The 576,716-nt window shown below is 41.1% G+C and overlaps 3 protein-coding genes and 1 long non-coding RNA gene across 9 annotated transcripts in view; 1 reads left to right on the top strand and 3 right to left on the bottom strand.

Annotated features, from left to right (window-relative positions):
• The window catches only part of LOC140731161 (uncharacterized), a 17,373-nt gene extending 6,635 nt beyond the window's left edge, over window positions 1-10,738 (bottom strand). The window contains exon 1 of the long non-coding RNA XR_012099735.1: window positions 10,579-10,738. This is a non-coding gene — a long non-coding RNA (uncharacterized lncRNA). The remainder of the gene's footprint in view (window positions 1-10,578) is intronic.
• A 72-nt stretch (window positions 10,739-10,810) lies between these two features.
• Window positions 10,811-238,809, top strand: strbp (spermatid perinuclear RNA binding protein). 4 transcript variants are annotated; one of them, XM_073052558.1, is made up of 19 exons: window positions 10,811-10,952; window positions 127,297-127,488; window positions 142,156-142,345; window positions 143,211-143,446; window positions 147,431-147,596; window positions 164,210-164,357; window positions 167,807-167,898; window positions 168,275-168,370; window positions 169,661-169,772; window positions 170,091-170,188; window positions 172,016-172,130; window positions 176,565-176,657; window positions 196,048-196,256; window positions 203,139-203,306; window positions 208,638-208,772; window positions 215,093-215,233; window positions 216,464-216,590; window positions 234,439-234,483; window positions 238,343-238,809. In XM_073052558.1, the coding sequence occupies exons 3-19, from the start codon at window positions 142,307-142,309 to the stop codon at window positions 238,423-238,425; spliced, it is 2,103 nt and encodes a 700-aa protein (XP_072908659.1). In that variant the 5' UTR covers window positions 10,811-10,952; window positions 127,297-127,488; window positions 142,156-142,306; the 3' UTR covers window positions 238,426-238,809. The 4 variants fall into 4 exon arrangements, with proteins under 4 accessions (XP_072908659.1, XP_072908656.1, XP_072908660.1 ...); XM_073052555.1 differs by having other exon boundaries at window positions 10,812-10,952; window positions 167,804-167,898; XM_073052556.1 differs by lacking the exon at window positions 10,811-10,952 and adding an exon at window positions 11,117-11,158 and having other exon boundaries at window positions 167,804-167,898.
• A 64,180-nt stretch (window positions 238,810-302,989) lies between these two features.
• On the bottom strand, window positions 302,990-545,786 carry rabgap1 (RAB GTPase activating protein 1). 3 transcript variants are annotated; one of them, XM_073052553.1, is made up of 26 exons: window positions 545,598-545,718; window positions 515,308-515,509; window positions 500,048-500,285; window positions 488,260-488,467; window positions 482,523-482,697; window positions 480,360-480,517; window positions 474,336-474,446; window positions 470,418-470,484; window positions 451,383-451,485; window positions 441,051-441,220; window positions 438,791-438,965; window positions 434,243-434,336; window positions 428,714-428,864; window positions 373,352-373,465; window positions 361,615-361,689; window positions 357,153-357,278; window positions 351,313-351,456; window positions 337,970-338,011; window positions 337,117-337,245; window positions 331,436-331,528; window positions 327,734-327,844; window positions 322,701-322,805; window positions 318,882-318,965; window positions 318,212-318,283; window positions 312,628-312,825; window positions 302,990-308,171 (listed from the first exon to the last, which is right to left on the bottom strand). In XM_073052553.1, the coding sequence occupies exons 2-26, from the start codon at window positions 515,455-515,457 to the stop codon at window positions 308,049-308,051; spliced, it is 3,216 nt and encodes a 1,071-aa protein (XP_072908654.1). In that variant the 5' UTR covers window positions 515,458-515,509; window positions 545,598-545,718; the 3' UTR covers window positions 302,990-308,048. The 3 variants fall into 3 exon arrangements, with proteins under 3 accessions (XP_072908654.1, XP_072908655.1, XP_072908653.1); XM_073052554.1 differs by lacking the exon at window positions 545,598-545,718 and adding an exon at window positions 545,252-545,270; XM_073052552.1 differs by lacking the exon at window positions 515,308-515,509 and having other exon boundaries at window positions 545,598-545,786.
• LOC140731156 (probable G-protein coupled receptor 21) lies at window positions 410,577-414,529 on the bottom strand. Its single transcript, XM_073052551.1, has one exon. It carries the CDS (start codon window positions 413,817-413,819, stop codon window positions 412,737-412,739), a length of 1,083 nt encoding a protein of 360 aa, XP_072908652.1. The 5' UTR covers window positions 413,820-414,529; the 3' UTR covers window positions 410,577-412,736.
• Window positions 545,787-576,716: the final 30,930 nt, after the last annotated feature.

Here is a 576,716-nt window from a genome sequence, read left to right as displayed (position 1 = left end):
CAAGTCAGTGGATAACATGAATTTAAAAGGCATATTTTTTGCAACTATCTTTTTTGATGGTGGTTCTGAGACTCAGAACTTAGACTCAAAAGATTCTTCAGATCCTGTCCATTGTTATATGTGGTATTTTTTCCCCTGTGCAAAAGCTGAACCAATTGCAGTTTCCTTAACTACTGATTAGTTCCAATGGTTTAGATGGGGCAGAGTTTGTTAAGTGTGTCCAGGACGGATTCCTGTCACAGTATGTTGACAGGCCGACTAGGGGGAATGCCATACTAGATCTAGTATTAGGTAATGAACTGGGTCAGGTCACAGATCTCTCAGTGGGTGAGCATCTGGGGTACAGTGACCACCGCTCCCTGGCCTTTAGCATTATCATGGAAAAGGACAGAATCAGAGAGGACAGGAAAATTTTTAATTGCGGAAAGGCAAATTATGAGGCTATAAAGCTAGAACTTGCGGGTGTGAATTAGGATGATGTTTTTGCAGGGAAATATACTATAGACAAGTGGTCAATGTTTAGGGATCTCTTGCAGAATGTTAGGGATAAATTTGTCCCAGTAAGGAAGATAAAGAATGGTAGGGTGAAGGAACCATGGGTGACAAGTGAGGTGGAAAATCTAGTCAGGTGGAAGAAGGCAGCATGCATGAGGTTGAGGAAGCAAGGATCAGATGGGTCTACTGAGGAATATAGGGTAGCAAGAAAGGAGCTTAAGAAAGGGCTGAGGGGATCAAGAAGGGGGCATAAGAAGGCCTTGGCGAGTAGGGTAAAGGAAAACCCCAAGGCATTCTTCAATTATGTAAAGAACAAAAAGATGACAGGAGTGAAGATAGGACCAATTAGAGATAAAGGTGGGAAGATGTGCCTGGAGGCTGTGGAAGTGAGCAAGGTCCTCAATGAATACTTCTCTTCGGTATTCACCAATGAGAGGGAACTTGATGACGGTGAGGACAATATGGGTGAGATTGATGTTCTGGAGCATGTTGATATTAGGGGAGAGGAGGTGATGGAGTTGTTAAAATGTATTAGGATGGATAAGTCCACGGGGCCTGACGGAATATTCCCCAGGCTGCTCCACAAGGCGAGGGAAGAGATTGCTGAGCCTCTGCCTAGGATCTTTATGTCCTCGTTGTTCACAGGAATGGTACCATTGGATTAGAGGGAGGCGAATGTTGTCCCCTTGTTCAAAAGGTAGTAGGGATAGTCCGGGTAATTATAGACCAGTGAGCCTTACATCTGTGGTGGGAAAGCTGTTGGAAAAGATTCTTAGAGATAGGATCTATGGGCATTTAGAGAATCGTGGTCTGATCAGGGACAATCAGCATGGCTTTGTGAAGGGCAGATAGTGTCTAACCAGCCTGATAGAGTTCTTTGAGGCATATAGATGAGGGTAGTGCTGTGGATGTGATCTACATGGATTTTAGTAAGGCATTTGACAAGGTTCCACACGGTAGACTTATTCAGAAAATCAGAAGGCATGGGATCCAGGGAAGTTTGGCTAGGTGGATTCAGAATTGGCTTGCCTGCAGAAAGCAGAGGATTGTGGTGGAGGGAGTACATTCGGATTGGAGGGTTGTGACTAGTTGTGTCCCACAAGGATCGGTTCTGGGACCTCTACTTTTCATGATTTTTATTAACGATCTGGATGTGGGGGTAGAAGAGTGGGTTGGCAAGTTTGCAGACAACACAAAGGTTGGTGGTGTTGTGGATAGTGCAGAGGATTGTTGAAGATCGCAAAGACATTGATAGGATGCAGTAGTGGGCTGAGAAGTGGCAGATGAAGTTCAACCCAGAGAAGTCTGAGGTGGTACACTTTGGAAAGACAAACTCCAAGGCAGAGTACAAAGTAGATGGCAGGATACTTGGTAGTGTGGAGGAGCAGAGGGATCTGGGGGTACATGTCCACAGATCCCTGAAAGTTGCCTCACAGGTAGATAGGGTAGTTAAGAAAGCTTATGGGGTGTTAGCTTTCATAAGTCGAGGGATAGAGTTTAAGAGCTGCGAGGCAATGATGCAACTCTATAAAACTCTGGTTAGGCCACACTTGAAGTACTGTGTCCAGTTCTGGTCGCCTCACTATAGGAAGGATGTGGAAGCATTGAAAAGGGTACAGAGATTTACCAGGATGCTGCCTGGTTTAGAGAGTATGCATTATGATTAGAGAATAAGGGAGCTAGGGCTTTACTCTTTGGAGAGAAGGAGGATGAGAGGAGACATGATAGAGGTATACAAGATATTAAGAGGAATCGATAGAGTGAACAGTCAGCACCTCCTCCCCAGGGCACCACTGCTCAATACAAGAGGACATGGCTTTAAGGTAAGGGGTCTGACATCTTGCCCTATTGTCCTGTTTATTATTTATTGTAATGCCTGCACTGTTTTTATGCACTTTATGCAGTCCTGTGTAGGTCTATAGTCTAGTGTAGCTTTCTGTGTTGTGTTTTTTTTTACGTAGTTCAGTCTAGTTTTTGTACTGTGTCATGTAACACCATGGTCCTGAAAAACGTCTCATTTTTACTATGTACTGTACCAGCAGTTACAGTCGAAATGACAATAAAAGTGACTTGACTTGAGGGGTGGGAAGTTCAAGGGGGATATTAGAGGAAGGATTTTTACTCAGAAAGTAGTTGGTGCGTGGAATGCACTGCCTGAGTCAGTGGTGGAGGCAGATACACCAGTGAAATGTAAGAGACTACTAGACAGGTATATGGAGGAATTTAAGGTGGGGAGTTATATGGGAGGCAATGTTTAAGGGTCGGCACAACTTTGTTAGTCCTGACGAAGGGTCTCGGCCTGAAACGTCGACAGTGCTTCTTCCTATAGATGCTGCCTGGCCTGCTGCATTCCACCAGCATTTTGTGTATGTTGCTTGAATTTCCAGCATCTGCAGATTTCCTCGTGTTTGCTATATCTACTGCAATACTGTTTTTTAACCTCTATATTTATCATGTGCTGCTACCATACAGTTACTGAATTTCATGACATATGCCAGTGATATTAAACCTGACTCCGATTAAGTTATGACAGTAAGACACAGGAGCAGAATTAGGCCATTTGATAAAAATACAAAATATTGCAGCTCTGGTGTTATCTCTTACTATTCTGCAGTTGCTTAACTTGGGCTGTTAAGATTGTGTACACTTTATAGGTAATTTGTGAATGTCAGATAAAAATCATTGCCTACCTGATTTTATAGGTCAAAAAGTAGTTGCATATTAATCAGCACTGACTCTGAACTATTTGGATTTTCCTAGATTATAATGGCTTGATTGGTGTTTTTGACTGAAATACATTTCCTGCTCTTGCAGACATTTAGCAAACTATTTGTGCCTCAGGCACCACACTTGAAATCCTTCCAGTTCCCCAAATCGCCAAATAATCAAGCACACAAATGCAAACATGAATTACCAATTTTAAAAAATGCACAATTCTCCAAGTGAATGGATTTTGATAATTAGAAACCTGATGAGGAAAGCTATCAGCATTTTCCTTTCATGACCAAAATGTTGCTTCTTCCATCTGAAGTGTAAAATAATAGTATTGTTTCTGACAATTTCCTTTCACCAATCACATTTGAAAATTTCATTTGCAAACACCTGTTGTCAGTGTAAAGTAAGGTCATCTGCTTGAGACATTAACTCTCTCTCTCTCTCTACAAAGACAACATTTTCAAATTTTTTTATTTCCAGAGCAGTCAGACGGGGATTCTCTGCATGTGAATGCAGCACCCAGATGGTATGTTGCCTCCCAGGTGCCAGGGCCATGGATGTCTCAGATATTGTCCGCAGCATTTTGGAGGGAGAGGAGAGCAGCCAGGTGTCTTTGTACATATTAGTACCATTGACATAGGACGGAAAAGCAAAGAGGTCCTGAAGAGAGAATTTAGAGAGCTGGGCAGAAAGCTGAGAAGTACAACCTCCAGGGTAATAATTTCTACATTGCTACCTGTGCCCCACTCTAGTGAGGATAGAAACAGGATGATTTGGCAGATAAACGTGTTGCTGAGAATCTGGTGTAGGGGTCAGGGCTTCAGGTTCTTGGATCATTGGGATCTCTTCCTGGGGAGGTATGTCCTGTACAAAAGGGAAGGTTGCACTTGAACCTAGAGGGCCAATATTCTCATGGGCAGGTTTGTTAGAGCTGTTGGGGAGAATTTAAACTAATTTGGGAGGGGAAATGGGAACCGGAGTGAAGGGACTCAGGATAGGAGGGATGATTAAAAAAAGCAAAGATAGCGTACAGTCAGACTGTCAGGAAGGGCAGGCAGATGACAGGACAAAGGCGACCAGCAGGGTGAGTATCAGTGCATTAGGGATGCAGAATCAAAAAGGGTAGCAAATACAGTACTCAGTGTTATATCTCAATGCATGGAGTATGAGAAAAAAGGTGGATGATCTTATTGCATTTTTATAGGTCATCAGGTATGATGTTGTGGCCATCACTGAATCGTGGCTGAAGGATGGTTGTAGTTGGGAGCTGAATGTCCAAGGTTACACATTGTATTGGAGGGATAGGAAGGTAGGCTGAGGGTTGGTGTGGCTCTGCTAGTAAAGAATGACATCAAATCATTAGGAAGATGTAACGTACGATTGGAAGATGTTGAACCTTTGTGGGTTGAGTTAAGAAACTGCAAGGGTAAAAGGACCCTGATGGCAGTTATATACAAGCCTCCAAACAGTAGCTGGGATGTGGACTACAGAATACAACAGGAAATAGAAAAGGCATGTCAAAAGGGCAATGTTATGATAGTCACGGGAGATTTTCACATGTAGGTAGAATGGGAAAATCAGTTGATAATGGACCCTAAGTGAGTGAATTTGTTGAATGTCTATGAGATAGCTTTTTACAGCAGCTTGTCTTTGAACCTACTAGCAGACCAGCTATATTAGATTGGGTGTTATGTAATGAACTGCAGGCGTTCAGGGAGCTTCAGATAAAGGAACCCTTAGGAGGCAGTGATCACAATATGAATGAGAAAGTAGAGTCTAATGTAGCAGTATTTCAGTGGAGTAAAGCAACTTACAGTGGTATGAGACAGGAATTGGCCAAAGTAAATTGGAAGGAGATGCTGGCAGGAATGACAGCAGAGCAACAATGGTGCAAGTTTCTGGGGAAAATGAGGAAGGTGCAGGATAGAAGTATTCCAAAACCAAAGAAATACTCAAATGGCAAAATAACACAACGATGGCTGACAAGGGAAGTCAAAAGCTAAAGTCAAAGCAGAAGAGAGGGAATACAACAAAGCAAAAATTAGCAGGAAATAATAGGATTGGGAAGCTTTTAAAAGCCTACAGAAAACAACTAAAAGAACCACCAGGAAGGAAAAGATGAAATATGAAAGCAAGCTAGCAAACATATCAAGGTGGATAGAAGCAACTTTTACAAGTATATTAAAATGAGAGATGAGAGTTGATATAGGACCACTGGAAAATGAAGCCGGAGAAATAATAACGGGACAAAGATACGGCAGAAGAAACAAGTGAGTACTTCACATCAGTCTTCACTGTGGAAGAAACTGGCAGTGTGCCAGGTGTTGAAGAGTGTGAGGGAAGAGAAGTGTGTGCAGTTACTATTACAAGGGTAAAGGTACTCAAAAAGCTGAAAGACCTAAAAGGTACTTAAGTTAATCGGACCAGATGAACTGCACCGTGGGGTTCTGAAAGAGGTATCAGTAGAGATTGTGGAGGCATTAGTAATGATCTTTCCAAAATCATTGGACTCTGGCATGGTTCCGCAGGACTGGAGAATTGCAAGTGGCGCTCCATTCAAGAAAGGAAGAAGGCAGCAGAAAGGAAATTATATACCAGTTAGCCTGACCTCAGTGGTTGGGAAGACGTTAGAGTCAATTGTTAAGGACGAGGTGATGGAGTACTTGGTGACACAGGACAAGATAGGACAACATCAACATGGTTTCCTTAAGAGAAAATCTTGCCTGACAAACCTGTTGGAATTCTTTGAGGAGATTACAAGTAGGATAGATAAAGGGGATGTAGTGGGTGTTGTACATTTGGATTTTTATAAGGCCTTTGACAAGGTGCCACACATGAGGCTCTTTACCAAGCTAAGAGCCCATAGTATAACAGGAAAGTTACTGGCATGGTTAGAGCATTGGCCGATTGGTAGGAGGCGGCGAGTGGGAATAAAAGGATCCTTTTCTGGTTGGCTGCCAGTGACTAGTGGTATTCCGCAGAAGTCGTTGTTGGGACCACTTCTTTTTATGCTGTATATCAATGATTTAGATGATGGAATAGATGGCTTTGTTGCCAAGTCTGCAGATGATACAAAGATTGGTGGAGGGGCAGTTGGTGTTGAGGAAACAGGAAGGCTGAAGAAGGACTTGGATTAGGAAAATGGGCAAGAAAGTGGCAAATGTAATGCAATGTTGGAAAATGCATGGTTATGCACTTTGGTAGAAGAAATAAATGTGCAGACTATTTTCTAAATGGGGAGAAAACCAAAAACCTGAGATACAAAGGGATTTAGGAGTCTTTGTGCAGAACACCCTAAAGGTGAACTTGCAAGGCGAGTCAGTGAAGAGGAAGGTAAATGCAATGCTAGCACTCATTTCAAAAGGTCTAGAATACAAGAGCAGGGATATGATGCTGAGGCTTTATAAGGCACTGGTGAGGCCTTACCTTTGGGCTCTTCATCTAAGACACAATGTGCAGGCATTGGAGTGGGTTCAAAGGAGTTCACAAAGATGATTCTGGGAATGAAAGTCTTATCATTGAGGAACGTTTGATGGCTCTGGGCCTGTACTCAATGGAATTTAGAAGGATGGGATCTCATTGAAACCTTTTGAATGTTGAAAGGCCTAGACAGAGTAGATGTGGAAAGAATGTTTCTCATGGTGGGGAAGTCTAGGACACGAGGGCACAGCCTCAGGGTAGAGGGTGTTCATTTTAAACAGATGTGGAGAAATTTCTTTAGCCACAGAGTGGTGAATTTGTGGAATTTGTTACCACATGCAGCTGTGGAGGCCAGGTCGTTGGGTGTATTTATGGTAGAGCTTGATAGGTTCTTGATTGGACACGGCATCAAAGGTTGTGGGGAGAAGGCCTGGGAGTGGGAATGAGGAGCGGAGAAAAGGATCAGCCATGATTGAATGGCAAAGTAGACTCTATGGGCCAAATGGCTTAATTCTGCTGCTATGTCTTATGGTCAGATAAGAAAGTGGGAAAGGTCAGCAAGTTTTACTGATGTTAGTTAAGAGACAAGTTTTGAAAAGTCAAATACTGAATAGGCAAACGTAAAAATGCAGACGGAAACCACAAATTCATTGGTCCTTTGCTCATCAGACACATCTATAAGGTCATTCCTTTGGACAGACCTCTTAACAACCATCTCTATGTTGGGAGTATTATTGCACAACTTGGTCAACTATAGCTCTGCACGATTGCTGTCACAGAATCAGACTTCACAATGTGCTGGATTCCTCCTTCTAAATGCCTGCCTATGACGAGTACTACCAGAATTGCCAGAGGGGCAGCACAGTAAGACACACACAGCTGGGAAGTAAAGATAGTTTTGGGAACCCTCCATGTTGATTCCTACCTTTTTTTGGAGATACAGCGCAGAAAAGAGTCCCCTTCCAGCCCAATTTGCTGCACAACCTACCTATTTGACCTAAGCCTAATCACCAAACAATTTATAATGATCAATTAACCTATTAACCAATATGTCTTCAGACTGTAGGAGGAAACTGGAGCACCCCAAGGAAACCCATGCATTCACAGAAAAAAACGTGACAACATACTTAGAAGATACCAGAATTGAACTCAAGACACCCCAAGCTGTAATAGCGTTGCACTAACTGCTATGCTATCATGGCGCCCAGTCACTCAGTCACCCAGTCAAACAATTCTTTACCAATTGCATTTTGAACATATTGAACAAAAGGAAGAAAACTATGAAGATGTTGGTAAAAGTGAACTCATACATTCTTTATTTAGAGTTAGACAAAACTCCTTTTACCCAGAGCTCACCTTCCATTCTGCTCTATGACAATACAGTCATGATAAATTTGACAGAACCTGAACAGATCTGGTGACTCAAAAGTTGGAATCGATGAGGGGCCATGAACACAAGCACAATTTGCAACCTCATGAAACCACGTTTAGCTCATACTATCACACTTAGTTGTTCTTGTAGAAACGTGGTTCCAGGCCAACATCACACGTAAAATCAATCTACATGCCATGCCACTCAGGGATTTGGACAATATTATTTATTTTTGTGACTGTTTGCTTTTCTGCTATAGTAACTATATGCCCATATGTGCTTTATACACCTGTCAGTGCTGTGTTTTGCACCTTAGCCCCAGAGGAATGCTACTTTGTTTGGCTGTAATCATGTGTATGGTTGAATGACAATTAACAGCATTTTTTGCTTTTAATTACAAGGATGACAGGGCCCAGGATGCAGTGCTAAAGAAAAGGCTTAAGAATTTGTAAACACATTCAGTCGGAAATGCTGACTAGATTAACTATTTCACCAACACATAAGCTAATTTGATCGATTCTGTAGGATATCAAGGGAAAAAAAAGAGAAAACAGGATACAGCAGAGGTTATGAGACTTGACACCACCTGTGGTACTAAATACCCAAGCTGAAAAACTAGCCACATCAATGACCAGAGTATTCCAATAAACACTGGTATCTACTCAACAATGCAGAAAATTGCATTAAGGAGCCCAAAGAAACTGAAGACAGGAGGCATCAAGAGGAAAACCAACAAAAAAAAAACTGGATTCATATTTTGTTTGAGATCAATCGTTTCAGTCTCTGGACATCACTGAAAAAAAATTCATAATGGCCGTGTCTGGGCTTTCGCTACTTAGATGATCTTCTTTCCATCACAAGTGGGGGTGTTGCACAACACTGAATTTTATTTGCAACTTTTCAACAAGACCACGACAGCCACTTAGTAATCGATGGACAGTGGCAAGTATGCCAGGCACTGACCATCTTCAACAAAGTGTAACTGTTTATTCCTGCTAATACCATCACTATGTACCATCCACCATCAACACCTGGTCTGCACAGACCAGAAATTGGACTGCACCATATATAAGTAACATGGCCAGCACAGCAGTTTAGCGGTTAAGTATTTTGCAGTGAATCACTCACCTTGGATCCCAAAACCTTTTCACCATCTACAAATCAGGAGCACTCTTAAATAGGTGCTGTTCCAACAATACAAACACATAAAAACCAAAGCACTTCACTTGAATGGGGAAGTCTACAACTAGAGGGCACAGGTCAGAATACAAAGACAACCTTAGAACAGCGATGAGGAGGATTTTATTTAGCCAGAGGATACTGAATCTGTAGAATTCATTGCCATGGAGGCGAAGTCAATGGGTACAGTTAAAGCGGAGGTTGACAGGTTCTTAATTAGTAAGGGTGTCAAAGGTTATGGGGAGAAGGCAGAAGAATGCGGTTGAGAGTAATAATAAATCAGCCATGATGGAATGGCAGAAAAGACTCGATCATCTAAATGGCCTAATTCTGCTCCTATTTCTTAAGGTACATCATCCATTAGCCTAAAACTTAACTCCAACACAGAGGCTACCATCTACAAAATGTCCACATTACTCAGCTAGACTACTCTGAAAGCCTTCCCAAACCCATAATCTCAACCACCAAGTATCACAATACTTGCAGGTGCATGGGAATGTCATTAGGTTCACTAGGTTATTACCCTACCTACTTTGACAATACATTTGTTTTGAAATTGAACTTTGAACATGTACTTCAAGTCTTTATCCTTCTTGAAAAATGCCAGTGATAATAGTGGAAGCAGCTATGACAGTAGCCTTTAAGAGGCTGTTTAGGGCATACGGAGAATAGAGGGATGTGGATCTTCTACAGGTAGAGGAGAATTTGTTTAATTCAGTGTTTGTGCATATGGATTGTGGGCCTCTTCCTGTGCTGCACTGTTCTATATTAATATTCTTTCATTGTCACAGGGCTAAATCTCAGACCTCCCTCCTCAATTGCGGAATAGCCTTCACCAGAGGAACTGCAGCAGTTAAAAGTCTTGAGCAGCAATAATGAGGTGGATGGACAGTCTTTTTCCACAAGGTTTAAGCTGAATGGGAGAAATATAAGGGAGACCCGAAGGATAACTTTTTCCCCATACAGAGGGTGATGGGTACAGTATATGGAACGAACTGCCAGAGGAAGTGGGTATAAATCACAACATTTAAAAGACATTTGGATAAGATACATGAATGAGAATAGTTTGGAAGAATATGGCTCAAACGCTGGCAAATGGGACTAGCCTGGGTGGGAATCTTGTTCAGCACGGATGATTTGGGCCGAAAGGCCTGCCTCTTTGCTGTATGACTATGATGGTATACTGTACATAGTCCTTCTGAAGGACAGGTAGCGATGATATCTGTCGATGTGGCTAATAAATACGCAGACCGCGGAAAATTAATCTTCAGTGGACGTTACCCGAGCTGCTCAGGATCAGAAGCCCATGATCTTTTAAAATATTATTCTGTAGATCTACACTGATGCTAGACCACCCATGGGAGCGCCTCGCTCTCATAAACCGTGGGGTCTTCTACCTTCGGGAAGACGGGACCCAGGTGGTCGCCCACGGGCGTTGTCTGATTGGGAGGGTGATAGCCCGGTCCTTGGTCCTCTCGTCGCCCACACCACCCACCGCCAACAACAGCGGCGGCGACAGCCAGGCTACTCCGGCCTCCGCTGCGCAGCAGGCCTCGTCTCCTAGGAGCCCGGGTCGCGCACCAATGGGAGGCGATAGCCGAGCGCACGTGAGTGGTAGTTGTGCGCGCGCGGGCGAACGAGCGAACAAGCAATCAGAGCGAGCGCTGCCTCGCGAACTGTAGGACTGAGCGGCTTGCTTTGCTGCGCGCTCTAATCCTTTTACCGGCTGAATGAATCCATCTGTTCGAAATCTCGCGTCTCATTGATCCGGGTAAGGCTCTCCCTTAGACCGCGAAGGCATGTCTCTCCGTTTTCCCCGTTGATTCTCGTGGTAACGTGTCCGTCTTTAGCGTGGAACCATCCGGTGCGGTGCTAAATAGTGATCTGTGTGCCCGGTGCCGCCGGGGCATGCGCAGTGGTAACTGCCCGCGCTTCCTGCCAAAAACCGTCCGGTGTAGGACACTGATTCAGTTGTGTGTGAGTGGGAAATTTACACTTTTTATAAATAACCTTAGCTTTATCATGGAGATTGGCGAAGGGCGGACAACTTCAGTCAAGTTTGAGCTCGAGTTGATTGGGAGATGTCCTGTTGTTGCATGTGTGTTATGGTTAGGATATAATTCGTACTTAGGCTTGGTTGCTTTGTGCATTTACCCCCAACAACTGTTGACCTCTGACGAGTAAAGTGGCTCTTTAACAAGGTGCTCGCCGTTTCTGCGAGAAGCCTGCAAAGCCTTCGACGTCGTTTCCGTCTTAAGATAGAAGCATCTGGTTAGATTTTATTTTGAAGGAAACGTTACGGCTCAGTGTGCGGCTTTTGTTTTGGGCCGAAGTTGTTCGGTGCAGATGCAATGACATTGAAGCATACAATAAATCTGAGCTATTGAGCAAGATGAATAATGAGTGATAGATTGGAAATTGGGGCTACGGAACAATTAATAACGCCTGGGGGTGTTCAGCAAAGTAGACACTTAAATGTCTCTTCCCCCACCCTCATCGTTTATCAGTGCTCATTTATATCGCATTACCGTGAACAGGGGTTCAGTAACCGTGATCCTCGGCATTCCCGGTGTCCAGGTTGTGTTTTATTCCCACTACGTTACAAGAAAATGTACATGAAGGACGGCACTGGTCCGTTTAAAAGCTTTTGTCTCGTTACCTCATTCAATTGGGGAGAGGGGGAAAAGGAGAGAGAAGATGATCGTGAATTTCTTTTGTGTGGAAAATACTGATTGCATTTCGTGCCAGGTTTTGTAGGGGTCAATTTATAAGGTGTTTCTACTTATCATGTGTTTAGCCTGGAAGTCAACAAAAGTGAAATCCGCGTTGGATTGCTGATGTCCACTGTTTTTCAATACAGCAGCTAAAGTTACATTGTTCGACATGAGCACTGATTTTGATACAATGCAGTGACTTACAATGAAAATTTGGGATTTGTTTAAATTCATTCATCTAATGCTTTCGCATTTTTGATCTGTCTTTGGAAGACAAATCAAAAGCTCTCTCTCTTGAGCCTTTCGACAAAAATAATCATCGTAACTGTATAAAAGGAAGCATGCACAAAACGTAGTTGCATTTTTTTCCCACGATTAAAGGCTGTGATCAGGTAGAATTCTGTTGCTACATAGAACCTGTACTTTGCAGAACCGGTCTACTTTGTTGTGAATTATAGAATTGTCCAATTAAGCCAAATATTATTCTGTACAAATCAGTTGCTGAGCAATACTGTAGGTGTTTGTTATGTAAAATGGCATTAGATTTAGAATACAAAATACCGATGATGCGTTTAACTGGAATGCAGCTGAAGAATAAGTGAAAGGTTTTGGTTTTCGTGCCAGAGCAGGGTGCACGCCAGTCACACCTCCAGGATTTCTTGTGATGTGTAAAACTTGCGCGATCTGTCGGCATCTTGGTGAACCTCACTGGGAGATTCTAGCCTCGTGCCTTTGGAGTGTCTAAATATTTAACAGCAACTGCAGTGGGCTCAGATCACTTTCTACTTTTATTGTTGAGCTCATCGAAATCAAGGCCACACACAAGTATTGCATTCATCCTTTGTTTCAAGGTATAACTTTTCTATTCAAAAATCACGTCTGTTATGATTTCAAATGTGTATTATCGATGGAGAAAATTTTAAAATGTGCATTTTGGACAATTTATCCATATCAAGATCGTTTAATGCCATTTCCAGTACACAAATGTAAAGGAGGATAAAATAATTGTTACTCACGAACTGATACAGCACAAAAAACGCAATGAGAGAAAGAACACAATAAATGTAAATACATAAGATAGCATATACATTGATTGGATGTCCATAAAGTGACGCTAGGCACAGAAGTGTCCATACACAAGGTGACTCTGACTAGAAATGATAAAGTAGTGGTGGTTGGGGGTGTATTAGTAGGTAGAGGTGTTGATCAGCCTTACTGTTTAAGGAAAGTTAACTGTTTTTGAGTCTGGCCCTGGCATGGATGCTATGTAGCCTCCTCTCTGATGGGAGTGGAACAAATGGTCTGTGAGTAGGGTGGGTGGGATCCTTTGTAATGTAACTGGCCCGTTCCCGGCACCTTTCTGTATATATGTGCTTGAAGGCAGGTAGGTTGGTGCTGGTGATGCATTGGGCAGTTTTGACTACCCATTGTAGAGCCTTCCTGTCCATCAGTTTCAGGGTTTTGCTATGTAGTTTACATTTAACTTGTTTTTGACATGTTTGTTTGTTGAGACCATTGTAGTAAATATTAGTAGTGAACAACGAGTCACCACATAATGTTTTGGGAGAAATTAAATTGTTTTATTTTATTAGAATTGAGCATGATAACACATTTGAGCATATCCTCTTGCTTAGGATATGACTTTCCTAAGAGCACCTAAAGAATTGTTTAAAGCTGTTGACTTTCCATATTTAATTATGTGCATAGGTCATACACTGGACCATGCTGAAATCAAGTGTTCAGTTTTGAGAATGCACCTCTTGTTCAGCAAACTAGAGAATGAAATAATTTACATCTTGTGTACGTTGTCATTATTAAGCACTTTCCAAAGTCAGGTGTAAATGTACATTAGTTCACAATGGAGTTCTGTCTACCCAGTGACATCTGAAATCCAACCCCAGCAGAACATGCGCTTTCAACCCTGCAGTGTGACATTTTTTCCATTTCCTGCTTGGCATTCCCCTGACCTTCTGTGTGTAATTCAGAGTTTAGTGCCCTGGACTAATGTACGTGTGGAGTTGGACTAAGAGAGTTGAAGTTAACTTCAATTAGTATCAGCCTTTGTAGTGATTTTCCATGCCTTTCCCTCAAAACAAAACACTCATACAATACTCATCGGACTGAACAGTACTACGCTTAGAGATGACAATATTCTTCTCTACTGTGTGTACTTCCATTATTTTTACTGCAATATTCGGTAAAAATCATTTAATGTTATGATATAAGAAAGTCATTGGAAAAGGGCATCAATAAAAGTAGTATACGAGAAAATCTTCAGATAACGGAAATCCAAAGCAACATAACACAAAATGCTGGAGGAACTCGGCAGATCAGGCAGCATCTATGCAGAAGAATCAATGTTTTGGGCCAAGACCCTTCTGAGAAGAGGGTCTAAGCTAATTAAGAGTTTTCAGTCAGTACCTGAGATATATTACCATCGGTGGGCACTAGGCAGACTGGCAGTCTTGTCAGTATTGAATTAAGAAGGATTTTGTTGAACAGTCTAACTCAAGTCTTGGTAGTCATGAGTCAGAAGTGATAAAAACTGGCTGTCAACCATTATCATGTTGAAGTTTGGCAGATCCTTGAAATTCAAGCTGTATTTCTGAGCTGTATTCCAGTGCAAATAACTTTCATTTCCTAAATGGCTTTGATCATGAATCCAAAGAAAATATAATAAAAATCACCTGTATATAATGAAATAACATTTTAGCCTATGATAGAAGAGATGGGGTATATATTGGCAGGGTCAGAGGAAGGATGGGAGGAGGCTCAAAGGGAGCACAAGTTTTTGTATGTGTCAGACTGACATAATGGCCTGTGTTTCTGTATTGTTCTATAATTTCTTTCATGCAAATTAAATGTATTCGCTTTTGCTAAGGATTGGAACTTCTTTTTGCTTTCCGTAAGTACCAGGGTTTTATCTCTTTGCGTTTGATTTATTTTCTTCTTGGCAATGTTCTTGCAAGTAAGAAGAGAGAAAGGAGCAAGATTATTTGAAGCAACACACACAGAATGCTGGAGGAACTCAGCAAGCCAGGCCGCATCTATGGAAAAGAGTATAGTCGACGTATTAGGCTGAGACCCTTCATTAGGACTGGAGGAAAAAAAGATGAGTTAGAGTTGGAAGGTGGGGGAGGAGAGGAAGAAACACCAGGTGATGGGTGAAGTAAAGAGCTAGGAAGTTAATTGGTGAAAGAGATACAGGGCTGGTGAAGGAGGAATCTGATTGGAGAGGACAGGCCATGGAAGAAGAAAAGGGGGGGGGGGGGGAGGAGCACCAGAGGGAGGTGATGGGCAGGTAAGGAGATACGGTGAGAGAGGGAAAAGGGAATGATGAAGGAAGGGTGGGGGGGTATTACTGGACGTTCAAGAAATTGATGTTTATTCCATCAGGTTGGAGGCTACCCAGACAATACAAGGTGTTGCTCCTCTAACCTGAGAGTGGCCTCATCGTGACAGTAGAGTGGGCTGTGGACTGATATGTCAGAATGGGAAGTGGAATTAAAATGGGTGGCCACTGGTAGATCCTGCTTTTTCTGGCAGACACAGCATAGGTGCTTGGTGAAGCAGTCTTCCAATCAACTTCAGGTCTCACCAATATGCAGGAGGTCACACCAGGAGCATCGGATATAGTAGGTGACCCCAACAGACTCAAAAGTGAAGTGTCTCCTTACCTGGAAAGACTGTTTGGGACTCTGAATGGTAGTGAGGAAAGAGGTGTAGGGGTAGCTGTACTCCTCATCCTTTTTTCTCCAGTCCAGATGAAGGGTCTTGACCTGAATCATCGACTATACTCTTTTCCATAGATGCTGCCTGGCCTGCTGAGTTCCTCCAGCATTTTGTATGTGTTTCTTGGATTTATAGCATCTGCAGATTATTACTTGAGGTTAAGCAGAAGATAACCATGAGAATTTAAGTATTGGGAAAAGCTTTATGGTATGATTCTGGCCAGGAAGGTCATAAATTGTGTCTGAGGCTCAGAAATTTGATTTAAGAATGGCAGAGTTTTCTTCAGCATTCCTGGATTAAACTACAGGAAGGAGGGGGATTTCTGATAGGATCTCTGCACAAATTACTTAGTAGCTGCTTTATTAGGTACAGGATTAGAACCCGGTGTGGTGTTCTGCTGCTGTAGCTTATCCACTTCAAGGTTCAACATCTTGTGCATTCAGAGATTCTCTTTTGGACACCGCTGTTGTAACACATGGTTGAGTTCCTGTCAGCTTGAACCAGTCTGGCCATTCTCTGATCTCTGTCATTAACGAGGTGTTTTCACCCATAGAACTGCCACTCATTGATTTTTTTTGTTTTTCACACCACTGTAAGCTCTAGAGACTTGTGCATGAAAATCCCAGGAGATCAGTTTCTGAGATACTCTAACAATACATAATCAATCATTCCACCAACAATCATTCCATGGGCATCAGAGGGTATGGGGAGAAGGCAGGGGAGTGGGGATGACTGGAAGAATTGGATCAGCCCATGGTTGAAAGGTGGAGCAGACTCCAAATGGCCTATTTCTGCTCCTACATCTTATGGTCTTATAAATCACTTGGATCACAGTTCTTTCCCATTCTGATATGTGGCAATTTTAAGGCAAAACCAAACAATTCTGATTGAGATTAGAAACAGAATCGGATACCTATCAACTCTGGAAGGGTTTGCAGGCCATCTCTTACTACAAAGCAAAATCTAACTGGAATAGCTGTGATGCTTCACTCCCAGATAAACTCAACACCTTCTATGTATGCTTTGAAAGAGAGAGTAAAACTACACCAGTGTGAATTCCTGCAGCATCTGGTGACCCTGTGAACGCAGACTCGGAGGCTGACTTCAGAACATCTTTCATGATGGTGAAGTCTCGTAAAGTATCAGGCTCTGATTGTGTACCTGGTGGGGCTCTGAATACTTATGTAACCAACTGGGAGGAGTATTTAAGGACATTTTCAATCTCTCACTGCTGCAGTTGGAGTTTCCCAGCTGCTTTAAAAGGGTGACAATCATACCGGTGCCCAAGAACAGCAGTGTGAGCTGCCTCAAAGGCTATCGCCAAGTGGCACTTACGTCTACTGTGATGAAATGCTTTGAGAGGTTGGTCATGGCTAGAATCAACTCCTGCCTGAGCAAGGACCTGGTCCTGCTGCAGTTAGCTTATTGCCACAATAAGTCTACAGCGGATGAAATCTCACTAGCAATACCTATGCTAGACTACTGTTTCTTGACTACTATTTAGTATTCAACATAATCATACCTTCAATTCTAATAAACAAGCTCCAAAACCTGGGCATCTGTACCTCCCTCTGCAACTGGATCCTTGATTTCCTCTCTGTGCAGATTGGGAATACATCTGCAATCAACATTGGCGCATCTGAAGGATGCATGTTTAGTCCACTCTATCTTCACCCACGATTTTGTGGCTAGACACAGCTCAAATAGCATCTATAACTTTGCCAATGACACTACTTTTATTGGCAGAATTTCAATTGGTGATGAGGAGGAATAAAGAAGCAAGATAGATCAGCCGGTAGAGTGGCAGCAACAACCTTGTACTCACCTTAGTAAGACTAGGGAATTGATTGTGGACACCAGGAAGGGGAAGTTGAGGGAACACACTCTAGTCCTCATCGAGGAATCAGAAGTGGAAAGGATGAGCAGTTTCAAGTTACTGGGTGTCAACATCTCTGAGGTCTATCCTCGGCCCAACATATCGATGCAATTATGGAGAAAGCTTAGCAGCACCTATATTTCATTGGTGTTTGAGGAGACTTGTTATATCACCAAAGACAATCACATTTCTAGAGTTACACTGTGGAGAGAATTATAACTGGTTACATCACCATCTGGTATGGAAGGGCCACTGCATAGGATTGTAAAAAGCTGTAGAAAGTTGTAAACTTGGCCAGCTCCATGACGGGTACTAGCTTCCCCAGAAACCTTCAAAAGGTGATGCCTCAAAATGGTGGCATCATCATAAATGGCCTCCATCACCCAGGACGTACCCTTTTCTCATTGTTACCATCAATGAGGAGGGAATAGGAGCTTGCAGACCCACACACAATGTTTCAGGAACAACTTCTTGCCCTCCGCCATCAGATTTTTGAATGGACAATGAACACTACCTCAGTATTTTTTGCTCTACTTGTTTAATATAATTTCATTTTTATATGAACTTATTACAGATTTTATTATTCTGTATTGCAATATACTGCTGCCACAAAACAACAAATTACACAACATACACCAGTGATATTAAACCTGATTCTGATCTGAAGAACAACCTCTTGACCACATCTGCATGCTTTTATGCACTGAGTTCCTGCCACATGATGGTGTATCTAATTAAGTGGCCCCTGAGTGTATATTCCTGTAGAGAGATCAAGGGTGTAGCTATGGGCACTTGCATGGGCCCCAGCTATGCCTGCCTCTTTGTAGGTTATGTGGAACAGTCTATGCTCCAAATCTATACTGGTACTGCTCCCCAACTTTTCTTTTGCAACATCGATGACTACATTGGTGCTGCTTCCTGCACCCATGCTGAGCTTGTCAGTTTCATTGACTTTGCCTCTAGCTTTCAGCCAGCCCTCAAATTCACTTGGTCCATCTTGGACACTTCTCTCCCCTTTCTCGATCTCTCGGTCTCCATCTCTGGATACAGTCTGTCCATTGACATCTTCTATAAACCCACTGCCTCTCATAATTACCTTGACTATACCTCTTCCCACCCGCCAAATGTAAAAATGCTATTCCCTATTCCCGCCACATCTGCTCCCAGGATGATGCTTTCCATTCCAGGACATTTCAAATGTCCTCTTTGTTTAAGAATCGTGGTTTCCCTTCTGCTGTTATCAATGATGCCCTCACTGCATCTCCTGCAATTCGGCCCTCACCCCATCCTCCCGTCACCACAACAGGGACTATGTTCCCCTTGTCCTCACCTACCACCCCACTAGCCTCTAGATCCAGCATATTATCCTCCATAACTTCCGCCACCTTCAACAGGACCCCACCACTAAGCACATCTTTCCCTCTCTACCCCTGTCCGCTTTTCGCAGGGATCATTACCTCCGCGACTGCCTGGTCCACACAGATATCCCACCTGGTACTTATCCCTGCAAGTGCAAGTGCTACATCTGTCCCTACACCTCCTCTCTTGCCACCTTTCAGGGCCCCAAACAGACACAAACAAGCTGGATGAACTCAGCAGGTCGGGCAGCATCCGTTGAAATGAGCAGTCAACGGATGCTGCCCGACCTACTGAGTTCATCCAGCTTGTTTGTATGTGTTGATTTGACCACAGCATCTGCAGTATACTTTGTGTTTAGGGCCCCAAACAGTCCTTCCAAGTGAGGCAACACTTCACTTGTGAGTCTGTTGGGGTCATCTATTGCATCCGGTGCTCCTGGTGCAGCCTCCTCTACATCAGTGAAACCTGACGCAGATTGGGGGACCGCTTCGTCGAGCACCTCCGCTCTGTCCGCCACAACAGACAGGATCTCCCAGTTGCCACCCACTTCAACTCTGCTTCACATTCCCATTCAGAAATGTCCATAGTTGGCCTCCTCTACTGCCATGATGAAGCCAAACTCAGGTTGGAGACACTCATCGTGATAGTAGAGTAGGCTGTGGACTGGTATGTCAGAATGGGAAGTGGAATTAAAATGGGTGGCCACTGGGAGATCCTGCTTTTTCTGGCAGACAGAGCATAGGTGCTTGGTGAAGCAGTCTTCCAATACACCTCATATACCGTCTGGGTAGTCTCTAGCCCCTTGGTATGAACATCGAATTCTCCGACTTCCGGTAATTCCCTCCCTGTCCCTTCCCCCATCCCAGTTTCACTCTGCCTCCTCTTCCAGCTGCCTATCACCTCTCTCATGATTCTGTCTTCTACTACCCATAGTGCTTTCTCCTTACATTCCTTCTTCACTTTTCCTGCCTATCCCTCCCTGCTTCCCCTCCCCCACCCCTTGATCTTTCCTCTGATTAGGTTTTCACCTGGCACCTTCCAGCCTTCTTCCCACACTCCCTCCACCTTCATTATAGGGCCCCTGCCCCCACTTCTTCAGTCCTGACGAAGGGTCTCATCCTGAAACGATGACTGCTTGTTTCCACGGATGCTGCCCGACCTGCTGAGTTCCTCCAGCGTGTTTGTACGCGTTGATTTGACCACAGCATCTGCAGTGTACTTTGTGTTTTAGTGATGGTTTGGTCTCTGATTTGTTAGGTTTACTGTAGACAATTTTATAAATACTTTTATAATGTTTGTTCAGTGTTGATGATTAGAAAATTACTTCCTCCCACTCTATTAATGTTGGTTTGGAATACCTAGAGTAATTGTCTTTCTCAGAATCAGTAACTTGAAGATTATGAAATTCACTTTGTTGCCCATTACTTTAATTGACAAACCTGTAATCCACAATAACCTTGTAGGGCTTGTATAATTATTAGGGATAATTTTGTGCATTTTTTACTTAAAGTGGCCACTGATTGTATATTGAACAGGAACATTATCAACTTGCCTGCAACAATTTACATAGTTTAAAAAGCCGTTTAATATAATAGATGGTTATACAGGCACAGTAGTTGTCCAGACAAAAAACCTGAAGTTGCCCATGATGCTTGTTTAAGTGTTACATCATCTAACTTCGTACTTAAACAGGAGCAAACAGAACTTAAATGCAGATGGCTAAAGGATTTTGAATAAAATGAGACCTGATTGGTTTTGAATGGGCTTTGCATTTTTAGTTTGAAATTTCACAATATTTTGAGTACTTTGGTTTGAAGAAACTACTTAAATCCATATATCAGAATTCTAAATTGCATAATATAAAATACATGAGGAAAAATGCTAGTAAGGGAAATTAGAGGAGGATAGACTATTAACATTTTTGATAAAGGAAATGTGAAGTAGTTAATGAACTATTTGTGCATGTTCATTAAAAGCATTGCCATTTCAGTAATATTGCATTTTTAATGAGGTTGTATGGTACTTATTGGTTTATTTTATGCATACTATAGATTTCTGAGATTTAATGCTTTAATGCTGAATGATTTACCATACTGGAAGAAAACGGTTTATCAAGAAGATATTTTTGAAGGTCATAGTTTGTGTTTAAACCTGTCCTCTGAAGCATTGACACCTGGAAATGTCTTGGAGAACAGTATAATTTAAAACTTGGATTAATCAAGATAAACTTTTCTAAACTTGCATATTTTTGAGAATTTGGGATTCTTTTCTTAAAAAATGCCTTTCTACTTTTGACACAGCAGTAGCTTAGAAATAATTGATTTTAAAATGTTTCCTTTTTCAATGCAGGCAGTCCTTGTGTTACAAACGTCCGACTTGCGGACAACTCGTACTTATGAACGGACTGCCATAAAGCCTATTATATTGAAAATTTGTCGGCTCGAAGAAGGAGAATGCTGTCCGCCATTTTAAGTCGGATTACGTTGCCATTAACACTGTGTTGAGTGTGTAACTTTGTATTTGACTTAAATTTTTCTTAGCAAGATTCATCCTGACCCCCTTTTTTCCAGTCAGCACTGCCCCCACTTGTCCCATTTAACCTGTCTCAGTGTGGGTGGACTTTAGGACCCAGGGGAGCTCAGGACCTGCCGCCCACGGCTGCTGCTGAATCTGCAGTGTTTCTGTTCCATTGACTGATGTGGTAAACGAGTTAAAATTATGGATCGATAATTCCCATCTCGTGTTTATTTCACTCTCCACACAATTATATTTACAGGGACTTTACTATGTATGTGTGTGTAACCATGCCTCCAAAGCGTAAATCCGATGCAAGTGCTGGTGATGCATCTAAGAAAAGGAAAATGATCACGATTGAAAATAAAGTGGAAATAATACAGCAATTGGAAAGAGGTGAAACGCCATCGGTCATTGGAAAAGCATTAGGTCACAATTGGTCAACGATCGGAACAATTTTAAAGGATAAAGTGAGAATAATGGAGCATGTGAAAGGCCCTGCCCCGATGAAAGCTACAGTTATTACTAAGCAACGCAGTGGTTTAATTATTGAAATAGAAAGGAAATGGATAATTTGATCAAAATCAGCGTAATATGCCTATTAGCCTTACTTTAGTGTAAGAAAAAGCTCGAAGCCTTTTCAGTGATTTAAAAGCTGCATGTGCAGCAAGCGAAAGTGATTGTGATGAAGAATTTGTTGCGAGTAGGGGGTTGGTTCAATCGTTTCAAAGTGAGGGCAAACTTATATAATATTAAAGTGCAAGGTGAAGCAGCGAGTGCTGATGTAAGTGCTATGAGTGATTTTCCTGAAATGTTGAAAAAAATTATTGAGGAGGGAGGTTATTTGCCAGACCAAATATTTAATGTAGACGAGACTGGCTTATGCCTGAAAGGATCTGCATTTCGAATGAGGAAAAAAGTGCACCAGGGCATAAGGCATTGAAGGATAGGACAAACATTTGACTAACTGACGCTAAATAAGAACCATATGTACCTGTTCCAACTTACCTACAAATTCGACTTAAAGACAGACTTAAGAACAGATCTGGTTCGTAACCCGGGGGCTGCCTGTATAACATTTATATTTTAATTGAAGTTGTGCAAATCCATTCCGCTTGCAATATTGCTTTAATATTTTTAATGTGCTATCAAGTGTTTCCTCTGTATCTTAACTAAATCAAAGAAAAATTAAACTCCACTCCCAAGCTTAATTTTTGGAGTTATTGCCAGTTCCTACATGTCACAACTCTGCTTCCTTTAACGACCACACTGGGTGATGACGATGCCATCAAAATGTACAGTAGGGAATTCCAAATTTTTGAACAAACAGTAATAAAGTATAGAAATTTATTGTTAAATTGGGATGGTATGTGACTTAAAAGTAGTAGTGTTTACACATGTGCTGCCTTCTCCTGGGTAGAGGAATACATGAAATTGGAAGATGTTGTTAAGTTGTATGTATCCTGTTAATGGCATTCACTATGACTATGGTAAACTAATTCTGGTCTATGATAAAAAGTTAACAGGTGCTAAAAGATCTAACATTCTACAGACATCCTTTCAAGGACTCTTCAATTCATGTTCTCAGTGATTTTTTTTATTTTGCACAATTGTCTTCATTTGCTGTGTGGTTGTTTGTCAGTTCTCTATGTTTTTTCATAAATTCTACTGATACTTTATTTTCTTGTAAATGCAAGAAAATGCATCTTGATAGAATATGGTGACATGTATATCTTCTTGGGCGATAAATTTACTTTTACTTTGAACATTTTTATCTCCTGCTCCTCTCCTGCCACTAGGTTTTACCAGACTGTACAAGTGTAGTGTTCTTTTCAGCTGTGCATTTTCACCTTCATATTTGTGCCACCACAAGTATAGCTAATTTTTGCTGTTGTAGTATTGCCAGATTCTCTCCTTTAAGTGTATAATCTCCTCTTCTACATTTCTACATTTATGAGACAATTAAACAGACACTTAAATAGGTAAGGCATAGAATTATGTGGCCCTAATGTTGGCAACTAGAATTAGAATCAACAGGTATTGGTTTGGTCATGGTACACTAAAGGGTCTGTTTCTGTGCTCTATGATTCTGAATCCTTTATCATTGCAAGTTACATACAGTGCCTATAAAAAGTATTCACCCCACCCCTGAAAGTTTTCATGTTTTATTGTTTTACAATATTGAATCACAGTGGATTTAATTTGGCTTTTTTTTTGACACTGATCAACAGAAAAAAACTTCCATGTCAAGGTAAAAACAGATCTCTACAAAATGAACTAAATTAATTACAAATATAAAACACAAAATAATTGATTGCATGAATATTCACCCCCTTCAAGTAGATTTAGTAGATGCATCGTTGGCAGCAATTATGGCCTTGAGTCTGTGTGGATAGGTCTCTATCAGCTTTGCTCATCTGGACACTGCAATTTTTCCCCATTCTTCTTTACAAAACTGCTCAAGCTCTGTCAGATTGCATGGTGATTGTGAGTGAACAGCCCTTTTTAAATTCAAGTTCAAATTCTTAATTGGATTGAGGTTTGGACTCTGACTTGGCTGCTTCAGGACATTACCTTTGTTGTTTTAAGCTTTAGGTTTGAGGTCATTGTCTTACTGGAAAACAAACCTTCTCCCAAGTCACAGTTCTCTTGCAGACTGCATCAGGTTTTCCTCCCAGATTTCCCTGTATTCTGCTGCATATATTTTACCCTCTATCTACGCAAGCCTTCCAGGGTCTGCTGCAGTGAAGCATCCCCACAGCATGATGCAATCACCGACATGCTTCATGGTAGGGATGGTGTGTTTTTGATTATGCGTGGTGTTCAACCTATGTCAAACATAGTGTTTAGTCTGATCACCAGAAAACTCATTTTTGGTTACATCAGGCCATAGAACCTTTTTCCAGCTGACTTTGGAATCTTCCACGTGCCTTCTGGCAAACTTTAGCCGAGATTTCATGTGGTTTTTTTTCAACAGTGGCTTTCTCTTTACCACTCTCCGATAAAGCTACAACTGGTGAGGTACCCGGGCATCAGTTGTTGTATGCGCAGTCTGTGGCATGTCAACCACTGAAGCTTGTAACCTCCGGAGTTGTTTTGGTCTCTTGGTGACTCCCCTCACTAGTCCCCTTTTTGCGCGGTCACTCAGTTTTTGAGGATGGCTTGCTCTAGGCAGATTTACAGCTGTGTCATATTCTTTCCATTTCTTGATGACTGACTTAACTGTACTACAAGGGATATTCAGTGACTATAAAATTTTCTTGTATCCATTTCCTGACTTGTACTTTTCAATAACCTTTTTGCGGAGTTGCTTGGAGTGTTCTTTTGTCTTCATGGTGTACTTTTTGCCAGGATACTGACTCATCAGCAGTTGGACTTCCAGATGCAGGTGTATTTTTACTACAATCAATTAAAACAACTCGACTGCACATAGGACTCCAAAAACAGATCTCCATATGACTAATTATGTGACTTCTAAAACCAACTGGCTGCATCAATGATGATTTGGTGTGTCAGTTTTAAGAGGGCAAATATTTTTGCAATCAATTATTTTGTGCTTTATATGTGTAAATAATTTAGATCATTTTGTAGAGATCTGTTTTCTATTTGACACAAAATCAGTGTCAAAAAAAACAAATTAAATCCACTGTGATTCAATGTTGTAAAAGAATAAACCATGAAAGCTTCCGGGGGGAGGGTGAATACTTTTTATATGCACTGTAACTATGAACTTTCATTTCTAAATATTATGGTTACAGCAGGACATTGATAGAATGCAAAACTGGGCTGAGAAATGGCAGATGGAGTTCAATCCAGATAAGTGTGAGGTGGTTCATTTTGGTAGGTCAAATATGATGGCAGAATATAGTATTAATGGTAAGTCTCTTGGCAGTGTGGGGGATCAGAAGGATCTTGGAGTCTGTGTCCATAGGACACTCAAAGCTGCTGTGCAGGTTGACTGTGTGGTTAAGAAGGCATATGGTGCATTGAGCTTCATCAACTGTGGGATTGAGTTCAAGAGCTGAGAGGTAATGTTGCAGCTATATAGGACTCTGGTCAGACCCCACTTGGAGTACTGTGCTCAGTTCTGGTCACTTCACTAGAGGAAGGATGTGGAAACCATAGAAAGGGTGCAGAGGAGATTTACAAGGATGTTGCCTGGATTGGAAGTAGGTACAGAAGGGATGTCAGGAGTAAGTTTTTTCCGCAGTTGTGAGTGCGTGGAATGGGCTGCTGGCGACAGTGGTGGAGGTGGATACAATAGGGTCTTTTAAGAGGCTCCTGGATAGGTACATGGAGCTTAGAAAAATAGAGGGCTATGGGTAAACCTAGGTACAGTGGCATACAAAAGTTTGGGCACCCCAGTCAAAATTTCTGTTACTGTGAATAGTTGAGTGAGTAGAAGATGAACTGATCTCCAAAATTCATAAAGTTAAAGATGAAACATTCTTTTCAACATTTTAAACAAGATTAGTGTATTATTTTTGTTTTGTACAATTTTAGAGTAAAAAAAAAGGAAAGGAGTACCATGCAAAAGTTTGGGTACCCCAAGAGATTTGAGCTCTCAGATAACTTTTACCAAGGTCTCAGACCTTAATTAGCTTGTTAGGGCTATGGCTTGTTCACAGTCATCATTAGGAAATGCCAGGTTATACAAATTTCAAAGCTTTATAAAAGCCCTGACTCCTCAATTCTTGTCCCAACAATCAGCAGCCATGGGCTCCTCGAAGCAGCTGCCTAGCGCTCTGAAAATTAAAATAATTGATGCCCACAAAGCAGGAGAAGGCTATAAGAAGATAGCAAAGCATTTTCAGGTAGCCATTTCCTCAGTTCGTAATGTAATTAAGAAATGGCAGTTAACAGGAACGGTGGAGGTCAAGTTGAGGTCTGGAAGACCAAGAAAACTTTACAAGAGAACTGCTCGTAGGATTGCTAGAAAGGCAAATCAAAACCCCTGTTTGACTGCAAAAGACCTTCAGGAAGATTTAGCAGACTCTGGAGTGGTGGTGCACTGTCATACTGTGGTGACACCTGCACAAATATGACCTTCATGAAACCTTTCCTGCATCCTCACCACAAAATTCAGCATCAAAAGTTTGCAAAGAAACATCTAAACAAGCCTCACACACAAAATGCTGGTGGAACACAGCAGGCCAGGCAGCATCTATAGGGAGAAGCGCTGTCGATGTTTCGGGCTGAGACCCTTCGTCAGGACCATGCAGGGTGCCCAAACTTTTGCTTTGGGCCCTTTTCCTTTTTTATTTCCATCTTTTACAGTTTCAAAATAACAAAGTAATCTTGCTTAAAATATTAAAGAAATGTGTCATCTTTAACTTTATGCCTTTTGGAAATCAGGTAATCTTTTACTTGCTTAGCTATTCACAGTAACAGAATTTTTGACCCGGGGTGCCCAAATTTTTGTATGCCACCGTAATTTCTAAAATAAGTACATGTTCAGCACAGCATTGTGGGCCGAAGGGCCTGTATTGTGCTGTAGGTTTTCTATGTTTCTATGAACTCTTCAAGATACTGGGTATTATCCTTCGGTAGTTACATGCATCACACAAACTTACTTTCTTTCATTGTTTCCTATCTCAATTTTAAATGTATTCTCTTGTGTTTTAAGTCTTTACATATTCTCGTATATCTGTAACCTAACTTAAACTTTCTTCCACTGACATGTACATCTCTCTTTACCCCTGTATTGTCTTACTGGTGTAGTCCCAATATACCTATATATTCCTTGCCCCAATGTACCTCCACTTTTCACTTTGTTCAGTCAATTTCTTTTTTCCCATAGGAAGTATGACTGGAAACATCTTTCTCCCTTGTCTCTTTTTATATATTATATATACCTCCAAGTGTAAAATGAATAATAGGAGATGTAAAAATAAATCTCATTTGAAATACTCCATCTTGCATGCAGAGAAAGGTCTCAGTATGGCAAAACTACATATGGGGTGCATGGATTTCTGGAATATGATTTTAGAGCAATTAATTTAAGGTTCGTAATTGCCTTTTATAGGCAAAATTTATGTAACCTATGAGAAACAACTTGGACTGTTTATGACAATGGAAAAACTCAGAGTGAAATCTGTTTTGTATATGCAGCTTCTAATTAAGGTAGCTGATGAAATAAGGACAATCTTAAATGAGAAATATTCCATGTGTGCATTCTTTTTCTGGCAACAGTTTATTAAGATGAGGATCAAACAGTTATAGTAGAATTTTGATACAGTGAATAAAATAGCTTTTTTCTGTGTTGTGCAGACTGATTTCATTCACTAGTTCTTAGTCTGTAAGCCCAGAAGCTATGGCACATTCACGTATTCATTAATTAAAATGTACTTAGTTCTGAATCAGGATTACTCTCACTGATGTGTTCTGAAATTAATTGTTTTGTGGCAGCAGTATAGTGTAAGACATAAACAAAATTCTTTAATTTACAACAAAAAAATAAATTAGTTCAAAAGAGTAGAGAAGTAGTGTTCATGAGGTGATGGACTGTTCGGTAATCTGATGGTGGACAGGAAGAAGTTGTTCCTAAAACATTGTATGTCTTCAGGCTCCAGTACCACCTCCTTGATAGTAATAAAGGGAGAGGGTACTTCCTCAAATAGTTAACACCTTTTTGAGTCACCACCTTTTGAAGATATCCTCAATGTTGGGGAGGTTTGTGTCCATGAGGGAAGGGGCTAGGTTTACAACCCTCTGTAACTTCTTTCAATCTTGTGCATTGGAGCCAACATACTTTGCAACAGGTGGCGATGCAGCCAGTCGGAATGTTCTCCAAGGTACTTCTGTGGAAATTTGCTAGAGTCTTTGGCCACATACCAAATCTCTTCAAGCTATGAAGTATAGCCTCTGGTGTGCCTTCATTATTGCTTCAGTATGTTGGGCCCAGGATGTTGAATCTGCTCACCCTTTCCACTGCTGTCCTCTCAATGAGGACTGGCTGGTGCTTCTAACTTCCTCTTCCTGAAGTCCACACATAATTCGTTGGCCTTGCTAACATGGAGTGTAAAGTTGTTGTGACACTTCTCAACCAGCCCATCTGTCTCACTCCTGTATGCCTCCACATCACCATCTGTGATTTCTGCCAATAGCATGGTTCAACAACTTCACCAACTACTGCCTTCACCAGCTGTGAGTTGTGGGCCTCTCTGCTTCCCTCTAAACATCTAGTCAAATTTTATGGTTCTGATGCATTCTTCTTTGATTTCTTCAATGAAGATAGGCATCAATTTGCCATTTAAATCTGCTCACTTTCTGTATTCTAACATTTATTGTGCATTTTCTTACTTAGTTTACTCAGTCCAAATAAAGTTGCAAGAAAAAAGTTTGTGAACCCTTTGCAATTACCTGGTTTCTGCATTAATTACTCATAAAATGTGGTCTGATCTTCAATTAAGTCACAATAGTAGACAAACACAATCTGCCTAAACTAATAACACATAAATAATAGTACTTCACATGTCTTTATTGAACACATGTTTAATCATTCACAGTCCAGGCTGGGAAAACTATGAGAACCCTTGAATATAATAACTGGTAGAACTTCCTTTAACAGCAATAACCTCCGTTAAACGTTTCCTATAGCTGTTGATCAAAGGTAAGGAGGAATTTTAGACCATCCCTCCATTGGCTATAACCGGCGCACCAATCATGATTTGGAGAGCTACGAGAGAGGAGGCAGCCCACAGGTCCGGGAGCGAAGTTTAAAAGGGGAAAGCTTCATGGGAACTTGGCTATAACTGGCGCACCAATCGTGAATTGAAGAACAGGGAAGGTCAGGCATAAAAGGAAGACACTGCCTAGTGGAGCAGTCATCAAAGGAGCGGACTGAGTCAGAGTGGTAGGGCTTTGGCTCATTTGGGCTTCGGCGAGGTAAATAGGTAAGTGGACTTCATTCTTTTTTTCCTTGCATTTTTGAGGAATAGAGAGCATGCCTGTAGGGCTAGTACTTTGCTCTGGGTGTCAGATGTGGGAGCCCTGGTAATCTTCCAGTCTCCCAGATGGCCACCTCTGTGCCAGGTGCACTGAGATGCAGCTTCTGAGAGACCGTGTTAGGGATCTGGAGCTGTAGCTTGATGACCTCCAGCTTATTAGGGAAAGTGAGCAGGAGATTAGATAGAAGCTACAAGGAATTCTCCTGATGGAGAATCTCACCTGGTCCCTCAACACCAGCTCCATAGCAAAGAAAGCCCAGCAGCGTCTCTACTTTCTGCGAAGGCTGGGGAAAGTCCATCTCCCACCCCCTCCATCCTCATCACATTCTACAGAGGTTGTATTGAGAGTATCTGAGCAGCTGCATCACTGCCTGGTTTGGAAATTGCACCATCTTGGATTGCAAGACCCTGCAGCGGATAGTGAGGTCAGCTGAGAAGATCACCGGGGTCTCTCTCCCGTCATTACGGACATTTACACTACACGCTGTATCCGCAAAGCAAACAGCATTATGAAAGACCCCACGCACCCCTCATACAAACTCTTCTCCCTCCTGCCGTCTGGGAAAAGGCATCGAAGCATTCGGGCTCTCACGACCAGACTATGTAACAGTTTCTTCCCCCAAGCTATCAGACTCCTCAATACCCAGAGCCTGGACTGACACCTTACTGCCCTATTGTCCTGTTTATTATTTATTGTAATGCCTGCATTGTTTTGTGCACTTTGTGCAGTCCTGGTTAGGTCTGTAGTCTAGTGTAGTTTTTTTTTCTGTTTTTTTTTTACATAGTTCAGTCTAGTTTTTGTACTGTGTCATGTAACACCATGGTCCTGAAAAAAATGTTGTCTCATTTTTACTATGCACTGTACCAGCAGTTATGGTCAAAATGATAATAAAAAGTGACTTGATTTGACTTGAATTAGTCACCCTGAAGCTTCAGGAGTTAGATAAATGAGTGACTGCCAGGGGAGGGAAGGAAGAGCTCAGATAGTAGCGAACACCTCTGTGGCCACCCCCCTCAGTAATCGTTGTCTCGTTTTGGATGCTGTTGGGGGGGGGGGGTGACCTGACAGAGGACGAATGACCATGGTAATTGGGTCTCTGGCATTGAGCCTGGTTCCGTGGTGCAGAAGGGAGAGAAGAAGATGAGGAATGCGGTAGTCATAGTGAGGGGAACAGGCAGGAGGTTCTGTCAGCCTGTTAGAGATACCCACATTGTGTGTTGCCTCCCAGGTGCTGGGGTATGGGATGTCTCAGATCGGGTGCAGAGAATTCAGAAGGGAGAGGTGAACAGCCAGAAGTCTTGGTACACATTGGTACCAATGACATACATAGAAAAAGGGAGGAGATCCTGAAGAGAGAATTCAGGAAGTTGGGTAGGAGGCTGAAAAGCAGGACCTCCCGGGTAGTAATCTCAAGATTGCTGCCTGTGCCACATGCTAACAAATGCAAGAATAGCATGATCAGGCATATTAATGCGTAGCTGAGAAACTGGTGTAGGGGGCAGGGCTTCGGGTTCCTGGCTCATTGGGACCCCTTCTGGGGAAGGTGCGACCTGTACAAAAAGGACGGGATACACCTGAACCCAAAGGGGACCAATATCCTAGCAGGCAGGTTTAATAGAGCTGTTGGGAAGGGTTTGATTTGGCAGGGGGATGGGAACTGGAGTGATAGGACTGAGGAAGGGGAAAACAGAAATAAATCAAAGATAGTGTGCAACAGAGATAATAGAAAGGATAGGCAGAAGATGAGGCATAATCACGGCCAGTGGGATGATTTACAGGGCAATAGAGGTGTGATGCAGTTAAAACAGAAAGCAACAAATACTAGACTTAAAGTGTTATATATGAATGCACGCAGCATAAGAAATAAAATGGATGATCTTGAAATACAGAACGGCAAGTATGATATTGTGGCCATCTCTGAAACTTGGCTAAAGGATGGCTGCCATTGGGAGTTGAACATCGAAGGATATGCAGTGTATTGGAAAGATAGGTTAGTAGGCCAAGGGGGTGGTGTGCCCTGTGTATGAGAAATAATATTAAATCATTAGAAAGAGATGACATAGGATCGGAAGCTGTAGAGTCTCTATGGGTTGAATTAAGAAATGGCAAGGGTAAAAGGACCCTAATGGCAGTTGTATACAGGCCTCCAAACAGCAACCAGTATGTGGATTGCAAATTACAGCAGGAGATAGAAAAGGTGTGTCAGAAGGGCAATGTGATGATAATCATTTGGGATTTTAACACAAAAGTGGACTGGGAAAACCAGGCCAGTACTGGACCTCAAGAGAGAGAATTTGTAGCATGTCTAAGGGATGGCTTTTTAGAACTGCTTGTTGTTGAGCCCACTAGGACATCGGCTATGCTGGATTGGGTGTGCATTGATCCAGAGTTCATAAGAGAGCTTAAGATTAAGGAGCCCTTAGGGAACAGTGATCAGAATATGATTAAGTGGAGAAACTAGTGGAGAAACTGTTACTGCTTGGCCTTAACACTGCCATGTGTCGCTGGATTCTGGATTTCTTGACAGAGAGACCACAGTCAGTCCGTGTTGGCAGGAACATCTCTGGCTCCATCACACTGAGCACTGGATCCCCACAAGGCTGTGTGCTTAGCCCATTGCTGTTTACACTGCTAACACATGACTGTGTGGCCAGATTCAAGGAGAACCTGATCATTAAATTTGCTGATGATACCACAGTGGTGGGGCTCATCAGCAAAAATGATGAAACAATGTACAGGGAGGAGGTCAAACACATTAGAGAGCTGGTGCAGTGACAACAACTTGATGCTTAATGTCACCAAAACCAAGGAGATGAACATTGATTTCAGACGGTCCCAGCCTGAGCACACACCCCTCAGCATCAGTGGCTCCACAGTGGAGAGAGTAGAAAACATCAAGTTTCTTGGGGTGCAGATCTTGGACAATCTCACTTGGTCCAGGAACACTACTGGGATTGTGAAACGGGCCCAGCAGAGATTGCACTTTCTGAGGAAGCTTAAACAAGCATCACTCCCCACTAACATCTTAACTACATTCTACAGAGGCGTGGTTGAGAGTGTGCTGACCTTTTGCATCACAACCTGGTACTCCAGCTGCAGTGCTGCTGACAAAAAAACCTTGCAGAGGGTAGTTAGGGGAGCAGAGAAGGTTATTGGGGTCTCCCTACCTTCTGTCCAAGACCTCTTTCAGAGTCAATGCCTCCAGAAGACACGGTACATCATTAAAGACCCCTCACACCCTCTCCATGAACTGTTTGTTCTTCTGCCATCAGGCAAACGTTACAGGAGCATCAAAACTAAAACCGCAAGGCTACTAAACAGCTTCCTCCCTCAGGCAGTCAGACTGCTAAATAGCTGCTCTACCTGACTCTGCTTTGGACACTTTTAACTTGCACTGGACATTTATAACTTGATTTTAACTGACATGTGGCTGTTGTGTTTTACTATTATTATGTTTATTATTTAGTGTTGCGTTTGTTATGTTATGATTGCACTGCCCCTGGGAAACGCTGTCTCATTCTGCCCTGCAGAGCTGACGTACGGTTAGAATGACAAAGTTTTTGAATCTTGAATCTTGAAGTTCACTTTGAAATTTGAGAAGGAGAAGCTAAATTCCAATGTGTTGGCATTTCAGTGGAATAAAGGAAGTACCAATGGCATGAGAGGGGAACTGGTCAAAATTGACTGGAAAGGGATACTAGCAGGAAGGACAGCAGAGCAGCAATGGCTGGAGCTTCTGCAAAAAGATGAGGGAGATGCAAGCCAGATATATTCCAAATAGGAAGAAATTTTCGAATGGAAGGACACTACCGTGGCTAACAAGTGACGTCAGAGCCAAAGTAAAAGCAACAAAGAGGGCATACAAGGAAGCCAAAGCTAGTGGGAAAATAGAAGATTGGGAAGCTTTTAAAAGCTTGCAGAAGGATACTAAGAAGGTCATTAGGAAAGAAAAGATGAATTATGAAAGGAAGCTGGTGACTAATATCAAAGAAGATACTAAAAGCTTTTTTAAGTATGTAAAGGGTAAAAGAGAGTTGAGGGTAGATATAGGACCAATAGAAAATGACGCTGAAGGTATTATAATGACAGACGCAGAGATGGCAGAGGAACTGAATGCATATTTTGTATCAGTCTTCACATCTGCAGTTTACCGGACACTCAACAGTGTCAGAGAAGTGAAGTATGTGCAGTGAAAATTACAGCTGAGAAGGTGTTCAGGAAGCTTAATGGTCTGAGGGGGGATAAATCTGGACCTGATGGAATGCACCCTCGGGTGATGAAGGAAGTAGCTGGAGAGATTGCGGAGGCATTAACAATGATCTTTCAAGAATTGATAGATTCTGGCATTGTACTGGATGACTGGAAAATTGCAATTGTAACTCCGCTATTTAAGAAGGGTGGGAGGCAGCAGAAAGGAAACTTATAGACCTGTTAGCCTGACATCAGTGGTTGTGAAGTTGTTGGAATTGATTATTAGGAATAAGGTTATGGAGTACCTGGAGGCACAAGACAAGATAGGCCAAAGCCAAAATGGTTTCCTGAAAGGAAAATCCTGCCTGACCCACCTACTGTAGTTTTTTGAGGAAATTACAAGCAGGGTAGACAAAGTAGATGCAGTAGATATTGTGTACTTGGATTTTCAGCAGGCCTTTGACAAGGTGCCACACATGAGGCTGCTTAGCAAGATAAGAGCCCATGGAATTACAGGGGAGTTACTAGCATGGGTGGAGCATTGGCTGATCAGCAGAAAACAGAGTGGGAATAAAGAGATCCTATTCTGACTGGCTGCGAGTTACCAGTGGAGTTCCACAGGGGTCAGTGTTGGGTCCGCTGCTTTTTACGATCTGTGTCAATGATTTGGACTACAGTATTAATGGATTTGTGGCTAAATTTGCTGATGATATAACAGTAGGTGGAGGAGCAGGTAGTGTTGAGGAAACAGAGCCTGCAGAGAAACTTAGGGGAATGGGCAAGTAGATGGCAAATGAAATACAATGTTGGTAAGTGTATGTTCATGCACTTTGGTGGAAGAAATAAACGGGCAGACCGTTATTTAGATGGGGAGAGAATTCAAAGTGCAGAGATACAAAGGGACTTGGGAGTCCTTGTGCAGGATACTCTAAAAGGTAACTTCCAGGTTGAGTCAGTGGTGCAGAAGGCGAATGCAATGTGGCATTTATTTCTAGAGGTATAGAAAATAAGTGCAGGGATGTGATGTTGAGGCTTTATAAGGCACTCATGAGACCACACTTGGAGTATTGTGTGTAGTTTTGGGCTCCTTATTTTAGAAAGGCTATACTGACATTGGAGAGGGTTCAGAGTAGAGTCACGAGAATGATTCCAGGAATGAAAGGGTTACCGTATGAGGAACATCTGGCAGCTCTTGGGCTGTATTCCCTGGAGTTCAGGAGAACTCTTGGGGGTGGGAATCTCATAGAAACATTCCAAATGTTAAAAGGCCTGAGAAGATTAAATATGGCAAATTTATTTCCCATGGCAGGAGATTCTAGGACAAAAGGGCACGACTTCAGGATTGAAGGACGTTGTTTTCAGAACTGAGATGCAGAGAAATTACTTTAGTCAGAGGGTGGTAAATCTGTGGAATTTGTTACCACGAGCGGCTGTGGAGGCCAAGTCTTTGGGTGTATTTAGGGCAGAGATGTGTTCTTGATTAGCCAGGGCAGGGGAGTGGGATGACTAGGAGAATTGGATCAGTCCATGATTGAATGGCGGAGTAGATTTGATGGGCCTATTTCTGCTCCTATATCTTGTGTTTCAGTTCATCGATATTTCTGAGATACTTTGCATGAACAGCTTTCTTTTGAAACCATTCTGTTGTTGATTTACTCTTGTGTTTTGGGTCATAGTTTTGTTGCATCGTCCAAATTCTATTAAGTTTCAGGTGACAGACTCATACCCTGACATTCTCCTGTAAAATGTCAATAAAATTTTGAATTCATTGTTCTCTCAATGATTGCAAGCTGTCCAGGCCCTGAGGCAGCAAAGCTGCCCCAAACCATGATATGCAAACACGAGGAAATCTGCAGATGCTGGAAATTCAAGCAACACACACAAAAAGTTGGTGGAATGCAACAGACCAGGCAGTTACTATCTTTTTCAGTTAGTCCTGACAAAGGGTCTGGGCCCGAAACGTCAACTGTAGTTCTTCCTATAGATGCTACCTGGCTGCTGCGTTCCACCAGCTTTTTGTGTGTGTTGCCCAAACCATGATGCTCCTTCTACCATGCTTCATGGTTGGGTTGAGGTTTTGGTGTTGGTGTGCAGTGCCCTTTTTCCTTCAAACATCGTGGTGTGCATTTCTTCCAAAAAGCTCAACTTTTGTCTGATCTGCCCACAGAGTATCATCCCAGAAGCATTGCGGAACATCCAGGTGATCTTTTGCAAACTTGAGATGTGCAGCAATTTTTTTTTGGATAACAGTGGTTTCCTCTGTGGTGTCCTTCCATGAACACCATTCTTGTTCAGTGCTTTTATAGTGGACGCATGAACAGAGACTTTAGTAAGTTCTAGACATTTCTGCAAGTCTTTTGCTTTTACCCTTGGATTATTTTTTACCTCCTTCGGCATTGCTTGTTGTACTCTTGTTGTGATCTTTGCAGGACGTCCACTCCTAGGGAGAGTAGCAACAGTACTGAATTTCCTCTGTTTGTAGACAGGTTCCCTTATTGTGGACTGATAAACACTTGGGTCTTTAGAAATACTTCTGTGGCCTTTTCCAGTTTTGTATGTCTCCACAATTCTTCTAAGGTGCTCTGAAAGTTGTTTTGATTGAGGCATGGTGCACATAAGCAGATCTTTCTTGAGAAGAGCAGGCTCTGTCTGTAACCTGACTTTGTGTGTCTTTTTTATAGGGCAGGGCATCCCTACAATCCACATTTCCAATCTCATCTCATTAATCACGCCACTTTAAAAAAAAATGTAGGCAAAAGATGGGCACCTATAGGCCAGTTAGCTTAACATCTGTAGACGGGAAAATGCTTGAAGCTGTTATTAAGTAAGAAATAGCGAAACATTTGGAGAGGAGTGGTTCCATTAGACAGATGCAGCATGAATTCTGAAAGGGCAGGTCCTGTTTGACAAACTTACTGGAGTTCTTTGAGGACATACTCAGTGCAGTGGATAGAGGGGAACAGGTGGATGTTGTATACTTGGATTTCCAGAAGGCATTCGATAAGGTGCCACACAAGAGACTTATAAATAAGATACAGATGCATGGAGTCGGAGGAAGTATGTTGGCATGGATAGAGGATTGGTTAACCAATAGAAGGCAAAGAGTTGGTATAAATGGGTGTTTCTCTGGTCAGCATTGGGGTGCCACAGGGGTTGGTGCTGGGCCTACAGCTGTTTACCATTTACATTGATGATTTGGAAGAGGGGACTGAGTGTAGCATAGCAAACTTTGCTGATGACACTAAACTGAATGGAAAAGCAAATTGTACAGAGGATGTGGAGTGTCTGTAGAAGGATATAGATAGGTTAAGTGAGTGGGCCAAGGTCTGGCAGATGGAATACAACGTTGGTAAATGTGAGATCATCCACTTTGGAAGGAATAATAGAAGAGCAGATTATTATGTAAATGGTGAAAGATTGCAGCATACTGTTGTGCAGAGGGACTTGCGAGTGCTTGTTCATGAATCGCAAAAAGTTGGCTTGCAGGTACAACAGGTTATTAAGAAGGCAAACAGAATGTCGGCCTTCATTGCTAGAGGGATTGAATTCAAGAGCAGGGAGGTCATGCTGCAACTATACAGGGTACTAGTGAGGCCGAACCTGGAGTACTGTGTGCAGTTCTGGTCTCCATACTTGAGGAACGATATACTGGCTTTGGGGGCAGTGCAGAGGAGGTTCACCAGGTTGATTCCAGAGATGAAGGGGTTAACCTATGAAGAAAGATTGAGTCACCTGGGACTATACCTTTGGAATTCAGAAGAATGAGAAGGGATCTTACAGAAACATACAAAATTTTGAAAGGGATAGATAAGATAGAAGTAGGAAAGTTGTTTTGATTGGTGGGTGAGTCTAGAAGTAGGGGACATTGCCTCAAGATTCAGGGGAGAAGATTTAGGATGGAGATGGGGAGAAATTGTTTTTCCCAGAGAGTGGTGAATCTGTGGTTTTCTCTGCCCAGGGAAGCAGTTGAGGCTTCTTCACTAAATATATTTAAGATAGTTTTTTTTTTCTTTTTCCTTTTTACTTTTTTCCCACTACCAAGACCGAAGCTGATTAGTAAAGAAAAAAAGGAAATAAATATTATTAGTCATCATCTGTGCTTTAACAGCAAATCAAAGGTTTTGAAAATAATTCAGAAAAGGTCCCCACAATGTTTGGAAGTCTTGACTAGATTCAGAGATTGAACATCGAATCTTCTCTAAATTTAAACACGACATCACATCCCATAACCACTGGGCATGATTAGGAGGGGCCACATCTTTCCATTTAAGCAAGAGCGTCCTTCTGGCCATGAGAGAAATAAGAGCCAAAATGTGCAAGTCAGATGACTCCAAAATAATATCCTTTCCTCCAACAATACCAAATAAAGCGGTCAAAGGATTAGGCTTAATCGAGAAAGTTTGAAATTATTCTTTCCAATATTTTCCCAGACTCGGGCATGTCCAAAACACATGAATGAGTGAAGATTCTCCATTATTACGTTTATCACAGTACGGAGATATATCTAAATAATAACGAGGCAACTTATCCTTGGTCATATACGGACCACTTTAAGTTGTAGGAGAGAGTGGCGGGCACATAACGATGAAGTGTTAACCAATTAAAAAATTTGATTCCAAGTTTCCTCAGAAATTGAAGTCTGTAAATCTTGTTCCCAAAGATTTTTAATTTTATCTGAAGGAACACTTCACATTCCCAGCAGCATATTATACAAACCCCATTTCCAGAAAAGTTGGGATATTTTCCAAAATGCAATAAAAACAAAAATCTGTGATATGTTAATTCACGTGAACCTTTATTTAATTGACAAAAGTACAAAGAAAAGATTTTCAATAGTTTTACTGACCAGCTTAATTGTATTTTGTAAATATACACAAAATTAGAATTTGATGGCTACAACACACTCAACAAAAGTTGGGACAGAGGCATGTTTACCATTGTGTTACATCACCTTTCCTTTTAATAACACTTTTTAATCGTTTTGGAACTGAGGATACTAATTGTAGTAGATTTGCAATTGGAAATTTTGTCCATTCTTGCTTGATATAAGACTTAATCTGCTCAACAGTCTATGGTCTCCGTTGTCTGATTCTCCTTTTCATGATGCGCCATACATTTTCAATAGGCGATAGATCTGGACTGGCAGCAGGCCAGTCAAGCACACACACTCTGTGTCTACAAAGCCACGCTGTTGTAGCCCGTGCAGAATGTGGTCTGGCATTGTCCTGCTGAAATAAGCATGGACGTCCCGGGAAGAGAAGTCACCTTGATGGCAACATATGTCTCTCTAAAATCCTAATATATGCCTCAGAGTCAATGGTACCTTCACATACATGCAACTCACCCATGCCGTGGGCACTGATGCACCCCCATACCATCACAGATGCTGGCTTTTGCACCTTTCACTGATGACAATCAGGATGGTCGTTTTCATTTTTGGCACGGAGAATTCGATGCCTGTTTTTTCCGAAAACTAGCTGAAATGTGGACTCATCTGACCACAGCACACGGTTCCACAGTCTTTCGGTCCATCTGAGATGAGCTTGGGCCCAGAGAACTCGCCGGCGTTTCTGCATAGAGTTGATGTATGGCTTCCTCCTTGCGTAATACAGTTTCAAGTTGCATTTCTGGATGCAGCGACAGACTGTGTTAAGTGACAATGGTTTTCCGAAGTACTCCTGAGCCCAGGTGGCTATAATTGTCACAGTAGCATGACGGTTTCTTAGGCAGTGCTGCCTGAGGGCTCGAAGATCACGCGCATTCAACAGTGGTTTCCAACCTTGCCCTTTACGCACTGAGATGTCTCTGAATTCTCTGAATCTTTTCACAATATTATGTACTGTAGATATTGAAAGACCTAAATTCTCTGCAATCTTGAGTTGGGAAATGTTCCTTTTGAACTGACTAACAATTCTCTCACGAATTTTGGCACAAAGGGGTGAGCCACGACCCAACCTTGCTTGCAAAGACTGAGCCTTTGATGGACACTACTTTTATACCCAGTCATGATACCTCACCTGCTACCAATTAGCCTGCTTAATGTGGAGACTTCCAAACTGGTGTTACTTGAATATTCTGTGCACTTTTCAATCTTATTTTAACTCTGTCCCCACTTTTGTTGAGTGTGTTGCAGCCATCAAATTCTAAATTTGTGTATATTTACAAAATACAATTAAGTTGGTCAGTAAAACTATTGAAAATCTTTTCTTTGTACTTTTGTCAGTTAAAGGTTTGCGTGAATTAACATATCACAGATTTTTGTTTTTATTGCATTTTGGAAAATATCCCAACTTTTCTGCAAATGGGGTTTGTAAATATTAGATATAGATCCATTATAAAAAGGTTTCAAATTGAAAATTGCATCAAATAGATTCTTATCAGGACTTTTAAGATACAGTTGGATAGATTTTTACATAATAGGGGAATTAAGGGTTATGGGGAAAAGGCAGGTAGATGGAGCTGAGTTTATGGACAGATCAGCCATGATCTTATTGAATGCTGGGGTGGGCTTAATGGGCCGGATGGCCTACTCCCACTCCTATTTCTTATGTTCTTATTAGAAAATCTGACTCCAAGTAGCTTTTCTAGAAGGCATTACCTGAGAGGTTCACTTACTTTTTTTGAACCTGGACTGTGATTGTTTATGTGGTGTACTCAGTATTCACGAGAAGAAATAGAATTGTTTACCATTATGACTTAGATAAAGATGAGTAATTAATGCAGAAAACTAGGTAATTGCAAAGGGTTCACAAACTTTTTCTTGCAACTATGCATTAGTTCCATTTGTAGCACTGAATTATATGTTCTTGCAGCCTAGACATGTTTCTGCAGTGTGTAGCTTTGTTCCTCACAATTAATTATATAGCCAGATTGGAAATCATCTGAAAACTTAATTAATCACCCCTTACTGTGTCAGAGGTATTATTATATAGCACGAAAAGTAAGGATCTACTTGAACTCTACCAGATAAGATTTCTAGTGTCAAAACGTGTTAACCATTAAACTTTGCTCCCTCCAAATGAGACTCTTTTGCCTTGGATGGCTTTGATTTCTTCACTACTTTCCCATCTAGAACTTTATTAACATCTTTCTATTACCGTATATACTCCTGGTGAAAGATCTCAGCCTGAAATATCTATTGCTCCTACCTTGCTAAATTCCTGCAGCGTTTAGTGTGTGTTGCTTACTATTGTGAAGATTACATCAAATGTACTTCCTCAATCCGTTGTTCAATAAAACTTCCCTTGAATTCGTGCTGAGTATGCTTGTTTTATTTGTATGGAAATAATTTTCCTTCCATTTATTTCAATAATCCCATTGAGTTTCTGCTTTTAGGCTTGCTGTTATTCCCCTTCTCCATTTTTAACAAAACTTCATCAATAACCCTGCAGCCAAAAGGGCATTGCTAGGTTATGCTGATCAGTTTCTCCCATCTTTCCCTCACCTGCCCCCCCACTTTCTGCTTTCTGCAGGGATTGCTCCCTATGTGACTCCCTTGTCCATTCGTCTATCCTGACACTTATCTTTGCAAGCGGAACAAGTGCTGCACTTGCCCCAACACCATCTCCCTTACTACCATACAGGGCCCCAAACAGTCTTTCCTTGTGAGTCGACACTTTGCCTGTTAGTTTGTCATATAATATGTTTGGTGCTCCCGGTGTGGTCTTTTGTATAGCAGTTGAGACCTGACATAGATTGGGAGACCGCTTCACCGAGCACCTACACTCAGACTTCCAGAAAAAGCAGTATCTCCCAATGGCCTTCCATTGTAATTCCTCTTTTCATTTCCATTCCAATATGTCTATCCATGACCTCTTCCACTGTGATGATGAGGCCACACCTAGGTTGGAGGAACATCACCTTATTTTTCGTTTGGGTAGCCTCCAGCCTGATGGCACGAATATTGATTTCTCGAACTTCCAGTAACGTCCCCCCTTCCCCTTCACCATTCCTCATCCCCTCTTCCCTCTCTCACCTTATCTGCTTGCCCACCCATTGCCTCCTTCATGTTCTCTTACGCCCTTTTCTTTCTTTCATGGCCTTCTATCCTCTTCTATCAGACTCCCTCCTTCTCCAGCTATTTCACCAATCAATTTCCCAGCTCTTTACTTTATTCCTCCCCCTTCAGGTTTCACATAACACCTTATGTTTCTAGACCCTCCCCCCACCTTTTAAATCTACTCCTCAGTTCTTTTTATTCCAGTCCTGCTGAAGGGTCTCAGCCCGAAATGTTGACTGTACTCTTGTGGAAGTTGAATCCGGATAAAGTCACTCAGAGACTGTATAAGTACAAACAGTTTATTCAAAGCCTCCAGGGCACTTCAGTTAGTTGCTCAAACAGGAGCAGTCTGTGACTGCTCGGCTCACTAACTAACTAACAGTGCCCCTTACAGAAGAGATATAGTTGCTCAGGTACCCCCACACATACCAAGCTGGAGCCACACATATCTATGTGCTTGACAGTATCGAGAGACAAATTACTGAATAGGTATAATGGCCACATACACAGAATAGGCTGGAGCGGTCTTATCTATGTGTGTGACTGCACAAAGAAACAAGGATCTTGAAACACTGTCCAACTCCAAGAAGAAATATGGCTCAGCATGGCCTAGCACATCTGTTGATCATCAGTGTTTTCTTTCAGAAAAAACAGCCTGCTATATTTAACTGACCGTGTTAACCCTTTGCTGTTTCTGAACCTGGTGGTGAGTGAAGTTATCCATACTAGTTCAGGAACCTGATGATTGGAGGGTAACACACACAAAATGCTGGAGGAACACAACAGGCCAGGCAACATCTATGGGAAAAAAAGTACAGTCAATATTTCAGGCTGAAACCCTTCAGCAGGACCGGAGTAAAAAAGATGAAGAGTGGATTTAAAAGGCAGGGGGAGGCTCCCCTCTCTCCTCCTCAGCTTTATTTCTCCAGTCCTGCCAAAGGGTTTCGGTCCGAAATGTCGGCTGTACTTTTTTCCATAGATGCTGCCTGGTCTGCTGAGTTCCACCAGTATTGTGTGTTGCTCAGATTTCCAGCATCTGTAGATTTTCTCTTGTTTGTGGTTGGAGGGTAATAACTGTTGTACTATCACTGGCCAAGCAAACTGTTCTACTACCACTCACCCGAACGTAGTCAATACTTTGAACTTCCAATAACATTAAGCTACTGGTATCTTGCGTAAGAAACAAAAACCAGAAAATGCCGGAAACACTTGGCTTGTCTAGCAACATCAGTGAGCTGATGTTACAGATCAAGAACCTTTGATGTTCAAGTAGTTACAACATTTTTGTTTTAGATATCCAGCCTTAATAGGTAATTCACACACAGTTCCCTTTTTTTGTCTTTATCCTTATCTGCTTGCTTTTTCAATATGGTGGGTGGGGTATAGGAATCTAGATTTGAAAGGCACATCTTTTTTCTTAACATCAAAATATTTTTAAAGTTGCTTCAGATGTTGTTGACAGGATTTGTATAGTAATTTGAAAACTAAGTTCCTTTTTGTTTTTGACACAAAATGTGTATACTTAAAAGAAAATGTTTAAATGTAGTTTGTTAGGAAATTATGATTTAATTTTCTTTAATTCTGTGAATTAAAAATACAAGACATTCCTAGCATGACCCCATATTTTAGGCTTTTTAACAAAGTCAAGTTTTATTTTTACTTTCTTTGGAGTGACTTCTCAGAACGTTATTAGTCATTTTTGTTTAGCAATATTTATCTGAAGAGAATTTATGTACTGTCGTGAGCTTTCATTGCATTTGCTATGATTAGGAGGCTGGTACTAAAGACTAGTTAGGAATAATATCAATTAAGAATTTCATTGTAGGAAGCTTTGGGATTGGAGAACTAAACTCTATTTAAGTTCTGTGTTCTGTGTGCTAATTGGATCTTTGGCAAATTATTTTGAAGTGATGCATTTCCTATATCACTACATCCTCTGTTTTCCTTTACTATTTCCTTTTTGGGAATGCCAAACAACATTTTTATTTAAAGTTGCTTTGTATATTGTGAATACTATGCTTATGAGTAAAATGGGAAATGTGTTTCTATACATTTTAGGATAAAACTTGCAGGTAGGTTAACAGGTTGTTAAATATTCAAAAGATTGAAGGATTTACTAACAAAATGGCAGGATATGTTATACACATTTACCAAATTATTCACCGTTGGCTTGAATGTAGTCTTATGTCATGAAGAAGCAGGAATGTAGTAATTTATTACTCACTCTAAGCCATGCACATGGGAATGGCAGGTTAAATGTGGGGAAATGTTAGCATTAATTTTTGAATCTGTGGACAACCAATAAAAATTATCATATTAAAATGGCATATCTGTGTGTTGACACAGACACATCACTAAAAGCTGTCTTTTATTAGCCATTATGTATTTGAATGCTAGTAAAGGCTCAATGGACTGAATTACCATTTCTAGTTTTCATGTTTCTATATTGGTGTCTTAATTTTAAATTATGAATTGCTGCTGAGAGGGAAGGTTGCACTTCCTATCTAGTTCCTGGGTTGTGTAGACCAGTCAGTCACCAAAGTATTGCAGACAAGAGCAGTGTGGTTGATTCCAGTTGTCTGAGAAAGGAGCTTTGAGGTTTGGTTTTGTACTTACAACATCGACAGATGTCTGGATCTTACTAGGACAGATTAGGTGAACGAACACTGGTTTAGATCTGTGACTATACATTTGTGGTTACGTCAAGAAATATATATCTCTTTCTACTGAGGCTAACAACTGGAATTGATTTCCAGGAAGCATTACAGATACAGAAGCAAGCTGGATGCTTTTATAAGATTTGTTGTAGAATTAGCTCTCTGAAAGGAAGAGAAGCATCACCAGAAGATCCTCTTTTGTCTGAACTTATTTTCACATTTTTGATAATTAAAGCAACAAGTTACAAATGCCCTGTGTTGTTTCAATACTGTAATACAGAAATGCTAATCTGCTGTCCCAATTTGAACCTTTTATTGGTTGTTGCTGGAGCATCGCTCTCTGTCTTTCCTTCTCGTACGTTGGGCTGATGTTATTTATACTTCATAGTTATATTTTTCTGACAGGCAAAGGCAGTAGTGTTCCTTTCCACAGAGATATTTAAAGTCTCACACTTGCATAATCCCTGAAGACCATGATAAATGTGAGTAGGAGGAAACTACACAGTTCATGAGTAACCATGGATGCTGATTCAAGTGAAGGACTCCTCATCAGAACTGGGAAAATAAATTAGTGGAGAGGGGTGCGTGGTACCAAAGTTTGTTACAATATTATTTATAGTGATTTCCGGCTAATTAGGCCATTGGTTAATTGGGGCACTGCTTATTTGGGACAGCAAAATCTAATCGAGACAATAGCTGGGATCCTCTGTTTATTTTGGACACTGCTGCTTAATAGGGGCAGGTGTCTGTTGCTGAACAGTTTCTAACTAGCGTCAATTGCTTGCACTTATGTGGCCATTAAACACTACACCATGTTTAGAATGAATAATTTTTAAATAGTGTGTTTGTGTTCAGAAACTAGTGATTTTTTGTCACTGATGGTGGGCGAGAAATAAGCAGTAAGACAATTTAGAACAGTTTTGCTCGCTGTGGTTTTAAGTATTCAGGCTTGGAGATGCCAGTAATGGCCAGAAGTGAAAATGAAGTGATTTCACTACTTTAACAAGTTATGAACTACAAAGAATGTGAAGGTATTGACAATCATCTTGAATGTTACAATGAAAATAAAGATTTGAGGGATGAAAATGTCAAAAGCATTGTTTGAAGGCAGCTCATTATCTGCTTGAGGTGTCTGCACTGATTTTGTTCGTTTAGTTAATCAAAAAAACGTGGCAGTATACTCTGCATTGATAACTATTAGGAACTAATAGTATTGTAGTCCTGTAGTAGTGCTGGTAGTATTCCAATTTGTTCTGTATTTCATTTAAATACATAATTTGTTCCAATTGGACATTAGTTTGTCTTTCTTTATACCTTAGTAATTATTTCCATGAAACTTGTGCTAATTGGGCTAAAATGTACTTGTCCAATGTGTTCCAATTAACCAGAATCCACTGTACTTTAGACTGGCAGTTACAGACAGATGAGGAAAGTAAACAATTTGAAACAAAAAGGTACAGCCATATCTGTGATGGGATGGGGAAAGAAAGGACTATCACCCAAAATAGTTAATATTATTAAGTCCTGAGTGCTGGTGGAAGTTCCTTAAGCCTGCATAGCCCTTGCCAGAACAATGCAGGAAGCTAAATACAGAGGCCAGAGTATGGTGTTAATGGAGAATTGAAATGATAGAGACAGAAAGCTTGGGGTTGCCTTGCAGACTGAGCAGATGTGTTCTGCAAAGTGGTCACGTGAACTATTTTGGTTTCCCAAAGGTAGAGGAAACCATATTGTGAGTATTGAATGCAATGGTTGTAATTGGTCGACGAACATGTACTTTGCTGCCTCACTTAGAAATTCTGTCTGGGTCACTGAATGGCAAAAAAAAGGGGATAAAAGAGCAGATGTTGAATCTTCTGCTGTAGTACGTGTAAATGCTGTGAGATATTGAGTGTTTGGTAAAGATGGAAATGTGAACTGAGGTGTCTTAACAGAAATGCTGAAAGGAATAAGATGAGGAAGATGTAAGTTGTTGCAGAGGTCAAAAGCACGAGAGTTTTGTGGATGTCGTTGGGAAGGCACTGAACAAAGAGGGGAAAAATGGAGTTGAGTTATGTGCACGAGTTCAGTGGGGTAGCTGCAAGAAGGAATAATGGGTCTTTTCTGGATAGTCAGGTTTGTGGATTTTGGGTAGGAGGTAGAAACAAGCAATGCAGAGTAAGGGAACTGTGAGGTTAGTGGCAGTGGATGGGAGATCTCCACAGTTGATGAGGTTGGTAGTGGTATGGGAGACAAAGGCCTGATGGTCCTGTGGGGGTCCTTTTCAAGACATAAGTAAGAGGAGTTGTCTGAGAGTTGTTCCTGTCATTAGTAAGGTAGAGGTTGGTTGCCCAGACTACAACAGAACCCCCTTTGTCTACAGGTTGGGATTGGTGCAGAGAGAGTGGTGGATAGTGCATTCAGAGGGGGTAAGTTTCAAATCGGAGAGAGGAGTGCTGAAGTTGAGATGGTTGATGTCTTGTTGACAGTTAGAGATGAAAAGATCCAGAGCAGGCAGAAGACCAAGTGGCGTGTCTAAGAAGGGGAGGAGGGCTGTGGATGGGGAAAGGGGTCATCAGTGCAGGGTGAGGAATCCTTCCAAAGAAGTAGATTCAGAGATGGAAGCCACAGAAGAAGAGGCCAGTGTTGTGGCAGGCATGGAACTCACAAAGGTGCAGGTGAAGCAGGACAAAGGTTGAGGACAGAACATTCCATCACAGAGGGGGAAGGCTGGAGGGAATGGTGAAGTCACAGTAGGAATTAGAGCTGGGATCAGAGGAAGAGAGTTGGAGGTGGCAGAGGAGAGGGGAGGTTTGGGATGTTCAGGAAAGGTAGGGTGAGAGGAAGATGGAGGCTCTGAGGAATGAAGAGGTTATAGGGAGCTTGAGAGACCTGGGGTTGGTGGAGTGTTATGGTGGGGGAAGGCGAACCTAAAGCTCAGCGACAGTGAGAAAGGTCACCTGCACAGGAAGTTTCTTTTGCTGTATTCATCCTTACTCACTGTTTTCTGTTAGTTGGCTGATTCTCAGTTCATGGTAACATGTTAACCTTTAGTGTCGTGAGCAAAAAGTGCAAAAATTAATGTGGTACTTTATTGAATGCCTTTTGCAAACCTGCTCATTAGATCCTTAAAGAACAGAAAATATTTTCAAGCCAAGTATTCTTGACTTGCTATGTCTGTTGAATTAGGGTACTGTAAATGACCCACTGCTACTTTTTTTTAAAGGATTCCAGCATCTCCCCAAAGACCAATGTAACTTCCTGTTTTTTCTCTCCCTCCTTTCTTGAATAGGAGTGTAACATTTATAGCTTACAGTCCTATGGAATTATTCTTTACTAATACGTTGCCCATCTCAGTATATCCTTAAAACCCCAAAACGCCAAACCATGAACAGTAAGAGGTTTAAGCTGCTTTTGATCCTATTATATTGGTTAGTATTTTTTTCTCTAGTGATAATGATTTAAAGTTTTTGCTCTTTGATTTTTTTTTTCTCTGTTTTATTGGGAGACTTTTGGTGTCTCAGACAATAAAAACAGTAATGCAAAGCTAGGCATCACTGTCGCCAGCATTGCTATTCAGTGTAGAGATGAGTAGATGTCTTGGAGCAGTGAGCAAAACTGGCTCTTGCCTTGCATCCAGTCCCAACACTCTGACATTTTCAAGCTAGCCTGGCTTTAAATCATCCAAACATTGGGTCGGTCCTTGCTCTCAGACCCCTCTGAGGCCTAGACCCTGCTGCCACAATTCGGTCCATACCTGACCTTTCCAATGCAGCCCACTGCATAAATCAATCAGGCATTGGGATTTTCCTTGCCCTCAGGGAAGCCATAACTCTGCTTCGACCCAGACTCCGCATGTCATGACCAGGCCCACCTGCGCCTCTGCCACTGCTCGTCACTGCTTGCCATGACCATGCCGTACCTGCACCTGTACCTTCTTTTGCCCTGACCACCCTTTGCTCACCTCTCCATTGTTAGCACTGATCATTATTAATAAAGTGTTATTAATAAGGTATACAGTAGTTTCCTTTGTTTAGTTTTTTGCCGCCAGTAAGTAGTTGCTGGGCATTACCAGCACCATCTTAAACTGGAAGACAACAAACTGTGCAAATGCAAAAAGAAAGAAATAATGATAATAAATATCGAGAGCACAAGATAAAAAGTCCTTTGAAAGTGGTCCATAGGTTGTGGGAACATTTCAGTGATGGGCAAGTGAAATTGTATGAAGTTATCTGCTTGGTTCAAGAGCCTGATAGTTAAAGGGTAATAATTGTTCTGGAACCTGAATTCTGAGTTTCCTGTACCTTCTTCCTGGTGGGAGCAGTGTGAAGAGAGCATGACCTGGATGGTGGAGGTCTCTGATGATGGATACTGCTTTCCTGCGGCAACGTTCTGTGTATACATGCTCAAAGGTGGGGTGGTCTTTACCCATGATGGATTGGGCCATATCCACCACTTTTTGTAGGATTTTCCATTCAAGGGCATTGGTTGTGATGCAGCCAGTCAATATATTCCCCACCACACATCTATAGAAATTTGTCAAGATTTTAGATGTCATGCCAAATCTTTGCAAACTCCTAAGGAAATGGAGTAGCTGCTGTGCTTTCTTCATGATTGCACTTATGTGTTGGGCCTATTACAGGTACTGTGAAATGATAACACCAAGGAATTTAAAGTTTGCTGACCCTCTCCACCTCTACTTCCCCTACGAGGACTTGCTCATGAACTTCTGGTTTCCTTTTCGTGAAGTCAAAAGGCAACTCTGTGGTCTTGCTGACATTGAGTGAGAGGTTGTCATTGTGGCACTACTCAGCCAGATTTTCAATCTCCCTCCTAAATGCAGATTTTTCACTACCTTTCATTCGGCCTACAACAGTGGTGTCATCAGCAAACTTGAACATGCCATTGGAGTTATGGTTAGCCACACAGTCACAAGTGTAAAGCGAGTAGAGCAAGAGTCTAAGCACACAGCCTTGTAGTGCACCTGTGCTGATGGAGATTGTGGAGGAGATGATGTTACCAATCCACACTGACTGGGGTCTGCAAGTGAGGAAATCAAGGATCCAATTGCACAAGAAGATATCGCGGCTAAGATCTTGAAACTTATTGATTAGTTTTGGGGGATGATGTTATTAAATGCTGAGCTGTAGTCGATAAAGGGCATCCTGATGTCTGTATCTTTGCTCTTCAGGTGTTCCAGAGCCAATGAGATGGCATCTGCTGTGGACCTGTTGCTCCAGTAGGCAAATTGGAACAGATCCAAGTCACTACTTAGGCAGGTTGTGTTTCATCAGCAACCTCTCAAAACACTTCATCACTGTGGATGTAAGTGCTACTAGACAATAGTCATTGAGGAAGGTACCATGTTCTACTTGAAGCAGGTGGGTACCTCAGATTGCCAAAGGAGAAGTTAAAGATCTCAGTGAATCAGCACTGGTCTTTAGTACTTGGCCAGGTACCCTGTCTGGGCTGGATGCTTTTTGTGAGTTCACCCTCCTGAAGGCTGCTTGTGCATTGGCCTCAGAGACTGATATGACAGGATAATTGGGACTCTAGGAGTTTGTGTTGGTTCTTCCATGTTTTGATGGTCAAAGCAAGCATTGAGTCATTGAGCTCATCTGGAAGTGAAGCCATATTGCGCCTATGTTGCTTAATTTTACTTTATAGAGAGGTGATGGCGTTCAAGCCCAACCAAAATTGTCGAGCATTCTTCATTGATTCAAGTTTAGTCCAGAATTACTACTTCGCCTGTGAGATGGCTTTCTGGAGATTGTCCTGGACCTTTTGTAACTTTTTTAGTCACTTATCTTGAATGCCTGTGATCTGGCACTCAGCAGATTGTGGTTCTTGTGGCTCATTTAGAGCTTTTGGTTGGGGAAGACTGAATGATTTTGTGCAGACACACTTGTCTACAAAAGTATTTATAGTTCCTGACAACTATGGTGTATTCATTCAGATCCACAGATGAGTCCTTGAATACTGTCCAGTCCACTGACTCGAAGCATTCCCATAGCTGCTTCTCTTCCTCCTGTGACCACCTCTCTGTTGTCCTAAGTCTCTGGAGCCTTACTCTTTAATGTCTACCTGCATGCAGGTAGGTGAAGGACAGCCAAGTGATCAGATTTCCTGAAATGTGTGGGCATGGAATGGTAGGAATTCCTTATCTTAGCATAACAGTGGTGTAATGTGTTGGGACCTCTGGGGCTACAGGTTATATGCCGATGGTAAATGGGCAGGGATTTCTTCAAACAAGCCTGGTTGAAGTCTCTGACTATGATTTGAAATGCGTCGGGAAGAGCTATTTTTGTTTGGTGACAGCATCATTAGAAGGTGATACCAGAAAGTGGATTGGATATCAGGAGGCGATGCTGCTGTTTAGGCATTCTGACATCTGAGGAATGGGACTTCTTTCTTTCCGCTGCTCATATATCTATTAGTAATTATCATTTATGTAATCAAGACCCAGAAATGATCCCTGAGACTGTGGTTTGTCATGACTGTTGCCAGAAAATTTTTCTTTTTTTTAAATTTTCAGCTTTTCTGGTAGTTTGTACACAAATACAAACTTGCATGCATGGAATTTACTGATCCATGTTGGTAGGTTTGCCCAGCTGAGCTCCTCTCATCCTTCATATTCTTATTTATTCAGTGCCTTCTTGAGTACGTGTTAAAGTGGGTTCACATTGCAACCTAACCACGTCTTCTATTGACTATGTTGGATAAAACGTTTTTGACGTATGTGTTCTCCAGGTAATCACTAGGAAAACATAAACTCTTGTCTTTGGCTTTGTTGCCAGAAGTTCTATATATGTCACTTCCATACCCTTCCCCACCCAGAACCAGGCTATTCACATTTTTTGGTTATGTGTATAAGGTCATTTTGTTAAACATGCAGACACGTGAGTAAAATAAATATTTGAGATAAATACATTTAGACATGTTATTCTTCTGTTTGAAATGTGCTTGCGTGTGTACTTACAAATAAGTCCATGGAATTTGGGTGTGGTAGATTTTCTGCATGATATATGTAGTTGGTTTCTACCTAGAGTGCATGAGAGTAATAGTGAAGGGCATTGAAAGTGTAGTGGATCTGTTTTTTTTCAGTGTTTGTAGAGAAAATTAGGTTTTTTAGGACAATTTTTTGGACAGAATCTCATCAAAAAGGTAAAAGACCAAGAGAGAGTGTGGAGAGAGGTTATAATTAACATGCAGCCAATTTTCATGTGTCTACTGTACCTTCAGATGATGTGATCAAGGGACAGCCAGCAGATGAAGTAGAGGAGGGCCCAAGCGCACATTCATCTGAGACTTTTGTTACGTACCAGCAGCAATAGATCACACACTGAGTTGGATTTTAATGTTAAAACCATTATCTTTATTAGTATCTACTTATAATATAGTAGTTTAAACGAAACAAGCAGAAGTTAACAGTGTTATACATACAGTGTTGTGTGTGTGTATGGGGGGGGGGGGCTCCCATACAATCAAGCTTAGGAACAATTTTTAAAAGCTTAAGGTGGCAAAGTAGAAAAGTTCAGTGATCCAAGGAATAACTGATGAGATAGAGAAATTTGAAATCCAGGATGTGATATAGAGAGAAGGCGATTACAGGTTTCCCTCGCTATCCGAAGGTAGAGTGTTCCTATGAAACCGTTTGTAAGCCGAAATGTTGTAAAGCGAGGAAGCAATTTCCATTAATGTATATGGGAAAAATTTTTGAGCATTCCCAGACCCAAAAAATAACCTACCAAATCATACCAAATAGCACATAAAACCTAAAATAACTCGAACATATAGTAAAAGCAGGAATGATATGATAAAGACACAGCTATATAAAGTAGAAATATTGTATGTACGGTGTAGTTTCACTTAACAAAATCAGGAAGACAGACAAAATCGATTTGGAGAAAAAAGAATTGGCACTACGCGCATGCGCACGTACACGCCTACGCATGTACACGCATGCGCACACAACTGCCCGCACAAGGCTTCACGGCCATGGTAGTCTTTCTCGGGGTAAACACACATATAAACCGGGTGTCTTTTTTTTGTAAAAGCGAAAATCCTTTTTGGTTAGCGAAAACAGGTGTAATGCAGGTCTTTCATAACAGCGAGCTGTCTTAAAGCAAACATTCGTAAAACAGGGGCCACCTGTATGCCGAATTGCAGGTTCCACACTGGTAAAATGAAATAACAGTAGAGTTTTTATCCGTTGAGTTGTTCAGAAATCCACTTAGAAATGTCACCAGGTGACAGTCACGGGAGTATCGTCTTCAAGTGGTTACCACATAATACCCCAATTCCAGGTAAGGGCCAACAAAACTGATACCACAGGACACTCCAACAAATCCACATGTATGGATTATACGAAGTGACAGTCACACATCCGTTGTGCACTGCATGCCAATAAACAACCAAACCGTTTGGACAGGGGAGAGTATGGAACTCCCATGCACGATGACAGTAACAAAACTGAAGTTCCAACAGCTTTTCCTCTCCCCCCCTCTCCCCACCTCTCCTGTCTCTTCTCTTCCCCCTCCCCGTCTCTTCTCTTCCCCCTCCCCGTCTCTTCTCTTCCCCCTCCCCGTCTCTTCTCTTCCCCCTCCCCGTCTCTTCTCTTCCCCCTCCCCGTCTCTTCTCTTCCCCCTCCCCGTCTCTTCTCTTCCCCCTCCCCGTCTCTTCTCTTCCCCTTCCCCATCTCTTCTCTCCCCCCCTCTCCCCACCTCTCTCTTTTCTCTCTTCTTCCCCTCCACCCCCAAAGCAGGCTGCTGCAGCCCAAGGTTTGGCTGTCCATGGCAGTACTTTCAAATTCTGTGGCTAATCAATTGGAGGAATGCAGATATCTTGGTTGATTAGTTTTAAAAGATTGGTGAGCAATTAAATCAAGTACTGTGCTGGACAATGAAGGCCAAATATTCAAAGGATGTACCATTCTCAGTCATGATAAAGGCTTAGAACAGTTAAATAAAATTAAGGACATTATGGTTAAAAGTGTGTTTATTGTATCACAACAGAAAATATACACCTAGTGACCAGTTTTATTAGGTATCTCCTGTATCTTAATAAAATGGCCATTGAGTGTATGTTCATGGTCTACTGCTGCTGTAGCCCATCCAGTTCATATCATTCATTCAGAGATGTTCTTCTGCACACCACTGTTGTAACGCGTGGTTATCTGAGTTGCTGTCACATTCCTGTCAGCTTGAACCAGTCTGGCTGTTCTCCTCTGACCTTTCTCATTAACAAGGAGTTTTCGCCCGCAGAATTTGTTGCTCACTGATTTTTTTTTTCGTTTCTTGCACCATTCTCTATGAAGTCTAGAGACTGTTGTGCATGAAAATTGCAGGAGATCAGCAGTTTCTGATACACTCAAACCACCCTGTCTGGTACCAACAATTATTCCATGGTCAGAGTAACTTAGATCACATTTCTTTCCCATTCTGATGTTTGGTGTGAACAACTGAACCTCTTGACCATGTCTGCATGCTTTGATGCATTGAGTTGCTGCCACATGACTGGCTGATTAGATATTTGCATTAACAAGCAGGTGTACCTAATAAAATGGCCCAAGTGTACAAGCAGGTGTCCCCCGCTTTACGAGTGTTCACTTTACGCCACTTCGCTTTTATAAAAGATCTACATTAGTAACCTGTTTTCGCATTACAAAGAGGATTTTTGCTTTTACGAAAATTTTTCCCATGTAAATTAATGGTTCTTCGCTTGCCATTTTGGCTTAAGAAAGATTTCATAGGAACGCTCTACATTTGTAAAGGGGGGGACACTTGTACCTAAGAATGTGGTTTAATGTGATTTAGTCTCTGTTAGATTTAAGCACTCTGATACATACCTTCATAATGATTATTCAGCTGTTGAGGATTAGAAAATTACTCTTTCCCACTCTACGAACATTGGTTTGGAAAGCTAAGAGTGATTGTGTTTCTGAGAATCAGTAATGTGAAGTTTGTGAAATTCACTTTTATGCCTGTTATTTTAATTGACAGATCTGTAATCTGTGAAAATCTTTTGTAGGGTTTGCATAATTATTTGTGATAATTTTGTGCCTTTTTTTGAAGTTCAACATAAGGTAGAGCGAATTGATGCTTGCTTGGCAAATTCAAGTTGCAGTTACTGAATTGTAAGAATCCTGATTCAGATGTAGCTTTAAAAAGAAAAAGAATGCTGGACATATTTGGAAATTCAGGCAGCTTATGTCAGAATCAGAATCAGAGTTATTATCAACGGCATGTGACGTGAAATTTGTTAACTTAGCAGCAGCAGTTCAATACAATACATAATCTAGCAGAGAAAAGAAATAGTAAATAAAATAAAAATAATAAATAAACAAGTAAATCAGTTACATATGTTGAACAGATTTTAAAAATGTGCAAAAACAGAAATACTGTATATTTAAGAAAAAAGTGAGGTAGTGTCCAAAGATTCAATGTCCATTTAGGAATCGGATGGCAGAGGGGATGAAGCTGTTCCTGAAATAAGGGTAACTATTTAGGTCAGTGATCTTCTGATGCAGATGTAGGCTGTTTTACTAGATATGGCCAAGAGACTGAGGGATGTTATTATAATTGTATAACTACTGGCCTCTGATAATAGAACTCTTTTTATATAAGAAAGAATAGTGATTTAGCAGCTCATTATTCATTCAGGCAAATGTTTCACTACAAATTACGTTCTTTTTTAAATTCAGCTTATTGAGTCTACTCTGACATTTGAACATGGATAATTTATTTTCTCTGTCAACCCCATTTGCCTGCTTTCTCTTCATAACCTTTGGTGCCCTTACTAACCAAGAACCTATGAACCTCTGTTTTAAATATACACAGTGACTTGGCTTTCGCAGCCACCTGTGGCAATGAGTTCCACAGTTCACCAGCACCTGTGGCAATGAGTTCCACAGTTCACCAGCACCTGTGGCAATGAGTTCCACAGTTCACCAGCGTCTGCCTAAAGAAATTACTCTTCATCTCTATCATCTCTATTCTAAAGGCACATCCTTGAGGCTCTCCCTTCTGGTCTGAGGCTCTTCAAATATTGGAAGCATCCTCTCCACATTCACTCTGTTGAGGTCTTTCAATATTTGGTAGGTTTCAATGAGACCCCCCCCCCCCCCCCCCATTTCATTCTTCTAAATTCCAGAGAGTACAGGCCCAGAGCCATCAAACTCTCCTCATGCACTAACCCTTTCATTCCCACAGTCATTCTTGTGAACCTCCTCTGGACCCTTTCTAATACCAACCCATCCTTGACCCAGAACTGTTCACAGTGCTCCGTGCTACCTGACCAATGCTTGATAAAATCTCAGCATTACATCCTTGCTTTTATTTTCTAGTCCTCTCAAAATGAATGCAAACATTGTATTTCCCTTCCTTACAATCAACTCAACCTGTAAGTTAACTTTAGGGAATCCTGCACTAGGACTCCGAAGACCCTTTGTACCTCTGATTGCTGAATTCATTCCCTATATAGATAATAGTCTATTTTCTTTATACTTTACTTGCCTTACTAATGTGCATGATCATACACTTCACTGTACCGTATTCCATCTACCACTTTACCCATTCTTCTAATCTGTCCAAGTCTCTCTACAGACTACCAGCTTTCTCAACAGTAGCAGCCCCTACACCAATCTTTTTTACTGATAGGTACCATGAACATTCAAGGAAAACCACCTCAATGCTGAGTTGAATTTTCAGATTTGTCAGATCTGTGTTACTAATCCTACATTATTTGAAAATAGTAACCAATTTGTGTTGAAGTAACCTGTGGCATTTTCTAATTAACAGTAAAAGTGAGAATTTTACAGCTAAATTTTTTGTGGCTGGAAAAGCATTTGTATTTGTTTTAAATACAGCAAGATGTTTTGGTTGAAGAGTATAAATGGATCAACTAGAAATTTAGTTTATGACATTTTACCATTTTGATGTGGGAGTGGAAAATAGTTTTACCATGGAAATATTGAACTCTTGCATTACTGGTTTGACTGCTTTAAGGTACCAACTATAGAAAACTTTTTTTCTATAGATGCGTTAGCACTTAAGTTACTTGAGGAAGAAAAAATGATTGTTAGGAAGAATACTGTTTAAATTCTCTTTGCTTTTTGCACTGGTGAACGACATTAACTTCTGGGGAACTCCTTATCTGTGTTATTTCCTCATAGACTTGAATTTCCTGATCTTTCAAACATTTCCCTGCTTTCTCTTTAAATATCGCTAATGATCTAGCCTCTGCTAACCGCTGGAGATTCACAGTTCACAAAGTACATTTATTATCAAAGTGCGTATACAGTCGGCCCTCCTTATCTGCAGGGGATTGGTTGCAAGACCCCCCGCGGATACCAAAAAACACGGATGCTCAAGTCCCGTATTTAACCTGTCTCAGTGCTGCTGTCTTTAGGACCCAGCGGAACCCCGGACTTTATTTAATATGTCTCCGTGTAGTGGACATTAGGACCCGGCGTCGCAGCTCTGAATCCACAGTGTTTCTGTTCATGAAAATAATCACGATCATGATTGAAAATAAGGTGGAAGTAATAAAGCGATCAAAAAGAGGTGAAACGCCATCGGTCATTGGAAAAGCGTTAGGCTACAGTTGGTCAATGATCGGAACCATTTTAATGGAGCATGTGAAAGGCCCTGCCCCGATGAAAGCTACAATTATTACTAAGCAACGCAGTGGTTTAATTACAGGCAGTCCCCGGGTTACATACGAGTTCCGTTCCTGAGTCCGTCTTTAAGTCAGATTTGTACGTTAGTCAGAACAAGTACATCCAGTATTATTTAGCGTCAGTTAGTCAAACGTTTGTCTTAGTACATAGTATATATTTTACCTTTCTCTGCATATAAAACATTTAAGAAATGTATGTATTCCAATAATTAAACCACTGCGTTGCTTAGTAATAATTGTAGCTTTCATCAGGGTAGGGCCTTTCACATGCTCCATTATTCTCACTTTATCCGTTATCCTTTAAAATAGTTCTGATCATTGACCGACTGTAATCTAACACTTTTCCAATGACCGATGGCATTTCACCTCTTTCCAAACGCTTTATTTTTTCCACTTTATTTTCAATCGTGGTCGCTTCCCGTCAATGGAACAGAAACACTGCGGGCGGCGGATCCTGACCTGCACAGGCTCCTGAGGTCCGCTGGGTCCTAAGGACCACCGCACTGAATTCCCCGGGTCCTAAACTCCACTGCACTGAGACAGGTTAAATGGGACAACTGGGAGCTGTGCTGGGTTTGGGTATTTGATCCTCCACAATATTCTGCGTGAGAATTTAAACTGGAGGTGGCAGTGTTTTTTTTAACGAGGTCGAGTTGCGAGCTCGACATCAACCCGGCACGGATGGTACGGGAGTCACTGGATCGACATAAACCCGGCACGGGAGCAGTCTGTCACTAAATCGAACTTGGGAACCTCCGTTCTCGAACTCGGCGCTGATCTCACTGTGCCACCAGCCGCCCGGAACGGTTGGGTGGGGGGCGGGGGTGGGGTCAGGGTGAATCTTACTAAGAAAAATTTAAGCCAAATACAAAGTTTAAACACTCAACACAGTGGCAATGGCAATGACTTAAAATGGAGAACGGCGTCGCGATCCAACTTAAAATGGCGAACAGCGTCGCAATCTGACTTAAAAATGGCGGGCGGCGTTCTTCTTCTTCGGTTCATAAGTACGAGTTGTCCGTAAGTCGGATGTTCGTAACTTGGGGAGTACCTGTATTGAAATAAGTATGTTTCTTAAGTGCTTCATGTGCATAGAAAGGTAAAATATGTACTATATACTAAGAAAAACGTTTGACTAATTGACGCTAAATAATACCCGATGTACGTGTTCCGACTTCAAATCCGACTTAAAGACGGACTCAGGAAAGGAACTCATTCATAACCCGGGGACTGCCTGTACTTTTAAGTCATTTCTAGATTACTTATAATACCTAATACAATGTAAATGCTATCTATGTAAGTAGTTGTTATACTATATTGTTTAGGGAATAATGACAAGAAAACATAGTCTGTACAAGCTCAAACAACGAGTGCTGGAGAGAGAACTTCCGGGTTTTCCCGATCCGCGGTTGGTTGAATCTGTGCATGTGGAATCCGCGGATAAGGAGGTCCAACTGTATTAAGTACAAGCTTGAAATTACAAGCAGCCAGAAAAGAGTATATGGAAAAGAGTATAGTCAATGTTTCAGGCCGAGACCCTCCATCAGGATGGGAGAGAAAAAGATGAGTCAGAGTTAGAAGGTGAGGGCAGGGGAGGAAGAAACACAAGATGATAGGTGAAACTGGGGGGGGGGGGGGCGGTGGGATTGGGGGAAGGAGGATCATGCTGGGGTTACCTACCATATCTGGTGCTCTCGGTGTGGCCTCCTGGTGTATCGGTGAGACCTGACGTAGATTGGGAAACCACCGAGCACCCACACTCTGTCCGGCAAATAAGTGGGATCTCCCAGTGGCCACCCATTTTAATTCCACTTCTAATTCCCGTTCTGACATGTCAGTCAATGGCCGCCTCCACTGTTGCGATAAGGCCACACTCAGGTTGGAGGAGAAACACCTTATGTTCCATCTGGGTAGCCTCTAATCTGATGGCATGAACAGCGATATCTTGAACTTCTGATAATGCCCTCTCCCCTTCACCATTCCCCATTCCCTTTTCCCTCTCACAACTTATCTCCTTACCAGCCCATCACCTCCCTCTGGTGTTCCTCCACCTTTTCTTTCTTCCATGGCCTTCTGTCCACTCCTATCAGATTCCCCCTTATCTAGCCCTGTATCTCTTTCACCAAGCAACTTCCCGGCTCTTTTTCCATACCCTTCCCTCTCCTGGCTTCACCTATCATCTTGTGTTTCTTCCTCCCCTTCCCCCACCTTCTAACTTTGACTCTTCGTCTTCTTTTTCTACAGATCTGATGAAGGTTCTCAGGCTGAAACAACTATATTTTTTTCCATAGATGCTGCCTGGCCTGCTGAGATTCTCCAGCATTTTATGTGTTGCTTAAACTTCATTTGCCAAATTTTAGCCCACTCAATCTATTTGACGTCCTCATTACAACTTGCCCTTGCACTTGTTCTATAAAGTTGAATACCTTGTACTCTGTTCTCTTTTCCTAGATCATTAATACAAATAGTAAGGCTTATAACCTTCCTGTCTGAAAAGGACCCATTTATTCTGCTTTCAGCGTTCTATGTGATAATGAGTTCTTAATCCATGTTAAAACACTTAGCCATACCTTATCTTCAACAGCAACCATTTAGATGGCACATTGTCAAATGCCATTTGGAAATCCAAAAGCATTACATTTGCAGCTGCCCATCTATTGCCTCTGCTGGTTACATCCTTTGCATAAAACTTCAACCAATGGCTACACTATCTCTGCAGCAAGTTCTTTTAATACCCTTGGGTGCAGGTAGTTAAGCCTGGTGGCTTGTCGGTTTATAGACCCGTTAAGTTTTCCCAGTACCTTGCCCCCATGGTAGGGATTGTGACAATGCCATTTGAAACTAGTCCATCCTACGTCCTAGGGATATTTGCAGGTTTTTTTTTACTGTGAGTACTGATGCAAAATATTGTTTTAAATTATCTGTTTTTTCTATAATTTGCATATTTATCTATTATTTACCAGTTTCATGTTTCAGGGGTCCCACACTTACCCTCACTGTAATTTTACTTCACTTTTCTGTAGAAGACCTTGGCTTTTACTTTTGATTCAGTTTTCTCCCTCCTTATTAACTGTGGTTTCTGAAAAAGTTCCCAGTCTTCTGATCAGCCACTAGTTTTTGCTGTTTTATAAGATCTAATTTAGATTTTAAAATTTCTTTGACTTTTATTAACTATAGAATCTTTATCTTTCTAATGGAACCCCTCATTTTAATGGCAAAGGATGCTACTGCCCGAGGTCAGCAGGAGACGCTCATGGAGTGAGCACTGTTTCAGATTCGCTCCATAACCTTTACATTTTTTAACCTATGATCACCCTTATTTAACTTACTTTTACCTACACCAAAAGATTCTTGCTACTTTTTTGGACTTATCTTTAAGAGTTTATTGTGAATTTTGAAGAAATGAGTACAGAAATGGCTTTGAGATCTAAAGGACGAGACCCTGGGAAAGATTCTAACGGGAACGGAAAGAAGAAAAAGACTGATCCTGAGCGCACTGAATTGACTTATGAAATGTTATTGGAGGTTTTAAATGAAAAATTTGAAGAACAACGACAAATTTTCAAACAAGATATAAAGGCTTTTCAGGATTATATGGATAAGACTGATTCAGTAGTTAACCAGATCTAATCGCAACTTTGCAAGAGGACGCTCGGAAGCGAGACTTGATAATTGAAAAACTGGAGCAGAAATTATCTTTGACGATTAAACAGGTGGAAACACTTAAAGCCAAGAGTGTCGACTTTGAAAATCAGTCCAGAAGACAGAACTTACGCATACTTGGTCTCCCGGAAGGTATTGAACAAGGGGACCCCTCGAAGTATTTTGCTCAACTTTTAAAGGATGCGTTCCTTTCTGTATTCCCAGACAGTCCTCCATTACTTGATCGCGCTCACAGAATTATGCGTCGATCACCAAGCGCTTCAGCTAAACCATTGGTTGTAATTGTCCGATTTCACTATGTGCATGTTAAAGAGCAACTTATTCGTGTGGCTCAGCATGTAGGGATGGTCAAATTCCAAGAGTTCGATTTTCGATTAGTGGAGGATTTTAGTCCAGAAGTAATGAAGGCAAGGCTTCTTTTTAAACCTCTGATGTCCGAATGTTATGAGAAAAATCTAAAACCTGTGCTCTTATACCCTGCGAAGCTCAGAATCTCGCCTCCCAATGCATCACGGCGTGTTTTCCTTTCTACATCTGAAGCTAGAAGCTTTCTGAATGAGAACTTCCCTACTGTTACGGATTCTCATCTCTAATAAATGAGTGATCTTGATTGTTGCAAGATGGTTTTTGTTTCCAAAACCAGATTTTGTTTCTGGCTATTGGTGTAGGTTTACTCTATATTTTATACTCTAGTTAAAGTTTTTTTTCCAACGTACTAATCTTTTTATTTTACTTCAATCACTGTACTTTATCTTTGGTCATTATTATTAATCCTTCGAAGGTGAATTTTTTTTTACTAAGATGGCGGTTTCTTCTCTAAAATATTTTTGGCTTTTTTTTGATTTCGCCATTTTTTTTCTCTTGTCTTCTTCCTATAATGCATTTCTTATCACAGTTTAAATTTTTTTTTGGTTTGTTTGGGTTTTAACCCGATTTATAAGTTACTAGTGATTATATTCTTTTTGTGTTTTTTACTAGCAATTATATTAAGAAGTTTGGTTTTAGTATAGTGATCTTTATTTCTTTAGAGTTTGGGTGGATCTTTTTTTTTGTCCTTTATATACGGAGTTGCCTTCTGCTGATATGGGGGTAGATTTAGTTTCATTTCTCTTTCTTCCCAGCCTTCTCCTGACTGGGGAGGGACTTTCTCCTCTTGGGTGGGGGGGGGGGGGGTTGGTTTTTTTTTCTAAATCTTATGTTCTTCATATCAGTTTTTTTAGTTTTTTTTCATTTGGGCTGATTTTAAGCTACTAAAATGTCCACGATGTTGTCACTTCCGGGTCCGCCCCTTATTTTTGTTCCTCTTCCGGGAGCATGAGTTCATAATTTGGTTAACCCTTTATATACCAAAGGGTTGATTTCAGAAATATGGCTCAGACCATTAATTTTGTCTCTTGGAATACTAATGGCTTAAACCATCTGATTAAACGGAAAAAGATTTTCAAAGTATTCCAAAGACTGAATGCACATATTATTTTTGTAGAAGAAACTCATGTGAGGAAAGAGGACAATCATCATTTTTTTAGGTTTTGGAGGGGTCAACAGTACCATTCGAATTCGAATGCTAAAGTAAAGGGAGTTTCAATTTTTATTGACTCCTCTATTGCATTTGTCCAACACGATATTTTTTCGGATCCGAATGGTAGATTTTTGTTAATTACTGGGTTACTTTTTAACAAAAAGGTTGCTATGGTTAATGTTTATGCTCCAAATGTGAATTATCCCGATTTTTTTTAAAGTCCTTATTTACTTCTCTACCTAATCTAAATGAATATAGGTTAATAATGGGTGGTGACTTTAATTGTTGTTTAAATCCTTTGTTGGACAGATCTATATCTACTCAGATTTTGCCTAATAAGTCGGCCACTTATATTAACTCTTTTTTGACTGATAATGGAATTTTTGATATTTGGAGATTTCGGCATTCTAAGGTCAAAGAGTTTTCATTTTTCTCACGTGTTTATCATTCTTACTCGAGAATTGATTATTTTTTTATTGACTCATTTTATTCCATCAGTAATTGGTTGTAATTATGATATTATAGCCATCTCTGACCATGCTCCATTAAAACTTTCTATTAAATTTACGGATACAGCTTCTAGTGCTAGACAATGGCGATTTGATTCTACCTTACTGCAAGATCCGGATTTTATTAAATTTATGAAGGAACAGACCGATTTCTTCTTTTCAACTAATTCCACGGATGATATTTCTTGCAGAACACTTTGGGACACTTTTAAAGCATATATACATGGACAGATTATCTCCTACTCCGTTGGTTTGAGAAAACGCAGGAAACTCTTTTATTGGTTGATAAAATTAAAGAGATTCACAAGAAATATTCGACTGCTCCTAGTAAGGAGCTTTACAAACAAAGGGTTGAACTTCAAATGGAACATAGTTTATTACTTACATCTTCAATTGAAAATCAATTAATGAAAACCAGATTTGATTTTTATATACATAGTGATAAATCGGGTAAAGTGTTAGCTAGTCAATTGAAGAATGCTTTGGTTAAACGCCAAATTACTAAGATTCGTCAGCAGAATGGGGATTTGACAGTTAACCATGATGAGATAAACAAATCTTTTCAAGATTTTTATACCTCCCTGTATCATTCTGAATTCCCTCATGATTATAATACCATGTGTGATTTTCTTGGGAAATTGAATTTTCCAAAATTATCATCAGATGATCTTTCAATATTAGAAACTCCTATTACGGATGCAGAAATTAAAGGGGTTATTTCCTCTATGAATTCTGGGAAAGCACCAGGTCCAGATGGGTATACAGTAGAATTTTTAAAATGTTTGTCCTCTACTCTTTCTCCTTGGTTATGCAGGGTTTTTGAAGAAGCAATTAGATTGGGTAATCTGCCACAATCTTTTTATAGAGCTTCCATTTCTTTAATATTGAAGAAAGATAAAGACCCTACTGACTGCGCATCCTATAGACCAATATCTTTATTGAATGTAGATTCCAAGATCTTTTCCAAGTTACTGGCATCCAGGCTGGAGAAGGTATTACCTCAAGTTATCTCGGAAGATCAAACTGGTTTTATTAAAAATCGCTATTCTTTTTTCAATGTTAGGAGATTATTGAATATTGTTTATACTCTTTCACATAGCACTTCAGAATGTGTCATTTCATTAGATGCGGAGAAAGCATTTGATAGAGTTGAATGGCCATACTTATTTACTGTGCTTGAGAAGTTTAATTTTAGTCCAACATTCATTTCCTGGATTAAACTGATATATCATACTCCAGTAGCCTCGGTGTTTACTAACAATCAAAGATCTCCCTTTTTTCGTTTATTTCGGGGTACTAGACAAGGCTGTGCTCTTAGCCCATTATTATTTGATATTGCTTTAGAACCCTTGGCAATTGCTATCAGAGAATCACAGAACATTTTTGGCATTAGTCGTGGGACGGATATACATAAGCTATCATATGCGGATGATTTATTATTATTTATTTCTGATCCTGAGAAATCCATTCCTGCAGTTATATCATTGTTGGCTCAATTTAGTAATTTTTCCGGGTATAAATTAAATCTTAATAAGAGTGAATTGTTTCCTTTAAATAGACAGGTTCCAATTTATGGAAATTTACCTTTTAAATTAGTTAATGACTCTTTTATTTACTTAGGGATTAAAATCACAAAAAATTATAAGGACTTATTTAAGGTTAATTTTTTACCCCTAATCGATCAGATTAAATGTTTGTTTACTAAATGGTCACCAGTATCTTTATCTCTGATAGGTGTCGGATTAATGCTATTAAGATGGTTATTTTACCCAAGTTTTTATATATATTTCAAGCGGTACCAATTTTTATTCCAAAATCTTTTTTTGCTAATGTTGATTCAAAAATTTCCTCATATATATGGCAGAATAAAAATCCTAGATTAGGTAAAAAATATTTACAGAAGGCAAGGAAGGAAGGTGGATTGGCATTGCCTAATTTTAGATTTTATTATTAGGCAGTCAATATCCGATATTTGATATGTTGGTTAAAGGATTGGGATTTATCTTTTAGCCCTCATTGGGTGAACCTGGAAATTAAATCTGTACAAGGATTTTCATTGGGTTCTATTTTAGGGTCTTCTCTTCCCTTTGCTCTTTCTAAATTGCGGAAACGAATTGACAATCCGATATTTAAACATACTTTACGTATATGGTTTCAATTTCGGAAATTTTTTGGGTTGACTCAGTTTGTTTTAAATATTCCTATTGTATCCAATTGCTTTTTTTATCCTTCTATTATAGACCAAGCTTATTCAGCTTGGAAGACTAAAGGATTACTACGATTTTCCGATTTATTTTTGGATAATTGTTTTATGTCTTTTGAACAATTATCTAATAAATATATTTTGCCTAGATTTCATTTTTTTAGATATTTACAGATTATGAATTTCTTAAATACTGTACTTCCTACCTTTCCAAATCTTGAGTCTTCAGGTATTTTGGAAAATTTGTTTGAACTAAATCCTTCTTAGAAAGGGCTAATATCAAAACTCTACAATATAATTATGAAGATACGTTCAGAGCCCTTCTATAAGATTAAAAATGTTTGGGAAAGAGAACTTAACCTTACTATCCCTATTGAGAATTGGGAAAAGAGTCTTCAATTAGTTCATTCATCATCTATATGTGCTAAACATTCATTAATACAGTTTAAGGTTGTGCATAGGGCTCATATGTCCAAGGATAAATTGGCTCATTTTTATTCCTATATAAATCCTATTTGTGACAGATGTCATTCTGAGATAGCGTCTTTAACTCATATGTTTTGGTCTTGTCCGCTTTTGAAAAAATATTGGAAAGACATTTTTGATATTATTTCCACGGTATTGAACATTGATTTACAACCTCATCCTATTACTGCAATTTTTGGTTTACCAATGATGGACTCAGTCCATTTATCCTCTTCTGCTTGTCAAATGATTGCATTTCTTACATTAATGGCTAGAAGATCTATTTTGTTGAATTGGAAAGAAATTAATCCTCCTACCGTATTTCATTGGTTTTCTCAAACTATGTTATGTCTAAATTTAGAAAAAATTAGAAGTGTTGTATTTAATACTTCTTTAAATTTGAAAAGATATGGAGACCATTTATTCATTATTTTCATATGATGTAATGTGACCCTGTTCCAAGCCTATTTGTTTTTCCAGTTTTGATTTTACATATGTTGAGAGGATCAGAGTTGACGACACTGAAGATTTTGTATTTTTGTTAGATATTATAAACAACCCTTTTTTCATTATTTTTTTCCTTTTTTTCCTTTTTTCGTTTTTTTTCCTTATTAGTTATTAGATTGTTAGATTAGTTTTTCTTGCATAAATTTTTTTTCTTTTTCTCTTTTCTTTTAATATATATTAGGATATACCTAGGTTTGCTTTGTTTATATGTTACTTGTATCATCCATGATTTGGGAAGACTCATTTATATTGTAACTATTGCTTATGTATTCTTTCATGTTCAGTTGAAATGTGTATGTTTGTAATCCCATTATCTATGTATTAATCTTATTATGTTGATATTAATAATAATAATAATAATAATAATAATAATAAAAAGATTGAAAAAGAAAGGATGCTGCTGCCCATCCATAGACCTAATCTTCTATTTGCTCAATTTCACCTGAGTCTACTTTTCCTTCATCTCTTTGTTTGCCCTGATTTAAGTTAAGGACACAGGTTTTGGACCCTAGATGTTGGCTGTGAAACTGTACTCTGAATTCTACTCTAACACCAAAAGACATTGGAGCAGAATTAGGCCATTTGGCCCATCATGTCTCCTCCGCTATTCCAGCATAGCTGATTTAATATCTCTTTCAATTTCATTCTCTGTATCATTGTCACTTCTCCTTTCCCTTTTTGAAAACTCTTTTGGAACCTCCTGGCCCTTTGCCCTTGGAATATTGAGTTCCCAGACCTGGTCACTCTGCAACAATGTTTCAACAGTAGCTGTTAGATCCATATTCATTTGTGTCATTGGCTCATGTTTTAAGATGTGCAAACACTACACAGATTAGGAATACAGTAAACTGGTGCTGAGAGGCAGGAGCCCTACTGGCTGTGCTACAGCAGTTAATAAATCAGCAGTTGATAAATCAGCAGTTGATTTATCTTCTCTTTCCTTTCCATTCATATTCTACCATCGTGTGTGCTCACAGCTCTAGGTTCTGTTTCATTTTCTTTTTTAACTGCCCCCCTTAACCCATTGACCACACTAATCACTGTGGCAAACCTGGCCTCAATCTTATCACAGGTGTTCACTTTGTACTAGCCTCCCGTGTCCTACTTCTCTGCAACTTAAAACTAATTTGTTTTTGCTTTTCCAAACTGAAAAGTCTTTGACCTGAAATTTTAACTCCGTGTCTCTTTCCAAAGAGAAAAAGCCTGATCTACTGAGTGTTTCCAGCATTTTGTTTTTATTTCATATTTCCAGTATTAGCAATTTCTTTTGATTTTGAAGCTTAGTTTCAGCGTTAGATTGCTGGAATTGAGGTTAGATGATGGAGCTATAAAAGTATACAGTAATCCAGGCCAGTTTGTCTGCTGACCAAGATGACCATATGCTAGCTCTATTTGCCTGCATTTGGCACAATTTAAAAAAATATATTTATTTATTTACAGGATGTGGGCATCCAGCATTTATTGCCCATTCCTAGTTGCCCTTGAGAAGGTGGTGATGAGCTGCCTTCGTGAACTGCTGCAGTCCCTGAGGTGTATGAACACCCACAGTGCTGTTAGGGAGGGAATTCCATGATTTTGACCTAGCGACAATGTTTCCAAGTCAAGATGGTGGGTGACTTGGAGGGGTTTTCCAAGTGGTGGTGTTCTCAGGTATTTGCTATTCTCGTCCTTCTACATGGTAGTGGTCGTGGGTCTGGAAAGTGCTGCCTTAGGAACTTTGGTGTGTTGTTGCAGTGCATCTAGTAGATAGTACACTCCACTGCAACTGTTCGTCGATGGTGGAGAGATTGGTTGCTTGTGGAAGGGCTACCAATAAAGTGGGCTGCCTTGTACTGGATGATGTCAATGTTCTTCAGTGTTGATGGAGATGCACTCACCCAGGCAAGTGGCGAGTATTCCGTTGCACTCCTGACCTGATCCTTGTAGATGGTGGACAAGCTTTGGAGAGTTAGGAGGTGAGTTACATGCCGCAGGATTCCTAGCCTTTGACCTGCTCCGGTAGCCACAATATTTATATTTCCTCTAAACCTTTCTTATCCATGTACCTGTCCAGATGTATTTTTAAATGTTGCTATTGTACCTGCCTCAATTACTTCCTCTGGCAGCTTGTTCCATATACCAATCATCCTTTGTGTGAAGAAGTTGCCCTTCAAGTCCCTTTTAAATCCTTGCCCCCCTCCCCCCTTAAACCAGTGCTTTCTAGTTTTTGGATTCCCTTTCTGTGGGTTAAAGGTCAGGTGTATTCACACTATAACCATATAACAATTACAGCACGGAAACAGGCCATCTCAGCCCTTCTAGTCCGTGCTGACGCTTACTCTCACCTAGTCCCACTGGCCTGCACTCAGCCCATAACCCTCCATTCCTTTCCTGTCCATATACCTATCCAATTTTACTTTAAATGACAATACCTAACCTGCCTCTTCCACTTCTACTGGAAGCTCATTCCACACAGCTACCACTCTGTGAGTAAAGAAATTCCCCCTCGTGTTACCCTTAAACTTTTGCCCCCTAACTTTCAACTCATGTCCTCTTGTTTGAATCTTCCCTACTCTCAATGGAAAAAGCCTATCCACTTCAACTCTATCTATCCCCCTCATAATTTTAAAATACCTCTATCAAGTCCCCCCTCAATCTTCTACGCTCCAAAGAATAAAGACCTAACTTGTTCAACCTTTCCCTGTAACTTAGGTGCTGAAACCCAGGTAACATTTTAGTAAATCTTCTCTGTACTTTCTCTATTTTGTTGATATCTTTCCTATTATTCGGTGACCAGAACTGTACACAATACTCCAAATTCGGCCTCACCAATGCCTTGTACAATTTTAACATTACATCCCAACTCCTATACTCAATGCTCTGATTTATAAAGGCAAGCATACCAAAAGCTTTCTTCACCCTATCCACATGAGATTCCACCTTCAGGGAACTATGCACCATTATTCCTAGATCACTGTGTTCTACTGCATTCTTCAATGCCCTACCATTTACCATGTATGTCCTATTTGGATTATTCCTACCAAAATGTAGCATCTCACACTTATTAGCATTAAACTCCATCTGCCACCGTACAGCCCACTCTTCTAACTGGCCTAAATCTCTCTGCAAGCTTTGAAAACCTACTTCATTATCCACAAAGCCACCTACCTTAGTATCATCTGCATACTTACTAATCCAATTTACCACCCCATCATCCAGATCATTAATGTATATGACAAACAACATTGGACCCAATACAGATCCCTGAGGCACACCGCTAGTCACCGGCCTCCAACCTGACAAACAGTTATCCACTACTACTCTCTGGCATCTCCCATCTAGCCACTGTTGAATCCATTTTACTACTTCAAATTTATGACCCTCATAATTTTGTACATCTCTATAAGGTCGCCCCTCAGACCTCTACACTCCAAGGAATAGTCTTAGCCTACCCAACCTCTCCCTTGAGTCCTGGCAATATTCTTGTAAATTATTTTTACACTCTTTCCAGCTTAAGGAGTTTTTTTTCCTACAACTGGGTAACCAAAACTGCAGAGGATGGCCCAGGTTTGGGCTTACCATGCATCTTAATAATTCTCAAAAAGAGAAACATTTGGAAAAAGTGATATTTTGTTGATCCTTTGAAGAAGACAAATCAGATATGTCACTAAAGGGGAAAGTGGAGTATGTTTCAGATGAATACAAACTAAGTTCAAACAACTGTGATAATGATAGTGGATGTGAAAACCTTGAAATGTTTACGATGGTGGCGACTATAGGTTCTTGGAATTATCTTGGGCAAAAAGATTCCTGTGTTTGTTCACTTTTATTTGACTTATCTTGAAAGGATGTTGTAGAAAGGAATTCTTGACTTCTGTTAATATTTGAGCTAAAATTGCAAAGGAACAACTCCTTTGTAGCTTTTGTGAAATTTAATTTTGTAATATTATAATAATTCCTACTGTGAAGTCATTTATTCATTATAAAGTTACATCTTAAATGATTTTTGCAATAAAATATGGTTCAGAAACACTCCAATACAGGTAACACTTTCTAATGGGAATGAGGCATTTATTCTTGTGAAATTATAGAATATATTATCACAATTTCTCAAACAACACAGTAACAATGTTACTGAAAGCAAGATGAGCATAGAGTAGAGAGCTGCTTTATGTTTTCTAGGTTAAATAAAGTGTATACTTAATAAATTTGAACTGAATGTCTGTGACAATTCTCGTTTTCTCCTCATTGTTAAATTGGCTATATAGCATAGGTCTAAAATAACTTGGTAATGATGAGGTACCAGGTGTAACCCAAGATGCAATAGAAGTAGAAAATGCTGAGAAAAAAAAACTCAGCAGAATAGGCAGAATTGTGGAAAGGGAAACTGTCAACATCTTGTGTCTGCAACCTTTGGTCAAAATTCAGAAATTCTGATGTCAGGTCCTGATGAAGGGACTCGACCTGATATATTGACTCTTTATTCCTTTCCATTGCCTGGACTGCTGAGTTCTTCCAGCATTTTTTGCGTCTTTCTGTGGACTTCCAGCATCTGCTGCAACTCTTGTGTTAAAAATAATGTTTTTTTTCCAAAACAGTAGCAGAATGCTTTGGATGGCAAGCAGCAAAAATTCAAGACCTAAGATCAGCCAAGTTGATTTGGCAAAATAATGAGCTACTTAAAATAAATATTTAGTTGTCACGGATAAATATAGAAGTGAGGATGTCACAAGATTTGGTACAGAAAATATGCTTGTGCAATATGCACTTTCTATTTTAAACTAAAAACTGGTTCTAAGAAATTATCAGCAGGTTCAGGGCATCCTAGCACATTCTCTTTTCGGTAATGTCAAGCATCTGAGGCTGTAACTTTAAGGTGAGAGGGGAAAGGTTTAGAGATTTGCAGAGTAGCTTTATGGCATGCAGAGTGATAGATGCCTTTAACGCACTGCCAAGGGTAGAGGTTGAAGCTTGCATGATATGTGGTTTAAGAGGCATTTTGAGGCACAATAACATGCAGGGAATGGAGGAATATGAATCATGAGTACACAAGTAAGTTTCATTTGGCATCAAGGTCAGGACTGACATTGTGGGTCAAGGGACCTTTCTCTGTGCTATACTGTTCTGTGTTCTAAATACACCAGATACAAAATAACTGAGGAGGCTATTGGGGAAATTCCAGTCTGTGGTATGAACTAACTTCATTAGAAAGAAACCTATTTGATCACAGTTCATGGGGAATTATGCTGGGGGAAAAATACACTTTCAAAAAGAAGAATGGAAACATTGAATTAGATTGATAAATTTGATTTAGTACAGTGAAAATTTCTTGCATACCATCTATATAGATCAGTTTATTACAATAGTGTATTACAATAGTTCAAAGTAATACAGTAACAGTGCAGAGTTACAGCACAGGTAGACAGGTAAGGAGCAAGGTCATAACAAGATGTATCCTGAGGTGAAGAGTCCATCTTCTTATACTTGGGAAACATTCAGTAATCTTATAACAGCAGGATAGAAGCCATCTTTCACCCTGGTGGTACATATTTTCATGCTTTTGTATCTTCTGCCTGATGTGGAGGGTGGGGAGAGGAGAAGAGAGAATTTCTGGGATCTTTGATTATGTTGGCTGCTTTATTGAGGCAGCAAGAAGTGCGAACAATGTCTATGGAGAGGAGTCTGGTTTCCGTGATGCGCTGAGCTGTGTCCATAACTCTCTGCAGTTTCTTGTGGTCATGGGGAGACCATTTGCCATATCAAGCCATTATGCATCCAGGTAGGATGCTTCCTGTGATGCATCAATAAAAATTAGTATAAGTTGAGAGGATCATTCCAAATTTCATTAGCCTCCTGAGGAAGTAGAGCTGCTGGATAAGTATTCTTGGTCATGATGTTTGGACAAGAAAAGGCTGCTGCTTGAAACTCTTAATCCTCTTAACCTCAGCACTGTTGCTGTAAACAGGAGCATGTGCACTGCCCTGCTCTTTGTGAAGTCGATGACCAGCTCTTTTGTTCTGCTGACAGTCAGGGAAATATTGTTGTCATGGCACCATTTTACTAAGCTCTCTATATCTTTCCTGCATTCCCACTCATTACTTGAGGTATGGCCTATTGTGTTGGTATCATCTGCATGGAGTTAGAACAGAATCTTCCCACACATTCATGAGTGTAAAGGCAATAGAGTAGGGGACTGAGAACGCAACCTTGTTTCCAGTGCTGATAATAAATCATGGTGGAGATACTGCTGCCTGTCCTTACTGATTACATTAGGTCTGTTGGTCTGGAAGTCCTGATTTGAACTGTATTAACGGTATGCAAGACAAGCTTTTCACTTTATCTTGATACATATGACAATAATAACCTAATTCCAATTCCAAGTCAAAGGATCCAGTTGCAAAGGGAGGTGTTAAGTTCAAGGTTGCAGATGAACTTGCTTGGAATTATATTATTGAAGGTGGAGCTGTAGTTAATAAACGGTCAACTAAGATAGATGCTTTTATTATACAGATGCTCCAGAGATGATAGGGCCTGGGAGGGAGTCTGTCATGGAACTATTTTGGCAGAAGGCAAATTGCAGTTGGTTGAGGTTGTTTGGGAAACTGGGTTTGTGTACCAAGGTACACAGCAGTCTGAAGGAACCAAATTCCTCTTTCTGCATTGTCTTTGACTAGCTGAGATTGTCTTGCCAATATAATGGAGCTGATGAAAAGGATTTAGATTTAGTGATGTATTTTGTTGGATGTCAGTTAGTAGCACACATGAGACAAAAGCATCTCTTTTTGAAAGAACTTCAAACTTGGTAGATTCCAACATTGGTAGTAGAGTTGTTACAAACAACATAATGTTCGGAAGATATGGGGAGCAATAGTGATAATTACGTTTGACTAATTAATTATCAAAAATTTCAAATTTTTCTTTTGAATCTGGTTGATGTAGTTTCGTCATAATACCTCATCTTCCTTGTGTTCACCACAATTTGTTTACCAGTGCTGAACTCTTAAAAACACAGTTATTAACAGTTATTTCCCAGCACTTTTGAAAGAGAATTGGTAGAGGACATTGGCAGCCTGTCCTTGTATTTGCATAGCTCTGCAAACGTAAATGGCTTGTAAGGTTTGCCTTTATTAAAAAGAAAGGAGATTCAATGTGGTTAACCAGATCATAAATTATCTTGTTAGAAAGACATTTTGGAATTGTTAACTTTTCATCTGACCATGCGGCTGTGAACAGAATTTGCACTTTTGAAATTGGCGACAAAATAATCTCATTTTGTCTTCCAGTGTTTTCATTTTTCCAGCAAGTAGATTGCCCGAAACTATTGAAAAGCAAAAAAGAACTGCATTTTCTAAAATCTGAAATAAAAGCACAAAATGTATGGGATACTTACAAGTCAGGCAGCATCCGTGGAGAGAGAAATAGAGGTAATGTTTCGGGTTAACAACCTTTCAACGTAATTGAAAAAGTAGTGTTTTATGTGAGTGGAAAGAATGAAAGGAATATTGGTAATAAAGTGGAGAATGTGGTCAACCAGCTTTACAATTGCTTTTGGCACCCTTGATTGTGTCCCTAGACGATCTTGGTCTCCACCTATAACAGACTGTTGTCTTTAGAACTTTCACAGTAACTTAGAGCAGTCTTGATTTCCTCACTTTTCCAATTCTGATGAAGGGTCATTGGCCTGAAACACTTTCTCTGTTTCTCTCTTCACAGATGCTGCTTGGCCTGCTGAGTATACCGGAATTTTCTTTTCTCATTTCTCTGAGGTTGACTTTGCACTGATAGTTTACTGAAAGTACCCAGCCTTTGTCAAGCACTGGGTACACAGTTCAAATTTAGTGTTCATAAGTGTACATTTAACATGGCTTTTGAACTCTGACCTGAGTGGGACTTTTTATCCCTGTTGTATCTTTTGACCAGTTATTTCAGTGTTGTTGTGGAAGGTATTGCTTATATTGTAAAGCACCCAGAAATATATGTTGCAGTTGGTGTGTGATCAGACAGTTTTTTTAAAATTCACTCTTATTATTTTTAAATAAATCCTTTGCATATGAAAATATATTTAGTGTTGAAATGTCATTTGGGGCTTCCTCTGAAATAATTTCACAGCAGGAAAGTACAAGTTGCCATTGAGTTATTATATCAATTACATTGATGTCTAAATAGTGGCAGAAGTGATGGAATTGAACCTGTGACCACGATATGGCCATAATTTTTTTTCTAAGTTTCACTTATGGACCTGTCACAACACTGCTGGAATGTTGCCGGGTAGATGTTTAAAAATTGATTTGGGAACAATATTTTAAAATACTGAATGAAGCTGTTTATGTATTTATTTTAGACAAAATCGGAGAGCAGGCCCTTCCGACCCAAAGGGCCGCACCGCCAGCAACCCACCTATTTAACCCTAGGCTAATTTCAGGAATATTTATAATGATCAATTAACCTACTAACCACTGTGTCTTTGGGCTGTGGAAGGAAACATGCAGTCACAGAGAGAACATGACATGGGTTAAGGGTGAAGGGGGAAAAGTTTAAAAGGAACATTGGGGGGGCTTCTTCACACAGAGAGTGGTGGGAGTGTAGAATGAGCTGCCAGATGAAGTTGTAAGTGGGGGCTCACTTTTAACATTTAATAAAAACTTGGACAGGTACATGGATGAGAGGTGTATGGAGGGATATGGTCCAGGAGCAGGTCAGTGGGACTAGGCAGAAAAATGGTTCGGCACAGCCAAGAAGGGCCAAAAGGCCTGTTTCTGTACTGTAATGTTCTGTGGTTCTATACAAATTCCTTACAGACGGTGGCAGGAATTGAACTGGGTCGCTGGTGCTGTAAAGCGTCATGCTAACCGCTATGCTACTGTGCCGCTCCAATATGTTAGCTGCTCTTTAATTGTAAGCAAAGTTTAAATTTAACTAACACCACACACAAAATGTAGGTGGAACCCAGCAGAACACGCAGCATCTACAGGGAGAAGCACTGTTGACGTTTCAGGCCGAGACCTTTCGTCAGGACTAACCAAAAGGAAAGATAGTAAGAGATTTGAAAGTAATGGGGGGGAGGGGGAAATGCAAAATGATAGGAGAAGACCGGAGGGGATGGAATGAAGCTAAGAGCTGGAAAGGTGATTGGCGAAAGGGATACAGAACTGGAGAAGGGAAAGGATCATGGGACGGGAGGCCTCAGGAGAAAGAAAGGGGGGGGGGAGCACCAGAGGGAGATGGAGAACAGGCAAACAACTAAATATGTCAGGGATGGGGTAAGAAGGGGAAGAGGGGCATTAACGGAAGTTAGAGAAGTCAGTGTTCATGCCATCAGGTTGGAGGCTACCCAGCCGGTATATAAGGTGTTGTTCCTCCAACCTGAGTTTGGATTCATTTTGACAATAGAGGAGGCCATGGATAGACATATCAGAATGGGAATGGGATGTGGAATTAAAATGTAAAATTAAAAGGCCACTGGGAGATCCTGCTTTTTCTGGCAGACCGAGCGTAGGTGTTCAGCGAAACGGTCTCCCAGTCTGCGTCGGGTCTCACCAATATATGAAAGGCCACACCGGGAGCACTGGACGCAGTATACCACACCAGCCGACTTACAGGTGAAGTGTTGCCTCACCTGGAAGGACTGTCTGGGGCCCTGAATGGTGGTGAGGGAGGAAGTGTAAGGGCAGGTGTAGCACTTGTTCCATTTACAAGGATAAGTGCCAGGAGGGAGATCGGTGGGAAGGGATGGGGGGGACGAGTGGACAAGGGAGTCGCGTAGGGAGCGATCCCTGCGAAAAGCAGAAGGGGGGGGGAGGGAAAAATGTGTTTGGTAGTGGGATCCCGTTGGAGGTGGCGGAAGTTACGGAGAATTATACGTTGGAAATTCTTGCAAAAAGGCTATCCCCTTCTCACAATTCCTCCGTCTCCGCCGCATCTGCTCTCAGGATGAGGCTTTTCATTCCAGGACGAAGGAGATGTCTTCCTTTTTTAAACAAAGGGGCTTCCCTTCGTCCACCATCAACTCTGCTCTCAAACGCATCTCTCCCATTTCCCGCACATCTGCCCTCACCCCATCCACCTGCCACCCCACTCTGGATAGGGTTCCCCTTGTCCTCACCTACCACCCCACCAGCCTCCAGGTCCAACGTATAATTCTCCGTAACTTCCGCTACCTCCAACGGGTAGTTCTACATATCATATCATTTCTCTCTGCACCAGTTTCTTTCCATTCATTTAAATAGGTCCTGTGCTGAAAGTTGGTGACCAAATTCTTGAAGCTAGGTGGTGGATAATCTTTGCCGCCCTGTTGGATTCTGTGAGAGGTCGACCAGGTGTCTCAGAACTGGCATTTACTTGGATCAAAGATGTGCTCATTAAGTCCCAAACTTCTGAGTGACTCAGCTGGATTTTAAACTGAACATAAGCTCCATTGTGTGATTCATGCAGTTAACCATGGGCTTTGATTTAATAGAAAAGCAATGTTCCTAGCTATTATAGTGTTTCTTATTGATTTTTTTTTACTTTCTTCTTAGTAATTGGTTATACTGGACAACTTACAGTAAATTTGTTTTCAAACCACTCACTACGAAAATGGTCTTATTTGGTTCATGCTAAAGAAAATATCTACGTGATTAGGCCACACATCTTCCCTTGGTAATTTAAAAATTCAGTCACTTTGGGCTTTACAAGTGATGGAGAATTAATCATATTTTATGGTTCTGTAATATGGTATAGTATTTAAGGTGTACTAATGAAGTCTAAATTGTACTAACATGATTAATGAACTATTTTCTCAAACCCAAGTGTGATTACATTTGTACATTGCATCAGTAAGGAAAAAAACTTGTGTAGTTATTTTCAAATTTGGAAAAGATGAAACTTTGTCAGCTTCCCTGTATTAATATTTAATTGTTGGAGCAATTCAGATGCCAAAAATGCAATGGAAAGCAATTGGCTTTGGATCAATATTGACAATGTGCTGATCTCCAGAATGTCCAAGTTTATTGACATTTCAATGGTATACCACCACTTCAAACAAGTTCCTTCAGACCAAGGTGCACAATTCTGTATATATAACTCACACACAACACATAAAATAATATTACCACTTTATTAATTAACAAGTAATAAGGTTGATTTACAACACAGGTTAAAAAGTAAACAGTATAACAGCACTGTCTCTTCATACATAGAAACATAGAAAACCTACAGCACAATACAGGCCCTTCGGCCCACAAAGCTGTGCCAAACATCCTTAGAAATCACTTAAGGTTGATTTATACTTGTGCATATGGACTATGCCGTAGCCCTGATTTTCACTTCTGTGTCGCTCTACACCGTAGCGAGCATGTGTTGGTGTGCACCAAAACGCTAGTTGGTGGTGGGGTTTCTATGCCACTGTGTTGAGTTTCTTCGTGAGAGACATGGATGAGGAAATGCATTTCAAACATTTTCACATGTCGGCAGGTAGATTTGACGACTTGGTTCATCTATTTCGCATCGGCGTACAGACATGGTGGAGAAGAAGCAACCGGAAATGCGTAGGAGAAAATGCGATGCTACCAAGCAGACCAATCACAGTTGTTGCGGTCTGCGTCACAACGACGCATGAGTTACTTTTTTGAGAAGGTGCACGTCGCCCTATGGCGTAGGTACAGTGTAGGGTACGCGGTACCTATGGCGTAGATGCGATGCACAAGTATAAATCAGCCTTCAGGATTACCCATAGCCCTCTATTTTCCTCAGCTCCATGTACTTGTCCAGGAATCTCTTAAAAGACCCTACCATATCCATCTCCACCACTGTTGCTGGCAGCCCATTCCACGCATTCACCACTCTGCGTTTAAAAAAAACCCCAAAAAAAACCAAAAAAAAAACATCCCTGACATATCCAATGTACCTACCTCCAAGTACCTTAAAACCGTGCCCTCTTGTGTTAGCCATTTCAGCTGTGGGAAAAAGCCTCTGACTATCCACATGATCAATGCTTCTCATCATCTTATATACCTCTATCAGGTCACCTCTCATCCTCCGTCACTCCAGGGGAAAAAAGGCCGAGTTTACATAACCTATTCTCATAAGGCATGCTCCCCAATCCAGGCACCATTCTTATAAATCTCCTCTGCATCCTTTCTATGGTTTCCACATCCGTCCTATAGTGAGGCGATCAGAACTGAGCACAGTACTCCAAGTGGGGTCTAACCAAAGTCCTATATAGCTGCAGCATTACCTCTCGGCTCTTAAATTCAATTCCAAGATTGATGAAGGCCAATACACCATATGCCTTCTTAACCACAGAGTCAACCTGTGTAGCAGCTTTGAGTGTCCAATGGACTCGGACCCCAAGATCCCTCTGATCCTTCACATTGCCAAGAGTCTTTCCATTAATACTATATTCTGCCATCATATTTGACCTACCAAAATGAACCACCTCACACTTATCTGGGTTGAACTCCATCTGCCACTTCTCACCCCAGTTTTGCATCCTGTCAACTTCCTGCTGTAACCTCTGACAGACCTCCACACTATCCACAACACCTCCAACCTTTGAGTCATCAGCAAATTTACTAACCCATCCCTTCATTTCTTCATCCAGGTCATTTATAAAAATCACGAAGAGTAGGGGTCCCAGAACAGATCCCTGAGGCCACCCCACTGGTGATCAACCTTCATGCAGAATATGACCCACCTACAACCACTCTTTGCCTTCAGTGGGCAAGCCAGTTCTGGATCCACAAACCAATGTCCCCTTGGATCCCATGCCCCCTTACTTTCTCAATAAGCCTTGCATGGGGTACCTTGTCAAATGCCTTGCTGAAATCCATATACACTCCATCTACTGCTCTACCTTCATCAATGTGTTTAGTCACATTCTCAAAAAGTTCATTCAAGCTCGTAAGGCACAACTTGCCTTTCACAAAGCCATGCTGACTATTCCTAATCATATTACGCCTTATCAAATGTTCATAAATCCTGCCTCTCAGGATCTTCTCCATCAACTTTCCAACCACTGAAGTAAGACTCACTGTTCTATAACTTACTGGGCTATCTCTACTCTCTTTCTTGAATAATGGAACAACATCCGCAACCCTCCAATCCTCTGGAACCTCTCCTGTCCCCTTTGATGATGCAGAGATCATTGCTAGAGGCTCAGCAAACTCCTCCCTTGCCTCCCACATTAGCCTGGGGTACATCTCGTCCAGAACCAGTGACTTATCCAACTTGATGCTTTCCAAAAGCTCCAGCACATCCTCTTTCTTAATATCTACATTCTCAAGCTTTTCAGTCTGCTGTAAATCATCCCTACAATTGCCAAGATCCTTTTCTGTAGTGAATACTGAAGCAAAGTACTCATTAAGTACCTTTGCTGTCTCCTCCGGTTCCATATACACTTTTCCATTGTCACACTTGATTGGTCCTATTCTGTCACGTCTTCCCCTCTTACTCTTCAAATACTTGTAGAATGCCTTGGGGTTCTCCTTAATCCTGTCTGCCCAGGCCTTCTTATGGCCCCTTTTGGTTCTCCTAATTTCTTTCTTAAGCTCCTTCCTGCTAGCCTTATAATCTTCTAGATCTCTATCATTACCTTGTTTTTTGAACCTTTCATAAGCTCTTCTTCTTGCCTAGATTAACAACATTATGAGACCTGGGCGATGGCAGGGAGCTCAGCCGTCTCATGACCTGAGAGAAGAAGCTGTTTCCTATCCTAACAGTCCTTGTCCTAATGCTAGATACTTCCTGCCTGATAATAGAAGGTCAAAGAGATTTTGGTTTAATGGGAGGGATCATTGAGGATGCTAAGGCAGCACTTCTGGTAAATATCTTGGCTGGGTTGGAGAGAGACCCTAATGATCTTCTCAGCAGTCCTTACAACCCTTTGTAGGATCTTGTGGTCAGATGCCTTGCAGTCCTTATCCCAGACACTGATGTAGCAGGTCAGAACATTCTCAGTGGTTGATTGAATGTTTACATTTGTTCAAACTATTCCCATTTAACCCCACAAAATACCCCACAAAGGACTTTCAGTTAGTCCTGACGAAGGGTCTCGGCCCGAAACGTTGACAGTGCTTCTCCCTATAGGTGCTGCCTGGCCTGCTGCGTTCCACCAGCATTTTGTGTGTGTTGCTTGAATTTCCAGCATCTGCAGATTTCCTCGTGTTTACTTTTTTTACATATTTTTTGAGAATTTTTTTTAATATAAACACAGTTTTAATAGATCAGTAATTGGAGGAATTTGAAAACATTAAAAAAATTAAGCAGTGCTTCATCCAGGGAGATAAACTGCTCTCCAGATTGGGTTTATGTTAGTCTCTTAAGGTATTGCGAGGAAGGGACTCAGTACTTACTGCTGAGCTGATTTTGGATGATGACCAAGTTCGCCAAGATCTAGATCACTGTTTCATATGGGTTGGCTGGTTCTTGCATGTATATCCTTTATATTTAACAGGATTTGGATTTATAATTCATTCCCTCTGAATTTGTTTTATAATACAAATTCTCCTTGGTGTATTTAGCTATTAAAATAAGTAACTGAGACTGTATGATTGTTTTCATCTGGTTTTCTGCTTGCTTTGTTTTCTGTTTTTCCTTCTGGATGGACACCCAAGGTCAAGCATGATTTTGTGCACTCTGAGCAACCATTGATGCTGTTGTGGAAATGACAGATTGGATAGGTGGTGACTGATGGGGCATGTGACTAATAAAGCTAATTATTATGCTTTGTAACTCCAAAACATTAAACTAATTCAAACGAAGACATGAGAGTCCAAAATGTGGTCTAATTTTGTTTTTACTTTAAATGAGGTGTGCATATATCACGTGGTAGAGTGATGACATATGCAATTCATGTATTTATACATATAACCCGTAATGAATTATTTAAATGTCCAAGAATGCTTAATCAATATATATATATATATATATAAGATGATTCAAATATTATTGAGATATTAAATACACAACACTAATCTTTTTTAAAAAATCTTTAAAAAGACTTACCATACAAAATGCTGGAGGAATTCAACAGGTCAGGCAGCATCTATGGAAATTTTCAGCCAGGGACAGTGGAGGTGTTCTTCAAGGAGTCTTTAAGTCTGTCCTTCAGCTGTTACCTTCTCAGTAAACTCTTCTGATTTCACAGGCCACTGGAATGACAAATGAAACAATGTCAGTGTTCTCTTCCTTTTTATCACTGGTTTAGAGGTGTACCATATTTAAAAACTACAGGCCTTCTTTTATTTATTTATATTTATTTTTGTGTATGTTTTCAGTCAGCATTTAAAATAACTAGTTACCAGTGGAAGAGTAGGGAATTGGGGACACAGTTTTCTGTCTGGAACACTCATGTCATATCCTTGTTTAAAGATTTATTTTCATTTGTAAAAGCCATAGAACTGTGTGACCCAGTTTGTGTTGAAAAATGACTCTACTTGTGTACATTGGTATTAATTTTAAAACTTAACAGATAGAAATTTTGTATATAACTTATTTTCACACCCTGATGCACTTGGGACTACGTTATTAAAAATTTGTGTTAGTGTGGGAAAGAATTTTAATTTCTCCCTGTCCTTCTTATCCTACTCTATTTGTCTCTACTGCTGGATGAAAGTGTAATTAACCCTTTAATGAGAAGGGTTTGATTTTCACTAGTGCAAAAGAAGTCCTGTCAATGATAAAGTTAGGGCTTGCAGTGAAGGCTTTGGACAGGGATAAATCATAGTTCTAGCAGTATGATTGAAATTGTAATGCAGTCAGTTAACTCAAGTCTAAATTAGTACCCACAATTCTGTTGCTGATTTTCATTGTCTTCAGCGCCTCCACTACCCGTAAAAAAGCAGTTCAATAAATCATCAAGCAAATTCTGCTCCACCAAGGTTCATAATCCCACCTAATTGAAATTTGCAGATAGTTTAGTCCAAAACAAAATAATGGTGAAGCAGTGCATTGATGTCACATCTTTACAGTCACCCTTCACCTATGGGAAAAATTAAATGTGCCTGACCAGGAGTGGAGAAAATTTGCACCAGGTACCATGATGGTTAAAGAACCAACTTTTGCATTTTCAGTGGTTCAATTGTTCTATTTAATAGCAAATAGTGTATGCAGTATACAACCTGAAATTCTTACTCTTTGCAGACATCCATGAAACAAAAAACCCCAAAGAATTGAATGATAGAAAACCCCAAAGAACCTCAAAGCCCCCCTCCCGCTTCCCAAATACAAGCAGCAGCAAACATCAACGCTCCCTCTCCTCTATCAGCCTCTGCAAAAGCATCAGCACCCACTATGCAACCAATAACAAAGCCCCCCAAAGAGAACATCATCTAGAGTCCATCAAATAAGCCACCGCCCATCCCAACAATTTGATATCCCACAGGCTCTCTCTCACTAATGAGGGAGAGAGAGATGTCACTTCTGCCACAGTGAGAAGGGAGGCCAACTGCTCGCTGTTTCAGTGTTAACAATCTGCAGCATCACTTATTTCAACAGCAGCGTACACTGCTGTCTCAATGTTCGTATCTTCTGCGATGCTTTAGTCAGCGACACCGGCGAGGAATCGGGTTGTCTGCAGGGCCGCACCCCAAAGATGCACATCTTCCAGGTCACTCCTGGAGATGTCAAAAGTGCTAAGCCGCTTGGCAAACTCCAAGAGCAGGAACCCACTGCCATGAAGAACCACAGTTTGAGTGCAGCTGTGAATAATGGATTTTGACAGGACCCCAGCCGCCTTGAAAGGAAAGAAGAGACATTAAAGAGAAGAAATTAAATTGTTTGACAGATGAACTGGAAGAAGTTGCCCTTTGGCGATATCTTTAGCTCTTCCTCCTGGAAGAGGAGCTTTTTACAATTGGAGAGAGGAATGGAGGTAAATTGTATGGGGTAAATTGGAATAGACCTAGTGATGCAAAACTGTATCATTGTAGTCAAGTATAACAGTAGCATGATAATGCTTTCTCATCATTTACAACCTCAGCACTTAGGATAGTCCTCATTTTATCATTACCATCAGGCATGTGATCAACCTATGTTCATTAAATATGGAAGGATGAAAATAACAAAATTAGCATGCTGATGATGTAGTTATGCAGGAACTTAAATAAGTTCTATGAATCAGACCAAGTTTTTGCAATTGTACCAGAATCAGTTTCTCAGCCAGGAGAATGTTGTGCTAGTGCAGAAAATTGACTGAGGCATTTCCCACCATATTCAGCATCATGCTGTCTGGATGATTCAGCTCTGCAGCCTCCTGAGATCTTCTCAAAGCAAGTACAGTCGGCCCTCCTTATCCGCGGGGGATTGGTTCCAAGACCCCCTGCGGATACCAAAAAAATGCGGGTGCTCAAGTCCCTTATTTAACCTGTCTCAGTGCGGTGGTCTTTAGGACCCAGTGGAACCCCGGACGTTATTTAACATGTCTCAGTGCGGTGGACATTAGGACCTGGCGGCGCAGCTCTGAATCCGCAGTGTTACTGTTCATGAAAATAATCACAATCACGATTGAAAATAAGGTGGAAGTAATAAAGCAATCGGAAAGAGGTGAAATGCCATCGGTCATTGGAAAAGCGTTAGGCTACAGTCCGTCAATGATCGGAACAATTTTAATGGAGCATGTGAAAGGCCCTGCCCCAGGGAAAGCTACAATTATTACTAAGCAACGCAGTGGTTTAATTATTGAAATATGTATGTTTTTTAAGTGTTTTATATGCATAGAAAGGTAAAATATGTACTCTATACTAAGAAAAGCGTTTGACTAACTGACGCTAAATAATACCGGATGTACTTAAAGAGACTCAGGAATGGAACTCATTCATAACCTGGGGACTGCCTGTACTTTTAAGTAATTTCTAGATTATTTATAATTCCTAATACAATGTAAATACTATGTAGATAGTTGTTATTCTGTATTGTTCAGGGAATAATGACAAGAAAAAATAGTCCATACATGCTCAAACAATGAGTGCTGGAGAGAGAATTTCCGGGCTTTCCCGATCCACGGTTGGTTGAATCCGCGCATGCAGAATCCGTGGATAAGAAGGGCCAACTGTATTCAACCAATTTGGTTCATTCCTAGTGGTTCCAAGAAATTGTTGGGTGCACTGATTAATGGAATGGTAATGGACACCATTACATCCCATCTGTGCTCTGAGACCCTGTGCTCCAGGACTGGTCATACTTCTGGCCAGTTATGGATGTCATTGATGTTGACAGGAAGACTAATGCCAAGTAGGAAAGAAATCAGGTGAAATCTATTTAGCTTACTGTTTGTCTGGCACTCAATCAAATGCAAAACACTAGTAGTAGGCACAATACAGTTGGCCCTCCTTATCCGCGAGGGATTGGTTCCTGGACCCCTCGCGGATACCAAAAAACGTGGATGCTCAAGTCCCTTATTCAACCTGCCTCAACGCGGTGGACCTTAGGACCCTAGGACCCAGTGGAACCCCAGACCTTATTTAACCTGTCTCAGTGCGGTGGACTTTAGGACCTGGCAGCGGAGCTCTGAATCCACAGTGTTTTTGTTCATGAAAATAATCACGATCACGATTGAAAATAAAGTGGAAACAATAAAGCAATTGGAAAGAGATGAAATGCCCTCGGTCATTGGAAAAGTGTTAGGCTACGTCGGTCAACGGTTGGAACAATTTTAAAGGATAAAGTGAGAAAGGCCCTGCCCCAATGAAAGCTACAATTATTACTAAGCATCGTAGTGGTTTAATTATTGGGTTTTGAATTTTTGATCCTCCACATCAACCTGGCATGGATGGAGAGCGCACTCGGGAGCAGTCTGTCATTGGATCGAACTCAGGAACTTCCATTCCCGAGCCTGGCACTGAAACATACCTTCTTTAGCGTTTTATATTATTAGAAAGGTAAAATATATACTATATACTAAGACAAACGTTTGACTAACTGACTTTAATAATACCGGATGTACCTCTTCCGACTTAATTAGTAAGAGAACTTCCGATTTTTTTCAATCCCGATCCACGATAACCCACGCACATCCTCTTTAAATCATCTCTAGATTACTTATAATACCTAATACAATGTAAATGCTATTTGCATTGTTTAGGGAATAATGACAAGAAAAAAGGTCTGTACATGCTCGAACAACAAGTGCTGGAAGAACACTACAGGGTTTTCTTGATTTGCTGTTGGTTGAATTCGCGCATGTGGAACTCCTAGATAAGGAGGGCCGACTATTATTGGCATTTACTTAACAACAACAACAACAACCCAAAGACATTAAACAAGATGTCTTCTGTTAAAACCCTATCATTGTTGCAAAATATTTACATAATAATGGGATCATTACACAGTGTAATTGACATGTATTTAATGCCTCGTTGTTATCTAACTGCAGTCCACCTTTGGACTCTGAGTAAAGAACAAGAATCATTCAGCCACTTCCCTAGAGCCAAGTGAGGCACACAGACTCTGAGACTGCACTTTAGGCTATGTCCACACTACACCGGATAAATCCGTAACCAAAGCTTTTTCTCTTCATTTTTACCCTCCGTCCACACTAAAACAGCGTTTTTATCCCCCGAAACCGGAGCTTTTCTGAAACGCTCTCCAAAGTGTGTAATTTTGAAAACGCCGGATTGGCCAGAGCAGTGTGGATGGGGTAACCGGAGAAATCTGAAAATGCTATCAGACGGCAGCGTGCTATTTCATCGTTTTCTTGAACGCAACCTAACAATTTCAGAACAGATGGCAATGAGACTGACGTCAGAAGAGTTAGAAATGTACTCACCAAATACTTTGACCCATAACTTACTGAATAAATAATTATATTCACTTTGCCCTGTTTTCTGTCCTTGCTCATATGAAGGTGGTTTTACCTATTTATGCAAGTACTTCTCTGACAATAGATGAGTAACAGCCTAATGTAACATTGTATGGAAATACAAGATAACACTGATGCAGACATATTTCATACATTTAAAAAGGGGCTTTATTAATGCAACAGAGTTAGTCAGTTTTTCAATGTTCGTTGTCAGCTGGGTCAATCTGTCCGTGAACTCCCTGTCGGTTATCTCCGTATGCTCCAGTATTTGTTTTTTTTACTTTTAAGTTCTGCGCAAGAGCCAACAGCTGTCCGTCGTTTTAAGTTTTTCTAGTCTGTAACTACACAAACGCGCACTTTCACGACGAGATTCGACACCAAACATATCGCTTGTTTTCGGTAGATGTGTCCTGCGCATGCGCAGTAGGAGGAGATTCACCAAAATCTCCATTTCAATGTGGACAGAGATATTTTTAAAAATGCATATTGAGGACACCTATCGCTTTTACGTGAAACCGGCATTCAAAATTACCCGGTCTAGTGTGGACATAGCCTCAGTTTTGTTGAATAACAGAATACAGAATAACACATTGAAATGAAGCTTCAGCATGTCTGGAAGAAGTTGACTGGGCTTCCTATTGAAGGTATCATAGCTCTAAAATTATCGAGTTTAAGTTCATTTAATTGTCATTCAACCATACACATTTAGTCAGCTATATGAAACAGCATTCCTCCGGGGCCAAGGTGTAAAACGTAGGACATATAGAAATCATTAATCACAAAAATGATATTAGCACAAATCCCAAAGATTGATGATGTATTGGATGTTGTCCTGGAACCACATTTCTGTAAGAATGTACGCAGCAGTTCCTCATCTTGTGCTGGGTTGGCCGCACAACAGCTGAGGCCGCACATCTCCCCTGCTGTCGGATACAGGCGAACAAAATTATGAGGGGTATACATATTCCTATTTGGACAAGTAGGACAGCACGCTGTGGATCACATGTTTTGTTTTCTCAAGTGCCTTCAATACCAGACAGTCCTCATTGCTGTAGGGAAAAGGTCCGTTCGGTGCAGGTTGGCACTTCCATTGTATCCCAGATAACAGAGTATCTGACACACTGTTTGTGTGGCTTCAGAGTTGTATGTCGGACATGGCTATAAGCAGCTCTGGGACCCCATATGGGTCTGTACTGGCTCTCTTCCTGTTTACCTCGGACTTTAGATATAACACTGAGTCATGTCATATGCAGAAATTCTCTGGTGGAGGACTCTGGCAAATGGTGCAAGCTGAATAATCTGCAACTCAACATCAGTACGACAAAGGAGATGGTGATGGACTTTAGGAAGACTAAGCCTGCACTGCTCCCTGTTACTATTGATGGTGAGGATGTGGATGTGCACCTGCATGACAGACTTGAGTGGAGCACCAGCATAGAGACTGTATACAAGAACGGCCAGAGTAGCCTCTACTTCTTGAGGAGACTGAGGTCCTTGGAAAATACAGGCCTTGCCCTCACATGTTCTACCAGTCTGTTGTCACCAATACAATCTATGCAGTGGTGTGCTGGGAGAATGTCATCAACATAGGTGATGCCAATAGTCAATAAACTGATTGGAAAAGCTGGCTTTGTTATATGAATCAAACTGGACACACTGGAAGCTGTGGTAGAACAAAGGACCCTACAGAAAATCCTGGCAATTCTGGACAATGTTTCTCACCCTCTGCACGTCACTTTGGCTGAACAGAGGAGCACTTTTAGTGATAGACAACTGCACTGCTCCAAAGAGTGCTATATCGGGTAATAAAACTTTGGCCATTAGGGTCTATAATGAGTTAACCTATAGCCAGGGAAGTGATTTCCTCTTTGAGATGACATTTTTTATTCTTTCTACTTCTCTTCTAATATTTATATCTGCGCACTTGTAATTCTACTGTGACACTGTAATTTCCTTTGGGATCAATAAAGTATCTATGTCTCTGTCTGTATGGTAAATGCAAGTAGGCTTTTTCCATTGAGGTTGGATGGGATTACAACAAGAGGTCATGGGTTAACGGTGAAAGGTTTAAGGGGAACATGAAGGGAAACTTCTTTACTCAGAGGGTCATAAGAGTGTGGAATTAACTGCCAGCACAAGTGGTGCATGTGAGCTCGATTTCAATGTTTAAGAGAAGTTTGGATAGGTATGTAGTTAGTAGGGATATGGAGGGCTAATTTCCTGGTGCAGTTTAACTGTTTTCAGCATGGACTAAATGAGTGTATCTGTGCTGTACTCCTCTGAGACTATGATCTTCTCTTCCCAAGACCTTTCATGTTATAATTGCATCTCAGAAGATAGTGGCATACCATGTCAGTTATATAAAATATTTAGATTTGGAGAGGTACATTGTATATAGAACATGAAACCAAACATCAAAATTATCTTTGGTAGAAAAACAAACATAATACTGGAGGCATTTCATTTCCTAGTTTATCACAGTGGTTAGTGAATTAGTTTAAGATTGACAATGCCACAAACATTTTTCCTTTACATCCAAACACAATAGACTGGTGTTCTGCATAGTCAATGTAAAAAAAGTAAGTGCTATGTTATGAAGATGAATCTGCATTACCACCTGAACCATATGACAATTTGCATAGAATTAATGATGTTGGGAAAATTCACATGTGGCTGAAAGTTCAAAGTTGTAGAAATGGGCAGTGATGAATATGGGGTAAAGTGGGAGCTGTAGCACTGGGACAAGTGTTCCAGTTAATTAAGGAGGTACAGTGGATTTAAAATTAAAGAATCAGGAAAAAAGGTCAAGGTTGCGAAAGTGGTTGGACTAGGACAACCAATTGGTGTTATTTACACCCAGGAACCTGAAGTTTTCACCATCTCCAACTCAGCTCCACTGAGGCATGTGGTGAAATTTACTCTGCCCCTCTTCCTGAATACAGGAAGATTCGTGCAGAGTATTGCTTTAAATTATTTATTCTTTATTATTAATTCTCCAGTCTCATATTCCAGATATCCCACACTTAGCTTACTCTCTTTTATATAATCCCTACAAACTCTTATTTTTATTTTGATATTGCTTGCTGGTTCCTTAAAAAAATCCCAGCCTTCTGGTCAACCACTAACCTTTGCCACTATATTTGCTCTAATTTTGATTTAATATTTCATTAGTGGCTAAATAGACCAAAATAACTGCATCCTCACTCTCACTTCATGTTCTTCTCCAATCCAAAAGAGAACTCAGGCACCATGTTGGCAACATGGGCTTTGAGATTCTGCTTCTGCTGCAGAGAAGAGTGTTTGTTTTCTAACTCTTTTTACCCCTACTTGAATGCATCCTCTCCACATGCCATGATGCAATGGATGGTTTGCACTTCCCCACTGTAGTTCCTGCTTCAACCAAATGACCACGGCGTAAAAAAAGTCTTTTCTATCAGAGGTGTACCACATGGATTGGTGCTTAGGCCTTTACGTTCTATAATTTATAAATGACTTGGATGAAGGACTTTAAGTTACGATTCTTATGAGATATGTAAATTTTCTATTGCTGCAAAGCTAGGAATGAAAGTACATTGTGGAGAGGATATACAAAGGCTACAAAGAAAAGTAGATAGTTTAAGTCAGTGAGCAAGATCTGGTAACTTCCAAAATGTGAAAGAATCAGAGTGAGAATCAGGTTTATTATCACCAGCATGTGTCGTGAAATTTGTTAACTTAGCAGCAGCAGTTCAATACAGTACATAATATAGATGAAGAAAAAAAAGTAAATCAATTATAGCATATGTATATTGAATAGATTAAAAAATTGTGCAAAAACAGAAATAATATATATTTAAAAAGTGAGGTAGTGTTCATGGGTTCAAAGTCCATTTAGGAATCAGATGGCAGAGGGGAAGAAGCTGTTCCTGAATCACTGAGTGAGTGCCTTCAGGCTTCTGTACCTCCTACCTGATGGTAACAGTGAGAAAAGGGCGTGCCCTGGGTGCTGGAGGTCCTTAATAATGGACACTGCCTTTCTGAGACACCGCTCCTTGAAGATGTCCTGGGTACTTTGTACACTAGTCCCCAAGATGGAGCTGACTAAATTTGCAACCCTCTGCAGCATCTTGAGGTCCTGTACAGTAGCCCCCCCCCCCCCTCCCCCATACCAGACAGTTATGCAGCCTGTCAGAATGCTCTCCACGGTACATCTATAGAGGCTTTTGAGTGTATTAGTTGACATACCAAATCTCTTCAAACTCCAAATGAAGTATCGCCGCTGTCTTGCCTTCTTTATGACTGCATTTATGACTGAGGACCTTCTTTAGGTCCTCAGAAAGAAATTTAAAAAGCAGGTAATCTAAATAGTGAGAAATTGCAGAGGGAGCTGGGTTTTGTGTATGATTCGAAAAAGGCTAATAATATACAGGAACAGTACAGGATTAAGATAACTACAGAATGTTATTGTTTATTTCCAGGAGAATTGAATATAAAGATAGTGAATTTATTGTTGTGGGACCATATGTGGAGTATTGTGTACACCTTATTTATGAAAGTTTACAAGGAGAACTGGAAATGAGGCATAATGTCTTCTATTATTGTTACAATGGAACTCTTGCTGTAGAGTTTTTGAATATTTTTAAGGCTGAGGGAGATAGATTCTTGATAAGCAAGGGGTTGAAAGGTTACCATGGATAGATGCGAATTTGATTACAATCGGATCAACTATGATCTTAATAAATTCTGGGCAAGCTTGAGGGGCCGATCAGCCGATTTCTGCTCCTAATTCAGGTGTGTGTATGATTGTAGAGTTTTTGAGCTAATTCATTGTCATGCTATATATATCTAAGATGAGTGAACACTGCTGGTTGTCACAGTAAGTTGAGCATAAATGATGGCTGTGTGCCCACTTCAACATAAAGGATAGCATTTGTTATTTTGTAATTGTGCACTTTCAACTGCTTCAGCTCTCTTGGCTTTGGATTTTCTGTAATGCAGTACTTCTGAAGAACATTGGACTACTAATTTATCATCTTCACTGTAGTTTCCTTGTAAGTTATTGTTCTGTGCATCTGATGTTAAATAGATTCAGGCCTTGCACAGAAAGGCGATGTTTGGTAGCCGTTGAGCCTTAGAATTTACAGAAGAGTTTCCAAAGTTCTTCAAGGTAAATTGAGTCTGTAGAGCAGTGAATATCAGAATCCGGTTTATTATCACCGGCATGTGACGTGAAATTTGTTAACTTAGCAGCAGCAGTTCAATGTAATACATAATATAGCAGAGAGAGAGAAAAAAACATAAACAAGTAAATCAATTACATGTAATGAATAGATTATTTAAAAATGTGCAAAAACAGAAATACTGTATATTAAAATGTGAGGTAGTGTCCAAAGCTTCAAAGTCCATTTAGGAATCGGATGGCAGAGGGGAAGAAGCTGCTCCTGAATCGCTGAGTGTGTGCCTTCAGGCTTCAGTACCTCCTACCCGATGGTAACAGTGAGAAAAGGGCATGCCCTGGGTGCCGGAGGTCCTTAATAATGGATGCTGCCTTTTTGAGACACTGTTTCCTAAAGATGACCTGGGTACTTTGTAGGCTAGTACCCAAGATGGAGCTGACTAGATTTACAACTTTCTGCAGCAGTAGTCCCCTCCATACCAGACAGTGATGCAGCCTGTCAGAATGCTCTCCACGATACAACTACAGAAGTTTTTGAGCATATTTGTTGACGTGCCAAATCGCTTCAAACTCCTAATAAAGTATAGCCGCTGTCTTGCCTTCTTTATGTAGTACATCAGTATGTTGGGTCCAGGTTAGATCCTCAGAGATCTTGACACCCAGGAACTTGAAGCTGCTCATTCTCTCCACTTCTGATCCCTCTTTGAGGATTGGTATGTGTTCCTTTGTCTTACCCTTCCTGAATTCCACAATCAGCTCTTTCGTCTTACTGACATTGAGTGCCAGGTTGTTGCTGTGGCACCTTTCCACTAGTTAGCATATCTCACTCCTGTACGCCCTCTCGTCACCACCTGAGATTCTACCAAGAATGATTGTATTGTAAGCAAATTTGTAGATGGTATTTGAGCCATGCCTAGCTACACAGTCATGTGTATACAGAGAGTAGAGCAGTGGGCTAAGCACACACCCCTGAGGTGCGCCATTGTTGATCGTCAGCGAGGAGGATATGTTATCTCCAATTCGCACAAATTGTGGTCTTCTGGTTAGAAAGTTGAGGATCAAATTACAGACGGAGGTACAGAGGCCAAGGTTCTGCAACCTCTCAATCAGGATTGAGGAAATGATGGTATTAAATGCTGAGCTATAGTCGATGATAAGCATCCTGTCATAGGTTTTTGTGCTGTCTAGGTGGTCTAAAACCATGTGAAGAACCATGGAGACTGTGTCTACTGTTGGCCTATTGTGACGATAGGCAAATTGCAATGGGTCTAGGTCCTTGCTGAGGCAGGAGTTCAGTTTAGTCATAACCAACGTCTCAAAGCATTTCATCACAGTCGATGTGAGTGCTACCGGGCAATAGCTGTTAAGGCAGCCCACATTATTCTTCTTTGGCACTGGTATAATTGTTACCTTTTTAAAGCAAGTGGGAACTTCTGCCCGTAGCAGTGCGAGGTTGAAAATGTCCTTGAATACTCCCTCTAGTTGGTTGGCTCAGGTTTTCAGAGCCATACCAGGTACACCATCAGGACCTTCTGCCTTGCAAGGGTTCACTCTCTTTAAAAATAGTCTAACATCAGCCTCTGAGACAGAGATCACAGGGTCATCAGGTATAGCAGGGATCTTCATAGCTGTAGTTGTGTTCTCCCTTTCAAAGCGTGCATAGAAGGGGTTGAGTTCATCTGGTAATGAAGCATCGCTGCTATTCATACTTTTGGGTTTCGCTTTGTAGGAAGTAGTGTCTTGCAGTCCCTGCCAGAGTTGCAGTACACCTGATATTGCCTCCAACCTCGTTTGAAATTGTCCCTTTGCCCTTGAAATAGCCCTCCGCAAATCATACCTGATTTTCTGGTACAGGCCTGGGTTGCCAGATTTGAATGCCACAGATCTAGTCTTCAGCAGACAACATATCTCCTTTTACCTTTTTTATATCAGATTTGTGTCTACTAGTTTTCATACTTTTTATGGATAATGTATGTAAGCTGCAGATTTAATATGTACAGAGGATTCCAGTTAATTGGGACACATTGGCACCGATATATTTTGGCCCAATTAAGTGGTAAAAAAGACAAATTACAATTTAACTGAGTAACAAATTATGTATTTAACTAAAATACAGAACAAATTAGAACACTGCTAATACTTCTACAGTACTATAAAACTGTGTATTAGTTCCTAATAATTATCAACAGAGGAATTCATCCAGAGTATGCTGTTACGTTCTTTTGATTGACTGTAAATGAACAAAATCAGTGCAGACACCTAATGCAGATAATGGACTGTCTTCATACAATGGTTTTGACAATTGCATCCTTCAAATTTTTATTTTCATTGTAACATTCAAGATGATTGTCAATACCTTCAAATTCTTTGTAGGTCCTAACTTGTTGAAGTAGTGAAATCGTTTATTTTCACTGCCAGCTGTTTCTGGCATCTCCCAAGTCTGAATGTTTAAAATCACAGTGAGAAAAACAGTTCTGAATTGTCTTACTGCTTATTTCTCATCCGTAATCAGACAAAATTCATTGCTTTTTGAACTCAAACTCATTGAATTGAATTTATTTAAATCTTGCATCAATCCCACAGAATGAGGGAGTAAAAATCTTTGTATTATGACTCTGCTGCAATGTACAGACATGAATTTAAAAATCTAATGGCTTGTAGAAAGAAGCTGTCCTGTAGATTGTTGGTCCTGGCTTTAATGCTGCAGTACTATTTGCCAGACGGAAGCAGCTGAAACTGTTTATGGTTGGGGTGACTGAAGTCCCCAATGATCTTCCAAGCCTTCTTTACACACCTGCTGCTGTAAGTGTCCTCAATGGAGGGAAGTTCACATCCACAGATGCACTGGACTGTCTGTAGCACTCTCTGCAGTGCTCAGCGATCAAAGATGGTGCTAGTCCCGTACCAGGCAGTGATACAGCCAGTCAGGATGCTCTCCATGGTGTCCCTGTAGAAGATCTTGAGGATTTGGGGGCTCATGCTGAACTTCTTGAGTCACCTGTGGTGGAAGAGAAGCTGTTGTGCTTTGTTTTTTGCCACAAAGCCGGTGTGTACAGTCCAGGTGAGATCTTTGCTGATATGTATACCGAAGAATTTGAAACTACTCACCCTCACAACTACAGTCCCATGGATGTTGATTGAGGTGAGCCTGTCTCCATTCCTCCTGTAATCCACAATCAGCTCTTTTGAATTTTGGGCATTGAGGGAGAGGTTGTTATCTTGGCACCACTGTGTCAGGGTTTTAACCTCTCCTCTGTAGGCTGTCTCATTACCGCTATAAGTAAGGCCGAACAATGTCAAGTCATCTGCAAATTTGATCAGTAGGTTGGAGCTGTGTGTGGCACCACAAACATGGGTGTAAAGGGATTAGAGGAGGAGTAGAGTAGAAGAATAACTGGCGATATTTAAAAACTGTTCACTCTAAGCATGGTGTGGTGTCTAAACACCACAGGTACATGAAACTGACACTAGTTAGAAACTGTTTGGCAACAGACTCCAGTCCCAATTAAGCAAATAAACGAAGAGAATCTGCTATTTTCTCTTTTATTTTCATTTAAGAAATATCCCAAATAAGCAGCTACCTCGATTAACCGAAATCTACTGTAGTTCTTTTTGATTTTAAGGATTTTGATCTTTGCAGGAAATGCTTACTAAAATAGTTTATTTATTAATAAAGCAGGATAGTATAAACATAATACATTTTCAGATTAGTGTAAGGCAGAAATCATCTGTAACAGTTGTTGCTAGAGTTGACCTTCCAACTGTGTGTATCTTCTTCCACCACCTGGCCATTGAAGCTCTTTAAATATAATCATCTCCTTAATGCTCAGGATTTTGACCTGGGTGAAGATGCTGATATTGGTTCACTTATCCCTGCCAGAGGGTTTGAAAGATTTTGCGGAGGCTCTGTCATTTTTACTTCAGTGCTTTAACATGCTCACTATAAACTGCACAAGTTCATTTGCTGTGCAGAAGGTCATGATGGGTCACTGCTGCTTGAGAAGCCATGAGACTGGATATGAATTTCAGTCTTTGGTTGTTGAAGGCTTTGATGGTTCATTGGAGAGGATGGTGGATTTCATCCTCCATGTTTGCATTCATAAGTAGTGCTTTCAAGGTCTGGGTAGTGATCCACATTGACCAGAGTCTCATTGTGGATCTTGTAAGAACAACTAAGAAATATGAGCAAAAATAGGCTATTCAGCTGATCAAGCATATTCTGTCATTCATTAAGGATCAAGGATCAACTTGATTCACCATTTTTAGGTATTTGCTGTGGTGTGTTGATCAGGATATGACATACAACAAAAAACAATATTCAACAATGATAACAAATAAAGAATTATATAAAAAATAAAGTTAGAGGTTAAAGTACAGATATGAAACAAAAAATTGCATATATACAGAAATACCAGCATATATTTACAATGTAAACAGCATTATAAAAAGTGACATACACAAAATGCTGGAGGAACTCATCTATGGAAATGAATAATAGATGCTTCTGACATGCTGAATTCCTCCAGCATTTTCTGTGTGTTGCTTTCAATTTTCAGCATCTGCAGAATTTCTTGTTTATTATAAGGAGTGTTTTGAAGTGTTTACTGTGATGAGGGTAATAGATAAGGGGGGGGGCTATGAGGGAGCTAATTAGAATGGTTGATCAGATTAACTGCCTGGGGGAAGGAACTTTTAAGATGGTGTGAACCTTTTTGTTTGATAGTTCTATAGTGGTTTCCAGAAGGGAACTTTAGGAAAAGGCAGTTTTTCTGGGTGAGTAGTATCTTTCCTGCCTGATTCTTTGTCCTTGAAGCATACAAGTCCTGCAGGGATGTTAGACTGCAGCCAATGACCTTTTCTGCTGACCTGACAGTTTGCTGTAGTTTTTGTGTATTGTGAGAGGATGCTGTTCCAACCTTGATTAATAAAGGAGCACACACTGCTGCCCTTAGCCATATCGCATATCTTGGGATTCTGATTGACTCTGTGTACCTGAAAACCTAGGATAGCTCTACAGTATTGTCCGGGATGGAATCATTCAGTCATATCTCTGTAAAGCAATAGACTGCAGTGAGGGAGTAGCCTCTTTTGGTGCTGATAGGAGATATCAGATCTTTTACCTCAGCACCACTTCCTTGCACTATTTCATATTCCTTGCTTGCATTATTAAACAGAAATATTTTGATCTTTTTTCTTGCATGTGTTCACTTGAGGTGTTAAGAGTTGCACATCACTGGTGAGTGGTATATTTTGCTTTATTTAACTTCTTCATTGCAAAAAATAAACTACAAACACATACAGCCTGCACTGTACACTATCCATCAAGACAAGTGGTCATGGGTCTTGTTCAGCCTTGTGGCTTCTTTGTTCTCAAAGTCCATGTCTCTGCTTGTTAGTGTTGATCCCAAGGTTTCTCTGGAATTCCAGGTGTTCTTGATGTTCCAGTGTTCAGTAAGGACCTAAATTGTTTTCAAGACCCTCCTATTACTTATTTTCTTGTGCTACAGCAACACGTTGATAGTACAATTCAGATTAAGATCCATTTTATCAACCTTTGTCTCATTTCAGCTGGAATATAGGTTGTTAAAATATGTCTGTTTCCATTTTGCCTTTTCTGTAACAATCTAGTTATTGGTACTGCAACAGTCAAGCAGAGAGAAGTATGGAATTGATTGCTCCATTTGGGACCTGTCTCGTCACCTGGGTATTTCTCTGCTGCAGACTAAATTTCTGTTACATTATATTACCACAATGATCATCTGCTGCTGAGGTCCTAAGTGCCTTTGGAAATTTCTTAGAGTAGACCTATTATTTTTTTATCTCACCTCAACCAGTTGGCCATTGTATTGTTGTTTCCAATTTATTAGTCTTCTGAGACCTTGTCTCAGTATTGGGAGTTAACCACCCAAAAGAATTACGGTTGCTTAATGAAACTGAGAGAATGTTACATTTAGATATTGTTTCTCATCTCTTGCTGATCTGATTTCTTAATTAAGACAAAGTCTTAATTGATACTGATGGCTTCTTAAAGTGATTCCTGATTAAGAAACATCTGATTAATTAAGTTGCACTCATTCTTTGCTTTTATTTTGTTCTCAGGAATCTTCACAAACAAGTAACCATCCTTTTTATGGCTACCTCCATAAAATGAGGAATTTCTTTAGCCAAAGACTGCTGATTCTGTGGAATTCATTGCACAGATGGGTGTGGAGGCCAAGTCATTAGGTGTATTTAAAGCAGAGGTTGTTAGGTTCTTGATTTGTCCAGACGACAAAGGTTATGGGGAGAAGGCAGGAGCATGAGGGAAATTAAATCAGCCATGATAGAATGTTGAGAGTAGACTCGATGGGCTAAATGGCATAATTCTGCCCTTGCATCTTATGAACTTTATCTCCAAATCTTTTAAGACAATCCATAGTTCACTTCTCTATCGTGTTGAGAAAATTTTAACCCTCTACCATGTTAGTTTTCTACTTAGAAGGCCTCATGTTTTTTCATATTATATACATGGAAGTCATTTGGCTACTTGAGCCTGTTCTGATTGTAACCTACCTGCAGTAACATTTCACTCCTTTGCTTTTTTTAGAATCTTAGCACCCCTGCCTTAAAAATATTCAAAGACAATGCTTGCATTACACTTTGTGAAAGACAGTTTCAGTCTCATGCTTCTCTGAAAGAAAACATTTTACTTCAACCGTCTTAAATTTGTGATCCTTTTTTTTATTCTTAAGCAAAAACCGATAGTTCAAGATTTTCACAGATGAGGAAATATCCTTTGAAGCCCCTTCAGGATATCAGAATCAGAATCAGGTTTATTATCACTGGCATGTGACGGGAAATTTGTTAACTTAGCAGCAACAATTCAATGCAATACATAAAATAGAAGAAAATAATAACAATAATGAATAAACAAATCTTATTAGGTATACTTTATACAGCATATGTATATTGAATAGATTAAAAATCGTGCAAAAAACAGAAATACTATATATTTAAAAAAGGGTTCAATGCTCATTGAGGAATTGGATGGCAGAGGGGAAGAAGCTGTTCCTAAATCGCTGAGTGTGTGCCTTCAGGCTTCTGTACCTCCTGCTTGATGGTAACAGTGAGAAAAGGTCATGCCCTGGGTGATGGAGGTCCTTAATAATGGACACTGTCTTTCTGAGATGCTGCTCCTTGAAGATGTCTTATGTTTTAATCAAATCCCACGTCATCTCTTAAACTCCATCTGTTAGTTCTTGCCCTGTTTATATACCCTTGAAGCCTCTCTGCTTCCTCCTTGTTTCCCACACTATCATCCAGCTTTGCTTTATTAATAAACTTATAAATATTACACATAGACCCCACAACTAAATCATTGCTCTTGTTTTTGAATGTTGAAGCACATAAGAAACAGGAGCAGAAGTAGGCCAACTGACCCCTCAAAGCTGCTCTGCCATACAATATGATCATGACTGATCCAATCTTGCTGGCAACATTGCTTCCCCTTTTCTCTTTGTGGATTGAATATATTCAGGTTGGTGATTGACAAACATTTAATGAATCTATCTCCAAGCTCTCTGATGTAGTGAATTCCATAATTTCACTCTGGGAGCAGAAATTCTTCTCCATCTCTTACTCAAATCACAAACTCTTCATCCTATTCCCCTATTTCTGGACACCTCTGTGAGGGGAAAACAACCTCTCAACTTCCATGTACTCTGATCCTCTCCTCCAGAATTTTATTTATCCTGTCAGTCCTTGTGCTAAGCTTCTCTGTACAGCCATTAATGTAAATCAGTGGTCCCCAACCACTAGGCTGCAGACCAGTACCGGACCGCACAGCATGTGCTACCGGGCTGCGAGGAAACGATATGATTTGGCGATATGAAACATATGAATCAGCTGCACCTTTCCTCAATCCCTGTCACACCCACTGTTGAACTTGAATGCACGCAAGGTCATTATCCACGTGTCACCCATGTCAGCACGGGAAGAAGATCAACTCCTCGAGCTTGCAAATGACGGTGGGCTGAAAAGTATGTTTGACGTAACATCTCTGCCGGCATTCTGGATCAAAGTCAAGGCTGAATATCCTGAGATAGCCATGAAAGCACTGAAAACATTGCTTCCATTTCCAACATCATATCTCTGCGAAGTGGGCTTTTCTGCAACGAATGCAACGAAAACTAAATTGTGGAATAGACTGGACATAAGGAACCCCCTTCGAGTATCGCTGTCTCCCATCACCCCTCGATGGGACCGTCTTGTTGCAGGGAAACAACCCCAGGGCTCCCACTGATTCAGCGATATTGGTGTGTTGCAATGATTTTATATGTTCATACGGGGAAAATATGCGCTGTGTGTATAATATTAAATTCGTTAGATGAACCCTTTTAGAAACGAAATTGCGTGTTATTAGCCACTTATAAGTGACTTAGTTGACTTATCACCTATATTCCGGTCATGATTAACCCCTCCACTGGTCGTCCGGTCCGCAAGAATATTGTGAATATTAAACCGGTCTGCAGTGCAAAAAAGGTTGGGGACCCCTGATGTAAATAGAAGGACCAAGGTCATAGAGTCATACTGCACAGGCCCTATTGGCCTAACTTATCATTGCTAACCAAATGCCCATTTGTCTATACTTAGTGCAATTCCTTCTATGCGCATATTGTCAAAAGTTGTTATTGTACCTGCCTCAGTATTTCCTTTGGCAGCTGATGACACAAAGGTTGGGGGTGTTGTGGATATTGTGGAGGGCTGTCAAAGGTTACAATGGGACATTGATAGAATGCAAAACTGGGCTGAGAAGTGGCAGATGGAGTTCAACCCAGGTAAGTGTGAGATGGTTCATTTCGGTTGGTCAACTATGATGGCAGAATATAGTATTAATGGTAAGACTCTTGGCAGTGTGGAGGATCAGAGGGATCTTGGGGTCTGAGTCCATCGGACGCTCAAAGCTGCTGTGCAGGTTGACTTTGTGGTTAAGAAAGCATATGGTGCATTGGCCTTCATCAGTCGTGGGATTGAGTTTAAGAACCTAGAGGTAATGTTGCAGCTATATAGGACCCTGGTCAGATCCCACTTGGAGTACAATGCTCAATTTTGGTTGCCTCGTTACAGGAAGGATGTGGGAACCATAGAAAGGGTGCAGAGGTTACAAGGATGTTGCCTGGATTGGGGAGCATGCCTTATGAGAATAGGTTGAGTGAACTTGTATCACTCATGCAGGCAACTGGAGAACATTTCTTTACACTTCTGACTTTAAAAAGGTGGAACCATCTTAAAGATTCAGGAAATTAATCTCTTGATGATGATGAGAGGCATTGATTGTGTGGATAGTCAGAGGCTTTTTCCCAGGGCTGAAGTGGCTAGCACGAGAGGGCACAGTTTAAAGCTGCTTGGAGGTAGGTCCAGAGGAGATGCAGGAGTAAGTTTTTTACACAGAGAGTGGTGAGTGTGTGGAATGGGCTGTCAGCGACAGTGGTGTAGGCAGATGTGATAGGGTCTTTTAAGAGACTCTTGGATAGGTACATGGAGCTTAGAAAAATAGAGGGCTATGGGTAACCCTAGGTAATTTGTAAGGTAAGTACATGTTTGGCACAGCTTTGTGGGCTGAAGGGCCTGTATTGTGCTGTAGGTTTTCTATATTTCTTGTTTCTATGTTTCATTCCATATGCATACCACATATATTTGAAAAAAAAAGTTGCTCCTCATGTTCCTATTAAATCTTACCCCCTCAGCTTAAACCTGTGTCCTATAGTTCTAGATTCTCCCGTTCTGTGGAAAAGATTGTGACATTCACTCCATCCCTCCCTCATGATTTTCTACACCTCTATGAGATCATCTCTCACTCTGTTACAGTGCAAGGAATCAAGTCCAAGCCTGACGTCTTCCCTAAAATTCAATCTCATGAGTCCTAGCAATGTCCTTGTAAATATTTTCTACACTCTTTTCGGTTTAATAACATCTTTCCTATAGCAGCGTGATCTAGTGCGTCCTGTACAACCATCTTAACCTCCCCACTTCTATACTCAATGCCAAGATTGATGAAGGTCAGCATGCCAAAAACTTGAGTACCCTTTCTACCTATGATGCTACCCTCTGCTCTATAACATTTCCTGTGGCTTTACAGTTTATTCTGAAATTCCTGCATTAATTTGACTTTTCCAAAATGCCACATTTTACACTTGTCAGTATTAAACTCCATTTGCCTTTCCTTGGTCCACTTACCCAGATTTTACTCAAGATCCCACTGTAGTTCTTGATAACCTTCTTCACTGTCTATGGCATCACCTATTTTAATGTCGTATGCAAACTTACCAGCCATGCCTTGTACATTCTCACTGAAATAATTGAAAGAGAAAACAAACAGCTGACCCCTGATGTGCACCACTAGTCATTGGCCTCCAGTCTAAGAAACAACCTTACACTTGCTCCAGGTGATGTCTTACCAGCACCCTGTTATCTTGTTGCAAACCTGGCCTAATTTTGTACACCATGCTGTATTTCTCACAATGAAATGTTGGGAAGCATACCTTATGAGAATAGGTTGAGTGAACTCAGCCTCTTTTCCTTGGAGTGACGGAGGATGAGAGATGACCTGTTAGAGGTGTATAAGATGATGAGAGGCATTGATTATGTGGATAGTCAGAGGCTTTTTCCCAGGGCTGAAATGGCTAACATGAGAGGGCACAGTTTTAAGGTGCTTGGAAGCAGGTACAGAGGAGATAGCAGGGGTAAGTGTTTTTTTTTTACACAGAGTGTTGAGTGCATGGAATGGGCTGGCGACAGTGGTGGAGGTGGATACGATAGAGTCCTGGATAGGTACAGGAAGCTTAGAAAAATAGAGGGCTATGGGTAACCCTAGGTAATTTCTAAAGTAAGTACCTGTTCAGTACAGTATTGTGGACTGATGGACCTGTATTGTGCTGTAGATTTTCTATGAAAGCCAGTGTTCCGTTATTTTCTCTATTACTTGCTTTAATTGCATGCTGACTTTCTGTTTCACGTCAAGGAACCCCAGATAAGAACATATGACAGCGGAGCAGATTTAGGATATTTGACCCAATGAGTCTGCTTCACTATTCCATCATGGTTGATTTATTATTCCCCTCAGCCCCATTCTCTTGCCTTCTTCCCATAATCTTTGATGCTGTTACTAATCAAACTGTCAACCTATGGATTAAATATGCTCAATGACGTGGTCTCCACAGCCATCTATGGAGCAAGATGGCTCATGTAGTGCCATTGCTTTAAAGCAGGAGTTCCCAATGCCTTTTATGCCATGGACCAATACCATTAAGCAAGGTGTCTGTGGACCCCAGGTAGGGAATTCCTGTTGTAAAGGAGATTTGTGGTTAGTTTAACCCCTGTTTAAACTGAGTAATCACAGGCCATTTAACCTAATAGTGGTGATTTTTGAATGTCAATAAAGAGTAAATAGTTGGAAAAAGTTCTAAGCAACAGCCTAAATCAGTGTTGAAACATACATAAGCCCATGAGAGTGTGCATTGTTTTAAAGGAAGCCTATTGATTTGATACAGAATTAGGCCTAAGTATTATATCAGTCTGGAAAATAGAAGTCCAGAGGATCCATGGAAAAGTAGCAGGTTAGGTTGAAAATGCCTTAATGGCAGAAAACAAGTTGAGAGTTTTAGTTACTGAGATATGTGTGCTATGCAGTTCCACGCAGCTGAATACTGACTGGGGCCTTTAAGCTTTTTGTGCTGATATACTGACTTGCATGTAAGGACATAATTAAGAAGTTTGCAAGTGAAACTGAAGCTGGAAGTGTGATTGATAATGAAGAATGTGGTTGATGCTGTGGGAAGATTTCAATGGGCAGGTTTGGTGGGCATAAACATAGCAAAAAGTATTCACTCCCAGGAAGCATGAGATAAATGTAGTTTGTGGAGAGTGCACAAGGTAGGGAATGTACATTGATGATTAAAAGAAATAAATACGGTGGATGCTGGCTGGTCAGACTTCTTCAGTATCACAAAGACACAAGAGAGTGCAGATGCTGGAATGTGGAGCAATAAAACAATCTGCTGGAGTAAAACTGTAGTTAGACTGCATCTGGAGTATTGCATACATTTCTGGTCACCTCATTGTAGGAAGGATGTCGAATTTGTGGAGCGGGTGCAGCCTGGATTAGAGCATTAGAGCAAGAGGTTGGACAAACCTGGGTTATTTTTTCTGGAGCGGCGGAGGCTAAGGTGTGTTCTGATAGAGGTTTATAAGATATGAGAGGCATAGGTAGAGTAGATGGACAATATCTTTTTCCCAGGGTTGAAATGTCAAATAATGATGAGGCAGCCTACAGAGGAGAAGTCATCACCCTATGCAGTGGTGTCAAGAAAACAACCCCTCCCTCAATGTTGCAGAAACAAAAGAGCTGGTTGTGGACTACAGGAGGAATGGAGACAGGCTAGCCCCTATTGACATCAATGGATCTGGGGTTGAGAGGGTGAACAGCTTCTTTAAGTTCCTCAGCATACGCATCACTGAGGACCTCACTTGGTCTGTACCAAGGGTGCACACAGCGCCTCTTTCACCTCAGACAGTTGAAGAAGTTTGGTATGGGCCCCCAAATCCTAAGAACTTTCTACAGGGGCACAATTGTGAGCATCCTGACTGGCTGCAAAACTGCCTGGTATGGGAACTGTACTTCTCTCAATCGCAGGACTGTACAGAGAGTGGTGTGGGCAGCCCAGTGCACCTGTAGATGTGAACTTCCCACTATTCAGGACATTTACAAAGACAGGTGTGTAAAAAGGGCCCGAAGGATCATTGGGTACCTGTGTCACCCAACCACAAACTGTACTGGCTGCTACCATCTGGGAACTGGTACCACAGCATAAAAGCCAGGACCAACAGGCTGTGGGACAGCTTCTTCCAACAGGCCATCAGACTGTTTAATTCATGCTGACACAACAGTATTTCTATGTGTTTTTGACTGTCCTTTTTGTACATACTATTTATTATAATTTCTGTACATTGCACATTTAGACGGAGACGTAACGTAAAGATTTTTACTCCTCAAGTATATGAAGGATGTAAGTAATAAAGTCAATTCAAAATACCTAATACCACAGGAGGGGTAATTTCAAAGGAGATGTGTGGGTTAAGTTTTTTCACAGAGTGGTGGGTGCCTGGAATGCACTGCCTAGGGTGGTGGTAGAGGCAGATACATTGGGGAATTTTAAGAGATGTTTAGATAGGCATATGAATGTGAGGAAAATGGAAGGATATGGTCACAGTGTTAGGCAGAAGCAGCTAGTTTAGTTGACCATTTTGATTACTAATTTAATTGGTTCAGCACAACATTGTGGGCCAGAGGACCTGTTCCTGTGCTGTACTGGTCTGTGTTTTATTTTCTAACTCACTGGGTTGAGCAGCATCTGTGGAAGAAAAGAATTGCTGGTGTTTCAGGTTGAAACCATGCATGGAGAGTCATGGTTCTACCACAGGCACTGCTCTGCCCGCTGAGTTACTCCACAGAACATTTATTACTCACTATTATTCTGAGGCTGTGCCCTATAGGAAACATACTCTACATGTCCACTCTGTCCAGGCCTTTCAGCCTTCAATGTTTTAATGAGATCCTCCCTTTGAGATCCCTTTGTATGGGCACATTTTGTAATTTCATTATATTTAAATAATAAACATAATTCTTCTTTGCAGAGTGCATAATCTCGCTTTTCCCATTTAGCATTCCATGGACTAGCTTCTTGCCCAATCTGTAACATATTTATAACCTCGTGTGTGTTCTTTAAATCCTCTTGCCAACCCATTTACCTTTTGTATCATCAGCAAGTTTGTTCAGAGCAAACTCGATCCTTTCATCTAAATTATCAATATCTAATCAAGAGAAATAAATGATAAAAAGTACAATCTGAATATTTTCTGGTATTTTTCAAGACAAGTGTCCATCTTCCTTTGTGTCAGCTCCCTTCAGTACAAACAGCCAGTTCTGCAGATTCAGGCCATCTGAATCTGCAGAATATTCTGCAACTTTCAAGATATAAGTCACACCCCTTTTTATTGTTATTTATTATATTCTCTTTCAGTTATGCTAGTTCCATAACTTATCCATACTCTGCATTTTGAAAAAATGTTGCTTTTGCCAATAAGTGCTGTATTAAACTTATACAATTGTCAACAGTTTCACCTTTATTTTGAGATACAGTGCAGAATAGACCCAACGGGTCCAACAAGCCATGCTGCACAGCAACCCACTGTTTTAACCCCAGCCTAATCACAAGACAACTTACAATGAACAATTATCTTCCTAACTGGTACATGTTTGGATTGTGGGAGGAAACCCACATGGTTACAGGGAGAATGTTCAAAATCCTTACAGACAGTTCCCAAATAGAACTTTGAAGCCCTGAGTTGGTAATGTATCCTGGCAACCACTACACTACCTCTTTACCCCAAATCTTTTATTTATCTATATTAATACCAGTAGCAATGTAAACCTTCATGGATGTTAAACACCACTGTCAAATATTCCTTTTTTTTTCTCTGCCGTAGGAACTAACCGCAGCTTCTCCAGTTTATGTATATAACTATAAGCTTTCATCACTGGAAGCGTTCTTACAAATCTCTTCTAGTCTTTCTTTCTGTCCTTAAAGTGTGGTGCCCAAAAATGGTCACAGTATTGCAGCTGAGTCCAAAGAAGTACCATATGTAAGTTGAGCAGAACAATATTTTTATACTTTGGCCTTTTGTTAAATATCAGGAATCCAGACTACGAAGGTTTATAGTCCACCATCCACCTTTTAAAACTGTGTATTAAATTTGCATTCTCATTCCACCTACCAAATTGTATCCTCTCAAAACGGAGCAATGAATTTCACCTGTTAATGCTTTAGTCTGGTTTTCTTGCCGAAGAATTATTCTTATTGAGTAAGATGGCACCTGCAGCCACCGGTGACTTTTTATAGACGGTTCACAAAACTACTAGGTACTCTAGTAGATCACTGGATTCTGGAATGGTTCTGGAAGAATGGAAAATTACAAACATCACTCCACTCTTAAAGAAAGAAGTGAGGCAGAATAAATTATAGGTTGGTTAGTCTGACCTCAGTGGTTGGAGTTGATTGTTAAAGGATGTCGTTTTGGGGTACTTGGAGGCACATGATAAAATAGGCCATAGTCAGCATAGTTTCCTCAAGGGAAAATCTTGCCTGACAAATTTGTTGAAATTCTTTGAAGTAAAAATAAGCAAGATAGACAAGGAGAATCAGTTAATGTAGAGTACTTGGATTTTCAGGACAAGGTGCCACACATGCGGCTGCTTAACAAGCTATGAGCCCATGGTATTACAGGGAAGATTCTAGCATGGACAAAGCAGCAGCTGATTGGCTGCAGACAAAGAGTGGAAAGAAGTGTGTGAGGGGCCTTTTCTGGTTGTCTGCTGGTGACTGGCAGTGTTCCACAGAGGTCTGTGTTCGGATCGATTCTTTTTACATTATATATCAACAATTTGGATGATGGCTTTGTTGCAAATTTTGCAGATTATATGAAGATGGGTGGAGGGACAGGTACTTTTAAGGAAATAGGGAGGCTACAGAAGGACTTAGACAGATTTGTAGAATGGGCAAAGAAGTGGAAGATGTAATACAGTTTGGGGAATTGTATGGTCATGCACTTTGGTAGAAGAAACAAATGAGTTGACTATTTTCTAAATGGAAAGAAAACACAAAAATCTGAGGCACAGAGGGATTTGGGAGTCCTTGTGCAGGAATCTTTAAATGTTAATTTACAGGTTGAGTCTGGTGAGGAAGGCAAATGCGAAGTTAGCATTCATTTCAAGAGGACTAGAATATAAAAGCTAGGATGTAATGTTGAGACTTTGTAAAGCACTGATGAGGCCTCACTTTGGAGGACTGTTGAAGGGTCTCAGCCCGAAACGTCTACTGCACTCCTTTCCATAGATGCTGCCTGGCCTGCTGAATTCCTCCAGCATTTTGTGTGTGTTGCTTGGATTTCCAGCATCTGCAAATTTTTTAGTATTGTGCAGTTTTGAACTCCTTATCTTAGAAAGGATGTGCTGAAACTGGAGAGGGTTCAAAGGAGGTTCATGAAAATGATTCCAGGATTAAATGGCTTGTTTTATGAAGAGTGTTTGATGGCTTTTGGCCTGTATTCACTGGAATTCAGAAGAATGAGGAGTGCCCTCTTTGAAAGCTATCGAATGGTGAAAGGCCTTGACAGAGTGGATGTGAAGAGGATGTTTCCTATGGTGGGAATGTCTAAGACCAGAGGACACAGCCTCAAAATAGAGGGGCGTCCTTTTAGAGTGGAGATGAGGAATTTCTTTAGCCAGAGATTGGTGAATCTTTGGAATTTGTTGCCTCAGGCAGTTGTGGAGGCCAAGTCTTTATGCATATTTAAGGCAGAGGTTGATAGATTCTTGATTGGCCAGGGCATGAAGGGTTATTGGGAGGGGTGGAGGCAGGAGATTGGGGCTGAGGAAAAATTGATCTATGATGAAATGGCAGAGCAGACTCGATGGGCCACATGGCCCAAGTCTGCACCTATATAGATATAATTAACACTTTTTTCCCCCCTGAACTGCAATTGCTGCAGTCTGTAGCCTGTAATTTCTCTTTTAGGATATTCTTTTGAACTGACTAAACAATCTGGTGCTTTTGTGATCTCCTGGGGGTTTCGATGAACTAGATTCTTGAGAGTGCAGGTATGGTTGGGACGGCCAATGCTAAAGGTAGACACTGTGTCGAGGCTTGATAGCAGAAGACAAACCCATGGTCAGCACCATTCCTCCATGCCAATTAAAGTAAGATTAATGAGTCTTGGGTCCCATGCCAACAAGTTTGGGAGCAGTTGTTGCCCTGCTGCAGTCAAGCTCCTGGACGAGCTTCACTCATCTCAGTGCTGAATGGGGACAGCAGCTGTGGACTCACTTTCAGCGACTCTGCAGTTCATGTTCCATGTGTTTTTATTTTACAATTTTTTTTTACTATTTGTGCAATTTGATCAGAGTATCAAGGCTGAGTGTGAAGGACAAACTGGTATTCAGCTCACTACTGTGTGAGATTTACTCACTTCAGCGCTGAACCGACTGCAGCTGTGGCTTGCAACCATCAGCACTTGTCTCAGCTGGCTACATGACTGTGGACTCACTTTTGGTGACTGCAGTTTTTGCACACTGGGTGTCTAACTATATTTGTTCAAGGTTTTTTTGATGAGTTCTATTGCGTTACTTTGTTTTGTGGCTGCCTGCCAGAAGACGAATGTCAAGCTTGCATAGAGTATACATTGATGATAAATGTGCTTTGAACTATATCTGCTTATTAGAATTTTGTTTATTATTTATAACACTTCCAAATGTGAGTGATTTGTAAATGTTGAAAATGTGCTCTTGTGGCTATTATATCAAAATCAGCAGTTTCTAGTCCTAAACCTTTATCGAACCTTGCTATGTATCTCCCAGTTTGTGAAAGGTTATTCACCCCATCTAGCTTTTCTAACATTTGACTCAATTGGTATCCTTTTTGCTCCTTTCTCTTTTATGTCATGATCTCCACTTTTGTTAAAAATCATCTAGTCAGTATTGAAACTCTACTCGTAGCTGTCTGTTTCTTGGTGAAGAATGATTTACCATTGACATTTTTTTTTGTTGGCTGTCCTTTACTAATCCACATTTTTCAAAGTTGAAAGTAAATTGATTCTCAAAATATGTGTATTGTACCATATATAACATTGAGATTCATTTTCTTGCAGGCATGTACAGGAAAACAAGGATGTGCAATAGAATCCAATAGCTGTTAATTTTTTCTTAGTTATTGTTGATAAAAGTTTCCTACATCACTATAAATCATTTATATCCTGGAATTGACAGGGTTATTTTTGCTTTTCTTTCCCAAGGTAGAAGTATGCAATTTTCACCTTTACATTCTTCAGACATGTGGATAAATTCCATCAAAATGAGATAACTTGCATCCAGTCTTTCTGGCATCATCTCTCCATCTATTTTTATCTTCTTCAGATCTCTGGATGCTTATTTACTCTGACTGTTAATACATCCCTTGTAAATTTCTGCCTTCTGCCTCATATCAGTGGATTTGCTTTTTGATCCTTAAATGGCTGTACAGGTTACCTGACATTCTCTTTGCTGTTTAACAAGCTTACTTAAGTCCTATTAATACACTTTCTATAATTCAATATATAGTTTCAAAAGAGTAAAAACAGGAAATGTTAACTTTGCTTCTCTTCTCACAGATGTGGCCTGATAAGCTGAATATTTCCAGCATTATGTTGTAGATTTACAGCAGTTGCAAATTTTTTCTTTTTGATTTTCATGATCTTTTGAAATAATCGGAAGAATAAAAAAATATGAATAGAGTAATGTTCATCTGGATTCCACTTCTAAGGAGCTTATGTAGGCTTGAGAATCAGATTTATTATCACCAACCCACCTTTTTATTCTGGTATCTTCCCCCTTCCTACTCAATCCTGAAGAAGGATCTTGGACCAAATTGTTGATTATCAAAAGAGATGGTTGTTGACTTCAGGAGGGCACGGAGTGACCACTCCCCGCTGAACATCAACGGCTCCTTAGTAGAGATCAATAAGAGCACCAAATTTCTTGGTGTTCACCTGGTGGAGAATCTCACCTGGCCCCTCAACACCAGCTCCATAGCAAAGAAAGCTCAGCAGCGTCTCTACTTTCTGCGAAGGCTGAGGAAAGTCCATCTCCCACCCCCCATCCTCATCACATTCTACAGGGGTTGTATTGAGAGTATCCTGAGCAGCTGCATCACTGCCTGGTTTGGAAATTGCACCATTTTGGATCGCAAGACCCTGCAGCAGATGGTGAGGTCAGCTGAGAAGATCATTGGGGTCTCTCTTCCTGCCATTACATTACACGCTGCATCTACAAAGCAAACAGCATTATGAAGGACCCCACGAACCCCTCATACAAACTCTTCTCCCTCCTGCCACCTGGGAAAAGGCATTTGGACTCTTACGACCAGACTATGTAACAGTTTCTTCCCCCAAGCTATCAGACTCCTCAATACCCAGAGCCTGGACTGACACCTTACTGCCCTATTGTCTTGTTTATTATTTATTGTAATGCCTGAACTCTTTTGTGCACTTTATGCAGTCCTGGGTAGGTCTGTAGTCTAGTGTAGTTTTTTTTCTGTGTTGTTTTTTTTACGTAGTTCAGTCTAGTTTTTGTACTGTGTCATGTAACACCATGGCCTTGAAAAAACGTCTCATTTTTACTATGTACTGTACCAGCAGTTATGGTCGAAATGACAGTCAAGTGGCTTGACTGGACTTGACTTGATCTATTCATTTCCATAGTTGCTGCCTGACCTACTGAGTTCCTCCAGCACTTCTTGTGTGTGTGTGTGTGTGTGTGTGTGTGTGTGTGTGTGTGTGTGTGTGTGTGTGTGTGTGTGTGTGTGTGTGTGTGTGTGTGTGTGTGTGTGTGTGTGTGTGTGTGTGTGTGTGTGTGTGTGTGTGTGTGTGTGTGTGTGTGTGTGTGTGTGTGTGTGTAGCCATATGTTGTCTGTTGTTTTGTGGCAGCAAAGATATATTAATTACAAATAGTTAAATAGTGCAAAAATTGGAATAACAAAGTCATGTTCACAATTGTTCGAAAATCTGATGGTAGAGCAGACGAAGCTGTTTCTAAATCATTGACTATCAGTCTTCAGGCTCCTGTACCTCTTCCCTGATTGTAGTAATGTGAGGGGGTCATGTCCCAGATGATGTGGGACTTCAGTGATGGATGCTGCCTTCTTGAAGATGTCCTTGTTGGTTGGGGGGGGGGGGGTTGTGTCCATGATGGGGCTGAGTTTACAAACCTGTGCAGCCTCTTGCAATCGGGTACATTGGAACCTTTATACTAGGCTGTGACAGAATGCACTTGATGGTACATTTGTAGAAATTTGCAGGAGACTTTGTTGACATACCAAATCTCCTCAAACTCCTAACAAAGTACAGCCTCTGGCTTGCCTTGTTTATGATTACATTCTTGACTTAATGGGCTGAATGTCACTGCCTTTTCCTATAATTAACATTCCTTGTAATTTATAGTTAACTCATTGAGGGCTTCTTGACAATACTGTGTCAGCTAGTGAACTGGAAGCAGGACTAAGCATATGACTAAACCACAGCTGATTGTACAACAAATAAATTTACCTAGAGTGTACTTAATGAGCAGAGCAAATAGCTTATGATGAAACAGTATGATGCCTCCCGAGGAAAGCAGGACAATTTCTACAGAAAGTTGCATATTTGTACATATTAAATGTTTATAAAACCAGTCTTTTATATCAATGTTGTCATAGGCTTGGTTAATGGGAGAATATGTAATCATTGCCATTCTAGCAAGCGTTGTCATTATTTGCAGTCTTTTAGTTATATGTTGGTTAAATAAACAATTCTCTCGGATTGTTGACAGTTCCAATGCAAAATTAGTTCTAATGTGTGCGCAATTAATTGTTTCATTTAATAAGGAACTCCTTAGTTAAGGAAGGATGTTTAATACACTGAGTTCAGAGAATGTTTACAGATTGATCCCTGAAATGGGGCAGTTTAGACCAGACTTACGGAAATATCTTAAGAACCAACTGTCTAACAGGAATGGAAAAACAGAACAAAATAAATATTTGTCAAAAAGTAGAGTGCTTGAAAGTTGATAAATCTCAAGGACCCACTAAACTACACCCAAAGTTTTGAAAGAGGTATCTACTGAAATAGCGGATGTTCTAGTTATCAAAAATCTATAGCTTCTTGAATTATTCTCATCTTGAGAATAGCAAATGTGATTACGTTTCTAAGAAAGTTGGGGATGTGGGAGAGAGCAGGGAATGAACGACCTATTAACCTAATGCTAATAATAGGAAAAATGCTGGGATTTATATCAAATAATGTAAGAACATATTACCTAGGAAAGGATAACAGGGCTGAGCAGATTCTGCATAGATTTGTGAAAGGAAAATGGCATTTTTTTTTTGTTAACTATCTATAAGGGCGAATCAGTGCATGTGGTGTGTATAAAGTTTCAGGCAGCTCTTGATAAGTTCCTACATAGGAATTGGTCGACAAGATTTAAACGCACAAAGCAGATGATATTGCACTAATGTGGATTGTGAATTGCTTATCACTAGGAAGCGAAGAATGAATAGATGGATTTTTTCACATCGATAGGCTGTGAGTCATGGGGTATTGCTGGAACTGGTGTTTGGTGCAAAGTTTTTCATCTATATATCAACAATTTGGGAGCTTGCTGATGATACTCAAAAAGGTGTGATTGAAAGTACTGAGGAGGGTGCTAAAAGTTATCAAAGGAATTGAACACACTACATGAAGTGGTGCCACAAGAACATGGCATCCATTATCAAGGACCCCAGCCATCCAGGCCATGCTCTTTTCTTCCTGCTGCCATCAGGAAGGAGGCATAGAAGCCTTAGGTCCCACACCATCAGGTTCAGGAACAGTTATTACTCTGGTCTACCGTGCCGACCATTATCACAGACAGGCAATGGGTCAACCATCAGGCTCTCTAACCAGCATGAATAACTTCAGTCACCACTACTCTGAGCTGATCCCACAACCCTTGGACTTTCAAGGACTTAACAATCATGTTCTCAGTATTAATTAATTAATTTCTGTATTTTTAGTTTGTCTTTTGCATATTGATTGATTGTCAGTCTTTGTGTGTAATTCTTCAATTATTCTGTTGTATATCTTTGCTCTGCTGTGAATGCTCATAAGAAAATTAATATCTGGGTAGTAAGTGGTGACATATATGTACTTAGATAATAAATTTACTTTGAATTGAAACAAGCTAAGTGACTGGTTATGATCTTTCCAAATGGATTTAATGGGAAACTGAGAGATTTTTCACTTTGGTGTACAAAACACAGAATTCCTAGCCTGTGATTAGTTAAAGGGGAAAAGTAGAATCCATGAACCACTGAGTACCTCAGGTCTCTTTGGGAGAATGGAAGAAGGACTGCAGAACATCCAATCAACGTGCACCTTCACGCACCTTTTTGTTCCATGTGTGGCAAAGATCCCATTTAGTTCTTATCATGCATCACACAGTACACAGAATTGCAAAGGAAGCAAGCCATCCTCAACCCCAAAGGACTGTCTGAGAAGAAGAAAATGGTAGCATTTACCACAATTGACTATTAAGTATTTTATGATCTGAATTTGTGATGAGTCTTAAATAACACAAGTTGATTTTTCTTTGAACTGTATTATTAAAAACAAATGGTTTGATCTCAGCATCCATAAGACCCTAAGACTTAAGAAAAGAATTAAGCCATTTGGCCCATCAAGTTTGTTCTACCATTCAATCATGGCTGATTTATTATCCCTCGCAATCCCATTCTCCTGCCTTCTCCCTTTAACTTTTGATGCCCTGACTAATCAAGAACCTAGCAACCTTCCATGTTAAATATACACAATGACTTGGCCTCCACAGCCATCTGTTGAAATGAGTTCTATAGATTCACCACCATCTGACTAAAAAAAAAATCTTCCTCATCATTTGTTGTAAAGGGAAGTCCTTCTGTTCTGAGTTTGTATCTTCTGGTGGTACTAGACTCACCCACTATTGGAAACGTTCTCTCCATGTTCTCTCAATCTAGGCTTTTCAATATTTGGTAGGTTTCTGTGAGAGTAACCCCCTCAACTCCAGTGAGTACAGACATAGAGCCATCAAATGATCATTATATGTTAGCCTTTCCATTCCGGGATCATTCTCATAAACTTCTTCTAGACTCTCTCTAATGCCAGCAATCCATTCTTAAGAGGATACGCAAGCACCAATCAGGTATGCTAATGTCGGTCACCAGTGGAGTGCCTCAGGGATCTGTTCTGGGACCCTTACTCTTTGTGATTTTTATAAATGACCTGGATGAGGAAGTGGAGGGATGGGTTAGTAAGTTTGCTGATGACACAAAGGTTGGGGATGTTGCGGATAGTGTGGAGGGCTGTCAGAGGTTACAGCACGACATTGATAGGATGAAAGACTGGGCTGAGAAGTGGTAGATGGAGTTCAACCCAGATAAGTGTGAATTGGTTCATTTTGGTAGGTTAAATATGATGGCAGAAGATAGTATTAATGGTAAGACTCTTGGCAGTGTGGAGAATCAGAGGGATCTTGGGGTCCAAATCCATAGGACGCTCAAAGCAGCTGCGCAGGTTAACTGTTTGGTTAAGAAGGCGTATGGTGTATTGGCCTTCATCAATCGTGGAATTGAATTTAGGAGCCGAGAGGTAATGTTGCAGCTGTATAGGACCCTGGTGAGACCGCACTTGGAGTACTGTGCTCAGTTCTAGTCGCCTCACTACAGGAAGGATGTGGAGGCCATAGAAAGGGTGCAGAGGAGATTTACAAGGATGTTGCCTGGATTGGGGAGCATGCCTTATGAGAATAGGTTGAGTGAACTTGGCCTTTTCTCCTTGGAGCGATGGAGGATGAGAGGTGACCTGATAGAGGTGTACAAGATGATGAGAGGCATTGTTTGTGTGGATAGTCAGAGGCTTTTTCCCAGGGCTGAAATGGTTGCCACAATAGGGCACAGGTTTAAGGTGCTGGGGAGTAGGTACAGAGAAGTCAGGGGTAAGTTTTTTACTCAGAGAGTGGTGAGTGCATGGAATGGGCTGCCGGCAATGGTGGTGGAGGCGGATACGATAGTGTCTTTTAAGAGACTTTTGGATAGGTACATGGAGCTTAGAAAAATAGAGGGCTATAGGTAAGCCTAGTAATTTCTAAGGTAAGGACATGTTCGGCAAAACTTTGTGGGCTGAAGGGCTTGTATTGTGCTGTAGGTTTTCCATGTTTCTATGTTTTTATATGTTTTATTGTGGCTTTTGCTCTGAGTAGTTATTTAACAATATCATTATCATATGGTGGATAGCTCTTCATTTTGTTGTGAAGGATACTGTTCTATTTTCATTGTGCTAGTATGAAAGTTCACAAAATAAGCAACTAAACCTCATGTATTTTCCTCACTTTTTAGTTGCATTTATACTGGAACTTGGAATTGTTAGTTCTGTGCTGAACTGCTGGCATTTACCTCTAAGTGTCAGGCATTTCTGGTCTCTTGTGCTCATACAGAAATTGCCTGTGGAGCTCTGCTGGTTTTCCCAGAGTCCTTTTAATGTTGGACTGCAGCAGCAGAATGTGAACTTGTGGCAGCACTCCAGAAATATGTTGCAAAATCTGCCAGGTTCAAACCAGTGATTTTCAATTCTAATTTATTTCAATGAAAACATGTTCCGGTGTGGAATGGGGCTAATGTCTGATACCAGAGGGCATGCATTCAAGATGAGAGGGGGTAATTTCAAAGGAGGGGCAAGGTTTTTTTTTCACACAAAGTGGTGATGGCATGCAATGCACTGTCTGGAGTGGTGGTAGAGACAGAAATATTAGGGACTTTTAAGAGACTTTTAGATAGGCGTATGAATGTGAGGGAAATGGAAGGGGAGGACATTTGTGTAGGTATTAGAGATTGTTTAGAGCCATTTGATTACTAATTTAATTGGTTTGACATAATAGTGTGGGCTGAAGGGCCTGTTTCTGTGCTGTGCTGTTCTATGTACATTTGTTTTGTCTTAAAAGTTCTAAATAATTTTATATATTTTAAAGTTTTTTATCTTTTGAATGCACAAAATTTGGGAACATTCAGAAATATTCAGTTTTTGCCTGGTTTGCCAGTTGAATAACGTGGGGGAATCTCTTAGCTGTCATTATTTCTTCAGCAATTTTGTGGGCAAGACTTAACTTTAGTATACTCTCGAAAACAATAAGATACATTAAGTTGCACAGGACCTTGCTGATATATGGCTGCTCATTGTTTTTGGTTGTGATGACTGCTACAGACAGTCCACACTGATGGATCTGTAAAAGCCTATATAAGTCTGTACTTGCCTGCTATGACAAAGATAAGCACCATCAGTTTGCCACTGGATCCATGCCTTTTGTGTTTAGAGTAATTAGAGGTTCCTTAATGAAAAAAATACTTGTAACATTATATGAACAGTTGCTTTATTTAATATTATTTACTTCCCGGAGCAAAATAACTTATGACTGTTGTTTAAAGGAGATTTGGGGATAGGTAGAGAATAGTTCTGTTAAATGCACTGTTTAAAAATAACTTGTGCGTCAAGAAAAGAATAAACATTGCTATATTGTTTCGGCTACGTCTTAATAACAGGATTTCTTGTTCACCCAGTGGCATGCTATCTTAAACATTTCAAGCATAAGGCTAAGCGTTGGCAGACTTAATAGGAAAAGCAGACTTCTCCATAGAAAATGATGGTAAGCAATGCAGTTGGTTTTGGAAGTATTAGGGAAAAGAATAGTGATATTGCTAAAACATGCTAATATCTGAGATCTTCTGTGCAAAAGTTCAAATGTAGAATCAATTCCAAGTTGTTAGAAGCTTAGACTAGTGATTTGTGGATATTCTCTTGGTTTGTTTCACCAAGCTATCCATTATATTGGTAATTAAGAGATTCAGATCTGAGTGATCTGCCATCATTTTTCATCTTTAGCTGCTCTTTTCTAATCTGCTTTGGCAGTCCCTCAGGTTCGACTTTTAAGGTGGCTATTGAGGACAATATAGGACAGCTGACTCTTACAAATGGAGCTTGTAATGACCAATGGGATGGGTGAGTGGCTTGTCAGGTAGTCCACTCCTTCCACCAACTACAAAGGACCCATACACTTGGTCTTGTGAAAGCTTCTCTTTCCATTGCACTGCATTGAAAGGTACCATGTCCTAAGCAATTTGCTAGGTTTATCAAATAAAATTCTAGCAGTGATTCACATAAAGAGACATAAATTGAAAACAAAGCATTGCAGGTTTTCAAAAATCACAAATAAAAACAGGAAAAACAGTTCCTGGGTGTCAAGATCTCTGAGGATCTAACCTGGTCCCAACATATCAATGTAGTTATAAAGAAGGCAAGACAACAGCTATAATTTATTAGGAGTTTGAAGAGATTTGGCATGTCAACAAATACACTCAAAAACTTCTATAGTTGTACAGTGGAGAGCATTCTGACAGGCTGCATCACTGTCTGGTATGGAGGAGCTACTGCACAGGACCAAAAGAAGCTGCAGAAGGTTGTAAATCTAGGGCACTAGCCTACAAAGTACCCAGGACATCTTTAGGGAGTGGTGTCTCAGAAAGGTAGCGTCCATTATTAAGGACCTCCAGGACCCAGGGCATTTTCTCACTGTTACAATCAGGTAGGAAGTACTGGAACCCAAAGGCACACACACAGTGATTCAGGAACAGTTTCTTCCCCTCTGCCATCTGATTCCTAAATGGACATTGAAGCTTTGGACGCTACCTTACTTTTTTTAATATACAGTATTTCTGTTTTTTAAATCTATGCAATATACGTAATTGATTTACTTGTTAATTTATTATTATTATGTTTTCTTCTATTTATAGTTTTTTTCTCTCTGCTAGATTATGTATTGCATTGAACTGCTGCTGCTAAGTTAACAAATTTCACATCACATGCCGGTGATAATAAACCTGATTCTGATTCTGATTCTGAAATGCTGTGACCAGTAAAGTAAATGAGGGGAAAGCAATGGATGTGATGTATTGGATTCTTGGAAGGCATTAGATAAAGCACCACACAGGAGGTTGATCAATAAATGTCAGTGCGCATGGGATTGGCAATAATCTACTAATATGATGAGAATGTTACCAGACAGAATGTAAAGAATAGGAATAAAAGGATTGTTACTGGCAGACTATGACTAATTGAGTACTGCAGAGCCTCTTCCATCTCTCTTTATAACTGAACATTCCATTTCAAGCAACATTGTGGAGCATCTCCTTAACACCCTCAGTGGCATCATGTTGTTCCTATAAATGTGATCAAACTGCATGTAGTACATCATTGTTTTATTAAGCTGGAACCTAACTCAGTATTCAGTGGCCTGACTATTGAAAGCCAGTGTCCAATGTGCACTCATAGCAACATTATCTACATGTGCTGCCACCTTCAAAGATCTCTGGAGTTGGAGTCAAGCTCCCTCTGTACAATATTCCCTAAGACATTACCATTAATGCATGTGTATTCATTTGTACTCCAAAAATGTATCATCTCTCATTTACTAGGATTAAACCCATTTTGCCATTTTTCAGTCGATTTCACCAAAAGAATGATATCACCCTGTGGCCTAAGACTACCCTTCACACTGTCAAATTTAACATAATCTGCGCAAATTAGAAAGAACATCTCCGCCTCGCTGACAATCAACACTGGCGCATCACAGGGGTGTAGCACACTGCTCTGCTCTCTCTACATCCATGACTGTTTAGCTAGCTCACAGTTGTAACTGCACAGCTCAAATGCTATCTATAAATTTGCTGATGATACAATCATTGTTGGCAGAATTTCAGATGGTAACAAAAGGAGTACAGGAGGGAGATATACCAGTTAGTTGAGTGGTGTCAGAGTAACTATCTTGCACTCAACATTAGCAAAACCAAAGAGCTGATTTGTGGATTTGAGAAAGGGTAAGATGAGGGAACAAACCAATCCTTGTAGAGGGAACAGAAGTAAAGAGAGTAAGCAATTTCAAGTTCCTGGATGTCAATATCTCTGAGGACCTAACCTGGACACAATGTGTTGATGCAGCTATATTTCATTTGGAGGAGATTTGACTTGTCAACTAAAACACTCAAAACTTCAACAAATGTATTATAGAGAGCATTCTGACTGACTGCATCACCATCTGGTATGGGGGGACTACTGCACAATACTGAAGTAAGTTGCAGAAACTTGTAAAATTAGTCAGCTCATTCATGGGCACTAGACTCTGTAGTATCTAAGACATCTTCAAGTAGAGGTGCCTTTGGAAGCTGGTGTCCATCATTAAGGAGCCCCACCCCCAGCCAGGACATGCCCTCTTCTCATTGTTACTGTCAGAAAGGAGGTACAGAAGCCTGAAGGGACACACTCAGTGATTCAGGAACAGCTTCTTCCCCTCTACCGTCTGATTTCTAAATGGATATTGAACCCATGAACACTGTCTCAATAATTTTATAATTTCTGGGTTTTTTTGCACTGCTCATTTTTATCTTAACTATTTAATAAACATATATACTTGCTGTAATTCAGTTTTTCTTTATATTTATTTAACATATATTTCATTGCACTGCTGCTGTAAAGTTAATGAATTTCACGACATATGCCAGTGGTTTTAAACCTGATTCTGAACCCATTGTCAGCTTATATAGGGAACCAATCTTGTCTGCAAACAAAACTCCAAATTCACCTTTTGTTATTTTCTGTCCAAATGCCTCTGGTCAGTTCTAAATCAGACAGGTTGATTGCAGGAGATATCACTTCATGTAGACAAACTTGAAAATACTTCCTCTATCATCCTGGCTGTCAAATTATTATATGTTCAATTTGGATAAATAATCTTCTCCTCAATTGGAAGAAAGGTCTATATAGTGAGGATATCAGCACATTGTAAATACTATGGTAACCATGTAAAAATGGACTTCTCAGACCAATAACAACAGTATGTTAGTACTCTCATCCAAATATTTTATAAAGTGGGTATAAGAATGAGAAATAAATAAAAATCTCTACTCCTATCCATGAAAACAACATGTCAGCCATCTTTCAGGCCAATCTGATTAAAATTGTACCAAAACTGATGACAACCTCCAGCTTGGAAATGATCTTTTATTGAGTGGGGAGCAGAATTTTTATTCTTGCTATTATATCCATAACCATCTGACAGCATCAGCTGTGATATTCATTTCATGCCAGATGTTGTGCCAAGCATGACAGTCTATAATTAGCAAGCAAGGATGAAGCAGTACAGACATGCTTCTTAACATGGGCAGTACTTGGATTCCATAGCAACATACACAGAATGCTGGAGCAACTTAGCAGGTCAGGCAGCATCTATGGAAATGATAAACAGTCAACATTTCGGGCTGAGATCCTTCTTCAGGACTGGAAAGGAAGAGGAAGACCTCAGAATAAAAAGGTAGGGATAGGGTGGGGAAGGATGACTAGCTAGAAGGTGATAGGTGAATGCAGGTGGATGGGAAAGGAAAAGGGCAGGAGAAGAAGGAATCTGATAGGAGTGAAGAGTGGACCATGGGTGAAAGGGAGGAAAGAGGGCCACCAGGGCGAAATGATGGGCAGGTGAGGAAAAAAGGTTAGGGGCCAGAGGGAGGAATAGAAGCAGAGGGGAAAAAAAAGAACTGATATTCATGTTTCAGGTTTACATCTAGTTTAGTATATGCCAAATGAATGTGATGTTTGTCCAGATTTTCACTATTGTATTTTGACATTATGTTTAACAGCTGGTGTGTCAGCCTTCCTAAATCTTCAGCATCACAGAGCTGTAATAGCATCGTGCTAACCACTACGCTACCATGGCTCTGATTATTTGGTAACTTGCTCTTACTTGTCAAAGAGTTAGGAATTCAGTTCTAAAGTGAATTTAGTGGTCAGAAATGCAAGTAGTAGAAGAGTTGGGGGCATTCTAGGCTCCCTCAGACAGTTGCTTTTGCAGCAAGCAAAATCAGCTTATTCAGAAAATATTCAACACATACAAACAAGCTGGATAAACTCAGCAGGTCGGGCAGCATCCGTTGAAACAAGCAGTCAACGTTTCGGGCCGAGACCCTTCGTCAGGACTGAAGAAGGAGGGGGCAGGGGCCCCATAAAGAAGGTGGGGGGAGGGTGGAAAACCAATCAGAGGAAAGATCAAGGGGTGAGGGAGGGGAAGCAGGGAGGGGATAGGCAGGAGAGGTGAAGAAGGAATCTAAGGGGAAAGCACTATGGGTAGTAGAAGAAGGCAGAATCATGAGAGAGGTGATAGGTAGCTAGAAGAGGAGACAGAGTGAAAGTGGGATGGAGGAAGGGTGAGGGAGGGAATTACCAGAAGTTGGAGAATTCGATGTTCATACCAAGGGGCTGGAGACTACCCAGATGGTATATGAGGTGTTGCTCCTCCAACCTGAGTTTGGCCTCATCATGGCAGCAGAGGAGGCCATGTATGGACATATCCGAATGGGAATGTGAAGCAGAGTTGAAGTGGGTGGCAATCGGGAGATCCTGTCTGTTGTTGCGGACGGAGCGGAGGTGCTCGACGAAGCGATCCCCCAATCTGCGTCGGGTCTCGCCGATGTAGAGGAGGCCGCACCGGGAGCACCGAATGCAATAGATTACCCCAACAGACTCACATGTGAAGTGTTGCCTCACCTGGAAGGACTGTTTGGGGCCCTGAATGATGGTAAGAGAGGAGGTGTAGGGACAGGTGTAGAAAATATTCTGTTTAATGAGGTAAAGAAACTGAATTTATTATGGAAATTACAGCATTTTTTCTGACAAATGAATTGCCAAAGAAAATTGTAATAAGTGGAAGTTAGTTGTATATCTATTATGTGCAGTAAATCAGTAATGTGGCTAAACAGGTGTGGTTACAAGTTTGCAGTTATCCCCATCTGGGAATAATTTGGGGCTTTTTATTATGTGTTAATGAGAGCAAACAAAAAGTTATGAATTAAAGATCCCTCTTTCTGGCCTTGTGCCCTGTCTAGATCTATTCTGACTGCTTGCACAATATTGACCCTATCTAACCTACCATCTGAATTTGCATTCCCAACTTCATCAAACTTACTAGCAAGCATTGCTGTTGCACTTTAGCAAACAGAGGGTGAACATCAGCTCTCTGATACCTTGTACTGGATCATAAACACAAGAGATTCTGCAGATGCTGAAAATCCACAGCAACACCCACAAAATGATGGAAGAACTCAGCAGGTCAGGCAGCATCTATGAAGGGAATAAGCAGTCGGTGTTTTGGGTCAAAACCCTTCATCAGGATAATGGGGCCAGATTTAGAGGCATTCAAATCTGGTAACTAAGAAAGTTACGAGAGTTCAGGTATGATCTTCAGAAAGCTACTTCACGGGTGAAGTGACAATTAAAGACAAAACTTGAATCAACGAGACATCCTGATGAAGAGCCTCGACCCAAAACGTCAACTATTTATTGCCATCGTTAGATACTGTCTGAACAGCTGAGCTCCTCCAGCACGTTGTGTGTATTGTCTCATGAAGTATGCTCAACAGTTGTGGCAGGGGTTAAATGCTATCACCGCTTATAAAGTAAAGTCAAGCGACATAGGCGACAAGAGGGATTTACTTCCAGATGAGTTCAATGCTCGCTTTAACCATCAAAGCGTGGAGAAACCATCACAAACACCTACAGCCCCCAAAGATCCTGTAATTTCAGTCTCTGATGCTGATGTGCGAGCAGACTTCAATAAGTTGATCCCACAAAAAGCTTCCAGTCCGGATGGGGTAACTGGCCAAGGCTAAAGACCTATGCACTGGCTGGAATTTTCACTGAGATCTTTAACCTCTCACTTCAGTAGTTTGAAGTACCCACCAGCTTCAAGGAGACTTCACTTATACCAGTGCCTAACAAGAATGTGGTAACCTGCCTCAAGGACTATCATCCAGAAGCACACATATCCACAGTGATGAAGTGCACTGAGAGGTTGGTGATGAAACATTATCAACTCCTGCCTGAGAAGTCAGTTGGATCCGCTGCAATTTGCCTACCAGTGCAACAGGTCCACAGCAGATGCCATCTCATTTTGGCTCTTCACTCAACCCTGGAACATCTGGACAGCAAAGATGCATATATCAGGATTCCCCTTATCAACTACAACTCAACATTCAATACCATCATCCCTTCAAAACTAAACAATAAGCTTCAAGACCTTGGCCTCAATATCTCCTTGTGCAATTGGATCCTCAATTTCTTCACTTGCAGATCCAGTCAGTTCGGATTGGCAAGAATTTCTTCTCCACATTCTTCATCAGCACAGGTGCATCACATGGCTGTGTGCTTAGCTCCCTGCTCTATTCCCTTTACACTTATGACTGTGTGGCTAAGCACAGTGCCAATACCATATTCACGTTTGCTGATGATGCCATTGACATTGGCCAAATCAAAGATGGTGCCAAATCAGCATATAGGAGAGAGATGGAATATCTGGTTGACTGGTGCCACAACAACCTCTCACTCAATGTCAACAAGACCAGGGAGCTGATTATTGACTTCGGGAGGAGAAAACCAAAGGCCCATGAGTCAGTCCTCATTGGAGGATCAGAGGTGGAGAGGGTCAGCAACTTTAAATTCCTCGGTGTTATCATTTCAGAGCACTTGTCCTGGGCCCAATACATAAGAAAGCTTGTTCAAAAAAGCTGGATGAACTCAGCAGGTCAGTACGGATGCTGCCCGACCTGCTGAGTTCATCCAGCCTTTTTGTATGTCTTGATGTGACCACAGCATCTGCAGTGTACTTTGTGTTTACATAAGAAAGCTCAGCAGCACCTTTATTTAAGATTTGTGACAATTCTAAAATGTTGACAAATTTCTGTAGATGTGTGGTGGAGAATATATTGACTAGGCTGCATTACAGCCTGGTATGGAAAACCAATGCCCATGAATGGAAAATCCTACAAAAAGTAGTGGATACATCCCAGCACATCATGAGTAAAGCCCTTCCAACTATTGAGCACATCTACATGAATAATTGTCGCAGGAAAGGAGCATCCATCCATTAGGGACCCCCATCACTCAGGTCATCCTCTCTTCTTGTTGCTTCCATCAGGAAGAAGGTACAGGAGCTTCATGAGTCACACCTCCAGGTTCAGGAATGGTTTTATCCCTCAACCATCCGGCTCTTGAACCAAAGGGAATAACTTCACTTCCCCATCACTGAACTGTTCCCAAACTCTATGGACTCACTTTGAAAGATTCTTCATCTCATGCTCTCAATATTTATTGCTTATTTATTTATTATTATTATTTTTCTTTTTGTATTTGCACAGTTTATTGACTTTTGCACACTGGTTGAACATCCAAGTTGGTGCAGTCTTTCATTGATTCTAGTATGGTTATTATTCTATTATGGATTTACTGAGTATACCCAGAAGAAAATGAATCTCAGGGTTGTATATGTGTAATAACTCTACTTTGAACTTCTGAGCTTACAATGGTCATTATCATCTGTCTGCCACCCCTCTGGAAACTGTAATTGACTTTGTCAAAGGCAGCCAAGATTTCAAGAAAGGATAATGTGACTTCCTCTGGTTGAATATTGTTTACTTGTTAGATGAGGGTAATGTTTCCTTTAAGGTGTGTACATGTGTGCGTGCACACATCTTTTGCTACTGGACCACAAAGGAATTTAAAATGCGCAGTAAAGCTTGTCACCCTCTACCTCGTTGGCGTGTTAAGTATATTTACAATTGTACACAATCATATTTCCTTTTCTGTTTTCTGATGCAAAAAGTGTTGGACAGTGTGGAGTTTATGATAATTTGTCTGCAGATTTTAGAACTGGCTTATTAATACTGTATTTATTGAAGAAATTATTTAGTGTGCACTTGTTGTTATCACTGGCCAAAAAATTGCACAGCACAAGATTTTTTGCACACACTGATCATTACAAATTAGAGGGCACATTGCCATTGAAGAAACAAAGCCTTTTCTGGATGAGTTAAAACAAGGCTGAAAGAAGCAGGTGTCTGTATGCTTCCAATGCATAGCTCCATATTCTCTATAAGATCCTGAAAGCAACTTCTTCATTTTAAGTCATTGTGGACCAGTGATTTCCAAGCAATAGTGGCAGTGTTGCATTATTTCAAAGACTCTTACAGCAAATCCTGAATCTTTTCATCTGTCCACCTGGTAATCTTTTCCTGGTACAGAGCTTGGAATAGAGTGTCTGGTTTGGGAGTCTGGTGTCAGGTACATTAAAGATGTGGCCTGCCTGATGGAGCCAAATGGTGTGACTAGAGTCTTAGTGCTGGGAATATTGGCCTGGCAGAAGATGCTGCCTAAATTCCACTATGGATGGTTCCCAGCCCAGCTACAAGATGAGGAGTGTTGGGCATGGAGCTAGCAACCCCATCCCATTAAAAACCCAGAGCTACAAAAATGCCAACAGAAACTCTAAAGACCTCATCCCTGGGAGAGGAAGGACCTTTGAAGATGGGCTACAGCTGGGGACAACTTGAAAGACTGGCCCAGGATAGAGGACTCTGACATGCTCCTGTCAGTGGCCTTTGTGCCCCAGTAGGGGTGATGGGCTGAAGTATGTAAGAAGATGTTGGTTCACTTATCCTTCCAGTGTATTCAAGTGGTGATGCCATTTGTAGAATCCATCATTAAGGACCCCCATCACCCAGGATTCTTCTCTTTGCTACCATCAAGGAGGTGGTTCAGGAGCCCAAAGACACACACTGAACACTTTAGGAACAGCTTCTTCCCCTTCTTCATCAGATTTCTGAATGGACAATTAACCCATTTCCCAACCTGCCGAAAGGCTTCAGTCTGAAACGTTGACTGTACGTATTTTTCTAGATGCTATCTGGCCTGCTGAGTTCCTGTAGAATTTTGTGTGTGTTGCTCAGATTTCTAGCATCTGCAGATTCTCTTGTTTCTTATTATTTTCCCCCCTTTTTCACTACTAATTTAATTTATCTTTCTTGTAATTAAGTTTTTTTATTATATACAGTGGCCCTCCTTACTGCGAGGGTTTGGTTTCGGGACCCCTCGTGGGTACCAAAAAACACAGATGCTCAAGTCCCTTATTCAACCTGTCTCATTGTGGTGGACCTTAGGACCCAGTGGAACCCCAGACCTTATTTAACCTGTCTCAGTGTGGTGGACATTAGGACTTGGCGTAGGAGCTCTGAATCCGCAGTGTTTCTGTTCATGAAAATAATCACGATCACGATTAAAAATAAAGTGGAAATAATAAATCGATCAGAAAGAGGTGACATGCCATCGGTCATTGTAAAAGCGTTAGGCTATGTCAGTCAACGATTGGAACAATTTTAAAGGATAAAGGGAGAAAGGCCCTGCCCCAATGAAAGCTACAATTATTACTAAGCAGCACAGTGGTTTTATTATTGGGTTTTGGGGTTTTGAGTTTTTGATCCTCCACATCAACCTGGCACGCATGGAGAGCGCACTCGATAGTGGTCTGTCACTGGATCGAACTCGGGAAATTCCATTCCCGAGCCCGGCGCTGAAACATATGTTCTTAAATGTTTTATATGCATAGAAAGGTAAAATATATACTATATACTATGACAAACGTTTGACTAACTGACGCTTAATAATACCAGATGTACCTGTTCCGACTTACTTAGTAAGCGAACTTCAGATTTTTTTCGATCCTGATTCACAATAACCCACACACATCCTCCCGTATACTTTAAATCATCTCTAGATTACTTATAATGCCTAATACAATGTAAATGCTATGTAAAATAGTTGTTATACTGCATTGTTTAGGGAATAATGACAAGAAAAAAAGTCTGTACATGCTTGAACAGCAAGCGCTGGAAGAGCACTTCCAGGTTTTCTCGATTCGCGGTTGGTTGAATCTATGGATGTGGAACTCGCGGATAAGGAGGGCCGACTGTATTGCAATGTACTGCTGCTGCAAAATACCATATTTCACGACATATGCTAGTGATATTAAACCTGACTCTGATTCTGAACAGTCCACCCCCTTGGCAAATGTACAAAAACAAAAGGTTGCATTTTCCTTGGTAATAGTGAATTCATACTCTGATATCTAAGAATGTTTGCTTGAGATTGTGAAATCTGCAGTCCAATTAGCACTTTAGTGTCTCTATTGTTTTCCTTTGAAAGTTGCACCCTGCTGTAGTCTGTCTGCTTTATGTCTGAGATTTTTCTTTCACCAAATAACCTGTGCACCCAGGGGTTTTGTCTCTTCAATTAAAAATGTGTTAAAATGCAATATATAAACAACACATTTTATCCCACTCATAAAGGGTGGTAGTATTTTATCTAGATTCCACCATAACACTTTTGTATTATTGGGTGCTTAAGAAATGTGGCATTTTAGACTTTTGCAAATGATTGGAATATTCCAAAACTAGTAAACTGATCAGTACGTGAACGTTCATGAGTAAGGTCACTGTATGTGTAAAATATGCATTCAAATAAATTGGAAATAATTCATCTTCATGCAGTGTTTGAATGTAGATCATCAGTTTTAAAAATCTGAACTGTCATTTAAATACACAAACAAGGTTCTGTTGATGCTGGAAATTGAGCAGTACACACACACACAAAATACTGGTGGAATTCAGCAAATATTCATGGAAGGTTTTGGCCTGAAACGACAACTGTTCATTGCGTGACCATAGATGCTGCCTGACCTACTGAGTTCCTCCAGCATTTTGTGGGTGTTGCTCACAGTCATTTAAATATTGTGGTTGTATTTAACAGCAGGTTTGTGGTTTCTGACTATGTCAAATGAGAAAAAAGAAATTTTGACATATTCAATCTATCCAGAAACTTGGTGATATGGATCGAGCAAGCATTCAATTAGGTGTGTTGCAGACTGCTGGTTCCACATTCCCCAGAGCCTTAGCTGTTAGTTCAACCACTTTTTTAAAGTAGTTACCTCATCTTACGTAGGTTTTGTGATTTAGCTTTCATTCCATGTTACGTAATATTTTAAAACAGATTTGCAATTCTCCCCTTAATTTAATCATATCTTTTAAATTACAGTCCTTGAGCAAGTGTTTTTTTTTTGCTGCACAATTTTCACTTTGAATTGCTGTGTCCTTTTTCTCTAGGTACGTTACAAAGAACGCCTTACTGTACCATTTGCTATTTTAAGATCTGAGTTGTCGAGGGATTAGAAGAGCTTATGAGGAAGTTCTGTTGCAAAAAGGAAAACCAGTGGCTAAAGGAGACTGCAGAAAGTAAGGAGCATCGAACAGGACAAGACACAAAAAGGAAGCTGGAATAGCAAGTAGAGAATCATGGTACGTCCTTGGGCTTTGTCACTTACGACCTTGTGTTTTATGTGAAAAATTAAAAGTGATCTAATGGATGTTATCGGCATATCCCAATAAAAACATTCAACAAAAATCTATCCAATAGCTTAATAATAAGTACCTGGGTAGTGAAATTCCTTATGCAAGGTATAACATTCTTGATTTATTGCCAGGATTTTAAACCACATGAAATCTCAAGAGTCTGCAGCATATGAATTATTAATTGCATAGAGGATGTTCATAAATTACGTGCTGTAATGAAACTAGCGTTAACATGCTGCTGTAAAATGCCAAATGACCTTGGTCTCCACTGCATAGCTGAAATTTTGGGTGCTCGTCATTGTCCTGTCTAGCAGAATCATTGCAGAATGAATCGGGATGCTCTCAGAGATGTATCAGCTGGCTTGGCTGTTGTTAGGTAAACGGATGCTGCGTGTCAGCACTATTTAATCTTCTGCTCAAATTACGTTATTACACCACCTAATTATATGGTGAAGTCAAGAAGCACTAATGATTATAAGGGAAGTACTGCTCTAAATATATACTAATAATGTTAAAAATTACATTTTTGTAATTGTGACCATGGACTTTTTGCAGTCTTATTTTCACGTTTCTCTTGAAACCAGACCTAGCACTAACAGTGCAAGTGCAGTTTTGATTGAAGGCTGATGCTTGATAAAACTATACTCTGAATTTATTTGTGGGTTTTCTGGATACAAAATGTAATTGTTAATGTCACAAAATTCTCCTGATAGCTAATGAATGTGTGGCGTGTGCACCTATTGTTAATTGATAACAGAAATTAAGGGAGGTAGAAAAGGGAGGAGCGCCATGGTAGCACAGTGGCTAACAACGCTATTACAGTTCGGGGTATCAGATTTCTGTACTCGGGTCCGCTGTCCTCTGTAAGAAAGTTTGTATGTTTTTCCCGAGTGCGCATGTGTTTCCTCCGAGTGCTCTGTTTTCCTCCCACAATCAAAAGACATATCAGATAGTAGCTTAAATGGTCATTGTATATTGTCCTATGATTAAGCAAGGGTTAAATTGGTGGGTTGCCTGGTGGTGTAACTTGTTAGGCTGGAAAAGCCTATTCGTGCTGTATCTGAAAATAAAGAATGGAAGAAACAGTAATGAACTATGGGAAGCATTATGTTGTCATTTACCTTGGCTTGGTTAATACAATAAACATTTAAGTTATACCTTACATATTATGTGTGAGTTGCTCTTTTATAGTCTGCTTAGGAGCATCCAAATAGCAGATATATATTAGGCTGATCATTACTAATTATGTATTTTAAAAAATTCCAAGAACAGATAACAAAGGCACAATGATGCAGAACGTATAATCTATAACAAAAACTTTGATTCCAGAGGATTAACAGACACTTGCATTTAAGAAAGAAGAGTGTAAATGTCCAGCGAACTATAGAGCTGTGCTAATAACAGTCTTAAATGGAGAACATTTCAAAACCAAAAAGACAGTCAATAGAAATAGAATAGTGAAGAATCCACGTGGATTTTTGAAGTGTGGTTTGATCAATGTCTCTGAATTCTTTGAAGAGCTAACAGAGGATTTGGCTGAGAGGATAATGTACGAGATGCAGTATATGAATAATGCTAAAAGGCCATAGGTCAAAATGTGGCAGCTTATCAAAGAGTAAAATGTGAGTAACTGGTGTTAACAAATGAATGAAATACTCAGATAGTTAACTTTAATTTAGAAAGTGGAGACTGGAAATTGGGTTTCCAGGAGTCTATACTAAGGTTGCAATCTCCCACAATTTACTGTATATTATCTGTTTAGGCGTTGGAACCAATGGATAATGGATAGTGTGAGGATAGTGGGTGTTGAGGGATGCCTCAAATTTGAAGAGAACATTTATAATCTTTCAAAAGGGCAAATGATTTTCAGTGTTGGGAAGCACGGATATAATATTTTGTTAAGAAAATAATGTGTCCCATTTTACTTGATGATCTTAGAAATAAGTACAGAGGTCAGGAAAAGCTGAATCAATGACTAACAAAGCAACAGCAAAAGAACATACAACATCAGAATTATTTCCAAGAGGGATAGAATTGAAATTCTAGAGAAGTTATTGATAAGCTTTGTACTGATCCATGGTTTTAATGCTGTTTAATTCTGGTTATCTTATTTTATATTTTAAGAGTCTGATACCAGATATGCAAGCTTATGGTTAATGGGTAGGGATAGAAAAGAAAGGCTGAGGATGATCTTATTAAGATCATAAAAATATCTGTAGGATTTCTTCATGCAAGAAGCCTTCTAAATCTGTGAGAACCTGGATACTATTCCTGATAATGGTAGATGGTTTAAAATTACATTGCTAGTAAATACAGTCTGATGTATGATTATTTTTTCTCTCTATTTTGTCCTTCTGGGGTCACATTTGCTGAGGTATTTTATGTTAATAACTGCCCATAACTTGTTATGAAAATATGATCTTAGCTTATCAATTTATTTATCAAACAATTTAAGAGCTTGTTAAGGTCCACAGTTTTAACATAATCAACATTTGTAAGTTTATGTACAAACAAGAATTCAGTGGGGAGATGTCTGCGGTGTTTTTAAACCAGTTGTTTCTCCAGCTGTATTTTTGACTAGGCTTTTGATATAGAGTCATCCTTTATGTTGTTGATAAAGAGTCAAGTATTCTCTATATCACTGATAGAAAGTTGAGTGTCATATGTTTTACCTACCGACTAAGTTCTCTGCCATCATCCTGACGATGGTGTACATTCCATCCCTGGCAGATGTCAAGCTGGCACTGCAAGAGCTGTGCACCATGATCAACAGTCATGAGCTTTCTTAATTATCGATGGGGACTTTAACCAAACTAGCTCGAGCAAGCCTCAAACCAACTACTATCGACATGCCATCTGCAGAACCAAAGGAGACAACACACGTGATCACTATTACAGCACCATCAAGAACGCTTACCAACCCATCCTGCTCCTGGACTTTGGCAAGTCCAATCAACTCTCGGCATATAGGCAGAGTCTGGGACTGCAGCTCAGTCATGGAGACTGAGTACGGTCAAGGGAAACGGGGTAGTGCTTCCAAGACTGCTTTGAATCGGTGAGGTGAACGATATTCAGGCACCCATCTTCAGATCTGAATGACTATGCCTTGGCTCTCATTGACTTCATGAAGAACTGTATGCATGTGTGTGTGTGTGTGTGTGTGTGCGCGCCTTTGAGAATATACCAAGTCTTCCCAAACCATAAGCCTTAGATGAACCAGGAGATTTACAATCTGTTGATGTCTATCCAGAGCTCTGCAGTAAGTAGTGGTACAACCTATGGAAGGGCATTGTTAGTTTGTGGATAACTGATGAAAACAAGATTGAGCAATGCTGGGAAGCATCACAATGAATAGAAAGACTTGTATTATGCAGCATCTTTCCTGACCAGAATTCTCACTGCTGCAGTTTAGAAGGATCAACACCCACACACAGCTGTGAGGAAATAACACTTTGATAGTCTCTTAACTTCTAATAAACAATCCCTACTATTCATCCTGTATTTTCTTTATCCAACTGGCCCTATCAACTACCCCCTCTTTCCCCTCTCTACCCTCTTGATCTACCCGTCACGTACACATTGCTCCCTGTGGTTCCCTTCTCATTTCTTTCCCTTTATTCCATGGTCCACTGTCCTCTCCCATCAGATCCCATCCTCAGCCCTTTGTCACTTCCACCTGTCTCAGTTTCTTAGACCATTTTCACTCTTTCCCACCCTCATCTGCCTTTTACCCCCCTCTCACTTGCATCCACTTATCTCCCACCAACTCTTGCTCCATTCCCTGTCCCCCCACCAAATTTTTATACTGGCTAGCTCCCCTGTTTCTTTCTAGTTCTGATGATGAGTCTTGACCTGAAATGTTGGCTGCCAATTGATAAATGCCTGACCCCCTGAAAACTTGCAACATTTTGTGTATTGCTGTTATAGTGATGTTGACTGAGTATGGCGAATTTCTTGCTTCTTGTTAAAATAGTCCGACAGAATCTTTTACATCTACTTAAAAGAGCAGACAAGGCCTTGATTTCATAATTTCCATGACAGTCGCTATGTCTAATACTTGCAGCCTGTGTCAATTTAGACCTGTGCTACATTTCTGGAGTAGAGTTGCCTGTTGTCCAGGTGAAGAAGGAGCAGTTGGGCAAGATGCAGTAGATGTCCACTGCACGCATGCTCCATGCTCTCATTTTAGTTGCTTGTTGTTCAGCACTTGTTCTCAAGTAGGACCATAATATCTACTTCGAGTGATGTTCTGGAAGTAGTGGTAAGGGGAGGACTAATACAATATCCAGGCAAGATTGATGGGCAGACAGTCTGGGGAAAAAGGATTTTGAAGAGCATGGCTTCCCTCTGCACACCAGGGGTCTGGATACAGGACAAAGCGATCCAAAGCACATACACCAACTAAGGAACAGTTGCTTTACTAATTTCATGTATCATCGTTTGTCAGCTTATAGTTTATATTGACTTTTAACACCTGTATTGTGAATGTTAAGTAACAAATTCAAGCAAAGGTCAATATCCATAACTGCTAGCCAGTTCTGTATAACAATGGCATTTCTCTGTTTAGAACAAAGAACAGAGAACAATGTAGTGACGGGTGCCACGCTGTTATTTGAGACTTGAGTGTGCGTTGTTCTGGATCCAGTTATTTTATTTTATTATTGGTAATGACATTGTGATGTGTATGAAGATGGCTAAATAGATGAACATTACTTTCACATGGGTGACAGAAGATTAGGGATGATGTAGCATGAGTGGTTTTGATTTTCAAGATCCTCTTTTCTTCTTTGCTTCCTGTCTTTTAGCTTCATCTTATGAGCAAGGACTAATTTTTATGCAGGTACAAAAAACAGTAGGTTGTTGTTCCAATAGTATGTGTCAATGTTGAAATACTTTAGAAGTGTTCGAAGGAGAGTCTTTGAATTTTTTTTTGTCCAACATGTGACCACTTGTTCTCCATAAAGTAGCTGATTTGCTATGTCATCAGACATTCATCTGATGCTTAACCTACCAGATTTGTTATTTGTTCCGCATTGCGTAAATGATGAGGAGGTTTGTTTGAGGCAGGATCTGTGCACCTTGCCACTTGATCTGAAGTATTCTGTGCAGTAAGGTCATGTAGATATGGTAAAGTTGTCTGGCATGTATGCTGTACACTGTCCATGAATTACAGGCATAATTTGGGTATCCGCACATCTGCGGCTTGGTCTTTAGGCAAATTCTTCTTCATTCCCACACTACACTTCTCAAGCTTCCAAATGCAGAGCAGGCTTTTGCTGCCCTTTGTCGACCTCATTCTCAGCGCTGACTGACCTTGAGGGAGTGCTGCCAATGTACGTATGTAAACTTGCCCGCTTCTGAAAGCCTCTGTCCAATCAAAGGATGTTTAGTTCTGTGGGGGAGGGAGGTGCTGTTTGATGCCAGTTGCGCATTATTTCTGTTTCCTTTGTGCTAATTGTGAGGCCAAAATTGTCATAGACACAGTCATCACCAAAGAGGAGTTCCCTTACTGTGCTTTCTTGTATTTTGGTTTTGGCTCAGAGTCCCCTTAGGTTTCATGTCCTGGTTGATTCCGTCTTCTTTAACAGGGTCGGCATCAGACAGCATTGTTGAGAATATCATACTTAACAGTGTGGAAGCAGGTACATAGTTTTGTTTGAAAGTAAAGATTATAGTCATCTGCATATATGTATAGAGGCAGTAATAAACGTACCTGCACCAGCATCATACCTGCATAACGTCTGATAGGCAACGTTTACAAGAAAAACATAAATTAAACATATATACAACTTTTCACTCCACTGGTGATTGGGAATGGGTCTGACGACTCTCCGTTAGTCAGTACTCTGTGATCATCATCGTATCATTCTCACTGTGATGGTGTGGTTTTCCTCCAGGTGCTCCAAAGATGTACCAGTTAATAAGTTAATTGGTCATTGTAAATTGTCCTGTGATTAGGCCAGGGTTAAATAGGTGGGTTGCTGGCAACATAATTCTTTAGGCCAGAAGGGCCTGTTCCATGCGGTATCTCTAAATAAATAAAAATCATGGAATTGTCAGTTGTGACAAACTTCTTGGGGCAACCATATTTGGCCATGACCTTCCATAGACCTCCACAACAACAGTGTCAAAAGATTTAGTGAGACCAACAAAAATAATGAGCAAGCTACAGTTCTTCTCTTGGCACCTCTCTTGGAATTGTCATACTACCAAGTTGATGTCCACTAACAATGACCTTCATGGAAACTAACATGGCGAGTGGTCAGTTAGTTTAACATGGTAGGTGATCAGTCAATTTAATACAGTGAGTGGTCAATCATTTCAACAGGACTGTAGTGTGGATTTTAGCAGCAGTCTAGTAAACACATTACTCAGTGACTATCACAGACTTGATGGTTCCCATAAAGCTTGTAACATGTGCAATTAAGGCAACCTTGGTGCTTTTTCTTGTTCCATAGAACCTGAAGTGGCTCTCTCAGTTTCTCAATCAACAGTGAGCCCCCTTCCGTGGTAAAGCAGCCACTCCTGGAGCTGATACTGACTTTTGAACTTCTGCCAGGTCTAGGAGTTCAGCAAGAGTTAGGTTTGTTGGAAGTGTGACTAAGGGAAAGGAGGGGGCATGACAAACAACAGAGCAAGTCCATCGGAGAGTAGACCAGTTAACTCGTGGGTACAGAAGATGTGTATGATTCTAAATGAAAACTTTGCTGTTGGCGTCATGGGAGAGGGGGAGTTGATATAAGCATTGAAAATAAGGAGGTAAAATATGCAGGGTTGGAAATTGAAATCATTGGAAACAAAGACGCTTTAAGTGGTCACGCATTTTTACAATGCTCCAAGAGTTTTAAAAGCAATGAATGGCAAGTGTTAGATCAGAATACAATATTCTTGTCTTTTCTGGCTTCAGGGTCAGTGCTGGAGACCATAAGACAAAGGAGCAGAATTAATCCATTCAGCACATCAAGTCTGTTCCACCATTCCATCATGGGTGATTTGTTATCCATCTCAACCCTATTCTCCTGCCTTCTCCCTGTAACCTTTGACGCCCTTACTAATGAAGCTGTCTACCTATGCTTTAAATATACTCAATAATCTGGTCTTCACAGCCATCTGTGGAGCAAAATGCCTCATGTAGTGCCTGCCATTGGTTCCCAGCTTTTTTATGCTATGCACCAAAACCATTAAGCAACGGGTCTGTGGACCCCAGGTAGGGAATTGCTGTTTTTTCAGAAGATTTGAGGTTACATGGTTTAACCCCTGTTTAAGCTGAGTAATCACAGGCCATTTAACCTAATAGTGGGGATTTTTGAATATCAATAAAGAGTAAATAATTTGAAAAAGTTCTAAGCAACAACATAAAGCAGTGTTGAAACATATGTAAATCCATGAGAGTCTGCATTGATTTAAAGGAAGCCTTATTGATTTGATACAGAAAGAAACTTTGAGGATTGTGTATTTGATGTACTTTATGTGGATTCTGGCAAAACATTTAAAAAAGGCCCAATTATTATATCAGTCTGGAAAATAGAAGTCCATAGGATCCAAGGGAAAGTAGCGGGTTAGGTTGAAATTGCAATAATGGCAGAAAACAAGTTGAGAGTTTTAATTACTGAGATATGTGTGCTATGCAGTTCCACGCAGCTGAATACCGACTGGGGCATTTGTGCTTTTTGTGCTTATATACTGACCTGCATGTAAGGACATGATTAACAAGTGAAACTGAAGCTGAAAGTGTGATTGATAATAAAGAATGTGCTTGATGTGGAAAGATTTCAATGGGCAAGGTTGGTGGGGCATAAACATAGCAAAAGGTATTCAGTCCCAGGAAGCATGAGATAAATGTAGTTTGTGGAGAGTGCACAAGGTAGGGAATGTACATCGACGATTAAAAGAAATAAATACGATGGATACTGGCTGGTCAGATTTCTTCAGTATCATAAAGACACGAGAGTGCCGATGCTAGACTGTAGAGCAATAAAACAATCTGCTGGAGTAACTTTGCTTTATAAAACTGTAGTTAGACCGCATCTGGAGTATTGCATACATTTCTGGTCACCTCATTGTAGGAAAGATGTTGAGGTTGTGGAGAGGGTGCAGAAGTGGTTCATCAGGATGCTGCCTGGATTAGAGGGCATATGCTATAACAAGAGGTTGGACAAACCTAGATTGTTTTCTCTGGAGCGGTGGAGGCTAAGGGGAGTTCTGATGGAGGTTTCCAAGATTATGAGAGGCAGAGGTAGAGTAGACGGATAGTATCTTTTTTCACAGGGTGAAAATGTCTAATACTGGAGGAGGGATCATTTCAAAGGAGATGTGAGGGTCAAGTTTTTTCACAGAGTGGTGGGTGCCTGGAATGCACTGCCTAGGGTGGTGGTAGAGGCAGATACATTACGGACTTTTAAGAGATGTTTAGATATGCACATGAATGCCAGGAAAATGGAAGGATATGGACATAGTTTTAGGCAGAAGCAGTTAGATTAGTTGACCATTTTGATTACTACCGGTAATTTAATTGGCTCAGCACAACATTGTGGGCCAGAGGACCTGTTCCTGTGCTGTACTGGTCTGTGTTTTATGTTCTAACTCAGTGGGTCGAGCAGCATCTGTGGGAGAAAAGGAATTGTTGGTGTTTTGGGTTGAAACCATGCATGAAGAGTCGTCATGGTTCTACCACAGGCACTGCTAGACCTGCTGAGTTACTCCACAGAACATTTATTGCTATCATGCAGTACTCAAATTATGAATAAATGCATATAATAAATAATGACTATTCAGAATGTTTAACAGTGGTTTTTATGTACCCAATTTATGTTGTTAGTAAAATGTGTTCTGTAATTACAGCAATCTTATGAAACTAGATTATGCTTCCTTAGTGAGAAACTCAGTGGGACTGTATATTCAACCTACAATAAATGCTTCTAATAAATATATGCCCTTAAGTGGCTTTTGTAGTTCATAACCAAGGCCTTAAAATTAAGGGAATTCCACTATTAAGTTATAAAATAGGTTGCATGGTTTGTTTGTATAACTGGTTATAAAATTAAGACTGTGCTCATTTATGGTGAAAAACCACACTTTTTCTTTAAACCCCACTTTTTCATCTCTGGCTATAAGAAATCAAAGGATGTATTTGGTTAATTACTTAGAATCTGTCTCCTGATTCCTAAACTTTGGACATAGCTCAGTGAATTTCATTGGTGAATAGATATATTAATAATTTAGGCTAGTACCACTTTCATCTTCTCAGTTGTCACAACATGTAATAAAATCCTGGTCACCTAATCAGTGATAACCTTTTGATTAAAAGTAGAAGTTAGTTTGCTCAATGGCTATTACCTCATAAATGAAACTTACAATCTTCAACTTAAGATTGGGGCATGGTTATTTTCCCAGAGTGTAAGAAATAAAAATTAACAAGTTCAAACCACGGTATCTGGTAGGATGAATACAAGTTAGGGAAGAATGAAACTGATATTAAATTAGTAAGCAGAAGTAAAGTAAAAATAAATTAGTGCTAGGTGCCTGAAAAAGCATCTTCATCACAAATAGTTGGGGGATGGGCAGCTGTGGATGAGGATAATGAAACAAGCCCTACAGTTAGAAATTCTTCAATTGAAGGCAGGAAAAAAAACAGTGGCAACAACTGGAGAAAAAATGGCAGACTGACAAAGGCAAATCAATGATTTACGCTTAGAGGGAGAAAGCAGATCTAAGTATTGGAATGTAGAACCAGTAGTTTCCTCCCACAATCTAAAGACATACTAGTTAGTAGGATAATGGATCATTGCAAATTGCCCTGTGATTTGACTAGGGTTAAATTGGTGGGTTGCTGGGTGGTGCAGCTTGAAGGGCTGGAAGGACCTGTTCCACGCTGTATCTCTGAATAAAAATTAAAAAATAAAATATAAACAGTTTTTCTGTTTTGCTGGATGGGTTAATATTGGGCACAATAACAAAAGGTCTTCTCTGCTTATTTTTAATTAATGGAATGAGAACTTTCATATCTATTTGAAAGAATAGGTATGTATTCAACATCTAATCTTAAAGATGAAATCTTGGAATGCACAGCTTCTTGCTGTTTCTGCAGTACAATGTCATTTCAAACCCTCCTCCAGGGTGTGAACACACAGTTTTTTGCCTCACGGTAAACTCGCTGTCACTGAGTTAAGTTAATTGTGGAGGATAATGTTGGTGCTGACACCAGATTGTGATCTATCCATGGGAAAAAATGCAAGAAATATATGATGTCTAATTTAGGGAACACATTAGAATAATGGAGGAGGAATGGCTTAGTTCTTTGTGATTTCATAATTCAAATCAAGCATGGCTATAAACTGGCACAACGCAGAGTGATGTGAACCTTAAAGAACCACGTGACTCTTTGCATGGGATAGCAAGTGTAATCTCTCACTAAGGAAGTATAATCTAGTTTCATAAGATTTCTTTATTACAAAACATTTTTATGATGCCTAGCAGTGGGTCTGGACTGACTCACTCTAGAGTGTATTTGATTGTAAGCAAAATGGAAGAACCTGCCTATTATAAATGGAGAGTTTTAAGCAAGTTGGCTTATCTGGTGATTTTTTAAAAATAGTACTTGATAATGAAATCCATCTTATCAACATGGATAATGGGTTGTTGGAAATTCTTATCCCAGTTTGACTCCCAAAAGAGACTGTAGTTTCATGTCCTAACAACTGATTACCTGTGTAATAAGAACATGGGTGTAGGAGATGGCCACTTGGCTCCTCAGGCCTGCCCTCCCACTCAGAAAAATCATGGCTGTTCTGCTCCAGGCTTCATCTCTCCTTGGTCAGTTCCCTATACCACCAGCACCCTGATCTTAAAAGAAAAATCCACTTCCTCTTTATGTAGATATAGTCTCCACTATCCCGAGGTAGAGAAATCTAGAGATTTACCTGATATATATTTCTTATTGTAATTTATGGTATATTTGATGTATTACACTGTACAGCTGCTGTGAAATAACAAATTTCACGGCATATGTCCATCATAATAAACCTGATTTTGAGTTCCTACCTACTTCAGTTTTAAATGACTACTCCGTAATCTTCTATGTTTTCCATTTTGAGCTTCTTCCACCAGAGGAAACATCTCAACATCTACCTGATCACACCCTCTATGGATTTTATCTTTCAACAAGATTACCCCTCATTCTCCCAAACACCATATTGTTAAACCATTTATGATTAAATATCCTTTTAATCTCGGGAATTAGCTTGGTGAATCTCTTAGATTACCTACTGTACACAGGACAAAATAGTTTCAAGCCACATTCCATCATTGTCTGATGGAGCAATAGAGGTTTTAGGGCATACTGTGCACAGGCTGTATGCTTCGATATGTAGAACCCCAAGAAGCAATATGGAAAGTTGCCCTATATATCATGTGGTCATAGGAAAATGCCACAAGTAACCAAAGAACTAAATGTTTTGAAGTTCAGGTGACTTACTAAGCATGTACTGTATTTGAGTGATTTGTTGAAAGCACATGTAGCGTAGCGGTTAGCATGATGCTATTACAGCTTTTGAGACACTGGAGTTCAATTCTGGCATCCTGTGTAAGCAAGAATGTACATTCCTTCCCATGACTGCATGTGTTTCTTCCCACAGTCCAAAGACATACCAGTTACTAGGTTAATTGGACATTGAAAATTGTCCCGTGATGAGGCTAGAGGTTAAATAGGTGGGTTGCAGGACAGTGTGGTTCAAAGGGCTGGAAGGGCCTATTCCACACTGTATCTCTAAATAAATATGCAAATATTAAAATTATGCTTTAACTATGCATAAAGACTTCACTGACAAACAAGCTACAAGGCAAGACTATAACACACACAAGATGCTGGTGGAACACAGCAGGCCAGGCAGCATCTATAGGGAGAAGCGCTGTTGACGTTTCGGGCCGAGATCCTTCATCAGGACCAACCGAAAGGAAAGATAGTAAGAGATTTGAAAGTAGTGGGAGGAGGGGGAAATACGAAATGATAGGAGAAGACCGGAGGGGGTGGGATGAAGCTAAGAGCTGGAAAGGTGATTGGCGAAAGTGATACAGAGCTGGAGAAGGGAAAGGATCATGGGACGGGAGGCCTCAGGAGAAAGAAAGTGGGGGGAGCACCAGAGGGAGATGGAGAACAGGCAAACAACTAAATATGTCAGGGATGGGGTAAGAAGGGGAGGAGGGGCATTAACGGAAGTTAAAGAAGTCAGTGTTCATGCCATCAGGTTGGAGGGTACCCAGCCGGGATATAAGGTGTTGTTCCTCCAACCTGAGTTTGGATTCATTTTGACAATAGACATGGATAGACATATCAGAATGGGAATGGGACGTGGAATTAAAATGCGTGGCCACTGGGAGATCCTGCTTTTTCTGGTGGACCGAGCGTAGGTGTTCAGCGAAACGGTCTCCCAGTCTGCGTCGGGTCTCACCAATATATAAAAGGCCACATCGGGAGCACCGGACGCAGTATACCACACCAGCCGACTCACAGGTGAAGTGTCGCCTCACCTGGAAGGACTGTCTGGGGCCCTGAATGGTGGTGAGGGAGGAAGTGTAAGGGCAGGTGTAGCATTTGTTCCATTTACAAGGATAAGTGCCAGGAGGGAGATTGGTGGGAAGGGATGGGGGGGACGAGTGGACAAGGGAGTCGTGTAGGGAGCGATCCCTGCGAAAAGCAGAAAGGGGGGGAAGGAAAAATGTGTTTGGTAGTGGGATCCCGTTGGAGGTGGCGGAAGTTACGGAGAATTATACGTTGGACCTGGAGGCTGGTGGGGTGGTAGGTAAGGACAAGGGGAACCCTATCCCGAGTGGGGTGGCGAAGAGATTCGAGACCATCTCGGTGGGGGATGGAGGTATATAGGGACTGGACGTCCATGATGAAAATAAGACGGTGGGGGCCAAGGAACTTAACATCATTGAAAAAATTCAAAGCAGGAGAAGTGTCACGAACATAGGTGGGAAGAGATTGAACAAGGAGGGATAAGACAGTGTCAAGGTATGCAGAAATGAGTTCAGTGGGGCAGGAGCAAACTGAGACAATAGGTCTACCTGGACAGGCAGGTTTGTGGATCTTGGGTAGGAGGTAGAAACGGGAAGTGCGGGGTGTGGGAACTATGAGGTTGGTGGCAGTGGATGGGAAGACTATACTGGGTTAGCTGAGCATTGACGGGCACCTTGGTTACTTGAAACATGAATCCAATCTTATATCCACTAGTAAAGATTAGTTGCCATGGTATCATAGCAATTAGCACAACATTATTACAGCTTGGGGCATTGGAGTTCGAAGTTCAATTCCGGTGCCATCTGAAAGGAGTTTATATGTTCCTCTCCAAGAAATGTGCATGTTTCCTGCAGGTGCTCTGGTTTCTTCCCACAGTCCAAAAACATACTGAAGAGGGTAATTGATCATTGTAAATTTTCCTGTGTGGTTAGCATTAATCGGAGTTCTTAGGGGTTGCTGGGGCAGCTTGGCTCAAAGAGCCATAAGGGCCTACTCCATGCTGTATGCTAAATAAGTAAGAAAGAAAGATCTTATAGAGACCAGAATATGCAAGTTCTGTTACCAATGAAGCATAATTGATAAATTGGTTTGTTATTGTCACACCTATTGATGTACAGTGAAAAACATGTCCTTCATACATTCTGTACAGATTATTACAGTAGTCCATTGAGGTATTACAAGGAAAAACAATAATAGAATACAGAACGAAATTGCCATGTTACAGAGAAAGTAGTTTATTTGTCACATGTACATTGAAACATACAGTGAAATGTGTTGTTTGCTTCAACGACCAACACAGTTCAAAGATGCACTGGGGTGGAGTTCACGTGTGTTAGCATGCTTCTGGTGCCAGCATAGTATGCCCACAAGTTACTACTTGTGTGTCCTTGGGATGTATGTGAAAGGAAACCAGAGCACCTGAGGAAATTCACACAGCTACATGCCATTCCTCCTTTCACACCTGCTCCATTCACATTCTGCAGCCATAGCTAAAGTAAAAGATGAAACTCAGATAACCCCCAATTACTTGCACAAAATATTATGCAGCTAAATGACAAATATTCCCCATACTGAAATGCAGTGGCATTTCAAGTAATTTTATCCATTGAATACTTTTCCCACTTGTGTGTTATCTGTTACTTATTACTTTGTGCCTTTATCCATTGCATACTTTTAAAATATTTGTGTGAAATTAAGTATTAGATTTGGTTTTTGAGTAGTTAAATACAGGAAGTCTGAACTAAAGATTTTCTCAGGATCCCCATGAAGAAAATGTCTCTCTAGTCAAAAGTCCTTTATCAGCTGTGTAGATGTAGAATCTATCATGTGAGGTGAGGTTAGTCTGGTAGCTCAACTATACTCCATGCAGAAACAACAGAAATGCCATGCATATGGGTAAGTTTAAAGTTATATGAAAAATAGGATTTGCAAGGAAACTGCTATTTGCAATATAAGGGAGGAAACAGTAAAACAAAATGGTTTCAGTAGTAGCTCAAAACACACCCTTTTCTTTTTCTCACTTGGCGCTTACCAATTTCCTTTGTGTATTTTGCGCTGTATCGATTTGATCTCTTCTGTTTTCTCCTCCATGAAAGAACTGAGGTACAGAATGAGACCTTATATGCAGCACAGGCGGGGGAGATCATGTGGCTTGCATGGCTACTGCAAGGATGAAAAGTCTTAAATGGACAGAGTCCTGCAATTTTCCCCCGTTTGGGTGATGGCTTAATCATTTATATTTGGAGGATGAAGTATATTGAAAGAATGAAGAAGACCATACAGAAGGTAAGCTGTCTAATGTTACTTGCCTTAGTAAGGTCTTCAGCATTCTTCAAGTTATATTCTCTGCATGCCAAGCTCTTGCCCTATCCTCTCCTGTGTTACCAGTTATCATTCAGAATTGACTCTCTGCAATTTCCTCAAAAATTGAAGGCTTAATTTTAAGTCTTAAGCATTCTTACAGGTAGTCCTTTAGTAGATCATTTATAAGTAAAAGTCTAATCTCAGTAAAAGCTTTCAAATATGATGTAAAACTAGCAGGGTAAGTGATTTACGATTATTTTGCCTCAGGCTGTCTAAACACAAACTAATAGGGAAGAGGTCTTACCACAATGATGTCAGAATGGAACAACATTCAGAATGAATTTTTTTTTTGTTATCATACAATCGTCCTAACTAATGTTTGGGCAATTAAGTGCACTACAGAAATCAAGAATCATTTATAAACATGGTATTTTTGTGCATTGTTATGACCTTTTAGTCATAATCGTGCTTTGTTGTACATGGTGTATTTGTTCTACTTTGACTTCATCATCTAAAAAACAACTTCCCTAACAAGAGCAATGAAACCATGAGAGAATGGAAAGAGCAGTATGCTTCATGCCTCCTGAAGTTGAAAGCCATGGTCTCCAAATTATCTGCTGTAAATTAAGTCTTGTCTGTCAATCTATAGTTGTAAATGGATATCTATTCTTTTGCACTACTGGGGTGCAAAGAAAATAACAAAGGAGCAGGCTATCAGCATTATCTTATGCATGGATTTTGATGCTGCTTTGGTTGATTTAATATTTAGCACATGGATTTTGGAATTTCTGTTCCTTTGTGGGGTTAGAAAATAGTCTAATATAAGATATTTATTTTCTTTCCAAAGAGGCCAATTCGAACTTTTGCTAATGATGATCGTCATGTCATGGCAAAACATTCTGCAGTATACCCTTCCCAAGAAGAGCTTGAAGCTGTACAGAATATGGTTTCTACCGTGGAATGTGCACTGAAACACGTATCTGATTATTTGGATGAAAGTAATTTGCAGTCAGTTAATGTGGATGCAGATGAAGATGGAGCTGGAGATGCCAAGAAAAGTGATTCTTCAGAGAGCAACTCAAGGTTACTGCCTCTTACTTATTAAAGAATGATACAGTTTTTTCTTTATGGATATATTATGCTTGATTTTAGATAAATGTACAAACGTTCTGCAGATTTATTTGACTTTCTTCCATATCAAGTGTAGATTATTTGTTGGGAAGTTGTACTTTCCATTTAGAAAATATGTTAAATATTTGGTTTAAATAGGTTTTCTAAACAGAATTATAATGAAATTTCTTAATTCCAACAGCATCGTTATAGCAGACTTTTAGACAAGTTCCATTATGTCCTTGAAATTAGAAAATCTGTTCCTAGATCATATTTTTTCCAAATATATCTTACAAACCTATTGCTTGGAAATGTCTCCTAAATGTAACTTTAGGAAATGAACCGCAGAAAGCAGAGAATGTTTAGAAAACAGGATATTTTGTTTCTATGTTTTCTTTTACAGGGTATAACAACTTTTACAGGAGCTTGGTCAGAAAGATAGATCTTAAGAAACGTCATGATGGAGATTCTTAGGGAAAGAATTATAGACTTTGGTAGTTGAAATCATGATGGGCCAATCATGGAATATTGAAAGCCAGGAATAATCAAGAGACCAGAATTGGATGAGAACAAGTATAAGAGTTTTAGGTTTGTAGGTGATTACAAAAGTAGGCGATAGCAACATTAATGAAGGTTTACAAAACCGTACAATTTAAAATCAAGTTGTTGCTTAATTGAGTCTGGACACAATGATAATGTAATGAAAGAACAGGACAGCATGAGATGAAATGAGGGCTTTTGGATGACATCAAGTTTAATTACAGAGGATCAATTGGCCAGTCATATTTGTGTTGGAGTAGGCAAAAATCTGGTTGTATAAGGTAATGGATGAAGCAGGAGGGGAATTGTGACAGGAGTGGCTTAACTAATGTCATGGATGTGTCTCCTGATTCTTACTTCTGGGTCTAAGATGTGACTCACTTTTCTCAAAGAGACACTTGGTGGGCGGGTAGATGCCAGAACACAGGGAGAATTGTAAAGCATGAAAACTAAAAATTCAAAAACTGAGATGTCAGCAGTTCAGAAGTATTTATCTCCCTTTGCTCAGTATTTAATTGAACCATCTCTTGCAGCTGTTACAGCCAGTAGTGTTTTTGGATAACTCTCAATTAGCTTTGCACAATGTGATGGAGAAAGATTTGCCCATTCCTCCTTGCAAAATTGCTCAAGCTGTGCCAGGTTGGTTTGGGGAGCGGTGGTGGACAGCAATCTTGAGGTTTTGCCAGAAATAATCGATCAGTTAAGGTCAGGATGAGGTTTTTCATTCCAGAACGAAGAAGATGTCCTCCTTTTTCAAAGTAAGGGCTTCCCTTCCTCCACCATCAATGTTGCAGGGTTAGGGTTCCTCTTGCCTTGCCGACCACCCACCAGCCTCCGCATTTGGCACATTATTGTCTGTAACTTTCAACATCTCCAACAGGATCCCACCATCATGCTGATCTTACCCCCCTCCACTTTCTGCTTTCCCCATCTGACTCCCTTGTCCATTCATCTCTCTTCTAGCACTTATCCTTGTAAGGGGAACAAGTGCTACATTTGCCCCTAAACCTTCTGCCTCACTACCATTCAGGCCCCTAAACAGTCCTTCCAGGTGAGGCAACACTTCACCTGTGAGTCTATTGCGGTCATCTACTGTATCCAGTGCTCCCGGTGTAGCCTCCTGTATATCGGTGAGACCTGACATAGATTGGGAGACCGCTTCGCCATGCAACTATGCTCCGTCTGCCAGAAGAAGTGGAATCTCTTAGTGACCACCCATTTTACTTCCACTTCCCATTCTTATTCTGACATGTCAGTCTGTGGCCACACTCAGGTTGGAGGTGCACACACCTTATGTTCCGTCAGATCTCTGATCTGATGGCATGAACATCGATTTCATGAACTTCTGGTAATGCTATTGTCACCCCCTTCACCACTCCCCATTCCCTTTTCCCTCTCTCACCTAATCTCCTTACTTGCCCACCAACCCCCTCTGGAGCTCCTCCCCCTTTTCTTTCTTCCATGGCCTTCTGTCCTCTCCCCTTCTCCAGCCATGTATATCGCTCACCAATCAACTTCCTAGCTCTTTACTTCACTGCTCCCCTCTCCCGGTTTCACCTTTCACCTTGTGTTTCTTCCTCCTCTCTCCATATCTTCTAACTGTGACTCTTCATCCTTTTTTCCTCTCGTCCTGATGAAGGGCCTCGACCCAAAACATCGACTATATTCTTTTCCATAGATGGCCTGGCTGCTGAGTTCCTCCAGCATTTTGTGTGTGTTGCTTGGATTTCCAGCATCTGCATATTTTTTTTTGCTTAAGGTTAGGACTCTGACTGGGACACTGAAGGACATCAATTTTCTTCATTTGAAGCCACTCCATGGTTGTTCTAGCAGTGTACTTTGCGTGATTGTCCTGCTGAAAGACAAACTTCCTCCTCAGTTTAAGCTTTCTGGCAGAAGCTAGAAGGTTTTTATCCAGGATCTCTCTGTATTTAGCAGCATCCATTTTCCCATCAATCCTGACCAGATTTTCAGTCCCTGCTACTGAAAAGCATCCCCATAGCATGATGCTATCTTCACCATACTTTATAATAGGAAATGTGTTATCTGCATGATGCACAGTATTAAATTTACACCACACATACCGCTTAGTGTTGAGGCCAATAAGTTCCACTTCTTTATAGTCTCTTTTAAGTGACACTTTGCAAAGTCTTGATGGGCAAGGATATGCTTTTTTTTCAAGCCAGGGGTTCCTCCTTGCCACTGTTCCATAAATACCCCTTTTGTGCAAAGCCTTAAAGTTTGTGGAGCCATGGACTTCATCTTTAATAGCAGCCGCTGACTTCTGCAGCTCACTCAGAGTGACTGTTGGTGTCACAGTAGCCTCTCTTATAAGTGCCATTCTTCTCTGGTGACTAAGTTTAGAGGGGCAACCAGACATAGGCAGTGTGGCTGTGGTTTCATGTTTTTTTCCACTTTTTCACAATGGTCTGCACTGAACTCCTAGGTATGTCCAGTGTCTTTGAGATGGTCTTGTACCCTTCCCCAGATATGAGCTCCTCTATTATAATATCCCTGACTTGCCTTGATTGCTCTTTTCTCTTAATTTTGGTTTTGTCTGTTGAAAATCTACCATATTATCGGGCCTTACAGAGAGAGGGAATATTTATTCAGATGATCCTCCAATTTTCTACATCAATAAATTGGGTGAGTTGGTAGGGTATACAGTATTGCATCGAGGAAGGTTGATATAGTAATTACAGAGGGAATTAATACTTTTTTTAGCCTCACAATTATGATTTTTAATTTTTAATAAATTGTTGGCAGCTTTTGGAATCTGTCTTTTGATTTGATGTGATGCACAATGGTTTTATAGATTAGCTCAAAAATCCTACTTCAATATATTTTAAATTTAGAAAATGAGACAGTAAAATGCGAAAATAGTTGTGGTGTTAATACTTTTTCAAGGCACTTTAAAAGCAAGGATGTAATAAATCACTTGTTTGATTCATCTCTGGGCACAACAATTTAGAATGAAATGGTTATTGTAAAGATGCAGAAGCTGTTTACCAGAAGTAATCAGGTATGAACCATTCTCATAAGGGAACTGAGAAGAAGGTTTTAATAGGGCTACCACCAAAGTTATATGAATAATTGGGAGACAATCTCTTGGCATTAACAGTAGGTTCAATAATTAAAGGTCACACACAGATTTAGTATCTGTGGTAAAAGATGCTTGTTAGAATATAGTGGTTTTTTTCATGAATGGTAAACCATTACCTGAAAAGATAGTGGAAACATATCAGTGAGAAATTGAATGGGAAACATTTGAAAAGCTGGAAGACTACATGACTGTATATATTTAAAAACATCAAAAAATTATTACTCAAATGGATTAAATGTTTGTGGAAGAATTGTACACGCACACTTCCTTCTTTGAAACACACAAAAATCATGCAATCGTTTTTTTTAAAACAGTGAACAGAGTGGCCGTGTCTTGTGCGGAGTGATGCGAATTGGATTGGTTGCAAAAGGCTTGCTAATAAAAGGAGACTTGGATTTGGAGCTGGTGTTGATGTGTAAAGAAAGACCAACTGAGAAGTTATTAAGTATAGTCTGTGACAATCTGCCATTACAAATTCAGGTGAGTTCAGAGAAATCTAACATGCTAGACTTCTACGGCAATGAAATGATGAATGTGTATACATAAAACGCTGTGTGTGTTTTTAGGCTTGCAACTGATAGTTCATTGACATAAGATGAGTATATATAATTTTTTAATTGTATCCAAACCCAGAACAATGGATGATGTATTTATTAAGTATAGACTGCAGCTTGGTTACTGTTTGATCTAGTACCATCCTTTTCTCTCAGAAAGACTAGCAGAAACACCTTTCTGTTTCAGAATAGGCGAATTAATAGAATTTGTAGATGGGAGGAGATTCTGAGGGTACAGCTAAGGATGCCTGAAAACTACTTTTGGGAATTCTAAACACAAGAGATTCTGTAGAAGCTAGAAATCCAGAGGAACAAACGCAAAATGCTGGAGAAACTCAGCAGGTCAGGCAGCATATATGGAAAAGAGTGAACAGTCGATGTTTCGGGACAAAACGTCAACTATTCACTCCTCTCCATAGATGCTGCCTAACCCGAGTTCCTTCAGCATGTTGTATTTGTTTTGGGAATTCTAGTTTATTTCCTGTGATGTTGGAAATAAAAGAAAATTTATTTATTTACCAACTTTAATGTTCTGAAGCACTTCAGAGTCAACTATGTAGAGTTGTATTGTAGTGATTGTTACAATAAATGAAATGCGATAGACAATTTTTACCCAAGACTCTCCCACAAATAGCAAACTGATAATGACCAGGCACCAGAGAGAACTTACTTGTTCTCTTCAAAATGGTGCCATGGGATCTGTTATGTGCAGCCAAGATTGCATTTGGAGCTGCACTTTATCATGTCTTGAAAGGCAGTGCCAATATAGATCTGTACTCAATTCTCCAGGGTGGGATTTGAAAACACAGTCTTCTGATTTAAACATTGATTGCTACTAGAACAGCGATGGAGTTGAGAACAGAATGGAAACCATACCAAGTACGAAGTAAATTTACACCACAAGATATAGGAGCAGATTTAGGTAATTTGGCCCATCAGTTCTGCTCCACCAATTCATTATGGCTGATCCATTTCTCTCTCAGGCCCAATCTCCTGCCTTCTGCACATATCCCTTCATGCACTGACTAATCAAGACTCTGTTAACCTCTGCCTTAAATATACTCAGTGACTTGGCCTCCACAGCTGCTTGTGGTAACAAATTTCACAGATTCACCACTCTCTGACTAAAGAAGTATTTATTATCAAAGTACATATATGTCACTATATGTAACCTTAAGATTGATTTTCTTGTGTGCATTCACAATAAATACATAGAAACAAAAAAAGCTAAATAATAAATAAATAAGCAATAAATATGAAGAACATGAGGTGAAGAGTTCTTGAAAGTAAGTCCGTAGGTTGTGGGAATAGTTGAATGTTGAGGTGAGTGAAGCTGAGTGAAGTTTTCTCCTCTGGTTCAAGAGCCTGATTGTTAAAGAGAAATAACTGCTCCTGAACCTGGTGATGTGGATCCCGAGGCTCCTGTAGCTCCTTCCTGATGGTAGCAATGAGAAGGGAGCATGGCTTAGATGGTGGGGGATGGGTCTCTGATGATAGATGTTGTTTTGCTGCAAGAGCACTCCATATAGATGTGCTCAGTGGTGGGGGAGGGCTATACCTGTGGTGGAGTGAGCTGTATCCAATACTTCTTGTAGGTTTTTTCATTCATGTGCATTGGGGTTTCTATACCAGGCCATGATTCAACCAGTCAATATTCTCTCCGCCACGTATCTATAGAAGTTTGTTAAATTGTAGTCCTGAGGTGAATGAGGGTTATAGGGCAGAATGCATACATAGCTTTACCTTGATTAAGATTTTAAAATCATGTAGTCTGTATATCCTTTAATATTGTTAAGTTGTATGACGTGACACCTTGAGAAACATAGTAGTATAGTTGACAAAAAGCTTTAAAAAATGCCAAGGTAGAAATCTGAAATGAAAACAAAATGTATCAAGCTGTAATATTAATGTGTGAAGGTTTTGGTGCAGTACACAAAGAATCATCAACCTGATTAAATGATTCCTTGTAGTTCACACTGTAGCTTTATGTTATAAAGATATATTTCTTTGAGCTGATGCATTTTGGGAGCACTTACGAGGTTACGACACTTGTTACTCCTGTGTACAAATTAGTAGATCACTGGAAGATGACAAGTAGACATGTTAAAAAAGACATTTGGGTTACTGACCTTCATTACAGAAGTAGGGAGTTTATGCTTCAGCTTTATAAAACTAGTCGGAAGTCAGCTAGAGTATAGCTCTAGTATACAGTAAGTGTATGCTATTCGGGTTACTTGGGTATAGGAGTATGTGATAGTGTCAGATAGTGTATAGAAGAGATTCACTAGGATGTTCCCTGGAATGAAGCATTTATTAGAAAAGACTGAAGAAACTAAGTCTGTTCTCCCAGGAGTAGAAGGGTTTGAGAGGGTGACATTTATTTATTTGGATTACAGCACAGAATACACCCTTCTGATCATTTGAAGTACGCTGCCCAGCAGCCTGCAGATTTAACCCTACCTTAATCGCTGGACAATTTACAATGTTCAGTTAACCTAAAACCCAGTACGTATATCTACTGTGTGAGTAAACTGGAGCACTTGGGAAAAAAACCCATGTGCTTATGGGAAGGAGTGTACAACATGCCTTCAGAGGATGGCGGAATTGAACTCAAACTCCCAACGCCCCAAGCTGTAATAGCATTGCGCTAACCACTATGCTACTATGGTGACAAGATTAAGATATATAAAATTTTGAGGGATATAGCAAGAGTGGACTGCAGGAAATTTTCTCCGATATAAGAATAGATAAAATTAGAGGACTTAAGTTTAGGGTAAGGGAAAGAGATTTATGAGGGACCTCTTCTTTATCCAAAGAGTGCTAAGTACCTAAAATACATTGCCAGAGTAAGTGGTTGAAGCTAGGTTACTGACAGAATTGAAGTGACCAGATGAGCTCTTGATATGCTTAGGCACGCATATAGGCTGTGAGATTCATGGCCACAGGTTGGCATGAATGAGTTGGGCTGAATGACCTGTTTCCATGTTTTGTGATTCTGGTTCAGTGAACCTGACTTAAAGCTGAGAGTATTTTGATGAGGAGATGTAAGAAAACAGATTTGAACACAGTACGGATTGATGGCTGGGAAACCTTGTTCTATTGGAATATAAAAGACAGAATGGTGTACTTTAAAGAGCAGCAAGGTATAAAGTGAAAATAAATGCCAGGCTGCATCTGGGGGAACCGAATGGAGCGAATGTGTCAGGCTGAAGACCCCTGATGAGAATTGGAAAGAAAGGGAATAAGTTAGTTTTAGAGTAACACATATAAAATGCTGGAGGAACTGAGCAGGTCAGGCAGCATCAGTAGAAAGGAATAAAGAGTTGATATTTCAGGATTGAATTTTAGACTGCAGATTGGTTGGAGAAAGGATAGATGCATTATAGGTTGGGTGAGACCAAAGTTACTATGGAGATGAACCTTGGATAAAGTATTCTAATTAAGAGGCTAACGAGGGTAGTTAGAGAGAGAACATGAACAGAAGAGTATAATTGTGAACTGAGTGTGATTAGAGAGATCAGGAGAGAAATAACACAAACAAAGGAATGTATAGACTGCAAAATGCTGAACTTGAAAAATGCCCTGTGCATCAAGCTGTGTTGGAGAAAAATGCAACCAATATTACAGACAGACTTACTACTTTTGAAACAGGTCTTTTGACCTAGCATGTCTATGCTGACCACAGTATCACCCTTGATAGTCCCAATTGCCTGTGTTTAGTCCACAAACCTCCAGGCCCTCCCCTTCCATGTACCTATCCTCTTAAGTTTTGCAGTTGTACCCTTAAGCTGGGGGTGTTCATTACAGCAGTGGTAGAGCACAATGGGCATGGGACAGAGAATTTGAGTGGTAATTGGTAGTATTTCAAGTCACTCTTACAGACTAAACTCAAAAGTGCTGCACACATTGGCTTTTTCCACTTCCCAGCTTCTCAATTCATTCCTCTTTTCCCACCCCCTCCCCAAGCCCTATTGCCTTTCCACAAGACCATGAGACACGGGAGCAGAATTAAGCCATTTGGCCCATTGCGTTTGCTCTGACATTCCATCATGGCTGAATTATCCTTCTCGACCCCATTCTCCTACCTTCTCCCATAACATTGACAGCTTTACTAATCAAGAACCTATCAACCTTTTTATAAATTTTTTCTGATACTTGTTCAATTTAAGTTTCGGTATTGTCCCTTCAATGTCTCCAAATAAAAATAATAATGGACTATGTGGGAGTTGTACTCCAATAATTTGTTCCAATAAAAGTCTTAAATTTATCCAAAATGGTTGAATTTTAAAACAGGACCAGGTAGAATGTAAAAAAGTACCAATTTCTTGACTACATGGAAAACATTGGTCAGATATATTTAAATTAAATCTATTTATTTTCTGTGGTGTTATATATAATTGATGTAAAAAATTATATTGTATTAATCTAAGTCGAACATTTATTGTATTTCTCATACCATCAGAACATAATTTTGACCAATTTTTTCCATCAATTTTAACATTCAGATCAGATTCCCATTTTTGTCTTGATTTGTGAATTCCTAACTTAATTGTTTGCTTTTGAATCAAATTATACATACAAGATATAATTTTTTTAATTTTTCCTTTCTGAATTAATATTTCTACTTCACTAGGTTTTGGCATCAACATTGTTTGTCCCAGCTTTTCTCGTAAATAGGCTTTTAATTGAAAATAACAGAAAAGAGTATTATCGCAGTTAGTTGGAAATCTGATTTATATTTAACTATGGATCATTGGAATAATGAAATACATAGTTGTATTCCATTTGAAAAAATTACGTATAATCTAAGAAATGAATATGATATATTTTTGAAAATTTGGCTCCCATACTTACAAAAGATAGGATTAAATACACAGGTCCTTTGAAGATAAAATCATAGTAATTGGGGAAAGTAAAAATAAATATCAAAATTATTTTGAACTCCATGGAGCATGTGGGGATCCTCCGATATCCAGGCAATCTTTTTCTTCTTTTTTTTCCTTTTTTTTTAGATAAGGGTTAAGGGGGGAGGGTCAACATTATTTTTCTTACTATTTTATTATCACATTTATTCCTTGTAATTTCTAAAATTTAATAAATAAATGAAGAAAGAATGAAAGAAAGAAAGAAAGAAAGAACCTATCAACCCCTGCCTTAAACATACCCAATGTCTTGCTTAAAATGGCTTCACCTATCAACTGCTAACTCATACTCCTCCCCCTACCTCTTTATTCTGACTTCTGCCTTTGCAGTCCTGATGAAGAGTTTCAGCTCAGAACATCAACTATTTTATTTCCCTCCACAGATGCTGCCTTATTTGCTGGGTTCCTCTAGCATTTTCTATGTTTTCCAACATCTGCAGTCTCTTCTATGTCTCCGGTTGCTCAATCTGGTTTATCAGGACCAATTCTCATCTCTATACCAGTCCATGAAAATAGATTAAATGGCCACTTATATGGTCATGTCTACTATTTGTAGTACCTGGCTCCATGCTTACAATAATTACCACAGCATCCTTTTGCCTTTTCAGCACTTAGTGGACCATTTAGCTCAATTTTGTATGCCGGTATTTGTGCTTCAATTAAGACAGCTTTAATCATACCAACAGATACTACTATTTCTTTTTACACAAATCATATCACAATGCATAAATGCACTTATCCTCCATTACCAAATGAGATAATGGTTTGGAGGTTTGGCACCTTTGCTTTCATATTACGTAGGTAAGTTTAGATATTGTAGATGGTCAACATAATCATTTTATTTCTGCAGTTTCATTGGTAACAATTTGTATAATAAAGCCTTCCTGGATTTATTGTTTGAATTCCTTTTGAATTTAACTTCATTATTGCATATTTATGTCTCCTAGTTTTCCATTGCAACACAGTTGAAGATTTTTTCTAAGCATGAAGCAACTTCAAAATTAGCTGTGTTTATCACATGTCATCAAAACATAGCATGTCCAGCAACTTACTAACTGTAACCCATACATCTTTGGAACGTGTGAGGAAACTGGAGCACATAGAGGAATCCCACATGGTCACAGGGAGACTGTAGGGACTGGTGGAATCAATTCCCAGTTCTACAGCTGAGTGCTACGCTACTGTGTTGCCCGCCTGAACCCACATGTTCATAACCACTATTAGATTATTAGTCATTAAAAACAGCTCTAGCTTCTTCTGTCTCTCCTGTTAATTGTTACAGAAATTAGCATTTAGTCTCATTCTTTTAACTCTTCTCTGGTGCTGCTTCTTTGCACTATATGAAGATCATAAGCAGACAAGCATTGTGCAGCTATGGTTTTGTCAACCTCTCAGAATTCCATTCACTTTCTTTCAAAAATGAATCCCAATATTTACAATATTTATTTAGGTTGGAGAATTATGTAACTAGCCAAATCAATATCATCTAGTATTTATCATGCTATAATAATTCTGTAGGGACAGGTACTCTTTTAAAATGAAATTAAAACACATTCTTTGCAAAGATAAATAATTTCGACTGTGCCATGACAGCCACTGATGACTGCCTATTCCATTCTATTATCTTCAACTTGGCTGCAAAACATCAGTGTCAACAGAAGTATACTGCAAGATCAATGTCAAAGTTGTCAAGAACAGCTCATTATTGGGCCTTGACAGCATCTCATGGTTAACTTGTCAGCACTCAGCCTGCAGAAGTGCTCAAGATAATGGGCTGCTCTGAATTCCAGCATAATTTGCACATAGAGAGGCCCTCGGTTTTCTACCTAGAGAAACTAGAACTGCTTTGGTAACAATGACAAGAAGATTGAAGAGCTAATTAAACATAAACATGAGGATTCCCCGCACTAGAGTTGCACCTTCATTCAAAAGAAGTGAACAGCTTCACATGCACCTGAGGGCAGAAGTTCCTCAGAAAACCCATCATTTAAAGTACAGGTGATGATGAAGAATGTTCAGGAGTCTCAGCAAATTGCTGACAGTCATGGCATAAGAGCCATCTATAGAGTAAATAGCAAGGCTCCACCTCACTGACAGTTAATAACAGGTGGTTGTGTTAGCTCAGAAAGAACACAGGACTAGTCAGTGCCTGACTAAAGAAACCATTCAAATACCTCTTCAGCCATGATTCTGTTGTTGACTCCATCCCACAGCAATCTGTTTGGGCCAGCATTGCTGCCACTTCTGAAGGCCATTTCCCAATTGACAATTTAGAAGGTATCAGGATAATCAGTAACCCTGATGAAATCCTAAAACTTGATGCAGCAGAGTTTCGGTCACAAAGCTGCAATCGTGCTAGCTATATCTGGGAAGAAGTGGATTCACCATTGCTACCACAATTGTAATAATTTTCTACAGAGGGGTCTCTCTGCTGTCTGACACAGGGCAGATCTTCATCAGGATTCTCCTCAATCATCTTCTCCCAATGGTCAAAAAACTGCTCCTAGAATTGCATTGTGGATACTATTCATCTAGAGGCACAGTGGGCATGATCTCCACATGACAGATCCAAGAAAAGTGCAGGAAGTAGCCCCAGCCACTATACATAGCTGCTTTTTGACATCAGTAAAGTCTTTGATTCTGTCAATCAGAGGGGATGTGGAACACTCTCCTCAAATTTAACTGCCCACAGAAACTCATCTCCATTCTAGGTAACATAAAGACATGATGCTAATCAATGGAACCCCATTTCAAGTAAAGGCTGATTTATACTTGTGCGTCATATCTACACTTTAGGTACCACGTACCCTACGCCGTAGGGTGACGTGCACCTCCCCAAAAAAGTAACTGATGCATCACAGTGACGCATACTGCAACAAATGTGATTGGTCCTCTTGGTAGCATTGCAATTCATCCTACGCATTTCCGGTTGCTTCTTCTCCACCATGTCTGTACACTAATACGAAATAAATGAACCAAATCATCAAATCTACCTGCCGACATGCAAAAATGTTTGAAATGCATTTCCTCGTCCATGTCTCTCATGAAGAAACTCAGCACAGTGGCATAGAAACCCCACTGCCAACTAGCGTTTTGGCGCACACCAACGCATGTTCGCTACACCATAGAGCCGAAACAGAAGTGAAAACTGTAGCCCGTAGGCACAAGTGTAAATGGCCTTTAGGGTATGTCATTGCCCTAAAGCTTTTCTCAGTCTACATTGCACTTTACCTCCAATAAACTACCCATGGGAATGAAACTAATCCTCAGAGCTAATGTGCAAGGCTTATTGAGAAAGTAAGGAGGCATGGGATCCAAGGGGACATTGCTTTGTGGATCCAGAACTGGCTTGCCCACAGAAGGCAAAGAGTGGTTGTAGACAGGTTATATTCTGCATGGAGGTCGGTCAGCAGTGGAATGCCTCAGGGATCTGTTCTGGGACACTTACTTTTTGTGATTTTTATAAATGACCTGGATGAGGAAGTGGAGGGATGGGTTAGTAAGTTTGCTGATGACCCAAAGGTTGGCGGTTTTGTGGATAGTGTGGAGGTCTGTCAGAGGTTACAGCAGGACATTGATAGGATGTAAAACTGGGCTGAGAAGTGGCAGATGGAGTTCAACCCAGATAAGTGTGAAGTGGTTCATTTTGGTAGGTCAACTATGATGGCAGAATATAGTATTAATGGTAAGACTCTTAGCAGTGTGAAGGATCAGAGGGATCTTGGGATCCGAGTCCATAAGATGCTCAAAGCAGCTGTGCAGGTTGACTCTGTGGTTAAGAAGGTATATGGTGTATTGGCCTTCATCAATTGTGGAATTGAGTTTAGGAACCGAGAGGTATTGCTGCAACTTTATAGGACCCTGGTGAGACCCCACTTGGAGTACTGTGCTCATTTCTGGTCACCTCACTACATGAAGGATGTGGAGGCCATAGAAAGGGTGCAGAGGAGATTTACAAGGGTGTTGTCTAGATTGGGGAGCATGCCTTATGAGAATAGGTTGAGTGAACTTGGCCTTTTCTCCTTGGAACGATGGAGGATGAGAGGTGTACAAGATGATGAGAGGCATTAATCATGTCGATAGTCAGAGGCTTTTTCCCCAGGGCTGAAATGGTTGCCACAAGAGCACACAGGTTTAAGGTGCTGGGGAGTAGGTACAGAGGAGATGTCAGGGGTAAGTTTTTTACTCAGAGAGTGTTGAATGCGTGGAATGGGCTGCCGGCAACGGTGGTGGAGGCGGATACGATAAGGTCTTTTAAGAGGCTTTTAGATAGGTACGTGGAGCTTAGTAAAATAGAGGGCTATAGGTAAGCCTAGTAATTTCTGAGGTAGGGACATGTTCGGCACTACTTTGTGGGCTGAAGGGCTTGTATTGTGCTGTAGGTTTTCTGTGTTTCTAATGTGCAACTGTTCAACTTGGGCAAATGCACTCCAGCACCAAGGTAACTTGAACTTCAGTTGTTGAATTGCAGGACATATAGTAGATGATGCATGAATTTGGCTGAACTCCAAAATACCATCAACATCATCACAGAAGCTACGAGCAGATATGCTTACATTCAACACCTGCAAATCCCTACCTTTTCTGGCTGCGTTTTGGGGGCTACATCTCAGTGAAGGCAGATGCCTTCAGTGCATCAGCATCAGTTCTGGCAGCTTAAGGAAGAGGCACAGTTAAGGAAAAATTATGGTCTACTGCACTGATTTCCAATATGCTTCTTTGTGGGCTACAGGGATTTGTACCCATTTTCCTCCTAAATTTTCTTTTTGAATACTTCCACTGCAATATGCAGCATGTAAATTTCTTCTTAACAACGGACTACGAAATTTCATCAGTGATGTTCAGATCTCACGTTCGATGATTAAAGGTAGAGCAGTTACATGTGGACTCTTAAGTTGTGGCGTGTTTAAGGGTGAACGCCAAGCCAAGGCTGAAAATGTGACAGGAGAGGTGGGATTCAAACTATGCTGAAGTGCAGAGGGATGGAGCCTCCTCTGCCTACCATCTTGTTAGCAAATATACAGTCACTTGAAAATAAAATTGACAATCCTAGGGCAAGGTTGCTGTATCAGTGGCAGATGAGGCAGATCTCAGCCAAGTTTTCAATCTCCCTCCTGTATGTTGATTCACCACCTCATAGGGCTTGATACAGCCCACAGCAATGGTGTCAACAGCAAACTTGTACATGGTTTTGGAGCTATACTTAGCCACATAGTCATAGGTGTAAAATGAGTAGAGTGGGGGCAAAGTACACATTGCTGTGAACCACTGCAAAGAACGCATGACAGCACCTCCTCTTCCACGGGAGTCTGTCGAGGTTGGCATGTCATCAAAAACCTTGGCAAACCTTATGGCCTGGTATGGGAAAACCAATGCCTTTGAGCATAAAATCCTATAAAAGATAGTGAATTCGGCCCAAACATCATGGGTAAACCTCCCACCCCCAACCATTAAGCACTTCTACATGAAACGTTGTGTAGAAAAGCAGCATCTATCATCAAAGACCCTCACCACCCAGGGCATGTTGTTTTCTCACTGCTGCCATCAGGTAGAAGGTACAGGTGCCTCAGGATTTGCACCAACAGGTTCAAGAACAGTTACGACCCCTCAAACATCAGGCTCTTGAACAAAAGGGAATTGCTATGCTCATTTAAGGACTCTGTTATATTGTTATTTCATGCTCGTTATTTATTACTATTTATTTACATCATGCATTTGCACATTTTGGTTACAGTTAACAGTTCCTGATGTTTTCAGTTTACAGAACCTGTTTATAGTTACTGTTCTTTAGATTTGCTAGGTCATAGAAAAATACAAGACAGGAAACAACCTTTGGCCCATCTAGACCGTGCCAAACTATTTAAACTCCCTACTCCCATCAAACTGCACCCAGACCATAGCTCTCCATACCCTTACCATCCGTGTACGTATCCAAACTTCTCTTAAATATTGAAATCGAAGTTGAATGCACCACTTGTGCTGGCAACTCGTTCCCACTCACGCTCTCAGGACCCTCCAAGAGAAGAAGCTTCCCCTGATGCTCCCCTTAAACTTTTCACGTTTCACCCTTTAACCCATGACCTCTAGTTGTAGTCCCACCCAACCTTAGTGGAAAAAGCCTGCTTGCATTTACTCTATCTATAGCCCTCATAATTTTGTATACCTCCATCAAATCTCCCCTCAATCTTCTGCATTCCAAGGAATAAAGTCCTAGCCTATTCAATCTTTCCTCCAGTCCTGGCAATATCCTTATTCATTTTCTCTGTACTCTTTCAACTTTATTTACATTTTTTCCTGTAAGTAGATGACTAAAACTGCACAGGATATTACAAATTAGGCCTCACCAACATAGACAATAGACAATAGGTGCAGAAGTAGACCATTTGGCCCTTCGAGCCTGCACCGCCATTTTGAGATCATGGCTGATCATCTACTATCAATACCCGGTTCTTGCCTTGTCCCCATATCCCTTGATTCCCCTATCCATAAGATACCTATCTAGCTCCTTCTTGAAAGCATCCAGAGAATTGGCCTCCACTGCCTTCCGAGACAGTGCATTCCAGACCCCCACAACTCTCTGGGAGAAGAAGTTTTTCCTTAACTCTGTCCTAAATGACCTACCCCTTATTCTCAACCCATGTCCTCTGGTACTGGACTCTCCCAGCATCTGGAACAAAATTTTTACTATCCACTTCAATATTGTTTGCAAGCTTCCTTTCATACTTCATCTTTTCCCTCTTAATGCTTCTTTCAGTTGCTCTCTGTAGCTTTTTAAAAGCTTCCCAATCCTCTACCTTGCTGCGAATTTTTGCTTTGTTGTATGGCCTTTCGTTTTCTTTTATATTAGCTCTGCCTTCCCTTGTTAGCCACAGTTGTACTATTTTTCCATTTGAATATCTCTTCATTTTTGGAATACATCTGTCCTGCACCTTCCTCATTTTCCCCAGAAACTCACGTCATTGCTGCTCTCCTTGCCAGCAGCTCCTTACAATTTACTTTGGCCAACTCCTCTCTCATACCACCATAATTCCATTTACTCCACTGAAATACTGCTATGTCAGTACTTTCTTCTTATCAGATTTCACGTTGAACTCAGTCATATTGTGATCACTGCTTCCTCAGGGTTCTTTTACATTAAGCTCTCAAATCATCTTTGTGTCATTATGTAACATTCGGTCCAGTATAGCTGACAATCTGCTCTAAAAAGCCATCTCATAGGCATTCAAATGATCAAATATGGCAGCGCGACGCAGCTTGCAGCAGCCACTCCGGAGCTGATTATCTGTTATTTGTGAAGTGTGGTGCCGTGCGCAATCATAATCGATTGAAAACGGACACGGGAGCACGGAGGAACATCGGGAAATCTCCAGGAAGACCTTCTTTGTTGCTGCTGCTGCTGTGAGGTCCGGGACTCTGCTGGGAAGAACAGGCCCCCAGTCCTCGGGGTCGCATTGCCGGTGGCCGTTGGCGGGGCCGTCTTAATACGCTCGGCAGAGGATGGTGCTCGGAGAAGCTGTGCGGGAGGGGATGGTCGTCGGCTCGGAGGTTCAATGGACTCAGAGTCCACTGCGGTCAGGTCGCTTTTGGTGTGTGCTGCGTCTGCGAGGCTAGGTTCGACGGAGTTTCCGTTGTGTGCTGCGTCTGCGAGGCTGAGTCGGGCGGCACCATGGAAGTCCATAGCGGGGGTATTTCCTTCTGCTGCCAGCGTGGGATGGCGAGTCTTTCGGGACCCTGGGGACTTGTGAAAACTGTGTGGTGATTTCTTTTGAACTTTTAGTCCTTTAACATCTTTGGACTATTTTTACTGTGCCCATGGTCTGTTTTTTATTAATCAGTTATGCTATTGTTTGCACTGTTGTAACTACATGTTGTAACTATGTGGTTTTGTGCAGGTCTTGTAGCTTTAGTTTTTGGTCTTGTTTGTCTGGTGGATTTGGAGCTCCTTTCTGGGGAATGCGCTAAGACGGTAGTGTGATATTAATACGCAGCAGCCTCTCCGGACTCTAGATTGGGGATCGCCAAACATTACGTGGATTTTCTGGTGTAGTCTGTTTTGTCATGTGCTTTTGTGATATCATTCTGGAGGAATGTTGTCTCATTTTTTAACTGCATTGCATTTGCAGTTTCTAAATGACAATAAACTGAATCTGAATCTGAATTCAACAAATTCACTCTCTTGAGATCCATTTTCAACCTGATTTTCCCAATCAACCTGAATGTTGAAATCTCCCATGACTATCATTACATTGCCCTTTTGACACATCTTTTCTATTTCCTGTTGTAAGCTGTGGTCCACATCCCAGCTACTGTTGGGAGGCCCGTATATAAATGCCATCAGGGTCCTTATACCCCTGTGGTTTCTTAACTCAACCCACAACGTTTCACCATCTTCTGATCCTATTCCACATCTTTCAACTGATTTGATGCCATTCTTTACCAGCAGAGACACACCACCCCCCTCTGCCTACCTTCCTATGCCTCTGATGCAGTGTGTGGCCTTGGACATTCAGCTCCCAACTGCAACCATCCTTCAGTCACAATTCAGTGTGCTTTCTGCAGCATCTTGCATTCTTGGCTTGAACGTATGAACCCTGATGAAATCATAAAGATCAGTGCAACAGAGCTTCAGTCATTTTAACCGATAACAGTGTCCTCTCCGAGGCCAAATGCATTGGGCCCTAGTTATTCTCATTTGGTAATATTGTGCAAAAAATGTTTTTGTATTCTGTGGTTATGAGAGGACTTTATGCAATGTTCCATAGATGATAAGAGACAGTGATCACAATATGATCAAGTTCACTTTGAAATTTGAGAAGGAGAAACTAAATTACAGTGGCATGAGAGGGGAACTGCTCAAGGTTGACTGGAAAGGGACAGTAGCAAAAAGGACAGCAGAGCAGCAATGGCTGGAGTTTCTGCGGAAAAAGAGGGAAGTGCAAGACAGATATATTCCAAATAAGAAGAAATTTCAAATGGAAGAAGGACACTACCGTGGCTGACAACTGAAGTCAGAGTCAAAGTGAAAACAAAAGAGAGGGCATACAAGGATGCCAAAGCTAGTGGGAAGATGGAGGATTGGAAAACTTTTAAAAACTTGCAGAAGGAAACTAAGAAGGTCGTTAGGAAGGAAAAGCTGAATTATGAAAGGAAGCTGGCGACTAATATCAAAGAAGATACGAAAAGCTTTTTTTAAGTATATAAAGGGTAAAAGAGAGTTGAGGGTAGATATAGGACCAATAGAAAATGATGCTGGAGATATTGTAATGAGAGACGCAGAGATGGCAGAGGAACTGAATGCGTATTTTGCATCAGTTTTCACAGTGGAAGACATCTGCAGTATACCAGAAATGAAGTAGGTGCAGTGAAAATTATGACCTAGAAGGTGTTCAAGAAGCTTAATGGTCTGAGGGTAGATAAATCTCCTGGACCTGATAGAATGCACCCTTGGGTTCTGAAGGAGGTAGCTGGAGAGATTGCGGAGGCATTAACAATGATCTTTCAAGAATCAATAGATTCTGGCATTGTACTGGATGACTGGAAAATTGCAAATGTAACTCCGCTTCCGAGTTGGATGCAGCAAAAAAGAAACTATAGACCTGTTAGCCTAACATCAGTGGTTGCAAGTTGTTGAAATTGATTGTTAGGAATAAGATTACGGAGTACCTGGAGGCACAATACAAGATAGGGCAGAGCCAGTATGGTTTCCTGAAAGAAAAATCCTGCCTGACTAATCTACTGTAATTTTTTTGAGGAAATTGCAAGAAGGGTAGGCAAAGGAGATGCAGTAGGTGTCGTGTATTTGGATTTTCAGCAGGCCTTTGACAAGGTGCTGCACATGAGGCTGCTTAGCAAGATAAGAGCCTATGGAATTATAGGAAAGTTACTAGCATGGGTGGAGCATTGGCTGATCAGCAGAAAACAGAGGGTGGGAATAAAGGGACCCTCCTCTGACTGGTTACCAGTTAACAGTGGGTGAGTGTTGAGACCACTGCTTTTTACGATGTATGTCAACTATGAGATTAATTGATTTTTGGCTAAATTTGCCGATGATACAAAGATAGGTGGAGAAGCAGGTAGTGTTGAGGAATTAGAGAGCCTGCAGAGAGACTTAGGCAGTTTAGTGGAACGCGCAAAGAAGTGGCAAATGATGTACAAAATTGGAAAGTGTATGGTCATGCACTTTGATGGAAGAAATAAACGAGCAGACTATTATTTAGATGTGGACAGAATTCAAAATGTAGAGATGCAAAGGGATTTGGGAGTCCTTGTGCAGGATACTTTTAAGGTTAACCTCCAGGGTGAATCAGTGGTGAAGAAGGCAAATGCATTGTTGGCATTCATTTGTAGAGGTATAAGGTAAGTCCACCCTTGGAGTATTGTTTGCAGTTTTGGTCTCCTTAAATTAGAAAGGATATACTGACATTGGAGAGGGTTCAGAGAAGATTCACGAGAATGATTCCAGGAATTAAAGGGTTACCGTATAAGGAACATCTGGCAGCTCTTGGGCTGTATTCCCTGGAGTTCAGTAGAATAAGGGGGGGGGGGGATCTCATAAAGACATTCTTAATGTCAAAAGGCCTGAATAGATTAGATATGGCAAAGTTATTTCCAATGGTAGGGGAGTCTAGGACAAGAGGGCACAACTTCAGGATTGAAGGATGTCCATTTAGAATGAAGATATGGAGAGATGTGGTACCTCCAGTGGCTGTGGAGATCAAGTCATTGGGTGTATTTAAGGCAGAGATAGATAGGTTCCTGTTTAGCCTGGGCATCAAAGGGTATGGGGAGAAGGCAGGGGAGTGAGGATGACTGGAAGAATTGGATCAGCCCATGATTGAATGGCAGAGCAGACTCAATGGGCCAAATGACCTACTTCTTCTATATCATATGGTCTTATTATCTGGTAGATAGGGAAAGTTATTCTGACATGTGCTCAAAGATTTGTTGAACAAATGTCACAGCTCCACTGACTGCTAGAAGTATCTGCCTCATGACCACTCAAAGTGTAGCAGGAATATTCAACTTGGTATTAACAACCTCAAGGCCATAAATGGGAGCACACAGATGCACTGTATGAGTGATGGGACCAGGTTACTATTTCATAGGCTATTCTTCCCACCTCAACGGATACCTTGCCCATGTCTGGTAGAGTTTGCAGATCACACATTGACTTGATTCGCCATCTCAGGATTCACAACATTGGAGTAGAAGTAGGTCATCATCAGTCTAATTGAAAACTGTAAGAAGAATGGTTTAAATTACCTTTAGGGAGAAAAAGTACCATTACATGTAATATTAGGACATGCAATTGTGCCTATAATAATTAACATCTGTGGGAAGTCCTCTAAGAAGATGAAATCACTTTTTTAATGTTGTGAAATTTGTTTTATATTGGGGGAATAATATTTAGCTGGTCATAAATTTTTGAAATAGCTTGCTACAGCTGAAGATTTACACTTTTAAAGTGCAATTATCATCCTGAGAGGATTTTTCCATTGTTATTTGTTAGTATTATATAAACAAACATTCACTGATGAATGACCTTTGTATTGAAGTAGGTAGATGTGGAGAACTATTAAATTTTGGATTGTCTATTTTGTATTTTTGATACTTTTAGAAACTAACAGAAGAAAAATATGAAGTTGAAAAATGCACAGAAGAGGCAGCCATCATTGTGCAAAATACTAAAGAACCCAAGTTGACACTGAAAATTGTTCTCAGTTCACCAGCAGTCAGGGATGAAGTGGAAAAGAAACAAGATGGAGGTATATTGATCGCTGTTTTCATATATATTACTGTTTTATGCTTGCTGTAAGACTTCTGTGGTCTTGCAGAGCAGGTGTAAACACAAATTGAAAATAAATTTTGCAGTTTCAGGGTTTAGCTGGAGAAAATCTTTGAATATTTTTCTTTTTAAATAATGAAAAGCAGAAGGTTCTTTATCCAGAGTTTCAAAGATAATTTCAAATTAAAAAATGGATATATAGATAATATTTATAGGGAATTAAGTAAAATTATTGACTATTTGTATATATAAACTTTATGGAATTTTTAGCTTTATAATTAATTACCTGTCTACTGCATGCTCACAGAACTTGTTCTGACCACAGAAGTGTCCTAAGATATTGCAAATATGTTAAGTATACATGACCCCATCTCAGTGTTGCAAAAAATTATAAAATGTACTTCCAGGTCCAACTGCGAAATGTGTCAAATTCTAATCATATTTAAAAATATTGTAGTGGTTAATTTTTTTATTTGTGTATGTGGGGCAGTAGCAACTTTTAACTAATTCTTCTGACAAACCATTACTAGTACTTATATTCAATGGTTTGAGCATTGCACCCCATCACAGTTGTTTTAGTCCTAACCACATATTGTCAAATTTTGTAAGATGTCAGTGGATTGAAAGTATTTCATGTGATGTGGTCTTACAACTCAGTGGTTTAATTTAAATAGTATCAGCATCCTTCTAACGAACACACACAAAATGCTGGAAGAACTCAGCAGGCCAGGTAGCATATGAAGGTCCTGCTGAAGGGTCTTGGCCTGATACATTGACTGTACTCTTTTCCATAGATGCTGCCTGGCCTGCTGAGTTCCTCCAGCATTTTGTGTGTGTTGCTTGGATTTCCAACATCTGCAAATTTTCTCTTGTCTGTGTCAGCATCCTTCTACCTTTTTTGAAGAATAAGTTGGAATTGCACTCATGAGATTGGCCTCATTCTGCGCTTGGCAAGCGTGTGTGAGATTGCAAATTACACTGTTCTTATGAGTAGCTACAACTTTGGAAAACAAGGATTAAAACCTCAAAGGGTATTCAGTGTCCATTTATTTAAAATGCATTGAAGTTGTTAACAGCACTGAGATTGGGTAAAGAAAAATGGCTGGTCAGAATAAAATAGTGTTAATTTTTTTATTGTTTACTTATAGGCTTTCATTTTGGTTAGTCTGCAAAGCGTGTCAATGATAGTTTATGAGTCTTACTGGACAATGTCAGACCTTTGACCAACTGGCCGCTCTCTGTCATGGGAATGGAGGCAGCTGTGCCCACCTGGGCAGGAGGGGACTCCCTGTTGCTGTTCTCCCTATTTCTAGACTTGCTACAAGTCCCTTCAGTAATTTAATACTGTTCAGCAAGAAATTGTGGTATAAAACAATGCACGGTATTTTGAAATAAGCTCCATTGGTAACAGCCAGCTGATTTAAATATTTATTAATTGCCATCTGGAATTTCCTGCCTCACAGTATGCTATATAGTCACTAATCAGCACTCAAAGCAACGTTAGCTGAAGGGGACTTACTCAGCTGTGTACATTTTGTCTTACTTGAATGATTCATGTGCATTCATGCCCTGCTCTCTACAATCTCGGTGTTTGGTTGAGGGAAGATGGGTAGGGGTAAGGGAGAGGGTGGGGGATGCTGTGGTTTGGTGATAAATCTTCATGTTACTTGTGCTATTGCATATTTTTAAAAACTTGAGATGAGCAGGTTCTTGACACCCACCATGTGACTTACAATGACAGGGTTTGAAATAAATGTAATGACCACACACAGAATTTTAGCTTTGTTTTCAGTTAGTTATATTACAATTTTTTTCTTGACCAAGACTTTAAGATTGTTCTTTCATCATTTGAAATGTCAAATTTATAAATCTTCCAAGACCCCAATATTGACTCTGATTGATGGTGATTTGGTTCAGTCTGCCCGAAATGTGGATTCTGTGTCAGTAGTCTTTGCAGTGGCTATACACATCACCTTCTCTGACTAAGTGAATCTAGCAGCTCTTTTTTTGACCAAAACTGGTTTCATATATCGTGGATTTGATTTGTTGGCACCATAAGCCATGGAGCAATCTGCTTATTTAAACTACTTCAATTTCTACATTAGAAGCTTACGTTCATTTCAAACTCAAAATTGTACAGGGCATGAAGTGAATACATGAGTGTTGTTAAAAGGGACTTTGGTGCAAGTCTACCCCATTCACTGCCTGCTCTTTGTCCCCTATCCTTATCTTTTTTTCTGTAGAACTTGCATGTAAAAGATGACTGACTGCAAAAAAAAATGTAATCTTCTATGTTTGGATAGAGGTGCCCTTTAATATAATCAAACACATGCCAAAAACTTTTTAAACAAATTGAAACTTTCCAGTAATCACCATGTTAATACCCCAAGAGCATCAGAATTACTTGAAACTATATTTAAGTTTAGAAATAAAATGATTTAAAATAATGAAATATCGTGGTGATGTTGATGTGAGATTTTGTAATCAGGTTCATTGTAACAGAATTACGTTCATGAAAATTTGCCCCTGCAGACAGTCATCCTTTATGCTGTCTAATCCAGTGTTTTAGACTATTAACCACCCATCTACAGCAATTTATCTTTGTATCCCTTGTGTAAGAAATATTGTACTTTATGGCAGATGTTTTTGATGCTTTTCAAGGCAGAAACTCCAGTTGTTGGAAATACCTGAAACCATTGTCATCTTATACAAATTTCATTAGGGGTTAACTGCCATAATAAGTTTCTGTTACATTTTAATACCTTCGTTGTAGGTGCCAAATTCATTCATATGATCATAAGTGGCTGAAAGTTTTGGTGAAAATTTTGTTGGAGAACAAGCTATTGCACAGATGGCACTTGCACAAGGAGTTAAAATGATAGGGCCATACATAGTTAATTTCTGGTTTCCTGGGTCTTCAACATCATGGAAGGATGAAATTGGAGTGGAACTTTAATGTGTAATTACATGAGCTCTTACAATTCTGATCTGCTAAAGCTGAGAGATCAGTGGGATTGAATGAAAGTTGACCTAAATGTTTGGAAGCAGGTACGATTTACTTTTCATTGCAATTCACTGTTTTAGTTTCAGAATTGCCCAGAAAACCAGAAATTAAAGAGGCCTGGCTAACAGTCAACAAAAGTATCTGCTGTGTGGTATAATTTGTTGTGTTCTGCATTTTAAATAAGTCTCAGAATCATATTCTCTGCAGTTGATATGCCATTGATTCGTATCCCGAATGAATGCCTTTTGCTTCTGTCTCACATGTTCACGTTACTGTAAATGGCTGTTGTAGTAACCACAATGCACTATTAAACCATTAAAATTTCTGGGAGCCTTGTTTGCCTAGGATGCTGCCACTCCCTAGTACTGAATGACAGAAACCCCTTGGTCAAACTGTATCTGTCTTCTTATTCCATTCACCAGTAGAAAATTTTGCGATGAAAGATCCAGCGGACTTATTGGACAGGCAGAAATGCCTAAACGCCTTGGCGTCTCTGCGACATGCCAAATGGTTTCAGGTTGGCTACTTGTTCTTACCTTGTTGTTATTGTAGCCTTATGAGGTTTAAATGTTAAAAACATTTGTTATATTAAAACATTGAATGTTATTAATTTGTTCGTAGCTTTGGTATTTTGCGCAGTTTAAGCTCAGTCAGTTTACTATATTAGGTAGTTAGTTTCCTTTTACTAGTTATCATGAGGCTACAAAAGCAATTGTTAAAACTTTATACTTTCTTGTACATGAAATCTGCCATTCTAGAGGATCTGTTCTATGTAAATATTCTGTTTTGTTTGCATGGTAATTTAATTTAAGTTATTGAAGAATGCCAAGGTGCTATGTAATGTGCAGTTGTGCTAAGCAGATGACATATCACAACAATTCTGTATGTTTTAGGCAAGGGCAAATGGATTAAAGTCATGTGTAATTGTGATTCGTATTCTGCGTGATTTATGCAACAGAGTACCCACATGGGGACCATTGAAAGGATGGGTAAGTTTAAATATGGACTGTTATCTTGTCAAACTAAATGGTACAGGTACATTAAGAACTCTGCATTTTATGTGTTTCATGTCTCTTGTTCTCAGATGGAGTTTTGAAAAAATACAGGAAATACAATGTAAACTTCTGAATTTCTGCAAAGTGAAAACAATTTTTAAAAAATCAGAATATGGATTAACGCTAATCACTTTACATGTTAATTAAGGCTTTTTTCCCCACCGTGAAAGTTTATCTCTTATTGCTAACAAGCTTTACATGAATTAAACTGATATAAAAAGTATTTGTGACACATGGATATTAAATTAAGTTAGAACATCTTTCATGTAATCTAAATACAGCAAATTTGGGTTAATTGGGACACATCGGGACCAGTAGATATAGCCCAATTAAATGCCTGCCCCAATTAGCCAAGGTTTCATGGAAATAGTTAAAAAGGTATAAAAAGACAAACTTCTGTTTAACTGAGTAACAAATTATGCATTTAAATTAAATACAGAACAATTTAGAATATTACCAATAATTACTACAGTATTATAATACTGTGTATTGGTTCTTAATAGTTATTGACGGAGGAATTCATACAAATGTACGCTGCCATATTATTTTGATTGACCATAAATGAACAAAATCAGCATAGACAGCTAGTGCAGAAAATGGTCCACCCTCATACAATCCTTTCAACAATTGCATCTTCCTTCATTTTCATTGTAACATTCAAGATGTTTGTCGATACCTTCAAATTCTTTGTAATTCCTAACTTGCTGAAGTAATGAATTTGTTTCATTTTCACTCAAGGCCGTTTCCAGCACCTCTAAGCCTGAATGCAAAGTGAGCAAAACAGTTGTGAATTGTCTTGCTGCTTATTTCTCACTAACTATCAGTGACAAAAATCACTGCTGTTTGAACACAAACACACGCAACTGATGCTGCTTAAAAAATGCTCACACACTCTAAGCAAGGTGTAGTGTCTGATGGCACAAGTGCACATGACTGATGCTAGTTAGAAATTGTTCAGCAACAGTCTCCTATCACAATTAAGTGCATAGTCTCCCAATTAAACAAAAGGAATCCCAGATATTTTCTCGATTTAGTTTTTGTTCTTTAAGAGTTTATCACAAATAAACGGCTGCCCTAATTAACTGATGGCCCAATTAACCTGAATCCACTGTATTAAGTTTGAACATCGTTCATGCAATCAAAATATATAACTTTGTTTGAAAAAATAATAAGCTTTACCTTTCCCTTTGGATATTACTGATATATTGTTCCTATTACATTTAGCCTCTAGAGCTTATTTGTGAAAAAGCCATAGGTACTAGTAATAGGCCATTAGGGGCTGGTGAAGCCCTGAGACGTGTAATGGAGTGCTTGGCATCTGGGATTCTTCTACCTGGTAAGTGTCTCAAATAACAATTAGCAAAAAAGTAATTTGCCAATTTAATATATTAACAATGATCACTGTGCTGAAAATTGATGATTATTTTAAATATATTTAGTTTCAAGTTAATACCCTTTTATGAAATACTTGTTCAGAACTTGATTAAAAGTCAGGTAAGATACATAACATTAACTCTTGGAAAAAATAACAAATACAGTAATTTCTCCACTCTTGTTCTAGTTAAATGGTTATTTGTCACATTAACTAAATTGAGTAATTTGATAGTAAATGTAATCTACTGTTTGCAATGCAAATTGTTTATTTACTGTCTAGGTGGTCCAGGATTGCATGACCCTTGTGAAAAAGAGTTAACTGATGTATTGATCTCAATGACTTCACAAGAAATGGATAATATTACTCATAGTGCCCAGGTATGACTTTTTTTTAGATAATTTACTTTTGAACAGTCATAAAATAGTCTTGTGGGAGTGTCAGGAAGTGTTTACCCTCATCTTGGAAGAATGGCTTCTTTCTGAGAGTAGCAATACTCAACCTGTCAGTTTGTGTAAAAAATTTATAATGGGATAATTTGAATCATAGAGTTATAGAGTATTGCAGCACAGAAACAGGCCATTCAGCTCAATTGGTCCATGGTGACCACAGCAACCTCCCATCCTCCCTGCAGTTGTCCACGTTCAGCCCATAACCCTTCCCACCATGCACCTAATCCAAATGCCTCCTAAATGTTGCATTTGTACCCCCATCAGTCATTTCCTCTGGCAGCTCATTCCAAGTACTCGTTACCCCCTCTGTGTAAAGTTACTTCTAGGGTCTCTTTTAAATCTCTCCCCTCTCATCTTTTATCTGTACCATCTATTTTTTGAGTTTCCAACATTGGGGAAAAACCTATCACCATTCACCTTATCTATATATTTCATGATATTATAGACTTCAATGAGGTCATCTCACATTCTCCTGTGCTCTGGGGAATGAAGAACCATAATAAATTGATTTTTATAATGTAAAAATAAGTCTTGTCTGTCATTTTATTGAAGTTCTTGTGTTTCAAGCAGAACAGACCCTTACAGTATTTCTGTTAGTGCTCATTTTTAAAAATGGAGCAAGACAGTGAACTAAAATTCCTGCTGCTGGTAAACTTCCACATCCAAGTCCTGAGAAGCATCTTGGGTGAAATCTTCCTAGTCTGTTGGTGATGTGGCTGAAGACACATTCATTAGCGTTTTCAATGTATCATAAGTGGGTTATACCCCCAGGTTTTCTTTGCTATCTGCCTATATTAGCGACATTCAGAGTTTTGGAGCTTTGTCAGAAAGACGAAATGGATACAGCCCAGTCCATTATGGGGTAAAGTCCTCCCCATCATTGAGCACATCTACATGGAGTGCTGTCACAGGAAAACAACATTCCTCGTCAAGGACCCCCACCATCCAGGCCATGCTGTCTTCTCACTGCTGTCATCAGGATGGAGGTACAGAAGCCTCAGGACCCACACCACCTGACACAGTTATTACCCCTCAACTACCAGGCTCTTGAACCAGAGGGAATAGTTCTTTCAATTTCACTCAGTCCAATGCTGAACTGTTCCCACAACCTAAGGACTCGATCTTCATAGTAATACACACAGAATGCTGGAGGAGCTCAGCTGGCCAGAAAAACAGTCAATATTTCAGGCGGAAACCCTTCATTAGGACTGGTTTCATGTGCTCGATATTTATTGCTTATTTATTTAATAATATTATTTTGTTTGTTTTTTTATATGAATGCCCCCAATAAAATGAATCTCAGGGTTGTATATGATGACATATAAGTACTCTAATAATAAATTTATTTTGAATTTTTTTTACTTTGACCTGTGGGAATGGAGCACTACTTTCCTTGCCTATTCATAGACATGCATCTACACCATGAGTATTTAAGTGTCAAGCAGATATAGAAGTTCTGTGGATCCCTCAATAAACATATTGAATATCCTTGAACAACTTCCATTTGATATACATTATCCTAAAGTTAAATTTTTGAATAACTCTCAAAAAATTTAAATTGTAATAAAGGCAGTATCTATGGAGAGGAATAAACAGTCGATTTTTTGGGTCTCAGTGCAAAACGTTGACTGTTTATTGCCTGACCTGGTGTTCCTCCAGCATTTTGTGTATGTTGCTCAAGTTTTCCAGCATCTTCAGAATTTCCTGTGTTTATGAAATTGTATTTACCTGTATCTGTATATTTTGTCTTTACAGCATGCACTTAGACTTATGGCTTTTGGTCAGATCTACAAAGTACTGGAGATGGACCCTCTTCCATCAACGAGATCCTCACTTCAGAAATGGTCTCGATCATTGAGTGAGCGAGATGGTAGGTAGATTTCATAGTATCAAATAAACACATTGAATTGAAATTCTGCTAGTTTGGGTTAGTCTTTTTGTTACACTTCCTGTGATATTAGTGTAATTGCACTGAAGTTTTGGAATGCAGATTGCAGTCAGTGCAAATCAATGACTCATGATATTTAAAATTGAAATACCACAAAACCTTTATAATTCCAAGTGATTTAATCACTTTGGGGAGGTACCATAAACAAAACTAGTGCAGATAAGTACCTGGACCAGATAAACTACACCCAGGATTCTGAAAGAGGTAGCTGAATTATGTGAAGGCATTATTAATGATCCTTCAAGAAACACTAGATTGTGGAATGGTTCTGGAGGACTGGAAACCTGAACCAGAATCAGATGTAATATCACTGGCATATTATGTCATGAAATTTGTTAACTTTTTAGGGAAAATTGCAAATGTCACTGCACTATAAAAAGGGAGGGAAGGAGAAGAAAGGAAGTTGTAAGTCAGTTAGTCTGTCTTCAGATGAAGTCTATTATTAAGGATGAGGTTTTTAGGGGTACTTGGAGGCATTTGACAAAATAGGCCAAAGTCAGCATGGTAAATAGCAGGCAGGATAGACAAAGGAGAATCAGTGTATTTTCTCCAGTCCTGCCAAAGAATTTCGGCCCGAAATGTTGGCTCTGCTCTTTTCCTAGATGCGGCCTGGCCTGCTGAGTTTCTCTTGCATTTTGTGTGTGTTGCTCAGTGGATGGTGTTTATTAGGATTTTTAGAAGACCTTTGACGAAGTGCCGCACATGAGGTTGCTTAAGAAGATAACAGCCCATGGTATAACAGGACAGATATTAGCAGGTTAGATTAGCTGACCGGCAGGAGGCAAAGAGTGGGAACAAAGGAGGCCTTTTCTGGTTTTCTGTCAGTATCTAATGATGTGTCGCAGGGGTCAGTGTGGGACACTTCTTTTCACGTTATATGTCAGTGATTTGCATGAAGGAATTGATGACTTTGTGGACAATACAAAGATAGGTGGAGGGCTAGTGCTGAGGAAGCAGGGTGTCTGCAGAAGGACTTAGATTGGAAGAATGGGCAAAGAGGTGGGAGATGGAATATAGTTTAGGGAAGTGTATGGTTTCTACACTTTGGTAGAAAGATTAAAAGCATGGACTATTTTCTAAATGGGGAAAAAGTTCAAAAATCTGAGGTTCAAAGGAACTTGGCTGTCCTCATGTAGGATTCCCTAAAGGTTAAGCTGCAGGTTGAGTTGGTGGTAAGGAAGGCATATGCAATGTTTGCATTCATTTCGAGAGGACTGGAATGCAAAAGCAAGGATGTGATGATGAGACTTTATAAGGCCTCAGCACCAGGGAGGAAGGCAAAAGAAAGGAAATTATAGGTTAGTTAGCCCAACCTCAGTGGTTGGGAAAGCATTGGAGCTTATTATTAAGGATGAAGTTTCAAGATACTAATGATGAATTAAGGCAAAGTCAGCATGGTTTCTATAAAGGGAAATCTTGCCTGACAAATCTATTAAGAGTTCTTTGAGGAAGTAAAAAGCAGAATGGACAAAGGAGAGACAGAGGATTTTATTTACTTGGATTTTCAAAGATGTTTGATAAGGTTCCACACATGAGGCTGCTTAACAAGATAAAATCCTATGGTGTTACAGGAACGATACTGGCATGGATAATGGAACAGCTGACAGTCAGGAAGCAGCGAGTGGGAATAGAAGGGGCCTTTTCTGGTTGGCTGCCAGTGACTAGTGGTGTTTCTCAGGGTCATATTGGGACCACTACTTTTCATATTGTTCTCAGTGATTTGAATAATGAAATTGATGGCTTTGTGGCAAAGTTTGGAGATGATGCAAAGATAGGTGGATGGGTAGATAGTGCTGAGGAAGCAATGTAATTGCAGCAGGACTTAGACAAATTGGAAAAATGGGCAAAAGAGTGTCAGATGGAATACAGTGTTGGGAAATGTATATAATGCATTTTGGTAAAAGGAGCAATAGTTCAGCCTGTTATCTAAATGGGGAGAAGGTTCAGGTATCAGAGGTGCAGAGGGACTTAGGAGATCTCATGCAAGACTCACAGAAAATTAATTTACAGGATGAGTCTGTGGTAAAGAAGGCAAATGCAATGTTGGCATTCATTTCAAGTGGAATAGAACATAAAAACAAGGAGATAGTGCTGAGGCTTTGTAAGACACTAGTCAGGCTGCACTTGGAGTATTGTCAACAGTTTTGGGCCCCATATCTCAGAAAGAATGTATTGTCATTGGAGAGAGTCCAGAGGAGGTTCACGAGGATGATTCCAGGAATGAAGGGGTTAACATATGAAGAGCATTTGATAACTTCGGGCCTGTACTCTCTGGAATTTAGAAGACTGCGTGGGAATCTCATTAAAACCTGGTGCATGTTGAAAGGACTAGATAGGGTGGATGTGGAGAGGATGTTTCCTATAGTGTGGCAGTCTAGGACCATAGGGCACAGTCTCAGAAGAGAAGAACATTCATTTAGAACAGAGATGAAGAATATTTTCTTTAGCCAGAGAGTAGTGAATTCATTGCCACAGATGGCTGTACAGACCAAGTCATTGGGTATATTTAAGATGGAGTTTGATAGGCTCTTGATTAATCAGGGCATCAAAGGTTACAGGGAGAAGGCAGGAAAATGGGGTTCAGATGGATCAGAAATCAGCCATGATGATAAATCAGCCAGTGGAGCAGAATCAATGAGCCAAATGGCCTAATTCTGCTCACATGTCTTATGATCTTATTTTGATCTCATCCTCGATCCACAGATATATGAAACTTCTGATGAATATTCCAAATTTTTTAAGTTATTGACTGTAACCAAAGACCATGAAGAATGCTGAGCTGATTGGGAAATTCCAAATTTGTTGCTGAGTGCTTAAAGCTTTAGTTATGGATCTGTGAATCCAAGCTTTCAGCTTATTTTCTTGGCATTTGGGTATAGAGATACAAAACACAAAGCTGGCAAGAATTCCAGTATTCACTCAACCAAAATCTTATTCATGATAAGTTCCCATTTTAAACAGGTAATGTGGTTATACTTGCTCAATGTTTTGTGAGCCCTACTGAATAAAATTAATTATGCTTTATGCTAGCTGATTACTTTCAGTCAGTAATGATCCAGAGCTAATTAGTGATGTAATTTCTCAAAGTTGATAACTGTGAGGGCCAGTAACCACTATAGAAAAACTTTTCAGATGGGGAGAAGCATACTCAAGAGATAAGAGGAGAGAAGAATTTGGGCAGGCTGTCACCACAGAGCAACTGTGGACCGTCCCCAGTTATAGCCCACACTCATTGAGCCAGCAAGCTGCTACCATGAACCCCTTATCTTGGTACCCTGCAGCTGTACGCCTTGCCCTAGCCTGCCCAGTGCCAGTTCTTAGAGGCAGCCTCTCTGCACCAAGCTGTTGGTAATCCATTGTTGAAGGAGAACTGAATCAGAATCAGGTTTATTTTCACTGACGAATGTTGTTAAATTTGTTGTTTTGTGGCAGCAGTACTGTGTAATGCATAAAAATTAATATAAATAGTGCAAAAAGAGCAAAATAGTGAGGTAGTGTTTATGGTTTTTTTCAGACTGTAAGACACGAGCAGAATTAAGCTATTCAGCCTATCACAGCTGATTTATTTTTCCTCTCGACCCCATTCTCTTGCTTTCCCACTGTAACCGTTGACACCCTTACTAATCAAGAACCTATCGCCCTTCGCTTTAAATATACCCAATGACTTTGCCTCCACAGCTGTCTGTGCCCATACATTCCCAGATTCACCAGTCACTAGCTAAAGAAATACCTCCTCATCTCAGTTCTTGCATTCTGAGTCTGTGCCCTCTGGTCCTAGACTCCCCCACTATTAGAAACTTCTTCTCCACATCCACTCTATCTATTAATATTTGATAGCTTTCAATGAGATGCCCTCTCGATCTTCTAAATTCAGGTTCATGGACCATTCAGCAATCTGATGCTGTTCCTAAAATACTAAGTGTCTATCTTAAGGCTCCTGTATCTTCTCCCTGATGGTAATAATGAGAGAAGGCTTGACCTGAATGACATGACATGGGTTTATATCAGATCCTTGGCACCCAGGTGAACAGCAGTTTCCAAGCACAGCAGCACCACCACTAATGCATCTCTCTTTAATAAGTTGACGCCAATGGTTTACTGAAATCTGGAATATTGATGAAACTCCCAGTTTTGAAAAAAAAAGATGCAACATTGAGATCATATTAGCCTTCACAAGAATGATCCGTAAATATTTTAAAATAACAGCTTCCGAATGTTTACTTACAAGCAATATTTATGTGAATAATCAGCAAAATTCTTATCTCAGCTCAGCAGTATATCATAAACAATTTTGTTGATATCAGTCTTTCATCTAAAAATGTCTATCAAAGAAAAATGCTTTGGGTTGTTTTTCAGGACCTCTCTCGGCACCTTTGAAGAGACCGTATGAAGATAGTATGGGAGATGACAAAGATCCAAACAAAAAGATGAAAAGAAACCTGCGGAAAAGTAAGCTAATAAAAAAGGATCTAGAGCTTTCCTGGCATATATGATGCATAAACTCTTCTCGGGCTTCCCGCCGACATTTTTATGACAAACTCTGCCATACCACCAGACTATACATGCCTAGGCATCATCCCTGATGAAGAAGGTGGAATTTGTCTTTGAAGCATCTGTTAAAATCAACACTTGTACCTAGCTGGAAGCCCGAGAAGAGTTTATGTGTCAAGTAAACTAATGTCCAAAGCATCCAGACGGTGCTCAATCCCTGAGCTTTTCAGTTTCTTTTTTCGAACCTGGAGGTATACATAATTATGAGGGGTATAAATGGGAAAATACAGCAGTTTTTTTTTCTACTGAGATTGGAAAAGCTAGAACTGGAGGTGCTAGGTTAAGGGTGAAAGATGAAATACTCAAGGGGAACTCAGTGGGTGGTGCCAGTATGGAATAAACTGCCAGGGAAAGTGGTTCAATTTCAGTATTTGAAAAATGTGGATAAATATACAGATGGGAAGTGTATTGAGGACTGTGGTCCAGGTGTGGTCCGATGGGAATAAGCAGAATAATAGTTCAGCCTGGATGAGATGGGTTGAAGGGCCTGTTCCTATGCTGTAGTATTCTGTGACTAGATTATTTATCATCTATTTCACAATTTTCTTTGTTCTTCCCATTTACTTTTAACGTAACTTCAAGTGTTGAGAGCCTTATTGTATGAATTCCAGTGTTGAAAATCTATCTCAACCAACTTCATTTCAATTCTGAGTTTTGGGATACTTCCTTGGCGTGCGGAATTCTTACTTGTGTTCATTAGTGCTTCCACTAGTAAACGAGCCTTGAACATAAGCGTTACTTTCTCAGTGGGCATAAGTGTGTCTAGAACAGCAAATGAAAGGAATTTCTTATGGTTATTTTTCAAATGTTTTTTGACTATTCTGCTCCTGGCAGGTTCAGACATATTTAGAGCCATTACATTTCAAAAAACTATAGGCCAAACAAATTGGTTTTACTTATCAGAATCAACGTTCTGCTTTCTCAGCACATTCTTCAGTGTTTTAATGCATCCAAAATTTAAAATGTATCACTTATATTGTCCTCAGTGCACATGTATGTGAAATGTTTGTCCCGGAATCTATCTTAGTTTCCAACTTATTTTTCAATCTACTTGGTTTTGTTTGAATCCTTTAAATATTACAAGTATTATTAGTTTTCATGATTGTGAAAATTATTACTGGCTTTCTTGCTAAACTTATTCTTTTGCTAAATGATCAACCCAACATTCTTCATTACACAGATTCCTGAGATAGTACTTTTGTTATATTCCCCAAGTTCTCTGAAGGTCATTAAGCTCCATATAGTATCCTGAGTATTAAGTGTTCTATTTATTTTTAATAATAGCAAATCAACATCTTACACCAGTTACTAAACAATGCTGACATACTTGGAGTTAGTTAAGAGTGTTTTCATATAAAGACATTTTTTTGTTTAGAAATATATATATATATATATTTCATTTAAGTAGCATTCTTTACGCCGTTAGAATAGAGTGTGAAACCTTAGACGCTTCCATTCAAAATACAAAATATACAGTAACATTATGGAAAATTTGATGGGATGGGTGGGGGTGGAATGCATTAATCCGAGAAGTATATTTTCAAGACAAAGTGATCTATTAAATGGAACGATTGGAGAAATGGCTGAACCTAACTAAAGGCTAAGGGATGTAGGAATTGTGAATTATGTCCTGTCATACCACTGTTTTTCCTCAAATTATCTTCAGTTGGGGGAGTAACGTGCAGACGATGGAAATTTGAAATAAATACAGAAAGTGCTGGAGGTAGTCAGCAGGTTAGTCTGATTTGTGAAGGGATAATCCATTGGTGTTTCAGATCAATGACCTTTCGTCTGAAGTGGAAGACTGAGAAAGCAAGCAAATTTTCAGCTTCAGAGTTAGAACATAAGAAAATATGACATAGGAGCAGAATTAGGCCATTTGGCCTATCAAGTCTGTTCCACTATTCAATCATGGCCAAACTTTTTTTTCCCTCCTCAGCCTTCTCCCCATAACATCTGATGTTGTGGCCAATCAAGAACTTTATCAATCTCCATCTTTAATGCATCCAATGACGTGACCGCCGCAGCTCCCTGTGATAACAAATACCACAAATTCACCATCCTCTGGCTAAAGAAATTTCCCCGTATCTCTGTTTTAAATGGACGCCCCTCTATCCTGAGGCCATGCCCTCTTGTTTAGACACCCCCATCATGGGAAACCTCCTTTCCACATCTACTCTGTCTAGGCTTTCGACATTTGAAAGATTTCGGTGAGATCCCCCCCCCAATCCTTCTGAATTCCAGCTTGTACAGGCCCAGAGCCATCAGACACTCTTCATATGATAACCCTTTTATTCCCAGAATCATCCTTGTGAACCTCCTCTGAACCCTCTCCAATGCCAGCACATCATCTCTGAGATAAGGAGCCCAAAAATGTTAACAATACTCAAGGTGAGGTCTCACCAGTGTCTTATAAAACCTCTGCAACACATCTCTGCTCTTACATTCTAGAACTCTTGAAATGAATGCTAACATTGCATTTGCCTTCCTGACTCAACCTGCAAGTTAATCTTTAGGGTGTTTGCACAAGGACTCCCAAGTCCTTTTGCATCTCAGATTTTCGGATTTTCTCCCTGTTTAGAAAATAGTCTGCACATTTATTTCTTCTACCAAAGTGCATGACCATGCACTTTACAACATTGTATTTCATTTGCCAATTTCTTGCCCATTTTCCTAACCTGTCTAAGTCTTTCTGCAGCCTTCCTATTTTCTCAACACTAACTGCCCCTCCACCAATCTTCATATCATTTGCAAACTTGGCAACAAAGCCTATCTATGCCATCATCTAAATCACTGATATACAGCATAAAAAGAAGCAGTCCCAAGACCGACCCCTGTGAACACCACAAGTCACAGGCAGTCAACCAGATCCTTTTATTCCCACTTGCTGCCTCTTACTAATCAGCCAATGTTCTAACTGTGCGAGTAACTTGCCAGTAACTTTGCTCTTAACTTGGTAAACAGCCTCATGTGTGGCGCCTTGTTAAAAGTCTTCTGAAAGTCCAAATAGACAATACCCACTGCATCCCCTTTATCTATCCCACTTGTAATCTCGTCAAAGAATTCCAACAGTTTCGTCAGGCAAGATTTTTCTTCAAGAGAACCATACTGACTCTGTCCTGTCTTGGTCTGTGACATTAAGTACTCCATAACCTCATCCTATACAAGTGACTCAGAAACGGAATCTGGTTTATTATCACTTCCCAACCACTGAGGTGAAGCTAACTGGCCAATAACTTCCTGTCTGCTGCCTTCCTCCTTTCTTAAAGAGTGGAGTAACATTTTCAATTTTCCAGTCTTCTGGTACCATGCCAAAGTCCAATTATTTTTGAAAGATCATTGCTAATGCCTCCATACTCTCTTCCACTACCTCTTTCAGAAGGCTAGGGTGCAGTTCATGTGGTCTGCGTGACTTATGCATCTTTAGGTCTTTCAGCTTTTTGAGCACCACCTCCCTTGTAATAGTAACTGTACTCACTTCTCTTCCCTTACACCCTTCAATATCTGGCACACTGCTAGTATCTTCCACAGTGAAGTCTGATGCAAAGTACTCATTCAGTTCATCTGCCATCTCCTTGTGCCCTGTTATTATTTCTACGGCTTCATTTTCTAGCTGTCCTATATCCACTTTGATATTTTTTGCTAGCTTGCTTTCATATTTCATCTTTTCCCTTCTAATGATTCTTTTAGTTGCTCTTTGTAGATTTTTAAAAACTTCCCAATCCTCTATCTTCCCACAAACTTTTGCTTTGTTGTATGCCCTCTCTTTTGCTTTTATTTTAGCTTTGCCTTCCCTTGTCAGCCACTGTTGTACTGTTTTACCATTTCCTTATTTTTGGAATACATCTCTCCTGCACCTTCCTCCTTGTTCCCAGAAACTCAAGCCATTACTGCTCTGCTGTCATCCTTTCCAGCACTCTTTCTAATTTACTTTGGCCAGCAACTCTCTCATACCACTGTAATTTCTTTTACTCCACTGAAGTACTGCTATGTCAGACTTTACTTTCTTCCTATCAGATTTCAAGTTCAACTGAATCATATCAAGCTCACTGTCTCCTAAGGTTTCCTTTATCTTAAGCTCCCTAATCGCCTCTGATTGATTCATTACATAACACCCAATCCAGTATAGCTGATCTCCTAGTAGGATCAATGACAAACTGCTCAAAAACATAAGAACATAAGAAATAGGACCAGGAGTAGGCCATCCGGCCCATCGAGCCTGCTGCGCCATTCAATAAGATCATGGCTGATCTGTCCGTAAACTCAGCTCCATCTACTTGCCTTTTCCACATAACCCTTAATTCCCTTACTATGTAAAAACCTATCTAACTGTTTCTTAAATATATTTAGTGAAGAAGCCTCAACTGCTTCCCTGGGCAGAGAATTCCACAGATTCACCTCTCTCTGGGGAAAACAATTTCTCCTCATCTCTGTCCTTAATCTTCTCCCCTGAATCTTGAGGCAATGTCCCCTAGTTCTAGTCTCACCTACCAATGGAAACAACTTTTCTACTTCTATCTTATCTATCCCTTTCAAAATTTTGTATGTTTCTATAAGATCTCTCATTCTTCTGAACTTCAGAGAGTATAGTCCCAGGCGACTCAATCTCTCCTCATAAGTTAACCCCTTCATCCCTGGAATCCACCTGGTGAACCTCCTCTGCACTGCCTCCAAAGCCAGTATATCCTTCAAGTATGGATACCAAAACTGCACACAGTAGTCCAGGTGTGGCCTCACCAGTACCCTGTATAGTTGCAGCATGACCTCCCTGCTCTTGAATTCAGTCCCTCTAGCAATGAAGGCCAACATTCCGTTTGCCTTCTTAATAAGCTGTTGTACCTGCAAGCCAACTTTTTGCGATTCATGAACAAACACTCGCAAGTCCCTCTGCACAACAACATGCTGCAATAATTTAAATAATAATCTGCTCTTTTATTATTCCTTCCAAAGTGGATGATCTCGCGCTTACCAGCATTGTATTCCATCTGCCAGACCTTGGCCCACTCACTTAACCTATCTATATCCCTCTGCAGACTCTCCACATTCTCTGTACAATTTGCTTTTCCATTCAGTTTAGTGTCATCAGCAAAGTTTGCTATGCTACTCTCAGTCCCCTCTTCCAAATCATCAATGTAAATGGTAAACAGCTGCAGGCCCAGCACTGACCCCTGCGGCACCCCACTCACCACAGACAGCCGACTGGAGAAACACCCATTTATACCAACTCTCTGCCTTCTGTTGGTTAACCAATCCTCCATCCATGCCAACATACTTCCTCCGACTCCATGCATCTGTATCTTATTTATAAGTCTTTTGTGCGGCACCTTATCGAATGTCTTCTGGAAATCCAAGTATACGACATCTCACCTGTTCCCCTCTATCCACTGCACTCATTATGTCCTCAAAGACCTCCAGTAAGTTTGTCAAACAGGACCTGCCCTTTCTGAATCCATGCTGCGTCAGTCTAATCATCGTTTCTAAATGCTTCGCTATTTCTTCCTTAGTGACAGGTTCAAGCATTTTCCTTTCTTTCTTTTCTTTTCAAATCTTTTTATTAATTTTTTAAGAAAAACATAAGAAAAATATTAGTACAAAACATTTGAGAGTACATAATAGATTAATTAACAATCAAATATGTATTAATCAATACATAGAGTCTCTCAAACTCATAGTATAGTGTAAAGGAATTAAGAAAAAAAAAGAAACCCCCCCCCCAAAAAAAAACAACAACTAAAAAAAAACTAACCAACATGGGCAATCGCATAATGTTAAATACATACAGCAGTACCAATTACTCCCAACCTCCATCCACACAATTCAGGATAGTAGCAATAAGGTTCAGGATCAGACCATTTAATTCATATGAAAATGTTGAATAAATGGTCTCCAAGTTTCCTCAAATTTAACTGAAGAATCAAAAACCACACTTCTAATTTTTTCTAAACTCAAACAGGAAATAGTTTGAGAAAACCACTGAAATACAGTTGGAGGGTTAATTTCTTTCCAATTCAGTAAAATAAATCTTCTAGCCATTAGTGTAACAAATGCAATCATTCGTTGGGATGAAGCGGATAAACGCTTATTATCTATCATTGGTAGACCAAAAATTGCGGTAAAAGGATGTGGTTGGAGATTAATATTTAAGACTCTTGAAATAATATTAAAAATATCTTTCCAATAGTTTTGTAAACAAGGACAAGACCAAAACATATGGGTCAACGAAGCAATATCAGAATGACATCTATCACAGGTTGGATTAACATAAGAATAAAATCGAGCAAGTTTATCTTTAGACATGTGAGCTCTATGTACAACCTTAAATTGTATTAGAGCATGTTTAGCACAGATAGAGGATGAGTTTACCAATGATAAAAATTTTTCCCATTGCTCAATAGATATAGGGCAATGCAATTCTTCCTGCCATTCCTTCTTAATTTTTTCTGATATATCTGGTTGTACATTCATAATCATATTATAAATGATAGCTACTAAGCCCTTTTGACAAGGATTAAGAGCTAAAATTCTTTCTGTAATGTCCAATGGACATTCTTTCGAAAAAGACTTTAGTTCATTATATAGAAAATTTCTAACTTGTAGATATCTAAAAAAATGGGTTTTAGATAAATTATATTTATTAGATAACTGTTCAAAGGACATAATGTTATCATCCAAAAACAGATCACGAAAACATGTTATACCTTTTGTTTTCCATAAAAGAAAAGCTTGATCTATAGATGATGGTCGGAAAAAGTAGTTAGATATTATAGGACTTGACAGCATAAACTTATTCAAACCAAAAAATTTACGAAATTGAAACCAGATTCGTAATGTATACTTGACTATAGGATTAGTTATCTGTTTATTTGTTTTGAATAACGAAAAAGGAAGTGAAGATCCTAAGATTGAGATCAATGAGAAATCTTGCACAGATTTACATTCCAAATTTACCCATTGTGGGCCAGCAACTGTAGTCGATTCTTGTGTCCAAAATATCAAATACTGTATATTAACTGCCCAATAGTAAAATTTTAAATTTGGTAGAGCCAAACCGCCCTCCTTCTTAGGCTTCTGTAAATATTTTTTACCTAGCCTAGGATTTTTGTTCTGCCACAAATACGAAGATATTTTAGAATCAACTATATCAAAAAAAGATTTAGGAATAAAAATTGGTAATGCTTGAAATAGATATAGAAATTTAGGTAGTATCATCATCTTAATGGCATTAATTCTACCTCCCAAAGACAAAGATAGTGGGGACCACCTATTAGCAAGTTGCTTAATTTGATCTATTAAAGGCAAAAAATTAGTTTTAAATAAATCTTTATGTTTTTTAGTAATTTTAATACCTAAATAAGTAAAATAGTCTGTAACAATTCTATATGGTACCTGATTATAAATTGAAGTATGCATATTTAATGGAAAAAGTTCACTCTTATTAAAATTCAATTTATATCCAGAAAAATTACTAAATTGAGCAAGCAAAGAAGAAATAGCAGGAATAGATCTTTCAGGGTCAGATATATATAATAACAAATCATCCGCATATAATGATACCTTATACATCGTCTCCCCACGGGTAATACCTAAAATATTGGGTGATTCACGAATAGCTATAGCCAAGGGTTCCAAAGCAATGTCAAATAATAAAGGGCTTAAAGGACAACCTTGCCTTGTGCCCCGAAATAACTGAAAAAAAGGGGATCTTTGATTATTAGTAAAGACCGAAGCTAAAGGTTTCTGATATATTAATTTAATCCATGATATAAATTTTGAACTAAAATTAAAATGTTGCAAAGTATTAAATAAATATGACCATTCGACTCTATCAAATGCTTTTTCGGCATCTAAGGAAATGACACATTCTGGGATTTTAGATGAAGAGGTATAAGCAATATTAATTAATTTTCTAATGTTAAAAGATGAATAGCGATTTTTAATAAATCCAGTCTGATCCTCAGAAATAATCCGAGGCAATATATTTTCTAATCTAATAGCCAAAATTTTACTAAAAATCTTAAAATCCGTATTCAGCAAAGATATAGGCCGATAGGATGCACATTCAGTGGGGTCTTTATCTTTTTTAAGAATTAAGGAAATAGAAGCTTCATAAAAAGATTGTGGTAGTTTACCTATACTTAATGCATCTTTAAAAATTTTACAAAGCCAAGGAGAAAGTATAGAAGAAAAGGATTTAAAAAATTCTGCATTAAAACCATCTGGACCCGAAGCTTTACCCGAGTTCATTGAGAAAATAGCCTTTTCTATTTCAGACTCCGTAATAGGTGTGTCCAAAAATACACTATCCTCAACAGTTACTTTTGGAATATTCAATTTCCTTAAGAATTCACTCATTATAGAAGAGTCCTTAGTACATTCTGATTGATATAAAGAATTATAAAAATCTTGGAAGGCTTTATTTATCTCTTTATGATCAATCGTCAAAGTACCATCTTGTTTGCGAATCTTAGTAATTTGTCGCTTATCCGAAACAATTTTCAATTGGTTAGCTAGTAGTTTACCAGACTTATCTCCATATGTATAGAATTGAGCTTTCGATTTAATTAACTGACTTTCAATCGAGGAGGTTAATAATAAACTATGCTCCATTTGAAGTTCCACCCTTTCTTTATAAAGTTCTTTACTAGGGGTCAATGAGTAGATCTTGTCAATTGCCTTAATTTTATCAACTAATGTTAATATTTTAGAATTAGTTCGTTTCCTAACTCCGGCAGAATATGAAATAATCTGTCCACGAATATATGCCTTAAAAGTATCCCACAAAATTCCACTAGAGATGTCTGCTGTAGAATTTATTGAGAAAAACAAATCAATTTGCTGTTTAATAAAGTTAACAAAGTCAGAGTCCTGCAGTAAAACAGGATTAAACCTCCAACCTTTAGTACTAATATATGAATCCGTCACCTTAATAGATAACTTCAAAGGTGCATGATCAGATATAGTAATAGAGTCATATTTGCAATCCATAACGTCTATAAGTAAATGCTGATCAATGAAAAAGTAATCAATTCTTGAGTAATTATGATGCACATGGGAAAAGTATGAGAACTCTTTGTCATTAGGGTGTAGAAAACGCCAAATTTCACAAATAGCTGAATCAATCATAAAAGAATTAATAAGAGAAGCCGATTTGTTCGGAAAAGTTTGAGTGGGCTTGGATCTATCCATCAAAGGGTTTAGACAACAATTAAAATCCCCGCCCATTATCAATCTATATTGATTCAGATTAGGAAAGGATGTAAATAAGCATTTAAAAAATTCAGGACAGTCAGTATTTGGAGCATAAACATTAACTAAAACAACTTTTTGATTAAAAAGTAAACCAGTAATAAGCAAAAATCTACCTTGCGGATCTGAAATTGTTTCATGATGTATAAAAGCAGTTGATGAGTCTATAAAAATAGAAACACCTCTCACTTTGGCGTGCGAATTTGAGTGATACTGTTGGCCCTTCCAAAACCTAAACAACCGCTGACTATCCACCTTCCTTACATGAGTCTCTTGTACAAAAATAACATTAGTATTCATTCTATGGAATACTTTGAATACTTTTTTCCATTTGATCGGATGATTTAAACCATTAGTATTCCAAGAAACAAAGTTAATAGTCTTATCCATATTGACAATCTATATTACAGTTAACATATAGGTTTGAAAGAAAAGTGAACTCATGAACCCGGAAGAGGGAAGTAAGTTCAAAGGGAAACCGGAAGTCACAGCACTGCAGCCATTTTTGTAGTTTCATATAAGCCCATGAAATAAAACTAAGCAAAAAGCAAGCAAAAAAAAGAAAAAAAAGAAAAATCCCCCTCCCACCACCCTGAAAACCCCAGGAAAAAAGCCAAACAGAGGCAAGCGAGCGATCTAATACTAAAATTACCCCCTTGTCTCAAGACGGCAACTCAAACGTAACAAAGTTAAAAAAATACAAACAACCCACATTATAAAAAAGGGTTGATATAGCAAAAGTTAAAATATAAAATTAATGTTATAAATGTATATAAACAAAAGGGTTAAAAAAAATTAAAACAATAAATGAAAGTTTAAAACTTTCAAACACATCAAAACAGTTATGACGCTGCAAACACTGAAGTCTGTCGGGAAGAAGAAACGCCATTTTATTTTTTCCCAATCTTAATATTCAAATGTTAAAAGTGTAAAAAAAGAGCGTATATCGATTTAAAAAAAAAGAAAAACAAAAAAGAAAAAAAAATAACCCTAATAGGTCATTTTCAATGCTAATAGATTAATAATATGAAAAAATATAAAATCAGAATAAGCCCAGTAAAAAAAAGAGAGCTTTAACCGTATGTAAGAAATACATGTGAACCGTATCAAAAAAAAACCCCAAACGTCAATCTATAACAGATCCAAATCTATAGGCTAAATTACATTAGTCAGCCCGATCAAATGTCATTGTTCCAGGAAACCTTGAGCATCCGCTGGCGATTTAAACAGCCGAAAAGATCCATCTTGAAGAGTGACTCTCAGGTGTGCTGGAAACAGCAACACTTGCTTGTAGCCTTTCTGGTGAAAATTCGACATAACCGATCTAAAAGCCAGCCTAGCCCGTAATACCTCCGGGCTATAGTCCTCCAGAATGCGAAAATTGAAGTTTTGATAGGTTATCATACCTTTTTTACGAGCCGCACGAATCAGACGTTCTTTGATATGAGGATAATGGATTCTAAGGATTACGTGTCGTGGTTTCAGACTTGAATCTGCCTGAAATCTGGACACCTGATGTGCCCGATCGATTATCGGGGGGTTATCCAGGACCTCTGCGCCCAGGACATCCACTAGAAATTTAGAGAAGAAAACGGTCAGATCACCGCTTTCAAATTTTTCCGGGATCCCAATTAACCGAAGATTTTGTCTTCGAGAACGATTTTCCAAATCAGTAATTTTAACTTTATAACGATCCATCTGTTGGATCGTCGAAGTTTGCTCTTCTTGTATTTTTTCGATTATACGATCCTTCTTACGAGCGGCTTCTTCAAGAACCAAAATGCTTGCTTGTTGTTCTTTTGATTCCCGTGAAAGGGTCAAAAACTTTTCTTCGAGTGATTTCAAACGTTCGTCATACTGTGAAAATCTTCCGAGTAATTTTTTCTCCAGATCTTCAAATTTAGCTTCTATAAACTTCACAACTACTTCTAAAGTTAACGGTTCTTTCGTCTGTTTCGGTTCTTTTGCTTTAGACATTTCAGCAAGTTGAGAATAATTCAAATAGTTTAAAAAGAAAAATTCTATATGTTTAGACCCCTTTAAAATAAGTTTAAGGGGTGTTTGTAGGTTAAAAAAACGTAAAAGGTTTGGAGCAAAGCCTAGATGCGGTTTACTCCATGAGCGCCATCTTGAGACTCCGCATTTTCCTGACTACAGATGTTAAGCTAACTGGCCTATAGTTGCCCATCTTTTGCCTACATCCTTTTTTAAAAAGTGGCATGATATTTGCTGTCTTCCAGTCCGCTGGGACCTGCCCAGAGTCTGGAGAGTTTTGATAAATGATTACCAATACATCTACTATAACCTCCGTCAATTCCTTCAGCACCCTGGGATGCAGCCCATCAGGACCAGGGAAAAACATCTTGTAGGCATTCAACAAATTCACTCTCTTGAGATCCATAACCAACCTGATTTTCCCAATCTACCTGCATGTTAAAATCTCCCATGACAACCATTAACAGTGCTCTTTTGACGCACCTTTTCTATTTCCTGTTGTATTATAATCTGTAGTTCACATCCCATCTACTGTTTGGAGGCCTGTATGAAACATCCTTTCCTGGGCATCTCTAAAAATGGCTTGTTAGCCACTAGCTAACATCCACTGGACTCAGTGCTGAAAAAACCCATCTTTCTCTGGCTTTGTACGTCTAGGGTACATATAACCCCAGTCCCCCCCAAATCTGTAGAATTGGGATGTCTCACCCACCCCAGCCCCGGTTTGCGTGAATGCCCTGTTGCAGATCGTCGGCAGAAAATAACAGATCACGCACTGCATTCAATTATAAAGAAGTATGGTTGTGAATGTTAACGTAACAAAAGGTTTAGTAAAGAAAAGAAAGAAAAAAAAACCAAAAAGAGCCTGTAATAATTAAACAGTCAAGTGTGCACAGGTTGGAGCTCAAATCTTCCAAAAACCATATTCACCAATCCTCAGCAGATTCCCACGCTTTGGCTCCATAGAATTGTGTTTCCCACCAGATCGAATCCTATGAACAGTTCTCTCTGGCTTCTTCTTTCTTTATCTCTCGCCGAGCAAAGACCAAGACAAACCTTTGTGCCCCTTACTTTGTAGGTTAGTGCCCAGCATGGAGCCAACTAAATTTTCAAGCCTTTGCAGCTCTACAGCTTCTTTCAGTCCTGTGCAGTAGCCCCCCCCCCCCATACCAGACATTGATGGAGCCTGTCAGAATGCTCTCCATGGTACATCTATAGAAGTATTTGTTGACATAACAAATCTCTTGAAATTCATAATGAAGTATAGTCACTGTCTTGCCATCTTTATAACTGCATCAATATATTGGAACCAGGTTAGATCCTCAGAGATCTTGACACTGCTCACTCTCTCCACTTCTGATCCCTCTATGAGGATTGATATGTGTTCCTTCATCTTACCCTTCCTGAAGTCCACAATCAGCTCTTTCGTCTTACTGACGTTGAGTGCAAGGTTGTTGCTGTGACACCACTCTACGAGTTGGCATATCTCGCTCCTGTACAAACTCTTATCTCCATCTGAGATTCTACCAACAGTGGTTGTATCACCAGCAAATTTGTAGATGGTGTTTGAGCTATGCCTAGCTACGCAGTCATGAGTGTATAGAGAGTAGAGCAGTGGGCTAAGAACACACCCCTAAGGTATACCAATGTTAATCGTCAGTGAGGAGGAGGTATTGTCACCAATCTGCACAGATTGTAGTCTTCCAGTTAGGAAGTCGAGGATCTAATTGCAGAGGATGGTACAGAGACCCATGTTCTATAACTTGTCAGTCAGGATTGTAGGAACGATGGTGTTAAATGGTGAGTTATACTCGATGAACAGCATTCTGATCTTTCCTCTGATTGGTTTTCCACCCCCCCACCTTCTTTATAGGGCCCCTGCCCCCTCTTTCTTTAGTCCTGATGAAGGGTCTCGATCCAAAACGTTGACTGCTTCTTTCAATGGATGCTGCCCGACCTGTTGAGATCATCCAGCTTTTTTGTACGTCTTGATTTGACCACAGCATCTGCAGTATACTTTGTGTTTAGCATTCTGATATAGGTGTTTGTATTGTCCAGGTGGTCTAAGGCCATGTGAAGAGCCATTGAGATTACATCTGCCATTGACCTCTTGTGGTGATAGGCAAATTGCAATGGGTCCAGTTCCTTGCTGAGGCAGGAGTTCGGTCTAGTCATGATTAACTTCTCAATGCATTTCATCACTGTCGATGTGAGTGCTACCGGATGATAGTCATTAAGGCAGCTCACATTCTTCTTCTTAGGCACTGGTATAATTGCTGCCTTTTCGAAACAAATGGGAACTTCCGCCCATAGCAGTGAGAGGTTGAAAATGTCCTTGAATACTCTCTCCAGTTGGTTGGCACAAGTTTTCAGAGCCTTAGCAGGTACTCCATCGGGACCTTCTGCCTTCTGAGGATTCACCCTCTTTAAAGACAGCTTAACATTGGCCTCTGAAACAGAGATCACAGGGTCACCAGGTGCAGCAGGTATCTTCACAGCTGTAGTTAAATTCTCCCTTTTAAAGCGGGCATGGAAGGCATTGAGTTCATCTGGTAATGAAGCATCGCTGCCATTCATGTTATTGGGTTTCGCTTTGTAGGAAGTAATGTCTTGAACACCTTGCCAGAGTTGTCATACATGTGATGTCACCTCCAACCTCATTTGAAATTGTCTCTTTGCCCTTGAAATAGCCCTCCGCAAGTCATACCTGATTTTCTGGTACAGATCTGGATCACCAGACTTAAATACCGCAGATCTAGCCTTCAGCAGATGACATGCCTCCTGTTTCATCCATGGCTTTTGGTTTGGGAATGTACAGTAAGTCTTTGTAGGCGCACCCTTATCCACACAGGTTTTAATGAAGTTGGTAACAACTGCAGCATACTCATCCAGATTCGAAGACGAATCAGCCCAGTCCACCGATTCAAAGCAGTCCTGTAAGTGCTCCTGTGCTTCTCTTGTCCTTACCTTCTTGGTCCTCACTACTGGTGTTGAAGTCTTCAGTCTCTGCCTATACTCAGGGAGCAGAAGTACAGCCAGGTGATCAGACTTCCCGAAGTGGTGGACTTCCTCGGAACCTTCTTCCAGTTGCTCTAACCTAATTGGATGACACACATTTCAAAGTGCCCTTATCTTCAACGGTAACCCAAACAGGCTGAAAGCAGAACAGACTACTCTTACAGAACTACTAAAATTATATACCGACAGCATAGCAGTAAAATTGTGAACCAGGGCGTTACGTGTATATAACTGCCATCAGGGTCCTTTTACCCTTGCAGTTTCTTAACTCAACCCACAAGCATTCAACATTTTCCAATCTTAGGTCACATCTTTCTAATGATTTGATGCCATTCTTTACCAGCAGAGCCACACCACCCCCTCTGCCTACCTTCCTATCCCTCCAATAAAATTTGTAACTTTGGACAATCTGTAAAAGTGCCACAAGATCATCCACCTTGTTTCTTATACACCATACATTGAGATATAAGACTTCGAGTACCTGTATTTGGTACTCTTTTTGATTCTACATCCCTAATGCACTGATACCCTCCTGGAGTTGGTGATGGAGGTAACGAAAGTGGGGCTTATTAAGTGAGAACTGTTAATTTATCCTTCAATAACTTGGACATGCACTTTTGATTTGGTGGGGGGGGAGGGGGAAGAAGCAAGTGGAAGTTAAGAATTTGTTTTCTTAAAGTAAGAAGGAATTCAGCCAGGCAAATGAGGCTGGTGAGAGATCCTGACAACTGTGGTAGTGAGAAAGCAATAATTAAGGAAAAAGGAAGAGTCAGGTATTGGCTTTGAGAGAATGTTGGGAACGCAGAAATGTGGGAAACCTGAGGAACAAGATCTGAGACATTTAGGAACTTGGGCTCATACTGCACGCAAATCATGAAAGCTATTACTAAGGAGATTGAATTCATAGGGAAGTAATATAGAGTACTTCTGAGACCACATCTTGAGTTCTAAGTGCAGTGTTTTCTCCTTGTTTAAGGAAGGATGTTAATGCATTGTGCAGTTTTCTTTTAATCAGGAAAGGTTGGATAATTTAGACTAGGGTTCGGAGGAGTCAGAGGATTTTATTGAAACATGAGACCATGAGAACTTGAAAATCTAACTGACCTTTTGTGGCAGAATCCAGACCTAGAAAGTCATTTTAAAAAATAAGGTGTTACTCAAACTTCGTTTTCCGAAATTTATGCATCTGTGGAACTCTCTTCCTCAAATGGTCATGAAAGCAGAATCTGAATATTTTTAAGGAATTGGTACATAAGTATTTGTGAAGCAAGATTCTGAAAGGTCTTAGAATGTGGAGCTGAAGTGATAGTCAGATTAGTCATAATCTCCTTAAATGGTGAACAGAATTGAGGAGAAGAGGCATTCTCCCATTATTAATTTTGTATGTTTATAATACTGGCTATTGAGGCTTAATTGAATGTAGGGAACTGTTCAACTGTGGCCAGTAGAAAAGTTTAGATAGCTATGGGAAAATAAGGCAATTGCTAAAATTTGCTATTTGAGAATGGACAGAGAATTTCTAATTTTACAGATCCTTAGAATATTAAAAGCATAATTGTGGGTGAAAATTACAACAAAATCACAAAAGGAACACATTTTTATACACAAAGATATCAATTGCAAAAAAAGTGAAGGAATTAATTTGCAGCATATTGGGTCCATAGAAAATATGAAAATAAATAAATGAAAACATATAATGCAATACATCCTTCCTGAAATAAGGAGACTAATACTGAGCACCGTATCCAGCTGTGGTCTCACCAGTACCCTTTATAAACCACTTTAGCTCTATTCTTAGACTAGGACAGTGAAAGTGTAAATGTATTATGAGAATATTTCTAATAATTAGTCAGTAGCAAGGTGTCATGAATCTTGTATTTTTTAAATAATTGTTATAAGAATCTGGGGAACATTAAAACATCTGAATTATGAGGAATAGATATTAAAGGCAAATGGGGAAAATCACGAAAGAGAGGTTATTATTGGCTCTGGCATTGAGGTGACACCATCAAAGACATAAGGAATATAGCCAGCCTTCTTGGTTTGAGTTATGTTAACAATTTGGATATTGTGTGGAAACACTATCGATTTTATTTTCGAGTCATTGTGAAATATTGGTATTTTTGAATTGTCACTGTAATTGGTGTAATGGAGACAATTTAAGGTGAATGCTTATGCACATTCACACATTTGTGAATTTTTCATCATGAAGCATTGCTGCTAGCGTTTTAAATCTTTACTATTTATTTTGTGCCCCATCTACATTCATTACATTCCAAAATGTTCATCCTTTTAATACAATCAAAGGAGGTTCAAGTTTGGAACAAAATTATATTTTATTTATCTATAAGAGCTGAGAGAGAGAAAGAAAAAGAAAAAGAAAATACAGAATCACAGTGGATTTAATTTGCCTTTTTTGACACTGATCAACTGAAAAGGCCTTTTGAAAACAGATCTCTATAAAGTGATTTAAGTTAAGTACAAATATGAAACACAAGATCACCCCCTTCAAGTGGGTATTTGGTAGATGTACCTTCAGCAATTTTATGGCCTTGAATCTGTGTGGATAGATCTCTATCAGCTTTGCACATCTGGACTCTGCAATTTTTCCTCATTCTTCTTTACAGAACTGCTCAAGCTCTGTCAGATTGTGTAGAGATCGTGAGTGAACAGGCCTTTTCAAGTCCAGCCACAAATACTCATTTGGATTGAGGTTTGGACTCTGCCCTGGCCACTTTGTTGTTTTTATGCCATTCCTGTGTAGCTTTGGCTTTATGCTGAGAGTCATTGTCTTGCTTTAAAACAAATCTTCTCCCAAGTAATAGTTCTTTTGCAGACTGCATCAGGTTTTCCACCAGGATTTCCCTGTATTTTGCGGCATTCATTTTACCCTTTACCTTCATAAACCTTCCAGGGCCTGCTACAGTGAAACATCCCCACAGCATGATGCAGCCACCACCGTGCTTCACGGTAAGCATGGTGTGTTTTTGATGATGTGTGGTGTTTGGTTTACACCAAACATAGTGTTCAGTCTGATGGCCATAAAGCTCAATTTTGGTTTCCTCAGACCATAGAACCTTCTTCCAACTGACTTCAAAGTCTCCCACTTGCCTTCTGACAAACTCTAGCCGAGATTTCATGTGAACTATTTTTTAACAGTGGCTTTCTGCTTGCCACTCTCCCATAAAGCTGCAACTGGTGAAGCAGCCAGGCAACAGTAATTATCCATTTCCTGACTTGTGCTTTTCAATAACCTTTTCACAGAGTTGCTTGGAGTGTTCTTTTGTCTTCATGGTGTAGTTTTTGCCAGGATACTGACTCACCAGCAGTTGGAACTTCCAGATACAGGTGTATTTTTACTACAATCAATTGAAACACCTTCACTGCACACAGGCCTCCAAAAAACAGGTCTCCTTTTAACTAATTATCTGACTTCTAAAACCAATTGGCTGTACCAGTGATAATTTGGTATGTCATATGAAAGGGGGTGAAAACATATGCAATAAAGTATTTTTCATTTTATATTTGTTATTAGTTTAGATAACTTTGTAGAGATCTGTTTTCACTTTGAACTGAGAGACTTTTTCTGTTGTTCAGTGTCAGAAAAGCCAATTTAATGTTGTAAAACAATAAAACACTTCCGGGGAGTGTTGCGAATATTTTTTATACGCATTGTAAATTGGGATCCAGAATTGGATCAGATAGCATTGATCATTGCACAAGGATAATTGAGCTGACTGAGGTAGGGATTGAGCAAGATTTTGTAGGTATGGAATGAATAGAAAATTATGAAGATTAAGGTAGAAGGAGAACACAATAGAGCGCTGGGGCCTGGAATACCATCTTTGAATCTGGATGTTCAGGTATTTGGGAATAGCTGTGGACTTATTGGGTGAGGTACAGACAGATAAAAGTAGGCTGCTGTTATTTGTTCTGTAGTTTTAAGTTCAGCTTCCTATTTATTGTGCATCATAAAGTTTTCTTTGGATAGGCAATCAGGAGTTGTCAATCAGGTAAAGTCAGAAGGTAGATGTAGAGTTTGCACTGTGAGTAGGAGGTTTCTATTATGCTGATCTTGAAATGGACAGTATTTACATTTATCCTTGATTTCAAGTCAAATAAACATCAGGGCCATTTGGCAACATCCGAAGATGCTGGGGAAAATGGAGATTTTGCAAGATACAGTAAATTTAGTAGAATTTATGGGTGTAGCAATAACTTGATGGAAGAGATTTTGAATTGGTTGTACAGGAATCTCAGGAGAATCTTCCATATGAAGTACGACAGTAATAGTGGAACAAATAGCAGAGCGTAGAGATGTTTTCAATTGTCATCTTTATTCTTGACCACCACATGTTTATCTGACGTGAAATCATGGATCAATGTAAATACTGTCCAATTCAAGTTAAGTATGATGGAATTGTTTGATTTACACCACAAGCTTTACTTCTAGCTTCTGACTTTGCCTGCCTGATTGCCTATCCCAAGAAAATTTTATGTACCATGTGCCATGTACAATATTTCAAAGTACAGACACAATGTGAAGTGTGAAGGATACAGTAGATGATGTATACCACTAGAGCAAAGTTTATCAAATTTAGAAATTTAATTAGAATGCTTCAGTGAAATCATTTCAATGAAAATTAGATTTATTTGACATTAAAAAGAACAGTGTCTTGCAAACAACATTGTAAATTTTGATAATATAGTGTAAATATAGAGACCACATTAAAATTGTTTTTAATGTCTGGAGTGTGCTATGGGCAACGACTTTAATCTGACTGAAATTTCTCAGCTAAGTGTTTGACATGGGAATATTAAGTGGATGTGCAGAAATATCTGCAAGGTTTCTGAAGCTGTAAGTTCTACACAGAATACAATGGTTAAATGTTAACAGTTTTGTCTTTTAAATTAAACACATTAAATTTATCTGTAAAAAGAAATGTAATTCTTTCTGAGTGAAGATTTTTTTGAAAGAAAGAAAAGTTGAAAGAGTTTTGAATTTTTATTTTTATACTGATTCTTCTAGTAATGGAAAGCAAAGCAATAGATGTTAACCAACCTATGAATGCTCTGATGAGATTGAATCAGATTAAACCTGGACTGCAGTACAAGCTTCTCTCACAGTCTGGTCCAGTGCATGCGCCTGTTTTCACTATGTCAGTAGACGTTGATGGCAAAACCTATGAGGCTTCAGGACCATCTAAAAAAACTGCCAAACTTAATGTTGCAGTTAAGGTAAGAGCCATGTTAACGTGTCATGATGTTTTCTGTCTTTAAAACAACTTTTGGGGAAAGTTAATTATGGTTAGCACATCTGCTTGGAATATATAGTCTCAAGGGTGCATCCAAAATAGAATTGAATGGACTTAACTTGTTTGTGAATGAGTATCTACATTTTCATAAAATCAACACACAAAATGAAGCATATGGTCAATTAGCTTTATTTGTCACATTTATAGTACATCAAAACATACAGTAAGATGCATCATTTGTGTAATTTCTTTTGTGATATGCTCAGGACAGCCCACAAGTGTCACCACATCTCTGGCATGCTGATAGTTCACTCACCCTATCATGTATATCTTTGGAATGTGGGAGGGAACCGGAGCACCCAGTGAAACAAACACAGTCACAAGATGAAGTCTCCTTATAGATAATTGGGGGAGTGGGTTCCTGTGGAATTGAACCGTGATCAGTGATCGCTGGTGCTGTGAATCGATGTGCTAATTCTATGCTATTGTGCCGCCAGCACAAACTGTGATTTATGCTGTATAAATGGTCTGTCTTCACTCTCATTCCATGCTTAGACTGCAATTTCTCTTTGTTGTAAACCAGCTAAAAAGAAGCAGCTAGAGAAGTACTGCTTCATTAGTACTGCCTCAAATAACCATTTTTAATAACACAGACTGGCTTCACTTAACTCCTTCCCCTCCCCTACCTTCTTATTCGGTTTCTTCCTCCTTCTCGGTCTAGATGAAGGGTATCGGCCCAAAACATGAACTGTTTATTATTCTCCGTACATACTGCCTGGCCTTCTGTTCCTCCAGCACTTTGTGTGTTAATGACCATCGTGCTTATTTATTTTCTTGACTAGTGAGCTAGTTTTGGAGTTGCTGCAAGGCATGACTAAGAACTCATGCATGCTTTTATTTTAGAGTTACAATAATCCAACCATTGTTGGTTTATTTCACCAGTTCTTGCTATTAAACAGGGTTTGTTAGTCTTCTCGGCAAAGGCTTTGGTAGTTATATACTCAAGATGCAAATTACTTGAAGGGTTCTTTTTTCTAGGTTATTTTCTTCCTTTGTTATGGAAAGAATGAAGAATGTTGAGGAAACTTAATTCTGAAGAATGAAGCTAGAACAGCTCTTGATAAAACCCACTGAACTATACTGTAGATTATGATAGATTGCACTGTCACAATTTACATTTTACAATAAACAGTGCAGTAAACCTTGCATATATAATTATAATTTATTCTAATTGGATTAAAAGGATTTGTGGTGTTCTTTTGTTTCTTTTGAAAATTGTTCAAGATATATTGTATAGTCTATTTGCTCTCTCAAGTTTTATTTGTGGCTGCAACTACTGATGATCTGCATATTTCCATAAATCCTGGTATAAAAGAAGAACAGTTTGATGATTAGACATTCAAAATGTTTCTATATTGTCAATGGGGCAATGCTGGCCTTTTACCAAACTCCCCATTGGGCCAAAGCTGTAAGGGTCCTATTGTTTACAAATCCTCATTTTGCAACACTAGCATAATTCACATTGTTTATAAGTGTCAGATTTATTTTTTTTAAAGTTAAATATCAAAATTGTTCTGAATTTCTCCAAACCATAAAGATTCAACAATTCAATGCACTATTGAACATTTTAAATAAGTAACCTTTAAAGTCTTCAAAAAGATTTTTGCAATTCTTAGCAAATACAGAGTGGCCCAGGTTCCTTTCAAATTTTATCCCTAGAATCTTATAATACTTCAATAATTAAAAATTTAGAAGTTGAATAAGCAGCCTCTTCCCATGTCATGAACTTTCTTGAAATAAACCCATGAAGCTTTGTGAATCCTAAAGACAAAGTCTGTTTTAATGCCTCTAGGAATAGCCAATAAGCTTTCTGTTAGCCTTTTTCATGTTAACAAATAATTAATCAAAATCAATCCATTTCAAAATTTGTCAATATTCTTTTGCTTTTGAGATTTCATTTAAAGAATGAGACTCACTTTTCACAAAAGTACTGGATACAGGTGCATTAACTAACAATAGATTTATTAATTAGTTCAATCTAATACAAAGAAACAATCCTGAATATTGTGTCCTGTTCAGGTTCTTTCTCTTCTGGTCATGTTTTCTCTCTTTTATATGTCTTCCTTTGTTCTTGCATGCTGTCTACAAATTTCCTGAGCTATCTTCCTCATGCTTGAGAACTACACTTACCTTTATTCATCGTGTGCTCTGTTTTTTTGGTACATAGATTGAAGTCTTCTTATTCACCCTTTGTTTGCTTTTGTGCAGATTGAGTTATTCCTGAAATGACACCCTTCTTACTTATTATCTAGAATTCTGTATAAATACCGTGACCTTCAGTGCCTTGGATCTTAGTGTTTCCATCCCCTCCTTTAGTTTTTATGTTTTTTAATTGCTGTCCTGATCCTAACTAACTTGTTTCAAGTGGTGTATTTTGTTAACAATTTCCTGGTAAATTGCTTTGTGCCAGGTAAACTGTCTGCTTCCAACAAAAAATCACAATATAAATCCATGTCCTGACTTTCACAGTCTGCAAATTATTAAAAGTAATTATGTTTCATTATCTTTCACAACATAAGTACTTGGAGCTATGATGCTGTGGCCATTACAGAGACTTGGATGGCTCAGGGGCAGGAATGGTTGCTTCGAGTGCCAGGCTTTAGATGTTTCAGAAAGGACAGGGAGGGAAGCAAAAGAGGTGAGGGTGTGGCACTGTTGATCAGAGGTAGTGTCACGTCTGCAGAAAAGGCGGAAGACATGAAGGGATTGTCCACAGAGTCTCTGTGGGTGGAAGTGAGGAACAGAAAGGGGTCAATACCTCTACTAGGTGTTTTTATAGACCACCCAATAGTAACAGGGACATCGAGGAACAGATAGGGAGACAGATTCTGGAAAGGTGTAATAATAGCAGGGTTGTCGTGGTGGGAGATTTTAATTTCCCAAATATCGATTGGCATGTCCCTAGAGCAAGGGGTTTAGATGGGGTGGAGTTTGTTGGGTGTTCAAGAAGGTAGATAAGCCTACAAGAGGAGAGGCTGTACTTGATCTGGTATTGAGAAATGAACCTGGTCAGGTGTCAGATCTCTCAGTGGAAGATCATTCTGGAGATAGTGATCACAATTCTATCTCCTTTACCATAGGACTGGAGAGGGATAGGAATATACAAGTTAGAAAAGCGTTTGATTGGAGTAGGGGGAAATATGAGGCTATCAGGCAGAAACTTGGAAGCATAAATTGGGAAAAGATGTTCTTAGGGAAATGTATGGAAGAAATGTGGCAAACGTTCAGGGGATATTTGCGTAGGGTTCTGAGTAGGTACGTTCCAATGAGACATGGAAAGGATGGTAGGGTACAAGATCCGTGGTGTACAAAGGCTGTTGTAAATCTAGTCAAGAAGAAAAGAAGAGCTTATAAAAGGTTCAAAAGCTAGCTAGTGATAGAGATCTAGAAGATTATAAGGCTAGCAGGAAGGAGCTTAACAAGGAAATTAGGAGAGCCAGAAGGGGCCATGAGAAGGCCTTGGCGGACAGGATTAAGGAAAACCCCAAGGCAGTCTACAAGTATATGAAGAGCAAGAGGATAAAATGTAAGAGAATAGGACCGATCAAGTGTGACAATGGAAAGGTGTGTATGGAACCAGAGGAAATAGTGGAGGTACTTTATGAATACTTTGCTTCACTACATAAAAGGATCTTGGTGATTGTAGTGATGACTTACAGCAGACTGAAAAGCTTGAGAATGTAGATTTTAAGAAAGATGATGTGCTGGAGCTTTTGGAAAGCATCAAGTTGGATAAGTCATCAGGACTGGATGAGATGTACCCCAGGCTACTGTGTGAAACAAGGGAGGAGATTGCTGAGCCTCTGGCAATGACCTTTGCATCATCAATGGAGACGGGAGAGGATCCAGAGGATTGGAGGGTTGTGGATGTTGTTCCATTATTCAAGAAAGGGAGTAGAGATAGCCCAGGAAATTATAGAACAGTGAGTCTTCCTTCAGTGGTTGGTAAGTTGATGGAGAAGATCCTGAGAGGCAGGATTTATGAACATTTGGAGAGGCATAATATGATTAGGAATAGTCAGCATGGCTTTGTGAAAGGCAGTCGTGCCTTAAGAGCCTGATTGAATTTTTTGAGGATGTGACTAAACACATTAATGAAGGTAGATATAGTGTGTATGGATTTCAGCAAGGCATTTGATAAGGTACCCCATGCAAGGCTTATTGAGAAAGTAAGGAGGCATGGGATCCAAGGGACATTCCTTTGTGGATCCAGAACTGGCTTGCCCACAGAAGGCAAAGAGTGGTTGTAGATGGGTCATATTCTGCATGGAGATTGGTCACCATTGGTGTGCCTCAGGGATCTGTTCTGAGACCCCTGCTCTTTGTGATTTTTATAAATCACCTGGATGAAGAAGTGGAGGGCTGGGTTAGTAAATTTGCTGGTGACCCAAAGATTGGGGGTTTTGTGGATAGTGTGGAGGGCTGTCAGAGGTTACAGCAGGACATTGATAGGATGAAAAACTGGGCTGAGAAGTGGCAGATGTAGTTCAACCCAGATAAATGTGAGGTGGTTCATTTTGGTAGGTCAACTATGATGGCAGAATATAGTATTAATGGTAAGACTCTTGGCAGTGTGGAGGATCAGAGGGATCTTGGGGTCTGTCCATAGGACACTCAAAGCTGCTGTGCAGGTTGACTCTGTGGTTAAGAAAGCATATGGTGCATTGGCCTTCATCAATCGTGGGATTGAGTTTAGGAACCTAGAGGTAATGTTGCAGCTATATAGGACCCTGGTCAGATCCCACTTGGAGTACAATGCTCAATTCTGGTTGCCTCATTACAGGAAGGATGTGGGAACCATAGAAAGGGTGCAGAGGTTACAAGGACATTGTCTGGATTGGGGAGCATGCCTTATGAGAATAGGTTGAGTGAACATGGCCTTTTTTCCTTGGAGTGACAAAGGATGAGAGGTGACCTGATAGAGGTGTATAAGATGATGAGAGGCATTGATTGTGTGGATAGTCAGAGGCTTTTTCCCAGGGCTGGAATGACTAGCACGAGAGGGCACAGTTTTAAGGTGCTTAGAAGTAGGTATAAAGGAAATGTCAGGTGTAAGCTTTTTATGTAGAGAGTGGTGAGTGTGTGGAATGGGCTGCTGGTGACGATGGTGGAGGCAGATACTTAGCTGCCAACCGTACTTTGCTTCATAATCATCAACCTCCCCAACCCCTTCCCCCGCACAAAAATGCAACGGGAACATCAGCACCCAAACCCCCCTCCCCTGCACAAAAAACTACTAACAAAATGCAGCAAGGACATCAAGAACAAAGATTTTAACAATCTTTGAAACACTTTTATAACAGCAATTATATTAAACCACTAAAGGACATCTCTATTTATGTGAGCAACTTCATGCATGAATCAAATATATTATTGCTTTTCATTTATTAATGTACAATTTTAGATCAAAAGTGGAATTTATCCATTTACCTGTTTTGTTCATCCTTAATAAAGGCACAGTGGATTCTGGTTAATTGGGGCACATCGGGACCAAGACATCTTGGCCCAATTAAGCAGATGGCCTAATTAGCCATAGTTACATGAAAATATTTAAAGAGGTATAAAAAAGACAAACTACTGTTTAACTGCATAGCAAATTATGTATTTAAATGAAATACAGAACAAATTTTAACTTTACCAATTCTACTATAGCGCTGTAAAGCTGTGTATAAGTTCCTAATAGTTATCAACAGAGAAATTCATCCAGTGTGCACTGTTATGTTCTTTTGATTGGCTGTAAAGGAACAAAATTAGTGTAGACACCTAGTGCAGATAATGCTGTCAGTGATTGCATCCTCCAAATCTTCATATTCATTGTAACATTCGATGATTGTTGTTACCTTCAAATTCTTGTAGTACCTAACTTGTTGGAAGTAGTGAAATTGTTTCATTTTCACTCCTGGCATCTCTGAACCTGACTGCTTGAAACTGCAGTGAGCAAAACAGTTCTGAATTGCCTTACTGCTTATTTCTTGTCAACTATGAGTGACAGATATCACTGCTTTTGAACACAAACATATGCTACTGACTATACTTAAAAACTTTGCTTTAAGCACATGTTGTGTCTAATGACCACAGCAAGTGCATGTGACTGATGCTAGTTAGAAACTACAGCAACATTCTCCTGTCCCATTTAAGCAGCATAGTTTTCTAAATAAATTAAGGGAGTCTTGGTTATTTTCTTGATTAGTTTTTGTTCTTTAAGTATTGTCGCAAATAAGCAGCTGCCCCAATTAACTGATGGCCCAATTAATTGGAATCCTCTGTAGTAAATTCTCTTCACCATTTTAGGAAGAATATACTTACAATGTGATTGTTTTTGGAAGTATTTTGTTCATGAATTGTGTTTCAATTGCAACAATTGAAATAATTACAAAAGTTCTTCTGCTGAATGTTGAGAGCAGCAAGGTTCTCAGTTTCAGCCATTACTTTCCAGGAATAGACATATTGAGTATATTAGCATTTTGTTATATGATTGTGAGCTGTTTTATTGATTTTGCATAGGAATTATTTGAGTTTTAATGATTAAGTGAATGATCCAAAATCTACCTTTAATAGAACTTTACACGATAGTGGATTAATTATTGTGGTATTAAAGTAGTAATGTTGAGTTTTTGGAATGTTGCATTATCTTGTACCCAAAATGACCATGATAATTGCTTAACCCCACTGGTTCATTCATATCTTAGCTGACCAGCAGTGACTCCAGTGCCACTATGTAGGTAGTATATGATGGTCTACTAATTTTTGTCTTGGACTTGAAGATTTTTTTTAACTTAATGAAGTCACATTATGGCTGTCTTAGGTGTTACAGTCCATGGGCTGTCCAACTGGTATGGATTTGAAGATGGGTTTGGAATCTCAGGAAGTGGAGGAAAAGTCCTCTGGCGATGATAAAAATGAAACTGTTTCTACAAACTCCAGTAATGACGCAGTTGGCTGTGTTCCTGCTACCAGCACCAATACTCTCGAGGTACCTGTCTTTAGATATTCAAATATTAATAGATTTATGAAGTCACTTTATCATTCTGCTTTTGTAACATTTGTGTATATAAATAGCTGGTATAGCTTCTTTAAAATGTTGCATGATTAAAAGTGTTAAAATAAATTCAGCATTCATTATTTTTATTTGAACCAGTTGAAGTTCCTTCCTGTTTTCTTAACACCTGGATTTTTCTTGAAGATAGTTTGTTCTTGCACAATTACACAAGGGAGTAACCGGAAGAGAAACTGACATTTGATAGGTGTATGATTTACGAATCATGACTGTAGCTATTTCCTGGAAGGCTGTGAAGCATAACAAATAAATCACCTTTGAACACTGGGCCGATCACCTCTCATATTCAGTTGGTGTTTCAAATTGAATTAGTGGAAGAAAAATAAGATTAAAATGAGCAATTATACCTAACCTATTCTAATTGACTAGACAATCTGTCTGACTCCCTGAAATGACACAATTGCTACCTGCTGCAGTAAATTTTAGCCCAGTAATGACAAATTAGAATCATCACGACAGAATGTGGTTACTGTAGATTTGCATAGAAAATCCCAAGATATTTTTATCAAATCACAGTAAGATAAGGTTAATTGAGGAGGAAACTGAAATAAGTACCTTTATTATCACATAACCATAAATTATGATTACCTCCAGGAAGTTTAAGATTGGTAAAGCATTCATATGTGTTATGATCCTGGTTCATTACACAGGCAGTCAGCCTATCATGACTAGTTAGTAAGAATCTTCAGGGAGTTTTTTAAATATTTATATTAACAATGCCTTTTCAAAAAGCCAGTCTGAGTTACTTATATTATACACTACTAGTCCTATTGTGTATTTAATTTTACAGTAATATTTGAGTAATATTGTATATAAATGATTTAATTAAGGATTCTTTATATGTAAAATTACATGAACGGCAGATGTCAGTACATCACCAGGTCATAAGTGCACGCCTCATTAAAGTAGAAATAAAGTCAACACGTTGATCCTCAGGCTTCATTTAGCTTATGAAGTTATAAAACAAAACAATTCCCATAGCAACAAAGATGCTCAGTTGATTTTTTTCCCCTTTTTCTCTGCTGAATCCAATACATTTATCCCACTTTATTCGCTATGTGTTGTTTGAAAACTGGAAAACCAACATTCAGTTCCTAGTCATTAGGTAAAAAGACACAATGTGAACACTGCAGTAAATCCCTGATCAATTTGTTCAGGTGTAAATTGAATTATAAGAAATTAAGTTACTCATGGCTCTAATACTTTACTGGTTGTTACTGCAATGTAGGGGAAAGGCTGTGTCCTGATCCATTTGGCCTTTGTTCCCTATTTGTAAGAATCTTTGATGTAAAATGTGACCTCAAACATAAAAATATTTCCAACCAAATTTTAACTGGAGAAAACAAGTGTGCTTTAAATTGCAAAGAGGAGTTAGGGTGGAGAGAATAGGGAATATCTGCAGAAAGGATTACTTTGAAAGCTGACAGTAAAGACTAAAACAGAATTTTTTTTAAATTATAGAAAGGAGAATTTATAGAAAGAAATTATAGAAAGCTGCTGTTATTGGAGAAAAAAAACAAGGTGATTGTCTAAATTGTTAGATTCATCATTAAGTCCCAAGGGCTGCTGTGTACCCACGTGCAAAATGAATTGTTGCTTCTTAATCTTAATTGGACATCAGTGGAGCAATATAGGAAGCAGAAGATGGTGTAATGAGAGAGTAGGGGAGCAATACTGTGCTGCTTCACTGAGGTAGAGACTAGATCAATGAGGCATTTAAAGAGGAAGTGGGTCGATTTTTGAAAGACCAGAAATATTAGATAATAGTTTTTTCGGGGTAGAAATGTAGAATACTAGAGTGCATAACTTTAAAGTGAGGGCAGAAAGTTTAAAGGAAATGTGCAGAACAAGTTTTTTTTTACAAAGAATGTGGCAGATACCTAGAATGGGCTGCCAGAGGTAGTGGTGGAAATGGATACAATAGTGGTGTTCAAGTGGCATTTAGACAGACAGGGAAAGGGGCCAGGTGAATCACTTGCAGGCAGATGGGGTTAGTTTAATTTGGTATCATGCCTAGCACAGACATTGTGGACCGAAGGGCCTGTAGTGTTGTGTGTTCAAAGATGGATGTTGGAGTGAGGAGGAGAATATGTTTTAGAATGGTTTTTCGCTTCCAGTTTTGATTATCTTTCTGTTGATCTGCTGAAAGCTTCTGTCATTTTCTGTTTTAGATTTCCGTCATCTGCAAATTATTGCTCTAATTAAAATTTCACAAATTGGACTAATAGTCACCTCTGTAATTACATAGCTCATTTGTGATTGTAAATGAAGATAAAAGTGTTGGAGCGTGCCTATGTAGAATAATTCATAAAATTTTGAACTCCTTATTTAAGGAAGGAAGGGACAGTATACTTGGAGCAAGTTCAGGGAAGGCTTACTATTCTGGGATGAAGGAATGGTTAATTGAGGAATAACTGGGCAGCTTGGACCGAGTTATAAGAAAGAGAGGATATTCTGATTACATTTCAAAAGGGGCTTCAAGGAGTAGAAGCTGATATTCACTTACGGGAGATCTAGAATTGGGTAGGATAATTTCAGAATAAAAGGAAAGGCATTCATTAAGGGGATCAGAAAGAATTTCTTCTGTAAGAGAACCTTTGGAGTTTTTTTACGTATAGTCAAGTCTGAACTGGACAGATCATGGACTAAAATGGAGTTGAAGGTTAGAGTGAGACCTGGCAAGAAAGATGAGCAAAGGCCGAGATTAAATCAGCTATGATGTTTTTGCATGTTTGAATAGGTTTCATGGTGGATGGTTTGTGTGCCTCTGGTAACTAACTATTCATGCAGGTGAATATTTTTGGAAATCCAGGAATTGAGTGGGTGTAATAGTCACTCTTTGCAAGGGAGAAGACAAAATTAGGTTTAATGTTTGCCTTCTGTTCTGTGATGCTGTAATATTAGTCACTTACTAAACACTTCCCATGGTCTTCACACCAACACTTATATCACTTTGTGACTCAAGCATTGTGGTTTGGAAGGTCTAATTGTAGCGCTTGTCCTGTTGATGGACATAACCTGCGATTATTAATGGAAGCACATGTAGCAGCCACATATTTATTTCAAAGGTTAACAACTTCTCCAGCAATGCAGATTGTTGTTCTTAAGCTGGGACTTGTGAAATTTTCTATATAGTCCATAATTAATGTTAAATTAATCCAATATAATATTTGGCTATACACATTCAGATTTATATTAATCTGAGTTAAAAGAAAATTGCTGTATCCACCCACAGGTAAATTATTTTTCCGAGTGGAATTTTTAGTAGATGTTATATCGTGGGAAAGCACCGTGAGGGTTAAACGAGAGCACTGACCTTGCTGGGATTTCCATCCCAGCTGAAAACAAGTAGAGATCCAAAGAAAGAAGGGACATAAATCCAAAAAAGAAGAAGAGACTCTTTAATGTCATTTCCAGTACACAAGTGTAAAGGAGAATGAAATAATTATTACTCAGGTCCAATGCAGCACACACTGAAACACAATGAGATAAAAAACACAATAAATATAAATACACAGACAGTTTATATACATTGATTTTATGTCAATAAAGTGATGCTAGGGATAAGATTGTCTGTACATAAGGTGACTGACAAGAAATGATAAAGAAGTGGTGATTGGGGGTACAGAAGGGTGCGTTAGTGGGCGGAGGTGTTACTATTCGGGGAAAGTAACAGTTTTTGAGGCTGGTTGTCCTTGCATAGATGCTGTGTAGCCTTCTCCCTGATGGGAGAGGGGCAAACAGTCCATGAGCAGGGTGGGTGGGATCCTTCATGATGTTACTGGCCCTTGTCTGGCACCTTTCTGTATATCTGTCCTTGATGGTGGGTAGGCTGGTGCCAGTGATGTGTTGGGTAGTTTTGACTACCCATTTTAAAGCCATCGCTGCAGTGCAATTTCTGAAGCATGTAATGATGCAGCATATTCGGATGCTGTACTCTGCGCATTTGTAGAATTACGTGAATGTAGATGTTCATAGATATAGATGTGCTTTCTTCAGCCTCCTCAGAAAGTAGAAGCATTGGTGAGCTTTCCTGACTGTGTACATGCTTGACAGAGCAGAAGCTGTTTTAACTTCTGTCACGGATGCAGATTACCAAGTAAGCCGGGGAAAATCTCAAGGATGTGCTCAAAACTTTTTAGAATTGTAGTACCTCCACTGACACAGGAAAAGTGTGGCCCTTGATTGCTCAAAGTACAGAACAAGCATTTGGGATGTTACTGTGAACCTTCAGTCCAGATATCAGGAGTACCCAGCAAGTCTGCGTATGCAGCAGGAGGAGCATGTCACCTTGCATATTATCTTCTGTTGTGCTTAATTGAATTGACTTTATTTCTTACATCCTTCACATACATGAGGAGTAAAATTATTTACGTTATGACTCCGTCTAAATGTGCAATTTATATTAATTTGTAATAAATAGTATGTACAACAGAACAATCAATATAGCTTAAAAATACAATTGTATCAGTCTGATGGCCTGGTGGAAGAAGCTTTCCCAGAGCCTGTTGGTCCTGGTTTTTATGCTGTGGTACCATTTCCTGGATGGAACAGCTGGAACAGTTTGTGGTTGGGATGACTTGGGTTCCCAATGATCCTTCAGGCCTTTAAACATACCTGTGTTTGTGGCTGTCCTGAATCATGGGAAGTTCACATGTACAGATGTGCTGGGCTGTCCACACCACTCTCTGTAGGGTCCTCCAATTGAAGGAAGTACAGTTCCCATACCAGGCAGTGATGCAGCCAGTCAGGATGCTCTCAATTGTGCCCCTGTAGAAAATTCTTCAGATTTGGGGGCCCATACTAAACTTATTCAACTGTCTGAGGTGAAAGAGGCGCTGTTGTGCTTTTGTCACCACACAGGCAGTATGTACAGACCACATTAGATCCTCAGTGGTGTGTATGCTGAGGAACTTAAAGCTTAATTTGTGTAGTATGTGTGCTGGTGATTCTGGGAAACACTTCTCAAAAATTACTAAATGTAGCCAAAAATAGCAATTAATATACAAGTTGAGATTGAAAAGATTGAACATGTGTGCTACCATCTTAAGTCTGTTTCCTTTATACATTGGGAACCAGTAGCTCCTTACTGGGCATTGTCTTTTGTATTACCAGCCTACCCAGGTGAATAGAAATATTCTGTGTAAATCATGAAATCTTTACTTAGTTTATTTGGGAAAACACTGGTTTAAATCAAAGTATTTTGTGTTTTATTCATAAAATTTCTGCTTATGTATTTGCTTTTAGATGAGAACGCAGGGCCCTATCCTAACAGCCAGTGGAAAAAACCCTGTTATGGAACTGAATGAAAAGAGAAGGGGTTTGAAATATGAATTGATATCAGAAACTGGCGGAAGTCATGACAAACGGTTTGTCATGGAGGTACTTGAAAATTTATTCTGTTATGTTTAAAATAATCTGTCATTTTTTTCAAAAATAATCATTGATTCATAGGATTGAATATCTCTTTACTTTTTTACCAATACACCCACATAGGCCCCAAGCCTATTTGAGAAAATAAAAACCTGCAAGTGCTGGAAGCCTGAAAGAAAAATCTAAATAGGTTTATGCGAAGAGAAGAAGAGTTAATGTTACTCTGTTAGAAATCTGAAATAAAATGCTGGAAATAGCATGTCAGAAAGCACTTAAGGAGACAGGAAAAAAGGGTTAACGTTGCAGATTGATGACGTTATTTAGAGATAAAGTGTGGAACAGGCCCTCCTGGTACAACGAGCCATACCACCCAGCATCTCACCTATTTAACCCTAGCCTAATCACAGGACAATTTACAATGAGCAATTAACCTACTAACCAGAATGTCTTTGGACTGAGAGAGGAAACCGGAGCATCCGGAGGAATCCCACACACTTACGGAAGGACATACAAACTTACAGACAGCATTGGTATTGAACTCTGACACCCCAAACTGTGATAGTGTAGCGCTAGCCGATATGTTACCATGGTGCCCCTTTATCAAAACTAGTCAATTTAGTTACAAACTATTGAAATTGTTAAATTCAGTGTCGGGTATTGGGGCTGTAATGTGCTTAGTCAAGAGATAAAATGCTTTTCTTCAAGCTTTGGGCTTTATTAAAATATTGTAGGATCCCTTAGACAGCAATGGGAGTACTTCTTTCTCCTAACCACAGCTCCCCTCCAATGTAGTTGAGAGGCCACTCAGTCTTGTCAGTTCTACTTTCAGCACTTTTTCATCTTCTATCTTCCCTTGTGGAGTTAGGACTGAGTTCCCTTGTTTACAACTTCTTCCATCTATAATTGATTATCATCTAATTGTACTTTATTGTCTATCTATACTGCACCTTTTCTGTAAGTGTAACTCTTCATTCTGCACTCTGTCAATAGAACAGTACAGCCCCTTATATTCCACAAATTCTCAATTTGTGAAAAACTTGTTCTTTGGATCTCCATTAGGTATTTCCCCTCTCACCTAATGTTATATTTTTATATTCACCTACCATAGGAAAATGACTTGTGACCATCTCAGCAGGTCAGGCAGCATCTATGGAGGGAAATAAAAAGTCAGTGTTTCAGGCTGAGATCCTTCCTTTCCAGTCCTGACGAAGGGTCTCGGCCCGAATCGTCGACAGTGCTTCTCCTTATAGATGCTGCCTGGCCTGCTGTGTTCCACCAGCATTTTGTGTGTTGCTCACGATTTCCAGCATCTGAAAAATCTGTGTGATTATCTACCCTATTTATGCCGCATCATAAGAGGTGCATAGGAGGTTGAGATTATCCTTCTACCTCCTGTTGAGAGCAATCCCAGCCCATCCAATCTCTCCTTGAAACTAAATCTTGTTCGTATATTCCAAGTGGTCTAACCAATGTCATTTGCAGCTCCTACATGATGTTCCATCTGTTGTATTCAATATACCTGCCTATAAAGGCAGACAAGGTAAATGTCATTTTCACTACCTTATCCACCTATGGTGAGAGCTAAGAATTTGCATCCCATGCAACACTGTTAAACAACACTACTAAGGTCTCTGTTATTGACTATAGGTATTGGGTGACCCAAAATGCATTATCATAATCAGATTTATTATCACTGACATGTAAAATGGGTTGTTTTGTGATAGCAATACATTAAAAAAATTACTAGAAGTTACAATAAGAAATACTGTGGATTCCGATTAATTTAGCCATCAGTTAACTGGATTCCCTTTACTTATTTGGGGGACACTGTTGCTTAATTGGGACAGGAGACAGTTGCTGAACAGTTCCTAATTAGCATTAGTCGCATACACTTGTGTGGCCGTTAGACAACTCTGTGCTTAGAGGGAACATTTTTTAAATAGTGTCAGTTTTGTGTGTTTGTGATCAAAAAGCAGTGATTTTGTCACTGATAGTTTGTGAGAAATAAGCATTAAGATAATTCAGGACTGTTTTGCTCACTGCAGTTTCAAGCATTCAGGCTTGGAGATACCAGAGACAGGCAGGAGTGAAAATGAAATGATTTCACTACTTAAAATAAGTTAGGAATTGCAAAGAATTTGAAGGTAACACCAATCGTCTTGAATGTTACAATGGAAATGATGATTTGGAGGATGCAGTCGTCAAAAGTGTTGTATGAAGACAGTCCATATTCTGCAATACATAGCTGCACTGAATTTATTCATTTACAGTCAACCAAAAAACATAGCAGCATACACTGGATAAATTTCTCCATCAATAACTATCAGAAAGTAATATACAGTTTTTTAGTACTGTAGTGGTATTGATAGTGTCCTAATTTGTTTTGTATTTCATTTAAATACATAATTTGCTACTCAGTCAAGCAGTAGTTTGTCTTTTTTTAACCTCTTAAACTATTTCCATGAAATTTTGTTAATTATAAGACCATAAGATATAGGAGGATATATATATATATAGGATATTCAATCATGGGCTGATCCAATTCTTCCAGTCATCCCCACTCCCCTGCTTTCACCCCATACCCTTTGATGCCCTGACTAATCAAGAAACTATCTCTGCCTTAAATACACCCAATGACTTGGTCACCACAGCCGCTTGTGGCAACAAATTCCATAGATTTACCACCCTCTGACAAAAGTAGTTTCTCCGCATCTCAGTTCTAAAAGGACATCCTTCAATCCTGAAGTTGTGCCCTCTTGTCCTAGAATCCCCTACCATGGGAAATAACTTTGCCATATCTAATCTGTTCAGGCCTCTTAACATTCGGAATGTTTCTATGAGATTCCCCCCCCCCCCCCCCCATTCTCCTGAACTCCAGGGAATACAGCCCAAGAGCTGCCAGACGTTCCTCATATGGTAACCTTTTCATTCCTAGAATCATTCTCTTGAATCTTCTCTGAACTCTGTCCAATGTCAATATATCCTTTCTAAAATAAGGAGCCCAAAACTGCATGCAATACTCCAAGTGTGGTCTCACAAGTGAGTGCCTTATAGAGCCTCAACATCACATCCCTGCTCTTATATTCTGTACTTTTAGAAATGAATGCCAAAATTGTATTTGCCTTCTTCACAACTGACTCAACCTGGAGGTTAACCTTTAGGATATCTTGCACAAGGACTCCCAAGTCCCTTTGCATCCCTGCATTTTGAATTCTCTCCCCATCTAAATAAATATTCTGCCCATTTATTTCTTCCACCAAAGTGCATGACCATACACTTTCCAACATTGCATTTCATTTGCTACTTCTTTGCCCATTCCCCTAAACTTTCTAAGTCTCTCTGCAGGCTCTCTGTTTCCTCAACACTACCCGCTTCTCCACCTATCTTTGTATCATCGGCAAATTTAGCCACAAATTCATTAATACCGTAGTCCAAATCATTGACATACATCGTAAAAAGCAGCAGGTCCCAACACCAATCCCTGTGGAACTCCACTGGTAACCGGCAGCCAGCCAGAATAGTATCCCTTTATTCCCACTGTCTGCTTTCTGCTGACCAGCCAATGCATCACCCAATCTAGTAACTTACCTGTAATTCCATGGGCTCTTATCTTGCTAAGCAGTCTTGTGCGGTCTGAAAATCCAAGTACACCATGTCGACTGCATCTCCTTTGTCTACCCTGCTTGTAATTTCCTCAAAGAATTACAGTAGGTTTGTCAGGCAGGATTTTCCTTTCAGAAAACCATGCTGGCTTTGGCCTATCTTGTCATGTGCCTCCAGGTACTCCGTAATTTCATCCTTAACAATTGATTCCAACAACTTCCCAACCACTGATGTCAGGCTAACATGTCTATACTTTCCTTTCTGCTGCCTCCCATCTTTCTTAAGTAGCTGCGTAACACTTGCAATTTTCCAGTCATCCGGTACAATGACAGAATCTATTGATTCTTGAAAGATCATCGTTAATGCCTCTGCAATCTCAGCAGCTACTTCCTTCAGCACCTTAAGGGTGCATTTCATCAGGTCCAGGAGATTTATTCATCCACAGACCATTAAGCTTCCTGAGCACCTTCTCAGTCGTAATTTTCACTACACCTACTTCACTTCCCTGACACTCTTGAATGTCCGGTATACTGCAGATATCTTCCACTGTGAAGAATGATGCAAACTATGCATTCAGTTCCTCTGCCATCTCTGCATCTCTCATTACAATATCTCCAGCGTCATTTTGTATTGGTCCAATATCTACCCTTGACTCTCTTTTACCCTTTATATACTTGAAAAAGCTTAAGAGCTATACTTAATTGAGGCCACCACTTAATTGGGCCAAAATGTACTGGTCCCAATGTGTCCTAATTAACCAGAATCCATTGTATGTATATAAAAAAAATTAATAGTTCAAAAAGAGATCAAAAAGAGGTAGTAATCATGGTCTCGCACTTGTCTGGATTAAATTCCACCTTCCACCACTCCACCCAACTTGCTAGGTTCTACCTATTTGCCACTTTTGCTGAAGGCTTTAAAACACTATTTTAGGTTAAGTATGTTAGGACTGAGCAACAATTCTTTTGTACATAATTTATCATGTTGCTTTACTTTCCTGATTTGTCACTTTGGTCCTGTCCCATTCTGTTGAATAGAAAATCATTTTAATGAGTGACTGTACTGGAATAGTGTTAAGATTGACATTTAATGGAAATGTTGTTCTACAGTCTATGCAATAACATGCTGCAGGAGTGGATAACTTAACAATGGTAAATAAACAAAAGTACTTTAAAAATCAAACTATAATCAAACACTTCCAGGGAGTCACATTTAGAAATTTATTTTTCACAATTGCTGAGAAACACAATATGGTAGTGTGCTCTACTTCTGAAATTAGTGTTTATAGGATTGCAGTTATAAATACAAAATTAGTCATTTAGCTATTGAGATAAAAGCAAACAAATAAAAATTATTAAGCAGAGATGCTGAGACAGGAGACCATGAATCAAATCCACATAGATAGGAAGCATGGCATGCACTTAAGGTGGGGAAACATCAACTTGAGGTGAAGAAAGTAAGGCATAGTTCAGAAACACAGAAACAACTCCATGATAAATGAAGGGGGCAAATAATACTAGAGATAAAGAGGAGAAATAATGATACTGAAGGAGGAGTGATACTTGCTTTGAATTGAATGCAACTGTAGATCTCCTGAAAGAGGATGAAGTTCATAGAGCCTATAATGCTGTGGAGATTCATTCCATTAAATGCCTGGTGCAGATTTTTAGCAAGTACTAATGTAGTTTCCTGAAAGCTTTTTGAGTTATTAAGCAATTAGCAGAACAATAATTTTCAATGCAAACCTTAAAGCAAATGAACTCTCACAGTACATATAAGTGCTGGATGAGCTCAGCAGGTCCAACAGCATCTATGGAAAGGGAAAAAACAATCAATGTTTCAAGTTGAGACCCTTCTATCAGAAGGAGAAAGAAAATGGAGGTAGGCTTCTTCACCCTTTTCTGGTTCTGATGAAGGGTCTCAGTCCAAAACGTCAACTCTTTATTCTTCTCCATAGATGCTGCCTGACCTGCTGAATTCCTCCAGCATTTTGTGTGTGTTACTCTGGATTTCCAGCTTCTGCAGCATCTCTTGTGTTTAGAACTCCCATGGTGCTTTGTTTCACTTATGACAGCTGGTTGAGTGTGCATATACAAATTCCATATGTTCTGAAAGGCATTAAAATAGAAAATGGGGCGGCCCACTTTCAACTTCTTTCTATCCACCACCTAATGCTTTGGAGTTCTCTCAAAGGCCATTTTTTATGCAGATAAAATTAGCCTGATTGGGAGATAGTGTAGCCAATGTGATGTCACATTCTTCCTTTGTAAGTCAAAATGTACTTCGTGGAGGTAACTAAGGCTCATTGCTGCAAAGCTAGAAAGTAAAATGTTTTGAGGTTCTTTTAGATAATCTTAATTCTCTTGGAAGAACAACAGTTTTTTTAGGAATGTGTACATTTTTAATCTCTGATTCATGCTTAAGTGTTTGAAATTCCTTTTCAGAAGTCACACAAGTATAATATTTATTAGAAAGTATACTAATCAGGTATGCATGCACTCATACTTGAGGTGATATTTTAAAAACCATTGATTGTTAAGTACTATTGCCCCATTAAGAATATACAGTATATTAATATTTTTGTTATAAGTACACTATAAATCCTTATTAAATAATAATTGTTAGTCCAACCTACAAAGAATATTCAGTATTTATTTTAAAAGTTAGAAATGTGAATCTATGGTAATAGTTTACCAAATAGTTTGAAAAACTTTTTTTTTTCTCAGGTGGAAGTGGATGGTCAGAAATTCAAGGGAGCAGGTCCTAATAAGAAAGTAGCAAAGGCCAGTGCTGCTCTAGCTGCCCTTGAAAAACTGTTCTCTGGTCCCAGTGCTGCCAACATCAAGAAAAAAAGGACAGGTCCTCCGGTAAGAGTTCTACAATTTTTTATCAGCCTCTGCTACATTTAACGATATAATAGAGCATAGAACATTAAAGTACAGTACAATATTGTGCTGACTTTTTAACCTACTGTAAGATCAATCTCACTCTTCTAGCCCTCAATGTTTCTATCATCTGTGTGCTGATCTATGAGTCTCTTAAATGTCCCCAGTATCTCTGCCTCTACCATCAGCTGTTACTGTGATATCTATGCACCTACCACACTCTATGTAAAAAGTAAACTTACCTCTATTTTCCTCTAACTAGCTTAAAATTATGCCCCCTCGTATTAACCAACTCTACCCTGGGGAAAAAAGACTCTGGCTATCCAATCAATCTTATACACCTCTATCAAGCCACCTCTCATCCTCCTTCACTCCAAAGAGTTTTGATTAACTTTGTTCATGAATGTGCAAACATTTCATGAAGAAAAGTATGTCCTATCAACTTCAGTGCACACATGCACATACAGCTCATATGGGCCAGCAAAACACAGGTGCATTTCATTCATGTATTTTTACATGAATCTGTTGACTTTTTTCTAGTGTTTTATCATTTTTCACATTTCTTGTACTGCAAAATGCACCACACCTTCTGGTGTAATTTGGTCATGACAAGATTGACTGACAACTGTGTTGGTTGTCTACCATATCCGAAGACTACAGGAAATCCTGTGCAAGAATACTTTTAAAGTGGGAAAGCTATTGCACTGGGGCAGTTCTACTCTCTTGACCTCATAAGTCCATGTCCAGTGGTACAAGCAGTCATCAGATCTGGGGTCTTCCTTGGTTGTAGTGGATGACCATGACTTCCTCAGTGCCTCATCAACCACTTTGCTCTCCACAAATACTCCAGACCACCTTCCTGACTATTGGATCTCATCTGACTAGTCCACCAGAGCTGACTTTGCATGCCAGGACAAGCATGTGCCTATTTCACCAGGGTATGCGGCCCTTCATCTACCCTCGTTTGGTTTAGCCCACCTGTCAAAGCAGTGTACTGGGGTGACTGTTGTCGCATGAAAACAGCTATTTAGCGCCCCAGAGTAGACATAACAAGTCCCTTCACCAGAGGTATTCCCCCCCCCCCCCGCCCCCAGAAACCCCATACACCTACGGACTGACAACTAACCTTAAAACAAATGTGCTTTGGTATATAATTTTAAAGCTTGGTAAACTGTTGTTCCCTGATGGATTGTACTGCCTTTTATCTCACAGACTAAGGGTCCAATAGCTGCTCCAGCAGTTGCCGTCCAGTCACTCAGGGGCAGAGGCAGAGGAGCTTTGAATAGAGGAGCTTTTGCCGGCGCAGCAGTAACAGCTGCTCCAGGGTATCTAACACCAGGTATGCTGCACTGTTCAACCAAAGCATTCAACATCTTACTGAAGGTAATACGGTTCACCTTGTACATAAGACCATAAGATATAGGAGCAAATTAGGCCATTTGGCCCATCAAATGTGCTCCACCATTTCATCATGACTGATCCAATTTTCCTCTCAGCCCCAGTCTTCTGCCTTTTCCTCATATCCCTTCAAGCCCTGACCAATCAAGAATCTATCAACCTCTGCCTTAAATTTACACCTGCCTATGGCAAATAATTCCACAGATTCACCACTCTTTGGCTAAAGAAATTCCTTCTCATCTCCATTTTAAATGCACGCCCCTCTGCTCTGAGGCTGTTTTCTCTGGCCTTGGACTCTCCCACCATAGGAAACATCCTCTCCACATCCAGTCTATCAAGGCCTTTCACCATTCAATAAGTTTCATTGAGGTTGCCCCTCATTCTTCTGACAAGCCATTCAATCCTGGAATCATTTTTATGAACCTCATTTGAACCCTCTCCAAGTGAGGCCTCAACAATGTTTATAAAGTCTCAACATTACATCCTTGCTGTTATATTCCAGTCCTCTTGGAATGAATGCTAACATTGCATTTGCCTTCCTCATCACAGACACAACCTGCAAATTAACTTTTGGGGAATCCTGCACAAGGACTCCCAAGTCCCTTACATCTCAGTTTATCGTATTTTCTCTCCATTTAGAAAATAGTCAATCCTTTCATTTCTCCTATCAGAGTACATGACCATACACTTCCTGACACTGTATTCCATCTGCCATTTCTTTGCCCATTCTCCTAATCTGTCTAATTACTTCTGTAGCCTCTCTGCTTCCTCAAAACTACATGCTTATGCACCTGTCTTCATATCATTTGCAAACTTTGCAACAAAGCCATCAATTCCATCATACAAGTCATCAACATATACCATAAAAAGAATCAGTCCCAACACAGACCCCATGGAACGCCACTAGTTACCAGCAACCAACCAGAAAAGGTTCCCTTTATTCCCACCCTTTGCCTGCTGCCAATCAGCCACTGCTTTAACCATGCTATAATCTTTCACTTGTTAAGCAGCCTCTCGTGTGGCACTTAGTCCAAGGCCTTCTGAAAATCCAAGTACACGACATCAACCAATTCTCCTTTGTCTATCCTGCTTGTTATTTCTTCAAAGAATTACAACAGATTGTCAGGCAAGAGTTTCCCTTGAGGAAACTATGCTGACTAGCTTATTTTATCATGTGTCTCCAAGTACACTGAGATTTCATCCTTAATAATCAACTCCATCTTGTCAACCACTGAGGTCACTGGCCTATAATTGACTTTCTTCTGCCTCTCCCTTCTTGAAGAGTGGAATGACATTTGCAATTTTCCAGTTTTCCGGATATATCCATCATCTCATGGTATTGCTGGAAGGACAAATGATTTAAATTGTAATGTGTTGCGCAAGATTTAAATTGTTTTGATCTACATTCACCTCATCTGTGCCAGTTAAAGCTGTGCATATCATTAAGCTTGCATTGTTATTACAGCACAGTACAGGACCTTCGGCCCAAAATGTTGTACCAACCTTTTAACCTACTCTAAGATCAATTTAACCCTTCCCTCCTACATAGCTCTCCATTTTTCTATCATCCATCTGCATAAGAATTCTTAAATCCCCCTAATGTATCTGTTTCTACTCCCACCCTGGCAGTGCATTCCACATACCTACAAATCTGTTTAAAAATGACTTATCTTTGATATTTCCACCTCCTCCCCCCATACTTTCCTCCGTTCACCTTAATATTATGCCCCTTCGTATTATCCATTTCCACCCTGGGAAATGTCTCTTTTTGATCTATATCTCTTATTATCCTGTACACTTCTATCAAATCATATCTCATCCTCCTTTGATCCAAAGAGAAAAGTCCTCGTTCACACAACCTGTCCTCATAAGACATGCTCTCTAATCCAGGCAGCATCCTGGTAAATCTCCTGTATCCTTGCTAAAGCTTTCACAACCTTCCTATAATGAGGCAACTAGAACAGAACGCAGTTTGTTCTTGTTAATTTTAACTATCAGCGAGAAATTTTTAAAAATACCATGAATCATATTTTAGAACCACTGTTGAAAACAGAATGAAGTTCTAAAGACTTTGATGAGATAATATTCAAGATATCTAGAAATAGAAGGAAAAGATTGCTGTGTCTGCTCCTCCGGTTAAACATATATCCTGTTAAAAACACCCTTGCTTTGGCCAGGCCACTATATCTAATGAATGCAGAAGATGTGCATTGGCCAGGGATACCTTTTGTCATATTTTAGACTTGTGCCTGTCTGTGAAACTGTCAAGGATTAATCATCACAATAAGATTCTTGACATTTTATTTAATAAAGGTTCCTCGGCTGGCTTCACAGTTTTTAAAGAACAAAGATTCATCGACAAACAGTATGACAAACAATTGTAATTCAATCCCTTAGCATAATATTTGACTAGATCAATACCTCAATTCTGCAGACCTTCAGCTAACATGCATTTACTTCAGGATGTATTAATGCTTCCTCACTATCTTTGAGGAAAGATGGCATAGGTGGCATAAAAGAGTAGCAGATAACGTAACGCTTCGTAGTACCAACAATCGTAGTTCTATTCCCAACCCTTTCTGTACATGGCCATGTAGGTTTCTTCCGGGTGTTCTAGCCTCCTCTTGCACCCACCTTCCAAAGTCATATGGGTTAGTAAGCTGTGGGCATGCTTTGTTGGCACCATAAGCTTGGCAATACTTGTAGGCTGTGGAGGTTTTCTTACTTTTGTGGGTTAATGTAATTCCTGACAAGGGGTTTCACCTTGCTTGGCATGTGAGACTTGTGGCTGTGAAAACAATCCTAAGTTTTGGGGCCTCCTTCATAGTGGTTTTACGAGTTGACTCTGGTACTGCAGGCAGTGGTTCTGGCAACTCTGGACATCTTTCTTCTCCTTTTCTCTGCTTTTCTCTCCGGATCTGCTTCGATCCTTCTCTCCTAACCACAGCTTCTTTCTCTTTCTCTTCTCTCCTTTTCAACTCTTTGTCTTTCTTTTTCTTGCCATCCTTTTTTTCTTTCTAGGATCTTGATCTTTGGAAAGTGCATTTAGTTCACTGGTGTATTCTCTTATTAATCCTTCTACTGCTCCCTTTGTGATCTGGTCTCTCCTCTTAGTATCCTCCTCCACAAGATCAAATGAATCTTCTGTTTTCGTATCTCCATTGACTCCATTCTTTTTGGCCTTCCATTCATCCAACTGGGCTTTAGTTTTTGCATTTATTTTTACAAGCAGCTTTTTGTCTCCCATTTGAAGTTCATGTGGTAATCTTTATGCAATAATCTAATTCTTTATACTCACAAAAGCTAAATGCTTGCATCTTTCCTGAAGCTCCTTGAACTTTCCAGCTTAAAATCGAGCCACATCTCGCAAGTAACTGCCTGATAAACATATCAGAAGCTTTCTCAGATAAGTTACATACAAAATCTGTTGTGCCAAACCAGCAGTTTTGTCACTTTGATGCTTCCTCTGAGCACCATTGTCCTTCCTTAATCCAATATGCTTTCAAATCAGAGGCACAGAGATTGGCACCACACCTGTTTGCCTGTGGGGCAGTGGTTCATGGTGTACAACATGGAGCCAGTTATGGCATCATCCAATACATTTCTTAATTCACATTTAGTTGACTCTATTGCAGTGGATGTGGCATGCAAATGGTGGATAGATCTCCAATAAAGTTGTAGTTGTAACAACCAATCACAGCCCCACAATGCTGGCCCTCCTGTTTTTACCACATACAAGTCCAGTGTGACTTGTTGGTTGTTGTATTTCACTATTATAAATGTGATTCCCATAGGAGTTAACTTTTCTCAGGATAAGTTCTTAGTTGGATACCTGCAGGCTTTGGAAATGTCATTCAAACTCATTTTATGGAATGACTGATACAACTGAGCCAGTGTCCAATTCTATTTTAATTAATTTGCTGTTTGTTCACTTCTCACATAAATCATATTGCTTGTTCATTGTTTGTTTTCACTTTGTAAATCTTAAGGCTACTCAGTCCTGTGTCAGTCATCATTATCAAATTTTTTATCAACAGCATACAGATTACTGCTCTTTTTGAAAATGCAACTTGACACTAGCTTTTCCTCTTCCCTGTGCAGTACATTTATTTTTGTCTGCTATGTGTCCTTCTGTTGCATTTTCTGCAAGTTTTGCATTTAAATCTGCATTGGTATGGCATATGTGAGCCCCTGCCACAATGGAAACACAATTTGTTCAGCCAGGCAGGCCTCTGTATAGGTGCAGCAATTTTGTTCACGTTCACTTTCCTCCTGACTGCAACTTAGTTGCGTCTGTTTGCTGTTTCCATTGTTACAGAAATTTCAACTGTTCTTTTAAATTTAAGTTGTGCTTCAGTTAGGAGCTGTGCTTTCTTGTAAGTTTCCACAATCTAAACGATCTCTCAGTGCATCATGAAGCCCATCATTGAACTGACAATGCTTAGGCAGTCTCTTCAATTTAGACACTCATACTGAAATGAACACCCCCTTCCTTGTGATTCCGCTATGAAACCTAAAGCGTTCTACAATCAACAGTGGTTTTGATTCTAAATGTTCCTACATTGCTTTCACAATTTCAGCAAAGCTCATTTCATTTCAGCAGGTTTGATTAGTACAAACTGTATGCCTTTAAACCAATGCACTTAGCAGAATTGGTACTCGTTTCTCATTTGCTATTTCATTTGTTTCAAAATGTTCAGTTAGTTTAGTATACATGAGCCAATTACCCACTGAGCAAACAAACGTGTCAGTCTTTCCAGTGTAGCCAGCCATCTCTGCTCTTTCTTTATGATTATTATCACCCAATACTTACTGTTTATGAACCCATTTTCTGCCTTCTTTTAATTCAACTGTCTCCTCACGTGCTGCATTGTTTTTTACTCCACTGTTCCTTGCTGTGTTTTTTTCTTAACTTGAACATTTCACTGCGCTTTAGTCAGTTGGTAGCCATCTCAGGTTCATTTTAAAAATACCTTGTCGCTACTGTTCTGTTTGTAACTCCAAAATGTTAAACTAATTCAAAGGAAAACTGGAGCCAAGAAATGCAAGTAGTTTGTGTTTCCTTTAAGTGAGGTTCCTACGTATGCAATTCATTTACTTTTACATATAACCTGTAATGAATTATTTAAAAGAATGCTTAATCAAACAATGTATTTAACATATTACTCAAATATTACTGAAATGTTAAATACACAACACAATCTCCATCTCATATTCGAACTGTAATGACCATTAGTGCAAAACAATGCATTTCACTGTGTGTTTCAATGTACATGTGTCAACCTTTTTATATTTTAAAAAGGTTTTCCTAACTGTAGGAAGGATATTCTCCTTTAACAAAAAAATTCTCATAGCTCTTCAGGTGACTTGGATGAATAAGTGTCAAGTTTTTAATTGGGCCAGATCTTACAGAGAGCCAGAACAGCAGTACAGGAGAGAAGCACTAGCTAGTTACAATACACATATCAGCACATTCCAGGCATCTGATCCTTTGTGCACTACAACCTGGAATTGTGAAACTTGCTGGAGGTCACATATTAGTCCTCTGTTATCCTGCTCTGCCACCGGACACAGCATTAAATCCAATCGTGCCAGTACAGTATCAAGTTGAGGAGCTGATACCATTTATATCTGTTTACCTCCAATCTGGTACTGTTAGCACTGTCCAATAAATTAGACATATTACAATTGTACATTATTATCTCTGATCATTAGAAACAACTGAACCAGAATCAGGTTTAATATCAATGGCATATGTTGAGAAATTTGTTGCTTTCCAGTAGCAGTGCATACATAATTTAAAAAATCTAAAGTACAATAAGATATAGTTTAAAAATAAATAAGTAGTGATAAAAGAAAACAGAAACAAAAATATTGAGGTGCATGGGTTCGTTGTCTATTCAGAAATTTGATGGTAGAGGGGAAGAAGCTGTTTCACAAACATTGAGTGTGTATCTTCAGGTACTGTACCGGTACCACCGCCTTAATGGGAGCAATGAGAAAAGGGCATGTCCGGGGTGATGGGGTCCTTAATAATGGATGACACCTTTTTGAGGCATTGCGTTTTTAAGATGTCGTCGATGCTGGGGAGACTAGTGCCCATGAAGGCTGAGTTTACAAGTTTCTGCAGCTTTTTTTCCAATCCTGTGCTGTTACCCCTCATAACAGACATCAGTGCAACCAGTTATAGTGCTCTCCAAGGTACACGGAAAGATTCCTTTGATAGCATAGGCTATCAGAAATCCATCAAAGCTGCCTGTGAGCAGGGGCACCTTTTGCAGCACATACGTGCCTGTTTCCTTTTGTGGCCAGTTCTGTCATGTGGAGCTTCCTAGGTCACAAATCTGAGTCAGGCATAAAGAACCAATGCAAGGTCCAGCACAATCCAACCAAATATTTTAACCATATTTTTTCCACTTGCTGTTAATGGTGATTAGAAATGCAGTAAATCCTTAAATTACCCTCATTATAAGGTTTTTTTCCATGTATCTACAGAAGTATAAATAGATTCTTAAATAATAAATAAGTAACTAAGAGTGGAGAACCCATAATTTGTTATTTTTAGTGTATAATATTGACTTGTTGCACTTGACACAGCTTTTTTTTAAAATCAAAGCCTCATTCTTCATATGGTTACCAAGGCTGTACCAGACTTGATTTATGTTCACAAGATAACTGCCAATGACTTCAGTATTAGTCCATTCCCTATCAGCATGTCATCATATTTTCTTTTATACGTGCATGTAGTTATGTTGGTCCTGGAGTTTCAAGATGTAAAATAACTCCATGGCAAATGATTTAAATATTTTATTGTACCAGAGATGGTATTGTGTTGCTGCATAGGAATCGAAGAAAATTGTTATGGAGTGCTGTGTCAAGTGCTTTTAAGTTTCTGTAAAAAGGATTAGCATGTGCTAATTTGTGCATGGATTCCTTGGACAGGGATTTACTAGTTTCAGTTATGCAATTAGGAGAGATACTAACTGGAAATCAGGCAATTGTCAGAGAAGGAAATAAAACTGAATTGGCTTGTGTCTCACGTGAATTATTTTCACACACTTTTCTGCAGCTGCACTGAGATTTAATTTTGGATTCAAATTTGTTTCAGATTACTTTGTTCGTGGGAATTTTCTTCAGAACCATGCCACAAGGTCTATCTTGTTAATCTTGTTTCAGAATGCCTTTTGAAATATTTGGCATCTGGAAGAAATTCAGTGTAGTACAGAGCAAGTATTTACTGTATATGAAATAAAAAGACGATACTAGAGACACAACAGCATACAAGAAAAAATTAATATTGTTTTCAGTTTACAATCTAATCTCAACTGAAGATGTTAGAACACATGCATAACGCTGGAGGAACTCAGCAAGTCAGTTAGCATCTGTAGATTTATTTTATCTTGCTTCTTTTAAACTACTTAATTATAAATCATGTTTGATTACATTGAAATCCTTACTTTTATTTGTAAAGTTATAATTTCTAATTGCAGATTGCACATTTAACTTTTAGAACATAGAGCATTACAACACAGTAAAGGCTCTTCGTCCCACAATGTTACGCTGACCTTTTATTTAGAGATACAGGATGGTAACAAGCCACTCCATCCCATGAGCCTGCGGCACCCATTTATACCCACGTAATCAATAATCTACTAACCAGTTCATCACTTGGAATTTTAACCCATTCTGTGATCAATCTAACCCTCCCGCTACTACACAGCCCTGTGTTTGTCTATCATCCATATGGCTATTTGAGAATTTCTTAAATGTCCCTAATGTATCTGCCACTATCACTACCCCTAGCAGGGCGATCCATGCACCCACCAGAAGAGCCCTTATAGACTTAATCTATACAACTTTCTTCTTTTTTGTTTTGGTTGCTTGGTTTATAGAGAATGATAGTAATGAATGTAATGAAATGATCTGCTGAAGCTATCTTGCAAAGAGCTGCCACACTCTGGAGGCTCTCCTAATGTTTGCAGGGCTTAATGACTTGATGTGAATGTAGGAGGCATGATCAGTAAGATTGCAGATGACACAAGAATTGATGGTGTAATAGATAGTGAAGATAGTTGGATATAGTAATGATGAATGGAATTTAATTTGATAAATGTGTGGGGTGCATCTTGGGAGGGAAAATGGGACAGCAAACAAGGGGAGAGTGGTAGGGCCAGACTTGGTGGTACAACTCCATGGATCCCTCAAAGTGGCCACACAGGAAGATGGGATGGTAAAGAAGCACTATAGGATGTGTGCTTCATCAGCTGGGAAATAATATATAAGGATTGGGACATTACATGACCCCTTTAAGAAATAATGCTTAGGCGTGGAGTATTGTCTGGTTATGGTCACTGTGCAATAGGGCTGGAGATTGTGCAGAGAAGATTCACCAGGATGTTGCCTGGATTTGAGTGTTTCAGTTATAATGAGAAATTGGATGGGCTGATGTAGGGCCAGAGCAGAGAAGACCAAGCGATGACCTGGTAGATCTGTACAATACTAAGGGAATATAGATAGCATATGGTGATCCTGTGGAGTTTTTGTGAGGATCGTCACCTTGTTGTGCCTGAGATCCCAAGAGGGTTGCCATTTGGAGCTTAGCTCCTGGTAGGGTTTCCCATTATGGTAAGCTCAAGGGGGAGATTCCAGGCAAAGAACAATCCAACCAAGAACTCAATGGAGGAGCTGGCAGAAGATGATGACACATCACAATGGCAATGAAGGCAGAGGAAGACTGCATCAGTGAAGAGTCCCAGGTCCTGTACTCTATGCCAATGGACCCTCACCCCAATCTGTCAAGGACTGTGTGGTAGCTGCTCGTGCATCAGCCTCCCCGTGTTAAACGAAGTAACACATAGGCATTCTTCGTTAAGGGAATGATATACATCGTACTTGCTCTTGTGATCTAGAGGTTCATCCGTGGTCTAGAATGAAGCATAAAACTTGCTACTTACAGCTGCTTTTGTTAAGTGTTACAAAAACGAAGAATGAACAAAGGAAAGACTAAAGAAAAAGGAGTCATCATCATCTCATACTCAGACATGTACTCATCTCCTACTCACAAAATTCCACTGGTAACAATTAACCTATAGTATAGCCAGATTCAAGTAGTGTGACATCTGCTACAGAAAATCTAAGAAGAATACAGAAACAACTACCATAATTGCTGAAAAATTCACTGTACAATTACATGTATATGGGTGTATATAAAAATACAAGCAAACATAGGAAAGGTAACTAGAAGAAAAGTAACAATTCTACACCCTAATCCAACAGGTAGCTAATTTTAAAGAAATCCCACAGTGGGGAAAGACAAGGGGGCATAGGATTAGAGGCAAGTAGAAGGTTTAAAAGGGGGTCTGAGTGAAACAGTTTTTCCACACAGATGGTGACTGGAGTCTGGCTGTTCTGCCAGAGGAGGTGGAGGAGTCAAATATTCCCACATCACCATGGCAGAGTAGCGGTTAGCACACTCTATTACAGCTTGGGGCATCGGAGTTCTGAGTTCAATTCCAACATCCTCAGTAAGCAAGTTTACACGATCATTCCCGTGTGTACATGGGTTTCCTTCGGGTGCTCCGTTTTCCTCCTATGGTCTGAAGGTGTACTGGTTAGTAGTCATTGTAAATTGTCCCATGATTAGGCTAGAGTTAAACCAGTGGGTTGCTGGGTGACACAGCTCAAAGGGCTAGAAGTGCCTGTTCCATGCTGTATCTCTCAATAAAATAAATAACATTTAAGAAACATCTAGACAAATACTTGAGATACCAAGGCACAAAAGGCTATGTGCCTAAGTGGGCAAAGGAGAGGGAGATTAATTAAGATAGGTCCAACAGGAGGCATTGTTCTTTTCCTGCACTGTACAACTCTGTTGCCTAATTGATTTATCATTTAGTGAAACTCAAAACAGTTTAAGCTCTGCAGTATTCATGGGTGCCCATTTATGTGAATAAACATTTTGACCAATTCTAGGTTTGCTTTTTTATGATAAAGTTAATGAGAATGAAAAGGATATATATTTTTAATGTTTTCTTGATATCTGGCCATTACTTGCCAATGTTGATTGTTATCCTTAGCCTTGAATAGGAGGTGCTGCATAGTCTTGTAGTCCTTCAGGTAGCGATATTCCCACAGTTGGTAGGGTTGTAACAGGAATTAGATCCAGTGATATTGAGGGATGTAGAGATGGTGTATTGACCAAGGGAATCTTCAGATGATAGGGTTCATAACATCTGCTGCCTTGACCTTTCTGAAGATGGAGATTGCAGATCTGCTGTTGAATTAACCTTAGTGAGCAACAGCAGTGAGTTTTGTAATTCTTAGGATAGTGTAAACTTTAAGAGTTGGGAGGCTGTTTGAATCTAAGCAAGCAGAGAGTTCTCTATCATGTAGCTTGTAGATGATGCACCACAAGATCTCCAGCCTCTCACCTTCTCTTCTAGCCTTAGGATACCTGTGATTGCAGTTGGAATTTTGGTCATTGGCAGCCTCCCAGGGAGTTTATGGTGGGGTTGAGGTGAGGTGCTCGTAACTGGTAATGTCATAAAATCTCAGATGTAGAAGCTTGAACTCTGGTTGCATTTGGCACTTTTGCTTGGATATTGCTTGCAGCACATTGAGCATATGTCTGTGCCTCACTATATATTGTGCAAGTGGATTTTTTTTAAAATGTTAAAGATAACCTTTACTTGTCACATACTGTACATCAAAACCTACAGTGAAATGCGTCATTTGCGTCAAATCAGATCAGCGAGGATTGTACTGCACAGCCCACAAGTGTCGTCACACTTCCCGTGCCAACGTAGCATGCCTTCAACATGCTAGCTCTAACCAGTATATCATGGAATGTGGGAGGAAACTGGAGCATCTGGAGGAACCCCACACAATCATAGAGAGAATGTACAAACTCCTCACAGACAGCGGAAGGAATTGAACTTTGATCTTACTGCTGGTGCTGTAAAGTAATTGTGCTAACTGCTGCACTATAACACCACTACTGTACCATGCCATGTGTAATTGAACATTATGCACTCATCAGTGAGCAACTTCTGACCTCATTATGGTAGGGACTTATTATAGAGTAATTGAGCAATACAGCATGATTCAGGCCCTTCTGCCCATTTAGTCCATGCCAACCATGGTGCTCACCCAGGTGGTCACAACTTCCTACATTCGGCCCATATCCCTTCAAGCCCTGTCCCTCCATGTACAGTACCTATCGAAGTGCTTCATAAATGGTACTATCATACCTGCTTCAGCCAGTTTCTCTGTCAGCTCACTCATGGAAGAAGTTACTCCTTGGGTCCCTTTTAAATCTGTGCCTTCTTACTTTAAATTCGTGTCCCCTATACTTTTAGACTCCCCTACCTTTTGGGGGAAAAGACTATTACCATACACCTCATCTATGCCACTCATAATTTTATACATTCTGAAAGTTCAACCCTCATATTCCTATATTCTAAGAGATAAAACCTAGGCTGGCCAATCTCTCCCTAAAACTCAGACCCTCAAGGCCTGGCAACACCCCCATAAATCTTCTGCACTCTTTTCAGTTTAACCACATCTTTCCAATAATAGGGTGACCATGACTGTTCACAGAGCTCCAAGTACAGCCTCACATCCATCCCACAACATAAGGGAGTAAAAATCGTTGCATTATGACTTTGTCGTAATGTACAGACATGTGAATTTAAAAGTCTAATGGCTTGTGGGATGGCTGTTCTGTCATCCTGGCTTTAATGTTGTGGTACCATTTGCCAGACGGAAGCTGCTGAAGCAGTTTATGGTTGGGGTGACAGGTGTTCCCGAAGATCTTCCATGCTTCCTTTCTGCACCTGCTGCTATAAATGTCTTCAATAGGGGAGAAGTTCGTGTCCACAGATATGCTAGGCTGTACATAGCACTAGCGATCAAGGTTGGTGCACTTCCCATACCAGGTGGTGATACAGCTAGTCAGTATGCTGTAGAAGGTCTTGAGGATTTGGGAGTCCATGCCGAACTTCATGAGTCACCTGAGGTGGAAGAGATGCTGTTGTGCTCTTTTTTGCCACCACAGCCAGTGTGTGCAGTCCAGGTGAGATCTTCGCTGATGTATATACCGAGGAACCTGAAACTACTCACTCTGTCAACTGCTGAATCTGTTCCTCTTGTAATCCACGATCAGCTCTTTTGTTTTTGGATATTGAGGGAGAGGTTGTTATCTTGGCACCACTGTGTCAGGGTTTCAACCTCTCCTCTGTAGGTTGTCTTATCACCACTAGAAATAAGCCAATTAAAGTCATGTCATCTGCAGATTTGCAGCACAGTCATGGGTGTAAAGGGAGTAGACAAAGGGACTCAGAACACAACCCTAGGGGCACCAGTGTTGAGGGGCAGAGGTGAGCGAGTCCATCCTTACCACCTGTTGTCGATCTGATGGGAAGTTTAGGTTCCAGCTGCACAAAGTGGGGTGCAAGCCAAGATCTCTGAGCTTCCTGTCAAGTCTAGAGATAACTATGGTGTTGAATGCTGAACTGTGGTGCAGAAACAGCATTCTAACATATGTATCCCTCTTCTCCAGGTGTGTAAGGACAGTATGTAGTGCTGTGGCTATGGCATCTTCAGTAGGCCAGTTCCGTTGGTAGGTGGATTGTAAGGGGTTCAGCTTGGGCATTAGCGTGCTACAGTCGTAGTCTTTAACCAGTCTCTCAAAGCATTTGCTTATAATTGAAGTGAGTGCGACAGGGAGCCAATTGTTCAGGCATGCTACCTTGTTTTTTTCCGCTACAGGGACAATGATGGACGATTTGAAACAGGAGGGCACTGCAGATGGGGAGAAAGAGAGATTAAAAATGTCCGTAAACACGCCAAACAGCTGTTCAGCACACACTTTTGAGGATGCGCCCTGGGATGCCATCCAGCCCTGCTGTCTTGCGGCTGTTGATACATTGGAACGTTAAACATACCTCAGCCTTGGAGATGATCACGGTGCAGGTCTTGTCGGCAGCTCTCCTTGGGGGTTCAGTCCTATCAACCTCGAATTGAGTGTAACAAACATTTAGCTCATCCAGGAGTGAGGTGGCAATGCTGGCTGTACTGCTGCGTTTCCTCTTGAAGTCCGTGATGGTGTGCAGTCCTTGCCATATGCTGCATGTGTCATTGTCGCAGAGCTGTGATTGGATTTTGTCCCTGTGTTGCCGTTTTGCCACTTTGATGGCTGTATGTAAATCATAGAGTTATCTCTTGAGCTCCTGTTGGTCTCCAGAGGCAAAGGCTTTATCCCTTGCACTGAGAGCAACACGTTGAACTATTTATCCAAGATTTGGGTAGACCCTAACTGATTTTTGGAGAATAATGTCTTTGATGCACTTCCAAATGAAGCTTGTGACCACCTCCATGTATTCGGAGATGTTCTCAGCTCGAAATACCTCCCAGGTGATGGTATCAAAGCAATCTTGTAATATTGAGTCTGATTGGTTGGACCAGCAATGGATGGTTTTCACTATGGCCGCTTCCTGTTTCAGTTTTTGCCTGTAGGCAGACAAGAGCAAGATGGAGGAATGGTCAGACTTTCCAATCAGAGGGGAGAGAAGTGTTTTGTAGGCATTGTGGACGGGAGAGTAGCAGTGGTTGAGTATGCTCCCTCTCCGTGTGCTCACCTCGATGCGTTGGCAGAACTTTGGGTAAGCTCTAGCCAGCGATGCTTGGTTAAAGTCTCCAGCAATGATGAAAGGAGGCTCTGGGTGTGTGATTTTGTGGATATTGATGTTCAAAGTTCATTGAGAGCCAGGTTGATATCAGCCTGTGGTGGGATGTACAGGGCTGTAATATTAACAGATGTGAACTTTCTAGGCAGCCAGAAAGGTCAACATAGCAGCATAAGGTATTCTAGATCTGGAGAGCAAAATAATTTGAAGTTGTGCGCTGTGATGCAGACCGTTAATATACTCTCCACCAAATGTATATAGAAGTTTGTCAAAGTTTTAGATGTCATGCTGAATCTTCAAAAATTTCCATGGAAGTAGAGGCGCTGCCCTGCTTCTTCATAATTTCACCTACGTGCTGGGCCCAGGACAGGTCCTCTGAAATGATAACTCCAAAGCTGCTAATCCTCTGATCCTCCAATGATGACTGGCTCATGGACCTCTGGTTTCCTTCTCCTAAAGTCAATAATTAGCTCTTTGAAATGTTACAACTGAACCCACATCCATTGCTTCCATTGGCAGCTCATTCCACACTCACATCACATACGAGTGAAGAAGTTCCCCAGCAGGTTCCCCTTAAATATATCATCTTTCATCTTTTACCCTATTCCTTTCAACACAAGAGATTTTGCAGATGCTGGAAATCCAGAGTAACACACAGAAAATGTTGCAGGAACTCAACAGGTCAGACAGCATCTATGAAAAGGGATAAACAGTCGACATTTCAGGCTTCATCAGGTCCTGTAGATTACCTATACTTATGACTTCCAGTTCTAGTGTCAACCAACCTAAGCAGAAAAAGCCTATGTTCATTTACCCTATCCATTATAAATTTGTATACCTCAATAAGATCTCGCCTCATTCTCCTACACTCTCGGGATTAGAGTCCTAGCCTATTCAACCTTTTAACTCTCTTGAGCATTTGTATTAGGTTTCCAGCTTTTTTGATTTTCAGTTATGGACTAATTAGCTGATTGGATTCATCCTACTTTTTATGAACAGTAGATATGTAAAACAACAGTCCATTATTGGATAATCCATTTGCATTATACTCTGCTCACAGTGGTTCAAAGGATGAATTGAAATGGTTGAAGACTAGTTCCTGTGATCATGGCAGTCTCAGGAGAGAGCAAAAATAGATCAGCGATTCAGCACTTAGCTAAAGATAATTGTGAATGCTTCAGTGCTGTCATACTGATTTTATACCTCGAGGCATGAAGTAAAGAAGCAACAAAAAAAAATATTCTTTATAGACCATCTTTCACAGACTCAGTACATCTCAGCCAACAGTGGCACAGGAAGTAGAACCACCACTGCCTTTTCAATTTACACATTGCTATCGCTGTGTGGGTCTCCCAGGTTGCACTGGTTTTCTCCCACATCTCAAACACGTGTTGGTTGGTAGGTTAATTGGTAAATCAAACTGGTTATAGTATTGTCACTTGTACCAAGGTACAGTGAAAGTCTTTATCTTGCATGCCATCCATACACATCATTTCATCAAGTCAGTACATTATGGTAATACAACAGAAAAGTCAAAGTATATTTATTATTTAAATGTTATCTTGAAGTTCATTTTCTTTGCAGACATTTACAGGAAAATAAAGAAATACAATAGAAATTTCTGAAAAAAATTATATATAAAGACTGACAAACACAATGTGCAAAAGAAGACAAATTGTGCAAATAAAAAATGAAAAGAACTGAGAACATACGTTGTAGAATTCTTGAGAGTGAGTTTGTAGGTGTGGAATCAATTCAGTGTTTTGGTGATTGAATTTATTTAGTCTGGTTCAGGAGCTTGATGGTTCTAGGGTAATAACTGTACCTGAACCTAATGGCTTTTGTATCTCCTGCCTAATGGCAGTAGTGAGAAGAGAGCATGGCCTGGATGGTGGGGTTCCTTGATGATGGATGCTGCTTTCTTGTGGCAGTGCTCCTTATAAATATGCTCAGTGGTTGCGAGGGTTTTTGTCTGTGATTCTTTGGACATAATCCATCAATTTCTGTAGCCTTTTCTGATTCTGGGCATTGATGTTTCAGTACCAAGCCATGATGCAACCAGCCAGGTTATTCTCCACTTTATATCTATAGAAGTTTGAATCGTGGTCTGATCAGGGACAGTCAGCATGGCTTTATGAAGGGCAGATCGTGTCTAACAAGCCTGATAGAGTTCTTTGAGGAGGTGACCAGGCATATAGATGAGGGTAGTGCAGTGGATGTGATCTACATGGATTTTAGTAAGGCATTTGACAAGGTTCTATACGGTAGGCTTATTCAGAAAGTCAGAAGGCATGGGATCCAGGGAAGTTTGGCCAAGTGGATTCAGAATTGGCTTGCTTGCAGAAGGAAGGTTGTGACTAATGATTTCCCACATGGATCAATTCTGGGACCTCTACTGTTTGTGATTTTTATAAATGACCTGGATGTGGGGGTAGAAGGATGGGTTGGCAAGTTTGCAGATGACACAAAGGTTGGTGGTGTTGTGGATAGTGTTGAGGATTGTTGAAGATTGCAGAGAGACATTGATAGGATGCAGAAGTGGGCTGAGAAGTGGCAGATGAAGTTAAACCTGGAGAAGTATGAGGTGGTACACTTTGGAAGGACAAACTCCAAGACAGAGTACAAAGTAAATGGCAGGATACTTGATAGTGTGGAGGAGCAGAGGGATCTGGGGGTACATGTCCATAGATCCCTGAAAGTTGCCTCACAGGTTGATAGGGTAGTTAAGAAAGCTTATGGGGTTTTAACTTTCATAAGTCGAGGGATAGAGTTTAAGAGTCGCGAGGTAATGATGCAGCCCTATAAAACTCTGGTTAGGCCACACTTGGAGTACTGTGTCCAGTTCTGGTCGCCTCACTATAGGAAGGATGTGGAAGCATTGGAAAGGGTACAGAGGAGATTTACCAGGATGCTGCCTGGTTTAGAGAGTATGCATTATGATCAGAGATTAAGGGAGCTAGGGCTTTACTCTTTGGAGAGAAGGAGGATGAGAGGAGACATGATAGAGGTATATAAGATATTAAGAGGGATAGATAGAGTGGACAGCCAGCACCTCTTCCCCAGGGCACCACTGCTCAATACAAGAGGACATGGCTTTAAGGTAAGGGGGTGGGAAGTTCAAGGGGGATATTAGAGGAAGGTTTTTTTACTCAGAGAGTGGTTGGTGTGTGGAATGCACTGCCTGAGTCAGTGGTGGAGGCAGATACACTAGTGAAATGTAAGAGACTACTAGACAGGTATAAGGAGGAATTTAAGGTGGGGGAAATATGGGAAGCAGAGTTTAAGGGTCGGCACAACATTGTGGTTCGAAGGGCCTGTACTGTGCTGTACTATTCAATGTTCTGTGTAATTGTAATGGGTGATTGATAGTTAATGCTAGTGGGCCAAAGGCATGTTTCTGTACTCTATATCCCTCTGCGACTCTGTTATCTCAAAATATTTAGTAACCAACCTAAAGATTTATGTTAAGAAGTGGGATGTTTGGAGGAGATCTGAGGAATATACTACCTGAGGAGGTGGTGAAGGCAAATACTCTTATTGCATTCAAGGAGCATCCAGGCATGTACTTGAATTGCTGGGGTATGGATGTTATGCAGGTAAACGTGATTGATGTAGATAGAAACATAGAAAAACATACAGCACAATAATCGGTGTCTTGACCTCCACAGCCATCTGTGGCAATGGATTCCACAGATTCACTACCTTCTGGCTAAAGAAATTCCTCCTCATCTCTGTTCTAAATGGACATTATTCTGAGGATGTCTCGTCTGGTCCGAGCCTCACCTTTGATAGGAAACATCCTCTGCACATCCACTCTTATCCAGGCCTTTCAATACTTGATAAGTTTCAATGAAATCCACCCCCCCCCCCCCCCCACCATTCTTCTAAACTCCAGTAAGTACAGGTGCAGAGCCATCAAATGCTTCTCAAAGGTAACCCTTTCATTCTTGGGAGCATTCTCATGAACCTCCTCTGGACCCTTTACAATGCCAGCACATCTTTTCTTAGACAAGAGACCTAAAACTGTTTACAGTACTCCCAAGTTCTTGCAATCGTTCTGCAGAGTAATATTTTGAAAAATTGACGATGGCCTTTTATGTTTAGGTTATGGTGCACCATATGGATACAGTGCTGCTGCCCCGGCTTATGGTATGTATGCTGTCATATTTGACTGTGAACTGTAATATCATTTGCTTAGTGCCTTAATCTTGAACATGTATATCTCTGCTTAACATAGAGATATAGATGTATATGTGAACATTGGCAACCCTTTGAGTACTGTTTGCCCTTTTCCTACTTCATCTTTTCTGTGGATAATCAAACCTCAAATGCAGAAATATTTCAAGTTTCCTATCCTTCCCTGTCCTTTTTAATATTTTTCTAGGTTGTAACATTGAGCACACAAATTATTATATGAATTCAGTCATTTAATACTTTTGTTCCAAAATATATTGCAGTCTATTACCTAACGTACTCTGGGTTCAGTGTTACATTGAATTAAAACACAAAGTTGTTTTAGTTTTTAAATAATGACTAATTAATTTTGATTTGCATGTTCTTAAAAAAAATTCCAGTTGACATTTATAGAACACAGTAGAAGAAATCAGCATTATCTTGTAGTTCTTCTCATGATTGAAGACTCACTTGCTAAAGTGTTGCCCAAATGTAATGGGAGTAATTGTGAATTTGCTTATCCCCTTCCATACCCAGATATATATTTTATTAAATGTAATCCCAGTGCTTCTGGCCATTAGAATCTCTATTCAAAGCATTCTGCACTGCCAGAAAGTGACAAAAAGAGAGAATTCACTACTGCAATTACTCTTTTTCATGTGGTTTTAAACAGATCTAATTTAAAAGTTGCCAATGTAAAATGACCCTGAATAGATACAGTATAAACGACTGAATTTTAATTCTGATAATACTGAATAATATTCCAAATTCATATCTGTTTAAATGGAAGTTATTGTGACAGAAGATTGAAGATGATTTTGAAACATTAGGAGTCACATTAAAATGGTGCATCTTTCAAATACACTGTGAGTTGCAGAAATTTAGCTTTAAAATTTAAATAAACCCTCAGGTTTAATTAATTAGTAACAGGACAACTGGAACGTCAATACATTTCTGCCCATCTGATAGTTGACTCCCTGGCAGTTTGTCTATTCATGACAACTGATTTGCTTGATAAAATAGGTGATTGTAAAAATGTCTTATCTCATTAATTTTGCCTATAACTGAAATGAATGTATCCCTACCCTGTCAGTTTTATTGCATTATTTCAAATTTTCTTCGCAAGCTTTCAAAATTTACCTGATTGTTATTAGTTTTAACTGAGATAAGGCTAAAATGAGTGAACTTAAATGATTTAAATCTGACAGTGTAAAAGCATTGAAAGCAAATATCCCTATTAGTATATTCTCATCTAGTGAATCAAAATCTTAGAGATTCCTTTAACTTATGTTTTCCTGGTACATGCAAAGAAAACCAGCCTGAATTTGAAATTTAACAATTACAGTGGATTCTGGTTAATAGGGATGCATCGGAACCAGTAAATTTTAGCCCAGTTAGCTGAAGTTTCATGGAAATAGTTAAATAGACAAGCTACCATTTAACTGAGTAACAAATTATGTATTTAAACAAAATATAGAACAAATTAGAACACTACCGATACTACTACAGTACACTAAAACAGTGTATTACTTCTTAATAGTTATTGATGGAGGAATTCATCCAGTGTATGTTGTCACTTTCTTTTGATTGATGGTAAATGAACAAAATCAATGCAGATTCCTAGTGTATATAATAGGCAAATAGGCAATGCTTTCAACGATTGCATCCTCCAAGTCTTCATTTTGATTGTAGCATTTCTAGATGATTGTTGATACCTTCAAGTTCTATGTAGTATCTAACTCGTTGAAGAAGTGAAATTGTTTCATTTTCACTCCCAGCCATTTCTGGCATCTCCAAGCCGGAATGTTTGAAACCGCAGTGAGCAAAACAGTTCCAATTTGTCTTGCTGCTTATTTCTCACTATCAGTGACAAATATCACTGCTTTTCAAACACAAGTACATGCAATTGACACTATTTAGAATTTGTTTGCTCAAAGCATGGTGTAGTGTCTAATGTCCACATAAATGCACGAGACTCACACTAGTTAGAAACTCCTAGCCAATAGTCTCCTGTCCCAGTTAAAATGTCATCAAGTCCTAAATAAAGGAAGAGATTCCCTCCTATTTTCTCAATTAGGTTTTGTTCTTTAAGAGCTGTCCTAAATAAGCAGCTGGCTCGATTAACCAATAGCCCAATTAACCAAAATCCACTGGTATTTTCAAAGTACTCTTTCAATGACCAGCTAAACTTTAAAAGGTAAAGAGCTAGTTCTAATAAGAATATGCAGCTAATATCAAGCAACCTTAGACCATACATACATTTATTTTCTATTATAACTCATACTTAATTTATTTCTAAATGATAGTACATTACTGGCAAATTTCCTTAACTTACTAAAATAAGCTTGTTTTAATCACAGAAACTTGCACCATGCTGTTGCTTTGAATGAGTCTTATGTGCAAATGGTGACAAGCAAATGCAAGATTTATTTGGAGCCTTGACTGCACATAGGAGCAGTTTAAGTATCATTTCAGTTCCAAATATAAATCTGCAAAGTTTGCTGTTACAGTCACAGTTGGCATGTGTTTGAAATATCCCACCTGATATGTTCCTAAAATCATTCGTGAACACTAAATTCAGTGTGCAACAACATTCACCTGGGTCAAAATTAGTATTTTCCACAACAAAGAAATCATTGTCATCATTTCTCACATAAAGACTCTGTGTTTCTGTAGTGTCTAGATATGACGCAAAAGAATATTGGACACGGCTGTTTCCTTGGCTGTAGGTTCAAAGTGTCTTAATGCCTTTGTCAGCTGTTGCATGTTGGGAAATTGCACTTCAGTCACCTGGTGCTGTTAAAACACCTACTGTTGCTGCTTTGTGATTTCTAATGAAGATTAAAATTGAGAATAAGAAATCTGTCTGGATTATATAGAGGCCACAAGAACTTAGTATTCAAACATTAATTAACAACCCATAGATCTTTCCAGATATGCTGTTCAAATGAACTGCTAAATAATTTTTTCCTGTGGATGGCATAAAATGTGAACCTGTCTTTCTGAAGGATAGAAAGCAGGATGCTGTGAAGTCTTTACTGAATATCAATTGACGCAAAGCTGTGGTAGCATCTGTTTGCTGTCGACATCAGGCAAGCACATGGCTCAAAATTATAACTTCCTGCAAACAGGTTGATAAAGACATTTGGGTGTAACAATTAACACTCAAGACTACCACAAATTGTGCACATTGAAATTATTTACTTTAAATCTTTTCCTTGTTCCCTGTACCAACCATTATTGATCAAAAATCTGACATTATATTTCATTAACATACAGATATTGTTTTGAGGCATGAGTATTTAATAGACAACTTTGAGTTAGGAGTTGTGGCAGGGTGGCATGGGGGTTCAGTGGGTAGTGTTGAAACAGTTTTGCCAGTGTAGTAAATATGGATTAAATAGATGCCTCAATTATATTACCTGTGCAAAATTGATCGACACTAATTATTTTCTTTTAATCTTTAATGTAGGTTTCTTCCCTCCTTTAATGATGCTAATTCCACTATGCCCAGTTCTATCCCTAATAATTTATTCTGTAAATAAAATGAAGTGTATGTTCGACACATAAAGTATCACCTTAATTTGTAGTATGTAAGTCACAGGATTGTTTCCACTATTTACATCTTAACACAAAATATATGGGGCCGATGTGAATAAAAATGGAAGTTTCTCACACGCTTGATTAAGATTATTGCAGATGATACATGTAAAGAAAAATAAATAAATTGAATGGCCAATCTGCAAAGATCTATGGTAACAGAACCTTATATTCTTAAGTCAATTTAATGGACCATTAAACTTATTTGGGGTCCTTTCGTTTCTTCTCTCTATAGGTTTGCCAGGCAAGAGAATGCTTCTGTTCCCAGTTATGAAAATTCCAACATATCCTGTTCCCCTTTACTCCTTTTTCAGCTAATTACTGTATTAGAAGCATAATAATAGCAAAAACAGAAAGCAAACATTAGGAGGAAAAAAAGTTGCTTTTTTTTAATTAAATTTCTTTTGAAAATGCTGTATGAAGCAAATTATTTGTAAAATAATTTTCCTATCTTTTTGATTTTAACAAAAAGGCTTAGTTCATTAAAACTTGAAAATGTACTGTGAAATGTTACCTCATTCTCAGAATTTAACTTAATCCAGCCTCTGTGGTAGAAAGTAATAAAATTAAAAAAAAAAAAAACCTCACCAACATTTAATTGAAGTATCATAGCTTCTGAAGAATTTTATGGAAGCTTATTTGTGAAGGATGTATAGATTATAGATCTTTGTTCACAAATAAACATTTTCTGTTTCAGAATCAGCCAGCGTATTGCTTGTTTTATAAATCTCTCTTATGTAGTAAAGCCTTAACCCAGTATTGTGCATATGCTCTGTACTGGCCATCATTTGTGTAATAAATGTTACATTCCTTACGCAAATTTTGTAGTCTGAATTAAGTTTTCAAAAATTTTATTTGGTTGTTGGGAAAGCTAGGCCAAATGAATTATAATGTTTTATACAAATGATGGAAGCTGCAAATGAGCTAATATGCCTACAGCTTTCTTAAGATATTGGTATAAAGCATGTGTGCTAAAATTGGCTTAAGGCTGCCTTGCCTCCATAATCTCATATATTTGGTTCTTGTGGCCTTTTTTTTTGTAAGTTACCTGAGATGCACCTTAACTCTCCATGACTTGCTTCTAGGTAGACAGGTCTTTTTTAATTAATGAACTGCATTACAAAATAAACCACAAAAAATCTTTGCTATGGATCTTTTTCCCACTGCACTAAACGAAGAATCTAAAGCAGCAACAAGGTCCCCCATGGATACTCGCTACTTAATTGTCCCAATTCTTGTTGAGTGCTGCTATTTTTTTTAAAAAGTGACACGTTTCACCCACGGGCCATCATCCTTTCATTATTGTCAAGCCTAACAGAAATTCAGATGCTTGTGTTTATATATAAGTGTTAACCAACATTTATTACCCCAACATCCTTGTGTATATGCATGCCTGCTGTGGAAATGATTATGCCACTTTTGTAGGTTATTTTTAAATCATCCTCAATCACATCACTTTCTTCCCAAGATTAAGGTACCAATCAGTTTCTTTCCAGTTAATACTTGAGAAGGACACCTTCCTTTAAAATCTTGTATGTTGAACTGTGTTTTAAAGATGGAATCCAATGATAGCAATTTATCAAAGCCTGAGTTAACTCTAATTGACTGGTATTGAACAAGGGGATTGAAAGCTTTGAGTGGATATGAAGCATTGTATTTCTCACCCAAACTTTCTACTAATACATCCTTGAAAGATTATTGTGTATTTTTACATTATAAACAGTATCTCAAAATGTGGCACTTAGATGATTTGTAAAATAAACAATTAGAAAGCTATAAAGCATAAGAAGAAATTAATTGGCCTTTCATACCTGTGAGGAGCTTCTCAATTAGTCCATTCTCAGAATCCGATTTATTATCACTGACATACAGTATGTCATCAAATTTGTTATTTGTTGTTTTATGGCAGCAGAACAGTGCAATACATAAAATATACTAAAAATTACTATTGTGTGTGTGTGTGTGTGTGTGTATATATATATATACACTGCTATAGTGCAAAAGAGAAAGCAAATATAGTGAGGTATTTTTTTGTGGGTTCACGGACCGATCAGAAGTCTGATGGCAGGTGGGAAGAAGCAGATCCTGAAACACTGAGTGAGTGTCTTCAGACTCCTGTACTTCCTCCCTGATGGTAGTAACGAGAAGAGACTATTTTCCGAAGCTTGGCAGTTTCCACAAGTATTGATCCACTTCTCCTGTGAAGAATATCAAATTCACTTTCATCACCCTTTTAATGCACAGCAGACTGTCATAACATGCATTGTTTTGTTTAAAATTTCTCTTTACCTCCAGGTCTTTTGCTTTAGAGTTGTGTCCTCTGGTTGTTGATTTTTTGGCCAAGATATATTTTTTTTGCTAAACTACTTCCTCAAAACTTTTCATGATTTTCCTCTAACCTTACTGTGGTAAAGTCCCGATTACTGGTCGTGGTCTAGTAAATCTCCTTGAGAGCAATGGAATGGACATTTTAACCTTACCATGGTAAAGCCCCCATTATAGCTAGTGTTCTTGTAAATCTTGAGAGCAAAGTAATGGACATTTTTACTGCTGGATTTTTTTTGCCATTCAATTATTTTCTGGCTGTTATCGAAATTTCATCCAGCCACATTGGCTCCATACCTCTCAATACATCCGGCCAGCAAAAGTCTATCACGCTCAAATTTCAAATAATTGATTTGGAGCCTATCCAGTGCCTTACAAATGTTCAGTTATTGCTTTTGTACATGTTTCTTCTTTTCATAAGGTTAAGTAATCATACATGCATTTCTAACAGTTTCTCAACATGTACATTTTCATGCATGCAGCTTAGATCTCCCCATTCCTATGTTAAAACTGTATTTATTGGTTTATATTGCATCTGCTGTGTTTGCCCATTTCACCAGCCTATGTTCTTATGACATCTGTCACTGTCTATTCCACCGTTTATTTATTTTTAGAATTTTATTGAGATACAGTGCGAAACAAGCACTTCCAGCCCTTCGAGCCTCTCTACCCACCAATCCCCCAGTTTAATCCGAGCCTAATCACGAGACAATTTGCAATGACTAATTAATCTATCAAACGGTACATCTTTGGATTGTGGGAGGAAACCAGGGAAATCTGTAGGGAACCCAAGCAGTCACAGGGAGAATGTACAAACTCCTGAAAGGCAGTGGCGGGAATTGAACCCAGAGTGCCTGTATTGTAAAACATTGTGCTAACCACTATGCTACTTACTCCACTTTTTTTTGTATCATATACAAACTTTAAAATTTTGCACCTTGTTCCCAGATCTAGCTCATCATACCAACCCCTGAGTGGCACTACTAACCTGAAACAACTTCGTGTAAACCTTTTTTTTTGTTTCTTACCTAACCTACCCTTCAATCCCATGGGCCACCATTTGGAAAGTAAATCATTATAAATAGACACAAGAGAATGCAGTTGCTGGAAATCTACAGCAACACACAGAATGCTGGAGAAACTCCGGCAGCACCTATGGAGGGGAATGAACAGTTAACATTTCAGACTGTTCATGTCCCTCTGTATATTCAAAGTACATTTATTATCAAAACAAGTATGCTGTATACAACCCTGAGATTCGTCTTCCCCACAGACAGGCACGAAACAAAAAAATACCATGGAAATCGTTCAAAAATAAACATCAACTACACCCCCCACGCAAAAAAATTGCACAAACAGCAACAAAAAAACAAGCAAAGAACAGAATATAAAACACAAAATTGAAAGAGTCCAGGTATATTCAGTTCAGTTCATTATCTGCAGGCCACCCTTATCAAAAATAGTAACAAAAAAAAAGTGACCGGAAACACATTATAACATGAAACACAGAGACCAATGCACAAACCGCTGAATTCCTCCAGCATTTTGTCTGTATACAAATAGGTATTTATTTTATAAGACAAGTTCCACTTCTCTCCTAAATCTGTAACTAATCTGTAATCCCTCTGTAAAATGAAAATTAAATTACATTAACACACACAAATACTGGAGGAACTCAGCAGGTCAAGCAGCATCTATGGAGAGGAATAAACAGTCAACTGGTCCTGATGAAGGGTCTCAACCCGAAACGTCAACTGCTTATTCCTTTCCATAGATGCTAACTTCCTGCTGAGTTCCTCCAGTGGTCTGTGGATTTCCACCATTTGCTGAATCTCTTGTGTTTATAATTAATGAGATTGTTGCCAATAGTAATACCTTAAAGCATTACTGTCTGACAGGGCACTTAATGTGGAGGCTTCACAACACTGCCATTGCAAGCTGATGTTGGCTCTTGACATTTGAATGCTGCCAGTAACACGGTATTGAATTTTCATCAGTTGTCAGCCTGCCATTTGCAAATCCTTTTGTTGCCTGCATTCAGCAAGACTGCAACCTATAAAACTATATCAAATGTGTTCAAAATTAACTTGCTGAAGGCAGAATATTTAAGCAATGGATCAAGTCACCAGACTCAAAACTGTTACTTTCTCCAAGCTGTAAGGCCGATAAACACCTCCTCCCACTAACCCACCCCACCACACCCCCAACCACCCCTGCTTTATCAGTTCTCATCAGAGTCACCTTATGTACAGACACCCCTGTGCCTAGCATCACTTTATGGACATACAATCAATGCATATAACCTATCTTATATTTATTGTGTTTTTATTATTATTGTGTTCTTTATCTTAATGTGTTTTTTAATGCTGCATCAGATCCGGAGTAACAATTATTTCGTTCTCCTTTACACTTTTGTACTGGAAGTGATATACAGCAATCTTGAAGTCCTCATGAGGAGGGATTTCCATTGTTCAACCTGATGGGGAGTACAGGAAAATGCTGTATTATGTCTGCACTGTAGAAAACAGTATTATCAAGCATTTAACATGTAAAAAATGATTGGCTGTAGCTTACTGACAGGATTGCTTCAAACAAAGATGCTTCAATGAACAGAGAATAGGATGGATGGAGAAAACAAAGGAAATGTGATGGGTGTAAATCAGGAAAGAGTGTGAAGCTTTTAATTATAGCTGTTCTGTCTGCAGAAAATGTAAACAGGAGATGTGTGAAAATAGAGGGACAAAAAGTATTTAAAAAACACAAGATTCTGCCAATGCTGAAACTCTTGAGCAACACAAACAAAATGTTTGAGGAACTCTGCAGTCTCAGCCCGAAATGCATCTATGGAGGGGAATAAACAGTCGACATTTCGGGCTGACACTGGAAGTGAAAGGGGCTGAAGCCAGAATAAGGTGGGTGGAGGGAAAGGAGTAAAGGGAAGAGGGTTGGAAATTACCAAAAGATGGAGAAATTGATGTTCATGTCACCAAGTTGGAGGATACCCAGTTGGAGTATGAGATGTTGTGTCTCCTCTTTGAGTTTTGCCTCATTGTGACAGACAACTTTGTTTGGGAATGGGAAGTCAACTTGAAAGACGTGCCACTGGGAAATCCTGCATTTTGAGGCAGAGCAAAGGTGCTTGACAAAGCAGTCCCTGAATCTGCATCAGATCTCCCGATGTGAGGAGACAACAATGGGAGCACTAGGTGCAATAGGTGACCCTGACAGATTCACAGGTGAAGTGTTGCCTCATCTGAAGGACTGTTTGGGGCCCTGAATGGTGATGAGGGTGGCAGTGTGGGACAGGCGTAGAACTTGTCGTGTTCGAAAAGATATGTGTCTGGAGGGAAATCAGTGGGGAGGGATGAGTAGGCAAGGGAGTCACGTGGAGAGTGATCCCTGCAGAAAGCAGAGTGGTGGGGAGGGGGAGATGTGCTTAGTGATAGGATCCTGTTTTGTGTCTGTTGCACAAAATATGATGCTGGCATAGCAAGGCACAAAACATTGCCTTAGTTGAAAAGCTGCTATGAGAGAGATTGTCAGAAATACTTCACAGATCAAGCATCATCTCTGGAGTGAGAAAAACAAGGCATAATGTTGTAGACCTTTCATCATAGCTGGCCAATTCTGGTACTAACAAGGTCTATAAACACAAGGATGTGACGGTGAGGCTTTATGAGGCATTGGTCAGTCCGCATGGCGTACTGTGAGCGGTTTTAGGCCTCGGAAAGATGGCATCCATCATCAAGGAGTCCCATCACCCAGGACATGCCCTCTTCTTGTTGCTTCCATAAAGGAGGAGACAGACATACTTTATTGGTCCCAAGGGAAATTGGGTTTCGTTACAGTCGCACCAACCAAGAATAGTGTAGAAATATAGCAATATAAAACCATAAATAATTAAATAAAAACAGGTTAATTATTCCAAGTGGAAATAAGTCCAGGACCAGCCTATTGGCTCAAGGTGTCTGACACTCCGAGGGAGGAGTTGTAAAGTTTGATGGCCACAGGCAGGAATGACTTCCTATGATGCTCAGTGTTGCATCTCGTTGGAATGAGTCTCTGGCTGAACGTACTCCTGTGCCTAACCAGTACATTATGGAGTGGATGGGAGACATTGTCCAAGATGGCATGCAACTTGGACAGCATCCTCTTTTCAGACACCACCGTCAGAGTCCAGTTCCACCCCCACAACATCACTGGCCTTACGAATGAGTTTGTTGATTCTGTTGGTGTCTGCTACCCTCAGCCTGCTGCCCCAGCACACAACAGCAAACACGATAGCACTGGCCACCACAGACTCGTAGAACATCCTCAGCATCATCCGGCAGATGTTAAAGGACCTCATTCTCCTCAGGAAGTAAAGACGGCTCTGACCCTTCTTGTAGACAGCCTCAGTGTTCTTTGACCAGTCCAGTTTATTGTCCATTCGTATCCCCAGGTATTTGTAATCCTCCACCATGTCCACACTGACCCCTTGGATGGAAACAGGGGTCACCGGTGCCTTAGCCCTCCTCAGATCCACCACCAGCTCCTTAGTCTTTTTCACATTAAGGAGGTACAGGAGCCTGAAGACATGCACTCAGCATTTCAGAACAGCTTCTTCCCCTCCACCATCAGATTTCTGAATGGACAATGAGCCCATCTACACTATTCTCACTATTTTTTTATTTTTTTCTCTCTCTCTTTTTGCAGCACAAATAAACAGTGTGTATGTATGTGTGTGAATCATTCTGTCAGAAACCTCAAAGCAGGTGGTCATGGTAGAACAGACAGTTTCTTGGGAAGATCAGATTTAGAATGCGTTTGAGCATAGGAAATCCAAATGGGGGAGCTGGTAGAGCAGTGCCAGGGAGGGGTGGAGGGCACGATTGAGCCTATAGAAGTGGGTGTATCAGTTTTATTAGTTGCTTGTTGTGCGGAACCTATTCCTTCCTTGGAGCTGCAAAGAGAAGAACCATCAGGACCATTGCAGAGGCTGCTGAGCGAGCCTCCAGATGGCTGTGGATCAAGAGGTGTGACCCATGGACCAATATATATATAAAGCTAGCATGCCTAACACTTTGCACAGTACTGTAGTAATTTTATGTATTCCTCTGTACTACTGCTGCAAAAGAAAGCAAATTTCATGACATGTGTAAGTGATGGTAAATCTGATTCTGACATGGGTCTCTATTGGGGACTGAGAGTTGGAAGGGGGCAATAGACAGTAGGTGCAGGAGTAGGCCATTTGGCCCTTCTAGCCAGCACCGCCATTCACTGTGATCATGGCTGATCATACACAATCAGTACCCCGTTCCTGCCCTCTCCCCATATCCCTTGACCCCGCTATCTATAAGAGCTCTATCTAACTCTCTCTTGAATTCATCCAGAGACTTGGCCTCCACTGCCTTCTGGGGCAGAGCATTCCACATATCCACCACTCTCTGGGTGAAAAAGTTTTTCCGCATCTCTGTTCTAAATGGCCTACCCCTTATTCTTAAACTGTGGCCTCTCATTCTGGACTCACCCATCAGTGGGAATATGCTTCCTGCCTCCAGTGTGTCCAATCCCTTAATAATCTTATATGTTTCAATCAGATCCCCTCTCATCCTTCTAAATTCCAGTGTATACAAGCCCAGTCGCTCCAATCTTTCAACATATGACAGTCCCGCCATTCCAGGAATTAACCTTGTGAACCTATGCTGCACTCCCTCAATAGCAAGAATGTCCTTCCTCAAATTTGGAGGCCAAAACTGCACACAATACTCCAGGTGTGGTCTCACCAGGGCCCTGTACAGCTGCAGAAGGACCTCTTTACTCCTATACTCAATTCCGCATGTTATAAAAGCCAGCATGCCATTAGCTTTCTTCACTGCCTGCTGTACCTGCATGCTTGCTTTCATTGACTGATGTACAAGAACACCTAGATCTCGTTGTGCTTCCCCTTTTCCTATCTTGACTCCATTTAGATAGTAATCTGCCTTCCTGTTCTTGCCACCAAAGTGGATAACCTCACATTTATCCACATTAAACTGCATCTGCCATACATTTGCCCACTCACCCAACCTGTCCAAGTCACCCTGCATTCTCATAACATCCTCCTGACATTTCACACTGCCACCCAGCTTTGTTTCATCAGCAAATTTGCTAATGTTACTTTTAATCCCTTCATCTAAATCATTAATGTATATTGTAAACAGCTGCGGTCCCAGCACCGAACCTTGCAGTACCCCACTGGTCACAGCCTGCCATTCCGAAAGGGACCCGTTAATCACTACTCTTTGTTTCCTGTCAGCCAGCCAATTTTCAATCCATGTCAGTACTCTGCCCCCAATTCCATGTGCCCTAATTTTGCCCACTAATCTCCTGTGTGGGACTTTATCAAAAGCTTTCTGGAAGTCCAGGTACACTACATCCACTGGCTCTCCCTTGTCCATTTTCATAGTTACATCCTCAAAAAACTCCAGAAGATTAGTCAAGCATGATTTTCCCTTCATAAATCCATGCTGACTCGGACTGATCCTTCTACTGCTATCCAAATGTGTCGTAATTTCATCTTTTATAATTGACTCTAGCATCTTTCCCACCACTGACGTCAGGCTAACCAGTCTATAATTCCCTGTTTTCTCTGTCCCTCCTTTCTTGAAAAGTGGGACAACATTAGCCACCCTCCAGTCAGCAGGAACTGTTCCTGAATCTATAGAACATTGGGAAATGATTACCAATGCATCCACGATTTCTAGAGCCACCTCTTTAAGTACCCTGGGATGCAGACCATCAGGTCCTGGGGACTTATCAGCCTTCAGACTCAACAGTCTATCCAACACCGTTTCTTGCCTAATATAAATTTCCTTCAGTTCATCCTTTACCCTAGTTCCTTTGGCCACTGTTACATCTGGGAGATTGTTTGTGTCTTCCCTAGTGAAGGCAGATCCAAAGTACCTGTTCAACTCATCTGCCATTTCCTTGTTCCCCATAATAAATTCACCTGTTTCTGTCTTCAATGGCCCAATTTTGGTCTTAACTATTTTTTTGCTATTCACATACCTAAAGAAGCTTTTACTATCCTCCTTTATATTTTTGGCTAGTTTACCTTCGTACCTCATTTTTTCTTGGCGTATTGCCTTTTTCGTTATCTTCTGTTGCTCTTTAAAAGCTTCCCAGTCCTCCGGTTTCCCACTCATCTTTGCTATGTTATACTTCTCTTTTATTTTTATACTGCCATTTACTTCCCTCGTCAGCCACAGCCACACCTTACTCCCCTTAGGATCTTTCTTCCTCTTTGGAATGAACCGATCCTGCACCTTCTGCATTATTCCCAGAAATACCTGCCATTTTTGTTCCACTGTCTTCCCTGCTAGGGTATTGTTCCATTGAACTTTGGCCAGCTCCTCCCTCATTGCTCCATAGTTCTCTTTGTTCAACTGTAATACTGACACATCCGATTTTCCCTTCTCCTTCTCAAATTGTAGGTTAAAACATATCATATTATGGTCACTACCTCCTAATGATTCCTTTACCTCGAGGTCCCTGATCAAATCCGGTTCATTCCACAACACTAAATCTAGAATTGCCTGCTCCCTGGTAGGCTCCAGTACAAGCTGTTCAAAGAATCCATCTCGGAGGCACTCCACAAACTCCCTTTCTTGGGGTCCAGTACCATTCTGATTCTCCCAGTCTACCTGCATGTTGAAATCCCCCATGACAACTGTATCATTACCTTTGCAACATGCCAATTTTAACTCTTCATTCAACTTACACCCTACATCCAGACTGCTGTTTGGGGGCCTGTAGATAACTCCCATTAGGGTCTTTCTACCCTTAGAATTTCTCAGTTCTATCCATACTGACTCTACATCCCCAGATTCTATGTCCCCCCTCGCAAGGGACTGAATATCATTCCTCACCAACAGAGCCACCCCACCCCCTCTGCCAGTCAGCCTGTCCTTTCGATAAGATGTATATCCTTGAATATTCATTTCCCAAGCCCTGTCCGCTTGAAGCCATGTCTCAGTTATTCCCACAACATCGTACTTGCCAATTTCCAACTGAGCCTCAAGCTCATCTACTTTATTCCTTATACTTCAGGCAGGGAGAGGGGAATCCAGGTTGGGGAAAAGGGGAAGGGAGCGGGGATGGAGCAGGAAGCACTAGAGAGATATTCTCTAATGATCTATAAACCAATTGTTTGGAATCAGATCATCTTGCCTAGTGCCACAGGGCTAGGTATGTCTGCACCTTAATCACCCCCTTTCCCCACACCGCCCCGCCCCGCCACTCCTTCACTGTCACCTGTCCCACACTCCTCTCATGGCACTCCACCCTCACCATCTCCAACATCCTTTGCTCCTGCCAGATTAGCAAAATTGCTCTCCGCTCTACATTGACAAATACTGTGTGTGTGTGTATATTTCTTAATATAATTTATTGTTTTTATTATGTACTGTAATGTACTGTTGCCACAAAACAACATTTCACCATGTATGCCAGTGATATTAAACCTGATTCTGATTCCACATTGTGAGCACCAAGTGTCACGTATCCAATTGAAAGTGAAAATGAAACACTGATTCATCTGGAAGGAGTGCCCTTGGTCCCTGGATGTTGGGAAAAGGAGAGGTAAAGGGGGAAGAGTTGCATTTCAATGGAAAGTGGCATGAGATGAACAGTATGCATTGGTGGCATTGGAAGAACAAACCAGCAGATCCCAAAGGAAATGGTCTCTTTGGAATGGTGAAAAGAGGAGAACAATGGAACCCTGTCTTTGCCCTGGGTGCAAGTAGGTGGGAGAGTAAAACTGAGGAAGCAAACACGCCTCACCAAGACCCTATGGTTAAGGAAAAATAAAGACATCTTCAAAGTTATATTAAAAGTAAATATTATTGCCAAAATTTGTATATGTCACCATATACATATCATATTCTCTCATATGGTAACACCAAGGAATTTCAAGTTACTGACCTTCTGAACCTCCCATCCCCGAATGAGGACTGGCTCTTGGACCTCTGGCTTCTTCCTCCTGTAGACAGTAATCACCTCATAACTACAGCTTTTGTAAATGCTGTAATACTCAACAAATCCAGAATAAAGATAAATAGAGACACACACACAAAATGCTGGAGGAACTCAGCAGGTCAGACAGCATCCATGGAGGGGAATAAGCAGTCCATGTTTTAGGGTGAGACCCTTCATCGGGACTGGATGGGAAGGATAGTAAGAAGGAGGACAAATTGGCAGGTGATAGGTAAAGCAAGGTGAGTGGGGGATGGCGGTTGAAGTAAGAAGCTGGGAGGTGATATGTGGAAAAGGAAAAGGGCTGGAGAAGGAGGATTCTGATCAGAGAGCAGAGTAGACAATCGGAGAAAAGAGGAGGGACACCAGAGGAAGGTGATAGGCCAGTGAGGTGAAGAGAAGAGGTAAGGGGGGGGCCAGTGTAGGGAATTAAAAAGAGGGAAGGTGGAGGGAGAAAATCACTGGAATTTAAAGAAATCAATAGTTTTTCAAGTCATTGGATATTAGTTGCTACCCCCCTACCCCATGAAATGGAGATGAAAAAATGAGAAAAGAAATGGACAGCAAATTTCAAAATTTGAAATCTTGAGTGGACAGCAATAACAAAACTTTTTTTTTGTCTTCAACAATGTGCTATCTCTTCACAGTGCAACTTCCCATTATGATATGTTTCAGCTGCTGTTTTACCTCCTCCTATCCTGTTATCCTTGTCCCCAAATACACCTTTACTCTGCTGCCAATTTAATGTACAGAGTGTTCAGTGTCTACAGTGGAGAGACCAAATAGAAACATGGTGGTTGCTGTGTGGAACTCTTTAACCTTATCTGAGGGGTACCTCTGAGGTTCCAATTTTGATGAAAGATCATCAACCAGCTGATCTTCCATCTGCCTGACCTGTATTTCCAATATAGAACAGCACAGTATTGTCCAGTCCGCCCACAAATTTTACCAACCTACTCTAAAATTAATCTAACTCTTCCTTCCTATGTACCCCTTCCATTTCTTTCTTCTGTGTGCCTATCTAAGTATCTTTTAAATTTTCATAATGTATCTGACTCTGGCAGCATTTTCCATGCACCCATCACTTTCTTCAAATCACCTTAAAGTTATGCACCTTTAAAATAGCCATTTCCACCTTGGGAAAAGGGCTCTGGCTATACACTCGGTCTATGCTTTGTCAAACTGCTTTAGTTGTGTAATGGAGAGTATATTGACTGGCTTCATATGGAAACACCAATGCCCTTGAACAGAAAATCCTACAAAAGGTAATGAATACAGATCAATCTACCGGGGGAAAAGCCCTCCCTACCAAAGCAGCATCCATCATCAGGGACCCCCACCACCCAGGACATGCTCTCTTCTGCTGTCATCAGAAAGAAGGTACAAGAGCATCAGGAATCACACTCACCAGGTTCAAGAACTGTCAGGCTCTTGAATCACTCAACTTCACTTGCTCCATCATTAAAATAGACAATAGACAGTAGGTGCAGGAGTAGGCCATTCGGCCCTTCTAGCCAGCACCACCATTCACTGTGATCATGGCTGATCATACACAATCAGTACCCCGTTCCACAAATGTTTCCACAACCTATGGACTCGCTTTCAAGGACTCTTCATATCGTGTTCTCAATGTTTATTGTTTTTTTATTTTTTATTATTATTTCTTTCTTTTTGTATTTGCACAGTTTGTTGGCTTTTGCTCACTGGTTGAGTGCCCAAGTTGGTACAGTCTTTCAATGGTTCTAATATGGATTTATTGAGTATACCCACAAGAAAATGAATCTCTGGATTTTATATATATATATATAAAATCCAGAGATTCATTTTATATATATATAGATATATATATAGATACACACACACACACACACACTCTGATAATAAATTTACTTTGAACTTTTACTCTTTATCTCCTCTGACAAGTCACCTCTCATCCTCCTTCACTCTAAAGAGAAAAGCCCTAGCTTGCTCAGCCTATCCTGATAAGACATGCTCTCTGATCCAGGCACCATCCTTGTCTATGTTCTAAAACATTTTTATTAGTGTTTATTTTTAATCAACAATTTCACCACTGTTTTTAAGTGGATTAGAAACATCTCTCAATTATAAGAATCAGTGCATTTTCCCGGTTATTTTGTTTTGCTGAAAACACAGTCCAGAGGTTTGGCAAGTGTCAACAATGACATTAGCACAGAATCTATTCAGTATTTTATCTTGACAACTATGGTTTCAGGCATAAGGTGATCAGTTATGTAATTTGTTTTCTTTTTCCTGACGGGAACTGCATCATCATCCTGCGTTCCTTATACTGTAATAAAGATTAGGCATTCATTATCATCATCATTATGTGTCATGTTGTATGACGTAGACAATCATGGTCTCCATGATCATGATTGGTCTTGGCAAATTTTTCTACAGAAGTGGTTTGCCATTGCCTTCTTCTGGCAGGTTCTTTACAAGGCAGGTGGTCCCAACCTTTATCAATACTCTTAGAGGTTGTCTGCCTGCCATCAATGGTCACATAACTAGGACTTGTGATATACACCAACTACTCATATGAACATCCACCACCTGCTCCCATAGCTTCACGTGACCCTGAACAGGGAGCTAAACAGGTGCTACACCCCGTCCACAGGTGACCTGCAGGCTAGCAGAGGGAAAGGGGACCTTACACTTCCCTTGGTAGAGACATACCTCCACCCTGCCACCCAATTACAATTAATATTGTACATTAACTCTTAAATAAGGAAGGACATCATTGTGTGCTTAACAATTTGATTATCTTCTAAAGAATGAGGTAATCCATCAAATAATAACATTGGCCACGCCCAAAAAAGGCTTAGTTTATTAGAATTATAATTTCAGAGATGCCTTGCAGAATTTTTAATATCCCATCAGGAATGTTGGAAGTTTCAATATGAATTGTGAAAAGTGAAGTTAGGTCCTGCAACATGGATTTAGGGAGACTGGAGGCTGGACGGATCAACAGGAGGAGCTCCGAGGTTGTGAACTCTGCATCGGTTCTAGTGCCCCATACAAGTGAGTATACTCACATTATGTTCAGTTTGAATTATAAATTTCAATTTCTTTGAACTGCAGTCAAACTGTTGAGTTTATATAGTGTATGGCCCTGTGCATTGTACAAGTGGAAGCCCAGTTTACTCTCCAGTCTGGCATATAATGGTTTGAAATTCGGTCAGTTGTCTCAAAAAAATGGAAAAAAAAATTGGATTAAGGCAACGTGTTGGTTCCATGTGGTCTTAAAATTATCAAGTTCAAAGTAAATTTACTAACAAAGTACCTATATGTCACCATAAACAACCCTGAGATTAATTTTCTTGCAGGCATTCAAGAAAGAAAGCAATATAAAGAAACAAAGTAATAATAATAATATAATACCAAGATAAACAAGCAAGAATAATAGATATAGCCATCCCAAATGCACATAACTGGCAGAAATCAATAAGTGAAAACACTAAGAATGTGCAAAGTTAAAAGAGGAAATTGAAAGAGTATGGAACATGAACAATAGTAATAACTACAACTGGTATCACCCCAAAGTCACTACAGTACACCATAACTAAACAGCTAGGCCTGCACAGCAATATTGATGTAAATCTCCAGAAAGCCGCAATACTAAACACCACCAGAATTGTCCGAAAGTTCCTAGCAATTGAGAAATAAGTGTGCTTGGCTATGCCCATACCTCAGGTTTTACAAGCTGAGCTGAGAAAAAATAACAAATAATAATAATAAATAAATAAGCGATAAATACCGAGAACATAAGATGAAGAGTCCTTGAAAGTGACTCCATAGGTTGTGCAGTCAGTTCAGTGTTAGCATGAAAATTATCCCCTCTGGTTCAGGAGCCTGATTGATAAGGGGTAATAACAGTTCCTGAATCTGGTGGTGTGTATAATGAGGCTCCTGTACCTCCTTCCTGATGGCAGCATCAAGAAGAGAGCATGGCCTGGATGGTGTGGGTTCTTGACGATGGATGCTGCCTCCCCGTGACAATGCTGCATGGTGGGGAAGGCTTTATTGCGGTATATCTGCTTCTCTATGATATTAGTTCTCTGGACAGTGACAAATCTTAACCACACCCATTCCATCAAACAAAAGGGGAAAATCTGACATCATCTGGAACAAGATTCCTCATTAATCCTCTCATGGCACCCCTGACATTTAGATTTCAAATGCGTAAATTTGTCTGGACAACTTATTAATGATTCTAACCTACATTTGCTATCATTGGCTTCTTCCTTTACATACTAGGATTGTTTAGAGCAGGGGTTCCCAACCTTTTTAATGCCATGGACCAATACCTTTAAGCAAGAGGTCTGTGGACCCCAGGTTGGAAACCCTTGGTTTAGAGAATGGATGGTTGATGGTGTTGAAGTTGGTAGAGTTGAACACTAGATGATAATATTAGATATCAATAGTCTTGTGTACATCTGTGCCTGGCATGTTCAACATATTCTGAATAAACATAAGTATCAGAAGAATATTGTAAAAGCATGATCTGATGAGATATCCATTTTGGGATGGTAGTTCATAGATTATCGAAGAAAGCAGGCTTCGTTAAACTGCACCTAAACTAATGACGTGTGGAACGACATTTTTAATTGCAAACAATGTAATTAAATTTTTTTAATCATCTTTGGGTATGTACACTCAATGCATTATTTTTATTTTTGTTGTAATGAGCTGCAAAGCTTCAGGAGCAGATTAGACCCAGAATGTTTATTCATTGCACAGCATCCTTTTCTACCATGCACGCTGCAGTTATTTAGATGAATGCTGTATTTTTCTGATGATGTTCAAGGAACAAAATCAAAAATGTTTATTCCTTTTCGAGCCCAACTGCAATGTGTGATCCATACGCAAAAGTTTGAGAGCATCGCTGCACTGTTTTTGAGAACGTGCCATTCAAAGAACATGTCTTTGAGTTTATTTTAATTTTCTTGCCCATCAATGAAATAAAGTGCTTTCCGACATTGGAGACACACTGCCTTCTGTTACAGAAAGCCCACCAGTATCAGAAAGCAGTTATGTGTGTGTGTATATATATATATATATATATATATATATGGTTGTTTTATATTTCTAGATACAGGCATTCATACTCATCATTGCCTGGTTCCCAGAATTTATGAGGGGTATTAAAATATCTGACCAAAAAATGTCCCCTTTGCAATGAAAATTCCACATACAGCTAAAGGAGCAGATAACTGTAAACTCTAATCAAGCATCCTCACTGCAGTGATAATTAACGTGCAGTTTTGCTTCTCTGCTCTTTTTCTTACTGTAGGTGGTTTTTTCATTGACAATCCTTATTATCAGCCTCGGGCGATCGCACCTTTTATTATTCACTTGGGTCCTCAGGATTTCGACTCTGACTTCTAGAACCATCAGGTTGAGATTTGAAAACACCTTTTTTTTTGTCATGCTGATTCAGCTGTGGGCTAGGCAGACTGTTTCAAGGTCATATTCCTGATCAGCCCTTGCAAAAATGGCAGCCTTTAATGGTAACTTAAACTGGAAGTTAAATGTTCAAACCGAACTCATAAGTGTTGTTTGTTTAACTGCCCCAAACATTAACCGTTTGAACTGTACGATAATGTGTTTTCATTTCCCTACCTTCACCTTTCACCTATGCCACTCCTGTGCATTCCAAGAAAGTTTGCAGTTAAAATTATTACTTGTTTTGTTTTTGACCTTGGCTAAAATCTGTTGTAAACTTGATTGTCAGTTCTGCTGCTGGTATGTACTTAATAGGTTCAACAGTTCAATATTAAAGTGTAACACCACTACAGCTTTGCAAAACAACAGGATTAAGTATAATACAAGATAAAAGTAACTGAATCGATCCATTAATGCAAACTGGCAAGCATTCCCTATAACGGATGTATTAAATTCTTTTCTCAGAAACCTTGCATTGCTAATACAGGGTTAAAATAAAATTCTAATTTGAAATAATTTCTAAAGTTACGGTGGCTGGGCATAGTTTGATATAAGCATATGAATGCTTTGTAGATAACAAGAATGTTGGAATTTAGATAAAAAGCAGTTGAAAACAATGAGAGTAAGTACAAATTATCCATAGTATGGGTGATGAATACTTAAATTTGAAACTGCTGAGAATTTAAAGCTTGAAATGCATTTGTGATTACCTGCATTGTCTTTTGAGCTGTATTTTATGCTACATCCCTTCAAACTGTTAGAACTATAAATGCCATTGAAAATGCATAATTACTTACATTATATTCATCTGAAAATAAGTCATTGAAGAACAGTCACCCATTTGTCATTATGTAACTGTGGTTCACTGGTTCACATGTTCATCTGAGTCCAAAGTTCAAGTCTTGGTGCAAACACAATAATGTAGACTCACACTCCAATGCAAAGCTCACTGAGTTCCTCACTATAAGACCGTAAGACAGAGGAGTAGAATTAGTCTATTCGGCCCATTGAATCTGCTCTGTCATTCCTATCAGCCCATTCCCCTGCCTTTTCCCTGTAACCTTCGATGCCCTGACTAATCAAGAATCTGTCAACCTCCACTTTAAGTATACCCAATGATGGCCTCCACAGCTGTCTGTGGCAATGAATTCCACAGATTCAGCACCCTCTAGCTAATGAAGTGCTGTTTTAAATGCAACATTAGTCTAAGATTTTGTCTCTCAACTGGATGAACTTGAACAGCAACCCTAATGTCCTGTCTGATTCTTATTTTGCACATGGTAAGCAGTTGATTTGGACATTATCACATTGCTGTCTCTGTTTTTTTGTTTCATATTTAAGTTCAAGTTTATTATCATCTCACTCTACATATATGCAACCAAACGAATCAATATTCCTCTAGACCATGGTGCATCCCCAAAACATATATCACACACAGCACATAAACCAAATAAATAAGTTAATAAATTATAATTCAAAATGCATGTAGTAGGTAGCACGGATAAACAGTAAACAGCTTGCTATCCCAGTGACAAGACCTTAGTGATGACAGGGTATTTCTTAGTCTCCCACTCGGAGGGAGGAAGCTGTTATCCAGACTAACAGTCCAAGTCCTGATGCTCCTGTACCTCCTTCCTGATTGTAGTGGGTCAAAGAGGTTGTGGGATGGGTGGTAGAGATCCTCAATAGTGCTTCGGGCACTTTGTACATAACACTCCTGGTAAATGTCACAAATGGTGGGGGGAAGGAGACATTCGTGATCTTCTCAGTGGTTTATTTTAGGGGTCTGTATGTTGCTGGAAAGGCTGGCAGTTATTGCTCACCCCTAGTTGTGGATAACAAGGAAGTTATGATGAGCCACTTTCTTAAACCGTTGTTGTCCTCCTTGTGAAAGGATTCTTACAGTAACACAAAAAAATGCTGGAAGAGTTCAGCATTTATCACATTTTCCCCTTCCTCTGAACGTCATGGACTGCTAATTATAATAGTTGTTAAAATAATCTATTTGGAATTTCATTTTCATTTTACAGAAGTGATTCTATTTTTTACATGACATCAATCGCTGAAGCTGACTTTGAACATTTGTGAATTTAATTAACCCCTTGATCATGACCCCACTAAGGAGCACCAGGCCATTGTCTCCTTATACCATCACCAACCTTATCAGCTCTGGGGATCTCCCATCCACTGCCACCAACCTCATAGTTCCCACAACCTGCAATTCCCGTTTCTACCTCCTACCCAAGATCCACAAACCTGCCTGTCTAGGTAGACCTATTGTCTCAGCTTGCTCCTGCCCCACTGAACTCATTTCTGCATACCTTGACACTGTCTTATCCCCCCCTTGTTCAATCTCTTCCCACCTATGTTCATGACACTTCTCATGCTTTGAATTTTTTCAATGATTTTACGTCCCCTGGCCCCCACCGTCTTATTTTCACCATGGACGTCCTGTCCCTATATACCTCCATCCCCCACCGAGATGGTCTTGAAGCTCTTCGCTTTTTTTTGGATTCCAGACCTAACCAATTCCCCTCTACCACCACTCTCCTGCGTCTAGCGGAATTAGTTCTTACTCTCAATAATTTCTCCTTTGGCTCCCCCCACTTCCTCCAAACCAAGGGTGTAGCCATGGGCACCCGTATGGGTCCCAGTTATGCCTGCCCTTTTGTTGGCTTTGTGGAACAGTCCGTGTTCCATCGCCCTCTTTTCCTTCGCTACATCGACGACTGCATTGGCGCTGCCTCTTGCACGCATGCTGAGCTAGTCGACTTCATTAACTTTGCCTCCAACTTTCACCCTGCCCTCAAATTTACCTGATCCATTTCCGACACCTCCCTCCCCTTTCTTGATCTTTCTGTCTCCATCTCTGGAGACGGCCTATCTGCTGATATCTACTATAAGCCTACAGACTCTCACAGCTACTTGGACTATACCTCTTCCCACCCTGTCTCTTGCAAAAAGGCTATCCCCTTCTCACAATTCCTCCGTCTCCACCGCATCTGCTCTCAGGATGAGGCTTTTTATTCCAGGACGAAGGAGATGTCTTCCTTTTTTAAACAAAGGGGCTTCCCTTCGTCCACCATCAACTCTGCTCTCAAACGCATCTCTCCCATTTCCCGCACATCTGCCCTCACCCCACCCACCCGCCACCCCACTCGGGATAGGGTTCCCCTTGTCCTTACCTACCACCCCACCAGCCTCCAGGTCCAACGTATAATTCTCCGTAACTTCCGCCACCTCCAACGGGATCCCACTACCAAACACATTTTTCCCTCCCACCCTCTTTCTGCTTTTCGCAGGGATCGCTCCCTACGTGACTCCCTTGTCCACTTGTCCCCCCATCCCTTCCCACCGATCTCCCTCCTGGCACTTATCCTTGTAAACAGAACAAGTGCTACACCTGCCCTTACACTTCCTCCCTCACCACCATTCAGGGCCCCAGACAGTCCTTCCAGGTGAGGCGACACTTCACCTGTGACTCGGCTGGTGTGGTATACTGCGTCCGGTGCTCCCGGTGCGGCCTTTTATATATTGGTGAGACCCGACGCAGACTGGGAGACCGTTTCGCTGAACACCTACGCTCAGTCCGCCAGAAAAAGCAGGATCTCCCAGTGGCCACACATTTTAATTCTACATCCCATTCCCATTCTGATATGTCTATCCATGGCCTCCTCTATTGTCAAAATGAATCCAAACTCAGGTTGGAGGAACAACACCTTATATACCAGCTGGGTAGCCTCCAACCTGATGGCATGAACATTGACTTCTCTAACTTCCGTTAATGCCCCTCCTCCCCTTCTTACCCCATCCCTAACATATTTTGTTGTTTGCCTGTTCTCCATCTCCCTCTGGTGCTCCCCCCACTTTCTTTCTCCTGAGGCCTCCCGTCCTATGATCCTTTCCCTTCTCCAGCTCTGTATCATTTTCACCAATCACCTTTCCAGCTCTTAGCTTCATCCCACCCCCTCCGGTCTTCTCCTATAATTTCGCATTTCCCCTCCCTCCACTACTTTCAAATCTCTTACTATCTTTCCTTTCGGTCAGTCCTGACGAAGGGTCTCGGCCCAAAACGTCAACAGCGCTTCTCCCTATCGATACAGCACTTCTGGCCTGCTGTGTTCCACCAGCATTTTGTGTGTGTTGTTGTTTGAACATTTGTGATTATTTTGGTGTATAAAATGTGTGTATGTTAATGCTAGATGTATTATGGGCAAGGTGATGAGTTTATAACATGGATCATACATGGATCTATGTTGTTGTGACCATTTCAGAGATTTGGCTGGGAGAGGAGCTGGAATGGGTGCTTTATGTCCTAGCATTTTAACATTTTAGAAAAGATAGCAAGAGAGGTAGTTACACTTTTAATCATGGACAATATCACAGCAACACTCAGGGGGGACATAAAGGAGAGCTCACCTACTGAGTGTATATGGATAGAACTCAAAAATTGGAATGGTGCAATCACACTTATGGGATTGTACTACAGCCACCTAACATTGAAGAACAGATATGCAAGCTGATTAAGGAAAGATGTAAAAATAAAAGGGTTGTTTTCATGGGCAATTTCAACTTCCCTAATATAAACTCAGACCTTCTGAGTGTAAGAAATTTAGATGGTCCAATGAGAGGAGGAGGTGTGTTGCACCTGGTGTTCAGTAATGAGCCTGGCCAGGTGTCTGACCTTTCATTGGGTGAGCAGTTAGGGAATTTTAAAATACATTTTAAAATTTAAATTTAAAATAAATTTTAAAATACAGTCGCAATAGAAAAGGACAAGTATGGGCCTTGTAGGAGAGTGTTAAATTGGAGCAGGGCAAATTACAGGAGCATTAGGTGGGAACTAGGGAGAGCTAATTGGAACAGCTGTTTCTGGGCAAATGCACATGCAACATGCAGAGAGTGAAGACCAACTGCACAGAGCAGAGGACCGGTATGTTTCACTCAGAAGGATGGCAAGGTAAGAGAATCTTGGTTGATGAATTTAGTCAAGAAGAAAAAAAGTATATAAAGCTTAAAAAGTTACAGCTCTTGTAGATTATAAAGAAGTCAGAAAAGAACTCAAGAAGGGAATTAGAAAAATTGAGAGGTACCATGAAAAGGCTTTGGCAAGTAGAATTAATGAAAGGTAGGTGAATCTGTGGAGGCTAGGTTAATGGGTATATTTAAAGTGGAGATGAATAGCTTCTTGATTAGTAAGGGCATCAAATGTTATGGAGAGAAGGCTGAAGAATGGGTTGAGAGGGATAATAAATCAGCCATGATGGAATGGTAGAGCAGACTCAATGGGCTAAATGACCTAATTGTCCTTTTTTATGCTCTTAACTAGATGTTTGTGGTTCCAAACTGGAGTGGCATAATTCTGGGTACAGCTAGTATCTTTCTCCCACAGTTGAAATGACTAATTACCAGAGGGCATGCACTTAAGGGGACACGTTCAAAGGAGATGTGCGGGGCAAGTTTTTTTTCTTACAGAGAGCTGCGGTTACCTAGAATGTGCTGCCTGGAGTGGTGATGGAGGCAGATACGATAGAGTTGTTCAAGAGATCCTTAGACAGGCTCGTGAATGTGCAGGAAATGAAGGATATGGACATGGTGCTGGCAGAAGCAATTAGTTTAGTTGGGCATGTGAGTAATAGTTTATTTAATTCAGCCCACCATTGTAGACTGAGGTGCCTGTTCCTGGTCTATGTTCAACAGAGCATGTTAGTTAGTAGTGATAACTCATGCTGAAGAGTACTTTAAGGTTTGTGGCCAGAAGTCCTGTGGTATGGTGCATGTGATGTTACCACACTGGAGTACCCTGTTTATAAAATGGCATCCGACCCACCAGAACTATTCAGCAGACTAAACAGAACATCACGAAGTGTTGGAGGACTTAGCATCTATGGGAGGAATCAGAATCAGTTTTATTATCACTGGCATATATTGTTTTATAGTAGCAGTGCAATACATAATAAATCTATAAATTACAATAATAAATATACAATAATGAAATACATTAAAAAATTAAATAAGTAGTGCAAAACAAGAGCAAAAAATATTGAGCTAGCGTACATGGGTTCATTGTCCATTCAGAGATGTGATGGAAGAGGGAAAGAAACTGTTCCTGAAACGTTAAGTATGTGTCTTCAGGCTCTTGTACCACCTCCTTGAATGGTAGCAATGAGAAGAGGGCATGTCCTGGGTGATGTAGGTCCAGCTGATATAGGTCCTTACTGACGGATGCCACCTTTCTGAGGCATCACCTTTTGAAGATGTCATCGGTGCTGGAGAGGTCAGTGCCCATGGTGGAGACATTTAGGAAGAGCTGAAGTTTCTGGCTGAGTGAGTCCCTTCATCAGGACTGGAGGAAAAGGGAAAGAAGCCAGAGTAAGGTGGTGGGGTGAGGCTCCCTAGCTGGAGTATGTTGGGTCCACCAGTAGGTTGCTGAGCTTCATTTGAAATGTTTGAGTTCCAATCCTACGAGGTGATGTTTCATAATTTACTTCCCGTCATACCGCCAGTTGTCAGACTGCAGGCACGCGCATTACACGGTGCAGCACTCCTCTGGCACCAACAGGTCCACCTTCTGCTAGATGAAGAATTTTGCCCTAATCTTCCATTGTAGGTAATCAAAGTTCAATTATTATCAAAGTATGTATACATTATACAACCTTGAGATTCATCTCCTGACAGGCAGCCATAAAACAAAGAAAACTAAAGAACCCATCAAAGATCAGTTATCAATTATCAGTCACCAGAATCAATTATCAGTTTGTACATCAAACTTTGATTTTGATTAGTGTGTTGGTAAGCACCAGGATATGATCAATAAATACCTCATAAACATGCATACTAAGTGTAAGAGTCTGTGTGGCTTCTCATTTCCATTTGGGTAACCACCAACCTGATGGCATAAACATCGATTCGTCCAATTTCCATTTCTCTTTTTCCATTCCAGCTCCCCTCTTAACCCTTCTCCTCACCTCCAGTCATCTCCCTCTATTTCTCCTCCACCATCCCTTTCTCTCCTATCAGATTCCTCCTCCTTCAGCCCTTTACCACACTTCCCCACAATTCATTTCCACATCCCCACCCACTCACCTGGTCTCGCCCGTCACCTACCGGCTTGTATTCCTCCCCCTTCCCCCACCTTCTCATTCTGGCTCCTTGCCCCTTTCCAGTCCTGAAGAAGGGTCTCAACCCAAAACATCAACTGTATGTTTTTCTCCATAGATGCTACCTGACCTGCTGAATCCTTCCAGCACTGTGTGTGTGTGTGTGTGTGTGTGTGTTCATTATTCTAAATGTATGGTACATGTTTCCTCTCTGATTTCCCAGTTACACTACGTGTATGATATTAAGATGGTTTACCTGAAATGAAGTTTAATATCCTGTTTATCATGAGTGAATTACTTTAATCATTATTAGTTCATTCCAACTTTGCATGTAGGCACAAAGAACTGACCAATAATATTGCATTTTTCCAAGACGCTTTTTTTTGCTTTGAATGTGCTTCAAAACTTTGCCCAGTCACCTTAATCTACAGTTTATGCAATAACTTGTAATAATTGAATATTTCTCAGTTGTAAAGCACAATTCTATTTCAGCAATACTTCTCTCAGGGTAATGAGGGGATTTGAAATACTGGGCAGCAACTCCTGGATTTCAATACCCCTACCAAGATGTAAATGAAAATTTCAAATGCGCACAATCAGGGCGGATAATTAACAAACTCTTACAAAATAATTACCTTGATGTTATCTAATATTTAACTTCTCAATTATTCCTGAATATTGTTTCAGGGAAGTAATTTTAACACTGCATAGCTTGTTTGTTGAAAGTATAGGAACTGTACTCCGCGATAGATGTAATGATGTGCAAGTATTATCAGATAAAGGAAATTAACCATGTATATAATTATAATTAGGACTAAAAAAAGTCTTGATACAGCCATTTTAATGTGTTAATAAATATCTTGGGAGCTGTGTGTAAAACAAAAGGAAGGCAATAATTAGATTATAAGCATAAATTATACATAGTGTATATTTTTTGTGTGATTTTTGTCACAAATAAATTGTACAACAATACAATTTATAAAACAAACGACCACAATTTAAAACTGTTACATTGTGAATATTTTTGAAAGATATGCTAAAAGACTTAATCATACATGTACCTTTATTTAACTGAATTTTGTCCTCAACAAAGCTTCATAATTATTGGAATATTCTGTATTAGAGCCGTGAATGAAAACTTCATCCAACTGTTGAGTCCTTTCACATTGTACCTTTCTGTGAAATATGCCAACATGTTCTCAGTCTAAGTAGAGACTACAATTTGAAAATGCACTTGTTTTTCTGTTTTTTTTTTGTTGCTTTTGCCATAATGATTTAATGAATAGTTTCAATATTTTAAAGTGAATCCCAACCAGAGGTTAATCACATGTTACAACCTGTGGCTTTTCAGAGCAATAAGTAATGGCACTGTGCCATTACCTAATTTGTGTTAACACAAAATGTTGTGTTAACTTACCTTCAAAAATGTCGACACTGTGAGGTTCAAAGTAAATCAAAGTTCAAAGTAAATTTATTGATAAAGTATATTTCTTTCACCCTATACTACTGAGATTCATTTTCAATATTTACACAACGCTTACCTGTGTTCCCAGTCCCAGAGACACTTAGTGTGTAACTTAGAGGACAAATTGTTGGGGAGACCTTGTTGTGCAACAGGACAGATCAGAAAGGACTTCTGATGGAAAGCAAGGCCTAGCCCTTTCTACACTTAACTCATCGATGATCTTAAAGGACATGTCTTTGTCCTTGTGGGCTATAGCTTTTACATGGAAAGCAAGGATCTTGTCATTACCTTATCTTATGGCAAGATGCTAGCCAAAGTTGATTGGAAGGGGACACAAGCAGCAATGACGACTGGAGTTTCTGGGATCAATACATCCTAAAGAAGAAGAAATATCCTAAAGGGAGGGTGAGGCAATCATGCCTGACAAGGGAAGTCAAAGTCAGCACAAAAGCAATTGGGGTTGAGAGTGATAATTAAATTGCCATGATGCAATGGCGGAGCAGACTCAATGGGCTGATAAGCCCAATTCTGCTCCATGTCTTATGGTTTTTTTCACATGTAAGGAAGTTGTCTACAGCTTTCCTTTCACTGAAGAAGAATCCCAACCACTGAAGCTGTGTGCATTCAGTCCAGAGGTCAATGGTGGCTTGCTAAGTAAAATTAAGTTTTGATACCTGGGTTAATTTGCAGTTAACGTCAAAATTGATGGCTATTAAGGAACCTGCCTGTGTTTATCCAGCCCCTAAATTAAGGGAAACATGAGAGAAAATGATGAGAATCTCATGACCTAAGAAAATAACACAACCAAGTCCTATGTTTTGAAGAACCACAGGTAACATCAGTTATTATAAAGTATCACAGAGCCTGAAAGTCTGAGGGACAAGCTTGTGGTACTACACCTCCTGTACCTAATAAAATGGTCACTGAGTGTATGATTGTGGTCTTCTACTGCTGTACCCCATCCACTTCAAGGTTCAACATATTGTGCATGCAGAGATGCTCTTCTGCACGCTAGTGTTGTAATGCACGGTTACTTTTGGTTTCCTGTCATCTTGAACCAGTCTGACCTCTGACCTCTCTCATTAACAAGGCATTTTCACCCACAGAACTGCCACTCATTGGATTTTTTTTTGTTTTTTCGCACCATTCTCTGTAAACTCTAGAGACTGTTGTGCATGAAGATCCCAAGAGATCAGCAGTTTCTGAGATACTCAAACCACCCCATCTGGCACCAACAGTCATTCCATGGTCAAAGTCACCTAGATCACATTTCTTCCCCAATCTGATACAATGTCTGAACTACTGAAGCCTGAAGAAGGGTCTCAGTCCCAAGCGTCGACTGTTTACTCTTTTCCATAGATGCTGAGCTCCTCCAGCATCTTGTGTGTGTTGCTTTGAAGGGTACCTCTTGATCACGTTTGCTTTCTTTTATGCATTGAGTTGCTGCTGCATGATTGGCTGATTAGATATTTGCATTAACGAGCAGGTGTACCTAAAGAAAAAGGCCACTGAGTGTAATTACAAAAGACACAATGAAATGGACAGGTACATTAGTCACACGCTTCCTTAAATAGATTACATCACAGCCTGGTTCCCATACCCTTCATCAAGAAGTGGTGCATAAACAATAGAAGTAAGCTTAGAAAGGTGCAAATGAAACCATATGTGGGAAGTTTTTAAATATAGATGATGAATAAATGTTGACTGCAATGCTGACCTCACTTCACAACAGCTTGCATGTTTACACAATTTGCTGAAGAGAGCTATATTTTTAACTAAAAAGAAATGAAACAGACAGATTTATTAATTTGAATGCTCTTGCACTTTGTAGTCTTGGTATGTTTAACTTTTCAACAGATTCTTTATTGAGAAACAGACTGTACCTAGTGGCCTCTTTATTAGGTACCTGTGTACAACTGCTTGTTAATGCAAATATCTAATCAGCCAATCATGTGGTAGTAACTCAATACGTTAAAACATGCAGACGTGATCAAGAGGATCATTGGTTGTTCAGACCAAACATCAGCATGGGGAAGACGTGATCTAAGTGACTTTGGCCGTGGAATGCTTGTTGGTGTCAGATTGGGTGTTTGAGTATCTCAGAAACTGCTGATCTCCTGGGATTTTCATCCATAACAGTCCTAAGAATTTATGGAGAATGGTGTGGAAAAACAAAAGAGGAACATCCTGTGAGTGGCACTCCTATGGGTGAAAACACCTTGTAATGAGAGAGGTCAGAGGAGAGTGGCCTGACTGGTTCAAGCTGACAGGAAGGCGACAAGAAGTCAAACACATGTTACAACAGAGGTGTGCAAAAGAGCATCTCTGAATGCACAACACATCAGAGCTTGAAGGGGATGGGCTACAACAGCAGAAGACCATGCCGGGTTCCACTCCTGTACCTAATAAAATGACCACTGTGTGTATGTTCCATTTTTCCAGTTAAGCCCATAGTTGGAAATAATTAAGGAATGTATATAGAAACATAGAAAATCTACAGCACAATACAGGCCCTTCGACCCACAAAGCTGTGCCTAACATGTCCTTGCCTTAGAACTACCTAGATTTACCCATAGCCCTCTATTTTTCTAAGCTCCATGTGTCCATCCAGGAGTCTCTTAAAAGACCCTATCGTTTCCATCTCCACCACCACTGCCGGCAGCCCATTCCACGTACTCACCACTCTCTGCATTAAAAAAAACTTACCCCTAACATCTCCTCTGTACCTACTTCCAAGCACCTTAAAACTGTGCACTCTCATGCTAGCCATTTCAGCCCTGGGGAAAAAGCCTCTGACTATCCACACGATTGATGCCTCTCATTATCTTGTACACCTCTGTCAGGTCACCTCTCATCCACCGTCGCTCCAAGGAGAAAAGGCCGAGTTCACTCAACCTATTCTCGAAAGGCATGCTCCCCAATCCAGGCAACATCCTTATAAATCTCCTCTGCACCTTTTCTATGGTTTCCACATCCTTCCTAGAGTGAAGTGACCAGAACTGAGCACAGTACTCCAAGTGGGGTCTGACCAGGGTCCTATATAGCTGTAACATTACCTCTCGGCTCCTAAACTCAATCCAGTGGTTGATGAAGACCAATGCACCATATGCCTTCTTAACCACAGAGTCAACCTGCGCAGCAGCTTTGGTGTCCTATGGACTCGGACCTCAAGATCCCTCTGATCCTCCACACTGCCAAGAGTCTTACCTTTAATATGATACCATTCTGCCATCATATTTGACCTACCAAAATGAACTACCTCATACTTATCTGGGTTGAACTCCATCTGCCACTTCTCAGCCCAGTCTTGCATCCTATCAATGTCCCGCTGTAACCTCTGACAGCCCTCCACACTATCCACAACATCTCCAACCTTTGTTCATCAGCAAATTTATTAACCCATCCCTCCACTTCCTCATCCAGGTCATTAATAAAAATCATAAAGAGTAGGGGTCCCAGAACAGATCCTGAGGCACACCACTGGTCACCGAACTCCATGCAGAAGATGACCCACCTGCAACTACTCTTTGCCTTCTGTGGGAAAGCCAGTTCTGGATCCACAAAGCAATGTCCCCTTGGATCCCATGCCTCCTTACTTTCTCAATAAGCCTTGCATGGGGTACCTTATCAAATGCCTTGCTGAAATCCATATACACTACATCTACTGCTCTTCCTTCATCAATGTGTTTAGTTACATCCTCAATAAATTCAATCAGGCTCGTAAGGCATGATCGGCCCTTTACAAAGCCATGCTGACTACTCCTAATCATATTATATCTCTCCAAATGTTCATAAATCCTGCCTCTCAGGATCTTCTCCATCAACTTACCAACCACTGAGGTAAGACTCAGTGGTCTATAATTTCCTGGGCTATCTCTACTCCCTTTCTTGAATAAAGGAACAACATCCGCCACCCACTAATCCTCCGGAACCTCTCCCGTCCCCATTGAAGATGCGAAAGATCATCGCCAGAGACTCAGCAATCACTTCCCTCGCCTCCCACAGTAGCCTGGGGTACATTTCATCCAGTCTCGGCGACTTATCCAACTTGATTCTTTCCAAAAGCTCAAGCACATCCTCTTTCTTAATATCTACATGCTCAAGCTTTTCAGTCTGCTGCAAGTCATCACTACAATCACTAAGATCCTTTTCCATAGTGAATACTGAAGTAAAGTATTCGTTAAGTACCTCTGCTATTTCCTCGAGTTCCATACACACTTTCCCACTGTCACACTTGATAGGTCCTATTCTTTCACGTCTTATCCTCTTGCTCTTCACATACTTGTAGAATGCCTTGGGGTTTCCCTTAATTCTGCCCGTGAAGGCCTTCTCATGGCCCCTTCTGGCTCTCCTAATTTCCTTGTTAAGCTCCTTCATAGTAGCCTTATAATCTTCTAGATCTCTAACATTACCTAGCTCTCTGAACCTTTGTAAGCTTTTTTCTTTTCTTCTTGACTAGATTTATCACTGCTTTTGTACACCACAGTTCCTGTACCCTACCATAGCTTCCCTGTCTCATTGGAACGTACCTATACAGAACTCTACACAAATATCCCCTGAACATTTGCCAACATTTCTTCCATACTTTTCCCTAAGAACATGTTTCCAATTTAAGCCTCCAATTTCCTGCCTGATAGCCTCATCATTCCCCTTATTCCAATTAAATGCTTTTCTAACTTGTCTGTTCCTATCTCTCTCCAATGCTATTGTAAAGGAGATAGAATTATGATCACTATCTCCAAAATGCTCTTCCACTGAGAGATCTGACACCTGACCAGGTTTATTTCCCAATACTAAATTAAGTACAGCCTCTCCTCTTGTAGGCTTATCTACATACTGTGTCAAGAAACCTTCCTGAACACACCTAACAAACTCCACTCCATCTAAACCCCTCGGTCTAGGGAGATGCCAATCGATATTTGGGATATTAAAATCTCCCATCGCGACAACTCTATTATCACACCTTTCCAGGATCTGTTTCCCTATCTGCTCCTCGGTATTCCTGTTACTATTAGGCAGCCTATAAAAAAACACCCAGTTCCTAACCTCCAACCCACAGAGACTCTGGAGACAAGCCCTCCATGGCGTCCACCTCTTCTGCAGCTGTGACACTATCTCTGATCAACAGTGCCACACCCCCACCTCTTTTGCCTCTTTCTCTGTCCTTTCTGAAACATCTAAAACCCAGCACTTGAAGTAACCAATCCTGTCCCTGAGCCATCCAAGTCTCTGTAATGGCCACCACATCATATCTCCAAGTACTGATCCACGCTCTAAGCTCATCTGCTTTGTTTGCAACACTCCTTGCATTAAAATAGACACTTCTCAAGCCTTCAGTCTGAGCGCGTCCCTTCTCTATCACCTGCCTATCCTCCCTTTCGCACTGTCTACAAGCTTTCTCTATATTATGTGAGCTAACCTCCTCTTCCTCAGTCTCTTCAGTTCAGTTCCTAACCCCCAACAATTCTAGTTTAAACTCTCCCCAGTAGTCTTAGCAAACCTCCCCACCAGGATATTGGTCCCCCTGGGATTCAAGTGCAACCTGTCCTTTTTGTACAGGTCACACCTGCCCTAAAAGAGGTCCCAATGATCCAGAAATCTGAATCCCTACCCCCTGCTCCAATCCCTCAGCCACACATTTATCCTCCACCTCATCCTATTCATATTCTCACTGTCGCATGGCACAGGCAGTAATCCTGAGATTACTACCTTTACGATCCTGCTTCTCAACTTCCTTCCTAACTCCCTGTAGTCTTTTTTCAGGACCTCTTCCCTTTTGTCATTGGTACCAATATGTACCACGACCTGTGGCTGTTCCCCCTCCCACCACGGGATATCTTGGGCACCTGCTAGCTTGTACACTCCCTCCCCCTACCTTCTTACTCTGGCTTCTGCCCACTTCCTTTCCAGTTCTGATGAAGGGTCTCAGCCCAAAACATTGACTGTTGGTCCTTTCCATCGATGCTGCCTGGCTTGCTGAGTTCCTCCAGCATTTTGTGTGTTTGTGTGTTACTCTGGCTTTCAAGCATCTGCAGAATCTCTTCGTGTCTGTGGTTTTCATAATTGCTTCCAAACTTAACTTTGGAATTCAGCTGAACAGATAGTAGTGAGGACATCAGTTTTCATTATCATATTAATGCTTGAAAATTACTTAGCGATCACAAAGCCTGGTGAAGCCATTAAATTAGAACTATGTCTATCTCCATTATTACCATAATTCCACTGGAAATAAAATACAGTTCAAAGTAAGTTTATCAAAGTACATATTTGTCACCATATATAGGCATTCACAGTACATACAAAGAATAGAATAAATGAAAGACTGTACATAACACAGAAGACTAACAATGTTCTAACAAGCTAACAAACTATGCAAATACAAAAAGAAAAGTGCATAAATAAACAAACAAATAAATACGCACACAATTAATATCGAGAACTTAAGATGAAGAGTCCTTGGAAGTGAGTCCATAGGTTGTGGGAACAGTTTATTGTTGGGGTGAGAGAAGTTTTCTTCTCTGGTTCAAAGTCTGAAGAGTAATAACTTCCCTAAACTTGGTGGTGGAGGTCCTCGATGATGCATGCTGCTTTCCTGTGACAACACTCCTTGAAGATGGGCTCAATACTTTACCTGTGATGGACTGGGCTGAACCCATTGCTTTTTGTAGACTAGGAAGACTACAGTGACAAGGAAGTCTTTGAAAGACTTAGAAGTTCCAGAATGCTGGTTTGTTTTGGTTGCTAAGTGCATTTTTAAAAATAAAACAGTGCAAGCTAGACATGACCTGTGGAAAGAGAGAGTTAATGTGTTAGGTTGCTGGCTTTATATCAGTTTTAGCACTGGAGGTATGGGGGAAACTTTCTGCCTTCACTCAACACTTCGCTAAGACAAATAGCATCTCCATTTATTTAACTCTTCCTTTAATTTTGTCAACGTTATTCACCAGGAACATTTACATGTATTAGGAATGTTGCTGCACAACATGCAACAAAAACAACTTTAATTATATATAAAGTTAGAAGTTAAAATACAGATATGGAATAAAATGTACACAAATACCAGCATGTATTTTCAATGTGTAACCCTCAGGTTCAGCTACCGGCATTAGTCTAGGGAAGACAATCTCCAGCCCCACCAAACGTGTGAAATCTCGTCTGTGTGGTTGCTGTGTGATGTGTTACCCTGTTACAAATCAGCTCCACGAAATATCAGACAGTACACCATAAACGATTGAGCTTTATAATTCTTAATTTGACTATAGGGTTAGCAAAGAAAACAAAAAATGGGCCCATTTTAATGAAACAGCCTTTTGTGCACAGTTTCAGTCTATTAGTTCACCATCAATTTCCTCAGAGACTCCTGGACCCTCACTTCAAGTCCGCTCCATCCTGCAGTCTACAAACTTCCCCTTCTCGCGTCTTCTCTCTTCATCTCTCGCCAACAAAAGACCGTGAATACCTCCTCTCAGGCGCACAAGAAAGAAAAGCACTCCCCTCATTGGCTGGCACTCATTCCAAAGCCCCCGTTATCTCTAGTTATAACCCAAAAACCGTGGCTACCGATAAACCAGTACATTAGCAGTGAAACCTTTCCCAGGGTGTTACAAATGTAACTTACTTACTTAAGCCCATCACCCCTACTGGGGCTTGGGCCACTGAGAGCAGCTGTCCTGGGCCAGTTGTTCAAATTGTCCCCGGGTATAGCCCATCTTCTTGGTATCCTTCCTCTCCCGGGGATGAGGTCTTTGGAGCTTTTGTTGGCATCTCTGTTGCTCTAGCCCCATGCTCAACCCTCCTCCTTTCGCAGCCAGTGTGGGACCATCCATGGCAAAGTTGTTTACATTGTAAACAGCATTAGAAAAAAGTGATTTCAATTGTTTGCAGTGCAGTGACATGGATATAGACAGAGTGGGTGAGGGAGGGCTACCTAAAATGGTTGATCAGATTAACTGGGGAAAGGTTCTTTTAACATGCTGTGTTAAAGTCAAAATTCAATGTATTACATTGAATGGAAGATGTTACTTAGCATGTCTAGGAAGGGCAGTTTATCTGATGATAATAGATTGTAGAAAAGGACTTGGTTATAAATGTATTAATAATTTAATAAAAAATATTAAATTGTTTATGGATTCACTTTAATTTGTTGAATTATATATGCCTTTCACTATGTTCATTGTGTTTATGCCATTGCATCTGACCTGACGTCCACTAAAGATCTGTGGATGTGACTCAAACAAGAAAAGCTTTTGCAGAGTGCCTCTGCAGAAAATGTTTCTATTGTTTTCAAACTCTACATTCTGGTGAAACTCAGCGGGTCGGACAGCATCTATGGAGGGGAACAAACAGTTGGCGATTCTGGCTGAGAGCTTTCATGAGCCCTGATAAAGGGTCTCAGTCCAAAACGTTGACTATTCATCCCGCTGAGTTCCTCCAGCATTTTTTTGTATGTGTTACTCTGGATTTCCAGCTTCTGCAGAATCTCTTGTGTCCATTGTTTCAGCATTCCAGACTTGCATGGGATTACTATGCTGATTTTACTATGTAAAGAACTTCCACTGATGCACTACAGTGATGGCTACTGGAATACTGAGTATTATTTTGTTCTCGTAATTTTCAAATATTTTCAGGCAAACGAAACTCTAGAACTTCCACAACATTTTAAGACGATACTGTATGTGCTTATTGTAATGCTTTTTTGATAATAAATATTTTCATGTGAAGTTTCTTTGTTCTTTAGTTCTCCTCTTTCTGTATTATGGTTATATCGCGCTACGCCAGTGAGATGTAAATTTGCATTTGGTGTTGACCCATACGCCCCACAACTAGACTGTATTTGCTACAATTTTAGAAAAGTAAATTTGTCTCACTGATAGAGAACATGTTTCTTCTGTTTCATTAAACACATCTCTGTTCAGATCTCTCAAGATCTAAATGACCAAGTCATTGGGTATACTTAAGGCAGAGATTGGTAGATTCTTGATTAGTCGGGGCATGAAGTGTTACGAGGAGACGGCAGGAGATCAAGGCTGAGAGGGAAATGGGTCAGCCGTACTGAAATGGTGGAGCAGACCCATTGGGCAAAATGACCTAATTCTGCTTACTATATACTATGGTCTTAACTTTATGTATTGCATTGAACACAGAACAGTGCAGTACAGGATGTTATTCTGATCTTTTAACCTACTCTAAGTTCAGTCTAACCCATCCCTCCTACATTTTTTCTATCATCCATGTACTTCTTGTGTTTCTTAAATGTCCCTTGTGTATCTTCCTCTGCCATCATCCAGTAATATGTTGCACGTACCTGCCACTTTGTGTATAAAATAAATAACTTACCTCTGACAACACCCCAGACATTCCTCCAATTATCTTAAAAATTATGCTCCCTGGTATAAGCCATTTCTACTCTGGGGAGAAAAGGCTCTGGCTGTCCATGCCTCTTATCATCTTTACACCTCTATCAAGTCACCTCCCATCCTCCAAAGAGAAAAGCCCTGGCTTGCTCAACCTTTCTTTATGAGACATCCTCTCTAATCCAGGCAGCATTCTGATAAATCTCTTCTGCACCATTTCTAATGGTTCCATATCGTCCCTATAATGAGGAGACCAGAACTGAGCACAATACTCCAAATGTGGTTCAGCCAGGGTTTTGTAAAGCTGTGACTTTACCTTGAATTCAGTTCTCTGACTACTGAAGGTCAACACATCATATGCCTACATAATCACTGTATCAACTTACATAGCAACACTGAGAGACCTGTGGATGTGAGCTCCAAGGTTCCTCTGTGCCTCCACACTGCTAAGAATCCTGCAATTAACCCTGTCGTGGTGAATTCATCCAAAAGCGCATTATGAAATGCTTTAAATTATTCGTCCAATGTATAATGATACTGAAACCAAACTGAAGTAAATTTATAATCTCTTGTATAGCTTTTTGCAATCTCCTGTTTCTTACTGATCATACTGTCTCGGGATCTGTTCAGAGAGAAATATGTGAACCATCTATGTTTGATTGGCTGTACAGCTGCAAAACCTGCATGAATTTAATGACAAGTGGACAGGATACAAAGGAATTATTGCCTTGTACCATATGGAAATGAATTCAAAATTCAAGATTGTTTAATGTCGTTTCCTATACACAAGTGCAAAGGAGAAAAACGATAGTTGTTCCTCTGGATCCAATGCAGCACTAAAAAAAACACAAAACATAAAGAACGCAATAAATATGAACACATAAGATAGTGTAATACATTGATTGTATGATTGACTGACTGATGATGGTTTTCATGCCAGCTCTTGAATATGTGATTATCTATTATAGTAATAAAATTCAGTACAGCGCAGAAACAGGCCCATCAGCCCACTAATTCCATGCCAAACTATTACCATAGACCTCCATATCCGTCCCATCCACGTACTTATCCAAACGTCTCTTAAATGTTGCAATCAAGCCCATATCTTACACTTTCATTGGCAGCTCGTTCCACACTCGCACCACCCTCTGAGTGAAGATGTTCCCCTTAAACTCAGATTGTTTATTAATGTTTAAAAGATCTCTAACTCCTGTAGAACTGGCTAAAATTGTCAATCACAGGCAGACTACAAAAACTCGTTAAAAACCTAGGCAGAAAAATTGCATTATGTTTAAATGGAGATTTAGTCTGAAGCATCTTATTAAGTGTCACCTGCTGAGAACATGTCGAAGCTGCTTTATCAAGAGGAATTTTATGAAATCGTTGGTCCAGAACCACAAAATGAACAGTGTTGTTTAACTTAAATTGCAAATGGCAATCTGCTACTCAAGAATTTCATTGCTATATTAATTGTTCTGTGAGTTTTGTTTTACTTAGCTGATGGACATTTTATTTGAGTTCTTTGAAAAACGATGTAAGAAAAATAATGAATTGCTACAAATTTTGGGCATGCTACTTAACTTTATTTGATTAAAAACAAAAGACTGAACCATAAACTGGCAGAATTACAGCTCATCTGTTAATACGTCTGTGTGGAGACAAATTAACTGACATATCACTGGCTTAAGTTATGAAACTTGTGGTTTTGCAGCAGCAGAACAGCGCAATCCATAAAAAGTGTAGTGATTAGCAGAATGCTTTAGAGTACAGATGACTCATGTTCAATTCCCAGCACTGCCTGTAAGGCATTTGTACATTCTCCCCGTGACCACATAGATTTCCTCCACGTGCTCCAGTTTCCTCCCACAGTCCAAAGATGTGCCAGTTGGTAAGTTAATTGGTCGTTGTAAATTGCCTGGTAATTAGGGTTGGATTAAATAGGAGGGTCACAGCTCATTGGACCAGAAAGTCCTGCTCCATGCTGTATTTCTAAATAAATTTGATTGGGAATGTTTGAGCCATTTGTCCCTCTGCAGCCTTGTGCTTTGATCTGATCACCACAGATATCTCAGGGCTGAGGAGGCAGAAATGACGTGTTTGCAAGTTTTGAGCAGATTTGTTGCTGAAGGACTTCACTGAGTCTGGATGAACATCTTGGCAGAGTCTCAATGTAACTTGATGATGAATTATTATATAGCCTGAAGCTGAATTACACCTGAACAGTAGCCAAGTTACAAACTCCTTGGAGTTACTGCTGACAGACTGAAATTCTTTGACAGCATTTTACAATCCCACAATGTCTCATGTAAGTAACACCATCAACCCATTGACCACTTCGCACTAAATGGAATTTGTTTTATGTTCTAAATTGTTTTCTTGTAAAAAAAATGTTTGATTTATGTTTTATTGTGATTGTTGCTTGGACGATTACCTGTGCCTGGAATACTGCTGCAAGTAAGTTTTTCACTGCACCTTGTGCAGCTGACAATAAACTCGACTTCAGGCAAAGAGCAGAGATTGCGGGAAATGCACAATGGTTTAAGCAGCATTAGAGCCACCAGGGTTTATATTCCTGGTCAGAGATCTTCCATCAGGAGACAGCTAGAAGGATAAAGATTAAAGACTATCTTTATTTGTTATATATACATCAAAACATACAGTGAAATGCATTGTTTGTATCAACGACCAATCAGAATCAAGTTTATTACTGGCATAGGTTGTCAAATTTGTTGCTTTACGGCAGCAGTACAGTGCAATATATAATCATTTTTAAAAACTATAAATTACAATAAGATATATATATATATATAATTAAATACACAGTGCAAAATGAGAGCAATAAAAAAAGAAAAAATAGTATTCATGGGTTCACTGGCCATTTTGAAATCTGATGGTGGTGGAGAAGAAGCTGCTCCTGAAGAGTTGAGTGTGCCTTCAGGGTCCCGTCCCTCTTCCTTGTGATCAACGCTGTCCGGGATGTGCTGGGGGCAGCCTGCAAGTGTCACCACACTTCCGTTGCCACACATCATATGCATTTTTGGAGTTATAAAATGTAACAGTGGCAACGAGGAAGTTCAAAACAAATCTGAAGTGACTATCTACCTATTAAAGCACAGTGACTTTTAAAAAAAGCACAGCAAGAAACAGTTAAGTTTTTTTAAAAAATCACCCAATGTGCTCTCCAGAAAAGGAGACGGACACAGTCGAGTTTTTAAAAAAAGAAAATTGAAGAATTCGTGGGTTCATAAACAGTGAGTACTGGGTGACAATAATCATAAATTTTTAAAAAGAGCAGAAATGGCTGGCTACATTGGAAAGTTAGACAGATAACTGGAGTTTGTATATGGAATGGATTCAGCAGTATTTTACAGCAAATAGAATGGCCAATGAGAAGTACCAATTTTGCTGATTGAATTCTATTTGAAGGTATACAGTTGACTTAGAAGTTTGATTACTCCAACCAAACCAGATAAAATGAGCTTTGCTGATGTCATGAAAGTACGTAGCTCAGAATCAGGTTTATTATCACCGGCATGTGATGTGAAATTTGTTAACTTAGCAGCAGCAGTTCAATGCCATACATAATATAGAAGAAAAATAAAATAAAATATAATAATAATAAATAAGTAAATCAATTACAGTATAGGTATATTGAATAGATTAAAAATTGTGCAAAAAAATCAGAAATAATATATATTTAAAAAGTGAGGTAGTGTCCAAAGCTTCAAAGTCCATTTAGGAATCAGATGGCAGAGGGGAAGAAGCTGTTCCTGAATCACTGATTGTGTGCCTTCAGGCTTCTGTATCTCCTACCTGATGGTAATAGTGAGAAAAGGGCATGCCCTGGGCACTGGAGGCCCTTAATAATGGATGCTGCCTTTCTGAGGCATTGCTCCTTTAAGATGTCTTGGGTACTTTATAGGCTAGTACCCAACATGGAGCCAACTAAATTTACAACCAAGCATTTAAATCCAAAACCATTGCTGATTGCAGAACACTTTTGCTTTCATAAGTGGAATCGAAGAGGAGTCTATTTCAGTTTACGTGGCTGAATTGAGGAGGTTGTCTGAGCATTGTCAATTCAGTGCTGGGATGTATGATGTCCTGAGTGTTTGTGGAATCTTAAAAGAAAGCATTCAAAAACGGCTCCTAACTTAAGCACAACTTGAATTTAAAAGAGCAGTTGAAATAGCTGTGTCAATGGAAACAGCAGACACAGACGCAATTGGGTTGCAGTCAGGAACGAAAGTGAGCGTGAACAGAATTGCAACATTTAAACAGAAAATGGCCTGGCCGGACAGATCGTGTTACCTTTGTGGCAGGGCTCACGCACACTAGGTCATTGCAGGTTTAAATGCAAAACTTGCAGAAAATGTGCTTGAGATTCTAAATTGGAGAAAGGCTAATTTTGTTCGTATCAGTAAGGATCTGGCAAGTGTAGATTCGGACAGGCTGTTTTCTGGGAAAGGTGTACTTGGTAATTGGGAGACCTTCAAAGGTGAAGTTTTGAGAATACAAAGCTTGCATGTGCTTGTCAGAATAAAAGGCAACTCCCTGTCCAACAGCACCGTGAGTATTCTTTGGCACCAAGTTTGTAATGGAGGCATTTCTCCCTACCTTCCTGAAAGTAATTAGCAATCTGCAGTAAATACAGATCTCACCAGCTGGACCCTACATCTAATAAATAAATATGAGTCTCTACCAACAGGAAGCACCTGACCCTGTGCTAAGCCTTGAATACTAGTGAAGAGATTGGATTTACAGCTCTCAGTTGCCTGCAGTGGTTTGAAATGAAAGTGAACCTGTGGGTTTTTCATTCCCTGAGAAGCAAGACCCAAAATTCCAACACACCTGTCATTTCAGTGTAAGCTTATCTATTGAAGCATTAAGGAAGCGGAAAGAATCAAGCTCTTTCTGTAGGATATCTATCTCCACAGATCACTTCACATAATAATGTAAAAATGCAGCGACAGGAATAGACTACATTCCCTCTTGTGTCTGATGGTGCTAAACTGATTCTGCAGCCGACCAGCTTCACTGACCTCAGCGCTGAACTGGCTCCGTGGCTGTGGCCAGCAGCTATCAGGCTCCGAGACCGGCTTCAGTCGCCTCAGCGCTGAACTGGCTCCATGGCTGTGGCCAGCAGCTATCAGGCTCCGAGACCGGCTTCAGTCGCCTCAGCGCTGAACCGGCTCCATGGCTGTGGCCAGCAGCTATCAGGCTCCGAGACCGGCTTCAGTCGCCTCAGCGCTGAACCGGCTCCATGGCTGTGGCCAGCAGCTATCAGGCTCCGAGACCGGCTTCAGTCGCCTCAGCGCTGAACCGGCTCCGTGGCTGTGGCCAGCAGCTATCAGGCTCCGAGACCGGCTTCACTGACCTCAGCGCTGAACCGGCTCCGTGGCTGTGGCCAGCAGCTATCAGGCTCCGAGACCGGCTTCAGTCGCCTCAGCGCTGAACCGGCTCCGTGGCTGTGGCCAGCAGCTATCAGGCTCCGAGACCGGCTTCACTCGCCTCAGCGCTGAACCGGCTCCGTGGCTGTGGCCAGCAGCTATCAGGCTCCGAGACCGGCTTCACTCGCCTCAGCGCTGAACCGGCTCCGTGGCTGTGGCCAGCAGCTATCAGGCTCCGAGACCGGCTTCAGTCGCCTCAGCGCTGAACTGGCTCCGTGGCTGTGGCCAGCAGCTATCAGGCTCCGAGACCGGCTTCACTCGCCTCAGCGCTGAACCGGCTCCGTGGCTGTGGCCAGCAGCTATCAGGCTCCGAGACCGGCTTCACTCGCCTCAGCGCTGAACCGGCTCCGTGGCTGTGGCCAGCAGCTATCAGGCTCCGAGACCGGCTTCACTGACCTCAGCGCTGAACCGGCTCCGTGGCTGTGGCCAGCAGCTATCAGGCTCCGAGACCGGCTTCAGTCGCCTCAGCGCTGAACCGGCTCCGTGGCTGTGGCCAGCAGCTATCAGGCTCCGAGACCGGCTTCACTCGCCTCAGCACTGAACCGGCTCTGTGGCTGTGGCCAGCAGCTATCAGGCTCCGAGACCGGCTTCACTCGCCTCAGCACTGAACTGGCTCCGTGGCTGTGGCCAGCAGCTATCAGGCTCCGAGACCGGCTTCACTGACCTCAGCGCTGAACTGGCTCCGTGGCTGTGGCCAGCAGCTATCAGGCTCCGAGACCGGCTTCAGTCGCCTCAGCGCTGAACCGGCTCTGTGGCTGTGGCCAGCAGCTATCAGGCTCCGAGACCGGCTTCAGTCGCCTCAGCGCTGAACCGGCTCTGTGGCTGTGGCCAGCAGCTATCAGGCTCCGAGACCGGCTTCAGTCGCCTCAGCGCTGAACTGGCTCTGTGGCTGTGGCCAGCAGCTATCAGGCTCCGAGACCGGCTTCAGTCTCCTCAGCGCTGAACTGGCTCCGTGGCTGTGGCCAGCAGCTATCAGGCTCCGAGACCGGCTTCACTGACCTCAGCGCTGAACTGGCTCCGTGGCTGTGGCCAGCAGCTATCGGGCTCCGAGACCGGCTTCAGTCGCCTCAGCGCTGAACCGGCTCCGTGGCTGTGGCCAGCAGCTATCGGGCTCCGAGACCGGCTTCACTGACTTCAGCGCTGAACCGGCTCCGTGGCTGTGGCCAGCAGCTATCAGGCTCCGAGACCGGCTTCACTGACCTCAGCGCTGAACTGGCTCTGTGGCTATGGCCAGCAGCTATCAGGCTCCGAGACCGGCTTCACTGACCTCAGCGCTGAACCGGCTCCATGGCTGTGGCCAGCAGCTATCAGGCTCCGAGACCGGCTTCAGTCGCCTCAGCGCTGAACCGGCTCTGTGGCTGTGGCCAGCAGCTATCAGGCTCCGAGACCGGCTTCAGTCGCCTCAGCGCTGAACTGGCTCCGTGGCTGTGGCCAGCAGCTATCAGGCTCCGAGACCGGCTTCAGTCGCCTCAGCGCTGAACCGGCTCCATGGCTGTGGCCAGCAGCTATCAGGCTCCGAGACCGGCTTCACTGACCTCAGCGCTGAACTGGCTCCGTGGCTGTGGCCAGCAGCTATCAGGCTCAGAGACCGGCTTCACTGACCTCAGCGCTGAACTGGCTCCATGGCTGTGGCCAGCAGCTATCAGGCTCCGAGACCGGCTTCAGTCGCCTCAGCGCTGAACCGGCTCTGTGGCTGTGGCCAGCAGCTATCAGGCTCCGAGACCGGCTTCACTGACCTCAGCGCTGAACCGGCTCCGTGGCTGTGGCCAGCAGCTATCAGGCTCCGAGACCGGCTTCACTGACCTCAGCGCTGAACCAGCTCTGTGGCTGCAGATTCGCATTCAGGGACTCTGCAGTTCCTGGTCTGTGTGTTATTTGTTTATTTTTATTGTTTGCATGATTTATTTTCACACATTGGTTGTTTGTTGGTCTTTATTATGTGTTTTTTAAAATTCTGTTGTGTTTCTTTGTATTGTGGCTGCCTGCAAAAAGGATAATCTCAAGGTCATATATGGTATAAGCACTTTGATAATAAATGTACTTTGAGCTTTCTACACTGACTCCATAACCCTCGATTCTCCTGGTATCAAAAACATTTTAATCTCTGACTGGAAGGTACTCATCAAATGAGCCTCCACACACCTATGGGTAGAAGGTCCCATCCGGTGAAGAAATTCCTTCTGCTCTCAGTCATTAATGGCACTGTCTTATATAGAGAACATAAAAGATGCTGGAAATCCAGAGCATCTTATTTTGAGACTTGGACTTGTATCCAGGGGAAATACCATCACTGCCTCAATCTGATCAGGAACTGGCACCCTTCAATGAGATCAACCCTCTCCTAACCTACAAAACTAGAGACCCAATCTGAATCTTTCTTCCCAGACTTCAATTCAGGGAAACTTACTTGTATTTTGTTTGTCACAAGAGTATTGTTAAGATTCATTTAAAACATGTACATTGAAATGTACAGTTAAATATGAAACAGACTCGATGGGCCAAATGGCCTGATTGTCCCCTTCTGTCTTAAGCTCGTATGGGTAAAGATCATAGGTCTACTCTCCTGAAAGATTCTGCAATTATCTGAGAGTTTTCTGGTCACTGTTGTCGAGACAAGCTTTTTTTTAAATAATGGCTTGATTCCAATTTGAATCATTTCTCCTATGTCTGCATTTCCTGATATAAAAAATCAAAACTTTTTTCATTTGCTGTTAGAACCTGAGGTCCATCAGTAAATCCATTGAATGTGGCAAGAATTAAACCTGTGTCTTGGCATCAGCTGCCCCGTTAACCACAAGGCAATACACCATCCGTGCAGATGAAAACAGAGGCTTTATAAGGCATTATTCAGATGGAACTTAGAGTATTGAGAGCAGTTTCAGTAATGTGTTGTGCTAACCACTATGCTACAGTACCAATGACCCAGATTCAATTCCCACTGCTGTCTGTAAGGAGTCTGTACCTTCTCCCTGTGACCGTGTGTGTTTCTCCGGGAGCTTCAGTTTCCTCCCACAGCCCAGAGACATACTGGGAACCAACTGGCAGGTTAATTGATCATTGTAAATTGCCCCATGATTAGACTAGGGTTAATGGGGGGTTGCTGGGCAGCACCGACCAGAGTGCACAAAGGGCCTGTTCAGCACTGTACCTCAATAAATAAATAAATGTAAAATAATAAATAATAAATGAGAATGATTCAGGAATGAAAAGATTAACATATAAGGAGCATTTGATGACTCTGGGCCTGTTCACACTGGAGTTTGAAGGATGAAGAGTGGGGATATCTTTGAAACCTATCAAATACTGAAAGGACTAGATAGAGTGGACATGGAGAGAATGTTTCCAATCATGTCTAGGACCAGAGGACACAGACTCAGAATAGAAGGCCATCCTTTTAATACGGAGACGAGGAGGAACCCTTTTAGCCAGAGGGTGGTGAATCTGTGGAACTCATTGCTGAGGAGGCCAAGTCGTTTGGTATATTTAAAGCAGAGGTTGATGCGCGAAGGGTTTCGGTCCGAAACGTCGACTGTACTCTTTTCCATAAATGCTGTCTGGCCTGCTGAGTTCCTCCAGCATTTTGTGTGTGTTGCTAGTTCTTGATCAGTCAGGATGTCAAAGATTACAGGGAGAAGGCATGAGGGTGGGTTTGATTGGGAATAAGGTCAGCCATGGTGGAATGATGGAGCAGGCTCAGTGGGCCAAATGACCTAATTCTGCTCCTATGCCTTGTGTTCTAAAATGACCAGTGGCAATATATCATGGAGGGATCTGCCCTCCTTCACTGAGACAATGAACTTCATCCTCTTCTCTGTCCCACTTCCCTTACTTCTATGGCCCTTTACTTCCACTCTCTCAACAATGGGAGATTTTAATCTGCATCTGCTGGCTCCCGATCCTTTCTGATCCAAGGTTCTTTCAGAAGTCAAGAAAGAGGTACAAAACTTGTTCTTCACTATTGTTTTATCAAATGCTAATAGAACAAACAGAATTGGAAACAAACAGTTAAAGGAGAAATTTGGACAGGTACATGTCTCATCCCATTGACATGACCCAGACCACAGCCTCCCCATATCTCTCCCATCCACGTACCAATCCAAATTTCTCTTAAATATCTAGCAGGGCAGGGGAAATAAGAAGTAAAGACTAAAAGAATAAAGTTGGTGGGCTGACCTTCGACTCAAATTTGTAGATAAGAGTTAACCAATCAGCTAGCTCCTATTCAAAAAGCGCGCACAAAATTCTGAATGAACTCAGCAGGTCAAGCAGCATCTATGGAAATGAATAAACAGTCGATGTTTCGGGCCGAGACCCTCAATCAGGACTGGAAAGGAAGAGGGAAGAAGCCAGAATACAAAGGTGGGGGGGGGGGGGGGGGCGCGTGGAGGGGAATGAGTACAAGCTGCCAGGTGATAGGTGAGACAGTTGTAGAGAAAATGCAGCGCAGATAGACGATAAAGTGTAGACTGTGAGGTCAGGAGTCCACCTGATCGTACCAGATAAGCCTCATAACAGTGCTACAGAATCTTACCTTGGGCCTGATGGTACATACTTTCAGGCTTTTGTATCTGCAGGAAAGACTTGTAGCTGCAAGAATTTAGAAGATTTTCCAGAGACTTGTTTGAAATATGCAAAATCATGAGGGGTTTTGACTAGGAGGATGGGAGATGTTTTCTCTGTGAGAGAACATAGAACCATTTACAAAAGAGCTGAGGTGAGATGTATTTAATAGTGAGCTTCTGAAGCTCCTGCTTGCTTTAGAGGAAGTGTCTTTTGAATATTGTATACTACATAGAACATAGTATAGTACAGCACAGTACAGGCCCTTCGGCCCACAATGTCGTGCCGACCCTTAAACCCTGCCTCCCATATAACCCCCCACGTTAAATTCCTCCATATATCTGTCTAGTAGTCTCTTAAATTTCACTGGTGTATCTGCCTCCACCACTGACTCAGGCAGTGCATTCCACGCAGCAACCACTCTCTGAGTGAAAAACCTTCCTCTAATATCCCCCTTGAACTTCCCTCCCCTTACCTTAAGTCCATGTCCTCTTGTACTGAGCAGTGGTGCCCTGGGGAAGAGGCACTGGCTGTCCACTCTATCTATTCCTCTTAATATCTTGTACACCTCTATCATGTCTCCTCTCATCCTCCTCCTCTCCAAAGAGTAAAGCCCTAGCTCCCTTAATCTCTGATCATAATGCATACTCTCTAAACCAGGCAGCATCTTGGTAAATCTCCTCTGTACCCTTTTCAATGCTTCCACATCCTTCCTATAGTGAGGTGACCAGAACTGGACACAGTACTCCAAGTGTGGCCTAACCAGAGTTTTATAGAGCTGCATCATTACATCGCGTCTCTTAAACTCTATCCCTCAACTTATGAAAATTAACACCCCATAAGCTTTCTTAACTACCCTATCGACCTGTGAGGCAACCTTCAGGGATCTGTGGACATGTACCCCCAGATCCCTCTGCTCCTCACACTACCAAGTATCCTGCCATTTATCTTGTACTCTGCCTTGGAGTTTGTCCTTCCAAAGTGTACCACCTCACACTTCTCTGGGTTGAACTCCATCTGCCACTTCTCAACCCACTTCTGCATCCTATCAATGTCTCTCTGCAATCTTTGACAATCCTCTACACTATCCACAACACCATCAACCTTTGTGTCATTTGCAAACTTGCCAACCCACCCTTCTACCCCCACATCCAGATCATTAATAAAAATAACAAAAATTAGAGGTCCCAGAACCGATCCTTGTGGGACACCACTAGTTACAACCCTCTGCTTTCTGCAGTCAAGCCAATTCTGAATCCACCTGGCCAAATTTCCCTGGATCCCATGCCTTCTGACTTTCTGAATAAGCCTACCATGTGGAACCTTGTCAAATGCCTTACTAAAATCCATGTAGATCACATCCACTGCACTACCCTCATCTATATGCCTGGTCACCTCCTCAAAAAACTCTATCAGGCTTGTTAGACACAATCTGCCCTTCACAAAGCCATGCTGATTGTCCCTGATCAGACCATGATTCTCTAAATGCCCATAGATCCTATCTCTAAGAATCTTTTCCAACAACTTTCCCACCACAGATGTAAGGCTCACTGGTCTATAATTACCCAGACTATCTCTACTACCTTTTTTTGAACAAGGGGACAACATTTGCCTCCTTCCAATCCTCCGGTAACATTCCCGTAGAAACGAGGACATAAAGATCCTAGCCAGAGGCTCAGCAATCTCTTCCCTCGCCTCGTGGAGCAGCCTGGGGAATATTCTGTCAGGCCCTGGGGACTTATCTGTCCTAATGTATTTTAACAACTCCAACACCTCCTCTCCCTTAATATCAACATGCTCCAGAACATCAACCTCACTCATATTGTCCTCACCATCATCAAGTTCCCTCTCAATGGTGAATACTGAAGAGAAGTATTCATTGAGGACCTCGCTCACTTCCCCAGCCTCCAGGCACATCTCCCCACCTTTATCTCTAATCAATTCTACCTTCACTCCTGTCATCCTTTTGTTCTTCACATAATTGAAGAATGCCTTGGGGTTTTCCTTTACCCTACTCGCCAAGACCTTCTCATGCCCCCTTCTTGCTCTTCTCAGCCCTTTCTTAAGCTCCTTTCTTGCTACCCTATATTCCTCAGTAGACCCGTCTGATCCTTGCTTCCTCAACCTCATGCATGCTGCCTTTTTCCACCTGACTAGATTTTCCACCTCACTTGTCACCCGTGGTTCCTTCACCCTACCATTCTTTATCTTCCTCACCGGGACAAATTTATCCCTAACTTTCTGCAAGAGATCCCTAAACATCGACCACATGTCCATAGTACATTTCCCTGCAAAAACTTCATCCCAATTCACACCCGCAAGTTCTAGCATAATTTGCCCTTCCCCAATTAAAAATTTTCCTGTCCTCTCTGATTCTGTCCTTTTCCATGATAATGTTAAAGGCCAGGGAGCGGTGATCACTGTCCCCCACATGCTCACCCACTGACAGATCTGTGACCTGATCCGGTTTGTTACCTAATACTAGATCTAGTATGGCATTCCCCCTAGTCAGCCTGTCAACATACTGTGACAGGAATCCGTCCTGTACACACTTAACAAACTCTGCCCTGTTTTAACCCTTGGAACTAATCAGGTGCCAATCAATATTAAGGAAGTTAAAGTCATCCATGATAACAACCCTGTTATTTTTGCATCTTTCCAAAATCTACCTCCCAATCTGCTCCTCGGTATCTCTGCTGCTACCAGGGGGCCTATAGAATACCCCCAGTAGAGTAACTGCTCCCTTCCTGTTCCTGACTTCCACCCACACTGACTCAAAAGAGGATCCTGCTACATTATACACCCTTTCTGTAGCTGTAATAGTATCCTTGACCAGTAATGCCACCCCTCCTCCCCTTCCCCCCTCTCTATCACTTTTAAAGCACTAAAATCCAGGAATATTGAGAATCCATTCCTGCCCTGGTGCCAGCCAAGTCTCCGTAATGGCCACTACATCATAATTCCATGTATGTATCCAAGCTCTCAGTTCATCACCTTTGTTCCTGACGCTTCTTGCATTGAAGTACACGTACTTTAGCCCTTCTACCTTACTACCTTTACACCCTTTATTCTGCTTCTCTTCCCTCAAAGCCTCTCTATATGTTAGATCTGGCTTTACTCCATGCACTGTACTTGCAGTTCCTGCATGACCTTTATCCTCCTGCACCTCACTATCTGCTTGAAAACTCTGGTTCCCCTCCCCTCCCCCGCAAATCTAGTTTAAACCCCCTGGAGTAGCACTAGCAAACCTTCCCGCAAGGATGTTAGTCCCCCTCCAGTTCAGGTGCAACCCGTCCCATCGGAACAGGTCCCACCTTCCCTGGATCAAGGCTCAATTGTCCAGAAACATGAAGCCCTCCCTCCTGCACCAACTCCTTAGCCACGTATTTAGCTGCATTATCTTCCTATTTCTAGCCTCACTAGCACGTGGCACGGGTAGCAATCCTGAGATTGCAACCCTGGAGGTCCTGTCCTTCAACTTTGCACCTAATTCCCTAAACTCTCTTTGCAGGACTTCCTCCTCCTTCCTATCCACGTCATTGTTCCCTACATGGACCACGACATCTGGCTGCTCACCCTCCCTCTTGAGAATACCGAGAACTCGATCTGAGATATCGCGGACCCTGGCACCAGGGAGGTCAGAGAACTAGAGATACCGAGAAGCAGATTGGGAGGCATCCTGGATTCTCGATCTCTCCCACAGAACCTCTTATCTGTCCCCCTAACTATTGAATCCCCTATCACTACTGCTCTCCTCTTTTCCCTCCTTCCCTTCTGAACTGAGGGCCCAGTCTCAGTGCCAGAGACGCGACCACTGCAACTTGTCCCTGGTAGGTCATCCCCACCAACAATATCCAAATCGGTATACTTATTATTGATGGGAACGGCCACAGGGGTGCTCTGCTCTTCCTGTCTATTCCCCTTCCCTCTCCTGACAGTCACCCAGCTACCTGTCTCCTGACTCTTAGGGGTGACTATCTCCCTGAAGCTCCTGTCTGTTTCTGCCTCTGCCTCACGAATGATCCGAAGTTCATCCAGCTCCAGTTCCCCAACACGGTTTGTCAGGAGCTGCAGCTGGATGTCATCAGGGACAATTGTGATCGCCCTGACTTCCCACATACTGGAAACGGAGCACTCGACTGCCCTACTGCTGCCTCCATTACCTACTCCTAAGCTAATTAGATTAATTAAAGGAGCTTACCCGGCCTTACCTCACTTAGAGCAAGCTCGTCCTCAGCCTCTGTTCGCTGAAGCCTCTTGAGCCAAAGCCTTCCTACTCTGTCTCCCACTACTCCGTCACTCGCAGCCATGATGCCCGCTCCGTTAATCTGCTCGCTTTTTAAACTCTCCCGCTGTTCTCACAGGCCAACCTTCACGTGCTTGCGCAGTCGTGCCTCGTTCAAACTGCCGAAGAAATGCTAGATTTAAATTAATTTATGAATCACGTGTACATCGACACATAAAGTGAAATGAGTCCTTTGTGCCAAATCAAATCAGCGAAGACTGCACTAGGCAGCCCACAAATGCCCACCACACTTCTGGTGCCAATACAGCATGTCTAAACTTCACTAACCCTAACCGTACGTCTTTGTAATGTGGGAGGAAACCAGAGCACCTGGAGGAAACCCTCATGGTCATGGGGAAAACATACAAACTCCTTCCAGACAGTGGCAGGAATTGCACCCCAATCTACACTATTGTGTTGCCTCATGTAGCTGAGTATGTGGTGTTTAAGAGAATTTTAAATAAACATGGGACTGTGCTCAGACAATTTTGTGCATTTGTGATTTGGCATTGTGTTAGGCACAGATATTGTGGGCTGAAGGGCGTATTCATGTTCCATACAGTTCCGATTCAGATTCAGCTTCACTTTATCACACGTACACAGAAAGACACAGTGAAATGCACCATTTGTGTCAACACCCGACACACCCGAGGATGTGCTGCGAGCAGACGGGAAATGATGCCACACGTTCCGGCACCAGCTTAGCATGCCCACAGTCTGCGAGTCCCGTCAATGTTCTATATTCTTCTTTGATCTTTTCAGTCAGACTTTATTTGTTTTTTTTTAGGTTTATTTGACGTTGATTATCTGCCAAATACTTGCCTTGTGAAATTGTTCACTGCATTAGAGTTGCTTCCTCCACCATTCTGGTCCAAGCTGTTTGCCCACCCATCATTAGTCTTTCAGGAAATTGAATTAAGATTAACACTTGAGACATTTATTTCATTATTTTTTTAGCAATATACCATTTATTTTAAAATATGATACCTTTGTTTTCTATTAATATTGTTCCTTGTTTGCCTCCTCACTGGTTAAATTAATTGATTATTTCTTTTATTCTATTGTATTTCTTTATATCTACTGTGAATGCCTGCAAGGAAATGATTCTCAGTATATGTACTTTGATAAATACATTGACAATAAATTTACTTTGAAGTTTGAAATAAAAATTTCTCAGGCCTGAATGAACATAATGGATCATCATCACTTCTGTGAAACCCAGTAATGTCACAGGAGAGTGACCAGTTCAGCTGGATTGTTGCCAAGGCTTTAAATGTGCATTTCCAACACCTTCCCTCATGATTAATCGCTACAGCTGATGTGAAGAGCTGTGTTTTCCAATAGTATTAACAGTTTGTTAATGACAAGGTAGAAGAGATGTAAAAAACAGAAACATCTGTAAGTGGAGTGTGTGTTTATAGGTGGAGTGTCCAATTTAAACATTGTTGGTGATGCATTGCATTGGAGTGTGAATCTGGTGTCATATTGGCCTGGGACGTGCGCCTGTAACCGATCTGTCATCCAGTTCAGCTTGGTTCCAGTTTCAGAGGAGCTTCAGGTTTCGCAGTGGAAGTTAAGGGATGATTGACAGAGGTGCAGCTGACGAGCAGATTTACTCAACTGGGAAATCAGGGTATTGCTAATTTTGACCAACGAAGTCAAGGATGAGAAAAACACTAGGCAATTTCAAGATTTATATCTTGTGCAATATATATATATATATGTGTGTGTGTGTGTGTGTGTGTGTGTGTGTGTGTGTGTGTGTGTGTGTGTGTGTGTGTGTGTGTGTGTGTGTGTATATGTGTATAATCTTATATCTTCTATATTATACATTATACAGTATAAGATTACATATAATTATAAATATACAGTTTATCCACACGTGTATGTGTATCAAATATTATGAATCAGTTAAGTAACTAATAAACTAACATAGAACATGTTTGTTTATGAGCAGGATTTATGAGCATTCGGAGAGACATAATCTGATTGGGGATAGTCAGCATGGCTTTGTCAAGGGCAGGTTGTGCCTTATGGGCCTGATTGAGTTCTTTGACATTGTAACAAAACATATTGATGAAGGTAGAGCAGTGGTTGTAGTGTGTATTGATTTCAGCATGGCATTTGATAAGGTTCCCTGTACAAGACTCACTCAGAAAGTAAGGAGGCATGGGATTCAAGGAGACCTTGCTTTGTGGATCCAGAACTGGCTTGCCCACAGAAGGCAAAGGGTGGTTGAAGATGGTTCCTATTCTGCATGGAGGTCAGTGACCAGTGGTGTTCCACAGAGATCTGTTCTAGGACCCATCTTCTTTGTGATTTTTATAAATGACCTGGATGAGGAAGCAGAAAGGTGGGTTAGTAAGTTTGCTGTGACACAAAATTTGGGGGTTTTGTGGATAGTCTGGAGGGTTGTCAGAGGTTACAGCGGGACATTGACAGGATGCACATCTGGGCTGAGAAGTGGCAGATGGAGTTCAACCCAGATAAGTGCGAAGTGGTTCATTTTGGTAGGTCAAATTTGAATACAGAATATAATAATGATAAGACTCTTGGCAGTGTGAAAGATTAGCAAGATCCTGGGGTCCGTGTCCATGGACATTCAAAGCTGCTGCGTAGGTTGAGAGTGTTGTTAAGAAGGCATATGCTGTGATGGCCTCAATCAGCCATGGGATTGAGTTCAAGAGTCATGAGGTAATGTCAAAGCTACATAAGACTTTAGTCAGACCCCACTTGGAGTACTGTGTTCAGTTCTGGTCACCTCACTACAGGAGGGATGTGGATACTATAGAGAGAGTGCAGAGGAGATTTACAAGGATGTTGCCTGCATTGGAGACCATGCCTTATGAGAATAGGAGTGAACTTGGCCTTTTCTCCTTGGAGCAACAGAGAATAAGTGACCTGATAGAGGTGTATAAGATTGAAGAGAGGCATTGATTGTGTGGATAACCAGGGCTGAAGTGGCTAACATGAAGGAGCATAGTTTTAAGGTGCCTGGAAATGGGTGCAAGGGGGGTATTAGGGGTAAGTTTTTCGTACAGAGTGGTGGGTGCGTGGAGTGCACTGTCAGCAACATTGGTAGAGGTGGATACAACAGGGTCTTTTAAGAGACTCTTAGATAGGTATATGGAGCTTAGAAAAATAGAGGGCTATGTGGTAGGGTAATCCTGGGCAGTTTCTAGTGTAGGGTACATGGTCAGCACAACATTGTGGGCCGAGGGGCCCGTAATGTGCTGTAGATGTCTATGATTCTGTGATACACTACAACACCGTACAGGCACTTTGGCCACAATTTTGTGCTGACATTTTAATCATCTCTCACCTTCCTTCATTCCAAAGAGAAAAATCCGAGCTCACTCAATCTTTCCTCATAAGGCATGCTCCCTAATCCAGGCAGCAACCTGGTAAATCTCCTCTACACCCTCTCTAAAGTTTCCACATCCTTCCTATAATGAGGCGACCAGAACTGATCACAATATTCCAACACAGCCTTAAAGGATGAGAAAAACTAATATATATAATATAAAGATAGATACATATGTGTGTGTGTATATATCTAATATTATTTAAAGGACTCATTAAATAATAAATGGAATTTAATTAAGTATTATTTATTAAATAATTTATATTATTTGTATGACTCAAATTCTTAAGAGTTAATGACGTGTTTATTTTAGAATCAGACACTTATGTAGACAAGGACTGCAGCAATTTGATTTGTATCACTGCTTTTGTATAGCAAGATTGCATAAGTCACTATCAAACTAATATTGACATCAAACATTAAAGAGATAATTAGTCAGATGGCATTTGACCTTGGTCAGATAGAGCAGGTTTTATAGAGACTTAAGCTACAGAGAGATTTATGTCAGAGCGATGAGAGAATTTCCAAGCTGAAGGCACGGTCATCGGTGCTGAGGTGATTAAAGTTGGGGTGACTAAAAGGTCAACTCCACCATGGACTGCCCCAAGCCCGGCTCTGAAAAGAGGAGAGTTGGGCATGGAGCTAGCAACCCCATCCTGTAAAAACCCAAAGTTACCAAAATGCCAAAGACTTCATCCGTGGGAGAAAGATACAACATGAAAGATTGGCCCAAGACCAAGGACTCTGGTGAGCTGCTATCAGCAGCTTATGCCCCAGTAAGGATGAGTGGCTTAAGAAGAAGATTAAAAGGTTGGAATTGAATGAGTGTGGATAATCTTGGGAGGGCTTCAAAATAGAGATTACAGAGAAATAGATGTTAATTGCAGGTCACAAAACTGCAAATGTACCAGCTGAAATTATATCAGAATCAGATTTTTGATGAGATCATTGGGCACCATTTAAACATACTCAATGATCAGATCTACTATATCTGTACTACATCAAATATCAGTTAATCTGCTGAGCTCTCGAGTATGAACACGGTTGAAGAGTACAGGCCCTTCAACCCATGATATTGTGCTGACCCTTTGGCCTACCCCAAGCTCAAGCTAGGGATGAAGGGATTGTCAATATTAGACCAAAAGTTGCAGCAGCAGAAGTCAAACCATTTGGCTGAATGAGTCTGCGCTATTGTCCCATCATGACTGATTTATTATCACTCTCAACCCCATTCTCCTGCCTTCTCCCCATAACCTTTAACACCCTGACTCATCAAGAACCCATCAACCTCTGCTATAAATACCCTCAATGACTTGGCCTCCACAGCCATCGGTGCCAATGAATTCCACAGATTCACCACCCTCTGGCTAAAGAGATTCCTCTTCTCTTTGTTCTAAAGGGTTGCCGTTATATTCTCACACCGTACCCCTCTGGTCCTAGACTCTTCCTCTCCCCCCCCCCCCCCATAGGAACCATCCTCTCCACATCCACTATGTTGAGGCTTTTCAATTTTCAATGGGTTTCAATGAGATTCCCCCCCCCCACCAATTCGCATTAGGGTTAGGGTTAGGGTTAACCCTAATGCATCCTAACCCTAACCCTATTCTTCTAAACTCCAGTGAGTACAGGAGCACAGCCATCAAACCCTCCTCATACATTAACCCCTTCATTTTCAGGATCATTCTCATGAGCCTCCCCTCAACCCTCTCCAAAGCCAGCACATCTTTTCTTAGATAAGGGGACAAAAACCGGCATCAGGATTTCAACCTGAAACGCTGAGAGTTTATATACCCCCACCACCCCCACGGACGCAGCTTGACTCACCTGTGGATTGTTTGTGGCACTGCTGAGGCCTCACCTTGAGTATGTGAACAGTTTTGGGCTCCTCATCTTAAAAGAGATGTGTTGGCATTGGAGAGGGTCCAGAGGAGGTTCACAAGGATGATTCCGGGAGTGAAAGGGTTATCTTACGACGAACATTTGATGGCTCTGGGTCTGTACTCGCTGGAATTCAGAAGGATGAAGGGGGATCTCATTGAAACCTTTCAAAGGTTGAAAGGCCTAGACAGAGTAGATGTGGAACGGATATTTCATATGGTGGGAGAGTCCAGGACAAGAGGGCACAGCCTCAGGATAGAGGGGTGCCCTTTCAAAACAGAGATGCGGAGAAATTTCTTTAGCCAGAGGGTGGTGAATTTGTGGAATTTGTTACCACGTGCAGCTGTGGAGGCCAGGTCGTTGGGTGTATTTAAGGCAGAGATTGATAGGCTCTTGATTGGACATGGCATCAAAAGTTACGGGGAGAAGGCCAGGAAATGGGGTCGAGGAAGAGACAAAAAAAAAGGATCAGCCATGATTGAATGGTGGAGCAGACTCGATGGGCCAATTGGCCTAATTCTGCTCCTATGTCTTATGGTCTGTTACCTTGTACAGCTGCAGGCTGTTCTGACAACATAAAATTGTGTTTATTTTGCATTGTTGCTAACTGGTTCACCATTGGAGTTTGTATTGAAGAAATGACAATCAAGATTGTTAAATGTCATTTCCTGTGCACAAGTGTAAAGAAGATTGAAATAATTGTTACTCCAGATCCAATGCAGCACTAAAAATCCAGTAAAATAAAGAACACAATAATTAAAGAATACACAATAAATATAGATACTTAAGATAGCTTATGTACATAAATTGATTTTATTTCTGTAAAGTGATGCTAGGCACAGGAGAGTCTGTACATAGGTGACTCTGACAGGAAATGATGAAGTGATGGTTGGGGGTGTGGAGGGGAGGGTTAGTGGGTGGAGGTGTTGATCAGCCTCACTGCTTGCTGAAAGTAGCTGTTTTTGAGTCTGGTGGCCCTGATGTGGATGCTACGTAGCCTCCTCCCTGATGGGAGTGGGAGCCATGAGCAGGGTGGGTGGGATTCTTCATGATGTTACTGGTCCTTTACCAGCACCCTTCTGTATCTATGTCCTTGATGGTAGTGTGGGGAAGAGTTCAGTTGCATCCATTTAAATACCCCTGATTTTAAATTGGGAATAAATGAGACGCCAATGGTTTATACAAGAGATACCACTGCTTTTCAAAAAATAACAAAAGATAATGCTGCTAAACTGTGAATAATGATGAGCTGATAAGATGCTTTTGGCACTGGAGAAGAATGAGAGTGGGAGGAAATTATGAGCCTTACACAACATGTTGCCAAGGAGACGGCAACAACCTTGTGTTTTTATTGAGCCCTCAAAACAGCAAAAGTTCCCTGAGAGGTTCACAAATAAAATTTCATATGAGACCACACCAGGAGATATTAATCCATTTTGTTTTATTTTCATGTTTGCACTTTTACCCCAATGTAAAGAACTTTGAACTACATTGTCTGTATGAAACATGGTCTATAAATAAGTGATTTTAACAAAAAGGTTGGTCAAAGAGAGTGAAAGGTTTCGCAGCACAGTATAGAGCCCTGGCTCACAATGTTGTGTCCACCCTTTAATCTACTCTAAGGTCAATCTAATGCTTAGCTCCAGCATAGCCCTCCATTTTACTATCATCTATGCAACTATTTAAGAGCTTCTTAAACGTCCCTAATGTTTCTGCCCCTACCACCACCCCTGGCAGGGTGTTCCACACACTCACCACTCCCTGTGCTGGAAAAACTTACCTCTGATAGTCCCCTATACTTCCCATGAGACGATAAGATATAGGAGCAATTTTAGACCATTCAGCTCATTGAGACTGCTCCACCATTTTATTCATGGTTGATTTACTTTCTCTCCCAACCCCATTCTCCTGCCTTCTCCCCATAACCTTTGACACCCTGACCAATCAAGAACCTATCAACCTCCACTTTAAATGCATCCAATGACTTGGCCTCCACAGCCGTCTGTGGCAATGAATTGCACAGATTCACCATCCTCTGACTACAGAACTTCCTCCTCATCTCTGTTCTAAGTGGATGTCCCTCTATTCTGAGGCTTCCTCCAATCACCTTTATGTCCCCTCGTATTAGCCATTTCCGCCCTGCAACGTCATCTCTGGCTGTCCACCTGATTTATGCTGCTTATAATCTTGTACATCTCTTACGCTCCAAAGTCTTGTTCCCCATAACTATTGAAGCCCTGATTCCCAATGGAGAGAGCTTACAACTGGAGAGAGCCCAGCACTGGAGGGATGCCGAGGTCCTGTAGGGTCCCTGGGACACAAAACAGAGACAGGCAAAGTGTTTAAACAAGGAATTAGCCAGTTCTGTTTACAGATTCATCAAACCCTCACCAGCCAGATCAAATTTTCGGATGCCTGTCTGGAATTTCATCCTGTAGAAAGCAGCTGGAGAATCTGGCTCCTTCCCCTGACCTCAAACTCCCCCTCCTCCTCGTCCCCCAACACCCTGCACTGCCCTGAAACCATGCCTACAAACTGGTACAAAACAGCCCGCTAACTGCATCTTCCTTTCTCCAAAGTGAAGATGATTCGGACAGTGGCACATTGGGTGGGTGCAGAAAATAACAAATATTTCAGATTTTGAGTGTGAGTGTATTGAATTGCTGAGAGTCTGTACAGATTCGTTCATCGTTCAGCCCACGACAAACCACTAAAATATCAAGGTTTCAAATGCAGGATGCATTTTCCAGAGACACGAGCTATAAATATTTTCTCTAGTGTATGCAAAGTAACATTGGAATTGGTTTATTATTGTCACGTGTACTGAGAATCAGTGAAAAGCTTGCCTTGTGTACCATTCATATAGATCTGATCATTGCACACGCGTAGCAAGTGTACTTACACCTTGTGTACATAGAATATGGCACAGTACAGGCCCTTCGGCCCATGACATTGTGCTGACCTTTTAACTTGCTCTGAAATCAACCTAACCCTTCCTTCTATTTTTCCTTTATCTGTGTCCCTAAATAAGAGTTTCTTAAATGCCCCTAATGCATCTGCCTCTACTACCACCCCAGATAGGTGTTCCATATACCCACCACTCTCTGTGTAAAAATACCTATTTCTGACATCCCACTATATTTTCCTCCAACCACATTAAAATGATCCTCCTTGTATTAGTCATTTCCATCCTGGGGAAAACTCTCTGGCTGTCCACTCGATCTATGCCTTTTATTATCTTGTACACCTCTATCAAGTTACCTCTGATCCTCCTTCCTTCCAAAGAGAAAAGCCCTAGCTTGCTCAATTTATCCTCTTAAAACATGCCTCTTAATCTGGGCAGCATCCTGGTAGATCTACTCTGCATCCTCTCTAAAACTTCCTCATAATGAGGTGACCAGAACTGAATACAACATTCCGAGTGTGGTCTAACGAGGGTTTTATCGAGCTGCAACATTATCTCATGGATTTTGAACTCAATCCCCCTGACTAATGAAAGCCAACACACCGCATGTCTTCTTCCCACCCTTGTCAACTTGTACAGCAACTTTGAGGCTTTGTTATCAACTGAAGACTCAACATCATTACACACAAAATGCTGCAGGAACTCAGCAGGTCAGGCAGCATTTAAGGAAGGGAATAAACTGCTGACATTTTGGGTAGAAACCCTTCATCAGGACTGGAAAGGAAGGGGGAGAATGCCAGAATAAAAAATTGGGGGGGATGGGAAGGAGGACAAGCTAGAAGGTTGTAGCCAGGTAGATGGAAAAGGTAAAAGGCTGGAGAAGGAGTCTGATAAGAGAGGAGAAAGAGGAGGAGGAGAGGCACTGGGGGAGGTGATATGCAGGTGAGGAGAAGAGGTAGGAGGCCAGAGTGGGGTATAGAGGAATTAGGAAGGAGGGGAAAAAAATGGTCGGAAGTTGGAGAAATTGGTGTTTATGCTATCAGGTTGGAGACTACCTGGACAAACTGTTGCTCCTCCATCCTGAGAGTGGCCTCATTGTGGCAGGAGAGGGGGCCATGGACCGACATGTCAGGATAGGAATTAAAATGGTTGGCCACCAGCAAATACAGCTTTTGTGGATGAAGTTGAGTTGCTCGACAAAGCGGCCCCCAATTTACGTTGGGTCTCACTAATGTAAAGAAGCACTGGATACAGTTGATGATCCCAACAGATTTGCAGGTGAAGTGTTGCCTCTGCTGGAAGGACTGTTTGGGACCCTGAATGCAGGAGAAGACTCAATAGCTGGACGATTTTGGTGTGAACTCCCAGAATATAATGAGGTGCGATCAATAATTTGGGGCAGTATGGTGGGGCAAACATTTCTGTGCCACAGATGTGATTCCAGATGTAGCCTCCCTGGTGTTGGGTGTCAGAGGGGATCACTCAGCATGAGGTAACTGAGGAAAATGACAAGACCCGACAGCTGGATGGTGTGTGTTTGTGTGTGAGAGAGAGAGAGTTGGGAGGAGGAAAGGGGCCCGTTTTGTTATGGTATTGTTGGTGTTGTTCTGTCGAACATCGTGGGCATGCTATGTTGGCGCTGGAAGCATGGCGACTCTTGCGGGCGGTCCCCAGCACATCCTCAGACGGTGTTGGTCACTGACACAAATGATGCACTTCACTGTGTTTTGATATTTTGATGTGCTTGTGACAAATAAAGCTAATAGCTCAAATCACTTATTGTACCTACTGGCATGGTAGCATAGTGGTTAGCACAAGACTTCTTTGAGAAGCCCCACATTCCAATGTGAACTGGTTTGGGTCAGTAAGATGTGGGCATTCAATGTTGGCATCAGAAGCATGGAGACATTTGCAGGCTGCCCCCAGCACATCCTCGGACTGTGCTGGTCGTTGATGCAAATGATGCTTTGCACTGTATGTTTTGATGTACATGTGACAAATAGAACTAATCTTGGTCTTAACTTCTGACGGCACAAACTATTGTGTAAATGCTCCTTTTTCCTCTGTTCAAGTGACATAACCTCCTTTGGTAATCATTCCAATGTTGCGTTATTATTTCTTCAACCAATAATCCTTCCTATAGATATACAGGAGTGCTGATCTCCTATTTGCTTTCTAACCGTGAGAACACCACACGATCACTACAGCTTTTAGTCTTTCCTCACCTTCCCAGTGAATGAGGCAGCTGGGCTAATGTTTCCTTCTATCTACCCAGGAGTCGAGGTTTGTAAGAATGGAAGGAATAGGTTGAATGAGTAGCAGCTTCAGAATCAGAATCCTATTTATTATTTAGAGGAGATTTACCAGGATGCTGCCTGGATTCGCAGCATTACTCATGAGAAAATGTTGAGCAAGCTCGAGGTTTTCAGTGTGGAGGAAGGGAGGATGAGAGGTGACTTGACAGAGGTCCACAAGACGATAAGAGACATAGATAGAGCAGACAGCCAGCACCTTTTCCCCAGGGTGGAAAAATGGCTAATATGACCAGGCATAATGTTGAGGTGATTGGAGGGAAGTATAGTGAAGATGTCAGAGGTAGACATTTTTTCCTCAGAGAATGGTGGGTGCATGAAATGCCCTACCAGGGGTGGTGGCAGAGGTAAATACATTATGGACATTTAAGAAACTCTTCGATGGATGATAGAAAAATGGAGGGCCGTGGGGCGGGTGGAGAAGATTGAATTTGGAGTCAAAATGATAGCACAATATTGAGGGCCAAGGGACTTGTACCGTGCTGTAATGTTCTATGTTCAAATGTGATATTTATTTTATGGTAGCAGTACAGTGCAAAGATATAAAATTAATACAAATTACAAAATTTTTAAAAGTCCAAAATAAAGGGAATAGTACTATTCTTGAGTTCATGGGCTGTTCAAAATTCTGATGGTGGAGGGGAAGTAGCAGTTTCTGAATTGTTGAGTGGGTGGCTTCAGACTCCTTGTACCTCTTCGCTGACAGTTGTAATGCGAAGAAGACATGCCCTAGATAATGAGAGTGATAGATGCTGCCTTCTTGAGGAGCATCTCAGGAGATCTGAGGAGGACCCAGATTGTGGTTGGAGTTAAATTACGTTACATTACCCTCAGCAGTTCAGGAGCCGGATGGTTGTAGGGTAACAACTGTTCCTGAAACTGGTGGTGTGGGACCTAAGGCTCCTATACCTCCTTCCTGATGACAACAGTGAGAAGAGAGTGTGGCCTGGGTGGTGGAGATCCTTGATGAGAGATGCTACTTTCTTTTGGCAGCACTCCATGCAAATGAACTCAGTGGTGGGGAAGGCTTTACTAGTGATGGACTGGGTTATATCCACCTTCTTTTGGTAGACTTTTCCATTCCTGGGCACTAGAATTTCCACACCAGGCCATGATGCAATTGTGCATCTATGGAAAGAAAATGTGATTGCCAATTTTCTAGATAAAGTGATGAGATGGTAAAATGACACAGACCGCATTTGTTCAGCACTGATTTGAAGCTAAATCACATCGTAATATTGAAAGGCCAAGAGAGAATGTTTCCAGTAGTGGGGACGTCTACAACTACAGGGTACAAACTCAGAATAGGATATCCCTTTAGAACAGAGATGAGGAGGAATTTCTTTAGCCAGAGGGTGGAGAATCTGTGGAATTCTCTGCCTCAGATGGCTGTGGAGGTCAAGTCATTGGGTATATTGAAAGCAGAGATTCTTGATATATTCTTGATTAGTAAGTGTGTCAAAGGTTACAGAAGGCAGGAGAATGAGGATGAGAGGGAAAATAAACCAGCCAATGTCAAATGGCAGAACAGATTCTATGCCAAGTGGCCTAATTCTGCTTCTATGTTTTACGGTCTTACAATTAACAAACCAATACTGTGCAAATTTAGTGTGCTGGAATTGGGCAAGTTTAAATGTCGGAACTGCACATTCCAGATAGTGTCAGAATTGCCTTTACAGGTATCATCTGGTTGGTGTGTTCTTAATACTGAGTGGGTGTCTTGCTTTCCTGTCCTGATGAAGAGCCTAGGGCCAAAACATTGACAATTTATTCCCCTCCATAGATGCTACCTGATTTGCTGAGTTCCTCCAGCATTCTGTGTATATTGCTCAAGATTTCCAGCATCTGCAGAACCTCTTGTATAAAGGAACATGAAACTCAGTCTGCAAGAAAGGCAGATATGTGAGAAAGGATGTGACTAGGAGACCTCTCTGAAGGAAATCCAAATGATCACATCAGGATTAATCACAGTGAAAAACCATTTAAATCAGTAATTGACCATTCTTAACAACTCCATTCCAGTGATGGATGGTATGAACAGTTAACCAGAGTTGAATACCAAATGGCTAGTTGCTGTGCAATGTAGATTAATTATCCTTTTACTTTATTCATGAGAAGAACTGATAATTTATTCCATCTCACCAGGTTGTAATCACACACATTGATTTTCTAGTAAAAATTGCTAAGGCACATTAATCAGATATTGATAAACCCGAATTACATATTAATCAACTGTTAACACCAATAAACACCCCAACACCTTGATTTATTTTGCAGTTCTCTCCAGTTCCATTTTACTTTTTTTTAAAAGAGTACAGAAGCAGAGCTCTATATAATTAAACATTCCAGAGACTGCACAATAGCCTAGTGGTTAATATCACACTGTTACAGTGCCAGTAACCAGGGTTTAATTCCTGCCACTGTCTGTAAGAAGTTTTATATGTTTGCCACTTCACCACTTCTTTTTTTCCTCTCCCACTCTCATCTGGTCATCACCAACACACTACTCCCTCTGGTCCCTCACCTCAATCCCTTTTATTCCAATGTCCATCTTCAGTCCTGTGTCACCTCCACCCTCTTGTACCTGCCTATTCCTCTCCTATCGGATTCAATCTTCTTTAGCTCTGTCACTTCCACCTATCACTTCTTCCCCCACTTGCCTATTCCTCTGCCATCAGATTCCACCTTCTTCAGCCCTCTGTCACGTCCTCCCTCACTGACCTATTCCCCATCCTCCCCTCACCTGGATCCACCTATCACTCGCCAACTCTTGCTCCATCCCTTTCCCACCCTTCCAATCCTGGCTACCTCCTCTTTCTGATGAAGGATCTCAGCCTGAAATGTCAACTGTCCATTTCCCTCCAAAGATGCTGCCTCAACTGCTGAGTAACTACAGCACTTTTGTGTAGCTGAGGAATACAAGAGTAGATTACTGCAAAGTATCACAGGACGCTGGTGGGTTTACCAATGATTTAAAAAGCATGGTAAGGATCAACAATTCAAGAACAGTTTCTTCCCTCCACCATCAAATTTCTGAATCGTTAATGAACGATAATGAGTCTTTTTGCACTACTTATTTTTAATACTTACTGCAATGTATATTTTTATGTATTGCAATGTACTGCTGCCACAAAGCAAATTGCCAGTGATACTAAACTGATTCTGAACTATTAAAGACCCCGAGGAACGGTTACAAGCTTTCGAGTTGAGCCTGTTGACCCACTTTAAAAAGCTGAAAAAAACAAAGTTCATGGCCAACAAATCAACATGAGGTAAGTTAAAAATAGTCACTACAACTAAATAAAGAGCCCCAGATGCTCTTTGCAGCACTCTCAGCAGGAAGCAGCAGTCTTCTCTCTCTCACAATACAATGATCAAACGGTCCTGAAGTCCACAACATACAAAGTGCAGTTATGCTCTGGCATTTGGTCTTGCAAGCAGTTCGCAATAAATGAACAATCAAGGTGGCAAAATACACTCAGTGGCCACTTTCTTTATGTACACCTGCCCATTAATATCCAATCAGCCAATCGTGGCAGCAACTCAATGTACAAAAGCACGCAGACACGGTCAAGAGGTTCAGTTGTTATTCAGACCACACATCAGAATGGGGAAGAAATGTGAACTAAGTGACTTTGGTGGTGGAATGATTGTTGGTGCCAGATGAGGTGATTTGAGTATTCAGAAATTACTTATTTCCTGGGATTTTCATGCACAACAGTCTCTGGAGTTTACAGAGAATGGTGTGGATTGGGAAAAAAACAAATGTAGTATTTTCTGATGCAGCAGCGGGGAAGGGATGTAGTGGAGTTGCTAACAAAGAATTTGTTCAGCATTGTAACATAGTGATTAGCGCGATTCTTTACATTGCCAGCTGCAAGGTCAGGGGATTAATTCCTATCTTTGTCTGGAAGGAATTTACCGTATACATTCTCCCCATCAACACTCAGATTATCTCTGGGTGCTCGTTTCCTCCCATGTTCCAAAGACGTACGGGTTAGGAGGAGTTTGTGGGTATGCTACATTGGCGCCGGAAACATGCCAACACTTGTGGGCTGCCCCCAGCACTTGCTGATTTGATTTGATGCAAGAGATGTGTCTCACTAGATTTTGATATAAATGTGACAAGTAAAGATAATCTTTTTTTCTTTAATCTCAATTACCTTTGATATGTCAGTAAAATGTTTTGCCCAAGCTAACACCTAATTATATTACTGCAATCTGGAGCAGACTCAATAAGCCAAATGGCCTATTTTGGCTCCTGTGTCTTATGGTCTAACCTAAATACAGTGTACACATACATAAAGATATAACAATTAAAAACTGCCTCTTCCTTAATTACATTTAAATACCAGGAGTATTAGTTCATGTTGGAGTTTGAAGGAACAGCACTGAACTTTTCACTAATCATCACATCAGTTTTCCCCTTCTTTCCAAGTGATTTTGCCATAGTAACATTGAGTAACTGACCCATTCGGTTGGCATGAAGCTTGAATGCGTGTGTATAGAATTATAACATCACTCATAAGAGGTTAACTAATTTCATGATCAACACGGACCTCTCAATGTTATTTACTTCAGCTGAAACGTGTCCAGCTATGGATGTGGCTCAAGTTTGGAACAAACTGCCAATTGCCTTTAATTACATACTGATCGAGAGCAGCCAGTGAGCTCAGGGAAATTTGAGGCTTGGCCCTGGTAATTTAATGCAAACGTGTGTTCAATCTCATTAGGGCTGCTGGCATTACAGTTACTACAAGCTTGGGATAGGAAAACCACGTTCATTCTTGCAGGAGTTCACAATAAATGAACAATCAAGACAGCAATATACACTCAGTGGCCACTTTATTAGGTAACCTGTATACCTGCCCATTAATGCAAATATCTAATCAGCTAATCATGTGGCAGAAACTCAATGCATAAAAGTATGCAGACATAGTCAAGAGGTTCAGTTGTTGTTCAGACCAGAAATCAAACGGGAAGAAATGTGATCTAAGTGATTTTGACCATGGAATGATTGTTAGCGGCAGATGGGGTGGTTTGAGTATCTCAGAAGCTGCTGATCCTCTGGGATTTTCATGCACAAGTCTCCCAAGTTTAGAGAATGATGTAAAAAAACAGAAAAAGTATCCAGTGAGTGGCAGTTTTGTGGGTGAAAACACCTTGTTAATGAGAGAGGTTGGAAGAGAACGGCCAGACTAGTTCAAGCTGACAGGAAGGTGACAGTAACTCAAATAACCACACATTACAACAGTGGTGTGCAGAAGAGCATCTCTGAACGCTCAACTCGTTGAACCTTGAGGTGGATGGGCTACAGCAGCAGAAAATCACAAACATACAATGCCTACTTTATTAGGTACAGTGGCCAGAGGATAATATGACTAGTCAAAGTTTGCTCACCCAATAAAAAAAGTTAAATTAACACAGATGACATGTGGCAAATCTTTATTTAACAAAGTAGTTAGGACAAGCAAAATAATTTATCTTTTTGACATGCTGTGGCTGTTAGCAATGAGCTGTGATCCAAGTATAACGTCATATCTGATCTCCGGTTGAATTTTTTTGGTAACAGCAATACTAATGCCGGCTGAGACCTCTCAAATGCCTCAGGGCACAAGGGGAGGTGTGCCCTTTCTACCATTGAAAAAACTCACACACTGACACATTTAATCAATCCTTTCATATTTGAACAAATTTTAAAAAGCTTTATTTGTCACATCGCAACATACAGTGAAATATATCACTTGTGTTAGCGACCAACACGGTCCAAAGATGTACTGGGGGTTGCCTCCAAGTGTTGTCATGCTTCCAGTGTTAAGATAGCATGCCCACAACTTACTAAGCCTAACCAGTATGGAGTTCAATTCTCACTGCTTTCTGTCAGAAGTTTGTACATTGTCCAGGTCACATTCTAAGTTAGGGTTAGTAAGTTGTGAGCATGCTATTCTGATACCAGAAGTGTGGTGACACTTGTAGGCTACCCCCAGTACACCCTCAGAGTTTGCTGGTCATTGATGCAAACAAGTTTTCACTGTATGTTTAATGTACACATGACAAATAGACATAGAGGTAAGACAATCAGAGAAAAGTATCTGAGATGCAGCAAACTCTTGGCCAGTGTTTACTTCCCTCAGACAAGCACACAGCTCCTGTTCCTAGAACAGAAAGCAGAGTTACCACCACACAAGGGTAGACACTGATGGTAAGTAAGCTTTGCTCAGGATGGGCAGGTTTTATTATAAATGTATGCTAATGACGTGGACGTTCATGTACACATCTCTGCTTGGAACAATACAAAATATCTACCTCATTACGGTCTTGCACTTCAATGCTTACCTGCAGTGTAGCTGCTAGACTTTATTCTGCGTTGTTACTGTTTTACTGTGTTCTACCTCGGTGCACTGTGTAATGGTCTGATCTGTATGAACAGGATGCAAGACAAGCTCTTCACTGTATCTCAGTACATGTGACAATAATAACCAATATCCTATAAGTGAATATTTAAAAATACAGATTTCCAGTAAAGCAGCCAGCATAATCAAAGACCCCACCCACCCCAGACATTCTCGTCTCCCATCAGGGTGAAGATACAAAAGCCTGAAAGCACGTCCCACTAGGCTTCTACCCCAGTGCTATGAGCCTATTAAATAGTTCCCTAGTATGTCCAGATAAGACTTGACCTCACAATCTATCTTATTATGAGCTTTCACCTTATTGGTTACCTGCACTGCACTTCACCATAAGATACAGGAAGGTATCAGTTCCTTGCACACTTTCCATCTGTGCTGGGTTGAGTGTCAAGCTAACAGCTCGTCCTCGTAAAAAAAAAAAAACAAATGCTAAAGATACGTACAGCAAAGTTGCCACCTGATGCGCCACAAGGTGCAGAGAACAATAGTAAGATATAGGAGCAGAATTGGGCCATTTGGCTCATCGAGCCTGCTCTGCCATTTCAGCATGGCTGATCCAATTCCCTCTCAGGCCCTGATTAATCAAGAACCTATCAATCCCTCTTTCTCTGTACACCTACAGTCTGTAAACCTCTATACGTACGCTCTGTAAACCTACACTTTGTAGCTGTTACTTTATTGTTATTGTTTCACCTTGTTCTACCTCAATGACTCAATCTGTCTGAGCAGGATACAAGACAAGTTTTTCAATGTAACTCGGTATACGTCACAATAATAAGCCAATTCCAATACCAAAGTGTGACATGATACAAACTATAAATTAAGACATTATTCTATAAACTCTAATTATTGATTGCTGAGTCAATGGGAAGTCGGGTAATTGTCCCAAACATGTGGACCCACACCATTGTCCTGCTCCACGGTATGTTGACAATGACCTTCACGATCTCAGATGAGCCTTTTACCTGCTGGCAAAGCGAAGACACTCTCTCTGTGTTCACTCTCTCTCGCCGCTGCCACAAGTGTAGGATTTCCAATGGCTGAGAACACTCTCCTTCCTCCTGTCTTCAAACTGAAATCCTAACTGCTACTAAGAAATAACATACCTGACATGGACAGCTGACCTAACTTGTTGCTGTGCAGCCTTTGAGATTGGACAAAGTGGGGATTTGAGAGGCAAATCATATACTCAAGAGGTTCTGCAGATGCTGGATGCTTGACTGGTCTGGGCATGAAGGGATATGGGGAGAAGGCAGGAGACTGAGGCTGAGGAGGGAAAATGGATGAGTCATGATGAAATGGCATAATTCTGCTGCTATATCTTATGGAAATCCATGGAAACACACAAAAAGCTGCAGGAATGCAGTGTCTACGGTAGTGTCTACGGAGAGGAATAAACAGTTGATGTTTCGGGCTGAAAGGTAAGGTTTTTTTAACGTAAAGAATGGTGGGTGTGTGGAAACGCACTGCCAAGGGTGGTGGTAGTGGCAGATACACTAGGGGCATTTAAATGACTCTTAGATAAGCACATGGATGACAGAAGAATGGGGGCTATGTGCGAGGGAAGGTTAGATTGATGCTAAATAGTCGGCACAGCATCGAAGTCCGAGGGGCCTATACTGAGCTGTAATGTTTTAAAAGCCACAAGACATAGGAGCAGAATTGGGCCATTCAAGCCCATCAAGTCTGCTCTGCCATTCCATCATGCCTGATCCCAGATCCCACTCCACCCCAAACACCTGCCCTCTCACCATTTCCTTTGATGCCCTGACTGATTAGGAAACTATCAGCTTCTGCCTTAGATATACACACGGACTTAATTAGCCTCCGGCAGTCTGTGGCAGAACATTCCACAGATTTAACACTCTCCAGCTAAAAAAATTCCTCCTTACCTGTTCTAAAAGATCGCCCCTCAATTTTGAGGCTGTGCCCTCCAATTCTGGTCACCCCACCATTGGAAACATCCTCTCCACATTCACCGTAGCTAGTGCTTTCAACATTCAATAGGGTTCAGTGAGATTCCCTGCATTCTTCTCAATTCCAGTGAGTACAGGCCCAAAGCTGTCAAACACTCCTCATATCTTAACCCCTTCATTCCCAGAATCATCCTCATGAACTTCCTCTAGACTCTCCAATAACAACACATTCTTTCTGAGATATGGGGCCCAAACTGTTGGCAATACTCCAAGTGTGGTCTGATTAGTGTCTTACAAAGCCACAGCATTATCTCCTTGTTTTTATATTCTATTCCCTGTGAAATAAATGCCAACATTGCATTTGCCTTCTTTACCACAGATTCAACCTGTGAATTACCCTTTTGGGAGTCTTGCATGAGGACTCCCAAGTCCCTCTGCACCTCTAATGTTTGAATCTTCTCGCATTTGAGATAATCGTCTGCACTATTGTTCCTTTTACTAAAATGCATTATCATACATTTCCCAACACTGTATTCCATCTGAGACTTCTTTGCCCATTCTTCCGATTTGTCTAAGTTCTGCTGCAATCGCATTGCTTCCTCAGCACCATCTACCCTTCCACCTGTCTCCATATCATCTGCAAACTTTGCCACAAAGCCGTCAATTCCATTATCCAAATCACTGACAAGCAATGTGAAAAGTAACGGTCCCAATAATGACCCCTGAGGAACACCACTAGTCACTGGCAGCCAACCAGAAAAGGTCCCTTTCATTCCCACTTGTTGCTTTCTACCTGTCAGCCATTCCTCTATCATGCCAGTATCTTTTCTGTAAAGCCATAGGATATGATCTTGTTAAGCAGCCTCATGTGTGGCACCATATCAAATGCTTTCTTAAAATCCAAGTAAATGACATCCACTGCCTCTCCTTTGTTCACCCTGCCTGTTAATTCTTTGAAGAATTCTAACAGATTTGTCGGGGAAGATTTCCCTTTACCGAAGCTATGCTGACTTTGTGTTATGTAATGCCTGGCACATTAGAACATAGACTGAGGGTGGTGGAGGTGTGGAACGAGCTGCCAGCGGAAGCGGTTGATGCAGGTTTGATTTCAAAACTCGAGAAATTTGGTACATAGGGTATGGCAGGTTAAGATCCAGGTGCAGATTAATAGGAGTGGGTAGAGTAACAGTTCAGCACAGACTAGATGGGCCAAAGGGCCTGTTTCTATGCTGTAATGCTCCATGACTCTATAATCCACTTATATTGGGTAACACTAAATCTTAGCTTAACAAAGGATAATGGGAATCCACACTCGGTAGTGTTTTTTTAACCAGGATATATTTCAATGCATGAAGTATACACAGTGCACCCTAATTACTGTATGCTAATACAACGTCCACACTTAATGTTGAGAAGGTTACAGCACATTTGGCATCAAACAAATAAGACAGTGGTATGACACTACGGACAAAGCACTGGCACATCCTGTGCTGAAATATTACACCAGGCAGCATTAGGAAATCAAAGAACAGAATTAAAAAATAAACGAACTCGAGTTACGTTATGTACAATGCAGTGCCTCTCAGACACGTACAGTAGGTGTGTCTAACAGCAGAACATAAACCATTATAAATAGGTACATTAAGGTGCAAAGGCTTTCATCTTACTGACACCCCACTAGAAACCCAGAGAGTGTTGAAAAACTACATTAACTTCAGCTTCTCTGGGAAGCTGCGATCCTTTGCGCACTTTGATTTTAAACTGATCTGAAATAAATTTATATCAAAACGGTATACAGTAGATTCAAAATCAAAACTTTGTTTCAAGTTATTTGTTAGGTTTTTTTTGTTTCTCTGGTACATAAATGTGACTCAGTTGTGCAAGTAGAGACACATTAGAGGGGAGTAACCTCTTGTCTCAGGACAGCAGAAGAGAGCCAAGATTACTGGAAAAAGGGTCTCGCGTGTGTTAAACATCAGCAGTATAAAGACCATTCTAAAGGTAAAAGCCATTTCTTATGGTATTGTTGGGGGTAACAATCCTTTAACCATGTTAATCCACAGACTGTGTAGGTAAGGATACACATTCTGGTCCCTAAACTGTAACAGATGTCAGCACTATTTGGAACTGTCCTTGTTTCCACTTCACGCAGCTGACTTTTTTATGAAGTCTCTTTGCCCTGGACGCCAGTGGCTGTTTTAATTGAGCTTAGCGTTCGGTTGAACCAGGTCTTCTTTGCCGCCTGAACTTCATTCAAAGCCAAACCCAAGTGGTGCTCCAGGTCCTGAAAGCAGAACAAAACAATTACATGGCTGGAAGCCTCAATTTGTGCATTACATTAAAAGGATTTACAAGCAGTTCACTCCAGGTAGTTTCCTCCCCCACCTTCCCACTTCCCCGCTTCTCTTCTCACCTCTCTGGTGGGCCCCTCCTTCCCTGTTTAAGGTGAGGGGGCCAAGATTTAAAAGGTAGTTGAGGGGCAACTTCTTCACACAGAGAGTAATGGAAGGAGTTGCCAAAACGAGGAGGAGGTCAAGGTGGGTACAGTGATGACCATTAAAAGACATTTGGACAGGTACATGGATAGGAAAAGCTTAGAGGGAAACAGGCCAAACACAGGCAATGGGACTAGTTAGATGGCCATCTTGGTAATTATGGGTGAGTTGTGCTGAAGGGCAGTTCCATGCTCTATGACTCCATACAAGAGTATGAATCGGCCTGCACACCTGTAAGCCTGTTTCTGCCAGTGTTAAACTGTTAGCTGACCTGCCCAAAAACAACTGCATAGATCAAGTCCAGATCCCAAAGAAGCTGCAGTTTCAGTGCTGGTGAGGACAGTAAATATTTCTCCTCTCCTTGGGTCTTAGGCTGGAAGCCTCTATGTAATCAGATTATCAGTCTTATCCTGAAACACTGTCTGCTAGAGAGGACCTAGGGAAATGGAGGCTAGCCAGACAGAATGGGAAGTGTTGTTCCTCTAGTTCGTTTAATTGTCATTCAACCATACAAGAATACCCATGAATACAACCAATTGAAACAGTGTTCCGCTGTGGCCAAGGTATAACACACAATACCAACAGTAATAGACAGCACAAGGTACATACAGCATATACAAGATAGTAGTAAACATACAGTCACACACAAAAAATATAGTCCAGGTCCCAGAGTCCAGAGCACTGACTCCAGTAGGAATGCCGTGCCTCATTGCCTCTGGCACTCTGGTGGAGCACCCAATTCTGATGCCTCACCTGGGCAGCTGAAAATGGGTGACAACACCGTGGCACTAGGCATCGACCTAGCTACAACCAAGGCCACGCAGTTTTCTCACATTTCACCAATAAACCAACATATCGGACTTACAGCGTTCCACACCACCAGTATCAACATGGTTTTGTGATCACAGGAAGAGTGACTAAGACAATCACTCGCTTTAGACTGAATGTTCTTTCAGCCCTGATGTCACAGGCAGCATCACCGAGCCCAGCTCCTTCAGTTTCTCCACCAACAAGCAACTCGCCGATGGGGTGGACTTCCAGTACTTTAAGTTCTTAATGTCCAACAGTATCTTACGATTGTAAAAATAAAGTTTAAAAAGGGAATAACACATTTGTTGACTCCGTAGCTGCTGCTGTGTCTGAGCATGCTGCCATCTTATCGGAAGACTACTCTAACCTGAGAGTGGCCTCAATATGGGAACAGGTGGTTACAGGGAAATCCCACCTTTGGAGCGCAGGTGCTCGACGAAGCGGTCCCCCAATCTACATTGGATGTCATCAATGTAGAGACTGCACCGGATAGAACAGACAGACTCACAGGTGAAGTGTCACCTCACTTTTTGAGGCCCTAAGGGAGGGGGTGGAGGGTAAGGTGTAACACTTAGCCCACATGCAGGGAGTACCAGGGAGGTGATCAATGGGGAGGGATGGGGGGGACGGGGGGTCACGGAGGGAGCAATCCCTGCAGAAAATGGAAGAGTTCCTCCAGCACACTGTGTGCATTGCTGAAACCAGGAAACGTTTCTGTCTTCAGCATTAACAAAGATTGACAACACTTTCATTAGGAGACCTCTGATGCAAGCAGATGATGGAAAAGGATTTGAACCTGACAGAATAATAATGCAGCCATCAAACCACTGTTTTAAAGATAACATTTTCACCATGTGATTAGAATTTTTATTACTCTCACAGAGCACTTATAAATTGCTCTCTCTGCTGACACAGGCAGTATTTTACCCAGTAAATAATGTATCGTCTGCTAACATAGAGGAGAAATCACCTTGCTCACTTTTTAACAAGGTCAGATCTTGCAGGATAACCACACAGGATTAGAGTGAGAGAACATCGCAACTGAGAAACAGGCCCGCCTAGTCTGTGAACTGTTATTCTGCTTAATACCTCCATGTGCAATAGCTCCACAATGTTATGAGGACACAAAATACTGCAGATACTAGAATCTGGAGCCACACACAAGAAGCTGGTGGAGCTCAGAAGGTCAGGTAGCACGTGTGATGCCAAGAGAGAGCAGAGGAGGTTTACCAGGATGCTGCCTGGATTAGGGAGCATGTCTTTTGAGCAGAAGTTGAGCAAGTTTGAGCTTTTTCATTTGGAGTGAAGGAGCATGAGAGGTGACTTGATAGAGGTGTACAAGATGACAAGATACATAGATCCAGTGGACAGCCAGAGGCTTTTCTCCAAGGTGGAAATGGCTAATATGAGAGGGCATAATTTTAAGGTGATTGTAGGAATATATAGCCGGGGGGGGGGGGGGGGGGGGGAATACACTAGGGGTCATTTAAAAATTCTTAGAGAGGCATATGGATGATTGAAAAATGGAGGGCTATGTGGGAGGGAAAGGTTGGATTGATCTTAAGAGTAGTTAAAATGTCATTGTGGGCTGAAAGGCCTGTAGTGTTGGGTGGAGATGAACAGATGATGTTTCGGCTCAAAACCCTTCACCTGTATTGATGAAGGATCTCGACCCGAAATACCAATGTTTCATTTCCCTCCAGAGACCCACAGAATTCCTGGAAATTTTTAGGTTCATTCTGGATCTGTTTCCCAATTCTCCTCATGAACACTCCACAAGACCTTAGGACACAGGAAGAGAATCACACCATTTAGCCCATCGAGTCTGCTCCACCATCTGATTGTGGCTGATTTATTTTCCCTCTCAACCCCATTCTTCTGCCTTCATTATCTCTAAGATAAAAAAAATGCTGACAAACACCATCAAAATTCATCAGCAAGGCTTTAGGATGGAGAAAATGTGTTAAGGGTGAATGCCATTACTAAGTCATGTTTGAGTAATTTTTCATTTACAAACCACATTACAAATGCCTAACATGAAATGACCAACAACAACCAACGTACACAGACTGGGGCCCCACAAGCTGAAAAAATGAAACTACTTTCAGTGAAAGTTTAAACAGAATCAGGCTTATTCTCACTAACGTATTGTGAGGTTAAATGTTTGGAGATCAGAGGTCCTGGCTCTGCAGTAGGTTTTATACTGTGTCTAAAATCCTGCGTTGGGTGGACAGGACCTCATTCAGAGGTTGGCACTTTAAACCAAGCAGCACTCCCTCCGCTCTGCACAGCCTGGGAACATGGATTAGGTGGCCGAACTGAGACTGAAATTGTTCACTCCGATCGCGAAACACTGCTGGATATTAACAACACTTGGTACTACAGGTCTACTGCACTAGCAGGTCGTTTGACAGCGATGGAGCTGGACTTATTACACATCATGCTGCAGCCACCCAGAGCAAAAGACATCAGACGCGACATGAGGTCCAATGGACGATGCAGGTGCTTGTCTTGGATGTTTCTGTTCTGGTCACAAGACCCTGCTCGACACTGGTAATGTAGAATACTGTGAGTCTGATTCACTGGTTCATCGGCAAGACTGACGGTGGGTGAACTGCACGGCCTCGGTTGTGGCATGGACCAGGCCCTCGTGCCTTGGGGTCACCTATTGCAAGCGCCAAGGAAAGAGATTCTGGAGCTGGCTATGCGCCGCTGGATTCCACACTGGTTTGGGGGTTGGTCCCTTCTGTCGGTGCTGCCCTCCAGTATTTGCTCTGTGTTTGTCTGCAGCTGCACTTGCATGAGATGAGGAACTACTGCAGACTGTTCTTGCAGAAACGTGGCTCCAGGACAACACCCATTCACCATCAGTCTACAGGCTGTGACACTCAGGGACTTGGGCTAGATTATAATTTATTATATAACTATAATTTGTAACTATATATTTTTCTGCTATTGTAATTAGATGTACTGGATGTACTGTGTTTTGCACCTTCTCCCCAGAGGAACACAGTTTTGTTTGGCTGCATTCATGTGTATGGTTGAATGACAATTGAGCTTGACCTGGAACCACTGACCCAGGTTTGCAGTGAGGGACTGAGTTACACAACCGTGACCTTTCCTGTACAGCGGAGAGCATTCTGACTCCGTCTGGTACGATCACAAGAGGCTGAAGAGGGTTGCAGGCTCAGCCAGCTGTCACATATACAGTACATCAAAACGTAGAGCAAAATGCATATTTGCATCAATGACAAGCACAACCTAAGGATGTGCTGGGGTCATATTCTAGTGCCAACATGGCACAGCAACGATGCTCAGCATAAGAACACAACACAAGGAGTAACAAAAGCCACACAAGTTCTGTTCCACGCTCCCTCCCTCCAACCTCAGTGTATCCCATAAGTTAATTATTCCACCAATCCAGCCGGTACGCACCTGTATTTTGCATTCGGCCTCTACCAACTGCAGTTTAGTCTGAGCCAGCTCCAGCTCCATCTCCCGCAGCTGGGTCTTCAGTAACTCCTTCTCCTTGTCCTGATATTCTTCTGAGATATCCTTAGAAGTACTGACAATTTTGAGAGTCCCCTCTTTGTTGAAGAGTTCTCTGCAGCGATCACAACTTTGAACTTTTCCCTGTAGTAAGAGAGATATCAGTCAGTGCCACTTTAATGAAAACATTCCTGTTGTGAAGATGCAACATACTTTAATTATAGTGGAAGCTTTTTTGCTTCCTGTGCATTAACAACACATTTCAGAGGAGGTTCATGAGAATGATCACAGAAATGAAAGGGTTAATGTACGAGGAGCATTTGATGGCTCTGGGCCTGTACTCACTGGAATTTAGAAGAATGGGGGGGTGGGAGATCTCACTGAATTCTACTGAATACTGGAAGGCTAGAGAGAGTCGATGTGGAGAAGATGTTTCCAAAAGTGCAGGACTCTAAGACCAGAGGGCACAGATTCAGAATAGAAGGATGTTGTTTTAGACAAAAATGGGAAGGAATTTCTTTAGGCAGAGGATGGTGAATCTGAGGAATTCATTGCCACAGACAAACCATTGAGTATATTTAAAGTGGAGGTTGAAAGGTTCTTGATGAGTTAGAGCATCAAACGTTACCAGAATGGGATTCAAAAGGACAATAAATCAGCCATGATTGAATGGCTGATAGGCTGAACAGCCTAGTTCTACTCCAATGTCTTACGATCTTCCCACCTGTGATACCAGATGAGTTCAGTGCCATTTGTACAGGTACAATGACAAACTTACATCAGCATTACAGGCAATAGTATTAGAGACACAGCATTCACAACAAAAACATCAATTAAACAAGAGATTCTGCGATGCTGGTAATCTCGAACAACACATAAAATGCTGGAGGAATTCAACAGGTCAGGCAGCATCTATGGAAGGGAATAAGCAGTCGACATTTTGGGTGAAGACCTTTCATTAGGACTGGAGAGGAATGGGGAAGAAGCCAGAGATTAAATATAAATCATATATAATAATACTACAAGAGCAGAATTTGAACAGCAAAAATAGTCCATTGTAGTGCAAAATGATCATGGTTGCTGTAGTGAAGTAGTGACCAACATTGTATAAGTTTGTTCAAGAGCCAAATGGTTAAAGTAGCTGCTCTTGAAACTGGTGGGGTGGGACTTCAGGCTTCTGTGCCTCCTGCCCAATGGTAGCAGTGAGAAGATGGCATGGCCTGGACGATGGGGTTCTCTGGTGATAGATGTTGCCTGCTTGACGCAGAGCCCACTACTCTCTACAGCTTCCTGTGTTTCTCTGTGTTTGAATTGCTGTACCAGACCATGATGCAACTAGTCAAGATGCTTTCAACAGCCCGTCAGTGGAAGCTAACTGGAGTATTCAGTGACATACCAAATGTCTTTAACCCTTGAAGAAAATAAAGGCAGTCGTGTGTTTCTTTCTGATTGCATCAGTATGTTGGACCCAGGTCAGGTTATCTGATATATTAATACCCAGGAATTTAAAGCTGTTGACTCTCTCACCACTGATCCACCAATGTAGACTGGCACATGTCCAGCCCCTTCCTCTTCCAAAAGTCAATGACCAGTTTAAATTTTAAAATTTTTTTTTTACTAATGTTGAATGTGAGCTTGTTGTTGCAGAAACATTCAACCATCAGCATGCTCCGTGCAGAAATGCCACAGATCTACCACATTCAGAGAGTTACTCTGACCTTATGGTCAGCACCTTCATAGACAGTGGCACCCTGATCATGAAATTCTAGTCCAGTTTCCTCCCACAGTCCAAAGACCTACCAGTTCAAAGTAAATTTATTATCAAAGTACTTATCTGTCATCATATACAACCCTGAGATTCATTATCTTTTTACATAGTCAGTCCAAGAAACACAACAGAATCATTGAAAGACTGCACCCAACAGGACAAGCAAACAACCAAAAGACAACATACTGTGCAAATACAAAAAAAAGCAATAAATATCGCGAACATGAGATGGAGAAGCCTTGAAAGTGAGGCCATAGGTTGTGGGAACACTTCAATGATGGGGCAAGTACAGTTATCCCCAAGGCCAAAGAGCCCGGTGGCTGAGGGTGACAACTGTTCCTGAACCTGGTGGTGAGAGTCCTGAGGCTCCTGTATCTCCTTCCTGATGGCAGCAGCGGGAAGAGAGCATGGCCTGGATGGCCGGGGTCCATGATTACAGATGCTGCTTTCCTGCAACAGTGATGTGCTCAATGGTTGGGAGGGCTTTATCTGTGATGGACTGGGCTGTATCCACTACTTTAATTTACTTGGGACACTGTACACTTCCTGTGATTAGGCTTCGGTTAAATAGGTGGGTTGCTGGGTGGCACGGCTTGGTGGTCCGGAAGAGGCTGTTCTACGCTGCATCTCTAAAGCTAAATAAAAATGAAAATATACTGTACGTACAGTACACACCCTTCAGTCCAGGATGTTGTGCTGATCTATATAAACCTACTCCATGATCAATCCAGCCCTTACCTCCTACAGAGCCATAACCCTCCATTTTTCTCTCATTCATGTGCCTACTCATATTCTCTTTAATGTCCCTAATACATCTGCCTCTACCACCACCCCAGCGGCGTGTAAAAATGTTCTTTCGGATGCTGTTCTGGTTGGGGGAACTAAATTAGCAAGAGTTTACTCATCAGACTCGGGGAATTCTGACCTATTGCAAGTGCGTGAACTATTCAGAGAAGGAGCAGTGCTTCATATTAATACACCAAATCTCCCTGTTGTATTAGCCTCTTCCATCCATGTTTGGAATTTATTTATTTATAGCAAGTAACACCAATGTGGATTCTGAAACTACTTTAGATTCAATACCAGGATGCTTGCAAGGGCATCAGAGCATCCAGTAATGTCAGGAGTGTTACAATGGGTCCACACAGTTCTCCAAGGTTAATTTTGTGTTTTAATATCAGCCTGGCACATGTCTGTAAACGCATATTTTATGCAGTAGCTTCCTGACAGAGGAACGCTCAAGGTCATTTATAGTAAGACCTCGGCTGGTGTTTTCTGTACCTTGTTTCCCAAATTAAGCAAAAGAAGAACAAAGAAAATTGTCTAAGGACATTGGGATGGATGAAAGAAAAATGGAGAGCTATCTGGGAGGGAAGGGTTATATTGAACTTGGAGTAGGTTAAAAGGTCGGCACAACATTGTGGGCCGAAGAGCCTGTACTGTGCTGTACTGCTCTATAATCCTTTGCCTCTCGTTCAGGTCATAGGACAGTCTCAAATACAAAAGGAACACGAACAGTGATTTAAAACCGAAAATCCTGGGAAATATTCAGCAGGCCAAGCAGTAGCCGTGGCGAGAGAAACAGGTAACAGCTTTACTGGAAGCGAAATGAAAGAAAGGAATGCCCGTGATAGGATGGTGGATGTCGGTGGGTGTGATGGCGAGAGAGAGGAGCTGAGATGATACAGCGAGAGAGAAACACAGTGCTGGAACAGGAAACCGAGCACAGTAGTTCACACCAGTTCTGATATGAACTGGAATAGCTATTATCTGAAATTTCTGATTTCAGTGTAGCCTCCTATGCAGTAACATACTTAGACTGAAGGTGAGATTCTGTTTACATTGATCTTACACTGGGCTTCGGTGGAACAGTATAAGAAGTAGACAGATAGGGTAGACAGTCAGGGTCTTTTTCCCCACAGTGGAAGTATGAAAAAGTACAGGGCATAGTTTAAGGTAAGAAGGGAAATGTTTAAAAGATATGTGGGGAGCATGTTTTCTTTTGAAATAAAAAGGAGTGGTGGGTGCCTGGAATAGTGCTTGGGATAGTGGTGGAGCAGATAATAGACAGTTAGATTCATGGTAGTGCAGGTATGGAGGAGTATAGACGGGATGAGGATTGACACAGATGAGAGCTTGTCCCTGTGCCATACAGATCTATACTCTACGAGTCTCTGCTGCCATCACTTCTCCAGTGGTCCTGCAAAGAGTCACAGATTCTGGCTCTGGCCATCCAGCCTCGACTTCTTTGGGCTTTGATCTGAATTTCCGATCAACAGGTTCTCCACTCAGGTTGTTATAAAAATCAGAGTTGTCCCCCTGGCACAATTATATGGTTCATTCCGGGCTGTGCCTATACAAGTCCTTTCACTGTGTGATACACCGATCATGAACTAACAAGTGTTTCAGAGAAGTGAAGGATACTCAGAACAACAAAGGACAAGGCAGAACTTTAAAATATATAGTCTACATTAAATTCCGAGGAGCAGCCTTCCATGAAGAGACTGAAAGATGTGAAGTGACATTTTGACATTGAAAGTCCCAGACTCTGGGAGCACAGCATGGTCTTTAAAACACGTCTATTTTACAGAGTTTGGATTGAATTACAATTAGAATGTATTAAAGCTGCAGAACAGAAACGTAAATATCTTTATACAACACCATCAGCTAATCACTGCAAAGTAACTAGACCCTTTTGCAGTTAAGTCTAATAGATTTACGTTGTCTTGTAATTAACACTGGGAAACTGAGTTTAGTTTTCAGAGTAATTCTCAGCCTAATCCGATTACACTGCAAGGTTTCAGATATTATCAGTGTGAAAGAACTGCATCAGTGATTAAGAACATTATAATGCAAAATGCAGCTTGCTGGATTCAAGAAGAAACACAAGTATATTGTGGAGAAACTATACAGTGCTCCACAAGACCAATTGTGAAAACACTGACTGTATTCAGTAGGCATAACTCCACACTATAAATATACAATTTACTAAAAAGGTGGGTCAGATTTTGTTACACACAGTAAACACAAGAGAGTTTGCAGATGCTGGAAATCCAGAGCAGCAACACACAAAACGTTGGAGGAATTCAGCAGGTCAGGCAACATTCACCGAGGGGAATAAACAGTCGATGTTTTGGGCTGAGATCTTCCATCAGGACTGGAAAGGAAGGGGCAAAAGCCAGAAGAAGGTGGAGGGAGGGAAAGACAACAAGCTGGCAGGTCAAAGGTGATGAATTTTGCTGCTTTGAATCAGGATTTTGTATACTCTCCCTTCAATTGTGTGGGTTTCCTCCGGGTGCCCCATGTTCGGCACACATTCCAAATACGTACAGGTTATGGCTATTAAGTTGTGGGCATACTTTATCATCACCAGAACTGTGCTGACACTTGTGGCCTGCACCCAGCACATCATCAGACCGTGTTGGCCGTTGATTCAAATGAAATTATTTCATTTTATGCTTCAATGTACATGACAAATAAAGATAATCTTTAATCTTTAAACAGACTATGTAAGTCTAAAGTCAAAACAACGTGACTTAAAAAGATAATTAATTCCCAAAACTGTTAGAAACGCCCAGTAGTGACAGGCAGCATCCTCAGAAATCACGAAGTTCCAGGTCCATAATCTTAGCCCTTTCTCTCTCTGCAGATGCTGCCGGACCTGTTGTGTTTCCAGTATTTCCAACTTTCTAGTTCAGATTTCCAATGTCTCCAGTTTATTTTTAGTTTTCAACATTTATTTCCCAGCTTGGTTGGACTCACCCGAATTTGTTCCAAGTCGGCTTTATTTCCCAGCTGCTGTCGCTCCAACCGTTCACTCAGCTGAGAGCAGATCTAAAAAAGACACACTTTAAATATGCAGAAAAATGCACATCACTATTTCATACAACTTGAGAGTAAAATCTGCTATTATCTGCACAGAACACCACGTTAAAAGGAAATTTCGTGAAAGACCCCTACTTATCCAGATGCGAGGTCTGTTGCTGAATATGCTCTATCGATACACAGAATGATTACTGATAAGGAAGTCAAGGCAGGAAATAGCTACTCTGAGCTTTCTAGTGGCAGGAAAATAAAACTGCACTTCAACTAAACAATACAAGGCAAAGCACAGGCTAAAACCCTCTAGGACCGCACACTTGGGACCTGAGAGGGACTTCTTCATTCAGAGGGTGGTGAGTGTGTGGAACGAGCTGCCAGTGGAGGTGGTGGATGTGGGTCCATTTGCAACACTTAAGAGAAGTCAGGATAGTGTTATGGATGGGAGAATGTGGATGAGTTCAATGGGACTAAGCAGATGAACAGTTTGAAATGGACTAGATGGGCCAATTGGCCTGTTTCTGTGCTGTTGTGACATTGTGAGAAGCAACAAGACACTGCTGCCAATTCTTTGTATACAACTCCCCACCAGAAAACTATGGCAGCTACAGACCTGCTTATAATCACTGATGATCGAACTGTTCTTCTTTATTTCTGATTCTGCTTTGTCAAGCTCTCTTCGGCACATCTCCTTCAGCTGTAGAAGACAGACTTTACATTGAAAGCAGCGACCAATTCATACTGTTCTAGCACAATACTCAGTTAAATATATATGACACTAATCTTTGCTGGCAGGCACTAGCTGTGACAGAGTTTCCCTCTCAGTCCCACACCACACTGGTTGGCTGTTGGGAGCCAACAAAAGATAAAGGGACAGATAAGTAGGCAGATCATGGGAAGATATAAAAACACAGTAGTAGTAGAGGTGATTTTAATTCTTCAAGATTGATTGAAATCCCCCTACTGTCAGAGGTTAAAATGGGCAAAATTTGTTAAGATACATCTTGGATGGTTTCTTCAAACAATAAGTGCAAACAGGGAAGGGGTCACTCTTGACCTTGTGTTGGGAAATGAGCCTAGCCAGCTGACTGAAGATTCAGTGGGGGAGCACTTTGGGAAGACTGATCGTAACTATAAGTGGATAACACTAGACCTTAGGAGGACAAGTACTAAACTGGAGGAAGGCTGATTCCAACAGTATTACACAGGAGCTGGGAAGAGTAGACTAGGAGCAGCTGTAACTGGGCTACTCCATTTCTAACAGGTAGGTGCTGTTTAAAGCCTTGCATGTTCCTGTGAAGAAGAAAAACAAGCATGAAAAAGCTCAGGGAAACCTGGGATGATGAGAAAGATTATACATTTAGACAAAACAAAAACAAAGGAAGCATATGTAAGGTTCAGAAAGTTGAAATCAGATTTTGAGAAAGAAAGTAGGAAAGAGTTTAAAAGGAAATGAAGGTTAAAGAGGTCATGAATTCTCCTCAGCAAGTAGGATTAAGGAAAAGTCTAAGATATTTTATTCATACAGTATAAACACAAAAGTAGCTAGGGGAAGAGTAGGACCACTCAAGGACAGAGAGAATTTATAAACAAGAGATTCTGCAGTTTCACAAAATGCTGGAGAACTCTGCAAGTCAGGCAGCATCTGTGGAGAGGATCACACAGTCGAATTTCTTGCCAGTCGCGATGAAGCATCTCAATCTGAAACGCTGACTGGTTATTCCCCTCCATAGACGTTGCTCGACTTGCTGTGCTCCTCCAATAGCGGGGGGATTTTATATCCTGGAGCCAGAGGAAGTGGTCAAGTTACTAAACTAGTACTTTCCAATAGCATTCAGAAAGGTGGTGGTGAAGGGTACTGAGTGAAGGAGGGCCTCGCTGATGTCTTCAGCATTGATATCAAGGGAGTGGAGTTTTGTCTCTTGTAGAATATTAAGGTGGATAGGTTTCATCAAATCTATCCCAGGTAAAATGAGTGAGGCAGGAAAGGAGATCGCCGGGACCTTGACAATGACATTTGCATTCTCTTCAGCCAGAGGAGAGAATACTGAGATAACCAATATTGAAATAAACCACAAACATGAGGAAATCTGCAGATGCTGGAAATTCAAACAACACACACACAAAATGCTGGTAGAACACAGCAGGCCAGGCAGCATCTATAGGGAGAAGCGCTGTCGACGTTCCGGGCCGAGACCTGATGAAGGGTCTCGGCCTGAAACGTCAACAGCGCTTCTCCCTATAGATGCTGCCTAGCCTGCTGTGTTCTACCAGCATTTTGTGTGTGTTGTTGAAATAAACCAGTATGGTTTAGTTGGAAAATTATTGAAGATTCTTGGATATAGGATCTATGCACATTGGGAAAAGTATGGACTTACCAGGGATAGTTAGCATGACCTCATATGGGAACATGTGTGTTAGAAAACAGCCTTATGTGAGGAGGGATAAAGACAACTGAAGCAGGGCAGTGAATGTTGTCTACATGGAATTTACTAGAACACTAACGTGGACTGATGCAAAAATTACAGGCGATCTACAATTACTCAGTAGATTGGATTCAAAGATGAGCAGGCCTTAGAAGCCTGCTAGAGGTAGTATACGGGTGTGATTCTGACTGGAGGTCTGCGACTTGTAGTCTGCCCAGGAATCAGCACCAGTGTTCTGTGGTTTGTGATATATGTGATTGGGAGCAGAATCAGGTGGGCTGATTACTAAGTATGCAGACAACACAAAGGTGGCAGAGGTGTGGATAGAGAGGAAGCCCACAATACTGTGCCCAACTAATTAGTTATCACGGGCCATGGGACTGATCCTGTGCTGAACTGTTCTACATCCTACTTGGTGCATTCATCAGTTTATGTATTGAGGGTGCTTCTACCTGGCCTTTAACACGATAAAACGTAAGACCTAATAAAGCAAAGGGGCAGAATCAGGCCATTTGGCCCATCGAGTCTTCTCTGCCATTCCATCATGGCTAATTTACTATCCCTCTCAACTCCATTCTCCCACTTTCTTCCCCAAAACCTTTGACGCCTTGATTATTCAAGAACCTATCAAACTCTGCTTTAAATGTCCCCAATGATTTATTCACCACCCTCCGGCTAAAGAAATTCCTCATCTCTATTCTAAAGGGACATCCTTCTATTCTGAGGCTGTGACCTCAGGTCCTAGACTCCCTCACCATGGGAAACATGCTCTTTACATCCAATCTGCCTGGGCCTTTCAGTGGAGATGAGACTGAGCTCAGTTGCAATAATCTTCTGATCGTACCCTAATGCTGATCACTGCTATGCTTCACATTTGTGCGGTTACTCATTAGGTAAAATAAAATGACCAGCTGACAGCCTTCGATCTGATCATTTCATCAGGAATTTTCACAGGGCAGATCAGTGGTGCAGATGGCAAAGTCACTACCTCTCAGTTCCAGAGACCCAGGTTCTCTACTGTCTGTGTGGAGTTTGCATGTTCTCCCTGTGACCATGTCTGTTAATTGGCTGCTATAATTAGCCTCTGGTATAGAGAACAGGCAAGTTCGCTACCCTCTGCTAAAGAAATGTCTCACCTCTATTCTAGATCCTCCAAGAGCCTCCTTGTTGTAGGGTTTGGAGGCTTGTGTGCTTCAATGACCTGGAGAGTCATGCTGGCTGGAGTCGGGACTTTGATGCTTTGGTTCCTGGTAGGGTCACCCATGCCAAATAGGTCAAAGGGTAGAGGTCAGACTAAGTGTGGTCCAGTTGTCCTCCAGGTTTGGGGGTTCAGGTTAGGGCTAACAACCCCAACTGGTAAAACAAAATTGCTATGGAAACAGCCATGACAAATCCTTCTCTATCTGTGTGACAGTGTGGACCAGGGGTGTCAAACTCATTTTAGGTCACGGGCGAGATTGAGCAAAATGCAGCTTCATGCGGGCCGGATCAGTCGGACGCGTGCGAACGCAGCTTTCGTTGCCTCCGTTTTTTCAGCCTGCTCTCATGTGTTTCAGTCTCTGCTATAACTACAAAGTGTTTCACTTTACAAATTCCGTTTCTTATGAAGAAGACTGCCGAGCAAGACTGCCGAATAAACACTAAAAACCCTGAAAACCTGGTACCTGAATAAACTCAGCATTAGCCATATCATACGCCATAGGCGCTTCGATTACTGGGGCCAGCTTTAATAGTAATTAGATATTATCTCGCGGGCCAAAGATAATTCCACCGCGGGCCGGATTTGGCCCGTGGGCCTTGAGTTTGACATATATGGTGTGGACAGACAGAGATGGAGCACCTTCACTGCTGTCCTAAGTCAGTGGCATAATGGGCAGTAAACTATTCTAAAAGGACATCCCACTGTTCTGAGGCTGTGTCCTCTGGTCCTAGACTCCCCCACTATATTGAACATGATGAGAGCAGCACTATGACAGCGTAGGGTTAATCCCAGCAACAACAATCACCTGAGCAGCTTCATTTTCCAGTCTTTTCTTTTCATCCTCCGCATCAACCAACTTTTGTTTGGTCATCAGTAGCTCCTTATTCAGTGCATCAGCTTTCTCCTCAGCCTGTGGGGCGAAGTAAACAGAAACTTTTTTCACTTCCTCCAAGCTAGTTCGTTTTATTCTAAGCGCTTATATATTCAATGCAAAGAGGTTATTTCAGATTTCACTTTGCATTATCCAAAACTTGTCATTTCCACAATTACACTGAAAACCCACTTCCCAGCGCATTTCTGTTCCAACAATGAAATAAATTCATCACAATGCAAGGAAGAACAAAATTGAGACTCAAAAATCTCCTCTTTATCATTAAAGGATGTGGCTATGTAATCATGGCTTGGAAACCAGACATGGTAAGTGATGTTACAGTCTTTGTATCCAGGATGTACTATTTTTGTTGCTGTGAATACTGGCATTCTTTATTCATCCCACCACACCTCTCTGCCCCCATAAAACATTAGAACAGCCTAAGACCCACGATGTAATGCCAACCTTTGAACCGACTCCAAAATCAATCTAACCCTTTCCTTCCACATAGCTCTCCATTTTTCTATCGTCCCTGTGCTTAAGTCTCCTAAATGCCCCTAATGTATCTGCCTTTGTCACCAGCAAGATATTCCAAGTACCCACAGCTCTCTGTGTAAAAAACGTACCTTTGACATCCCTCCTCCTTGAGGTATTGCCTATTGAAAATGTCCTCGATGGCTGAGTTTACAACTTCCTGCAGCATTTCCCCATCCTGTGCAATGGCCCCTCCATACCGGATGGTGATGCAACCAGTTAGAATGCTCTCCATGGAATATCTGCAGAAATTTGCTAAAATCTTTGGTGACAAACCAAACCTCCTCAAACTCCTAATGAACTTGGGCATAGGGCTAGCAAACCCAGATACAGCAGTGCCAACAGAAACTCCAAAGAGCTCATCCCTGGGAGAGGAAGAATCTTCGCCCCAAAGATGTATGAAGCTGTGTGGTGAAATTGGAAGCCACAAGGCTGATCAACCTCAGCCACGACCAAGGACTCTGGTGAGCTGCTGTCAGCAGTCTAGGTCTCAGTAGGGGTCTTGGCCTTAAGTAGTAGTAAATGCACATGGAGACTAAAGCAGACCCCTCCTTCCTCGACAGTTGGTTTTCATTGCCGCTCTTTTAGTATGTAAGAGATCTTACTTTTCAATAAATTATTTACTTCATGATGGCCATCACAATTGGGTTGCTCAGCAAGCACCTAAAGGTGAAGTGAACCAATCAGGAACCCTGTGGCTGTCTGTTTAATTCATTATCTACATCAATGAGGTTCACAGAATAGCAAGCGGAACTCAAGCGTTAAAGATCTTACCATGTAGAGCATTCTGACTGGTTGCATCACTGTCTGGTCTAGAAACAAAAATGCACAGGATTGGAAAAATCTGCAGAGGGTTGTAGACTCAGCCAGCTCCATCATGGGCACCAGCCTCCTTTGCATCGAGGACATCTTCCCGAGGAAATGCTTCGGGGACATCTTCCCGAGGCGATGCTTCGAGGACATTTTCCCGAGGCGATGCTTCGAGGACATTTTCCCGAGGCAATGCCTCAAAAAGGCAGCATCCATCATTATAGACCCTCACTATCTAGAACATTGCCCTTTCTCCTTGCTACCAGCAGGGAGGAGGTACAGAAACCTGAGGCATGACATTCAGTGTTTTAGGAACAGCTTCTTCCCCTCCTCCATCAAATATCTGAATGGTCCATGAACACTCGAATGCCTCCTCACTATTTTGCTCTCTTTGCACACTATTTATTTGCAATAATAATTTATAGTAATTTTATGTAATGCACTGTATTGCTGCCACAAAACAAGTTTTACAACATATGTCAGTGATAATAAACCTGATTCTGAGTAGGTGAGATACCTGTGGATGCAATGCAAACCTCTGACATGCTATCTACAATGTGCAGTTCTGCCTTTTAAAAGTGGCCACTTTCAGTGCACTAAACATGCACAGTATTTGCTTGTTGGTAATTATAAGACCAATTCAAGAGATAGATCAGTGCTTGTTAATATATTACACCTTCTAATATATTTAAACTGTCAGTAAGCTTAGACTCCAATAGATGTATTTATATTTATTTTGTTTTTGTTGTGCAATTTATGCCTATTGCGTTTATTTAATGCTGCATTGGATCTCCAGTAACTATCATTTTGCTCTCCTTTACACTCGTGAAGAATGACAATAAATGATCACTGGTGCAGACTAATTGTTTTAGAAATCGCATAATTAGTTAAATGGAGATGCATTTGGAGGCCTGTGTGCAGTCAAGGTGTTTCAATTGATTGTAGTAAAAATACACCTGTATCTGGAAGGTCCGACTGCTGGTGAGTCAGTATCCTGGCAAAAACTACACTATGAAGACAAAAGAACACTCCAAGCAACTCCACGAAAAGGTTACTGAAAAGCACAAGTCAGGAGATGGATACAAGAAAATTTACAAGTCACTGAATATCCCTTGGAGTACAGTTAAGTCGATCATCAGTAAATGGAAAGAATATGGCACAGCTGTAAATCTGCCTAGAGCAGGCTGTCCTCAAAAACTGAGTGACTGTGCAAGAAGAGGACTACAGAGGGAGGCCACCAAGAGACCTGACAACTCTAGAGAAATTACAAGTTTTACTGGCTAAGTTAGGAGAGACTGTGCATACAACTGTTGCCGGGTGCTTTATGAGAGAGTGGCAAAGAGAAAGCCACTGTTGAAAAAAACTCTCTCAAAATCTTGGCTAGAGTTTGCCAGAAATCATATGGGAGATTCTGAAGTCAGCTGAAAGGTTCTGTGGTCTGATGAAAGCAAAATTGAACTTTTTGGCCATTAGACTAAATGCTGTGTTTGGTATAAGCCAAACACCACACATCATCAAAGACACACCATCCCTATCGTGAAGCATGGTGGTGGCTGCATCGTGCTGTGGGGATGTTTCACTGCAACAGGCCCTGGAAGGCTTGTGAAGGTAGAGGGTAAAATGAATGCAGCAAAATACAGGGAAATCCTGCAGGAAAACCTGATGCAGACTGCAAGAGAACTGCAACTTGGGAGAAGATTTGTTTTCCAACAAGTCAATGACCCCAAGCACAAAGCCAGAGCTACACAGGAATGGCTTAAAAATAACAAAGTTAATGACCTGGAGTGGCCAAGTCAGAGTCCAGACCTCAATTCAACTGAGAATTTGTGGCTGGACTTGAAAAGGGCTGTTCACTCACAATCTCCATGCAATCTGACAGAGCTTGAGCAGTTTTGTAAAGAATGGGGAAAGATTACAGTGTCCAGATGTGCAAAGCTGATACAGACCTATCCACACAGACTCAAGGCTGTAATTGCTGCCAAATGTGTATTTACTAAATAATTATACAATCAAATATGTTGTGTTTAATAACTGTAATAAATTTAGACCAATTTGTAGAAATTTGTTTTCAGTTTGACAAAAAAGGGTATTTTCCGATGATAAACGTCACAACATTGTAAAATAACAAAACATGAAAACTTCTGGGGGGGGGGGGGGAAGGAATATTTTTTATAGGCACTGTACACGCTCGTTAGACCTGCACTCACCATGGCAGCAGAAGTATTAACCTGTCAAAATGCTAACAGAATTTAAACGTAGATGCTCAGCACTCCAGCAAAGGAAGAAATACTTTCTTACTTTCCTAAGTTATTGTGCTTTATATATGTACTACTGCGCTTTACAGCTTGGCCTGGAAACACATTGTCTCATTTGATTGTGTACATGTATACAGTTAAATGACAATAATCTTGGCTTGAATAATAACTTTATAGAGCACTTTTCATATGGACATGTACAGTAGCTCAAAGTGCTTTACAATGAGATTAAAGTGCAAACGTGGAAATAAAAGACAAGAAGATGTTAGTTAAAATCAAGATTAAGTAAATAGGTTTTGAATGCATTTATAAATGTCAGCTGAGTCTGCATCTCTTACAGTTTTAGGTATTGAACTCTACAGTTTAGGAGCGTAGTTCAAGAAAGCCGACTTGTCAATTATCTTTTGAGGAAGATCGTTTAAATTTATGAGACTGGCAGAAGAAGGCCTGACAGCTCAGGCAGGAATATAAAACGAAAATGATTTTATGATATACTCTGGTTCCACACCATAGATTGCTTTGGAAGTCCAGTGAAAAGTGCATTGCACAAATCTAGTCTATTTGATAGAAAGCTGTGAATTGGTTTTTCAGCATCATTGCATGATAGAAATGGACGTAGATTTACTCACTTTACATCAGAAAAGACAGAAATCATAGTGCAGATTCTGGAGCTAGATAATGACTATGCATTACATACTTATCTTCCCTGAGATAAACAAAATGATGGCAGATTATACCAACTGTTACGGATGGAAATTGTTACGGGTAAATAATGTAGTCCACTCCATGACATCATGGACAATCCCACACTAGCAGCAAGAAACAAGTTCTCAGACAATCCCAACATTCTCCAACTTGCTCATTTGCCATATTTAGCCCGTGCTATTTAGAAAATGGATGTAAATATGTATAATATTTTTTGTAGTTTGTTTTGCGATACAGCATGGAACAGGCCCTTCCAACCCTTCAAGCTGCATAACCCAGAAACTGACCAATTTATCCCCAGCCTAATCATGAGACAATTTGCAATGATCAATTAACCTACTACCCAGTGGTCTTTGGAGTGTGGGAGGGAACTGGAGCATCCAGAGGAAACTCCCATCCCCCCTCCCACACACACAGAGGAAGGAATGTACAACTTGCTTACAGAGGACACTGTAACTGAACTCTGAACTTCGCGCCCTGAGCTGTAATAGTGTCGTGCTAACCACTACATTACCGTGTCCAGAGCAAATGGGAAAATGACTCAGCTACAACATACCAGAAGATATTAGTGGATGTGATTAACTTCAAGAATATATTTCATTCCAATTAATACTGAAATTAAAGTGGATTAGGTTGGTGAATAAGATCAGAATTTAAACTTACATTGTCCAAATCCTTCCTGAGTGCGATTTTGCTGGTGACCAGCTCATGTGCGAGGTCATCATTCTCCTGTTCCAACCTCATATTTGCCTCCTGTAGACGCCTGTTCTCACGCTGTGGAAAAGAGGAACCAATCAGTTTCAGTACAGATACAGCTCTCCAAAGTGAACTTTAAACTTTTAACACAGACTGTGTTGTTCCATCAGTGTGTTAACACAAATAATTGTACATTCACTTTAACTTGTCAACATAATAAACAGCCATCTTTTCTGTTTAATTTTCATGTGAAAGAAAAAAATGTATTCCTAAACAAAATTCTGAAAATTTGGCAGATATTCATCACGTTATCAATGAGTCAGGTCTAAGTGAAAAATATTTGAGTGACAAACTACGTTGTGCAGAGGTTAGAGCCACAGAGCACTACAGCACGGAAAAAGGCCCTTTGTCCCATCTTGTCCACTCTAAGCTATTATTCTGCTAAGTTCCATCTAGACCCTAGCCCTGCATACATGCCCATCGATGTACAAATCCAAACTTGTCTTAAATTTTGCAATCAAGCCCTCAATCACCACTTCCCCGGCAGTCTGATCCATGCTCTCACCACCCTCCAAGTGAACAAGTTCCGCCTCAGGTTTTCCTTTAAACATTTCACCCTTAGCACATGACCTCTAGTTATAGTTCCACCCAACCTCAGTAGAACAAATCTACTTGCATTAATTTTGTCTATGCTCCTCATAATTTTGTATACCTCTATCAAAACTCCCCTCATTCTCCTATGCTCCAGGAAATAAAAGTCCTAAGCTATTCAAACTTTTCCAATAACTAAGGTCCTCAAGTCCTGGCAACATCCTTGTAAATTTTGTCTGTGCTCTTTCACTCTAATTGATTTCTTTCCTTTAGGTTGGGATTAATAGCTTCTGGAACACAACTTTTAAAGGTTAATTTATTATTGAAGTACACGACTCTGAAATTCTTCTTCTCTGGTTACCATGAAACCAAGAAAGAAAAGAACAGCAGCACTATCATCAAACCCCCAAGTCCCTCCTCCCTGCACAAAGAAAATGAGGAAAGTCGGGCAAAAAACTGTAAGACTGAAAAAAGGTCTTTAGTCAACATTGACCAGTACAGCGCAGTATCAGGCCTTTTGGCCATAATGTTATGTTGAACCAATTAAATTAGTAATCAAATAGACAACTATACTAATCCCTTCTGCCTGCACAATGTCCATATCCCTCCATTTTCCTCACATTCATGTGTCTATCTAAATGTCTCTTAGGAGTCCCTAATGTATCTGCCTCTACTCCCACCCCAGGGAGGGCATTCCAGACACCCACCACTCTCTGTGTAAAAAAAAATTGCCCCTCACATCTCCTTTGGAATTACCCCCCTTTCACCTTAAATTCATGCCCTCTGGTATTAGATATTTCAACCTTGGGAAAAAGATACTGTCTGTTTACTGTAGTTATGTCTCTCATAATCTTAATCTTATATCTTATCAATTAACTGATTTGCCAAAAAAAATCCAAACTCTGTGTGTGTGTGTGTGTGTGTGAGAGAGAGAGAGAGAGTGTGAGTGAGAGTGAGTATGTGTGTGTGAGAGTGTGTGTCTGAGTGTGAGAGTGAGTGAGTGTGAGAGAGAGTGTGTGAGTGTGAGAGAGAGTGTGTGAGTGTGAGAGAGAGTGTGTGAGTGTGAGAGAGAGTGTGTGAGTGAGAGTAAGTGAGTGTGTGTGTGTGGGGAGGGGGGGCTGGGGGGTTGGAAGGAATAAAGAGCAACAATGCTTTAATCCCTGCCAGTGAAGAATTAATTGTTAAATTCTTCCCATAATTTAGTTACAAAGCTTCAATACTGTTCTTTGTCAATATAAATAAAATAGTTTCAACTTTCTCTCCAAAAATGGTGATAAAGAAATGCTTGCCGCTGACTCTGGAGGGAAGGATCTGGTGTAACTCACATTCAGTGAGTGTCCTTGTAACCAATGAGCCTGTCTGTGACAGGCCCGAGACGTGACTGCCAGCAAGTGGCTTAATGACTGTCAACAACTCAGATCAGTCTGACAAAGTGGTTTCAGTGTCACCAGCTGATATGGGCCTCTCAGGGTCTGAGGCAGCACTCACAACGTGCACTTGCATTAACGTCGACCCAGCTCATAGAGAAATAACTGGCTAACAAACCTAATTTACCTTTTCCTTTAAAAAAATAGCAAGTACACTACACAGTGTGCCACACACACAAAGCTAGTGGAAATCAGCAGGCCTGACAGCATCTATGGAGAGGAATAAAGAGTTACTGTTTCAGGCCAAGACCCTTCATCAGGAATGCCCCCACCTTCTTATTCTGGCAAATACAGTATGTCCTAATGAAGGGTCTTGGCCCGAAACATCAACTGTTTACTCTTTTCCAGAGATGCTGCCTGGCCTGCTGAATTCCTCCAGCATTTTGTGTCTGTTGCTTCTTATTCTGCCTCTTTCCTCCTTCCTTTCCAATGTTGATGAAGAGTCTTGGCCCGAAATGTCCACTCTTTATTCCTCTCCATAGATGCTGCCTGACCTGCTGAGTTCCTCCAGCATGTTGTGTGTGTTGTTCTGGATTTTGGGTGGCAGGGTGGAGATTCATCTGTATCAAAAGGAGGTGTAAGCTGTGACTTCTCTCTGCTAGCCTACAGGTCACCCTTGGGCAAGGTGTAGCACCTACTTAAGCCCCCTCCCCACCCCGGATCAGGGTCATGTGAAACCATGTGAGCAGGTGATGGATGGTAATATAAGCAAATGGTGAATATCACAAGTTCTGGTTAAGTGACTACTGATGCCAGGCCGACAATCACTGAAGGGTATTGATAATGGCTGGGGTTATCCGTCTTGAAAAGGCACTGCACAGAAGGCGGCAATGGCAAACCACATTTGTAGAAAAATTTGCCAAGAACAATTGCGGATAAGACCATGATCGTCCACGTTAAATGACACAGCACATAATGATTTGTAGCATCTGCAGAATTTCTAGTGTTTATCATTTTAAAATGCAAGCTGCACAGCTCAATAAATACCTTATGTGGTAAGGAATAATTTTCCCAGAATTTGTTGTGCTTTCATTAATTGGATGTGAACAAAATGTTCTATGGACGACTTTAATTTGTGCCAGTAATTTGATTTTTATTCAGTACAGAAAGCAAAGGTTAATGATGTGTAAATGCTTCATGAATAACTGCAGATTGTAGAGCTTCACAGAATCAGTGGGATAATATTTTTGAGGAGATTATGGATCAAGGAACTCAGCAGGTCAGGCAGCATCTATGGAGAATAAATTGCAAAGGGTCTCAGCTCAAAATATCAACTGTTTATTCCTCTCCATAGATGCTGCCTAACTTGCTGAGCTCCTCCAGCACTCTGTGTTACTCTAGATTTCCAGCATCTACAGGATCTCTTGTGTTTACACTAGAAGGTACAAGGGGAGAATTCATTTCCCTGCAGTAAACTAATCAGAAGGAAATTTTCAAAAATCAAGAGGCCATTTTAACTGAAGGCTTCATAAGGCATCTAATGACAAAACACTTTGAATGTAAATATCACAGACAAGAGAAAGGTCTTGGCCTGAAACGCTGACTACTCTTTTCTATAGATGCTGCCTGGCCTGCTGAGTTCCTCCAGCATCTTGAGCGTGGAATGTGGATATCTGTTCTCTGGCAAATGATACCACTAATAATTCCTTACCTCAAATCTTTCAACGGGATCCTCCTGTTGCGCCTGTTGCTCCCGCATTACCAAGTACTCCTTTTCATATTTCTTAAGCTTTTTCTGACTGATCTGTTGATATATTCACAAATTAAACACTGCATAAACAAGAGTCTCCATTCATTTCTCCCCATTTATAATTCAGCACTATAGCAAAACACAGCTAAAGAACGAAAGCATATGCTGCTAGCTGAAGTAATAAGAGATTGATAGAAGTGGGCTTTTCCTATGATTAGTGTTCATAATTTACACTCGATAGCCACACTATTGAGTACACCTGCTCGCTAATGCAATATATGATCAGCCAATCATGTGACAGCAACTCAGTGCATCAAAGCATGCAGACGTGGTCCAGAGGTTCAGTTGTTGCTCAGACCAAACAGAATGGGGGAAAAATGTGATCTTAGTGACTTTAACAGGGGACTAATCGTTGGTGCCAGACGGGGTGGTTTGAGTATCTCAGAAACTGCTCACCTCCTGCAAATTTCACACACAACAGTCTCTAAAATTTACAGAGAATGGCTCAAAAATAAAAAAAAATCAGTGAGCAGCAGAGCTGTGGGCAAAAACGCCTTGCTGATGAGAGAGGTCAGAGGAAAGTGGCCAGGCCCACTCAAGCTGACAGGAAGGTGACAGTAACTCAGATAACCACACATCACAACAACGGTGTGGAGAAAAGCATTTCTGAATACACAACACATCGAACCTTGACGTGGATGGCTACAGCAGCAGAAGACCACGAACATCACTCAGTAACCACTTTATTAGGTATAGCACGCACATTATAAAAAGTCAAGCTGAGTGTATGTGTTAAAATGATTCCACCAACTTTAAAATCACCTTCTCTTTCACGTACAAATGTGACATTTTATGCTTCCTGTTGAACTGACTAAAAGTGCTGCACTGAAGTTTGCTTGCTTCACATGTTTTGCTTCAATCAGCACTGTCTAGAGAGATAAAGATCCCTCAAATCTATAGACATAACCCACTTTATCAACTTTCAAAACACGGGCTGCGTAGGAGAAGGCATGGGTGGGAGGAGGCACAGTAGTATAGTGGTTAGCATACGCTATTACAATGGCAGCGACCCAGGTTCAGTTCTTGTTGTTTGTAAGGAGTTTATACCTTCTCTCTGTGCCGGAGTTTTCTCTGAGTGCTCCGGTTTCCTCCCCCATTCCACCGATGCTCAGGTGAGTAGTTTAATTGGTCACATGGATGCTATCGGACGCTGCAGGCTCATTGGGCCAGAAGCACTTGTTACCATGCTGTATCTCTAAATAAGTTAATAAATCGAGTTGGGAATGAGACCAGGCAGGTGACACAAGTTTGTGGAGGGAAGCACTTTGCATCTACTGATCATTATGCCATTAATTTTAAGGTAACTATGGAAAAGAAAATCCTGGTCCTCTAGTTGAGATTCTGAATTGGAAAAAGGCCATATTTGATGGCATCAGAAAGGATCTGGCAAGTGTGGATTGGGTCAGGCTGTTTTCTAGCAAATGTTTATTTGGTAAGTGGGAGGCGTTCAAAAGTGAAATTTTGAGAGCACAGAGTTTGTATTTGCCTGTCGGAGTAAAAAGCAAGGATAAAAGGTTTAGGGAACTTTGATTTCCAAGAGATATTGAGGTTCTGGTTAAGGAAAAGGAGATGCATAGCAGGTATAGACAAGTAGGAACAAATGAGGTGCTTGAATATAAGAAATGCAAGAGAACACTCACGGAGGAAATCAGGAGGGCTAAAAGAAGAAATGAGGTTGTTCTAGCAGACAAGTTGAAGGAGAATCATAAGGGCTTCTGCAGATACGTTAAGAGCAAAAGGATAGCAAGGAACAAGATTGGTCCTCTGGAAGATCAGAATGGTAATCTATGTGCAGAGCCAAAAAAGGTGGCAGAGACCTTAATGGAGTTTTTTTAATCTGTATTTACTCGGCAGATGGACACAGTCTATAGATGTGAGGACATGGGGAAGCCTGGTCACGGAGCCTATGCAGTTGTTGGAGGAGGAGGTCTTTGCTGTGCTGAGGTAAATTAGGGTGAATAAATCCCCAGGGCCTGACAAGTTGCTCCTTCAGACCCTGGTGGGAGGCTAGTGCAGAAATTGCAGGGGCCCTAGAAGAGATATTTAAAACATCCTTAGCCATGGTGAGGTGCTGGAATGTTGTTCCACTGTTTAAAACAGGCTCTAAGAATAAGGCAGGAAGTTACAGCCAGGTGAGCCTGACGTCAGGAGTGGGGAAGTTATTGGAAGGTATTCTCAGGGAACTGGATACACAAGTATTTCGATAGACAGGGAGTGATTATAAATAGTCAACATGGCTTTGTGCATGGTAAATCATGTCTAAAATCCTATATGTTTTTTTGAGGAAGTTCCCAGGAAAGGTATAGCTGTGGATGCTGTCTACATGGACTTTAACTAAGGCATTTCTCAAGGTTTTACATGGGAGGTTGATCAAGAAGTTTCAGTTGCTTGGCATTCAGCATGAGGTAGTAAATTGGATTAGACATTGGCTTTGTGGGAGAAGCCAAAGACTGGTAATCGAGGGTTGCTTTACTGACAGGAGGCCTGTGACTTGTGGGGAGCAGCAGGGATTGGTGCTGGGTAGGTTGTTGTCATCTATATCACTGATCTAGCTACAGCACTAGAGGTCAACTTCTTCGAGCTCATCTGCAGAAACTGTTTAATTTCTACATGCAAGGTTTATTTTTCCTTTTCAATGTGATGGGCTCTGTCAGCACCCTTGTCCTGCAGCTGCACTCAAACTACAGTTCTTTATGGTGATGGTTCCCGCTCCCGGGCTCACCAACTGGATGTTTTTCAATATCCCAAGGGCATGGCCTAGAAGATGAGCGTGCCTTCAGGGTTTTGAGGCTTTGCGGCTCTACGGACGAGCCGATTCTAGGCCGGTGCTGCCAACTGAAGCATCGCGGGAGAAAACAGAACAGCGGGTCAGCTGTTGGAGATCTCGGTACTCAGCGAACCACTCTCTCTCACTCTCTCTCCCTTTCTCCCTTTGGTGGGAGAGTTTGCTACCAATTCTCAAGTCAGAAAACCCAAGAAAGCAACGCAGCAGACTTTAACAACATAAATCAGCAAGTTATTTTGTTTTTGTTTGTCACCCCTCACAATGTGGGACATCTCTCTGCCCTTTTATTAGGGAGAGCGAGAGCCTGTGGTGTGTCGAATCGATTGGGTGAACAATTAGATTTTCTGTGCTGCAGATCAGAGTCTCTCTTGGGGGCTTTGCTATTGCTTGCTTGCCGAGTGCTGGGTGCTGATACATATTGCTGAAATAAGTGGGTGAGGGGGAAGGTTGATGCTTTTCTGCTGCTTGTGCGTGGGAGGAGGGAGGAGGAGGGCTTTGGGGTTTTCTAATGTTTTTACTGTTACTTAGTCTATGGGGTACTCTTCTGTTTCCATGGATATCTGTGAAGAGCAAGAACTTCACGTTGTATATTTATACATTCTCTGATTTTTTTTGCAGGGGGATGGGATTCGGGAGGCTGATGATCGTGCTGCCCTTCTTTTCATGGCTACCCGGAGAACTGAAGGATTTCAGAGTTGTATTGTTTGATAATAAATGAACCTTTGAACGTTTGATATTAAATGGAACTGTTGAACTATTGGATGAAAATGTGGTAAAGTGGATCAGCAAACTTGCAGATGACATCAAGGCTGGGGGTGTGGTGGGCAGTGAGGAAGACTATTAAAGCTTGCAGCGGGATCTGGACCAGCCGGAAAAATGGCAGATGGCATTTAATGCAGTTACGTGTGAAGTGTTACACTTTGGGAGGACCAGCTGGGGGGTGGGGGGGTGGGTAGGCTTACAAGGTGAGGGCGCGACTGAATACAGCACATCAGAGGAATCTGGGAATACAAGTCTCTAATTCCTTGAAAGTGACATCACAGGTAGATAGGGTCGTAAAGAGAGCTTCTGGCACATTGGCTTTCATAAATCAATGTACTGAGTGAAGGTGTTGGGATGTCATGTTGCAATTATATAAGATGTTGGTGAGAGCTAATGTGGAGTATTTTATGCAGCTTTCATCATCTACCTCGAGGAAAGATGTTGATAAGATTGAAAGAGCGCAGAGAAAATTTACAAGGATGTTGCTGGGACATGAGGACCTGAGTTATAGGGAAAGGCTGAATAGATTACGACTTTATTCCCTAGAACATAAAAGACTGAGGGGACATTTGATAGAAGTATACAAAATCATGAGGAATAAAGTTAGGATAAACGCAAGTAGGCTTTTTTCTACTGATGCTGGGTGAGACTGGAACCAGAGGTAATAGGTAAAGGGTGAAAGGTGAAATGATTTAAGGAACACAAGGGGGAACTTCTTCTCTCAGCGAGGGTGGTGAGAGTGTGGAATGAAATGCCCATGTAAGTGGTGGATGTGAGGTCGATTTCAACATTTAGAAACTTGGATAGGTACATGGATGGGAGGTGTACAGAGGGCTGTGGTGCAGGTGCACGTCGATGGGAACAGGTAGATTAATGATTTGGCACAGACTATACGGGCCAAAGAGCCTGTTTTATGCTATAGTGCTCTATGAACCTACAGACTGTTGAACAAAGTAATATAGCTTGGCTGGTGGTTCACCAAAAGCAGAGGGTTGGGAGTCAAGTCATACAGAACAGATTAATTTCCTAATATGCTTCAGGTTAGTTACTGATCCAGCAACCTCTCACTTGGCAAGGACAGAAGATGGAAAGAGCGAACAAGTCAGTTGAGGGTTATCATCAAGAAAACCACTAAAGACATGTGGACATATGACAATAGGCTGGCTTTCTGCACTTCTTACAGTACAGTACAGTCCTTTGGCCCACAACGTTATGCTGATAATTTAACCTACTCTAAGATCAATCTAACTCTTCCCCTCCTATGTAACCCTTCATTTTACTATCATCCCTGTATCAAAGAGTCTCTTAAATGTCCCTGATGTATCTGCCTCTATCACTACCCCTGGCAGAGTGTTCCATGCATCCAGCACTCTCTGAGTTAAAAAACTTGACTATCCTGGTAAGGTTGTAAAAGACATGTTTAAACCATTACCCCAAAAACTGGCCTATATTCCTAACTCATGCCTTCAGGACGGTGCAGGTCAAATGGGGTCTGTGTGCACATGCAAAAACAATTATTGATTCTAGTACGATATCAGTATGGAACTTCTCTATAAACCAGGGCAGCATTTGAAAACATTCTAGCTGCAATGCCTTACCAAAAAAAATGGGTTTAAAAACTTTCAGGAAATAATACTTGCAACTAATCTACTGTTTCCAGTAGTGTAAAGGGGTCAGGTATGTTGAAGTGAGGGTCAATTTGCAATCTCTAGTCAATTTAAAATCTGCTGAATACTTACCAGCTCCTTATGTTTCATCCAGCAATGAAATTAAAATTTAAAAGTCAAAGTATCAGTTGATCAGAGTAACACACACAAATAGTGCAGGAACTCAGACTGGACAGCGTCTATTCCCCTCTTCTGCTAAGTCCTTCCAGCATATTGTGTGTGTTACCGCATCTGTGTAGAGTCTTATGTTTATGATTTCCCAGAATAATTCAATGTTCTACCCTGCTGTGCATAACAGAATAGCTTTTCTTCCCCCAAAGATACAGGTTAAGGAAATTCCTCCAAAAATAAAGCATTTGCTTGGTTACCTTCATACTGCAAGCCAGCTCCATCAGCTTTTTAGCATTTTCCTCCGAGCGATACCTTTTAGGAAGCTGTACACGGAAAAATTTTAAGGCCCCTTCAAAGTCTGTTAACAGAAGATCATCCTTTGAAGTCTGTGGTAGAGATTGTAAGAGATTTTTGTGCTAAGTGAACAAGTTTGTGGAATCGATAATCAGCATTCAGTAAAATCTTGGCGTACAGACTACTCTGCTGACTGCCGGGAGAGATTAAGTTTGTGCAAATGTCCAGCTGAGATCGCCAGCTCCATTCTAATCAGATTCTTTCACTACATCAGGCCATCCTCACGTGAGCAGAAAAGCTGAGCACCATTATACAGAAAGAATATAAAACAGCCTTTCCTGGTGCGAAGCTCCACCAGTATACCCAGTGTAGTGTGTAAATCTCAGCAAAAGGGATTTTGGAAGTAATCCAAAAGCACATATCCAAAACCAGACTATGCCCAATTGCAGACATGAGTGAAAACTCATTGTGAAGTAACAAATGTGTATCACCACAAAGTTCTGCTGTTACAATCCTGCTGTTATTCATGGGTATTGATGAGATAATTGAACAGTTTCAGACAGAATACTGTGTGAAGACGTACCAACGTCAATGAAGGACTGCATCTAAAACTTTATCTGTGTCATAGCAGTAAAATGAAAGCAATTCATAAAGATGAAGTGCCAACTTATGGTAGCGATAGTGTGACAAGATTCAAGTTTATTTGTGTTAACAACCAAGAAGTTTGGTGTATGGTTCAACGTACAAGTGATAAATTTGACAATTCTGACTTCATTTAACCCACAGTAAATAAGTACAAAAAGGTGAGACTCCTACCTTCAATAAAGCAAGAGCGACGTTGAAGATCACACTTATTCCCTTTGAAAATAAAAGTTACCAACGTTTAAATAAATTAATAGAATTTTCAAATTTATTTCTCTACATAATACAAAGTACGAAAGTTATTAGCAAATTGTTTGAGGTTTTTAATGGCTAAATAAACTAAGCACAGCAGTTTAATTTTGCGTAATTCCTTTGTCATTTATGAAGAAAATATATTTTTACTTCTGCTGCTGCAAGCTGAGGACTGTCTAATGAACAAGAGTGGATCAGGACAATGGTGCAGTGTCTTAGACCACCACAACAGCTACAGCAACTATTTTGACAAGACGGCCTTAAGTTCAACATCATTTCAATTTGCATCAGGCTGCAATTCACTTTGTTCACAGATTGGCATATTTAATATTATAGACAACAATGCTTTGTAAATCCCCACAGATGTAAGCCAAGGCATCCAATAGACAGCATGTTCAAATGTTAATGCGTCTCTAGCTTGTTAAAATGCTGTCCCTGAATTCTCAGCCCCTAAGCTTTTTGTGAACAGAACTTTGCTGAATTCTACACAGGACATCATTAACATAATTTAACACAACATTCTTAGTTGCTATTTTTGGTCACTTTACCATTGGAGAGAAAAAGAAATGGCTGATGAATAGCAAGAGATTAACATTTTTCTTTTAACAATTTGTGTTTTCAAAGCAGATGCAAAATCTCCTTCAATCTCTGGTTTAACCATCAAATGACCTACTCCTTAAAGACACATTTACATATTACATAATGTTGTTAAGAAGGCATATGCCATGCTTGCCTTTTTTGTCGAGACTTTTGAGTTCAAAAGTCAGGAAGTTAAGTTGCAACTTTAGAAAAGCCTGGTTAGGCCACATCTGGAGTATTACACACAGTTCTGGTCATCCATTATAGGTTTGCCATCCCTGTAACATGTACATGTATACCATCCATAGAGAGTAATTTATTATAATGATGCTTTGAGGTAGTACATGGGAACACCAGAACAGAATGTAGAGTGTGGTTTACAGTACAGAGAAAGTGCAGTGCAAATGCCCAACTCAGTGCTGTTACACAGCTCCTTTTAAAATTCCATTTTATTTGTCATGTCTACATTGAAGACTACAGAGAAACCTGTCATTTGCATTAACAGCCAACATACCTGAGGGTACGCTGGCGGCAGGCTGCAAGTGTTGCTACATATTCCAGCACCAACATAGCATGCCCACAATGCTCGGCAGAATATCACAGAACACAATAAGCAAGTAAACAACAACAGCAAAACAAGCCACAATCCTCCCTCCCACCCACACACAGAGTCCTCTAACCCCAAGACAGGTCTGCTGACACTGGACTTCAACCTCCCCTGTGGACACACAGGGATTTACAGATTTTGCTCTGGTCCACAGGCCTCAAGTTCTAGACTTCTAATTCCACCCTTGGGATTGATCACGGGACATACTGATTACTGAAGCCTAGGTAGACCTCAAACTCTGGTCTCACTAGATTGAAAACCGGGGGTGGGGGGATCATCGCAATTTGTTTCTCCTGTTTGTTTCTCCTGGAGTGGAATTCCAACTCCACTGACCTAGGGAGACCTTCATCCATTCTCTGCCAATTCGACATCCAACATCTTGGACCTGGACTCCAGCCTGGCCTCTAACTCATCCACATCACTGTCCTTAAACCCTACCCTGATCCCTAACTCCCGTTTGTCTCTACAACCGTCCTTAAAAATAAAAAAAAATTTAAAACAACTAAAACAAAAAAAACTTGATGCCAGCTTCACTCCATTGTTTCAGCATTGGGGTACAACCAATACATCTCCAAGCTTTGAAATGTTTCCACACCTCTCACAACTGACTGGCCTCATCTCAAACAATAATGATGCAGCCTATAGAGAAGAATTCATCACCCTGACACAGTGGTGTCAAGAAAACAACCTCTCTCTCTCAATGTTGCAAAAACAAAGGAGCTGGTTGTGGACTACAGGAGGAATAGAAAGAGGCTCATCCCTATTGACATCAATGAGAGGGGATCGCTTTAAGTTCCTCGGTATACACATCACTGATTACTTCACTTGGTCTGTACATACCAGCTGTGTGGTGAAAAAGGCACAACAGTCACCTCAGCCGGTTGAAGTTCAGCACGAGTCCCCAAATCCTAAGGACTTTCTACAGGGGCATAATTGAGAGCATCCTGACTGGCTGCATCACTGCCTGGTATGGGAACTGTATTTTCCTCAATCACAGGACTCTGCAGAGAGTGGTACGGACAGCCCAGCACATCTGTAGATGTGAACTTCACACTTTTCAGGACATTTACAGTGACAGGTGCATAAAAAGGGCCCAAAGGATCACTGAGAACCTGAATCACCCCAACCACAAACTGTTCCAGTTGCTACCAACATGGAAATGGTACTGCAACATTAAAAACCAGAACCAACCGGTCTGGGACAGCTTTTTCCATCAGGCCATCAGACTGATTAATTCACACTGACACAACTGCATTTCTAAGCTATACTCTCTTTGTTCTGTTGCACATACTACTTATTACAAATTACTATAATTTGCACATTCAGATGGTGACATAACAGAGATTTTTACTCCTCGTGTATGTGAAGGCTATAAGAAATAAAGCCAATTGAATTCAAACAGTGCTTCTGACTGGAATATGTACAGGAGTGAGATAGATCAGCTGGTTGAGTGGAGTTGCAACAACCTTGCACTCAATGTCAATAAGACCGAGGAAATGATTGTGGACTTCAGGAAGGGGAAGTCGAGGGAACACACACCAGTCCTCATCAAGGGTTCCACTGTGGAAAGGGTGAGCAGTTTCAAGATCCTGGGTGTCAACATCTCTGAAGATCTATTCTGGGCCCAACATGTTGATGCAATTACAAAGAATGCAAGCTACGGTAGATTTGATATGTCAGCAACAGCTCTAGCAAATTTCTCCAGATGTACCCTGGAGAGCATTCGAACAGGTTATATCACCGTCTGACATGGCTGGCCATTGCAAAGGATCAGAAAAACCTGCAGAGGAATGCAAACTCAGCCAGTTCCATCATGGGCACTGAGGACATCTTTAAAAGACAATGCCTCAGAAAGATGGCATTCATTACCCAGAACCTGCCCTCTTCTGATTGATACTGCCAGGGAGGTGATACAGCACCCAAAGGTTTTAGCAACAGCTTCTTTCCCTCTGCCACAGATTTCCGAATGGACTATGAACCCATATACACTACCTCACTATTTTTTTTCTTTTTTTGCTCTGTTTACACTACATATTTAATTTTATTTTATATCCATTTCTTATTGTAGTTTATAGTTTTTCTTATTATGTATTGCACTGCACTGCTGCAACAAAACAACAAGTTTGACAGTACTTATCGGTGATATTAAACCTGAGTTTGAACATCACTAATTAATACAGATAAGAACAGCAGTAATAAAGCTATCATTTGCATCATTATGGTTTCTGATATCAGGATCACCTCGCATACTGGCAGACACCAGAGTAATATTTTAAACCATATTGGGGAACATTAACAGCAGTATATTCAACAGATTAATATTACACAGTACTTAATTGAAAACAAGGGACTGGATTAATTGGACATTGACCTTTACTGAAATCTCATTCTTAGAATGTGCAAAATCAGGCTTAATTTAAATCTTTTTCTTACATCACCACAAAATTAGAGGAAGTTGTGGTTATTAGAAAACACACTGAACTGGCAAGAGTGCCAGTTTGGGGTGTCACAGTAGCATTGCAGTCAGCACGATGCTGTCTTGGCTGGGACACCGGACTGTAAGAAATTTGTATATCCTTCGCATGAGCATGTGGGTGTTCTGATTTCTTCCACAGTCCAAAGACGTACCAGTTGGTGGGTTATCCGGGTCACTGTAAATTGTCCTGTGAATAGGTGAGGGTGAAATAGGTGGGTTTTGGACATTGCAGCTTACTGGGATGGCAGGGCCTGTCCGCGCTTTATCTCTAAATAAAAAAAATATATATGTTTTTTAAACAATAACTAATTGGACAATTAACTTAACAGTAATTGATCCATTGAACTTGCAGAAGTGAATGGAGAAGCTATCAGATACAAAATAATATGCAACTGTTTCAAATATATTTTAACAATAACAAATGGATAATTAATTTCAACTTTAGAAAAATAACTGAAAGGATAATAACATTTTTGATTGGAATTTATCAAAATTACCAAGAACACACTAGCCCAGGGGTGGGCAAACTTTTTGACTTGTGGGCCACAAAGGGTTCTAAAATTTGACAGGGGGGCCGGACCAGGAGCAGATGGACGGAGTGTTTTGGTAATACACCTCATAAGAGAAAATAAAATATCATGGGATATGTAGAAAACATGTGCTTTAATTTCAATTGAAAATGAACAAATGCATTACAACAAAATATCTGTCTTTGAAGTCCCATGGTATTTAGCTATTTATTGAAATGACTTTTAAAACACTGAAAATTAAATGAATAAAATACAGCTTTTTTAATAGTAACAGTTATTATTTTAAAGCACTGAAAATTCTGTTATCCTTCAAGATATTATCATCATCACTCTCCTCCTGACTGTCTTTATTTCAAAAACGGTAGGAGATGCAGGTCTACTTGTCCTGCTCCTTCTTATTCAATTGTCCCCTGTGCCAAAACTCAACAACGACCAGCACAAGGACAGAACAGTGACAGCGCGCCAGTATGCGGAGCGCGTTATTTGATCTGGAGCGCATTTTTTATTTTGAGAACGTACGTGCACCTGCGCACTACTCATGTCCATCACTTAACAGACATGTAACATGTAAGGCTTATTGAAAAAAATATTTTCAAATGCATTTTTTACATAACACAACGAAGAAACTTATTTTTAATTTCAGTGGGAACAGTGTTGTTGGTCTCCCTTTTTAGCCAGCGCATCAAAGTCTGGATTTAGTTTTGTTGTGGCGATTTGAATGTGGCGCCAGAATTGCGGGGAGAAAACGTTAACAAGGTTTATTAATATAATTTCATCAAGTTCTGTGGGCCGGATTAAAAAGCTTAACGGGCCGCATATGGCCCCCGGGCCGTAGTTTGCCCATGCCTGCACTAGCCTGTTCTTGAAATCAAATCTCAGCTGAAACTCCAATATTTATAGACTGAAGCAAGGTGATTAATTAAACGCTATTTCACGCACACCCTTTGAAGAAAACCACAATATACTGTAATGAGAGGCTTGTGTCCTATTGCTACCGCGATCATTACAAACCATTGTCCTATATGCAGCACCACCATGTGGCTGATACAGGTACTACTAGATTCAGGAGTAAATTGCAGTTCTAAAGAGATTTCTGTACTTGTTACATGAAAATCGAAACATACGGTGAAATGCTTTGTTTGCATCAATGCTGGGGGCAGCCCACAAGTGTTATCACACTGAATCTTTGCATTGTGCCCTTTTGCTGTCCATTCTAAAGAAAACTTTAATTGAATGAGTCATAGAGGAATGCCCAGGAGCTGTTCCCTGACCACAATTTACACACACTTGATTGGTCTCAAGGGTGTATGCACTTTTAACCAACAAGAAGCTTTCTGAATCTAAGTGAAGGCAGTTTCAGATTACATCGGCCTTATCTGTCACATGTACATTGAAACAAAGTGAAGTACCTTGTTTGCTTCAAATCAAATCAACGAGAATTGCGCTGGGGCAGGGGCAGGAGGTGGGGTGCTCCTAGATCAAAAGCCAGTGCTCCCCATGGATGGACACTGACGATGAAGACCAGCGATCCACGTGGTTAAGGACTGAGGTCAGTGGGACTTATGGTTGAGGCTGGTGATGTCCCTGATTGGGAAAATGGTGGGTGGGTGGGGGGATTAGAAGAAAGATTTTGCTGTTGTTATGTCTGTATAAGACTGTACAAAGCATAGAGGGCAGAATTAGGCCATACGGCCCATCAAGTTGGCTCCACCATTCCATCTTCAGTGATTTATTACCCCTCTCAACCCCATTCTCCTGCTTTCCCCCTCACACATTAGATGCCCTTACTAATCAAGAACCCATCAATCCCTGCTTCAATGACTTGTTCTCCACAGCCCACTGTGGCAAAGAATTCCAGATTCACTATCTTCTGGCTATAGAAATCCCTCATCTGGGTTCTAAATGGACGTCTCTCTATTCTGAGGCTGTGCAAGCTGGTCCTAGACTCCCCCACTGTGGAAATCATCCTCTCCCCATCCACTCTATGAAGGCCTTTCAATATTTGATATTTCGCAATAAGATCACCCCCTCAATCTTTTGAACTCCAGTGAGTACACACTGAGCGCTATCAAACACTCCTCCTACCATAACACTTTCATTTACGGGATCATTCTCATAAACCTCCTCTAGACCCTCCACGATGCCAGCACATCTTTACTTAAATAAGGGGACCAAAACTGCTCACAGTATGTTGAATGTTGGCTACATGTTCTGCTGAACATTGTGGGCATGTTATGCTGGTGCCAGAGATGAAGCGAAACTTGTGGGCTGCCCCCAGTACATCCTCAGACTGTGCTGGCTGTTAACACAAGCAACACATTACATTGCTTCGATGTATGTGTGATAAATAAATCTAATCTAATCTCACAACCCCTCAGTAAAGTCGTTGCTAAAACTTAGGCCACAAGGTCAGACTATGCAAATAAGCTTACTTACCCAAATGTTGACCAGAAAGGCTTCTTCAAGAATAACCATTTATTTCCACACCGGAATTATGGCTGATGATAAAATGACAGTACCAAGGGAGCTCACCAATGCCTTTCATTCCTCATGAAGTGAAACAAATTTGTCGACCCTTTCCAATTTTTACCAATGCGCCACAGACAGCATCTTATCTGGATGCATCATGGCTTGGTACGTCAACTGCTCTGCCCGTGACTGCAAGAAACTGCAGAGTTGTGGACAGCTCAGAACATCACAGAAGGCACAAGATGTATACTTCCCAAAGAGGAAGAAGTATTCTAAAGGCAAGAAGACACAACTGTGGCCAACAAGAAGAGTGAAAGCCAACTTAAAAGGAAAGGAGATGGTATAGCAGTAGTAGTCTCTCGAAGTCCGAGGAGGACAGATGTGTTGCGCAGTCAACGTCTGCGGGCACGCATATGACTTCTGAGGCCGAAGTCTGAAGCGCAGATACGGTCGCAGATGGGGCAAGGAGCACCGCCTGTTGGGGCAGGAGCGGACGCCTTCCTGTGTCTTTCTTGACTCGCCTTGAGGCGCTGCATGTGCCAGTTGGTATATAATATAGCAAAAATTAGTAGGAAGTCAGAGGATTGGGAAGCTTTTAAGAACGAACAGAAGGCAACTAAAAAGTCACTAAAAAGGTAAAGATCGATTACGAAAGCAAGCCAGCTAATAATATGAAAGAGGATATCGGACCACTGGAAAACAATGCTGTAGCGGTAATAATGGGGAGGAATGAAATGGTGGATGAACTGAATAAGTACTTTGTGTCAGACACTAGCAGTATGGTGGAAATTCCAGGTGTCAGGGGTCACTAAGTGTGTGAAGTTACCATAACAAGAAAGAAGGTTCTAGGGAAACTGAAAGGTCTGAAGGTAGCTAAGTCACCTGGACCAGATGGTGTACACCCCAGAGTTCTGAAAGAGGTAGCTGAAGAGATAGTGGAGGCATTAGTAATGATTTTTCAAGAATCACTACATTCTGGAATGGTGTAAGAAGACAAGAAAATAGCAAATGTCTCTCTATTCTTCAAGAAGGGAGAGAGGCAGAAGAAAGGAAACTATAGGCCATTGAGTCTGACCTGAGCTGTTGAGAAGATGTTGAGAGTCGATTTAGTCAATGAGGTCTTAGGGTTCTTGGAAACACATGATAAAATAGGCAGTGGTCAGCATTACTTCAAGGGAAAATCTTGCCTGACAAATCTGTTGGAATTCTTTGAAGAAATAACAAATAGGACAAAGGAGAATCAGTTGATCAGTTGATCAGGAGATGGCAGATGGAATACAGTGTCCGGAAGTGTATGGTCATGCACTCTGGTAGAAGAAATGAAAGGGTTGACTATTTTCTTAATGGAGATGAAATACAAAAATTGAGGCACACAGGAACTTGGGAGTCCTTGTGCAAGATTCCTTAAAGATTAATTTGCAGGTCAAGTCTGTGGTGAAAGGCAAATGTGATGTAAGCATTCACTTCAAGAAGATTAGAATATAAAAGCAAGGATGTAATGTTGAGGCTTTGTAAAGTACTGGTGGGGCCTCACGGAGTACTGTGAGCAGTTCTGGGCCCCTTATCTTAGAAGGGATATGCTGAGAGTGGAGAGGGTTCAAAGGAGGTTCACAAGAATGATTCCAAGATTGAATGACCTGTCATATGAAGAGTTTTTGATGGTTCTGGGTCTGGGTCTGTATTCACGAGAATTCAGAAGACTGAAGGGTGACTTCATTGAAACCAACCGAATGGTGAAAGGCACTGATAGAGAGGATATGGAGAGGATGTTTCCTTTGGTGGGAGAATGTAAGACCAGAGGACACAGCCTCAAAAGGGAGGGGCATCCTTTTTAGAACAGAGATGAGGAGAAATTTCTTTAGCCAGAGTGGTGAAACTGTAGAATTCTTTGCTACAGGCAGCTGTGGAGGCCAGGTCTTTATTTATATTTAAAGCAAAGGTTGACAGAATCTTGATTGGCCAGAGTATGAGGGATATAGGGAGAAGGCTGAGGGGAAAACTGGATCAGCCATGATGAAATGGTGGAGCAGACCCAATGGGCCAAATGGCCTAATTCTGCTCCTATAGCTTATGTTTCGGCTGTGTACTCTTTTCCATCGGTGCTGCCTGACCTCCTGAGTTCTCCACCATTTTGTGTGGGCTGCCATGCTCTCTTCTCCTCTCTCCCATTGGGCAGAAGATACAAAAGCCTGAAAGCGGGTATCACCAGGTTCACAGACAGCTTCTTCTTCACTGTTATAAGACTATGCACTAGTACAATTAAATGACGCTGAGATCCATGCTTGGATGCACTGGGACACATCATCAGTGAGATAACCTGCGGTTACTGGGTGTCTCAAGTCTTTCAACATCAGACACTCCCGCCCAGGCGACCCAGCCAGGGTTGATCAGGCCCTGGCTTGTTTCCCAGCAGCACTGGTCCACAGGTTATATACATCCTGATCCACAGCCACCTGGAGGCTCGCTCAGCAGCCTCTGTAATGGTCCTGATAGCTCTTTAGTAGGTTCTGCACAGTGAGCAGCCAGCAAAGCCTCTACAGGTTCACATTGTGCCCTCCACCCCTGTCCCTGGCACTGCTCTACCAGCTCCCGGTATTTGGCATTTTTACATTCAAATGCCTCCTCAATCCTGTCTTCTCAAGGAAACGGCAGTCTGACCCTGACCACCTGTTACAAGGTTTCTGGACTCTTGACTTCACAATCTACCTTTATCCTCCACCTTACTGTCTCCCTGCATTGTCACTGTAACACTTTAATCTGTATTCTATTGTTTTACCTTGTACTACCTCAATGCATCGTGTAAATTGATTTGTATGAACAATATACTAGTTTTTCACTGTACACTAGTACATGTGACAACAATAAACCAATTCCAATTCCCACACGATATTGAGCTGTACTCAGATCCCACAAACACAAGAGATTCTGCAGATGCTGGAAATCCAGAGTAACACACACAAAATGCCGAAGGAATTCAGTAAGCCAGGCTGCATCTATGGAGGGGAATTTTGGGCTGAGTTTATTCGCCTCCATAGACGCTGCCTGACTTGCCGAGCTCCCCCAGAACTTTGTGTGTGTTACTCATACCCTATGGCTGCCGGGTGGCAATCTCGACTCTCAAGGAATCAGGTGTTGTCTGTACACTGTCTCTAACCTGATCCTGCAAACAAAGACATTTTTAACGTGGCCTAATAAGTTGCACTTGTTTCTTCTTCTTGCTTTTGGGAGGAACGCTGAACAAGTATTGAATAGAAATTGCGGAAATGAACAAAGAAGTTAATTACAAACATTTCACAAACAGGAGTGTGAATATTTCATATGAACAGCCGACTTTGAACGTTTAAAGTTGTAATACCAGTATCTTATCATTTTCAGAGAAAAAGAGATGAAGCATTAATAAAATCAATTTAAATGCATGGAAATAAGTTGATGGAAGAGGCAGACCAAAAGCTGTGGTGCACACACGAGGAAATCTGCAGATGCTGGAAATTCAAACAACACACACAAAATGCTGGTGGAACACAGCAGGCCAGGCAGCATCTATAGGGAGAAGCGCTGTCGACGTTTCGGGCCGAGACCCTTCGTCAGGACAGCGCTTCTCCCTATAGATGCTGCCTGGCCTGCTGTGTTCCACCAGTATTTTCTGTGAGCTGTGGTGCACACTGTCTTCTGACTGAATTGACAACAGAGATCTAATGCAACCACAAATAGCAGTGCCAGACAGACTGTGCAAACAAAGGATAGCGCAGGTATTTATCCACAATTGCAGAGAGATCTAATCTCACTGGTATCACGAGCAGTGGCCATGTCAGAGATTGCATCTGGACGGAATCACCTAAAGAGACCGTTTTGAGGGGCTGACCATTGCTGATGTTATAAGATCAGTATTCAAATTCTAAATTAAACAAATTATTTAATGTCTACAGATTTAAATCCTTGCAACATAGTTGCCCTTTTTTTTGTTTGGGAAAATAATCTCCTTTATTACGGCAAGATTTAAACAGTAAAACAATTTAAACTGAATGATCAGAAATGGCTTCTTTAAATCCCCTATGTTCTGCAAGTTTAGACTGTGCGCTAAAAATTATCCTCTGCTGCAGAAGGGTACAAGGAAACAGGCAATAAGACATCGGAGCAGAATTAGACCATTTGGCCATCATGGCTGATTTATTATCCCTGTCAACCCCATTCTCCTCTCTTCTTCCCGTAACCTTTGATGTCCTACCTAATCACAAACCTATCAACCACCACTTTAAAAATAAATTTAAAAGGTAGATCTACAAATTAAAGTGCCTGCCAACATTCCAAGAACAGATAAAGCTCACAAGGTTGTAACCTTAGAGCACTGGATAAATATACGGCTTTATCTTGGTCTGAAAATAACTTCCTTTTCCTCAACGCTTTCAAACAAACAAATTCCAATTCCATTGAAATGTTTGCTAGGAAGGCGATTTCAAGGCATCTATCTTTGATGCTGCCAATTTATATAATCACAGAATACCCACAACAACAAGGTATTGTGCTTTCAAGACAATGGGCAAAGAATAGTGAAGGAACTCAGTAGAAGTGCAGGAGAAACAGCAGGTAAAGCAGCATCTATAAATTGATGACATTTTGGGCTGAGACTCTTCGGGACTGGAAAGGAAGGGGTAAGGAGCCAGAATAAGGAGGTGGGGTGAGGAGAAAGAGTACAAGCTGGCAGCTGATAGGTTAGGCCTAGTGAGGGGGGTGGTGGGTAGGCAGCAATGAACTACAAAGTTAGGAGGTGATAGTAGTAAAGGTAAAGGGCTGAAGAACAACAGAGAAAATCTGTAGATACCAGAAAACCAAAGCAACACACACAAAATGACAGAGGAACTCAGCAGGCCAGGCAAAACAGTAAATAGTCCATGTTTTGGGCCGAGACCCTTCAGAGTCCTGATGAAGGGTCTCAGCCCTAAACATCGACTGCTTACTCGTTTCCATAGATGCTGCAAGGGCTTAGGAAGGCTGCATCTGATAAGAGAGAACAGGCCATGGAGAAACAGAAGCAGGAGGGGCATCAGAGGGAGGCAATAGGTGGTGAGAAGAGAATGGAAGCGAAGCATGTTTTCAGGTAATTAATGCAGATATTCATGACAAAATTACTCTCCACTACAAACTGACCGTTAAGGGAGCCATGGCATGATGCTTTTTCTAGTAGAGAGTTGGCCTCCTCCTGTACTATAACTATAGCATGGCAGTTCTTCTAGCCAGGTGAAGCTTAAAATGACAAGGATTAAATTTTTTTCTCCTAAAACTGACAAAATTCTATAGATTTGTGGTGGATAGTATACTGACTAGTTGCATCACGGCCTGGTAAGGAAACAACAATGTGATCTGAATGGAAAAAGTGGCGGATATGGCCCAGTCCACCACAGGTAAAAGCCCTCCCCACCACTGAGCACATCTACATGGAGCACTGTTGCAGGAGAGTAACATCCATCATCAGCAACCCCCACCATCCAGGCCATGCTCTCCTCTCGCTGCTGCCACCAGGAAGGTGGTACAGGACTCACACCATCAGGTTCAGGAACAGTTATTACCCTTCAACCATCAGGCTCTTGAACCAGAGGGAATAACTTCACTTGTCTTATCACAGAACTGTTCCCACAGCCTATGGACTCACTTTCAAGGACTCTACATCTCATGTCCTCGATATTGTATTTGCATAGTTTTTTGTCTTTTGCTCATTGGTTGTCTGTCCTGATATGTGCAGTCTTTCATTGATTTTATTGTATTTCCTTGACCTACTGTGAATGCCCACGGGAAAATTAATCTCAGGGTTGTACATGGTGGCATATATATATTTTGATAATAAATTTACTTAATAAATTGACGGAGGCGGAGTTAAGGTGGCTGAAAAAAGGCAACTCCTTTGCTTGCAGCTTTGGAAACAGCTCTATTTCCATCTTTAATATCTTTATTTTTCCCTTTAAAGGTTCTTTTGAAGACCCTGACCTGGAGTCACACACTGACTTCGGTTCTTTGTGGGAACAGGACCAGTTCTCGGGGTTTCAGGACTGGCTGTTGTTCGGCATGCCAAGGGAGGCGGCCTAGTGTTCGGCAGCCTAAGATCTCGGGGCTCTGGAGACGGGCGGATCGAGGGTCAGTGTCACGGCAGGAGACTCGTGTGTCATCAGGAAGGCTGGAAAATCTTTCGCTGTGGGACTGAAGACTCGAGATCTTTGCGTTCTTCAGGCACAGAGCTCGTAAAAAGCGACAGAATGGACTTTTTAAACATTGTAAACCAGCAAGTTGTTGTTATGTCTCCCGCTTGCTGTGAAAATGGGAGACCCCCCCCCCCCCCGATCAGGGAGAGGGAGAACCTGTGGGTTGCCGAATAACTGCACGGTCTGTGTCTTTGCTATCACTTAGCTCACGCTTGTGCTCTGTAGCAGGTGCACTTTTTGTTTTGCCTGTGGGCGGAGGGACTTTGCGGTTCTCACGTTTAACTGTTATTCATTCTTTGGGTTACTTCTCTGTTTTTGTGGATGTTTTGCAAAGAAAAAGCATTTCAGGATGTATATTGTATATGTTTCTCTGACATTAAATTGAACCTTTGAACTTAATAAAACACACCTACCTCACAGAGAAGCAGATCAATGATGTGGAAGACCATATAGAGGGGAAACTTTGCAGTGAAGAGTGTAAGGAACCACTGCGAGGCGTACATGTGTGCTTCAAGACTGATATTTAAGAAGTGGTTGTACAAATCTGGAATGTACTCCTGCATATAAAGACAACATTGTCAAGACAGTAAAACACAGCTTTAGACACATCCAGTAAAAGTAACCAAACATGTTAGAGAGGTTATAAACACAAGGGATTTTGCAAAATGCTGGCAATCCAGAGCAACAAAGACAAAATGTTAGAGGAACTCAGCAAGTTGAGCAGCTCACATTCTGTCTGGCAAGCCTCCAACCTGATGGCATGAATTGATTTCTCTAACTTCTGGTCTCCCCCCCCCCCCCCCCCCCCACCACCTCCACTCCACATCTTTGTCCATTCCTCACTCTGGTACCTCTCCTCCTTCCTCTCCTATCAGATTCATCCTTCTTTAGCCCTTTACCTCTTCTACCTATCACCTGCCAGCTTCTCACTTCATACCCCTTGCCATCCCCCTCACTTGGTCTCACCTATCACCTACCAGCTTGTACTCCTTCCCTCCCCCACCTTCATATTCTGGCTTCCGCCCCTTTCCCTGCCAGTCTTGATGAAGGGACTCCACTGAAATGCCGATGTTTATTTACCTCCATAGATGCTGCCTGACCTGCTGAGTTCCTCCAGCATTTCTTGTGTATTACAGAGATTACCTGTTCTTTGAAAGCTATTTAGAATTATATCTAATATAATTTTTTGTAATCTGTAAAAATACTTGGATAAAAGCTCACGTTGCATATGCTCTGGAGATGTGAAATGGCCTGTACAATTTTGTTTTTTTATGTAAGATGACAAGGATGCCACCTTTACAATTTATTTCATCATGTCACAATATACTGTGATTGGTATTAGCACATGAAGTATATTCAAAATCACAATAGATTCTGCAGATGCTGGAAATCCAGAGCAACCCACACAAAATACTGCAGGAGCTCAGCAGGTCTGGCAGCATCTATGGATATTTTGAGCCGACACCCTTCATCAGGACTGGAAAGGAAAAGAGAAGAAGCCAGAATAAGGTGGCGGTGGGGAAGAAGATATGCTGGCAGTGACAGGTGAGAGGAAGGTGGGTGGGTGGGGGAGAGGGGCTGAAAAGTGATAGGTGGAAGGGTTAAAAGGCTGAAGAAGGAATTTGATAGGAGAGGAGAGTGGACCAAAGGAGAAAGGGAACCATGGGAGGTGATGGGCGGGTGAGCAGAGAAGGGGTGAGAAGGGAACCAGAAACTCAAAGTGCATCATTCAAAATGTTCCCTCTGTGAATATACAGAAGCCTCTTTTCACACAAGTTCCTATGAAAAGCAATACCACCAAACTTTGGTTGCTAAGTGCACAGTAAGGTAATTTCCAACACTTGGAACCAAAAGTAAATAGATTAACTAATACTATAAAAAGTTAACTGAGGAATTGCAGAAACTGAAACACATCATCAGAACAAGTTGCACCAAATTACCACCCAGTCTCAAAAAATTAGGATTGTAAATATGGAGGCCTTTTAAAGTCATAAAGTAGGAAAAAGATCCACTGTACAAGGGATAAACATGCAAGACGCACCCAAGAGAAACCGCAGCTGTAAAACACCAGGCTGAAAATTGGCAGAATTGTATCTCCACTGAAGATGAAGACTCAGGAGAAATTTTGTCTTTCATTTGACTTAATTGTTGGAAGTTGCTGTGACTGTAGATCTCTGCTTGGAGAATTGTGAGCAGATTTGGTCCCCTTATCTAAGAAAAGTTGTGCTGGCATTGGAGAGGGTCCAGAGGAGATTCTCAAGAATGATCCTGGTGGGAATGAAAGGGTTAATGTAAGAGGAGCCTGTGTTTGCTGGAGTTTAGAAGAATGGTGGGGATGTCATTGAAACCTATTGAATATTGAAAGGCCTAGGTAGAGTGCACATGGAGGGGTGTTTCTTATAGTGGTGGAGTCTTGGACCAGAGGGCACGGCATCAGAATAAGAGGATGTCATTTTAGAACAGACATGAGGATACATTTCTTTATCCAGAAGATAGTAAATCTGTGGAATCCATTGCCACAGACTGCTATGGAGGCCAAGCCATTGGATATATTTAAAACAGAGTTGATAAGTTCTTGCTTAAAAGGGAGTCAAAGACAGCAGGGAGAAGGCAGGAGAATGGAGTTGAGAGGGATAATAATCAGTTGTGATGGAATGACAGAGAAGACTTGCTGGACCAAATGACCTAAATTCTGCTCCTATGTCTTATGGATCATGGTCTCATTCTCTGTAAGTGTACCATCCATTAAAAACAGATATACACATGGAGTATGGGTACTCCATTTGCTGATGGAATCAGCACGAGAAGAGGTCACTATGGAGTGTTCCACATACAGAGAGATGCGCTGGGAACCTGTTGCAAACTCTTGCCATCCCCTTTGTTGCCGTGCTGGGAACCTGAGGTGAGCCCTGTTTGAGGGATGGAAGCAGGTAGACCTGGGTCAGCAGCACAACCACTCAGTGCTGGCATCAGGGAGTCAAGGTCTTAACCCTGGCTGGCCTGATGAGCGTGGGTCATTGCTGGGGCTATGCGTTACAGACACAAGAGATTCTACAGATGCTGGAAATCTGGGTAACATACACAACGTGCTGGAGGAACTCAGCAGGCCAAGCAAAGGGAAATTAATAGGTCAACGTTTTGAGTCAATACCCTTCATCAGGATAAAGTCCTTTCAAATGTTTTCCTTGATATTGGTGTACTTTAATGATAGGATTTCACATGCACCCTAAACAGATGTTTTCCATAATTTTATCCTCAAGGCGGTGCTCTCTGACTCTATGATTAAACGTGGTAGCAACGGTGCATTCAATAATTAATATACCAGAACAGCACAACCCAGGTGTTGAATCAGGAGAGTTTAAACCACTAACTCCAGGGCCAGGAGTATACTGATAAATTGTACTTTTTTGAGTCATTCGTCTAGACCCGGGGGTTCCCATCCTTTTTTGTGCCGTGGACCCCAGGTTGGGAACCCCTGGTTTGGATGGACTGTGGAATTTTTATACAGAGCAACTATCACCTAAGGTGGGCACTTGGAAATCAAAGCCATTTAAGTCAGCTGAAAATAGAAGTGATTTGCAATGGTGCCAAGATTGCTGATGGCATTTATAAAAGGTATAGTAATAAAACAAAAGCACAGAAGGCTTGCAAAAATTCTATTCCTCTCAGAACTTATACTTCCTATCTCAGTATGCATTCCTATACAAGCAAGTTGTTCTACTGTTGCATACACAATAGTCAGAGGATTGACTTCGATGGCACAAAGCTACTGTGCTACACCAGTGGGTTTTAGGACCGCCTAGTGAAGGAAGCCATTGAAATAAAACTAGAGGAAAAGAATTTTAACGAAGACAAAGGTGTCACTCTAAGAACTGGAATTCAACTGTAAACAAGTTGGGACAAATTTGATTGGATGAAGGCTAACCAATCAAGAGGGACGGATGACAGGGGATATATATATATACACCACAGTACTAGACATGCCCAGGCATCCTGCCTGATGAAGAGGGCAAAGTTTGTCATTGAAACATTGATACCTGTACCTGGCTGGAAGCCCAAGAAGAGTTTATTCATTATTTGTTCTACTGTATTTCTACAGTCACTTGAAAACTTTTTTAAAACATGCAGCTTTGACTTATATCCAAAGCATCCATGTGCCTATGCAAGAATTCGGGGCACTGATCTGCTTCTAGCATCATGCCTGGTAGGGTGTTCAGCTAGAATAACAGATCCAGATGGGCCGAAGTGCTCTATGACCCTAACAATCAAGGCTACTCTTTCCTGTTGATGAAAGACCAATGATCTGAAACAATAACACTGCCTAGTCTCGGTATTTATTTGTATCTCAGCCCGGTTTTATGGTGCTCAACTGGTGAGTAATAAATATAATAGAAAGATGGGCAACTCCAAGATTATTCAGCTATAGTTCTAAAGCATTAACATTCATGTACCAAACTTTGACTTTTAAGAGCTCGTTTATCTCATACTTTATTCTGACCCATAAACTGAGTGATGGACATTAAAAAAAACATCAGCTTTACTTGTCACATGTACTTTAAAACATACAGTGAAATGAGTTGTTTCAAATTAGCAAGGATTATGCTGGACAGCCCGCAGCTGTTGCAACACTGCCGCCACCAACATAGCATGCCTACAACTTACTTTCTCTAACTTTGTGCGAGGAAACTGGAGCATCTGGAGGAAACCCACGCAGTCAGAAGGAAAATGTACAAACTCCTTACAGAGAGCAGCAGGAACTGAACCTAGATCTTACAGTGGCACAGTAAAGCGTTGGCACTGCTTTACCTTAGAATCAGAATCACGTTATTGCCAGTATATGAAACAAACCAGAATTGATTTTGAACAGGAGAAAATCTGCAGGTGCGAGAAATCCAAGCCCCACACACGCTGCTGGAGGAACTCAGCAGGCTAGGCAACAGTCAACGTTTCAGGCTGAGACGCTTTGACAGGACTGGAGAAAAAAAGCTGAGGAGTAGATTTAAAAGATGGGGAGGGGAGGGAGAAACACGAGGTGATAGGGGAAACCTGAAGGGGGAGGGATGAAGTAAAGAGCTGGGAAGTTGCTTGGTGAAAGAGATACAGGGCTAGATAAGGGGGAATCTGATAGAAGAGGACGGAAGGTCATGGAAGAAAGAAAAGGTGGGGGGGAGGGAAACACCAGAGGGAGGCGATGGGCAGGCAAGGCAATAAGCTGAGAGAGGGAAAGGGGGTGGGGAGTGGTGAGGGGGGGAGGCATCACCGGAAGTTTGAGAAATCGATGTTCATGTCATCAGATTGGAGGCTACCCAGGCAAAATAAAGGTGTTGTTCCTCCAACCCAAGTGTGGCCTCTTCACAACAGTGGAGGAGGCCATGGATAGACATATTGGAATGGGAATGGGAAGTGGAATTAAAATGGGTGGCCACTGGAAATCCTGCTTTTTCTGGCAGATGGAGTGTAAATGCTTGGCGAAGTGATCTTCCAATCTACACTGGGTCTCCAGTATACAGGAGGCCACACCGTGAGCACTGGACTCAGTATATGACCCCAGCAGACTCACAGACGAAGTGTCGCTTCACCTGGTAGGCCTGTTTGGAGCCCTGAATGGCAGAGGAAAGAGGAGTAGGGGCAGGTGTAGCACTTGTTCCACTTGCAAGGATAAGTGCCAGAAGGAATATCAGTGAAGAGGGATGAATGAACAAGGGAGTCATGTAGGGAGTGATACTTGTGGAAAGCAGAAAATGGGGGGAGGGAAAGATACGTTTGGTGGTGGGATCCTGTTGGAGATGGTGGAAGTTGCAGAAAATTATGTGCTGGACGCAGAGGCTGGTGGGGTGGTAGGTGAGGACAAGAGGAACCCTATCCCAGGTAGAGTGGTGAAATGATGGGGTGAGAGCAGATGTGTGCGGTTGAGGGCAGTGTTGATGATGGAGGAAGGGAAGCCCCTTTCTTTGAAGAAGGATTTGTCGGAATTGAGTTTGGTTCAGTTTCAAGCATAAAAAAAACATAATACCATAACAGACAACACAATAGCAACCAACAATTTACAAGACCATAATGCAAAGAGCTATGAGCAATCAACAATTAGTGGAACGGTCACATGGGCAAACATCAATAACCAAATTTAAAGAGATGTGACCTTGTATGCAAGGTTTAACCTTGTCTGTAAGATTCCCCAACAAGTCTTGCAAATATCAGTACTACAACCCCGACATTTCTATGTGATAATGATTGATGAATTTCCATTTCTTACCTGCATCAGTCTTTCCAACTGATAAAATTTGCAATGCAGGTCTTCAAAATTTTGTTTAAAAAGTTCCCTGAGTCCATAATCAAACATGATTTTGACAAGAACGCTAAACGCCTGCTCTTCAGGCATCTGAAATGACAAAGTGAGAACGTCTTATTCCTTTGAACTGCTTTGAGCACTGTAGAGAATGAAGCCATTGGCAAACACTTACAGCTCTATTCAGGCCTCCACTGCTCACGACAGAAAACCACTCAGATCTATTCAGAGCTTCTCAGTCCTGTCCGCTCCCTTTCAGTGCACTGTTATTTTGAGACCATTTTTTCTGACTACTGTTCAGATAGCATTCCTATATATTAGCTTAAGATAACTTTCTTTTACGTTACTTTAATTTATTTATTTATGTACAGATACGGTGCAGAGTAGGCCCTTATGCCCCTTCAAGCCATACCACCCAACAGCGGCCGACATCCTAATTTAACTGTAACTTAATCACAGGACCAATTAATCTACCCAGTCCCTTTTGGACTTTGGGAGGAAACCAGAACACCTGAAGAAAACCCATACATTCCAGGGTGAGGACATACAGGAATTCCCTACAGAGAGTCTGCAACTTCCACCATCTCCAACAGGATCCCACCACCAAATAAATCTTCCCCTCCCCCATTTTCTGCTTTCCACAAGGAGCACTCCCTACGTGACTCCCTTGTTCATTCGTCCCTCCTCACTCATGTCCTGAGTTGTAATACCATCGTGCTAACCACTATGCTACCATGGTGCCTTTAAGATAACATTACTTTACATTATACTTTAAGAAAACTTTCTCTTACTATACACTTTGACATCTTGATTGCCTTCTGAGATTCTCACCATTGCAGAAGCCAGTCCCCTGGGAATTTGATCCCCTCAGGTGACATCAAGAAATGGCCAAGATCACTGGAACCTGCTAAATCCTGGGGCTAGAAAACATCCCAACAAGTTGCTTCCCCTGATAGGAGTGTGATGGAACCCCACGAGTCCTTCCCTTCTCCCAACACCCTTTTATTCAGGCATCTTCCTGCTTCCTTTCCAGTCTTGATGAAGGGTCTCAGCTCAAAGGTTGATGGTTTATTCATTTCTATAGATAATACCTGACTTATTGAGTTCCTCCAGAATTCTGTTTGGGTTAGCTCCCAAGCTTGTGGCCTTTGCCAAAGCACACCACCACTTGCTGGTTCCCCTCCAACTCACACATGATCCCAACTTGAAATACATCGCCAGTTCTTCATTGTTACCTGGTCTATGTGCTGGATGGATGAGTTGAGTTGGGGTGCAATTAGGCATAGCCCCCAGCCAGCAAATTTAAAAATCTTTATTCCGTGTTAGAAAGTTCAGCTTCCCCATTTTAACTCAATAAAAATGCACAATTACTCAATAAATCTAACAACTTACAGTACTCCTATAATAACTTTGCAAATAGTTTTATTTATTTTAAGATACAGTACAATAGCAGGCCCTTCTGGCTCAACGAGCTCACGCCGCCCAATTACACCCATATCTGATGGAGAGCACTCAGTAAATACACACCTTACACACCCACCCACACACACACGCTCACTCCCTGGTCATTCTGCTGTCACTGAACTGAGTGTGTACATTTCAATGCCTTCCCCAGTATATTTTTCTAATGGGTCCTAAAGGGTTGCCTTTCCTGCCATACATTTTGGAATATTCTATTTCTTTAGTAAAGAGGGTGTACAAGTGTGTATATGCTGTTTGTATAAAGTATTTAATGTAGATACTTATGTTTACTTTGCAATATGATTGTAACTACATTGTGGGGTGCATCATATTCCAATTCATGTGTAGTCTTAATTTAACTTTGTAGCTAATTAAAGACGGTATGCCCTGATGTCTAATAAATGGGTGGATTGTTCTTAGTGGGACAGAGAGAGATCGGGGCTAACCGGGCAAAATTAGTATGGTGTTACTACTGTGCCTTCTGGTAGATATCTTTTTGTATATATTGCAAGTTTTCTTTTCACTACTTTTGCTAATTTTGACGCACCTAATAAACATAAGTGACTCCATCCATTTTTTCTTTGGACACAACCCACATATCTAACACCATGTAACCAAGTAACCTACTGACCTGTACATCTTTGGAATGTGCAAACTCTTTACAGAGAGCACTGGGAATGGAACCCTGGCTAACTGCTACGTACCTGTGCCGCCTACACCATTATAAAATATATGAAGAATAACCAACATGGAAACTATCTAAAATATCCCAATTACAGTAAAATATACCAAGATGGAAATGTGCAATTTGAAGACAAAACCCCACTCAGATTGATACTTAAGCAAATCTGCTGTTCAAATTTTTGTATCAACTCTCCAGTTAGTTATTATTTTGAAATCATCAAATGCCTTTTATTCTATTAAATGCAATAAATGGTGACAAGAGAATAAAAGAGGAATAGAGGAGATGAATATGATACAAATACCAATTAGTCAGACTTCAGGAACCTAAACAGCAACTGAACATTATTCATTACTAGCAGCAAGCAGGGAAAAAGGTTCTGCAGCAATTGCGGAGATATCCAAGCAACGTTTGCTTTGATTTTAGAGTGTCAACAGATTTGGGTAATCTAGAATGGGATAACCAAGTCTCCTTGGGATCTATCAGTGCACTGTGGTTGAGAGAATTCAACCTTTAATCATGGGATATCAGTGACAATTTTAAATGCATTACTAGCATGAGATTTTCTGCTATATTGCCATCTTTATAAAGGCTATGAATGTCTCTTAACTGCAATTATAAAACAGAGGCTTCTTTAAATATTCAAACTCCAGATTAAACAAATTATTTTTTACATGCACAGATTTACATCCTTGCAACACACAGCTGCCCAAAATGTTTTGTCTATAAATTGCTTACTTGGAAAAGTAACGTTCTTCATTATGACAAGATTTAAATGCCGAAATAAAAGATCCAAGATGGCGGTGGGACGCAGCTTGCAGTGGCCACTCCGGAACCGATTATCTGTTATTTGTGAAGTGGGGTGCCGTGCGTAATCATAATCGATTGAAAACGGACGTGGAAGCACGGAGAAACATCAGGAAATTCCAGGAAGAACTTCTTCGTTGCTGCTGCTGCTGCTGTGAGGTCTGGGACTCTGCCAGGAAGAACAGGCCCCCAGTCCTCGGGGTCGCGCTGCCAGTGACCGTTGGCGGGGCCATCTTAATACGCTCGGCAGAGGAAGGTGCTCGGAGAAGCTGTGCTGGAGGGGATGGTCGTTGGCTCAGAGGTTCGACGGACTCGGAGTCCTTTCGACGGACTCAGGTCGCTTTCGGTGTGTGCTGCGTCTGCGAGGCTGAGTCGGGCGGCGCCATGGAAGTCCATAGCGGGGGTACTCCCTTCTGCCGCCGGCGTGGGATGATGAGTCTGTCGGGACCCTGGGGACTTGTGGAAACTGTGGTGATTTTTTTTGAACTTACAGTCCTTTAACATCTTGGACTATTTTTACTGTGCCCATAGTCTGTTTTTTATCAATTATGCTACTGTTTGCACTGTTGTAACTATATGTTGTAATTATGTGGTTTTGTGCAGGTCTTGTAGCATTAGTTTTTGGTCTTGTTTGTCTGGTGGATTTGGAGCTCCTTTCCAGGGAACGCGCTAGACGGTAGCACGATATTAATACGCAGCAGCCTATCCGGACTCTGGATTGGGGATTGCCAAACGTTACGTGGATTTTCTGGTGTAGTCTGTTTTGTCATATGCTTTTGTGATATCACTCTGGGAGAACGTTGTCTCATTTTTTAACTGCATTGCAATTGTGGTTTCTAAATGACATGAAACTGAATCTGAATCTGAATCTGAAAATGTTTTGAACTGGATGCTAAGAAAAAGTCTTCTCTAATTCCCCTGTGCTCTGCAAATTCACAATCTGCTTGCTAAACATTATCTTCTGTGCAGAATGTTTCAAGTAATAAGCAATATTATAAAACCATATGACATAGGAGCAGAATTAGGCCATTCAGCCCATCAAGTCTGCTCCACCATTCCATCATGGCTGATTAACCCTCAAAACCCCATTCTCCAGCCTTCTCCCTGTAACCTTTGATACTCTGACTTATCAAGAACCTATCAACCTCCGCTTTAAATATACTTATTGTCTATGGCAATAAATACCACAGATTCATCACCCCCTGACTAAAGAAATTCTTCCTCATCTCTGTTCCAAAGGGATGCCCTTGTATTCCGAGATTGTGTCCTTTGGTCCTAGACTCCCCCATGAAAGGAAACATCCTCTCCACATCCATTTTTTCTAGGCCTTCCATTATTCAAAAGTTATAAACCACTTTGAGTTCTTTTATATGAGCAAGCGTTTGGCAACATTAAAAACTAATTGAGCAGAACTAAGATTACGCAATAGCAAAATATATCCAAAGAATAGCAGCCCATATCAGCTGAAGCAATACTTACATGGAGGAGAAGCACGGCAGCGAGAAATGACTGGCCTTGGCAGTAACCAATCTCTTCATCATATACCGAATAAGCCTGAATAAAATCACATTGCAACATTTGAGTATTCTGTGACATTCATCATACAAGGTCTGTACAAAATGTACCAGCTGAGGAGAAAACTCCATTACGGTTACATCAGATTTAGGAAAATTAAACAATTCTTAATAATTCTTCACCTGCCAGGTCTAGAAGTTGTGCTTTCATGCAATATATTTTGTTTATACAAAATGAATAGGCATAAAAATTTGGCTGAGTTCAAGTTCTACAGGCTCAAGATCAAGTTTATTGTCATTCAACCATAAACAATGTTCCTCTGGACCAAGTTGCATAACACAGTATTTATAATTCACACACAAAGCAACAGTACCACAAATAAATTAACAAGTAATAAGGTGCATTATTATAAGACATAGAAGCAGAATTATAGGTCATTTGATTCATCAAGCCAGCTCCAAATAGAAACTGGAAAATCTGTCAAAGTCAGTTTAAGAAAAGCAAACGCCACTTAAAAATTCACATCATTTCAGACTACTGAGGGAAACACTAAAATGAAGTGATTGAAATGAAATGATAAACTTTTAAAGCTTAAGCATTGGAATTTATTTGATTCAAAAACCTCATGTTTTATTCTAATTTCTGAGTCGTGATGAAGGTTCTCAGCCTTCAACGCAGACTGTCTATTCCTCTGGAGAGGTGCTGTCTGACCTGTGGAGTTCCTCCAGCATTCTGTGTGTGTTACTCTCAATTATTCTATACTCCTTTCCTCTTTTGGTCTAATTCTTTTTTCCTTAAGACTCAGTACTTGCCACTGAAGAACATAAAGAAACCCTAACATAAGAACAGCTACCAAAGCTCGTCTTTGAGCCGATCAAAATGTGTGAAGTCTGCAGGGTAATATCTGACACACTCTAAAAGCAACGAATCAACAATTTACTAGACTGCCTGAAGGCAACTAACAACTCATCCTGGGCATGCAGAAGCATTAAATTGGAATTACTGATTCAAACCACATACAGTCTAAACTTCTGGTGAAGAAAGTCTAGAGGAGAAGTGTGGAATTTGGGACACAGACAGCTGGACATTTTCACTAGAAGGAAGAAAGTAAAATAATCCAGATGAATGGATGTTTATCCAGTATAAAGGCATGCTACAAATAGGTCGCAAATCACTGTCGCAATTTCGTCCCCTCACCACCTATGGAAATAAATAGCTAATGTTTAATATGAATCTTTGCTGGATGCAGCCCAACCTTCAGACTGCTTTCAGGATTGTCTGCTTATTACAAGTGACAGGTAATTTAAAACTCTTTGTAGCAATGTTTTCTTCAGAAAGGGCAGTGAATTGTTGGAATTCTCCCTATGGAGTCTAACATCCTCTCTCTATCTATTTATCTGGTTGGTCGGTTGGCTGATTATTTATCTATCGATCGGTCTATTTATTTATTTATTTGAGATTCAGCATGAAATAGGCCCTTCAACCCACGCCGCCCAGCAAACCCGAATTAAGCCTAGTCTAATCATGGGACAATTTACAATTTGGTACGTCTTTGGACTGTGGGAGGAAACCAGAGTACCTGAAGGAAACCCATGCAGTCATGTACAAACCCCTGACATCTATATTTTTAGATAAATAGCTAGAGAGATTTTATATCTCTATCTCTCTAGCTGTCACGTGCGTGTTTGTGCAAGAGTGTGTGAGTGCGAGTGTGTGCGTACACGCGCCTCTATATGTGTATACACACACACACACACACACACACACACACACACATGAGTCAATTAAGTGCGTCAGTTATTTGCACTTACGTTGCTGTTAGACACCACACCGTCTACAGGGAACAGTTGCGTTTTCATGTATCATGTTACCTATTTAGGCTGACAGATGCCAATTCAAAATGCAGTGACTTTTGATAATTTTGTTTTCTTTTTAATATTTTGACTTCAAAAAAGTTTTTGGGACCCTGCCACGAAAATTTTTGACACTAGCCGAAAAAATTACCCAACTGTACTGGACCAAATTAAATGCCATCCACCTAACACCACTCACCGTCAGCTGCAGAGACAACTGGAGTGCCAAAATGTACAATTATACGCTTGATACATCAGCAAGATAAACTGCAAGAAAAGGTATAATTCATGGAACAACAGCATGAGGAATCAAATGTTGAAAAGGTCCCAATCAATGGTTTTCCATTCTAACTGGATGAGATGTGCACGTCAGTGGACCAATGTTAAAAGCAAGTCAGAGGAACTAGCTTAGAGACTGGGACATGAAGTTTAAAGCAATAGAGGGCTGGTTGTCTCGATGACACCACATTAAATTCAAGTAAACACATGGCGAGAAAGGTCGTGCTGATGCTATAAGTGCAGAAATATGAAAATTTACAAAAATCCCTGAATTACTTCAAAAACATTTTGCAGAAATTATCTACAATGTTGATGAAACATGCCTTTTATTATTGTGCTATGCTAGTCGGTTCCCTTTGCTACAAAAACACAGCATTATCAGGTACAAAGGAAGCAATGGATCACATAACTGTGCTGTGTCGTTCAAATATGTCAGGAACTGATAAAAAGAAATTGTTGGCTATTGGAGAAACTGGTAAACCTCGAAACTTTAAGGGGCTAAGAATGGATAGTTTACCAATTGAGCATACACTCAATGGAATTCCTCCATCAGTAACCATTACAAACTAATACAGGGCTTTATAGTTCTGTAGTAATATTGGTCATGTTCTAATTTGTTCTGTATTTCATTTAAATATGTAATTTATTACTCAATTCAAAAATAGTTATTTCCAAGGGGCTTCAGGTAATTGGAGTAGCTGTTTAATTGGACCAAAATGCACCGGTTTCAGTATGTCCCAATTAACCAGTGCCGCTGTGTATTATATATACAATAGTGTAGTGGCTAGTGTGAAACTGTTCCCGCACCTGTGACTTGGGTTTGATTCCCACTGCTGTCTCTACAGAGTTTGTACGTTTTTCCCATGACTGCTGGACTGACCATATCCTACTGAGAAGCAAGCTGTCATTTCAGGTCGCCAGGGCGCACAGGCGCCAGCAGGCTGACACTGAGTGGAAGCTGAACATTCAACGGCTCACTGACCCCAGCATCAAAGAGGAGACAATCAGCAAACTGGAGGAACGACCTGAGGAGGCAGACGCAGAAACAGTCTTCAGCGCTGCTAGTGCCGTCTCGGGCACCCCAAGAGGAAGCATCAGGATTAGTTTGATGAGAACAACTCTGATATTATCACCCTTCCCAAGCAGAAGCCCAAAGCCTTTGCAAGCTGGCTCAGTGACAAGCAGTCAACCTCCAAACACGACCACTTAAAGCACCTCGGTAGTAAGGTCAAGGCTGAGCTGCGGAAGATGAAAGATGAGTGGTGGAAGGCCAAAGCTGCAGAGCTTCAGCACTACATTGACCAAAACAACACAAAAAAGTTTTTGATGGCCTAAAGGCAGCCGACGGACCTCCCTCCAACATCATGGTACCAGACCTCACTAACAAAGGCGACATTGTCCAATGCTGGGCAGACCATTTCAACCAGCTGCTGAACAAGCCATCTCAGATAGAGGACCAGGCCATAAGACATTCCCCTGCGTCCAGTCTTGGAGGCTCTTGATGATCTCCCCCCCACATTGGCAGAAGCCAGGAAGGCAGCCAACCAGCTGCAGCCAGGTCAGGCCTCTGGCCCAGATGGGATCCCACCAGAAGTCTTCAAGGAGGGTGGTGAAATCCTTCTTCAGAGGCTGACAGAGCCCATGCAGCAGTTTTGGGATAAGCCTGTGTACCACAGGACTTTAGGGTTGCAGACATCATCCTGTACAAGAACAAGGGGGACAGGGTATCCTGTGATAACCAGAGGCATAACTTTCCTGAGCATAGCCGGGAAGATCATGGCCTGTATCATACTGAACAGGATTACCTCTCAGCTCCTTGAAAATGTTGTCTCAGAGAGCCAGTGTGGTTTCAGATCTAACAGAGAGACAGTGGACATGATCTTTGCTGTCAGACAGATCCAGATGTGCCAGGAACAGAACCGGAATCTCCACGTCCTCTTTGTGGACCTGACGAAGGCATTTGATACTGTCAGTCGCACAGGCCTTTGGTGCATCATTACCAAGTTAGGCTGCCCACCCCCCAGGCTGGTCAGCATTGTCAGACCATTCCACGATGGCATGATGGCCAGGGTCAACAAAAACTGCTATACCTCTGACCACTTCCTAGTGACTAAAGGTGTCCAGCAGGGCTGTGTCCTTGTCCCTACTCTGTTCAGTCTGCTGTTTGCCACGATGTTGCTCTCTGCTCTCTCACAGACTGATGCGGGAGTAACAATTCACTACAGGACTGATGGGTGCTTCTTTGAACGGCAACGCCTCAAGGCCAAGACCAAAGTGCTGGAAGCATTAGTACAACACCTCTTTGCAGATGACCACACTGAAGCGCACAGTGAAAGGGACTTAAAGGACCTTGCTGACTGCCTCACTGTGGCAGCAAGAATATTCAGCCTAATCATCAGCCTGCAGAAGACAGAAGCTCTACTTCAGCCCACATCCCATACCAACCCTACAGAACCATGAACTGAGAGTGAAGGCACACAACTCAACAATGCTGATGCCTTCACCTACCTGGGAAGCTGCCTCACCTCCTCCAGCAGTCTAGATCGAGAGGTCTCAAACAGACTTGCAAAAGCTGGGGTATCCTTTGGCAGGCTATGGACACGTGTGTGGGTAGAATGTGGCATTCGGCTGAAGACCAAGATGGCAGTCTACAGAGCAGTCATCCTGACTTCTCTGCTGTATGGCTGTGAAACATGGACCCCATACCGCAGGCACATCGAGATGTCTGACCAATTCCATCTGCGATGCCAGAGTCCTCATCACAGAAGTGCTATGAAGGGCAAAGCTCTGGGACAGAGATACTGGTCACAAAGGCTCAACTTTAATGGGTTGGACATGGAAGACAACAGCCTTCCAAAGGTAGTATTCTTTCCCGATGGACTTCCAAGAAGAAGAAGAAGCAACGTCGTTTTGTTTCCCCAGGTGCTCCATTTCCTCGCACATTCTAAAGACACACAGGTTAAGTGGTTCCACGGGTGTAATTTGATGGCGCGGGCTCATTAACTGGAAGGGCCAAATCTCTAAATGTGCAGTATCTCTTAAATTAAAAAAAAACACCAACAGTTTTCTTGTGACTTCTCTAACAGAGCAGCTTCATCTGTGCCTCTCCTTTGTAGGAAAGTTCACAAGTTGTACTCCAGAGACTCAAGTACAAGTTTCTGGGAAAGACAATGCGGTATTGAGATGCTGCACTTTTGGAAATGCAATCTTCTAATTAGAAATTAAATCCAAGGTCACGTCCAATCTCCGGTCCAAATAAAAATCCGAAAGCACTATTTTGAGGAAATTTAAGGAAGCTCTTTTCATTACCCTTCAGGCAAAGTTACTAAAAGTCACTGTGACTTACTGTTTGCTCAAGCTTGCCATGCACAATGTTAGAAAAATACTTTATTTAGCTTAAAGCAGGGAGTCCCAACCTTTTTAATGCCATGGTCCTGGGGTCCGAGGACCCCAGTTGGGAGTCACTAGCCGCAACCAAATTTGGATGTACTGGGCTATAAAACTCTCCACAAAAACAATGGTGCTGCATCTACTGCTTAAAGCTCCCAGTGATACTGTAATCTATATAGTCCACAGGACCAGACAGGAACAACGCAAAACATCCAGATAAGGCGTTTCGAGCCAAAGCTCTAACAATTCAGACTCAGGTTCATTTGTTTATCACATGTACAGTGAAACATAGTCAAACCTGTCCTTTGTCTTAACAACCAACGCAAGCTAAGGATGTGCTGGGGGCAGCCTGTGAATGTCGCCACACATTCTGGCGCCAACGTAGCATGCCCACAGCATTCAGAGAACACAGAACACAACAAAACAGCAGAACAAGCCCCTTTCCTCTTCTACTCACCCCACCCCCAATCCCTCTCTCTCCCTCCCCCACACACACACGCAGTTCTCCAACTTCAGGTCAAGCCTCCAACAACCAGCCAGAGGGCTGATCAACCTTGAGCTTCAATGTTCAGTATCAACCACCGGACTAGCTGATGGCAAAACCCCAAACTCAAGACCTGGAACTCCAGTCTCAGCATATGGCCCGGTCCTCACGCCTTTGGGGCAGCCCAATCAATGCCCATGGATGTCTTTGGTCACTGTCCATATCGTTGGCCTTTTGAGTGTGGAGCCAACCCGCTTGACCCGCCTAATTCCTCCAGTACAATGCTATTGCTCCAGATTCCAGCTTACGTCTATAATTTTGTGCAATTAAAGGAATAAAGAGCTGATGTTTTAGTAAGGAAGGGGGAAGTACAAGCACTTATGCTCCTACCACTGCCCCACCACCTTATTCTAGCTTTGTTCCCTTCCTTTCCAGCTGATGAATACAGGACTGAAAGCGTTATATTTGAATGTGTGCAGTATACGGAATAATGCTGATGAACTTGTAGCAGTTACAGATTGGCAAGTATGCTATTGTAGGCATCACTCAATTCATGGCTGAAAGAAGATTATAGCTTGTAGCTTAATATCCAAGAATACATAATGTATTGAAAAAACAGGCAGGAAGGCAGAGGGGGCTCTGTTGGAAAAAATATGAAATTAAATCATTAGAAAGAGAGATGACATAAGGCTGGAAGATGTTGACTCATTGTGGATGGAGCTAAGGATCTGCACGAGTAAAAGAAACCTGATGGGAGTTGGATACCGACCCCAAATAGTAGTAAGGATGTGGTCTACAGTTACAATGGGAAAACGAAAATGCACGCCAGAAGTGTGATGTTACAACAGGCATAGGGGAATTCAATATTCAGGTAGATTGGGAAAATCAGGTTGGTGTGAGATTCCAAGAGGGGGAATTTCTAGAATGCCTACCAAATGGATTTTTAGAGCAATTCGTGGTTGAGCCCACAAGTGGATCAGCTATTCTGGATTGAGTATCGTGCAATGAACTGAGTTCAGAAGAACAGGGATGGTGGGGGGGAGGGGGCCTCACTGAATACTGAAAGGCCCAGATGGATTGGACGTGCATAGGATGCTTCCTATAGTGGGAGAATCCAGGACCAGAGATGGTCAGGAATTTCTTAAGCCTGAAGATGGTGTATCTGTGGAATTCATGGCCACAGACGGTCATGGAGGCAAAGTCACTGGGTATATTTAAAGCAGAGGTTGATAGATTCTTGATTAATGAGGGCATCAAAGGCAGGAGAATGAGGTTAAGAGGGCAAATAAACCAACCATTATCGAATGACAGAGCTGACTTGATGGACCAAATGGCCTAATTCTGCACATACGTCTTATGGAGTAATACTCCTGTAAATGTTTGAAAATGGGACGTAAAGCACAAAAATTATTCACTTTTTTTTAAAAAAATGAGACAGAGTAAATTCACTGTGTGCTGACTGGACTGAAACAGAAACCACAGCTAAGGACTAAAGTCATGAACTTTCACCAAGAAGTTAAATAGTTCAATCAATTTATAAGGTAATTTGTTGTCCAGGCCAGCACTCATATTGACAAAATCTGAAGGGCAATAAATCATAACAGCCTGAGAAAATTGGACTTGATATCAATATAATTAACCAAGATGATCTCTTCTTTATTTCATTAAATGATTCAAATCCATTAAGTTCCTAAATTACATGTGAGAAGGGAATTGCATTTTTCCCGATAGGACGAGCTCTGCACTACCTCGATTAACAGTTCTGCACAGAGATTCTGTGACGGAATGTATTCAAACTAAACAATGACAAGGAAATGGCTATGACACAATCTGTACAGCTTGTGTCCAAACTATAATTTCAATGTTTGACCAAATATGATGAATAACAAGGATTCCTCACAAAGTAGGAAGGTCTCCTAATTTTGTAAGTACTCTCAAGATTCAAAATTGTTTGTTGTCATTCTTCAGTACACAAGTGTAAAGGAGAAAAAAATGATTGTTATCTGGTAATGATGCGGCACATAAAAACACAAATATAAATATAAAAGCATTTCCTATAAAACACAATGTACAAGTAACTGTTACATACATAGACTATGTATATAAAGTGACACTAGGTGATGTGTATGCCGTGGTAGTGGTAGTGAGGAGGGGCAGGTTAGTGGGCAGAGATTTTCATTAGTCTGATGGCTTGGGTGAAGTAACTAGTTTTGAGCCTGGTGGTCCTGGCGTGGACCCTACATAGCGTCCTCCCTGCTGGGAGTGAGACAAACAGTTCATGAGCAGGGTGGGTCGACTCCTCCATGATATTACTGGCCCTTTTCTGGCATCTTTCTGTATATCTGTCCTTGATGGCAGGTAGGCTGGTACTGGTGATGCAGTGGGCAGCTTTAACTACCTCCTGTAGAGGTTCCTGTTGCCACAGTGTGGATAGTTGTGTTAGCTGCATCTCAGATGTTTTGTGTATGAAAGAGGACAAAATTCTACCCAAGATGTATTGTTCATATTAATGTTAACAGATTTAACTTAAATGGGGCTCCTTCCTAGGTTGGCATGGATCCACTGGGCTGAAGGGGCTGTTTCAGTACAGTATAACTCAATGACATTCCACAATTAAACTAAGCTCAGTGCAAACTGATCACAATGCAAATCAAGACTGTAATCTTACACCAATTATTTCCTGTGAAGAAAGCCCAACTGGTGTCACAATCAACAAATATTCAAAACTTATATCTTTAGGAGTGCAAGGAAGCATCAACACTATAGAAACACAAATTGGAAGATTAAAGAGTAGCTTTGTTTGTCACATCTATATTGCACCATACAGTGAAATGCATCGACTGCATCAATGACCAACAGTCTGAGGATGTGCAGCCACAAGTGTCACCATGCTTCCAGCACCAACAGAGCATGCCCACAGTTCACTAACCCTAACCTGTACATCTTACAACCTACATTTCTCAAACTTCTAGGAATTCCAACCCCCTCCATCCTTGTCTATCTTTCCATTCGCCATTCTGGTTCCCTCTCTCACCCCTCTTCACCTGTCCGTCAGCTCCCTCTGGTTCTCCTCCTCTGTCCCTTTTTCCCATAAGACTATAAGACATAGGAACAAAATTCGTCCATTTGACCCAATGAGTCTGCTCTGGTGTTCTTTTATGGCTAATTTGTTATCCCTCTCAATTCTATTCTCCTGCTTTTCCCTCGTAACCTTTGACACCTTATCTAATCAAAAAGCTATCAACCTCTGCTTTAAATACTCAGTGACTAAGCCTTCCTTACCGTCGACTCAAGCTGCAAGTTAACCCTTAGGAAGTGCTGCACGAGGACTCCCAAGTCCCTTTGCATCTCTGATTCTTGAATTTCAATGATCTCAATGATCCAGAAATCTGAAACCCTGCTCGCTGCACCAATTCCTCAGCCGTGCATTCACCTGCCAAATCATCCTATTCTTATCTTTACTGGCGCATGGCACAGGCAGCAATTCAGAGATTACTAGCCTGGAGGTCCTTGGTCCATGGTCCACTGTTCTCTCCTAACAGATTTCTTCTACTCAAAGCCCTTTACCTCTTCTACTTATCCTCTCCCAGCTTCTTACTTCATTCCCCCCCATCACCTGGTCTCACCTGTCACCTGCTAGTTTGTACTCCTCCTCCCTCCACCTTCTTATCCTGGCTTCTTTCCCTTTCCTTTCCAGTCCTGATGAAGGGTCTCAGCCCAAAATATTAACTACTTGTATCCCTCATAGATGCTGCTCGATTTGCTGAGTTCCTTCAACATCTGTGTGTGAGGCCCTGGATTTCCAGCATTTGCAGAACCTCTTGTGTTTGTGAATTAGAATGAGGTGTAATACCAGTGACATATGCCATGAAATTTGCTGTCTTGTGGCAGCAGTACAGTGCAACTTATAAAAATTACAAATTACAATAAGAAATACAAAAAAATAATTAAGTATTGCAAAAAGAGAGCAAAGTAGTGAGGTAATGTTCATGGACTATTCAGAAATCTGATGGCAGAGGGGAAGAAACTGTTCCTGAACATTGAATTTGTGTCTTCAGGCTCCTGTACCCTCTCTCTAATGGTAGCAATGAGAAAGGGTATGCCCTGGTGATGGGGGTCCTTAATGATGGATGTCACCTTCTGACGTATCGCCTTTTGAAGATGTCCTTGATGAAGGAAGGGTTGTGCCTATGGTGAAACTGTTGCCACTTACAATTTTCTGCAGCTTTTTCCATTCCTGTGTAGTGGAGCCTCCATACCAGATGATGTTACAATCAGACTAGCCCTCTTTCGTTCTTTAGAGAAAGCCATGGTGGATCTGATAGGATTTTAATCAACTGAATGAAGGAAGAATGGTTCCATATGGAGGGGAGCTTAATCAAATACTATTAATACAAGATGGACACTCAGAAAATAAATGAGGGATGTGGAATACCCAACTTGTGACCACAGGAATTGATTGAAGTTATGTAATTACAGAAGCAGTGAAGGAGAGGGTGGACACATGAAGAAGAGAACAGAGCAGGGGTTCCCAACCTGGGGTCCATGGACCACTCAGTTAATGGTAGTTTCCATGGCATTAAAAAAAAAGGCTGGAAACATCTAGAATAGAGGGTCATGCTGATAAATTATGAAGAGAAAGGATGGAAAGTTAAGGCGGCATGGCAGTGTAGCGGTTAACAATACATTATTACAGCACCAGTGACACAGGCTCAAGTCCCACTGCTGTCTGTAAGGGGTTCGTACATTTACCCTGTGCTGCTTGGGTTTCCTCCCACAAACGTACTGGTCAGCGGGTTAACTGGTCACATGGGTATAAATATGCAGGGTGGGCTCATTGGGCATACAATAAAAATAATAAATAAAAGTGAGTACTAAATTATTCATAACTCTTTGTTGATGGTTCTCATGACCATAATAAAATATTTTTAAGGTAAACAGATATGAAGGAATGATTGTTAGTACACAACAGATTCCAGGCAAATACAGTGGTTTCTGATTCATTTGGACACATTGGGATCTGTACATTTTGGCCTAATTAAGTGGCTGTCCCAATTAGCCGAAGTTTCATGGAAATAGTTAAAAAGGTATATAAAAAAAAGGACAAACTACTATTTCACTGGGTATCAAATTATGTATTTAAATGAAATATAGAACAAATTAGAGCACTATCAATATTACTACAGAACTATAAAACTGTGTATTAGCTCACAATAGTTATCAACAAAGGAGTTCATCCGCTGTACCCTATGTGTTCTTCGTACATGAACAAAATCATTGTAGACACCTAGTACAGATAATGAACTACCGTCACTGACATTGTGCATCAAGTAATGTTGTAATCCAACAATAAATCACTGCTTTTTGAAATGGCCCAGATAGATAATATAAACACACATGCAACTGATGATATTTAAAAACTGTTTGCTCTGAGCACGGTGTAGTGTCTAACAGGCCCACGACGTGCACACAACTGACACTAGTTAGAAACCATTCGGCATCAGCCTCCTAACTAAGTGTCTGATGCCCCAAGTAAATGAGTGGAATCCCAGCAAATACCTCGATTGTTTTTTGTTCTTTATTAGTTCTCCCACACAAGCAGCTGCCCCGATTAAATGACGGCCCAATTAACCAAAGACCACTGTATATTCATTAAACCAAAACACAACAATGTAAACTACTGGTAGCACAATACCTTGCATATTTTGTACAAGGAATCCTGACCATCTCCTCCTGTGTCCTTGAAGTAATCATGTGCGGGGAAAGTTCGATTGATGTCCCTGGTGATTGCGCTATCCTGGGGAGATTCCTGTTTCCAAAAATAAAAAAGGTACATGACAATGGGAAAACAAGATGTTTAAATATGTGACAAAACACACACAAAATCAAGTGTTTCCCTCCCCTAACCTATACCCTTTTGGGCCACAGCCCTAAACATTGACTCTTTATTCCTCTTTATAGACCTTTATTCCTTTCCTCTGCCTGACCTGCTGAGTCCCTTCAGAATTTTGTGTTACCCTCTTGATTTTTCCCCCCTCCTATAAATGGCATCCATAAAATCTTCAACTTTAAAGCTTTTGCTCATCATTTTTATTGCAGCTTAGTGTCAAATCTAAAAAACTATTCTCCTGTCCGGATGCTTGGCAGTGTCATTATAGATTCTAAATCTAAGATAACGTTATGCTTCATTACCATTTTCCCCACTCACTGATAGAAATTAATAAAACCGCTTTGACCTCTGAATCATTTCAACACAGGATTAAACCTCCAAGTCTGGCATTAAATGCAATTTTCCACTCAATTACTGACTGGCAAAAGTTACAAGCTACTGCACAAGCTTTCATGATTATTACTACCATCAGAGAGGAGGTACAGGAGCCTGAAGACACACACTCAGTGTTTCAGGAACAGCTTCTTACCCTTCGCCATCAGATTTCTGAACAATGAACCCATGAATACCACCTCACTATGTTTTGCTCTCTTTTTGCACTGTTTATTTAATGTTTTTATATATATTTCTTATTGTAATTTATAGTTTTGTTAATGTACTGTAATATACTGCTGCTGCAAAACAACAACCCTTCACAATACACAGTATGTCAGGGATATTAAACCTGATCCTGGTAACAGGAAGGTCAGCTGTATCCATGAGAAACCCCACTTGTGAACATTCTCACTTCGAAACAAAGTGATTGAAGATCTGAAATTTCTAATGCCAGAATTTAAGAGCCATGACAAATATTGCAGGGAACGAATTCCATACATTGGTTTGGTTTTAGCCTTAAATCTGGAGTTACCAGGTTTGATCTTATTTTAGACTGCAGGAAGGTAAAGATCCACTGTTGGCTACACTGAATCACAAAACTGCCAAAGCAGAGCCAAGAGAGCAAAGCAGGGAGTTTGGCCTCTCTGAAGGCTGGCACTGCCACTAAGATAGGAAGTAGGAGCATCAGTTGACCATCTGGCCCGTCAAGCCGAAAGAGGAGCTTTATTGCTCAGATGTATAGTGAAATGCAATATTTTTGTGCCAATGACTAGCAGTCCAAGGAATTGTGTTTTGGGCAGCCTGCAAGTGCTCCCACACTTCTGGGGCAAACATAATAATGTCCACAATTTGCTAACGCTTACCTGCATATCTTCGGACTGTGGGGGGCAGAACCAGAGCATGTGGAGGAAACCGCATGGTCACAGGGAGAACATACAAACTTCTGACAGGCAGCGGCAGGAATTGAACCGTGACTGGTGATTGCTGGCACTAACCACTAAACTACTGTGCCGCACCGAGCATCCTCCATCATTCAGTAAAATCAGAAGAAATGGCCATGGACTAAGTCTCAGCCTCATTTTTATGCCTGAGCTCACCCTTGGTTAGCATTAATAGAGTAACAGCTAATTTGCAACAGTTTACCCCAAGAGATTACTCAAAGTTACTTGTCCCACTGAATACATTCCAGTCACCTTCTAGACAGATACTCCTGTGCCTAGCATCACTTTGTGGACATACAATCAATCTATGTACAGTATATGTATTTTTGTGTTTTTATTATTATTATTATTATTCTTTACCTTATCATTTTTTTGTGCTGCATCAGATCCAGAGTAACAATTATTTAATTCTCCTTTGCACTTCTGTACTGGAAATGACATTAAAACATCTTAACTCTTGAATCTTGAACCTTGGGAAAGACCAGCACAGTCCAGGACTTCTGGCCCACAATGTTGTGCCAACCTTTTAACCTACTCCAAGATCAATCTGACCCTTCTCTCCTACAAAGCCCTCCATTTTGCTTTCATCCATTTGCCTATCTAAGAATATCTTAAATGTCTCTAATTAATGTATTTGAAAAAAGGCTTTTTTTTCAGTTATCCAAAGATTTATGTTTCACTCATCTGTCTTTTTTGGGCTGGCTTTGAAGTGTGTGTTACAATATTGTTCCTGAGATTTGAGCTAAGCTCATTAAATCTTGTGATTTGTTAATTGGACGCAATCCTAAAACACAGGCAACCAAATAACTTTATATTCAAGTTTGTTTAATGTCATTTCCAGTACACGAGTGTAAAGGAGAAAGACAGAACTGTTATTTAGGATCCATTGTTGCATAAAAAAAATCACAATAAAATGGAGAACACAAAAATAAAAATAATCACAATAGAACATAGAATAGTGCAGCACAGTACAAGCCCTACAGCCCACAATGTTGTGCCAACCCTTAAACCCTGCCTCCCATATAACCCCCCCCCCACCTTAAATTCCTTCACATACCTGTCTAGTAGTCTCTTAAATTTCACTAGTGTATCTGCCTCCACCACTGACTCAGGCAGTGCATTCCATGCACCAACCACTCTCTGAGTGAAAAACCTTCCTCTAATATCCCCCTTGAACCTTCCTCCCCTTACCTTAAAGCCATGTCCTCTTGTATTGAGTAGTGGTGCCCTGGGGAAGAGGCGCTGGCTGTCCACTCTATCTATTCCTCTTAATATCTTGTACACCTCTATCATGTCTCCTCTCATCCTCCTTCTCTCCAAAGAGTAAAGCCCTAGCTTCCTTAATCTCTGATCATAATGCATACTCTCAAAACCAGGCAGCATCCTGGTAAATCTCCTCTGTACCCTTTCCAATGCTTCCACATCCTTCCTATAGTGAGGCGACCAGAACTGGACACAGTACTCCAAGTGTTGCCTAACTAGAGTTTTATAAAGCTGCATCATTACCTCGCGACTCTTAAACTCTGTCCCTCGACTTATGAAAGCTAACAGCCCATAAGCTTTCTTAACTACCCTATCTACCTGTGAGGCAACTTTCAGGGATCTGTGGACATGTACCCTCAGATCCCTCTGCTCCTCCACATTACCAAGTATCCTGCCATTTACTTTGTACTCTGCCTTGGAGTTTGTCCTTCCAAAGTGTACCACCTCACACTTCTCCGGGTTGAACTCCATCTGCCACTTCTCAGCCCACTTCTGCATCCTATCAATATCTCTGCAATAAACAAACACACACACACACACACACAATAAATATATACACATGAGATTGCTTATATACACATTCACACAGTGCCTATAAAAAGTATTCAGCCCTCTAGGAAGTTTTCATATTTTATTGTTTTACAACATTGAATCACAATGATTTAATTTGGCTTTTTTGACACTGATCAAAAGCACAAGTCAGGAGATGGATACAAGAAAATTTCTAAGTCACTGAATATCCCTTGGAGTATAGTTAAGTCAATCATCAAGAAATGGAAAGAATATGGTACAGCTGTAAATCCACCTAGAGCAGGACATCTGCAAAACCTGAGTGACTGTGCAAGAAGGGGACGAGTGAGGGAGGCCACTAAGAGACCAGTGACAACTCTGGAGGAGTTACAAGCTTCAGTGGCTGAGATGGGAGAGACTGCGCATACAACAACTGTTGCCCAGGTGTTCTATCTCGGCTAGAGTTTGCCAGAAGGCATGTAGGAGACTCAGAAATCAGCTGGAAAGAAGGTCTGATTAAACCAAAATTGATTTTTTTGGCCATCATACTAAATGCTATGTTTGGTATAAGGCAAACACTTGCACATCATCAAAAGCACACCATCCCAACCATGTAGCATGGTGGTGGGTGCATCAAGCTGTGGGGACTGCAGCAGGCCCTCTGGAAGGCTTGTGAAGGTGGAGGGTAAAATGAATGCAGCAAACAGGGAAATCCTGGAGGAAAACCTGACACAGTATGACTTGGGAGATTTGTTTTTCAGCAAGACAATGACCTCAAGCACAAAGCCAAAACTACACCAGAATAGCTTGAAATCAACAAAGTGAATGCCCTGGAGTGGCCTTGTCAGAGTCCAGACTTCAATCCAGTTGAGAATTTGTGGCTAGACTTGAAAAGAGCTGTTCACTCATGATCCCCATGCAATCTGAGAGAGCTTGAGCAGTTTTGTAAAGAAGAAAGGGGTAAAATTACAGTGTCCCAATGTGCAAAGCTGATTGAGACCTATCCACACAGACTCAAGGCTGTAATTGCTGCCAAAGGTGTATCTACTAAATAATGACTTGAAGGGGGTGAATCAATTATTTTGTGTTTCATATTTGAAATTAATTTAGATCTCTTTGTAGACATCTATTTTCACTCTGACATGAAAGTCTTCTTCTGTTGACCCATGTCAAAAAAGCCAAAAATGCACTGTGATGCAATGTTGTAAAACAATAAAACATGATATCTTCTGGGAGTGGGGTGGGGGGGGGGAAATACTTCTTATAGGCATTGTAGATTGATTGTTCTAAAGTGAAGCGAGGCACAGAAGTGTCAGTACGTAAGGTGACTGACAGGAAGTGGCAGTGGTGATACTGGTACTGGTGGTTGGAGGTGTGTAGGGGTGGGCTAGTGGGTGGAGATGTTGATCAGCCTTACTACTGGGGGAAAGTAACTGTTTTTCAGTGCGGTGGTCCTGGTGTGGATGCTTCATAGTCTTCTCCCTGACGGGAGTGAGACAAGCTGTCCTTGAGCAGGATGGGTGGGATCCTTCGTGATGTTACTAGCCCTTTTCTGGCACCTTTCTGTATACATGTCCTTGATATATTCCCTTCAACATAGCAACAAAAAGTACCAAAATACTGATGAAATGGAAGTTAAGTCAACCAGAATTCTGCTGAATTCTTTTGAATAATTAAAGGTCCACGAACACCATGGAGTCATGAGCACGCCTGCTCTTTTTCAATCTTCAATTTCATGGTAAATGGACATGTTTGTTTAATATTCGAACTGTGACTTCAGCAAAGGTATTTCAACATTACACATCCTGTCTGGTGAGACTCAACAATATAAAATATTACTTTGAAGGTAGTTCTACACGGCTCTCAACTACCTGGATGAACGAAGCATACTGGAAAAGTTGATTATTGCAGTGAAAACGTAACCATAAATTGAAGCAATCTCTTTATAGAGGCTACACACAAAGTGCCGGGGAAACCCAGCAAATCATTACCAGATGAAGAGCTTCAACCTGAAATACTGATTGTTCATTCCCCCCCCCCCCCCAAAATTGTGGCTGATCTGCTGAGTTTCTCCAGCACTTTGTGCATTGCTCCAGATTCCACCATCTGCAGACTTTTGTGTCTTCAGAGACTAAATGCCTTGTGCTTAACTGACCTGTATTACCCAACTCCGCCATGGACTGTCCCAAGCCTGGCTGTGAAAGGAGCAGAGTTGGGTATGTACTCTGCCATAGTCCGTCGCAAGCAAAAGGAGGTTTGGGCATGGGACTAGCAACCCATTCTGTAAAAATCCAGAGCCTCAGAAATGCCAACAGAAACTGCAAAGACCTCATCCCCTGGGAGAGGCAAGACACCAAGAAGGTGGGCTGCTACACCTGGGGATAACTGGAAAGATTGGCTCCAGATAGAGGACTCTGGTGAGCTGCTGTCAGTGGCCTGTACCCCAATGTGATATGAGGAATTACCCTCTTAATACACAGTGCCCAAATTAATAGACAACTGATAAAGTAAATAACCTTAATCTAATTGTGTACAGTTCTGGTAACCTACTTACAAGAAAGATTGAAATATCAATCAGAGTGAAAGGGTGCAGAGGAAATTTACGAGAATGTTGCCAAGAATTGAGGATTTGAGTTATTGGTAAAGGTTGAATAGGTTGGGAGTTTATTCCCTGGAATGAAGAAGTATGAAGGGAAATGTGGTAGAGGTATACAAAATTATGAGGGGTATAGATAGGGTAAATGCAAACAGGCTTTTTCCACTGAGGTTGAGTGAAACTAGAACTGGAGGTTCTGATGAATAGGCTCGGCCAGGAACATTGACTCTTTATTCCTTGCCTGACTGAAGCATTCTGTGTGTCACACTACAACTAGAGATTGTGGGTTAAGGGTGAAAGGTAAATATTTAAGGGGAACCCAAGGAGGAACCTTTTCACTCAGAGGTGGTGTGAGTGTGGAATGAGCTGCCAACAGAAGCAGTGGATGCAAGTGCAGGGTCGGTTTCAATACTTAAGAGAAATTTGTATAAGTACATGGATGAGAAGGGCATGGAGGGCTATGTTCCAGGTGCAGATTGATGAGAATAACAGTTCAGCATGGACTGGATGGGCCAAACGGCCTGTTTCTGTGCTGCAGTTCTTTATAACACTATGGCACTTTTTCTTCTAGAGGACAGTAACACTGAATAAAAAACCTCCAACTCAGAAAAAACTGAGTTAATGTCATGATAAGGAAGGCTTTAACACCAAGTTAAGAAATGATCCACGATCTCCAAATTATTCAGTGAAATCACTTCTGTATCAAGTAACAATTGGTAGACTAAAACACAATCAAAATACTTTAATATTAAAGAGTGACAATTTTGTATTAAACAGTGGTTAGATCAGAGTCAATATCCAAGTCTCAACAATATGGAAGGGAGAGTGAAGCTAGTTTAAGGAAGACAATGCAATGGACTGGAAATGATGATTGAGTTAAGATATCTGGATTCTTTTCCACTGGAAGTGACCAGCTGTGAGAAGGTTTTCGACAGCTCTTTCTAAATTTGTATGGAAAGGTAAACATGACAAGATCCCAGACTCTTGGGAGGGCTGGGGTCAATCAGAAATTCAGAAGTTGAGGCCCATTGGCAGGTGAAATCTCAATGTCTGGGTGTCCAAGCCTGAGCCTGCTGGAGGCTGGAGTTGTTGGTCTGTTCTGGGGTTGAAGGACTGTGTATGTGCTTGGTGAAAGGGGAGAGGAATGGGGCTTGTTCTACTGTTGTTGTTTGTTGTGTTCTGCCAAGCATTGTGGGCATGATATGATGGTGTTGGAATGTGTGGTCACACTTGGTTAGGTGTGTTGGCCATTTATGCAAGTGGCACATTTCACTGTAAGTTTCGATGTATGTCTGACAAAGTTGAAACTTGAATCTTGTCAATTTTCATGTCATGAAAAGACAGAGAGGCTGCATGACGATTCATTACGGCTCTTCATCATTGAGACAGCCTCAAGGACCCATACCTCAAGGCGGCGGCATCTATCATTAAGGACATATTTCACAACATATGCCAGTGATATTAAACCTGATTCTGACCTTCACATGTAGTACGTGCACTCTTCTCTTTACCATCGTCAGGGAGGAGGTACAGAAGCCTGAAGACACACACTCTAATAATGCAGAAATAGTTTATTCCCCTCTGCCATCAGATTTCTGAAATGTCTATGAACACTATCTCATTATTCCACAGCTTCCACCCTTCTGTATGAGACTTGTTATGGTTCCCTAGTATGATACGATGGACTAATGTCCATTTAGAAATTAAATGGCAGTGGAAGTAACTGTTCCTGAATTGCTGAGTGTGTGCCTTCATGCTTCTGTGCCTCCTCCCTGACTTGGTCTCCTCTCATCGTTACCATCAGGTCAAGCTTTTCACTGTTATCCCATTACACGTGACAATAATAAACCAATTCCAATTCAGTCTGTAGGCTATTTGACATTTTCAACCCAGAGCATAAAAGCAAATTTTAAAGGTAATTTTATCTGTTGTCTGATTATGAATCTGTAAGTAGATATTTTAATGTAAATTTTGTCCTAAATTCAGCCCACAAAAACCAAAGGTATGGGTCAAGATACAATGACTGTAGAGTATGTTCCCTCTATATTCTGAAGTCAGTAATTTTAAGAATCTGAATTTTGATATTACACCAAAAGGTATCTGTTAATAAACTTCTATTGCAAATATTTAGATCACAGAGTCTGTTTTCCTTGGAACCTATAAATTCCTCAGAAAAACTACGGTAAATTTAGGAGCATCTGGCAGGAGCCCACTGATGAATATATAAGCAATTGGATGAACAAAGGCTTTCATTACATTTCATTAAAACATGCGCTATTATCTCTGATAGTCATCTCAACTCTATAAACGGTTCATTAGAAAACAAGCAACTCCCAGTGGAAATTCCAAGCATATCAGCACATTAACATTTAAATTACCTTTTATTTTTAGAACAAAAGATCACTTTCAAACAGTTGGTGGGGGGGGGGGGAATAAAGTTGCTTGGCATGGGAAAAAAAGGCAATTATTTAAATGGTAGTTTTTTCACCAGACTACCTTTGTTAATTTGGATTTACAGGATGTAACATCAAGGTTATATTATTTATTTAGAGATACAGTGCGGAACAGGCACTTGCGGCCCAACGATCTGCACTGCCCAGCAACCCACCGATTTAACCCTAGCCTCATCACAGGACACTTTACAATGACCAATTAACCTACTAATCAGTATGTGTTTACACTGTGTGCTCTTGGAAAGGATGTACAAAATTCTTATAATGAACTCCGAACTCTGACACCCCAAGTTGCAACAGCATTGTGCTAACCGCTACGTTACCATGTTTGAATTAAAATGCTAGTTCTTACTGTTATTCTCTACTTCTGGAAGCCTCTGCACATATAATCCATTCAAATATCAAAATAAATCTATTATCAAGGCATTGGTACGGCCACACTTGGAGTACCGTAAGCAGTTTTGTGCCTCTTATTTAAGAATGTGCTTGTATTGGAGGGTCCAAAGGTGATTCACAAGAATGCACCTGGGAATCAATGGCTTAACATATGAGGAGAGTTTAGTGGCTCTGGGCCTGTACTCACTGGAGTTTAGAATAATGAGTGGGGTATCTCAATGAAGTCTATTGAAAGGTCTAGATAGAGTGGGCATGGAGAGGATGCTTCCCATAGTGGGAGAAAGTGGACCACAGGGCACAGCCATTTAGCCCATCTAATTTACTCTGTCATTCCATTTGCCTGACTTGTTATCCCTCTCACCCCGTTCTCCTGCCTTCCCCCCATAACCTTTGATGCCCTTACTAATTAAGAACTTATCGATGTCCACTTTAAATCTACCCAATTGCTTGGACTCACAGCTGTCTGTGTCAATGAGTTCCAAAGATTCACTATCATTAGGCTACAGAAATTCCTCCTCCTGCCGCTCTCCTCTCTGTTCTACAGAGATGTCCTTTTTTTCTAAGGTTACTAGTCAGGCCAGAGGGGCCTGTATCACCAAACACACAAATAAATAAATCAATAGTTTTTAAATTCTGAAGACGTGTGCATTAAGGTGAGTAGGTGTGGGCATGCTATGTTGATGCAGGAAGCATGGTGACACTTGTGGGCTGCCCCCTGCACATCCTTGGACACAGTTCACTGTATGTTTTGACGGTTCCATGTAATGTGACAAATAAAGCTAATCTTAATCAAATCTATTTAACCAGAAGACTTGCAGTCTTCCTGTAGGTTCACCAAGCTGTTTTCTGGGATGGCATGTCTGTCACATAAAAGGAGAGATTAACTAAGCTAGGCCTTTGTTGTCTGGAGTTATAAAAGCTGACCTCACTATAACAAAAATAAGAATAGATGCAGAGAGGATGCTTCCACTGGCTGTGGAGTCTACAATTAATGGTCACTGTCTAAAACAGTTAGATCTTAGATGAGGAGAAAGCTCTTCACACCATTTGGAATTCTGCATCCCAATGAAAGGCTCTGGAGGCTCAGTCATTGACTATACCTAAATAAGGATGGATGAATTTCTGGTAATTGTGGGATTCAGACGATGTGGGATAGAGCAGGAAATTGTTTCCAAGGTAGAAGATCAACTGATGGCAGAGCAGAATTGAGCAGCCCTTCACCTTGTACTAATGTTCTTTTGTTGCTTTGGGGTAAACGACAGCCCTGTGAGAATTGCCCTGTGTTTCTAAAATGTTTCAATGAGATCTTTCACATCCATCCGCATGAGCAGACATGCTTCAACGATTCAGCTGATAAATGGCACCCCCAACAATGCAGACTGGCAGGCTCTCTGTGAGCCACATGGAGAGGACATTGATGGGCTCATAGAGTGCATCACTGGTTACATCAACTTTTGTGTGGACTGCAATGTTCCAGCAAGAACTGTCCTTTGTTATTCAAATAACAAGCCATGGGTAACGAAGGACATTAAGGACATCCTGAACACTAAAAAGAGGGCGTTTAGAGATAGAAATAGGGAGGAGCTGAGGACAATACAGAGAGATCTGAAAGCCAAGATCAGGGAGGCTAAAGACAGGTATAGGAGGAAGCTTGAGTGGAAACTCCAGCAGAACAACATGAGAGAGATCTGGAGTGGGATGAGGACCATCACTGGGTTCCGGCAAACCAGCAACAGAGGAGCTGAAGGCAGTGTGGACAGGGCCAACCAACTTAACCTGTTCTTCGACAGATTTGACACTGTGGCCCCTGCCCATCCCCCACATGATTCATCTGTTGTCGGCCCCCAACCAATACATACTCCACTCTCCCCTCCTACCCCTCCTCACAGCCCCCCACCCTGCTCTTGTGACTACACCCCTCCCACACCTGGAACCACCACGGTGGGCTTCACAGCTGAACAGGTGAGAAGACAGCTAAAACATCTCCACCCAAGCAAGGCTGCAGGCCCGGATGTTGTCAGCCCCAGGGTGCTCAAAGCCTGTGCCCCTCAGCTATGTGGAGTACTTCACCATGTCTTCAACCTGAGCCTGAGTCTCCAGAGGGTTCCTGTGCTGTGGGAGATGTCCTGCCTCGTTCCTGTACCGAAGACGCTGTGTCCCAGTGGCTCCAATGACTACAGACCGGTGGCATTGACCTCCCACATCATGAAGACCCTGGAGAGACTTGTTCTAGAGCAGCTCCGGCCTATGGTTAGGCCACACTTAGACCCCCTCCAGTTCACCTATCAGCCCTGACTCGGAGTTGAGGATGCCATCATCTACCTGCTGAACCGTGTCTACGCCCACCTGGACAAGTTGGCGAGCACTGTGAGGGTCATGTTTTTTGACTTCTCCAGTGCGTTCAACACCATCCGCCCTGCTCTGCTGGGTGAGAAGCTGACAGTGATGCAGGTGGATGCTTCCCTGGTGTCATGGATTATTGATTACCTGACTGGCAGACCACAGTATGTGCGCTTGCAACACTATGTGTCAGACAGAGTGGTCAGCAGCACTAGGGCTCCACAGGGGACTGTCCTGTCTCCCTTTCTCTTCACCATCTACACCTCGGACTTCAACTACAACACAGAGTCTTGCTATCTTCAGAAGTTTTCTAATGACTCTGCCATAGTTGGATGCATCAGCAGGGGAGATGAGGCTGAATACAGGGCTATGATGGGAAACTTTGTCACATGGTGCAAGCAGAATCATCTGCAGCTTAATGTGAAAAAGACTAAGGAGCTGGTGATGGACCTGAGGAGGGCTAAGGCACCGGTGACCCCTGTTTCCATCCAAGGGGTCAGTGTGGACATGGTGGAGGATTACAAATACCTGGGGATACGAACGGACAATAAACTGGACTGGTCAAAGAACACTGAGGCTATCTACAAGAAGGGTCAGAGCCGTCTCTATTTCCTGAGGAGACTGAGGTCCTTTAACATCTGCCGGACAATGCTGAAGATGTTCTATGAGGCTGTGGTGGCCAGTGCTATCATGTTTGCTGTTGTGTGCTGGGGCAGCAGGCTGAGGGTGGCAGACACCAACAGAATCAACAAACTCATTCGTAAGGCCAGTGATGTTGTGGGGGTGGAACTGGACTCTCTGACGGTGGTGTCTGAAAAGAGAATGCTGTCCAAGTTGCATGCCATCTTGGACAATGACTCCCATCCACTCCATAACGTACTGGTTAGACACAGGAGTACATTCAGCCAGAGACTCATTCCACTGAGATGTAACACTGAGCGTCATAGGAAGTCATTCCTACCTGTGACCATCAAACTTTACAACTCCTCCCTAGGAGTGTCAGACATCCCGAGCCAATAGGCTGGTCCTGGAATTATTTCCACTGGGCATGATTAACTTATTATTATTTAATTATTTATGGTTTTATATTGCTATATTTCTTCACTATTCTTGATTGGTGTGGCTGTAACGAAACCCAATTTCCCTCGGGATCAATAAAGTATGTCTGTCTGTCTGCAACCTCTTTTAGGATTGATCTGGAGCATCAGGCTCTCATTTTGAGCTCAGTTCCCTGGCATGAAACTTGCATAAGAACACCTTTTCAAACAGATAGTTTTCCAGCGCTCAAGTAAAGAACTTACTCCTTATCCGATCTCTGAATGGTCTATCTTTTGAGAAAATGACCACTTTTCCTGCTCAGACTGAAAATTAATTGTGTTATTAAACCGATAAGATCATTTGCCAGTTTGCATCCTTCCTTTCTAGCCCCACATCTTCTTATTTCAGCTTCTGCCCCCTTACTTTCCAGTCCTGGTTAAGAGTTTTGGCCAAAAATGTTGACTGTTTATTCATTTCAATAGACGCTGCCTGACTTGAGTTCCTCCAGCATTTTGTATGTGTTGCTCAGGATTTCCAGCATCTTCATAATCTCGTGTTTGATATCTACTGTGCTGTCAGTGACCACCTAGATCGACACACTTCAGTGTATGATTTGATGTACATGTGACGTGTGGGGCACCACAGTAGCGTAGTGTTTAGTGCAGCACTATTATGGCTCGGGCTGAGATTCTGGAGTTCAATTTTAATGTTGTTTGTAAGGAATTCGTACATGCCTTCTCATGAGCATGAGAGCTTCCTCTGGCTTCCTCCCACATTTCAAAGATGTATCAGTTAATGGGTCATTGGCCATTGTACACAGCCCTGTGATTTGGTTAGAGTTAAATAAGAGGGTTGCCGGGTGGTGCAGCTCGTTACACCGGAAGGGCCTGTTTCATGCTGAATCTCTAAATAAATAAAAATAAAACTAATCTAATCCTTCTCCTCACCTCCCTCTGGTGCCCCTTCTCCTTCCCTTTGTGTGATGGTCTACTGCCCTCTATTAGATTCCTTCTTCTTTAGCTCTTTCCCTCTTCTACTTTTACTTATCACCTCCCAGCTTCTTACTTCATCCCCCTTCCCCCTTACCTGGTCTCATCTATCACTCACAGCTTGAACTCTTTCCTCTCCCTCCACCTTTTCTTTCTGGCTTTTCCCCCCTTCCTTTCCAGTCCTCATGAAGGGTCTCAGCCCAAAATGTTGCCTGTTATTCCTTTCCATAGATGCTGAGTTCCTCCAGCATTTTGTTTGTTGCTCAAGATTTCCAGCATCAGAATCAGGTATATTATCACTGGCATGTAACTTAGCAGCAGCAGTTAAATGCAATACATAATACAGATGAAAAAATAAGTAAACCAATTAGAGTGTACGTATATTGAATAGATTAAAAATCGTGCAAAAATCAGAAACAATATATATTAAAAAAGCGAGGTAGTGTCCAAGGGTCCATTTAGGAATCGGATGGCAGAGGGGAAGAAGCTGTTCCTGAATCGCTGAGTGTGTGCCTTCAGGCTTCTGTACCTCCTACCTGATGGTAACAGTGAGAAAAGGGCATGCCCTGGGTGCTGGAGGTCCTTAATAGAGGACACTGCCTTTCTGAGACACCGCTCCTTGAAGATGTCCTGGGTACTTTGTAGGCTAGTATCCTGTAGAATCTCTTGTGTTTCAGTGTGCTGCCTATGTCCACTCAGAATAGCAGGCCTTCTTTAATTATTTGACTATTTCACTTGCAAGAACAGCAGATGGTGTGTTGTTCAATGCAGAGTTAATGAAAATAAACTGAAGTCATGTTTACCTCCACTGAAATTGAGACAGGTTGTAATGAATATCAAAGGTGCAATGACAGTGAATAATTAAAGAGCAAACTTCAGCTCCGGCCACAGTAAACACATTGTTGACTTCCTTCCTGTGCACTGCATGGCCAGTCACTGCAATTACCATATTTGAGCGAATGAAATATGGTCCCGAGGAAGGATCTCAGCCTGAAGCATTGACTCTTTCTTCCTTTCCACAGATGCTGCCTGACCTGCTGAGTTTCTCCAGCATTTTGTCTGTGTTACTCTAGATTTCCAGCATCTGCAGAATCTCTTATGTTCTTGACCTAATGCTCACTTGTGTCAACAGCTTCTGCAGATGAAATTTTTTTTTTAAAACTTCAAGTAGAACATGCTAAAAACTACTCAGCCTGTCAAGAAAGACTGCAATAAACTGCAGTGAGTTGTGGACACATTTCAGTCCATCACAGAAACCAGCCTCCTCCTTCATGGCAACACTTCCCACTGCATTTACAAAGAAGCCACAATAATCAAAGACAACACCCACCCTGATATTTCTGTCTTCTTCCCCCCACCTCTCCCTTCCATCAGATTCTGCAGTGCCTATAAAAGGTATTCACCTGTCTTAGAAGTTTTCATGTTTTATAACATTGAATTACAGTAGATTTAATGTGGCTTTTTTGACCATGATCAACAGAAAAGACTCTTTCATGTCAAATTGATCTAAATTAATTTCAATTATTAAACAAAATAATTGACTGCATAATTACTCACCACTTCAAGTCAGCATTTAGCAGATGCACCTTTGGCAGCAATTACAGCCTTGAGTCTGAGTGGCTAGGTCTCTATCAGCTTTGTACATCTAGACACTACAATTTTTCTTCATTCTTCTTTACAAAACTGCTCAAGCTCTATCAGATTGCATGGGGATTGTGAGTTAACAGTCCTTTTCAAGTCTAGCCACCCCAGGACATTAACTTTGTTTTTCTTTTAAAAGCCATTCCTGTATATCTTTGGCTTTATGCTTGGGGTCATTGTCTTGCTGGAAAACAAATCTTCTCCCAAGTTGCAATTCTCTTGCAGACTGTATCAGGTTTTCCTCCAGGATTTCCCTGTATTTTGCTGCGTTAATTTTACCTTCTACCTTCACAAGCCTTCCAGGGTCTGCTGCAGTGAAGCATCCCCACAGCACGATGCAGCCACCACCATGCTTCATGGTAGGGATGGTGTTTTTGATGACATGCAGTGTTCAGTTTACGCCAAACATATCGTTTAGTCTGATGGCAAAAAAGCTCAATTTTGGTTTCATCAGACTATAGAACCTTCTTCCAGCTGACTTCAGAGTCTCCAGTGTGCCTTTTGGAAAACTCCAGCTGACATTATGAGAGTTTTTTTTCCAACATTGGCTTTCTCTTTGCCACTCTCTCAAGCTACAACTGGTGAAGCACCCAGGCAACAGTTCTTGTATATGCAGTCTCTCCCAACTCAGCCACTAAAGCTTGTAACTCCTCCAGAGTTGTCATAGGGCTTTTTGTGGCCTCCCTCACTAGTCCTCTTCTTGCATGGTCACTGTTTTTGAGGATGGCCTGCTCTAGGCAGATTTACAGCTGTGCCATATTCTTTCCATTTCATGATGAATGATTTAACTGTACTGCTAGGGATATTCAGTAATTTGGAAATTTTCTTGTATCCATCTACTGACTTGTGCTTTTCAATAACCTTCTCATGGAGTGTTACTTGGAGCGTTCTTTTGTCTTCATGGTGTAGTTTTTGCCAGGATACTGACTCACCAGCAGCTGGACCTTCCAGATACAGGTGTATTTTTACTATAGTCAATTGAAACACCTTGACTACACACAGGTCTCCAAGAACAGATCTCCATTTAACTAATTATGTGACTTCTAAAACCATTTGTCTGCACCAGTGATGATCTGGTGTGTCATGTTAAAGGGAGGAGGTGAATGTTTATGCAATCAATTTATTTTGTTGATATTTGTAATTAATTTAGATCACTTTATAGAAATCTGTTTTCACTTTGACAGGAAAGAGTTTTTTTTTCTGTTGATCAGTGTCAAAAAAGCCAAAAAAGCCACTGTGATTCAATGCTGTAAAACAATAAGTCATTAAAACTTTAAAGTGGGGTGAATACTTTCTATAGGCACTGTACCGTGCCATGGCGCTTGCTCCTTACTATCTACCTGCACAACCTCTATAACTGTAAGACAATATTCTCTGCTTTGTTATCACTTTTCCTTTGATCTGCATGAAAGGCATGCAAACCTAGGCTTTCCACTGTCTCTTGGTACGCATGATCAGGAGGACTTGGACAGATTAAGAGAATGGGCAAAGTCCTAGCTGATGTAACACAGTGCAGGGAAGTGATGGTCATGCACTCGGGAGAAGGAATAAGGACATAGAGAAAATTCTGAGCAGGAAACATGAGAATGACTCCAGAAATCAAAAGGTTAACGTATGAGTAGCTTTTGATGACTCTGGGCCTGTACTCGCAGGAGTTTAGATAAATGAGAGAGGATTTCATTGAATCCTATTGAATACTTGAAAGGCCTAGACAGAGTGGATGTGGAGAGAATGTTTCCTATAGTGGGTGAATATAGGACCGGAGGACATAGCCTCAAAATACAGGGACATCCATTTAGAACAGAGATGAGATTTAAATCAGATTTAATATCACTGACATATGTTGTAAAAATATATATCATATACACACACACACACACACATATATATGTATGTATAGTGCAAAAAGCAAAAATAGTTAAGGTAGTTTACACGAGTTCATTGTCTATTCAGAAATCTGATGGCTGAGGGGAAGGAGCTGTTCATAAAACGTTGAGTGTGTATCTTTAGGCTTCTGCACTTCCTCCTTGATGGCAGCATCGAGAAGAGGGCATGTCCTGGGTGATAGGGGTCTTTAATAATGGATGCCAGCTTTTTGAGGCATTGCTTTCTTAAGATGTCCTCACTGTTGAGGAGGCTGGTGCCCACAATGGAGCTGACTGAGTTTACAACTTTCTGCAGCCTATGCAGTGGCCACCACACCAGATGGCAATGCAACCAGTTCGAATGCTCTCCGTGGTACATCTGTAGAAATTTGCAAGTCTTTGGCGATGAACCAAATGTCCTCCAACTCCTAATGAAATATAGTCACAGGCATTTTCAAACCTACTATCAATTCTGTCCAGTGACGTGCAACCTAGGCAACTCTCTCCTGCTTAAGTATCGCAGTCCCTTTTAAATGCTTTGTTTCCATGCAATTTCATAACTATAACGTTGTGTTTGGTTCAACACCATGGGCTGAAGGGCCATTTCCTGTACTGTACTGCTTGACATACCTCCAGTTATTCCTCAAACAGCCCTTCAACTTCAGTTAAAGCCTGTACACACAGCTCATGGTAACATAGCAGTTAGTCTAACACTATACAACACCAGTGACTCAGGTTCAATTCCTGCCGCTGTCTTCAAAAATGAAGCAGTCCTTTTAAAATTGGAGTTAGAGCTACTGTTGAAACAGCTTTTCATGCACATGTCTGCAATAGACTCCCTGCTCATGTACCATTCCCCAACAGACTCATGTGAATAGGCAGACGATTCATAAAGGGAACGAGAATCAATTTGTTTCAATTGTTTTATTAATACTTTTTGGTGCAGAATATAGTTTTGACAATTTACAATTGGTAATTCACAACATATAAAGGCCTATGTGTGTGGTATCTATCGGTCTCGAGAGACCATGGATCTGTGCCTGGAGTTTCCAGGGCGCAGGCCTAGGCAGGGTTGTATGGGAGACTGGCAGTTGCCCAAGCTACAGGCCTTCCCCTCTCCACGCCACCGATGTTGTCCAAGGGAAGGGCACTAGGACCCATGCAGCTTGGCACCGGTGTCGTCGCAGAGCAATGTATTGTTAAGTGCCTTGCTCAAGGACACAAACACGCTGCCTCAGCTGAGGCTCGAACCAGTGACCTTCAGGTTACTAGTCTGATGCCTTGCCCCACTAGGCCACGCGCCAACACCAAATTACAGACGACATCTCTTTACACCTTTATCTCAACAAATAGCACTGCTTTGCTATCATTAATTTCTTCTTTGCACAAGACCACTCGAGCCTACTTTTGCATACCTTCCATTTATTTACTTTTAGCTAGAGATACAGAGCAGAACAGGCTCTTCCCACCCACCAAGCCACACTGCCAAGCAACCCACCTTATTTAACCCTAGCCTAGTCACAATGGGGTCTTTGGGGTATCCAGGGAGCGGTAGCACCTCTGGTGAAGGGGCTTGCCGTGTTCAATTCAGGGCAGCTCGCTCACCTTTGGTCCCCACCGGACACTTAGTTCTCACCTGTGGGTCCAAGTAGCTGCTTGCATGTGACAGAGGCCACATCCTGGTACACCACTTCAACAAGGTGAGGGTAGCTCGCAGGTCTCATATCCTGGTGAAATAGGGACATGTCTGTCCTAGCAAGCAAAGTCAGCTCTGGTGGACTGGGCAGATGAGATCAAAGGTGAGATCCGATGGCCAGGAAGGCAGTATTGCAACACTCTACAGACAGCAAAAGGCATGACAAGGCAAAGGAGACGTCATTGTCATTCACTGCAACCAAGACTCTAGTTTCTGAAGCTTGTTCAGACCACTGAACCTGGACGTCTGAGGTTGAGAGAGTGGAACTGCTCCACTGCAATGGCTTTTCCATTTGAAAAACTCTACTGCATGTTTCCTGTCATCGTTGGACACGACAAACCAATCATGAGACAATTTACAATGACCAATTAATGTACTAAGCGGTACGCCTTTGGACTGTGAGAAGAAACCAGAGCACCTGGAGGAAACCCACAAGTTCATGGGAAGAATGTATAAACTTTCTTACAGAGGGCACCAGAAATGAACCTTGAACTCCTATGCCCTGAAATGTACTAGCGTTGTGCTAACCAGTACGCCACTGTGGCATCCCTTTGCGTAAGTACAAAATGCAGAAGCTATGACACAAGTACCGTAAATTGAACAGGAAACCATCAGTACAATTTGTCAAGAAAGATCTCAGTCAAGTAAGCACAGAGATTCAGCAATCACAAATCTGTAGAGCAGAAGCCACAATGTCTTGAGATCTCCTATCCCCAAATCAAAATATTTTTTTCTCGACGCCTTCGGCAGATCTAAGTCACGCACCCTAAAATATCCATCTGTGTCAGCAATGTTTTCCAGACAGTGGGGTATTTAGCCCGTACACAGACACATTAGTGAGAACTCTGCTCCACTTCCTGACCTCCACCAAGTCTCCCAAACATTGAAAGGTGGACAAAAGCCACAATAAAACTATAAGACAATAGACTACAAGACACAGGAGCACAATTAGACCATTTGGCCCATCCAGTCTGCTCCACCATTTGATCATGGTGGACTTATTATCCCTCTCAACCCCATTCTCCTGCCTTCTCCCCATAACCTTCAGATGCCCTGACTTATCAAGAACCTATCAACTTCCGTTTTAAATATATCAATGACGTGGCCTCCACAGCCATCTGTGGCAATGAATTCCACAGATTCACCACCCTCTGGCTAAAGAAATTCCTTTTTATCTCTATTCTAAATGGACATCCTTCTATTCTGAAGCTCTACCCTCTGGTTCTAGACTCCTCCACTTTCTCCAGATCTTTCAATATTCCATACATTTCAAAGTTCAAACAGTCAAAGTAAATGTATTGTCAAAGTATATGTCGCCATATACAACCCTGAGATTCATTTTCTTGCAGGCATACACAGTAAATTAAGAAACGCAACAGAATCAATGAAAGACCACATCCAAAAGGATGAACAAAAAACCACTGCGTAAATGACAACAAACTGTGCAAATACAAAAGAGAGAGAAACAATAAGCAACAAATATCGAGAATGTGAGATGAAGAGTCCTTGAAGTAAGATTCTCCCCCATCATTCTTCTAAACTCCAATGAGTACAGGCTAAAAGCCATCAAATGCTCCTTATACGTCAACCCTGTCATTCCCAGAATCATTCTCATGAACCTCTTCAACCCTCTCCAATGCAAGGCAAATAGCAAGGTCTAACAAATGGTAATAAAGTAGGCAAGAGCTGCCAGGGACAAACAATGTGAGAGCTGCCCATAGCCTCACTTCCTCCTGAGCGGTTGTAAGCTTTCAATAATTCATAAAGGTGAACTGAAAACCAGAGGGGCACAGGTTAAAGGTGAGAGGTGAAAGATTTTTAAAAAATGGACAACTTCAAGCAGAGCTACATCAAAGCAACACACACACACACACACACACACACACACACACACACAAAAATGCTGGAGGAATTCAGCAGGCCAGGCAGCATCAATGGAAAAGAGTAAACAGTCAACATTTCGGGCCAAGACCCTTCATGAATGACCTGTTTCCGCTTCCTATTGCTAAAGTGCATGCATTTAAGGTGAGAAGAGATGATTTCAAAGGAAATGCAAGGGGCAAGTTTTTTTAATGCACAGAGTGGTGGGTGCCTGGAACTTGCTGCCTGGGGTGGAAGGTAGAAGGACACAAGGGACATTTAGATAGGCATATGACTATGAGGAAAATGGAAGGATATGGACATTGTGTAGGCACAGGGGACTAGTTTAGTTGCGCATTTGATTATTAATTTATTTGGTGCAGTACAACAATGTGGGCTGAAGGGCCTCATCCTGTACTGATCTAACTCCATGACTGTGACGCAATCTGAACGAACAGCAGTGGCACTGAAGTGCACAGAAGACTGGCAAATACAAACTAAAAGCAGCATGAGAAAAGGAAAAGTAGAAGGGAGACAAATCAAAGGGGGAAAAAAAGTGAATGCACATAATATACTGGAAGAACTCAGTAGGTCAGGCAGCATCTACAGAAAGAAATAGAGAATTGATGTTTCAGGCAGAGACCCTTTATCAGGGCTGACCTGCTGAGTTCCTCCAGCATTTTGTGTGTGTTACTCTGGATTTCCAGCATCTGCAGAATCTCTTGTGCTTGAGAAAAAAGTAAAAGAATCTAGAGGATAAAGGGCAAGGGAGAGACAAATGTGAGAGCACAGTTGTGAGGTTAAAAGGGAACTTATTTCAAATAAAGGTTAAAAATATCCTCTGTGCCAGCATCAATAGCTGATGGGTAGCAAGGGTCTATTGTTCGTATAGACAGGCCCAAGCAGAAGTAACGGCATACACGATTTAGAGAACCAGAGCGTAACAAAACCAAGGAATGTTTAATCCAAAACAAAAAGGTTATTAATCTTCTAAGTCACAAAATCTTGCATTCATATAGTTCTTCAAATGTTGATTTGTATTTAATCTAGTTCTTAAATTACTGAACATTTTTGAAGTAATCCATCATTTTGTGCCTTAATAATGTATAAAAGGTTATTTTTACATTTGTATATCAGGACACTGAAGTTCACACTGCATTGGTGTTATTTAAGTATTTAACAAGCTGAGATGGATCGGTCTGTTTACTGCAATAAGCACTTTGCACAGAAAGAGAAAAAAATTATAAATCTCAGTTAAGCACTGCTTTGGCTAATAACAAGTCTACATATATAAAAGGCCTTCAATTGTCTACATGGGAAAGTCACTGTCAAATCTTATAAAGGACAAGTAATCCATGTGTATTTTTACAGATGTTGAGTGCTAGCCCCTCAAGGCATTTCAGCTATTTCCCCAATCAGATTTCCTTTCAAGGCACCATTAGTCTGATGTACTGTACAAAATCAGTGTAAAAGTGGCAGAAAAAGTACGGTGCTTGCCTAGTGATGCCAGCATTAGTCTAACCTCACCACTAACCACAGCAAGCAGTTCAAAAGGTGCTGTCCAGTAACACTCGAATTAGCTCAGGAGAGATAATACAAATTAGTTCTACAAGGCTGTAATTTTGAACTATTCTGTGCCAGGAGAGGGCAACCAGACTAGTTACAAACCAGACACAGCAATCACCCTCACGATGTCTGGATTACAGTAATTCCATGATTCAATTTATAAAGTTTCACTATAATGCCACTGACTGGTTGGGGTAAGTGTTCACAACTTACAAATCAATGTTTCTGCTACAACAAACAGCACACTGTGCTCTGTACAGTATAATTAGCCTAATGCATTTCATTCAGCCATTTCAATTTACACAATTCCCTTTAAGAAGTTTTCCAAGAACACATCCTTTTTGTAAATAGAGGAATTAAGACATTTGAGTGCAAATGGGTATCAGAAGCCATGCATGACACAGAACAAAGCATTCTACAAATATTCATCCATATGCGAGCTTAGGGTCCTATAAGCCAACCATCTATCAACAAACCTGTAAGCCCCTAAGACACTGGAGCAGAATTAAGCCATTTGGCTCATTGAGTCTGCTCTGCCATCCTATCAGAGCTAATTTATTAACCCTCTCAACCCATTCTCCTGACTTCTCCCTGTAACCTTTGAACCCTTACTAATAAAGAACCTGTCAACCTCCACTTTAAACGTACCCAATAGTTTGGCCTCCACAGTTGTCCATGACACTAAATTTCACAGATTCACCACCTTCTGACTAAGGAAATTTTTCTTTATCTCTGTACTAAAGGATTGTCATTCTATTTAGTGACTATGTCCTCTGGTCCTAGACTCTCCCACTATAGGAAACATCCTCTCCACATCCACTCTATCTAGGCCTTTCAATATTCAATAGTTTTCAATGAGATCCCTCCTCATTCTTCTAAACTCCAGCAAGTACAGGTTCAGGCCTTCAAAGGGGCCTCATACATTAACCTTTTCATTGCCAGGATCATTCTTGTGAACCTCCTCAGGACTCTTCAGGCAGCATCTACAGAAAAGAATAAACAGTTGACATTTTGGCCAAGGTCCTTTTCAGGACTGGAAGGGAAGGGGGAAGACATCAGAATAAAAAGGCAGGGGGTAGGGGAAGGAGGATAGATAGAAGGTGATACATGAAGCCAGGTGGGTGGGGGAGGGGAAATGAAGAAAAAAGCAGAGAGGTGATAGGTGGAAAAGGTACAGAGCTGGAGAAGAATGAATCTAGTAGGAAAAGAGAGTGGACTATGGGAGAAAGGGAAAGGTGGTGGAACATCAGGGGAAGGTGATAGGTGGGTGGGAAGAGAAGAGGTAAAAGAGGGACCAGAGTAGGGAATTGAAAAAACAGGGAAGGAGGAAGAAAAAAATTACTGGACATTTGAGAAATCAATGATCATACTGCTGAGAACATAAGGACTGTTTCAGTGAATACAACATTTCTGTAGGTTTGTCCTTTTTATGTTATATTAAGAGTAAATGAAAACAACATGAAAACTTAAAATTTACCAAAGGTAATTCCTCTATTACAGCAGCCTGAAGACACATACTCAATGTTTCAGGAACAGCTTCTTTCCTTCCACCACCAGATTTCTGAATGGACAATGAACCATGAACACTTCCTCACAAGTTTTATCCTCTCTCTGAACTATTTAGAATCAGAATCAGGTTTATTATCACTGGCACGTGACATGAAATTTGTGAACTTAGCAGCAGTTCAATGCAATATATAATCTAGCAGAGAAAAAAAACAATAAATAAACAAGTAGATCAATTATGCATATTAAAAATGTGCAAAATCAGAAATACTGTATATTTTAAAAAAAGTGAGGTAGTGTCCAAAGACTCAATGTCCATTTAGGAATCAGATGGCACAGGGGAAGGAGCTGTTCCTGAATTGCTGAATTGTGCCTTCAGGCTTCTGTACCTCCTACCTGACGGTAAAGGTGAGAAAAGGGCATGCCCTGGGTGCTGGAGGTCCTTAATAATGGACACTGCCTTTCTGAGACACCGGTCCCTAAAGATATCCTGGGTACTTTGTAGGCTAGTACCCAAGATGGAGCTGATTAGATTCACAACCTTCTGCAGCTTCTTTTGGTCCTGTGCAGTAGCCTCTCCATACCAGGCAGTGATGCAGCCTGTCAGAATGCTCTCCACGGTACAACTACAGAAGCTTTTGAGTGTATTTGTTGACATGCCAAATCTCTTCAAACTCCCAATAATGTATAGCTGCTGTCTTGCCTTCTTTATAACTACATCGATATGTTGGGACCAGGTGAAATCCTCAGAGATCTTGACACCCAGGAATTTGAAGCTGCTCACTCTCTCCACTTCTGATCCCTCTATGAGGATTGGTTTGTGTTCCTTCATCTTACCCTTCCTGCTTTTTCGTCTTACTGACGTTGAGTGCCAGGTTGTTGCTGCGGCACTACTCCACTAGTTGGCATATTTCACTCCTGTACACCCTCTCGTCACCACCTGAGACTCTGCCAACAGCAGTTGTATCGTCAGCAAATTTATAGATGGTACTTGAGCTATGCCTAGCCACACAGTCATGTGTATATAGAGAGCAGAGCAGTGGGCTAAGCACACACCCCTGAGGTGCGCCAGTGTTGATCATCAGCGAGGAGGAGATGTTATCACTAATCCACACAGATTATGGTCTTCCAGTTAGGAAGTTGAGGATCCAATTACAGAGAGAGGTACAGAGGCCCAGGTTCTGCAATTTCTCAATCAGGATTGTGGGAATGATGGTTTTAAATGCTAAGCTATAGTCGATGAACAACATCTTGATATAGGTGTTTGTGTTGTCCAGGTGGTCTAAAGCCGTGTGGAGAGCCATTGAGATTGTGTCTGCCGTTGACCTATTGTGGCGATAGACAAATTGCAACGGGCCCAGGTCCTTGCTGAGGCAGGAGTTCAGTCTAGTCATAACCAATCTTTCAAAGCATTTCATCACCGTCAATGTCAGTGCAACTGGGCAATAGTCATTAAGGCAGCTCACATTATTCTTCTTAGGCACTGGTATAATTGTTGCCTTTTTGAAGCAAGTGGGAACTTCCACCCATAGCAGTGAGAGGTTGAAAATCTCCTTGAATACTCCCACTAGTTGGCTGGCACAGGTTTTCAGAGCCTTACCAGGTACTCCATCGGGACCTTCTGCCTTGTGAGGGTTCACCCTCTTTAAAGACAGTCTAACATCAGCCTCTGAGACAGAGATCACCAGGTCATCAGGTGCAGCAGGGATCCTCACAGCTGTAGTTAATATTCTCCCTTTCAAAGCGTGCATAGAAGGCATTGAGTTCATCTGGTAGTGAAGCATCACTGCCAATTATGCTATTGGGTTTCGCTTTGTAGGAAGTAATGTCCTGCAGATCCTGCCAGAGTTGCTGTGCATCTGATGTCGATCCAATTTACTTAAATATATATATATATCCACACATACACACACATTTTATAATGTACAGTAATTTATTTGTATTGCAATATACTGCTGTCATAAAACAACAAATTTCACGACATATGGCAATGAGATTAAACCTGATTCTGACCTTTTTACTCCAGGAACTATACTGCAATGATACAGATTTTGACTCCATATTACCAGTGCAGAGTGCATAGAAACACTGACAATTCAGGCATCCAGCTTTCAGAAATGTAACATGACTTTTTTTTTACTATTTGCATGGTACGTCTTTTGCACATTGGTCTCTTGTCAACCTTTATTTACACATAGCTTTTCATAAATTCTACTGTATTTCTTTATTTTCTTGTGAATGCCTGCAAATATCCCAGGGTGATATATGGCGACATATATGTACTTTGAACTGTGAATTGACTTTGATAATCCAGCTCTACAAGAAACTGTAACCAAGATCAAGTAAGTATCAAGAAAAGAAACATACGTTACTGAAGATGCCGCAATCTGGAGTTAAAAACAGACTGCTGGAGGAACTCAGCATGTCAGGCAGCAGCTTTGGAGGCAGATGGATGCTCAACAGTTCAGTCCTTGCATCAAAACTGGGGACATAGGTGCTATAAGAAGATATGGTAGGGGTGAGTGAGCCTGGCAGGTGATAGGTAGAGCCAAGTGCCTTTAAGGTGCTGAGTAGAAGTTTTTCCTTCACTAAACACAATGTCTCTGAACTGATTCCACAACCTACTGGCTCACTTTCAAGATTCTGCAACTCATATGCTCAGTATTATTTACATTTTCTAAAGATTCAAAGATCCAAAGCATATTTATTATTAAAGAATGCATAAATTATGCACATTGAAATTTGTCTGCATACAGGCAGCCACAAACCAAGCCACAAATCACCCAATTAAAAAAAGACTAAAAACCACACTGAGGGAGGGGAAGGGTGAGGAAGAGAGAGAATATGTTGATAGTAACATCTGACATTTCCTTATCAGCAGAGAACCAACCTTTCAACATGATTAACTTATTTTCTTCATTAAATATATTTAAGAAACAGTTACCGGTAGATAGGTTTTTACATAGTAAGGGAATTAAGGGTTATGGAGAAAAGGCAGGTAGATGGAGATGAGTTTACAGACAGATCAACCATGATCTGATTGAATGGCTGGGCAGGCTCGATGGGCCGGATGGCCTACCCCTGCTTCTATTTCTTATCTTCTTATGTTACTTTAAAGTATGAGCAATTGGATTTCTGACTACCTTCAGATTTCTTAAATTCACAAAGTGGATGCAGACCATTCATCTGTTTTCTGCCCTCCTTGTGTGTGAAGTAGGAAGAGATTTAGCTGTAAGCCAAACTCCACTCAACTGAACACAGCAGTTGGGACACAGCGTCCAAGCCCCAGGTGCTTTATTTGGACAGCATTCACACATACAACTGAGTAAAAGTAAAAAGAGGACGATATTGATGAAAAAGTGGAAGAAAGACAACACAGGATTGAGTGTATGTACTTCAGTGCAACAAAAAACTCCACCAAAAGACAAAATGGCTGCCCTCCTAAAGTAGTCAAACTGACTTTTCAAAATGAAAGGTGCCAGAAATACAAAATAAAAGTCAGCAGGGCTACATTTCAAATAAAAGCCGAAACAATCTGTCTGGAAACACTGGAAGAAAAGGGAAGCACTGGGGTGCCATTATGCAGAACTGTACCCTGCAGTAGTGCTAACCTACATCAATTACTGCAAAGACCTGGATTAAAATGAACATATAATAATGATACATCATGTTAAATATGCTATCAGGGCACTCCAGAAAAAGACCCCACCCCCTTAATTGGCTAAGTGCTTCCAAAAACAATTAAATTTAACAGTATGATCAAATTCACAATCTATTAGTACCAATTCTGATTACAAAACTGAGCAATCAAGGCCTTAGTGGGTTACCAAGTGAATGAATCTGAATAATATTAACCCTCACCAAGCAGGTTTCAGTCAACAGTTTCTAATGAAACTTACTTTAAAAATACTCAGTGGCTTTAATTTTCCATCATAATTACTTCAGATTCAGTATGTTTTTGCTTTTAAAATCATATTGAGTTCAGTTTTGATCGCCTCATTATTGGAAGTGGGAACTTTAGAGGGAGTGCAGAGCAGATAAAGCAGGATGCTGCCTGGATTAGAGAGCATGCCTTATGAGTAAAGATTGAGTGAACAGGTGGAGTGAAGGAGAATAAGAGGTGCTTATGGGGCATTGATAAAGTGGACAGCCTCTCTCCCCAGGGTGGAAATGGGTAACATGAAAGGACATAATTTTAAGGTGATTGATGGGAAGTATAGGGAGGATGTCAGAGATAGGTTGTATTTTTTTCACACAGAGAGTGGTAGGTGTATGGATCATGCTGGTAGGAGTGGTTGCAGAGATATACACATCAGGGGAGTTTAAGAGACTCTCAGACAGGCGCATGGCTGAAAGAAAAGTGGATGGCAATGTGGGAGTGATGTATTAGATTGATCTTAGAGTAGTTTAAAATGCTGGGATAATACCCTAGGCTGAAGGGCCTGTCCAATGCTGTTCTTTCACAGATGTCACAAATGCGTCAAGCGGATTTGGAAACTATTTCTTTTCCAGAATGAACAGGTCAGTCAATTTTAGGCATTAACTCTTTATAGCCATTGCAATAATGCATAAGCTACCTGCAATTGCACATTATAACCAACTAGCGATACACTTAAAAACTTGCAATGCAGCATTTTGCCTATAATTAACTGATTTCAATTATGACATTATTAAACACAAAGTATACTGCAGATGCTGTGGTGAAATCAAGACGTACAAACAAGCTGGATGAACTCAGCAGGTCGGGCAGCATCCATTGAAATGAGCAGTCAACGTTACGGGCCGAGACCCTTCGTCAGGACATTATTAACCACTGTTACATCAACTTGAGAAAACAATCAAATGTTTTTTTTTCTCTCTGCAGCTGTCAAACCCCTTTAATGGTTTGAATGCTAGCACGGATAAAAACATCTCCAAATTCACAAGATTTTCATTGGTCTTTCTGACTTTTGCACAGTACCATATTTGTCAACGTGAAGTGGAGAGCAAGATCATAAATCTGGCGAGAGCGAAAGACGTTGGGAACGGCAAGAGTGGAGTCAGATGGGGGTGGCATGGGTGCAGATGCAACCAGCCCTGAGACACCAGGCAAGGTAATCTGATTCTCAACAATTGGTTTATTGATCATTACAGAATGTCTCTCTGGTGTTTTCTATTCTCTCCCCTCTCCTTTTCCCAATCATAATTCCCCTCTCCCTGCACACTTCCCACTCTCAGTTCAAAACAGAGACACAATAGATGAACAACACAGGCTACTACTGTCTACATCCCCTCCTTGCCCTGCACCTACCATCCATATCAACTGCTATCATCCCAATCTTCACCTCCCTCAGCCCCCACCTTCCACCAACTCTCTTGTCATCATGGACTCACTTTCACTACTGAGCAGGTGAGACAGACCCTGGGGAAACTCAGACGCGGTGAGACTGGATGGTGTGAACCTGAAGGAGTGTGCTGAACAGCTGTGTGGAGTTCTCCAGCGTAATTTCAATCTGAGTCTCAGCCTGGAAAGGGTCCTGACTGTGTGGAAAATATCATGTGTGGTCCAGTAACCAAGAAGGGCCAAACAAAAGTTATGAATGACTACCATCCAGTGGCCTTGACATCACACATCATGAAGACTCTAGAGGGGCCTGTCCTGGCTCATCTTTCGCCCTGGTCAGATCAGCCCTCGATCCCCTACAGTTTGCCTACCAGGAGCACAGTGGAGTTGATGATGCTGTCATCTACCTTGCTGAACAGAGCCTATTCCCATTTGGATGAGCAAGGCCACACTGTGAGGATCTTTTTTTTTTTATTTCTCGAGTGCCTTCAATATGATACAGCCCTCATTGCTGGGGGTCAAAGCTCCATTCAGTGGAGGTTAGCACATCTATTGTATGCTGGATGATGGACTACCTGACTGGCAGACCACAGTGTGTATGGCTTCAGAGTTGTGTGTCAGACATGGCTGTAAGCAGTACTGGGGTTCCACAGAGGACTGTACTGACTCCCTTCCTGTTACCCTGTATATCTCAGACTTTAGATACAACACCAAGTCATGTCAGCTCTAGAAATTCTCTGATGGCTCAGCAATAGTTGGGTGTATAAAGGGAGGACAGAAGGATGAATACAGGGCCCTGGTAGAGGACTCTGTCAAATGGTGCAAGCTGAATCATCTGCAACTGAACAAAGGAAATGGTGATCGATTTTAGGACGACTAAGCCTGCATTGCTCCCTGTTACTATTGATGGCGAGGACGTGGATGTGGTGAGGACCTACTGAGGACTGCACTTGGTGAGGACCTACTGGGGATGCACTTGGATGACAAACTTTGAGTGGAGCACCAACACGGAGGCTGTGCACACGAAGGGCCACAGTCACCTCTACTTCTTGAGGTCCTTTGGTGAATGCAGGTTTCTCCTTCACATGTTCTACCAGTCTGTTGTCACCAGTACAGAGATGTGGAAAAACTTTTTCACCCAGAGAGTGGTGGATATGTGGCATGCTCTGCCCCAGAAGGCAGTGGAGGCCAAGTCTCTGGATGCATTCAAGAGGGAGTTAGATAGAGCTCTTATAGATAGCGGGGTCAAGGGATATGGGGAGAGGGCAGGAACAGGGTACTGATTGTGTATGATCAGCCATGATCACAGTGAATGGCGGTGCTGGCTAGAAGGGCTGAATGGGCTACTCCTGCACTTACTGTCTATTGTCTATAGTACAATCTTCTAAGCAGTGGTGTGCTGGGGCAATGGCATCAACACGGGTGATGTCAACAGGCTCAATAAACTGATTACAACGGCTGGCTCTGTTACAGGAGTCAAAATGGACACACTGGAGGCTGTAGTAGAACAAAGGGCCCTCCGGAAAATCCTGGCAATTCCGGACAGTGTTTCTCACCCTCTGCATGCCACCTTGGCTGAACAGAGGAGCACTTTTAGTAATAGACTAAGACAACTGCGCTGCTCCAAAGATGCTATACGAGGTCATTCTTACCCTCAGCCATTGGAGTCTATAATGACTCAACCTATAACCGGGGAAGTGATGACCCCCCCCCCCCCCCCCCCGTTAGACTGTTTGAGGCAACTTAATTTTTTATTCTTTCTTACTTCTCCTCTAATATTTGTATATCTGCACACTTGTAATCTATCTGCATCAGAATCATCATCACTCACATATATCATGGGTTTTTTTCTGCATCAGCAGTACAGTGCAGTACATAAAATTACTACAGTACTGTGCTCTGTTAGTGGACGGATGCAAAGGTCAGCCAAATTTAGTACCCCAGGGAATACAGCCTACCCTTTATTATTTAACATAAAAAGTACTTGCAGGTCAAGAGTTTAAATACTTATCCAAGCCCAGAGTTAAAATACATTTTCTGGATACAAGTAGCTGATGGCTCACAGGATGTGAATAGAAATCTCAGGAACTATTTTATAATTCTACAATTATTTAAACAATTCCTTCTACAATCCTTTTTCCTGAAGACACTTGGCCCCAGACTGAAATGCACTTCCACAATTTGCTGTTCAGAAAGATTAGCTCAATAGATCCCTGAGAGCAAGGTGAATCAGCCACTAATCACCTTAAAGAAATCACAAAGACACAAAACAAAATTAGTTGGAACTTACCAGACACAATTAAAGCAATACACACAAAAGTGCTGAAGGAACTCAGCAGGTGAGGGTCATCTGCAGAAAGGAATAAATGATTGACGTTCATTCATCAGGTCAAGCAACATTGATACCGCCTAAGCTGCTGAGTTCCTCCAGCACTTTGTGTTATTCTGGATTTCCAGCATCTGAAGAACCTCTTGTGTTTATTATATACAATTAAAGTGCTGACTTAAATACAAATCACTTAAAATATCTGAGAATCCAGATATATTAATTTTTAAATGGTTAGAGTATATATTACACCTTACATCTCGTGCAATAGTGTGTCCAGGGAATTTTATATCAAAATGAGTTTGAAAGTGCAGTGGATTTCAGTTAATTGGGTCATTAGTTAATCAGGACAGTTCCTTATTTGTGACAACTCTTAAAGAACAGCAACTAATCAGGAAAATAGCTGGGATTCTCTTCGTTTATTTGGGACACTATGCCACTTAATAGGGGCAGGTGTTTGTTGTGAAACAGTTTCTAACTAGCATCAGTCATGTGCACTTGTGTGGCTGTTAGACATTACACTGTGGTTAGATCAAAGTTTTAAATAGAGTTAGTTGTGTGTATTTGCGTTCAAAAGACAGTGATTTTTGTCACTGATAGTAGGCGAGAAATACGCAGTAAGACAATTCAGAACTGTTTTGCTCCCTGTGGTTTCAAACATCTTGGAGATGACAGAAATGGCCAGGAGTGAATATGAAATGATTTCACTACCTCAAGTTAGGAACTACAGAGAATTTGAAGATATTGACAATCATCTTGAATGTTACAATGAAAATAATGATTTAGAAGGTGCAACAATTTCTAACGAGTCAATTGTGTGCACTTGTGTGGCCATTAGATACTTACAATGAACAGTTACATTAGTGGCATGTGTTTGTGTTATATATTTCATTTGGGCTGACAGATGCCTAATTTTAAAAAGTTTTTTTTTCTGACACTACTTCATGTAGGGAATCAATGAAGGCAGTCTCTTATCTGCACTAGGTGTCTGCACCGATTTTGTTTATTTACAGTCGCTCAACAGCACCATACACTAGATGAATTCCTCTGTCGATAACTATTCAGAACTAATAAACAGTTTTACAGTATTATAGTAGTATTGGTAGTGTTTTAATTTACTCTGTATTTTATTTAAATACATAATTTGTTACTCAGTTAAACTGTAATTTGCCTTTTTAAACAACTTCCATGAAACTTTGGGCCAACTGCTTAATTGGGGCAAAATGTATAGGTCCCGATGTGTCCCAATTAACCGGAATCCACTGTAGTTTAAAAATTTTGGACATTTCAAGCAACTTCCCTTGATTCTATTGGACAAGGCTATGAACAGCAGTCTGTGGTCGACCAGACCATGAGCAGTGATTTTAGGATATTTGTCCTAAACCACACAAGCAATTTATGTCACTCGCAGATTCTCAGAGAAACAACACAATGCTGACAGCGACTCTGTAATTTCCACTGCAAAGTCCTGGAGGGAAAAATAAAAGCATTCATCCTCTTGCGAAACAGCTGTGGTCCTGTATAACATGGTGCCCATCAAACCTACACAGGGATACGGCAGTTGGGCTGAGATGTTTCAGACAGAGAGCGGCAGGTTGTACTTTCTGGTGTATGGGAACACTAGCAAGCTGAAATTAAGTTCCTCAATATTTCATACATTTAAAAAGTACCCTGACGTTTAAAATATTAATACCTGAAATGTAAATAAAATAGCATTTTCATAAAAGAGTGACCATACACATTTGAAATCCATTTCTGCAGTTTTTAATAATTACACTAAAGTATTGCATTTCAACTCAGTGATAAAAAGTACAGCAAAATCACCCATATCATATCAGAATCAGATTTAATATCACTGCCATATGTGGAATTTATTAACTTTGATAGATAGATAGATAGATAGATAGATACTTTATTCATCCCCATGGGGAAATTCAACTTTTTTCCAATGTCCCATACACTTGTTGTAGCAAAACTAATTACATACAATACTTAACTCAGTAAAAAAAAATATGATATGCATCTAAATCACTATCTCAAAAAGCATTAATAATAGCTTTTAAAAAGTTCTAAGTCCTGGCGGTAGAATTGTAAAGCCTAATGGCATTGGGGAGTATTGACCTCTTCATCCTGTCTGAGGAGCATTGCATCGATAGTAACCTGTCGCTGAAACTGCTTCTCTGTCTCTGGATGGTGCTATGTAGAGGATGTTCAGAGTTGTCCATAATTGACCGTAGCCTACTCAGCGCCCTTCGCTCAGCTACCGATGTTAAACTCTCCAGTACTTTGCCCACGACAGAGCCCGCCTTCCTTACCAGCTTATTAAGACGTGAGGTGTCCCTCTTCTTAATGCTTCCTCCCCAACACGCCACCACAAAGAAGAGGGCGCTCTCCACAACTGACCTATAGAACATCTTCAGCATCTCACTACAGACATTGAATGACGCCAACCTTCTTAGGAAGTACAGTCGACTCTGTGCCTTCCTGCACAAGGCATCTGTGTTGGCAGTCCAGTCTAGCTTCTCATCTAACTGTACTCCCAGATACTTGTAGCAATACAAGGAAATACATGACAAATTAGGAAAAAACTGAATTACAGTATGTATATTAGATAGTTAAAATTAAAATAAGTAGTTCAAAAACATATTTTTAAAAATAAAAGTAGTGAGGTAGTATTCAAGGATTCAATGTCCATTTAGAAATCGGATGGCAGAGGGGAAGAAGCTGTTCCGAAATCACTGAGTGTGTGCCTTCAGGCTCCTGTACCTCCTTCCTGACATTAACAATGAGATGAGGGTGGTAGGGGTCCTTGATGATTATAAGCCACTTTTCTGAGGCAATGCTCCTTGAAAATGCCTTGGATACTATGGAGGCTAGTACCCATGATGGAGCTGAATAATTTTAAAACTCTGCAGCTTACTTCAATCCTGTGCAGTAGTCCACACCAGATGGTGATGCAGCCGGTCACAATGCTTTTCAAACCAACAACAACCATAAATTAAACTTTTCCAGCAATGAACTGTTTTCAGGAGTGCTTATGCCTTACTTTCTTTTTAAGTTTTACCTAGAAAACTGAGAATATCAAATCCCATTGAAACCATGCTTGTAAACAGAGAAAAGGAAGGATAAACAAGGATAAGAGAGGATAATAGGGATCAAAAGTGATCAGGAGGGCATAATGCTCCTGGAACATTTTGACAATATATTAGAAATGTTAACCTTTTGACTTAAGTAAATTAACAACTAATCCAAATATCTATGGAAATAGATATTTGAATTATTTATTCCAAATTACAAATATGAGGTAGGATAGCAGGGTGGAGATACTTCTCTATCACAGGAGGTGTAAGGCAGTTCTTCCTTCCGTTAACCTAGATCACCCTTGGGGCAAGGTGTAGCACCTGCTTAGCTCCCCAATCAGGGTCACGTGAAGCCTGGGGAGTAGTGGTGGGTGGTCATATGAGCAGCTGATGTACATCACAAGTCCTGGTTATTTGACAATTTCAGAAGAGTATTAATAATGGCTGGGGTCACCGTCCTGTAAAGATGTTGCCTAGAAAAAGCCAAAGGCAAATTACTTCTGAAGAAAAAATTGCCAAGAACAATCATGGTCTGGAAAGACCATGATCGCCCATGTCATGTGACACAGTACATAACAAATGAATGAAATATGAGGTCAGTCACTATTTTACTATAATATCCATCTGCTGTGAAATATATTTTATTGACGTATAATCCATGCAGTGTCAGCACTGACAACCTTTTTCATGTTTCTGCTAATATTCTTAAAGCCTAATGGAGAAAGAACCCAGTTGCTTCAAATGGTGATGCTCCAAGAAGGCAATGTCCATCATTAAGGACCCCCCTCATGCAAGACAAGCCCTCTTCTCATTGTTACCATCAAGGTGGTGGTACAGGAGACTGAAGATACACACTCACCACTTTAGGAACAACTTCTTCCTCTCTGCCATTAGATTTCTGAATGGACAATGAACCCATGAACAGCACCTCAGTATTTTTCCCATTGTTTTGATATACAGATAGAGAAATACATACACACATATATACACACACACACACTGCTTATTGCAATTTATAGTTTTTATTATGTATTGCAATGTACTGCTGCTGAAAAAAAAAACAAATTTCATGACATTTGCCAGTGATATTAAACCTGAGTCTGAGGGAGGTTATTTTAAAACATTACCCAACTGTAACCACTGGTTTATTACACGAGTAATACACTTCCAGTAGACGAATAAAAGTCAAATGCCATCACCATGAATGTAATTTGAAAGGTTCTCTCCGTATTATGATGCAGAGAAAACTTTATGGAAGTTCTACCTTTTTTTTGTTTGCAACAAATATTCATTCTTTTTTGCACACTGGATATATGACTGCCTTTGCGGTGTGGGTTTTTTGTCAATTCTATTGTGTTTCTTTGTTTTGTGACTGCCTGCAAAAAGACAAATCTCTAGGTTGTGTATGGTGTACATACTGTGATAACCAATGTACTTTGAACTTTATTACACTCAGATTTGGATTATACAAATTATCCAAGACAAGACACATATTCCGCAAACAGTACAATCCATCTGGCTGAAAATAGCTTTACTGCCAGCATTCCCTGTAACGAGACCCAACTAATCTGGCATCAGCCCAAAACGTAAAATATTTCTCTATAAATGCTGCCCAGCCTGCTGACTATTCTTCCACTTTCCAGTTTATTTTGGGTATCCAGGAAACTTACTACCAATATTTTCAAATAACTCAACTTGCAATTAATACTTCTGAAATTATTTGTGAAAAGGCTTAACTGCATTGATATATTTATTATTCATTACATCATTTACCCCTAACTACAGGCTGCTCAGAACCTCATCTCTGACACACGGACAGATGGACAACAAGGCCAGTACGGATTTTCCTTTGTTTTCACACCCCCCTCCCCAACCCAGCACATCTCTTTTCAACCTTCCTACTTGCAAATGGATACTGCTCCCCTCACTTCCACCACAGGAGGGACAAATAAAATGTTATATCCTTTCTAAAAACACATAATTCCAAAGTATTAATTTTATATAATTGCTCAAAAGTGGTATCACACATAGTGTGATTGTAAATAAAGCTATTGGAACATTGGCCTTCATAAATCAAAGTACTGAGTACAGGTGTTGGGATGTTATGTTGAAGTTGTACCAGACGTTGGTGAGGCCTAATTTGGAGTACTGTGTCCAGTTTTGGTTACCTACTCACAAGAAAAATGTAAGTAAGATTGAAAGAGTACAGTGAAAATTTACAAGGGTATTGCTGGGACTTGAGGACCTGAGATATAGGGAAAGCTTGAATACATGAGGGCTTCATTCCCTGGAGCGTAGAAGAATGAGCAAAGATTTTATAGAGATATACAAAACTATGAGTGGTATAGATAGGGTAAATGCAAGCATGCTTTTCCCACTAAGGTTGGGTGAGACCTGAACTAGTGGTCATGTATTAAGGGTAAAAGGTGAAATGTTTAAGGGGAATATGAGGGGAAGCTGCTTCAGTGGGTGGTGAGAGTGTGGAATGAGCTGCCAGTGGAAGTGGTGGATGTGGGTTCAAATGCAACACTTAAGAGGTTTGGAAAGGTACACGGAAGGGAGGAGAATGGTGGACGATGGTTCAGGTATGAATCAATGGCACTAGGCAGATTAACAGTTCAGCATGGACTAGATGGACCAAATGGCCTGTTTCTATGCTGTACTAGTCTGTCTCTTATAAAAGATTATTTGAAATCCAGGCATAATGAGATAATGCTATGTAGATTTTTCTGGATCCCCATGTGCTGGCAACTGCTCACAGGATGCGACATATGAACAGAGTTTACACTTCAATTAAATTAGTGAACACACATATCAAACAAGCTCTAACCTGGTTTTCTATTATGGCCATCATTTCTAACCACTGGCCTTTTCTCATGTTTTTACTGCGGTGTCCCTACATAATAAAACCACTAATGCACTTCCCACAATAGATTTCTGAACACAAGACTGATTTTCACATCTGTCCCAAAACTAAATCTATGGGTGTAAATGGATCAGTCAAATAGTATCGTTCATCACAAGTGCCAAACTGTCATCCTTTATAAATGAGAAAGCATTCAGGCTACCTTGAGACCTATTTATACTACAATTTCTCGGCTTTGTTATAAAATTAAATATCCGGGACAAAAGAAGCAGCTTGAAGTGTCCTTTACTGAAAAATGTAGGCAAGAATCACACATTATCACATATTCCATTTCAAAGCAAGCAAAAAATACAAGGAGTCAATATTGCAGATGTTGGACTTTTATTAAACATCTCTCCAGACCTAACATTCTGTTTATTCTGGTCCACTTCACTCTGTAAATTTTCTGTACTACATAGTGGATGGCTCCAAAATAAAATATTGGCATCATTAAACTTTGGAGTTCAAACTAAAGCAGCGATTGATTGTCAGAAACATTATTTTACAGTTCTGATTTGAGCAGACTGAGAATACAACCAAATCGGTGGAGACTCGGCAACCATTTTGCACAGCTCAACGGCGCAGGCAACGCCGATGGCAATTGTCAAAGAACGAGCAGCCACTGTTAGTTTAGAAGTACAATCCTATAAACGGGCTCAGAACTCAACAACTCAAATCGCTCCGAGAAAGAAACGGTACCTAGGCAAAATCTCTGTCAGCAGTTTTATTTCCTGCAGAAAAGAAAGAACTTTAACCTTCCTTTACAGAGAACACAAAAATTGCCTCCCAATATAGCTAGTTTTTAATTGTTTATTTACTATTTATTAAAATATCAGATTAAAGCTTCAGTTACAATTTGGATAGTACATTAAGCTGACCCGAACTTTAATTGCATTATTTTCCAACAATATTAATTAATACTGGCAAAAAATACATAATTAAAAGATACAAAGACATTACACCCACCCAAACATTAAATATCAAACAACCAAGATTGTTTAATGTCATTTCCAGTACACAAGTGTAAAGGAGATGAAATAATTGTTACTCCAGATCTGATGCAGCACAAACAAAACCACAATAAGATAAAGAACACAATAATTTTAAAAAGCTACCGCAAGTTTGAAGTACTGTTTCAATTTTGACCAGAAATTCTGAAATTAAAAAAAAGGGTTTCTGGGAGTTTTTTAAAAACTCACATCAAAGTAAAGATTTCCATATGGAAAAACAATTATATAAACTGAAGACATTTTTCTCCAAATTTGATGACTTTGAAAACCTAATCCTTTACTATACACATTTCATTCAATATAAACAACGCAGGCCAGTTCTTTAAATAAACAGCTTAAGCTTTGACCCATTTCTGACTTATGCCAATTAATTAATAGAATTATCAAATGGAAATTAAATAAATTATCCACATAGTTTAGTTCTTTGGCACAATATTAAAGATTTTGTGCTAAGAATGTCAAACAGGAGATATCATAGACACTTTTAGGAGACTGCAAATAGAATACCATCCATTAGTAGACCATCTTCAAATGGGTCAGAATTTCTAGGGTTAAGTTGGTTACTTATGGTTAAAATTCACAGTTAATTACAAATCAGAGTACAATAATTATATTGTCCACGGAAACAAGTACTTTCTGGAAGTTCTTGTACAGTGCAATAAGAAATTAAAACATTTGGCCCATAAATATTTCAATTCCCTAGAAGGAATCATAAATACAGTTCATACACAACTATGAACAGGTGAAAAGAGAGTTACACATACAAAATGCTGGATGAACTCAGCGGGTCAGACAGCACCTATGGAAATGAATAAAGAGTTGACGTTTTGGGCTGGGACTCTTCATCAGGGCTGGAGAGGAAGGGGAAGAAGCCAGAATAACAAGATGGAGGGAGGGGAGGGAGGGCAAGCTAGAAGGTGGAAGGTGAAACCAGGTGTGGGGAGGGAGAGGACGAAGTGAGAAGCTGGGGAGGTGATGGGTGGAAAAGGCAAAGGGCTGAAGGAGGAATCTAATAGGAAAGAAAGGTAGAAAGGGGAAGGAGGAGAGACATAGTAGAGAGGTGATAGCCGGGGAGGAGAAGCGGTAAGAGGCCAGAGTGGGGAATAGAAGAGATAAGAGGGAGGGGCAAAAATAAATGACAGCAATTAGAGAAATCGATGCTCATGTTATCAGTTTGGAGGCTACCCAGATGGAATACGAGGTGTTGCTCCTCCAACCTGAGCATGGCCTCATCACGGCAGAACAGGAGGCGTGGACTGACATGTTGGAATGTGAATGACGACAGGAATTAAAAGAGAGCAGCAAAGTTTCTGTTTAAGTTTTCTGTCTCATTATTGATTACTTCTTGTGAAAGGCTATGCATTCAATGAATTGTGATGTAAACCCCAGAAGTTGCCCGAGAACTACTCAGTACCACAACCAAACTTGAGCCCCCAGTTCAATAAATTCAAATCACATTGGAGCTGAAGCAATGCAATGAGCTGGGCAGAATATGTCGCCCCTTATCCTTCTCAAGCATTGCAGTCATTGGAAGATCTTTTACTCCCAGGCATTGAAGGGTTTTTGCTTTCCACATACCAGATACACGAAGCACAGACGGCATCCGAGAGGCGCCTGAGCCCCTTCCGAAAGACACTGTTAGAAAGGCTGTATATTACGCAGTTACAGAAGCTATTGCTAATGGCGAGCCAGGTGGTCAGGAAAGATACCTCCGAGCTATGATAAACGTGGGAGCTCTCGAGGAGGAAATAAACGATGTACGGAAGCCAGAGGATGTAAAAGACACTGGTGATTCGGAAGAGAACCATAGCATAATGTTTCTCAGAGCTGGGCGGATTTTCTGTCGATGTCCCTTCTTGAGGGTTAAACCGAGCACGTCTTTCACTGATTTCTTTCGTGTGTTGTTGGCATATTCTGAATATGTTGAAATAGGTAAAACAGACCACAAACGCAGCAGGGGCGTACAGCAAAACCACAATAAACCCTGCAAAGTACACGTTTGTCTCCCAGGAATTAGCACACCATTCAAATATGTCCCCATGATAACCTGGCTTTCCCCAGCCAAAGAAAGAAGGAAGGAATATGATGCAGGAGTATATCCAGATGATAACAATGCAGGCACGCAACCTCCACGGTGTGACCAGCTGATTGTAAGATAGCGGCTTCGTAATTGCAATATATCGATCAACGCTGATGCAGGCCAGAGAGGTCATTGAAACGCTTTTCAGGACAGACACAATATATCCAAAGAATCTGCACGTTAAAGATTCATGAGATCCATTCGGATAGTGAAGAAGGGACAAAGACGGAACCAGGCAACTGACTCCAACAAATAGATCAGCGAATGCCGTAGTCTGAATGAAATAACTTGTGGTATGATGATTCAAAAGGGGTGCACAATGAAATACCAATATGACAATGAGATTACCTGAAATGATTAACACCGTCAGAAAAATAATGATGGTTATTTCCAGGAGGCAGATGTTAACTGTTTCGTAGTAACTGAATCCCAAAAGGCAGAATGGTCGGCTGGTATTGTTTGCATCCAGGGAAGAGTTCATACTTCGGTTCTGCACGGCCCAAACAGATGTCATTCTTGGCTGGGTTACTGCTGCGGTGTCTCAGGCTTCTGCCTCACTCGTTTACTATCTGAGCGACTCCGTTCAGTATTATCAGCATTGCAATTTCCCTTGCAAACAACCATCAGCCTTTAACAGGACACAAGGTGACAGAGCTGACCCTTACAGTTGCCATGCTTTCTATTCTTTAAGAAATGAAGACAAATGCTGGCATGAATAGGCTGTGCCATTGACTGGAAGACAAAGAGGGGGACATGACACCTGCCTTTCCCCTGTTTAAAGTAAACATATGCATATATTTTCTGTTTCGTTAAGCTCCAGTCCTCCCTCACATGTGGCTTCGTCGAGTCAAAACGACAAAAAAAACCTTTTGTGGAAATGAAGCTAATTTTAGCCTCAAAATATTAGCACAGTAACTCTACAATTTGTCAAAAGGAAGAGACTGATTAAAAAAAACAAATTAGAAAACCACAACATTTGAAATACAAGTCTCTCAGTTTTCCTTGAAGGTTTAAACTGCAGAAGAGTCCAGACCGGTGCCTTAGTGACAAACACTGCAATGTGATGCTACTTCCGAATCTCAGCCCAATTTGCCGCAGAATTCAAATGGCCCCTCCAGGCATCGCTCCTCCTTCTCTCACAATCCTCTGCCAAAGGAAATGTTCACAAGCAGACCAGAGGATGACTGCAGCACTGTGGAATATTTCCTCTTGCAGCAGCCTCTCTAAAGAGCTCCATCTAATTTCTCTCGTATATACTGTAATGCATTAGAGCCTTACTGATCTGTCATTCGACAGCAGCAGACACTCAGTATACTTTGACCCTCCTGGGAGACGGCTAGCCGGGGAGGAGCTACAGCACAGATCACTGAAATTCCACTACAAACTTGGATCTAGTTATCTTCAGTAATGGCACGGTACCAGATTCATATTTCGCTACCTCGAGTCTGATCAGCCGCTGTCTAGCTGTAGTGTACGACAATAACCCAGGTGAGTTAATAAGGTGTGGTAGTTCAGCAGAAACACAAGAGATTCTGCAGATACTGGAAATCCAGAGCAAGACACACAAAATGCTAGAGGAATCCAGCAGGTCAGGTGGCATCGATGGAGATGAATAAACAGTTGAAGTTTCAGGCAGAGACCTGCTGAGGGGTCTCAGCCCAAGACGTCGACTGTTTATTCTTTTCCATTAGGTGCTGTAGTAGTTTAGCACTGCCTTGTGAATTAATGCAGAATCAGAACGGGAAGAGTTAAACCACATTAGATGATCTGTAATGCTTTCCGTCCTTTTAAGTTTTATATAAATATAGAACCACAAAGAATAAAAATCAAATAATTTATTATACAATTACAAGTGTTTCAAATTATATTAATACTTCCATACAGTAAATTGATCATTAGTAATTATTGACAACAGTTTTCTGAAATGCATGAATTTTATCATCCTTCATCTTTCTGGGCAATCTCTATCACTGCAGCAGCAAAATGTGACAAGATAAGCACTCGGGTGCAAACAGGAGTCAGCAACACCATCTCCAATTATTTCCTGGATTTGTACTCTCTGGCTGGGTGGTGGGGCTAGAAACCTGCCGGGGTGGCGGACAGTCGCTGGTGGGGGGGGGGGGGGGGAAGAGGGAGTGAGAGGGATCCTGGTTGGGTAGCGGGAGGGGAGGGGGAAAATCCTGGCAGTCTTGGAGAAGAGACAGACAAAAATCAGACTGATAAGCTCTCCCCATATCAAGATGCTAGGTCATTACTGCCATTACCCAGAGAGATCACAGTTAACAGCAGACAAGCCCCGATTGTTAATAACGCCTTCCTCACTGGTTGAGTGAGCCAAAATAATGATTCTGATTATAGAAGATGTATTTTCAATTTGAGTTTCACCCAGAAGATAGTGTAACATTACTTATTTTAATTTAAATTATAAATAGATTTAGACTGATTCTTTCCTCAATATAAAAACATTAACAACTTCTAAAAGGCACTTCAAAAATTTATTTCCACTTACACTCAAATAGCAATTTTTCCCAAAGTCTAGTGCTAAGTTAGTGTTCTGAATACAAAGGAGCCACTCATTCACCAAATATCAGAAACCATAAGATAATCAGGGAGGTCTGGTAGCATCTGTCATTAAGGACCTCCATCACCCAGGACATGCCCTCTTCTCATTGCGGTCATCAGGGAAGAGGTACGGGAGCCTGAAGACACACACTCAACATTTCAGGAACAGCTTCTTCCCCTCCGACAGATTTCTGAATGGACAATGAACCTATTATTAGCTCACCACTTTCTTGTTTCTCCATATACGGTATATATTGAGCCAGGGTGCCTAAGTACTGTATTTGTCAGCATGGAGTGGACCACGAGTCTGTAAATCTAGCAAAAGCAAAGGACGTTGGGAATGGCCAAGGGTGGAGCGCCGCAGGAGGGGTGTGGTACAGGTGGCAGAGGAGTAGTTCCAAGGGCAGGGGGTGGTGAGAGTGCAGACAGCCCTGAGACACCAGGCAAGGTCACTTGATTATCATCACTCATATATGTCATGAAATTTGTTTTTCTTTTGTGTGGCAGCACTACAGTGAAATGCATAAAATTACTATATTCATCTCCAGTTCAGTACCAATGACCTTGCTGGATATTTGCTTTCTTGGTAGGGTTAGTTTATCTTTTGGGGTAAGGGGAACCTGTCACGATAACAACTACTTGCTATTTAAAGATTAGCTTTATTTGTCATGTGCATGGTACATCAAAATATTGAAAGATACAGTGAAATGCGTTGTCTGTGTCAACAGCCAACACAGTCCAAAGATGTGTTGGGGGGTAGCCCACAAGGGACGTCAGCACCAACATATTGTACCCACAACTTACAAATGCTTACATTTTTGGAATGTGAGAGGAAATCAGAACACCCAGGGGAAACCTATGCGGTCATGGGGAGAACGCACAAATTCCTATCAGACAGCAGCGGGAATTGAACAACAATCTTCCGATCACTGGCGCTGTAGAGCATTACACTAACTGCTACACTACCATGCCGCCTCCTTGCTTAAGGAAGGAAAGCTCTATGCATAATTTGCCATAATACAATTTTCACAAATGCACAGGATTGGAACAACTTTAAAAAATATTCAATGATCTACAGGGAAACAATGATAACAAAAACTAATTGATATCACAAGAAAATCTGCTGATGCTGGAAATCCAGAGCAACACACATAAACGGAAGGAGGAGGGAATCCAGGGGTAAGTAACAGGCAGATGTGAAGTGAAAGGTCAGAGTGGGGAATAGAGGAAGGGCAGAGGGGTGGGGAGGGAATTTGTTTACCATTAGGAGAAATTGACATTCATACCATCAGGTTGGAGGGTACTCCAGACGGATACAAAATGTTGCTCCACCAAATGGAGGGTGGCTTCATCTTGGCACAAGAGGCCATGGATCAACACGTTGGAACTGGAACGGGAATTGGAATTAAAATATTTGGCCACACATCAGTCCCGCTCATGGTGGATGTGCTTGAAGTGGTCCTCCAATTTATGATGGGTCTCACCAATGTAGAGGAGACCACATTGGGAGCACCGAACACAACAGAAGACCCCTAACTGATATTTGACTTTCTTCTTAGCCTTCCCCCACGCCCCAAGCCACCATTTAGCACAGAAATACAGAAAGGTGCTGGAAAAGGTTCAATAACATCATGAAGGATCCCACCCACCCTGCTCATGGACTGTTTGTCCTTCTCCCATCAGGGAGGAGACTACGTAGCATCCACACCTGGCCTACCAGACTCAAAAACAGTTACTCTCCCCAAGCAGTAGGCTGATCAACACCTGCACCCAATAATCCTCCCTTCCCCAACCACCACTACTTTAGCATTTCCTCTCAGAGTCGCTTTAAGTACTGATACACCTGTGCCTAGTGTCACTTTATGGACATACAATCAATCTATGCATACAAACTAAGCTATACATATATATCTATTGTGTCCTTTATTGTCCTTATTGTCTGAATTTTTGTGCTGCATCAGCTCGAGTAATAATAATTTCATTCCCTTTTATATTCGTGTACTGGGAATCACATTAAACAATCTTGAATCTTGAAAAGGTGATAAAGACTGTGTACAATTTGATTCTCAGTCTGCGTATTCCCTGTTGTCAATCTGCTCCTTAAGAAACGGGGTATTACTGGTCATGTGCTTAATTATCAGGTTCAAAATAAAACTGCAGCCCTACTGTTCAGAATAAATAGAAAGTAAAAGTGCCTGATATTTTACACCTTCTCAGGATGTCCTCGAGTGCTTTTGAAAAGCTGCTGTTTCAGGAAGTGCAGCAATTTGCGCAGTGCAAACTCTCACTACAGCAAAGTGATAATGAGCAGAACTGTGGCAATGACGACTGAGATAAATACTAGGAGATCAGAGAGAATGCCCACTTTTCCCTTTGAAGAAGTACCGCCTGAGAGAGCAGACGGACTTCATGATCCAGCAAAGGAACGAAGGACTGCTGAGAGAATCACAAGGGGTCTCTCTCACACCCCCCAACCGCCCCAGGACATACAACAGGACTGCTGCATTCACAGAGCCCTCAGCATAGTCAAGGACCCCTCCCATCCGCCCACAATCTCTTTGACCTCCTGCCGTCAAGTAGAAGATACCACCATACAAGAACAAGGACTGTTACGTTGGTTAACAGCTTCTTCCTTACCCCAGGCTGTGAGACTTCTGAACCTTGCTTTCACCCAGAACACATTATTTATGACAGGGCCAGCAGCAGTAATACTGTAGTATATTTAATTAGATGTACTTTATGTCACTTTATTTGTTTATTGAAATACAGACAGCACAGAATAGGCCATTCTGGCTGCATCACCCAGCAAAACCCCAGTTTAATCCTAGGCCAATTACGAGACAATTTACAAGGACCTATAATCTTACCAAAAGTACATCTTTGGAATGTCGGAGCACCCAGAGGAAACCCATACTGTTACAGAGAGATGCAATCTCCTTCCAGGAAGCTCTGGGAATTTAACCCTATTCGCTGGTACTGTAAAGCATTCTGCTAACCACTACACCACCATGTCAACTTGTACATCTACAAAATATATTTTTATTGTTAATATTATTTTATGTGCTGTATGTTCTACATGCACTGTGTTTTGCACCTTGGTCCCTGAGGATCCTGGTTTTATTCCTGGTGTATGGTTGAATAACAATAAACAAACTTGAATTTGAAGTGGTAGGTGCATAGAATGCCTTGCCAAGGGTGGGGGTAGAGGCAGATACATTAAGGGTATTTAAGAAACTCTTAGATACGCACATGGACAATAGAAAAATACAATACATAAAGTTAGGGTCATTAAACAGACGTGTTTGATGAAACAGATAGAAAGAATAATGTTCTATCAGCAAGACAATTTAAATTTTTTTTAACGTAGAAGATACAGTCTAGATGTTGGTTTTCTAGAACAAATACAGTGGATTCCATTTAATTGGGACAGCTGTTTATTTTGGGACAACTCAAATAACAAAAACTAGATCAAGAAATTAGCCGTGATTCCTTTTGTTTATTTGGGACACTACACTGTTTTATCGGAGCAGAAGACTGGTGCTGAACAGTTTCTAACTGGCGTCAGTTACGAGCACTTGCATGGACGTTAGACACTACACCACGCTTAGAGCAAACAGCATGTTGCTATGTTCAAAAAGCAGTGATTTTCATCACTGTTATAAGCATTAAGACAACTTAATTTTCACATGTCATTTTCAAGCTTATTTTCATATTTTTGTTTGTTTAGAGATACAGCGCAAAATAGGTCCTTCTGGCCCTTCAAGCCATGCCACCCAGCAATGCCTGACAAACCCGATTTAGCCCTAACATAATCGCAGGACAATTTACAATGACCAATTCACCTATTAGCCGGTTGGTCTTTGGACTAAGGAAGCCAACTAGAACACCCAGAGGAAACCCACTCCTTCGACTGGGAAAATGGACAAACTCCTTTGTACGTTGAGAAGCTAGGACTGAACTCTGAACTCCAATAACCTGAGCTGTAATAGCATCACACTAACTGCTACGCTCACGGTGGCATAGTGGTTCCCAATCTCTATTTCACAGCCCAGAACATGATGTAATTTTTAAGCTTCCTGCTTTACTATCAATGGCAGGCCTTCCCAAACCTTTTTTATGCCACGGAGCCCTACCATTAACTGAGGGGTCTGTGGATCCCAGATTGGGAACCTTTGAACTATGGGATTTTGCAACAATTGGCAATATCATGGCTGGACTGCAGACGGTCCAAAACTGAAGCATGACAGCAGTCTGAAACAGTGAAACTGGAGCAATATAGATCGCAGAGTCTGTGTGAGCTGCCTTCCCCCACATCTTCGGTGAGTACACAACCATGGATTTTGTGGTCAGTGGTACAGTAATAATTCAAGGAGCAAAGCTCTGATGCAATGTCAATTTCCATGTTGTCTTGAAGTAAACCAAGACCATCTTTATCACAAATGAACATTACTCAAAGTCTGATGCCTGCATTTTTAATGGTCCAATTACACTTCTCCAATGTACTATATTCATAGAAATATTACAAAGAAAAAGGAACCAATGTATTTAACCTCTGAAAAATGGAACTAAATTTTAGGACCTCTATTAAATGCTGTAACACCAATGAGTTTACAAGAAACAAGTTGGCAAATAGTCAATACCTTAACCAGGACTTGAGGGCCTGAGTTAAATGGAGAGGTTGACTAGGTTGGGTCTTTAATTTCTTGTAAAATAGAGGAATGAGATCAACATCATATAAGTGCTTCAATTATGAAGGGTATAGCTAAGGAAACTGGTAACAGTCTTTTCCCACAGGATAGAGGAGCTCAAACCTAGAGAGCATAGGCTTCGGGTGAGAGGGGAAAGATTTAAAGGGACCCAGGGGACAGGGGACAACTTTTTCATGCAGATGGTGGTGAGCATTGAAATGGGTATCACAGTATCCTTTAGCAAATATTTAGTCGGTAAATGGAGGGGCAGAATGGAGTGAGATTTGGGCCAAACGCAAGAAATTGGGGCCAGCGGTGTGACCGTAGTGGCTAGCATAGGCTTTTCAGGCTGAAGGGCCTGGATCCAATTTTGTATTGCTTTATGACTATTACATTACAAAATGTCAGATAATTTTGTTCCCTTGCAGCTCTCCACACTGCCTTGGACCAAAATCAGACCCTTAAGCCCATCAAGTACATGCTAAACTTCAAAAGCCCATCAAACACTAATCCCATTTTATAGACCCATTTTCCCATTGACTTCATCAGATTTGACCATTCGTTCACTCTTGGGACATTTACAGCAGCTGATTATGACTCTGGGATGTGGGAGGAAATAGCAACACAGGACAGAGACCCACATGGTCACAGGGGAACACCCAATCTTCAAAAAGACAGCACCGGTGGGCAGGACTGTTCTCAAGACACTGGAATGAGGCAGTAGACCTATTAGCTATGACAATGCTGTCCTAGAACAGCCAAATTTCCATTCCATCTCAGATACTTTCCCACTTATTATTTTTCTCATTTTTATTTTGAGATACCATATCAACAAACCACAATGCCCAGCAACACACCTGTTTAACTCTAGCCTAATCATGGGACAATTTACAATGACCACTTAACCCACTAATAGATAGATGATTGGAATGTGTGAGGAAAGTGGAGGAAACAAACACACACACACACACACACACTCACTCACTCACTCTTGAGAAGGACGTACAAACTCCTTACAGACAGCGCTGGATTTGAACTCTGACACTCCAAGCTGTAATAGCAATGTGCTAACCTCTATGGTACTGTGACGCCCTAAAATCAACATAACTAAACATGTTGTTAGAATGCTTTTAAGTTAGCACAATATTACAAAGCTAAGTACTGTTTTGAATATGTGCATAACTATCAGAGTTGTGCTCTAATTAGCAAATAAATTCAAATGCTTCATGAATATTCAAATAACTTTTCACATGATGGGTTTATTCCAGATCTCATTTTGAAAATTTGTGGACATGTAAAAAAAGTAAAAAGTCAAAAGTAAAATAGAATTGCAATTAAACTTAATTTGAAAAATTAATATGATACATCTGTGTTATGGAGAAAAGTCTCAATAAGAAAATTTGCTACTAGGACTTGGGAATTGCAAATCTCCCTTTCAGTCAAATGACTTGATTGTTTCAATAATAAATGGAAAATAAATCAAATAAACTATATCAAATGTAAGGACACTGATATGAACTTATCTTATTTTGAAAATATAATGAGTAAATTATCTAATCATACTTGAAGCAGTTTGTAGTCATATGATTCCCAACTTCCAAATAAATTACCAGCACAAAATGGCAGGAGGTTTATACATTTCAGACATGAATCAGTGTGTAAACATATATGTGCCATCATTGTTACTGTGCTGAAAACACATTCTGCAACTAAACTATTCTCTCCAGGTGATTATGACAAAAGCTTTTCATAATCCAGGAGTAAAGTACATTTTTTTTGAAACAGTACAAGACCATAAGACATATGAGCAGAATTAGGCTATTTGGCCCTCTGACTCTGCACTATCATTCAATCATGGCTGATTTATTTTCCCTGTCAACCCCATTCTCCCGCTGTCTCCTCAGAGCCTGTAATACCCTGACTAATCAAGAACCTATCAATCTCCCCTTAAAATATACCCAACGACTTGACCTCCACAGCCGTCCATGGCAATGAATTCCACAGATTCACCACCTTCTGGTTAAAGAACTTCCTCCTTATCTCTGTTCTAGAGGGTATTCCTTCTATTCTGAGACTGTGTCCTCTGGTCCTAGACTCTCCCACGACATCTCCTAACTTTTTTTGACTCTGTTCAGCTGCCAGAAACAGCACCTTTGAACCTCTTTTTTTTACCATAACTGCATTTTAAAGAACAAGCTTTAGGTGATCTAACCTAATGTCTCTTTGACCATCTGTTCTGCATTGTTGTGCTTTGCTGAACATGGTGGACATACTACGCCAGTGCTGGAATATGTGGTGACACATCCCCAACACATCCTTGGATGTGCTGGTTTTTGATGCAAATGATGCATTTCACTACGTTTCAATGTTTGTTCGTTATGTGCTGTGTTGTAAGACATAGGCAATCATGGTCTATGATCATGATTGTTCTTGGCAAATGTTTGACAGAAGTGGTTTGCTACTGCCTTCTTCTGGCCAGTGTCTTTACAAGACGGTTGATCCCAGCCATTATCAATACTCTTCATAGGTTACCTGGTGTCAGTGGTCACATAACCAGGTCTTGGGATATACACCAGTTGCTCGTAAGACCATCCACCACTTGCTCCCATGGCTTCATGTGACCCTGATTGGGGCGCTAAGCAGATGTGGTACCTTGCCCAAGGGTGACCTGCAGGCTAGTGAAGGGAAGGAGCACCTTACACCTCCTTTGGTAGAGACGCATCTCCATCCCATCACTCTATGTTTTAAAGTACATGTGATAAATAAATCTGAATAGTCCAACATTTCCCTTGAAATAAAAATCATAATCCTCTCAGAAATATTATCTCACTGATTCTGTGAAGCTCTACAATCTGCAGTTATCCAGGAAGCATTTACACACCAAATAAGAGACATTAACCTTTGCTTTCTGCAATAAATAAAAATCAAATTACTGACACAAATTAAACTCGCCCATAGAACATTTTATTCACATTCAATTGGTGAAAGCAACATAAATTTTGGGAAATCTGCATCCCTTGCCACACAAGGTATTTGTTAAATTGTGTAACTTTCATTTTAGAATAATAAATACAAGACATTTCTGCAGATGCTGGAAATCCAGAGAGTCAGACAGACAGACAGACAGACAGACACACACACACACACACACACACACACACACACACACACAGACACACGGTGCTGGAAGAACTCAGCAGGGTAGGCAGCTTCTATGGAGAGGAATAAACAGTCGATATTTCAGGCCAAGATCCCTCATCAGGACTGGAAAGAGGGAAGAACCCATAAGTAGAGCAGGGGAAAGAGGGAAAGGAAGACAAGCTGGCAGGTGATAGGTGAGACCAGAAGAGGAGGAAGGCGGGTGGGTGTGTGTGGGAGGAGAGATGAAATGAGGAGCTGGGAGATGGAAAAGGTAAAAGGTATTTTTAAAATTTCATATTTCATTATCCTTGAAGTTCTTGTTTCCAGACGGTCAAAGCTCATAAGGGAATATAAAAATACAATGTGAGTTCTAATTTTATTTTTTATTTTTATTTTGCTTGTCAGCATTGATCTAGATGCAGTGAGGAAGCTACGTATGTTATAGTCAACTGAAACGTCCTGTGACCAAAATGAGGTGAAAGCCTCGAGAAAATCCACTTTATTAGACATAAGCAGTCTAATGACACCTGGTCAAGAACGGTACAACTTGAGTAATAGTTATTAGAAACTTAAGCTTAAGACCCAGAGCTGAGCTCAGAGCGAGCACGTGGTCTAACCTTTATGCAGCAAGCAGACCGAAGCAACATTGTGAGATTTCAGAGTTGTGCAATTATTCTTCCACACCAGAGTTCACCACTTTCTCCTCAACCTTCTGCTCTCTCCAAATCCCACACAGTCATCCATCACAACAGGACAGATGAAAGATTAATCTCAGATTACAAAGCAAGTACCCAAAATGGAGCAATTTCAAAACCCACCTGAGAAAGTTGTGAACATGACAGAATAATTTACTTTTCCTAGTAAACAGTAAATCGACAATTTCCTTTGGGATAACAAACAACCCATTTTTTTGTAAAGTATTTTTCAGTATTTCACTGTTCGGTCCACAGTGCTGGATAAATGCACATGGATCAGAAACTACAAGTTCAATGTATGATCTATCAGTGCTGCCAATTCCAGTCAGGATGTGGCAGTGGCTGTGTTAAAATTAGTCTGTTTGTCCCACTCCACTCTCATCAGGGAGGAGGCTATGTAGCATCCAATCCAGGGTCACCAAATTCAAAAACAGGTAGTTCCCCCAAGCAGTAAGACTGATCAACACCTTCACCTACTAACCCACCCCTCCACACCCCCAACCAGCACTATTTATAATTTCCTGTCAGTCAGTTTATGTACCGTCACTCCTGTGCCTAGCATCATTTTATGAATATGAATACACACGCACACAAAATTATTTAGTTCTCCTTTACACTAGTGTACTGAAAATGACATTAAACCAGCTAAAAAGGACTACTGCTTTTCCTTCTCATTTATTAGAACAGTAACAATCTATCTCAGAATTAAGAAATAGGAAGATATTAAAACTAATTCTGATGGAAATCTACTGGTCACAAATCTAAAATGGTTTCTGGGCTCCAGTGCTGGGGCATTTTATCTGATAAAACAAGTCTAAACCAAAAGGGACCAACACCAGCTAATGTAGTACAAGGGAATAAGCATTATGACACCATCGCCAACAATACATCATGATCAGAAATAAAAATCAAACTTAAACATTAAAAATTCCATTTCAACCAAAACTACCAAATATTAATTTCAGGTGCTCTACCATAAAGATTTAAATATTAGCTCTATTTGTCACATGGACATCAAAATACATTGAGAGATGTGTCACTTGTGACAAAGGACAACATAGTCCAAGGATGTGCTGGGGGCAGTCCACAAGTGTCATCACACTTCCAGTGCCAAACATGCCTACAACTTACCTGAACGTCTTTGCAATGTGGGAGGAAACCAGAGCTCCTGGAAAAAACCCACATGGTCACAGGAAGAATGTACAAACTCCTTACTAACAGTGATGGCAATTGTACGCTGATCGTTTGCACTGTAAAGCCTAACACTAACCACTATGCTACCATGCCGCCCAACATACTGGTCTCAAATAAATTAAAGATGCATTAACACTACACATTTACATCATTTTAGCTTTCAGCCAATGCTACATTAACATCAAACAGAAGTTAAATTTTTCTTCCCTACAGGATCTTGCTGTTTAATTCTAGACCAGGGGTTTCCAACCTGGGATCCACATACCCCTCGATTACTGGTGGAGGTCCATGACATTAAAAGAAGGTTGGGAACCCCTGTTCTGGACAGTAATCCAAGGATTCAGATTGAACCTCCAATTTGTACACACTGCAACTTTTGGTAACACATCAATGCTGTCAATATCTGCTTCATCACTAATACCAGAAATGGGACTTGCAATCAAATTTTATAAATTAACCTTAAGCACAAGTACAAGCACAAATAGAATTTAAAAAAGGCAAGGAAAACCACAGCAACTTCCAAACAGGTGACAGTGGCACAGAAAGGTAATGCACAGGAAGCCATTCACCTGTCTTGCATCTTTGGTAAAACTATCCAAATAGTCTCATTCCTTTGTGCATTATTCTCAGTATGTATTTATCACAAAATTATAAACACTTCCAATGCAAGAAGCTGTTCAGCTGACTGTGCCAAAGCAGCTTACTCTCAACAAAAAGAGTGAAACAGAAGGCCTAAGTTATTGGAACAGGTTGGGCAGGCTACAACTTTCATCCTTGGCACGTAGGAGAACAAGATTTTGCAAGATACAGGTAATCTGGGTTATTATATGGTTTATCAGAAACTGTTCTGAAACATGTTGGGTTCTGATTAATTCTTTAGTGACCGTCATCAAGTTTTTAATCTTTGGACCATGCTTTTTATTTTACATTTCCAGTTTCTGAGATGCCTCTTCAGGCTGCAGTGTAGAATGTGGAGAATTTCCTTATATATGGACCTCGTTGATCATTCGTTATGTGCCATGTCATATGAAATGGGTGATCATGGTCTTTCTAAGATCATGATTGTTCCTGGCAAATATTTCTACAGAAGTGGCTTGCCATTACTTTCTTCTAGGCGGTATCTTTACAAGACGGGTGACCCCAGCCATTATCAATACTCTTCAGAAATTGCCTGCCTGGCATCAGTGGTCACATAACCAGGACTTGTGATCTGCACCAGCTGCTCATACGACCATCCACCACCTGCTCCCATGGCTTCATGTGACCCTGATTGGGGTATAAGCAGGTGCTACACCTTGTTCAAGGGTGATCTGTATGCTAGCAGTGGGAAGGAGTGCCTTATATCTCCTTTGGTAAAGGCATATCTCCACTTCGACACCCATTATGCATTTCTGTAAGTTTAATGAGGAGTGTAGACAGGGTCAATGCACAGTCTTTCACCCCCACCCCAGGGGATGGGGAACTAAAAACTCAAAAGGCACAGGCTTAAGGCAAGGGGAAAGATTTAAAAGGGACCACCGATGGAACTTATTCATACAGAGGGTGTGCATACACATACAGAAAGAGCTGCCAAATAAAGTAGTTGAGGCAGGTACAGTAACATTCAAAAGATATCTGCATATTTGGTTTGGGGGGTGGGTTTAGAGGTAAATGGGACTGGTTTGGTGAGCAGTTGCTGGCATGAACGAGATGGGCCAAAGGGCCAGTTTCCCTGCTGTATTACTCCATGATTCTACAAATCTTTAATTACCACTGTTCTTTATTTTTACCAGAGACACTGTACTGGTGATGTAAACTGATCCTTGATGTAATTTCAAATCAAGGACACAGAACTAAGTAGGAACTACATTTGTCCCGTTAAAGTACCCAATGCAAGTGCTGGTGAATTTATGGCGAAAAGATTTTCATTATAACTTCATTTTCAGTTTAAATTACTTGACCTGATAAAGGTTATTATTTTTCACAATTACTTCTATTGCAAAGGAGAAATTAAATGCCTAGCTTTGAAATTTCTTTACCGAATTAAAACCTCTAAAATATCTGGCATCTGAAATGTCAACTAACAGAATGGAAACTGGTGTCTATGCTTGAGGAAAGAAAATGGTGATTTCCCCATGGGTCAGCTTCAGAAGGCTATTTTAACGATAAATGCTTGAGTTATTTGAAGGGCATAAACTCTTCCAAGTTCTATACTGCAACCCGAAAAAGCAGCCATCACAGGAAAGCAGCATCCATCATCAAAAACCTCCATCACCTCTCTTCTCAATGCTATCGCCAGTGATGTGGTACAGGTGCCTCAGGGTGAGGAACAGTTATTACCCCTCAACCATCAGGCTCCTGAGCCAGAGAGGATAACTTCACTCAACTTCATTCAGCCCACCACTGAACCGTTCCCACAACCAATAGATTCACTTTCAAGGACCCGTCATCTCATATTCTCAATGTTATTTATTTATTTGTTTGTTTGTTTGTTTGTTGTTGTTTTTCTTTTTGTATTTGCAGCTTGTTGTCTTGCGCACATAGGGTATTTCTGTCATGTTATGTCTAGTCTTTCATTGATTCTATTGTTTCCTTTGTATTTAACTGTGAATTCCTGCAAGAAAACAAGTCTAAGTGTTGTATATGGTGACATATATGTACAATGATAATAAATCTGCTTTGAACTTTGAAGAGGCACCTCAGAAAAATTGGCAATATTAAAAATGGAAGCAAGCTCCAAAGATCAAACAATGCAAAAATTTAATGAATGTCACTAAACAATTAATCAGAACCTGACATGTTTCATAACAGCTCCTGATAAACCATTTATAAACCCAGATTACTTGTAATATTATTCTTATACAGGTAACTTAATGGATGGCAAAGAGATTAAACAACAACTATAAAGCATTTGGCTGAAATCCAACTAGGACTGAGAGATTACTTGCATAAGCACTTCCTGGACAATTCACCGATTGGAACAATTGCTTGCATTTAACTAGATTGATTTCAAAATTAAATTTTGCAACTGACACAAGACAACAAAGTACATGCAAGATGTACAAAGAATCCTGTCCATCAACCAAATAAACATATTCTATTCAGTAGAAGCCAGGCACACAAATTTGCTTAATTGCAAAACTACTTACTTTTGTGATAAGGAGTCTGTAGTCTTCTACCATCTGGTCATTGTTGTGGCATCCTGCAAGAAGCTGCCACACCTCACCTCGAAGAGCCTCAGGAACGCCGCTTCTCACTAAAGCCGGCAGAGGCTTGGGTCTTACACTCAAATTTAGATGCCTATATAAAATATGAGATGATTAGAAATTTCAAGAGAAACTGTGCCCATAAATAAGTGTCACATAATGATTGATCTATTTTTATAAAACCACAATATGAAATTACTGATAATAATTTTACCTACACCATACAGAATTAGTTTTTCTGCACAATTATAACTAAATGTGTGTTTAATCATGATGTTTTAAATTAAGTCACAATGGAAATAACTACTCTGGCTAGTTCTCCCAAATCAAAGCTGCTTCCCAGAAGAGGGTGATTCTCCATTGTTCTGATACTGTAACTAGCTGCCTTGAAAAGAGTCTTAGAATCATGTTTATGTCACACACCCAGGCCATTCAGTCCATCAAATTCATCAAAACTGGAAGTTATTCACCAAATCACACCTCCAAGAACTTGGTCTCTACTATTCTAGTTTAGACTTCCAAATACTTTTTAAATAGACCTTCCTGACTGGCTGCATCACAGCCTGGCAGGAGGCCCCCAACACACACGATTACAAGAGGCAAGGTTGTCGGCTCAGCCAGCCTACAGTCTGGCCTCCCCACCACGGAGGGCATCACCAAGTGGCTACTTATCAAGAACGAGGCATGTATCATTAAGGACCCTCACCATCTAGGGCATGCCCTCTTCAGAATCAGATCTAATGTCACTGGCATATATTGTGAAATTTTTTGTCTTTGCGGTAGCAGTACAATGCAATAAATAATAGAAGCACAAACTGAATTACAGTAAGTATACACAAATTAAATATACTCAGACGCTGCATAACGCTACCCCGCATCGCATTGCTTCGTTACAACATGGGTATTCAATTCTTTATTGAAATGTTTAAAAATGACAAAAAATCATTCTAAGCAACATTTAAAACTTTGAGTGGCTGGCATTACGGTAAACATTCAATCAGCCAATGAGAGTGTTTACATATGCCCTGAGCCACTCACAACCAATCACATATTAGTTGACACTCAGCTTCCTCTGCATTTGTAAACATACTTGCTTCCTCACCAATTTATTCCATTTTTTTTCACCCATAATGTCTGGCAAACATCCTGCAACCTCCAGTGAGGGCAGTACATCCAAGGTGGCTTGGAAAAGCATTGACATGGATGTGAAACTGCAAGCTGGTGAGTGTCAGGTTGATGTTGGCACCTCTTTGAAATCGATCACACTGATGATCAGAACAATTATTAAAAAATGCAGACAAGATGAAAGCTTCTGCTACGACAACCTCAAAAGTTATCAACAAAATTGATCAGTTCAAGGATTATTTCAATTGCTTGAAAAATGGAAAATAGACTAAATTTATGGGTGGATGACCAAACACAACAAAACATGCCCCTAAGCCAGCTGCGAATAATGGAAAAGGCAATAAACATCCTTCTGAGCTTGTTTTCAATATGGATGAAACAGGGGTATTCTGGAAAAGAATGCCTTCTCGTACTTTCATCCCCCAACAGAAACATGCAACTTGTTTCAAGGCTGCAAAGGACTGATTAGCCACAGAATTCCTCAGCACTAGTATTGGCACGATCTTACAAATCATGGACCAGTTCATCGATAATGACTCTGACTTGGAGCGAAGCAATAAGGCAAAGAGGTGTTCTTGACATGATTTCCTGCTAACAAGAACTGATTTGTGACAGGAAACTTAAGATAAGGCAGTCAAATCTTGACATCTACTTGAAGAAGCTGTCAAATTTAGAGGAGGACCCACAGCCCGGCCCCTCCCCCAAGATGTAACCACCACCCACTTCCCTCTGCTGCAGCTGTGATTTGCTGCTGCTCCACTGATGTACAGATTAGGCCTATTTGTGTGTTTGTTACTCCACGAATTACTGTGTATACGTAAAATAATGTATCATACATCTTAGGTTTGATTTTTTAAAAATCAGGCACACATGTCAATTTACATAATGTTACAATAACCCCGCATACTTACATAGATTTCCACCTCCGAGGAACACATCCTCAGCATGAGTTAGTTAAGTTAAATGAGTAGTGCACAAAGAAATAAAAAAGTAGTGAGGTAGTGCTCATGGGTTCAATGTCCCTTCAGAAATTCGATGGCAGAGGGGAAGAAGCTGTTCTTGAATCGTTAAGTGTGTGTCTTCAGGCTCCTGTACCTCCCTGCTGATGGCAGCAATGAGAAAAGGACATGTCCTGGGTGATGGGTGTACTTAATGATGGACACTGCCTTTCTGAGGCATCCTTGACATCCTGGATACTATGGATGCTAGTGCTTATGATGGAGATGACGGTTTACAACTCTCTACAGCTTATTTCAATCCTGTGCAGCAGCTGACCCATATTCAGAACACAGCATCTATCATTAAGGACCTCACCATCTAAGACATGGCCTCTTCCCACTACTGCCATCATGGTGAGGTACAAAAGCCAAAAGACCCTCACTCAATGATGTAGAAACAGCTTTTTCTCCTCTGCTAGCAGATTTCTTACTAGTCCATGAACACTACAATTTTTGGCACTTTTTAAATTTACAGTAATTTTATGTCTTTGAACAGTACTACTTCCACAAAACAAGTTTTGCATCATGTAAGTCAGTGATAATAAATATGATTCTGAGTCTCACAGAGAGAGAGAGATGCTCACCCTTCATTTCGGATAAAAGCACATCAGGGAAGATCTCACTTCATGTAATAAAAACCGCTACAACTAAAATGATGCAATTTCCCTTGGAGACAAGGAATGATCAGACTCTGCTTTTTGTAGTTCAAAGAGAAATGGGTAGTAAGGGCCGGATTACAAGTGCTGCCCAAAGCACCAAGGTAAAGCAAGCTGTTGCAATGGCTTTAGAGATGAGCAATCAACCACACTGGCTTAATTTAAAAATTAACTTTGAGACAATTAGTGACAAGTTAACAAAAACTTTCATGTGTTGAGACACAATTTGATCGAATTATGAACAAATAATTCCCTAAAAGTTAACTTGCAGGTTGTGTCAGTGGTAAGGAAGGCATTCATATTGAGAGGACTAGAGTATAAAAGCAAGGAAATTAATGCTGCAGCTTCGTAAGACACTGGTCAGACTGCACTTGGAATATTGTGAGCAGTTTTGGGCCCCTTATCTCAGAAAAAAATGTGCCGGCATTGGAGAAGGACAAGAGGAGGTTCATGGGAATGATTCCAGGAATGAAAGGGTTAACACATGAGGAGTGTTTAATGGCTCTGGACTTGTACTCACTGGAGTTTCGAAGAATGAAGAGAGATCTCACTGAAACCTATTGAATATTGAAAGGCATGTGGGCATGAAGAGGATGTTTCCTATAGTAGGGGAGCCTAGGACCAGACAGCACAGTCTCAGAATAGAGGGGCATCCACTTTGAGATGAGGAGGAATTTCTTTGACCAGAGGTTTGGGTATCTGTGGAATTCACTGCCACAGACAGCTGTGGTGGCCAAGTCATTGGAAATATTTAAAGCGGAGGTTGATAGCTTCTTTAATAGTCAGGACATCAAAGGCTATGGGGTTAAGGCAGAAAAATGGGGTTGAAAGGGATAATAAATAAGCTGAATGGCCTAATTCTATTTCTATGCTTTGTGGTCTAATCATCTTATAATTACATCTACATGGTAGTGTTAGGACTTGGGGTGTTACACAAGCTGTGGACAAAAGGAGATAGTAATTAGGAAACCTAGTCACCACTGCAACGGTAGTAATTGTATAGACAACACGGTAGCATGGGGCAACACAGTTGTCGGTCAGCATAATGCCAGCAAGGTTCAATTCCCGCTGCTGTCTGTAAGGAGTTCAAGACCTGCTGAAGGGTCTCAGCCCAAAACGTCAACTGTACTCTTTTACATAGATGCTGACTGGCCTGCTGAGTTCCTCCAGCATTTTGTGTGTGCTGCTTGGGGTTCCAGCATTCTGCAGATTTTCTCTTGTTTGTTAATCAGTCTACCAACAGTTTCCACAATACCACAAATTTCCTGGTCTCAGCTCAATCTGCTCATCCCTTGCTAAGAGAATACAATTAACCTTGGTGTGCTGGGCCAAGGAAGAAAGGATTAAAAGAACAGTTTAGGAACTTTGGAGCCCAACTACCAGTAGTGACTTCCACTAAAACAGGTCATGGTTCACAGAGTTAAGGGATAAGGAAGAGACAGGAAACTTTAGCTTTAGTAAACTATGTTGAAAATCAATGTTACATATAATTTAATCTGACAAAGGGAAAAGCAGCCATTTGGCATCTGTGCAATTAAAATTCAAATGTGTACACTCTTTTACATAGTCAGATAATTAGTTAATTAGTTTGTGAACGTAAAACCTCTTACTCCTCATCTCCCACTTCCACCATTCCAAACACAGATAACCTCATATTAGATGAACAAATTAAAGTGAACAGTATAATTGCTAAAACACTTATTGAAAGTATTGCAGTATCCTAATCATAGATGGTGGTTTTACTACTCAGGGGAAGCCATTATTTTATATACAAATTATTTCTGGAATGCATCTCAGCTCTGCTGAATTGAACACTTATGGGAAACAGCAAAAGCTGTCAAAATAGGCAAACACTTGCAAAGTTTCAATGGGAGAGGAAAATCTAGTTTTAAGGAATTATGAAGAATGTTCAACAACAGCTATGTTTCATTAGGAGTTTGTCACCGATTTCCATAGATGTAACGTGTAGAGCATTCTGACTGGTTACATCGCTGTCTGGTATGGTAGCACCGCTGCATAGGGCTGCATCATGGGCACATCCCACCCCATCATCAAGGACACTTTCATAAGGAGACACCTCAAAAAGGCAGCATTCATCATTAAGGATCCTCACCATCTAGGACATGCCCTCTTCTCATTGCCACTATCTTGGAGGAAGTAAAGGAGCCCTGAAGAAACACACTCAACATCTTCGGTACAGCTTATCCTCTGCCATCAAATTTCTGAGTGGTCCATGGACACTACCTTATTATTTTGCTCTTTTGTTGTAACATTGTAATTTTTTTGATATTGTACTGTATTGCTGCCTCATAACCCATTTCACAACTTACATCACTGATAATAAGCCTGATTATGAGTAGCAAGACCATTTCCACTGAATGAAGATCAAATGTTCTGCTGAAATACATGACAAAGTGACAAGAGAAAATGCCCTCGTATTGGGGAGTCAAGATTCTTTAGGAACACAAGAAAATGAGCAGGTCACCAAGCCCCTTAAGCTTTCTCCATCATTTGCTGAGCTTATTTGCCAAGTTTAAATCTGGAAATGTCTGCAACACCCACATAAACGTCTACTGAACAAAACTGCAATATTTAAAAATCAAGCTGATACCACAGATACCTAATTCTAAACCAGACTATACAACTTCATCATAGAAACTTCAACACAACTCCAAGATGGTGTTCGTACTCACCATTTTGACAGTAGATCACCCCAAGTCTCCAAAATCTTTTCACCACATTCTTTGGACACATCACCAGAGCCACTCAGGAGAGGCTCATCGTTATCTGAAGAAAGAGAATATAGAACTAAATGAGTGAAGACAACTTTCCATCCATTTACCAAAATCCTACCAACTTATGAATGCCAAAATGTTAAATATTGTTTTTCTGATCCAGAAACTATGTAAATGAGTCTGATGTCTGTGCTGGGTAAATTACTGTAGAGGATTGTGAGGGTATGATCTATCAACATTTGGATAAGCATAGTCTAATTAAGGATAGCCAGCATGCTTTGTGTGTGAGGAAACTGTGTCTGACAGATCACTTAAGTATTTTTTTGAAGAACTAACCAGGGTAGGGCAGTAAACATTGTCTCAATGAACTTTAGCAAGGCCTTTAATGAGGTCCTTCATGGCAAACTAATCCAGAAGGCAAGACAGCATGGGATCCCGGGAGAGAAAACTAATTGGATTTGAAATTGGCTCAAGGGTAGGAAACAGAAAGTGATAGTCAAATGTCATTTCTCAGACTGCAGGCCTGTCATCAGTGATGTGCCATGGGGCAGTGCTGGGATCTCAGGGCTGTCACTAGTTGCATGCCATAGGGCTATGCTGGGAACTTTGGTGTTTGTTATTTATATAAACAAGTTGGATTATTATTTTTTTCTCTCTCTGCTAGATTATGTATTGCATTGAACTGCTGCTAAGTTAACAAATTTCACGTCACATGCCGGTGATAATAAACCTGATTCTGATGCTGAATGTACAAGGCATGGTAGGTTAAGTTTGAGGATGATACTAGAACTGAAGTTGTAGATGGTATAGAAGGTTATGAAAAATTAGCAGGGGAATTTTGATCATATAGGTAAATGGCTTATGGTAAATGGGGCGGCACATTACACAAGCATAGTGACCTAAGTTCAATTCCCACCACTGTCTGTAAGAAGTTTGTACATTCTCTGTGACCACATAGGTTTCATCTCTGTGCTGCAGTTTCCTCCCAACAGTCCAAAGATGTACAGTTAGAGTTAGTACGTTACAAGCCTGCTATGTTGCTGCTGGAAACATGGTGATGCTTCCAAACAGGGTGAGCACACTGACACAAACAATTTCATAAAGTCATGGCCGAGAGTGGAGACCATATGGAATGAGTTGACAGAGGAAGTGGTTGAGGCAGGTACAATAACAACATTCAAACATTTGGATGAGCACATGGATTATCAGCATCATTACCATTATGTATTGCGCCGTATGACCTGAGTGATCATGGTCTTTGACCACGATAGTTCTTGGTAAATTTTTCTACAGAAGTGGCTTGCCATCTCCTTCAGGAAAGTGTCTTTACAAGATGGGTGACCCAGCCATTATCAATACACTTCAGAGATTGTCTGCTGGGTGTCAGTGGTCGCATAACCAGGACTTGTGATATGCACCAGCTGCTCATCTGACCATCCACCACCTGTATCTATGGTTACACGTGACCCTGATCAGAGGATTAAGCAGTGCTATAACTTGCCCAAGAGTGACCTGTAGGCTAGCAGAGGGAAGAGGCACCATACCCATCCTTTGGTAGAGATACATCTCCATCCTGCCAGCCACTTACATGGACAGAAGTGCTTCAGAAGGATATTAGCCAAATGTAGGTGGGCTCCATGGTCGGTTTCAGGAACAGCTTCTTCCCCGCCATCAGACTTCTGAACGGACAATGAACCCATGTATACTACCTCAAAATTTTTGCTCCTTTTTGCACCACTCAATTTAATTTAAAAAAAATATTTCCTATTGTAATTAATAGTTTTTATTATTATGTATTGTGTTATGAATGTGAAGCAACTCTGAGGGGCCGAAGGGTACAAAGTCGCCCTCTCCTTTTTGAGAATCACAAGATCGTTATTAATTCGGGTCTGGGACCCAGGAAATGAGAGAGAGACGTCCAGAATACACAAGGTTTGGAATGTGTCCTGACCTCAGCGAAACGGAACCACTGATAACGGCCATTGTCTCTTGGAGACGGAATTGTGTATTGAGTACTGTACTATTCATTGAAACCCCTCAGGGGACGACCAGAGTGGGCTGGTTGAGGGATTGCATCATCCCAACCTGATTGACATCTGAGACCCCGTGAGTAAGGATAAAAGAGGGGTCTGGGGAACAACCCCTTTAGACGCACCAAGAGAAACACTAGAGATCCCGTGACAGTGTTTAATAGCGACAGCCGGTGGGGGCTCGTGTGTGTCCTCCCTTGCCAGGGTGGCGGGCTCATCACGGAAGAACGGTTTAGCTAAAGGAGAGGCCACGTGAAAGGCCACGACAATGAGACTCCTGACGGATCGAAATCATAAAAGGAAAGCCGGCAAGTTTTTCTCCAAATCTCTCTCTCTCTCCAACCATTGCAACACAGCGGTCCCCAACGGCTGCAGCCTGCATGAACTGAGTGAACTTTATATTTCCATCGGACAATACATTATCCCCTAGACAACCATACAGCTTATTTCTTATTGATTATTATTATACCCGCACTTTTAGATTTAGTATTGACGACGTATATTATCTGTTTATTTGCATTGATATTATTTTTGTGTATTTTTACTAATAAATACTGTTAAAAATAGTATCATCAGACTTCAACGGACCTCTCTATCTTTGCTGGTAAGTGACCCAGTTACGGGGTTCGTAACAATTGCAACGTACTGCTGCTGCAAACAACAAATTTCACGACATATGCAAGTGATATTAAACCTGATCCTGATTTATTACCACACTTATTATTTGCTCAACAGTTGCTTTCTAATCTACTTAAGATGCAGATGATGCAAGATTTGATTGCTTAAAACATCAGAGGTTCTCTAGGGGTTGTTGATCACTGTAGTGTTGCAGATCTTTTCAAACTAGACAATCCCTTAAAGAAAATAGATAAAACAATGACATGGGGCTGGGGTTGACAAAACAAACACCACTCAAACTCTACATTAACCTCCCAACGACAAGCTCCACGTCAGCAGCAACTTGCAAGTGGCCAGCAATGAAAACATTAGGAAAGGCTTAAAAATGCCTTCACACCAGAAACATATGCTTGGCAGATCAGCCTTCAGAACAGGAGCTTGAAGACACACACTCAACATTTCAGAAATAGTTCCTTCCCCTCTGTCATCAGATTTCTGAATGGACAATGAATCCATGAACACTGCCCAGTATATTTTCCCTCTCTTTGCACTATTTATTTAATTTATATGTTTATATACAGTTCTTATTGTAATTTATAGTTTTTATTATGTACTGAATGCAATGCTGTTGTAAGCAACAAATTTCTCGATGTATGCAGGTGATATTAAACCCAATCCTGATTCTTGATCCTCCAAGGGGTAAAAGCTAATAATAAACAAAAATTCAAGGTCAATACTTAAGGCTCATGTACACTCCAAGTTAGTGAGTCTGAGGATGATACTAAAACAGGTAGTGCAGAACAGGACTTCCCAACCAGGGGTCCATGGACCCCTTGCTTAAGGGTATTGGGCCATGGCATAACAATGGTTGGGAGCCCCTGATGTAGGTTATGAAAAATTACAGGGGGATCTTGAACAGGTAGGTACTGTAAGTGGGCTGAGATTAGGCTTTCTGTTCAGGTAAGTGTGAGGGGCTACATCTTGTAAAGTCAAACGAAAGCACGACTTAGGCTGAGAGTGGTGGGGATGTGGAATAAGCTGCTAGAAGAAATGGTTGAGTCCAATACAATAAATAATAACAACAACATTTGAGCCCTTTTCAAACAGACAATGTAGTTCAAGGTAATTACAATGGAATAAAGTGCAAACATGATAATAAAAGACAAAAATATGTTAGTTAAAATCAAGGTTAAATAAATGAGTTTGTGCTGGTGCTTAAAAGTATCAACTGAGTCTGCATCCTTTAGGTGCTGAACTCCACAGTTTCGGAGCATAGTTCACAAAAGGTGAACATTTTGATGAGTACATGATAAAATGACATCTGGATGAGTATGTGAATAGAAGAGCATTAGAGGTTCCACGGTCAGCGTCGGTGAGATGTGCCGAATCCATGCTGTAATACTGTATTAAACATTCCCCAGTAACAACAAATAGCACACTATCAAAGGTGAACTCAGTGCCGTTATTAAATTCTGTCCTAATTCCTACATTAACACACTTTGCGTGTGGATATGGCATGGTTCAAGTTGAATCAAAATCCGTGTTAACACTGGGTGAGAGCCACAAAGGGAGAGGTTTAGTTTAATTTTTATTAGTTCTATTATTACATTTAAAAATGATTTATATGTTCAAGTGAACTATTGGCAAAGAAACCAATCCTGTTGAAGGGTTTTGCCCCAAAACGTACACTGTTTATTCCTCTCCATTGATGCTGCCTAACCCACTGGTGTTTCACATGTGTAGCATAAAAGCCATTAGACACAACTCTAAAAGCAGGAGATTTTTAAAATCATAAAGTTGTTAATTGCACAAACTTCAGAGAGAAATATAAGTCAGCTCAGAATTTGAGTGGACCAACCTTCCTCTTCATCATCCTCGGGTGGTGAAGGGATGATAGACCCCTGCGACCCATAGTGGGGCAAGCGTATGGTTGGGCTTGCCGTTGTTTTTCTTCGCTCGCGCTCAGACTCACTTTCCAAACTTGCAACCTCGTACAGTGTATCACTATTGCTCTTCCTTTCCTTCTGATCAATCTGTAAAACAATTCAAAGGTTGCTCAGATACACATTCTGACACACCAGCCCATGGCCTCCTTTACTGCAATGATAAGTCCACTCTCAGCTTGGAGGAGCAACACCTCAGATTTGTCTGTCTAGCCTCCAACCTAACAGTATGAATGTTGAGTTATCTAATTTCCAGTATTACACCCCACTCCTTCCTTTGACATTCCCCATTCTGCTTTTCTTCTCCTCACCTGACCATCACCTCCCCCTGGTACCCCTCTTTGTTCCCAACTTCCTATGGCTCACTCTCCTCTCCTATCAGATTCATTCTTCTTTGCCTCTTCCACCTATCCCCTCCCAGCTTCTTACTTCAACGCCCTCTCCCCCACCCAACCATCTTCCCCCTCACCTGGTCTCAACTATCACCTGTCAGCTTGTACTCCTTCCTCAACCCCTGATCTTTGTATTCTGGCATCTTCCCCCTTCCTTTCCAGTCCTGATGCAGGGCCTTGGCCTAAACTCTTGACTGTTTATTCCCCTCCGTAGATGCTCCCTGATCTGCTGAGTTCCTCCAGCATTTTGTGTGTGTTACTCTAGATACACCACGTACCCTGAGTAAACAACAACATTCAACAACTCGGCAGCTGGACTTAATTACATTTCCATCTGACCGTTCCTAATCTAGGTTATACAATCTGCATTTGTGCACTACTACCAAGGTAAACTCTCACGAAGAGGTGGCAACAGTTTAAAGATTACATTTTATTTGCCAGATAGTTAAATGTGTCATGTACGTCAAATCAAATCAGCGAAGATTGTCAAATCAAATCAGCCTGCAAGTGTCACCAACATAGCATCTCCACAACTCACTAACCCTAACTGTGTATCTTTTAGAATGTGAGAGGAAACCAGAGCACCCAGAGGAAATCCATGTGGTCAAGGGAAGAAGGAATAAACTCCTTTCAGGCAATAGTGGGAATCAAACTCCAATCTTACAGCTAATGGTGAAAATCTATGTACTGGCTAGCTGCTACGATACCATTCTACACACAAAGTGTGCATGCAGTGGATGAATTAAGACAGACGCTTTTCAGGAAGCCGAATTAACTGGATGTTGACTCACAGAATAAAGCAAAAATATCCAAATCTTTCCATCTCCAGACCTCAGCCGCTCTGATCTGAAGTCAAAAGTAAGATCGAGGGCATGCTTATGATAGGACAAAGTTTACAAATCAGCATTTTCTAGTAATGTTTGGCTTTTAACTGAGGGCCTGCTTGCAAAAGCATTGCGACCTTCCCACATGAGCTCATGTTCTGACAAAGTAGCTTGTGGTCCACAGACAATGCAAGAAAGAAATTTGATTTGATGCCTAAATCACCCTGTGCTAGTTGGATGGAGCTTTTAGGTAAATTTGCTTGCTGTTATTTATATTTGGAGATACAGCATGCAACAGGTCCTTCTGGTCCAATGAGGCCATGCCACCCAACTACACTCATGACCAATTAACCGACTAACCCATACATCTTTGGAATGTGGTAGGAAACCAGAGCACCCAAAGGAAAGCCGCACACTCACCGACTCCTTACCAACAGTGGCAGGAACTGAATCCAGGTCACTGATACTGTAATTGTGTTACACTAATCACTACCCTAACTCTCTACACCGTCAAGCTCCCCTGTAGTCTTTGAAATGGCTTTGTGTTTGATAAAGCAATCTATAGCAAATTCCAGCGATATATTAGATTAGTTTTATTTGTCACATTTACGTGAAAACATAAGGTGAAATTTATCATTTAAGTCAACAACCAATGCAGTCCGAGAATGTTCTGGGGGCAGCCTAACAAGTCTCACCATGCTTCTGGCACCAACATAACATGTCCACAACTCACTAACCCTAACCTGTACATCTTTGGACTGTGGGAGGAGACCAGAGCAGCGAGGAAATCCACACGGTCACAGGGTGAATGTACAAACACCTTACGGACACCAGTGGACACCAACAGGTTGTTGGCGTTGCAAGTGTTCCACTAACTGCTATGTTACTGAGACACCCAAGTAACAAACAATACCCTCCCAATACTTCCTTATTACAAAAGGTGATACCCAAATAATTACCTGTTTGAGTTTCAAGTAAAATGTCTCTGTGTAACTTCGCTTACTGAAGAGCCAGAACATTCGCTCGCTAGGTGGGCACACTCTCACTTTGGTCTCCAGAAGGAACCGGACTGGCTCTTGCACCTCAGTGACAACCAAATCAACTGCTGTTGTCATGAAAAGCAACCTGTCTGGAAGAGGAACAATGCTGTTTAATAGCATGCTACCAAAAGACAGACAGACGCACCCAATATTACATATTTTGTAGACCTACATCTGGTTTTACATAGATCACAAAACAAATCACTGCATTTTCTTTAAAACCTAACTCATTATTAAAAATAGGCTACTCAAAATTACACAGTTCTATTACTCCTTTCAAGACCTTGTACACACATTTGGAATACTGTGCTCAGTAACTTTAATTTTCCAGCATAATTACTGTGGAGGAGGATAAGAGATGTACTAGATGACAAGAAGCATAAATCAAATAGACAGCTGGAGACTTTTTTCTCAGGACAGAAATGGCTAAAACAAGGGGGCATAATTTTAAGGCAGGGGTTTCCAACCTTTTAATGAGAGGGGAACCCCTGTTTTAAGACGATTGGAGGGAAGTATAGGGGGAATGTCAGAAGCAAGTTTTATTTACATGGAGTGGTAGTACGCTAATTGCTCTGTTAGCATGCCAGCCCTTTTGTAGAAATAACACAACTAGAAAAGCTTGGAGAAAACTCAGTGATATAAACAGAGCACACCGCAATGCGCAAATCATTTTGTTTTTAGTTAATATGCAAATCTACATCATTATATTCTCACAGTATTAGTGGACTATCAAATATCACTATAAATTTTCAAGATCAAATGGTATCAAAAACTTCACTGGTACTGAATTAGAATAACAGCAAGCAGTGGTGGTCAATGCTTCCTCTATCTCAGCCTTTATTAGACTACACAAGCCTAATAGGAAGCCGCTCTTCCTGTGTGATTATTCAAAGCACATTCGTTTCCTTTCATCTCCAGACCGGGTGAAAGCCGTGACCTGAAATGGGAACTGGTTCTCTCTCTCCTGACCTGCTGAGTGTTTCTGGCAATTCCCTTATTCCAGATTTCCAGAGATTTTGTTTGAATTGTTTTCCAATTGTGACTCACACTTTGGACATTAGGGGATGAGGCTAAAAATAACAGAGCTTTGGAGAAACTGAGAAAGCAATGTGACCCAGGAGTCGTGATAACAGCAGTGGAACCTGGGAGCCGTGATAACCGCAGTGGGACCCGGGAGCCGCGATAACCGCAGTGGGACCCGGGAGCCACGATAACCGCAGTGGGACCCGGGAGCCGCGATAACATCAGCACATCCAGTCTCACTAAAATCTAAGTGTGTTATCAGTAAGACTACTTCCACATCATTTTGTTAAAAGTTTTGGCAAGAAATTACCTCTATTTCACAAATAATCCAAAATACACAATACAAACACTCCACACAGCTTCCCATGATTTTCATTAAACACTATTCCGCTTGGACAGAAATGAGGAGAAATTTCTTTAGCCACAGAAATTCATAACCTCAAACAGCTGTGAAAACCAAGTCATTGGGTATACTTAAAGTGGAGGTTGATAGGTTCTTGATTAGTAAGGCTGTCAAAGGACATGAGCAAACAGGAGAATGGGATTGAGAGGGATAATAAATCAGCCATAATGGAATGGCAGAGCAGACTCGATGGGCAGAATGGCCTAATACTGCTCCTTTGTTTTATGGCTTGCACTTCCATTGACACTAACAAGCTCACCCAAAGGTAACAGTATCCCAATTTGTTCTAAATGGGAACTACCAGTCATCCTCTTGGCGATCAATCACACATTTTTGTATTTTCTGTCATAATCCAAACGTTACAGCGTGGAACCAGACTCTTTGAACCAAATCCCTGCACTATTGATCACCTTACACCAATCCCATTTTATAATTCTTAGATTAGTTATCTGCCTATCTGTTTATGTATCATTTTCCACAAATTCAGTAACTTTTTAATTTAGAGATACAACTGCACCAGGTGCACCGAGATACAGCTCCTTAAAGGGAACTGAAGCTGCAGCTCGATGATCTTCAGCTTGTTAGGGAAGGTGAGGCAGTGAAAGACAGGAGCTACAGGGAGGTAGTCACCCCAAGTCTACAGGAGACAGACAAAGGGTGACTGCCAGGAGAGGAAAAGGAGAATGTCAGATAGTGGAGAACACCCCTGTGGCTATCCCCCTCAACAATAAGTACTCCATTTTGAGTACTGCTGGGGGATGAAACAGTGGCCGTACCTCTGGAACTCAGTCTGGTCCTGTGGTTCAGAAGGTTAGGAAACTGGCAGCAGTAATCAGGGACATTATAGTCAGTGGGACAGACATGCAATTCTGTGGACGCAAAAAGGAAACACTGATGGCAGTTTGTCTCCCAGGTGCCAGGGATGTTTCTGAACACATCCACAGTATCCTTGAAAAGGGAGGGTGAGTTGCCAAAAGTCATAGAACATATTGGTACCAATGACATGGGTAGAAAAGGAAAGGAGGTCCTGAAAAAAGAATATAGGGAGTTAGGAAGGAAGCTGAGAAGCAAGACCTCAAGGACAGTAATCTGAAGATTACAGCCTCTGCCACGCAACAGTGAGGATAGGAACAGAACAAGGTGGCAGATAAATGCGTGGCTGAGGGATTGGAGCAGGGATTCAGATTTCTGGATCATTGGGACCTCTTCTGTGTGACCTGTACAAAAGGAAGGGGATACACTTGAATCCGAGGGGGACCAACATTCTTGTGAGCAGGTTTACTAGAGCGGTTGGGAGTGGTTTAAACTAATCTGGCAGGGTGATGGGATCTAGTGTGATGGAGCTGAGGATGAGCCAGTAGGTTTACAAGTAGTTTGTTGGGTGTAACATGAATGTAAGGAAGGACAAGCCAGTGACTGGGTACAAATACAGACAGAGTAAAGGGTTAAATTGTACCACAGAGGCAAAATTCAAAAGGGCGAAGAATGCAGGGCTGAAGGTGCTGTGTTTAAATACACATAGCATTTGGAATAAGGTGGATGAACACGTGGCACTATTAGAGATTGGTTGGTATGACACTGTGGGTTTCACTGAGTCGTGGCTGAAAGAAAGTTGTGACTGGGAGCTTAACATCAAAGGATATACTTTTTATCAAAAGGACAGGCAGGAAGGTATGGGCAATGGTGTGGCTCTGTTAGTAAGAGCTGGAATTACATCTTTGGAAAGAGGTGCTATAGGGTCAGAGAATGTTGAATCTTTGAGGGTGGAGTTAAGAAACTGCAAGGGTAAAGAGCAGAGCAGCTTGTGCTTGGGCCTACTCAGGAAAAACTATCTAAGATTAGGTCAACAACACACACAAAATGCTGGTGGAACACAGCAGGCCAGGCAGCATCTATAGGGAGAAGCACTGTCGACGTTTCGGGCTGAGACCCTTCGCCAGGACTAACCGAAAGGAAAGATAGTAAGAAATTTGAAAGTAGTGGGGGGAGGGGGAAATGCGAAATGATAGGAGAAGACCGGAGGGGGTGGGATGAAGCTAAGAGCTGGAAAGGTGATTGGCGAAAGCGATACAGAGCTGGACAAGGGAAAGGATCATGGGACGGGAGGCCTCAGGAGAAAGAAAGGAGGGGGGGAGCACCAGAGGGAGATGGAGAACAGGCAAACAACTAAATATGTCAGGGGTGGGGTAAGAAGGGGAGGAGGGGCATTAACGGAAGCTAGAGAAGTTAATGTTCATGCCATCAGGTTGGAGGCTACCCAGCCGGTATATAAGGTGTTGTTCCTCCAACCTGAGTTTGGATTCATTTTGACAATAGAGGAGGCCATGTATAGACATATCAGAATGGGAATGGGACGTGGAATTAAAATGTGTGGCCACTGGGAGATCCTGCTTTTTCTGGCAGACCGAACGTAGGTGTTCAGCGAAACGGTCTCCTAGTCTGCGTCAGGTCTCACCAATATATAAAAGGCCACACTGGGAGCACCGGATGCAGTATACCACACCAGCCGACTCACAGGTGAAGTGTCGCCTCACCTGGAAGGACTGTCTGGGGCCCTGAATGGTGGTGAGGGAGGAAGTGTAAGGGCAGGTGTAGCACTTGTTCCATTTACAAGGATAAGTGCCAGGAGGGAGATCGGTGGGAAGGGATGGGGGGTCGAGTGGACAAGGGAGTCGCATAGGGAGCGATCCCTGTGAAAAGCAGAAAGGGGGGAGGGAAAAATGTGTTTGGTAGTGGGATCCCATTGGAGGTGGCGGAAGTTACGGAGAACTATACGTTGGACCTGGTGGCTGGTGGGGTGGTAGGTAAGGACAAGGGGAACCCTATCCTGAGTGGGGTGGCGGGTGGATGGGGTGAGGGCAGATGTGCGGGAAATGGGAGAGATGCGTTTGAGAGCAGAGTTGATGGTGGACGAAGGGAAGCCCTTTGTTTAAAAAAGGAAGACATCTCCTTCGTCCTGGAATGAAAAGCCTCATCCTGAGAGCAGATGCGGCAGAGACGGAGGAATTGTGAGAAGGGGATAGCATTTTTGCAAGAGACATGGTGGGAAGATTGGGTGTTGTGTAATAACCCAGATCTTATTAGGGAGCTTAATGTAAAGGAACCCCGCAGGAGGCAATGATCATAACTGAACTCATTCTGCAATTTGAGAGGGAGAAGCATAAGTCACATGTATCAGTATTGTACTGGAATAAAGGGAATTACAGGGGCATGAGAAAGGAACTTGCCCAAGTGGATTGGAGGAGGATATTGATGGAGATTACGTCAGAACAGAGATGGCTGAAGCTTCTGGGAATAGTTCATAAGGCACAGGATAGTTATGTCCCACAGGAGAAGTAGTTCTCAAATGGCAGGGGTAGGCAACCGTGGCTGACAAGGGACATTAAGGAATGCATAAAAGCCAAGGAAAGGGCATATAAGGCAGCAAGAGTGAGTGGAAAGTTGCATGATTGGGAAGCTTTTAAAACCCAACAAAAAGCAACTAAAAAAGGATGGAAAAGATGAAATATGAGGGCAAACTAGCCAATATAAAGCAGGATTCTGTAAGCTTTTTCAGTTATATCAAGAGTATAAGGGAGGTGAGGATTGATATTGGACCACTGGATAATGATACTGGTGAGGTAGTAATAGGGGACAAAGAAATGGCAGATGAACTTAATGAGTACTTTGCATCAGTCTTCACTGTAGAAGACACTAGCAATGTCACAGTGTGCCAGTGTGACTGTCATGGAGCAGGAACAAGTGCCATAAGGAAAAAGTTCTAGACAAACTGAAAGGCCTTCAGGTGGAAAAGTCACCTGGACCAGATGGACTATGTTACAGAGCCCTGAGAGAGGCTGCTGAAGGGATAACAGATGCATTGGTCATGGTCTTTCAAGAATCATTTGATTCGGGCATAGTACCGCAGGACTGGAAGATTGCAAATGTCAATCCACTCTTCAAGAAGGGAGGAAGGCAAAAGGAAGAAAATTATAAGCCAGTTAGCCTAACCTCAGTGTTGGGGAAGTGTTGGAGTCCATTATTAAGGGTGAGGTTTCAGGGTACTTGGGGACTAATGACAAACTAAATCAAAGTCATCATGGTTTCTGTCAAGGGAAATCTTGCCTGACAAATCTGTTAAGAGTTCTTTGAGGTAGTAACAAGCAGATGAACAAAGGAGTGGCAGTGAATGTCATTTACTTGGATTTTCAGAAGGCATTTGATAAGGTGCCACACGAGGCTGCTCAAGATCAAATCCTATAGTGTTATAGGAAAGCTACTGGCATGAATAGAGGAATGGCTGACAGGTAGAAGGCAGCAAGTGGGAATAAAGGGGGCCTTTTCTAGTTGGCTGCCAGTAACTAGTGGTGTTTCTCAAGGGTCAGTATTGGAACCGCTACTTTTCACATTGTTTGTCAATGACTTGGATAATAGAACTGATGGCTTTGTGGCAAAGTTTGCGGATGATACGAAGCTAGGTGGAGGGGTAGGTGGTGTTGAGGCAACATTGCCACTGCAGCAGGATTTAGACAAATTGGAAGAATGGGCAAAAAAAATTACAGATGGAATACAGTTTTGGAAAATGTACGATAATGCATTTTTATAAAAGGTACGATAGAACAGACTATTATCTAAATGGGGAGAAGGCTCAAACATCAGAGATGCAGAGGGACTTAGAAGTCCTCATGCAAGACTCCCAGAAAGTTAATTTTCATGTTGAGTTGGTGGTAAAGAAGGCAAATGTAAAGTTAGCATTTACTTCAAGGGGAATAGAATATTAAAACAAGGATATAATGCTGAGGATTTATAAAACTCTAGACAGGCTGCACGGAGTATTGTCAACTCAAGTTTTGGGCCCCATATCTCAGAAAGGATGTGTTGTCATTGGAAAGTCCAGAGGACATTCATGAGAATGATTCCAGGTTTGAAGGGGTTAACATATGAGGAGTGTTTGGCAGCTTTGAGCCTGTACTCACTGGAATTTAGAAGAATATGGGGGATCTGAATGAAACCAACAGAATATTGGAAGGACGAGATAGGGTGGATGTGGAGATGATGTTTCCTAAGGTGGGGGTATCCAGAACCAGAGGGCACAGCCTCAAAACTGAGGGGCAACCTTTTAGAACAGAAGTAAGGATACATTTTTTTTAGCCAGAGATAGTGGATCTGTGAAATACTCTTGCCACAGACTGCGGCGGAGGCCAAGTCTGTGGGTATATATAAAGTGGAAGTTGATAGTTTCCTACAACACAAAATGTTGGTGGAACACAGCAGGCCAGGCAGCATCTATAAGGAGAAGCACTGTTGACGTTTCGGGCCGAAACGTCGACAGTGCTTCTCCTTATAGATGCTGCCTGGCCTGCTGTGTTCCACCAGCATTTTGTGTGTGTTGTTTGAATTTCCAGCATCTGCAGATTTCCTCGTGGTTGATAGTTTCCTGTTTGGTCAGGGAATCAAAGGAAATGGTTATACGGCAGGTGTACGGAGTTGAGTGGGATCTGGGATCAGCCATGATGGAATGGCAGAGCAGACTCGATGGACTGAATGGCCTAATTCTGCTCCTATGCCTTATGGTCTTAACACGGTAACCCCTTCCAACCCAATAAGCCCAAACTGACCAGTTACACCCATGTAATTAACTTGCGTCTTTGGAATGTAGGAGGAAACGGGAGCACCTGGAAGACATCCACATGTTCACAGCTAGAACGTACAAACTCCTTACAGACAGGAATGGGAATTGATCTGATTGCTGGCACTGTATGCTGACCACTAGACTACCATGCCGCCATACAAATTCTATTATTTTGCTTTTCTTGTAGATTTGCAACAAAATTAATCTCAGGGTAGTATATGGTAACACATAAATACTTTGTTGATAAAGGCACTTTAACTCCCCCCAGATTCCACCATTTGTCTACACATTGTACAATTAACCAACCTGCACTACTCTGGGATATGGGAGGAATCCAGACAGTCACAGGGAAGTACTCGGATAGCACCAGAGGTCAAGACTAAACCAAGAGCACTAGAGCTGTGGGACATTATGTCATGTTGAATCTTTCAACAGTTCCATCACCGTCTGGTATAGAGGGGGGAGTGCACATTATTGGGAAATGCTGCAGAAAGTCGTAAACTCTGCCAACTCCATTATGGGCACTAACCAGCATTGAGGACATCTTCAAAAGGCGATGCCTCAAAAAAGGTGGCGTTCATCATTAGGGACCCCATCACCCAGGACATGCCCTCTTCTCATTCCTACCATCAAGGTGGTACTGCAGCCTGAAGACACACTCAAGCTTCTTCCCTTCTGTCATCAGATTTCTGAATGGACAATGAACCCATGTACACAACATTTTTTTCTTTTCTTGCTCTCTTATTGCACTATTTCTTTAATTTTATATATACTTGTTGTAATTTAGTTTTTGAAAATTATGTATACTGTACTGCTGCCACAAAACACATATTTCACGACATATACCCGATTCTGACTTCTCTCAGGCTACAGTCATTCAAACACCAGATGTCCCTCTCTCTTCCTGAAGTACATACATCTCCTTTATTTCACCATCAAATCCCCAACTCTGAAATTCACTTCTAAAACCCCTCAACTCGCCCAGAGGGAGAATGAGCAGCCAGGAGAAGTAGTTGAGGCAGGCATATTAACTATTTAAAAGACATTCGGACATGGAAAGGAGAGGTCTAGATGGATATGAGCCGAACACGTGCATACAGGTGAACATTGTGAGCTGCCCCTAGCACATTCTTGGATGTGTTGCTTGTTAACATAAATAACCCATTTAACTGTCTGCTTCGATGTAGCTGTGATAAATAAATCTGAATCTGGGGAAAAAAGTGGGACAGGCTTAGATAGAAATCTTTGTCAGCATGGACTATTCGAGCCAAGGGGCTTGATCCTTGCTCTATCACTCAATTTTGAGGTACTTTAAATCTTCTTTAAGCTTTCAGTCAGCAATTAAAGTAATTGCCTTGGGACACATTGTTATTTTATGTATGTGCAATGCTCTGTCGTAAGTAGGTCATTCTGCAATGATACAATGGAATTAAAAGGGAAAGTATAAAGCAGAAGAGATCTTTTAATCCAATATCTTTAGAAGAATTAAACTGCTACGCATAAAGGCCACTTTATTTAGGCACCTCCTGTACCTAATAAGTATGTGAGTATGTTTGTGGCCTTTGCTGCTGTAGCTTATTCACCTGAAAGTTTGATATGTTATGCATTCAGAGATGCTCTTCTGCACACCTCTGTTGTAACACTTGGTTATTTGAGTTACAGGCAGTCCCCGAGTTATGAATATCCGACTTACGGACAACTCGTACTTAAGAACAGAGGGAGGAGAATGACATCTGCCATTTTAAGTCACTGTGTTGAGTGCGTAACTTCGTATTTGGCTTAAATATTTCTTTGCAAGATTCACCCTGACCCCCCCCCCCCCCCCACTTGTCCCATTTAACCTGACTCAGTGCGAGTGGACTTTAGGACCCGGAGCAGCACAAGACCTACCACACGGAGCTGCTGGTGTATTATTTTTTATTAAGTGCAATCGTGAACAATAGACAGATCAGAAGTGCTGATCAAGTCAACTAGTTCCTAAAGAGAACACTGAAAGGCCATTCAGACGGTTCACTGCTGCTCAGTGACAGAACATAAAATCCACAGTCTTCTGTTCCGTTAATGGAAAACAATTACGATTGAAAATAAACTGGAAATAATAAAGTGATTGGAAAGAGGTGAAACGCCATCGGTAATTGGAAAAGCTTTAGGCTACAGTCGGTCAACGATTGGAACAACTTTAAAGGATAAAGTGAGAATAATGGAGCATGTGAAAGGCCCTGCCCCGATGAAAGCTACAATTATTACCAAGCAATGCAGTGGTTTAATTATTGAAATACATACATTCCTTAAGTGTTTTATATGCATAAAAAGGTAAAATATATACTATATACTAAGACAAACGTTTGACTGACGCTAAATAATACTGGATATACCTGTTCCGACTTATGTACAAACCCGACTTAAAGATGGACCCAGGAATGGAACTTGTTCGTAACCCGGGGACTGCCTGTACTGTCGCCTTCCTGTCAGCTTGAACCAGTCTGGCCATTCTTTCATTATAATAAGGCATCTTAACCCACAGAACTACCGCTCACCAGATTCTTTGTTTTGTTTTTCGTAAACTCGAGAGTGGGAGTTCCCAACTCCATGGCATAAAAAAGGGTGGGAACTTCTGCTCTAGAGACTGCTGTACATGAAAATTCCAGGAGATTAGTAATTTATGTAATGCTCAAACCACCCTGTCTGGCATCATCATTCCACTGTCAAAATCACTTATAGCACATTTCTTTGCCCATTCTGATGTCTGGTCTGAACCAACAACAGAACCTCTTGACCACGTCTGCATGCTTTTATGCATTGAGTTGCTGCCACATGATTGGCTGATTAGATAGTTATATTAATGTAGTGTGTCGGCCTCTGTTAGTCTTGATAGACCATGGATTTTTACCTTGGGAAGTTTCTAGGGCACAAGCCTGGGCAAGGATTTTTTTTTAATGGAAGACTGGCAGTTGCCCAAGCTGCAAGTCTCCCCTCTCCACGCCACCAATATTGTCCAAGGAAAGGGCATTAGTTATATTAATGAGGTGTACAGGTATACCTAATAAAGGGAGTGTATATAACAGCAACTGATTTTATGCACCCAAAAACAGATGAAACAATTGGTGTTGCTATTAACAAATTATTTATTAAAATCTAGAGATAATCCACAAGAAAGCATTATTTAAAATTATAATCTTAATTCCAAATCTTTAAGATAAGCATATTTTATTACCTTTAGGCGTTTCTTCATTGACAGCTTGGAAATGCGGCGTGTTGGGATTCCAGCTGCCGGTGATTATGTAAGATTTACCATCTGAGCTTTTACCCATTGATTCCTGCAAATGAAAGTATTGCAACAGACTGGTGTTTACTGCTGATTAACTAATACACAGCCTTTGTTACAAAACTTCCTTCAGTGTCTGTGGGTGAAACTTCACACTATGAAGCAACAGTTACCACAGGACTGGTACACACTCATGTATTCCTTCCCCACATTTGTGCAGGGTTTTGCGTTAAATACTGTCAACCAAAGGATAAATACAAACAATTCTATATTTTAGTTTTACTCTATTTGCTTGGTAAATTTATTGTAGTTTTGTACTTTATTGAAAGATTGGGGAAATGTGAAGAGGAGCTTTCTCACAGCAAAAATTACCCTCTTAAGAGCAAAAAGGTAAACTTGGTCTGGGTGTATTCTAAACACAAAAGATTCTGCAGATGCTGGAAATTCAAAGCAACATGCACAAAATATTGGCCAGGCAGCATCTGTGGAAATAAACAATGTTTGAGGCCAAAAACTTTCTTCAGGGCTGGAAAGGAAGGGGATAAATGTCAGAATAAGAGGGTGGGCAGAGGGGAAGTATCAAAGGATATGGTACAGAATTTCAGTGCAATAATAATGACCATCTCACATTTTAGGTAATATAAACGCAGTGTTGAAAATAACTCAGCAGGACTGGCAGCTTTGAGAGAGAGAAAAACTGGGATGAAAGGGCATCAACCTGTAAAATCATCCGCAATATCAAAACTGGTTTATTATTGTTACATGTACAGAGATATTATGAAAAGCTTATCTTGCATACTGCAGTGAATATAGCCCAGTCTATCATGGTTAAAGCCCTCCCACCACTGAGCACATCTACGTGGATTGCTGTTGAAGGAAAGCAACATCATTCGTCAATGACTCCCACCATACAGGACACGCTCTCTTATAGCTGCTGCCATCGGAGGGTGGTACACACATCACTAGGTTCAGGAACAGTTATTACCCTCAATCAGACTACTAAACAGAAGAGACAACTAAATTCACCCCTACACTGACCTGCTCTCGTAACCTATGGACTCACTTTCAAGGACTCTTCATCTCATGTTCTCGATCTTTATTGCTTATTTATTATTATTTGTTTCTTTGTATTTACAGTGAATGCCCACAAGAAAATGAATCTCAGGATTGTATACAATACTGTGTAAAAGTCTTAGGCACCCTAGATTTTTTAATATGCTTTCATCTCCACAAAACCCTGATCTCAACATCATTAAGGATTACCCAGCAAAACAGAAGCAAGTAAGACAACCAAAGTCTACAGAAGAACTGTGGCAGAGAGAAGTGATGATGGTGCTAAATGGCGACTCCTTTGCTTGCATTTTTGTAAACAGCTCTATTTCTATATTTGATATTCTTTTCCTTTTCAAGGTCCTTTGGAAGACCTTGACCCGGAGTTACACTCTAACTTTGGTTCTTTGCGGGAATGGGACCCACTCTCAGAGCCTCATGATTGGCCGCTTTTTCATATCCCAAGGACATGGTCTTGGAAGACTAGCACACCCTCAGGGTGCCGGATTTTCATGGTTCTGAAGACAGGCTGATTCAAGGCTAGTGTCCCTGACTGAAGCGTAGTGGGAGAACACGGAACATTGGGAGCTGCAGGTTAGCTGCCGTGGGCTGCGTGTCCAGAGACCTGAGCCTTTCTGGGCGCAGAGCTCGGAAAATCAGCGAGTTGTCTGTTATGTCTCTCCTCTCACTGTAAAACGGGGACACCCGTTTGTCCGTTATTAGGGAGAGACAGAGAGCCTGTGGTATGTCGAATTACAGGGTGAATGAGTAGTCTTCGGAGTACTGCAAGACTGTGTCGTTATTGATGCTTTGCTGCACGTTTGAGTGCTCGGTGGGGGGCGCCGATGCTTTTTTTGGCAGTGGGGGGGGGGGGTCGTTGCCTTGCTGCTGCTTGTGAGTGGAAGTGGGGAGCTGGGGTGGGGGCTTTGGGGTTCCAACATTTAACTCTCATTCATTCTTGAGGGCACTCCTCTGTTTTCATGGATGTTTGTGAAGAAAAAGGATTTCAGGATGTATATTGTATACATTTCTCTGACGTTACAAGCTGATTTACTTATAAAACTGCACGGCACCGTCACCAAGAAAATTGATGCCGTTTTAAAGGAAAAGGATGGTCACACCAAACGTTGATTTGATTTAGTGTTTTATTTTACACTGTTTACTGTTCCTTATAGTATTCTTTAATAGAAACTTTTCAATATTTTTGAAAGCATCTTTACTTTACAGATTTTTTTTACATGTGCTCGAGACTTTTGCACAGTACTGCATGGTGATATATATGTACTTTGATAATAAATTTACTTGGAACTTAGTTTATACAGATCAATTCATTACAGCAGTACATAATCACTACCCAGTACACAGTCATTATTCTCTTCACAAACACTGTCTGATCTACCGTGTATTTTTAGCATTGTTTTATCAGATTTCTATTGGAATTTTTTTTTGCTGTACAATTACATCTGAGCCATTTGCTTAGATTGCTAAGAGAAGGCAGAAATAAAGGATAATTAGAAATATCTAGAATAGAATAGAATTTTATTGTTACTGCTTCCAAGACAACGAGATTGCGGTGCTACACCAGTCCAAGCAAAATAGACATTTATAATGCATGCAGTATGGCTTAATTTTTTTAAAATCCCATATTTACATGCGATAAGTAACTTTGATAGTCCATAAACACTCAAAGGTCATTGGCAAGCCAGAATGTAGCATTATTCAGCTGCACAACAGCCCTCGGGAAGAAGCTGTTTTTTTCAGTTTTACTGTCTCACTAAGTTGTTTCTGTATCTCCTACTATATAGCAGGAGATTGAACAGATAGCGTCCGGGATGGAATGGGTCTTTAATGATGTTATGAGCGCGCCATGGGTATAGAGAGTTCAGTTCTATCTGATATTCATAAACCTTTCAGCATTAACCAGGAAGTGGTGAAACCAGTTCTTCTCAGAAAGATGTTAACCTGTTAATTAATCCCCTTCTCAGTCTGCTAGGTCCACAGAATCCATCTGAAATAGTGAATTCCAGTTAATTAGGACACATTGAGACCAGTATATTTTGCTCAACTAGCCAGCTGCTCAAATTAGCTTAAGTTTCATGGAAATAATTTTTTAAAGTATTTTTTAAAAAATACAATCATCGGTTAACTGAGTAACAAATTATGAATTTAAATGAAATACGGAACAAATCAGATCATTATCAATACTACCACAGTACCATAAAACTGAGTATTAGTCAATAATCGTTATCAGCAGAGGAATTCATCCAGTGTACACTGTTGTGTTCTTTTAACTGACTGTAAACAAACAAAATCAGCTCTGACACCAAGTGCAAATAATGGACTGCCTTCAGTGTCTTCCTGCAACTAGTGTCATTATCAACAATAAATTTCCTGGCAGAAAATGATAAAAAACCACAGCTTTTTGAATTGGTGTTTTTCACCTCAAATGGATAACATAAAACAAGCACACACACTACTTAAAAACTGTTCACTCTAAGCACAGTGTAGTTTCTAACGACCACCCAAATGCACGTGCAACTGACACCAGTTAGAAACTGTTCAGCAACAGTCTCCTGTCCCAATAGCATCACAAATAAAACAAAGGGAATCACAGCTAATTTCTCGATTAGATTTGTTCTTTGAAGAGTTGTCCCAAATAAGCAGCTGCCCCAATTAACCAGAACCTACTGTATTACGCTCTCTAACCATCAGGCTCCTGAAGCAACATAGACAACACTGAAATGACTCCACATCTATGGATCCACTTTCAAGGACTCCACAAATCATGTTTTCACTATTGTTTATTTACATTTTTAAAATTTATTTTGGCACATTTTCCCTCTTTTGCACATTAGATGCTAGTCAGTTCAGTTAAGTACAGCTTTTATAAATTCTGTTGTATTTTTATTTATTTAGACATACAGTAGTGCTAGAAAATTTGTGAACCCTGTAGAATTTTCTCTATTTCTGTACAAATATGACCTAAAATGGGATCAGATCATCATGCAAGTCTTAAAATTAGATAGAGAATCCAATTAAAGAACTAACTTGAAAAACTTTATTCTTGTTCATTTATTTATTGAGAAAAATGATCCAATATTACATGTATTTGTCAGAAAAAGTATGTGATCCTCTGGGGTAATTCCTTCTACAAAAGCTATTTGGAGTCAGATGTTCCAATGAGATTGGAGGTGTGAGTTGTAGAGCTGCCCTGCCCTATAGAAAAGATACACGAAGTCAGGTTACTGACAGCACCTGTTCTTCTCAAGAAAGATCTGTTTTTGTGCACCGTGCCCCGATCAAAATAACTTTCAGAGGACCTTAGAAGAAGAATTATAGAGATGCATCAAGCTGGATAAGACTACAAAAGCATTTCTAAAGCATTTTTGAGTGTTCTTCTGTCCACAGCAAGAAGAAACGTTCCCTAGGAGTGGGCATCCTGCAAAGATCACACCATAAGCACAGTGTGCAATGCTGAAGGAAGTGGAAGAAGAACCCAAAGGTAACTGCAAAGGACCTGCAGAGATCTCTAGAACTTACTCCAGTCTCTGTTCACGTATCCACTATATTAAAAACACTGAACAGGAATGGTGTTCATTGAAGGACACCATGAAAAAAAAACATGACAAAACATTGCCGCACATCTCAAGTTTGCGAAAGACCACCTGGATGTTCTACAATGCTTCTGGGATAATGTTCTGTGGACAGATGTGACAAAAGTTAAACTTTTTGGCAGAAATGCATAGTGCTATGTTTGGAGGGAAAAGGGCACAGCACACCAACACCAAAACCAACAGTGAAGCATGGTGGAAGGAGCATCATAGTTTGGGGCTGCTTTGCTGCCTCAGGGCTTGGACAACTTGCAATCATTGAGGGAACAATGAATTTTAAATCCTATCAAGACATTTTAAAGGAGAATACCAAGGTAGCGGTCCGTAACATGACACTTAATAGAAATCGGATAATGCAACAAGACAATAATCTGAAAGACAAGAGTAAGTCAACAACAGAATGATTTAAAAAGAAGAAAATGTGGTATTTTGGAATTGCCGAGTCAAAGTCCTGACCTTAATCCTATAGAAATGTTGTGGAAGGAGCTGAAGCAAGCAGTTCATGCAAGGAAGCCCACCAACATCCCAGAGTTCAAGCTGTTTTGTAAGGAGGAATAGCCTAAAATTCCTCCAAGCCAATGTGCAGGACTGATCAACAGTTATAGGAAACGTTTGGTTGAAATTATTGCTGTACAAGGGGTCACACCAATTGCTGAAAGCAAAGGTTCTCCTATTTCCCCGACAAATTTATTTATTTATTTATTTATTCGTTCATGCTCAATAAATAAATAAATAAACAAACAAATAGACAAACAAGTATAATGTTTGTGTTAGTTATTTAATTGGTTCTCATTGTCTAGTTTTAGGACTTGCATGAAGATCCAATCAGATTTTTGGTCGGAAATAGAGAAAATTACACAGGCTTCACTAACTTCCTAGTACTGCGGTATAGTGTGGATCAGGTCCTTCTGGCCCAATGAGTCACACCACCCAGCAACCCCAGTCTGATCACAGGACAATTCACAATGACCATTTAACCTACTAAACGATATGTCTTTGGACTGTGAGTTGAAACTGCAGCACCCAGAGCAAACACACGTGCGCACCAGGAGCATACAAACTTTCTACAGAGGCCACCAGAAGTGAAATTCTGAACACTGATACCCCATGCTGTAATAGTATCACATTAACCACTATTCACTGTGGTGCCTTGTATTTTCCTGCAAATACCTCCAAAATAAAAAAAAATGATCTCAAGGTAGTACATGGTGACATATATGTAGTCTGATGATAAATTTACTTTGAACACTGCCTGATCAGCTGGGTATTCCCAGCATTGTGTTTGTTATATCCAATTTCCATCACAAGTTTTTGCTGTTCAATCCAATGGCTTATTTTTGTGCCTAAGGCACATGAGGAAAAGAAGATTTGAAGCTGTTGAGCGTAATTCACACAAAATCAATACTGAGAAACCAGAGATCCATCAACTGTTATCACAGCATTATCTGCCTGATGGGATATCCAGTCAAATGGGTATTCTAGGATGATAGACATTGAGCATCTCGTTCTGATCGCACTGCATCTGTAACATCTTTTGTGTCAATCCCATCATCACACTGTCTGCCTACTCAGATGAAGCATAAATTTGTGTGTGATTCAGGTCCAAGGTTTAAGCCTTAGTGCCCCTCCTCCTTCCCTTTCTGCCATGCTCCACTCTCTGTTCCTATCAGATTCCTTCTTTTACAGCCCTCCGCACCTATCATCTTCCAGCTTTTCACTCCAACCCCTCTCCTCCACTCACCTGGCTACACCTCCTGAGACCCAATGTAGAATGGGAGACAGCTTCATCGAGCACTTTCACTCCATCAGCCACAAAAAATAGGATTCACTGGAGGCCACCCATTTCAATTCTACTTCCTATTCCGTCACATCAGTCCACAGCCTCCTCTACTGTCACGAGGCCACACTCAGGTTGGAGGTGCAACACGGATTCCATCTGGGTAGCCTCCAACCTGATGGAATTAACATCGGTTTCTCAAATTTCCAGAAATTGCACCCTTCACCATTCCCCATTCTTGTTTCCCTCTCTCGCGCTCTCTTAGCTGCCCATCTCTGTCTGCCGAGGTTCCTTCCCTTTCTTCCATGGTCTCTGTCCGCTACCAGACTCCCCCCTTCTCCAGTCCTTTATTTCTTTCACCAATCAACTTCTCAGCTCTTTACTTCACCCCCTCCCCAGTTTCACCTATCACCTTGTACTTCTTCTTCCCCTCCTTCACCTTATTCCCCTACCTTCCCAGTCCTGAACAAATGTCTCGGCCTGAAACAATGACTGTTCATTCCCATCCATAGATGCTGCCTGACCTGCTGAGCTCATTCAGCACCTTATGTGCATTGTGCCTCTTGTATCTATATAGGCTTCTGTGGATGCGAAAAAGAAACACAGGTGGTAGTTTGCCTCTCAGGTGCCAGGGTCCACAATGTTTCTGAATGTGTCCAAAATACCCTGAAAAAGGAGCGTGAGCAGCCAAAAGTCGTGGTGCATATAGGTACCAACGACATAGGTAGAAAAAGGGAGGAGATCCTGAAAACAGAATACAGGAAGTTAGGAAGGCAGCTGAGAAGCAGGACCTCAAGGATAGTAATCTCGAGGTTGCTGTCTGTGCAAGGTGACAGTGAGGTTAAGAAGATAATTGTGTGGCTGAAGAATTGGAGCGGGGGGGGGGGCAGGGATTCAGATTTCTGGATTATTGAGACCTCTTCTGGGGCAGGTTATGACCTGTACATAACGGGTTGCATTTGAATCTGATGGGGGGGGGGGGGCAATATCTTCGCAGGCAGCTTTGCTAGAGCTGTTGGGAATGGTTTAAACTAATATGGCGGGGGGGGGGAACCGGTATGATAGCGTTGAGGATGACCCAACAGGTGGGTCTGACGTGAAGGTAAGGAAGAACAAGCCAATGACAATGATTGGATTCAAATGCAGATAGTGCAAAGAGTTAAATTTTATCACAAAAGGGCGAAGAATGCAGGGCTGAAGGTGGTGTATTTAAGTGCATGTAGTATTCGAATAAGGTGGATGAACAGTTACAGATTGGCATGATGTTGTGGGCAGCACTATGTCATGGCTGAAAGAAGATCATAGTTGGGAGCTAATATCAAAGGATATTACCCTTTTGTATCAAAAGGACAGGCAGGAAGTCATAAGCGGTGATATGACTATTGGTAAGAGATGGAATTACATCTTTAGAAAGAGGTGACATAGAATCAGAGAATGTCGAAACCTTGAGAGTGGAGTTAAGAAACTGCAAGGGTAAAAAAATCATTAAGGGAATCATATATAGGCCTCCAAATAGCCAATATGAGGGGTTGAGATTGCAAAGAGAGCTGGAAAGAGCATGTAAAAAGGGTAATGTCACAATTGTAATGAGGGACTTTAATATGCAAGGGACTGGGGAAAATAGGTTGGTGTTGGATCACAAGAGAGGGAAATTTGTTGAATGCCTATGAGATGGCTTTTTAGAGCAGATACATTGGTTTCAAGAATCACTTTATTCTAGCATGGTTCCAGAGGATAGGAATATTGCAAATGTCACCTCACCCTTTCAGAAGGGAGGAAGGCAACATTAAAAAAAATAGAAATTGTAGGCCAGTTAGCCTAACCTCAGTGGTTGGGGAAAGTGTTGGTGTCTATTATCAAGGATGAGGTTTCGGGGGTACTTGGAGACTAATGACAAAATAAGTCAAAGTCAGCATGAAGTGGTTAACAAATGAGGAGCATTTGGCAGCTTAGGGCCTGTATTCACTGGAATTTAGAAGAATGCAGGGGGATCTCATTGAAACCTACCAAATGTTGAAAGAACTAGATAGGGTGGATGTGGAGAGGATGTTTCCTATGGTGGGTGTATCCAGAACTAGAGGGCACAGCCTCAAAACTGAGGGGTGACTTAGAAAAGAGGTAAGGGGGAATTTTTTTTTTTGGCCAGAGAGAAGTGAATTTGTAGAATGCTCTGCCACAGACAGCTGGGAGGCCAGGACCATGGGTATATTTAAAGTGAATATTGATTGTTTCATGATTGGTCAAGGCAGCAAAGGTTATGGTGAGAAGGCAGGTGTACAGGGTTAAATGCGATTCAGGATCAGCCATGATGGAATGGCAGAAATGAATGACTTAATTCTGCTCCTATGTCTTATGGTTTACATTAGCCAAGATAGAATGGGGGAGCAAATTCAATGGGCTGAGTGGCCTAATTTGGTCCGTATGTCTTGTGGTTTAAAATCTGATGGGCTCTTCAAAAGGCAATCTCACTGCATGAACATATGGTAAAACACTGAGGGGCTCAGCCTGTCCTGCAAGAAGTCACATAAATCCCCCACCCCTCCCATTCTCCTCAATACACCATCAACCTGAGCTGCAAATTTCTTAAACATGATGATGCTACAGATGCTGGAAATCCAGAGTAACACACACAAAATACTAGACAAATTCAGCAGGTCAGGCATCATCTATGGAGGAGAATAAACAGTGGACAAAACTTTTTTCAGTGGAATGAGAGTTGTGCCACAGTAATCAGTGTTGGGGTCTCTGCTTTCTATCATTTATATAAATAAAAACACCATTCCTGCAAACTTTTCCCAGAACTCCTCTGCCATTTTTCATCTCATTGCTTTTGCTTGTTCACAAGTACCTGAATATGTTGAGTGTGAGCAGTACCACACAAAAGCATTATCACAATTTAAACAAAAACTGCTGACATTTAAAACGATCAAAGATGTAACATACAGAATGCTGGAGGAACTCAGGTAGCATCTATGGAGGGGGAAAAAAGTCAACATTTTGGGCTGAGACAATTCATAAGGATTCGAAAGGAAGGGGGCAGAAGCCAGACTAAGAATGTGTGGGGGAGGGGAGGGGGAACAACTCTGCAAGTTCAAGTTTATTGTATTACAGGAAAGTTACTAGCATGGTTTCAGCATTGGCTGATTGGTAGGAGGCAGCGAGTGGGAATAAAAGGATCCTTTTCTAGTTGGCTGCCAGTGGTTGGGGGTGTTCCACAGGGGACCGCTTCTTTTTATGCTGTATATAAATGATTATTCAACCGTACACATACCACCAAACAAGACAACATTCCTCCAGATAAGGTGCACAACACAGTATATATCACTCACACAGTAATATTACCACAAATAAATTAACAATGAATTAATAATAAATGCATTTATGACACAAGTTAACAATACTGGTGCTTCATGCATGATGAGATGTGGGTGATGACAGGGAGTTCAGTAGTCTTACAAGCTGGGGAAGGAAGCTGTTTCCCTTCCTAACAGCTCTTGTCCTAATGCTACAACACCTCTTGCCTGATAGTAGGGATTCAAAGAGGTTGTTGGATAGATGGGAGGGATCACTGACCATGCTAAGGGCCCTGCGTATACAGCGCTCCTGATAAGTACCTCTAATTGTTGGAAGAGAGACCCCGATGATCTTCTCAGTAATACTCACAATCATCTGTAGGGACTTGTGGTCAGATGCCTTGCAATTCCTGTACCTAACATCTTGTCAACCAGAGAAATACCCATTTGTTTCCATTAGCCTGCCAGTGTTCTATCTGCCCTGAAGGGCCTCAGCACGAAACACCCAGTTTTATTCCCCTCCATAGAGGCTGCCTGATCAAATTGAGTTCCTCCAGCATTTTGTGTGTATTGCTCAAGATTTCCAGCATCTGCAGAATCTCTCGTGCTTATAATTTATATAAGGCAAGTTTTCCCCCTTTATTAAGTATGCATTAAGGACTATAATTGGAAAAGTTCAACACATGAAAATTGTTACTCAACACTCTAGGAACATCCTCTGCCATCAGATATCTGATTGGACAATGAACCCTTGTACAGAACCTCAGTATTTTCCCCTCTTTCTGCACTACTTATTTAACTTATTTTTCATATAAACTTCTTATTGTAATTTATTGTTTTTATTAAGCATTGCAATGTACTGCCACCATAAAAAAAATCTCACAAAATATGCCAGTGATAATAAACCTGATTCTGAACCCAATGTGAAATAAATTTTTCAAATTGTTATAAGCTTTACATTTATTTAAACCAGTTCAAAGGGCATGGTTGGCCTCGGCCAGAGCAAGTTTGCAGTTCATATTTAACTGTGCAGAACAAGATGGCAATTGTCAAGTACCATTATCTGATGGAAACCAAATTTCTCTCCCTAATGACTAGTTAAATTATTAAATGACAGTCTGCCAGCTATCATTTGTTTCTGGTGTCAGTTAGTTAATCAGATTATTCTTTGATCCAGATGACTTCAATACCTCTCTATTCCTATTTAGAAATATACAAGTCTCACTCACTGTAGTTAAGACATTGTCTGCAAGAATTAGGAATATTAGCAACATGAACATTGGTTTCATCTCAAAGTATTTTTTATTTTCATTTTTCTCCTCCCCTCCCCTCTTCTTCTATTCCCCACTCTGGCCTCTTACCTCTTCTCCTCGCCTGCCTATCACCTCCACTGGTGCCCCTCCTCTTTCCCTTTCTCCCATGGCCCATTCTCCTCTTCTACCAGATTCCTTCTCTAGCCCTTTACCTTTCACACCCACCTACACCTTCTAGCTTGTGCTCCTTTCCCTCCCCCACCTTCTTATTCTGGCATCTTCCTCTTCCTTTCCAGTCCTGATGAAGGATCTCAGTGATAGTTTATTCATTTCCAGCCTGACATGAGTTCCTCCAGCATCTTGAGCGTGTTCCTCAAGATTTCCAGCATCTGCAGAATCTCCTGTGTTTAGGAATTCTATCCATAGTTTTCCATATTCATCCTTCAATCAACATCACCAGAACCAATAGCCTTGCCATTACCTATCATTGTTTCTGGGAGGTTGCTGGATATCTAACAGCACGATGTGACACTTTCATCCCAGGTTAGACTGGATTTGATTTGCAATATTGTGGGCAGTTTTAGGCCTCATCCAAGGAAAGATGTGCTGGCATTGGAGAGTGTCCAAAGGAGGTTCACGGGAATGATCCTAGGATTATTGGGTTAATTTATGAAGAGTATTTGATGGCTCTATGCATGTACTGACTGAATGCAGGATAATGAAAGATTTTATTGAAATCTATCAAATATTGAAAGGTATAGAATGGATGTGAATAGGATGTTTCCAAAAGTGGGAGAGTCTAGGGCCAGAGGGCACAGTCTCAAAATAATATATTGCTTTAGATAACAAATGAGGTGTAATTTCTTTAGCCAGAGAGTGTTGGATTGTCAGAAATGGCTGTGAAGCCCAAACTATTGCGTATATCTAAAGTGGAGGTTGATAAATTTTTCGCTAGTAAGGGCATCAAAGATTACAGGGAGAAGGCAAGGGAATGGGGTTGAGGGGGATGACAAATGAGTTTTGAGTGAATTGTGGAACAGACTCGATGGGCTGAGAGGCCCAATTCTGATCCTATGTCTTATGATCTTATGACCACAGCCCAAAATTTGTTCATCACTTGTACAACACATCGGCCTCTCATGAAGCCACTGGTGTCAACTTTATTTAGTGCTTTAGGTCAAAAGCTGAGACTACTTGCACAACCTTCATCATCATCAACCTGTTTGGACTAAAAATGCACTGGATATGCTAGCCAATAATATTAATGGATATCAAGTTTCTTCAGATACATAAAGTATAAAAGAGAGGCGAGAGTGGATATCAGACTGCTGGAAAACGATGTTGTAGAGAGGTAGTAATGGGGGACAATGAAATGGTGGACAAATTGAATAAGTATTTTGCATCAGTCTTCACAGTGGAAGACACTAGCAGCATGGTGGAAGTTCCAGGTGTCAGGAGTCACAAAGTGTGTGAAGTTACCATAAATAGAAAGAACATTCTTGGGAAACTGAAAAGTCTTAAGGTAGATAGGTCATCTGGACCAGATGGTGTACACCCCAGAGTTCTGAAAAAGGTGCATGAAGAGATCATGGAGACATTCGTAATGATCTTTCAAGAATCACTAGATTCTGAAATGGTTCTGGAAGAGTGAAAAATTGAAAATGTCACTCCAGTCTTCAAGAAGGGAGACAGGCAGAAGAAAGGAAACTACAGGCCAGTAAGTCTGATCTCAGTAGTTGGGAAGATGTTTCAATCGATTGTTAAGAATGTAGTTTCGGGATATTTGGAGGAACATGATAAAATAGCTGAAGTCAGCATGGTTTCCTCAAGGGAAGATCTTGCCTGACAAATCTGCTGGAATTCTTCGAAGAAATAACAAGCAGGATAGACAAAGGGGAATCAGTTGACGTTGTGCACTTGGATTTTCAGAAGGCCTTTGACAAGGTGCTACACATGAGGCTTCTTAACAAGCTATGAGCCCATGGTATTACAGGAAAGATTCTAGCATGGGTAAAGCAGTGGCTGATTGGCAGGAGGCAAAGAGTGGGAATAAAGGGAGTCTTTTCTGGCTGGCTGTGGTGGCTAGTGGTTTTCACAGGGGTCTGTGTTGGGACCGATTCTTTTTATGTTATATGTCAAACCGACTCTTCTTGACTTAAAAAATGCTTCACAGAATTCCCAAGTTATGAATTTTCTTTAAAACTCTCTCCGCATCCCAACATTTACACAAAAAAGTTCCTCAAAATTTAGAAAGGCTTTGTTAATGAAGCTATGTCAGACCTGACCAGTGATAGCTAATCAATTATGCCAGTTAAACCAATGTCTATTTTGGAGTTCCCTATTGGTATAGGTCTAATGATAGTGTCTAACTATACTTCCCACTGTGCAGCAGTAACCATTTTTAAAAAACTCACCACAATTTAAGTTTCCTGATCTGACAAGTACCGTACAGGAGGCTGCTTAGCAAGATAAGAGCCCATGGAATTACAAGGAAGTTACTAGTATGGGTGAAGCATTGGTTGATCAGCAGAAAGCAGTGAGTGGGAATAAAGGGATCCTTTTCTGTCTGGCTGCGTTACCAGTGGAGTTCCACAGGGGTCAGTGTTGGGACTGCTGCTTTTTATGATACATGTCAATGATTTGGACTATGGGATTAATGGATTTGTCGCTAAATTTGCCAATGATACAAAGATAGGTGGAGGAGCAGGTAGTGTTGAGGAAACAGAGAGACTTAGATAGTTTAGGAGAATGGGCAAAGAGGCAAATTAAATATAATGCTGGAAAGTTTATGGTCATACACTTTGGCGGAAGAAATAAATGGGCAGACTTTTAGATGGAGAGAGAATTCAAAATGCAGAGATGCAAAGGGACTTGGGAGTCCTTGTGCAGGATACGCTAAAGGTTAACCTCCAGGTTGGAGTCAGTACTGAAGAAGGTGAATGCAATGTTGGCATTCATTTCTAAAAGTATAGAATATAAGAGCAGGGATGTAATGTTGAGGTTCTATAAGGCATTTGTGAGACCACATGGAGTATTGTGTGCAGTCTTGAGTTTTGGGCTCCTTATTTTAGAAAGGATATATTGACATTGGTGAGAGTTCAGAAAAGATTCATGAGAATTATTACAGGAATAAAAAGGTTACTGTATGAGGAACGTCTGGCAGCTCTTGGGCTGTATTCCCTGGAGTTCAGGAGAATGTGTGGGGGGGGGGGGGGGGATCTCATAGAAACATTCAGAATGTTAAACGGTCTGAACAGATTAGATATGGCCAAGTTATTTCCCATGGTAGGGGAGTCAAGGACAAGAGGGCAAAACTTCAGTCAGAGGGTGGTAAATCTGTGGAATTTGTTGCCATGAATGGTTGTGGAGTCCACTCACTGGATGCATTTAAGGCAGAGATAGATGAGTTCTCAATTGGCCAGGGCTCCAAAGGGATGGTGGAGCAACACCTCATATTCCATCTGGGTAGTCTCCAGCCTGATGACTGTTCCAGTATTCCACCCTCCCTTCCCCGATTCTGCACTCTGGCCTCTTAGCTCTGCTCACTCACCTATCATAGAAACATAGAAAATAGGTGCAGGAGTAGGCCTTTCGGCCCTTCGAGCCTGCACTGCCATTCAGTATGATCATGGCTGATCATCCAACTCAGAACCCTGTACCTGCTTTCTTTCCATACCCCCTGATCCCTTTAGCTACAAGGGCCATATCTAACTTCCTCTTAAATATAGCCAACGAACTGGCCTCAACTGTTTCCTGTGGCAGAGAATTCCACAGATTCACCACTCTCTGTGTGAAGAAGTTTTTCCTCATCTCGGTCCTAAAAGGCTTCCCCTTTATCCTTAAACTGTGACCCCTCGTTCTGGACTTCCCCAACATCGGAAACAATCTTCCTGCATCTAGCCTGTCCAATCCCTTTAGAATTTTATACGTTTCAATAAGATCCCCCCTCAATCTTCTAAATTCCAGTGAGTATAAGCCTAGTCGATCCAGTCTTTCTTCATATGAAAGCCCTGCCATCCCAGGAATCAATCTGGTGAACCTTCTCTGTACTCCCTCTATGGCAAGAATGTCTTTCCTCAGATTAGGGGACCAAAACTGCACTCAATATTCTAGGTGCGGTCTCACCAAGGCCTTGTACAACTGCAGAAGAACCTCCCTGCTCCTGTACTCAAAGCCTTTTGCTATGAATGCCAACACACCATTTGCCTTTTTCACCGCCTGCTGTACCTGCATGCCCACCTTCAATGACTGGTGTACAATGACACCCAGGTCTCGTTGCACCTTCCCTTTTCCTAATCAGCCACCATTCAGATAATAATCTGTTTTCCTGTTCTTGCAACCTAAGTGGATAACCTCACATTTATCCACATTAAATTGCATCTGCCATGAATTTGCCCACTCACCTAACCAATCCAAGTCACCCTGCATCCTCTTAGCATCCTCCTCACAGCTAACACCGCCACCCAGCTTCGTGTCATCCGCAAACTCGGAGATGCTGCATTTAATTCCCTCGTCTAAATCTTTAATATATATTGTAAACAACTGGGGTCCCAGCACTGAGCCTTGCGGTACCGCACTAGTCACTGCCTGCCATTCTGAAAAGGTCCCGTTTACTCCCACTCTTTGCTTCCTGTCTGCAAATCCATTCTCTATCCACATCAATACCATACCCCCAATACCATGTGCTTTAAGTTTGCACACTAATCTCCTGTGTGGGACCTTGTCAAAAGCCTTTTGAAAATCTAAATATACCACATCCACTGGCTCTCTCCTATCCACTCTACTAGTTACATCTTCAAAAAATTCTATAAGATTCGTCAGACATGATTTTCCTTTCACAAATCCATGCTGACTTTGTCCGATGATTTCACCTCTTTCCAAATGTGCTGTTATCACATCTTTGATAACCGACTCTAGCATTTTCCCCACCACCGATGTCTGACTAACCGGTCTATAATTCCCCGGTTTCTCTCTCCCTCCTTTTTTAAAAAGTGGGGTTACATTAGCCACCCTCCAATCCTCAGGAACTAATCCAGAATCTAATGAGTTTTGAAAAATTATCACTAATGCATCCACTATTTCTTGGGCTACTTCCTTAAGCACTCTGGGAAGCAGACCATCTGGCCCTGGGGATTTATCTGCCTTTAATCCCTTCAATTTACCTAACACCACTTCCCTACTAACATGTATTTCCCTCAGTTCCTCCATCTCACTAGACCCTCAGTCCCTTACTATTTCCGGAAGATTATTTATGTCCTCCTTAGTGAAGACAGAACCAAAGTAGTTATTCCATTGGTCTGCCATGTCTTTGTTCCCTATGATCAATTCACCTGTTTCTGACTCTAAAGGACCTACATTTGTCTTGACCCATCTTTTTCTTTTCACGTATCTATAAAAGCTTTTACAGTCAGTTTTTATGTTCCCTGCCAGCTTTCTCTCATAATCTTTTTTCCCTTTCCTAATTAAGCCCTTTGTCCTCCTCTGCTGGTCTCTGAATTTCTCCCAGTCCTCAGGTGTGCCGCCTTTTTTTTGCTAATTTATATGTTTCTTCTTTGGACTTGATACTATCCCTAATTTCCCTTGTCAGCTACGGGTGCACTAGCTTCCCTGGTTTATTCTTTTGCCAAACTGGGATGAACAATTGTTGTAGTTCATTCATGCGATCTTTAAATGCTTGCCATCGCGTGTCCACCGTCAACCCTTTAAGTATCATTTGCCAATCTATCTTAGCTAATTCACGTCTCATACCTTCAAAGTTACCCTTCTTTTAGTTCAGAACCTTTGTTTCTGAATTACCTATGTCACTCTCCATCTTAATGAAGAATTCCACCATATTATGGTCACTCTTACCCAAGGGGCCTTGCACGACAAGATTGCTAACTAATCCTTCCTCATTGCTCAATACCCAATCTAGAATGGCCTGCTCTCTAGTTGGTTCAGAAAACCATCCCGCATACATTCCAAGAAATCCTCTTCCTCAGCACCCTTACCAATTTGGTTCACCCAATCTATATGTAGATTAAAGTCACCCATTATAACTACTGTTCCTTTATTGCACGCATTTCTAGTTTCCTGTTTAATGCCATCCCCAACCTCACTACTACTGTTAGGTGTGCAACTACTAACACTACTACTGAGCTGTGCAACTACAACCTCACTACTACTGCTGGTGCAACTCCCACCAGCGTTTTCTGCCCCTTAGTGTTATGCAGCTCTACCCATAGCGATTCCACATCCTCCAGGCTAATGTCCTTCCTTTCTATTGCGTTAATCTCCTCTCTAACCAGCAATGCTACCCCACCTCCTTTTCTTTCCTGTCTATCCCTCCTGAATATTGAATATCCCTGGATGTTGAGCTCCCATCCTTGGTCACCCTGGAGCCATGTCTCTGTGATCCCAACTATATCATATTCATTAATAACTATCTGCACATTCAATTCATCCACCTTGTTACCAATGCTCCTCGCATTGACACACAAAGCCTTCAGGCTTGTTTTTACAACACTCTTAGCCCTTATACAATTATGTTGAAAAGTGGCTCTTTTTGCTTTTTGCCCTGGATTTGCCTGCCTGCCACTTTTACTTTTCACCTTACTACTTTTTGCTTCTACCCTCATTTTACACCCCTCTGTCTCTCTGCACTTGTTCCCATCCCCCTGCCACATTAGTTTAAAGCCTCCTGAACAGTAGTAGCAAACGCTCCCCCTAGGACATTGGTTCCAGTCCAGCCCAGGTGCAGACCGTCCTGTTTATACCGGTCCCACCTCCCCCAGAACTGGTTCCAATGCCCCAGAAATTTGAATCCCTCCCCCTTGCACCATTTTTCAAGCCACGTATTCAACTGAAATATCCTCCTATTTCTACTCTGACTAGCACGTGGCACTGGTAGTAATCCAGAGATTATTACCTTTGTGGTCCTACTTTTTAGTTTAACTCCTAACTCCCTAAATTCACCTTGTACGACCTCATCCCGTTTTTTACCTATATCGTTGGTACCTATGTGCACCACGACCACTGGCTGTTCACCCTCCTATTCCAGAATGTCCTGCAGCCGCTCAGAGACATCCTTGACCCTTCATCTTCCTTGGTACCCCTCCTCCTTCCTTTTCTCCCATGGTTCACTATCCTGCATCAGATTCCTTCCTTCTCCGGCACTTTACCCTTTCCACCTATCACTACCGAGCTTCTGCCTTCATCTCCCCTCCCTCAAACACATGGCTTCACCCATCACCTTCTAGCTTGTGCTCTCTACCCTTCCCCCCTTTTTCTGGCATCCTCCCCTCCCTTTCCAGTCCCGACGATGGGTCTGCCTGACCTACTGATTTCCTCCAGAATTGTGTCTGTGTTGCTCAGACTTTCTACTCATACCGATAAATGGCAAAAGTCCCAGATACCTGATGTTGCAGCAATTCCATATTTTTATGCACCAGCGAATGAGAAATTGAGAGGAGCCATCACACACAGGTGTACAAGATAAGAGGGATAGAACGAGTGAACAGTCAGAGATGTCTTCGAAGGGAGCAAATGGCTAATACAAGGGAGCATAATTTAAAGTGTTTGGAGGAAAATGTAGGGGGATATCAGAGGCAAGCTTTTTTTTTTTTTTAAAACAAAAGAGTGGTGGGTGCATGGAACGCCCTGCCAGGGGTGATGGTAGATGCAGATACAAGAGGTACATTTAAGAGACTCTTAGATAAGCAGATGGATAAAAGAAAAAAATTGGAGGGTTATGTGGGAGGGAAGGGTTAGATTGATTGTAGAGTAGGTCAAAAGACTGGCTCAACATCATGAGTTGAAGGCCCTGTGCTGTGTTGTCCTTTTCTGTTTCTATGTTCTATTTCCCACAACCCTTGACTCTCTCAGACTAAAAATGGAAAGAAACACATATTACATTACTTTACGATGAGTAATTTGGATAATATGAATTTAACATTCTTCAACTAAAACTATGCAAACAAAGCTAAACAAAAAGGGGGCTGTTTATTGAGCCGAAATCTTACCAAATCCAACAGATGCATGTCACTGTTGCGGACATCTTTGCCAGGACTGAGAAGAAGGCCGAAACACCTTAAGAAAGAACACAACTAGAAATGTTAACACAATTATGGATTGATTAAGTAATATTAACTACTAGTCCACTAATACTTACTTGCAATGTAATACTGTGCAATTCAATAGAACAATTTTCACATGAATAAATGCACATTTGTTGTCACTTTTCATAAAATGAATGAAATACAATGGATTCTGGTTAATTGTGCCATCAATCAGGCCAGTTGCTTATTTGGGCCAATTCTTAAACAACAAAAACTAACTGAGAAAATAGCCAAGATTTCCTTCATTTATTTGGGACACTATATCACTTAATTAGGATAGGAGACTGTTGCTCTGTCAGTCACATGCACTTGCATGGCCATTAGACACTACAGTGATTACAGTGAACAGTTTTTAAATAGTGTCAGTTGCATGTGTTTGTGTTCAAAAAGCAGTGATTTTGCTACTGACAGTTTGTGAGAAATAAGCAGTTAGACAATTCTGAACTGTTTTGTTCACTGTGTTTTCAAGCATTCAGATTAAAGATGCCAGAAATGGTCGGGAGTGAAAATTAAATGATTTCACTATTCAACAAGTTAGGTACTGTGAAGAATTAAGGTACCAACAATCATCTTCAATGTTATAATGAAAAAGCTGATTTGGAGGATGCAATTGTCAAAAACATTGTATGAAGGCAGTCCATTATCTACACTAGCTGTCTACACCAATTTTGTTCATTTATAGTCAATCAAAAAAAGCACATTAGTGTTCACTGGGTGAACTCCTCTGTCCATAACTAATACAGTTCTATAGTACTGCAAGTAGTACTGACAGTGTTCTAATTTGCTCTTGTTTTTCTTCTAAATACATAATTTGTTACTCAGTTAAATAGTAGTTTGTCTTCTTGTACTCTTTAAACAATTTTCATGGAACTTCAGCTTAAATTAAGCAGCCACTTAATTGGGCCAAAATGAACCAGTCCCGATACAGTCCAATTAACCGGAATCCACTGTGTTCAGTAAAATTTAAAGAACTCCTCAGATGTAATAAGAGGACATGATCGCTAAGAATTTGAAAGTGTGGTGAAAATTGTTATAAAGCTGCCACAGGAAAGCAAAGAATCTGACAGTAATGCTGTGTTCGTTCATTATGTGCCATGTCATATGATGCAGACGATAATAGTCTTTCCACGGCCGTGATTGCTCTCGGCAAATTCTTCTACAAAAGTGGTTTGTCACTGTCTTCTTCTGAGGAGTGTCTTTACAAGACAGGGTGACCCCAGCCATTATCAGTACTCTTCAGAGAATGCCTGCCTGGAATCAGTGGTCTGCACCAGCTGCTCATACGACCAGCCACCACCTGATCACATGGCTTCATGAGACCCTGGTTGGAGGGCTAAGCAGGTGCTACACCTTGCCCAAGGTGAGCTGTAGGCTTGCCTTACACCTCCTTTGGTAGAGATGCCTCTCCACCCCATCACCCTAATGTTATATAGGAATCCAAAAAGAGCAGGAAATATTTTGAGAAGATAACAGTGGTAATGAGACTTAAATACAAGAGTTGTACTTGGGTACAATGGGGGGTGATGAGAAAAGTTTCAGGAAAACTGAGAGGATTTCCACAAAAGAATATCAAGTTTTAGGGGAAATAACTAAAGAGTTTCAATGTGCAATACAGAGGGGAAAAAGTTTGGAAAGATTTAATGAGGACGCACACATGGGAGGTGTTCTTTGGTACAAGAAGGCAAGGTCAATTGTTGCGCTAAAGGTTCCAGTAACAAAATCACTGGAGCTCTGCAAATTTTTCGGATGTACTGCAGAATAGTAAGCTAAAACTCATAAACCAACCACTCAATGATCTTCCCATAGTGCTACACTGCCCCCTAGACTTCTGTTCTAACATCCAACTTTAGAACAAAGTGGAAATCATTTAGATCAATGTTGGGAAAAGGTAAATGTAGTTTAATAAATCTACAGAATCCCGTTTTCCTCATTATTGACAGGATTCTTTATTCCAAATGTTCTTTTCCTAACTTGTGTTAACTTTAAAAGTCTGTGTATCACAGAAAAGTGAAATAAAACAGGTCAGATGCAGCATTAACAAGAAGACTGGTATGGTACAATACCATGCAGGAGTTAATGAGAAGCCCAGAGGTAATCTTTTTTGCTAAATGGCATTTTACAGTTAAAGGAAAAGGTCTAGGTATTACAGGTTTCCCCCGCTATCCGAAGGTAGAGCGTTCCTATGAAACCGTTTGTAAGCCGAAATGTCATAAAGCGAAGAGGCAATTACCATTAATTCATCTGGGAAAAAATTTTGAGCGTTCCCAGACCCAAAAAATAACCTACAAATCATACCAAATAGCACATAAAACCTAAAATAACATGAACATATAGTAAAAGCAGGAATATGATAAATATACAGCTTATATAAAGTAGAAATATTGTATGTACGGTGTAGTTTCATTTATCAAAATCGGGAAGACAGCGAACCGAAATCAATTTGGAGAGGGGGGGGGGAAAAAAATCGGCACATACACACCTACACACGTACACGCATGCACACACAACTGCCCACACAAGGCTTCACGGTCATGGTAGTCTTTCTCAGGGTAAACACACGTATAAAGCAGGTGTCTTTTTTTGTAAAAGCGAAAATCCGCTTTGGTACTAATGTGGGTCTTTTGGAACAGTGATCTGTCGTAAAGTGAACATTCGAAAAATGGGCCATCTGTAGACGAAAATTTGGGATGAAATTCTAGACTCTTCTCTTGGAAGACAATTTAATTTTAATTTTGACGAGGCCAAAGTAGGACCTATCCTGAAAGAAGTTTGCTTGCAAAGCTCTCAATGCAAATCAGACTGGCTTAGGTTCTCTCATTGGTGTCAGTTAAAATGCTGCTGAAAAGCACAAGAAAATTGGCCAGATCCCAATTCTAAAAGATCAATTGTACCAAATCTCACAAAGAGTCAAATGGCAGTTTTATTCCAACACCACAAACAAGAAATAATTCTCACGAGTATGAGAGTATAGATGCAATGTGGCATGTATGGGCCAGATCGAGGCACTGGGCCTTGGGTTGGAGAGAGAGAGAGAGAGAGAGAGAAACAAGCCAATGTTTGGCCATTGTGCAATGGATTTGGAGCCGATTCAAAGCAGCAGAACCGAGATGAGGCATACTGTGGCAGTTGGGACTGTGCCAGTTGGGACTGTGCCCAAGAGTGGGGAAGAAGCCAATGTTTGACCAAATTAAGTGCCAGGCCAGTTTGCAAAGGTCAGGTACAGGCCAAATCAAGGGGCCAGCTCCTGGGCATCAAAGCGGCAGGGGCCAGGTCCGAGAGTAAGGAACAATTTGCTAATCAGCTGATTTAAACGCTGGATCAGAATGAAAAGGTAAGGGTGGCAAGGTCGGAGTAGAGGGACAGGATGGTGTCAGGCTTGCTACTCAATAAGGTTTACTTGTCTGCACTGAATTAAAGCTGTGTGGTCTGCAATAACGGCCCCCTGCATCAGTTGTGACAGGCTTCGTGGCTGTGGACTCACTTTCATTACCTTCAGTTCTGAATATTATTTGCTATTATTGCTTACACAGTTTTTTTTTCCTGCACATCTGGTATTTGACGGTCTTCTTTTTAATGGGCTCTATCTAGTGGTTTCTTTGTTTTGTGGCTGCCTGCAAGGAGATGAATTTCAAGCTTGCATATAGTATACATACTTTGATAATAGATTTCAGATATCAGATATCACTTTAACAGATTTAAAAGCATACTACCACGCCAAAACCAGATCAACAGAAAGTACTCTTAGAATCAGAACAATTCTGCAAGTTAATGTAGCTGAACATAATTTTATTAAAATAAAAATTTGCATTAACGGCTTAGTACCTTTCAATGATAAGCTCCTTGTTGGATACCTGCTGAACATAAATTACAATCTTCTTCTCCACTCCCTGTCGAAGTTTGAAGCACTGCTTATCTTTATCTTTGGGGACTGCACTGTCAAACAAAATCCAAAAGAATGTTTTAGTATCTTATGAATGCAATTTTAACACTCACATCTCCTTGGCACACAGGAGGAGGCTGTGTAGCTTGGCAAGACTATGCTTGCTCACAGTATTCACATCTTTCCTCGAAGATGAAGATTCCCAACTTGGGTTCCACAGACCCCTTGCTTAACTGTATGGTACATGCCATAAAACAGCGGGAACCTCTGCTCAGAGAGGGTACAGCCTCAGAATAGAGAGACATCCCTTTAAAACAGAGATGAGGAGGAATTTCTTTAGCCAGAGAGTGGTGTATTGGTGAAATTCATTGCCACAGATGGTGGGAGAGAGAAACACATACAAATGCAGGAGGGACTCAGCATATCAGACAGCTTCTATGGAGAGGGATGAACAGTCAGTACTTCAGGACATGCTCTACGACACTGTAACTGGCTCTATGACTATAACAGGTTACATGGCAGACACGTAGCTTGCTTACTTGAACAGAGTTACCTTCACTTTTCAATCAAGGTTAACAAGTGTTGTGTTTGTCTTAATTTTACTTAATCCTTCAATTAACTAATACAGTGGATTCTAGTTAATTGAGCCATTGGTTAATCAAGACAGCCATTTATTTGAGAAAACTCTTAAAGGACTACTAATCAAGAAAATAGCCAGGACTCCCTTCACTTATTTGGGACATTATGCCACATAATTGGGACTGGAGACTTGCCGATCAGTGTCTAACCAGCACCCATGTGGCCGTTAAGACACTACACTGTGGTTAGAGCAAAGTTTTTAAATAGCGTCAGTCGTGGGTGTATGTGTTCAAAACTCAGTGATTTTTTTTTTGTCACTGATAGCTGATTAGAAATAAGCAGCAAGATAATTCAGACCTGTTGTGGTCACTATGGATTCAAGCTTGGAGATGCCAGAAACAGCCAGGAGTGAAACTGAAATGATTTCACTACTTCAACAAATTAGAAACTACGAAGAAATAAGGTATCACCAATCATCTTTAATGTTACAATGAAAAGGAACTCCCCAGCTCTTTACTTCACCCCTCCCCCACCCTGTTTCACCCATCACCTTGTGTTCCTCCCACCTCTTCCCCCACCTTTTAACTCTACTCCCTGTCTTTCTTTCTCCAGTCCTGCTGAAGGGTCTCGGCCCAAAACATCGACTGTATTCTTTTCCATAGATGCTACCTGGCCTGCTGAGCTCCTCCAGCATTTTGTGAGTCTTGCTTGGATTTCCAGCATCTGCAGATTTTCTCTTGTTTGTGCTTAAATAGATGCAAAGATTTTTTTGGTTCTCTTTAACTGCTTTTAACTTTCTCTGACCAAAACATTTAAAGTTCTTTGAAAGACCTTTGACAGCAGCAAGCTGTAGTTGACAGGCCTCATGATCTGTCACTCACAGGCAGCTCAGCTGTAACAAAACGACATTCAAATCCACACAAAAAGAACAGCAGTCTGAGACCAAAATTAAATTGACAACAATCCCTCTCATATAGTCACTGCAATGTTTTTCCATTACTGTATTTCTTATTTTACATTGAAGAAAGAGAATTCTGAGGCTCATAAATTATATTCCTATTTTCTTCCATGCTTAGGAAAGAAATCAAATTCAAAATGCATTCCAAAAGATATAAAATTCATTACCCTTATCTTTAGATGCCAGACAACATTTGCCAGGTACAAATCAAGATTTAGTTTCACTGGGAATGCAAGATAAAGCAGCTTTGACATTTTCTAAGATGTAGCCACTGAACATTCAATACTCTGACAAGGATGTTAAATGATTCTTAACTTTGTTATTAACACTGGTTATTTTTAGCTTTTGGCATTTGCAGCATTATAAGTGAAACCTTCGAATATCTCAGGCACAGTGTTGATGGGGCAATGTAGAAAGGTAGAGAGAGGGAGATGGCCAAGATAAATCGCAACAAAAGAAATGAGAAATTCTTAGTTCACTTGACTGGGAGGTCACAAGGAAAAGCAGCCTACAGCACGGAAACTGAAACACAACAGTACAGCACAATAACAGGCCCTTCGGCCCGCAATGTTGTGCTGAACCAAATTAACAATCAAAAGGTCAACTAAACTAATCCACTATGTCTGCACAATATCCATACCCATCCGTTTTCCTCACATTCATGTGACAAGCTAAGCACCTCTTGAAAGTCCTTAATGCATCTGCCCCTACCACCACCCCAGGCAGCGCATTCTAGGTACCCACCACTCTGTATTAAAAAAAACTTGCCCCTGACATCTCCTTTGAAATTACCACCTCTCACCTTAAATATATAACCTCTGATATTAGACATTTCGACCCTAGGAAATAGACCACTGTCGTGGCAAAATGAAAAATGTACTTTTAACCAAATTGCACTGATCCAAAATCTTTTTGGTACCTCTTTAATATTATTGGCTAGTTTACTTCTGTATTCCATCTTTAACTTAATAACTTTTTAGTTGCTTTCTGGTGGGTTTTTAAAAGCTTCCCAATCATCTAACTTCCCACTAATTTTTGCTCTATTATATGCCATCTCTTTGCCTTTTACGTTGGTTTGGATTTCTCTCATTAGCCACAGTTGTGCTATCTTTCCTTTAGAATAAGTTTCCTCTTTGGGATGTGTATATCCTGCGACTTCCGAATTGCTTCTAGAAATTCCAGCCATTTCTGCTCTGCCATCATCCCTGCCAGTGCTTTATTTCCAATCAATTCTAGCTGACTCCTCTCTCATGCCCCTGTAATTCCCTTCGCTCTAGTGTAATACTGATACATCAGACTTTAGCTTTTCCTTCTCAAATTTCAGGATGAATTCCATCATATTATGATCACTTGCCCCAAGGGTTCTTCTACCTTAAGCTCTAGTTCATTACACAACACCTAATACAGATAGCTGATCCGCTAGTGGGCTCAACCATGAACTACTCTAAAAAGGCATCTTGTAAATGAACAGTTCTCTCTCTCTCTCTCTCTCTCTCTCTCTCTCTCTCGTTGAACTCGGGGGGAGGGTGGAGGCGATGCCACAGATTTACCACCCTGTTATGCCTCACCTCTTGCTGTAGAAGGGAGACACCTCTCTTTCCCTTTATTAGGGACAGAGATAGCCTGTGATATGTCGAATCGTTAGGAGAACAATTAAAATTTATTGCACTACAGATCATGGTCTTTCTTAGGGGCTTTGCTATTGCTTGCTTGATGGGTGAGAGGGTGCTGATGCTTTTTTTGGTGGAAGTGGGGGATGGGAAGGTTGTTGCTTTGCTGTTGCTTGTGCTTGGGGGGCAGTGTGGGTTCTTTGGGGTTCTAACATTCTTTGGGGCACTCTTCTGTTTTCGTGGATGTCTGCAAAGAACAAAAATTTCAGGATATGTATTGCATACATTTCTCTGACATTAAATGGAATGACTGAAACTATTGAAAAAAAATAGAAGTGGGGATACTGATGGGGAATAAAATCATCTGATTAACAGGCATTGGCCTGGCAAACTGCAGTTAACCAGAATGGACAAGCACCTTTTAGACTGTACATCAATCTTCACCCCCTTCCTGAAGTTTTCCATGGTCACGGGGGAATGAGAATAAACACCCGTCTTCCAGTAATTCACCCAATTTCCAAAGACAACTGTATCTGAAGGTACTGTAGCTCACAGGGAGTTACTACACACAAGCCATGTGTGGCTAGGCATGGCTCAAATACCATCTATAAATTTGCTGACGATACAACCATTGTTCGTAGAATCTCAGGTGGTGACGAGAGAGCGTACAGGAGTGAGGTATGCCAACTAGTGGAGTGGTGCCGCAGCAACAACCTGGCGATCAATGTCAGTAAGAAGAAAGAGCTGACTGTGGACTTCAGGAAAGGTAAGACGAAGGAACACATACCAATCCTCATAGAGGGATCAGAAGTGGAGTGAGTAAGCAGCTTCAAGCTCCTGGGTGTCAAGATCTGAGGATCTAACCTGGTCCCAACATTGTGATGTAGTTATAAAGGAGGCAGGACAGCGGCTATACTTTATTAGGAGTTTGAAAAGATTTGGCATGTCAACAAATACAGTCAAAAACTTCTATAGTTGTACCGTGGAGAGCATTCTGACAGGCTGCATTACTGTCTGGTATGGAGGGGCCACTACACAGGACCAAAAGAAGCTGCAGAAGGTTGTAAATCTAGTCAGCTCCATCTTGGGCACTAGCCTACAAAGTACCCAGGACATCTTCAGGGAGCGGTGTCTCAGAAGGGCAGCGTCCATTATTAAGGACCTCCAGCACCCAGAGCACGCCCTTTTCTCACTGTTACCATCAGGTAGGAGGTACAGAAGCCTGAAGGCACACACTCAAGTGACTCAGGAACAGTTACTTCCCCTCTGCCATCTGATTCCTAAATGGGCACTGAATCTTTGGAGATAACCGCACTTTTTAAAAAATATACAGTATTTCTGTTTTGGCACATTTATAAAATCTATTCAATATACAGTACTTATACTGTAATTGATTTACTTGGGTTTTTTTCTCTGCTGGATTATGTACTGTATTGAACTGCTGCTGCTAAGTTAACAAATTTCACATCACATGCTGGTGATAATAAACCTGATTCTGATTCTAATTCTGGTGTCAGTGGCCCCCCCCCCACCCCAAAAGAATAAAGCTCAAAGACGATATTAACCTTCTCCAGGACACTGGCAAAATGATGCACACACAGATATGCATGCACATATCCACACTCCATGTACAATTTTATACTACAGTTTATTTTCCTTGTTTATAAATTTAAACCTGTTTTCAACATGACAGAAGAGCTTAATTCAGATTCAGATGTATTTATCACATGTAACTGAAACATACGGTGAAATGCATTGTTTACATTAACAACTAACACTACCTATCGAAGTGCTGGTGTCACCACATACTCTGGCAGCAACATAACATGCCCGCTATGTTCAGCAGAACAATACAAGCAACAAGAACAGAATAACAGCAAGACAGGCCCTGGTCCTCCCTCCCACCCACAGACAGGCCTCCAACCCCAGGAAAGTCCACCTCCAGGACTCCAGCCACCAGACTTCCCCAGCTTGTGATTCATTGTGACTACCAATGTCGTACTTTCCTTCCGCCCTCACTGAAATGAAGACTAGTATCAAGCATAGTGCAAAAAATTGCTGGGCACACCCAGGTCAGGCAGCATTTTGTGGGCCGAGAAACACCGTGGGGCGCTATGGTAGTGTGATGGTGAGCGCAAAGCTATTACAGCTTGGGGCGTTGAAGTTATGAGTTCAAATCTGGCGTCCTCAGTAAGTTTATACATCCTTCCCGTGAGCGCATGGGTTTCCTCCAGGTGTTCTGCTATCCACCCACAGTCTAAAGATGTGCTAGTTAGTAGGTTAATTACCTTGTGATTAGGCTAGGGTTAAATAGGAGGGTTGATGTGCAGTGCAACTCTTTGGTCCTGTTCCTCACTGTATCTCAAAAATAAAATCAAAGACTTTTGAAAAGTTGAAGACGGAGTGAAGGGTGTTAAGATGTTATACTGTTCCTCTCTTCACAGATGCTGCTGGCTGCTGACTGCTGATATTTCAGGCACTTCTTGTTTTATTTCAGATTTTCAGCATCTACAGTTTTTTTATATTGTCATCTGATTTCAAACCCATTTTAAACAAAGAGTTCCAAACAATTTAAAACTGTACATTTAATTCTAAATTTAACTATCATCTTGCATCAAGGAAGTTGCTACTTAAGCCACACATTCTTTGTTTGCAAGAACTTGAAACTGACTGTTCAAGTGGCACTGTGCATTTCCACAGCGAAGGTAAACAGACCAACCCACACCTGTCCAAGGTTCCATCTGCAACCAGAAAGCAATCCTTAAACACCAAGTTTCTCAAAAAGGCTTTAAGCAAAGTACAAAAGCTCCATTGAGTACCTGAAGTATCCTTTACCATCATCTTCTTTTATCTCCAAAGAGACAGTAAATATGAATATATCACTGTCTGGGGTTAATGCTGGTGGGTTCGCTGAGAGCGGCGTATGTTTTGCAGACCGTCGGAAAGCGGTGGCAAAGCTGTATAGTATACGGCTTACCTAAAGTGTGGATTGTAAGGAAATAAGTTAGCCACCGCAACAGTCTGTATCAACATTTTCAACCTAGGCTCACAGAAAGTTCACTGGAGCAGAGAAGATGAGGAGAGATTTGATAATGGTATACAAAATTATAAAGGGTACAGGTAGCATGAATGCCTGCAGGCTTTTTTTTTGCTTCAAATTGGGTGAGAATAGGACAAGCATCAAAGTATGTATATGTCACCATATACCACCCTGAGATTCATTTCCTTGATGACATTTAAAAGAAAATAAAGAAATACAGTAAAAGATATACAAATCTATAGGGTGAAAGGTGAAATATTCAAGGGGGAAACCCATCACTCATGAGTTGTGCAGATGTGGAACATGCTGCAAGCAGATGTAGTGGATGTGGTGTAATTGCAACATCTAAAAGAAGTTTGGATAAGAGGTGTATGGATGAGGTGATGGTCTTGGTGTAGGCAAATGAGACTAGGCAGAAGACCAGGCCAGCACAAACCAGATGGGTCAAAGGCCTAGTTCTGTGCTGTAGTGCTGGATGACATTTTGATTTTAATTGCTCAAAATTTCAGAACTTTCCAGTGTGGAAACACCAATGGCCTGAACAGAAAATCCTACAAGGAGTAATGGATATGGCCCAATCCATCACAGGTAAACCTTCCACACCACTGAGCATATCTACATGGAGCGCTGTCACATGAAAGCAGCATCCATTATCAGGGACCCCAGGCCATCCTCTCTTCTCGCTGCTGTCCTCAGGAAGGTGGTACCGGAGGCTCAGGACTCACACCACCAGGTTCAGAAACAATTACCCTTCCACCATCAGGCTCTTGAACCAGAAGGGGTAACTTCACTCGCCCCATCATTGAACAGTTTCCCACAACCTATGGACTAACTTTCAAGGACTCAATATCATCTTCTACATTTTAGGTTTATTTAGTTATTATTTTTCCTCTTTTGTGTTTGCACATTTTGTCACTTGAGCACACTGGTTCCTTGGAAGTCCTGCTGGGGGCGGTCTTTCTATTATGTTTCTTCGATTCACTGTGTATGCCCACAAGAAAATGAATCTCAGGGGTGTATATGGTGACATATACTGTATGTACTCCGATAATAAATTTACTTCAAACAGTTTAAATTTATATTTTATAAAATTTTGTTTATTATTTTTCATCCTTCCGCAAATCTTTCCTTAAGAATTAGATAAAGTGATTCCACTACTAAGTATGAAGTGCAGGGAATGCAATGTTGAAGGTCCAGCAAGTAGCATCTGGGTTATATCATAACCACAGGCATTAAAACATGCACACACTACTCTATTTTTTCTTGTAATAATAAAATCTAGGCTACATTTTATAGCAACAACAAAGATGGAGGTCATTATTTTCCCTTTTCAACATGTTGTAAAACTTACAAGGACTTTGCCAGGACTTGAGGACCTGAGTTACCGGGAAAGGTTAGGACTTAATTCCCTGGAGCATAGGAAAATAAGGGGAGATTTGATAGAGGTATATAAAATTATGATGGGTATAGATAGGGTAAATGCAAGCAGGCTTTTTCCACTGAGGCAGGATGAGACTAGAACTAGATATTATAGATTAAGAGTAAAAGGTGAATAGTTTAAGGGCAACATGGGGAACTTCTTCACTCAGAGGGTGGTGAGTATAGAGTGGGTTGCCAGCGAAAGTGGAGGGTTCGGATTCAATTTCAACACTTAGAAGTTTGGATAGGTACATGGATGGGAGGGGTATGGAGGGCTATGGTCTGGGTGCAGGCCCATGCTGCTGGGCAGAATAACAGTTCGGTACAGACCAGATGGGACGAAGGGTCTGTTTCTGTGCTGTGGTGTTCTATGACTATGTTCAGAAATCTACAACGCCCTCCAAATACAATTTTGCACCTAGAAATAAAGAACATCTTAACCCAGCAGTGCATCTTGCATTTGCTTTCAAACATTTGTCACCTCTAACATAGTTGTAACATGTAGTCAAAGTGCAGGACTCACTGCTTCTTGTATTTCACATCGAAAGACGTGAATCCTGAAAATCTCAGCATTGTAGTGACTTTCGGTGAAAGCAAAGCAATCGCTCTCAGCAGTGCCATCGTGGCCTCGCACACAAAACAGAATCTTGTGGATTGGATAGTTCGCTATTTCAGTGTGTATTTGTGGATCTAGCAACCTGGGAAGAAAAAAGTCAGTTATTGTGATAGCAATGTTATTCAATGAATGTACAAAAACTAATATCCCAAAGAGATCCATTCTTACACTTATTAATAATGTAGATTTACCCTATTCTGTCCCACCCACACATCAAAGCAAGTGATGTCCTTCCTCTCTCCTATTCAGTGCTCTTTATACCCCAATAGGTCTCGCCCAGAGCCAAAATTAACTGACCAGGCACTCCACTGCTGCTCTTTCCAGTTTACTGCTGTTGGATCCTGATACCTTTTTTGATCCAAAGCTTCTTTGAAAGTCAAAAATGAGGCATTGCTTAATATAACTTAAATATAGCTCATTGTTTACAGATGTTTTTTTCAAAGAGCTTTAAGAGTGGAAAGCCAACAAAGAGGAGCCGAGAGAACAAAGAAACAAAGGAAAAAGCAACACACACAAAATGCTGGAGGAACTCAGCAGGTCAGGCAGCGTCTATGGAAATGAATAAACAGTTGACATTTCAGGTCATGACCCTTCTTCAGGACTGGAAAGGAAAGAAGACACCAGAATAAAAAGGTGGGGGAAGTGGGGGGGGGGGGGGGGGCAAGAGAATAGTTAGAAGGTGATAGGTGCCAAGTAGGTAGGAAAGCTAAAGGGCTAGAGAAGGAGGAATCTGACAGGAGAGAAGAGTGGACCGTAGGAGAAAGGGAAGAAGGGGACCCAGGGAGTGGTGATACATAGATGAGAGGACGCAAGAGTTGGGAGTAAAAGAGGGAGGTGGAGGAGATTTTTTTAAATGAGAAGGTGAAATCAATATGCATGCCATCAGGTTGGAGGCTACCCAATGCCAAAAAAAGCAGTCATGGTTGTCTCAAACTCAGACTACAGACAACATTCCAGTGATAACAATCAACCTATAAAATAGCCAGATTCAAGTAGTATGACATCTGCTACTGAAAACTGAGAGGTTTCTAGAGAAAACAAGCAACTGTACCACAATTACTGTAAAATGCACCAATTTCATGGTGATTATATAAAAATACAAGCAAGCATAGAAAAGTTAAACTACAAGAAAAATACGAGGAAAATAATACTCTGCACTCCAATCCAACATGACTTTAAGATCTAAGATTGTTTGATATCATTTCCAGTACACAAGTGTAAAGGACAATGAAATAATTGTTATTCCAAATCTGATGCAGCAAAAAAAATAAACACAAATAAGATAAAGAACACAATAAAAAACTCAAAATATATAAGATCGCTTCTATATATACAAACCCCATTTCCAGAAAAGTTGGGATATTTTCCAAAATGCAATAAAAACAAAAATCTGTGATATGTTAATTCACGTGAACCTTTATTTAACTGACAAAAGTACTAAGAAAAGATTTTCAATAGTTTTACTGACTAACTTAATTGTATTTTGTAAATATACACAAATTTAGAATTTGATGGCTACAACACACTCAACAAAAGTTGGGACAGAGGCATGTTTACCATTGTGTTACATCACCTTTCCTTTCAATAACACTTTTTAATCGTTTTGGAACTGAGGATACTAATTGTAGTAGATTTGCAATTGGAAATTTTGTCCAATTCTTGCTTGATATAAGATATAAGACTTCAGCTGCTCAACAGTCCGTGGTCTCCGTGTCTGATTCTCCGTGTCTGATTCTCCTCTTCATGATGCTCCATACATTTTCAATAGGAGATAGATCTGGACTGGCAGCAGGCCAGTCAAGCACACGCACTCTGTGTCTACAAAGCCACGCTGTTGTAGCCCGTGCAGAATGTGGTCTGGCATTGTCCTGCTGAAATAAGCATGGACGTCCCGAGAAGAGACGTCACCTTGATGGCAACATACGTCTCTCTAAAATCCTAATATACGCCTCAGAGTCAATGGTACCTTCACATACATGCAACTCACCCATGCCATGGGCACTGATGCACCCCCATACCATCACAGATGCTGGCTTTTGCACCTTTCACTGATGACAATCAGGATGGTCGTTTTCATCTTTGGCACGGAGAACTCGACGCCCATTTTTTCCGAAAACTAGCTGAGATGTGGACTCATCTGACCACAGCACACTGTTCCACAGTCTTTCGGTCCATCTGAGATGAGCTCGGGCCCAGAGAACTCGCCGACGTTTCTGCATAGAGTTGATGTATGGCTTCCTCCTTGCGTAATACAGTTTCAAGTTGCATTTCTGGATGCAGCGACGGAATGTGTTAAGTGATAATGGTTTTCTGAAATACTCCCGAGCCCAGGTGGCTATAATTGTCACAGTAGCATGACGGTTTCTTAGGCAGTGCCGCCTGAGGGCTCGAAGATCACGCGCATTCAACAGTGGTTTCCGACCTTGCCCTTTACGCACTGAGATGTCTCTGAATTCTCTGAATCTTTTCACAATATTATGTACTGTAGATGTTGAAAGACCTAAATTCTCTGCAATCTTGAGTTGGGAAATGTTCCTTTTGAACTGACTAACAATTCTCTCACGAATTTTGGCACAAAGGGGTGAGCCACGACCCAACCTTGCTTGCAAAGACTGAGCCTTTGATGGACACTACTTTTATACCCAGTCATGATACCTCACCTGCTACCAATTAGCCTGCTTAATGTGGAGTCTTCCAAACTGGTGTTACTTGAATATTCTGTGCACTTTTCAATCTTACTTTAACTCTGTCCCAACTTTTGTTGAGTGTGTTGCAGCCATCAAATTCTAAATTTGTGTATATTTACAAAATACAATTAAGTTGGTCAGTAAAACTTTACCTCCTCCCATAGATGCTGTCTGGCCTGCTGAGTTTTGCCAGCATTTTGTGTTTTTATTAAAATCTTTTCTTTGTGTACAATGTCCTGTGTATGTTACTCAAAATGGCTTCTTTGGTTTGTTACGAGTAGGAATGCTTCTTTGTCTGATAAGTGTTTCTCTCGCCGTTGTTTCGCTTTAGAATGGCTGATATGGTAATTGTATTCATTTGTTAATCAATGGGGAATGTTATTGTGTTTTGTGAGGCTGGGAACTTGGGGGAGGGGTTTTCGCGGGCTTTTGGTGTGAAGAGTTGGACTGCTCGTAAGACCACCGGGGTGGTCCCAGGTGCGACGACGTGGCGGTTGGATGGTTCGTTGATTGAGCTCCTACGATGTGCACTACACTGACTGAACTTCGATAAGTTGGCGCCTTTTGTTTTTTTCTTTATATATATATATTGTATTGCCTAATACTTCTTTAGTTAATGTTAGTAAACTCTTTAAAGTGTATTTCATAACGGTATTTGGTGTGAAGTTGATACTGTGGGCGGCGCGAGGCATAAACTCGATTCTCACAGCACCTGCGTGTACGGGAGGTGGGTTGGTGTGTGGCTGGATCTCCTTTTCCCCTAGACATATACCAGCCTTTTGGGTAAGTGTTACATTTGTGCTTTTGTCAGTTAAATAAAGGTTCACGTGAATTAACCTGTCACAGATTTTTGTTTTTATTGCATTTTGGAAAATATCCCAACTTTTCTGGAAATGGGGTTTGTAGACTTGATTGTATGTCCATAAAGTGACACTAGGCACAGGATGATCTGTATAGAAGGTGACAGACAGGAAGTGATAAAAGTAGTGGTGGTTGGGGGGTGTGGAGCGGTGGGTTACTGGGGGAGGTGTTGATGAGTCTTGCTGCTCAGGGAAAGTAACGAGGTGTTGATGAGTCTTGCTGCTCAGGGAAAGTAACTGGTTTGGAGTCTGGGGGTCCTGGTGTGGATGCTACATAGCGTCCTTCCTGATGGGAGTAGGACAAACAGTCCCTGAGCAGGGTGGGTGGGATCCTTCTTCAGAAAATAAAGTCAAGAAATTAAACATTTCACAAGTAATTTGGCTGAAGGGAGGGAGCAGGGCAGAAGGAGAGAGAACATGCAAAAAGTATTAAGCTTTATGAAAATTTCATTTCCCTTTCTAAAGGAAAATATCAGAGTTTAATGCAGGTCTGTCATCTTCGACCTACATTCAAAAAGCAAATGGTAGGAGTTTTTATATTTTCCCTGGTTTAACATTAGTTATATGCTGTAGTTTGGATTCTTCCAAAGCATCAAATGAATGTTCTCATTATCAGGTAACTCAGCGGTACCGGTGCCCACAGGGCAGAACATAATTTATTCCAATGAAAATATCTAAAGCTCAGTACAGTGATTCTAGATGAGAACAGTGTTTGTGATGGAGATGAGGATGATGAGGCAGAAGGCATGTCTGTCTTAGTTCATGAGGCTTGGGGACCTGGAAACTTGTGGGTAAACGGGTATGATTACTGCAAACAGGGCCCATGATCCAGATTGTTAAAAGGTCAGATAGTAACAGTTGTGGAGAAACCACTGCCTTGCATAGGGAAAACAAAACTGTAAAACGTGGCATTAGACTCCCTGCAATTGAAGACATGCCTCAAAAAGATGGAACGAGCTTCCAGCACGTGGTCCATGCGAGCTCAGTATCAATGGTTAAGAGAAGTTTGGATGGGAATATGGATTGTAGGGTTATGGAGGGCTATAGTCCCAGTGCAGGTCAATGGGAGTAGGCTGTTTAAATGGTTCAGCACGGACTAGATGGGCCAAAGAGCCTGTTCCCATGTTGTGCTTCTTTACGACTCTACAACTCTACATTAAGCACCCCGCCATCCAGTACATGCCGGCTTCTCATTACTACCATCATAATCATTGACGACAGGACACATGATCCAGATGGTTCACATATTGCATGATAATGGTTGTGAAACTGCTGCCTGGCATAGAGCCAACCTAACTGTGGACAACTTGGGTCACTAGTCAGCATAGGAGCAAAATGACCATGAAAATGTGTACAATATACACTCAGTGGCTACATTAATAAGTACACCTGCTTGTTAATATAAATATCTAATGTCAATTATGGAGCAGTAATTCAATCCATCAAAGCATGCAGACATGGTCAAGAGGTTCAGTTAGTGTTCAGACCAAACATCAGAATGGGGAAGAAATGTGATCTAAGTGACTTTGACTGTGGAGTGATTGTTGGTGCCAGACGGGGTAGCTCGAGAATCTCACAAACTGCTGATCTGCGATTTTCACACACAAAAGTCTCTAGAATTTAGGAAGAATAGTGTGAAAAATAAAAACATTCAGTGAGCAGCAGTTCAGTGAGTAAAATGTCTCGCTAATGAGATAGAGGTGAATGACCAGATTGGATCAAGCTGAGAGGAATGCGACAGTAACTCAACCAACCACATATTACGACAGTGGCATGCAGAATAGCATCTCCAAATGCACAACACGTTGAACCTTGAAGCGGATTTGCTTCAGCAGCAGAAAACCTTGAAGATACACTCAGTGGTCACTTTAGTAGGTCCAGGGAATGTCTAACAATGTCGTCACTGAGTGTTGGTAACCAGTCAACATATGGTACAGTCAAATTGTTTCTCAAGTTCAAAAGATTCTTTCAATGACATTCACTTAAGGTACACAAAGTAGGTCACCTTTCAACTAGCCGTGCTGGTGTAGCCCAATAAAGTAAAGATATATTTTTTTATAAATGATATATTGCCAGAACAACCCTGACAACTCTCACCTCACAATTCCTTCTGATACATTCGGTACTGAGATGGTCACATCCAGAGGAACTTGGCACTGGCTCCGCAGGATGGACATCATCCGCAGGGCTTCAACCTCACTTCGAGGAGCATTCACTGAAGCGCAGCCCAAGTATGTGAGTTTGCTGAACAAGATGCTGTCTTCATCTGGGATTGGCGTAGAGGGACTCGAGTCTGAAGAGTCAGCTAAGTTGAATTAAAACAAGATGTCACGTTACTGTAAAGGCAGCTGATATTAGGGGAAAGCTTCCACTTCTCATTCTTCAGTATATCTGCTTTTACTAGCTATTTCAGCATAATTACAATAATTTTCAAAGTACAAGCTAATTTTAAAGGCTTTTCCATTTAACAAACAGAATTAACTGCAAAGACAGGTCTACTCTTTCTGCAAGAAATCATCACTAGAATGCATTCAATAAGGCTTCTTAGGAATTTAACGCCTGCAAAAGGTATTTGATAAAATATGAAACTACTGTAAGGTTAGCATTTTGCAGTACCAAGAAGTTACAACTAAAAAATAATTGCACACAATTCACATTATTTCTCACTTGAACTAAACCAAATTTTCCTGTGAAGACCTGTAATTCAGGTTTTCCTTCTCTGTGGAAAGCCATTCATTTAAGCAGTTGCAGAATGGAGAGTCTTCAGAGAGATATAGATAGGTTAAGTGAGTGGGCAAGGATCTGGCAGATGGAGAACAATGTTGGTAAATGCGAGGTCATCCACTTTGGAAGGAAAAATGGAAGAGGAGATTATTATTTAAATGGTAAAAAAACGCAGCATGCTGCTGTGCAGAAGGACTTGGGAGTGCTTGTCCATGAATTACAAAAGGTTGGTTTGCAGGTGCAGCAGGCTATCAAGAAGGCAAATAGAATGTTGGCCTTCATTGCGAGAGGGATTGAATTTAACAGCAGGGAGGTTATGCTGCAACTGTATAGGGTACTGGTGAGGCCACACATGGAGTGCTGTGTGCAGTTGTAGTCTCCTTATTTAAGGAAGGATATACTAGCTTTGGAGGTGGTGCAGAGGAGATTACGAGGTTGATTTCAGAGATGAGGGGTTAGACTATGAGGAGAAATTGAGTCGCCTGGGACTATACTCCCTCAAATTCAGATTATGAAAGGGATAGATAAGATAGAGACAGGAAAGTTGTTTACACTGATAAGTGAGACCTGAACTAGGGGACAAACTTCAAGATTCAGAGGAGTAGATTTAGGATGGAGATGAGCAAGAACCGCTTTTCCCAAAGGGTGCTGAATCTGTGGAATTCTATGCCCAATGAAGCAGTAAATATATTTAAGACAAGGCTGGATAGATTTTTGCACAGTGAGAGAATTAAGGGTTTATGGGGAAAAGGCAGGTAGGTGGAGACGGGCCCACGGCCAGATCAGCCATGATCTTATTGAATGGCAGAGCAGGCTTGACAGGCCAGATTGCCTACTCCTGCTCCTATTTTGTATGTTCTTATTTATGTAGCAGGGGGATTCTTCTACCCAGCACTGATTTAGCATATTTGACAATTTGGGCAGTAATTTGTCTGCATCACAACAGTACGAAATCCCAGCCAAAAAAAAACATTATTTTCCCTCTTTCTTTCCCTTCCCCATTCGGAGTGCTTCACAGGCAGTGTTAGTTTTCTCTTTGAGCTGAAGTTTCTCATGAATAACAATGACACCCAGCACTACCTCTCCAACATCTGAGATACTGCAGATGCTAGAAATCCAGAGTAACACACACAACGCGCTGGAGAAAGTCAGGCAGCATCTATGGAGAGGAATAAACAGTTGATGTTTCCGGCCGAGACCCTTTATCAAGAGAGTGCAGAGGAGATTTACGAGGAAGTTGCCCGGATTGGGGAGCATGCTTTATGAGAATAGGTTGAGTGAACTCGGCCTTTTCTCCTTGGAGCAAAGGAGGATGACAGGCATTGATCGTGTGGATTGGCAGGGGCTTTTTCCCCACCACGGCTGAAATGGCTAACACAAAGGGGCATAGTTTTAAGGTGCTAGGAAGTACGTACAAGGGGTATGTCAGAGTTAAGTTTTTCCACAGAGAGAGTGGTGGGTGCATGGAATGTACTGCCAGCAACAGTGGTGGAGGCGGATACAATAGGGTCTCTTAAGAGACTCTTAGATAGGTACATGGAGATTAGAAAAATAGAGGGCTGTGCTAGGCAGCTTCTAGAGTAGGTTACATGGTCGGCACAACATTGTGGGCCGAAGGGCCTGTAATGTGCTGTAGATTTCTATGTTCTAAGACCCACTCCAACACTGGGCTTCACACTCCTCTATCTCTCTAGTCATGTTGCATGGCTAACATTCAACTGTGATTAGTCCACTATTCCTGTAGAAAAATTGTGGGAGAGAAGGGGTAGGGGTGGTAACCAAGCCCTCCTAATGATTCTAATCCTTCCAAACAGAGTCTTAAAGTGAACCAAAAGCCAAACTATCCATTTCCCTCTGTGTTGCTGCTGACCTGCTCTGTTCCTTCAGCATTGTGCATGTCTGGAAGCTCCCCTCCTTGTGACTCATAGTAGAGTTTCCAATCACAAGACATCTTCAACACAATAACCTATCAATGGCATTTGTGCAACTGCCTCAGTGCATCTGCATCTGCTTCTAAAACCCTTGTCTATTCTATTGTTACTTCTCAATGTTTTCCTGGCAGGATAACTAACACACTCCAGTTTGCCCCAAACTCGTTGGATCGTCTCCTACCCTGCACCACTGAACTACATTGTTATAAATTCAAATTTGTAAGTTCCATTGAAGGGCCTCAGCCCAAAACATCAGCTCTATTTCTTTCCATAGATGCTGCCTGACCTGTGGAGCTTTGCCAGCATTTTGTATGTTACTCTGGATTCCCAGCATATGCACAATCTTTTGAGTTTAAAATGTTTGCTGTTTTCAAGCCTTCCTTTGTCTCCAACTCTATAACTTTTTCTTCAAAAAATCTTTTGCAAGGATGGCCCCAAACCTGGCTGCAAGAGGAGGAGGATTTGGCATGGGGCAAGCAATCCAACCCATAAAAACCCAGAACTACAGAAACACCAACAGAGCTCCAAAGAAACTCATCCCTGGCAAAGGAAAGATCTTCACCTTGTCGATGCAAGACTGGTTACACCTGGGACACTGTAAAAGTCTGACCCAGGACAGAGGACTCTGGTCAGCTGCTGTTGGTGGCCTATGCCCCAGCAGGGGTGATAGCTTAAAGAGACAATGACAACGACAGCATCTTTTCTCCTCTTCCAGTTTTAGTCCCCGGCATATCCCAAGATCCTGTCAATTAAGTTTCAGTGACCATGGTTGAAGCTGGCAGACCCCACCTGCAACTTTGAGGGCACCATGGCTTGCACAACAGATATAGTGTTTAATTCACCAATCAAGCCTATATTCCTCTAGCTTAACCCACACTTACTTGAATACACTTCCTCGAGCTCAGTGGACTATTAAGAATGCCATACAAGTACAAGCTGCTCTCAAAGCTAACCTATGTATGGATTGTGTAGCATGAAAGAGATTTCAAAAGAAGTGAGCAGGGGGCAGTTGGATTGTGCATAAATAGGCATCTGGCTCTGCAGCTTAGAAGAGAACATGAACTGTGGAGTGCCTGAAAGTGAGTCCGCAGCTGTGGAGCCTGCCCTGTACTGAGGCAAGTGAAGCTCATCCAGGAGCCCAACGGCTGCAGAGCAACAATTGCTCCTGAACCTGGCATCGCGGAACCCAAGATTCCAGCACCTCCCACCTGATGGAAGAGCAAGAGGAGAGGGAGACGCAGGCAGTCATCACTGAACTGTTTGTTTTCCACTCTTATCCTCAATGATTTTAATCAGCAGAGTAATGGAGGCAACCACCAGTTTGTCTTCCACTATCAGGCCTCGACATAGCAATGGCTGCCCTAACCATACCTGTACTCTCAAGAATCTAGCTCGCCAAATCCCCATGTGATTGCAAAAGAGCCAGATCATTTAGTCCATTCAAAAGTACATTCTTAAAACGGGAATTACAAGCTGTAGACTGCAGTGATCACAGTTCAGAAGTGTATCCACTAGAGTACCTAGAAGCTTTGTCAGCTGTCTGCAAAACTTCGCTCTTGGTCATCTCAGATGTAGAATCAAGAACATATCAACTTTAAATATACCCAATGACTTGACCTTCACAACCGTCCATGGCAATGAATTCCACAGGTTCACCATCCTACAGTTAAAGATATCCCTCCTCATCTGTTTTAAATGGACATCACTCTATTCTGAGGCTGTCCCCTCTGGTCCTAGACTCCCTCATTTTTGGAACAGCCTCTCCACATCCATTCTATCGAAGCCTTTCAATATTCGATTGGTTTCAATGAGATCCCCCCCCCCCCAAATTCTTCTAAACTCTGGTGAGTACAAACTCCTCATACAATAACCCTTTCACTCCCGGAATCATTCTCATAAACCTCTTCTGGACCCTCCCCAATACCAGCATCTTTTCTTAGATAAGGGGCCCAAAACTGCTCTCAATACTCCACATGGAGTCTTAAAGACAGCATTACATCCTTGCTTTTATTTTCTAGTCCTCTCGAAATGAGTGCCAACATTGTACTTCCCATCCTTACCACCAACTGAAGCCCGCACAAGAACTCCCAAGTCCCTTTGCACCTCTGATTTTTGAATTTCCCACTTTAAGAAAATAGTCCACACCTTTATTCCATCTACCAAAGTGCATGATCATACCCATCACCACAGTATATTCTACCTGCCACTTCTTTGCCCTTTCTCCTCATCTGGCTATGTCATTCTGCAGATTCCATGAATTTTCTACACTACCTGCCACTCCACCTATCTGTGTTGTCAGCTAACCTAGCCATAAAGACATCAACTACATCACATCCAAATTGTTGACACACAAGGTGAAAAGAAGTGGTCCCAATATTGATCCCTGTGAACACCACTAGTCATCAGCAAGCAGCCAGAATAGGCCCCCTTTATTCCCACCCTTTGCCTCCTGCTAGGCAGCCAATCTTCTATCCATACAGAGCCAACATACAAAGTCAGGAATCAAAAGGTTGAGCATGGTGGACTAATGTTCTGAGCTGTGTACATTTCAATTCAAGGAGTATTGTTGGAAAGGGAGATGAGCTTAGGGCATGGATCAGCATGTGGAATTATGATACTGTAGCCATTAGTGTGACTTGGTTGAAGGTGGGGCAGGACTGGCATCTCAAAGTTCCAGGGTTCCACCATTTTCCGTTGATAGAGCTGAAGGGATTTAAAGGGTGGGGCAGCATTGCTAGTCAGGGAAAATGACATGCCAGTGCTCAGACATAACCAACTGGAGGGCTCATCTACTGAGGCTATATGGGTGGAATTTAGGATTAAGAAAGGGATGACCGTGTTAATGGGATTATTTTATAGACCACGTAACTGTCTGTGGGATTTAGAGGAACAAATTTGTAGAGATATTTAGGCCCTGGTTAAGAAAAAGGAGGTGCATAGCAGGTATAAGCAGGAAAGAGCAAATAAGGTTCTAGAGGAGTGTAGAAACGGAACAGGACTTCTGAGGAGGAAATCAGGAGTACTGAAAGAAGGCTTGAGGTTGCTCTAACAGGCAAGTGAAGGAGAATCCCAAAGACATCTACAAATATATTAAGAGCAAACAAGGGACAAAATTGGTCCTTTGGAAGATCAGAGTGGTCACCTATGTATGGAGCCAAAAGAGATGGGGTAGCTCTTGAATGGATTTTTTGCATTTGTATTTACTCAGAAGATGGACACAGAATCTATAGAAGTGAGGCCAAGCAGCAGTAAGATCACGGATACAGATTAGAAGAGGAGGTGTTAGTTGTCTTGAGGCAAATTAAGTTGGATAAAAACCCCAGGGTCTGACAAGGTGTTCCCTCAAACCCTGGTGGGAGACTAATACAGAAATTCCAGAGACCCTAGCAGAGATATTTAAACCGTCCTATGCCATGGGTAAGGTGTCGGAGGATTGGAAGACAGCTAATCCTATTCAGTTGTTTAAGAAAGGCTCCAAGAATAAACCAGGAGATTATAGGACAGTGAGCCTGTCGTCGGTGGTGGGTAAGTTACTGGAAAGTATTCTAAGGGACCAGATATACAAATACTTGGATAGATGGGGACTGCTTAGGAATAGTTAACATAGCTTTGTATATGGTAGGTGGTATCTAAATGACCTTATAGATTTTTGAGGAAATTATCAGGAAAGTTAGTGAAGGAAAGGCAGTGGATGCTGTGTACTTGGACTTTAGCAAGCTATTTGACAAGGTCTTGCTTCGGAGGTTGGCCTAGAAGGTTCAGTTGCTTGTCATTCAAGATGAGGTAGTAAATTGGATTAGACATTGGCTTCGTGGTAGAAGCCAGACAGTGGTAGTAGATGGGTGGCTCTCTGACTGGTGGCATGTGACTTGCGGTGTGCCACAGGGATCGGTGCGAGGTTCTCTCTCATTTCAATAATCTGTATGATAACGTGGTTAACTGAATCAGTAAAGACAGCGAAGAGAATTATTAAAATTTACAGCAGGATCTCGACCAGCTGGAAAAATGGGTAGGAGAATAAGGGAAGATTTGAAAGAGGTATACCAAATTATAAGGGAAACAGATAAGGTATATGCAAGTAGGCTTTTTCCCCCTCAGGTTGGGTGAGACTAGAACTAGAGATCACAGGTTAAGGGTGAAAGCTGAAGTATTTAAGAGGAACATGAGGGGAATCTTCACACAGAGGGTGGTGATAATGTGGAACAAGCTGCCTGCAGTAGTAGTAGATGCAGGTTCAAGATCAATGCTTAAGAGTAACTTGGATAAATAAATGAATGGGAGAGGTGTGGAAGGCTATGGTCTGGGTGCAGGTCAATGGGACCAGGCAGATTAATAGTTTGGCATGGACTAGATGGGCTGAATGGCTTGTTTCTGTGCTGTAATGTTCTATTACTCTAGAAACTGTAAAAGGTGTCTGCAGTGAACTGACAAACCAGCCAGCAGAGTGCAGTGAAGTAATACACAAAAACACAAAACACACTGGAATTGTGAGAAAGTTATCTTTCTCTGCTATTACATTCTTACATTTAAGCACAGAAGGAAAAGGGAAATATTATGTTCCAATAAAATGCTGATCTGGCAGCATTTATATATGCATAGTGCCAGTTACTACAGAGAGCAGATGCTCTAATTTAATATCATGAGTCATGTCTGTTGGGAACTGAAGTGCGTAGCCAAATCCAACACTTCCATTCCATTCGTCTGGGTTGGATTTCCAGCTTAGGCGCGAGACACAAAAGGCTGGGATATGTTGTAGAACCCTCAGCTCCAAAAAGACAAAGGACTATCACTTTAATGTTCTTTGAACCAGACCCTTCCAATTCATGGCTTTTGTGCTGAATTGGCCATCTGGATTCAGAACTGGCTGGCTCACAGAAGACAGAAGGTAGTGGTCTAAAGGACTTCTTCTGGTTGGAGGTCCGTGACTAGTGGTGCTTCGCAGGGATCGGTACTGGGGCCTCTGTCGTTAGTGATGTATATAAATGATGTAGATGGGTGGGTTAGCAAGTTTCCAGATTGTACAAAGATTAGTGGTGTTGTGGATAGCGCAGAAGTCCGGCAAAGAATGCAACCCGATATAGATCAGTTGCAGAATTGGGTGGAGAAGCGGCAGATAATGTTTAACCCAGCCAGATGTGGAGTGTTGCACCTTGATAGGTGAAATGCAAAGAGACAGTACACTGTCAAAGGCAAGATTCTTAATAGTGCTGATGTGCAGATGGATCTATGTTCAAATTCTTGCAAACCCAGAGCAGCGGTAAAAACCAAGGACAATGGGGTTTAATGCTTAGCATGGCACTGGAACAATTTAGTCACAGAAAATGACAGCAAAGAAACAGGACATTCACCCCATCTAGTCCATAGCAGTAACTTTGCAAAACAAATGATGGAATAAGCAGATCTGGAAGTTAATCTAATATGGAGAACTATTCACTAATTTGATCTGAACACAAATGTGAAAGCGTGAAGGTAGTGTTAACAAAACCTTCAGAATTAGAATTTCAGAAGGGATATGCAGAAGTAATTTATTCTTCACAGTACTCTATGCACTGGCCACAGAGGAAAGGATGGAGTGGGAAGGTTAATATTCTGAACTCATTGCTTTCATATTACCTAATTAGTTTCTGATTCAACTGGTTGCATCACCACCTGGTATGAAGAGGCCACTGCACAGGATCGGAAAAAGTTGGAGAAAGTTAGAAACTCAGCCAGCTCTATCATGGGCACTAGCCTCCCCAGTATCAAGGACACCTTCAAAAGGCGATGCCTCAAAAAGGCAGTATCCACCATTAAGGACATGTCCTCTTCTTATTCCTCTCAAAGAAGAGCTACAGAAGCCTGAAGACACACACTCAACATTTTAGAAAAAGCTTCTTCTCTGTCATCAGATTTCTGAATGGACAGTGAACCCATGCACTCTACCTCACTATTTTTGCTCTCTTTTTGCACTGCTTATTTAAATGTATATAAATATATTTCTTATTGTAATTTATCAATTTTATTATGTATCACAATCTACTGCTGCCGCAAAACAATACATTTCACAACATGCCAGTGATAATAAACTTGATTCCAATTCCTCTCTGTGCCCCATATTAAATGTTAAAGGCATTCATCAGTGAGGAATGAATCAATCTGACAGAAAAAACAGGTTTCTCCAAAGATCAGCTGTATAGTGTAATACACCATAATGTAAATCTCTACAAGATATAACCATCAGGCAACACTGGACAGAAGGGTAACATGGCCCTCGTTACTGAGGAAGTGGCATTCAATACAGGTTCCTTCCAATTAATAACTCAACAGCAAATCAACTTCCACATTGATCATCCGCCTGCATTATCAATTTTACTCTCTATCCAGGCTTGAAAATTCTCTCTTCAGAAAAGACAGCCAAAGATGAATAGCTTCTTATGGCCACAAGTCAAATGAAAGATCTCTACCATTTTGGCCATGCCATCTTCTCACAGCTCACATCAGGCTGGAAGTAACAGAAGACTGAAGTCCAATACTACCAGGTTCAAGAACAGCTACTTCCCTTCAAAAATTCAGTCTTGAACCAACTATGATCATTTTGATCACTTTGCATTAAACTGGACATTTTGTACTAATTGTTTACTTGTAAAAATTATGTATCAGGCAGTCCCCGAGTTACGAAAGTCTGACTTATGGACAACTCGTACTTACAGAGGGAGAAGAACGCCATCCACCATTTTAAGTCAGATCACGACGCCATCCGCCATTTTAAGTCATTATGTTGAGTGTGGAACTTTGTTGTATTTGGCTTAAGTATTTCTTAGCAAGATTCACCCTGACACCCCCCCCACCCTTTCCAGTCAGCACCACCCCCACTTGTTCCATTTAACCTTTCTCAGTGTGAGTGGAGTTTAGGACCCGGAGCAGCACAAGACCTGCCGCCCACAGCAGCGGCTGTATTTTTTTAATTAAGTGCGATCATGAACAATAGACAGATCAGAAATGCTGATCAAGTCAACTAGTTCCTAAAGAGAAGTCTGTTAGGCCAATCAGACTGTTCACTACTGCTCAGCGATAGGACATAAAATCTCAGTTTTCTGTTCCATTGATGGAAAACGATCGCGAATGAAAATAAAGTGGAAATAATAAAGCAATTGGAAAGAGGTGAAACATCATCGGTCACTGGAAAAGCTTTAGGCTACAGTCGGTCAACGATCGGAACAACTTTAAAGGATAAAGTGAGAATAATGAAGCATGTGAAGGCCCTGCCCCAATGAAAGCTACAATTATTACCAAGCAATACAGTGGTTTAATTATTGAAATACATAGGTTTCTTAAGTGTTTTATATATGCATAGAAAGGTAAAATATATACTATATACTAAGACAAACATTTGACTAACTAATGCTAAATAATACGAGATGTACCTGTTCTGACTTATGCACGAATTAGATTTAAAGATGGACTCAGGAACAGAACTTGGTCATAACCCGGGGACTGCCTGTAACCTACATTTGCTTTCCTGTGGGTGCTGTTTATCTGATACTATGTCTGTGAGGCTCCTCCTGGTTACATACTCCTTTTAGTGCCATCTCCATGATAACATCTCCAATCCTCAAGGGGCACTAAAAGGAGTGTGTAACCAGGAGGAGGCATTCACCTCAAAAGATTTCTCAGTATTAATTAAACAGCCAAAGTCATCGTGTCCAGTCACACCAGCAGCCATTTTTCCTCTTCCAAAAGCTTTGTGTTTATGATATAATCTACCAAATTATGCTAGCTTAGATTTCTCCTGCCTACTTTCATGGTCTCACCCACTCTGACAAAAATCAGACAAGCAACTTCTATTATCACCCACAAACTTACTGCCATCCAATCTATTCCTGACAAGATTTAGTTTACAACTTGGGTAATTTTATGTTCACCTTTACACTGGTTTTATCTTACTGCATTCTCTCTCCCCTTTTACATCAAGGTTGGAACGCAAGTCCCTCTGGGTCAGGTTTGCAGCGGCTTCCTTTATGCTCATCTACAACCACCCTATAATTTCTTAATATCAAAAGAGGAAGTTTAAAAGACTGCTATTTAGCAACACTTTTCCACCTTTTATTTGGAATTTAAATTTTTTTCAATGCAAAAATTATACTCCTTCCACTTCCTTCCATCATCTTATTCTGCTTCTGGCTCTTCTTTTCCGTCCTGATGAAAACTCAAAATGTCAACTGTTTATTCCCTTCTATAGATGCTGCCTGACATGCTGAGTTCCTCCAGCATTTTGTCACCTTCTGGTGACAACTGAGATCCATGCAAATTTCTACAGATGTAACAGTGACAGGTATTCTGAATAGCTGCATCACAGCCTGATATGGGGGGGCGGGGGAAGGTGTCTAAGGCAGCAGGGAGTGTAAACTCAGCCAGCTCCATCACGGGGACAACCCTCTCCAACAAAGATTTCTTCAAGAGGCAGTGGCTCAAAACAGTATCCATCATTAAGAACCCTCATCATCTGGGACATGCCCTCTTCTCATTACTATCATCAGAGGTACAGGAGCCTGAAGAGCCACACTAAATGATTCAATAACAATTTCTTTCCCTGCACCATAGTTCTGAACAGTACCTCATTAATTTTAGTTTTTGCATCATTTATTTTGTAATTTATAATAATTTTACATCTTTGCACTGAATTGCTGGAACAAAACAACAACTTCATGTTATATAAGTCAGTGATGATAGACAATGGCAAACCACTTCTGTAGAAAAAGGGTTTCTAAGCTAAGAACAATCATGCTTACAGAAAGACCACGATCACCTACGTCATACGACACGGCGCATAATGATGATGATGATGAATAATAAGGAATTTGGCTCTTAAGACTGTTAGTGCAGACCTGTGGAATAACCTCTCAGTAACTTAACTGCTGTGCCAAAGTACCCCAAGGGAGATCAACTAGCAAATACTGGCAGCAACTAGTAAATACTGACAGCAACTACTAATAACAACTAGTAAACACTGGTAACACAATTAAACAAAAGCATAAATAGGTGAGAAAAGTTCATATGTATCGGGAAAAATCTTTAATTAATGACTGGTTTATAATAATGATCCCTCAACTTCCTACCGCATTTTCAGAGATAAGATTTAATAAATCTGCTACATGTATAGGGAAGTTTTATTGCTCTCCACCCTAGCGTTTACCCCAACTCTCAAACGACTGTGATCAGCAGTTTGCTAACAGTTTTAGAATTGCACTCACCTTCCTGCGAGGCTTTGATCGGCAGGTTCATTTCTGGTTTCTGACCCACCACCCTTAACCCCGAATACACAGGTGATGGGGTTAAGGAAATATCCTCAGTCAGTGACTCCTCACTCGTTGCAGAAGCTGGCATTGCTTCAGAAGGCTCCCTGGCACCTGCGTGACCTTCCATTGACGAGTCCATTAACACATCTTCCAGCTCCTTCTGCAGTTGTTGTTCACTTCCATTTCCAACTATCTATGAGCAACACAATGCATGTAAACTCTATTAACTACATTGCCACATTGCACTAAATCCCACAAATTAATTTGAACATTATGTATGCTAATTAAAAGTACATTTAAAACTCCCATTGTAATTTTGGTAAGCATTGAAGGGGAAGATAGATGTAATCTTCTGGTATCAATTTCACTGTTTAGAACATAGAACGATACAGCACAGAACAGACCTTTCAACCTATAATATTATTTAAGATAGTCTTTATTTAATTCTATAATCTTTCACAGTATATTGCCAAAAAAATAACAAGATACAAGTGAAAAAACAAGCTTTAAATACCTAAAGGATAGCTTATGCAAAGTAAATGAACAAAATACCATGATAAATACAATACTTGACATACCCATATTCTCATTTATAGTATGTACTCACATACAAAGTCTAACCCTTCTGCAGCAGTACAACCTACTCTGAAAATAGAGTGAACTTTTGAATACTCATTACCAGGAACTACTGACTGAAATTCAACAGGAAGATAAATGTTGCTATTTCAGCAAGTAATAGTGTCTGCAGGAAATCAGAATGATAAAGCATAATTTCAGAACCTTCAGAAATGAAGTGGTCAGATGCGAAGATGGAGGAAAGCTCACACAATTTTAGAGATACTCAGTATCAAATGAAAGACCATACGACCATAAGCCAAAGGAGCAGAATCTGCTCCACCTTCTATCTTCTCCCTTCTCCCCGAATCCTTGACACCCTGGCTAATCAAGAATCTAACTTGTTAACTGAAATTGTTTAAGGAGCTAGAAAACACCCACTCTCCCTCTTCGCACTTATCCTACAAGCAGTACTACACTTGCTCATTCACCTCCTCTCAGGGCCCCAAACAGTGCTTCCAGCTGATGCAACACTTCACCTGCCAACCTGTTGGGGTTGTCTATGTATCCAGTACGCCCAATATGGCCTGCCCACACACCTGGCTTCACCTATCACTTTTTAGCTTGCACACCTTCCCCTCCTTCTACCTTCTTATTCTGGCATTTTCCTCCTTCCTTTCTAGTCCTGAAGAAGGGTCTCGGCCTGAAACGCAACTGTTCATTAATTTCCATAACGTTGCTTGACCTGCCGAGTTCCTCCAGGATTTTGTGCGTGTTGCTTTGGATTTCCAGCATCTGCAGAATCTCTTCTGTTTGGCAAACTCCCATGTGTAGTTTACTTATAAGCTCTTGTGAGGGTCATCTTTGCTGATAGAATGCTCCTCCTCACATCCCCCCCAAAGTAAAAACTACAATAAATTTTACCAAGCAAACACAGTAACACATGGATTGTACATTGCAATAAGTCCCATGTTAGCATTTCATACAGAAATCTCTTGTCAACATTACCTGTAGCCATGGGATCCATGGTGAATCAACCATTTGGATTCAGAATTGGTTTGCTCATAGAAGACAGAAACTAATGGTGGACAGGACTTATTCCAGCTGAAGGTCAGTGATCAGTGGTGTTCCACAGGGATCTGGTTATTATAAACAGTAGAGATCCCAATACATGACGGCATGGTAGAGTATAGGTTAACACAATCACTTCACTGCACCAGTGATTACCATTTGGGGCTCATTTCCCACCGCTATCTGAAAGAAGTTTGTATGTTCTCCCCGTGACTGCGTGGGTTTCCTCTGGGTGTTTCGGTTTCCTCTCACATTCCAAAATCGTCCAGGTTAGTAAGATGTGGGCATGTTGGTGCCAGAAGCGAGGCAACACTTGCAGGCTGCCTCCAACAAGATCCTCACTGATTTGTTTTATTACAAACAACACATTTCACGGTATGTTTCAATGTACGTACAGTACAGTGCAGAAGTCTTAGGCTCATATGGGTAGGCCCACTTGCAGTCCACAATAGACACCCATATCAGAATCAGGTTTATCATCACTCACAGGTCATGAATTCTTTTTTGGTGGTGAACAGTGCAATATGTAAAATTACTACAGTACCATGCAAGTCTTTCAGCACCCTAGCTATAGATATGTGTGCCTATAACTTTTTCACAGTACTGTATGACAAATAAAATAAAAGCTAATCATATTATAATCATAAGTGGCCTGGATAAAATTGCAGATCTGTGGGTTAGCAAGTTTCCATGTGACACAAAGATTTGTGCTGTGCATGGCACCAGAGGTCTGGCAGGAATGCAGCGGGATATAAATCAGTTGTATTTATGGCAGAGAAGTGGCAGATAAGAGTTTAACCCAGCCAAATATGAAGTGCTGCACTTCAGGAGATAAAATATAAAAGGACTGTACTCTGTTAATGGCAAGATCCTTAACAATACTGCCATGCAAAAGAGGGACCTTGGAGTCCAAGTCCATAGCTCCCTGAAAGTGGCTACACAAAGTAGTAAAGGCTGCACATGGCGTGCTTGCATTATTGAGAAGATGAGATCAAGAGCTGGGAAGTTATGCTGCAGGTTATGACCTCTAGTCAGACAACATTGTGGCAAAGACGTGGAGGCTCTGGAGAGGGTTTGACCAGGATTTGGCAACATGTGCTTTATGGAGAGGCTGAATAAGCTTGGGCTGTTTTCTTTGAACAGAAGCTCAGTGGAGATCTGATACAGGTGTATAAGATTATGAGAGTAGATAGCCAGCATGTGGTGGTCACTTGGAATGTGTTGCCAGGGCTGCTGGTAGATGCAAAGTGTTCAAGAGGCTCTCAGATTGGCACATGACTGTGAGCAAATGGAAGGATATGGATATTGTATTGGCAGAAAGGATTAGCTTAGTTGGTCATTTGATTACTTCAGCAGTTTGGCAGGTTGACTTGTCCCTGTGCAGTACAGTTCTACATTCCAAAGCCTTGACTGTTCTTCCCTTCACTCTCATCACCTCCATCTCTTGACACATTTCTTCCTGTCTTCCTATACCAACCGCATTCATGTTCTGTAGGCAGGATGCCAACTTTAAACGTTGAAAGTGCTACGATGCTGAACATTTTACCTTTTCAATAGCATGAATCTTATAAAGTATAGTACAATAATACTGTGATGGCCAGCAGACCTTATACCCAATGACATAGGTACACGTTTGCACTAGCACGTCGTCGGCTCTGGTGGACTGGGCAGATGAGATCTTCAGTGAGATCCAACAGCTAGGAAGGTGATTCTGCAACATTCTGTGGAGAGTGAAAAACAGAAGTAGTCCTGGTCAACCACTGCAGCCATGAAGACTCCAGTTGTGATGACTACTCGTACCACCGGACCTGGACTTCCGAGGTTGACAGAGTGGAACAGAAGTGCAACAGCTCTTTTGCTTTAAAAACAGATTTCCTATCGTCAATGGATACAACAGACAACCTCCACCACTGTGACAGCACTTAGAGCAACAAATGGATCAGCTGGGACGTGTTCTATGCTGTTTTGGCTCCATTCCAATTTCTATCACCGTCCTCAACCAAATTACCATTGGCATCCTGATGTCAAGAGACAATCTTTCCTTGCACAGTGGTTATAAATACACTGTCAATGCAATTGAAGGGAATTAAGCTTCAGTACTCAATCGGTGACTAATCCCTGTTCAGAAGAGAGATTAGTACTCAGCAGAAGCACTACATGGATGAAGAGAACCAAATAAAGGGAGATCACTCCAACAGGAAGAATGGCAGATTAAGGAATAGACGATGAATGGGAGAGTGCTGATCCACTAACACAACACCAGCAATACCATCTTTACAACTGTGATGTCAAAGCCTGGGTATTTTTCTGTATCCAGTCTAATCACTCCACATTTATTTTTCCCTGGCACTGCCTATAGTGCATGAGAAATAAAAACTTGCCTTGTGCAAAATAATGTCATAAGTGCATGTACTGTGGCTTGTCTGCACATCCATAAAGCACAGCCCAAAAGTTGTGAGGGTTACGGAATAGAGGAGCATTCCAAGCGTTTCACTCTATAATCCAGGAGTTGGCTCAACTTGAGAGAACAACTTGTCTCAAACTCAAGGTTTAAGAGTGACCACAATGCAAGAATGTGTACTTGTCTTGTACAGTGATCAATTCTGGTCAAAAGTAAAACTTTTATATTGAAAGACAATACTAACTCCGCCATGGACAGTCCCAAGACTGGCTGTAAAAAGAAGAGGGTTGGGCATGGGGCCAGCAATCCCATCCCGCAAAAAAAACCCAAAGCAACAGAAATGCCAACAGAAACTCTGAAGATTTCATCCTTGGGAGAGGAAAGACCTTTGCCCAGAAGACATATGAAGTTGAGTGGTGAAAGCCGCAAGTCCGTGGAAGCCACAGGGCTGATCAAACTTCTATAGAGCCTATCCAAAGAACACCCTGCAACAGCTTGAAAGACTGGCCTAGGACAGCGCTCTGTCGGTGACCTATACCCCAGCAGGGGTGAAGGGTTTAAGAACAGGGAAAACTCTGAATTAATTCCATTGTTTAAAAACTAAAATCTATTCTGTTAATCGCATTATAGGTCTCAGGGGATTAAACAGTGTTAAGTAATGCGTTGCACGGCCTATTGAGGGTGCAATAGTGATGAAATTAATCAGTTTTTGTGTTACAGCCTTAACCTCACCCAACAACAGAGCACACAAGAAGAACACCAAGATATATTAACACAAGAGATTCTGCAAATGCTGGAAAACCAGAAAAAAACTGCTAGAGGAACTCAACTGGTCAGACTGCATTTATGGAAAAGAATAAACAGTAAACATTTTGGGCCCAGACCTAGTCTTGATGAGGGATCTCGTCCTAAGACGTCAACTGTTTATTCCCTTTCATAGATGCTGCCTGATCTGATTTCCTCCAGCACTTTGTGTGTGTTACAAAGATATATAGACAGGCTTAAAATGACAGATGATGGAGGAAGCATGTGAAGTCCAAAAACAGAACAAAACAATTGAGTCAAGAGGACTGTCACTACTTCAAGTCACATAAATTCGAAATGGCCCCTGGCACACTGCACAGGAAAGTACACCCATGCAGAAGACAAATATGGGTGTGATACAGTCTCAAACACACAATGAACCAGCTTAAAACTGGATTAAAATATCAGCAGAGACCATACGACTTCCTGCAGCATACAATTGCTCCTATGCTGAATTATGCTTGAGCTTCAGGGCTTTTTCTGAAACATCCAATGTATTCCCCCGTCCCTGGAATACTGCACAAATCCACAGACTGACGTGTAATGGATTTAATAAATCAACAACTCAAGAACTATTTCAAAGCATAGCTCACCAATATTATTTTTTTATATACTGCCTAGGTTAAAGAAATTGCTATCTGTAATTCTCAATATTCTGAACTTCATGGATGCAGTCAAAACCACCTGATGCTCCCATTAAGGAGCTATGTGCAATAATGCTATTCCAAATTATATCAGACTAAATATTGGATATTAATGCCGATACATAGAGACCAGTACCACAGAACAACCCTCAAATGCAATTACTGATATCACTAGATTCCTTTGTTAAACTTTGCAACATTAAGTTGGACCAGAAAGTTGATAAAATAACTAAGAGACATGTAAAATTCAGCAATCAGAAAGCCTCACCCCTCTCCTGTATTACCTCAGAACACAGAACAGCATGGCACAAGAACAGCCCTTCAACCCACAATGCTGTGCCAAAACAAATAAACTAATAAATCAAAAGGCCAACTGATTCCTCATGTGTACATAGCCCACTTCCTCACATTCATGTGCCTATCTGAGAGCCTCTTGAACACCCCTGAATGTCTTTTAAATGCATCTGCCTCCTCCACTATCGCAAGCAGAGCATTCCAGGTGCCCACCACTCTGTGCAAAATTTCCTTTAAAATTACCCCCTCTCACCTTAAATACATGACCTCTGGTGTTAGACATTTCAACCCTGGGGGGGGTAAAATGATACAGTTTGTCTACTCTATTCATGCCTCTCATAATCTTATAATCCTCTATCAGATCTCCCTTCAACCTCCGCCTGGCTCCGACTGTGATCTACATTTTTTCCTTTAGTTAATCAGTTCATACCAACTCAAACATACAGTTTTAAACACCCTTCACATGCTTTTCTCCTCTTCCCCACCTATCAAGTGTAAGGCTTGTACAAGGATTCAATAACCACAAAACAAAGGACCCAGAAGAGCAGGTGGAACAGAACTGGGGGAGAAGCAATTCAGAATTAATGACTCTCTTAAACAAGGGTTCCCAAGCCGGTGTCCACGGACTCCTTGCTTAATGGTATTGGCCAAGGCATAAACAAGGTTGGGAAGCCCTGCTTTAAAAAGTTAGAACTAAAATATAAAGTGATACAAGCACTGTAAATCAAAAGTATATAACAAAATAGTGAAAAACAAATTGCAATCCCTAAAATTCAAAGTTATAACATAAAAGTTACTCTACAAGTTGTTACACTGTGCTAGATTTTATAACACCGCCAAGATTCAGAAATAGAATTTGAAGTGGCACGATTGCGTAGCAGTTAGCACATTGCTTAACGGCACCCGTGACCTTGTGGGTTTGCTCCGGGTGCTCTGGTTTCCTCCCACAGTCCAAAGGCATACCAGTTAGCCAGTTAAATGGTCATATGGGTGTAATTGGGCAGTGTGGGCTTGTTGGTCTGGAAGGGCCTGTTACTGGGCTGTATCTGCAAGTAAAATAAAATAAATAAACCATCAGCCCACTGCTGGGAGTTACTTGTCATTGGTACCTGGCTTCTATAAATTAATATTCTGTACTTTAGGCATTGTGTTTTATTGATTCACACAAGCTTTTTGCCTCACGATTTTTCTCAAACTTCACTGAGATACTACTCCCAGGGTGTCACATAATTGTACTGAATCTAAATTATCCTGTAAACAATTTTTAGTGCACATTGCACCAAAAAGCTTTTTTTAAAAATAAAGCTCTTAGAAGCTATGTCTGAAATTATGTATTTTCTTCTCTCATTTCTAGTTTGGCATCCTTCTTAAAAGACTAGTTTTATTTGTCACGTGTACATCAAAACATACAGTGAATTGCGTCGTTTATGTTAAATCATAGCAAGGATTATTCAAGTGTCATCAGTGAAACTTCTGCAAATATTTTAGCATTTAATTCTACAATCACATTCTCATACATTCAAGAAAAACTTTGGAAAATCAGTTTTGAAAATCAGGTACAGTTCTTTAACTGGAATGGCTGCAGATTCATTAAATCTATTCAGAAAAAAATTCCAAGATTCAATGCTGTTTAATATCATTTCCAGTACACAAATATAAAGGAGAACAAAATAATTGTTACACAATGCAGCACAAAAGATAAAGAACACAATAATAATAAAATAATAAATATTAATATATTATTATGTAATACAATTAATATAAATACACAAGATAGCTTATACACTTAGGATTGATTTTATGTCCACGAAATGACACTAGGTACAGGAGAGTCTAAACATACGGTGACTGACAGGAAATGATAAAGTAGTGGTGGTTGGGGGTGTGGAGGGGAGGATTAGTGGGTGGAGGTGTTGATCAGCCTTATTGCTTGTGGAAAGTAACTGTTTTTGAATCTGGTTGTCCTGGCCTCGATACTATGTAGCCTCCTCCCTAATGGGAGTGGGACCAACAGTCCATGAGCAGGGTGGGTGAGATCCTTCATGATGTTACTGACCCTTCTCTGGCACCATTCTGTACAAATGTCCCTGATGGCTGGTGCCGGTGATGTGTTGGACAGTTTTTAATACCCGCTGTAGAGCCTTCCCATCTACCACAGTGCAGATTCCATAGCAGCCTGTGAAGCATTCAGCTTGTCAGGATATTCTCAACCATGAATCTCCAAGCTCCCATTCTACCTAACCGTGGAATGGTTCTTCAGCGTTAGCATTTACAGAAACATCCAGTATTATATGCCATTTTTATCTTTGCTGATAATGATTCAAAGATCTTAAAGAGCAGCAACGTAACTGCAGATAAGATACTATCTTAGCTGAGCAAACTCCTCTTTAGAGACTCATGCTCAAGATTGGTTCATGAACAAAACTGAAACTACAGGAGTAGCCTCAACCCTCTTAACCTTGTCCTGAATTCACAGCTGACTATGCCACTTTCCCAGTGAGACCAAAGGGACTGCCTTCATCTGCAGCTGACCCAGCACGAGGTGATGGAGGAACTGCTGCATAAGTTCTTGCAGAAATGTGGTTTCAGGGCAATATCCCATGCACCAATCTTCAGGCCACTTCACTCAGGGACTTATGCTAATATTATTTTTTGTGACTGTATGCGCTATCGTAACTATTTGCATTTTGCTGCACGTCACTGTATGCACTGTGTTTTGCACCTTGACTCGAGAGGAACACTGTTTAATTTGGCTGTTACACGTGCAGGGCTGATTGACAATTAAACTTGAACAATCTACACATTCCCCAATTCTTCTGGTGTCCAAAACTCGACTAAGCTCATCCTTAAACAAGTTCAGTAGAGCCCAACTGGTCCATGCCAACTACAGCATCCACCCAGCTAGTCGCAGGTCCCAGTTGTCTGTGGTCGGCTCATAACCCGCCAAGCCCTTTCTTGACTTTTAAATGCTGCAATTGTACCACTTCCTCTGGCAGTTCTCACTACTCTGTGTAAAGAAGATATATCAGGTCTCTGTTAAATTTCTCCCCTCTTGTACCCGTGCCCTCTAATTTTGGACTCTCAAACCTCAGGGAAAAAATACAATAATCCTGTGTACAATAATCCATACACCTCATGATGTTATAAACATCAATTCTCACTCTTCTAAGCTCCAAGGAATGAAGATCCAATAATGGCCAACCTGTTCCTGTAAGTCAGGCCCTCTGGTTGAGGCAGCATCCTCAAAGCTCCTCTGCATCCATCGGCCTCAACATCTCTCCTATAATGGAGCAACCAGAAATAAAGGCACCACTCCCGATGCGGCACAATCAGAGTTCAATAAAACTGTAACACGACCTCCCAACCCTTGAACCCAACACTTCAAAGGCAAACAGGCCACATGCCTTGTCCATTACACCATCAATCTGTACAGGAATAAAGCTTTTTTTAAAATCTGGATATTCCAAATCTTAAAAAGCCTTAACCTAACAATCCTTGGGTTAAGACTCTTCAATCTATGAAAACAAACTCAGTGTTGAATTTGCCCACCCCTTTCACGCTTTTTGTTTTGTTTCCGATATAATTTTTCATTGTTCAATACTGCGGAGTGCAAGTCACTTTTACTCAATCTCTAAAATAGGTTAACAGTGAAATTAGATCTGGAAGTCATAGGTAAGGGTGAAAGGTGAAGTATTTAAGGGGAACCTGAGGGGGAATTTCTTCACTCAAAAGGTGGTGTGAGTATGGAATGAGCTGCCAGAAGTAGTGGTGGATGCATTTTCAATTGCAATAGTTAAGAGCAGTTTGGATAGGTACATGGATGGGAAGGGCATGAAGGGCTATGGTCTGGGTCCAGGTTGATATGACAAGGTAGAATAACAGCTTGGAATGGAATAGATGGGCCAAAGAGCCTGTTTCTGTGCTGTAGTGCTCTGTGATTCTATGACTCATAAGATGTACTCATTTGAGAAGTCTAGTGACCCAAGACACAAAAAGTTTATACAATAAACACAAGAGATTCTCCATATGCTGGAAATCCAAAGTAACACACAAACACAAAATGCTGGAGGAACTCATGTTAGGTAGCATCTATGGAGAGGAATAACCCGATGAAGGGTCTTGGCCTGAAAAGCTGACTGTTTATTCCCTTCCACAGATGCTGCGTGACCTGCTGAGTTCCTCCAGCAATTTGTGTGCATCCCTCCAAGTCTATACTACCTTAGAAACCAAGAACAAAACTGAATATGTATAATTTGCGGAGCAGCCTCGACAGGCCAAATAGCCTAATTCTGCTCCTATATCTTATTATCCAAGCCCTATAAAGCTGAAGAAACTTTACTTCTATACACCAAACCCTCTTGGAAAGATTTGCTTTCCTGATCATTGGCTGCACCTGCATGGTAGCAGATTTTACAGACCATCGTACAAATGTCCATTTACCAACCATTACCACAATAATTTTCAAAACAGACTTTTTCTCATTCTGCCAAAGTGAACAAGCTCAAACTAGGATAATGAGGTTTGCAGGTTTCTGGTAATAATCAGATCAGATGATACACAACCTCCACTCATGTCAATAGACACAGGAATCACTCCAACTGCTGCCAAACATCCAGATCTCTAGACTTCTTAACCAAACCACTGTCATAAATTTTAAAAAGTAAATAAGCAATTGGGAATCTAGGATTTTGCTAAACTCATTTTTACACCAGCGTTACCGGTTACTGTGACTGTGGCCAAGTACAGCTAAGCAGATTTACACAAAACATTGTCGCAGAAAAGCAGCATCCATCAAGGACCTCCACCATCCCGGCCATGCTCTCATCTTGCTGCTGCCATTGTAAAGGTGGTACAGAAGCCTCAAGACCCCCACCACTGGGTTTAGGAACAGTTATTACCCATCAGCCACCCAGAGAGAGTAGCTCCACTCAACTTTCATCACCCCCAACACTGAAGTGATTCAACAACCTATGAACTTACTTTTAAGGTAGTGGTCACCAACCCATCAATTGTGATCTTTGAGACTTTCCCAGTAGATCCCAAAAAAAAAAGAAAAATAAATACACAAATACCGTTGAGAGACTGTTTCCAGGTTGCAGGGTTTTAGTTCCATTCTTTCTACCCAGTGCGCATGTGTGTAGTTCCCCCGCCACGCAGTGCACAGTGCACATCAGTGGTCCCCAACCACTGGGCCGCAAGAAATCCATATGATTTGTTGAACTTGAACGCACGCGAGGTAATCAGTCGCCCAAACTCAGTGATATCCTCGCGCCAGGGATCACTGGTTGGCCTTGGGTAACCAGCCGCCTTACTTGGCCGGCAGTAACCATTGGTACTGGCCTGGAGCGCGGACAGATGGGCACTGCCTCTGAACCTGTTTAGCACACTGAATGTTCGTGAAGAACCCGGTGCTAAAATATTCGCAGACGACCTAATTCGGGCTCAGGGTTTCGTAAGTAGCAGAGCAGCTACCTCGCTGCAATCTACTGAAACAAACTTTTGTTGGCCGATAGATCCCTACCAACCTACAAGGGGGGAGGGGGCACGCGTCCTGTCACACTCCTTGGTCGGTCGGTCACTCTCTCCGGACTGCGATCGCCATGGCCCCGGCACGGGGACCTCCAGCCCTCACCTTCTCTTCTCACCCCACCTACGACCAGCTGCACATGGCCATGGCGTCTGGCGGCAGATGGGCGGAGGCTGCAGTTCAGGCCCAGAGGCTGTCTAATGAGGCAATGAAGCCCTCAAAACTGCTTTGGTACCCTTGAGTCCAAACACCCTGCACTTAAAGACAAACCCGTTGAGATTTCTCAGCAGAAAAACGTGAGCAAGTGGGACAGAAGCTAAGTGCTGAGAGCCACGTAAACTACATTGTGGAATAGACTGGACATAAGGAACCTGCTTCGAGTATCACTGTATACTGTATTCTGGGCGTGTTTTAACATCCCCCCCCCCCCCCCCCCCGTCAGCTGGTCCACAAGAATATTGTCAATATTAAAAAGTCCGCAGTGCAAAAAAGGGTGGTGACCCCTGGTGGACATACATTATTTCTACTTCTGGGTTGCGGGGTTTTACTTCTGGTCTTTTCTGCCTGGTGCGCTTGCATGTGACTAACCAATCTGGTCGATCTTGCTTTTCACTAAGGCCAAGTAGGGGATCTTGGGCTTAAAAAGGTTGGTGACCACTATTTTAAGGGCTCGATAACTCGTAATAAATAAGCAATATTTATTATTTATTGCTTATTTTTCTTTTGCACATATTTTTATATTTCACACATTGTTTGTCATGTGCGATTTTTCATTGATTCTATTGCATTCTTTTGTATTTACTGTGAATGCCTGCAAGAAAGTGAATCTCAGGATTGTGTATGGTGACATATGTACTTTGATAATAAATTTACTTTGAACTTTTGACTCTTAAGTCCCACACTACCAGGTTCAAGATCAGTTTGCTTTTCATTGATTCTATTGTATTTCTCTGCCCGATGAATGCCTGCAAGAAAATGAATCTCATTTGGTGGGAAAGTAGCACATTTGTTGTTGAGAAATTTGCAAAATTTAATATCATCGAAAAAAAGCTGTGAAATGTCACATTTTAAACACAGCAGCGTAGTGGTTAGCGTAACACATTACAGTACAGGTGACCAAGGTTCAATTCCTACTGCTGCCTTGAAAGAGCTTGTACACATTCCATGTGACTGTGTGGATTTCCTCTGGGTGTTCCAGTTTCCTCCCACATCCCAAAGACATATTGGTTGGTAAGTTACCTGTTCTGTGATTAGGCTAGGATTAAATTGCTAGGCGGCATGACTCAAAAAGCTATAAAGGCCTACTCCATACTGTATCTCAATAAGTAAATACAAAGAAACAATTCTTTTTGAATGCACTTTTCATTTGGCTACCCAAGAGGTCACCCATATGTGTTCCTCTGAGCTGATAACTTATCAGGCACTTGAAATGGTTCAAGTTTTTAATATTGATTATTTGCGCTGGTTGCAGCAATGACAAATGACAAATACCGGGTCAAATGAAAGGTGACTGATCTGATCTACTCCTGGTAAGAGTCACACTCATTCTTAATAATAGGTTTCACTTCAACACTGTAGTATGTTAGTTCATTACTGTGTTGATAAAGAACAATGACCCTGAAAGACTAGCATTCAAAAAAGCAGAAATCTCAGATCTGTAAAATGAAATGAAATGTATTTACATAGTGCCGTTAAATCTTTTCAACAGGGTTCTTACCAACTGGATTGCGAATGCTGTAACGTGATTGTAGCTTAATATGCCATCAGAAGGTGCAAATTAAATCAATAATGGGAGGACAATTCTAAAGCTCTATCTTTCAGTTACAAACAGACCATACTGTCCACAATGACAGTAACCAAAGGGAAAATTCAAGATTATTTATTGTCATTCTTCAGTACGAGTGTAAAGAAGAACAAAATGAATTTTAACAAAGATGAAGGTCTCGCTCAAAGTAAGAACTTGAATTTGATTGCATACACACAGCCCTCACCAGACTGGACATGCCCAGGCATCATCCCTGATGAAGATGGCAGAGCACAACATTGAAACATCAGTCAAAATTGATACTTTTACCCGGATGGAAGCCTGAGAAGAGTTTATTCCTCAAGAACAAAATGACTAACTCTGGATCTAATGCAGAATAAACACAAAAAGCATAAAAGAACAATACAAAAAAACACAAACCAAAAGAATATAAATATAAAAGCAGTCCTATAAAACACACTGTACAAGTAACTTATATACATAGACCAGGGGCTCTCAACCTTTTTTAATGCCATGGAGCCACACCATTAAGGTTGGAAACCCCTGACCGACTGACTGTATGTATATAAAGTGACACTAGATGTGTGTATGTAGTGATGGTGGAGATGGTGAGGTGGATTAATGACTGGAGTTGTTGATCAGCCTCAGGAGTTAAGTAACTGTTTTTGAATCTTCTTGAATATCAAAATCAGATTTACTCCCATAACCACCAAACTTAGAGATCTTTGCATCACAATTTGATATTAAACAATTCTTAATTAAATCTGGTTAATAAAATCAAGCATATCTAAAGGATCAATTACCTGCTGCAGCAGACATGTATTAAACATTTCAGTTACCCCATCAGTAAGACATTGAAACATTTTTAAAATAAAAATGATGCATCACTGAATGGAAAGTTCCAGTTTAGAATGCCCACAGCATTCCTGTGTATCCAGTGCAACTGAATAAAGACTTTTAAACAAGTTCCAGATTCTGCAAGGTGAAGAATAGGGATTGAGGAGGGAAGCACAAGGGGAGAAGAGGATCGGTGTACATTTAAACCACAAGCAATGTAACAAATTTTTGCATCTTAAATGATTCACTGTTCTCCCACTCTAATTAAAATGTTTATTGCTCATGAATACTAAAAACAGTTAATTTAATGTAGTTGAAGTATACACTTCCAATTCGGCACTGTTCTTAACGCTTAAAAAACTAATGCCAGATTCAATCCACTAAATGGTGAAACATGGACAAGAAGCTAAAAACAGCAGTCTTGTCCTTTTTTAATTACAGGATTTGACAACTGAGACACAGTTAATTCAAAACATGATTATGCTGTAACTTCACTAAATGGGCTCCAAGGGGACCACAACCTTGCCATGGTTTGGAGGCTTGTGGGAGCTATTCTGGCTGGAGTCAGGGCTTTATGCTTTATCTCTTGGTAGGATCACCCTTGCCAAACAGATTAAAGGGTAGAGGCCAGACTAAGAGTGGTCCACTGGTCCTCCAGGTTTGGGGCTCAGCTTAGGGCTAACAGACCTGATTGGTAAAACAAAATTGTTACGGAAACAGCAATGGAGAAATCCTTTTACATCTGAGTGGCCAAGGACAGACAGAGATGGAGGACCTTCATTGTCGCCCTAAATACTGGCAGGGTAACAGGCAGTAAGTTCACTAAAGGGAAAGATCTTCTATATGGTACTGCTGCACACACTGAAATAATCCACAAAACCAAGGGCTACAATCCTTAGTGTGTGCTCTGCAAAAGGAAGTTCCTTTCCAAGGCACCATGATCTAAATCTGCACCCCTTTTACCCAATAACTGACGGAGTCTTACAAGTATGAGCCAAAGACCTCAATTAAGTTTCTTTTAAGGGAAGTTACCTTTGATTGCTTAAGATTTTCCACGACTTAATGAAAACATTTAGCTAGATATTTCCTCAAAAGGTTTCTTACACTAATAGCAACTTTAAAAAAACTACAATTCAAATCCATGGTATAAAGTAGAATATGTGAGGAACAGTGGAATACAAAAACTTTACGAATAAGCATCCACTTTTGCAATGATCCATTAACATTGTGATAAAGGATCTTTGCTGTTTGTAGTCCACTGCTTCCCAGTGTATATCCCTCAGGTTATCAAAGGCTAAAACACTAACACCTTCTTACCTTCAGGCCTGTTTTCTCATCATCACTACCATTATTGGCAGAAGGAGTGTCATCACCATGCCGGGAAACCAGGACAAAATCCTCACTGTTTAGAGTGGATACCGAGTCTGAAGAAACACTAACTTTTCCAACTGAAGCCTTGTCATCCATGGCTGCCAAAGCAGAGGCAGCTCATGAATGAGGTATAAAACTTAAAAAGTACCTGGAAAATAAAATCAAAAACTGATTTAAGAGTATATTTGTTAAAACTATCCTAAATGCTTATCCTTCTTTACTATAAACATGACTGTACGATGGAAATAAAAAAATCACCAAAACTTCCATCCATAGGTGTACAGGTTCTCAATCTGGAGATTTTAAGACATTATACCCTGATGATAATTTGGTCAATAAAGAGCAGATGTAATTAATTCATGGTTAATACACACTTAGTAGCGACCAACATTATAGAATTTTGGGAGACAGAATGTACGCAACATTTTTCTCTGATATTTGTATTCTGCGTCTTTTATTAGAACAGATGCTATTCACTCCTTTTTTAAAAATTGCACATACGCAAGGTGCATTGTTGCAAGTCAAAAAAAAATTAAAAGTAAATAAAACTCAATCAGCAGAGGAAGAATGGCAATCTAGAGAGCCCATTCTTGTTGAAGGACCATATGGAAACCATGAGAGGAGAATAAAGCATACACTTCAGGCTATTTGCTCTTGAAAACATAGGGGAGATGAATAATGACAAATACCACCACAGGAGGAATCTGTTGGCCAAAAATTGAGAATGTGCTCAACTCTGTTGAAATAAGATTGCAAATTCTCATTGTGATTGTCAAACTACTGAAAGTAGACAAAAATTGATCCATGCCAATGGTGTTGATCTTAGAAATGGAATTGGTTCATTATGCCACATGTACCGAGATCAAGTGAAAAGCTTGTCTTGCACACTGTTCACACAAATCAGATCATTACACAGTGCATTGAGGTAGAATAAGGTACAAACAATAACACTATGCAGAATGAAGTCTAACAGCTGCAGAGAAAGATCAGTACAGGTAGGTAATAAGATGCAAGATCATAATGAGGTAGATTATGAGGTCAGGAATCTACCTTATGGTACTGAAGAACTACTTAATTGCCTTATAACAGTATCTTCTGCCCAATGGAGAGGAGAGAAGAAAGAATGCCTGGGGTTGGTGGGGTGTTGATTATGCTGGCTGCTATACTGGGACAGTGAGAAATATAGACAAAGTTTATGGAGGGCACGCTGGTTTCCATGTTGTTCTGTGTCTACAACTCTCTACAGTTTCTTGTGATGTCAAGCAGAGCAGAGTTGGTGCCATTCCAAGCCATAATGCATCCAGTCAGAATGCCTTGCATGGTCCAATAGTCCATCAATAGAAATCGGTAAAGGTCAACAGAGATGTTCAAAATTTCTTTAGCCTCCTGAGCAAGTAGAGTTGGTGAGTTCACTTGGCAGTGACATCAACAGGGATGGGCCAAGGCAGACTATTAGATGGTCACTCCTTGGAACTTGAAGCTCTCAAACTTAGCACCACTGATGAAGACAGATGACCACCCCCTTCCTGAAGTCAATGACCAACTCTTTTGTTATGCTGACATTGAGGTAAAGGCCGCTGCAATGACACCATGTCATTGAGCTTTCCATCTCCTTCCTGAAGTCCAACTCATCACTATTTGACATATAGCCCACAACAGTGGTATCATCTACAAACCTGTAGATGGAGTTAGAGCAGAATCTAGCCACAGAGTCATGAGTGTGCAGGGCATAGAGTTGGAGGTTCAGGACAGAGCCTTGTGGGACACCAGTGTTGACAATCACAGCGGAGGTGTGTTTACCCATCCTTACTGACTGTGGTCTACTGGTTAAGGATCCAGTTGCAAAAGATGGTGTGGAATCACAGGTCTCAAGAGTATGGTGACATATCTACTTGAATTATAATATTGAAAGCAGAGCTGTGGTCAATAAATTCTAGTGTCGGCATCTTTACTGTCCGGGTGTTTAAGAAATCAGTGTAGGACCAAGGAGGTAGTATTCACTGTAGACCTGTTAAAGTGCTTTTTAACCATAAAACATATAGAAGATTATTAAATGAGCGACAAATAGTTCAACTTTTTACTATCCAAATGGTATTAAGAATTGCACGTTATAAGCAAGCATCAAGGATTGAAGGAAACTGGATTTGAGGCACAGTGAAAGGAAGGTGAAAGGGTAAAACCATCTGTTTGGAAACAAAGGTTCTCATCTGTCACAAAATTTTCATGTTTAGACATCATGTTTACCCACAAACAGAACAAAATAATGAACAACTTTATTTTTAAATAAGTGGCACTGACTAATTAAAGATTTTATTATGCTCTAACCACTAGGGATTTACACAGCTAGACTTAATCATTCACAATCTTATTCATGGATTATTTCTGCTAAATGCCTAAATATATAGTGGGTAACAAACCTTTAGTTTCTGTAATAGTACCAAGATGTGCAGACATTGTCAAGGCATGGGACTTTTACATGTAAATGTACACTCAGTAGCCACTTTATTGGGTACACCTGCTTGTCAATGCAAATATCTAATCAGCCAATCATGTGGCAGTAATTCAATGTATAAAAGCCATGCAGATATGGTCAAGAGATCCAGTTGTTGTTGTTGTTGTTGTTGTTCAGACCAAGCATTAGAATGGGACAGAACTGTAATCCAAGTGACTTTGACCATGGATTGATTGTTGGTGCCAGATGGGGTGATTTGAGTAGCTCAGAATTTGCTCATCTCCTGGGGCTTTCACGCACAATGGTCTCTAGCAAAAAAAACAAGTGAGTGGCAAGTCTGTGACTAAAAATGTCTTGTTAATAATGACAGAGATCAAAGGAGAACGGCAAGACTGGTTCAAGCCGAAAAGAAAGGCAATAGTAACTCAAATAGCCATGCATTACAACAGTTGGGTGCAGAAGAGCATCTGTGAATGCACAACATGTTGAATCTTGAAGTGGACGGGCTACAGCAGCAGAAGATCAAACAGGTTCCATTCCTGTACCTAGTAAAGTGGCCACTGAGTGTATGGTGCATAAAAAACCTTTAGAGTTTATAAAATATCAGCTGATTATTGAGATGTACAGACATTGTCAAAGCATGGAACTATTACATTCAAAATTCAAATTCGTATCCATTACCATATATAGCCCATGAACATGAAGTGGCCTGGTAGGTAGCGGTTAGTGCATCCCTTTGCAATTCTGGCGACTGGGGTTCAATTCCCACCACTGTCTGCAAGGAGTTTGTACATTCTCCCCAAGACTTAGAGTTTCCTGCAGTGATCTGGTTTTCTCCCACATTCTAAAGACATACTGGTTAGTAGGTTAACTGGTCACATGGGGTGTAATTGGGGGGGGGGGGGGGCATGGGCTCATTGGGACACAGAGGCCTGTTACTGAGCTATATCTCTAAATTAAATTTAACCTACATCACTAATTGGGTTGAATAGTTGTACAGATGCTGTACATGCTGGAAATTACCTACAAACAAGATAAAATCTTCAAATGCTGGAAATCCAGAGCAACACACACAAAATGCTGGAGGAACTCAGCAGGCCAGGCAGCATCTATGGAAAGGAGTACAGTTGACATTTCAGGCCAAGACCCTTCAGCAGGATATTAACTATTAGTTTTCACTGTAGGAAGCCATGAACCCAATGTTCCCAAAAAAAAAATCCACAACACGTCATCTCCTTTGCTTAGTTTCTCCATTCATAAATGGCCATATACATAAAAGTCTGAAAAATACAGGCAGAGATTGCCATGACACCAATTCTTCAGACTCTCAACCAAACTGCTTCAATTCAAGTATTAAAAAAAAAATCAGTTTTATAGTCTTCCATTCCTTTAGGACACAAAATTCTCCATAAACACAATAAAGTCTGAAGATGCTGGAAATCCAAAGCAACACACTCACAAAATGTTGGATGAACTCAGCAGGTCAGGCCCATTTATGGAAATGAAAAGACAGTGGACGTTTCAGACCTAGATCCTTCAGGACTGAGGAAGTCCTGAAGGAGGATCTTGGCCCAAAACATTGACTATCTATCCATTTCCATAGATGCTGCCTGACCTGCTGAGTTCCTCCAGCATTTTATGTGTGTTGCACAAAATTCTTCAGTCACTTTTGAAGTGTGGTCATCATTCATATTCAAGAGATTTGCTAACAGTTCAGGCCATGCAAAAGCAAATGCAATACATCTCAGTTAACTTCTGTTGGTAACTATGCCTATGAAAATGATACACATTTTTCTGCTATACAGTATATTTAATTTTTTTTTTTTAAACTGCATGGAAGCTGTTCCCACAGCATTAAGGTTGGCCAGGGCACAAGAACACCAGCTAATTCTTTGATATACACAATAGAATAGTTGTGCTCCATACTAACCAATAGCTAAAGGCTTAGTTACATATTTCATTTAGTAACTATTAGTGCCCTAACCAGAACCACACCCAAGAATTAACTTACATTTGGCATTCAATGGGATCCAGTGAACCATCTTATTGTGTATTTTGTACACATATTAGTTCTGTTAAAGCAGGGGTTTAAAACCCTTTTTTTAATGCCATGAACCCCTAGCAATAACCAAGAGGGGCTGTAGACACCAAATTGGGAACTTCTATTTTAAAGTAATGTTGAAAAGCTGAATTCTACTTGTAAATTAGATTTAACAGTCCTTTGGGTAACAATGCTGAAACACAAAGCCTCCAGAAATTTTTCAAGATCCACCAATCAAGAACAAATTTGTATTTACCTGTTGGAGAGCTTCCCCCTTCTAAGTGAGGCTTTTTTGAACAAGTGGCAACAGGAGAAATTGTATGATAGAATGAGGTGAAACTGCATGAAACAAATCCATCTGGGGGTCATTTGCCCAATTATAATTGTAAATGTAAAAGTAATGGTAAAAAGCAAGAAACTGTCTCAGTTAGCAGCTCTTCTGAAGTACGTAGCTGTCACTTCAATTGGATACAACTGAAAGGAAATCAATGAACATGGTACTTTCATGGATCCTGTGCTAAATTGGTGTATTCCATCTAAGTTACCCATAGGTCTACAAGTATGTTCTGAAGTGTTTGCTTCTACATCCATGTAAAGAGTGCCATACAGAGTCTGATTTTTATTTCAACTCACATGAAGTCAGAGCACTACAGCACAGAAAGAGGACCTTCTGATGAAGGGTCCCGGCCCAAAATATCAACTGTTTTTTTTTCCCATCCATAGATGCTGCCTGACCTGCTGAGCTCCTACAGCACAATGTGTGCATTGCTCTAGATTTCCAGCATCTTCAGCCCTTCTAGTCCATGCCGAACTATTATTCTGCCTAGTTCTATCCACCAGCACTAAAGCCTTCCATGAAAGTGGATGAACTATCCATGAAGTTATCCAAACTTCTCTTAAATGTAATAATTGAACCTGCATAAACCACTTCCATGGCAGGTCGTTCCACGCTCTCGCCACCCTCAGTGAAGAGATTTCCCCCGTTCTCCTTAAACATTTCACCTTTCATCCTTAACCATGACCTCTACTTCTAGATTCATCCAACCTCAGTGGAAAAAGCCTGCTTACATGCACTCCATCTGTGCCCCTCCTAATTTTATATATCGAATTTCTACATTCTAGGGAATAAATTCCTAACTTATTCAACCTTTCCCTATAATTCAGGCTTCAAGTCCCGGCAACATCTGTGTAAATTTTCTCTGCACTCTTTCAAACTTACTGATATCTTTCCTGTATACCAAAACTGCATACAGCAGGACGTCAGTTCCAGATTTAATTGCTCAGAGGTTTCAGCAGTAGCTCAGTAGCTGCGTAACTCCAACACCACACCTTTGCTGTTGAACACAGAATGCATAGAGTTGCTACTGTCAACATTAAAATACATAATCAGTCAGGAATATTCAGAATCATTCCTGCTTCCATTTCATGCATTTTTCAGATTGCAAACTGCAGTGCATTATACTACACAACACAAACCAGATCAAAAAGATCTCTACTACAGTCACCACAGTGTCTTCCATTTTTATGCAAAATCAAATGAAAGGCTTTGTACAATACTGTTCCCTGATTTATGGCATAACCATTACACAATACTAACCAAAAATAAATTAAATTCCAGTGATGAAAACCAAACCTCCAAATAAAGTAATTATTTCAGATATGAAATATCAGGGCGTGAAGGGATATGGGGTGAAGGCAGAAGATTGGGGCCAAGAGGTAAAATGGATCAGTCATGATGAAATGATGGAGCAGACTTGATGGGCTAATAGGCCCAATTCTGCTCCTCTGTCTTATGGTCTTATATAAAGCAATTCTATCTTCATTCTAAACTTAATTCAAATCAAACCTTCATCTTCTTTACAAACAAACATTTAAAGTGTTCCTTTACAATTCCATGAATTGAAGACTTGTACTCACTACACTGCAGGCTCTATTCTTCAAATCAGCATAAACTTCAACGCATTACTGCTGAACTTGCACAACCCCAGTTGGAAAGAAATCAATTAAAAAAAACTTTAAACTGAAAAACATTAAAAATTCAGATCAATAGCCTAACCAAAAGTCAATGACTTGAAACATTAATCCACATTTTCTTTCCATAGAAGCTATCTGACCTGTTGAATATTTCCAGCATATGTTTCAAATCTTTATTATAAATTGATTTTATAATATATTCTACTAAAATACCCTTCGTTGACAACCAAAGAACATTCTTCACCAAGATCCAAATGAAGAATGTTACCAGCACAAAAAGTCAAATTAAAATTTAAAATTAAGATTGTTAAATCCATGAGATATTTTCAAAGTGCTAATATTAAAAGATATTAAATAAATTGTTCAGGTGTGGCAAAACTGAAAATTGCTACTGGACTTTGGAAACAACATTTTCAGTAAAAATGTATATTTGATACAATTTTGGGGGGTGTGGCAGCATGAGGAAGGTAAGACTAAAGGAAAAAAACAATTTTGCTGGAACTCACAGATTTGGAGCAGGATGAATGGGCTGAATAGAAAATTTGTATTAATCGCTAAAAAAAATTTGTTTTAATAACTAAAATGTGCAGATGGGCTGATCTTGAAGGAAACCCACAAAGTAAAAGATGTGATCATAGACTGGACAAGCAGTACAAATTTGAAAGTCTGATCATTCCTACGCTTTAGTGATTCAAATAAAATCTTACCCAAATTCTGAATTTATAATTAACAACCTGTTTCACACTTTTCCAGTCTCCAGCCTCTCAGCCAATCCTCTCCACCAACCCTCATACATAACCAAGGGCCCTACCCGCCTCTTTCGTATCGCGAATTACTTCCAGCCACATCTTTCCTCCACTTTTGTTTATAGAATGCAGGAAAGGTTGGCTTTTATTTTCCGATCCCCCCGATCTACAGAACTTGCCAGACCAATCAAGAGGAAAGAAACTTGCTAGGCCGGTTCAGAGGGGCATATAACAGTCAACCACTTTGGCAGATCTAGAGTCAAAGACAGTAAAATAACCAAGTGAAGATAACATATTTCTTTCCTTGAGGAAAACTGGTGAAGCAAATGGGACTTTATAACAATCCAGTTGTTTTAGCGTAACTACTGATGAGCTTGAATTAAACTCCCCAACTGGTTTGAAGGGATCAAACTCCTTCCCTCTCCAGATGAATAATTCAGGGCATTGGATACTACTCCAGTAACTCACTTCTTGTTACGCACAGGTAGTCCCCGAGTTAAGAACGTCCGATTTACGGACAACTCGTACTTACGAACCGAGGAAGGAGAACGCTGTCCACCATTTTAAGTCAGATCGCGACGCCGTCCGCCATTTTAAGTCGTTGCCGTTGACACTGTATTGAGTGTTCAACTTTGTATTTGGCTTAAATTTTTCTCAGTAAGGTTCACCCTGATCCCGCCCCCGTCCCCCCCACCCCCCGTTCCGGTCAGCTGGTGGCGCAGTGAGATCAGCGCCGGGCTGGGGAACGGAGGTCCAGTGACAGACCGCTCCCGTGCCGGGTTTATGTCGATCCAGTGACTCCCGTACCATCCGTGCCGGGTTGATGTCAAGCTCACAACTCGATCTCATAAAAAAAACACCGCCACCTCCAGTTTAAATTCCCACGCGGAATATTGTGGAGGATCAAATACCCAAACCCAGCACAGCCCCCACTTGTCCCATTTAGCCTGTCTCAGTTTTCTTAGAACTCAGGTTCCTCTGACAGAGCAATTGTTCCAAAATCTGCAGACTCTTTCTCAAGAGAATTGAGGCGGCTCGGCATGTCACCAAACACTAACAAATTTCTACAGATGTACTGGTAAGTGTCCTGACTGGCTGCATCGTGGTCTGGTATGGCAATTTTATTTCTTTATTGAGATACAGCTTGGAATAGGCCTTCCAGTCCTTTGAGCCATGCCACCCAACAAACCCCTAATTCAACCCTAGTCTAATCACGGGACAATTTACGATCACCACTTAACCTACCAACCTGTAGGTCTTTGAACTGTGAGGGGAAACCAGAAGACCTGGAGGAAACCCACATGTCCACAGGGAGAAGCAGAATTTGAACCCAGTTCGCCTGCACTGTAAAGGGTTGTGCAAACCACTACGCTACTGTGGCGCCCCAATTCAAACGAGCAGGAATGCATAACCCTGTGGACTCTGCCTAATACATGACAGGCACATCACTCTCCACCACTCCGTATCAACATGAGGTGCTGCCTCAAAAAGGCAATTTCCATGAAAGATCTCTTTGCCATCTTGCTCTCATAAGGCAGGAGGTAGTGAAGCTTGGCACCACCAGATCTAAGAAACAGCTACTGCCCACCAACCATTCAGTTTTTGTGCCAACCAGAACAACCCTGATCACTACTTTTGTACAGCAATGCCATGGCCACTTTACATTACAACAGACTTTGTATTTATTTTGTTCCGAACATGTTCTTCCTTCAAAAAGTGTAAAATGTCTGGCATGGTACCATCATGGTTAGCGCAATCACTTTACAGAGTCAGCTGTAAGTCTGGGGTTCAATTCCCACTGCTGCCAGTAAGGAATCTGTTACATTTTCTCTGTGGCCACGTGGGTTTCCTCCAGGGGCTCTGTTTCCTCCCACAGTCCAAAGACGTACATTTAGGGTCAATAAGTTGTGGGCATGCTGTGTTGTTGCAAGAAGTGTGGTAACACTTGCAGACTCCCACCAGCACAATCCGTGCTGATTTGATTTGATGCAAATGACATATTTCACTGTATGCTTTGATGTACATATAACAAATAAAGCTAATATTTTAGTTATGGTTTAATTGTGAATGCTGCATATCTGATGCTGTATGATTGTGATGAAGCTGCAAGTAAGTTTTTCATTGTATCCGCAGACATGTACTTGTGCAGATAACAATATACTCAACTTTGACTCCTGTCTCCTGTGCATCCAACTTCTCTTTTTTGGCTGTAGACCAACTATACACAAAGTTTTCACTCTCCACTGACTTACCGCACCAGATTTGATTATGTGCAAGACTAAAGTCAGGATTGGGCTTGGAAACAAACAGACTTACAGATAGAACTAAAACCTACAGAGAAATCCACATGTAGGACTGAAGTTTAGGTACAGGAACTTGGGTCATGTGTGTGGCCAGAACAAGACCCAAGGCTGGGAACCCCAGAACCAGGAACGTGGGCCAGTGTGTGTACATGTTTCAGTTTGTTATATCCATTGAGGAGGCAACCACTGTATGCCACTATAGTCACTACATCATTGCCAATAGTCATAGTGGTATCCGTCTTCTCAACATTGTGGAAAGTCCATTTGCTTAACCCTCATGAAGAATGAGGATTTAACAGTTGCTGAATGGCCCCACTTCTCATTTTCAAACCCACACACCTCCCTTCTTTAATGAAATCGACTTGCCCCTTTGTTCTGCAAAATACTGCCCTGCACCTATTTATTTCCAGAGCAGTGAGATTGTCCTTACCAGATTACATTCAAATTCACATTTATTTATCAGATGCACATCAAAACATACATTTCTGAAGAAAGGTCTCAGCCAAAACATTGACTGTTCATTTCCATAGGTGCTGCCTGACTTGCTGAGTTCCTCCAGCATTTGTTTGTGTTGCTTTGGACTTCTGGCACCTGCAGAATTTCTTGTGTTTACAGTGAAATGCATTGTTTGTTAACAACCAACACCACCTGGGGGCAGCAAGAGTCGCCATACATTCCAGACCAATACAGCATGCCCACAAAACTCTGAACATAACACCTTTAAGCAAGATCAGCTTTCTGAATGTCTTCCCTGCTCACCCTATACCAGGGGTTCCCAACATGCAGTCCACAGACCCTTTGCTTAATGGTATTGATCCATGGCATAAAAAAGGTTGGGATCTCCTGCCCTCTACCAATACCTCAAAATTCTGTACCTGATATCCATTTGCTGCCTCAGGATTAGATTTAATATTACTGGCATACTTATATCGTGAAATTTGATGTTTTGTGGCAGTACAGTGCAATACTTAATAAAAACTATAAATTACAATATATATAAAATTAAGTAATGCAAAAGGGTGGAGAAGAAGCTGTTCCTAAAATGCTCCTAAAATATCCCGAAGACAAGACATCAGATTTCATACCTATGCAGATGGCAGCCAACTATAAGAGATGAGCATCTAAGCAACTGTAAGAGTAGCATCACTACTGTGGTCAGGCTGCCTATTAATATTAGATAGATCATAGATGATAGATAAGCTGCAATTCCTTTGTTTTCAATAGAAGATTAACATTACACCCACAACCCATGCCACAAATTTAGTATTCTCACCAATTAACCCAAGTCTTTCAACTGGCTTTCACCTCAAGATGAATGGAAAAAATCAGTCCTGTCTGAGCTAGTTAAACTTCTAACCTGAAAACCTACACTCAACAATTCAGGTACAGCTTCTTCCCCTCGGCCATCTGATTTCGGAATGGACAATGAACCCATGAACACTACCTCACTACTTTTTTCCCCACTATCTACTTAATTTAACTATTTAATATATACTTACCGTAATTTACAGGTTTTCTATATTATCATGTATCGCACTGTACTGCTGCTACGAAGTTAACAAATTTCACGACATACGCTAGAGATATCATACCTGATTCTGATTCTCAGGTAATCTATTACAATGCCCACTTAGTTTTGCAACACTGCTCACTCTGCTTTGAGAAACTCTTGTGAACCCCACATATGCTTGCAGCGAGTTTGAGAAATGCTGTAAAACTGCCCTTGAACTGCAACATATCTTAACTACTGACTCATATCAATCCTGAATCTGAACTCCTCCGGTTTAAAATTCTCCTGGTTTTATCTCTCCTCCTAGATAATCACCTACATTCTATACTCTATCCAGAAAGCACAAATGCCCAGCAGAGAACCAGAAAAACTTCAACATCTCTTGTGAACCAAGTTAACTTTTCAAGAACCCAGAAACATTTAATTATCAAGCTATTTTTATGAAATGTTAACACCACATTCAGGATATTTTATTCAATTATGTCAGCTAGTTAGAAACGCAGTGTAGAACAGGCTCTTCCTGCCCAACAAGCTGCACCACCCAGCAACCCACCCATTTAATCCTATCCTAATCACAGGGCAATTTACAATGACAAACTAACCTACTAACCAGTAGACCTTTGGAAATGTGGGAGGAAACCAGAGCGTACAAACTCATTAAAGATGGCATCAGAACAGACCTCTGATACCCCAAGCCGTAATAGCATCACGCTAACCACCACATTACCGTGGCGCCCTAGATCAAGTATAATACGTACTAATTACATAACAAAATTATTACATGCATTATGCAAAGAATAAGAATCAGGTTTAATATCACTGGCATACGTCCTGAAATGCGTTGTTTTGCAGCAGCAGTGCTTTGCAAATCTTCAAAAACAAAATATAAAAGGTGGTAACGAATCAGCAGATAGGAGAGAGATTAAAAATCTGACTGACTGGTGCCACAACAACGTTTTACTCAATGTCAGCAAGACCACAGCTGATTATTGACTCCAGCAGAGGAAACTCAGAAGTCCATGAGCCAGTCCTTATCGGAGGATCAGAGGTGGAAAGGGTCAGCAACTTCAAGTTTTTCCTGAGAAGTTTGCAAAGATTCGGCATGACATCTATAAATGTGTGGTGGAGAGTGTACTGACTGGCTGTATCACAGCCTGGTATAGAATACCAATGCCCCTGAACGGAAAATCCTAGAAGTAGTAGTGGAAGCAGCCCAGTCCATCACAGTCAAAGGACTCCCCACCATTGAGCCCACCTACACAGACTGCTGTTGCAAGGAATCAGCATCAATCAGGGAGCCCCACCACCCAAGTCACACTCTCTTTGCACTGCAGCCATCAGGAAGGTACAGGAGCCTCAGAATTCACACCACTAAGTTCATTCTCCTCAACCATCTGGCTCTTGAACCAGAGGGGATAATCTCACTCAACTTCATTTGCCCCATCATTGAAGTGTTCCCACAACCTATGGACACACTTTCAAGGAGTCCTCACCTCAAGCTCATGGTACTTATTGCTTACTTATTTATTATTTCTATTTTTCTTTTGTATTTGCACAGTTTACTATCTTTTGCACACTGGTTGTCCATCTTGTTGGTGCAATCTTTCATTGATTCTATTATGGCTACAGGACTTGTTGAATATGCCCACAAGAAAACAAATCTCAGGGTTGTATGTGGTAACATATGTACTTTGAAGTTTGAAGAAATACTGTATATAATAGAGAGGCAGAGTTCATGGGTTCATTGTCTATTCAGAAATCTGATGGCAAAGGGGAAGAAGAAGAAGCTGTCTGTTCCTGAAATGTTGAATGTGGGTCTTCAGGCTTCTGTACCTCCTCCACGATGGCAGAAATAAGAAGAGAGCATGGGGGGGGGGGGGGGATTGGAAGAAGGGAAGGGGTGGCAAAGAGAGATTGGGAAGAGCAGGAAGAGACATACTCATTTTTTTTGCTATATTTCAGCACACCTTGAATAATGAACTTGAATTGTCGACATTTCAAGATATTCACCAACACAAGCCACAAACTAAATATTGCATTCCCCGTCAACTGAAAACTTATCTCAGCAACACAGGCTACAAGCTACCAAATTCAGCAAAACATTTATCAAGGAAAGCCACACACAACTCCAAAGCTTGCTTCAGCAGAAAGGTTTCAGATGGGTGCCATGATAGCATAGCAGTAAGTGCAACACTATTGCAGCTCGGGGCGTCTGGGTTCACAGTTCAATTCAGTGGTCCTCTCTAAGGAGTTTGTACATCCTTGCCATAAATGGCTTTTCTCCAGGCACTCTAGTTTCCTGCCACAGTACAAAGACATACTGGGTGGGAGGTTAATTGGTCGTTATAAATTTTACCATGAGTAAACTAGGGTAGGGTTAAATAGGTAGTCTAGCTCAAAGGGTCGGAAGGCAGTATTCTGCACTATCTCTCTAAATAAAGAACCGCACTGTGCAAACATCTTAGACACTTTTATATAACTAGGGTACCTAAGACTTTTGCCCAGTACTGTAGTAATTTCATGTATTGCACTGTTCTGCTGCATCAAAAAAAATTCATGACATATATAAATGATGATAAACCGGATTTTGATATGGGTCTCTATTGTGGACTGAGAGTGGGAAGGGGCAGGGAGAGGGGAATCATGGTTAGGAAAATGGAAAGGGAGAAAGAGGGAATGAGAAGCATCTGAGAGACAATTTATAATGATCAAAAAAAAATTGTTTGGAAATCGAATGACCTTGACTGGTGTCTTAAGTGTGTGTGCGCGTGTGTGTGTGTGTGTGTACACATACACATACCTAAGACTTATGCACAGAACTGTCAGTCAATCAATAAATAAATAAAGGAAAAGTAATCAGAATCAGAGTTGGCCTCAGCCCACAATGAAACAAGTGGCACCAAGTGCAATCAAGCACCCCCTGCTGGCCACTTAGCAGACTGAAGATCCCTCCCACACCCTCTGCTTCAAGAAAAACAAGCGTTGTGATCAGGAACTCTGAGCATGTTTGTGGAGTGGAAACTGGTCTTTTAAAGCCCCTGAGAGAGTGTTATTTGCAGAGCTATGTTCTAGCAGAGTCGACAATTAGATGGGCCAAATGGCTTCCTCCTACACCAAATACGGGTACAAAATACAGGAAGGACTTGATAGAGGTATTTAAAACTATGAGGGGGATAGATAGAGTTGAAGTGGATGGGCTTTTTCCATTGAGAGTAGGGGAGATTCAAACAAGAGGACATGAGTTGAAAGTTAGGGGGCAAAAGTTTAGGGGGAATTTCTTTACTCAGAGGGTGGTAGCTGTGTGGAACGAGCTTCCAGTAGAAGTGGTAGAGGCAGGTTTGATATTGTCATTTAAAGTAAAATTGGATAGGTATATGGACAGGAAAGGAATGGAGGGTTAAGGGCTGAGTGCAGGTAGGTGGGACTAGGTGAGAGTAAGCAATCAGCACGGACTAGAAGGGCCGAGATGGCCTGTTTCCGTACTGTAACTGTTATATGGTTATATAAAAGTGGAGAGATTTAAAAAGGAAAAACACACAAAATGCTGGAGGGACTCAGCAGGCCAGGCAGCATCTATGGAAAAGAGTCCAGTCAACATTTCGGGCCAAGACCCTTCAGCAGGACTAGAGAAAAAAAGATGAGTCTTCCTCCAGTCCTGCTGCAGGGTCTCAGCCCAAAACGTCACCTGTACTCTTTTCCACAGATGCTGCCTGGCCTGCTGAGTTCCTCCAGCATTTTGTGGATTGCTTGAATTTCCAGCGTCTGCAGATTTTCTCTTGTCTGAGATTTAAAGATTTCTCTTCAGGTAATGTCTGTGCAAAGAGCAATGGTAATGAGCTGGTAGAGGAAGTGGTTGAGGTGGGTACAATTGCAACATTTAAGAGTCATTTGGACAGGTACACAGTGGGGTCTGAGGGGGGGAGGGTTGGAGTGTTTAAGGCCGAACATGGAGGCAACCAGGACTAGCAGGGAGGCTGCTGTGGGTGGCGTGGACCAGTTGGGCCAGACAGCCCGTTTCCTCCCAGCATTGCTCTAAAACACTATAAATATTTCTGTGATTCTACAATTCTCATAGAACGAACTCAGACAATAATCTACACAGAAAGATGCAGTTACTCCACTTTAGCAACCACTTTTACCTGGTGGCTCTCCTTGTCCAAATCCCTTCCACTTCCCCTTGACAAATAAGACCAAAAGAGATAGACAGAAACAGAATTAGGCCATTCAGCCCATCACATCTACACTGATTTATCACCCCATTCTCCTTCCTTCTGCCCATAACCTTTGATACCCTTACTAATCAAAAGACTGGTACTGGTTACTGGCTTGGGTATCATCTGTACAAAGTCTGTATGACATCCCATGAGCACAAGTTTCTTCCCACAGGTTAATTGGTTATTGTAAATTTTCATGTGATAGGCCAGGGTTAAATAGGTGGGTGCTGGGAGATTTGGCTCATTGGGCAGGAAAGGTCTGATCCACAGTATATCTCTAAAATAAACACACAAACCTTTTGATCTCTGCATGCCCAATGACTTGGCTTGCACATCCCTTGCTGGCTCTATACTGGTAAGCTGTTTACCCAACACTCAGTGTGGGCAAGCCAGAATTTGTGTGAATTAAACAATCCCACAGCAAGCTCATCTTTGAGCCCCAAAACATCCAACAGCACTGAATCCTCCACCCCCACAGATCACTGACCAAATCGTCCTTCATACTTTTGTCATGCACTACCAACCTGATTTCCAACTCTAACTAATCGCAAGTTCTGCTGCAACTGCCCTAACTCCACCCAACATGCATTTCCCTATGCACCTGCTTTGGGTTGATGGCTTAATTACCATCAGTTTAGAATCTCATTTCCTCATATTCAAATAATTCTCCACAAACTCAAACTTCCCTGTCACCTCCCAAAGCCACACAACAGAACAGTCACGTGCCTCCAGCTTCTGCCTGGTATATTCTAGAGTGTGCTCCTCGACTTTTACCTATTAATATCATATTCTGAAATTAACCCCTTCCTTAAGTCACCATCGAGAATCTGCCAAAGTATTTATTACAACAGTTTCTTTACCAATGTTTTGCTTTTGCTGTTCACTTGGACATCTCACTACTTTTAAGACATGACATCATGTCTTAAAAGTTGTCTCAAGGACTCTAAACTCAGGGGTGGTAGGGTGGGAATAAATCTCTATCAAATGAGGTGTAAGGTGCTCCTTCCCTCCGCTAGCCTGCAGGTCACCCTTGGGCAAGATGTAACACCTGTTTAGCCCCCCAATCAGGGTCATATGAAGCCATGGGAGCAGGAGGTGGATAGAAACTGCGCAGGCGCGGGTGACACCAGCGGCGAGCGCGGGGTTTAAAAAGAGGCCCACCTTCAGGAGCGGGCAGCAGAGCGCACGGGAGCAGAGTGCTGGGCTTCAGCGAGAGGAAATCAGTGGGCCTGACTATGTGCTTGCTGGGGTAAAAAAGGTAAGGTCAGTAGGTACTTTTTTTCATTTATTCTGACTAATCTGGGATCAGGTAATGGGGGAGACAGTTAGAGCAGTGGTGTGCTCCGTATGCAGTATGTGGAAGGTCAGGGACAACACAGTTGTCCCTGATGACCACACCTGCAAAAGGTGCATCCAGCTGCAGCTCCTATCAGACCGAGTTAGGGAATTGGAGCAGGAGCTGGATGAACTACGGATCATTCGGGAGGCAGAGACAGAGATAGATAAGAGTTATCGGGAGGTAGTCACACCGAAACGACAGGAGGTAGGCAAATGGGTGACAGTCAAGAGAGGCAGTGGGAGCAGACAGAGAGAGCAGAGCACTCCTGTGGCCGTTCCCATCAACAATAAGTATATCAACAATATGTGATGAGGATGTTAGGAGAATTCAGGGTGACTTGGATAGGCTGAGTGAGTGGGCAGATACTTGGCAGATGACGTTTAATGTGAATAAGTGTGAGGTTATCCACTTTGGGAGTAAGAACAGGAAGGCAGATTATTATCTGAGCGGTGTAGAGTTAGGTAAGGGAGAAATACAAAGAGATCTAGGAGTCCTTGTTCATCAGTCACTGAAGGTGAATGAGCAAGTGCAGCAGGCAATAAAGAAGGCTAATGGAATGTTGGCCTTTATTACAAAGGGAATTGAGTACAAGAGCAAGGAAATCCTTTTGCATTTGTACAGGGCCCTGGTGAGACCACACCTGGAGTATTGTGTACAGTTTTGGTCTCCAGGGTTAAGGAAGGACATCCTGGCTGTAGAGGAAGTGCAGCGTAGATTCACAAGGTTAATTCCTGGGATGTCCGGACTGTCTTACGCAGAGAGGTTAGAGAGACTGGGCTTGTACACGCTGGAATTAAGGAGATTGAGAGGGGATCTGATTGCAACATATAAGATTATTAAGGGATTGGACAAGATAGAGGCAGGAAATATGTTCCAGATGCTGGGAGAGTCCAGTACCAGAGGGCATGGTTTGAGAATAAGCGGTAGGTCATTTAGAACAGAGTTAAGGAAAAACTTATTCTCCCAGAGAGTTGTGGGGGTCTGGAATGCACTGCCTTGGAAGGCAGTGGAGGCCATTTCTCTGGATGCTTTCAAGAAGGAGCTAGATAGGTATCTTATGGATAGGGGAATCAAGGGATATGGGGACAAGGCAGGAACCGGGTATTGATAGTAGATGATCAGCCATGATCTCAGAATGGCGGTGCCGGCTCGAAGGGCTGAATGGTCTACTTCTGCACCTATTGTCTATTGTCTATAATAGACAGCAGAGATATATCAGTAACCAGCAGACAGAGGTTAATAAAGGTAAGGAGCAAGTTTAGCAGGGATACAAGTCCTGAAGAAGGGTCTTAGCCCAAAACATCAACTGTTTATTCATTTCCATAGATGTTGCTTGACCTCCTGTGTTCCTCCAGCATTTCACATGTCAAAGCACAGGTGGCTCAAGCTCTGGCTAATCAGGGTAGCTGCTTATTTGGAACAGCTCTTAAAGACAAAAAATCTAAATCGAGAAAATAGCTGGGAGTCCCTTCATTTATTTGCAGCTTGATTGGGGCAGGAGACTGCTGCCGAACAGTTTCAAATAGTGTCAGTCGTGTGCACTTGCGTGGCCAATTCTGAACTGTTTTGCTCAGTACAGTTTCAAGCATTTAAGCTTGGAGATGCAGAACAGCTCGGAGTGAAAAAGCAATGATTTCACTACTTCAAGTTAGGAACTATGAAGAATTTAACTGTACCTACAATTATCTTTAATGTTGCAACAAAAATCAAGATTTGGAGGATGGAATCATCTACCGCATTGTATGAAGGCAGTCCATTATCTGTGCTGATTTTGTTCATTTATAGTCAATCAAAAGAACATGGCAGCGTACATTGAATGAATTCCTCTGTCTATTAGGAACTAATATTGTTTTATAGTACTCTAAAGGTTCTGGTAGTGTTCTAAATTGTTCATTTAAATACATAAATCGTTACTCAGTTAAATGATAGTTAAAAGGAAATATTTACTTAACCATATAACAATCACAGCACAGAAACAGGCCATCTCAGCCCTCCTAGTCCGTGCCGAACTCTTAATCTCACCTAGTCCCACCTACCCGCACTCAGCCCATAACCCTCCACTCCTTTCCTGTCCATATACCTATCCAATTTTACCTTAAATGACACAACTGAACTGGCCTTTACTACTTCTACAGGAAGCTCATTCCACACAGCTATCACTCTCTGAGTAAAGAAATACCCCCTCGTGTTTCCCTTAAACTTTTGCCCCCTAACTCTCAAATCATGTCCTCTCGTTTGAATCTCCCCTACTCTCAATGGAAACAGCCTATTCACGTCAACTCTATCTATCCCTCTCAAAATTTTAAATACCTCGATCAAATCCCCCCTCAACCTTCTACGCTCCAATGAATAGAGACCTAACTTGTTCAACCTTTCTCTGTAACTTAAGTGCTGAAACCCAGGTAACATCCTAGTAAATCGTCTCTGCACTCTCTCTAATTTATTGATATCTTTCCTATAATTCGGTGACCAGAACTGTACATATTCCAAATTTGGCCTTACCAATGCCTTGTACAATTTTAACATTACATCCCACCTTCTGTACTCAATGCTCTGATTTATAAAGGCCAGCATTCCAAAAGCCTTCTTCACCACCCTATCTACATGAGACTCCACCTTCAGGGAACTATGCACTGTTTAAAAAGTCAAACTATTTCCATGAAACTTAGGCTCATTGATGCAAAATATTCTGGACCCAATGTGTCCCAGTTAATGGGAAACCACGGTACTAGTATTTGAGATTACTACAGACAGACACTTCACGGCCTGTGTGGACAAAGTAGGCAGAGAAGCTGCTTCGGTGCTTAAAACTCACTAGAAGCTGAGCTTCCTTTCAATTTCTGCATGACGTTGGTTCACTGACATTTTAAAAGGTTTTAGTAGAAAAGCCAAATAATATCTGCCCACTCAACCAATTAAAAATTCCTCCAGTAAACCTGCTGTTCCAGAATTGATGAAAACCAACAATAGAACTTTAGAAGTAGCATGCATTACATCAGATTAAAAAGCTATGGCAAATGCGAACCTGTTTAGAATTAATGTTTCGCAACTAAATAAATACACACTGAATATCCTAATTATCAACAGTAACAATATCCCCAATTACTTGTGTGTCCAGTACTTGAAAATACATTTGCTATTGTAAATATAGCAAAGAGACTAACCTGCCCATAAACCTTGACATATAAACTCAGTGGCCACTTTATTAGGTACACTAGCCCGTTAATGCAAATATCTAACCAGCAATCACCTGGCAGCAACACAATCCATGAAAGCATGCAGGCATGGTCAAGAGATCCAGTTGCTGTTCAGATCAAACATCAGAATGGGGAAGAAATGTGATCTAATTGACTTTGACCATGAAATGATTGTTGATGCCAGGTAGGGTGGTTTGAGTAGCTCAGAAACTGTTGATCGCCTGGGATTTTCACACACACCGTTCTCTAGAATTTACAGAGAATGGTGCAATAAACAATAACATACATCCAGTGAGCAGCAGTTTTGTGGGCAGAAACAATAACAAAGGCCAGAAGAATGTCCAGACTGGTTCAAACTGACAGGAAGTTGACTGTAACTCAAATCACCACACGTTACAACAGAGTGCAGAAGAGCATCTCTGAATGCACAGGCCCAACCTTGAAGTGGATGAGCTACCGCAGAAGCCCATGAACACACCTCCTGTACCTAATAAAGTGACTACTGAGTATAAGCTCTTGAATTTCCAGAACCAGCAAAATGCAAATAGACACTATGCTGCTCTGCCATTTTTCTCTTCCACACTAGTTCGCTATAGTTTCAATTTCCTAATCTTTCAAACATTTACCCACTTCCTCTTTAAATACTACAATGATCAGCCCTCCACAACCCTCCTGGTAGAGAGTTCCAGTCATTCAACCATCCTTTGCAAGTTCCTATGCACCTCAGTGACCATCCAAATACGTCCCATTGATAGAGTTCTCCCACTAGTGGAAACATCCGAGCATTGGGGCACTATGGCAGCATAGTCGTTAGTACAATGCTATTACAGCTTAGAGCGTCTGGAGTACACAGTTCAATTTCAGCATCCTCTAAGAAAGTTAATGCGTTTCTTCCCCAGTGCACATTTCCTCCCACAGTCCAAAGACATGCCAGTTAGTAAGTTAATTGGTGATCATAAATTGTCCTGTGATTAGGCTAGGCTTAAATCGGTGGGTTGCTGGGTGGTGCAGATCACTGAGTTGGAAAGCCCTGTTCCATGCTGTGTCTCTAAAACATTTTTTTTTTAAATCCACCCTTTTGTGTCCCTCTCTTATTTTACAAACTCCAATGAATACAGATCTAATTTTACTAGCTGATCATAATAGTACAACTCTATCATCCCCAGAAATTAACCTGGTGAATTCCACTGAGCTGTCTCTGACGCTTGTATATCCTTTCCAAATAAGTGTAACGCTATTACAGTGCCAGTGACCCAGGTTCAATTCCCACCAAGGAGCTTGTACATCTTCTCCATCAATGCATAGATTTGCTCTGGGTCCTCCAGTTTCCTCTCACATCCCAATGATGTACAGGCTAATAGATTAATTGGTCACATAGGTGTGAAAGGACAGTTGAGCTTGCTGGGCCAGAAATCAAGTTACCATGCTGTATCTCTAAATTAATAAATATACCAACTAAGATACCTGTTATATGCACATTTGTAGAAGAGATAAATATTCTCAAATACATCTGAAAGATTTCACTTACTCTCCGTATATCTGTTGGAAGGGTTAAACTTGGATTTACCATCTCATCCAGAAGTCAGAATCTCTAGCAGCACACTCAATGCTGAATAGCACTGATAATCAGCCTAGCTCTCTGGAGTGGCAACCAGAGGACACATGTTTATAAGGTAAGGGGCAAGTTTACAGAGGATAGAGGTAAGATCTTTCTCACTCAGACGAGAAAATCTGCAGATGCTGGAAATCCAAAGCAACACACACACAAAATGCTGGAGGATCTCAGCAAACCAGAAGTCCTGAAAAAAGGTCTCGGCCAGAAATGTGGACTGTTTACTCTTTTCCATAGATGCTGCCTGGCCTGCTGAGTTCCTTCAGCATTTTGTGTGTGTTTCTTTTTCTCACTCAGAGTTTGAGATAGAACAGCCAGAGGATTGGTGGAGACACAGACTCTCATTCAATCAAACCAAGCACTTACATCAACAATGCCCAGGTGGCCACAAACCAAATACCGTAGATTCCGGATTTTAAGCCGCTACTTTTTTCCCACATTTTGAACAGCTTTGAACTCTGCGGCCTTTAATACGGAGCGGCTAATGCATTATTTTTTTCATGCCGCCAAAAACATTTTGCCTCGTAACAGTAGACCAATAAAATTGATGAGTAGTTCACAGAGGTCCAATGAAATTGTACGATAAATCAAGCACACTTTCACAATTAAATTATTGTAAATCAGTCATTTGTACTCACCCTCATCAACATGGAAAACACTCGAAGAAAAGCATTGTGCTGCCTTTATGGCAGTTATTTAGTTTATAATATTTTCGCTTAGTAATTCATTTTCTAGTTAAAGTTAGAACTGTTTTAACTATATTTGCTTTCTGTACTACATCGCGGGATGCTATGACGTCACACCCGGTTTCGCCGCGTCTTGTGGGAAAAATGCCGTTTGCGATAAACGGGAAGGAGGGGGCGAGCGGCGGAGCGGCTTTGGATCTGAGCGAAACGCTGCTTTTAAGTTAAAGGCGATCAATAACTTTTCCTGGTAGGCTGCAGTATATATATATTTTTACCAGTCGTTAGGAGATATTGGAATGTTGTTCAGTAAAAAAGTATACGCAACGTATATTTAAAAGTAGCCGCGTTACAGGCACGGTTCGAAAAAAAAGCATTTGCAATATGTATTTGTTTATGTTACCATATGGATTTAATTAAAAGTTAAAAAATCCTCACGTGTAATATCTTTCTGTGTAAATATCTCATATTACAACGTGGGACACCTGCGGCCGAAAATCCGGTGCGGCCTGTACAAGTAAAAAATTGATTTTCTTTCTAAAATTAGAGTCAGCGGCTTTTAATCAGGTGCGCTCTGTAGTCCGGAATCTACGGTACTGCTAAATGGGATTAGTACAGATGGACATTCGAAGGTCTCTGGGGAAAAGGTAGACAAGACTGCCTGGTTCATCCTGTTTCAATTAGCAATTCAAAAAACAAATGAGTCAGACTACAATTGTCAATTTACAAAGAAATGTCAAGGTTACTGCCCTAAAACTTGGTAATAGAGGAATATAAAACAGCATTCATGCATATTGACTTCTATACGCCAAAACAAAACATAAATAACCCAACTTTTATGTTGAAATATGCAGGGTTAACCACACAAATACAATGGAAATGATCTGACCCAATTCAACCACAAAGAAAAGCTATATTGCAAAATTACCTTCAACATTATTCATCATGAACCTTCAGAAGTTAATTCAAAATGGATAAACCAGTTTTACTTGATTTGAACACTCACAGGAACAACACTCCCTGGAATTATTTTCCAGTAGTTTTCTTTATTTGTGTTTATCTCTCATGAAAACGTGACAAAAGTAACAGAGATTTATTTTAAAAATCATAACAGTCATTCCAATACTAGTCTCCACCCCACAAAAATAATACACTGGGGAAAATCTGGGCATGAATTGTAACTCCTAACCTAATACTGAAATGCTTAGATACAGAGAACATGGAAAGGATGTTTTCTATAGTGGGGGAATCTAGCACCAAAGTGTACAGCCTCAAAACAGAGAGACGTCCCTTTACAACAGATGAGGAGGAATTTCTTTGGCCACAGGATGGTGAATCTGTAGAATTCATTGCCACAGACAGCTGTGCAGGCCAAGTCGATGGTTCAATGGTTCCATTTAATATCAGAGAAAAATACAAAATATACAACCTCAAATTCTGACTCCCCATCATTGAGTATATTTAAAGCAGAGGTTGATAGGCTCTTGACTATTCAGAGTGTCAAAGATTACAGGCAGAAGGCAGGAGAATAGTGCTTAGAGGGATAATAAATCAGCCATGATGGAATGGCAGAGCACACTCAACGGGCCAAATGGCCCAATTTTGCTCCAATGTCTTATGTTCTTATATCCATGAGGCACTACAAACCATCAGAAGCAGAACCATATTTTACCCCAATGATCCAGCTTCATACTATTAGCAAACCCATTCCTTTGGTTCCTCCCAATTATTGACCAAGAGTCTGCCAGAGCTGGAATCTGGAGCAACACAATCTGCTGGAGGAACCCAGTAGGTTGAGCAGCATCAGTAGGAGGAAGAAAACTGTTGATGTTTTGGGTCAATACCCTGCATCAAGTCTTATTCAGCTTGTCCCGTCTCAATCAAGGTGTTCAATTCTACCACAGGTTCTCAAATAATGAAACGTCTATACAATTTGTTACAAGACTTGGGCATCAGAATCAAGTTTATTATCAGTGACTTACAGTATATAGCATGTTTTTTTGTTTTGCAGCAACAGTACAATGCAAAGACATAACAATTACTATAAATTAGGAAATAAATAATGCAAAAGAAAGGAATTATAAAGAAGTGTTCAAAGACCGTTCAGAAATCTGATGGCAGGGGGAACGAGTTGTTCCTAAAACATTGGTTGTGGGTCTTCAGGCTTCTGCACCTTTTCCCAAAGGTTGTAAAGAGAAGGCATGCCCTAGACGGTAAGGCTCTTTAGCGATAGATGTTGCCTTCCTGTAGCACCACCTGAAGATGACCCCAGTGGTGGGAGAGGCGTGTCTATAAAGGAGCTGAATCCACAATGCTCTGCAGCTTTTCAAAATCCTGTACACTGGAGCATCCATACCAGGCTGTGATACATTCAGAATGGCCTCCACTGATAGAAATTCACTGGAGTCTTTGGTGACATACTCTTAACAAAGTAGAGACACTGGGATTCCTTCTTTGTGGTTGCATCAATGCACTGGGCCCAGATTAGATACTCCGAGATACATGCATCCCAAAAATGTTGCTATCTTCTCCCCCTTAATATTCACTTGGATTATCAAATTCTCTACCATCAAAGATAGTGGAAATACCAGGGACCAAAACTAGAGAACTGACACTGACCACCTGCCAACTCCATAAAAACTTTCCACCAGCTACAAAGCACACGAGTGTAACATTATCCAGGAAACAAAAGCCATAGTTATTCCCTCCAACATCAATGAACTACAGTTCAATGCCAAGATTTCTGTAATAGCATGTCCCAGACTGCAATCTCTACCCACAAATCCAAGGCAAATGGAAAACACACCATCAGCTTTGGATACAAGGTGTTTGTTGTCCTCTAGGTACCTAACACCAGCACTTGGTCTAATTACTTCAGCTAACATGGAAAGGGATCTTCACCACACATCAAAATGGCACGCCACTACCACCTCAATAGCAATTCAAAAGGAACTAAAAAAACCCCAGTAATCTCAAGTTACTGTTAAACCCAAGTTTTATATTGAAATATACAGAGTTAACCACACAAAATGCAATGAAAATGAACTGACCAAATTGGGACCGCGACGCTTGGGCAGAGTTCTGAATTCAAATTCCACGTCTTCTGTTTGTACGTTCCTTCCTGAGTGATTGTGGGTTTCCTCCAGGTGCTCCGGTTTCCTCCCACATTCTAAAGCCACACCAGTTAGTAAGTTTATATTTATATTGTCCTGTGATTAGGCTAGGGCTAAATCAGTAGGTTACAGGGTGACACAGCTCATCTGGCCAGTAGGGCCTGATCCGCACTGTATTATCTAAATAAATAAAACCACGAACAAATTAATTATTAATAAATATCTGAAAATATTCTTCAAATTTGGCATTACGTTCTAGCTTGTTAACTGTGCACGCAACTCACATCTTCAACTGCAAAAGAGCGCTGATAATGGCGATGTTAAGCACAGCGTTCAACTAATGAAACAACGTTCTTCTAGATGCAAAGTGACTTCTATGAAGGTTGAAATTTCTGGAATTCGAAATACCAAAATGGTTAAAAATATCTCCCATTGCTTTAGGTCTAAATACATGCACTCCCAACGCACAAGATAACGTCTCGATAAGTATCATGGCTGTATTAATAAACCAATAAACCAGAAGCAAGGATAATATGCCATTCTACAATCCCCAAGCTCAAGTACACTGTCCTTAAATAATTTTACCAGTGAACATTTTATAGCATATTTTCCACATACAGAAAAGATTTTTAAAGATTAGCTTTAGTTGTCACATATATATCAAAACATACAGTGAAATGCACTGGTTGCATTAACGGCCAACATAATCTAAGGCTGTGTTGGGGGCAGTCCACAAGCGTTGCCATGTTTCCGGCGCCAACAGAGCATGCCCACAGCTTACTAACCCTAATTTACATGTCTTTGGACTGTGGGAGGAAACTAGAGCACTCAGAGGAAACCCACATGGTTATGGGGAGAATGTATAAACTGCATACAGACAGCAGTGGGAATTGATGACCAGTGCTGCAATAGCATTACGCTAACCGATATGATACCTTGCCACAGACAATGAAAACTACTATTACCAAAATAATACAAATAGAGTAATCACGGAAACTTATATTACACCCCTAATAAAGCACAGAAGTAGTATAACAGGTCTAATAAGAGTCATGATTATAATCCTTGTCTCGGCACTGGGGTTCAAAATTAAAGCCTTTTAATCTAAATTTAATTTCACTTATTCCACCCCAGCAATTTTCCTTGTTTTTGACAAGAGAAAAAAATGTGACGAAAGATACTTAAATGGGCAGATTCTTGCTAAAAATTCATTAAACTAAACTAGTCAAACTAAGACATACACGAGTGGGATAGATCAGCTGGCAGAGTGGTGATGCAACAACTTCTCAATCAACGACAGCAAGCCCAAGGAACTGATTGTCAACTTAGGAAGGGGAGGTCAGCAGAAAACATAGCAGTCCTCATCGAGGGGTCAGCAGTGGAAGGGTGAGCAGCTTTCAAGTTCATAGGCATCAACATCTCAGAGGATCTAACATACTGATGCAATCACAATGACACACCAGTAGCTCTACTTCATTAGGAGTATGAAGAGATTTGGTATATCAAAGACTCTTACAAATTTCTATAAACGTACAAAGGAGATCCTTCTGAGTGGGTGCATCATAGCCTGGTATGGAGACTCCAATGCACAGGATTGCCAAAGGCTGTAACAAGGGCTGCAACACAGCCAGCTCCATCACAGGCAGTAGCTTCCCCACCACTGAAAACATCCTCAAGAGGCTGGCATTCATCCTTCAAGAAGCTGGCATTCATCATTAAAGGCCCTCACCTTCCGGGAGCATGCCCTATTCACATTAATACCATCAGGGAGGAGGCACAGGAGCCAGAAGGCCTACACTCAATATTTTTGGAACAGCTACTTTCCTTCCATCATCAGATTTTTAAATAGTCAATGAATGCCATTACATTATTTGTTCTTTGCACTTATTATTTCTATATTTAAAAATGCACCATTTATTTTGGTACCTTACAGTAATTTTATTATTGCACTGTACTGCTGCCACAAAACATCAAATATCATGACACATCAATGATAATAAACCCAATTCTGATTTATACTAGTCAATTTTAAAAGGATTGAAATTCCACAAATTCTCTAAACAACTCAACAAACCCATGTACTTGAAATAGGTTTTTGATTAACACAAGTATAATTTTCATTCGCAAGCCACACACTTCCCATTGTAAAGACCATTCAGCCTACTGAGTCTGTCACATCTGATTTATTTTCCTTCTACCTCATTCTCTTGTCTTCTCCCCCAAACATTTGACACCCTTACTAATCAAGAACCCATCAACCTCTGTTTAAATATACCCAATAACTTGGCCTCCACAGCCATCTATGCCAATGAATTCACAAATTCACTATTCTATGGCTAAAGAAATTCCTCATCTCTGTTCTAAATGGATGTCCTTCTATTCTGAGGTTGTTCCCTGTGGTCCTAGACTCTCCCACTAATAGAAATATCCTCTCCGTCTCCACTCTAAGCCTTTCACTATTCAATAGGATTCAATGAGATCCCCCCCTCACTCTTCTAAACCTCAGCAAGCACTGGCCCAGAGCCATCAGAAGCTCCTCATACACTTATCCTGTGAATGAAACAGTTATTCCCACGAATCTCCTCTGGATCCACTTCAATGACAGCACATTCTTTCTTAGATAAGGGGCCCAAACCTATGCCTTTTCAAGTCTCAGCATTAGATCCTCATGTTTATATTCTAATCCTCTAGAAATAAATGTTAACGCTGCATTTTCCTTCCCTACCACCAACTCAACCTGTAAGTTAACTTTTGGAGGACCCTGCATGAGGACTCCCAAGTCCCTTTGCACCTCTGATTTCTTAACTTGCTCACCATCTGGAAATTAGTCTACACCTATATTCCTTTCACCAAAGTGCACGGAAATACACTTGCCGACACTGTATTCATTCCACCATTTCTTTGCCCATTCTCCTAATATTTTTAAGTCCTTCTGCACCCTCAACACTACCCGCCCCTTCAACTATCTTTACATCATCCACAAACTTAAGACGACAAGTCAGGAACAGAGTGAAATACTGCAAAGCTGGAAATAACACTATATTCAATGGGTCAGGCAGCATCTATGGAGCAGAAAGTCAACTATTCAAGTCAATGACCTTTAACTAAAACTGAACTATAAATGTCAATGTAGGAGACCCAATCTCAGATGCCAAACAATAGTAATTTAAATATCGTACAGAAATAAGTTTTGAGAATTCTCACATTTTAAACAGCACAACACAGGCCCTTTGGCCCACAATGTTGTGCTAACATGAACCTACTCAACCATCAACCTAACCCTTCCCTCCCACACATCCCGTAACTCTATTGTTTTGAACACATAGCTATTTTCAAAATGTATGGTTAACAGATAACATTGTCTTGACAGTCCAGTCAGAGTACATTTATTTGCTGATAATCCAAGCCACTTTCAAACCCATAATCTTAATCAAACAACTAATGACTAAGAGACAAGACTACACCCTCACGTTGCACTTCATGCTGATCGTGTAAAGCTCTGATTTCTCAATACCCGCATCATCGGGGAAAACAAAACCTCTTTTGCTTCTAAACTCCTCAACTGCAACATTTAAGTTACAAATTTAATACATCGTCAACTAATCCAGATTATGAATAACTAGTTGTGTTTTGGTGTAATGATAATCACTAATACTAAATCGGAGAGGTATCAAATACTGACCCCTTACGTCACTGTTAGCCAATAGAAAGCAGTCGAGGAAACAAAACAGTGGTGCAGAACAAAAAATATCTTAAAATAAAAACGCGTTGTTTACATACAATTCAGAACGGAAGGTTTGTGTAAACAGAAAACAAGCTCCAAATGATCAAGACAGCGAAGGACCAAGCGACCCCGATGAATTCCTCGTTAAAATATACAGTTCCTGCCTCTGTGCATGGCAGCAAAGGTTTCTGGAACCTGTAGTCCTAAACTACAACACATTCAAGATTCTTTAATGTTATTGCCAGTACACAAGTAAAGGCGAGCAATATAATTGTTACTTCCGATCTTATAAGCACAGAAAAACACAATAAAACAAGGAAAATAATAATAATAATCAAAATAAATACGCAAGATAGCTTATACACATAGATTGATTGTGTATGTCCCATATACAACCGATATACAAAATAAACACCGACATTTAAGTTAATGCATCGTAAATAATGAACATAAAACGATCGAGTTCATAGCACTGGGAAACACAGTGTCCGTGCAATTTGGATTCAAGTAAATTAATCGACGGCATTTTCAAATATTAAAAAAGTATCACGAACAAATACCGCGTTGGACACCTTCGTTGCACGGTCTATTAGTTGGTGGTTGCTTTTGTTATTACTTACAATTAAATATATTAAAAAAATTATACAACAGGCACAGCACTGGACACCTTAGTTGCACAGTACAATCCAATGTTAAATTACTGACCATATTTGCAGTACAGTGATGATTAATGCAATGGACGCAATTCAGTTGCACAGGGGAAAGTTAGTTTTGTTTTTAACTGCTAACGATTAATACTATCAGCAATCGAAAGATAAGTTAAGCACGATTGGTTGTTTTATCTACGAAAAAAAACAAAGGTGAGGATTGCAGAGCTTTGGGCACCGTTGTGGGGCGGCGCAGGCACGTTATTTCCCCCAAGCTGCATGGACATTTGCATAAAGTGGCGGAGGTTATAATGCAGCGGATTCCGTTTGCTTACACTTTGCCAGAGTTGCCGAACATTTGCAACGAGAGGGCTGCAGTCCCGGCCAACAGTGCGCGTGCGCGGCGAGGGCCCAGGGCCGCCGGGCCCGGCACTTTAAATCCACCGCCGGTCCCCGTTACCGAGGGCAGTAGGCGGCCTCGTCCTTTCCGGGAGCGGTGGGGGAGGGGGGGGGAAGAATAAGAATAATCGGGGACAAGCACTCTCTCTTGTGTCTTCCACCACAATCACGGCGCCTAGAATCAAAGCAGAGCAGGGTCTCCTCGGGGGCGCACGGCTTCGCCAGCCCGGTCCTCCGCCCCCACCCATCTCCCTTCACACCCTCAGGTGTCGCTGAGCTCACCTGGGCGCTGCGGGAGGGGCCACCGAGCGATAGCGAGAAGCCGGGCCCGCAGCCGCGCCGCGACGTCATTCGCTTCTCGGCCGCCACTGTCAACACCGGCCCCGCCGCGGCCCTGCACTGCGCATGTGCCGTCGCCACCATAACCCCGCCCCTACGGGAGCGCATGCGCACCATGCCGGCAGGACCCCGCTATGGGGATCGACCCTCCGAGTAGCCAGGTCTTAAAGGGGCTGCTACCCACCAGATCACAATGGCCATTCTGAGCTTCCAGTTGTCTATCATTTCGATTCCTCTTCACTGCCCTCAGCTCCACTGCCAGAGTAAGGTTCAACTCAAGCCGTAGGCGCAATCCTCCACAATCTCCATCAGCACAGGTACTCCACAAGACTGTGTGCTTACCCCCCCCCCCTCACTTTACACTTACTGCAGTGTACTTAAGCACAGCTCCAATGCACTATCCAAGTGTGTTGGCGGCACCACTGTTGTTGGCCGAATCAAAGCTGGTGAGGAAGCAGGATATAAGGGGGAGATTGAATATTGGCTGAGTGGTGGCGCCTCAACAACAACCCCTCACTGAATCTCAGCAAGACTAATCATTAACTTCGGGAAGAGGAAACCAGAGGTCCATGAGCCAGTACTCATCAGGAGATCGGAGGAGGCAAGCGTCAGCAACTTTAAAATCCTTGGCATTATTATTTCAGAGGATCTGTCTGAGGTCCAGCATGCAAGTTCCACTACAAAGGTAGCACCTCTACTTTCTTAGAAGTTTAAGAAGATTTTGAATGCCATACCAAACTTTGACGAATTTCTGGAGATGCATAGAGGAGGGTATACCGAGTGGTTGCATCACAGCCTGGTAGAGAAACACCAATGTCCTTGAAGAGAAAAACCTACACTGAGTCCACAGCCCACCACAGGTGAAGCCCTTGCCATCACTGAGCACATCTACAAGGAGCACTATTGCAGGAAAGCAACAACCAGCATCCAGGCCATACACTCTTCCTGCTGCTGCCATCAAAATGGAGGTACAGGAGCCTCAGGTCCCACACCATCAGATTTGGAAACAGTTATAACCTGACAACCATCAAGCTCCTGAACCAGACTGGATAACTTCCCTCAACTCAACAATGAGGTCCCACCTAGTTTCACAACCTCTGGACACACTTTCAAGGACTCTGGAAATCCTGTTCTCAATATTATTTATTACTTATTTATCTATTATTATTATTATTATTATTAATAATAATATTCTTTTTGTATTTAAACAATTTGGTTTCTTTTGTTCTGCTTTAAGATGGCGTTGGTGAACCTCTGTGACTTCTGGCTGGTAGCTAACAAAACAATAATTCGTTAACCACTCGTTTTCTGGCAAACGATCATCACAAGTAATAGTCTGTAAATTCCTTTTGGACTTGGAGGCAATTCAATGTGGCAGGACCAAGGAGGGGTGGTAGGCCCATCACCAAGAGCGTGTAAGGTCGGACACAGGCTGAACCGAAGCCACAGGATCCAGGCCCCTCTACAAATTTTATTGTAAGTGCCCACAGGAAAATGAATCTCAAGGTTGTATTTGGTGACATAAATATACTTTGTTAATAAATCTACTTTGAATTTGGAACTTAACGTTCTGCTAGTGTAGTCTGCAAACCAAAAGCATGAAAACAGTTTCCCAATTTTCGGTTTTTTTCAAGAGCAGTTTCTTCCCCTCCACCATCAGATTTCTGAATGGACAATTAACCTGTGTACACTATTTCACTATTTTTCCTTTTTTTTTGCACTACTTAATTTAACTTTTTATTTATGTGTCTTATTGTAATTTATGATCTTAAATTATTGTGTATTGCAGTGTGCTGCTGTCACAAAACAACAAAATTCACAACATATACCAGTGGTATTAAACCTGATTCTGATATGGAGAGAAAACACAACTGTAAATCACAGGCAGGCGATCTGCAGCAGAAATAGCCCGTTGCTGGAAACCCAGAACTAGGCACACGTGATACTGGAGGAACTCAGCAGGTTAGGCAGCATCTATGTCAACATTTTCAGGCTGACTGTTTATTCTCCTCCTTAAAAGCGAGCCCATAGGTTATGGAATCAGTTGGGATCTCAGTGTTGGGGTGAGTGAAGCCATCCAGTCTGGTTCAGGAACCTAATGGTTGAAGGGTAATAACTGTTGCTGAATTTGCTAATGTGGGGCCTGAGGGTCCTGTATCTCCTTCCTGATAACGCCATTGCCATCACCCTCCACCTGGCCCTAACACACCTGGACAAAAAAGACACATACATTCGAATGCTGTTCATAGACTTCAGTTCAGCATTCAACACAATTATCCCTGAGAAACTGATTGGAAAGCTGAGCCTACTGGGCCTGAACACCTCCCTCTGCAACTGGATCCTAGACTTCCTGACTGGGAGACCTCAGTCAGTCCGGATCGGGAGCAGCATCTCCAACACCATCACACTGAGCAGGGGGCCCCCCAGGGCTGAGTGCTCAGTCCACTGCTGTTCACTCTGCTGACCCACGACTGTGCTGCAACACACAGCTCGAACCACATCATCAAGTTCACCGATGACATGACCGTGGTGGGTCTCATCAGCAAGAACGATGAGTCAGCTTACAGAGAGGAGGTGCAGCAGCTAATGGACTGGTGCAGAGCCAACAACCTGTCTCTGAATGTGAACAAAACAAAAGAGATGGTTGTTGACTTCAGGAGGGCACGGAGCAACCACTCCCCACTGAACATCGATGGCTCCTCGGTAGAGATCGTTAAGAGCACCAAATTTCTTGGTGTTCACCTGGCAGAGAATCTCACCTGGTCTGTCAACACCAGCTCCATAGCAAAGAAAGCCCAGTAGCGTCTCCACTTTCTGCAAAGGCTGAGAAAAGTCCATCTCCCACCCCCCCATCCTCATCACATTCTACAGGGGTTGTATTGAGAGCATCCTGAGCAACTGCATCACTGCCTGGTTCGGAAATTGCACCATCTCGGATCACAAGACCCTGCAGCAGATAGTGAGGTCAGCTGAGAAGATCATCAGGGTCTCTCTTCCCGCCATCACGGACATTTACACTACACCCTGCATCCGCAAAGCAAACAGCATTATGAAGGACCCTACACACCCCTCATACAAACTTTTCTCCCTCCTGCCGTCTGGGAAAAGGCACCGAAGCATTCGGGCTCTCACGACCAGACTATGTAACAGTTTCTTCCCCCAAGCTATCAGACTCCTCAATACCCAGAGCCTGGACTGACACCAATTTACTGCCCTCTACTGTGCCTATTTTCTTGTTTATTATTTATTATTTTTGTGCACTTTATGCAGTCCTGGGTAGGTCTGTAGTCTGGTGTAGTTCTTTTCTGTGTTGTTTTCACGTAGTGCAGTCTAGTTTTTGTACTGTTTCATGTCGTACCACGGTCCTGAAAAATGTTGTCTTGTTTTTACTGTGTACTGTACCAGCAGTTATGGTCGAAATGACAATAAAAAGTGACTAGACTTGATGGCAGCAGTGAGAGGAGAGAATGACTTGATGATGGATGCAGCTTTCCTGCAGCGGCACTTCACGTAGATGTGGCCAATGGTGGGGAGGGCTTTCCCTGTGATGGACTGGGCCGTATCCGCTACTTTTTGTAGGATTTTCTGTTCAAGTGCCTTGGCCGTGATGCATCAGGACTCACTTTTCCTGATTAAGGATCTCTAAAGGAATTACCTGAAGCTGGAAAACTCGACTGAATTCCAGTTTTGTACTAAAAGACAAAGGTTCTGAATCAGCACAGGTCAGAAGTGAAGCAGCGAGTCTGAGTCTCGACATTGTGATCTATCTATAAAAATATCACAACTATGCAAATATCAGAGATAAAGTAACAACAGGCACAACATAATGTCATGATCTTCCTGTGGTAATCATTTCACCCTGCGTACAGATATCAAATATCTGTTCCATATGCAAGTTCTTCAGTGACATTTCACTGTTATGTACTCAGACATGGGACATTTATTGATGAAAGTTATCCAGAAACTAGTGGCGTAGTGGCATCAGCGCTGGACTTCGGAGCGAAGGCTCCCCAGTTCAAATCCAACCAGACAGGCTTCGCCAGGTTTCAGACGCCCAAAACACACCGTATGATGAGAAATCACCAAAAAGATCGGTGCAAGAAGCTTGTCGTGATGGCACCCCAACAACTCCACCAGGAGTTAAGGGCACGTGCACACACACACATCCAGAAACACCAGAACTTGAGTAATCCAGCAAAGATTCCTCATTTACATCAGAAGAAATTTGAATGTTGATAAAAGATCTCTCTGTAGTCCCCAGAGGTGACACGTACACTTCATTAGGTACACCTGCTTGTAAATGCAAATATCTAATCAGCCAATCATGTTGCAGCAACTCAATGCTTAAAAACATGTAGACATGGTCAAGAGGTTCAGTTGTTGTTCAGACCAAACATCAGAATGGGGAAGAAATGTGATCTAAGTGACTTTGACCGTGGAATGATTGTTGGTGCCAGACGGGGTGGTTTGAGTATCTCAGAAACTGCTGATCTCCTGGGATTTTCACACACACCAGTCTCTAGAGTTTACAGAAAATGGCGCGAGAAACAAAAAAAAAAACATCCATTGAGTGCAGGTCTGTGGTGTTAATGAGGGAGGTCAGAGGAGAATGGTCAGACTGGATCAAGCTGACAGGAAGGGGATAGTAACAAGTAACTGCACATTACAACAGTGGTGTGCAGAAGAGCATCTCTGAATGCACAACCCATTGAACCTTGAAGTGGACGGGCTGCAGCAGCAGAAGACCACAAACATACACTCAAAGGCCACTCTATAGCATGCATGAGTTACGTGGCCATTGAGTGTATGTCACTGAAAACAAATCCGATTCAGATGTTGCAGTGGAAAATGTTGAGCAGAACAATGGGAATAACTCAAGGGCTTTCCCCTGAAGCATCTCTGCAGGAATGTTTGTGCCTCACTCCCTGAGCCAGCAGGTGGTCAGTTTAATGTCCCACTTACAAAGCAGTAGCTACCACGGTGCAGTATCCTCTAACCAATGTCGGTCCAAAGGCACCACCTCTCTCTGTGGTCCTGATCTTTGGGCAGCAGAGTGGCTTGGGGGTGGGTTGCTCAGGGAGATTCAAGATTATTTAATGTCATTCCCAGTACATAAGTAAATAATTGTTACTCTGGATCTGATGTAGCACAAAAAACTCAATAAGGTAAAGAACACAATAATAATAGAAAACACAATAAATATAAATATATAAGATAGCTTATATACATAGATTGATTGTCTGTACACAAGGTGACTGACAGGAAAGTAGTACTGCCCAAGTAGTAAAGTAGTGGTGTTGGGGGTGTGGAGGGGTGGGTTAATGGGTAGAGGTGCCGATCAGCCTTACTGCTTGGGCAAAGTAACAGTTTTTGAGTCTGGTGGTCCTGGTGTGGATGCTACGCGACCTCCTCCCTGATGGGAGAGGGACAAACAGTTCATGAGCAGGGTGGGTGGGATCCTTCATGATGTTACTTCTCATCTGTCTGGTCATGGGTCCAGCCGGCGGGCAGTTAAGGGTTCTTTCTGAGCTGACTACCTATCCCTCTTTCAGTGCCCTAGCACCCTTGGGAGAGTACTTCAGGGGAGGCGTCTGCACTGGAGTCCAACAGGAGGATCAACACATACAAACGCGACTCCTCCTCAACAAGAAAATTAGCCCCTGCTGTCAATCTCGCTCAGTGATGACTCGGAACCACAAGACCATGGGTTCAATCCCCATTTCAGATGTTAAACTGTTTCATTCAGTCTCAGCATCGTACAAGATCTGTGGCAAAACTTGTTCGACAGTTGTCTCTAGCAACAGCCAGTGTTACACCATCACGAGCCTTGCTTATCATCTTCTAGCTTGCACTCCTTCCCCTCTCTACACAATGTTATTCTGGCATCTTCCTCCTTCCTTTCCAGCCCTGATGGAGGGTCTCGGCCTGAAACATCGACTGTTTATTCATTTCCATAGATGCTGCCGGACCTGCTGAGCTTCGCCAGCATTTTGAGTGAGCTGCTCTGGATTTCCAGCACCTCAGAATCAGAATCAGGTTTAATATCGCCGGCATATGTCGTGAAATTTGTTAACAGCAGTAGAAATGAAATACATGATGAATATAGAAAAAAATCTATTATAGTAAGTATATATAAAGTAGTTAAATTAAGATAAGTAGTGCAAAAAATCAGAAATAAAAAATGTAGTGCGGTTGTGTTAATGGGTTCAATGTTCATTTAGGAATCATATGGCAAAGGGGAAGACATAAAACAAGAACAGAACTTTTGCTACGTAGGAAGCTGGGTGACATCAGATGGCAGGTGCGACATGGACATCAAAAGAAGAATAGGGATGGCAAAAGACACCTTTACGAGAATGAAGAGCATACTGACCAATACTAAACTAGGCATGACAACCCGCCTCAGAGTATGAAATATTACGTTTATCCAGTTATGTTATATGGCTCAGAAAGTCGGACAATATCCAGTAACATTGAGGAAATGAATTGAAGCAGCGGAGATGTGGTTTTTGAGGAGGATGCAGAGAATATCATGGACGAAACGAATATCTAACGAGGATGTCAAGAACAGAGCAAGCACAAAAAGAGAAATAATGTATGAGATCATGAAAAGGCAACGTGACTTCATTGGACATGTGATTAGAAAAGAGGAGTTAGAATGCACAGTAATTATGGGAAAGATTGAAGGGAAGAAAGCAAGAGGAAGGCAAAGACAAGTGATGGTGGAGGCAGCAGCCAGAGAACTGGAAATGAATACCAATGAATTGATCCACTTGACCCGAAACAGGAGTGTGTGTGGGGCATGGCAGTCAAAGCTCAAACTGGGCCTGGCACCTGATGATGATGATGGCAGAGGGGGAGAAGCTGTTCATGAGTCGCTGAGTGTGTGCCTTCAGGCTTCTGTACCTCCTACCCGATGGTAACAGTGAGAAGAGGGCACATCCTGGGGGGGGGGGGGGTGTTCTTGATGATGGAAGCTGATTTTCTGAGGCATCACTCCTTGAAGATGTCTTGGATACTGTGGGGGCTAGTGCTCATGATAGAGCTGACCAATTTTACAGCTCTCTGAATCTCTTGTGGTTACACCATCAAACGCTGGTTTACAGCTAAACCCAAAGCCAAATCTTAGAAACCCAGCACTTCACTGTTAAATAATTTCTATGTAAAACTTTTGTCATATAAAATACTAATCCTACAGAAGGTAGTGGATACTGCTGAATCCATCACGGTAAATCCTTCCCCATCATTGAGCACATCTACATGAAATGCTGTCGCAGGAAAGCAGCGTCCATCATCAGGGACCCCCACTGCCCAGGTCATGCTCCCTTCTCACTGCTGCCATCAGGGAGGTGGCACAGGAGCCTCAGGACCCACACCACCAGGTACAGGAACAGTAATTAGGCTCTGGAACCAGAGGGGATAACTTCACTCACCCCATCATTGAAATGTGCCCACACCTCACCTTCAAGGACTCTTCATCTCAAGTTCTCTATATTCATGGCTTATTTATTTATTATTATTTATTTTTTGTATTTGCATAATTTGTTGTCTTCTGCACACTGGTTGAATGCCCAAGTTGGTGCGTTCTTTCGTTGATTCTGTTATGGTTATTATTCTATGGATTTATTAAGTCTACCACAACAATATGAATCTCAGGGTTGTATATGGTGACATACATGTACTTTGATAACAAATTTACTTTGAACCTTGAATGAATGTAGAAATACTTGACATTGCCTTTCTTTGAACAAATTTTTGCCTTGGTCATCCCTGTTAATGATTATCATAGATGAATATTTCATTGCTTTTTTAATCTTCCTCTTACAATTATTTCACTGTATCACCTGTAATTTTAGAATTAAATATTTTCCCCCAACACTAAATACTCCATGGAACAAAATTAGAGACTGCTGGAAAAGCAGGGTAACATAGCAGTTAGTGCTTCACTTTAGAGCACTGGCGAGACGGGTTCAATTTCCACCACTGTCTGTAGGGAGTTCGTATGTTACCCTCGTGTCTGCATGGATTTCCTCCAGGAGCTGTGGTTTCCTCCCAATTTCCAAAGACGTACAAATTAGGGTTAGTAAGTTGTAGGCATGCCATGCTTTGTAAGTGTGCTGGAAGCATAGCAACACTTGAGGGCTGCCTCGAGCACAACTGCAGACTGAGTTGGTTGTTGACGCAAATAACACAGTTCACTCTATGTTTTGACATACGTGTGACAAATAATCTTTAAAAAGCTCAGTGGAACAGGCAGAACCTGTGGGGAGAGGATCTGTTAAAGTAACTTACATTTTCATTCAATATAATGTTTCCTGAAAATTTATTCTTCTTCGCTTCAACTTCCTCGTCTGAAGATCTTCCCTTCGTCCAAACTGTAGACGGTGAAGCAGGTGTGAATCCAGACTCAGGCTCAGCACTTTGTAAAATGGTGATTGCTCCCCTCAGAATAAATCACGTTGACGGAACTGTAGAAAATTGTGGGATAACTCGAGAGATGCTCTATTTACAGTACATACCAAGGTGAGGTTGCACCTGGAGTACTGCGTTCAGTTCTGGTATCCTTACCTGAGGAAGGACGTACTGGTTTTGGAGGCTCTGCAGAGGAGGATCACCAGGGTGATTTCAGAGACAAGGGGGTTAACCTATGAAGAGTGATTGATTCACTGCGATGAAACTCACTGGAAATCTGAAGAATGAGGTAGGTTCTCGGAATCAGAAACACGTTTAATATCACGGACATATGCCGTTGAAGTTGTTGTTTTGCAGCAGCAGTACATTGTAATGGAGAAGGCAGGGAAGTGGGGATGACTGGAAGAATTGGATCAGCCCATGATTGAATGGCAGAGCAGACTTGATAGGCCAAATGACCTACTTCTGCTCCTGTATCTTATGGTCTTATGGTAATACATAATAATTTTTTAAAACTATAAATTACAATAAGTATATACTGTATAAAAACAGATAAATAGTGCAAAACTAAAACAGTGGTAGTGTCCATAGCCTCATTGCCCATTCAGAAATCTGATGACAGCGGGGAAGAAGCTGTTCCTGAAATGTTGAGTGTGTGTCCTCAGGCTCCTGTACCTCTTCCCTGATGGTAGCAATGAGAAGAGGGCAGGTCCTGGGTGATGGGGGTTCTTAATGAGGGTGTCCTCAAGAAACATGAGATTATGACAGGAATACATACGACAGAGGCAGGAAAGTTGATTCCCTATTAAGTGAGGCAAGAATTAGGAGCATTGGATTAGGTTTCAATAGGGAACATTTAGAATGGAAATGAGGAGAAACTGCTTTTCCCAGAGAAAGGCAAATCTCTGCAATTCCCTGCAGTAGAGGCTACCTCATTAAATAGCTTTAAGACATAATTAGATAGGTTTTTACATAGCAGGAGAATTAAGGGTAATCACTGTAAATAGTTTAGACCATTAGACACAGGAGCAGAATGAGGCCATCGAGTCTTCTCTGCCGTTCCATCATGTCTAATTTATTATCCCTCTCGGTATCTTTCTCCTGCCTTCTCTTTGTAACCTTTCAAACCCTGACTAATCAGTTCTCTAATCAATCTCTGCTTTAAATATACCCAATGATTTGCCCTCCACAACTGTCCGTCGCAATGAATCCCACAGTCTCACCACCCTCTCACCAAAATAGTTACTCCTCATCTCTGTCCTTGTATTCTGAGGCTGTGCACTATGGTCCTAGATTCACCTACTCCCACTCTAGGCTTCTCAATATTCATGACACTTTCAACTATTTCATTTCAGGTTTCCAGCATCTGCTATATTTTGATTTACTTTAACCTCGCTGTGCCTCTTTGATCTGATTTTCAAGAATTGCTGCAAATCTCACTTACAAACCTTCACACCAACTGCAAGCCGTATCGTTGAATCTTTGCCCCACAGCCAAAACAATCAAACTATATTTAACTTCCTTGTCACCACAGCCATCTGGTGTTCCACTTGACATTCAAACTGAAACTTAACCAACTGCTACCTTCATCGTTAGGGAATAAAAAAATTCTCTTGGGAAGGGGGACATTTAGGGATTTTCTTCGGCCTTCTTGACTCCTTGGGAACACTTATCTCCAGGTGAGAAGGTTCTGATTTCAAAGTTCAAAGTAAATTTATTATCAAAGTACGTATATGTCACCACATACGACCCTGAGATTCATTTTCTTGTGGGCATTCATGGTAAGTACAAAGAAACACAATAGAATCAATGAAAAACTGCACACAAAGTCGGACAAACAACAAACGTGCAAAATGTAACAAATTATGCAAATACAAGAAGAAAAACAAAGTTATTATAATAGATAAATAAGTAATAAATAATATTGAGAACACGAGTTGTAGAGTCCTTGAAAGTGAGTCCATAGGTTGTGGAATCAGTTCAGTGTATGGGTGAGTGAAGTTATCCACACTGGTTCAGGAGCCTGACGGTTGTTGGATAATAACTGTTCCTGAACCCATTGGTGTGGGACTTAAGGCTCCTGTACCTCCTTCCCAAAGGCAGTAGCAAGAAGAGAACATGGCCTGGAAGGTATGGGTCCTTGAAGATGGATGCTGCTTTCATGCAACAGCACTCTTTGTAGTTGTGTTCAGTGGTAGGGAGGGCTTTACCCCGATGACCTGGGCTGGATCGACTACTTTCATAGACTTTTCTGATCAAGGGTATTGGTATTTCCATACCAGGCTGTGATGCAACCAGACGATATACCCTCTACCACACATCTATAGAAGTCTGTCAAAGTTTTAGATGACGTGCCAAATCTTTGTAAACTTGGAAGAAAGCAGGGGTACAGTGCAATGCAAGGTTCACCGCAATGGGCTAAGTACACAACTAGACAATGTTTACATTGAGTAACTAATCGATGGCGTAGCCACAACACCGCGTAGAAACGTGAGGTGAGGTGAGGCATTTCATCTCACAGGACAGCTGCCCTTGAAACTCCACTGGACATACAATAACATCCATAGGAAGATACAATAACACCTTTCACAAGGGAACTGGATCTCTTTAAACACAAGGGATTCTGCTAATGCTGGAAATCCAGAGCAACACACCCAAACACACGCACGCTGTCGGAGCAGTGCTGCCAGGATAATCAAGGACACGACCCACCCAGCCCACACACTTTTTGTCCCCCTTCCCTCCGGGAGAAGGTTCAGGAGCATGAAGATTCGTACGACCAGATTTGGGAACAGCTTATTTCCAACTGTGATAAGACTGCTGAACGGATCCTGACCCGGATCTGGGCCGTACCTTCCAAATATCCAGACCTGACTTGCACTACCTTACTTTCCCTTTTCTATTTTCTAATTATGATTTATAATTTAAATTTTTGTTATATTTACTTCGATTTGTACTTCAGGGAGCGCGAAGCACAGAATCAGATATCACTGATGATTGTACGCTCTAGTATCAATTGTTTGGTGACAATAAAAGTAAACTGATGGAAACACTCAGCAGGTCAAATAGCATCCATGGAGAGAGAAGAAGGGTTAGAATTTCAGAACTGTAGAGGAGTGTCTGGGTGGCAGGATGGAGATACATCTCTATCAAAGGAGGTGTAAAGTACTCCTTCCCTCCACTGGTCTATAGATCACCCTTGGGTAAGCTTAACCCTCGAATCAGGGTTACATGAAGCCATGGGAGCAGGTAGTGGATGGTCATACGAGCAGCTGGTTCACATCACAAGTCCTGGTTATGTGACCACTGACACCAGGCAGACAATCTCCAAAGAGTATTGATAATGGCTGGGGTAACCTGTCTTGTAAAGACACTGCCCAGAAGAAGGCAATGGCAAACCACTTATGTAGAAAAATTTGCCAAGAACAATTATGGTCATGGAAAGACCATGATCTCCTATGTCACACGACACAGCATGCAGTGAATGAATGAAGAGGAGTGTCATTGACTTGAAAATATTATTCATCATAGGTTCTCCATATCTCAGAAAGGATGTGTTGTCATTGGAGAGAGTCCAGAGGAGGTACAGAAGGATAATTCTAGGAATGAAGGGGTTAATATATGAGGGGTGTTTGGCAACTTTGGGCCTGTACTCACTGGAATTTAGAAGAATGCAAGGGGATCTCATTGAAATCTACCGGATGTTGAAAGGACTGGATAGGATGGATGTGGAGAGGATGTTTCCTATGGTGATGGTATCCAGAACGAGAGGGCACAACCTCAAAGTTGACGGGCAACCTTTCAGAACAGAGGTAAAGAGGATTTTTTAGCCAGAGAGTGGTGAGCCCGTAAAATGCTCTGCCACAGACTGCGGTGGAGGCCAAGTCAGTGTGTATATTTAAGGCGGAAGTTGATGGTTTCCTGATTGGTCAGGGCATCAAAGGATATGGCAAGAAGGTAGGTGTGTGGGGTTGAGTGGAATCCGGGATCATCCATTATGGAATGGCAGAGCAGAGTCGATGGGCTGAATGGCCTAATTCTGCTCCAATGCCTTATGGTCTTATGCTGCCTGAGCCACCAGTGTTTTCAGTGTTCTGAAGTGTTCTTTCAGGAGTTCCTGAAGTTCTGACAAACAATTCACTCTCAGTGAATCAGAGTGTGTTAAGTTTATCTTATAACTTTGAACTTTGTGGATCTCACTGTGGATAAACCAGCAGCCAGTTTTTACTCCAATCCAAAAGGACATCTTTGTCTATGAGTGGTTTTTGGTAAAAGTAGTGAAAAGTATCCCAAAATATCGGTATCACCCTTCACTTGTTGTTTCTCCCTCCCCTCTCCCCACCTTTGAAATCTACTCAGCTATTTTTCTCCAGTCCTGCTGAAGGGTCTCAGCCTGAAACGTCAACTGTGCTCTTTTCCATAGATGCTGCCTGGGCTGCTGAGTTCCTCCAGCGTTTTGCGTGTGTTGCTTGGATTTCCAGCATCTGCAGATTTTGTCTTGTTCATGATTGGTAAAAAATAAAAACATCTCCTCTTCGTCAACACAGACACCTCAAGATTCACGCTTATCCACTGCTCTACTCCAATGATTGTATGACTAGGCACAGCTCAATCACCATCTACAAACATTTGTATAAATTTGCCAATGACATCATTGTTGTTGGCAGAATCTCAGATGGTGACAAGGAGGCATACAGGAGTGAGGTAGACTGGCTAGTTGAGTGGTGTTGAAACAACATCAGCAAGACCAAGGAATTGATTGTAGGATTCAGGAAGGGGAAGTTGGGAGAACACACCAGTCCTCATTGAGGTGTCAGCAGTGGAAAGGATGAGTAGCTTCATGTTCCTGGGTGTCAACATCTCCTTTGATGTTGGGTCTAACACAGAAGAAAGTACAGTCGTGGCTCTACTTCATTTTGAGTTTGATAAGATTGGCTATGTCACCAAAGTCTCAGAGTCAGGTTTAATATCACCAGCATATGTCATGAAATATGTTGTAATTTGGCAGAAGTACATCAAGTTAAATACATAGTGCAAAAAGAGAAAAACAAAAGCAGTGAGGTCGTGTGTTCACGGGTTCCGTGTCCAGTCAGAAATCTGATGGCAGTCGGGAAGAAACTGTTCCTGAATAATTGAGTGTGTGAATTCAGGCTCCTGTACCTCCTCATTGATGGTAGCAATGAGAACAGGGCATGTCCTGGGTGATGGGGGTTCTTAATAAATGATACGGCCTTTTTTGAGGTGCCACTCTTTGAAGATGTTCTGGATGCTGGGGAGCACCGCAAATTCCTACAGATGTACTGTGGGTAGCACTCTGACTGCACCACTGAAGGCAGCTCCATCATGGGCACAATCTTACCATCATCAGGAACATCATCAAGGGGTAGTGCCTCAAGGAGGCAGCATTCATCATTAAAAACCCAGAAATCAAGTCATCAAGTTTATTGTCGTTTAACTATATACATGTATATCATCAAACAAGACGGTGTTTCTCCGGACCAGGGTGTTACGCACAATAGTACACATAACACACATATAACACAAGATAATTTAGGAAATCAAGAATTAAATCTCCAAATGAATTATGCATTAATAAACACAGTAAAGTGCATAAATTAAATATTGTAGAACAGATTAACCGGAAACACTTCAAATGCGATGCAGCAGGGAGATAAGCAACCTAATGGCATGAGGGAAGAAGCTGTGTCCATCCTGACCATTCTAGTTTTAATGCTGCTAGAAGGTCACAGAGGATGCTGGATGGAAAGGCAGCGTCCATTGTTAGGAACCTCCAGCACCCAGGGCATGCCCTTTTCTCACTGTTACCATCAGGTAGGAGGTACAGAAGCCTGAAGACACACACTCAGCGATTCAGGAACAGCTTCTTCCCCTCTGCCATCCAATTCCTAAATGGACTTTGAAGCTTTGGACACTACCTCACTTTTTTTTTTTAAAACATACAGTATTTCTGTTTTTGCACTTTTTTTAATAATCTATTCAATATATGTAATTGATTTACTTGTTTATTTATTATTATGTTTTATTTTATTTATTATTTTTTTCTCTCTCTGCTAGATTATGTACTGCATTGAACTGCTGCTGCTAAGTTAACAAATTTCACATCACATGCGGTGATAATAAACCGGATTCTGATTCCTTGTTAATACTAAGGGCCCTGCATACACAGCACTCCTGATAAATGTCCCCGATGGACGGTAGGAAGACCCCTGTGATCCTCGGCCATTCTCACAGTCCTTCATAGGGGCTTCCGGTCCAATGCTTGGCTGCTCCCATATCAGGTGGAGATTCAACTTGTTGGGATGCTCTCAATAGTGCTCCTGTAAACACAGTTAAGATGGGGGGGGGGGGGGTGCTCCTGTGCCTTCTTATTCAGGGGGGTGATATCAAGGGCCCTGCATTCCAGCAGGATATAGCATACCTACAATGCCCGGCATAACACACAACACAACAAGCAACGAAACAAGCCCTTTCCTACAGCACCCCTCATGCTGGAAAGTAATGAGAAACTGGTTAAGATCACACACAAAAAAGTAATTATGCTCTTCCACTTACAATTCTGATGAAGGGTCTTTGATCTGAGCTCCATTCCTTCCCCGCTTCCCCCCCTCCCCCACACACACCCTGATCTGGTAGACATTTCTAACGGTTTCTGTTTCACGTGACACAGGGTTTTGAAATCTGTTGGTGCTTTGGTTCCACAACATGCCAGATGGAGAGCAAAAGAATTTGAAACCCTCAGCAGCAGGAAATTTCCAAGACAGAAATAGAGATGATGCTTCAGTGTGATAACTCATCATCAAAAGTGGAGAATTATCCTGAAACACTAAACTTCTACAGGCACTGCCTGATCTGATGGACTGAGATGCAGAAAACACCCAAAGTTTCTGAATACCAACAGTCAGGTTTATTATCACTGACATACGTCATGAAATCTGTTGTCGGCGGCAGCAGTACAGTGCAATACTTTAAAAAATTACTATACGAGTAAATAATATACAAAAATAAATTAGTAGTGCAAAAAGAGAGCAAATAGAAGTGAGGTACTGTTCATGTAAGAAGACCTACTTTAAAAATAATCACAAGCGATTCTGCGTGTGTGTATATATATATATATATATATATATATAAATAAAATTAAATATGTGGTACAACAAGGAGAGCAAAACTGATCTGATGTGCTGTCTGAGGGTTTGTTAAATGTTCCTATCACCCTTTGATTAAATGCATTTAACTTGCTTCCTATCTTCTTATTGCGCCCCCCCCCCCCCCACCCCCCGTTCAGGTGAGTGGTCTTGGCCCGGAATGTCGACTGTTTACTCTTTTCCATTGATGCCGCCTGACCTTGTTGAGTTCCTCCAGCATTTTGTGTGTTGCTCTGGTTTTCCAGTGTCTGCGGAATCTCTTGTGTCTCTGATTTGCTACCCTGTTCTTTTGGTCTGGCATGTTCTTTGGGGTCAGAGAGGATTGCCATATACTATTAATAACCAGTGTTATATTTGATGAATACTGTCTGAATCCAACACTAAATAAGCATGGATGGCTCCATATATAACTATATATTAATTTTCTAAACTTCATTAGGAGTTTGAGGAGAATTGATATGTCTCCAAAAACTCTAACAAATTTCTACAGAAGTACTGTGGAGAGCATTCTAACTGGTTGCTTCCCACTCTGGAGGCTCCAACGCACAGGATTGTAAACTCAGCCAGCTCCATCATGGGCACTAGCCTCCCCAGCATCCAGGACATCCTCAAAAGGCGATGCCTCAGAAAGGTGACATCCATCATTAAGAACCCCCATCACCCAGGACAAGCCCGCTTCTCATTGCTGCCCTCAAGGAGGAGGTAGGGAAGCCTGGACACACACTCAGTGCTTCAGAAACAGCTTCTTCCCACCACCATCAGATTTATGAATGATCCATAAACACCTCATTATGCTTGCTCTCTTTATTCACTACCTATTCTTCATTATTTCTTAAGGTAATTGATATTAATTCTTACATATTGCACTGTATTGCTGCCCCAAAACAACAAGTTTCATGACATATGTCAGTGGTAACAAACCTGGTTCAGATTCTGATTTTCATGTATGTTTTTTAGATACAAGATTATAGGACCATAAGACAAAATAAGAGCAGAATTAGGCCATTCAGCCCATCGAATCTGCTCTGCCATTCCATCATGGCCGATTTATTTCCCCCTCAACCTCATTCACACACCTTCTTGCTGTAAGCTTTGATGCAGATATATTTTACTCAGTATGAATTTCAACTTTATCTGGTTAATCCGAGTTTGCCCTGTCTTCTTTTCAATTTTGAAAATAAATCACACTCGTTTAAAGATGTTTACATCTGTTCAAGGATTTAAAAACTGATGAGATGTTAACATTGGTGAAAAATAAAAGACTTAGAAAGAAGCCAGTATGCACTCAAAAGAAAACTAACCAATTTGAAGTTCCCAACATCCAAAATAAGATCTGGGTTGGTCCAAAAAATGTTAATAAACTTTGGTTATGAGATGTCCAGGGAGGGGTAGCACCTCTGGTGAAGGGGTTTGTCATATCCATTCTGGGACAGTTCAGTCACCTTTGGTCCCCATTGGACAATCAGCTCTCACCTGTGGCTCCAAGTAGCTGTTTGCATGTTACAGCAACCACACCCTGGTACATCAGTTCGACAGGTGGGATAAACCAGGTGTGGTTAGCCAGCAGCCTCATCCCCTGGCGAGATAGGGACATGCCTGTCCTAGCATGTGAAGTCAGCTCCAGCAGACTGGGCGGAAGAGATCTACAGTGAGATCCAACGGCCAAGAAGGTGGTTCTGCAACACTCTGTGGAGAGCGAAGGGCTTAACAAAGCACAGAAGATGTCATGGTCATCCTCTGCAGTCAAGGAAGACCCCTGTACGACTGGACCTGAAGTTCTGAGGTGGAGAGAGTGGAACTGCCCCATTGCAGCGGCTTTTCCACGTTAAAGACTTTCCAGCATAGATTTTCTGTCATCGTCGGACATGACAGACGACCACCACATTAACTCGGTCTAAAAGCAAGAAGACTGGAGATGAGGGCAGCTGCTCATGATGTGGCCTTCACATTTTCCCCTCCTGTCTCATGGAGGAAGAATGTCTGGAGAGCAGTTTCACACCCACCATTCTCTTTGGTCGTATTGTGTTTATTTGTCTCACCCCTGTGGATGCGGGGAGGGCAGGGCAGGGAAGATATGCAAGATAATAAATACCCCCTTCTGCTGTAGAGAGGAAATTTTGGAAAGGCATTAGACTCTGCTCTATCCATCTCTGGAGTACTACAGCTGAGATAAAGTGATCACTAGTCAGACTGTTATTAATGGAAGGTGGAGCAAAGTCGTAATGGCACTAAACAGCGACTCCTTTGCTTGCATCTTCAGACACAGCTCTATTTCTATCTTTGATATCTTTTTTTCCCTTTTTCAAGGTTCTTTTGAGGACACTGCCTGGAGTTACACTCCGAGTTGGGTTCTTTGCGGGAATGGGGCCCAATCTCAGGGCCTCATGACCAGCCACCTTTTGTTTTCCCAAGGACGCAGCCTGGAAGACTCCAGGGGGCTGGATTTTCCTGGTTCTGGAGACGTGCTGATTCAAGGCCGGTGCCCCTGACTGAGGCGTCGCGGGAGAACACGGAACACTGGGAGCAGTGCGCTTGCTGCTGGCTGTGTGTCCTGCGGCCAACTCTCTGGGCACAGAGTTTGGAAAAAAAACTGACGCAACAGACTTTTAACACCATAAATCAGCAAGTTATTTGTTATGTCTCCCCTCTTGCTGTGAAACAGGGACACCTCTTTGTCCCTTATCAGGGAGAGAGAGAGCATGTGGTATGTCGAATTACCGGGTGAACGAGTAGTCATTGGGGTACTGCAAGTCTGTGTCTTTATTGATACACGTTTGAGTGCTCGGTGGGGGGGGGGGGGGGCCAGAGCTTTTTGCTGGTGGGGGGGTCGTTGCCTTGCTGCTGCTTGTGCTTGGGAGGGGAGAGTTTGCGGGGGGGGTTGGGGTTCTAACATTTAACTGTCATTCATTCTTTGGGGCACTCTGTTTTCATGGCTGTTTGCAAAGAAAAAGAATTTCAGGCTGTATATTGTCTACATTTCTCTGACATTAAATGTACCTATTGAACCTATTGTTAGAAATCTCCCTAACACAATACCCAAATCTTAGATCAAATCTCCATCTGGTCCGTAAACTAGATTGTGTCACAACTGAGGACCAAACTTGTTCTGCTCGCCTACACCTTTCTTCTACACAGCAAACTGTTGACATTGCTGCACGCTATAAGGATGTGGTTTGAAAACAAACTTGTGTCAACTCGTTGTTTTGAAAGCTGTTGCCAACTTAATGAGGAGGTCGGTAACTCAATGTCACCTTGGTTAAGGACCAATTTCAACTGCCTATTTACTTATCAAATCACTGGAACGAAAGCTTTGAAAAAAAGGTTTCACTTTGTTACATTGTAGTTTAAAAAAGAGAGAGATCGAGATCGGTCTTACTAAAGCACTTCAGTTACAATAAAATTTAACTGCCAGTAATGTAAAGAGAGGAGTACAGTCTGCAGTTGGACTCCGCAATCACCCAACTCAACTCCAATTACATTGATCTAGGCTTGTAATGACTAATGACAGATGAAATTAGTGATTAACCTTTGACCACACTTCCGCAGGCAATTTATCCCCTCCCCTCATGTTAAACCACAAATCGGACTAAAAAGTGCTGATGCTGTGTATATGCAATGCCTCTGTTTTAAAATATTCAGCAGAGCTTTCAAATTCTTCCAGTGTCTTCCCGCCTTCCCCCTCACCTGGTCTCACCTATCACCTGCCAGCTTGTACTCCTCCCCCCAACACCCTATCTTCCTATTCTGGCTTCTTCCTCTCTCCTTTCCAGGCCTGATAAAGGGTTTCTGCCTGAGATGCTGCCTGTTTATTCCTCTCCATTGACCTGCTGAGTTCCTCCAGCATTTTGTGAGGGTACTTCCATGTCCTGCCCCTGTCATCTCCTCCAACCCATGGCACTCCATGCCTGCTTATAATCACTCCACCATTGACAATGTGTTCTTGGGCTCTGAAACACCAGATTCCGGCAATTCCCACCCCGAACCTCTGTGCTGAATTGTAAGACACAGAAGTTCCTTATTTCTCCAAGTTGTCGCTCAGTGTCAAAATCTATTTACCAAAGGTCTTGTAAAGAACATTTCATGTTTTACTAGATTAAAGGCACTCTGTATATGTGCAACTAATGCATTTTTCTGTCCTCTTCAGAAGCAATTCTTTCCTAGTAGATGTTTTTCGGCCTCAGTGTAAGGAAGCTATTTAAAATTAGATCTGGACAAGAAAAGTGAATTGATCAGCAGGGAACATAGTACAGAACAGTACAATACAGGCCCTACTGAATATTTAACCTACTTTAAGGTCAATCTAGCCTTTCTCTCCAACATAACCCTCCATTTTTCTATCATCCATGTGTCTATCAAAGAGTCCCTTAAATGTTCCTAATGTATCTGTCTCTACCACCACCTTGGCAGGGTGTCCCATGCACTCCTGAGTTAAAAATACCCATTTCTGATATCCCCCTTATACCTTCTTCCAATCACCTTAAAATTATGCTCCCTGGTATTTCTGTCAGGAGGAAGAGTCTGTGGCTGTTACTGGTTGGTGCATTTCTCTGTCCTCTTAAAATTCATAAGAAATTCTTTGCCTTTTTTCTGTACCAATACAAGAACTCTGTTTAAAATGAGATCTGAGTGAAAAAGAGAATTCAGCAGCCTCCTGTGAATGTAACTGGTTCATTGTTCTTCAATCACAACTTTTGATCTTTCTCCCGCTCGTGTCACCCTGCTCTTTGGAACAGGTCTTCCCTGTCATGGCGACTAGCATAACGCTTTCAGCATTACCGATTGGACTTCAATTCCTGCTGCTGTCTGTGAGGAGTCTGGACGTTCTCTCTGTCACTGTGCTGGTTTCCTCCCACATTCCAAAGACGTACAGGCTAGGGTTAGTGAGTTGTGGGCATGCTGTGTTGGTGCCAGAAACATGGTAATTGATACCTGTAAGCTGCCCCCAGAACATTCTCAGACTACACAAATAATGCATTTCACTGTATATTTCAATGGGCGTGTGATGAATAAAGCTCATCCAGTCTATTCTGTCTATCTCAACAAACCATTAGCCATAATTACCTGTTGCTGATGGGAGCTTGCTATATACAAATTGGCTGTCTCACAGTAAAATTGGACAATATAGTGGTTTACCCTGTAGTTTAGGAGGATTCGACTGGAACATGAAAGATTCTTACAGGACTCGACTGCGTCCACCCCAGCATTGAGAACATCTTCAAAAGGTGATGCCTCAAAAAGACATGTTCTTCAGAGTCAGAGAGTTGCTACATACTATTCATGACCTGTTTTATATTTGATGAATAGCATATGCATTCAACACTAAATAAGTTATATATGGAATGATTCACATTTATGTATTAATTTTCTAAACTTCTTTAGGAGTTTGAGGAGATTTGGTACATCACCAAAGACTTGCAAACTTCTACAGGTGTACCGTGGAGAGCATTCTAACTGGTTGCATCACCGTCTGATATGGAGAGGGCACTGCACAGGATTGGAAAAAGGTGCAGAGGATTGTAAACTCAGCCAGCCCCAACACGGGCACTAGCCTTCCAAACACCAAGGACACCTTCGAAAAGCGATGACTCAAGAAGCCGGTTTCCATCATTAAGGACCCCCATCTCCCAGGGCATGCCCTCCTCTCATTGCCACAATCAAGGAGACACCTAGTCAACGTTTCAAAACCAGCTTCTTACCCTCTGCCATCAGATCTCTGAATGGACAATGAACACATATACACTACTGTACCTATTTTTTTCCTACTTACTTGTGTATGTGTAGTTAAAGTCGAAAAAAGTATTCACTCCCCCGCCCCCCCCCCCCCCCCCACCACCACCACCGGAAGCCTCATGTTTTCTTGTTTTACAACATTGAATTTAATTTGGCTTTTTAGACACTGATCAACAGAAAAAGGCTCTTTGATGTCAAAGTGAAAACAGATCTCTATGAAGTGATCCAAATTAATTATAAAGCACAAAATAATTGATTGTATAAATATTCATCGCTTCCCCTTTAAAATGACGCACCAAATCATTACTGGTGCAGCCAATTAGAATATAGAATAGTACAGCACATTACAGGCCCTTCGGCCCACAATGTTGTGCCGACCCTCAAATCCTGCCTCCCATATAACCCCCCACTTTAAATTCCTCCACATATCTGTCGAGTAGTCTCTTAAACTTCAATTGCTTTTAAAAATCACATAATTATTTAAATAGAGATCTGTTTTTGGAGACCTGTGTGCAGTCAAGGTGTTTCAAATGATTGTAGTAAAAGGACACCTGTATCTGGAAGGTCCAAATGCTGGTGAGTCAGTATCATGGAAACATAAAAAACCTCCAACACAATACAGTCCCTTTGGCCCACAAAGCTGTGCTGAACATGTCCTTACCTTAGAAATTACCTAGGGTTACCCATTGCCCTCTATTTTTCTAAGCTCCATGTACCTATCTAAAAGCCTCTTAAAAGACCCTATTGTATTCACCTCCACCACCGTCACCAGCAGCCCACTCCATGCTCTCACCACTCTCTGCATAAAAAACCTTCCCCTGACATCTCCTCTGTACCTACTTCCAAGCACCTTAAAACTGTGCCCTCTCATGCTAGCCATCTTCAGCCCTGGGGAAAAGCCTCTGATTATCCACATGATCAATGTCTCTCATCATCTTGTACACCTCTATCAGGTCACCTCTCATCCTTCGCCACTCCAAGGAGAAAAGGCCAAGTTCACTCAACCTATTCTCATAAGGCATGTTCCCCAATCCAGGCAACATCCTTGTAAATCTCCTCTGCATCCTTCCTATGGTTTCCACATCCTTCCTGTAGTGAGGTGACCAGAAATGAGCGCAGTACTCATTTCACTCAAGTACTCAAGTGGGGCCTGACCAGGGTCCTATATAGCTGTAACATTACCTCTCAGCTCTGAAACTCAATTCCACATTTGATGAAAGCCAAGTATGCTTTCTTAACCACAGAGTCAACCTGCGCGGCAGCCTTGAGTGTCCTATGGACTCGGACCCCAAGATCCCTCTGATCCTCCCCACTGCCAAGAGTCTTACCATTAATACTACATTCTGCCATCATATTTGACCTACCAAAATGAACCACCTCACACATATCTGGGTTGAACTCCATCTGCCAATTCTCAGCCCAGTTTTGCATCCTATCAATGTCCCACTGTAACCTCTGACAGCCCTCCACACTATCCACAACATCCCCAACCTTGGTGTCATCAGCAAACTTACTAACCCTCCACTTCCTCATTCAGGTCATTTATAAAAAATCACGAAGAGTAGGGGTCCCAGAACAGATCCCTGCGGCACACCACTGGTCACCGATCTTCATGCAGAATATGACCTGGCAAAGAGTGGTTGTAGACTTCTGTGGGCAAGCCAGTTCTGGATCCACAAAGCAATGTCCCCTTGGATCCCATGCCTCCTTACTTTCTCAATAAGCCTTGCATGGAGTACCTTATCAAATGCCTTGCTGAAATCCATATACATTACATCTACTGCTCTACCTTCATCAATGTGTTTAGTCACATCCTCAAAAAACCCAATCAGATTTGCAAGGCACGACCTGCCTTTGACAAAGCCATGCTGACTATTCCCAATCATATTACACCTCTCCAAATGTTCATAATTCCTGCCTTTCAGGATCTTCTCCATCAACTTACCAACCACTGAGGTAAGACTCAACTGGTCTATAATTTCCTGGGCTCTCTACACCCTTTCTTTGAGTGAAGCGGTTGGGTTATGCCCATTGTCACAGTGATCAAGAAAGGAAAGGCTGGAGCTGTTCGTGTCAGTGGGGATTTCAAAGTGAGCATCAACTTGATGCTACATACTGTCATGAATAAAAGATATTTTTGCATCTTTGGCAGGTGGGGAGAGGTTTACAAAGATTCACTTGTCACAAGCCTATCTGCAAATGGAGATTGAGGAGGCAGGTAGGAAGTTCCTCAGAATCAACACATACAAGGGACTGTTCTCGTTCAATCATCTGATCTCTGGCATCGCATCAGCTCCATCAATTTGGACCAAGTGCTCCAAGATATCCCAGGAACACGATGTTACCTTGATGACATGATCGTGACTGGCAAGAATGATGAAAAGTACCTCCAGAACCTTGGTAAAGTGCTTACCAGGCTGAGTGAGTATGGTCTGTGCACAAAGAGAGAAAAATGTGAGATTTTCAAGAATGAAATCTCATATTGTGGACATGTCATTGACAAGCGTGGATTACACAAGTCACAAGAGAAGAATGAAGCAGTGCTACAGGCACCCAAAGTGGAAAATGTGTCACAACTTAGGTCATACTTGGGCTTTGTAAACAACTACCACCAGTTTCTCCCAAACATTGCTACAGTGCTGCATCCACTGAATGCACCGTTACAGACAGGAACAAAGTGGGAATGGTCAGAAAGGTGTGAAAGAGCAATCAAAGAACAAAGGGACTAATAAGATCCCATGAACTGCTCTCCCATTATGACCCGTCCCTGCCCATCAGACTGACATGTGATGCATCCCCTTATGGCAATAGTGCTATTTTGTCATATGCTATGAAAGATGAATCTGAACGATCGATTGTGTTTGCTTCAAGATCACTCATGAGCACAGGACACAACTACGCACAGATGGACTGAGAGGCCCTTGGTCTGGTATGGCGAATAAAGAAGTTCCACCACTACCTCTACGGACAAAAGTCTACGCTAGTGACAGATCGCCAGCCCCTTGTGTCCATTTTCAATCCAGGACAGGAATTCCAGTGATGACTGCTACCCAGTCTAGAGCCCACTCTTATGACATAGAGTTCAAAGGTACCAAACAACACAGCCATGCTGATGTATTGTCACGTCTTCCACTATCAGCAACTGAAAAAGAGAAGTCTTCGTACTGTGATCCAGCAGAGGTGTTCCACATAGTATTGGTGGACCAATTCCCAGTAAAAAAAAATTCCGAACTACAAAGAGAAACAAGAAATGACCCAACATCGTCAAGAATCTATGACATCACAATGCAAGGAAGGCCGCTCATGGTAACCCTATGTTTCCGGAGTTCACAGTGTTATGCCCTCGGCCCCCTCCTTTGTGAGAATCGCAAGAGCCCTAGTCGAGGTGGGGGGGGTCAACTGACCCAAGAGAGAAAGAGACATGCTGAATAGACACAGGAAAATGGGAGAGAGAGAGAGAGAGAGAGACGTGCGGAAGACCATGTTCTCCCAAGAAGCAGAATAAAGGCGACATTGACTATTGTCTCATGGAGACCACGTGAAAAGCCCTCGGGCAAAGTGGGCTGGTTGAGAGAGAGATCGCATTACCTGCAACCTTGATTGACACCTGCGATCCCGTGAAGAAGTATAAAGGAGGGTCTGAGGGGGGGAACCCTCAGACGCACCAAGGAAGCACGGTACCGATTCCCGTGGGAGCGGGAAGCCATTTTGAAGGAAGCCACGTGCGTTAGATTCCAAATGTTGAATCTGTGGCTAGAACCAACGGAAGACTGCTTTTAAATTACAACGGGGAAGCCTACTCCCCTGATTCCAAGGATTTGCTCTGTAAAGACAACGGGCAAGTGTTTATCTTTTCTAAATCATCTCTCTCTCTCTCTACAACGTGAAAACCCCAGCGGTTCCCAAAAGGGAAAAGCCTGCAAACTTCTGAGTGACTCTTTATATTTCAATTGGACTCAGTATTACCCCTAGACAACTATAGAGCTTATTTCTGATTGATTATTGTTACACCAGTGTTTTAGATTGAGTTTTGACAATGTATATGATCTGAATGTTTTGTATTAACCATACGCTTGTGCCCCTTTTTAAATAAAACGTTTGAAAATAGTAGCATCCGACTCAGCTGATCCCGCTATCTTTGCTGGTAAGTTACCTGGTTACGGGGTTATGTAACAACAGCGAGACAAGACCAACTGTCAGTATGTCAGAGAAAGCTGAAGGGTGGCTCTCGTGTTGTGGTTCCCTCTAAACTATGCACCAGCGTGCAGGGGAATCTGCATGAGGGACACCTGGATACAGTCAAGATGAAGAGTCTCATCTGAGCTACGTGTGGTAGCTGGGAATAGATAAGCAGATTGAAGACTTGGCCAAAAGCTGTTCAGGATGCCAAAAAGTTCAAAATGCACCCCTACAGGCACTGTTACACCCATGGGAGTGGCCATTGACACCGTGGCAAAAAGTACAGATTGACTTTGCTGGGCCATTCATGTACTCCATATTTCTGATTGTTGTCAATACTCAAAGTGGCTGAAGGTCATACCCTTGAAGTCAACCACATCAGAAAAGACCATTTCTGCACTGAGGACCATCTTCGCCAGAAGTGGCTTGCCAGAACAAATTAGGAGTGACAACGGGCCATAATACACGTCAGAAGAGTTAAGACTATTCATGAAGAAAAATGGTATCAGACATTTCAAGTCAACTGCTCACCACCCAGCTGAAAGGTTTACCCAAACCTGCAAGAAGTCAATTAAAGCTATGGACAAGGAGGACATTTCTCTACAGCACAAGGTGGACAACTTCCTTTTTGTGTATCGGAACTCTGTTCATGCGATGACAAATCAAACACCTGCAATGCTGTTCATGAGCAAAACCTGAGATCTCACATAGACCTCCTGAAACCACATCTATGGAGGGAAGTGCAGAATAAACATTTCAGACAGTCGCCAAGTGAATCAGCAAGGATTTTCGAAGTTGGACAGGAAGTCCTAGTCTGTGATTACCGAGAAGACAAGTGAACACCCGGTAAGATAGCTACAAGAACTGGAACACTGATGTACACAGTGGCTGGACCAGATACTGGAAGCTCAACTGAGAATGCATCTGAGTCGAATGCATCCAACAAGATGGGCATTATACCTTTCAATGATGATCATGTCAGTAACGGCAACATGGCACTGACAACCAAGGGCTTTGTCTTTGATAAGACACTTGCCAAATCTGTTGCTTCTCCAGAGGTCCAGAGGCACGATCCTGAAGGAAACAGAGCATCACCCAAAAGGCTGAAACTTTAGTATAGTGAAGTGAGTTATGGACCATTATCATGAAAGCATGTTTATTTGGGATATGGGTTGTGAAAGGGAAGTTGAATGCTTTGTACGTATACAGTTTTATGTTGCATTTATCTAAAGAGGGAGGATGTGTAATGTATGGACCTATTTGTTTTGGAGCAATGACTCACCTTAGCACTACATATGAACTGATAACTTACCTGTGTGCTTCGATCTGTTGTCTGCGCATGTGTATTGATCTACTGTCTCTCTCACACTGCACCGTGAATACACCAGTTAAGGCCACCACCTGCGTGTGTGATTTTATTTAATTCATATGTAGTTGCACAGACACAACAGATAGTTTCTTGATTGGCAAGGATGTCAAAGGTTACAGGGAGAAGGCAGGAGAATGGGGCTGAGAGGGATAATAAATCAGCCATGATGGAATGGTGCAGTAGACACAATGGGCTGAATGGCCTAATTTCACACAAACAGCCAAAGCAGACACTATTTTCTTTTAGGAAGGCAATCTTACTACAAGTCCTTTTCTCCAGCTGAGGTCATGAATTCAATGCATGTTCACCTTTGCAGAACAGACAAACCTTTTGGCTGATGAGACCATTTCCCTTCCATTAGTTTCAGGTTCAGTTTTAGCTTTACTTCTCTCACAGTGGCCACAGTAGTGGTAAAGCTGCTTCCTTTACCCTTAGAATGAAATTGTGACTTAAGTTTTGTTTACACCTTTGCTTATTGCAGGTGATGTAGCATCATGTATATTCCCAAACACTGGGTGTGTAGCAATCTTTGCTTGCCTTTCTGTAAAATCAACAATGTCAGTGAAAGTAGTCTTATGGTTGTGCCTTTCTTGCAGTTTACAGACCATCGTTCTCCATTTATTCCCAAGTATATGGGGCAAATTTCTTTATGACAATTGACACATTAGCAGGCACATCTTCTGTGGCTTAGCAACTCACTCTAAGGACATGTTGGCAACTTCTGACAAGTTCACTAGGGCGACCTCTAGTGTACTGTTCAAAGAAATACAGTAGAGGCAGTCACTATAGCTGTCAGTCTTGGCTTCAACACTGTTTTCAAAAGTCTTCATGAATGCATGATACTGCAATGGATCTCCATTGAAAATTTGAATCTATTTTAGGCAAAGATAAAATACTTTGCTGTTGTACCAACAAGGCTGCTATTTTATTTTGCTTCCTCATAATATCAATAGAGCTATTTTGACCTCTAATATCTAAATCAAGAATGTTTCTATGCTGTAAGTTAATGTCCTCTTGAGCACTTTGAGCTGTTGGCTATGACAGGTTCAGAGTGTTTCATGAATGCAGGCTGACAGTAAACGCCCTGAACTACCTCTTGGGGGTCTTGTACATGTTTCAGACACTTGAAGAATGAATAAATCAGCATCGACATTGAGTGTTTTTGTTTGTCTTTGTGTCGTTTCAATATAGGAACTCACACCATTGGACTGTCCTGTTGGAGCACTTGGATATTCACCACACTTAAAGTTCTCAGCACATTTAACTTTGGTCATATGTGCAGCAATTTCTTCCTCCAACTTAAACTGTTCCTTCCTTTTCTGCTCTTCCAGCACATTTTGTCCTTCCATTGACGTGCAATCAATGCAGCTAAATCAGCCTCTATTTTAATGCATACAGAGGAGGTAGTGGATACAAAATATTTTGTAGCGATTACAATGTGTAGGCAAACACCATACATTCGAGCAACGGTCCCAATGGATAGGCAGCAATGACCAAACCGCAAATACACAGCATGAATCAACACAAGGTTGCAGGTAATCCTACCTCAGGCTGCTCCTACTTTCAATGTGTTACCATTCCAACAGGTCTGAAGCAATCCTTTTCCGTAGCCTGGTGTTCGTTCGGTATAACTTATGTTGACAAAATGTAGCGGTTACTTGAAAACAAAACTGCTGCGAGACTAAGCATGAGCAATTGACATGTACTTCCAAATAATGAATTTCCAAATTGAAAAAAGGCACGTTCAATCCTTTGTCACGAAACCCATAAAAACTAACAATGTTGTAGCGATTAAAACCAAATAAAACTAAATTGGCGATTTTAGATTCAAATAAGCGTAACTACGCGTTCTAATTAGTGATATAACGAAGAGATACTAAGAGTAATTAGCAGTGGAACTAGATTAGCGTTCCAATTAGCTCTATTAGTGTATTTAAGTGAACAAAAAACTATCATTCCTTGTGGTTCACTCCCTCTGGCTAACGACTAGCCCCAGCGTGAATACCTAACTGCATTAATTTGCTTCCACAATGCCCTAAATCACGCGACAGATAACCATAAAAAAAAATGCCTCAAAATACATTACAGACAGAAAATAGATACATGGTTCCTACAAGACATGCATCTGCACCAACCCACCCAGCTACAAATGGCTTGGTGGAAAGTTATGTTCAGAGTCTAAAGAACGCACTGTGAGCAATGTCAGCAAACACACACCGACACTGAATCAGAATTGCCAAATTCCTCCTTGCATAATGCAATGCAGCACACTTCACAACCAACAACTCACCAGCCATGCTGTTCCTGTACAGTCCCTTGCATTCATGTTTGGATCTCCTCAACCTCCATCTCAGAAGGAGTATGCAGGACAAACAGCTGTGACAAACAGAAGGTTCTTCAAACAAGGTTTCGCTCCTGGACAAGTATTCCTGGGAGGGATTACACAGGTGATCAAAAGTGGGTACTGTACTTGGAAAGATTAAGGACAGAACTGGACTACTATCCTACACAGTGGAGTCAACAACACCCATCAGTTGAGGAGAGCAAAGTCATTTGTCAAAAGAAAGGTGGTCAGATCTGTAATCTGTACCAAGCAGATTGAACCCCTTGTCAGGACAGACATTATCCCACAAGAGTAAGAAAGCCTCCACAGTGATTAAATCTTTAGGCAAGAATGGGACTATTTAAAATGTATTATGCAGTGGATGTCTATGTAGTAGTTGTATTGCATAGTATACTATACAGTAACCATGCATATAAACAGGTAGGGTCCCAAGACATGCACAGTATCATATCTGTATGTTGAGATGATTATTATATTGAGTTGGAGTAAATCTAAACAGGGAGGATTGTTGTGTATTTAATAAGTCAAGTCACTTTTTATTGTTATTTCGACAATAACTGCTGGTACAGTACACAGTAAAAATGAGACATTTTTCAGGACCATGGTGCTACATGAAACAATACAGGTGAGATTCTCTGCCAGGTGAACACCAAGAAATTTGGTGTTCTTAACGATCTCTACCAAGGAGCCATCGATGTTCAGTGGGGAGTGGTTGCTCCGTGCCCCCCTGAAGTCAACAACCATCTCTTTTGTTTCGTTCACATTCAGAGACAGGTTGTTGGCTTTGCACCAGTCCGTTAGCCGCTGCACCTCCTCTCTGTATGCTGACTAATCATTCTTGCTGATGAGACCCACCACAGTCGTGTCATCTGTGAACTTGATGATGTGGTTCGAGCTGTGTGTTGCAGCACAGTCGTGGGTCAGCAGAGTGAACAGCAGTGGACTGAGCACACAGCCCTGGGAGGCCCCCGTGCCCAGTGTGATGGTGTTGGAGATGCTGCCTCCAATCCGGACTGACTGAGGCCTCCCAGTCAGGAAGTCTAGTATCCGGTTGCAGAGGGAGGTGTTCAGGCCCAGTCGGCTCAGCTTTCCAATCAGTTTCTGAGGAATGATTGTGTTGAACGCTGAAGTCTCTGAACAGCATTCGAACGTACGTGTCTTTTTTATCCAGGTGGGTTTGGGCCAGGTGGAGAGTGATGGCAATGGCCTCGTCTGTTAAACAGTTGGGACGGTATGCAAACTGCAGGGGGTCCAGCAGGGTCTTGATGTGCCTCATGACAAGCCTCTTGAAACACTTCATTATGATGGATGTGAGTGCAATGGGATGGTAGTCATTGAGGCAAGACACTGAAGACTTCTTCGGCATGGAAACGATGGTGGCTGCCTTTAAGCACGTTGGAACAATGGCACTGCTCAGGGAGATGTTGAAGATGTCAGTGAGAACATCTGCTAGCTGGTCTGCACATCCTCCAAGCACTCTGCCAGGAATATCGTCTGGTCCAGCAGCCTTCCGTGGGTTAACCCTGCACAGGGTTCTCCTCACATCGGCCACGGTAAGACACAGTACCTGGTCATTTGGAGTAGGGGTGGACTTCCTCGCCGCCACATCATTTTCCGCCTTAAAACGAGCGTAGTACTCATACAGTATATGAGTAATATTGTAAATATATTGTTTGATTAAGCATTCTTTGTTGTTCAAATAATTCATTATGGGTTATATGTAAAAGTAAGTGCATGGCACATGTCATCTCGCCACCATGTCATATATATGTACCTTGCTGAAAGTAAAAATGAAGTTAGATTCGCATTCCAGACTCTCTTGGTTTTCTTCCAATTAGTTTTATATTTTGGAGTTACAAAACCGA

This window comes from Hemitrygon akajei, chromosome 7 (assembly GCF_048418815.1).
Source record: "Hemitrygon akajei chromosome 7, sHemAka1.3, whole genome shotgun sequence".
Taxonomy (NCBI): domain Eukaryota; kingdom Metazoa; phylum Chordata; class Chondrichthyes; order Myliobatiformes; family Dasyatidae; genus Hemitrygon; species Hemitrygon akajei.
Note: the sequence above shows the minus strand (reverse complement) of the source record. Positions and strands in the feature narration are given on the sequence as shown.

Coding starts and splice junctions, on each gene's coding strand:
- strbp (XM_073052555.1), top strand. CDS start 142,307: ATGAAGTATATTGAAAGAATGAAGAAGACCATACAGAAG. Junction 169,773..170,090: donor ATCTGGGATTCTTCTACCTG/GTAAGTGTCTCA, acceptor TTTACTGTCTAG/GTGGTCCAGGATTGCATGAC. Junction 216,591..234,438: donor TCCAGGGTATCTAACACCAG/GTATGCTGCACT, acceptor TTTTATGTTTAG/GTTATGGTGCACCATATGGA.
- LOC140731156 (XM_073052551.1), bottom strand. CDS start 413,819: ATGACATCTGTTTGGGCCGTGCAGAACCGAAGTATGAACTCTTCCCTG.
- rabgap1 (XM_073052552.1), bottom strand. CDS start 545,771: ATGGTGCGCATGCGCTCCCGTAGGGGCGGGGTTATGGTGGCGACGGCA. Junction 441,221..451,382: donor CAATGAAGAAACGCCTAAAG/GTAATAAAATAT, acceptor TTCCTCTTCCAG/ACAGGTTGCTTTTCATGACA. Junction 318,966..322,700: donor TGGAAAATGAAGCTGCTCAG/GTGATTGTTGTT, acceptor TGTCTTCTACAG/CTGAAGGAGATGTGCCGAAG.